General features: G+C 45.7%; 3 protein-coding genes and 1 long non-coding RNA gene across 11 annotated transcripts; 2 read left to right on the forward strand and 2 right to left on the reverse strand.

Moving 5' to 3' along the window:
* Positions 1 to 123,495: 123,495 nt before the first annotated feature.
* LOC142783825 (uncharacterized) lies at positions 123,496 to 129,258 on the reverse strand. Its single transcript, XR_012888492.1, has 2 exons — positions 129,020 to 129,258; positions 123,496 to 124,839 (listed from the first exon to the last, which is right to left on the reverse strand). It is a non-coding gene; the product is annotated as an uncharacterized LOC142783825 (long non-coding RNA).
* Positions 129,259 to 129,505: 247 nt separating this feature from the next.
* Positions 129,506 to 180,003, forward strand: LOC119166761 (uncharacterized). 7 transcript variants are annotated; one of them, XM_075882470.1, is made up of 4 exons: positions 129,506 to 131,485; positions 138,106 to 138,493; positions 141,287 to 141,370; positions 149,847 to 150,413. In XM_075882470.1, exons 1-4 carry the CDS (start codon positions 131,427 to 131,429, stop codon positions 150,009 to 150,011), a joined length of 696 nt encoding a protein of 231 aa, XP_075738585.1. In that variant the 5' UTR covers positions 129,506 to 131,426; the 3' UTR covers positions 150,012 to 150,413. The 7 variants fall into 7 exon arrangements, with proteins under 7 accessions (XP_075738585.1, XP_075738586.1, XP_075738588.1 ...); XM_075882471.1 differs by lacking the exons at positions 141,287 to 141,370; positions 149,847 to 150,413 and adding exons at positions 140,730 to 140,902; positions 140,975 to 141,150; XM_075882473.1 differs by lacking the exons at positions 141,287 to 141,370; positions 149,847 to 150,413 and adding exons at positions 140,794 to 140,902; positions 140,975 to 141,150.
* Positions 158,038 to 440,368, reverse strand: TSG101 (tumor susceptibility gene 101). Of its 2 annotated transcripts, XM_037418098.2 has the most exons (12): positions 439,964 to 440,367; positions 435,674 to 435,758; positions 406,454 to 406,519; positions 318,539 to 318,702; positions 316,581 to 316,701; positions 268,195 to 268,341; positions 253,669 to 253,832; positions 219,868 to 219,999; positions 202,046 to 202,138; positions 173,071 to 173,204; positions 166,925 to 167,027; positions 158,038 to 159,786 (listed from the first exon to the last, which is right to left on the reverse strand). In XM_037418098.2, the coding sequence occupies exons 1-12, from the start codon at positions 440,006 to 440,008 to the stop codon at positions 159,706 to 159,708; spliced, it is 1,335 nt and encodes a 444-aa protein (XP_037273995.1). In that variant the 5' UTR covers positions 440,009 to 440,367; the 3' UTR covers positions 158,038 to 159,705. The 2 variants fall into 2 exon arrangements, with proteins under 2 accessions (XP_037273995.1, XP_075738583.1); XM_075882468.1 differs by lacking the exon at positions 406,454 to 406,519 and having other exon boundaries at positions 439,964 to 440,368.
* Positions 440,369 to 442,350: 1,982 nt separating this feature from the next.
* On the forward strand, positions 442,351 to 442,806 carry LOC142783778 (uncharacterized). The gene has a single exon (XM_075882347.1). It carries the CDS (start codon positions 442,351 to 442,353, stop codon positions 442,804 to 442,806), a length of 456 nt encoding a protein of 151 aa, XP_075738462.1.
* The last annotated feature ends 133,910 nt before the right edge of the window (positions 442,807 to 576,716 follow it).

The raw sequence follows: 576,716 nt of genomic DNA on the forward strand, positions 1-576,716 counted from the left end.
AGAAAAGTGCATATTTGCGTACGAGGAGCTCTTATTTCTGGGGCACGTTATTAGCAAGTCTGGAGTTTATTCCGATCCATGGAAAACAGCCGCCATCGCCGACTTCCCGCCACCCACTGACAAGAAGGTGGTGCGCCAATTTCTGGGCCTGTGCACCTGTTATAGGCGGCTGTGAAAAACTTCGCCCGCATCGCCGTTCCTCTCAATAACATTACCAGCCCCGACGTGGAGTTTAAGTTGGAAACGCCACAGGAACACGCTTTCCAGGAGCTTAAACATCGCCTCTAGACGCCTTTGTTACTTGCCCATTTTGACAAATTCGCCGAGACAGAAATACACACTGACGCAAGCAGCGTAGGCCTTGGCACGGTTCTTGTGTAGAGGGCTGTTGGGCTTCAGGGGGTTATTAGTTACGCCAGCCAATCGCTATGCAAAGCAGGAGCCAATTATTCCACAACAGAAAAGGAGTGCCTGGCCAACATCTGGGCTACGTCAAAATTTCGCCCCTACCTCTACGGCAGGCCCTTAGAAGTTGTGAGCTACCAACACGCCTTGTGTTGGCTAGCCACCTTGAAGGACCCTTCAGGTCGCCTCGCACGATGGAACCTGAGACTTTAAGAATTTGACATTACTGTCATTTAGAAGTCCGACAAGAAACACTCCGACGCCGACTGTCTCTCTCGTGCGCCTGTCAACCGACCGCCACCCGACGACCCGGATGACGACTACTTCTTAGGAACGATAACTACCGACGACTTTGCTCAACGACATCGGGCCAATCCGGAACTTAAGGCCCTAATAAAATACCTCGAAGTCAGGACCGTCCAATTTCCGAAGGTATTCAAGCGCGCACTTGCGTCGTTCTTCCTGCGAAACGGTCTTCTATAAAAGAAAAAGTTTTCACCGCTTCGAGCTAAGTACCTCCTTGTGGTGCCTTCAGCTCTGTGACCAGAACTCCTGCAGAACCTGCACGACTATCCGATGGCAGGGCACCTTGGTGTTTCTCGCACGCTCGCGAGGATACAAGAAAGGTACTACTGGCCACGTCTTACCACCGACGTCACTTGTTATTTGAGGACAAGCCGGGACTGTCAGCGACGCACGACACTGCCGACAAGGCCAGCGGGACTTCTGCAGCCAATTGAACCACCTTGCCAGCCTTTCCAGCAGATTGGTATGGACCTACTGGGGCCGTTTCCGACGTCGGCTTTCGGATACAAGTGGATCGTGGTAGCTACCGACTACCTCACCCTCTACGCCGAGAGAAAAGCCCTTCCCAAAGGCAGTGCATCCGAGGTAGCCAAGTACTTCGTCGGAAATATCGTCCTACGTCACGGCGCCCCGGAGGTCCTTATCACCGACAGAGGCACGGCATTTACTGCCGACTTAAGCGATCTTGACATACAGCCAGACAAACCACCGCCGGAGGACAGCGTACCACCTACAGACGAACGGTCTCACCGAGCGGCTTAACAAGACGATCGCCGACATGCTGGCAATGTACGTCGATGTCGAAGTCAAGACGTGGGACGCCAGTCTTCCGTTCGTGACCTTCGCATACAACACGGCAGTGCAGGAGAAGACGCAGATATCTCCATACAAATTGGTGTACGGAAGGAGCCCGACAACTACGCTCGATGTCATGTTACCCAACGTCACCGACGAAGAAAACTTCGATGTGAGTGAGTACTGTATGCGAGTCAGCTTCAGGCAATGAACAACTTTATTGCCGGAACAAGAACGAGTATATATACACAGCTAGTGCCGCAGCCAGGCATGCGCACTAAAGGTACAAACAGTGACGTGGCGCTTATTGAGCCTTGCTACATCTTCCCTTTTTACGGGGCAGTTAACACCTGGTTAGCGCCTCTCAGGTAGAGGGTACCGACAGCTAGGGCTCGCATCGTTGCCTTGTGCTTCGCCGTAGTTCTGTAGGGGCCGTGGAGGACGCCCCGTTTGGAGGGACAAGGCTCGCTTCTGGCTGGTTTGATTCTGGTTGCGGTTCTAGCAAGCGGAGATGCTCTCTTGTGCGCCGAAGTTCCCGGCCGTCTTCTGTTTTAACGATGGCCGAGCGGGTTTCCCCGAACGGTCTGATGAAGACTGCAGGCACCCAGGTCCGCTGGTTTGTATCATATACGGTGACCTGCTGGCCTGGCTTCACAGGCGGTAGTGTTCTGCTACCGCGGTTGTAGTAGGTCCTCTGTCGTCGCCGTATTTCTTGAAGGCGGCCCTGTACCACTTTTGGTGGGATGGTCCTCGGTTCCAAATGGCTGGTGGGCACCGGTAGCAGAGTTCTAGTCTGGCGTCCCATCCGCCTCTGCACAGGGGACTGGAGCAAATCATCCCGTGGAGTATTGCACCACTCAAGCAAAGCCATTTGAAACACGGGCATTTTCAATTAGCACTTTTTTAAAAGCTTTTTTGCCTCCTGGACCGCTCTTCCCGTCATGCCGTTTGACCGCGGGTGGTAGGGGCTTGAGGTTACGTGAGCGATGCCCAAAGTGTCCAGAAACTCCTTGAACTCATGACTGCTAAAAGGCGGGCCATTATCACTGCACAACTTTAGTGGCAAGCCATGGACGGAAAAAATTTCTGAACACCATATTTTAAGCGAGCTCGCCGTTGTCGTCCGAAACTCTCGTAGTTCAAAGAAGAACGAGTAGAAGTCGACAATGACGGCGAACTCTCGGCCTTCGAAACAGAACGAATCTATGCCGACAACTTGTCATGGTAGCGTGGGTACCTCGTGACTCAAAAGTGGCATCTTAGGGTTCTGAGGTTTATGCTTTTGACATACTTTGCAAGCTTTGCAGAACTGCTCGATGTTGCCCGCCATATTCGGCCAAAACATCACGTTCCTTGCCCTAGCCTTCATTTTTTCGACTCCCACATGCGCTGAGTGAAGAGTACTCATCATTTCTGATGTCTTCGATTGTGGCACGATTACCTTGTTACTCCGGAATACGAGGCCGTCCTGTTCGTGTATCTCGTCCCGGTACTCCCAGTACGTCCGAAGTGGCTCGGGGACGTCTTGCTTGTGAAGCGGCCATGCTGTACTTGCGTATTCGCGGAGCTTGCCCATGGTTGAGTCCTCATTGGTGGCTTGAAGCAAGTCTTGCAGCGCGCGTGCAGAGGCTGAAATACATTGAAGAACATTGACCTGAAACTGCTCGTCTTCTGGCATGCATGCTTTGCTCGGAAACCTTGACAAAGCATCAGCTAGGAATAGTTCTTGGCCCGGTTTGTAAGTCACATGGATGGGGTAACGTTATAGAGCAAGGCGCATGCGTTGTAACCGTAGTGGGCACTGATACAACGGCTTACTGAATATCGCTACTAAGGGACGGTGATCACTTTCCACAGTCACTACATGCTGTCCGAATATGTAGTCATGAAATTTAGTGCACCCATGTACAATAGCAAGTGTTTCCTTCTCTATCTGTGCGTATCTTGGCTGCGCTTCCGTAAGTGTCCGTGACGAAAATGCGACGGGCTGCGCATCCTGCATTAGGACAGCGCCCACCCCCAGCTGGCTCGCATCCACCGATAAGGTCACCGGTTTACTGGAATCAAAATACCGGAGTACTGGCGCTTGTATGAGAGCCTCACGCAGTCTAAGAAAACTTTCTTGCTGCACCTCCGTCCAGACCCATGCAGTGTCTTTCCGCAGCAAAGTACGAAGTGGTGCTGTGACCTCAGACATGTTTGGAATAAAACGCTGTACAAAGTTCATTGTGCCCAAAAAGACTTGTAGCTCCTTACAGTTCTTTGGTGTCGGCATTTCCAAAATGTCCTGTACACGTTGTGGGTCCACACGCAAGCCTTCGGCAGAGAGCACGTGCCCAAGGTAGCGAACCTCTGTCTGCAAAAAGAAACACTTCTTTAGGTTTAGTCGAAGATTCTGTTCGCGGCAGCATGCTAGAAGGAGCTGCAAATTGTAGTCATGTTCTTGCTTTGTTTGGCCCCAGACTAGAATGTCATTCATTACTGCCGCTACATTTGCGAGACCTTCTAGGACACGATGCATCGCTGCTTCAAATATTTCTGGTGCTGAGGCAATACCGAAGGGCATGCGGAGAAAGCGGTAGCGTCAGTACGGTGTACTCATTGTGCAAAGTTTGGAGCTATAGTCATTCAGCTTTATCTGCCAAAACCCTGAAGCTGCGTCTAAATGTCGAAAAAAATTTGGCTCCAGCAAGCTTTGGCACAACGTCTTCCAGTGTAGGCATAGGATAGTTCTCCCGCAAAAGTGCTTTGTTGAGCTCGATGGGATCTAGGCAGATGCGTACTTTATCTTTCTTAACGACGGTTACCATGTGACTTGACCATTTCGTTGGACCCCTTACCTTAGTTATCACGCCTTGTTCTTCCATACGCTTGAGCTCTTCCTTGACTCTTTCCTGAAGGGCCACGGGAACTCGCCTGGCTGGCACGACGATTCCAATGGCTCCGGGCTTTAACTTCATTGCGTACTCTTTGCCTTTCAGCTGTCCCAGTCCACTGAAGACTTCTGCGAAACGTTGAGCCGCTGGGTACAACTGTTGGACGTGAACATTTTGCACGCGGCAAATAAATCCTAGGCGTTCCGTCACTAATCCACTTAGAGTCACAGGCACATTTTGTTCGACCACAAAAAAAGTTTCTTCGTGCTCTTTGCTGTTAGCACGTAGGCGCAGCCGAATTTTTCCTGTCGCTGGGGTCTTATGGCCGAAGAAGGCGGTCAGGGTCGCGTGGCAGGTTTGAAGGGGCCCATTGCTAAGCTTTTTTGAGTCTTTGCTTGAAATTACGCAGCAGTTAGCACCCGTGTCTAGCTTGCACGTGAATTGGCAGCCTTCGATGTCAACTGCTGCAGTCCAGTTATCTCCCGCTGCGACTGCGCATACGGTCAAAGCTTCCAAGAAAAAATTTTCTTCATTAATTTGTAGTTCAAGCAGCTCTTTTTTCACGCCTCTGTTTTGTCGCTGCACCGACGATCTACATGCTTGAGCGAAATGATTACGCCCCCCGCAATTTTCGCAGGTTTTTCCTGTAGCCGGGCACCTTGCGTTACCGTGCGCGCTATAACCGCACCGACTACAGTGATGCTTTTGGGTGCTGACTGCCTGAATAACTGCGGCGCTTGCTGCTTCTGTGCCTTCATTAATTTCTTTAAACTGCTCCTTCCCAATTTCTTGGGCGCGACACATTTCGACGGTCCTGCTGTACGACGGATTTTTGGCGATAAGCTTTTCTTGCAAGCGTTTATCTCTCAATCCCAGAATAATCCGGCTGCGAAGCAAACGGTCTTCTAGGTCCCCGAACTCGCAGTTCTTCGCTAAAAGCCGGAGATTGGTTAGCCAGTCATTGAAACACTCCCCTGTCCTTTGGTTCCTTGATCCGAAGCGGAATTCATTAAACGTCAGGTTAGTCACTGGCTTGTAGAATTCCTCAAACTTTTCGAGCAACGTCTTGACGTTGTTTTTGTCTGCATCATCTTTGAATTTGAAGGTGTTGTAAGCCTTCCTACCTTCTTCGCCGACTGTTACGAGTAACGTTGCTGCTAGTACATCTTTAGGCTGCTTTCTCAACTGGGTAGCGGTGGAGAACAAAGTGAACTCACTTTTCCATGTCTTCCATGCAAGCCATGCGTCTGTCGACGGGTCCAGTGGCTTGGGTGGGGGAAGCAGGGTTGACAGACCCGACATAGTGACGGGAATCCGCTGCCACGATGTATGCGAGTCAGCTTCAGGCAATGAACAACTTTATTGCCGGAACAAGAACGAGTATATATACACAGCTAGTGCCGCCGCAGGGCATGCGCACTAAAGGTACAAACAGTGACGTGGTGCTTGTTGAGCCTTGCTACAAGTACCTTCAACGCGCCGAAGAAGACCAAACACTCACGCGTCTCTGTATCAAGAATAAACAGACGACCGACAGCCGCCGTTACAATCTTCGACAACGCTTCGTGGAATACCAGCCCGGTGAACGTGTTTGGTTGTGGACGCCGATACGCCGACGTGGACTAAGTGAAAAGCTTCTGCGACAGTACTTCGGACCGTACAGGATGGTTCGACGTCTCGGCCGACTTGATTACGAGGTTGTCCCTGACGGCATCACGAATTCTCAACGACGCCGATCGCGACCTGAAGTCGTCGATGTCGTGCGCCTCGAGCCGTTTCATGCGCGCTAACAAACTGAAACAGTGTTTTTGTTTTATATTGTATCGTAATTTGTTCATTGTACTTTCCTCCATTATTGTTGTACCTCCATCTTTAGTTGAAACATCGGGACGATGCCTTTTTCAGAGAGGGGCAATGCCACGCGTTCCATTTTCCTAGTTCTGTTATTCTCCCAAAACACTAAAAATTCTGAGTGCAAACCGCGCCTGCAGTTTTCGGTAAGCAATCCCGGCTGCGGTGGCTGCATTTCCGATGGAGGCGGAAATGTTGTAGGCCCGTGTGCTCAGATTTGGGTGCACGTTAAGGAACCCCAGGTGGTCAAAATTTCCGGAGCCCTCCACTACGGCGTCTCTCATATTTATAAGGTGGTTTTGGGACGTTAAACCCCACAAATCTATCAATCAGTTTTCGGGAAGCTTCCGGACTGTAGTAGATCATTTAGATAAGATCACGCCCACTCTGCGAACGATACAAATTATTCTGGAACCTACGCCACCGCCAGCGATAACGCTAGAACATTCGACGGCAAGAGTATAACTGCCGACGTGTTTCGCCGCTTGTCGGGCGTTGATCGACGGCTGACGCTCCATTCGCCGCTATCAGTCCAAGACTGCTACCGTAATCGGACTTTCCGTTTACCGGGCACAGGTTCACCCAAATAAACAGGTAAGTTCACAGACAAAGTCTCCTGTCTTCGGCCACGTAACCACCTCGTGACATTAATTAACACCTGTCATTTATGTTAGTTATATAGCGACGTCGAGTATTACAAGATTTCGTTCATATCAAACGTGCAAACTGGCCACGAGCGCACCTTGAACCAGGCATGTGAATCGTGCTGAACATGGCATGTGTCTCAAAATTTTTATATTACCACCTTCCATATATGCTCGTCATTTAGCCACGTCGCGTAATACAAGATTCAAGATATTCAAGATATTCAAGATTCAAGATTCAAGATACAAGATATCAAACAAGCGAACTGGCCGCGAGCTCACCTTGAGCCAGGTATGCAAGCTGTGCTGAACATGGCAGGCAGCTCATTAGTTCTTTTTTATGTTAGCACTCGCCATTTATGTTTGTCATACAGCCACGTCGAGTATTACAAGATTTGGTCCATATGAAACAAGAGAACTGGCTGCAAGCGCACCTTGAGGCAGACATTCAAGCCTTGCTGAACATGGCATGTTTCTGAATATTTTTATATTACCACATGCTATTTATGCTCGTCATACAGCCACGTCGAGTAATACAAGACTTCGTTCATATAAAATAAACGAACTGGTAGTGAGCACACCTTCAGCCAGGCATGCAATTTTTGCTGACCATGGCATGCTTCTCAATATCTTATATTACCACCTGCCATCTATGTTCGTCATACAGCCACGTCGAGTAAAACAAGATATCGTTCATATCAAGCAGCTTGAGCCAGACATGCAAGGTGTGCTGAACAGGGCAGGCAGCTCATTTTTTTTATGTTAGCACTCCAAACTTATATTCGTCCTCCAGCCAAGTCGAGTATTACAACATTTTGTCCAAATCAAACAAGAGAACTGGCCGCAAGCGCACCTTGAGACATGCATGCCAGCTTTGCTGAACATAACGTGTTTCTGAATATTTTTGTATTACCACATGCTACTATTACCACATGCAATATTTTTTATTACCGCATGCCAGTTATGTTCGTCATGTAGCCAGGTCGAGTAATACAAGATTTTGTTCACATCAAATAGGTCAACTGGCCACGAGTGCACCTTGAGCCAAGCATGCAAGCCATGCTGAACTTGACATGTATCTCAACAGTTTTATGTTACCACCTCTCATTTATGTTAGTCATACCACCGAATCGAGTAATACAAGATTTCGTTCATATAAAACTAGCGAACTAGCCGCGAGCGCAATTTTAGCAAGGCATGCTGGCCGTACTGAACATGGCAGGCAGCTCAAATTTTTTATATTAACAACCACCATTTTTGTTCGTCATACAGACGCGTCGAGTATTACAACATTTTGTCCTTATCAAACAAGAGAACTGGCCGCGAGCGCACCTCGAGGCAGGCATGCGAGCCTTGCTGAACATGCCACGTTTCTAAATATTTTTATATTACCACATGCAATAATTTTATAATACCACTTGTCATTTATGTGTGTCACACAGCCACGTAAAGTAATACAAGATTTCTTTCATATCAAACATACAAACTGCCTGCGAGCGCACCAGGAGGCAAGCATGCAGGCCATGCTGAACTAGACTTGTATCTCAATATTTTTATATTACCACCCATCATTGTTGTTCATCATTAACCAAGTCGAGTAATACAAGATTTCGTTCATAACAAATAGGTTAACTGACCGCAACCGCACGTTGAGCCAAGCATGCAAGCCATGCTGAACATGACATGCATCTCAATATTTTTATGTTACCACCTCTCATTTATGTTAGTCATACCACCACGATGAGCAATACAACAATTCGTTCATATCAAACAAGCGAACTTGCTGCGAGCGCACTTTTAGCCAGGCATGCAGGCCGCACTGAACATGGCACCGAGCTCATATTTTTTATATCACCACCCGCCATTTTTGTTCGTCATAGAGACACGTCGACTATTACCACATTTTGTACATATACACCTTGACGCAGGCATGCAAGCCTTGCTGAACAGGCAATGTTTCCGAATATTTTTACCATCTACCATTTATGTTTGTCATACAGCCACTTTGACAAATACAAGATAAATTTCATGACGATTAGGCGAAATGGCCGCGAGCGCATCTTGAACCAGGCATGCTAGCCATGCTGAACATAGTATGCATCTTAATATCGTTATATCACCACTAACCATTTATGTTTGTGATACAGCCACGTCAAGTAACCCAAAATTTTGTTCATATCAAATAGGTGAACTAGCCGCGAGCGCACCTTGAGCCAGGCATGCAAGCCATGCAGAACATGGCATGTATCCCAATATTTTTATATTACCACCTGTCATTTATGTTCGTCACACAGCCACGTGGAGAAATACAAGATTTTTATCATACCAAGCGAGCGAACTGGCCGCGAGCACAGCTTGAGCCAGATATGCAAGGTATAATGAACATGGCAGGCAGCTAATAATATTTTTATGTTAGCACTCGAAGTTTATGTTCGTCATACAGCCACGTTCAGTATTACAACATTTTGTCCGTATGAAACAAGACAACTGGCTGTGAGCGCACCTTGAAGCAGGCATGCAAGCCTTGCTGAATATGGCATGTTTCTGAATATTTTTATATCACCACATGCTACTATTAGCACATTCAATATTTTTATATTACCACCTGTCATTTAAGTTAGTCATTAGGCCACGTACATGATTTCGTTCATATCAAACATGCAAACTGACCGCGAACACACCTTCAGCCAGGCATGCAAGCTGTGCTGAACATGGCAGGCAGCTCATCAGTTTTTTATGTTAGCACTCGCCATTTATGTTAGTCATACAGCCACGTCCAGTATTACAAGATTTAATTCATAACAAACAAGGCAGACATAACAAACAAGGCAAACCTTGAGGCAGACATGTAAGCCTTGCGGAACTTGGCATGTTTCTGAATATGTTTATATTACCACATGCTATTTATGTTCGCCATACAGCAACATTGAGTAATACAAGATTTCGTTCATATGAAACAAGATAACTGGCGGTAGGCACACCTTGAACCAGGTTTGCAATTCTTGCTGACCGTGGCATGTTTCTCAATATCTTGTATTACCACCTGCCATATATGTTCGTCGTACAGCCACGTCGAGTAATACAAGATATCGTTCGTATCAAGCGAGCAAACTGGCAGCGATTTCAGCTTGAGCCAGACATGCAAGGTGTATTGAACATGGCAGGCAGCTCATTATTTTTCATGGTAGTGATCATTTATGTTCGTCATAAAGCCACGTTGCGTATCACAACATTTTGTCCATATCAAACAAGAGAACTGGTCGCGAGCGCACCTTGAGGCAGGCATGCAAGCCTTGCTGAATATGGCATGTTTCTGTATATTTTTATATCACCACAAGCTACTATTACCACGTGCAAGATTTTTATATTACCACCTGTCGTTTATGTTCGTCATACAGGCACGTTGCGTATTACAACATTTTGTCCATATCAAACAAGAGAACTGGCCGCGAGCGCACCTTGAGGCAGGCATGCAAGCCTTGCTGAACATGGCATGTTTCTGAATATTTTTATTTCACCACGTGCTACTATTACCACATGGAATATTTTTATAATACCACCAGTCGTTTATGTTTATCATACAGCCACGTTGCGTATTACAACAATTTGTTCATATCAAACAAGAGAACTGGCCGCGAGCGCACCTTGAGACAGGCATGCAAGCCTTGCTGAATATGGCATGTTTCTGTATATTTTTATATCACCACAAGCTACTATTACCACGTGCAAGATTTTTATATTACCACCTGTCGTTTATGTTTATCATACAGCCACGTTGCGTGTTACAACATTTTGTCCATATCAAACAAGAGAACTGGCCGCGAGCGCACCTTGAGGCAGGCATGCAAGCCTTGCTGAATATGGCATGTTTCTGCATATTTTTATATCACCACAAGCTACTATTACCACGTGCAAGATTTTTATATTACCACCTGTTGTTTATGTTCGTCATACAGCCACGTTGCGTGTTACAACAGTTTGTCCATATCAAACAAGAGAACTGGCCGCGAGCGCACCTTGAGGCAGGCATGCAAGCCTTGCTGAATATGGCATGTTTCTGTATATTTTTATATCACCACAAGCTACTATTACCACGTGCAAGATTTTTATATTACCACCTGTCGTTTATGTTCGTCATACAGCCACGTTGCGTGTTACAACATTTTGTCCATCTCAAACAAGAGAACTGACCGCGAGCGCACATTGAGGCAGGCATGCAAGCCTTGCTGAATATGGCATGTTTCTGTATATTTTTTTATCACCATGAGCTATTATTACCACGTGCAAGATTTTTATATTACCACCTGTCGTTTATGTTCGTCATACAGCCACGTTGCGTATCACAACATTTTGTCCATATCAAACAAGAGAACTGACCGCGAGCGCACCTTGAGGCAGGCATGCAAGCCTTGCTGAATATGGCATGTTTCTGTATATTTTTATATCACCACAAGCTACTATTACCACGTGCAAGATTTTTATATTACCACCTGTCGTTTATGTTCGTCATACAGCCCCGTTGCGTATTACAACATTTTGTCCATATCAAACAAGAGAACTGGCCGCGAGCGCACCTTGAGGCAGGCATGCAAGCCTTGCTGAATATGGCATGTTTCTGAATATTTTTATATCACCACATGCTACTATTACCACATGGAATATTTTTATAATACCACCTGTCGTTTATGTTTATCATACAGCCACGTTGCGTATTACAACATTTTGTCCATATCAAACAAGAGAACTGGCCGCGAGCGCACATTGAGGCAGGCATGCAAGCCTTGCTGAACATGGCATGTTTCTGAATATTTTTATATCACCACATGCTACTATTACCACATGGAATATTTTTATAATACCACCAACCATTTATGTTATTCATATAGCCATGTCGAGTAATACAAGATTTCGTTCATATAAAACATGCAAACTGGCCGCGAGCGCACTTTTGAGCCAGGCATGCAGGCCATACTGAACATGGCAGGCAGCTCATAATTTTTTACAGTACCACCCGCGATTTTTGTTCGTCATACTGCCACGTTGACTATCACAACTGTTTGTCCATATCAAACAAGAGAACTGGCCGCAAGCGCACCTTGAGGCAGGCATGCAAGCCTTGCTGAACAAGGCATGTTTCTGTATATTTTTATATCACCATGAGCTATTATTACCACGTGCAAGATTTTTATATTACCACCTGTCGTTTATGTTCGTCATACAGCCACGTTGCGTGTTACGACATTTTGTCCATATCAAACAAGAGAACTGACCGCGAGCGCACCTTGAGGCAGGCATGCAAGCCTTGCTGAATATGGCATGTTTCTGTATATTTTTATATCACCACAAGCTACTATTACCACGTGCAAGATTTTTATATTACCACCTGTCGTTTATGTTAGTCATACAGCCACGTTGCGTATTACAACATTTTGTCCATATCAAACAAGAAAACTGGCCGCGAGCGCACCTTAAGACAGGCATCCAAGCCTTGCTGAATATGGCATGTTTCTGTATATTTTTATATCACCACAAGCAACTATTACCACGTGCAAGATTTTTATATTACCACCTGTCGTTTATGTTCGTCATACAGCCACGTTCGTGTTACAACATTTTTTCCATATCAAACAAGAGAACTGGCCGCGAGCGCACCTTGAGGCAGGCATGCAAGCCTTGCTAAATATGGCATGTTTCTGTATATTTTTATATCACCACAAGCTACTATTACCACGTGCAAGATTTTTATATTACCACCTGTCGTTTATGTTCGTCATACAGCCACGTTCACTACCACAACTGTTTGTCCATATCAAACAAGAGAACTGGCCGCGAGCGCACCTTGAGGCAGGCATGCAAGCCTTGCTGAATATGGCATGTTTCTGTATATTTTTATATCACCACAAGCTACTATTACCACGTGCAAAATTTTTATATTACCACCTGTCGTTTATGTTCGTCATACAGCCACGTTGCGTATTACAACATTTTGTCCATATCAAACAAGAGAACTGGCCGCGAGCGCACCTTGAGGCATGCATGCAAGCCTTGCTGAACATGGCATGTTTCTGAATATTTTTATATCACCACATGCTACTATTACCACATGGAATATTTTTATAATACCACCAACCATTTATGTTAGTCATATAGCCACGTCGAGTAATACAAGATTTCGTTCATATCAAACATGCAAACTGGCCGCGAGCGCACTTTTGAGCCAGGCATGCAGGCCATACTGAACATGGCAGGCAGCTCATAATTTTTTACAGTACCACCCGCCATTTTTGTTCGTCATACAGCCACGTTGCGTGTTACAACATTTTGTCCATATCAAACAAGAGAACTGACCGCGAGCGCACCTTGAGGCAGGCATGCAAGCCTTGCTGAACATGGCATGTTTCTGTATATTTTTATATCACCACATGCTACTATTACCACATGGAATATTTTTATAATACCACCAGTCGTTTATGTTTATCATACAGCCACGTTGCGTATTACAACAATTTGTTCATATCAAACAAGAGAACTGGCCGCGAGCGCACCTTGAGACAGGCATGCAAGCCTTGCTGAATATGGCATGTTTCTGTATATTTTTATATCACCACAAGCTACTATTACCACGTGCAAGATTTTTATATTACCACCTGTCGTTTATGTTTATCATACAGCCACGTTGCGTGTTACAACATTTTGTCCATATCAAACAAGAGAACTGGCCGCGAGCGCACCTTGAGGCAGGCATGCAAGCCTTGCTGAATATGGCATGTTTCTGCATATTTTTATATCACCACAAGCTACTATTACCACGTGCAAGATTTTTATATTACCACCTGTCGTTTATGTTCGTCATACAGCCACGTTGCGTGTTACAACATTTTGTCCATCTCAAACAAGAGAACTGACCGCGAGCGCACCTTGAGGCAGGCATGCAAGCCTTGCTGAATATGGCATGTTTCTGTATATTTTTTTATCACCATGAGCTATTATTACCACGTGCAAGATTTTTATATTACCACCTGTCGTTTATGTTCGTCATACAGCCACGTTGCGTGTTACGACATTTTGTCCATATCAAACAAGAGAACTGACCGCGAGCGCACCTTGAGGCAGGCATGCAAGCCTTGCTGATAATGGCATGTTTCTGTATATTTTTATATCACCACAAGCTACTATTACCATGTGCAAGATTTTTATATTACCACCTGTCGTTTATGTTAGTCATACAGCCACGTTGCGTATTACAACATTTTGTCCATATCAAACAAGAGAACTGGCCGCGAGCGCACCTTAAGACAGGCATCCAAGCCTTGCTGAATATGGCATGTTTCTGTATATTTTTATATCACCACAAGCTACTATTACCACGTGCAAGATTTTTATATTACCACCTGTCGTTTATGTTCGTCATACAGCCACGTTCGTGTTACAACATTTTTTCCATATCAAACAAGAGAACTGGCCGCGAGCGCACCTTGAGGCAGGCATGCAAGCCTTGCTGAATATGGCATGTTTCTGTATATTTTTATATCACCACAAGCTACTATTACCACGTGCAAGATTTTTATATTACCACCTGTCGTTTATGTTCGTCATACAGCCACGTTGACTACCACAACTGTTTGTCCATATCAAACAAGAGAACTGGCCGCGAGCGCACCTTGAGGCAGGCATGCAAGCCTTGCTGAATATGGCATGTTTCTGTATATTTTTATATCACCACAAGCTACTATTACCACGTGCAAAATTTTTATATTACCACCTGTCGTTTATGTTCGTCATACAGCCACGTTGCGTATTACAACATTTTGTCCATATCAAACAAGAGAACTGGCCGCGAGCGCACATTGAGGCAGGCATGCAAGCCTTGCTGAACATGGCATGTTTCTGAATATTTTTATATCACCACATGCTACTATTACCACATGGAATATTTTTATAATACCACCAACCATTTATGTTATTCATATAGCCATGTCGAGTAATACAAGATTTCGTTCATATAAAACATGCAAACTGGCCGCGAGCGCACTTTTGAGCCAGGCATGCAGGCCATACTGAACATGGCAGGCAGCTCATAATTTTTTAAGTACCACCCGCGATTTTTGTTCGTCATACTGCCACGTTGACTATCACAACTGTTTGTCCATATCAAACAAGAGAACTGGCCGCAAGCGCACCTTGAGGCAGGCATGCAAGCCTTGCTGAACAAGGCATGTTTCTGTATATTTTTATATCACCATGAGCTATTATTACCACGTGCAAGATTTTTATATTACCACCTGTCGTTTATGTTCGTCATACAGCCACGTTGCGTGTTACGACATTTTGTCCATATCAAACAAGAGAACTGACCGCGAGCGCACCTTGAGGCAGGCATGCAAGCCTTGCTGAATATGGCATGTTTCTGTATATTTTTATATCACCACAAGCTACTATTACCATGTGCAAGATTTTTATATTACCACCTGTCGTTTATGTTAGTCATACAGCCACGTTGCGTATTACAACATTTTGTCCATATCAAACAAGAGAACTGGCCGCGAGCGCACCTTAAGACAGGCATCCAAGCCTTGCTGAATATGGCATGTTTCTGTATATTTTTATATCACCACAAGCTACTATTACCATGTGCAAGATTTTTATATTACCACCTGTCGTTTATGTTAGTCATACAGCCACGTTGCGTATTACAACATTTTTTCCATATCAAACAAGAGAACTGGCCGCGAGCGCACCTTGAGGCAGGCATGCAAGCCTTGCTGAATATGGCATGTTTCTGTATATTTTTATATCACCACAAGCTACTATTACCATGTGCAAGATTTTTATATTACCACCTGTCGTTTATGTTCGTCATACAGCCACGTTGACTACCACAACTGTTTGTCCATATCAAACAAGAGAACTGGCCGCGAGCGCACCTTGAGGCAGGCATGCAAGCCTTGCTGAATATGGCATGTTTCTGTATATTTTTATATCACCACAAGCTACTATTACCATGTGCAAGATTTTTATATTACCACCTGTCGTTTATGTTAGTCATACAGCCACGTTGCGTATTACAACATTTTGTCCATATCAAACAAGAGAACTGGCCGCGAGCGCACCTTAAGACAGGCATCCAAGCCTTGCTGAATATGGCATGTTTCTGTATATTTTTATATCACCACAAGCTACTATTACCACGTGCAAGATTTTTATATTACCACCTGTCGTTTATGTTCGTCATACAGCCACGTTCGTGTTACAACATTTTTTCCATATCAAACAAGAGAACTGGCCGCGAGCGCACCTTGAGGCAGGCATGCAAGCCTTGCTGAATATGGCATGTTTCTGTATATTTTTATATCACCACAAGCTACTATTACCACGTGCAAGATTTTTATATTACCACCTGTCGTTTATGTTCGTCATACAGCCACGTTGACTACCACAACTGTTTGTCCATATCAAACAAGAGAACTGGCCGCGAGCGCACCTTGAGGCAGGCATGCAAGCCTTGCTGAATATGGCATGTTTCTGTATATTTTTATATCACCACAAGCTACTATTACCACGTGCAAAATTTTTATATTACCACCTGTCGTTTATGTTCGTCATACAGCCACGTTGCGTATTACGACATTTTGTCCATATCAAACAAGAGAACTGGCCGCGAGCGCACCTTGAGGCAGGCATGCAAGCCTTGCTGAACATGGCATGTTTCTGAATATTTTTATATCACCACATGCTACTATTACCACATGGAATATTTTTATAATACCACCAACCATTTATGTTAGTCATATAGCCACGTCGAGTAATACAAGATTTCGTTCATATCAAACATGCAAACTGGCCGCGAGCGCACTTTTGAGCCAGGCATGCAGGCCATAGTGAACATGGCAGGCAGCTCATAATTTTTTACAGTACCACCCGCCATTTTTGTTCGTCATACAGCCACGTTGCGTGTTACAACATTTTGTCCTTATCAAACAAGAGAACTGACCGCGAGCGCACCTTGAGGCAGGCATGCAAGCCTTGCTGAACATGGCATGTTTCTGTATATTTTTATATCACCACATGCTACTATTACCACATGGAATATTTTTATAATACCACCAGTCGTTTATGTTTATCATACAGCCACGTTGCGTATTACAACATTTTGTCCATATCAAACAAGAGAACTGGCCGCGAGCACACCTTGAGACAGGCATGCAAGCCTTGCTGAATATGGCATGTTTCTGTATATTTTTATATCACCACAAGCTACTATTACCACGTGCAAGATTTTTATATTACCACCTGTCGTTTATGTTCGTCATACAGTCACGTTGCGTGATACAACATTTTGTCCATATCAAACAAGAGAACTGGCCGCGAGCGCACCTTGAGGCAGGCATGCAAGCCTTGCTGAATATGGCATGTTTCTGTATATTTTTATATCACCACGAGCTACTATTACCACGTGCAAGATTTTTATATTACCACCTGTCGTTTATGTTCGTCATACAGGCACGTTGCGTATTACAACATTTTGTCCATATCAAACAAGAGAACTGGCCGCGAGCGCACCTTGAGGCAGGCATGCAAGCCTTGCTGAATATGGCATGTTTCTGTATATTTTTTTTCACCATGAGCTATTATTACCACGTGCAAGATTTTTATATTACCACCTGTCGTTTATGTTCGTCATACAGCCACGTTGCGTGTTACAACATTTTGTCCATATCAAACAAGAGAACTGACGGCGAGCGCACCTTGAGGCAGGCATGCAAGCCTTGCTGAATATGGCATAATTCTGTATATTTTTATATCACCACAAGCTACTATTACTACGTGCAAGATTTTTATATTACCACCTGTCGTTTATGTTCGTCAAACAGCCACGTTGCGTATTACAACATTTTGTCCATATCAAACAAGAGAACTGGCCGCGAGCGCACCTTGAGGCAGGCATGCAAGCCTTGCTGAACATGGCATAGTTTGAATATTTTTATATCACCACATGCTACTACTACCACATGGAATATTTTTATAATACCACCTGTCGTTTATGTTTATCATACAGCCACGTTGCGTATTACAACATTTTGTCCATATCAAACAAGAGAACTGGCCGCGAGCGCACCTTGAGGCAGGCATGCAAGCCTTGCTGAACATGGCATGTTTCTGAATAGTTTTATATCACCACATGCTACTATTACCACATGGAATATTTTTATATTATCACCAACTATTTATGTTAGTCATATAGCCACGTCTCGTAATACAAGATTTCGTTCATATCAAACATGCAAACTGGCCGCGAGCGCACTTTTGAGCCAGGCATGCAGGCCATACTGAACATGGCAGGCAGCTCATAATTTTTTACAGTACCACCCGCCATTTTTGTTCGTCATACTGCCACGTTGACTATCACAACTGTTTGTCCATATCAAAAAAGAGAACTGGCCGCAAGCGCACCTTGAGGCAGGCATGCAAGCCTTGCTGAACATGGCATGTTTTTGTATATTTTTATATCACCACAAGCTACTATTACAACGTGAAAGATTTTTATATTACCACCTGTCGTTTATGTTCGTCATACAGCCACGTTGCGTATTACAACATTTTGTCCATATCAAACAAGAGAACTGGCCGCGAGCGCACCTTGAGACAGGCATGCAAGCCTTGCTGAATATGGCATGTTTCTGTATATTTTTATATCACCACAAGCTACTACTACCACGTGCAAGATATTTATAATTCCACCTGTCGTTTATGTTCGTCATACAGCCACGTTTCGTATTACAACATTTTGTCCTTATCAAACAAGAGAACTGGCTGCGAGCGCACCTTAAGACAGGCATCCAAGCCTTGCTGAATATGGCATGTTTCTGTATATTTTTATATCACCACAAGCTACTATTACCACGTGCAAGATTTTTATATTACCACCTGTCGTTTATTTTCGTCATACAGCCACGTTGCGTGTTACAACACTTTGTCCATATCAAACATGAGAACTGGCCGCGAGCGCTCCTTGAGGCAGGCATGCAAGCCTTGCTGAATATGGCATGTTTCTGTATATGTTTATATCACCACAAGCTACTATTACCACGTGCAAGATTTTTATATTACCACCTGTCGTTTATGTTTTTCATACAGCTACGTTGCGTATTACAACATTTTGTCCATATCAAACAAGAGAACTGGCCGCGAGCGCACCTTGAGACAGGCCTGCAAGCCTTGCTGAATATGGCATGTTTCTGTATATTTTTATATCACCAGTAGCTACTACTACCACGTGCAAGATATTTATATTACCACCTGTCGTTTATGTTCGTCATACAGCCACGTTGCGTATTACAACATTTTGTCCATATCAAACAAGAGAACTGGCCGCGAGCGCACCTTGAGACAGGCATGTAAGCCTTGATGAATATGGCATGTTTCTGTATATTTTTATATCACCACAAGCTACTATTACCACGTGCAAGATTTCTATATTACCACCTGTCGTTTATGTTTGTCTTACAGCCACGTTGCGTATTACAACATTTTGTCCATATCAAACAAGAGAACTGGCCGCGAGCGCACCTTGAGGCAGACAGGCAAGCCTTGCTGAATATGGCATGTTTCTGTATATTTTTATATCACCACGAGCTACTATTACCACGTGCAAGATTTTTATATTACCACCTGTCGTTTATGTTCGTCATACAGGCACGTTGCGTATTACAACATTTTGTCCATATCAAACAAGAGAACTGGCCGCGAGCGCACCTTGAGACAGGCATGTAAGCCTTGATGAATATGGCAAGTTTCTGTATATCTTTATATCACCACAAGCTACTATTACCACGTGCAAGATTTTTATATTACCACCTGTCGTTTATGTTTGTCTTACAGCCACGTTGCGTATTACAACATTTTGTCCATATCAAACAAGAGAACTGGCCGCGAGCGCACCTTGAGGCAGGCATGCAAGCCTTGCCCAATATGGCATGTTTCTGCATATTTTTATATCACCACGAGCCACTATTACCACGTGCAAGATTTTTATATTACCACCTGTCGTTTATGTTCGTCATACAGGCACGTTGCGTATTACAACATTTTGTCCATATCAAACAAGAGAACTGGCCGCGAGCGCACCTTGAGACAGGCATGTAAGCCTTGATGAATATGGCATGTTTCTGTATATTTTTATATCAGCACAAGCTACTATTACCACGTGCAAGATTTTTATATTACCACCTGTCGTTTATGTTCGTCTTACAGCCACGTTGCGTATTACAACATTTTGTCCATATCAAACAAGAGAACTGGCCGCGAGCGCACCTTGAGGCAGGCATGCAAGCCTTGCTGAATATGGCATGTTTCTGTATATTTTTATATCACCACGAGCTACTCTTACCACGTGCAAGAGTTTTATATTACCACCTTTCGTTTATGTTCGTTATACAGGCACGTTGCGTATTACAACATTGTGTCCATATCAAACAAGAGAACTGGCCGCGAGCGCACCTTGAGGCAGACAGGCAAGCCTTGCTGAATATGGCATGTTTCTGTATATTTTTATATCACCACGAGCTACTATTACCACGTGCAAGATTTTTATATTACCACCTGTCATTTATGTTCGTCATACAGCCACGTTGCGTATTACAACATTTTGTCCATATCAAACAAGAGAACTGGCCGCGAGCGCACCTTGAGACAGGCATGTAAGCCTTGATGAATATGGCATGTTTCTGTATATTTTTATATCACCACAAGCTACTATTACCACGTGCAAGATTTTTATATTACCACCTGTCGTTTATGTTTATCATACAGCCACGTTGCGTGTTACAACATTTTGTCCATATCAAACAAGAGAACTGGCCGCGAGCGCACCTTGAGGCAGGCATGCAAGCCTTGCTGAACATGGCATGTTTCTGAATATTTTTATTTCACCACGTGCTACTATTACCACATGGAATATTTTTATAATACCACCAGTCGTTTATGTTTATCATACAGCCACGTTGCGTATTACAACAATTTGTTCATATCAAACAAGAGAACTGGCCGCGAGCGCACCTTGAGACAGGCATGCAAGCCTTGCTGAATATGGCATGTTTCTGTATATTTTTATATCACCACAAGCTACTATTACCACGTGCAAGATTTTTATATTACCACCTGTCGTTTATGTTTATCATACAGCCACGTTGCGTGTTACAACATTTTGTCCATATCAAACAAGAGAACTGGCCGCGAGCGCACCTTGAGGCAGGCATGCAAGCCTTGCTGAATATGGCATGTTTCTGCATATTTTTATATCACCACAAGCTACTATTACCACGTGCAAGATTTTTATATTACCACCTGTCGTTTATGTTCGTCATACAGCCACGTTGCGTGTTACAACAGTTTGTCCATATCAAACAAGAGAACTGGCCGCGAGCGCACCTTGAGGCAGGCATGCAAGCCTTGCTGAATATGGCATGTTTCTGTATATTTTTATATCACCACAAGCTACTATTACCACGTGCAAGATTTTTATATTACCACCTGTCGTTTATGTTCGTCATACAGGCACGTTGCGTATTACAACATTTTGTCCATATCAAACAAGAGAACTGGCCGCGAGCGCACCTTGAGACAGGCATGTAAGCCTTGATGAATATGGCAAGTTTCTGTATATCTTTATATCACCACAAGCTACTATTACCACGTGCAAGATTTTTATATTACCACCTGTCGTTTATGTTTGTCTTACAGCCACGTCGTATTACAACATTTTGTCCATATCAAACAAGAGAACTGGCCGCGAGCGCACCTTGAGGCAGGCATGCAAGCCTTGCTGAACATGGCATAGTTTGAATATTTTTATATCACCACATGCTACTACTACCACATGGAATATTTTTATAATACCACCTGTCGTTTATGTTTATCATACAGCCACGTTGCGTATTACAACATTTTGTCCATATCAAACAAGAGAACTGGCCGCGAGCGCACCTTGAGGCAGGCATGCAAGCCTTGCTGAACATGGCATGTTTCTGAATATTTTTATATCACCACATGCTACTATTACCACATGGAATATTTTTATAATACCACCTGTCGTTTATGTTTATCATACAGCCACGTTGCGTATTACAACATTTTGTCCATATCAAACAAGAAAACTGGCCGCGAGCGCACATTGAGGCAGGCATGCAAGCCTTGCTGAACATGGCATGTTTCTGAATATTTTTATATCACCACATGCTACTATTACCACATGGAATATTTTTATAATACCACCCACCATTTATGTTATTCATATAGCCATGTCGAGTAATACAAGATTTCGTTCATATAAAACATGCAAACTGGCCGCGAGCGCACTTTTGAGCCAGGCATGCAGGCCATACTGAACATGGCAGGCAGCTCATAATTTTTTACAGTACCACCCGCGATTTTTGTTCGTCATACTGCCACGTTGACTATCACAACTGTTTGTCCATATCAAACAAGAGAACTGGCCGCAAGCGCACCTTGAGGCAGGCATGCAAGCCTTGCTGAACAAGGCATGTTTCTGTATATTTTTATATCACCATGAGCTATTATTACCACGTGCAAGATTTTTATATTACCACCTGTCGTTTATGTTCGTCATACAGCCACGTTGCGTGTTACGACATTTTGTCCATATCAAACAAGAGAACTGACCGCGAGCGCACCTTGAGGCAGGCATGCAAGCCTTGCTGAATATGGCATGTTTCTGTATATTTTTATATCACCACAAGCTACTATTACCACGTGCAAGATTTTTATATTACCACCTGTCGTTTATGTTAGTCATACAGCCACGTTGCGTATTACAACATTTTGTCCATATCAAACAAGAGAACTGGCCGCGAGCGCACCTTAAGACAGGCATCCAAGCCTTGCTGAATATGGCATGTTTCTGTATATTTTTATATCACCACAAGCTACTATTACCACGTGCAAGATTTTTATATTACCACCTGTCGTTTATGTTCGTCATACAGCCACGTTCGTGTTACAACATTTTTTCCATATCAAACAAGAGAACTGGCCGCGAGCGCACCTTGAGGCAGGCATGCAAGCCTTGCTGAATATGGCATGTTTCTGTATATTTTTATATCACCACAAGCTACTATTACCACGTGCAAGATTTTTATATTACCACCTGTCGTTTATGTTCGTCATACAGCCACGTTGACTACCACAACTGTTTGTCCACATCAAACAAGAGAACTGGCCGCGAGCGCACCTTGAGGCAGGCATGCAAGCCTTGCTGAATATGGCATGTTTCTGTATATTTTTATATCACCACAAGCTACTATTACCACGTGCAAAATTTTTATATTACCACCTGTCGTTTATGTTCGTCATACAGCCACGTTGCGTATTACAACATTTTGTCCATATCAAACAAGAGAACTGGCCGCGAGCGCACCTTGAGGCAGGCATGCAAGCCTTGCTGAACATGGCATGTTTCTGAATATTTTTATATCACCACATGCTACTATTACCACATGGAATATTTTTATAATACCACCAACCATTTATGTTAGTCATATAGCCACGTCGAGTAATACAAGATTTCGTTCATATCAAACATGCAAACTGGCCGCGAGCGCACTTTTGAGCCAGGCATGCAGGCCATACTGAACATGGCAGGCAGCTCATAATTTTTTACAGTACCACCCGCCATTTTTGTTCGTCATACAGCCACGTTGCGTGTTACAACATTTTGTCCATATCAAACAAGAGAACTGACCGCGAGCGCACCTTGAGGCAGGCATGCAAGCCTTGCTGAACATGGCATGTTTCTGTATATTTTTATATCACCACATGCTACTATTACCACATGGAATATTTTTATAATACCACCAGTCGTTTATGTTTATCATACAGCCACGTTGCGTATTACAACAATTTGTTCATATCAAACAAGAGAACTGGCCGCGAGCGCACCTTGAGACAGGCATGCAAGCCTTGCTGAATATGGCATGTTTCTGTATATTTTTATATCACCACAAGCTACTATTACCACGTGCAAGATTTTTATATTACCACCTGTCGTTTATGTTTATCATACAGCCACGTTGCGTGTTACAACATTTTGTCCATATCAAACAAGAGAACTGGCCGCGAGCGCACCTTGAGGCAGGCATGCAAGCCTTGCTGAATATGGCATGTTTCTGCATATTTTTATATCACCACAAGCTACTATTACCACGTGCAAGATTTTTATATTACCACCTGTCGTTTATGTTCGTCATACAGCCACGTTGCGTGTTACAACAGTTTGTCCATATCAAACAAGAGAACTGGCCGCGAGCGCACCTTGAGGCAGGCATGCAAGCCTTGCTGAATATGGCATGTTTCTGTATATTTTTATATCACCACAAGCTACTATTACCACGTGCAAGATTTTTATATTACCACCTGTCGTTTATGTTCGTCATACAGCCACGTTGCGTGTTACAACATTTTGTCCATCTCAAACAAGAGAACTGACCGCGAGCGCACCTTGAGGCAGGCATGCAAGCCTTGCTGAATATGGCATGTTTCTGTATATTTTTTTATCACCATGAGCTATTATTACCACGTGCAAGATTTTTATATTACCACCTGTCGTTTATGTTCGTCATACAGCCACGTTGCGTATCACAACATTTTGTCCATATCAAACAAGAGAACTGACCGCGAGCGCACCTTGAGGCAGGCATGCATGCCTTGCTGAATATAGAATGTTTCTGTATATTTTTATATCACCACAAGCTACTATTACCACGTGCAAGATTTTTATATTACCACCTGTCGTTTATGTTCGTCATACAGCCCCGTTGCGTATTACAACATTTTGTCCATATCAAACAAGAGAACTGGCCGCGAGCGCACCTTGAGGCAGGCATGCAAGCCTTGCTGAACATGGCATGTTTCTGAATATTTTTATATCACCACATGCTACTATTACCACATGGAATATTTTTATAATACCACCTGTCGTTTATGTTTATCATACAGCCACGTTGCGTATTACAACATTTTGTCCATATCAAACAAGAGAACTGGCCGCGAGCGCACATTGAGGCAGGCATGCAAGCCTTGCTGAACATGGCATGTTTCTGAATATTTTTATATCACCACATGCTACTATTACCACATGGAATATTTTTATAATACCACCAACCATTTATGTTATTCATATAGCCATGTCGAGTAATACAAGATTTCGTTCATATAAAACATGCAAACTGGCCGCGAGCGCACTTTTGAGCCAGGCATGCAGGCCATACTGAACATGGCAGGCAGCTCATAATTTTTTACAGTACCACCCGCGATTTTTGTTCGTCATACTGCCACGTTGACTATCACAACTGTTTGTCCATATCAAACAAGAGAACTGGCCGCAAGCCCACCTTGAGGCAGGCATGCAAGCCTTGCTGAACAAGGCATGTTTCTGTATATTTTTATATCACCATGAGCTATTATTACCACGTGCAAGATTTATATTACCACCTGTCGTTTATGTTCGTCATACAGCCACGTTGCGTGTTACGACATTTTGTCCATATCAAACAAGAGAACTGACCGCGAGCGCACCTTGAGGCAGGCATGCAAGCCTTGCTAAATATGGCATGTTTCTGTATATTTTTATATCACCACAAGCTACTATTACCACGTGCAAAATTTTTATATTACCACCTGTCGTTTATGTTCGTCATACAGCCACGTTGCGTATTACAACATTTTGTCCATATCAAACAAGAGAACTGGCCGTGAGCGCACCTTGAGGCAGGCATGCAAGCCTTGCTGAACATGGCATGTTTCTGAATATTTTTATATCACCACATGCTACTATTACCACATGGAATATTTTTATAATACCACCAACCATTTATGTTAGTCATATAGCCACGTCGAGTAATACAAGATTTCGTTCATATCAAACATGCAAACTGGCCGCGAGCGCACTTTTGAGCCAGGCATGCAGGCCATACTGAACATGGCAGGCAGCTCATAATTTTTTACAGTACCACCCGCCATTTTTGTTCGTCATACAGCCACGTTGCGTGTTACAACATTTTGTCCATATCAAACAAGAGAACTGACCGCGAGCGCACCTTGAGGCAGGCATGCAAGCCTTGCTGAACATGGCATGTTTCTGTATATTTTTATATCACCACATGCTACTATTACCACATGGAATATTTTTATAATACCACCAGTCGTTTATGTTTATCATACAGCCACGTTGCGTATTACAACATTTTGTCCATATCAAACAAGAGAACTGGCCGCGAGCACACCTTGAGACAGGCATGCAAGTCTTGCTGAATATGGCATGTTTCTGTATATTTTTATATCACCACAAGCTACTATTACCACGTGCAAGATTTTTATATTACCACCTGTCGTTTATGTTCGTCATACAGTCACGTTGCGTGTTACAACATTTTGTCCATATCAAACAAGAGAACTGGCCGCGAGCGCACCTTGAGGCAGGCATGCAAGCCTTGCTGAACATGGCATAGTTTGAATATTTTTATATCACCACATGCTACTACTACCACATGGAATATTTTTATAATACCACCTGTCGTTTATGTTTATCATACAGCCACGTTGCGTATTACAACATTTTGTCCATATCAAACAAGAGAACTGGCCGCGAGCGCACCTTGAGGCAGGCATGCAAGCCTTGCTGAACATGGCATGTTTCTGAATATTTTTATATCACCACATGCTACTATTACCACATGGAATATTTTTATAATATCACCAACTATTTATGTTAGTCATATAGCCACGTCTCGTAATACAAGATTTCGTTCATATCAAACATGCAAACTGGCCGCGAGCGCACTTTTGAGCCAGGCATGCAAGCCTTGCTGAATATGGCATGTTTCTGTATATTTTTATATCACCACAAGCTACTACTACCACGTGCAAGATATTTATATTACCACCTGTCGTTTATGTTCGTCATACAGCCACGTTTCGTATTACAACATTTTGTCCATATCAAACAAGAGAACTGGCTGCGAGCGCACCTTAAGACAGGCATCCAAGCCTTGCTGAATATGGCATGTTTCTGTATATTTTTATATCACCACAAGCTACTATTACCACGTGCAAGATTTTTATATTACCACCTGTCGTTTATGTTCGTCATATAGCCACGTTGCGTGTTACAACATTTTGTCCATATCAAACAAGAGAACTGGCCGCGAGCGCACCTTGAGACAGGCATGCAAGCCTTGCTGAATATGGCATGTTTCTGTATATTTTTATATCACCAGTAGCTACTACTACCACGTGCAAGATATTTATATTACCACCTGTCGTTTATGTTCGTCATACAGCCACGTTGCGTATTACAACATTTTGTCCATATCAAACAAGAGAACTGGCCGCGAGCGCACCTTGAGACAGGCATGTAAGCCTTGATGAATATGGCATGTTTCTGTATATTTTTATATCACCACAAGCTACTATTACCACGTGCAAGATTTTTATATTACCACCTGTCGTTTATGTTTGTCTTACAGCCACGTTGCGTATTACAACATTTTGTCTATATCAAACAAGAGAACTGGCCGCGAGCGCACCTTGAGGCAGGCATGCAAGCCTTGCTGAATATGGCTTGTTTTTGTATATTTTTATATCACCACGAGCTACTATTACCACGTGCAAGATTTTTATATTACCACCTGCCGTTTATGTTCGTCATACAGGCACGTTGCGTATTACAACATTTTGTCCATATCAAACAAGAGAACTGGCCGCGAGCGCACCTTGAGGCAGACAGGCAAGCCTTGCTGAATATGGCATGTTTCTGTATATTTTTATATCACCACGAGCTACTATTAACACGTGCAAGATTTTTATATTACCACCTGTCGTTTATGTTCGTCATACAGGCACGTTGCGTATTACAACATTTTGTCCATATCAAACAAGAGAACTGGCCGCGAGCGCACCTTGAGACAGGCATGTAAGCCTTGATGAATATGGCAAGTTTCTGTATATCTTTATATCACCACAAGCTACTATTACCACGTGCAAGATTTTTATATTACCACCTGTCGTTTATGTTTGTCTTACAGCCACGTCGTATTACAACATTTTGTCCATATCAAACAAGAGAACTGGCCGCGAGCGCACCTTGAGGCAGGCATGCAAGCCTTGCTGAACATGGCATAGTTTGAATATTTTTATATCACCACATGCTACTACTACCACATGGAATATTTTTATAATACCACCTGTCGTTTATGTTTATCATACAGCCACGTTGCGTATTACAACATTTTGTCCATATCAAACAAGAGAACTGGCCGCGAGCGCACCTTGAGGCAGGCATGCAAGCCTTGCTGAACATGGCATGTTTCTGAATATTTTTATATCACCACATGCTACTATTACCACATGGAATATTTTTATAATATCACCAACTATTTATGTTAGTCATATAGCCACGTCTCGTAATACAAGATTTCGTTCATATCAAACATGCAAACTGGCCGCGAGCGCACTTTTGAGCCAGGCATGCAAGCCTTGCTGAATATGGCATGTTTCTGTATATTTTTATATCACCACAAGCTACTACTACCACGTGCAAGATATTTATATTACCACCTGTCGTTTATGTTCGTCATACAGCCACGTTTCGTATTACAACATTTTGTCCATATCAAACAAGAGAACTGGCTGCGAGCGCACCTTAAGACAGGCATCCAAGCCTTGCTGAATATGGCATGTTTCTGTATATTTTTATATCACCACAAGCTACTATTACCACGTGCAAGATTTTTATATTACCACCTGTCGTTTATGTTCGTCATACAGCCACGTTGCGTGTTACAACATTTTGTCCATATCAAACATGAGAACTGGCCGCGAGCGCACCTTGAGGCAGGCATGCAAGCCTTGCTAAATATGGCATGTTTCTGTATATGTTTATATCACCACAAGCTACTATTACCACGTGCAAGATTTTTATATTACCACCTGTCGTTTATGTTTTTCATACAGCTACGTTGCGTATTACAACATTTTGTCCATATCAAACAAGAGAACTGGCCGCGAGCGCACCTTGAGACAGGCATGCAAGCCTTGCTGAATATGGCATGTTTCTGTATATTTTTATATCACCAGTAGCTACTACTACCACGTGCAAGATATTTATATTACCACCTGTCGTTTATGTTCGTCATACAGCCACGTTGCGTATTACAACATTTTGTCCATATCAAACAAGAGAACTGGCCGCGAGCGCACCTTGAGACAGGCATGTAAGCCTTGATGAATATGGCATGTTTCTGTATATTTTTATATCACCACAAGCTACTATTACCACGTGCAAGATTTTTATATTACCACATGTCGTTTATGTTTGTCTTACAGCCACGTTGCGTATTACAACATTTTGTCCATATCAAACAAGAGAACTGGCCGCGAGCGCACCTTGAGGCAGGCATGCAAGCCTTGCTGAATATGGCTTGTTTTTGTATATTTTTATATCACCACGAGCTACTATTACCACGTGCAAGATTTTTATATTACCACCTGTCGTTTATGTTCGTCATACAGGCACGTTGCGTATTACAACATTTTGTCCATATCAAACAAGAGAACTGGCCGCGAGCGCACCTTGAGGCAGACAGGCAAGCCTTGCTGAATATGGCATGTTTCTGTATATTTTTATATCACCACGAGCTACTATTACCACGTGCAAGATTTTTATATTACCACCTGTCGTTTATGTTCGTCATACAGGCACGTTGCGTATTACAACATTTTGTCCATATCAAACAAGAGAACTGGCCGCGAGCGCACCTTGAGACAGGCATGTAAGCCTTGATGAATATGGCAAGTTTCTGTATATCTTTATATCACCACAAGCTACTATTACCACGTGCAAGATTTTTATATTACCACCTGTCGTTTATGTTTGTCTTACAGCCACGTTGCGTATTACAACATTTTGTCCATATCAAACAAGAGAACTGGCCGCGAGCGCACCTTGAGGCAGGCATGCAAGCCTTGCCCAATATGGTATGTTTCTGTATATTTTTATATCACCACGAGCCACTATTACCACGTGCAAGATTTTTATATTACCACCTGTCGTTTATGTTCGTCATACAGGCACGTTGCGTATTACAACATTTTGTCCATATCAAACAAGAGAACTGGCCGCGAGCGCACCTTGAGACAGGCATGTAAGCCTTGATGAATACGGCATGTTTCTGTATATTTTTATATCAGCACAAGCTACTATTACCACGTGCAAGATTTTTATATTACCACCTGTCGTTTATGTTCGTCTTACAGCCACGTTGCGTATTACAACATTTTGTCCATATCAAACAAGAGAACTGGCCGCGAGCGCACCTTGAGGCAGGCATGCAAGCCTTGCTGAATATGGCATGTTTCTGTATATTTTTATATCACCACGAGCTACTATTACCACGTGCAAGAGTTTTATATTACCACCTTTCGTTTATGTTCGTCATACAGGCACGTTGCGTATTACAACATTGTGTCCATATCAAACAAGAGAACTGGCCGCGAGCGCACCTTGAGGCAGACAGGCAAGCCTTGCTGAATATGGCATGTTTCTGTATATTTTTATATCACCACGAGCTACTATTACCACGTGCAAGATTTTTATATTACCACCTGTCGTTTATGTTCGTCATACAGCCACGTTGCGTATTACAACATTTTGTCCATATCAAACAAGAGAACTGGCCGCGAGCGCACCTTGAGACAGGCATGTAAGCCTTGATGAATATGGCATGTTTCTGTATATTTTTATATCACCACAAGCTACTATTACCACGTGCAAGATTTTTATATTACCACCTGTCGTTTATGTTTGTCTTACAGCCACGTTGCGTATTACAACATTTTGTCCATATCAAACAAAAGAACTGGCCGCGAGCGCACCTTGAGGCAGACAGGCAAGCCTTGCTGAATATGGCATGTTTCTGTATATTTTTATATCACCACGAGCTACTATTACCACGTGCAAGATTTTTATACTACCACCTGTCGTTTATGTTCGTCATACAGCCACGTTGCGTATTACAACATTTTGTCCATATCACACAAGAGAACTGGCCGCGAGCGCACCCTTAGGCAGGCATGCAAGCCTTGCTGAACATGGCATGTTTCTGAATATTTTTATATCACCACATGCTACTTTTACCACATGGAATATTTTTATAATACCACCTGTCGTTTATGTTTATCATACAGCCACGTTGCGTATTACAACATTTTGTCCATATCAAACAAGAGAACTAGCCGCGAGCGCACCTTGAGGCAGGCATGCAAGCCTTGCTGAACATGGCATGTTTCTGAATATTTTTATATCACCACATGCTACTATTACCACATGGAATATTTTTATAATACCACCTGTCGTTTATGTTTATCATACAGCCACGTTGCGTATTACAACATTTTGTCCATATCAAACAAGAGAACTGGCCGCGAGCGCACCTTGAGGCAGGCATGCAAGCCTTGCTGAACATGGCATGTTTCTGAATATTTTTATATCACCACATGCTACTATTACCACATGGAATATTTTTATAATACCACCAACTATTTATGTTAGTCATATAGCCACGTCTCGTAATACAAGATTTCGTTCATATCAAACATGCAAACTGGCCGCGAGCGCACTTTTGAGCCAGGCATGCAGGCCATACTGAACATGGCAGGCAGCTCATAATTTTTTACAGTACCACCCGCCATTTTTGTTCGTCATACTGCCACGTTGACTATCACAACTGTTTGTCCATATCAAAAAAGAGAACTGGCCGCCAGCGCACCTTGAGGCAGGCATGCAAGCCTTGCTGAACAAGGCATGTTTCTGTATATTTTTATATCACTACAAGCTACTATTACCACGTGAAAGATTTTTATATTACCACCTGTCGTTTATATTCGTCATACAGCCACGTTGCGTATTACAACATTTTGTCCATATCAAACAAGAGAACTGGCCGCGAGCGCACCTTGAGACAGGCATGCAAGCCTTGCTGAATATGGCATGTTTCTGTATATTTTTATATCACCACAAGCTACTACTACCACGTGCAAGATATTTATATTACCACCTGTCGTTTATGTTCGTCATACAGCCATGTTGCGTATTACAACATTTTGTCCATATCAAACAAGAGAACTGGCCGCGAGCGCACCTTAAGACAGGCATCCAAGCCTTGCTGAATATGGCATGTTTCTGTATATTTTTATATCACCACAAGCTACTATTACCACGTGCAAGATTATTATATTACCACCTGTCGTTTATGTTCGTCATACAGCCACGTTGCGTGTTAACATTTTGTCCATATCAAACATGAGAACTGGCCGCGAGCGCACCTTGAAGCAGGCATGCAAGCCTTGCTGAATATAGCATGTTTCTGTATATGTTTATATCACCACAAGCTACTATTACCCCGTGCAAGATTTTTATATTACCACCTGTCGTTTATGTTTGTCATACAGCTACGTTGCGTATTACAACATTTTGTCCATATCAAACAAGAGAACTGGCCGCGAGCGCACCTTGAGACAGGCATGCAAGCCTTGCTGAATATGGCATGTTTCTGTATATCTTTATATCACCACAAGCTACTACTACCACGTGCAAGATATTTATATTACCACCTGTCGTTTATGTTCGTCATACAGCCACGTTGCGTATTACAACATTTTGTCCATATCAAACAAGAGAACTGGCCGCGAGCTCACCTTGAGACAGGCATGTAAGCCTTGATGAATATGGCATGTTTCTGTATATTTTTATATCACCACAAGCTACTATTACCACGTGCAAGATTTTTATATTACCACCTGTCGTTTATGTTTGTCTTACAGCCACGTTGCGTATTACAACATTTTTTCCATATCAAACAAGAGAACTGGCCGCGAGCGCACCTTGAGGCAGGCATGCAAGCCTTGCCTAATATGGCATGTTTCTGTATATTTTTATATCACCACGAGCTACTATTACCACGTGCAAGATTTTTATATTACCACCTGTCGTTTATGTTCGTCATACAGGCACGTTGCGTATTACAACATTTTGTCCATATCAAACAAGAGAACTGGCCGCGAGCGCACCTTGAGGCAGACAGGCAAGCCTTGCTGAATATGGCATGTTTCTGTATATTTTTATATCACCACGAGCTACTATTACCACGTGCAAGATTTTTATATTACCACCTGTCGTTTATGTTCGTGATACAGCCACGTTGCGTATTACAACATTGTGCCCATATCAAACAAGAGAACTGGCCGCGAGCGCACCTTGAGACAGGCATGTAAGCCTTGATGAATATGGCATGTTTCTGTATATGTTTATATCACCACAAGCTACTATTACCACGTGCAAGATTTTTATATTACCACCTGTCGTTTATGTTTGTCATACAGCTACGCTGCGTATTACAACATTTTGTCTATATCAAACAAGAGAACTGGCCGCGAGCGCACCTTGAGACAGGCATGCAAGCCTTGCTGAATATGGCATGTTTCTGTATATTTTTATATCACCACAAGCTACTACTACCACGTGCAAGATATTTATATTACCACCTGTCGTTTATGTTCGTCATACAGCCACGTTGCGTATTACAACATTTTGTTCATATCAAACAAGAGAACTTGCCGCGAGCGCACCTTGAGACAGGCATGTAAGCCTTGATGAATATGGCATGTTTCTGTATATTTTTATATCAGCACAAGCTACTATTACCACGTGCAAGATTTTTATATTACCACCTGTCGTTTATGTTCGTCTTACAGCCACGTTGCGTATTACAACATTTTGTCCATATCAAACAAGAGAACTGGCCGCGAGCGCACCTTGAGGCAGGCATGCAAGCCTTGCTGAATATGGCATGTTTCTGTATATTTTTATATCACCACGAGCTACTATTACCACGTGCAAGATTTTTATATTACCACCAGTCGTTTATGTTCGTCATACAGGCACGTTGCGTATTACAACATTTTGTCCATATCAAACAAGAGAACTGGCCGCGAGCGCACCTTGAGGCAGACAGGCAAGCCTTGCTGAATATGGCATGTTTCTGTATATTTTTATATCACCACGAGCTACTATTACCACGTGCAAGATTTTTATATTACCGCCTGTCGTTTATGTTCGTCATACAGGCACGTTGCGTATTACAACATTTTGTCCATATCAAACAAGAGAACTGGCCGCGAGCGCACCTTGAGACAGGCATGTAAGCCTTGATGAATATGGCATGTTTCTGTATATTTTTATATCACCACAAGCTACTATTACCACGTGCAAGATTTTTATAATACCACCTGTCGTTTATGTTTGTCTTACAGCCACGTTGCGTATTACAACATTTTGTCCATATCAAACAAGAGAACTGGCCGCGAGCGCACCTTGAGGCAGACAGGCAAGCCTTGCTGAATATGGCATGTTTCTGTATATTTTTATATCACCACGAGCTACTATTACCACGTGCAAGATTTTTATACTACCACCTGTCGTTTATGTTCGTCATACAGCCACGTTGCGTATTACAACATTTTGTCCATATCACACAAGAGAACTGGCCGCGAGCGCACCTTGAGGCAGGCATGCAAGCCTTGCTGAACATGGCATGTTTCTGAATATTTTTATATCACCACATGCTACTATTACCACATGGAATATTTTTATAATACCACCTGTCGTTTATGTTTATCATACAGCCACGTTGCGTATTACAACATTTTGTCCATATCAAACAAGAGAACTAGCCGCGAGCGCACCTTGAGGCAGGCATGCAAGCCTTGCTGAACATGGCATGTTTCTGTATATTTTTATATCACCACATGCTACTATTACCACACGGAATATTTTTATAATACCACCAACCATTTATGTTAGTCATATAGCCACGTCGAGTAATACAAGATTTCGTTCATATCAAACATGCAAACTGGCCGCGAGCGCACTTTTGAGCCAGGCATGCAGGCCATACTGAACATGGCAGGCCGCTCATAATTTTTTACAGTACCACCCGCCATTTTTGTTCGTCATACTGCCACTTTGACTATCACAACTGTTTGTCCATATCAAACAAGAGAACTGGCCGCAAGCGCACCTTGAGGCAGGCATGCAAGCCTTGCTGAACATGGCATGTTTCTGTATATTTTTATATCACCACAAGCTACTATTACCACGTGCAAGATTTTTATATTACCACCTGTCGTTTATGTTCGTCATACAGCCAAGTTGCGTGTTACAACATTTTGTCCATATCAAACAAGAGAACTGGCCGCGAGCACACCTTGAGGCAGGCATGCAAGCCTTGCTGAACATGGCATGTTTCTGTATATTTTTATATCACCACAAGCTACTATTACCACGTGCAAGATTTTTATATTACCACCTGTCGTTTATGTTCGTCATACAGCCACGTTGCGTACTACAACATTTTGTCCATATCAAACAAGAGAACTGGCCGCGAGCGCACCTTGAGGCAGGCATGCAAGCCTCTCTGAATATGGCATGTTTCTGTATATTTTTATATCACCACAAGCTACTATTACCACGTGCAAGATTTTTATATTACCACCTGTCGTTTATGTTCGTCATACAGCCACGTTGCGTATTACAACATTTTGTCCATATCAAACAAGAGAACTGGCCGCGAGCGCACCTTGAGGCAGGCATGCAAGCCTCTCTGAATATGGCATGTTTCTGTATATTTTTATATCACCACATGCTACTATTACCACGTGCAAGATTTTTATATTACCACCTGTCGTTTATGTTCGTCATACAGCCACGTTGCGTACTACAACATTTTGTCCATATCAAACAAGAGAACTGGCCGCGAGCGCACCTTGAGGCAGGCATGCAAGCCTCTCTGAATATGGCATGTTTCTGTATATTTTTATATCACCACAAGCTACTATTACCACGTGCAAGATTTTTATATTACCACCTGTCGTTTATGTTCGTCATACAGCCACGTTGCGTATTACAACATTTTGTCCATATCAAACAAGAGAACTGGCCGCGAGCGCCCCTTGAGGCAGGCATGCAAGCCTTGCTGAACATGGCATGTTTCTGAATATTTTTATATCACCACATGCTACTATTACCACATGGAATATTTTTATAATACCACCTGTCGTTTATGTTTATCATACAGCCACGTTGCGTATTACAACATTTTGTCCATATCAAACAAGAGAACTGGCCGCGAGCGCACCTTGTGACAGGCATGCAAGCCTTGCTGAACATGGCATGTTTCTGAATATTTTTATATCACCACATGCTACTATTACCACATGAAATATTTTTATAATACCACCTACCATTTATGTTAGTCATATAGCCACGTCGTGTAATACAAGATTTCGTTCATATCAAACATGCGAAATGGCCGACAGCGCACTTAGAGCCAGGCATGCCAGCTGTGCTGAATATGGCATGTATCTCAAAATTTATATAATCACCTGCCATATATAATCAAGCATTTCCAATGACTTTGCGAAAACCAAAACCCAAACGTGCAAGGAAGCCGTGGATTGATGAAAAGGTATTGAAAATGAATAAAACAAAAATAAAATGTACCACACCTTTGTTCGGTCACGGAACTTGAAGGTGTTGTCAGAGTTTAAAAAATACCGAAATTGGTTGAACACCGACTTAAAGCGTGCGAGGGAAACAAATTATGAAAAGTTATTTACGAAAATAAAAAATGACTTTAGGAAAGTGTGGGACGAGGTTAACATTCTAATGTCAGAGAAAAAATAGCCACCACCGCTATGTTTTCACACTAATGCAGGTACCTTATCTGATTGTGACGCAGCGAATAAGATGAATGATTACTTTGTCACCAGTGCAGAATATAATAACGATAGCAATATAGCTCCCTGTGTTACAATAAAAGAGTGTGGGCTTACAAACTCTGTGTCACTATCCCCAGTGACATCAGAGGAAGTAATACAATTGATAAACCAGATTAAAAATAACGTAACCGCTGCCTTTGATGAGATCAAGGCAACTCCGCTAAAATACGTAGCTGATATTATAGCTCTAATGATTGTTTACATAATAAATAGAATGTTCGAAACTAATATTTTCTCAGACAGCCTAAAAATAGCGAGAAAGTGCCCAGCTTTAAAGGGTGGTGATAAACGGCTATTCACAAACTACAGGCTGATATCCTTTCTTCCTGTTTTATCTAAGGTATTTGAGAATGCAATAAACGTACGCTTGAACAAACTTTTTGACAAGTACTATGTGATCAGTGAGGCTCAGTATGGTTTTCAAAAAAATAAATCTTGTGAAGCAGCTTTGCTTGGTATTAAACATGAACTGATCACAAACATCGAACGTAGACTGTACTCACTAGGTTTGTTTATAGACTTTAGAAAGGCGTTTGATTCGGTATGTCATGAAGTACTAACGGCTAAACTTAGCAAGTATGGTGGTGTGGTTCTTGAGTTAATGAAAAACGATCTAACAAACCGCCATCAATGTGTTTGCATAAACAAAAGTGCGTCCACTTACTCAAACATAACAAGAGGAGTACCACAAGGGTCAATTCTTGGTGATCTATGGTTCACAATTTATATAAACGACCTGTGTGATATCCCATGTTCTCCCAAGTGAATAATGTATGCAGATGACACTAACATATTCTTTAGCGGCATATCCATTCTAGAGCTTGAACACCAGGTTATTAACTACCTACGAAAGTTGTCCGCATATCATAGTTTGAATAAACTGCAACTAATTGTTAGTAAAATGAAATACATTGTCTTTGCCCCACCTAATAAGCCGCGTAACTATAGTTCAATTGTTTTATTTGAGGGCAAAGAGATAGAGCAAGTCACCAGCCAGAAGTTCCTAGGTGTACGGATTTCTGAGGGATTGACATGGAACACACATATAGAAAAACTAACGGTAGGACACAGTAAAACCGTTGGATGTTTATATAAGCTCAGCCCACTCTTACCAAAATGGTTACAAATAGAATTATATTACGCCCTTTTCTACTCTAAAATGACATACGGTACCTTGGTATGGGGTACTATTACACAAACAAACTATCAAAAATTACTAGTTCTACAAAAAAGAGTTTTGCGATCATTCGAGTAATACCATGGTATTATCAGGGACTTGAACACCAAACCACTCTGAAAAATACGCATTACTAACAATAACAAAACTGTATCAATTCAAACTTCTGCAGTGGATTTAACAAAACAAGCCACAGTGTCTTAAGAATTCGCCTGACAACACCTATTATACTATGCGTCAGCAACGCTGGAAAATCCCAGCAATAAGGACAAGTTATGGCAAGCAACACGTTCAGTATCAAATACCCACAATGTTAAATCGTTTACACGGTCTCAGAGATTTCCATTCCGTACCTTCTAACACCATCATCAAGTCCATCCTAATGAACCATGATATTGAGTATGCTCATTAAAATTTCTGTACTTGATTTGTTACAACCTATCTATCAATTTGTGCTATGTGTAGTAGTTGCTTTTCTTACGCTTTATTTCACATTCTGTATTGAAGTTTCTTTTCAGATGACGCTTTTGTGTTAAAGTGATTTTCTAATGTTTTCCCTGAAGTAGTGTGAAGAGACAATGCTAAATTTTGTTGTGTCATGGTTTATTAATTGTGTTATTTATTTATTTCTGTGTGTTATTTGTTGTGTTATATATTAATTTCTGAAAACATATGCGATAGATTGAGCAGCCTGCGTGCCAAACTGTATTTAGGAGCAGAGGCCCCATGTCAGGCTATATAGCCCTTAGCCTCTGCTCCCGATCCTGTAAGAATTTCAGGACATACAAACTTCAATTCAATTCGATTCAATGTGCTCGTCATTTAGCCACGTCGAGTAATACAAGATTTGCTTTATATCAAACAAGCGAACTGGCTGCGAGCTCAGCTTGAGCCATACATGCAAGGTGTACTGAACATGGCAGGCAGCTCATTAATTTTTTATTTTAGCACTCGAAATTTATGTTCGTCATACAGCCACGTTGAGTATTACAACATTTTGTCCATATCAAACAAGAGAACTGTCCGAGAGTGCTCCTCGAGTCAGGCATGCAAGCCTTGCTGAACATTGCATGTTTCTATTTATTTTTATATTGACACAGGCTACTATTACCCCATGCAATATTTATATACTACCACCTGCCATATATGTTAGTCATATAGCCAGGTCGAGTAATAGAAGATTTCGTTCATATCAAACATGCAAACTGGCTGCGAGCGCACATTGAGTCAGGCATGCAAGCCGTGCTAAACATGTCATGTATCTCAATATTTTTATATTACCACCTGCTATTTGTGTTCGTCATTTAGCCACGTCGAGTACTAGAAGATTTTGTTCATAACAAATGGGTTAACTGGCCGCGACCGCACCTTGAGCCAAGCATGCAAACCATGCTGAACATGACATGCATCTCAATATTTTTATATTACCACCTGCAATTTCTGTTCGTCTTATAGCCACTTCGAGTAATACAATATTTTGTTCATATCAAACATGCAAACTGGCCGCAAGCGCATCTTGATTGAGGAATCCAAGCCGTCTTTAACATGGCATGTATCTCAATATTTTTATATTACCACCTGCTATTTGTGTCCGTCATTTAGCCACGTCGAGTACTAGAAGATTTCGCTCATAACAGATAGGTTAACTGGCCGCGACCGCACCTTGAGCCAAGCATGCAAACCATGCTGAACATGACATGCATCTCAATATTTTTATATTACCACCTGCGATTTCTGTTCTTCTTATAGCCACTTCGAGTAATACAATATTTCGTTCATATCAAACATGCAAACTGGCCGCAAGCGCATCTTGATTGAGGAATCCAAGCCGTCTTTAACATGGCATGTATCTCAATATTTTTATATTACCACCTGCTATTTGTGTTCGTCATTTAGCCACGTCGAGTACTAGAAGATTTTGTTCATAACAAATGGGTTAACTGGCCGCGACCGCACCTTGAGCCAAGCATGCAAACCATGCTGAACATGACATGCATCTCAATATTTTTATATTACCACCTGCAATTTCTGTTCGTCATATAGCCACTTCGGGTAATACAATATTTCGTTCATATCAAACATGCAAACTGGCCGCAAGCGCATCATGATTCGGGAATCCAAGCCGTGTTTAACATGGCATGTATCTCAATATTTTTATATTACCACCTGCAATTTCTGTTCGTCATATAGCCACTTCGAGTAATACAATATTTTGTTCATATCAAACATGCAAACTGGCTGCAAGCGCATCTTGATTGAGGAATCCAAGCCGTCTTTAACATGGCATGTATCTCAATATTTTTATATTACCACCTGCTATTTGTGTTCGCCATTTAGCCACGTTGAGTACTTGAAGATTTTGTTCATAACAAATGGGTTAACTGGCCGCGATCGCACCTTAAGCCAAGCATGCAAACCATGCTGAACATGACATGCATCTCAATATTTTTATATTACCACCAGCAATTTCTGTTCGTCATATAGCCACTTCGAGTAATACAATATTTTGTTCATATCAAACATGCAAACTGGCCGCAAGCGCATCTTGATTGAGGAATCCAAGCCGTCTTTAACATGGCATGTATCTCAATATTTTTATATTACCACCTGCTATTTGTGTTCGTCATTTAGCCACGTCGAGTACTAGAAGATTTCGTTCATAGCAGATAGGTTAACTGGCCGCGACCGCACCTTGAGCCAAGCATGCAAACCATGCTGAACATGACATGCATCTCAATATTTTTATATTACCACCTGCAATTTCTGTTCGTCATATAGCCACTTCGAGTAATACAATATTTTGTTCATATCAAACATGCAAACTGGCCGCAAGCGCATCTTGATTTAGGAATCCAAGCCGTCTTTAACATGGCATGTATCTCAATATTTTTATATTACCACCTGCTATTTGTGTTCGTCATTTAGCCACGTCGAGTACTTGAAGATTTTGTTCATAACAAATGGGTTAACTGGCCGCGACCGCACCTTGAGCCAAGCATGCAAACCATGCTGAACATGACATGCATCTCAATATTTTTATATTACCACCTGCAATTTCTGTTCGTCATATAGCCACTTCGAGTAATACAATATTTTGTTCATATCAAACATGCAAACTGGCCGCAAGCGCATCTTGATTGAGGAATCCAAGCCGTCTTTAACATGGCATGTATCTCAATATTTTTATATTACCACCTGCTATTTGTGTTCGTCATTTAGCCACGTCGAGTACTTGAAGATTTTGTTCATAACAAATGGGTTAACTGGCCGCGACCGCACCTTGAGCCAAGCATGCAAACCATGCTGAACATGACATGCATCTCAATATTTTTATATTACCACCTGCAATTTCTGTTCGTCATATAGCCACTTCGAGTAATACAATATTTTGTTCATATCAAACATGCAAACTGGCCGCAAGCGCATCTTGATTGAGGAATCCAAGCCGTCTTTAACATGACATGTATCTCAATAATTTTATATTACCACCTGCTATTTGTGTTCGTCATTTAGCCACGTCGAGTACTTGAAGATTTCGTTCATAACAGATAGGTTAACTGGCCGCGACCGCACCTTGAGCCAAGCATGCAAACCATGCTGAACATGACATGCATCTCAATATTTTTATATTACCACCTGCAATTTGTGTTCGTCATATAGCCACTTCGAGTAATACAATATTTTGTTCATATCAAACATGCAAACTGGCCGCAAGCGCATCTTGATTGAGGAATCCAAGCCGTCTTTAACATGGCATGTATCTCAATATTTTTATATTACCACCTGCTATTTGTGTTCGTCATTTAGCCACGTCGAGTACTAGAAGATTTCGTTCATAACAGATAGGTTAACTGGCCGCGACCGCACCTTGAGCCAAGCATGAAAACCATGCTGAACATGACATGCATCTCAATATTTTTATATTACCACCTGCAATTTCTGTTCGTCATATAGCCACTTCGAGTAATACAATATTTTGTTCATATCAAACATGCAAACTGGCCGCAAGCGCATCTTGATTGAGGAATCCAAGCCGTCTTTAACATGGCATGCATCTCAATATTTTTATATTACCACCTGCTATTTGTGTTCGTCATTTAGCCACGTCGAGTACTAGAAGATTTCGTTCATAACAGATAGGTTAACTGGCCGCGACCGCACCTTGAGCCAAGCATGCAAACCGTGCTGAACATGACATGCATCTCAATATTTTTATATTACCACCTGCAATTTCTGTTCGTCATATAGCCACTTCGAGTAATACAATATTTTGTTCATATCAAACATGCAAACTGGCCGCAAGCGCATCTTGATTGAGGAATCCAAGCCGTCTTTAACATGGCATGTATCTCAATATTTTTATATTACCACCTGCTATTTGTGTTCGTCATTTAGCCACGTCGAGTACTAGAAGATTTCGTTCATAACAGATAGGTTAACTGGCCGCGACCGCACCTTGAGCCAAGCATGCAAACCATGCTGAACATGACATGCATCTCAATATTTTTATATTACCACCTGCAATTTCTGTTCGTCATATAGCCACTTCGAGTAATACAATATTTTGTTCATATCAAACATGCAAACTGGCCGCAAGCGCATCTTGATTGAGGAATCCAAGCCGTCTTTAACATGGCATGTATCTCAATATTTTTATATTACCACCTGCTATTTGTGTTCGTCATTTAGCCACGTCGAGTACTAGAAGATTTCGTTCATAACAGATAGGTTAACTGGCCGCGACCGCACCTTGAGCCAAGCATGCAAACCATGCTGAACATGACATGCATCTCAATATTTTTATATTACCACCTGCAATTTCTGTTCGTCATATAGCCACTTCGAGTAATACAATATTTTGTTCATATCAAACATGCAAACTGTCCGCAAGCGCATCTTGATTGAGGAATCCAAGCCGTCTTTAACATGGCATGTATCTCAATATTTTTATATTACCACCTGCTATTTGTGTTCGTCATTTAGCCACGTCGAGTACTAGAAGATTTCGTTCATAACAGATAGGTTAACTGGCCGCGACCGCACCTTGAGCCAAGCATGCAAACCATGCTGAACATGACATGCATCTCAATATTTTTATATTACCACCTGCAATTTCTGTTCGTCATATAGCCACTTCGAGTAATACAATATTTTGTTCATATCAAACATGCAAACTGGCCGCAAGCGCATCTTGATTGAGGAATCCAAGCCGTCTTTAACATGGCATGTATCTCAATATTTTTATATTACCACCTGCTATTTGTGTTCGTCATTTAGCCACGTCGAGTACTAGAAGATTTCGTTCATAACAGATAGGTTAACTGGCCGCGACCGCACCTTGAGCCAAGCATGCAAACCATGCTGAACATGACATGCATCTCAATATTTTTATATTACCACCTGCAATTTGTGTTCGTCATATAGCCACTTCGGGTAATACAATATTTCGTTCATATCAAACATGCAAACTGGCTGCAAGCGAATCTTGATTCAGGAATCCAAGCCGTGTTTAACATGGCATGTATCTCAATATTTTTATATTACCACCTGCAATTTCTGTTCGTCATATAGCCACTTCGAGTAATCGAATATTCCGTTAATATCAAACATGCAAACTGGCTGCAAGCGCATCTTGATTCAGGAATCCAAGCCGTGTTTAACATGGCATGTATCTCAATATTTTTATATTACCACCTGCAATTTCTGTTCGTCATATAGCCACTTCGGGTAATACAATATTTCGTTCATATCAAACATGCAAACTGGCCGCAAGCGCATCATGATTCAGGAATCCAAGCCGTGTTTAACATGGCATGTATCTCATTATTTTTATATTACCACCTGCAATTTCTGTTCGTCATATAGCCACTTCGAGTAATACAATATTTCGTTCATATCAAACTTGCAAACTGGCCGCAAGCGCATCTTGATTCAGGAATCCAAGCCGTGTTTAACATGGCATGTATCTCAATATTTTTATATTACCACCTGCGATTTCTGTTCGTCATATAGCCACTTCGACTAATACAATATTTTGTTCATATCAAACATGCAAACTGGCCGCAAGCGCATCTTGATTGAGGAATCCAAGCCGTCTTTAACATGGCATGTATCTCAATATTTTTATATTACCACCTGCTATTTGTGTTCGTCATTTAGCCACGTCGAGTACTAGAAGATTTCGTTCATAACAGATAGGTTAACTGGCCGCGACCGCACCTTGAGCCAAGCATGCAAACCATGCTGAACATGACATGCATCTCAATATTTTTATATTACCACCTGCAATTTCTGTTCGTCATATAGCCACTTCGAGTAATACAATATTTTGTTCATATCAAACATGCAAACTGGCCGCAAGCGCATCTTGATTGAGGAATCCAAGCCGTCTTTAACATGGCATGTATCTCAATATTTTTATATTACCACCTGCTATTTGTGTTCGTCATTTAGCCACGTCGAGTACTAGAAGATTTCGTTCATAACAGATAGGTTAACTGGCCGCGACCGCACCTTGAGCCAAGCATGCAAACCATGCTGAACATGACATGCATCTCAATATTTTTATATTACCACCTGCAATTTCTGTTCGTCATATAGCCACTTCGAGTAATACAATATTTTGTTCATATCAAACATGCAAACTGGCCGCAAGCGCATCTTGATTGAGGAATCCAAGCCGTCTTTAACATGGCATGTATCTCAATATTTTTATATTACCACCTGCTATTTGTGTTCGTCATTTAGCCACGTCGAGTACTAGAAGATTTCGTTCATAACAGATAGGTTAACTGGCCGCGACCGCACCTTGAGCCAAGCATGCAAACCATGCTGAACATGACATGCATCTCAATATTTTTATATTACCACCTGCAATTTCTGTTCGTCATATAGCCACTTCGAGTAATACAATATTTTGTTCATATCAAACATGCAAACTGGCCGCAAGCGCATCTTGATTGAGGAATCCAAGCCGTCTTTAACATGGCATGTATCTCAATATTTTTATATTACCACCTGCTATTTGTGTTCGTCATTTAGCCACGTCGAGTACTAGAAGATTTCGTTCATAACAGATAGGTTAACTGGCCGCGACCGCACCTTGAGCCAAGCATGCAAACCATGCTGAACATGACATGCATCTCAATATTTTTATATTACCACCTGCAATTTGTGTTCGTCATATAGCCACTTCGGGTAATACAATATTTCGTTCATATCAAACATGCAAACTGGCTGCAAGCGAATCTTGATTCAGGAATCCAAGCCGTGTTTAACATGGCATGTATCTCAATATTTTTATATTACCACCTGCAATTTCTGTTCGTCATATAGCCACTTCGAGTAATCGAATATTCCGTTAATATCAAACATGCAAACTGGCTGCAAGCGCATCTTGATTCAGGAATCCAAGCCGTGTTTAACATGGCATGTATCTCAATATTTTTATATTACCACCTGCAATTTCTGTTCGTCATATAGCCACTTCGGGTAATACAATATTTCGTTCATATCAAACATGCAAACTGGCCGCAAGCGCATCATGATTCAGGAATCCAAGCCGTGTTTAACATGGCATGTATCTCATTATTTTTATATTACCACCTGCAATTTCTGTTCGTCATATAGCCACTTCGAGTAATACAATATTTCGTTCATATCAAACTTGCAAACTGGCCGCAAGCGCATCTTGATTCAGGAATCCAAGCCGTGTTTAACATGGCATGTATCTCAATATTTTTATATTACCACCTGCGATTTCTGTTCGTCATATAGCCACTTCGACTAATACAATATTTCGTTAACATCAAACATGCAAACTGGCCGCAAGCGCATCTTGATTCAGGAATCCAAGCCGTGTTTAACATGGCATGTATCTCAATACCTTTATATTACCACCTGCCATATGTGTTCGTCATTAAGCCAAGTCGATTAATAGAAGATTTTGTTCATAACAAATAGATTAACTGGCCACGACCGCACCTTGAGGCAAACATGCAAGCCATGCTGAAGATGACATTCATCTCAATATTTTTATGTTACCACCTGTCATTCATATTATTCATACCGCCATGTTAAGTAAAACAAAATTTCGTTCATATTGCCACGAGGAATTGCTAAGGCGCAGTACAACGCAGACGTTGTTAAAAGAGGAACGCTGACGGCATCGCTACGACTCATGAAGCCCGCCGGAAGGCACGAGCCGGCCCAGCCTGTGCACGAGCTGCTACCGAGCAGCGGCAAAGAAAAGAGGAGAAGAAGAGGACGACGAGCGTTCGCTGCTTTCTCCCAGCTACTGTGTAGTTCTTTTGGCTTTGGGCACAAGTTCGCCCTTATTAAACCTTGTAAATAGGACGTCCCGGTTGTGAGGTTGTTATATCCGTTACATTTTCTGGTGGAGGAGCCTGGGTACATGATTCCGAGCCCCACGCAAGAGCGAAGTCCAAGCACTGACCAGCCGCAACCAGTGGAGCTTACACCGGTGCACCAACGAGTCAGCCGCCGTATCCGAGGAGAGTTGCCAGAATTTGGGCCACTCCCTTCTGTATCAAGGGCATCGGTGACGGAGACAAGCGCCGCCACCACCATGACGAGCCAAGTTACGCCGGCACAACTCATCGTAAGCCAACCGGTCATTCCAAAGGTGTTTCATGGTGACCCATACGAGGACGCCGAAGACTGGTTAGAGCATTTCGAGAGAGTGGGAAATCTAAATCAGTGGAACGAGGAAGGCAAGCTGCGTAACGTCTACATTGCGTTGGAAGACTCTGCACGAGTGTGGTACGAAAACCACGAGGCATCTCTGACGTCGTGGCAAGAGTTTCGGCGGCAGCTACTGAGTACGTTCGCCAACAGTGATCGCCGGGAAAGGGCGGAAGCAGCTCTCCGCACACGGATTCAACGAACGAACGAAACTGTCGCGATGTACATCGAAGACATGTCCCGCCTTTTCAAGCGAGCTGATCCTGGCATGACGGAAGACAAGAAGGTGCGCCACCTCATGCACGGGGTAAAGCAAGAATTGTTCGCGGGACTCATCCGCAATCCGCCCCGTACTGTTGCTGAGTTTCGGTCGGAAGCAACAACCATCGAAACGACGCTTCAGCAGAGAGCCCGACAGTACAACCGCGACGTAGCCGGTGCATCCGCAGGAGTCTACTCAGCAGGCGTCGTGGATAATCTTGACACATTGCGCGAGCTCGTCCGGTCTGTTGTCAGGGAAGAATTAAGGAAACTGCAGTCACCTGATGTCACCCCCGAGCTGTCTCTTGCTGAAGTTGTCCGAGATGAAATTCGACAGGCCATGCGGGAGCCGCGGAGTGATGTGCCAGCGACACGACGGGCGGTAACGTACTCCGAGGTGCTCAGGCGACCTACTCTGCACTGTTCGCCGATCGAGACACCAAGTACTTATGTGCAGACAATGCGCAGCCCGCCTGAAATCGTAGAGGCAACACGCACTCCACCTCGTGCGAGAGAGATGATGCCACGGAAGAGCGATGTGTGGCGAGATGCCACACGTAGGCCCTTGTGTTTCCACTGTGGAGAGGCTGGCCACCTGTACCGATTCTGCCGATATTGTCAAGCTGGTCTTAGGGGATTCGCCATCAATGCACCGTGTCCGCGAAACGGCGAAAGACCTTCCGAGATTGAAGAATACCTATGCTCACGTCGGGAATTTGACCCGCCTCGTCGTCATCAACCACGCTCACCATCCCCTATGCGCTACCGCTCGTCTAGCCCACGTCCCTTCCCAAGCACGTCTAGGCAGCGTTCGCCTAGCCCAAATCCGGGAAACTGAAGAGGGCGACCTGTGGAGGCGAGGCCGCTGGCGACTTGGGATATGAAGATCCTCCACTGCGGTACGAGCCTGATAACGACGACTGTTTCCAGGTAAAGGAGTGCAGTACAGAGAAAATTACTTCAGACTTGCCGTTGGTGATTGACGGACTAGAGCTCAATGCTTTGATCGATACTGGTGCGGATTATTCTGTGATAAGTTACGAATTAGCGAAGCGACTCAAGAAAGTTCTGACCGAATGGGGTGGACCTCAAGTACGTACTGCAGGTGGTCACCTCATAACCCCTTCCGGCCGATGTACCGCAAGGGTCATGATACGGGGCTTCACTTACGTCGGTGACTTTGTCGTCCTACCTGTGTGCTCGAGGGAAGTGATACTGGGAATGGATTTCCTACAAGCTAATGGTGCGATTATCAATTTACAGAGGTCGAGCGTGTCCTTTTCGACGGAGCAAGCTTTAAAGGTAGCACGATCAGATGAACGATGTACCACTCCACTGCGCGTCGTCGACGATGATGTGACTGTACCGCCACGGAGCAGTATAATGGTTCTCGTGCATAATGATGCATTCAGCGACTACGAGGGTGTGGCGGAGAGCAACGTGGATGTTTTCTTGAAAAGAGGCGTTTGTGTGGCACGAGGGATTATCCAGCTGCGAAACGGGTGCACAGACATCCTCTTGACGAATTTCGGTAACGAATTCCAGCACATCGCAAAAGGGACGGCAATAGCGTTTCTTCATGAGTTCTGTGAAGTGACAGAAATATGCAGTCTTGAAACGACGTCACCGAATGTGAAACTTCCATCTGATGCCTGCGACACAATATACGTAAATCCTAATCTTTCAGAGATTCAACGTCAACAGCTATACGACCTCGTGCGGGAATTTGGCAGCTGTTTCTCCAACAGTTCAAAGGTACGGCGCACGAGCATTACAAAACACAGGATCATAACGGACGAGACAACCAGGCCGGTATGCCGGCACCCGTATCGTGTTTCCCCTAAGGAAAGGGAAGTCATCAAGAAGCAGGTACGAGAAATGCTTGAAGATGATGTTATCCAGCCTTCTAACAGCCCGTGGTCATCTCCCGTGGTGCTTGTCAAGAAGAAGGATAACACGCTACGGTTTTGTGTCGACTACAGGAAACTGAATGCTGTGACTAAACGGGATGTATATCCCCTTCCACGCATCGACGACACGTTAGATCGACTTCGGTGTGCCAAGTTCTTCTCATCACTAGATCTGAAAAGTGGATACTGGCAAATCGAGGTTGATGAACGTGATCGCGAAAAGACTGCTTTTGTTACCCCGGACGGACTTTACGAATTTAAGGCTCTCCCGTTTGGTCTCTGTTGTGCGCCGGCAACGTTCCAACGCATGATGGACACTGTGCTTTCCGGATTGAAGTGGCAGTGTTGCCTAGTGTACCTAGACGACGTGGTCATCTTCGCGGCTACATTTGAGGAGCACATCAAGCGCCTTCGGTCAGTGTTAGAGGCAATCCGTTCGGCAGATTTGACAATCAAGCCAGAGAAGTGCCGATTAGGTTTCGAAGAGCTTCGTTTTCTTGGGCATGTCGTCAGCGCCCAAGGTGTTCGCCCTGATCCTGATAAGACGACCGCCGTCGCAAGGTTTCCGGTGCCAACAGACAAAAAGTCAGTACGGAGATTTCTAGGTCTATGTGCGTACTATAGACGATTTGTGAGAAATTTTTCAAAGATCGCAGAACCCTTAACGAGACTTACGAAAGAAGATGTGCCTTTCCAGTGGCAAAACGAGCAACAAAGCGCCTTCAACGAATTGAGAAAGAGGTTAGAAAACCCCCCGATTCTTTCTCACTTTGATGAGACAGCCGACACGGAAATACACACAGATGCCAGTAACATCGGCCTTGGATGCGTTCTAATACAGTGGCAGAAAGGTGAAGAAAAAGTGATAGCTTATGCCAGTCGGACTCTAACAAAAGCAGAGACAAACTATTCGGCCACGGAAAAAGAATGCCTTGCCGTCATCTGGGCCATCAGTAAATTTCGGCCGTACCTATATGGTAGACCATTCAAGGCAGTCAGCGATCACCATGCGCTTTGCTGGCTGGCGAACATAAAGGAACCATCCGGACGACTAGCAAGGTGGAGCCTCAGACTGCAAGAATACGATATAACCGTGGTATACCGATCTGGCAAAAAACATACCGATGCCGACTGTTTGTCACGGGCTCCTACAGACACACCACCATCAGAAGAAGACGACTTTCCGTTCGTAGGAATTGTCGAGACCACTCAAATAGCCGAACTCCAACGTACAGACAAAGAATTACTCCCGCTTATCGAACACCTGCAAGGAATTGACGTACAAGTACCCCGTATATTTTCTCGAAGCCTCGCATCGTTCTGCCTCCGAGGAAACGTTCTCTACAAGAGAAACTTCAAGCCCAACCGCGAAAAGTTCCTGCTTGTCGTTCCAGCAACTATGCGACAAGAAATACTTCGAGCGTGTCACGATGAGCCCACATCTGGACATTTGGGTGTGACGCGAACGCTTGCAAGGATCAGTCTCCATTATTATTGGCCCAAGCTACTAGCTTCAGTGCAACACTACGTCAAAACATGCCGCGAGTGCCAAAGACGAAAAACACCAAGTTCTAAACCAGCGGGCCTTCTACAACCTATAGATCCACCGAAAGCGCCTTTCCGCCAAGTTGGAATGGACCTCCTTGGACCCTTCCCGACATCTTTACTCGGCAAGAAATGGATCGTTGTGGCCACTGATTATTTAACTAGATACGCCGAAACAGACTCTTTGGAACGAGGAACGGCAGCAGAAGTGGCCCAATTCTTCGTACACAAAATAGTCCTGCGACATGGCGCTCCAACGGTTGTAATCACCGATCGCGGAACGGCTTTCACGGCGCAACTTTTGAAGTGCCTGCTCAACATGACTCACACTGTTCATAGGAAAACCACTGCATATCATCCTCAATGCAATGGCCTGACCGAACGCCTTAACAGAACTCTAGCGGACATGATATCCATGTATGTGGATGTCGAGCACAAAAAGTGGGACGAAATTTTACCATACGTCACTTTCGCCTACAATACGGCTGTGCAAGAGACCACCAAAATCACCCCATTTGAACTAGTTTACGGTCGTGCTGTTACCACAACACTGGATGCTATGTTACCAATAGACCAAGATGACTACCCCCCCGATCTTGACGACTTTCTACAAAGAGCGGAAGAAGCCCGCCAGTTAGCAAGATACCGAATACGCCACCAACACCGCATCGATGCCGACCGCTACAACCGAGGAAGACTTGACACGCGATATGACGTTGGCGACAAAGTGTGGATATGGACTCCAGTACGACGACGAGGCCTCTCCGAAAAACTCATTTCCCGGTATTTTGGCCCCTACGAGATCGTACAGCGACACAATGACCTCGTCTACGAAGTCAAGCCTGCAGGCCACCTGCATTCGAGGCGACGCAATCCCACGGAGCGTGTACACATTGTACGGATGAAACCGTACTACGACCGATTCCAAACCTAGCCACCCCAATCCCTTGACGTACTGCAACCTCATTTTTACAAACTTGTACACACAAAAAAAAAAAAAAAAAGTACTGAACAGCCTCATCGCAAGCATCGGGGCGATGCCGCTTGAGAGGGGGGATAATGCCACGAGGAATTGCTAAGGCGCAGTACAACGCAGACGTTGTTAAAAGAGGAACGCTGACGGCATCGCTACGACTCATGAAGCCCGCCGGAAGGCACGAGCCGGCCCAGCCTGTGCACGAGCTGCTACCGAGCAGCGGCAAAGAAAAGAGGAGAAGAAGAGGACGACGAGCGTTCGCTGCTTTCTCCCAGCTACTGTGTAGTTCTTTTGGCTTTGGGCACAAGTTCGCCCTTATTAAACCTTGTAAATAGGACGTCCCGGTTGTGAGGTTGTTATATCCGTTACAATATCAAACAAGCGAACTGGCAGCGAGCGCACTTTGAGCCAGGCATGCTAGCCATGCTGAACATGGCATGTATCTCAATATTTTTATATCACCACTTGCCATTTATGTTCGTGATACAGCCACGTCGAGTAATAGAGCATTTCATTCATATCAAGCATGCGAACTGGCCGCGAGCGCACCTTGAGCCAGGCATGCAAGCCGTACTGAACATGGCATTTATCTCAATATTTTTATTTTTACCACTTCCCATTTCTGTTCGTAATACAGCCACGTCGAGTCATACAACATTTCGTTCATATTAAGCAAGCAAAGTGGCCGCGAGCACATCATGAGGCAGGCATGCAAGGCTTGCTCAACATGGCATGTTTCTGAATATTTTTATACTACCACATGCTACTTTTACCACATCAGTTATTTTTATAATACCACGTGCAATTTACGTTCGTCATAAAACCACGTCAAGTATTACAAGATTTCATTCATATCAAGCGAACGAACTGACCAGCGCACCTTAAGCCAGGCATGCAGGCCGTACTACACATTGCGCGCAGCTCTTTATTTTTTGTATTACCACCCGCTATTTATGTTCGTCATACAGCGACGTTGAATAATACAAGATATAGTTCATATCAAGCGAGCAAACTGGCCGCGAGCGCAGCTTGAGCCAGACATGCAAGCCGTACTGAACTTGACAGGCAGCTGATAAGTCTTTTATGTTAGCACTCGCCATTTATGTTCATCATACCACCACGTCAAGTATTACAAGATTTGGTCCATATCAAACAAGAAAACTGGCCGCGATCACACCTTGAGGCAGGCATGCAATTATTGCTGAACATGGCATGTTTCTGAATATTTTTATATTAACACATGCTATTTTTGTTCGTCATACAGCCACGTCGAGTAACACAAGATTTCATTCATATCAAACAAGCGAACTCGACTCGAGCGCACCTTGAGCCAGTCATGCAAGCTGTGCTGAACATGGCATGCATCTGAATATTTCTTTATTACTACCTGCAAATTGTGTTCTTCATACAGTCACATCGAGAAGTACAAGATTTCGTTCATATCAAGCGAGCGAACTGGCCGCGAGCGCAACTTAAGCCACTCATGCAAGCTTTGCTTAACATGGCATACGTCATATTATTTCTATATTACCACCTGCGAATTGTGTTCTCTATACAGCCACGTCGAATGGTACAAGATTTTGTTCATATCAAGCGAGCGAACAGGCCACGAGGGCACCTTGAGCCAGGCATGCAAGTCGTACTAAACATTGCGGGCAGCTCTTAATTTTTTTTGTATTACCACCCGCTATTTATGTTCGTCATACAGCGACGCCGAGTAATGCAAGATATTGTTCATATTAGGCGAGCGAACTGGCCGCGAGCGCAGCTCAAGCCAGACATGCAAGCTGTACTGAACACGGCAGGCAGCTCATTAGTCTTTTATGCTAGCTATCACCATTTATGTTTGTCATACAGCCAGGTCGAGTTATACAAGATTTCGTTCATTTAAGACAAGCGAACTGGCCGCGAGCGCACCATGAGCAAGTCATGCATGCTGTGCTGAACATGGCACGCATCTCAATATTTCTATATTACCAACTGCGAATTGTGTTCTTCATACAGCCACGTCGAGTAGTATAAGATTTCGTTCATATCAAGCAAGCGAACAAGCCGCGAGCCCATCTTGAGCCAGGCATTCAAGCCGTATTGAAAAAGGTGGGCTGCTCATAATTTTTTATAATACTACCCGTCATTTATGTTCGTCATGCAGCCACGTCGTATAACACAAGATTTCGTTTATATCGAACGAGAAAACTGGCCGCGAGCGCACATTGAGCCAGGCATGCAAGCCGTACTGAACATGGCAGGAACTCATTATTTCTATAATAGAACCGCCCTTTTTGTTCGACATACAGCCGCACCAAGTATTACAACATTTGGTCTATATCAAACAAGCAAACTGGCCGCGAGCGCACCTTGAGTCAGGCATGCAAGCCTTGCTGAACGTGGCATGTTTCGAAATATTTTTATATTAACAAATGCTCCTATTACCACATGCAATATTTTTATATTACCACCAGCCATTTATGTTAGTCATATAGCCAGGTCGAGTAATACAAGATTTCGTTCATATTGTTACGGGTAAGTTATTAATTAAATTAAATACGATGCACCGTGCTCGGCGAACAAGATGGCGACAGTTCATCAACAACCAGCCACCAACGTCGTCTTTCTCTTTCTTGCAGACAGGCTGTGCCGGCTGTTGCGTATCATAACCCCCGGCGGTAGAAGCACCGTCTCGGTGCTTGAGCAACTGGGATGCGGTAGAAGGAGGGTGATAAGGCTTGAGTCGAGCTATGTGCACGATGTCACTCGAAGGTGACGATGACGACGTTGAATCGGCTGGAATGATCTCGTATGTAACATCAGTCACCTGGCGAACGACGCGGTATGGTCCAGTGTAGCGTGACAGCAGTTTTTCAGAAAGCCCTACATGCCTAGTGGGGGACCAGAGGAGGACAAGGGAACCCGGTGAAAAGTGCACGTTTCGATGATGGGAATCGTAGAGCTGTCTTTGGTGCTCCTGTGAGGCATGCAGGCGGCTACGGGCGAGTTGGCGTGCGTGGTCGGCTCGCGCGATGGCTTCGCCGGCATACTCAGTGACCGAGGGCAGCAAGGTGTCAAATGATAGGGCGGGTTCTCGGCCGTATAGAAGATAGAATGGTGAATAGCCGGCAGTGTCATGACGTGACGAATTATATGCGAACGTCACAAATGGCAAATGAACGTCCCAGTCCTGGTGGTTGGCCGCTACGTATTTACAAAGCATGTCGGTTATGGAGCGGTTGAGGCGCTCCGTAAGACCGTTCGTTTACGGGTGGTACGAAGTGGCAAACTTGTGCTTGGCAGAGCAGGAGAGCAGGATTTCATCAACGACAGCTGATAGGAATGTCCGGCCCCGGTCAATGAGAAGTTGGCGTGGAGCTCCGTGTACTAAAAAATATCATATACCAGAAAGTCCGCCACGTCGGTTGCGCAACTCGTCGGAAGTGCTCGTGTGATTGCGTACCGTGTCGCATAGTCAGTGACGACAGCGATCTATTTGTTGCCTGAGCTGGAGATCGGGAAAGGGCCAAGCAGGTCGAGGCCAACTCGAAAGAAAGTTTCAATGGGAATGTCGATCGGCTGAAGGAATCCAGCTGGTAGAGAAGACGGCTTTTTGCGGCGCTGGCAGGGCTCACAAGCGGTGACGTAGCGTCGAACAGAGCGAGCAAGACCAGGCCAAAAGAAACGACTACGTACACGGTCGTACGTGCGAGAGACGCCCAAGTGGCCCGCCAAAGGAGCGTCATGAAGTTGTTTGAGAACAGTCGCACGAAGATTTGCTGGTATGACGGGGAGTAAGTCATGGCCATATGGATCGAGGTTACGGCGATACAGGATGCCGTCTTTAATGAGGAACATTTGTAGAGATGCGTCGCGAGACATTGACTCAAGCTTGTCAATGATGGTTCGCAGGGAAGCATCCCAGTGTTGTTCGTGGCCAAGGTTGGGTAGCTGCGTCACAGACAGAAGGTCTGGAAAGGTGTCAGTATGGGCAGCCTCTTCCACAGGGTAGCGTTATAAACAATCCGCATCTTGATGTGACCGCCCTGTTTTGTAGGATACGGTGAACGTGTATTCTTGTAATCGTAGGGACCAACGAGCGAGGCATCCTGTGGGATCCTTGAGTGAGGCCAGCCAGCAGAGCGTGTGGTGGTCGGTGACTACTCGGAATGGACACCCGTATAAGTATGGGCGAAACTTGGCGACTGCCCACAAACGAGCGAGACACTCACGCTCCGTGATTGAATCGTTGCGCTCGGCTGTAGATAACAGTCGGGTTGTATATGCTATAACACGGTCATGTACGCGTTGGTGTTGCAATAGCATTGCCCCGATGCCATGCCCACTAGCGTCAGTTCGAACCTCGGTTGGAGCTGATGGATCGAAATGAGCTAAAATGGGCGGTGTTGTAAGGAGCGTCGTTAGCTGAGAAAAATATGAGGCTTGATCAGCGCCCCAGAAAAACGGGCTGCCCTTCTTCAGGAGATTTGTGATTGGGCGTGCAATTATGGCGAAGTCCTTAACGAACCGTCGAAAGTAGGAGCACAAGCCCACAAAACTGCGAACGTCCTTTGTTGACTTCGGAACAGGAAAGTCCGTGACGGCGCGAATTTTCTCGGGATCCGGGCGGACTCCTGCGGCATCGTGAATTTGGGCAAGTACGGTTATTTGACGACGAGCAAAGTGGCATTTCGATGAGTTCAGTTGAAGTCCGGCTCGACGAAAAACTTCAAGAATCGCCGATAAACGCTTGAGATGGGAGTCGAATGTGGGCGAGAAAACGATAACGTCGTCTAAATAACATAAGCAGGTTGACCATTTAAACCCTTGGAGCAATGAGTCCATCATTCTTTCGGATATTGCCGGCACATTACAGAGACCAAAGGGCACAACTTTGACGTGATAGAGCCCGTCAGGAGTGACGAATGCGGTCTTCTCACGGTCCATCTCGTCCACAGCGATCTGCCAATAGCCAGTTCGAAGGTCGATGGTGGAAAAATACGTAGCACCGTAAATGCAGTCTAAGGCATCGTCGATTCTAGGCAACGGATAAACATCTTTCTTCGTAATTTTGTGGAGATGCCTATAATCTACACAAAAACGCCATGTTCCATCTTTCTTTCTGATCAGGACGACAGAAGCCCAGGGGCTACAAGAGGGCTCGAATATGTCTTTTTCAAGCATCTTTTCGACTTCCTGTTGTATGAAAGTGCGTGCGGACGCGGAAACACGGTATGGACGTCGGTGAATGGGACTCGCATCACCAGTATTGATGCGATGAGTAACAACACTCGTTCGGCTTAAACCCGTGCTGGCAAAGTCGAAAATGTCACTATAGGACTCCAGGACGTGACGAAGGGCTCCACTTGATTAGGAGCGAGGTCTAATGGTACCATGTGGTCAACGTCTACGCCCGATGAACGTGATAGAGTTGGTTCATGGTCTGAAGTGCAGCAATCATCCACTCTGAAGGGTTCAACCGTATGGTCTTATGGAGCAGTAACTTCGGCCAAGGAGATACCTTGTGGAAGAATTTGGGCAGTGAGGGCAAAATTGACAATAGGAAGGCATGTGCGGTTTCCAACGATTGTCAAAATGGTGTGCGGAACAGCGACGCCATGCGTAAGCATCACGGCATGAATTGGTGCCACCATGTAATCGCCGTCAGGTACAGGTGGTGTAGAGAAGAGTTCGATATGTGTGACACAGTTAGGCGGAAAGCGTGCGAAATCAATTCAGCAAAGGCGACTTTGGGGTGGGTTGGTCAGATCAGAAAGTAGAGGTTTTTCAAGGTCAAGACAGCCGGCTGCACAATCTATAAGGGCCGAGTGAGCGGTTAGAAAATCCCTGCCTAGAATTACTTCATGACGGCAATTTTCTATAACAGTGAAAAGAACAGCAGTGCTTCTATCGGTGATAGTCACACGGGCAGAGCACATGCCAAAACTCGCGGCAGTTCCCCCGTCGGCGACTCGAACAGCTCGGTTCAAGGCGGGTGTGATAACTTTCTTTAGGTGGCGGCGAAGAGCAGCACTCATTATGGACACATGCGCGCCGGTATCGATCAACGCGCGCTCAGGTACATTGCCTAAAGTAACGTTCAACAGATTCCGGGTGGTCGGTAATGTCACACGAGGATTTCTTGCAGAGGTCGTCGTCAATGCAGCTTCACCTCCAGAAGCTGCACTGCCTAATTTTCCGGTCGGGGGCGCTGCGAATAGGTCGGAGAGGCAGGACGGCGTTGTGGGGGCGAACGAGATTGACGGCGAGCAGGGGATGGTGAGCGGGCGAAGCGAGGTCTCGTCGGAGGCGCGGCAGAATCAGAAAATGTGGTCGGCATAGGGGAAGCAAAATCAAATGTCGATGACGACTAGTGCACAGAAGTCGCTTGGGTAGGAGGCCCATAGTGTGCCGGCAGAGCCCAGTGATTGCGGCAGTGGCGAGCAATATGACCGACACGTCGGCAGTTGAAGCATATGGGCCTTTCGTTCAGTGTACGCCATTCGGACAAATTGCGCTGTCGAGAGTAGTTGGAACCAAATTGAGGAGCGGAGGGACGACGATAAAAAGGCTCGGCAGAGTAGACTGGTTGAATGGGGTGTAGGCCGACGTTCGATAATTCTTGATGAACGACTGCTTGTATCAGTGAGATTGTGGTTTGTGAAGGATCAGGCATTGGAAATGGAGTTGCTACTGGTTGGGCTGCTTCGACCTCGCGACGAATGATGCGGGTGAGGTTGTCACATCGGGGAATTGGGTGGACGGCGTCATCAAAAGAGGAAGTAGCAGCTGTGTTCGGCAGGCGCGTGATGCCGTGGGTGACGCGGCGGGCTTTAGCCTGTTCTAGACGGCGGCATTCTGTCAGGATCGTGTCGATGCTCGTAACATTATTAAAAACCAGCAGGTTGAAGGCATCGTCAGCAATTCCTTTGAGGACGTCATTAACTTTTTCTTCTTCTGACATGCGCTGGTCGACCTTGCTACAAAGCGCCAAGACGTCAAGAATGTATGAGACGTACGATTCAGTAGACGTCTGGGCGCGAGTGGCGAGAGTCTTCTTGGCAGCACCTTACGACCAGATGAATCACCGAAAAGATCACGGATCTTCGATTTGAAAAGATCCCAGCTTGTGATTTCGGCTTCGTTGGTTTCAAACCATGTCCGCAGCGCGCCGTCGAGGTAAAGCACAACATTGGTGAGCATGAGCGTGGGATTCCAGCGGTGGGTAGCACTGACTCACTCGTACCGGTTCAGCCAGAAGTCAACGTCGATGGTGCCGTCAGCGGAAAAAGTTCCAGGATCCCGCAGGGGTGGCAGGGTGACGTAGGTTGTCGACTCGGATCGAGAGACCGGTGGGCATGAGGCACTGGCAGTTGAAGTAGCCGAAGAGTCCCCGGTGTTGCGACCGCTGCGCGTCTCCATCGAGGTACGGGAGTCGTCCACCTCCACCAATTATGTTACGGGTAATTTATTAATTAAATTAAATACCATGCACCGTGCTCGGCGAACAAGATGGTGACAGTTGATCAGCAACCAGCCACCAACGTCGTCTTTCTCTTTCTTGCAGCCAGGCTGTGCCGGCTGTTGTGTATCAATATCAAACATGCAAACTGTCCGCAAGCGCACCTTGAACCAGGCATGGAAGCCGTGCTGAACATATCATGTATCTCAATATTTTTGTTATCACCACCTGCCATAAGTGTTCGTCATGTAGCCACGTCCAGTAATACAAAACTTTTATTATTTATTCATAATAATAGGTTAACAGGCCGCGACCGCACCTTTAGCCAAGCATGCAAGCCATGCTGAACATGACATGAATCTCAATATTTTTATATTACCACCTGTAATTTATGTTAGTCATACCACCACGTCGAGTAGTACAATACTTCGTTCATATGAAGCAAGCAAACTGGCCGCGAGCGCACCTTGAGCCAGGCATCCAAGCCGTACTGAACATGGCAGGCAGCTGAATAATCTTTATATTACCACGCATCATTCATGTTCATCATACAGCCACGTCGGTTACTACCACAATCGGTTCATATCAAACAAGCAAACTGGCCGTGAGCGCACCTTCAGCCAAGCATGCAAGCCATGCTGAACATGGCAAGTATCTGTTTTACCACTACTCCATTTATGTTCGTAATACAGCCACGTCGAGTAATACAACATTTCGTTCATATCAAGCAAGCGAACTGGCCGCGAGTGAACCTTGAGCCAGGCATGCAAGTCTTGCTGGACATGGTATATTTCTCATTATTTTTATATTACCACCTGCCATTTATCAGTGCCATTTTTTGGGCGTGTTGGTAAAGGGAGCTTGACGACATATTGAGCGCTAAGAGACAGGGACAGGAGAGAGTGGACACCACAATGCGCTAACTTCAACAATTTTTATTTTCAGGAAACGCGAACCTATAAATCCGTGTACAGTGGCGCCACCAGTCTAACCACTAGCCCAGCAGAAAAGCCCTTTCTCGATCTAACAAGTCAACTGACGGTGCACTTACACATGCGTCATAAAGATAAAGATAAAGACGTGCGAGAGATAATTGAAGCCCATGCTATCTTTCGCAAAGGTGACGCATGTGTAAGTGCACCGTCAGTTGACTTGTTAGATCGAGAAAGGGCTTTTCTGCTGGGCTAGTGGTTAGACTGGTGGCGCCACTGTACACGGATTTATAGGTTCGCGTTTCCTGAAAATAAAAATTGTTGAAGTTAGCGCATTGTGGTGTCCACTCTCTCCTGTCCCTGTCTCTTAGCGCTCAATATGTCGTCAAGCTGCCATTTATGTTCGTCATACGGCCACGTCGAGTGATACGATATATCGTTCATATCAAGCGTGCGACTTGGTCGCGAGCGCAGCTTGAGCCAGACATGCAAGGTGTACTGAATATGGCAGGCAGCTCATTATTTTTTCATGATAGCACTCGAAATTTATGTTCGTCATACAGCCACGTCGAGTGTTACAAGATTTTGTTCATATCAAACAAGAAAACTGGCCGCGAGTGCACCATGACGCAGGCATGCAAGTCTTGCTGAACATGGCATGTTTCTTAATATTTTTATATTACCACATGACAGTATTACCTAATGAATTATTTCTATATTATCACCTGCCATTTATGTTGGTCGTTTAGCCACGTCGAGAAATACAAGATTTCGTTCATATCAAACATGCAAACTCGCCGCGAGCGCACCTTTAGCCAGGTATGCAAGCCGTGCTGATAATGGCATGTATTTCAATATGTTTATATTACCACGTGCAACTTACGTTCGTCATAAAACCACGTCACGTAATACAATATTTCGTTCATATCAACCAAACGAACTAGCCGCGAGCGCAGCTTGAGCCAGACATGCAAGCCGTACTGGACATGGCAGGCAGCTCATTATTTTTATGTTAACACTCGAAATTTATGTTCGTCATACAGCAGCGTTGAGCATGCAACATTTTGTCCATATCAAACAAGAGAACTGGCTGTGAGCGCACCTTGAAGCAGGCATGCAAGCCTTGCTGAACATGGCTTGTTTCTAAATATTTTTATATCACCACATGCTGCTATTACCACATGCAATATTTATATATTACCACCTGCCATTAGAGTTAGTCATATAGCAACTTCGAGTAATACAAGATTTGGTTCATAACAAATAGGTCAACTGGCCGCGACCGCACCTTGAGCCAACCATGCAAACCATGCTGAAGATGGCATGTATCTATATATTCTTATGTTACCACCATTCATTTATATTACTCATACCTCCACGTCGAGTAATACAAGATTTTGTTCATACCAAACAAGCGAACTGGCCACGAGCGCACTTTGAGCCAGGCATGCACGCCGTGCTGAACATGGCAGGCAGCTCATATTTTTTTATATTACCACCCGCCATTTCTCTTCGTCAGACAATCACGTCGAGTATTACAACATTTTGTCCATATCAAACAAGAAGACTGGCCGTGAGCGCACCTTGAGACAGGCATGCAAGCCTTGCTGAACATGGCATGCTTCCGAATATTTTTATATTACCACCTACCATTTATGTTTTTCGTACAGCCACGTCGACAAATACAAGGTATTTTTCATATCAAACATACAAACTGGCCGCGAGCGCATCTTCAGCCAGGCATGAAAGCCTACTGAACATGGCATTTATCTCAATATTTTTATATCACCACTTGCCCTTTATGTTCGTGATACAGCCGCGTCAAGTAATAGAAGATTTTGTTCATATCAAATAGGTTAACTGGCCGCGGCCGCACCTTGTGCCAAGCATGCAAGCTGTGCTGAACATGGCATGTTTCCGAATATTTTTATATTACCACCTACCATTTATGTTTGTCATAGAGCCACGTCGAGTGATACGAGTGTTGAAGATTGGGCGAGTTGGTTCGTCGTACTTGAACTAATATAGCGCATTGCGGGGAAGAAGAAACGGCCGAGCAGATCGTCACAAGAGGACAGAGCGCTAACTTCCAATTGAGCTTTATTGTCAAACTGCATCAAATATGTAGACCGGCGCAAGCATACAAAACCACCCTAACGCAACGACAAGATAACACACAACATCGTGTTATAACACACAAGAATCACTCGTGGACTTCATTTCTTGTACATCGGGCTCCCTCCTACCTTCTTCCGCAAATGCATCTTTCATTGGTGACCTTGTCGCGCTCGCCGTGTGTCGTGCGCGTTCTTTTGCGTACTGCATTCGAGTCAAGATCCTTCCACCCGATGTTAAAGCGCTCCTAGCAGGTTTCACACCGTCTGCCGGTCACGGAACGAGAATCTGTAAGATTCTTCGCGCCGAGTGGTTGCGCCAGGCTCGCTTCTTCAGGGATGCGTTACGCATCAAACTCCAGACAGCTGAAGGCATCATCAAGGCGAAAATGAAGTGGCGAGAACTGTCTGCTTCAATTGACGGAAAAGCGGAGTACCTGTGGCAGCATATGCTCTTCCACCTTCGTGCCATGACCCCCATGAAGGTGACTGCAACGAGCAACCCTGTACACACTCTGGGCGGTGTTGTGCTCCCTGAAGCGGTTCGACGCGTATTGCGCCGCGGACCGAAGTTCGCCACGGAACCAGCCAATTCGCCGTACGATCTGCTCACCTACGTCAGGCAAGTGGCTCGACAGATTCCTGAGGGTGAAAGGGACAGGTGTGTTGCCTATGGCGTTGATGTGGTTTCGCGTTTCATGCCTTCGACCAAAAAACTGCCATTTAAGAAAGTCGTGGGACACTCAAAAGACAATTCACTAGCTCTGTTACCTTCTGACAAAGAGGGAGGTTTTGTCGTTTTACCGAACTCTTTATTTTTTGAGAAAGCGACCACAGCTGTTCACTCCGTCTTTAGGGCTGAGGATGACACTTCCCTCAGCAAAGTTAAATCCCAGGCAAAAAAGCTGTGTGCCACCTTGGGTTTCGAAAAACTTGCCAAAGCAGTGGATAAGTGCAAAAAGCTTAGCCTTGATGTGTTCTTTACGGCCAAAACACACAAGGTCGATTGCCCTCTGCGGGTAATTGTGACAGAGAGAGGAACATGGCAAAAAACTGTGGCATTATTCCTGCAAGGAAAACTCAATTTGCTCACCATCAATGGACCCTTTTTAATTAGGAATTCGGACATTTTGGTTAACTTTCTGCAACATAACGACAGGGGCTTAAGAGCACTTTCGGTCGATATAAAAGATTTGTATTACTCTTTGCCGGATGAGAAGTTGTTACAGTGTGTTGACAATGCCATTGACTCATTTGGTGCTGTAGCCTTCCAGAATCTCATGGGTGTCCATAAGAGTAACCTCTTAGAGCTTCTGTCCTTTTACATCAAGTCGACTTTTGTATCTTTTAATGATTGTAAATACATACAGAATAGTGGTGTCTGCATCGGGTCATGCCTCGCCCCGATCCTTAGTGACATATACCTTGCATGTCATGACCGGTTGCTGATGAGCATGCTGGACCAAAATATTGTCACCAAAATATGTCGTTACGTAGACGACTTTTTAATTTTCATTGACTGCAGTGACGCTGCCTGCCAGCACCTAACCGACGGTATTGTATTGACTTTTAAAGAATGTTTTAAACCACTTTTATTGACTCATGAGTTGCCAGTTGACAATAGCTTACGCTTTTTAGATTTGAATTTAATTCTTTCACCTGACCATGTGTGCTGGCTATTTGAACCTAGAAATGGAAAACCCCTTTTACCCTATGACTCTTCCCATTCAAAGTTAGTTAAGCGCAGCATCACGAATCTTTCTCTCATCAATCCTCTTAGGAAATCGTGTCATCATGTCATGCAGCGCAGCTTTGCAGCTCAAGCTGAAAGGCTTTTGAGTGCTGGGTACCCAGCTATCCTACTGGCATCTATAGCTGAAAAGCTATTAAAACAGATAAAGAAAGGCTGCAACTCCGAGGCTCAGCCGGAATCTAACGACCGAAAAAGACCTGTAGTTTTCCCTACGTGCATGACATTTCCCACTGGCTAAAAAAAAAGATAGGGGACAAATGCAGCGTCAAAGTGGTGTTTTCAGTGCCGGATAAGTTACAGCGGCTTTGCAAAGCAGTCAACCCTCTCAAATCACGTACCACTGGTTGCTCAACTAAGCACAAAACTCGGTTTGTGCCGTGTGTAGCGGGGGTTGTTTACGCGATTCCATTCTCATGTGGTATGTGGTATTTCGGCCAAACGGGGCGATGCCTGAATGAAAGGCTAAAAGAGCACCATTATAATATTCACAAAGCAATCCAGGGCCACATTGGAATTCACTGCCGCGATTGTGGATGTACCCCCATGTTTGATCAATGTGAAGTGGTAAAAAAGCACCCGTCACAATTAACTCGAGAAATTATAGAACCGCATTGTATAGCAAGAGCTGGCAGCACGTGTATTAGCGCCCCTTCATTGGTTTTATCTGAACATGAAGTGGCCTTCCTTAATCAGGATAACCGCCTATGAATCTGTGATATGTGACGGTGCGATGTTGTGTGTTATCTTGTCGTTGCGTTAGGGTGTTTTTGTATGCTTGCGCCGGTCTACATATTTGATGCAGTTTGACAATAAAGCTCAGTTGGAAGTTAACGCTCTGTCCTCTTGTGTCGGTCTGCTCGGCTGTTTCTTGTTCCCCGTAATGCGCTATACCAGTTCGAGTGATACGAGATTACTTTCATATCAAATAGGTGAACCGGCCGCGAGCGCAGCTTAAGCCAGACATGCAAGCCATACTAAATATGGCAGGCAGCTCATTAGTCTTTTATGCTAGCACTCGCCATTTATGTTCGTCATACAGCCGCATCGAGTATTACAAGATTTAGTCCATATCAAACAAGAGAACTGGCCGCGAGCGCACCTTGAGACAGGCATGCAAGCCTTGCTGAACATGGCATGTTTCTGAATATTTTTATAATACCACATGCTGCTTATGCTCGTCATACAGCCACGTCAAGAAATAGATTTCGTTTATATCAAACAAGCGAACTGGCGGTGAGCACACCTTGAGCCAGACATGCAATTCTTGCTGACCCAGCATGTTTCTTAATGTTTTATATTACCACCTGCCATTTATGTTAGTCATATAGCCACGTCGAGTAGTGCAAGGTTTGTTTCATATCAATTAGGTGAACTGGCCGCGAGCACACCTTGAGCCAGGCATGCTAGCCATGCTGAACATGGCATGTATCTCAATATTTTTATATCACCACTTGCCATTTATGTTCGTGATACAGCCACGTCGAGTAATACAACATTTCATTCATATCAAGCAAGCGAACTGGATGCGAGCGCACCTTGAGCCAGGCATGAAAGCCGTACTGAACATGGCAGGCAGCTGAATAATCTTTATATTACCACCCGTCCTTTATGCTCATCATACAGCCACGTCGGTTACTACCAGATTTGGTTCATATCAAACAAGTGAACTGGCCGCAAGCGCACCTTGATCCAGGCATGCAAGCCGTGCTGAACATGGAACTTATCTCAATATTTTTATTTTTACCACTTCCCATTTATGCTCGTAATACAGCCACGTCGAGTCATACAACATTTCGTTGATATCAAGCAAGCAAACTGGCCGCGAGCGAACCTTGAGCCAGGCATGCAAGTCTTCCTGAACATTGCATGTTTCTCATAATTTTTATAATAACACCTGCCATTTATGTTCGTTATACAGCCACGTCGAGTAATACAGTATATCGTTCATATTGTTACATGGAAAATAATCACGTAACAATATCAAGCGAGCGAACTGGCCTAGAGCGCAGCTTGAACCAGACATGCAGTATGTACTGAATATGGCAGGCAGCTCATTTTTTTATGTTAGCATTCGAAATTTATGTCCCTGATACAGCCACGTCGAGTTATACAAGATTTTGCTCATATTAAATCGGTTAACTGGCCGCGACCACACCTTGAACCAGGCATGCAAGCTGTGCTGAACATGGCATGTTCTGAATGTTTTTGTATTACCGCCTACCATTTATGTTCCTCATAGACCCACGTCGAGTGATAGGAGATTACTTTCATATCAAATAGGTGAACTGGCCACGAGCGCACCTTGAGCAAGGCATGCAAGCCGTGCTGAACATGGCATGTGTCTCAATATTTTTATATTACCACCTGCCATTTGTGACCGTCTTTTAGCCAAGTCGAGTAATACAAGATTTAATTCATAACAAATAGGTTAACTGGCCGCGAGCGCATCTTGAGCCAGGTAGGTAAGCCATACTGAACATGGCATGTATCTGAATATCTTTATGTTACAACCTGTCATTTATGTTTGTCATACCGCCACGTCGAGTAATACAAGATTTCGTTTATATCAAACGAGCGAACTGGCCGCGAGCAAACCTTGAGCCAGGCATGCAAGCCGCAATGAACATGGCAGGAGTTCATGCTTTCTGTATTACAACCCGCCCTTTATGTTCAACATACAGCCGCACCAAGTATAACATCATTTGGTCCTTATCAAACAAGCGAACTGGCCGCGAACGCACCTTGAGTCGCATGCAAACCTTGCTGAACGTGGCATGTTTCTGAATATTTTTATAATACACATGCTACTATGAGCACATGATATATATATATATATATATATATATATATATATATATATATATATTGTGAGCATTATTTATGCGTCCCATCTTTTCATCTGTAAATACTCATCATCACCAGTCAAGTTTAGGTTGTGGGGCACATACTCGAGTCAATAAAAGGAGAGTCTCGAGTGTTCTCGACGCCATCTTACAAGTGGTGGAGAGTGCTGCCCGGTTCCTGCGTCCTCTCGCGTTTTCGGACACCCCAGCGTCTTCTAGAACACATCCCTGGAGCTCCGTTCAGGCCGCCGCTTAAACGACCTGGGTCCGGTAATGTCGCAAGCCGCCCAGTCCAGCGTGCCAGCTTCGCCACCACTCCCACCGGCAAGAAACCCTTCTCACCTGGTCACCAGCCCTCAAAAGGATCCTCCGCTGTTCGCAGGGCTTCCGGGTGAAGACGTTGAAGACTGGCTGGAGGAGTATGACCGCGTGAGTGTTATCAACAACTGGGATGAGCCTGCAAAACTCACCCACGTTGCATTCTACCTGAGCGGCGTCGCAAAAACGTGGTTTTTCAACCACGCCACAGATTTTCCGACATGGCCCGCCTTTACACGTCAGCTCCGCCAGATTTTCGCCAACCCGTCAGTGCGCTCGGATATCGCCAAAAAGAGGCTTGGCGCACGTGTTCAACGCCCTGGCGAGTCTTACACTTCTTACATCGAAGATGTTCTCGCCCTTTGCCGCCGCATCGACAACAATATGGCGGAAAACGACCGTGTGCGCCACCTACTAAAAGGAATTGCGACTGTCGCTTTTAATGCGCTTGTGGTGCAAAATCCGCAAACCGTAGCCGATGTTGTCGCTACCTGTCAGCGCCTTGAGGAGCTTCAGACCACTCGGGTACAACCTGATATGTCTGATCTGAGCTCCAGTCAAGATACAACAGAGCTGCGTGCACTGATCCGCTCTATCATCCGCGAGGAACTTCACGCACAGGCTTCACCTCGCCACCTCGATATCCGAACGACGCCACCCGCCACTAGTTTGCGCGATGTCGTGAGGGAGGAACTGGCCTTGATGACTAGTACACCAGCTCCGAGTTCACATTCCATGCCCAGTTATGCTCACATTGCTGCAACGACACCTACGCCCCACCAGAGCCTGGCCTCGATGACTGTCACACCTGTCCCGAGCTCATATCCTGTGGCCATGCCAACGTATGCTCAGGTTGCTGCTAGGACGCCTGCACCCCAGCAAAGCCCAATGCAGCTACCAGCGCCCGAAGTACATGGTTCGCTCAACTCACTCGCACCGCGACCATCTTCCCAGCCTTACAACGCCTGGCGCAGTTCGCGGCCGACTTGCTTCTATTGCGGCATCCGTGGTCATATTTCAAGGTTTTGCCGACGCCGTCAGCAAGACGAACGACGAGGCTACGATAACCTTGAACGGGACGACTTCTACGCGACTGGACCCCCCTATCGTCGGCTGTATCCGAACAGCACACGTCGGTCGCCGTCTCCGCAGAACTTTCACCCAGTTGGCAGTTCCCGGTTCTCACGTCGTCGCTCACCTTCACCGATGCGGCGTTCTTCTTCTCCTCTCCGACCTTCTACTTCAATTCCCGACCGCCAACTGGAAAACTGAACAGTGCAGCTTCGGGAGGGAAAGCTGCATCTTTCGAACTGCGTCAAACTCCTCCGGACCGCCCATCGAATGTTTTATTGGTGTATGTTGAAGGTATACAGACAGAGGCACTGGTGGACACAGGCGCATCACATTCCGTAATTCGTGCAGACTTTTGTGCCCGATTGAAAAAAGTTAGGACGCCCTACGATGGTCCTCCCCTTCGTTGCGCAGATGGAGTCCCTATTCAGCCTTCAAGTGTTTGCACAGTCCGTGTTTTCATAGATGGCATCATTCACCACATTCAGTTTCTTGTACTTCCTTTGTGCACTCACACAGTAATTTTAGGATGGGACTTCCTTTCTTCGGCATCAGCTTTCATATCGTGTCGTCAGCGAGTCATTCGAATGTCAGCCACTGAGAGTTCATCGGATGTCGATCCATACAGCTTCCGTTTCATTGCTGCTACTGATTGTTTCATTTCGCCAGGAGATGAACAACTTCTAACGATCGCTTCGGATACTATAGTTAATGGTGACGTGTTCATAGCTCCATCAGTTCGCTCGAAACCTGCGGGGCTTACCATAGCACCCGGCCTTGTGCGGTTTAACGACGGTAAAGCATTGGTCACCGCCTTGAATCCAACTTCTTCGCCAGTGATGCTGCCCCAGGGCACTGCTGTGAGCTGCTTCGCTGACAGTGAGTCCTTTTCACTGATTCCCCTTCACGCAGAATCACCGCCTTTGTCTGCTACTACTGATATCAAGGCTACCACTGTTACCTTAAATGACACCATAAGTCCTCACCTCACTGCCGAGCAAAAGAGAGACCTCTTAGACCTTCTCCAAAAGCACAGCCTTTCGTTTGATGTACATTGCAAAGTTCTGGGCCGCACCTCCGTTGCAGAGCACAGCATCGAAACCGAAGGCAGCTCCATTGTACGCCGCCGCCCATACCGTCTCTCTTCGGCTGAACGGCAAATCATCGAGACAAACGTCGCCGACATGCTCAAACGGGATATTATTCGACCTTCATCCAGCTCCTGGTCGTCTCCTGTGGTGTTGGTCCGGAGAAAGGATGGCTCTGTCCGCTTTTGTGTTGATTACAGAGCGCTCAATAAGATCACGAAAAAAGACGTATATCCGTTGCCACGCATAGATGATGCCCTGGACTCCCTACAAGGCGCAGAATATTTCTCCAGCCTCGACCTCCGATGCGGGTATTGGCAAATACCTATGCGCGAAGCAGACAAGGAGAAAACAGCGTTTGCGACGCCTGACGGGCTTTACGAATTTAACGTCATGCCCTTTGGCTTATGCAACGCTCCAGCAACATTTGAGCGCATGATAGATACTGTCTTACGTGGTCTCAAATGGAAAACCTGTTTATGTTATTTAGACGACATCGTCATTTATTCTTCTACTTTTTCTCAGCACCTTAAGCGTTTGGACGAAGTTCTAACGTGCATTTCGAACGCTGGCCTACAGCTGAATACAAAAAAGTGCCACTTCGCCAGCACAAGCATCAAAGTATTGGGTCACCTTGTCAGCAAAGACGGCGTTCGACCCGACCCCGACAAGGTTGCTGCCGTAATTAGTTTTCCACGTCCGCGCAATCAAAAACAATTGCGAAGTTTCGTAGGCCTGGCGTCTTACTTCCGCCGCTTCATCCGTCACTTTGCTGCCATTGCGGGGCCGTTACACAAGCTTCTGACGTCAGGGACGGATTTCACGTGGACTGACGAGTGCGAGTGTGCTTTCCAAGCCCTTAAGCGTGCTTTGACATCAGACCCCGTCCTCCGTCACTTCGATGAGAGTGCACCCACTTTCCTGCACACAGATGCCAGCGGCCACGGAATCGGTGCTGTCCTCCTCCAGCGCGACGACACTTCACGTGAGAGAGTAGTTGCGTATGCCAGCCGCGCACTAACACCTGCAGAGCAAAACTACTCGATAACAGAGCAGGAATGTCTCGCTGTCGTTTGGGCCATCCAGAAATTTCGACCTTATCTGTATGGACGCCACTTTACTGTGGTTACCGACCACCATGCCCTATGCTGGTTGTCCTCGCTGAAGAATTTGTCTGGGCGCCTCGGTCGCTGGATACTGCGTTTGCAAGAGTACACTTTTGACGTTGTGTACAGGTCCGGCAAACAGCATCAGGATGCTGACGCTCTCTCTCGCTGCCCTCTGCCACTTTCATCTCCAACCACGCATCCCGAATGCCCCTCAGGTGATCAAGTGGCTTCCTGTTCACTCACGTTATCACCCCTGGCAGTTGCTGGGTTGCTACCTTTAAACAACAGCGCCCAGTTTGCCGCGTACCAACGTGACGACCCCTACTGTAACCGCATCATCGGATACTTGAATGGCTCGCCTTCTCCCCCTAATGCCAGACTACGTCGTCAGCTACGGCTGTTCAAGCTAGAGAACAATGTCCTGCAACACTATACTTACAATGCGGATGGGCATCGGTGGGTGCCAGTACTTCCCCGTTCGCTGCGAAAACAAGTTCTCGAAGCATTGCACGACGACCCATCAGCTGGACACTTGGGATTTCAAAAGACCTACAACCGCGTTAGGAGCCGTTTCTTCTGGCCTGGTCTTTCTACTTTTGTGGCTAATTATGTCGCTTCTTGCGCACTTTGTCAACGCCGGAAACGACCAACTTCAGCTCCTGCTGGCTTATTACAACCTATTCCATGTCCCGACACACCTTTTGCCGTTGTCGGAATAGACCTCGTCGGGCCACTTCCCGTAACGCCAGCGGGCCACCGCTGGATCGTCACAGCCGTCGACCACCTCACACGATACGCGGAGACCGCTCCTCTACGCACTAGCTCCGCCTCAGACGTTGCCGCCTTCTTTTTAGAAGCCATTGTGTTGCGTCATGGCGCACCTCGCACGTTGTTGAGTGACCGGGGCAAGGCCTTCATGTCGACAATTCTTGACGAAATTCTAAAAACTTGTGGCACACTTCATAAGACCACATCCGCTTACCACCCGCAGACAAATGGGCTGACAGAGCGATTCCACCGGACTCTAATCGACATGATATCCATGTACATCGGACCGAACCACGATAATTGGGACAAAATCTTGCCATTCGTAACATTCGCACACAACACCGCTGTTCAACGAACCACCGGGTATTCACCTTTCTTCCTCGTCTATGGTCGTGCGCCGACATTCACCATTGACGCCTCTTTCTTCAATGCAATGACAAAAACGTCGACGACTACGACAGAACATTTCGTCTCAAGGCTTGCTGAGGCACGGCAACGTGCTCAACTCAACACGGAGGCCAGTCAAGAAGACCGCAAGCAACGCTATGACAGCTTTCGTCGAGACGTCACCTTCCGTCCTGGAGATGAAGTACTACTTTGGACGCCTGTTCGCACACCCGGATTGTGTGAAAAGTTTCAGTCTCGCTTTCTAGGACCTTACGTTGTTTGTGAAAGAACATCTCCGGTCAATTACCTTGTCACTCCCGTCGAGGGTTCCTCGGACCGTCGTTACCGTGCCTCCGAGATTGTCCACGTTTCACGTCTTAAACCCTTTCTGCGCCGTACCTTTCCCGCCTAAGTCTCGGCCGGGCCGGCCGCTCAAGTGCGCGGGGAAAATAAGTGTGAGCATTATTTATGCGTCCCATCTTTTCATCTGTAAATACTCATCATCACCAGTCAAGTTTAGGTTGTGGGGCACATACTCGAGTCAATAAAAGGAGAGTCTCGAGTGTTCTCGACGCCATCTTACAATATATATATATATATATATATTACCACCTGACATTTATGTTAGTCATATAGCCACGTCGAGTAATACAACATTTCGTTCATTTAAAACATGCAATCTAGCCACGAGCGCACTTTGAGTCAGGCATGCAAGCCGTGCTGAACATATTATGTATCTCAGTATTGCCGCTAGGTGAAAATAACAGAACACAGGACGACGTTGCGACCAGGAAAAACGAGGTCTGTATTGATGATGATGATCATGAACCTTCAGCTTTGCTGGCACTCGCCCACAAAGGGGAATCGGCCAAGAACTGGGCGGCAGGATGATCAAGAGTGCTAAGTTAGGCATTTAGGTAGTCTCGTAGCCGTAAATAATAACAATAGGCTAACACGGTAATCTCTTTGTTGCCCTTATGTACTCGCACACAGCAGAGAAAACCTCCCTGTGGCTTTAACATAATGTAATCCCTCCGAAGGATAAAATTAGTTCCACGTTTATTTTTAAACCTAGCTTCTCAATTGGTTCGACCACGTATCTTTTCCTTTGATAAGCATAACGTTGACAGGATAAAAAGAAATGATCTATTGATTCCGATTCTTTGCAAAAGAGACACGACGGAGATGCTGTTAGTCCAGCTTTATGTAGGTAGTAATTGAGATGCGGAATTCTGCATCGTAACCTGGTGATTGTAATTTTAACTGCCGAGATACACACTACTGTTTGTTCCAGCAAAATCTTACATGTACGAAGTCTCTGACTTTATCCAATGATAACTTCTCTATTTCTTTGTGCAAACAAGCATTTCTATATCTGAGTGCTGTTATGTAGGCGAAATCTGGTAAAATAGGTAGGAATGGGCCGCTTAAAGATGATTTGGCTAACGAGTCTGCCATCTCGTTTGGATAAATCCCGCAGTGGCCAGGTATCCATAGCAATTAAGTGAAATTTTTTCAGGTTTGCTGGTAATAAACTGCTAATCATACTCAATATTGTCAATTTTTTTTGCTGTAGATTGTGCAGTGCATACTGAGAGAGAACCGGTAAGTATAACCGCTTCTGATTCGCTTGCAGGAAGTTTACGAACGCTAGATTAACAGAACAAAAGAGCAGCCGCTTCGACTTCTTCTTCCTCGGAGAAACCGTGGGTGCTGTCCACGCTCATCACTTCGTCGTCCTCTGGCTTCTTGCCCAGCTCTTAGCCGTGACATTAGCCTCCCATTCAAGAAAACATCGTCCCGATGCTTTATAATCGAAGCGGTTTGTACTCGTTGGAAACGCATGAGTTCATTCGGAGAAATAAGGCTTCATGCGTATTACGTGCACAGCTTCTGGAGCATACCTTCGACACCTTGAAGAGTGCGCAGTATCAGGAACAACCTCATAATTATTGTCACTAAGACGTCGCAGAACTTTATAGGGACCGAAGTACCGTCTTAACAGTATTTCTGAGAGGTCACGGTGCCGAATAGGTGTCCATATCCAAACTTTCTCTCCTGGCTCGTAGGAGATTGGTCGGTGACGAAGGTTGTATCATCTTGAATTGTAGTCCTGCTGGCGACTAATACGTAGGCGTGAAAGTTGTCGGGCTTCTTTGGGAAGCTTAATGATATAATCAGCATCCGTTTCAGCGTCTTCGCACTTGTGCGGTAGCATAGCATTCAGCATAGTGGTGACTTTACGACCATGAAGAAGGCGGAATGGCGTTGTTCTTGTTGTTTCTTTATGAGCCGTGTTATAGGCGAACGTGACATACAGCAAGATCTCGTCCCAGTTTCTATGTTCCACATCGACGTACATGCAGAGCATATCCGCAAGTGTCTTGTTGACACGCTCCGTAAGACCAATCGCTCGCGGATGATACGCTGTTGTTTGCCGAGGGATGTGCCACTAAGTCTTAAAACTGTCTGTAATGGTTTGGCTGCGAATGCAGTTCCCCTGTCAGTTATTACCACTAATGGAGCGCCATGCCTCAGCACCACATTCTCTACGAAAAATCGGGCTGCTTCACTTGCCGTGCCCCTCTCCAAAGCCTTGGTTTCGGCGTATCGAGTAAGGTACTCGGTGGCTACTATAATCCATCTGCGACCTGCTGATGAGGTTGGAAATGGGCCCAAAATATCCATTCCAACTTGAGCGAATGGAGCAACAGGCACGTCAATAGGATGGAGGAGGCCTGTCGGTTTGACGGGTGGAACTTTTCTGCGCTGGCAATCAAGGCACGTCCGAACATTGTGTTGAACGGTCGCCGTCAGTCTTGGCCAGTAGTATTTCTGCCTCACTCTGCACAATGTACGCGTGTAACCTAGGTGGCCGGATGTTGGTTCATCGTGGCATGCCTGTAATACTTCGCTCCTTAGAGATGTTGGGACGACGAGTAAGTAGTCGTTTCTGTGTGGCGTGAAGTTTATCTTATACAGGACGTCGATGCGCAAGCAAAATGACGAAAGCCCTCTCGCAAACAGTCAAGGTACAGCTGATGTGTGACCCTCTAAAAAACGTATTATGGATTCTAGTTCGGGGTCGTCTCGTTGCAGCTGTGCGACAGTTACCGTGTTTACAACTCCGACAAAGGCTGTATCGTCATCTTCTGCCGTCGCAGGTTTGTATGGCACACGAGAAAGGCAATCAGCGTCTGAATGTCGCTTCCCCGATCTGTAGACCACCGTCATGTCAAATTCTTGAAGCTTCAGACTCCAGCGCGCCAACCGTTCTAAAGGGTCTCTTAAATTCATCAGCCAGCAGAGGGAGTGATGGTCCCTGACAACATTAAAAGTACGACCATACGGGTATGGGCAGAATTTTATAACCGCCCACACCACCGCAAGGCACTCTTTTTCCGTGGTGGAATAATTTTCTTCCACACGTGAAAGAGTTCTGCTCACGTAAGCAATTACCCGTTCGGCGCCATCCTGCCACTGCACGAGTACCGCCGACATTGCTAGCGCCGGTGTGCACTGTTGTCGGTACGTCATCATCAAAGTGTGCGAGGACTGGTGGCTTCTGAAGGCGTTGCCGCAGCTCGTCGAATGATTTTTGCTGCTCTTCATTCTATACGAATGCGACGTCTTCTCTGGTAAGGCGGGTCAACGGCGAGGCAATGCGCGAGAAGTTCTCAATGAAGCGTCGGTAGTAAGCACACAGTCCTAAAAACCGTCTGACCGCCTTTTTGTCAGTTGGCGCTGGAAAATTCGTAACGGCAGCTATTTTTTCAGGGTCAGGCCACACACCTTCACTACTGACAAGATGCCCCAGGAACAGAAGCTCTTCGAAGCCGAAATGGCATTTTTCCGGCTTTAGTGTTAGTCCGGTGGAACGGATAGCTTGAAATACTGAGTGCAGTCGCCTGACGTGTTCGTCGAATGTGGCAGAAAATACGACGACGTCATATAAATACACTGAGCACGTCTGCCACTTGAGGCCTGATAGTACGGTGTCCATTAGCCGCTAAAATGTTCTCGGGGCTGAGCACAAGCTGAATGGAAGTACCTTAAATTCAAAAAGGCCATCAGGTGTCACGAAAGCTGTTTTCTCCCGGTCTCTTTCATCGACTTCTATCTGCCAATACCCACTTCTTAGATCCATCGACGAGAAATAGCGCACGTGCCGTAGTCGATCGAGTGAAGCATCGATACGTGGAAGTGGGTATACGTCTTTTTTTGTCACCTGATTTAGCTTGCGGTAATCCACGCAGAAACGTAAGGTGCCGTTTTTTTTCTTCACTAATACAACCGGCGAAGCCCAAGGGCTTTTCGACGGCTGAATAACGTCGTCTTTAAGTATCTGTCGCACCTGCTTTTCAATGGCTTCACGTTCTCGCGGAGCTACCCGGTACAGGTTTTGCCTGATGGGTCTAGTCATGTCGTCCGTTATAATTCGATGTTTCGTCAGCGGCATTTGACGGACCCTGGACATCGAAGAGAAACAATCTTCAAACTTGTTAATAAGCTGCATGATACTTTGTTTCTGCGCCGGCAGCAAACTTGGAACAATAATGTTACGGGTAACTTATTTAATAAATTAAATACGATGCACCGTGCTCGGCGAACAAGATGGCGACAGTTGCTGATGCTGATGACCTCTGATGGATGGCGCTTACCCACAAAGGGGGATAGGCCAAGAACCGAGCGGCAGGATACTTAAATGAAACTAAAATGAAAATGAAGCCAATCTGAAAAAGTAGCTTAAAATTATACTACCAAAAAACAAAAATGTTCGCTGAGCAAGCGGTCAAAACATCTTTTGTTTTTGAAAGACATAACTACGAATTATAAACTAAAGATCTGAAAATGTAGAGGTTCACTAGCACGGTAATATTTTAGTTGAGTTGATGTAATCAAACACAGCGGAGCATACATCCCTGTGGCAGTAACCAAATGAAGTTCCGCCAAGTGATTAAATTACTGGTAGATTTACTTGTATTCCTAGCTTTTGTAATGGGGCTACTAAAAATCGTTTTCTCTGATAAGAATAACGATGACAGAATAAAAAGAAATGTTCAATTGTTTCAATTTCGTTGCACCAAATGCATAGCGGTGACGCCTTGAGCCGAGCTTTGTTATGGTAATAATTTTGTTGTGGAACTGCACAGTGCAATCTGGTATAAGTGACCTCTAACTGGCAAGATACACACCACTGTTTATTCCAGCAATAGCTCAAATGCTCGAAATATTTGAATTTATCCAAATTACCTTTTCCCCATTGCAGGCAAGCATTTCGGAACCTTAGCGCTGTTACGTAAGCCGTATCTGGCAAAACTGGGATGGTGGGCCCACCCTGGGATACTGCTGCTAAAGAGTCCGCCATTTCGTTCAAATATAATCCGCGGTGGCCTGGTACCCATAGCAAATGCAGTTTTTTCACGTTTTTCAGTACTAAATGCCGAAACGTATTCATCAGCTCTGAATTTACTGCCACAGAAACTGCATTACAAACTGATAACGAATCTGTAATGATAACTGCTAATGATTCGCTTGAGGGCAATTTGCGTAGGGCAAGAACAATGGCCAATAATTCTGCAATGAATACCGGGGTATAATCTGGGAGTCGAATCGAAAAGGACCAGTCCAAAGAAGGAGAGAAGATGCCAACCCCAGCCTTTTCTTTTGACACAGATGCATCAGTAGCTATGATATTGCTTATCTCTAGGTGAGCTAGATGATCTGCTAACTGGTCATTTAAATACCTATATGCCAATTGTTTCGCGTTATGAGGATATATATCATCGAATTGTATGCTAAGCATTGACTTTAGGTTGTGTATTGGACCAATATGTCTAATTTTTACATTCAGTTGCTTAGTAGCGCTTGTGCAAATACTATTTGCGGGGTGTGTAGTCGCGACCAATGGGTTTCGAAAAATAAAGTCGGTTCTTGAATGAAAGCGTAAAATGAGAGTCTTTGGTGTGAACTGTATATCTTTAAGAATGCTTGCACAGTAAAAATTTTAAACCTATTTAGCAGAGAAGGTAGGCGAGCTTCCATATACAACACGTTATTTGCAACAAACTTTGGTAGACCCAGACACAAACGCAACGCTTCTCTTTCCAGCAGTATTAGGGGTCTCATTTTATGAGCTGCGCTGCCAGAAAATAATACACATCCGAATTCCATGATGGGCCGCACATAAAGTTTATATATGATTATTAGCATATTTCTTCTTAAACCCGCTTTATGGTTTACAAGCTTCCGTAGCCACTCCATGGCCCGTGTTGCCTTGGAGTACACATCATCAATGTGACTTTCCCAATTTAATGTGTCATTATATATGATGCCCAAATATTCGCCTGCGGAATGAGCTCATTACTGTACATTAACGAGATGTTGATAGGCTGCAGAAAAGAGAATACAAGAAGCACACTTTTCTTTACGTTCAGGGTCATATGAATATTTTTAAGCCATCTTTCTATCATATTGAGATAATTTTGTAGACTCTGGTATAATGATTTGAAGGTCGGTATTACTTGCAAAGAAAGCAATATCGTCCGCGTACACATATATCTGAATATCCTTAGTTGATGGAATGGAGCTTAAGAAAATGTTAAATAAAACTGGCGACAGGACAGCCCCCTGTGGCACGCCACGTGTCTCCTTATATCTATTCGATGAGTACCCATCTTTAAAGCAGTAATATTCTCTCCCTCTTAAAAACTCCAACACCCACGCAGTGATCTAGTTGGCAAAGTGGTGATATTCCATCTGTTTTAATAAAATTGAATGCTTAACCCTATCGTACGCTTTAGCCAAATCTAGAGTAACTAAAGCACAGTATTGGCGCCGACGCCGAGCCAGTTGTATTCGGCTCTCTAAATCAACATGCGCACACCATATTGAGCAACCGGATCTAAAACCAATTTGACTGGGGTTTAATATTGCGTTATTATTAATATATTGCATTATATTGTTACGGGTAAGTTATTAATTAAATTAAATACGAAGCACCGTGCTCGGCGACCAAGCTGGCGACAGTTCATCAACAACCAGCCACCAACGTCGTCTTTCTCTTTCTTGCAGACAGGCTGTGCCGACTGTTGCGTATCATAACCCCCCGGTGGTAGAAGCACCGTCTCGGTGATTGAGCAACTCGGGTGCGGTAGAAGGAGGGTGATACGGCTTGAGTCGAGCTATGTGCACGATGTCACTCGAAGGTGACGATGATGACGTTGAATCGGCTGGAACGATCTCGTATGTAAAGTCAGTCACCTGGCGAACGACGCGGTATGGTCCAGTGTAGCGTGACAGCAGTTTTTCAGAAAGCCCTACATGCCTAGTGGGGGACCAGAGGAGGACAAGGGAACCCGGTGAAAAGTGCACGTTTCGATGATGGGAATCGTAGAGCTGTCTTTGGTGCTCCTGTGAGGCCTGCAGGCGGCTACGGGCGAGTTGGCGTGCGTGGTCGGCTCGCGCGATGGCTTCGCCGGCATACTCAGTGACCGAGGGCAGCAAGGTGTCAAATGATAGGGCGGGTTCTCGGCCGTATAGAAGATAGAATGGTGAATAGCCGGCAGTGTCATGACGTGACGAATTATATGCGAACGTCACAAATGGCAAATGAACGTCCCAGTCCTGGTGGTTGGCCGCTACGTATTTACAAAGCATGTCGGTTATGGAGCGGTTGAGGCGCTCCGTAAGACCGTTCGTTTACGGGTGGTACGAAGTGGCAAACTTGTGCTTGGCAGAGCAGGAGAGCAGGATTTCATCAACGACAGCTGATAGGAATGTCCGGCCCCGGTCAATGAGAAGTTGGCGTGGAGCTCCGTGTACTAAAAAATATCATATACCAGAAAGTCCGCCACGTCGGTTGCGCAACTCGTCGGAAGTGCTCGTGTGATAGCGTACCGTGTCGCATAGTCAGTGGCGACAGCAATCCATTTGTTACCTGAGCTGGAGATCAGGAATGGGCCAAGCAGGTCGAGGCCAACTCGAAAAAAAGGTTCAATGGGAATGTCGATCGGCTGAAGGAATCCAGCTGGTAGGGAAGATGGCTTTTTACGGCGCTGGCAGGGCTCACAAGCGGCGACGTAGCGTCGAACAGAGCGGGCAAGACCAGGCCAAAAGAAACGACGACGTACACGGTCCTATGTGCGAGAGACGCCCAAGTGGCCCGCCAAAGGAGCGTCATGAAGTTGGTTGAGAATAGTCGCACGAAGATGTGCTGGTATGACGGGGAGCAAGTCATGGCCATATGGATCGAGGTTACGGCGATACAGGATGCCGTCTTTTACCAGGAACATTTGTAGAGATTCGTCGCGAGGCATTCACTCAAGCTTGTCAATGATGGTTCGCAGGGAAGCATCCAGGCGTTGTTCGGGGCCAAGGTTGAGTAGCTGCGTCACAGACAGAAGGTCTGGAAAGGTGTCAGTATGGGCAGCCTCTTTCACAGGGTAGCGTGATAAACAATCAGCATCTTGATGTGACCGCCCTGTTTCGTACGTTACGGTGAACATGTATTCTTGTAATCGTAGGGACCAACGAGCGAGGCGTCCTGTGGGATCCTTGAGTGAGGCCAGCCAGCAGAGCGCGTGGTGGTCGGTGACTACCCGGAATGGACGCCCGTATAAGTGTGGGCGAAACTTGGTGACTGCCCACACAAGAGCGAGACACTCACGTTCCGTGATTGAATAGTTGCGCTCGGCTGTAGACAGCAGGCGGCTTGCATATGCTATAACACGCTCATGTCCACGTTGATGTTGCATTAGCATTGCCCTGATGCCATGCCCACTAGCGTCAGTGCGAACCTCGGGCTAAAATGGGCTAAAATCGGCGGTGTTGTAAGGAGCGTCGTGAGCTGGGAAAAAGATGAGGCTTGATCAGCGCCCCAGAAAAACGGGCTGTCCTTCTTCAGGAGATTTGTGAGTGGGCGTGCAATTATGGCGAAGTCCTTAACGAACCGTCGAAAGTAGGAGCACAAGCCCACAAAACTGCGAACGTCCTTTGTTGACTTCGGAACAGGAAAGTCCGTGACGGCGCGAATTTTCTCGGGATCCGGGCGGACTCCTGCGGCATCGACGATGTGGCCAAGTACGGTTATTTGACGACGATCAAAGTGGCATTTCGATGAGTTCAGTTGAAGTCCGGCTCGACGAAAAACTTCAAGAATCGCCGATAAACGCTTGTGATGGGAGTCGAATGTGGGCGAGAAAACGATCACGTCGTCTAAATAACATAAGCAGGTTGACCATTTAAACCCATGGAGCAATGAGTCCATCATTCTTTCGAATGTGACCGGCGCATTACAGAGACCAAAGGGCATAACTTTGAAGTGATGAAGCCCGTCAGGAGTGACGAATGCGGTCTTCTCACGGTCCATCTCATCCACAGCGTTCTGCCAGTAGCCAGATCGAAGGTCGATAGTGGAAAAATACGTAGCACCGTAAATGCAGTCTAAGGCATCGTCGATTCTAGGCAATGGATAAACATCTTTCTTCGTAATTTTGTTGAGATGCCTATAATCTACACAAAAGCGCCATGGTCCATCCTTCTTTCTGACTACAGGAGAAGCCCAGGGGCTACAAGAGGGTTCGATTATGTCTTTTGCAAGCATCTTTTCGACTTCCTGTTGTATGACTGTGCGCTCGGATGCGGAAACACGTTATGGACGTCGGTGAATGGGACTCGCGTCACCAGTATTGATGCGATGAGTAACAACACTCGTTCGGCCTAAACCCGTGCTGGCAAAGTCGAAAATGTCACTATAGGACTCCAAGACGTGACGAAGGGCTCCGCTTGATTAGGAGCGAGGTCTAATGGTACCATGTGATCAACGTCGACGCCCGATGAACGGGATAGAGTTGGTTCATGGTCTGAAGTGCAGCAATCATCCGCTCTGAAGGGTTCAACTGTATGGTCTTGTAGAGCAGTAATTTCGGCCAGGGAGATACCTTGTGGAAGAATTTGGGCAGTGAGGGCAAAATTGACATTAGGAAAGCATGTGCGGTTTTCAACGATTGTCAAAATGGTGTGCGGAACAGCGACGCCATGCGTAAGCATGACGGCATGAATTGGTGCCACCATGTAATCGCCGTAAGGTACGGGTGGTGTAGAGAAGAGGTCGATATGTGTGACACAGTTAGGCGGAAGGCGTGCGAAATCAATGCAGCAAAGGCGACTATGGGGTGGGTTGGTCAGATCAGAAAGTAGAGGCATTTCAAGGTCAAGACAGCCGGCTGAACAATTTATAAGGGCTGAGTGAGCGGTTAGAAAATCCATGCCTAGAATTACTTCATGAGGGCAATTTTCTATAACAGTGAAAAGAACAGCAGTGCTTCTATCGGCGATAGTCACACGGGCAGAGTGAAAAGAACAGCAGTGCTTCTATCGGCGATAGTCACACGGACAGAGCACATGCCAATAATCGCGGCAGTTTCCCCGTCGGCGACTCGAATGGCTCGGTTCAAGGCGGGTGTGACAACTTTCTTTAGGCGGCGACGAAGAGCAGCACTCATTATGGACACATGCGCGCCGGTATCGATCAACACGCGCACAGGTACATTGTTCAACAGATTCCGTTCAACAGATTCCGGGTGGTCGGTAATGTTATACGAGGATTTCTCGCATAGGTCGACATCAATGCAGCTTCACCTCCAGAAGCTGCACTGCCTAATTTTCCGGTCGGGGGCGCTGCGAATAGGTCGGAGAGGCAGGACGGCGTTGTGGGGGCGAACGAGATTGACGGCGAGCAGGGGATGGTGAGCGGCCGTAGCGAGGTCTCGTCAGAGGTGCGGCAGAATCAGAGGATGTGGTCGGCATAGGGGAAACAAAATCAAATGCTGAGGACTACTGGTGGTCAGAAGTGGCCTGGATAGGAGGCCCATAGCGTGCCGGCGGAGCCCAGTGATTGCGGCAGTGGTGAGCAATATGACCGACACGTCGGCAGTTGAAACATATGGGCTTGTCGTCCAGTGTACGCCATTCGGACAAATTGCGCTGTCGAGAGTAGTTGGAACCAAATCGAGGAGCGGAGGGACCACGATAAAAAGGCTCGGCAGAGTAGACTGGTTGAATGGGGTGTAGGCCGACGTTCGATAATTCTTGACGAACGACGGCTTGTATCAGTGAGATAGTGGTCCATGAAGGATCAGGCGTTAGAAATGGAGTAGCTACTGGTTAAGCTGCCTCGACCTCACGACGAATGATGCGGGTGAGGTTGTCACATCGGGGAACTGGGCGGACGGCGTCATCAAAAGAGGAAGTAGCAGCTGTGTTCGGCAGGCGCGTGATGCCATGAGTGACGTGGTGGGCTTTAGCCTGTTCTAGACGGCGGCATTCTGTCAGGATCGCTTCGATGCTCGTGACATTATTGAAAACCAGCAGGTTGAAGGCATCGTCAGCAATCCCTTTGAGGACGTGATTAACTTTTTCTTCTTCTGACATGCGCTGGTCGACCTTGCTACAAAGCCCCAAGACGTCAAGAATGTATGAGACGTATGATTCAGTAGACGTCTGGGCGCGAGTGGCGAGAGTCTTCTTGGCAGCGAGCTGACAACCAGATGAATCGCCGAAAAGATCACGGATATTCGATTTGGAAAGATCCCAGCTTGTGATTTCGGCTTCGTTGGTTTCGAACCATGTCCGCGGCGTGCCGTCGAGGTAGAACACAACATTGGCGAGCATGAGCGTGGGATCCCAGCGGTGCGTAGCACTGACTCACTCGTACCGGTGCAGCCAGGAGTCAACGTCGATGGTACCGTCAGCGGAGAAAGTTCCAGGATCCCGCAGGGGTGGCAGGGTGACGTAGGTTGTCGACTCGGATCGAGAGACCGGTGGGCATGAGGCACTGGCAGTTGAAGTAGCCGAAGGGTCCCCGGTGTTGCGACCGCTGCGCGTCTCTATCGAGCTACTGGAGTCGTCCACCTACACCAATAATGTTACGGGTAACTTATTTAATAAATTAAATACAATACACCGTGCTCGGCGAACAAAATGGCGACAGTTCATCAACAACCAGCCACCAACGTCGTCTTTCTCTTCCTTGCAGACAGGCTGTGCCGGCTGTTGCGCATCAATATCAACAGATAGAGGTGCGGGGGTTAGATCAGTTGAATTACCTTTTTCAAGAGTTAGGCAGTCTGTCATCTCGGCGAGCTCTTCCACGTACGTGACTGCCATGCCCCTCGTTAGATGTCGGCGTTCAGAGCTGAAGTCCTTAACAAGGACGTGAGTGTGTCCGTATTTTATGCTTACGACGCCTCTTGCGATAGATAAACCATGGCTGAATAGCAGTGTTGGAATTTGCTCGGCGATGTTTTCAGAATCGCTCGACGTGTCACATTTCACAGCCAAGAGTGCACTCGACCGTGGTGGTATGGTCACGCCGTCTTCGAAGACGCGCAAAGGCTGACGTCACTGGTCTGTACAGGGCACATGCGAAACTTGATCTGGGGCCGTCCGAAACGTAATCGATCTCTCAGGAATGTTCATAATGGCGCCGTATTCACGCAAGATGTCCACGCCCAAGATCATGTCTTTGCAGCACTCCGGTAAAATCACGAAAGTAGCGACGAAATCTGAACTGCCGATATTATTTCGAGCAGTAAATTTGCCCGTCGGCGTCACCAATTGACCACCTGCGGTTCTTATGTTTTGGCCCATTCACGTTGTTCTTACTTTCTTTAGGCAGTCAGCGAGTTTACGACTGATAATAGAAAAGTCCGCACCAGTATCTACCAGTGCTATTACTGGGCGTCCGTTTATACAAATGTCTAGATTGGCACTTACGAATTGCGTTGATGTCGGCGACGTCGTATCGTCCTTGATATCGTGCGTCGTACGATCCGTGATATCATTCGTCATATCGCGTCGTAGAGAAGATGTTGGGGGTGTGATAGCATCTCGACGGGCGGCAACCTTCCCCCCAAAGGTCGCCGCTGTTAGTTTCTCCGAAGAGGGCTAGGAGATCTGCCCCGGACCCCCTCGGAGTAACTGCGCTGCGGGGGCGAGTTCGGTGCAGGCGAAGGAGAGCGGGGTCGACGATACGGCACTTCAGGTTGCTGTGCTTGCGGGCCTGCACTGCTGTCACGGCGGTTATCGAAATAAGATCGAGGGGAGGTTTGTAGAAAGTTATGATGTCTACGGTCACAGTACGGGCAATTGCGGAAAATATGGCCGGCTTCTGTGCAATGAAAGCAAAGTCGTCGACGGTGCGCCACAAGTCCGTTTTACGGATGAATGGTCGACTGGTGGGCATACCTTGCGATCAAGATGAAGATGTTGGCGGAGTGTACATCGGCGCCGTTTGCATTGGCACGTTACAATGTGGATACGGCTGCGGCGGATTGGGAGCTGGGGCCCACGGCTCGTTGTAAGGCCCTTGGCTGACGTCATGATACGCCAGTGGTGACAAGTTGTACGACACTGGAGGGGGTCGATGGACAGCTCATGCGTAGCTTACGGACCGCTGGTCTGAGAGCGAATCGGGCAACGAAAATGCCTGGCGGAGTTCTTGCCGCACAACTTCTGCAACGCAAGCCATGGTAATTTCTTGTAGAGTCATAAGGAGGTTTCGGATCTCCTCCCGAACGACCTCACGAATGAGTTCGCGCAGAGAACACTCACTACCGGCACTCAAAGCAAAGAGGCTGGGAGATGTCTTGTTTGGTTGGTCATGGTATCGGTGCCGTTGCTGCAGTGCTTGCTTGATTGTTGTAGCCTCTTTGACGAATTCCGCGACGCTTGTTGGCGGGTTGCGTAGGAGACCGGCAAACAGCTCTTCTTTGACGCCCCTCATCAAATGTCGGAGTTCTTTACCTTCCGGCATCTCGGGGTCAGCCCGCTGAAATAGGTGGACCATGTCTTCCGCAAACATGGCAACGCTCTCGTTTGGTTTTTGTATGCGTGCCTCGATGAGCTCCAGAGCAGAATCACGGCGGTCGGTGTTTGCGAATGTCCCGAGAATTTGCTGCCGAAATTCCTCCAACGAAGACAGCGTTGACTCGTGGTTCTCGTACCACGTACGAGCGCTGTCTGCCAAAGCAAAGTACACACGCGATAGCTTTTCTTCAGTGGACCAACGGTTGGCTTTGGCGACTCCCTCATACTGGGCTAACCAGTCCTCGACGTCTTCATAAACCTCACCCTGGAAGGTCTCATGAATTAGAGGCTGAGCAACAGTAAGCTGTGAAGGCTCTCCGGTAGCCATTTCTCCCGGCACAGTGAGTTGCTGGAGAAGTTCGAGCGGGATCACCTCGGGACTAAGGCCTCGCAGTCGACGACTGTAGCGGTGGACAGGAGTATCCACTGCAGGAACGAATTGCGGTTGCGGACTCGATGTATTAGGGCACGGAGGTGTCCCAAGCATCAGTTGGAGAAGTCCAGCACATCCACCAATGTCGCTAGGTGAAAATAACAGAATACAGGACGACGGTGCGACCAGGAAAAACGAGGTCTGTATTAACAGAACAAAAGAGCAGCCGCTTAGACTTCTTCTTCCTCGGAAGAACCGTGGGTGCTGTCCACGCTCATCACTTTGTCGTCCTCTGTCTTCTTGTCCGGCCTTTTGCCGTGACAATATTTTTATATTACCACCTGCCATTTGTGTTCGTCATTTAGCCACATCGAGTAATACAAGATTTCGTTTATATCAAATGGGTTAACTGGCCGCGACCGCACCTTGAGCCAGGCATGCAAGTCTTGCTGAACATGGCATGTTTCTCATTTTATTTTTATTTTATTTATTTTATTGATACTGTAAGCCTTAACAGGCTCATACAGGAGTGGGAAGAAATTATACAGATTATCATCTTCACATTAGACCACAGAACAAAAAAAAGAACACGGGAAAAAATAAGAATGAACAGTACAGACTACTCTAAACAATTACAAATTACAACTGTACATCTAGTCGAAGAACCAAGAAATAAAACAGAATAAAAACACCACAGGCTAACAGGGAAGAGTGCATATTAGACACAGATCTGGGAATTGAAACATCGAGTGGCATAAAAGTCAAAACGTATTATTTTTATATTACCGCCTGCCGTTTATGTTCTTCATACAGCCACGTCGAGTAATAGAAGTATCGTTCATATCAAGTGGGCGAACTGGCCGCGAGCGCACCTTGAGCCAGGCATGCAAGCCGTACTGATATTGGCAGGAGCTCATTATTTCTATATTACAACCCGCCCTTTATGTTCGCCATACAGCCGCACCAAGTATTACAACATTTGGTCCATATCAAACAAGCAAACTGGCCGCGATCGCACCTTGGGCCAGGCATGCAAGCTGTGCTGAACACTGCATGTATTTCAATATTTTATATTACCACGTGCAATTTACGTTCGTCATAAAACCACGTCAAGTAATACAAGATTTCGTTCAGATGAAGCGAGCAAACTGGCCACGAGCGCACCTTGAGCCAGGCATGCAAGCCGTACTAAACATTGTGGACAGCTCTTTATTTTTTTATTAGCACCCGGTAATTATGTTCGTCATACAGCGGCGTCGAGTAATACAAGTTATTGTTCATATTAAGCGAGCGAACTGGCCGCGAGCGCAGCTTAAGCCAGACATGCAAGCCATACTGAATATGGCAGGCAGCTCATTAGTCTTTTATGCTAGCACTCGCCATTTATGTTCGTCATACAGCCGCATCGAGTATTACAAGATTTAGTCCATATCAAACAAGAAAACTGACCGTGAGCACACCTTTAGGCAGGCATGCAAGCCTTGCCGAACATGGCATGTTTCTAAATATTTTTACATTACCACATGCTACCTCTGTTCGCCATACACCAGGTCAAGATATACAAGATTTCGTTCATATCAGACAAGCGAAATCGCCGCGAGCACACCTTGAGCCAGGCATGCAAGCCGTGCTGAACATGGCATGTTTCCGAATATTTTTATATTACCACCTACCATTTATGTTCATCATAGAGCCACGTCGAGTAATACAAGATTTCGTTCATATAAAATAGGTGAAATGGCCGCGAGCACGACTTGAGCCAGGCATGGAAGCCATGCAGAACATTGCATGTATCTCAATATTTTTATGTTACCACCTGTCATTTATGTTAGCCACACCGCCACGTCAAGTAATACAAGATTTCGTTATTGTTACGAGAAGGAGACCGACTCGGAGGGGTAGTCACCGATGTATATACAGCCTGTTAAGCGAGCAGCGCCAGCCACACCGATTAGCTTGTTGTTGTTGTTGTTGTTGTTTTCCTGTGCAAATGGCTTGTACCCAAAGAAGGGGATTGGCCGATTATAAGGTGAATTTGCCCTAAACTTTCAGCATTGCGTCATTCCTACAATTTTTTTAACTTAATTTTGATTTGAAATACTGATATCAAGTTTGCAGAAAAAAATAAGAAAAATAGTGAGACAGCAATTTAGCAAGAAAGTCGTTTAGTCGCAGTGATGTATTCTTGAACGGCGAATAAAACATCCCTGTGGCTGAAACCCAGTGTAGAGGCTCCAAATGAAAGAAGATCAGGTTGTGATAGTTGCAAGCCCAGTCTTTGAAGAGGTGGTGCTAGTATGCTTTGCCTGAATAAATCGAAACGGCGACAATGTAATAAAAAATGGCTGATCGTTTCCTCTTGATTACAGTAAATGCACATAGGGGAATTCAATATGCCTGATCTATGCAAGTAAAAATTGAGGGAGGTAACGCGGCAACGAAATTTCGTGATGACAACTTCCATCATCCTTGATTTAGTCAGTTCACTGCGCCAGGGAAATAACAAGTGTTTGTACTCTGGAGAAGCCGTCAGTGCAGGGTCAGATAAATTTTGCCTGATTTTAAGTGTGCGAAATCGCGCCACCGTAATGTATACTGTATGGGGGAAAATAGGAATAATTGGTGTCGAAAGGGATGCCTTCGCAAGAGAATCAGCTATTTCGTTTACCAACAAACCTTTGTGCCCTGGTGTCCAGATTAAATGAATACTTCGGAGATGACAGGGAATCAACGATTTAAAAAGTTTCACTATAGGTGAGTGACCAGATGCGGACAGAGAAGAGCACACTGATAATGAATCAGTTATGACTGCTACAACTGGAATGGAAATATTTACCTTTCGCAAAGCTAACATGAATTCAGCCAGAAAGACAGGAAGAAAGTCCGGTAAGCGAAGTGAAAATGACCAATCAAGTACGGGGCAATATATTCCAACGCCTGATTTTTCATGTGATTGAGATGCGTCCGTTGCTATAATGACATTTGTTGGCAGAGTACTTAAATGGTCCTGCAATAAACAATTTAAAATGCCTGCTTGCTCCAGTCTATCTGCTTTGTCTTCTTCAACTCATTGCACTGGCACATAGCATGACTCCCGGCGGCGAAGGCACCGTCCCGGTACTTTAAAGGTCGTTATCTGACGCATTCTTGTAGGGCTTGATACGCGAGACGTGTACAATATCATTGGATCACATAGCAGATGATGATGGTTAGATGGGGCTGACCTCGTAGGTGACAGATGTTACTTGACGCAATAAACGGTACATGGATGACCAACTCGCCCGATCAGCAACCCTTCTGATACGGTAGGGTCCCGTGTAATGAGACAGAAGTTTTTCTTATAGGCCTAGCCGACAATGATGGGACCAAAGTAAAACGAGGGTACCGGAAGCGAAATGTACGTCTCTATGTTCCGCATCATACCGACGGCATTGGTTGGTTTGCGACGCCACAAGCCGAGCGCGAGCGAGCTGACGGGCATGATCGACTCGCGCAATCGCATCGCGGGCATACTCGCTGGTGGACGATGTGTGAGCTGAGATGACCGTGTCCAGTGGTAAAGTTGGCTCTCTTCTGTACAACAAGTAGAACGGTGAAAAGCCCGATATGTCGTGACGGGACGAATTATACGTGAAAGTTACGTAGGGTAAGGCAATGTCACAGTCTCGGTGGTCGGGCGACTTGTACATAGCGAGCATACTTGTTAGAGTGTGATTAAATCGTTCCGTGAGGTGGTTTGTTTGAGGGTGGTGAGCGGTTGTCAGTGTGTGTTGCGTGGAACGAGAACGCAGAATGTCGGTGTTAACTTGGGATAGAAATGTATGGCCACAGTCTGTGACAAGCTGTCTCGGAGCACCAAGAATCAATATAACGTCCTGTAACAAGAAGTCAGCGACGTCGGTTGCACAGCTGGTCCGTAGAGCTCGCGTAATGGCGTGGCGTGTAGCGTAGACTGTAATAACGGCTATCCGTTTGTTTCCCAATGTTGATGTGGGAAAAAGACCGAGCAGGTCTAACCCAACACGGTAAAATGGTTCCGCGGGTATGTCAGTTGGTTGAATATGGCCAGAGGGAAGCAGCGGCCGTGTTTTACGACGTTGGCATAGGTCACACGTAGCGATGTATTGGCGTACCGAGCGAGCAAGGCCTGGCGAGAACAAACGGCGCCGGACACGCTCGTACGTGCGGGATACACCCGGGTGTCTAGCCGTGGGACAACGTGAAGTTCTGTGAGAACACAGCGGCGCGAATGCTTAGGCACAACAATGAGAAGGTCGGGCCCATCTGGTCGGAAATTGCAACGGTATAGCACACTCTTTTGAATGGCAAAGTAGCGGACGGAAGCATCATTTGGGGAAGATTCCATACGGCTGATGATGTCAAGCAGCAGTGGCTCGCTCTTCTGTTCTTCCCCAACATTAAGGAAGTCGAACACTGACCAGATAGAGTTCCCTGAAGGCTCGTCAGTGTCCTCAGGATCGTTGACAGGGTACCAGGAGAGGCAATCGGCATCATGGTGTAGGTGGCCAGATTGTTAGACCACCGAATAGAAAAACTTTTGCATGCGCAAAGCCCAGCGACCAAGGCGGTCTGATGGATCTTTCAGAGAGTTGAGCCAGCAGAGCACGTGGTGGTCGGTAACTACCGCAAATGGGCGTTCGTATAGATAAGGTCGAAATTTCGCCACCGCCCATACAAGAGCCAAGCACTCACGCTCTGTTATCAAATAATTACGTTCAGGGGCGGATAGGAGGCGCCTGGCATATGCAATAACGCAATCATGGCCATGTTGTTTCGGAGCCAGCACTGCACCAATGCCATGTCCACTTGCATCTGTACGGATTTCCGTAGGGGCAGCAGGGTTGAAGTTTGCCAGAATCGGAGGGGTAGTGAGAAGAGCGACAAGAGTCGAGAACGCAGAAGCCTCTTCGGAGCCCCATGAAAACGGGACTTCTTTCTTGAGGAGCTGCGTAAGCGGCCTCGCTATGTGCGCAAAGTTTTTCACGAAGCGTCGGAAGTAGGAGCATAGTCCGATAAAGCTGCGTGCATCCTTCGCAGATCACAGTACAGGAAAGTTTTTGACGGCGCTGATTTTTGCCGGGTCTGGTTGTACACCGTTGGCGTCTACTAAACGGCCAAGTACTGTGATTTGATGGCGTCTAAAGTGGTATTTGGACAAGTTGAGCTGCAGGCCAGCGCGACGGAAGATTTCTAAGATGGCTGAGAGGCGCTCTATACGAGTTTCAAATGTTGGTGAAAAGACGATGGCGTCATCTATGTAGCACAAACAGGTGGACCATTTGAATCCTCTGAACAGGGAGTACATCATTCGTTTGAAGGCGGCTGGAGCGTTACAAAGAGCGAAGGGCATGACCTTGAATTGATATAGGCCATCGGGGGTGATGAATGCCGTCTTTTCACGGTCCATTTCATCTACCTCTATCTGCCAGTAGCCGGAATGAAGGTCTATGGAGAAAAAATAGTGGGACCCATAGAGGCAATCAAGTGCATCATCTATTCGTGACAGAAGGTACACGTCTTTTTTGGTAATTTTGTTGAGGTGTCGATAAACAACGCATAAACGCCGTGCACCGTCTTTCTTGCGGACTAGCACTACAGGAGAAGCTCAAGGACTGCAGGATGGTTCAATATGATGTCCATGGAGAGCATTTTGTCGACCTCACTTTGGATAATGTGACGCTCGGCCGCCGAAACCCGATATGGACGCCTATGAATAGGATGGTCATTTACAGTGTTTATGCGGTGGGTCATACCAGTGGCTTTCCCCAACGTACCGCCGCTGAGGTCAAAAACGTCGATGTAGGGCAGCAGAACCCGGTGGAGCTCATCAGTCTGCTGCGGCGTTATGTCGGAACCGATCATCAACGCAATAGCACTGTCGGAGCAAGTGGCAGATTGATGTTGAGCGTGTGGGTCATAGGGAGCAGCCACCATGAAAACATCTACCGCATTGTCTTCTAAGACGCAGAGTATTGCCAAAGAGATCCCATGTGGCAGCACTTGAGGTGTCAAGCTAAAGTTGACAACTGGGAGGCACGTAGAGTTTCCTGCGACGGACACAATGGTGTGCGGTAATATAATGCCACGGTTTACGAGAACATTGGTGATAGGGGTCAGAACATAGTCACCGTCGGGAACTTGTGGTATTGAGACAAGCTCTATGTAGGTCAGTGCCTGTGGAGGGAGGCGTGCGTGTCTCGTTGTGCAGAGGCGACTCGGCCGTTGTGCAAGAGGTTCTGTTGCAGGCAAGTGTAGACTGAGCGTACAGGTTGAACAGCCTATGAGGGCTGAATGCGCGGAAAGGAAGTCGAGGCCTAAGATTACGTCGTGGGGGCATTTATCAAGGAAGGTGAAGAGAACAACTGTGTGTCGATCTGCAATGCTCACACAAGCAAAGCACGTTCAAACGATAGATGCTATTCCACCACCCGCAACACGGACGAACTGAGGGAGTGGTCGCAGGTGTGAGAACCTTCTTGAGCTTGCGGCGAAAATCACTCGTCATACCAGAAAGTTGAGCGCCGGTGTTGACAAGAGCAGTGACATGTACGCCATCTACTTGTACGTCTATAAGGTTCCGTTTTGTCGGTATGGTCAAGAGAGAATTTTCGGTCAGTCCGAGCGATGCAGCGCCACCTCTGGGGGTTGCAACACTTAGTTTTCCGTCGGAGAACCTTGTCGGAAGGCGGGGGAAGACGGTCGGCGGGGCTGTGGAGAACGAGACTGGCAACGTTGGGGAGATGGGGAGCAGGAGTAGCGGTAGTCAGTAGCAGGTTCCTGGGCAAAATTGTCGTGGCTGGTCTCATGGTGATAGGCAGGACGTGCATAGAAGGAACGAGAGGACCGTTGTGCAGGAGAACCCCAGCGACTGCTGCAATGGCAAGAAATGTGCCCGATTCTGCGACACGAGAAGCAGATCGGCTTGTCATCGTGTGTTCGCCATGTGGACGGATTACAGAACGTTGAGAGAGAACCGGTCGGGAAGTGACGTGCAGGCGTGTATTGGGGCTGGTAGTCAGTGCGGGGAGGTGGGGAGAGTGAATTCCCAAGCTGGTGATTTTCTGCCGGACGACTGCTTGAATGAGAGGCAACGCAATTGCAGGAGAGGGGTCAGGAGACGTTGTTCCCACCTTAGCAGGACCAGCCGCTTCAAGTTCCCGCCTGACGAGTCGCGTCAAGTTGTCACAAGTGTCTGGTGGATGATATGTGTCGAGACACGAGGAAGTCGCAGTGGTGTTCGGAAGGCGCTAGAACTGATGGGAGGTGCGCCTGCTTTTAGCTTGTTGGAACCGGCAGCATTTTTAAATGATTGCATCAACAGATGACAGATTGATGAATACCAACGGGTTGAACGCATCGTTGGCGATACCCATTAGGATATGCACAACTTTTTCAGGCTCGGACATGTTTTCGTCAGCTTGGCTGTATAGTGAGAGGGCAGCCTGAATGTAACCGATATGGGGCTCCGTGGAAGATTGTGCACGAGTTGACAACTCATTTTTCGCAGCTTCACGATGACCAGAGGTGTTGCCAAAAAGCTTACGGATCTTTTCCTTGAAGCTGTCCCAGCTTGTTATGTCATGCTCGTGGTTGTCAAACCAAACACGAGGGGTTCCGTCGAGATAAAATATGACGTTTGCGAGCATAAGAGTGGCATCCCACCTGTAAGTGGCGTGGACGCGTTCGTAGAGGCGTAGCAACAAGTCGACGTCGGAACCCTCGTGGCCGGAGAACACGCCGGGGTCTTTGAGCACGGGAAGCGTCAATAAAGTTGTTGCGGGCGCTGGGTTGACAGGCCAGGCAGAAGGGCGGGTGACCGGAGAGGATGTAGCTGAGTCCCAAGTAATCATGTTGAATCCGCAAGAGAGCGTCCGCTTCGGAGATCCGTGGCGAGGACGGGGATCACACAACTCCATTAAATATGTTTCGAGAAGGAGACCGACTCGGAAGGGTAGTCACCGACGTATTTACATCTGGTTATGCGAGCAGCGCCAGTCACACAGATTAGTTCGCACCAGTCTATCTGCTTTGTCTTCTTCAACTCCATGCACTGATGATGGTCATGATGATGATGATGATGATGATGATGATGATGATGATCCTTGACACTCTGGCGCACACCCACAAAGGGGGATCGGCCAAGAACAGGGCGGCAGGATCTTAACTAAAAGGCTAATGGTTTTTCAAAGAAATCGTAATTTTGGGCTGAAAAAAGTATAGAAAGAAAAGCCGAAAATCGAAGAAGGAGTATATCTGAGCAGGGAGCGATGAAGGCTATCAGATGCTATTTGAGACAGAGGTAATGGTGGGTCTAAAATGATATATTTACATACACACACACACACACACACACACACACACACACACATATATATATATATATATATATATATATATATATATATATATATATATATATATATATATATATATAGGCAGATTAACATGGCAATCGCTTCGTTTCAATTATGTATTCAAATACCGCAGAGCAGACGTCCCTGTGGCTATAACCGACCTAATTTAATGCTGCCAAACGACAAAATTACTGCCACATTTAATTCTAATCCCAATTTTTCAAGCTGAGCTACCAGGTATCTTTTCCGCTGATGAGGATATCGGCGACAGAACAAAAAGAAGTGATCTATCGTTTCCATTTCTTCGCAAGTCTGACATAAAGGTGACGCCTTTAGACCAACTTTATGCAAATAATAATTCAGTTGAGGAATTCTGCAACGCAATCTTGTAAAAGTAACTTCCAAGTGCCGTGTTGCACACCACTGTCTATTCCAGCGGCATCTTAGATGTGCGAAATCTCGATATTTATCCAATGAGTAGCAGTCGTATTCATGCAAACAGAGGTTTCTAAACCTTATTGCTGTCGCGTTAGCCGTATAAGGCAAAATCGGGATAAGGGGACCGCTAAGAGATACTGTGGCTAGTGCATCCGCCATCTAATTGAGATATATGCCACGATGGCCTGGTACCCATAAGAGCTGCAGTTTTTTTCAAGTTCGTCGGTATGAGTTGTCGAAACATGTTCATAAGTGTGAAGTTGGCTCCTGAAGACAGAGCAGCACATACTGAAAAAGAATCTGTAATTACGACTGCTTCCGATTCGCCCCAAGGAAGTTTCCGTAGTGCCAGTACAATAGCAAATAATTCTGCTATGAATATTGGTGTGTAATCTGGGAGTCTAACCGAAAAGGACCAGTCAAGGGAACGTGAGAAGATACCTGCCCCACCCTTTTCATTTGATACGGATGCATCAGTCACAACTATGTTGTTCATGTTCACATGTGCCAAGTAATCATGCAGCCGATCATTTAAATATTGAAATGGCATTTGCTTTGCGTTAGAGGGATAAATATTCTCAAATTCTATCTTAAGATCTAAATTAACGTTTCTTGTTGAGAAAATATGTTTGATTTTGACGTTCAGTGGTTCTAGCAGCGCTTGAACGAACAAGATCTGTGGGCAGCGGAATCGTGACCACCAAGTTTTAAAAAATAAACTTGGTTCTTTAATAAAAGCATAAAACGATGCTCTCTTGGGCACACTGTATAGTTTTAAAAATGTTTGGATAGTAAGTATTTTGAATCTATTCAACAATGACGGTAGACGCGCTTCCATGTATAGCACATTGTTAGCAACAAGCTTGGGCAGTCCAAGGCACAGTCGTAAAGCCTCCCTTTCTAATAGTATTAGCGATCTCATTTTATATGTCGCACTGCCCGAAAATAGGACACAGCCGAATTCCATGATAGGACGAATGTACATTTTATAGACCATTACCAATTTATTTCTTCGCAACCCCCTTTTTATGTTGCTGAGCTTGCGTAACCACCTCATGGCTCGTGTTGCTTTGGGACGCAATGTGATCGATGTGGCTTTTCCAGTTTAACGAGCTGTTATATATGATGCCTAAGTATTTGAGTGAATCCACCTGGGCAATCTGCTCTGTGCCATACATCAAGGAGATGTTGACAGGATCCCTGAACGAGAACGCTAGAAGCGCGCTTTTGTTTACGTTTAGAGACATTCCGATTTTTTCAAGCCGTTCCTCTATCACGTTTAGGTAATTCTGTAATATCTGATAAAGTAATTGCAGATCACTGTTTGTCGCAAAGAAAGCAATGCCATCTGCATAAACATATAAATGAATATCGCTATGTGTTGGAATCGAACTGAGGAAGATGTTAAACAACACCGGTGAGAGCACTGCCCCCTGTGGTACGCCACGGTATTGTCGATATCTGTTAGAAAAACAACCCCTTTGAAAGCAATAAAACTCTCTCTCCCTTAAAAACTCTGCTACCCATGCTGTCATGTAGTTTTGTAAGTGTGACATTTTCATGTGCTCTATTAGTATTTTATGCTCCGCTTTGTCATACGCATTGGCCAAATCCAGAGTAAATAATGCACAATACTCTCTTCTACGCCTAGCCAACTGTATACGACTCTCCAAATCCGCGTGCGCACATTATATGGAGCATCCCGATTTGAAGCCAATTTGACTGGGGTTCAGTATTGATTTCTCCTCAATGTATTTTATTACACGTGCATTGAAAACTCTTTCAGTTAGTTCAACCAAATTAGATGTAAGAGAAATTGGCCTCACATTGTCAAGTGTATACCCAAGTCCCTATTTTTTAAGTATCGGAATTATTTTGGAAAGTTTCCAATCCGTCGGTATCCAAGAATTTTTCAAAGAGTAATTAACCATATTACAGAGTTCATGTGGGGAAATGTCATATAGTACTTTTATCATTGCTGAGGTTACTCCATCTGGTCCAGGTGCTGTAGGAGGTAAGTGCCTCACTACACCCGCTAGTTTCGCTAATGTCACCTCATTGAACTCCTCCCCTGCAATTGGCTTTACTATGTGTCTTGGCATTGTTGATCTGAATCTTTCTTCTAATCCTTTAGCAACATTTTCTAATATTTCAGTGAGTTCGCTAGGCGATAGAATTGAAGAATCAATATTGTCTGATGGTGGTATCATTTTTCTGGAACGCAAAAATCTAAAAAAGCGCTTTTCTGTTGTGTGGTTTTGAAAGATAGCTAAAATTGTAAGTGTCATAGTCATCTTTTGCTTTGCGTACTGTACGTTTAAAATCTGCTGCCACGTATTTATAGTCACACCAGTTTTTTGGGCATTGGTTGTGAATAAGTTGCTTCCACGCCGCTTTTCGTTTTCTATACCCCCTTATACAATCAGCGTTCCACCATGGGCTAAACGACTCGCATGTGCCTGAAGTTATTGAAAAAGTTGACTTTTTCATTGCTCTTCTCAATAGCGCACACAGACTCATAGCCCGAATGTCTTCCTGCATGTCCTTGCGAAGAACCAAAGTAGACTTTAAGTCTTTTTGTAAACGCTCATAATTTACAAACGAGCCCATTTTACCAGTTAAAAATATCCCGGGAAGGTTAATATCGAAGCTAATAAAAGGTGGTCACTGTTTGTTGCGCAATCTAATGTTTTCCACGACGAAATGTTTAGTGAGGAGCTGGAAAAGGTCAGATCTATCGCCGACTTTGATTGTCTCCTAATAAACGTAACAGTGGGGAAATTTACACAAGATAAGTTATTCTCAACAGTCCATTCCCACAAGCGCCTTCCATTTACATCAGTCTTGAAACCCCAAGACATGTGGTGTGAATTAAAGTCACCAGTTAATATTACATCCTTCCTGAAGGAAGCTAACATTGCATCTAAGCATCTTGTGTCCTGTACTCCTACCGGAAAGTATGCGTTAATAAAAGAAAAGGGGAACAGCCTGGCAGAGTAATGTCTAATACCGTAATTTCATAGTTAGAATCCATGCACAGGTAGTTAATCTTCGCTCTATGACTAAATTTAGTTGATATAAAAATGGCAAGTCCACCACCTCTGCTAGGTCTGTCTAAACGAAATAAGCGATAATTTTTAGGTAAAATTTTTGTCCATTTGTAAGCCAAGTGTCTTGTAAAGTAATAATATCTGAGGAAATTTGCGAAGAAATACACAATAAATCTGTGGTAGCCGACCCTATTGATCGACAATTCCACTGTAATACTTTTAAGGAGCCTGCCCCGCCACGGTGGTCTAGTGGCTAAGGTACTCGGCTGCTGACCCGCAGGTCGCGGGATCAAATCCCGGCTGTGGCGGCTGCATTTCAGATGGAGGCGGAAATGTTGTAGGCCCGTGTACTCAGATTTGGGTGCACGTTAAAGAACCCCAGGTGGTCAAAATTTCCGGAGCCCTCCACTACGGCGTCTCTCATAATCAAATAGTGGTTTTGGGACGTTAAACCCCACAAATCAATCAATTACATTTAAGGAGCCTATTTTGACTCTACAAACCCGTCGCAGAGACGGCTTGATCCAAAAGATCTTTCTTCAAAAAGTCTTTTTGGAGAGGTTCTCCAAAACGTGTTTCTTTGACAGGAACTTTTTATATTTTGATTTCTGTGAAGTCTTTTTCGATAGGGGAGATCTGGCACGCTTCAAGAAATTATGAGATTCCGCATCCATATCTGTGAATTCATCAGTGTCATCTGATACGGGTTCTGGATCTGCCCGCAGTATCTTATTGGAGGGTCCTGCTTTAGGAGATGCGCATCGTGTAGGAGCTATCGGACTTTCTGTCCCGGCACACTTTGAAACCTCCAAATCCTGTGAAGTCTGATTTTTCATAGACACTGAAGCAATGATTTGGGTCAACTGAGATGTTAACAATTCAGCCACGACTCCAATAATACTGCTGGCAAGACGATCCATCGCCTTTTCCGTTGCCTTCTCTATAGCCTCTGCTATATATTTTGCTAACGATGCATCCGTAGCAGTGGTATGTCGTGCTGTTACGCTTGCGTAACCTTTCGAGCGTTCTTGTAATTCAGTCACAGCTTCCCTCCGGGAGCAACGCCTGCGTTCCACAATTCCCAGCAGCTTAACTTCTCGTTCTTTCGCCTCACAATCTAAAGAGTCTGCAGGATGCGCTTCATGACATAAACAGCACTTCTCTTCCGTCGAGTTGCACTTACGGCTGTCGTGATTTTCTCCGCATAGTCGACATCTGGCAGTTGATCTGCACCCTTTCACGCTGTGGCCATATCTCCAACAATTCAAGCACTGCAGTGGCTTAGGGGATAGAGGCTCTACCTTATAGATAAGAGGCCAAGCTTTAATTTCAGATGGTCTTATCGTTCCCGCAAAGGTTACTATCACCGATTCGGTAGGTGATTTTTTATTGTCAACCAGACGCGTGCACCTGTATACTGACACTGCACCTGCTACCGAAAATAACTCAAGAATTTCTGCAGGGGTCAGGCTCGTATCTACACCGCGGACTATGCCTTTCGAACATGCAAGATGCGCTGGAATAAATGAGCTCACCAGCTGCGTTGCAAATTCGGAACAATTGAGAAGCTCTCGGACGCACTCCTGATCGGCAGAGCAGCACAAAATACCACCACGACCGAAATGCCGGACCTCAGTGATCTTTTGAAAGTATGTTGTGGTTTTCCGAAGCTCCAATTGAATCATCTTCGGGTTCTTCATAGGTATCGTACCTCCATTGGTCGGTACCAGAGCCACGGGGACGTTGATAACCCCACTGCAAAGAAAAGAATCAATTGGCCAATCCTTGGCCGGTATAGATGCTAGCCAAGGAGACGGCCCTTGGCCAGGCGAAGAAACCGACATCTAAATAGCCTGAGTCGCTTGAACTCAGAAAATCATATGGCACAAACCACAAAGAACTGCCAAAAAAAATTGCCCGCAGCTTCCCTCGGGGGAACACTGAGGAGGATGCGGAGCATGTAATTGGTTAACGGGGTGTTAAAGTGCGACTTACTTGGGTCGATGGCTAAATTGGTTAACGTGGTTGTGAAATGGGGTGTTAAATTGCGACTTACTTGGGTCGCTGGCTAAATTGGTTAACGTGGTTGTAGGAGGGGTGTTAAATGAGTGAACACGTACGACACGTATGCGAAAGGGCGGTGTTTATTTATTGCGACGAACTTTGAGCACGATGGCTTTTAAATGCCACTTTGGCCGGCGCTGGTCGAAGGGACGTCGATCATTGCGACCTCGGACGTCGACGCGCCGTACAAACCAACCGACGAGCGGCAACTGAGCGAGCGAGCACCGACCTTGAGTATATATACAGCGCGACGGCGCATGCACTGTCAGCTGTCGAATGTTCGAGAAGGGGGAGAAGCGCAACGGCGCATGCGCGCGCGTCAGCTGCCGATGTTCTCGAAGCGCGACGGCGCATGCGCGCGCGTCAGCTGCCGATGTTCTCGAAGCGTGACGGCGCATGCGCGCTACATTATACAGCTAGCGAATGTTCGTGAAGAGGAGAAGCGCACGCGGTGTGTAGATGAGGAAGGGTGCACAGATGGTGGAGGAGTGAAGCGCGCGCGGTGTGTAGAGGAGGAAGGGATGCACAGATGGTGGAAGAAGGAGGAGGAAGCTTGCGGACGGCGCCGCACTACAAGCCTCGAGTATTAGATGCTCCGCATCTAAAAAGCACTAAAACCACAAAGAAGCAAACGTTAAACTCAAGTGCAATCCCGCCACCCGTCGTTCAAGCCGTTCCAACCCGTGAGCAGCAGCGCAGAACAGGATCAGCGCGACCAGCGTTCGGGATTCACATCCACGACGAAAAAAACAAGTGCCTCACGCGTTCTTGAAAGAACGCGTCTTGAAAGACTGCACTGGAACGTAGCCATGCTACGTGCCAGTCTATCTGCTTTGTCTTCTTCAACTCCATGCAGAGCACGTAGCAATATCAAACAAGCGAACTGGCCGCGAGCGCACTTTCAGCCAGGCATGCAGGCCGTACTGAACATGGCAGGCAGCTCATATTTTTTTTTATATTACCAGCCACAATTTTCGTTCGTCATACAGCCACGTCGAGTATTACAAGATTTGGTTCATATCAAACAAGCGAACTGGCTGCGAGCGCACCCTGATCTAGGCATGCAAGACGTGCTGAACATGGCATGCATCTCATTTCTATATTACCAGCTGCAATTTGTGTTCTTCATACAGCCACATCAAGTAATACAATATTTCGTTCTTATCAAGCGAGTGCCCTGGCCGCGAGCGCACCTTGAGCCAGGCTTGCAAGCCATACTGAACAAGGCAGGTAGCTCATTATTTTTTATATTACTACCCGCCATTTAGGTTCGTCATACAGCCACGTCGCGTATTACAAGGTTTGGTCCATATCAAACAAGCGAACTGGCCACGAGCACACCTTGAATCAGGCATGCATGACTTGCTGAACATGGCATGTTTCTGAATATTTTTATATTACTATGTGCAATTTATGTTCGTCATACAGCCACGTCGAGTAATACAAGATTTCGTTCATATCAAACAAGTCAAATGGCCGTGAGCGCATCTTGAGCCACGCATGCAAATCTTGCTGAACATGGCATGTTTGTCAATATTTTTATATCAACACCTGCCATTTATGTTCGTCATACAGCCACGTCGAGTAATAGAAGTATTGTTCATATCAAGTGAGCAAACTGGCCGCGAGCGCAGCTTGAGCCAGACATGCAAGGTGTACTGAACATGGCAGGCAGCTCATTTTTTTATGTTAGCACTCGAAATTTATGTTCGTCATACAGCGATGTCGAGTATTATGACATTTTGTCCATATCGAACAAGAGAACTGGCCGCAAGCGCACCTTGAGGCAGGCATTCAAGCCTTGCTGAACATGGCATGTTTCTGAATATTTTTATATTAGCACATGCTACTATTACCACATACAATATTTTTATATTACCACCTGCCATTTATGTTCGTTATATAGCCACGTCGAGTAATACAAGATTTCCTTTATATCAAACATGCAAACTGGCTGCGAGCGCACCTTGAGCCAGGCATGCAAGCCGTGCTGAACATGGCATGTATTTCAATATTTTTATATTATCACATGCAATTTATGTTCGTCATACAGCCACGTCGAGTAATACAAGATTTCAGTCATATCAAACAAGCGAACTGGCGGTGAGCACACCTAGAGCCAGGCATGCAAGCCTTGCTGAACATGGCATGTATCTCAATATTTTCATTACCACCTGCCATTTATGTTCATCATACAGCCGCGTCAAGTATTACAAGATTTGGTCCATATCAAACAAGCGAACTGGCCGCGAGCGCACCTTGAGGCAGGCATGCAAGCCTTGCAGACCATGGCATGTTTCTGAATATTTTTATATTACCACCTGCTATTTATGTTCGTCGTACAACCAAGTCGAGTAATACAAGATTTCGTTCTTATCAAACATGCAAACTGGCCGCGAGCGCACCTTGAGCCAGGCATGGAAACCATGCTGAACATGGCATGTTTCTCAATATTTTTATATTACCACCTGCTTTTTGTGTTTGTCATACAGCCACGTCAAGTAATACACGATTTCGTTCATATCAAGCGAAGGAACTGGACACGAGCGCACCTTGACCCAGGCATGCAAGCTGTACTAAACATGGCAGGCAGCTCTTTTTTTATTTTTTATATTACCACCCACCATTTATCTTCGTTATACAGCGACGTCGAGTATTACAAGATTTCATTCATATCAAACAAGCAAACTGGCCGTGATTGCATCTTGAGCCAGGCAAACAAGTGTTGCTGAACATGGTATGTTTCTCAGCATTTTAATATTACCACCTGCCATTTATGTTCGTCATACAGCCACGTCGAGTAATACAAGATTCGGTCGATATCAAATAAGCGAACTGGCCGCGAGTGCACCTTGAGCCAGGTATGCAAGCTGTGCTGAACATCACATGTGTCTCAATATTTCTATATTACCACCTACCATTTATGTTTGTCGTATACAGCCACGTCGAGTAATACAAGATTTTGTTCATATCAAGTAGGTGAACTGGCCGCGAGCGCACCTTGTGCCACGCATGCTAGCAATGCTAAACATGGCATGGAGCTTAATATTTTTATGTTGCCACCTGTCATTTATGTTAGCCATACAGCCACGCCGATTATTACAACATTTGGTCAGTATGAAACAAGCAAACATGCCGCGAGCGCACCTCTAGCCAGGCATGCAAGCCGTACTAAACATGGCAGGTATCTGAATAATTTTATATTACCACCCGTCATTTATGTTTGTTATGCAGCCACGTCGATTACTACCCGATTTCGTTCATATCAAGCATGCGAACTGGCCGCGAGCGCACCTTGAGCCTGGCAAGCAAGCCGTGCTGAAAATGGCATGTTCCTGAATATTTTTATATTACCATCTGCCATTTTTATTCGTCATACAGCCACATCAAGTAATACAAGATTTTGTTCATATCAAACAAGCGAACTGGCGGTGAGCGCACCTTGAGCCAGGCATGCAAATCTAGCTGAACATGAGATGTTTCTCAGTATTTTTATATTACCACGTGTCATTTTTGTCTGTCATACAGCCACGTCGAGTAATACAAGATATCGTTCACATAAAGCGAGCAAACTGGCCGCGAGCACAGCTTGAGCCAGACATGCAAGGTGTACTGAACATGGCAGGCAGCTCACTATATTGTAGGGGCGAAGCTCTTTATAGCAGCACCCGTTTCTCCTCGTAGCCGTTGTAGTAGTGTGTAACAAGTATAATATTTTGACCTCCAAGGTGGTGTTGGTGAGATTTTGAGAAGCTGAACTCAGTGACACCCCAACCGTCTACTCAACTGTTTGTGCTTAACCAGTAAACAGCCCAGAGGTCCAACAATTCTTAAAAAAGAGATACATGTGTAGTTTTTCTTTGCGAACATGCTGCCGCACGAACTTGGCAATTACAAGCTATATTATGGAAGTTACAGGGTTAGAACATCGGTCTAAGCTGGTTTCAAATTTTCGCGCGGCATCGCTCCTTTTCTCCCTTTCATGAGGGGAAAGGCGTAGCCCATCGTCGTTACTCCGCCCACTTCAGCAACATGGCATGACGTCAGGTACTGATGTCATCGGTGAACTTGATCAGTCGCAACGCACTTCCACTTGCTACGAAGCGTGGTCATGGTAGTGTATAGGTGTTCTGTGGCGTGGTTTGTTAACCGTTTGCGGTACCAGCCGCGGGTCAACCGTCTAAGCATCAGGCGCGAAGTGTGGGCCACAAACATTTAGGTCTCCAACGTACGTCGCTGGATGGCCGATTCGCTTCAGGCATGCAGCGCGCAGGGCCCATCTTGAGGCACCCGGTGCCGATGCTTCTCCGCTGCCAAGTCGCTCGATTTGCACCCGACGACAGAGCAACGCTTTTCATCCGTGTTGCTCATGTCAAAGGCGAAGTACGTCCGTACGTACGCACAGGCGCTGTAGTTGAGCGAGGAGTGTACACGTGCACGCGACAACTGCGAGGCTGGTTCTTACACGGAAGTGTTTCGGTTCCCCCGGTGGCACGAACCTTTTCGAGGCAAAACGGTTCGGTTCACCCAATAGCCGCCTAAAACCGGCTTGACTTAGCTTAAAGTGTATGAATAGATGGCGTTAGAATCGGTGTGTTAAAAAACACTTTTCAGGCGATTTGGGCGTTCTTTATTCTGTGGTTCAGGTAGAGTTCCTCACTAGCTTGTGACACACAGTCTGTGGCGGGTTCATCGTATTCTAGTCGTGATGTTTTTTTCTCCGATGTTGGTGTTGGATTGGACTGTAATCTGTTTGAAATGGCGAGAAGCGCCTCTGCCCGTGGGGTCGTGGTCGCTTTCTGTTGTTAGAAAGTGATTCATACGCAAGTCGCTGCCGCTTTTCTTAATTCCTGTGATGTCGCCGTGCTTATCGAGTAGTTAACGTCATTCGCCCGAAGCACAGAATTAACACCTACCAGCCCGAAGTGTTTGCCACCAAATCTACAAGCAATGACAACGAGCATAAAATAAAGGCCTTTGGAACGCGATTTGTGAATATTTGTCTGATGCATGTACTACGCGGATGTATGATTGATTGATTGACATGTGGGGTTTAATGTCCCAAAACCACTATATGATTATGAGAGACGCCGTAGTGGAGGGCTCCGGAAATTTAGACCACCTGGGGTTCTTTAACGTGCACCCAAATCTGAGCACACGGGCCTACAACATTTCCGCCTCCATCGGAAATGCAGCCGCCGCAGCCGGGATTCGAACCCGCGCCCTGCGGGTCAGCAGCCGAGTACCATAGCCACTAGACCACCGCGGCGGGGCACGGCGGATGTATGGTAGGTGCATGCGTGTTGCTTGAGGACCGATCAAACAGCTTGGGAGGAAGTATATACTGTGCCAACGCTTTCATTGAAGCTTGTTCTTGCGTAAATGCGCGAGATAGATACGGAATGCACAAGTTGGAATTTGAGAACGTTCTTGTCCGAGTGGCTTTATTAAGCAGTCGCAGATGATGGCAATTTGTTTGCTTAGCAGTGTGTGTTTAGATTGGGGTAACCAACAGTGAAGGTAGTTGTGTGTGGGTGAGGAAATTAGTTTTCTTTGTTGCGGTGCCTTCCAAACAAATCCGTTATTTCTTCTCTTCATTGCGTCGGTCTCTTGATGTGGCACTAAATTTTGCTATGTGCTCTTCGTGACACTTCCTCTCGCTCTAGAATGCTCTAGTAAAAGTTGACGCTAAAGTTCAGCTGAAGTGTTTAAAGTTCCTTGCAGCTAACCACAGCAACATTTCTTTGTCTATGTGATCAGACGGACGCTCGTTACTTGGCATGCCTTTTATAACGCAAAACGTTTCATTTTTTTTTTCTCATTTACTGAACAGTCCGGAAAAAATCGGGGACATTTGTCCCGACTGCGAAATTCGGAATTCGACTGCGAAATTCGGGACGGCTGGTAACACTAGTTTAGGCAAGTGTATAACAATGAAAAAAATGTAATAAAATAGAAATTTCATTGCTGGGAGCATTGTCGAGCTTCAATTGCTAACCCGTAAAGGTCTTTTTAAAAGTTAACATTGCCGCAATACACCAGTGTCATGGGGTGAAGTGCTTGCAGTGTATTGCAGTAAAGCATACATTATGCGCGCGTGTGTGTGTGTGAAATGGAAGCGTAGCACTGCTATGAGGCCTAATGCGATGCGCCGTGCTTTGTCTCATTACTGGTCATGCGACAGACGGCATCAGCACCAACTTCAACCTTTGTAAAGAGTTCATATGTTCCCCCCACAATTATTTTTTTTTAATTGTGGCAAGTGATTCACACTGCAGTAAACTTCTAGTATATCGCATGAATAATTTAAAATTGTTGCATGACCCCTAATAAAGAAGTGAAAGATACCTGTGACAGACTCCTTGGTACTCCAGATTTTGTGCCATCAGATATGTGCTCTAAAATGAAAATGATCATTATTAGTGAAATATATACTCAGGCTAGGTATTGGAGACGATTGTGCATGTTTTGCAAATTTCCTTTTAAAAACTCATGCTTCACTTTATCGGGCTTTCTTTAGTTATTAAGAAAAATAGCTCCCCAAGAACGGTCTAAAATTAAACACACAGTTTGTCATGGGGCAAGTTGAGCTTAGCAAGAAAATGATTTATGAAAACCATTCTGTCGCATAACTAAGAGCAAGCTGGTTTCAGGAAACATGTTGACCTGGGATGATGGCACGTGTTCACGCATCTTACAAAGGCTGCTTGTTGTCATAATGTGGCTGTAATTGGACAAATGTCTGTCATCAGGTGTGGAGATACATCGCATCTCTGATGATCAAATTTTTAAAGAATAGGTTTTCAGGGGATGCTAAAAACTTTTTTTGAAGGGGTGAGTAGCAGAGAGCATTAATTTATTAAAGTCTTCAATTATATTATGTTAGCTCTGAGGCTTGCAGGTATGTTAAATGAGCATGGTCACATGAGTAACACCTCATAGGTCAATAATTATAGGGTGAACAGCAAGGTATGTATGTAACAGGATTATGCAAATTTCAGAAATAGACATAATGAAGTTGTCGAGAAGACTTTGTTAACAGTACATTTACAGGCTTCACGAAGAATTTGCTTTCTAGCAGGGTGAATTTACTTTTGCTGATGCTTCCGGTGGCATCATTGCACTTCATAAGCACTGGTTTTACGGACTGCACGTGACGATCTTGTTTTTTCAAGGTTCATGTACTGATTAAAAAGTATAGGACCAAGAAACTTACATGCTGTCTTAAGACATAATCAGGCTCACCTTAGAGGTAAGTGGTGAGATTTTTAGTTAGTTGTATGTGGGAGGTCTGTGTACATAACATCATAGTAATCTTGCAATGCTGTAGCTTTATTGGTAAACGAGTGAAACTTCTTTTCCTGTTAAAAATTTCTGCCAAGCAAACAAGTTCCAACAGTAGGATTTGCCCTTGGGTAAAGCAGGTGGTAAGAGTGAGCTTATTCAGAAGCCCTTCAAGAGTATCCACTAAAGGAATTAGTACCTATAAGGCAAAAATTCCAGTGCACCAAGAAGGGCAAGGGAGGACGGTGCAGGTTAACATTTCAGGAGGGCATCTTCTGGACATCATCCTTCTCTAGCCACAAGCTTGTATGGCCAATGTTTAGCAGACTCCTACTAACATAAACTAGGTATAAATGTTGCTTCTCTATTGCAATATGACACACCATATACCTATTGAGAGTCTCCTCACCACAAGCCCTTACATTAGCCTAAAAATATTTTTTTCTACGGTGCCCTTTTTTTGTCCTAAACAGTTGTCTGAAGCAACAATATGCACATTGTGACAGTCTAGCTGGTGACCACAGAGATGGCTCCCGCCATCACGGTGTATACTCCACTCAAAATGTAAGACACTGCAAAATCCTAGTCCGGTGTGCGTGCATACGACCTTGAACATGCAAGCAGTGACCACTTCTCTTGTGTTCTCTGCACTGGCGCATGCTTGTTGCACACCTGTTCAAGATTGTGACAATGAAATTAGTTCTGGCAATGCTGTCTCAGAAGTAAGACTGTGTACGCCCTTAGGAACACCATTGTGGAGCGAGCAGAGATTCATATCAAATGTAGTAATAAACTGGCAACACCATGGTGATATAAGCACACTTGCACTAATTTATTACATTTTTATTGAGGCAGACATCACACAGCTAAGCCTAGTTGTGATCTCTTTTCATTATTGCCTACATAGTTTTCCCGTTGGTCACAGCACAGGAAGAAAAATTTCTCTGTGGGAGCACCATATTTTAAGCTTGCATGACTCCAATGAAGCACTGTGCGAACAGATATATTGAAAATGTCAATACTTCGGGTTCTATAAATGGTGAACTGGTTGTCACATTCAGCCGGTGATCCTGCAGGAGCTTTAGCATATACTCTAAGGTCATTTTGCATCAACAATGCCACATACAACAGTTTAACAATGGTTGTTAATGGGCAAGATGATGCATAGCTTCAGTGAGGTAATTAAGCTAAGGGGGAAAATTATAGATGCCTAAGCACCACTGGAAAAATGAAAAAGCACAGAAAAAGAGCATCGGTCACAGCTGAACTACAGAAATATTTACACTGCACCACACATTCGCATCGTCTAGAATTTTCCCTAATAATTTTATACCAACCTGCCTAGCAGCAAGTACTTCTAGGGTAATAAAGTGCAGAATGACACTTGCATAAGACAGGGAACAGGACGCGAGTTAACTGCCATCAATCTTTGTTTGTGGCTTTGGTAGAAAATATATAAGGAAACAGACACATGTGAAGAGTGACAGTGTGCAATGTCACAGTCATCAAAAACATCACTTAACATTGCCTGCTCGAGAAATTTTCCTGGTTTTCAAAGTTTCAACAAATGTGTCACAATTAAGTACACCACTTCTTTCCCAGCTTGAACTGCTTCCAATAGTTCACATCTATCAGGACTGCTGCCTGTAATCTTTGTCTGGTATTTAATCTGAACTGACATGCCCTAATACTTACACACAATCAGCCATATTTGTCTATCTACCCTTAACAGCCTGTAAGTTCACGTGTAACAACACACGCTCCACCCTTCCAGTGGTCATAGTCCATACGGGTCATTATATCATTCAGTTAGCTGCCTAACTATACTTCATTCACTTCATATTTCTTGAAAATAGAGATATGTGAACCCTACAACTGCTTTGCAAAAAACAAATGAAGTACCACACTTGCTATGATGGCTTAATTAAAAAAATTATTTCACGATGATGGCCCAGAAGCTTTCTCTAGAAAACATGTAAAGCCCATATGGAGATGTATGCGTCCCAGGGAAATTCTGCAACTGCCAAATTCGAAGAGTGTGCAAAATATTCTACGATTTCACATACCAAGTTGAATACTGTTCTATTTGATTCAGTCGCCATTATTTGTAGAACGAAATATTTTTTACTAGTTTAAAAATATTTAAAATGTTAAGTGCACTGAAATAAATAGGAAATGTGTAAAAGTATTATAATTTTCATCCCTGGCAGGTTATACACATTAAACATGAAAGCATATCTAGTGCAGCTGGCTGCTTCGCTATAGGAAAGTGATTTTGCTACCTATACAATTGTCACTTACCCTTTCTTAACACTTCTGTAGATTTTAAGGGCTTGATGTTTTCGCCAGATAATCGATTCCTACTTTTAAGATTTCTAGGAGTCCTTATCATAGCTGCAAAGGGAGATACAGCCAGTATTTGATGTACTTGTTTTTATATTGCAATGGAAATAATACATCAACTGGGAAATAGCAATGAAACATTTTGTGTTAAATTTTATTTCAAATTCGTTTTGCTGCGCAACTTGTGTACCAAACAGTGACTGACAACCATTGGGTGTATTTGCACCACGCTCTGCCATGACGAAGCACATGCATGAAACTTGAGAGACAAAAGCTCATGCATGCAGGTGCAATTATTATGTAGTCGTCCTTTGAAACATCCTTGGTAATTTTAAATACTTGGCTGGGCAGATGTCTGTTAAATTATTCTCGAATGTCCAGGCTGGCTACAAAATGAGCAATGCTAATAATGTTCTTGGCTTGTGCCACAAATTTTTTACCACTCATTCTTTAAAAATATTTCCTAACGCTGTTGTTGTACAACCAAACAAGAATATGTACATGCTCTTTAGCATACTGTTATTCACAAACTAAATGCCAGTTTATTAAAACTCAAGATAATTAAACATTCATATTCCATAATTACAATAAATTTGCAAGTGAGTTACCACAACAACCAATCTTGCACTGATGTCATTATGTTTTCATTATGAATTTAATAATTTGCATGCTTGCTTCTTTTTCACAGAGTATGCATATTATTATACAAGACACCACAACTAACTCATTTATCAACTTCAGTATTTTATCACTTTCAATCAACCATCATATTGCAAAGTCTTGAAACAAGTCACTTTTAAAACCCACAAGTTTTCTTGTGCCCTTACAGTGCATCGAAGGCCCTGAAGTGTCAAACAGGCCAAAAGGCAACGGTAAGGCTTGTTCGTAGGCATCGGACAAATCTGTTTACAAAACGTGTTAAAGGCACATGCGTGCACATGTTTTGGTTTGGTTGTACGTTAACATTAAGAAAGGAAGGAGTGGTGCGACATTTCTGGCACAAGCCAAGCATGTGGTAAGCATTGCTAACTTTATAGTTAGTACGGGAATTTCAGATCAATTCTACCCTACTTTTATTTAGCAATGTATCTATAACATGTAGTACAAATAGTGCCTGTTAGTAGTTTAACAAATGACAACACCATTATCAGCAAATCATGACGGAATTGAGGTGATAGCAAGGAAGGGGCATCGGCAGTTAAAATGAGAAATAAGCTGGGCTTAGCTCAGCGCAAAGTGAGTTCAATTTCGTGCGAAGCATTTAAAGTACTAAACTTTGTTAGTGCCAAGATCCAGATTACTTAATTTTAAAGTAAATGTTTATGACTGACCTTGTCAAATGTGTTAGAAAATTCTAAAATAATTCAGTGTATGAATCAATGCATCAAGAGAATGGCACGATTTATGAGTAAATAAGTGGAGTCTAACTTTGAAGCGTATTTTTAAATCTATACTGCATAGTGTTGTATGAAATTTAGGGCGATGTAGATGTACAGAACTGCTGAATAAGCTTTGTTAGAAAATAATAACAGTAGTGGTATTACAACGTATGTGCAAGTTAAAATAAGAAAAAATAATAAATTTGTTAAGTCCCAGAACAAAAAAAGAAAATTAAAAAATTGCAGCCTATTTAAGGAATTATTGATGATGAGTGGGGTGAAACGTCCGTCCGTGCATGCGTCTATGCGTCTGATCGCGTTCGAGAAAGCAGATGGCGCATGGGTAACACCGATGAGACGCGTGCCAAGGAAGCCGAGTGCAAGCGTATTTGTTGTGCCTGCCACTCTGCTTCGTTCTTGCCCCACCAACGATCCACTACGTATGGTGACTGTCCAGGAGACTCAGAGATCCACTCGTTCTATGCATACCCAGGCATAGCGCCCCCCATGCAGCCAATCGGAGAGTAGGGGTATAGCGCCATCTAGTTATCTTTACCCAACTGCAGTTTCTACGTTATTCTTAAGAAAGTTCTGTTTATTATACTGTTCGGCAAATACTGCCTTCTTTTCTTTCTCATCTCTTCTCTCGGTTACGCGGGACGCTTGTACCATATTTAAGAACACAGTGAAAGATGAGGCATCAGTACCAAAAGGACTTATTTGGTTTGCATTCTTTTATGGTTTGGGGGAAGTGTGAATATTTATAGCAATTTGATTTGGAAGTGTATTTATTAAGTGTTTGTGAGTGCCTGTAATGTGTTAACTTAAAACGACTGAAAAAAATTACTTTTGACGTGTCGATGTTTATGTCACTATGAATTAATTGAAACAAAATGTTTAGTCTTGCTATTTTTGCCCTACCTTGTAGTGTAAATAGGCCTGCTTTGGTTTGCAACTTAGTAGGAGAATTCGTTAGATTGCATTTGTTATAAATATACCTCACTGCCTTCCTGTGAACCCCCTTTTAATCCTCGCAATTAGTTGCTTTGTATGCAGAAATCAAACATACTATTATAATCATGTTAGTATTGTATTCATTTATTATTATTATTATTATTATTATTATTATTATTATTATTATTATTATTATTATTGCATCGATAACATTGCACTTGATTTGCAGTTTCCTCATTAAATCTGTGTTCCACTGTTACACTGTTCAAGGCAGTATTTATATTGTCCTTACAGAGACCTACATATTTTAACTGCAATAAATGAACTCATATATATCAGCCAGTGTTGTGGCACACCCTAGAGGAGAAGAATATTTTCATCATTTCAGGACATCCTGAGGATGTTTTGGATTTTTGAAGGAGGTATGTATTAGGGAATGACTGATGCACGGCTACCTGTTTTTCATGCAACCTAACGTTTTATCTCCAAAAGATCAGGGGATGGCAGTATGAGAGAAAGCAGTCAGACCTTTTCAGAGTAGCTTTATGCCTTTATATAAATTGCAGTGCCATGTCCTCCTCTGGCAGAGAGGTGCTAGGCAATAGGAGGTAAGGGAGTGCCCACCCGTTTAAACTTCGATGCAGCACACAGCAATATTTGGTTGTGCATATGTCCTGTGCTTTACACAAACTGTTTTTTAGTTGTTTGCAATGCTTGAAATACCCTGTGCCTTTTTGAAATAAAACTTGTACTGGCATACAATTAACTGTAAATGTTGTCAGCATTAGATGTACAAAAAAAAAACCATCATGAAGGCAATGTGCCTTATCACTTATTTGCCTTGCACTACAGCTATTCTGGGATGAAGAGAATGGCCATAAGGAAGATAATAATAATAATAATAATAATAATAATAATAATAATAATAATAATAATAATAATAATAATAATAATAATAATAATAATAATAATAATAATAATAATAATAATAATGATGATGATGATGATGATGATGATGATGATGATGATGATGATGATGATGATGATGATGATGATAATTCACACCAACTGGTTTCATTATAACAAATGATTCCAGCTGATTCCATTTCCAGGCCAGCTGGTTTCATTTTCAGTCTCGAGTGGTTCATGCTGGGACCAACTGGAACATGTTGCTAATGTGTTGGCTTGTACTTAGTCCCAGCTGTATACAGCCATGGTTTCAGTTAAAGTGAACTGAAACCGTGGAGTATTTTCACCTGGAAAGGAAAGAATGTAGAAAGTGATGCATCCAAAGGCAGAAAAGAAAACAAAGAGGAAAGATAAAACAGGGAACAGAGCAAGAAAAAAAAGGCGAGCTCTCAAAGAGAAAGAGAGAAGAAAAGAGAGAAAGAAGGAGGCACACGCACACTGAACTTCTCTCGCCCTCATTTTTGAGGGCTCCTCGTTTTTTCCCTGTGTCACTTTTTTACCATTACCTGGCTAAATTTTCGCTCCTATACACAGATCGACTGAATCGACGTCACACTCAGATTTAGCATACATGCTCGTTGTCACATTCTGTCCCAAAACTCTCATGCCTGTCGTGCCAGAAAACAGCTTTGCAATGAAAATCACTATCGTGCCGCTGAGGAGCTGTATCATGCACAGATCATAATGTCAGCCTGATCGCACGAAGTAACGGTAATAACTTAGTAGTACACCATGCATAACACAAACGTTCAGTGGGCCTTTAAGTTATGTTGTCTTAACTGCAAAAGTGCAAGTTGTGCTTTGCCAGCATTTTCCTCAACTATGAAGCATACACTACAGCTGTGTTTTGTGTGAATATAAAAGAAAGTACTGCTTAAAATGTTAAGTACACTGACTATACAATTAAAGATATGGTAATCGGCATTTCTAAGAGTTACATTTTCTTGTAAAAAACTGACACATACTTATGTCAAGATTCGTGCCGAAAGTACGTCTTGCCCAAGGATATTTCTGAAAAATTCAGCATATTCCACGTAGCTCCGGAATCGACATTATGCGAAGCATGCGGAGACATGCTTAGCGTGACCATGTTGCGATTTTTTTATAGCGGCACGTCATGAAATTATGCCAAATATACGTCCAAATGTTCCACACACAGACATACATTGAAGAATTCCAAGAGTTTATATAACCAGTTGTTTGCACTTGTGCAATGATGCAAACATGAACTTGAGCATTAGGAACACCAGAATCAATAAGCTGGTATGAAGTGCTGGTACTAGTGAGGATGGTAGCCCTGGACGCTGCTGCATAAATCAACTTCAGTGCATGGCACCTAGCAACAGTTGACGTCAACCCGATATCACAGCTGCATCATAGGAAATTGGGCGACCCTTAAGGTTCGCTTTCAAGAATTGAACACGATAATGATACCCTGGCCCTAGTGCGTACTTCAAGCACTTGGTGCATGAAATATTTTCGAACTTGGTATGCACTCACTATGTGGTCTGAAGGAAATGTGTGCAGCCAAATGTGTGCGTTTTGTTATGGCTGGCCACCTTTTAACAATGATGTCCTTAAGATAATCACATGTTCTGATGCCTGATTACAATGCACACTTGTATCAAGAAATATTACTGTGATATTACATATTGAATTGTGAAGGCAGTATACAGGACACATGTGTTTGTAAAGCCTAACATTATTTTCACTGCATTTTCAAGCAGATGAAGTTATTTTCCTTAATTTCCAAGCAGATGTGTGGCTGTGCGGTAGAACGCCCGCTTGCCATGCAAACGGCCTGGGCTTGATCCTCCCGCAAACTGGGAAATTTTTTATTACTTATTTTATTTGCATCTTTCTTGATTTTTCCGGTTGCTCACAAGGTTCATCACTCACAATCAACGATGCCCACGAGATTTTTAAAACTATCGCGTTAAAACTGGCATAAAAGGGTAACAATGTATGACTGATTGAATAAGCTTTTGCAGCTTATGCCAAATCACATTGGTGTGATGTTGAAATCCCTAGGTCCATTGTTAGACTACCAAATGTCATGGTTTTCACTTTTATGTCTGTTTAGGGGTACAGCAATTAACTGGCCAGGAAGTGTAAATAGATCTTTATTTGGAAACATGCAAAAGTATGATAAAGTCAAGCTCCCTTTCTCTTGAGTAATTTGAGTTGTATATGTATTTTGAAATGGTGTTTGAAAATCACAGCAGCTGTGCCATTACACCGCTTCGTGGCAAAAGCTTAGTATCGAGTTCTGGAGAATTTCTGCACGTTGCCTGCTGCAGCTCAGACAATCGTTAATCTGGCTTAAAATTATATAGTATATATATTGTATTCTCACTTTCAATTTTGCTTATTATGCAATTTAACTTACCCTTCGTGAATTCATCAATATTTTTCACATAATAACGGAAATTTGCAGAACTTCATGCCTAAAAATAGTGTGACACAATCTTGACTAAAATATGGCCATCAGTTTATGAGAAAAAAGTGGGACGCATGTGGCTCATCGACCCATGAAGCATCTTTGAATAAGTGGGGCAACACATGTCACATTGTCTCATAAGGGCACTAAGCTGTAATTCTGCTGCCAAATTTTTTGCCCAAAAAGGCCCAATGGAAGCAGTACAGAGGAACACTTCTAAAACTGTGGGAGAAAAATTGCAGTGAACCTTAATTTCAGATTTTCTACGCAATTCTGCACCTCTGCCTGTGGCATTGAGTCTAGCGGCTCTGTCTTAAGGTCTTCACATACACGTACCCTTTCAGCTTGTGTCTGTCTTGTCGGTAGGTGGCGATAATATTGAAACTCGTCGAAAACAAGGAGAAAACAGCAGGCATAGATGAGTGCACGCATTCATATGAAAATAAAGAAAAAAGAGAATATTGCTTTTCATTCACAATTAAGGAAGCTGTGTCTATGCATGTCTTGTCTTGTATCTGCAATGAATAAGGGCGAACATTTTAGTTAAGCCTGCATTTTCGCAAATAATTAAAATTGTGGTAATGAATCATGGCAAGCCACTTTGACGTGGTGTCAATGCACTGAATGCTGTAAGTGTGTTAACAAATGCTGCATCATATTCGTGAACTCTATTCAGGTGTGACATATTTGCTTTTCTCATATATCTTGCATGATTTGATGATCTTGAAAATTCGTGTTCTCTTTGGCTTCCTGGCTGTGTGAAGCAGCAATTTTGCCATATTTTTCCTTTGGCACGAAACTTTAGCAACAGTGTCTTAGCCACAGCTTTTGGTCTCATTGCCTCTCCTCATAATGATAAAAAATATCAAAGAATGTGCTGTTTTGTGGCATCCATCAAACATGAAAAAACAGTTATGCATGTATGCTATGTTGTTAGGCTATGCAAGGAACTGCTTCATCATTTTTCATTCGAGTGCACTTCCATAATAATTTTAGACAGATATAATTTTTGCAATTTAGAAAGAAAATCTATAGTTGCATGCTAAAATTCTTTAAAAAATCTGAGCAGAAGAATACCATAAATTTGAAACTTTAGCTACCTGGTACGCATGATGACACCGGCTGAAAAAAAAATATTAACAGAATAAAATATTTTAAACTCAACGTATCACTGATACCATGCATTGTAAATGTGCAATATATAGTTTCTCAGTTTCCTTAATGTTTCTGGTACACCACAACTGGAAGGCATTGGGCTGATGGCAACGTAAAGTGGCAGAGAAAGTTTTACTGAGAAAAAAGTGGGATGCATTCATCCTATTAACCATCAAAAGGTTAAGAAATTGATGCTCAGCAGTGGAGCTTCCTCCACAGCAACAAAAAACCTGCATTGAACCACAGTGCATGCACACACCATCTCTCCAGCACTTTGCTCATGCACTCTGTCATGGAAGAATTTGGTACCAATGCAGGACACTGTTTTCAACATGTGTTGCATATAAGACTCCATCAGCAACAACGGTTGGTGAAAACTGTTTCATTGCCTTTTTTGTGTTGCCAATGCGTGATTAGACATTCTGAATTACGAGCTTTCCAGTGACATAAAAGAAATGTACATTAAAAAAATTGATTGGCCGTAGGAAATAATCAGGCCCTCGAAATCCACAGAACCGTTAAGAAAGGGTAAGTATTCATTGGTACAAGCACATTCCTGGACGTGCGCTACACAACTTCTCAAGTCTTTTTTCTTTTAATGTGCCAGGGCGGATGCTGTGTATCATACTGTTGCACAAGTTTTCTTTTATTTTGGTGTACTTAACATTTTAAAACATTAGCAAACTTTTAAAACATATACAGTTTTGCAAATCACGACTGTTGAATTGAACACAACAAAACTAAATTTGGAGTGTTAAATCACTTAATATTTCTAGAGATCGAATCACACTTGTCTAAAACACCCAGCCGACCGCTTCAGTTGCTGTTTTCTACAGAAATATGTTAATGCCGATGCCGCATGAATATGTAACATGGCATACGGCGTGCTAGGCCTTTGTGCGATAATTTAAGCGTGAACAAAAGCATGTAGCTAAGGTGACGTAGAAGCCGTCACTAACAAGAGCCATTCGCTCCGCTGCTCTGGACAAGTGTGATTCCACCTGTACAGCTGCAGTGTTGGCATTTTTTTTGGTGCATGAAATTCTCCATGTTCACTTTACATCTGGTCTATTATATAAAAACATGGAAATAAAAAGAATAACAAATAAAACCTTCTAGGTCTGAGTGAGAATAGAAGCCAAGCTTCTTGTGTGGCAAGCAGGCATTCTACCTCAAAGCCACGTGCCTGCTCAAAAATAATTTTCATGCTTTACAAATACACGCGTCTAGTATACACGCTTCACAATACAATATGTAATATCGCAGTATTTCATGATACAAATGTGCATTGCCACTGGCCATCAGAACGTGTGATTATCATAATGACTTCGTTGTTTAAAGCAGCCACGAAAAACAAAAGGCACAAATGCTACTGGAGTATTCTCTTAGGACCATGTACTGGGTGCATATCAAGTTTAAAAACATTTCATGCACATAGTTGCTCGTGGTTTAAAGCATACTACACAGTACCTGTATTGCGTAGTCTATCCTGTGTCCCATCTCTGCGCTCTTCGAAGTAACTATGTGTACGTATCAACAAGCTCGCTTAGCCACCATTTAGAAGTCCACTACGCAGACTGCAACTATATGCAAAACCCTTACTAGCGCAAGCCACTTTAAACATTGATTACGTAGTAATAATCTGCAGTATGAACTTTTCAAGCAATGTTACCCTGCAAAAAGTATGCACTAGGTGGTTGGAGTATGCACTAGGGATAGGATATCACTGTTGTGTTCTACTCAAACCTTGAGGGTCCCCTAATTTTTTTCACCAAACAATTGTAAGATTCATAGATAGTAATGTTCCACAAGCATGGCATTGTAAATAATCACCCTTTTGGCCTATACTGGAAGAGTGGAGGGGGTATTGTTAGGAGTGAATTTACAGGCTGTTAAGAGTGTATGGAAAATTTGACAGATTGTTGTGTAAGTATGCAAGCATTAGGGCATGTCAGTTCATATTAAATACCTGAAAAAGATCACAGGCAGGGGTCCTGATAGGACTCTTGAAAGCATTTCATCCTAGGAAAGAAGTGATGTGTCATTGACACATCTGTTGAAACTTGGAAGGTCAGAAAAGTATTTCAAGCGTAGGTATGTGACGTTTCTTGACAATACATGACTGTGACATTGCACACTTCCATACTGCACATGTGTCTGTTTCCTAACATACTTGCTAACAAAGCCACAACAGGGTGTTTATCAATTTAAATTTTTTCAAATGTAGTGATTTTTCCAGGTTTTTCACATAGATTAAAAGCAAACTCCATGACCATAATGTCTTCTTGGAAAATGTGCGGTGGAAAGAACACTTTAGCAGTAAAAAAATAAAATAAGAGGCACTCATATAAAACAAATGAACACATTTTTACACACACACTCATAATGTTGTGAGTGTATGTGGTAAATATGAAAAAATGTGTGTATCTGGTCAAAAAAAAGCTTGCGACCCAGGCACTGAGGAAGTTGGCTGTTTGGTTTTTGGAACAACCAGAACACAGCCACACAAATAAAATCAACTGTAGCTGCAAGTTTGAAGGAGCCTGCGATAGTCCAACAGTGCAGCCAATGCTGCTATGAAAGGTAAAGGTGGCGCTATCTCGTGGCATTCGTATGAAACAAGGATGCAAGAGCCCGGCCAGTTGGCTTACTGGAGCACATTCTAGTTCATTATAATGGCTATAGCCTGCAGGCCATTTAGGATTGGATTAGATTACCTTGATCTAGACTGCTGTATTTACTAATGATTTGCATCCCCGTCTCATTTGTACATGTCTAAAATATACTTTTCAGCAAAAAGGAGTACTTACGTATTTTATGCGACCTTGTCTTGACAACGACTAACAACAATGTCGCGACAACGAAACTGTACAGCAAAATTTACTTTATCCTTTCTTTCACTCTCTTTTTTTTTTACACAATGCACACATGCTTGTTGGTGTTTTATTTCTCTGGGTTCTGACACATGGAGCACAATCAAAGTACTCAGACACCTGCAATAAAAGCTGCAGTAGCGTTTGAAGCGCTGATGTTTGAATATGGGGTGGAAAAAAGGAATCTGTCAGACCGCAACTGCTTCCCCGATTCCATAGGTGAATAAAAGATGCAGAATCGTGAGTTAGGCAAATTGGTGAGTGTTCATTGTAGAATATTTTACAAAGGAACGGGTTAGAAGCAGTCAGAGAGGGTCACAGCGCTGATTTCACAACTGAAATTTATTTGGAAAAGGAAAGAACATATATAGAAAATATTGACTCATCAAAACTATGCACATGTACACATTTGTTACAACACAGAATAATTCATGTCTTCTCTAAGACCTTATGTTCTTCATCTAGACAAGTGTTACATGAAATACTTATGCACTTGTTGTTAGATCTAATGAAAATGCTTTGGCTACTTCACACATGCGCTAATCAACATGTCAATATTTGATATTTGTTTTCTACAAGTGGGGCACACACAGGGCTGGGTAGTATCGCAATAGTATTTAAGAGATACTTTTGAGTGTCTGTATTGCTGTATCGAGGCACTTTTAAAAAATGTATTTGTATCTCAGTAGTGAAATACTTTCACGGTGTATCGCAAGTATCGCGATACTATCCAGGACACGGGTATCTTGTTACTTTTTTTTTTTGTAAATGAGCTGAGACGTGTTGACAATGGGGAAAAAAATTTCTGCTGTGACCTTGGCAGTCCACGGCAAGATATGCACCCACCATTTCTACATTTCTGCTGAGGGCGAAACTGACTCCTACCTTCTTGAAAGCGAGCTAGTTGTTTTGCTACTCGCATCCCATGATGTGTTTGAATGATGGCCTGCTTCAGCATGACAACAATGTTATACTGCTATATTGAATTCTAGCACAGATATTTTCATTGTGAGGAGTATTGTATACTGCACAATGGGCGCCATTTTTTAAATGTATTTCCTCATGCCAATCGAATGAGTAGTGTTTGTTTTTCTCGTTTTTTTTCCACTTTTCTTTTGCAGCACCCATTTGAAAAACTGGAGCTTATTGCGGAAGCCAAAATATAATATGGCGAAAATATAATAAATGAATTTCATTTGCAAGTTTCAATGTGCTGCACATTTTAAATATTATGCTGCACATAACAAATGTTTGTATGAAGTATAACTATCCCCGACATAGACTAAAGTATTTTAGTATATGTATTCTGGAATACTTTTTTGTCTTTTTGCAAATGTATTTCTGAAATATCCTGTCACATGAATTACAAATTTATCTCAGTATCTGTATTTTATGCTTCCAAACCACACACTTCGATATCTGCATTCCGGAATACTTTTTCGGGCATCTCTGCCCAGCCCTGAGCACACATCCACATGGCCTACAACGAGCTGCCAAATTAGACGTGATTTTAGCATCTGATGGCATTAGCCCATGCTCTCTTAAGCACACGATTATGTAATGCCCAATTTCACCTAAATTTTCGCAGCTGTAAGACAGTGGAATCCCATAAACCACGCCAGTAGTGCAAGGAGCATATCTGTGGACATGACTGGAGACACATTTGTTCCCTTTCCCTGGCTGCTGACACAATGCTCTATCCACCAAAGTACACACATTATGCACTTTATTACGTGCTGAGAATGACATGTTTATGCAATAACGAGCACTAACATTTTTCAAACCATGTGCTATCCTGTGTATGTATAGGATAACTGCCTGCCTCTTTTTCTTGCTAATTTCTAGTGCACTTGAATCACAATGATAAAACTTCTCGATCTTTGAAATAAGTTTTTCCGACAAGGAGCAAATCACGTCACCCAGAAAGCCAGAATTTGCAAGGCGAGCAACTTGTGCATCAAATGCATGCGCCATAAGGTACTCGCGTAACTTCTGAAGAGCAGCACCCAGCACAGTTGGTGCAATGGCTCCCTGTATGGTTTTGAGTGGCCAGAATTAAAATTTAGAATTGGCTTTATGAATCTAGGTTGGTATTGCTATATATGTGATCTTTGATGAAAGCCTGTCTTAAATCAAGAAACTGTAGCTCATCAATTTTTTGAAACTCCAAAGCGAAACGCTGACATTTCGTTTTCCTTAACATCTTTCTTTATATTAGCAACCAGTAAAGAGCAATTGTTAATGTCCAGTAGAACTAAGAAGTCATGGACATATCAAACAGCGTGTGATGATAACCAACTCAAATGCTTTTGCAGCTGCCCGTCTACATACCCAAGAAAAATATAACTAATTACAGGTATATTCATGATTCAATGCAGATACCAGATTTTTGGACAAAATTATTTCCCTTCCAAGACACAACGGTAGAATTTAGGTGGCCTGCCTGAGCTCTAAAAACGATGCAATAGAGATGCCACACAGGCAATGAAACAACAACTCATCATTATCTTCTCTCATGCACTGCTTTATACACTTCAAATCTTCACATTGGGGCAAACAATAATATAAATCTTTTACGTCTATACCGAATGCATTACGGCACAAAGAAGGTTGTTCACTTAGTGATAAGATGATAGATTCTGAGTTAGAAATTCTTAGCGGATCACAAGTCTTCAAACGCTCCGAATTTCTTTGAATATACTCTGAAACATTTATTTACCAAGTGTCTTTTTCTGAAACAACAGCTCTTAGTGGCAACATGAATCTTCACTGAAATAAAAACTGATAGTTTTTACCTTTTTGCTTTTTTCACACTTGCCGCTACATGTTCCTGATTAAGCGTTAGTAACAGGGCATAAACTTATTCGTTCAGTCACCCGCTTTGTGCATCAACACTTTTTTTTATTAATATATACCCTAAAGGCCCATTCAGGCATTACGCAGGGGGTTTTAGTTATACAATAAATTTGCAAAGCAGAATATTGCCATTATAAAATTAAAGTGGTAAACAATGTAAAATACAGTTCCATAGACAAAGATGCAAAAGGGAAAAAAAAATTGTGGCAGGAATGAAAACTCAATAAGAGAGACACAGCTACAGTGCAAAAAATATATATACATACAGAAGATTGCCATGAAAAAAATTGCCCCCTATCTGCATATTTGACCAAAAATGTCGTCGAAAGACTATTGTATTTCGCCTGAAAAGAGTGAATAGACAGAAATATTTATTTGATGTTTTGCACGAGAAAACTGGTGAATGGGATCCTGGAGGTGTTGCGTGAGACATGAATGCCATCTGGCGGTAATTTCAAAAAATGAAAGGATGGCCTTTGTTATAGCGAGCACGCAGCATGCGTGCAATCTTGGAGGCCATATTTTGTAGATTTCAAGACAGGTAGCAGCACAGTATCGTCTTAGCAAAGCGTAGGAGACTCGCCTTTCCATGCGAAGCGTCGCATTGTCAGCTGCAGCGCTTAGAATTACTTATTTATACCTTTTCTAGTATAAATAAACACAGTGCACAATATCGACGTGTTGATATTGTGCCTCAAATATGCTCAATATTTGCTTTTTATTGACAATCGTACAAGTATGAACGCAGAAACTTGAGCAATACTGGTGGATGCTGTAGATGTGGTTGTACTTGAGCCTTTTTGCTGACAGACCAAAATTTTTGCATTGGAGTATCCCAAGCAAGACTATCATCTTTAAGGAGGAAATATATTTACAATGAAAGAAGAGTAAAAATAAGCACATACATGCACTTACAAACTCACACAGATAGGTAAGTCATATGTCCAAGAAAATATCGAATTGGTTTTACAAAGGTGGCACGATCAATGAATCAAGCGATGTCGCTTGGCAGTGTGTTCCAGTGATGTGTGCTTCGAAGTAATGGTGAGTGTTGATACATAATTGTGCGTGCCAAAAAAGGGTGTATTTTGAATTGGTGATCAATATGTTTCAAAATATTATGAGGTGTGTTTGTACAAGCTTCATGAAGGCACATTTACTATGATAAAATGTACGAAAATGCAACAACAGTGACGACAGTCTGCGTTTTTCAAGAAGGGGTAATGAAAGTGAGTGCGTAATATCTGTAGTGCTGCAGTTGCGAGAATACCACTTGGTGATAAATCCTGCTGCTTCATTTTATTTTAATTCTAGTTAATCGATGAGATATGATTGATGTGGGTTCTAGATGATGGATGCATATTCTATCTTTGAACGGACAAGTGTAGTGTATGCTAGCATTTTAGAGGTATAGTTCACCAAGTAAAGGTTTCTTTGAATAAATCCAAGTGCTTTTGACCCCTCACTAGTTATGATATCGATGCGCTTATTCTAAGGCAGGTCAGAAGATAAATGAAATTCAAGATACTTAAATAGGGATACTTTTTCAATGGGGAGAGCTTGAATTTCATATTGACTCATTTCTGTTTTATGTGCTCTTGTAAATGTCATGGCCTTCGTTTTGGAAGTGTTAATTTGCCATGGTGACACCAAAATGCGAGTTTATTAGGGTCCAACTATAATGACTCGTTAGCTTAGGTACTGTCAATTTTTCTATGAATGATGTAGTTGTATGTAAATAATTTGATAGTAGATGACAAACCATGTCCAATGTCGTTGATGTAAATGAGAAACAAAACTGGTCCCATGATTGATCCCTGGGGAACACCAGACTTTGCATGTGAAAGTGAAGATGCATGTCCATCCACATAAATTGATTGGCTGCAGTTGCTCAGAAAATGATTTATTCAGCTTTTTTCCAAACCAGTGGCTACCTTATCATTATACATAGAGCCATCTAGAATTTAAAAGAAGCCTTCCTTGTCAGCAACCAAAACATGCAACTTAGCTTCCAGATGCGTCTCAGACAGCATGAACACCGTTGTGAGGAGCGACTAGGCTATGTACAACAAAGGCAAGCTGAAAAAGCCACTAGGCTTTTTTTGTGAAGCTAAGTTGCGTGTTTTGGTTACCTTCATTTACGTACTCTTCTATGAACATAATGATAAAAAATACTCATGGATTTAATAACACCATCTCAAGGAAATTAAATGAGAAGAGAGTGTGCTACTCTTGAAATATCTGCAATAAGTGCATAGCGGAGGACGTTTGCAGCTGCATCGCCAATAATAATAATAATAGCAATAATATTATACAAGGCAAGACATAGCCCACCAAACCTCTTGTGATGGCAGTTCTAACATAAGCACCAAACTAAAAGGCCTTCAAGCCAAGCCAAATTTGTGGCCACGACAAATATGCACAAATTTACCGATGTGAGAAATGCTGTGCTTGGAAAGTCAGATATGATATGTGATATGTAGAAGGAACATACATCAAAATAGTGCATGTACCAACGTGGAAGCTAAGGAATGCTTTAGTCAATGGGAAGAATAAGCTGCCGAGCAAACTTTCTGTAGTCTTCTTTACACTGTAATCTGCCACGAGTGTGACAACATGTCAGTCTATGAGACCTGTGATTTCAATGAAAGAGTTAAACAACACAACAGTTCAAAATGAAGTCACCAAATAATGGGTGGCCTTGGATGCCCTCGCTGAACATGCGGAATATACAGGCTTTCAAATTGACTGGTCAAGCAACCGTGTTCTGGTCAAAGAAAACAAGCTTGCATCATGCCAGCACCTGGAATCCCTGCACATTCACACAGCTGCACATATACTCAATAAGATTTATGGAACGCTGACCATCGGTGCTTACATCCCGCACCTAGTCATACTTAAATACGATGTACCTTTCTTATGGCTGTCATTCAGAACAATATCAGGTGCCTAAACATCTGTAAACTTTGTGTTATTTTGGTCGGTGTATCCTTTTGTTTGTACACTAAGAAGAAACAGTTATGCATTGCCTTTTTTTAGGCCTCTTCTAGCTGTTCACTGTAGTTGCAGTCGAAGGAGTGACTTTTTGAGTATTGATCAACGGTAATGCTTATTTTTGTGATGGTGGCACAGACTGCCGCCAGTTTCCATGAATTAGCCAGGTTTTACCAAAGTTCCTGCAGTTTTCCAGCAAGGCCCCAATTCCCCGACTTTCCCAGGTCGGTAGACACCCTGCACAAACAAAGATAGATGGCAGTTAACTCGCGTCCTGTTCCCTGTCTTATGCAAGTGTCATTCTGCACTTTATTACCCTAGAAGTACTTGCTGCTAGGCAGGTTGGTATAAAATTATTAGGGAAAATTCTAGACGATGCGAATGTGTGGTGCAGTGTAAATATTTCTGTAGTTCAGCTGTGACCGATGCTCTTTTTCTGTGCTTTTTCATTTTTCCAGTGGTGCTTAGGCATCTATAATTTTCCCCCTTAGCTTAATTACCTCACTGAAGCTATGCATCATCTTGCCCATTAACAACCATTGTTAAACTATTGTATGTGGCATTGTTGATGCAAAATGACCTTAGAGTATATGCTAAAGCTCCTGCAGGATCACCGGCTGAATGTGACAACCAGTTCACCATTTATAGGACCCGAAGTATTGACATTTTCAATATATCTGTTCGTACAGTGCTTCATTGGAGTCATGCAAGCTTAAAATATGGTGCTCCCACAGAGAAATTTTTCTTCCTGTGCTGTGACCAACGGGAAAACTATGTAGACAATAATGAAAAGAGATCACAACTAGGCTTAGCTGTGTGATGTCTGCCTCAATAAAAATGTAATAAATTAATGCAAGTGTGCTTATATCACCATGGTGTTGCCAGTTTATTACTACATTTGATATGAATCTCTGCTCGCTCCACCATGGTGTTCCTAAGGGTGTACACAGTCTTACCTCTGAGACAGCATTGCCAGAACTAGGTAATTTCATTGTCACAATCTTGAACAGGTGTGCAACAAGCATGCGCCAGTGCAGAGAACACAAGAGAAGTGGTCACTGCTTGCATGTTCAAGGTCGTATGCACGCACACAGGACAAGGATTTTGCAGTGTCTTACATTTTGACTGGAGTATACATCGTGATGGCGGGAGCCATCACTGTGGTCACCACCTAGACTGTCACAATGTGCATATTGTTGCTTCAGAAAACTGTTTACGACAAAAAAAGGGCACCGTAGAAAAAAATATTTTTAGGCTAATGTAAGGGCTTGTGGTGAGGAGACTCTCAATAGGTATATGGTGTGTCATCTTGCAATAGAGAAGCAACATTCATACCTAGTTTATGTTACTAGGAGTCTGCTAAACATTGGCCATACAAGCTTGTGGCTAGAGAAGGATGATGTCCAGGAGATACCCCCCTGAAATGTTAACCTGCACCGTCCTCTCTTGCCCTTCTTGGTGCACTGGAATTTTTGCCCTATAGGTACTAATTCCTTTAGTGGGTACTCTTGAAGGGCTTCTGAATAAGCTCACTCTTACCACCTGCTTTACCCAAGGGCAAATCCTACTGTTGGAACTTGTTTGCTTGGCAGAAATTTTTAACAGGAAAAGAAGCTTCACTCGTTACACAAATAAAGCTACAGCATTGCAAAATTACTATGATATTATGTACACAGACCTCCCACATACAACTCACTAAAATGTCACCAATTACCTCTATGGTGAGCCTGATTATGCCTTAAGACAGCATGTAAGTTTCTTGATCCTATACTTTTTAATCAGTACATAAACCTTGAAAAAACAAGATCGTCACGTGCAGTGCATAAAACCAGTGCTTATGAAGTGCAATGATGCCATCGGAAGCATCAGCAAAAGTAAATTCACCCTGCTGGAAAGCAAATTGTGCGTGAAGCCTGTAATTGTACTGTTAACAAAGTCTTCTCGACAACTTCATTACTTCTACTTCTGCAATTTTCATAATCCTGTCTCTTCATACCTTGCTGTCAACCCAAAAATTATTGACCTATGAGGTGTTACTCATATGACCATGCTCATTTAACATACCTGCAAGCCTCAGAGCTAACATAATAAAATTGAAGACTTTAATAAGTTAATGCTCTCTGCTACTCACCCCTTCAAAAAAAATTTTTAGCATCCCCTTCAAACCTGTTTTTTTTAAAGACTCAACAGGCACAGTGACATGACTCATGAAAGGCATATCCGGAGCTTCTGGTGCAACTAAAATCTTTTTGGAGCAGCTTAAAAGCTGCCTGAAGCTTTTAAGCTAGAGCTGTTGCACCACATGTTACAGGGAACTAGTTCATGAACATGTGCATGCATGTTCACTTGGACTTCTGTTCAACATAAACGTAGGCTTTTTGCTTTTTTGCAGACATCCCCAATTTATATAAAGCTACCTAGCACTTTCCGGGAATTCACATGGCATTTGTAAATGACTCTGGCTTTCAACGATAGTTTAGCTACAATATTGAATCACAGACTGGTAAGACTATTTATGCATTGTATTTACTTTCAAAAAAAAAAAAGTCTGATTATATTAATGCTTTTATTAGTACCACCTAAACGTTCAATCTGTGGAGAAGTGGTTGCTGTCATCGTTTATGTACAGAATTGTTAGGTCCCCGATTAATGAGCACTTCATAAAAAAAGTGTTTTGTAACTGGTCCTTACTGCCAATTATTTATTATGGCTCGACAAAATTTAGAGTTACGGGGGAGTAAGTAGTTACACTTGGCAAACTGCTCGACATGTACAGTCGTCGAGGTCGAGAAGCCCAGCCGAGACATACCGGAATAGTGGCACACCATGCTTTCTAAGAGAAGTAAAAGTGATTGTACAGCATGCGGTACTGCTGATAAAATTTGCCCACTGTATGGACTTAAAACTCAACCACCTTGTATGAAATATTTTGGAAGTAAACTGTAACAAATAGGACGTACCACAAATAAAAAAAAATAACTAAGTGGTCAGTTCTATATGCAGGTACTAAATTACTGTATTATAATACAGTAAAGCAAGACTGTTGTCCAAGCACAACTAGCTCATTATTACTTTTATCTGACAGTAACCACAACAGTTAGAAACTATTTGGCTGAAGTCACGTGGTAACTTTTGTAGTATAAGCGGGTTCAGATTGTTAAGAAAGTTGGTGCCCAGCAACGTTTTCAACTACATTGCACGTTCATGTTTACTGTGATAACATCTTCAAATCGCAGGTGTAACGTATGGATTTCAAGCGTATGCCATATACTTGCTCCCTGAGAGAACACAACAACGAAGAGTGCACGCATGCTTGACACAAATAATGAAATTTATGAAAAAGATGTAGCAGATTTCGTCTCTTGGTGCAGATCCCTGCAGGCACTTACCTAATTCTCACCCCATTTTGCCAACAAGCAGCCCATGTAAAACGTCCGAACATGCGCTATTATGTCGGGTCATAACCAGTTTCCTCTAACCACCTTGCACTTAGTTCTGGCACGGCATACGTTTCAAAGATCTATTTCTTGCAAACTGTGTGAGTAATTGTAGACCATTCTTCAACAGTTATTTTTGTGCTTACTCGATAGGAAAACATGAGCTACAAATTTTCTAAGTTTCTAAAATATGAATGGTAATTGAATTGTGAATGGTAATCTACACCCAGCCTTAGCATACATTTCCTTTATAATCATTTTCAATTTGAGGCATGGCACAAATTTTGAAGTACGACTGAAGCCTCTCATATGCATGTTTCGTTTATTTGAAGGTGCCATTTAACAATCTTGAATTAATCCTGCAATGAACTAACATCTGAATGCCTTGCGAATTGCCTGCCACAAAATATATTTTACTAGGTAAATTGTTCTGTGCTTGTTACACAAGCTGAAGATGATGACGATAATGACTGCCGCATCGTCACTGATGAGGCAGAGGATATCGCGTGTACAATTTAGGTGCACACACGAGGCCCAATGTCAGTGCTACATTTCCAATTTAAACACGAGCGCGCGCAATATGTATGTTTTACCGCAATACACAGCGTGCACTTCACCGCAAGACACGACTACCTTGCGGCACTGTTTAATTTTAAGAAGACGCTTAAGGTGGCAATTTTGAGCGAATATTTATAGTGCTCCCAGCATATCTTCAACTTTATTTCTTTTTTTTTTCTTTGTATACACCCACAAGAAAAGACATAGCTTAGAAAACCGATTATCGTAATCGGCGACAACATATTTAAGCCACTTAAAAAATAACGTCGTGTGAACGACTGGTAATATTCCATCGCTTCCAACTTGTGCATTTCGTATCTGTCTCACGCAGTTACGCAAGAAGAAGCTTCAATGAAAGTTTTGGCGCAAGCATACACTTCACCGAAGCGACACATCGATCCTTACGCTACACACGCACTTACCAGACATACACGTACGGCATACATTCACAAATAGCATAACACACGGTGTTCATGATCGGGCAAGTCGTTACTACATTGCTTATAGACAGTACTACAGAACGAAACCACGTATCCATGCGCAGAGGCGGTTCTCGCGAATGCATAAGGCTTCCGGCCAAGCAAAGACCACGGATAAATAACCACCGCACGGTAAAGATCCTCATAAGTTAGTGAGGAACTTTAGACCTTTCGTTCCCACCACCTAAACGTCCCCAAAAAAATGTCCAACACGGCGATTCTATCGCCGTCTGTTCATACGTTTTCAGCCAAGTCAAGCCGGTTTTAAGCGGCTATTGGTTAACCGAACACTTTTGCCTCGAAAAGGTTCGTGCCACCCGGTGGCAGCAGACGCGGCCCATTACAATGCCAACACAAATCGGTGCGAACTGCTCTTTGCGGTGCCTTCACACCTACGTTCAAATGTTACCGCCCAGCTCCATGACGCCCCCATCCCACCGGCTGATCACCTTGGTCGTTCTTGGACTTTGCGACCGTATTCAGCGCTGACTTTACCAATCCAGGCTTTATCAATGCGTCCGTTGCTACGTCGCCGCATGCAACCAGTGCCAATGTAGAAAAAAAAAAAAAAAAAACCTACGAGTGCTGCCGGACTCCTGCAGCCACTTTGATCTTCCTACTGACCTCTTCTTTCGAGTTGGTCTTGACCTCCTAGGCCCTTTTCCTGCGTCTACCTCCGGAAACAAATGGATAGCTGTCCTCACAGATCAGACAAGCCGATAAGCCATCACAATGGCTTTGCCAACCAGCTGCGCCACAGATGTTGCCGATTTGCTTCTGTAAGATGTCATCCTTTATTATGGTGCCCCACGCCAACTTCTCACAGATGGTGGAAATTATTTTCTGTCCCGAGTTATTGACGACCTGCTTCGCTCTTGCGAGACCAAATATAAATTTACGACGGCCTACCACACATGACTAACGGACTTGCCGAACGGTTCAACCGGACTCTAACTGCAATGCTCTATGTACGTCCCCTCCGACCACCTTGACTCGGAATTTGCATTGTCCTTTGTTACATTTGCATATAACTCCTCATGCCCCGATACCACTGGGTTTTCACCATTCTATCCCTTACTTGGTCACGACCCCACTCTATCTTTCGACCCCATCTTTCCGACAGGTGTCGATTTGCCAACTGAATACGCCCGTGACACTATCACCAGAGCTCGCAAAGCTCGAGAAGTCATAACTTAGAAGCGCGACAGCTTGGGCTAGTTGGTATGACATGACGATAGTTACAGCCCGAGAACAGATTGACCACACAAAGACAAGAAAAACACAAAGGACACAAGTGCTCGTGTCCTTCTTGTCTCTGTGTCGTCGTTCTGTCCTCGCACTATAACTATTGCGGAGAAGTCGCTTGGAAGCACCTCTTAGCATCGCAAGAGGAAGAGAAGCAACGTTACGACGCACAATATCGCGACGTTTCTTTTGCCCCAAGTTCCCTTGTGTTGTTGTAAACAACGACTCGGCATGTTGGTCTCTCTAAAAAACTGTTTTCCCGGTACTCGAGCCCCTACCGCATCTTGTGCCAGATGACTGACATTACCTACAAGATAGCCCTGCTGAAGTCTTCATCACCCTCCGCTCCAGTGTCTACGAACATTGTTCATGTCTACGCCTTATAGGGGCCCTGAAACGGTTTTGGCAATTTTCCACTAACACTTTGGGCTGCTAGACCAAGTCTTAAGGGTAATTTAAAAACCAATTTTAGCTCTCTGCGTAAGCTGAGTAATTTATTACAATGCTTTAAAGCTGCGAAACGCTCGAGATCGCTTCAGATCGCTGCGACTCGGCCAAACGAGTTTTTAACCGCGCCATAGAGAAATAAAAGGTGACCGCGCACACACCAAGCGACACGATCTGCCCTATTGACGTCATCATTTTCAGCTGACCTGATTGACTGTGGAACGCGCAGAACGGGCATTTCTTTTCTAATAAACAGGGAACAAATGATGTTCGTAATTTGTAAAACACCTTATAATTTACTTTGCCTAAGAACTTTTTTAGAAAGAAAGAGAACACTATCACAGTTTACAACACAGCTTTGGAACTTACGGCATACGGGGAACGTTTTTGCATTAATTTCACACGCTCCATGTTGATGTGAGCAAACTAGTAGTGGGTATCACGCTGTTGTGTTGACACCATGAATCACCCTTGCTGCGTAACCTGCGTTGTGGGCTGCAAGTCCTGCGATTGGAGACAAGTGAAGATACGACGCCGTGTGCCTGGGAAAGGCAGCAGGCTCAATCAGTGGCTGTAGCGCATTGAATTGCGCGTTTTGAATCGGCGGTGAGATTTACACCTATGCGGTCGCGATTCCAACGAACGCGATTCGGCATTGATGTGGAGAGGCATCCCCTCAAAGACGCACTGCCGTCTTTGTTCCTTCCTGGTGAAAAAGTAAGTTCACAGTTGATCCAAATCATGCGACACGCACTGAAAATGCGGTTCGCACGTGTACATTAAAAAATTGTATGTAACCTCGTTAATTATAACTATAACTTTTGTGTCTCTTCAATGCAATGTGGTCAACTTCGCAATAAGTATATACACGCTGACAGACTTGCCAATTCGCGATTTCCAGAACTGATTATAAAATGACAGGCTGCCTTTTTGCCCAAGTGTATACATTGTAGGGCCAGCTGAAAAATGCAGGTTCAAGTGTATCGCATGCGTGTACCGCATGATGAGCTCAAAGAAAACCCCACAATAGTGCAACACGTGTTCGACGGCGTTGATGGGGTACGGCCCGATTGCTTGTGTTCTATTCATGCCGAATAGCAATAGCACGGCGCGCCAGAAAATCGTCTCGCAGTGGCGGCATCCAAAGTGCGTTGAAGCTTAGGCTTCAACTGTAGGGCATATGCTTTTGTACTTTATTTGTTCATTCATTTGCCGGTGTGAGTGCATTTTTATGAATGCGTAAAGGCAGCCTTCAAGGGAAAGCGTGCCGATTGATGGTTAGTTTAATTAATCGATTGTGCTTGGGGAAATTCATTCGAAAAGCTTATGGCTGCTTACGGGGCCGATTATGAGCATGCAGCTTTACGCTGTGGCATACTATGCAGGAAAACAACGAAGCCAAGAAATATTTGCACCACAATGTTTTTTAATTAATAAATTAATTGTATAACTGCATTACTTCATTTGTTTACGCCATAATGCATGATCACCAAATCATCATCATCAGCCTGACTGCGTCCACTGCAGGACAAAGGCCTCTGCCATGTTCCGCCAGTTAACCCGGTCCTGTGCTTGCTGCTGCCAATTTATACCCGCAAACTTCTTAATCTCGTCTGCCCACCTAACCTTCTGCCTCCCCCTAACCCGCTTCCCTTCTCTGGGAATCCAGTTAGTTACCCTTAATGACCAGCGGTTATCCTGTCTACGCGCTACATGCCTGGCCCATGTCCATTTCCGCTTCTATATTTCAACTATGATATATATCCTTAACCCCAGCTTGTCCCCTAATCCACTCTGCTCTCTTCTTGTCTCTTAAGGTTACACCGACCATTTTTCTTTCCATTGCTCGCTGCGTCGTCCTCAATTTAAGCTGAACCCTCTTTGTAAGTCTCCAGGTTTCTGCTCCGTAGCTAAGTACCGGCAAGATACAGCTGTTATATACCTTCCTCTTGAGGGATAGTGGCAATCTACCCGTCATAATTTGAGATTGCTTGCCGAATTTACTCCACCCCATTCTTATTCTTCCAGTTACTTCAATCTCGTGGTTAGGCTCTGCGGTTATTACCTGCCCTAAGTAGACATAGTCCTTTACAACTTCAAGTGCACTATTACCTATCTCGAAGCGCTGCTCCTTTCCGAGGTTGTTGTACATTACTTTCGTTTTCTGCAGATTAATTTTAAGACCCACCTTTCTGCTCTCCTTGTCTAACGCCGTAATCATGAGTTGCAATTCGTCCCCTGAGTTACTCAGCAATGCAATGTCCTCGGCGAAGCGCAGGTTACTAAGGTATTCTCCATTAACTCTTATCCCTAACTGTTCCCATTCTAGGCTTCTGAAAACCTCCTGTAAGCACGCGGTAAATAACATTGGGGAGATTGTGTCCCCCTGCCTTACACCCTTCTTGATTAGTATTCTGTTGCTTTCTTTATGAAGCACTATGGTAGCAGTTGATCCCCTGTAGATTTCTTCCAGAATGTTTATATATACTTCATCTACGCCCTGATTCCGCAGTGTCTGCATGACGGCTGATATTTCTACTGAATCAAACTCCTTCTCGTAATTTATGAAGGCTATGTATAGTGATTGGTTATATTCTGAGCATTTCTTTATTACGTGATTGATAGTATGAATGTGGTCGATTGTTGAGTAGCCTGTTCGAAGTCCTGCTTGTTCCTGTGGTTGATCGAATTCTAATGTTTTCTTTACTCTGTTAGCAATTACCTTTGTAAATAGCTTGTATACTACAGTGAGCAAGCTGATCGGCCTGTAATTCTTCAAGTCCTTGTCATCTTCTTTCTTATGTATTAAGATGATGTTAGCGTTCTTCCAAGACTCTGGTACTCTTCTCGTCAGGAGACACCTCGTGAACAGGGTGGCTAGTTTTTCTAACATAATCTGTCCTCCATCTTTCAGCAGATCTGATGTTACCAGATTCTCACCAGGAGCTTTGTCTCTTTGCATGCTCTCCAAAGCTTTTATGACTTCTTCTATCATTGCTGGTGGGGTGTCATATGGGTTACTGCTAGTTCTTATAGTATTAAGGTCGTGATTTTCCCGGCTACTGTACAGATCTCCGTAAAACTCCTCCGCTATTATAACTATCCTATCCATATTGGTAGTTATTTTGCCTTCTTTGTCCCTTAGTGCATACATCCGACTTTTGCCTATCGCAAGTTTCCTCTTCACTGCTTTGACGCTTTCTCCGTTTTTCAGAGCGTGTTCAATTCTCTCCATGTTATACCTTCTTACATCGCATACTTTACGCCTATTAATCAACTTTGAAAGCTCTGCCAGTTCTATTTTGTCTGTTGTACTTGACACTTTCATGCTTTGACGCTTCTTAATTAGGTTCTTCGTTTCCTGGGAAAGCTTGCCAGTGTCCTGTCTAACTACCCTGCCTCCAACTTCCACTGCACACTCCGTAATGATACTCGTTAGATTATCATTCATTGTATCTACGCTAAGGTTGGTTTCCTCACTAAGAGTCGAGTACCTGTTCTGCAGCGACACTCTGAATTCCTGTACTTTCCCTCTCAGTGATAGCTCATTGATTGGCTTCTTGCGTATCAGTTTCTGTCGTTCCTTCTTCAAGTCTAGGCGAATTCGAGACCGTACCATTCTATGGTCACTGCATCGTACCTTGCCAACCACTTCCACATACTGCACGATTCCTGGGTGTGCAGTCATTATAAAGTCTATTTCGTTCTTATTTTCGCCATTAGGGCTCCTCCATGTCCACTTGCGGTTTTCTCGTTTTCGGTAGAAATTATTAAAAATCCGCAAATTATTGCGTTCTGCGAATTCTACTAGTAGCTCTCCTCTGGCGTTTCTAGTGCCGACGCCACAATCTCCTACTGCCTGGTCTCCAGCCTGCTTCTTCCCTACTTTTGCATTAAAGTTGCCCATCACTATAGTATACTGTGTTTTTACCTTACTCATTGCCGATTCCACGTCTTCATAGAAGATTTCAACTGAAGCGTCATCATGGCTGGATGTAGGCGCGTAAGCCTGTACTACCTTCATCTTGTATCTTTTATTCAGTTTAATTACAATACCTACCGCTCTTTCATTAATGCTATAGTATTCCTCTATGTTGCCAGCTATGTTGCCAGCTTTGTTTCTGTGAATTAGGAACCCCACTCCCAGTTCTCTTCTGTCTGCCAAGCCCCGATAGCAAAGGACGTGCCCATTCTGTAGCACAGTATAGGCCTCATCTGTCCTCCTAACCTCACTGAGCCCTATTATATCCCCTTTAACACCCTCTAGCTCCTCGAATAGTACAGCTAGACTTCTCTCACTAGATAAGTGAGAACTTATCTAGTGAGAGATTCACACAGTTATAGGATTCACACATAAGCTCCTAAACAAAGAAAACTAGCAGAAAATAATGCATGATGATGAACAATTGGGCATGACAACAATCGAAGTTTTTTTTTATTTGAGTGTATCATAACCATCTCAGCTATGCAGGTGAACATGATCCCTGAAGGTGCTCGTTTTGGCCAATACACAGACAGCAGCTTCCTTCACCACAGAAGCTGCAGCGCAGACATAATGTGGTGCTTCATCACATGAAGCAGCAGTAGCAGCCTGAGCCGATGTTGCTTCAGCCCCACAGCTCCCAGCAGGTTTCAGGCCTCTTGATGGCTCAACACCTGTCCGAATGAATGAATCTTCCCTTGCTAGAGAAAAGCCAGCTGTTGGAACATCTGACTAAATGAACGGATCTTTCACTGCTGAGGAAGAAAAGCCAGCTGCTGAAGTTGAAGTCGCATACTTCCACTCATTCAGCGAGAGTTTCTGCAGGTATTACAAGCAGGCAAAGTCTGCTTGTAATACCTGAACTTTGGTAGACAAACAACAAAGTTTAACTTTTTAACATTATCAGACGCTGAGTAATTCAGTGATCTTTAACATATGATAGACATGTAGTCACAAACTGGTTCACATACTGAAACCACCACTTGAGAAAGTTATTCTCTGGGTTTGTGTCAGCCCATCCAAGTTTGAAACAAAGGAAGTTAAGCCCCTTAGTTCCCTGAAACTTTTTACCTCAGAGTAGTAGTGAGAATTTATTAGACTGCAGAGAGGTCAGCCTGAGCTAGTTCGCTCTGGAGTATTTCATGATAATTCACGTATCTTTGCCAGAACACTTTGTCTCTTATATGAGTGTATCTTATATAGGAGTTCAACTATACAAGCAGATTTATAAAGCCTCTTTATTGACATTAGCTAGACAAGAGGATTTCTATGAGAACAGCAATGAAGAATGTTGCTACTCATTTGCAATCATGATGCTCTATAATACAGTAGTGTTTTTAGATGTTGCCACAACCACTAACGAGATAACGAAGAGCATAGGAGACCACGTTCTCCTGCAATGATCTCCTATGCGCTTAGGCCCAGCAGTAAAACTTATTTCACATGAAAGCACAGGGTGATTTATGATGAACATTTTCTTTTATTACAAGCACATGTTTTCAGATGTTCACCAAATGAGGGGCACACTGGCACATATGTACGACTAAATTCTACGCAGCATCTACAACGGGCTGCCACCTACCAAAGCAGTTGCACTGTGAACACAAAGAAACAGTAAAATGATTTCATGTGACACTACTTACACAGTAATCGTGTGCTAATATGTACATCTACTTTTTTTGTATAAGACATTGCCAGTTACTTTATATAACACTTCCAAACAATTCTAGACTTAGCTCATGGAGTGACTGTTTTGTGACAGCAAACTTGTGCCGCATTTCCGGCTATTATTATAATACAGTGCACCAATTACGTTTTCTCAGCTGTTTGCGAAGAGATGCACCTAAAGGGTCCCTGCAATGGTTAACTGAAGCTGCATTAGCATTTCTGCTACAGCACAATGTAATAATAAACACTGTAAATACAGGTATTCGTCTTGCATCATGACTCCTAAAAGCTGCAAGCTTTCTAGCAGTGCTTTTCCTCCTGATGCCATCGAGAATGCATCTTTCACTAGTGCAGGATTGAGCTGTAGCTAATTGTCAACATTATAGTTGAATCTGTCACTGCAAGGACACTACCTATATCGGCCACTTAAATTATCTGCAGTGCACTGATAATCAGTGAACACTAAGAAGTATTTAGAGAAATTACGTTAATCGAGACCATAAACAATAAAAAAATTGTAGTAGTATTTTTGGAGGTGACTGCATGCTGACACCAAGTTGACATCACGGTGCTCACTCTACTGATTGACCTCGGCAACTCCTCTCGAAGGTTATCTGGCATTAGCACTGATTAGTAGATGTGTTGCAAGGTGAAATGCAAGAAGGGCAGTCCGTACGAATCAAGAACACTAAAAAGTCTTATTTTATTCGTGTCAGTTGGAAAAAAAAATCGAGGCTATCTCGTATTGAAGAAGTAGGGGTCAAAGGAAGCCTTGCATTGGTGGGTGTGGCTTTTTTTATATATATACTTTGTTGCATTGTGCAATGCTTCCTCCTTAATTTTTCCTTCACCCAAATGCTAAGCAACACAACACTTGCTACAGGCAACATAACGATTGAGATGAATACCTCGTCACAGTTATATTACAATTACTTTAATAACATCCCCTATACTTGCTGTGCATAATTGTATGTCAGTTACCACTAACCTAACCAAGCCGTATTAATAGAACTAATGAACAATAATGCCAAAGAAAATATAGGGGACATTAGTTGTGAATGTAATGTAAACGTGAAAAAATAAAGGTGTTTGAAAAGATTGCTTTTCGTGAGCTGGGACTGAACATGTGCACTTCAAATAACACATCTGATGCTCTACTAACTGAGCTATTGCGGCAGCCATTCCCTCGTCCACTTTACGGGGGATATATGTGCACTTATACGTGGGTGTGTCAATCAGCGCCACAACGTGCTACGCGACACTAGCAGACATAAAAAGTTTCACACTTGTCGCCATGGTTGCTAGTAGCGTTGACTCACACTGCCACTTGTAAATATACATATATACTGCATAAAGAGGACGACGGAATAACCACAGTGTTAGCTTATTTGGTTGAGCATCAGATAAGTTAAGTGACGGTCGCAGGTTCATGCCCAGCTCCTGGCAAGCAATTCTTTCATTCACCTCAATTTCTTCTTATTTACATTGCATTTACTATAATTAGTGTCCCCTATACTTTTTATGGCATTATGGTAGGTTAGTTCTCATTAATATTATGTCTAGAAAAGAAAAATGAAGCCTTAACCTTTTCACGTCTTTTTTTCAACCAAGCCATGTGACTTGTCCATTGTGCAATACTGAGTAACACACAAGCACCAACATGTTTTGTGGGGTCGTTCATCTGCAGTGCCCATCAAAGCAAGAGCACTGGAGTTCTAACGGTGGAAGAGCCCTTTCCCTGGGAACGAAAGTTCATTGTGTTTGAGAGCTACCTTCGAGAACTCCTCATTAACTGCACCATATGTGGCCAAGCAGTTGGCAACCTGAACTTCAGTGTCATGGGAACTCTGGACGTTATAGGGCGGGTGTGCGAGCGACTACACAAGCTCTGGTGGAGAAGCCAGCAACTTGTTCGAGGTAGTGGAGCTGGAGCCGGCAACTTCCTCCTGGCTGCTGGCATGCTCTACTCATGCTGTGTGGTGGCCACAACCATCCGATGCCTTGGTGCTCAGATCATCACGGAGTGTGCCTTCTACAACTACCAGAGGGCCTACTTGCTCCCTGCAGTAAAACAGGTGCACTTATTGATCAACATATAAATATAACTATAGCAAAACTTGTAGGCATATTAGGCAGCGTGAACACAAATGCTTATACTGCTCTTGCATTACAGGTGAATCTTACTTTTTTTATCATAACTTTGCCATCGATTCGCACATTGCAAAGCATTTGCTTCCTTCTGTATATCTCTGTCAATGTTATCTAAATTCAGACCATGAAATCATTTTGTCTAAAAGTTGCACAAAACTAGCCCATCTGATTTTATGGTTGCAATGCGAAAGAGAAGCTTAATATTTTTGCATGCTAATGTTTATGTTTAGAAACCAGTCATCGGGAAAAAAAACACAGTTTTACAAATAGTTTTAGCATACTGCATTATTTATCTTACTGTGTAATACGACTACTCATGATTGAACTGATGAGTTGATGAATTTGTACAGTGGTAAAAATGTAGCCGTGGTGAAATACTCGTGGGCATGTTGGCATGAAACATCATTTCTATTATACCAGGCCCTGGAAACTCGGAGCTAGTTTCAGTTTTAAAGAACATGCACGCTCGTAGCGGTTGCTGGGAATCCTAAGGTCCAGTTGAATGGAGTGAGTTTAATGTGAATGTTCGCATTTATTGGCCATCACAAGTTTTTACAAATAAAAAAAATCGACGCCCCATAAAGAACTTCTCTTTTGTTTATATGTTTTTTCTTATTCCTTATTGCATGAATTTTAAATCAGGTGAAGCGCGGAAAGTGATTGACTTGCGTTCATAGCGCTTGCCTCCGCTTCTTCTTGCCTCTCACTCAGCGATATTAGAAGCTGGATCTCGCTCAGTTATCTCGTTCGGTTGCTGTGTCCACAATGGGAAAGAAAGACGGCAAGTTGTGACGGGCAGAAAATGGACCGCAGTGAGTTACGCCTAACAAGTAACCCATGCATTCATCGAAGATGGTTAATCGGCCAACGCATGTTTTCCACAGCTTTGCGGTGTGCTAACCTGGGGATTTCGAGTTCCGCCAAGGTTTTTCAACGTTTCTTAAAAGCAACGAGTCAGCACAAGAGCTTGGACTAATTATTGGAGCAGGTATTGATTTTGCATGAGTACATATGAGTAAACATAGTTCTCTGCAAGCCTGACTGGACTGAGAGAAGTGCAGTGTCGCTTGACTAATTGGTGAAGACAGCCTAGCTCCTGTCGAGAAAATGGGTTTATTGAAAGGCTTGAACTCGAGTTGGCTTGGCTACATAGTTTCAGCTTCTTTTACTTTTGGCGACTAGTTCAAATGATGTCAAATAATTATAGGCGACTTCCTGCTAATGAAATTCTTGTAGCCATGGTTTCAAAATTTGTTAGTCCTTACTTCTAATAGTGTCACTCGAATACACGTGGTGAACTAAATGCTTCTACGTATTATTACAGAGAATGTCGATGGAGGCAACGTTTTGACAAGTGAACTTTTCTTCGTCAAGGCAACGCTGTTGTTTTCATGCGGACAAGTGAACTTGCCAAAGCAGTGTTTCCAGCGACGTTCTTTCTTCAGGAACCTATGATTGCTTTAAGCCTCTTCGTGCCTCTGAACTTCTCGTTTGGTACTCCATTTCGATGCTCATCGTCATAATAAACATGATTGAGTCAAATACAATGTGTCCTACCCGCGATTGTTGACAATTTTCAGATTGGTTCGGATATGGGGTTCAACCTTTGCTCATTATATCCATATGTCAGTTGTAAATAGAAGCTGGATTTATAGATTGACACTTTCGCACTACGTGTATGTACCTGTTCTTTTATGCAAGACATGCAATAAAAAAAACATTTCATTTATGTCGATTGAGTTTTGTTTTACTGTGAAATCAGTCTGCTCAACTTTCCCCTCTTCAGAAAGACGAACAAAATTTTAAAAAACACTACCAAAATTTTATGCCCGAATTGCCCAAGCGGCCAGCGTTCCTGCTAGAAGGCACGAGCGCATTTCGCTTGCATGCGAAGTGAGAAAGAAGGGCTTGCGCTTTTGCGGCAAGCCTCTTATCAATTTTCTGTCCTTTCCCTCTATTCAGGGATCTCACCAGTGACATCATGAAAGAAATTTTCAGTTTGTGATGTATTTCTAATAAAATGCCCGGCAACCGCGAGTGGTAAAAGCGACGCTTCCGCTGCCGAGAGCAAATACATGGGATGTACAGAGAGTTTTCACCCCCTGATTATACTGTGGAATACTAAAAGATACCTATGCATTGTGCCACCTGTTTTTCTAGCTCGCCCTCAAAAAACAAGCAGCCATGGTGGATACACTTGGTGATTTGCTAATTGACTTGGCAGGTGACGGGCGATGTGACTTTCCTGGCTACAGCGCCAAATATCTCGCGCACAGTGTGCTTGCCAGGCAGAATGGCTGCATTTTACACACTGAGCTGGTACAAGTCGGAAGGTAAACTTGCAGTGCTAGTAGTATAATGTTCAAGTGCTAACAAAAGACCTCTCGCTACACTTTTGTTCACAGTCACCAAAAGTCCTCTACAATGTCTCCATGGAAAAGGAAAGACTTGCTAAGTGCCTGACTGCTGTGGAGAATCCAGACATCCACATACACTAGTTGACAAGTACCACATGTTTGTGTGAAATTCGCAAGCGAATCTAAGAAACATCAAGTTAATAAAAGTTTGTCTTCATGTGAAATTGTTTAGAAATTACTGTTTCAAGAAGGAATGTTGGATGCTAGGGGGGGGATGGGAGTTTTATCACTCTTGTAGAAAGCACTGTGTGTGCCCATGACAGCAGGTTCAAGGGACTTACTAAGCATAATTTTTCCCAGATCAGCATCCCAGTGTCAAGCTATACTGCAGAAAGCACAAGCCAAACATACCACACTGGTATGATGTTTGACATTTTGGTAAAGGTAAGCATGTACAGTTTTTAAAGGTAGTGTGGCACATGTACAGTAATTCGGCCCAATCTAATACATTACCTAAGAAGGCTGATATTTACACATGAGTAACATCATCTTAAAAACTGGCTTGTTGACTTGTAATCATGGTAGATGCACTCGCAGCTTGCAAGGTTGCTTTTGCATGCATGATCTAATTACAATATTGAAGACAACCAGTAATAACACACTAGCTTATAAAAAATCCTAGGACTAGTGTAACTTTTGAGAAACTTGTACAGAACATTTGCTGAAACAATTGTATTTCATTCATATTTGTAGTGAAAAAAAAAAAACAGGTGCAGACACAATTCAGAAACTCAAACACAGTACGAGCACTGGTCCTAAGTATGTGTTTCTTATGTTTGCATCGGCTTTTTTGAAGGAAAAAAACAGGTGCAGACACAATTCAAAATTTCATTCACAGTACAAGCACTGGTCATAAGTATGTGTTCCTTATGTCTGCATCTGCTTTTTTTTTTACAAATATGAACACAAGTGACTTAAACCAACTAGCGCTTATCACTACTTTGGATGCTTATTTGACAATACAAGCAAGCACACCCCCAAATACTTCAAATAGAGACACTGCTCTCAGAAAAACAATTCTATTTTACAGTTCACTTTAACAAACAAAGCTGGCACCATTTCTGTCAACTGAGCTCTGTTATACTATGACATTAAAAGCAAATCCTTGTACAGTACATAGAAATCCCATACCTGGCAGTGTAGTTTAAATAGGTTAAATGATCGGGCATGTAATCTGAGGGTTGTAGGTCTGCTTACTGCAGGTACAAAGTTGTCTTTTCGTCTTGGTTTTTTTTCACACTTATGTCACAATTACTACTACAGTGCCAATAAAAGAGCACAATTAACATCCTCTATACCTTCCTTGGCTTCTGTATAAGCTAGGTTTCAATGATTTCATATAAGGAGGCTTGAAGGCGACCCTTTATGTAATGTCACCACTGCAGAGCAGCTTTCAGCTGGTGCAGCTAGTAATGACAGTTAAAAAAAGATGTCCACACCTGGTAAGAAGTGTTGGCTGTTTTTTAATTAAACAGATGTGCTTCTAATAAACTGTGGCACTTCAGATGAAGAGCAATGGCAAAGTGATAGTTAAAAAAAAAAACACTTCTGAGCAAGCGTGCAATACAGTCGAGCCCGCTTATAACGAACCTGAGCCTGACACCTCATTCGTTCGCTGTATCCTGAAGTTCGTAATAAATGAAACACAGTTTTTAAGAAAAGTTGTGAGTGAGAACACAAACTTTTTTTTTTTGCCCCAAAAAGTCCGTGATGCATGTGTTTCAAAGAGCAGAAGCGATAAGGGCGGTCTTGGGTTCATTTAAAACGGCAGGGTGCTCGTTCACCGAGGCCCGTGGCATAAACTGCTTGAGGCACTGGCTCCAAACTCTCGTCGTTCTCACAATACGATTCCCCCAAATCGCTCTCGCCACTTAGTTCATTCACAATGCCCCAATCCGTGCACGGTTCCGCAGTGTAGGCATCATCACCGGCCGTAATTAAGCCATCGCAACAGATGTCCCACACGCTCTCCCAGGTCTGAGACGACGACGCGCTGCCACAAATCGCCGCAGCAGTGGTCCTGTTCGGAAGCTTCAAGCTCGGCTTTGGGCCCGATGTCGACGAAGTCGGCCTCGCGAAAGCAGTTTCGCGCGCATGTAGCCATCACCGCCACCCACGAAATATTCAACATCTACACAGCTGAATGCCGGGACGCCCGAAGCGGCAAGTTGGCTGCCAGGTGGTCAACAGCTATGAGCAAGTGCTCCGCGACGTGGCACCTAACGCGCGGATTACACTCAAGCCAAGCGATCAGACTTTCGACGTTTTGTTGAGGGGCAGGAAAAAGCATGCTAGTCCCCCATTTGCCATCCTGATCACACACGCACACCGAGAGCGAGCAAGACCCGCACACGCGACACACATGCCAGAATGCATGGAACAGCTCTGGGCCCATTTACAGTCAGAAAACGAAACTAACTCGAGCCAGCGTGGCTTGCGATAAAAAGAGGAGAGGATGCCGTGAGAGGGCGACCTTGAAAACCAAAACACACGGGAAGGAGGCAGGTTGGGTAGCTTGCTCGAAAGGTCCGCAAAATTCGCACGTAGGAAAACTTGAAAGAGTGCCTGTGCGTGCAGAAGTGAAAGCACTGTTGCCTGGGTCAGTGCACGCGGCACTGTTCCAAGAATCGGCGGCCGTGGTAAAAAAAATCATTTCGTTGCGCTGGCAGGTTTGCATGGCCTCACGAACCTCGATATTTCATGATTTGTTCCACCCAAATTAAGAGCCGTTTTCGCGCTTCCGCAAGCGCGCGGAAGGCATGCTGAGCCGTGTGCGAAGTGAGCGAGAACAAGTCCTAAACACGAAACAAATCGCATATTATCAGAGTCGGTGGTGTAGCGTACGCACGTGCACTAGTCGCAGACTATTGGTACAGTCGCTGGCCGACTATGTTGGCAAATTGTCTGGTCACCCCAGGCTGGCGACGGCCACAACAGTAATAGCGATCAAAAACAGAGTAGATGGCTGACAGGAAAACATGGGCCTCGTCTGGCGCTGCAGGGACACAGGGTGCTCAGAGTAGCGGGGGGAGAAAGGACGGGGGGGTGCGTAACAAAACGCAGTCGGGGCATGGAGGAAGGAAACAGCTTTCCTTCCTCAATGGGCCGGGGAGAGCGGCAACTAGAGGATCGCGGAGGCAGGGTCGACGTTTAACATGAAGAATGTATGGGCACCTCGCTGATGCTTGATCGGTGGTCGAAAGTGGTTTCCCGGGAAGTCGGCAGACCGCTGACTCCGTTCGCTGTAACCGATCAGTGACGCTCTGGTAAGTGCGATTTCGTGCCATTGAACCAATGTATATTTTCACGGTCACACGGATATTGTTCGATTTAAGCGAAAGTTCGTTTCAAGTGGGGCAGTTTTATGTGGGCTCGACTTTTAAATATATACCAAAAGCACAGCCTGAAGGAAATATAATGTAACCATGCCACAGCATGTGTGCTTCTCATGTTAGTGGCTGTCACCAGCTGCACTAGATTATTTTTCTTTGTCACAAGAATCCCCCAAAATGTGGGTTGATATCATTCATAGGGTAGGTTGACCTATCATCAAGAAAATACGGTAATTACTTTTAGCTTTTAATGTGTCCTGGCATGATAGTGACTTGTCTCTCTTCACCATGCAGGACATGTTAAAAGCTGTTGGAACATGCCATGGACCTCCGCAAACTCTCATCTTATAAGGAGAGCTTTACAAGCAATCAGGCAGCAAAGCCATGGCATATATCCCTCACCTACTACAGGCCATCTAAGAAGGAGCTCCATGCTCAGAAGCTCACTCACTTTCCAACACCATCGACCTCGAATCAGTGACATGCATTTATTCTGATAATGTTGGTTTGGGTTCAATGCCCCATAACTGTGATGCAATAATAATGAGGTAGGCTATAGTGAAGAATGCCAAGAATTTCGGTCACATGATGCTCTTCAACATGACCCTAAATCTAAGTACAAGGCCTCAACCATTTTCACCTCCACTGAAAATGCAGTTGCCATTGCCAAGATTTCATACAGCGTTCTTCTGGTTATCAATTCTGTACTACAACAACTAGACCACCGTGGCGGGTAGTCACCAATACTTAGAACAACATCAAAAGCTTACCGTCATACTGACATAAAATCTATTTTCACGTGTGTGTTCTCTGGCTGGTAGCATACAGACAGCCACTGTGTGAATTGAGCGAGAGACCTACACTGGATTGAAGCAATGTCGAAAGCTCAGTGAAACAGTGAGAATGCAACCGTAGAAACGACGCAGCTGAAGGCTTCTGACACAAGTGCGATACAACAAACCTTCTTGGCAGTTGGGCAAGCATGAAACTATGACTGATTTGTGGAAAGTGTTGACAAATGTTATTTTAATGTGTGCGCTATACTGCTGGCAGCACACGGAGAGCCACTGGGTGAATTGAGCGAGAGAGATACACTTCACTAAAGAAACTGCCTTCCCGGTAGTTGGTGTAACATTCGCCCAGCTTGCCACTCTTTCGTTTGGCTTTCTGATAAGCTTGCCTGCTTGCCGCGATATCGGCTCCTCTTGCTTTGTTTTTGCCACCCTATGGTTCGACAGCGCATAAAAAGCACGGCACTGAGTGCATAAAACGGGATTGTCTTCCTGGCACTGCTTGCGTCGTCTTTCCTCAGCACCCGTCGGTCGTCCAGCTGTCGAATATGTAACAGCTGGTGGCAGCGGTGGGATGGAGCGTGCGTCCGCGGTGGCCCTTGGCGTCCGTTTGGTGAGAGCACGGCTTGTTTGACTTCATTGGGAGCATTAGCGACATTTTCTTGGTAATAGAGGATTTTTTTTTACTTTGCTAGATTTAAGTATTACATGTAAGAGTTACTCTTGCTATCAGAAGTCATGAATCTCGTGTCGCTAACGAAGCCCAACCTTGTGTTGCTAGCTGAAGAATTAGGCATCAAAGTGCAAAAGTCAATGCGTAAGCCTGAAATTCTCCAGGCAATATCCACCTGCGGAGCGGAAGATGACGAAGTGGAGGAATGTTGGAATGCAGTACCCTGCCATTGAAACAGCAAAACAAGCAAGCAGAAGTTGAAAGAGATGTAACTGCAGAACCTTGAACGCAATGATAGCTTCCACATGCACGGGTACATGCAACCTTTCAAGGCTGGCAGTGACATCACTTTGTATCTCGTCAACTTCGAGAGAATGTGTATTAAGGCAGCACTTGATAAAGAAACCTGGTCGCAACGCCTGTTGACATTGCTTCCCAACGAAGCAGCCGACATAGTCGCGAAAATGACAGATGAAGATGCAAGTGACTATGAAAAAGTGAAGCTTCAGCTCAGAAAAAGGTACAGCTTGTCAACAGAAGCCCTGAGGATGAAGTATTGTAACACAAGGCGTAGTCAAGGGGAGTCATACTCCGAGTTCGGCTACAAATACATGAGCTTGTTAGAAGAATGGCTTAAAAGCGCCAACGCATACGAGGACAAGCAACGTGTGATTGAACTGATTGCGCTAGAGCAATTTTATGCATTGATTCCAGAGCAAATGCGCCTGTGGATTCAGGACAAGCCAAACGTCGAAATGTTGCAAATGGCAACTAGTTTGGCTGACGAGTACTGTCCCCGTAGGATGGGAAGTTTGGAAGACCTGCGAAAGAAACCGTCGGGGCCTTTCAAGAAATTTCAGAAAGGAGCGAGAGAAAGCAACCAAACGAAACCCGACGTCTCCCCCTAAGGGCACACCGTCAACCCGAGCGAACTCAATTGTTCCAAGTTTGAAGAAAAACGGCCGTTGGCCTGTTATAAATGTCATCAACCAGGCCACATTGCCACAGGCTGCAGGCAGCCCAATGTGTCTGCTAGTTTGTTAACAGAGGACAGCGACTTGCTCTCACCCTACACAAATGACATGGCAGTGAACGACATCAGTTGCAAGGTTCTGCGTGATACAGGAGCGACATTTGATATCGTCCACCCGTCATTTGTTCAGTCTGAGCATTTCACAGGATCGTGTGTGTGGGTGCGCCAGGCACTAGAACCCGACACGAAGTGCTTGACGGTCGCAAGAGTTGAAATGCAAGGTCCTTTCGGGAAATTCCAGACTGAAGCGGCTGTTTCGGACAAACTCCCTCGAAAAATCCCGTACATTTTTCTAACGGATCGATGAGGGACTTGCAAAATGCAGGAATGCAACTTAATGCGAACCCCGTAATGGTGGTCACTAGGTCCCACACCAGAACGCACACAATCAGCGCTACTCGTGCGGCCGAAGTTGCAGCTGACAGTGCCAACAGTGCTCCGGCGCAAGCTGCTGGTGGGTGCAAGCGCCCCAGCCACGCAAGCCACTGAAAGCACTGATAACACCACTCCTGTCGTTTCCGCGTCCGGAGGCGAATCGATAAGCCCAGTCGGTGAAAATTTTCAGCTTCTGGCCAAGGTTCACAAAAGCGCTCTCAAAATGGAGCAGGCAAACGACGAGTCACTGCAGACGTGCTGAGAAAGATCGAGACGGAAACAAAAAGGACCAGTGTCGTTCATTGTCAATGACGGCCTCTTGTACAGAAAATTCAAGAACAAAAAAGGTCAATGTTTCGAGCAGCTTGTAGTCCCCCAAAGATATCACATTGCGCTGTTGAGTTTGGTTCACAGCGACAGCTGGGCTGATCATTTAGGAATAAACAAGACCAAGAGCAGGCTGTTGAATGATTACTACTGGCCGATGTGCTTCAAGGACTCTGAGAACTGGGTGCGCTCCTGCAGTGTTTGCCAATGGACGGGACGGCCAAACGAACGACTCGAGGCGCCTTTGGTTGAAGTACCTTTGATCGGAGAACCTTTTCGCAGATTGGTAATCGACATTGTAGGGCCCTTACTAGTAACAGCGGCAGTCAATGGGTACTTGCTTACGCTCATTTGCACCGCGACGAAGTTTACCGAAGCAGTGGTGTTGCCGGAATTAAGCTCCACAGCAGTTGTTAACCTGCTACTGACTGTATTTGTCAGAATTGTATTCCCCAGTGAAATCCAATGCGACCAACGATCTGTTTTCACAAGCGCGCTTACCACGACATTCCTCAAGAAGTGTGGCATATCCATTCACCACAGCTCTGTCTACCATCCGCAGAGTAAGTCGGTCGAAAAACTTCATTCAGTAATGAAGCGAATTCTGCGTGCGCTCTGCTTCGAGAAGGGCACCATATGGGACGCGGCTATTCCCACGATGCTCTTTGCTCTGCGCACTGTCACTCACGAAGCGACTGGTTTCACGCCGGGGGAACTCGTTTACGATTGAGCTCTTTGTTCCCCTCTAACGTTGTTGAAGGAAAAGTGGGAAGACAAATTCATGGGCAAAACAGTGGTCGAGTACGCGCTGGCGCTGTTGAAGCGCCTACGTGAATCGCAGGAATTGGCGCGCATCAAGATGCCTGAAGCTCAACAACGCGCAAAGGTGTACTACGACAGATCCGCACGTGCACGAACCTTCAAGGAAGGTTCGAGAAGCTGTTGAGCGATTGCGTTCAAAACATGTTGGCCCTGGGTCTAATCGTGCCGGGGAGAGTGAATAGGTGTCACCGATGTTTATCGTAGAAAGTCCTGGCAAGGAACCCCAACCATGCATTGATTATCGAAAATTGAATGCGATTACAAAGACCAAGTTGTTTCCCATTCCTAATGTCAAAGCCTTAATCGAAAGAGTTTCCGCAGCACAGTATGTTTCCACGTTGGATCTAGTCTGCGGCTTCTGGCAAGTGCCACTCACCGAAAATGCCAGCCAGCTAGCCACTTTTATGATTCCGACAAGCACATATCGCCCACTTGTGCTGACTTTTGGTCTCAAGAACGTACCGTTCGTATTTTCAAAACTATTGAATCAGGTACTTGCAGGCACAGAGTCATTTGCTGTTCCCTACCACGATGACATCGCGGTATTCTCGAACACTTGGCAACAGCATTTGGAACATTTACAGGAGGTTTTCCTTTGACTACGTAATGCAGGCTTGACTCTGAAAATGACTAAATGTCATCTTGCGAACACCCACGTGGGGCATGTTGTTGGCCAAGAGAAGCGACGTCCTTCCGAACTAAAAGTTAACGCAATCACTAGCTTTCCTTTGCCGAAAACAAAGACCGACATGCGTTCATTTTTGGGTTTAACTGAATACTACAGAAGCTATATTCTTAACTTTGCAAACTTAGCTAGTCCCCTCACAGACGCTCTACGCAAGACCGAACAAACTACAGTGCGTTGGGATACGGCTCGAAAAGCAGCGTTTGCCGAGATTAAAAATATTCTTGTCAGCCAACCGATTCTCGCAGCACCAGACTACTCTCTCCCTTTCCTAGTTCAGTGTGATGCCAGTGATCGCGGGATGGGCATCGTTCTAAGTCAAGTGAACGAAAAAGGCGAGGAACACCCTGTGATCTACGCGAGTAGAAAACTCTCGTCTCATGACCAGGCATACAGCACAACGGAAAAAGGATGCGCCTGCTTGGTGTGGGCCTTCGAAAAGCTCTCGTGTTATCTGAAAGGGTCTTCCTTTGTTTTCGAAACCGATCACTCCCCTTTGGTGTGGCTCAACCAGATGTCAAACAAAAATGGCCGCTTGATGAGGTGAAGCCTCGCACTCCAACAATTTGATTTCACAGTGCGGTACAATAAAGGCAAACACCATGCAAATGCTGACTGCCTCAGTCGCACTCCCTAGTGTTTCTCTTTTTCTCCCTCCCATTGTGTGTGCATGCATTTCGGCGCAGGCTTTTCCATTGTAGTTTTGGTTTCGTGTTATCTGCTCCCGGTGAATTCAGCAGTCGGGCTTTCCCAAGCTTGGGCGTCAGGTTGCTCTTGACATAGTTACTGCGCTCCTGCCACTTGTTCACTATGCTGTTTCAGATCCTTTCATGCCGCCTGACGAGTCTAACCCTGCGCCAGGTGTCTTCTGCCAGCTCCTTCTTGCTACATGCGAGGCATCCGGGCACCAATTGGCGACCGAAGCATGTTCTCATCGTCACCTCCTCCTGGGAGCCCCAAAAACTCTGCGGGCTTATTGGTGCCTGAGGACACCAAGTGCCATCTTCGTCCACCGTGCGAGTGCCAACCACAACGTGTCCGCATGTGTCGCCATGCATCCCGCCGTCTTAATCCGTGTCAAGCACAAGGAATGTGTGAAATGTGCGGTCAGCGCTTGCTTGGACAAACTTGCCTCGAATGTTGGCCACCTGTTCCTACCTTCAGTTGTTCAAGAAGCGTCATCTTCTTGAACGCCTTCCGACATGGGTAGCTTTGGCCGAGTTGTAACATTCGCCCAGCTTGCGCACTCTTTCGTTTGGCTTTCTGATACGCTTGCCTGCTTGCCGCGATATCGGCTCCTCTTGCTTTGTTTTTGCCACCCTCTGATTGGTTAGACAGAGCATAAAAAGCGCGTCGCTGAGTGAATAAAACGGGATTGTCTTCCTGGCACTGCTTGTGTCGTCTTTCCTCGGCACCCGTCGGTCGTCCAGCCGTTGAATATGTAACATCGGGAAACAATGCAGTCATGATTACTTCTTTTGAGGTGCCACGAAACGTTCTTTTTACAAGTGTGATACGACTAGCAGCACAGAGAGCCACAGTGTGAATCGAGGGAGAGAGCTACATCTTACTTTTGTGTCTGTGTGCTACTGGAGGCAGCCCAAAAAGAGCTAGATATACTTAAGATGGCATCACAAGTTTGACACAATGACTAGACGGGAGTATCTAGGAAATGCTCTTCGTTTCTTGTTTGGGTGAGTCTTAAAAAGAAATGCTCAATCATATCTAATGCCTTTGTATAATGCTTCTAATTGGCCATTGTGCACGTACTTTCAAACTGTTGGCTAATGAAAGTCTGCCATTATCGTCATAAGCAATGTGATAAGCAAACTCTACATAATATTCTCTCAAAAAATCATGCATGAAGCACTATTTTGGAGTGAAATATTGCATAACAAGTTCATTGGAAAAAACAAACCTGTGCGAAACAGGTCAACCTAAACGAAAATGATTGCGGAAATCATTTATGCACGGTTATCATTGATGAGTAGTTGAAAGGACGGGCAACTTGCAGTTTATTTCAAGTTAAGATATAAAAACTTTCACGTGCCCACAGAGGTATATTGGAAGCCCACATAGCCGGCTGACGGGAACTTCTTCCGGATGGCAGTGACTACGCACGCAAGTTATACAACTGTCTTGCGTCGCCTAAGCCTCTGCCAAATCCATCGCGTGAAGAAGCGGTTCGCGAGAAAGCGATATTTCCTGGAAGAAGGCATAAGATGACGTTTCTGGAACTTCAACTTCAAAATGTTTTTTTTTTTTTTGATACACTATTACTTGTGCACTTCTCCTTCAACCACAACGCCATTCTTCAGCACACAGCACCGCAAAGTTCAGGCACATGCTTCAGAACTCTTTGTGCCGAGTTATGCAGCAGTCCGGATTTTCCCGAACAACTTGCGGTGTGTCGCGACAGCAGACTTGTTTAAGGGTCGTTGGCATTGCTTCACAAAGACCCCAGTCACACCTGCATTAGCAAAAATCGGCCTAAATTATCGTTATTGTGGACACTGCACAAACATCACAAAATGAAAGATAATGACAAAATTGTTTCTATGCTTGTGATTATGCAGCACAATGTACAAGTTACACGCACGACACAGAAAACGTGGAAGCGAGGACAACTATCAAACAAAAAGGGCTACTTAAATCATTCACACTTGCCCATGATCGTAGCCATCGTCATGGAAGTCCGGCAAGTCAGGTCGTGGCAGACTGCTGTCATCCTCGGCACGAAGCGTAGGATCATAAAACAGTGTGCCGCTGTATGGTTCGAAAACCATTTCATCGCTCATTCGGCGCAAACGCTCTTCAAGTCTGGGGTCCATGGTGAGCAGTGGTTCAAAGCGCCGTGAAACAAAACACAGGCTGCTCGCGTTGAGTGCACAAACAGACGACCAGCCCAGCTGGGGTCAAGCGCCTGACTGCCGGTGGCTCTGCTCTGTCTTTGACTTACCGGAAGTAAACGACACAATGCCACACATGTGTTCTCCCACATTACGTCGTGACGCAGGCTCCCTTGAAGGCGGAGGTTAGCCCCGAGCACTCGAAGGAAGAGTTGAAGGTGAAATGCGGAGCAGAGAAGGGTACCTATTCAGTACTCGTAGTTCCGTTAATAATGGGTGTTTCGATTGAATTATGGTGGCAATAATTTGGTCCAGTAGTAGTATAATCAAAACAGAATGTGAAAAAATAGTTTCAGGATCTTTTAAGCTCTACCGCTACGCAACACCATAGAAAGCACCGAGACAATGCTTTTGCACTCGGGGGTCATGTTACAAGACTACTGAAGAAGCAAGAGAGACGAGAAAGACGAAATGACTCTGGGATGTGGGGCGTGCTCTTGCTTGCCATCTCGGCTTATGCTTAGCGGCAGTAAATATATCTCAACGATCACCTCCTTTCCCTACAATATCGTCTATAGGAGAAACATATCGTATATTGTAAGAATTCATTGGATGTCATCTTCCTCATCTGTCAATAACCATCATCAGTGTTCGTCCCGTTCCTCTTGATCATCGGCATTCATCTTGCTGTTGCTTGAATAAAGCGTCAGATGAACCGTGGTATTTCAAGTGGTGGAAAGTGCTTCCTGATCTCTTCGACCTCTCTCCATCCAAAGCCAGCTCCTGAAGCTCCGTTCGGGACGTTGCTTGTGCAAGCAGAGCACTATGGCACAAGAGCAAGCCCAACCGAACCACCCGCCCGCGCAACCACCAGCCGCCAACCCTAGCCCGGTCAACAACCCTCCTCAGGAGCCTCCAATCTTCTCCGGTCTCCCTGGCGAAGATGTCGAAGACTGGCTCGACAACTATGACCGCGTAGGTGTCTACAACTACTGGAACGAGGCATCAAAATTAGCACGCGTCCAGTTTTACGTCTCTCAGGTTGCCAAGACGCGGTTCCTGAATCATGAGAGCGACTTCCGCGATTGGTCTTCCTTCAAAGACCAGCTCCGACGTATTTTCGCCACACCGACTGTCCGTTCAGAAGTTGCTCGGAAGAAACTGGCAGAACGCGTTCAACATTGCGGTGAGTGCTACGCTTCCTATATTAAGGATGTGCTTGCACTTTGCCGCCGTATCGACGACACCATGCCAGAAGGTGATCCTGTCCAGCACCTTCTGAAGGGTATCGGACCTACCGCTTTCAACGCCCTCGTCGCGCAAAACCGTTCGACGGTTTCCGACGTCGTCTCACTATGCCAGCGGCTTGATACCTTGCAGTCAATCCGCCTGCGACCCGACATCACTGAGAACCCCCTGGCAAACAGTATGGAGCTCCGATCCATCATACGAGCCATAATTCGTGAGGAATCGCAAGCCTACAGTTTACCTCCTTCTAACAACGTTCCCCCTCAACCGGCCTCTAGCGATCTGCGTGGCATTATTAGGGAAGAAATGTCAGCATTTCAAAGCACCCACCGTGCTCCACCATGCCCCCAACCCGCTTCGTATGCACAGATCGCTTCAATGCAACCCTCGCCGTCTCAAGTACCACCACCTGTGCCTGATCAAGAACATCTCGCACCTCTAGTCGCCCGTCCACCGAACCCTACCTACCATTCTTCCTGGCGGGTCCCACGGCTTATTTGCTACTACTGTGGAATTCCAGGACACATTTCCCGGGTTTGTCGATGTCGGCAGCAAGATGAACGTCGTGGTTATGCCGCTTTTGAATGAGACGACACATGTGCTCGAGGTTACTACCGTTATGCCGACAGTCCTTCCAACCACCGATCCCCGTCTCCTGTGCGCATTTCCAACACGACCAACAATACACGTGCCTCCCGACCACGCTCCCCTTCGCCACTCCGACGCTCTATTTCACCACTTCGGCCTGTCTCTCAACTGGCTGCCCAATGATCGGAAAACTAAACAGTGCAGTTTTTGGAGGAAAAACTGCATCGCGGCGAAATGACCCAAGTCCTCCAGAACGACCCTCAAACCTGTTATTGGTAACTGTGCAAAGTGTGCGGGTGTTGGCTTTGGTGGACGCGGGAGCAACTATTTCAGTTATGCGTGCCGACTTGTGTTCTCGATTGCAGAAAGTTAAGACACCCTACCTTGAATCATCGTTGATTGGGGCCAATGGAGCAATAAGTAGACCATCGGCCTAATGTAAAGCGCGTGTCTTCATTGATGGTATTCGTCATCACATCACCTTCGCTGTCTTAATTTCATGTGCTCATGAACTAATTTTAGGTTGGGACTTTCTCTCATCAGCATCTGCATTAATTTCTTGCAGTCAACGTGTAGTCGAAATGACCGAGACCGATCACTGCAGTGAACGTGTCGACGAAAAACCATTGCGTTTACTCACAGCTTCCGAATCCATACTGCTCCCGGGTCAGGAGCAACTCATCAGCAACACTTCTCTGAATATTGTCAATGGTGACATCCTTATCACCTCTTCCAGCAACTGTCTAGCTCGCAGCGTTGTAGTCCCCTCCAGCCTGGTGCGGTTCAAAGGCAGTGCGGCAATAATCCTTGGCCTGAACCCTACCCCAGAGCCTGTCCTCCTAACCCAAGGTTCTGCAATGTCGTGGTATGTGGATACCCAACCAGCATCTTTGGTCTCCCTTGACGCCTCGACAGCTCATCCACAACAGGCCCAGTCTGTTACTTCCTCCTCCTTTGCTCCCGGGATAAATCCTGACCTTTCTGCTTCTCAACCTGAGGCGTTGCTAAATTTGCTAACGAAACACTAGGCCTCCTTCAACGCCAATGCTTCGGCACTAGGACAGACCACAGTTCCACATCATCGCATCCACACTGAAGGGCGGACTGTTGTACGCCGTCGTCCCTACCGAGTCTCCTTGGCCGATCGCAAAATCATCAAGAAGAACGTGACTGATATGCTAAAAAGAAACATCATACGACCCTTTACCAGTTCTTGGTCATCATCGGTTGTGTTGGTACAAAAGGAGGATGAATTGGTACGATTTTGTGTTGATTACCACGCGCTCAACAAGATTACCCGTAAGGATGTATATCCTATGCCCCGTATAGATGATGCACTTGACTCATTGCAAGGCGCCCAATACTTCTCCACCTTTGACCTTCGGTCCAGGTATTGACAAATACCAATGAATGAAGCAGAGAAAGAAAAGACCGCCTTTTCTACGCCGGACGGTCTTTACGAGTTTAACGTAATGCCAATCGGCCTATGTAATGCTCCCGCCACATTTGAAAGGATGATCGACACTGTTCTTCGTGGCCTCAAGTGGAAAACTTGTCTATGCTACCGCGATGATATCGTCGTGTTTTCTTCCACTTTTGCTGATAATCTGCAACGCCTAGATCAAGTGCTCACATGTCTCTCCAATGCTGGACTTCAGCTAAACACAAAGAAGTGCCATTTCGGCAACACAGCTATAAATGTTCTAGGACATCTCGTTAGTAAAGATGGCATCCAGCCCAATCCGGACAAAATTTCCGCAGTCCTCAACTTTCCGCGACCCTTTTGTTCCAAAGAGCTATGCAGTTTCCTTGGACTTGCATCGTACTTTCGCCGTTTCATTCGCAACTTTGCCACTATTGCCGCTCCTCTCCACAAGCTCCTTGTTAGTACCGGTTCTTTCGATTGGAATGATCAATGTGAAGCCTCATTTCAAGAACTCAAGCAGGCACTGACATCCCCACCGGTGCTCTGTTATTTCTATGACAAGGCACCTACGATATTACACACTGACGCTAGTGGACAAGGAATCGGCGCCGTACTCCTCCAGCGCGACCATGCCTTTCACGAGAAAGTTGTCGCGTATGCAAGCCGCACTCTGACCTCTGGAGAGAAGAGGTACACGATAACCGAACAAGAGTGCTTGGCTGTTGTCCGGTCCATTCAAAAATTTCATCCGTATCTACATGGTTGACATTTTACTGTTGTGACAGACCACCATGCTCTTTGCTGCCTGTCCACAATCAAAAACTTGTCGGGACGACTTGGCCGCTGGATTCTCCGATTACAATCTTATGACTTTGACGTCATCTACAAGACTGGAAGACAACACCAAGATGGCGACACTTTGTCACGATGCCCTTTGCCGCAGTCTTCGGCGCACGTCACATCCCCTTGTCAAATTGGCTATACGGAGGACGCCTCATCGATATCATCCATTTCTTCCCTACCTTCATCCACCCATCCGTCAGTACTTACCACTCACCAGCGAGCAGATTCTTATTGCATTGGCATCATCGGTCGGCTTACTGGCGCTTCATCTTCCCCTAATGCCAGGCTCCGGAAACAACACCGACTATTCAAGTTGGAGGACGATTTGCAATATCGATACATTTTCCACCCGGAAGCCCACCGATGGGTTTCCGTCGTACCACGCGCACTATGCACTGAAGTTCTACGCGCTTCCCACAACGACCCGACGTCAGAACGCCTGGGATACTACAAAACATACGAGCGCATCCGCAGTCGATTCTTCTGGCCAGGTCTCTCCACGACGGTAGCTAAATATATTGCCTCGTGCGCACTTTGCCAATACCGCAAGCGGCCCACTACGGCTCCAGTCGGGACCCTACCCTACAACCACTTCCTTGTCCACCAGAGCCGTTCTCTGTCATCGGAATTGACCTCTTCGGGCCCCTCCCAACTACATCAGACGGCAAGAGATGGATCGTCACCGCGGTTGATCACTTCACCCGGTACGCTGAAACGGCCTCGATCACTTCAGGAACTGCTTCGGAAGTAGCAACTTTCTTGTTGAATGCTATTTACCTACGTCACGGAGCCCCTCGTGTTCTTTTGAGCGACCGAGGCAAGGCATTTCTTTCAAGCACGCTCAGTGAAGTTCTTCAAGCATCAAGAACAGTTCATAAAACAACATCTAGCTACCACTCGCAAACCAATGGCTTAGCGGAAAGATTTCATCGCACGCTTTGTGACATGCTGTCCATGTATATCCGACCGGACCATCGCAATTGGGATGCCATACTTCCCTTTGTCACGTATGCATATAATACGTCAGTTGAACGAACCACAGGCTAATCTTCATTTTTCCTAGTATACGGACGCCAACCGACATCACCACTCGAGGTTTCATTCTTTTCTGGCCCCATCAACTCTTCACCATTCGTTTGCGACCAGTTTCTGTCTCGTGTTGCTCAATGCCGTCGTCTTGCCCGTGTAAACACCGAAGCTAGCCAAGAAGATTGCAAGCATCATTACGATGCCACTCACCGCGTCGTTCTCTACCGCCTTGGCGACGATGTACTTCTGTGAACTCCTGCGCGAGTGCCTGGCTTATGCCAGAAGCTTGAGTCACGCTATCTTGGCCCCTACAATGTTGGCGGACAGACCTCACCAGTGAACTACCTTGTCACACCTGTTCACGCCCCATTTGACCAACGCTGCCGCGGGACAGAGATCGTGCACGTTTTGTGTCTCAAGCTCTATCGTATGCGTTCCACAGCGTAATTCGCGGCCCGGCTGGCCGCTTCTGTCGACGGGGGAAATTAGTGTAAGAATTCATTGGACGTCATCTTCCTCATTTCTCAATAACCATCATCAGTCTTCGTCCCGTTCCTCTTCATCATCGGCGCTATCTTGCTGTTGCTTGAATAAAGCATCATCTGAACCGTGGTATTTCAATATAAAGGAAAGATATTGTCTGTACTAGGAACAATAATGAGCACTACAATTCACATTTTTTTGATGATAACACAGTGCATGCGTCCTTGATATAGGGGTAAAGTTGTGAAATCACTCCATCTCCAAGGCTTTTGTTCAGGCAATACCAGACGGCTCGGCCACTACTAATACTGCAGACGGCCGTGTTCCTGTCGGCATGAAGTCTGCCAGCACATTCGTATCTTCTGATAAGAGTCAGCAAGTATACACATGAGCAATACAGCCCCTTAAAATATAGTGTAAAAGGTGTGTCAATCAATGTGTGTACTTGGGTACTTTCTGTGGCCATAAAACCTCAATGGCCCGTGTAAGACCCATTGCCTCACTGCAGCTGCCTTCCCAATACGATCAACTTCAAACATTTACACGATTTAATTTCAAGGAAGATTTATTACTACAAAGTGAAAACAAGCCACATTAAAAACGAACCATTCATATCATACATTTACCATGGTGCCTTATACAGAGGCACTGGATTGTGCTAAAAGAGTCTCGTAATGCTCGTGTTGTAATCACTTAAGCAACAAGGACTTTGGTAAAATTACAGATAAAAAAAACTTTGCTGTAACAATAAATAAAAAGAAATACTTGCTGTCAATGCTTGTGAAGATTCTGGAGTCTTCTTGCAAAATAGAGTGGTGGCACTGTTACACAGCAGAAAGTTTCAAAGAATTGAGGTGACACATATTGTTGACATATGCACTGCCATGCACGAAGATTACCAGACGAAAATATGGCACTGCAGTCATCAATTCTGCATAGGCAGTACGAGGAGCATTCAAATAAAAAGGTATGAAACAACATAACAACATGACCACTCGCACAGATGCATAAGCTGCTGTAGAAAAACGTAGTGAGACGTACACATGCACAGGAGAAAGCAGAGGCTTTCATTAAAAAGCGCTAAGCTATTCATGCAGCAGCCAAGCAAGAACAGTATGGCACTCAAATTTCAAAATTCAGCGATTAGAGACAGCCAGGAGCTATTCAATTTCTGACAGCGGAGTGTGCTAAACCGGCTACCATTAATTGCCTGCAATTTCTGTCATTGGTCCCCTGTAAAAAAATATTTGAAAATGAAGCACTTCACCTTGGACGACGAATTCGACATCACTGTGGAAGACAGAGTCTCATCATGGCTACAGGAATACTGTAAACAAAAAATCCCAATAGGATCCAATCGTTATAATTAGATATATAGAGTACACCTTGAAAAAAGTGTTTATTTATACCTACAGTGTTGTTTTATACCTTTTCATTTGAACAACTTCTGTACAACCATTTGGTTTGGACACATCGAACATACTGTACTTTCTTTTATCTTTGTTTGTCACTTAATGCCATAGCGCTAGGCTAGCATTGTTCCAAGATGAGAAAACAGTACTTGAAGCAAAACACGGCGACACAGATTTGTTTTAGTAAGGTTCGTGTTCCATTAGAACTATGGTTTTTCCTTATCAAGACATGAACCAACTTGCCCAACAAACTGTTTTAATATGATTGTTTTTAAAGTTCATAATTCATGCCATTGCGATTCTCATGCCAGACGAACCTGCGATTACTACATACATAAACAGTTGTGAAACCAGGATTTTGCTTTGTGAATGAGACTGATACCCCCCCCCCCCCCCCCATAGGTTATATTTCAAACAACATTTTCCCCCTCTCTTCTAAGATCTGCACAAAGGCGGAACTTCAGTTTAAGTAAACATATTTGTAGCCAACCAGCAAATCTGCGACACAAAAAATAAAGAAGCTTCAGAAGCAACGCCAAAGACCACAAGGTCATTTGAATCTACTCAGATACAGTTTAGGAAAATTTATGTTCTGCCCATCAATAACACGAGAGCTTATACAGAGCATTGTGGTTGGCAGGCACCAACACCAGACTGTCTCTCGTGCTTTTCTGCACGAATAAACTTTACAGTTCACACAGGTGTGATGACGTTGCAATCGCGAAGCTGTCCCAGCACCAGACATCTTGGTGCGGTAGGGCTTTGATGCCTTCAAGCTGTGAGTCAGTCGAGCCATTTGTTGACTATGGGAGCTGGGCCTTTTCCCGGCACTTCTGCATCAGGGCTCGCAGCAGAAACTGCTTCCGGGACAGCTCACGAACATGCTGCAATGAGCACAATGAGCTCAGTCAATCTGAGACTGTTTATGTATATCCTCATTACAACGAATCGACTTACAACAGGCATTCAAATACTACATACCGATTGTGGCTCTTATGCTAACCCTTCTATTTGATTGAGCTCCATTTACTATGAATTCTAATACAACGAACATTCGGATATGATTGACTAAAATGTGAAGCCGGCAAGGTGGTCAGGACTCCTTTGGAGCGTACTTTTCAACTATGGACATCCCAAATTCAATAACTTCCCACTGAAAACATCCCTTGGCACACTTTCAAGATGGGAACGATTAGCCAGAGAAATATCTGGGAACGATTAGCCAGAGAAATATCAACATGGCGATTCACCGGTCTGTTGATGGTCAGTTCTGCCTAGCTAAGGGAACAAAAAAATCGGCGTGCAGCGTGCTTGGCCTTGCATCTTGGGGCACCGACATGCGAACTGCTAGTCGCTGCCACTGCTGCTCCGAGCCTAGTGGTCCGCTGCCGATGCGCAGAATGGCCATTCGCAGTTCTGTGGAGCCAGAAGCCCACCAAATTTTTTTTTCACCATGCCATAGAGAGCGAAAAATGACCATTTAAATTGACAACGGCAGGTGGCCTGACAACATAGTAAGTTACCACCTCATAACGATTCTATCTTGCATGAACACTATTTTTAAAAAGCTTGTTGAAAAAAAACAATAAATGATTAGTTGTGATACAAAATAGGGTATCCCTACTTTCATTCAACATGGCTCGAAGAACACAGTATGGCTGCTGTGGTAAGGTCCGTGGCAGAAACAGCAAACTGTGCATTAAACAATAATTAATTCATCATAAGCACGTTCCTAGATATAGAGAGAAGCCTTCAATTCAGTGGACCACAATATATCACTGAATAAACTTGAACACTATGGATTTAATTGAACCCATAGGCGTGCCAGCCGAGAGGGCAAGAGGGGTGCGAGCCCCCCCACTTTCGACAGTGGTCACTTTTGGCAGCACGCTGGGGAAACGAACAAGTAAGGCATAGTTTTACATCACAATAGTAATTACTCAATCATGTTCCTACGAGAAAATGAAATTCTTATGAGGCTATGTTACAATGTAGTGAAGTTTTGGCAACATTGACACTTTGATGATTTTCCTTGTAGGTATGTATGTATGTATGTATGAATGTGTATATATATATATATATATATATATATATATATATATATATATATATATATATATATATATATATATATATATATATATATATATATATATATATATATATATATATATATATATATATATATATAGTCTTAATGAGATCTGACAGACAATAATGCTAAGGAAAGTATAGTGGAAGATATTAGGCTCAATTGTAATGAAAATATGAAGAAAGAAAAGTGGGTGAGAAAACTTGCCGTGGGCAGGAACCGAACCTGCGGCCTTCGAGTAACGGGTTCGATGCTGTACCACTGAGCTACCATGGCAGGTATCCCCCCAGCCTCTTTATCGGGATTATAGTTTGATTAACAAGGTCGTTGAATTAGAAAGTGTAATAATAGCCCACAAACCGCATATGTTAATAATTACAGAATCGTGGCTACACCGAGACATAGGTGATGATGAAATAACGCCACCAGGCTACAAAATGTACCGTAATGACAGAGATTCCCGTGGTGGCAGTGTTGTCATCATGTTTTGAGAATCGCTATATGTGACACGATTACCCAATATTAAGGGAATGGAATGTGTTGTCGGTAAAGTGTTATTTGATGAGCTACATGTTGTCGTTGGGGGATTTTACCGTCCGCCCAATTGTGGTGATGAGTTTGTGGAACAATTAAATGAGTTTTTGTGTCAGTATAAAACAAGCAGTTGCAACGTCTTAATCGATGGCGACATTAATTTTACCATAATAAATTGGTCGGATGAATTTCCACATGCCATCTCTGCTGCATCTGTATCTTTTCTTGATGTTTTGCTGTTTCATGACTTGACGCAGCTTACGAAAACGCCCACTCGAATTCAAAACGAATCTAGCACAATTTTAGACCTGTTTCTTGTTAGTAGAGGTATATATAACCACAGCCCGGTAATCGAAATTTTTGACGGCATTTTGGACCATTAAGTTGTGTCATTAAGCTTTCAACTGTACTATGCTAAAATGCCTGATAAAAAGACCGTTTTTGTACCCGTATTCTCGCGTGCTAGTGATGAGGACATAATAGACGCTCTTGATAATTCTCATTCCGATTTGCTAATGCTTTCTAAAGAAAGTGAATGTTCTGTTGAGCGATTGTGGTGCTGTTTCAAAGACCTAGTAATTAAATGCATCCAAAACTTTGTTCCTCACAAACGCAAGGTATTAAACCGGTCTGGTCCCTGGATTACGAAAAAAATTGTACGCCTAGGGCGCAAGCTAAAGAAGGCAAAAAAGCGACAAATAGAACGAACATCATTGCCTGGACTAGATAATATATCAAAGATGTGTCACACACTGAAAGTCAAATTGAAAAGTGCAAAGGAAAAATATCAAAGCGAGGCTTTGACAAACTTTCTCTTGACGTCACCAAATAAGTTTTGGCAATATCTTTCACCCAAAAAAAGTCCAGTATCAAGCTTATCTATTAGACAAGAGGGAAATAGCAGGGGCGATGAATGAATACTTCTGTTCGGTGTACACGCATGATAATGACATTACCCCTGATTTCATCACCTATGACACCATGCCACCTATCGATGACGTCTGTATAGCTGAAGGGGGTGCCTTATCGCTTCTGCTTAATCTCGATCCAAAAAAGTCACTGGGCATTGACTCTGTACCTAACGCCTTTCTGATAAGGTATGCTGAATGGAATGCCAAATACCTATGCTTGATCTTTAAATCATCTCTCCTGTGCGCTGAACTTCTGAGTGATTGGAAACACGCTAAGATCACTCCAGTACCAAAAACTGATGACCATTCGCTTGTATCCTCGTTTAGGCCTATCTCCTTGCTATGGACTAGTGTCAAAATTTTAGAGCATATAATATTCAAACATTTGTCTATGTTTGTCAAAAGAAATAACCTAATCGCGCCCCTTCAGCACGGCTTTCGCAAAGGGTATTCTACGGTAACCCAGCTTATTGAGACGTTTCATGACCTAGCAGCAGCGATCGATAAGAATGGTGAAGTAGGTGTTATATTATTGGATTTTGAGAAAGCTTTCGATCGTGTGAGTCACCAGAAATTACTAATTAAGCTCAAACCAATTCTGAAAAATGAGAAATTACTTGCACGGATAACTGCTTATCTTTTAATGAGGAGCCAATGTGTTGCCATTGATGGTGTCACTTCGAGTTCCGCCCCCGTGAAATCGGGTGTGCCTCAAGGGTCAATTTCGGGGCCGTTGTTTTTTCTGTTATTTATTAATAATATTGTGCTAAACTTGCCCGTAAAAATAAAGCTTTTCACGGACGATTGTATACTATATCAGGAAATTTATAGTTACAGTGATCAAGAATCTTTAAATACTGCACTAGCAACGCTACAAATGTGGTGTGAAAATTGGCAGACAATTAATTATAAAAAAACTGTAGCAATGCGAATTACGCGTAAGAAACAGCCGCTTCTGTTTACCTATCACGTCAATGGCCATGCGTTATCCGAAGTCACTAAACACAAATATTTAGGACTCATACTCACATCAGACTTAAAATGGAATGAACACATAGAAAATATTGAAAGAAAGGCAATGAAAAAGCTTGACTATTTGCGAAGGAGGCTTGTGAATGCCACACCACACATCAAACTTCTGGCGTACAAAACTTTCATTAGACCAGTATTAGAATATGGAGCTGCAGTGTGGGATCCCTTTACAGAGTCCAATATTAAAAAAATGGAAATGGTCCAAAGAAAATCTGTCCGATTTGTTTTTAATTGTTATAGTTGGCGTACTTCTCCTTCACTTCTACTAATTAAAGCAGATCTCGAAAAACTACAGGAGAGAAGAAGAATGGAGAGGCTGAAACTTTTTACCTCATTTTCCACAACAAAATTGGTATCAACAAAACAGTGCACAATAGACAAATAAGTGAATATGCTGTGCGCTCACATCATTCAAAGAAAGTTTTAGATTACGTAAACCGCACAGACACATTCAGGTATTCATTTTTTCCAAGAACTACCCGTGAGTGGAACTGCCTATCACCCGTTGCTGTACAGTGTACAACAGTTGATTTATTTCTACATGCTCTCAATAACCACTAACAGTTTTTTTTTTGTACAGTCATGCCGCCCAGAGTTACACATTGCTTCCATTTTTTAGGGACGAAGCTCCTTAGGGCGTGGGCTGTGCGTCCCCTGTAGCCTGTATGTAGCCACCTCTAGTTTAGTTCTTGCAGTGTTCACTAGATGGCGGTACTGTCCCCTGTATGTAGCCACCTCTAGTTTAGTTCTTGCAGTGTTCACTAGATAGCGGTACCGTCTCCTGTATGTAGCCACCTCTCGTTTAGTTCTTGTAGTGTTTACTAGATGGTGGTACTTGTAGCTGATGATGAAAAGATGCAAGATGTTATAAACTAGAAAGCGGTACTTGTAGTTGATGAAAGACGCGAGATCTTATAAAATAGGAATGATGTCACATATGGCGTGTGTCATTGGTTGAAGGCAATCGTTCGATTTAGTGAGGCGACGTACGCTAGGGGGAGCGATGTAATAAAATCGAGTGGGCAAAATGTACAGAGGATTCATGGTTTACCAGGTTTACCTCCGGAGCTTCGCCCACTCATCATCATTCACTTCGTGGATATGGCGGAATTTTTTTTTAGCACGTTTCAGTCAGCAAAGCTATGCCATTGTTGTAATGTTTTTCTTTAATTAATACAAAAGTGTTGAATTGTAACCACTGTCAGTATGCTGTGTGATGTCAATTATGTTTTTGTAGTAAACATTTTTGTATGCCCATTCCTGCCCAAGACCTGGTAAACAGGTCAGCAGTATGTAACAAATAAATAAATAAATATGTGAATTTAAACGTGGAAGTGTCAGTCAGCGCCACCAGTAGCCATGGCGGCGAGTGTGGCACACTGTTTTGAGCCTGTTTGGCGTCCCATAGCATGTGAACTTATTACGAGCGAGCAGCTGACCTATAGTCCCTCATATACAGCCTCAAGGCACTAGGTCTGCCAGTACGAGACCCTCATTAGTGAATTAAGGAAAGAAGTGTACACTTAAGGGCTCATCTTTTCCGACTTTTACACAATCTTAATGACATCTAACAGGCAATAATGCCAAGAAAAGTGTAGGGGAAGATATTAGACTGAATCGTAATGTAAATACGAAGACAGAAAAGTGGCTGAAAAGATAACTTGCCATGGACAGGAACCAAACCTGCGACTTTCGAGTAACGCATTAACGTGTGTGTGTGTACACACACACACACACACACACACACACACACACACACACACACACACACACACACACACACACACACACACACACACACACACACACACACACACACACACACACACACACACACACACACACACACACACACCGGCTGACTAGTGAGTTAGACTTGCCCCCTCCCCCCTTCCCCTTGCGAAAGAGTTGGTACGCCACTGATTGAACCCATTAACTCCTAAGTGTCATGAAAAGTGGTGGTTTTATCAGTAATTCATTGTATATGGTCTCGCCCTTAATACGTACACGGATCGACCAGGTCATTTCTAATTTTCTGCGTATTTGTGCTAACCACTATGATGACAAGTTAAGCCTTCCCGCATCGTGAAGCGACGCCCACTGCGTGCTTACGAGTGAATTAAACCACGCAACCAATGAAGAGACACACACCGGTGAAACTTTCACTGAAGCGTGCACCACCACAAGGTGAAGATCACCCCTGACTTGTTAAGTTCAGCGCGTCGCTTACTCGATACACCCCGTCACTGCCCGACTGTTTCTTGCATGGACGTGTGTGAGTTATTGCTTGTTTCCCTCCGGACTGTGCACGGGTGTGGCAGGTCTGTTCACTAAACGCGGCGAAGACAAGCATTTTAAAAGCAAGACGCACTCTCCGCAACGCCCTCACTGTCCTGCAAGACGAGGCGTGGCATGCTTGGGTTGTCATCTAATGAAATAGGCACGCAGCATCGCCAGCTTGCTGTCAACGCATTGATGTTCCTTAGTGAACACGCGACTAAAAACAAGCGAGCTACGTAGGTTTCATTCAAGCAATGTAGCCTGTTTCTACGGCCGTGAAACAGTAGTGCATGCCACACGCGCAGCCTAGCAGATAGCCACAAATCACTGCGATGTGACGTTGCCGGTGGTTAGTCACCGTTCATCGCCTTCGCTCTTGTCAGATGCTTGTTGGCATCGCACGCAAGTCAGAATCATTGACTGACGTTCTCGGCCATTACTGAAAATGTGAACTTTTGCAACGAGAACTTGTCACGGTTATAGCTTCTTGCGTCCCAAGGCATTGTTTGATTCATTGCATGGGGTCCTAGCTGCACAGAACGGCGCCAAAATTGATTGCTGCATGAAAGCTGACCGCAAAGCTTCATGCTGCAACCTATTTCTTTTCTCATTTTTCCTCACTACCATTCTGCCATTGAAAAAAACTGGAAAACGAGTGACCTCGCCGCCATCTACGATGACGGTGATATCTAAGGCCTTGCCCTTTAAAATGGGCGATTACAGGTATATTTTGTGCGCGGATGACACCTTTAAGCACTTAAAGAAAAAGAAAGGGTTTAAGAAGAGAAAATTAGTCCTAGTTGGCTTCACTTTCGGGGACACCTGATAAAGAGTGACACCCGCCCGTACAGTCTGCACTGTCACCTTGGCACCGTATTTTTTTCTTCGAGCAGCTGCCCGACTGTAACAACCTTGCTTGTAACCCAAGCCCATCTGCCATACACTATGTAAAGGTGTTCACCGTGTTGCATATCTCATCACCCACCCCTTAAGTAATGCTCTCGTCCTTAAAGAATAAATGTGAAAGCATGATTAATGTACAGTGCAAATATTACCAACTCGCATCCTTTGCAACTATAGTAGAGAAACATGACCACGGAATCAGACACATCTAGAAAATGACGGTGGTCAAGCCAATGATCACGAGTGGCCATAAACTGGGCAAACATGTACCTTCAGGAACACATCAAGGTCGATGACCCCCTTGCGAAGAGCCTCGCCCAAATAGTAGATTGCATCCTCCGTAGCATTCTCCTCAGCAAAGGCATTGACAAGCCTGCAATACAGTAAATCCTCATGACAGCAAAGTAGAAATAAAATCTATATCCCCACTACTTGGAGTCCCTTGTACCAGAGGGTGCACACTGAGTACCAGAAGGTGCACACCGAGTTAGCCCAACCAAACGAATCACAGCGCTGTGTTGGACTAGGCTTTGTTAAGCGAATAGTGATTTGGTTTGAATAATATTGAATCCAATTCAAATAGTAAATATCACATGTTACATATTTGTCATGACCAAATTAACCTACACAATTTATCTTGAAATCAGAACAAGTCATGTGCAAACATTTTTTTTTATTCAAAAAGAAGCGGATGCAACCTTTCATAGTAGCAGGATTTTACTTTCGGTACAATGCAAATATTGACTTGTAAAATATATGATGTTTCAACATTTACAACACACACAGCATAAAAGCCAGCATAACAAGCTTTTAAACTGAAGAAAACATAATAAATCAATGTCGAGGTAATATTGTTACGAGACAATGTTCCACTTAAGCAGTGAGATAGGCTCCAAGGAAGACGACGTGATTTTGGTGTAGAGTGCACTCTTGTTTTCCATCTTGGCTTGCACATTGGCGCTGTGTAAATATATCTTAAAATGTCTAGTTTCCCGTGTGCCTTCATGCAACATTTTGGTGCAGGTGCTGGGTTACAACGCACGACGAAGTTACGCAGCGGACGCCTAGTCGCTGTTTCCAACATGTGCACCGGCTACGACCCTTCCTCAACTGCTGCGCCCAATGCATCAACAGCACCGACCTCCCCTGTTTATCTCGTGGCTGCTCTACCCCGCAATCCCGGCAACTTTTTGGGAACGAACGGCAAGGACGTGAATGAGTGGCTTAAACTCTACGAGCTTGTTAGCGAAAGTCACAGGTGGGAACCAACCTTGATGCTGGTAAACATCATCTTTTATTTGCAAGGAATGACCAAGGCGTGGCTTAATAACAATGTGGACGCGATCACAAGATGGGACGTATGCAAGACCAAATTAGGCAAGTCGTTTGTTCAATCTGCCGGCTGCAAGCAGGCCGCTAGGAAATAACTTGGCACAAGTATTCAGATGTCCACGGAGTCTTACCTGGTGTATATACAAGATGTGCTGACCCTTTGCTAGAAAGGTTAACCGCACCATGGCTGAAGCTGACAAGGTAGCGCACAAGCTCAAGGGCATCGCAGACGATGCATTTAACTTCCTTGAGTGCAAAGGCTGTTCCACCGTTCAAGATGTTATCTTGGAGTGCCAGCGCTTTCAAGTGGCTAAAAGCCGTCGCATTGCCCACCACTTTATGCGCATCCCAACACTGCTGTGACGTCAACTTGTGAGGATCTCTGTGTAGCGACCCTGTCCAATTCACACTCGGTGACATCACAAGAATCGTACGCTGTGAAATCGAAGCCTTATCTCCCGCACCTTTGAGAGCACTGGCAACGAGTGATCCTAAGCCGACCATATTGCTAATACAGACCATTGTTCGCCAAGAACTAGCCAAGGCGGGTATTCACACGGTCTGTTCTGTGCACTGTCCCAATGCTGTCCGTTCGTCTACCTCGAGTCACCCTCAGAATTATCGCCGCCCTGCTCCACGTAGCCGTGACCCAAATGCGTGGAGGACGCCTGAAAGGCCGATTTGCTTTCGATGTGAACGATTGCCGAAGCACGTGGACCTCACCGTATCGGGTAAACCCAAGCTTCTCCAACCTCCATTCACCAGCTCATTTCTATGGCCAGGAACCACCACGGCATGATGGCTCAGCTAATCACGACCCCACCACTACGACCACTATTCAGTACAGTCGCTCACCTTCACTTCGACAAAGACTTTCCCGGTCTCCGCCGCCATCTCGTTCCCTGTCCCCGTCCTCTTCCCAGTGGTTTTCTTCGAAAAACTAACGGCTGCAGCTCCTGGAGGTGACGCAGCTGATACGACTTGCTCTTTTAATTCCTCTGTTGACACTCCCGTTCAATCAGAACCTGATCGTCGTTAAAGTGGACGGTTTATCAATTAAAGCCTTGGTAGACACTGGCGCCCATATTTTTGTGATGAGCCTGCACATTCGTGACCGCTTGCAAAAAGTGCATACTCCAGCCCCTTCACCCAGTGTTCGTGTTGCTGATGGTAGTACGGCTGCTGTTATTGGCGTCTGTACTGCACCTCTTACTATTGCCGGCCGTCAAACTTCAATTTTTTTCACTGTTCTCTCTCACTGCACCAATGATGTGATCCTCGGTCTTGACTTTTCGTCCACTCATTCCGCCCTCATCAACTGTTCAGCCGGTATTGTGCAATTTTACCTACCGTGTTCGATTTATTCGCCCTGTCCACAGCAAGCTTGTATGTGCTCTGCTGAGCATGTTCGTTTGTCACTGCAAACTGTGACCTGCATCACCGTTACACCCTCGCCACCTGTATCCGATGGCGACTATGTGCTCGCACCCATCACATCCATTCTCTTGATTCAGAGTGTTACTTTACCACACACTGCTATTCAGTTACCTGTAAACCCCGCCTGTATTCCTGTGCTCAACCTTGCTTTGTGTCCACAAGTGCTCCCGCATGGAATCACTCTCGCCATGCTGACTCCCTCTGACGAATGAGTAATCTCAGCTCCGTCTTCGAACGATGCTGGACACTCTCGTTAAATACGTGCTCGATTTTCGTAAGCAAGCCCGTCTCCTGACGTTAAAAAAATGATAGCGTCAGACCTTTTGCCGCATCAAACTGACGCACTACTTCGCATCCTTGAGTCATACTGGGACGTATTTGACTTTTGTGATCGTCCACTAGGTCAAACCAGTGCGGTAAAGCACCGCATTGACACCGGCGATGCCTCCCCTGTCCATCGACGGCCATACCGCGTATCTTCAACCGAGCGTCACATAATTCAAGCAGAAGTCGACAAAATGCTCGCCAAAGGCATAATTGAACCATCATGCAGTCCATGGGCTTCCCCTGTAGTTGTCAAAAAGCACAACACTTAGCGATTATGTGTTGACTAACGATATCTGAACAAGATCACTAAAAAAGATGTCTACCCGCTACTGTGCATAGACGATGCCTTAAAATGTTTTCATGGCAGTAAGTTTTTTTTTTCTATTGATCCAAAATCATGGTACTGGCAAATTGCTGTCGACAACATGGACCGCGAGAAGACCGCTTTTGTTACCCCTGATGGTCTTTACCTGTTTAATGTGACGCCATTCTGGTTATTCAACGCTCCGGCCACCTACGAGCGGATCACGGTATCTCTTTTGCGTGCGTTCATATGGCCAATTTGTCTATGTTACCTTGATGACGTTATCGTCTTTTCTCCGATCTTTCAAACCCACCTCGACCGCCTTTCCTGGCTGTATTTCGCAATGCCGGTATCCAACTGAACTCGTCAAAGTGCCACTTCGGATGCCAGCAACTAACCATGTTGGGCCACCTTGTCGACTCCTCTAGTGTACGCCCTGATCCCAATAAAGTGCGAGCCGTGCGTAACTTCTCTGTTCCGACCTGCACTAAGGAAGTCCTCAGCTTTCTCGGTCTGTGCTCGATCTTTCGACGTTTTGTGAACAACTTTGCAGAAGTTCCCCATCCTCTCACAGACTTACCGAGAAAAGATGTCTCATCCACAGGAGGCGCTGCGCAGGCTACAGCGTTCTCTACATTTATCGCATTGCTAACAAAACCACTTGTTCTGGCCCATTTCGATGTTGCCGCCCCTACAGAAGTCCCCTTCGATGCCAGCGGCCATGAAACTGGTGCTGTTTTGGTCCAGCATCAAAGCGGCTTCACCTGCGTTATTGCCTATGCCAGCCGTCTCTTGTCGCAGGGGGAAAGGAACTACTCTATCACCGAAACGGAATGCTTTGCTCTTGTCTGAGCAGTAGCAAAATTTTGGCCCTATTTACATGGTCGACATTTCACTGTCACTATCGATCACCACGCACTTTGCTGGCTCTCGTCCTTGAAGGATTCCACTGGGCGCCTTGGTCGATGGGCAATACGGCTCTAAGAGTATAACTACTCGGTGTCCTACAAATCTGACCATTTACACCATGACGCTGACTGCTTATCTCATAATCCAGTGGACCCACCCGAGGTGACCAGCCATGTGTACTGTCTCTCTCCACTTTAGGCAATATCCATGAGGAACAGCACCGAGATTTCGTCTTGCGTGAAATTATTGAGAACCTGAACTCTCTGATGCACCAACCGTCTAATCGACTGTTTGTGCTTAAAGAAGGCACCTTGTACTACTACAATGTCATCACAAATGGGTGCAAACTGCTCTTTGTGGTGCCATCGCGTATCATCATCGAGAAGCTGCATTCTGTGGCACGCAATCTGTCTACTCGATTGTTCGTGCTTCAGGATGGCACACTGTACCATTACGTCTGCCCTGATGGACACGAACTGCTCCTTGTGGTACCTTCCCACTTACGTGCAAGCGTGATCAACCTATGACGCTCCCACTGCCGGTCACCTCGGACTGTCTCAGACGTATGACCGTGTACAGCGTCGATTTTACTGGCCCAGTCATTATCGCTCGGTTCGCAGCTATGTCGCCTCATGCAACCAGTGTCAACGCCAGAAAAAACCTTTCACGACTCCTGCCAGGTTCCTCCAACCACTTGACGTTCCCTTTGATCCCTTTTTTCGACTTGATCTTGACCTTCTCGGCCCTTTCCTTGCATCCGCCTCTGGGAATAAGCGGATAGCTTTCGCGACAAATCACATAACCCGATACGCCATTACACAGGCTCTACCAACCAGCTGTGCAACGGACGTTGCCGATTTCCCCCGGCACAACTTCACACTTCATCATGGTGCCCCACGCCAACTCCTCACAGATCGTGGATGCTATTTCCTTTCCCGAGTTATTAACGACCTGCTTCGCTCCTGCGAGACAAGACATAAATTTACGACAGCCTACCACCCGCAAACTAACGAACTCACTGAACGATTCAACCGAACTTTAACTGATATACTCGCTATGTACGTATCGTGTAACCACCAGGTCTGGGACGTTGCACTGCCGTTCATTACGCTTGCCTATAATTCCTCACGCCATGATGCAGCTGGTATTTCACCTTTCTATCTCATGTTTGGTTGTGATCCAACTTTAACTTTCAACACCATTTTTCCGACAGCCACCGACTCGATGACTGAATACGCCCGTGATGCTATCACCAGAGCTCGCAAAGCACGAGAAGTTGCTCGTCGCAAGATCACCAGCGGCAGCGCAAGATCACCATCGCAAGATCACCAGCGGCAGCGTTACAACTCACATCATCACCAAATTTCCTTTACTCAGGGTTCTCTTGTGCTATTGTGGACTCCGACTAGGCGCATTGGACTTTCTGAAAAACTGCTCAGGACCATACGACGAATCGCGCCAGGTGACAAATGTGACCTACGAGATAGCCGTGCTCGAGTCTTCCTTCGCCTCCACTTCGCTGTCTACAGGCATTGTTCATGTATCCCCCTAAAGCTTTACCACTCGGCAACATCATAGAAAGCCCCGAGACGGTGCTTTAGCACCTGGGGGTTATGTTGCGAGACAATGTTCCACTTAAACAGTGAGATAGGCGCCAAGGAAGACGACGTGATTTTGGTGTAGAGCGCACTCTTGTTCTCCATCTTGGCTTGCACGTTAGGGCTGTGTAAATATATTTTAGAATGCCCAGTTTCCCGTGTGCCTTCACGCAACAATATGTTCAATTAACTGGTTTTATTGATGTATCTTGTGGCAGTGCATATTTTGCCTGGATAGGTGTAATGACAGTATTGCATCCCTCAAATGCATTGAAAGTGCCTTTACAGGGGTGACAATAAAAGTCAGAATAAAGATTAGCTAATTAAGTGCTTCGCTGTCCTTTTTTTAAAATGATGTAATCCACCATCCTTGGGAACTCTCATGCTGCAGTTCATACTCATTCGTTGGGCTGTCTCGGCCAGTAAATGACGCTTTTGCATGTCGCGTAATCTGGATTCCATTAAGAGCTCTGTGTTATTCCAAATAGGCAAAGTGCAACCACACTCACTGCTTGTAGAGCGGCGCAGTAGTGACGACTGCCTCATCAACGTTGATGCTTCCTTGATTTTCAACCTTGCGTATGAGCTCCTTCAGCTCTTCATTGCGCTCATGCAGGTTCTGCAGGTTTGCCTCCAGCTCCGCCTGCGGCAGCATGCCCCAAGCATTACTCATAGTTGACCTATTTTATTTTTAAACTTACATGCCTGAGATAAGCCACAGTGTAAGGGGGCAGTATTTAAAGAAGTATTGACAAAATTTTGAGGCACCCCAAAAGGGACATTTTTTTCCTATCCAATGTGTGTACTATCAACACTCTCCCCACACCGGAGCCAGAATAAAGGGTGAAATATTTCACTTTGATTTTAAGGCTCTCGTCACCAAGCATCCACTAGGCAGTTCCACCACAGCAAAACATTATCACGACAAGTCAACACAGTTTACTGGGCTTGCAAAATTTGTGCCGTGTATGCAGCTTAAATTTCAGAAATCGCTGTGAGACTTGCTGGACAACATTTGTCAATGTTTACATGAACTGCGTGCAATTAATATTGACAGAAAATTCATAGTTTTTGCTAGTGTTTCACAAGTTTCAGCCTTTGTGTGCAGTCAAACTTGAGTAGACTCGTCACTGTTAATATTAAATCTGAAACTGTTGTTTCAAGTTACTGGCATTGGTAATATATTCAATGCATTCCCAAGTACTTTGACACTCTTTTTAGGCTACTGAAAACCAGCGTCCCTATTACAGCAACAACCTGAAAATATTTAAAGTTGTCAGCACTCCCTTGAAAGTAAGTGTCCATTATAAACTAAGTACACACGAACAGCAGCAGCGTACAAGTCAAAGTCTTGAGCACACACATAGAATAGCAGTGAACAACATACAGTAACAATAACTGAGGCACTAAAATAACCAGCCCATACACCATTAGTCAAAATGCAACATACACACACACACAGAACTTTATACAAACTCACATAACCAAGCAAAATTGTACTGTTATGTAATACAATATTTCCTCGGGTAAGGAAAGCACTTTATTCTAAAAACATAGGAGCAAAGTAGGGGACTCAATTATTAAGCAGAGCAAATGTTGTGAAAACATTTTTTGGGATTAGCGAAAAATGCAGTAATGCAAAAAAAAAATTAGGCCGCTTAGCCTTTTGCAATTGACTATGCGTACGCTGTTTGTTGCACTTCACTTATCTTCGGTGGTTGAAGGCGTTATCTTCTGCAAGCTGTCTCTGCGCCACCTGTGCACTCCATAAAACCATTTTGCGGCTTTCTTTTCTCGCAATGGTTTAACCGCAACAGTGGTATCTGCAGTAATCTTGAGGGGTGCCCAGAAGCGTGCACTATGACGCACTTGGCCAACTTCATGGAAACCTCACACGACAACCGGGACGACGTCATTGACATGGCAGCAAGCTACCACTGAAGCGTCAAAACAAACCGTCGATAAAAAGATTAGCGACAGAATACGGCTGCCGTCTGGCTGTTCATATGAGAAGTTTCTGTAAAAAAAAAAGGTACCCTATATCTGGCGTTCCTTGAAGTATGCGTTTATAACAAGCATTAAGAGCAATTTCAACCCGAGTGAAAAATCGGGGATGCTACCATGTTGCACAAATGGTCACGATGTTTTTTGGGCAAAAAGGGACTGTTTCTGGTTTTCCAGAAATTTGCAAGGCGATGGCGACGAATGGCCTTTCGCGACAGCAATGGCGAGAGCAAATCCTGTCGTCGTCGCTTGAAAATCTCGGGAATGTGGCTGGGCCTTGAAGTTTCGTACTTGCAGGAAGTGACCGTACGTTAGCGTGGGCAGTTTCCTGACCTTTCACTGTGTGTTTATCAGTTGCAATGTCTCTACACTCGCACCGTTCGGGAACCTCGTTGTGGCGAACAGGTAATAAAAAAAGACAGGGGATGTGCCGGGCGCCGATAGAAAAACAACAATACAATGTGCGGCAGCGGGCGAGTGGGGTGAGAGGGAGCGAGCCGAGGTGGCCAAGGAAGTTCGGCATAATAAAAAATGAAAGATCCAACAGGCAAGGAGCCACCAAGTGTCTGTTAATGGAACTTCAGTGGACAAATGTAGACGGTGCGCTTATAACGTGGGATAAAAAAAAAACCCGTTTTGACAACTGAAGTTTGGAGTGCGTTCATTACGTAATACAGTATTAAGCTTTGCAGCGGTAAAAACATGACAATACAGTTCTCAAACAGTGCAAGCAACATGCAAAACACGGAGGGATAATGCAAGAGACAGACTGTCACAGTATACAGCAGTAAAAAGTAAGAAAATTGAACAGTAATCGATTCCGATGTCTAGAATTACAAAGCATCGTGCTTGGAACTGCACAAGTGACATCTGCAGTCATAAATAAGTTTTATCGGAGCATGTGCTTTGCCAATATATCCCTCCCCAGCAATTTTTATCCTTGCTTAGGGCCGCGGACGGAACAACCACTTTGACCGTTCAAAGCTCTCTGAATAAATCATAGAAGAAAACCCTGAAGCGTACTGCTCTCAGCATATGACATGATACCACGAACCGAGGATAGGTTAATAGCTTAAAATGTGCCGATCCAAACAATTTCTTGGTGCTATACCGTTTTAGAGCGCTTCTGATGGCCAAAGCAGTAAAGATAAGTTGAAAAGCAGTCAAGATGTCACTTGTGATGTTTCGAGCGCACCGCTTCGTCATTCTAGACGTGTGTTGACCATTGTATAGTTCGACCTTAGTGTAACAAACACAGATTTGACGAAGTTTTGCAGGTATCACATCAATAAGGGCCTCTGCAACTAGAGAAGCATTGATGTTATGCTATACGTAAGTAGGCCTGTGCCAATAATGAATTTTAGGTTCGAAGTGAATAGCTATTTTGATCGAATAATTTGGAATCAAATTCGAATGGTATATATGACATATGATAAAATAAAGGAATATTTATCATACCTAACTAACCTGCACAATATTTCTTTTGAATTGAAATAGGGGCTTTATGCAAATGCCTTTGTTTTTTTTTCGATCAAAGAAAGTCCAAACAACCTTGAGTGGTAGCTTCAGTAGGATGCGAGTGATAACCTGCAAGATACTTAACATTTCAATATTTATTATACTTGGAGCACATAAGCCGTCATAACAAGCTTAATAAAATAAAGAATTGACTTGAGGGTAACATGTTCTTTCAAAGGGGCCCTGCAACACTTTTTCAAGTAGCCATGGAGCCAGTAAACATGCTTATTGCCTCACAAATTTACCGCCGCAAAGCATCTAGAGTCAGTCCAGTACGAGCGGAGTTCAAAAAAATTGTCGCACGCTACTATTGCATTCTTTCTTCTCGTCCCGAAGAAATAGCTGGAAGTTAAGCAGATAGGAATGTCACAGCGAAAGAAAATGTCACACACACCTGTTGGCCTTGAGCACGTCTTTTTTTTTTTTTTCTTTGAATACGGGGCTCATAACGAAGTACACTCCATGACTATGGGAGAGAGAAAGCCGGGCACCGCAGCAAGAAAGAAAAAATTTCTACAAGCGCACTCGTGATCACTGTTGTCCCGTTCTAGCTACGATCGGCGCGCTCACGGCTGGCGCTCCGAGCTCGTGCAAGCCAGTGCAAGAGACTTCCGAGAAACAAGGCTCGACTCTAAGGTGCTTCGCCTCTAAACTATAAACTGACCCGACGTTTCGGGACTGATTCGGTCCTTTCTTCGGGGATGACTATTTCACTGGTTCCGAAGCATTTTCTTGGTGGTGTCGTCCTCTCCTTCTTCCTGCCGTTCTTGTGGCTGCTGTGTTTTTTCCATTGGTTCCATAGATTATACACTCGATAAGCTTCCAGTTGAGTGGGTGATGTTTCCAGGTGTTGTTTCGATATGCCAGGGCTCAAAGAACTGTCTTTTTGTGCGACTACTTTCCGTGTCGATGACTTTGGCAGCATCAAAATCAATGTGATGATCCATCTGTGTACTGCGAAAGCGTTTGGTGCAACATTAAAGCCTCGCACATCATTTTGATGCTGCCGTATCCTTTCAAGGAAGTTTTTTCTCTCACTGATGTAAGTGGCATCAGTTCGTGCATGAACCCTCGTAGGCTAGCCCGAGAAATATTTATTCTGGCAGCCGGTCTTTTAGTCGCGGCAAAAGTCGCCCAGATATTGAAACGGGTTTTTACGCCACCTGGATGCCTTCCTTCCCCAGCACCCTGGACAGTTGCTCGCTCATTCCCGGAACGTATGGGACCGAGATGCGATAGGAATGTTTGGTAGAGGCTTCATTGTTAGTGTCACCCTTTGCAGAAGAACGCAGGAAGGGGCGCTTTCCCGGCTGTCACGTCGCTGGCGTACTCGGCGAATGAAGCTCTTCGAGTAATCATTGTCCATTAGGTCAGTGATAATCGCTTTTTTTTTTTCTTCACATTTCTTTGGCATCGCAGATGGCCCCTGCATGACTTAGAAGTGTGCTCACCACTGATGCTTTGTGGGTGGTCAGGTGATGAGAACTGAACTGCTGATATCATCCGGTGTGCATAAATTTTTCAGTACACCGAGAATCTCGGACATCCTTCCATCCCTGCTTTTTGCCGTTTCACTAGCACATCAAGGAAGAATGTTTTTCTTTGAACCGGTCAATTCACCATGGAACGTTGAGCCGGAGATTCACTCTGGAACATGAAAAGAACAACGTTCTTTCTTTTCTGGATGTGCTAGTGAAACGGCAGAAAGCGGAGGAGAAAAAACGTTAGTGGTTATTTAGTAATAATGTTAGTAATAACCTGTAAAAGAGGTTGTCTGAAAATTTACTATATCTAAAGCCTACAAGGTGGTGCGACCAGCTTTTAACCATGAAAAATGATGAATAGATCTGACGGTAATATGTCGATTCAACCTCAAAACCGGGCTCCATGGGAGTGTGAATTTCCCCTGAATAAGTATATTTACAGTAAAACCCCTCCCCAGCAGCGAAACCACCTTTGCAAGAATAAAAAAAAGACTTATAGGAACCCTGACACTTGACAAGGTTTAAAGAAGCACTGACACAAAATTATGAAGGTGGGATAATGAGAGTCAGATTTATGTGGAGACATGCACAACGAGATATCTAGGGCAAATATAGTCTAGAACATGTTTAAAATCAATTTTGAAGTGCACGCCACACGACTGAATGAGATTTGGAGCCTCTCAATAACGTGGGCATCAACGCAGGAGCAATGTAAACAAACCTACGTGCTGAGTTTGTGTTGGCCGATTGTTGGCATGGCCTTGCGCTTGTACTACCTTTGCTTTCTTCCTCCGACTTCGCCTGCGGTGGCTGTCAGTGCCGTGCCTGCCAACATCACAGTTTGCGTGGCTATGTGGCCAGCTGTGTTTTACCTTACAACCAGAACTGTTCCTGCCCACTGCAGTGCTCTCTGAAACTGAACCTGACTGGACACTCAATTTAATTCTGACATTCAAAATGCTCGAATATTTGCACAAGCCCATTCATTATATAAAATATTTGATTGTATTTGACTTTGTTATATCCAATTTAATGGTATTTCTTACAAAATTGCAAACTGCCAGCTGCATGCACTTCCAACGAAATTGCCTCCCATGTTCTCCAGAGATTTTGACGACAGGCGACGCTTTCGACTATCTTGAAAAAGTGTTGCAGGGTCCCCCAAGCACTAAATGCTTCTTTGGCTGCAAGGTTTAAGCGCCATGAACTTTCACATATAAGCTGTAGCACCATAGGTGGGCAAAAGGTTGTAAAAAATTTTTCTACGTAGCTGGGCATGTGAGAAATATTAAAGTTGCATTTGTTCATAAAATGTCTCTTTAACATAACACTGAAGGTGAACTGACTCTACAAATAAACCAGTTTTCTGTTTTGAAGGCTGAGGGCCAATTTTTCCTTTTTTTTTTTCACCCACTGGCACTCTTGTAGTGACATATTCTCACTATTTTTCTGTGACCAGAGGCCGCACTGCCAGCTGAGCCGTTGCCTGGCAACCACCGCAGCTGGCATTGCCTCATCATCTGGAATGACGTCAAAGGAGGGGCTGGTGTCGCACCGCGAGCAGTCATTGCCTCAACCGCCACAAATGCACCATCCGGCATGTCAGAAAAGCCGGTTAAACTTCATTGCAACAACAGAGGAGGAGCCAGCGTTGCATTGTAGAAGGGGCAGCTCGGTGGGGTTCGTTGATGGATATAGACAGCGACTTGGAGAGGCTGAAAAAAGCCAGGGTTCGTTGTCGAAACGAAGCCAAGAGGAGGAAGGGAGCTGAGGAGATGGAGGAAGAACGAGCCGTGTGCTTCGAATAGTGTAACCGTACAGAGAACGAGGCTAAACAATATGATTAGCCGTACCTCTATGTACACCTAGGCATAACTAAGTTGAGCCACTGAGCCAATTTTTTTCCAAGGTTTTATGCAAATCTCACAAATATTTGAACTATTCTTTTTTTTTAAATTATAGGATAAAAATAAGAAATTTAGACTTCACCTTAAGCCAAAAAGTTAGTATTTGCCCAAGCAATGTTTAAATGTAAGGTTGCCAGTGGCTGCAGAAAATTGCCTACTTTATGACCCTACCTGGCAATGAAAATTTCACATTTGTTCCTTGAGAACTTTCTCAGAACACTGAACATCTAATTTTGGGCCACTACTGCCAAACGTGCAAATTAAACAGAAGGGAAATTGAAGGCAGAGCACGTAGAAAACACTTCTCTAGAAATGAAAAATTGCGTTATTATTGCGGTAGAATAATATGGTCACTCTTGCCTGGCTTTTGCCATGGCTACCACGCTTCATAAAAAGTGCAAATAGATTACTTTTACCCACGCATTGTAACTTTTACAGGCTAGTAAAAGCGAATGAGCGGAAAGATAAGTGCTGCTGATGCAGAGATCAAACGAGCAGGGGCCCATTTCTTTCACCTGATGAGTGCATGTGTTAACACGCCCCCCCCCCCCCCGCCCCCCCCCCGCCCCCCCCCCCCCCCGCCCCCACATGTTAGACTTACTGCCGGATGCTCAAACACACAGGAAACACCCCACCCATCCTGAACAAGCAGGAAGAGTAGGCACAGCGAAGTGGCTGGAAAGATGCTGCTAACAAAATTTTTCTTTTTTTGCTGTACAAGCAGTGTTATTGCTCGTCGAGCAATCAAAACCTCGCACTACCGGGAATGAAGTTGCGCCAACTACGCTTGTCACTGCTAGCTACTGTCCACTGCCCTCATAGAATTTGGACAAGCTGAATATGCCCCATTCGGAATGATGCATGTCTGTGACATCATTGCTGGATTGCCCTTTTAAAGACAGGCTGCACGGCTGGTCCTTCAGTGGGCATGACGAAGCGGCTGGAAAGATGCCGCTAACGAAACCCTTCTTGCTCGGTCAGTTTTTCCCTTTGAAATCATATACTGGAGATAAAATTTTACTTGTGATTGTGCCGTGCCCACGGACATGTCTTAGCATTGTGTATGGCTGTTACTTTGCAAGTTGTTGCTGTGTGGAGATGTCGAGCAAAAACCTGGACCAACTGTTGATGAGATGTTTCAATAGCTCTTGAAGGGCAAACTGATATCCGTGCCAAACTTGTAAGCCTTAGAGCATGTTTAGAGCCAACAAAATCATTATCAAGCACCTTGAAGTGTGCCTGAACAATTTAGAAGAAAATGTAAAGCAACTGCAGACTTGGCAGGACGTGAGTGAATTGATTCAGGAGTTTCTGAATCAATTTCTATTAGCGCCGCTGGCAGTGAATCTGAAGCAGAGTTACGTCAGAAGATAGTGAAGGGCGTATTTCATGATCGTTTAGAGGTGAACTGCCCGTCAATTGTGAGAATTCACACATTAGACAAGGTATTAAGCAGACGTGCTGTTATACTTTATTTACAAAATTATGCGGAAAAGCAAGCTGTGTTGCATCAAGCATGAAAGCTCAAGGGAACCCAAATTTATCTTCAAAAGTATTACTTCCCTGACAAACTCCTCAAAAGAAACCTACTATGGGCAATCGCTAAGGTGGACAGAGAAAGCGGTAGCAAGATTGCTCTTGTTTATGATAAGCTTTGCATTGATAATGCCCTTTTCTTTAGGGACGACTCGCTTAGTGCACGTAGGAAAATGCCGCATGAGAGTGCCGTAGGGCATCCCAAGCTAGCACATAAGGGAGCACCAGCATCGCTTGCTTTGCTTCAATGCACGCAGTATAACCAATAAAATTGGAAAGCTGGAAAATATTTTACTCACGCACGATCCAAATGTATGTGTGATTACAGAGTCTTGGTTGCACGAAGCCAATGGTAATAGAGGGACAGTGCCATTTAATTAACAAATTTATCGATCTGATCACAGATCCCGTGATGGTGGAGTGACTGTCATCATCAAGCATCGCATTATTACAGCTATTGCTGAGCGTTTTCCAGTGAGAGAGAGTCTCCTTTTGAAACTTTCATTTTTTGATATGTCATTATTTCTCTGTGCAGTTTATCGCTGTCCTACTCCTGAGAATTCTTTTATGAGTGCTTTGTATGATCAACTACTATGCCTACGAAGCAAAAATCACACGAATTTCAACGCCATGCTTCAGAGCCGTCGTTGTGAACAATCGCACGAAAAGAAACTGGCTAGCTTACAACAGCGACATGCGAAGGGTGCGCGTGTGCCAGGAAAATAGACTGTGCATAACCTTTCTTTCTACAAGCCAAACGTCGCCGAGACTACGGTCCTAAATCTGGGACTCAATTTCAATACGGGGCCTGAAACAGACCGTGGGAAGATAATTTGCGCCGTCGAGAATGCTGTGAGCCTCGTAGAACTTTCTCGTAGAGACGAAGCCCGTACCCGTGCTGTGTCTGTGCTTTCTTCACTTCATCATATGCAGCCTTCCCCTCTGACCTCAGCAGAACTTCAGGCAGTGAAGTCACTACGCAATAATAAAGACATTGTAATACTTCCTGCGGACAAGGGCAACGCTACTGTCTCGCTCGACACGAATAACTACGTCAACAAGATTAACGCCCTTCTCGAGGATGCCAGCACGTACCTTCCACTACATAGCGACCCAACAGCCAAACTTCAAAGGGACCTCCAAAAGCTGCTAGCAGACGTCTTTCGCTTCGTGCCGCCTACACAAAAGTCTTTATATTATTCTCTTCTTTGTAACAATGGATTAGCGCCAGCTATTTATGGACTGCCTAAGATTCACAAGGCAGGTGTCCCAATCCGCCCAATTGTCGATTTTACAAGGTCGCCTCTGAACAAGCTTTCGGCTTACCTACACAGGACCCTCTAGCCGCTCGTGGGAAAAAGTGAAACGCACTTAAGGAATTCCAGTAATTTCATTGATAAGGTACGCGACATGGTACTAGATGACAATGATGTTCTAGCATCTTTTGATGTACGGTCGCTTTTCACAAGTGTACCTGTTGGTCTGGCAATCGACATGTGCAAGACAGCCCTTGAGTCAGACCAATCATTGTCGGACAGAACGCCCATCGATGTTCCTGATCTGTTACAGTTGCTTATACTCTGCTTAGAGAACACTTACTTTATATTCAGGAGCAAATACTACAAGCAGGCGCATGGCACTGCAATGGGATCTTCTGTGCCTGTCACTGTCGCAAACATTACCATGGAGGCTGTTCAAAACCGGGCTCTCACTTCATTTGCTGCCCCGCCCAAGACTTTCCTTCGATATGTGGATGAGTGTTTCTGTGTTTTGCAACGGGATGCCCTTGGAACGGCTAAATTCTGTGGAAGCCGCGATACAGTGTACCGTGGAAGAAGAATCAAACGGCTGCTTTCCATTTCTTGACGTCCTCGTGAAACAAGATGGTAGGCGCCTGAATTTCAGCGGGTACAGAAAAGAAACAGACACCGGTCGTTTTCTAAGCTTCAATTCTGTGCACCCATCCCGCCATAAACGTTCTGTTGTGTCTACACTCGTAAAGCGCGCTTGGAGGACTGGTTCTAAGGAAGAAGACGCAGTAGAAGATGTCGTGTCCGTTCGACGGGAGCTGGCTACTTGCGGATACCCGCTTTCCTTCATAAACTCGGTGCAGCGACAACTGCAGCGTCCGGCTCAGTCACACACCATTGCTACAAGAAAAACGCGCATCGGTGCCTTACGTCCCAGGCTTCAGCGAGACCCTCGCTCGGGTATTGCGCGGTTACGACGTCCAAGTGGCTCACGTTCCGACACGAAAGCTCCGAGGCCGTCTTACAAATGTCAAAGATAAGTTGGACAGACATAATTTTCTTGGCGTGGTGTATAAAATTCCTTGCAAAGACTGTGAATATGGATACATTGGCGAAATGGACAATTACAAAAGAAGGCTCCGGGAACATTTTAATGACGTCAAGAACAAGAAAGTAGCTTCTAATGCCCTCGCAGAACATGTTGCGTCTACTGGGCACGCTATCGACTGGGATAAAGGCTGCATCAGTGCCACGGAAAGAAAGTTGTTACCACGATTGCACATGGAATCTCTGGCCATTCAAACTACTGCGCATACGTTGAACAGAAATATTGGGACACTCCCCCCCGTGTACGCACGATGTCTGCAACACGTGATGAAACATGCATAAGAAGAGCGCACAACGCCATTTGCAGTCACTGTGAACAAGGCTCCCGTGTGGGGAGCCGAAACGTCTTTTTAAGTTTTGTGTATTTCACCTTGGTCGGCGTTTTTTTTTGTTATTTTGCACCGCTTTTTTTTTTTACTGTGCCATTCTTTACATTTTGTGGTGACTGTGCTTTTGTTTCAGCAGTCTGCATTTTATTGAAGTGTCATGTTATTGAACTTTTTTTATGGAGCTCACATGTTTGTATTTTTCATTGGATCTACTAGATTCACCTGGATGTTTGAACTAGTCTGATGTTTTTAATTCGATAGCGTTAACAAGTTTGTTTTGCATATATTTTAGCGTTTATAGATAACAGTTTATTGTAGCATGAAGTGTTGTACAAATATGTGCTAAGATATGAAATTAGTTTAGTTTCTGACTTAATTTGGCTCATCAGTTTATATACGCTACGATGGTGTTACTGAAAATGGGCATGCAAAACATTTTTGGCATGATCAGTAAACACTGCGAATCAATAGTTGAACCTCCCGACAACATAAGATTAAGAAATTATAGCGCAACATGTGGGATGGAATTCACAATTCTCGAAGTCACCAAAAAATTGCTCCCTCATCTCTTCACAAATGATGCCATAAACTTGAACGAACAAACCATAAATGAAGGGTCACGACCATTGACTGATTGAAGCACTGTGAGCTGCATATTTACGGAGGCGTCCACAGGATGGCGCTATGTATAGGATTACTTCTTCACTCTGACTTCCCTTTCCCATTTATTCATGAGCTATGCTGTAAATGGTGTATTACCCTCTCACCCATTTCCCTCCTAACTCTCACATCACTTCCTCACCCTCACTTTCGTTTCCCATTTCTTGCTGTGCTATGCAGTCAATAGTTATGCCATGGATAACCCTCTCACCCTTTTCCCGCCTAACCCACACATCACTTGCTCACCCTCACTTCCATTTCCCATTTCTTCCTTTGATGTGCTTTAAATGATGTATTACCCATTCAGCCCCTTCCCTTCTTCTAACGCTCACACCACTTCATCACCCTGACTTTCATTTCAAATTTCTTGCAGTGCTATGCTGTAGATGGTTATGCTATTGATAACCCTCTCACCCCTTGCCCTCCTTCTAACACTCGCACCACTTCCTCGCTCCTACTTTCGTTTCCCGTTTCATGCAGAGCTATGCAATCAATGGTTATGGCATGGATTACCCTCTCACTCCTTTCCCTCATAACTCTCACATCACTTCCTCAAACTGACTTACATTTCCGATTTCTCGCTGTGCTATGCTGTCAATGGTTATGCTATGGATTACACTCTCGCCCCTTTCCCTCCAATTAAAGGGACACCTAATGCTACTATTAAGTCGACGTTGGTTTTTTGAAATAGCGGTCCAGAAACTTCGTAGTGTTACTTTTGTGCCAAAGAAGGGCCTATTTGGAAATAAACTCATGTTTTAGTGGTCCACATCCAATTGCGCACTTAAAAAAACATGCCTCAAGAAGCAGACTGACCTAACCGATTAACGTCACTGCTGCCATGTACAGCCTTGCCCGGCTTTACTGCGCTAGTAGCAGCAGACCAAAAGCAGTGGGACCCACAGCAGCAACTACAGCCATTGATCAATTTCCCGCCATTGGCTTCGAGATTGGTGACGTTTTTTTTGTTTCAAATGTGCCCCAATAGATGGCACCACCTGTCCCGTGTAACCAGCTGAAAATTTTATTTTTGAACCACTCGCCATTCTCCATAATGTCAGGTGGTTCTTTTTTCTATGAATCAAACAGAAACGCACAAGCAGCATTTTATCGCGTCTCTTGATGTACGGAAGGTTCTTCATTTAGCGTAGTTAGATCTATTACTGGTGATTTATTCTAGGCGGTTCATCTGATGTCATCTGGATCATTTTGAAAATGACCTACTGCGGCGCTTGTGTTCTTGTGCACTTACCTTAACTTCTCGGTAAGTAGGGCACTGTTGATAATATTGTTGTTTTAGAAGTTGTCATACATACAGCTTTCACTCTGACGTAAATTGTTATTTGACTTGAGTGTCCCTTTAACCCTCACATCTTTTCATCACCCTGAATTCCATTTCACATTTCTTGCTATACTATGATATCAATAGTTATGCTGTGCATTACTTTCTCACTCCTTTTCCTCCTTCTAACCCTCACATCACTTCCTCACCCTGACTTCCATTTCTCATTTCTTGCTGTGCTACGCTGTCAATGGTTGAGCTATGAATTATCCTCTCACCACTTTTGCTCTTTACCCTTACAGCACTCTGCCTCCCCTTCAGTTCTCTTTCCCATTTCAGAGCTATATTACTATACTACGCTTGGTATGTTATGCTCGAGGTGCTTAGCACATACTCACTTTCTGTGGAGTTCATGAGCTATGCTGTCACATAAACTGGCACAACAAAAAACTTAAAAAGCTTTGCTGCTTAAAGCGATGCAAAGTTTACCTGCCTTATTTTCTTTGTGCAGCACCAGGGTGGTCTACACATTCATCAAGTGAAGACAGTGAGAAGTGGCAGCATGGGCGCCGTCATTGCTGTAACTCCAGTAACTATGAGACTGATTACGTGTGTCATGTGAAAGATCTAGTTAGGGTTCACACAGACGAGCGACCGTTTTGGTGTCACTTATGTCAATTTTGGTGTCTCAGAGAAAGTCCATTTAGTAGGCCACCTGCATGCTCACAAAGGCGAGATGCCACATAAGTGCCACCTCTGCCCTCAGAACTTCTCGCTCAAATCCCATTTGGTATGTCACCTGCGAATCCACAAAGCAAGCGACCACACAAGTGCCACCTGTATTCCCGCAGCTTCTCTCGAAGGTCCACATTGAGAGAGCATCTGCGAATGCACACAGGCGATCGACCGTTCAAGTGCCCGTTATGTCCTCAGAGATTCGTGTAGAAGAGCAGTCTCAACAAGAATTTGCGTAGGCATCATGAAAAGTGAACGCTTATGTAGAATTCCCGGTGACTTCTCCTTTTCGAGGCACATTCTTCTTCATTCGACTGGGTATTTTAGAGTACAGTGAGAGTAATAAGTATTCTATGAAAAATTCTGGCCATAACTCTATAAGTGACATCACAGGACTAAATCATGATTATGGCAGTTGTATTTTAAAGAGGGTGGGGGGTGCTTTATGGGGTATTGTCAGTGCACTTATATTTAGCTCATATTTAAAAGGGGATGGCGTAGTGGTTAGAGCATCCGCCTCGCATGCAAAAGGTCCGTGGTTCAAATTCCGGAGCCGTGCAGTTCCCAACCAGATAAAAAAAAATTCGCGTGGTGATGGAACTGCATTAAGAGGCCTGGGGTGTGGCTTCACCGGTAACCACCGCCGGTAACGCACTCCCTCACCAGAGAAAAATTGGCCACCCTGATGCAGTATCTGGCCACTACCTCCTACATGCATACGTCAATTAACTCACGGCCTTCAGTCCCCAGCAACTGCGAAGCAACTGCGAAGCAACTGAACACAGCGGCGGTCAGATCTGCAACGCAGCAGAGGGTGCTAAGAATCTCTGAACCCAGACAGGCCGCCATCGGAACCTGAACTTGGCAGCGTTTAACTCTAGAACCTTATCTAGTGAGGGAAGTCCAGCAGTACTATTCGAGGAGCTAGAGGGCATTAAGTGGGATATGATAGGGCTCAGTGAGATTGGGAGGACAGATGAGGCCTATACGGTGCTACAGAATGGGCACGTCCTTTGCTATCGGAACTTAGCTGACAGAAGAGAACTGGGAGTAATGTTCCTAATTCACAAAAAAATGGCAGCATATCCACAGAGTGAATGATGGATAGTGGAGCGAAGCATCCGTCCGTCCATTCGTTCTTGCCTCCGTCCATTCATGCGTGCGTCTGTGTGGCCGCCCGTGCATCCATCCGTACGTCCGGACGCACGAACAGACGCACGCACGGACGTTCATCTGTGCGTCCGTCCCTGCTTTCGTCCATGCATCCGCTCCTGCGTCCGTCCATGCGTCCATCCATCTGTGCAGCCATCCGTGTCTGTCGATGCATCTGTCTGTGTGTCCGTTCGTCCATCTATTCAACACTCCAAGTACCACCATCTCGCATTTTTTCATCATATATTCATGATATAGAAGCACTGCCATCCAGCGGACGTTCCAAGGACTGAACGAGAGGAGGCACATGCACACTTTCTTAGGGCTTGCGCTTCGTGTCTACTTCCCACCTTTAACCACCTCGAATTCATGGTATGTACTAGTTCACTGTACAGTGAGACCTCGTTACACCGTAGTTGGCCGGAGCTCGGAAAAAGTACTGCTAAACCGAAATAGTGTGTCAAAAAAAAAAAAACCTTCAGGGAGTGCGATAAAAGAACAAAAAAACGTGCAGTAATTTATTAACTTCGCGTGACAAGGTCTGTAATCTTCATTTGATGACGCGGCGGCCTAGCAGCAACAACAGCGGCCTCAAACTCACTTATGCTGTGAGCCAGCTTTTTTGCCAGCCCCCTCTTATCGGCAAATATCTGCATGACGCTGACGCAATGTGCAGCTTCGGCCACAGTCGGACCTGGATCACCCGTGTTGTCGCTTTCCATGTCGTCCTCATCACTATCATTTGGGGACACTTCGACAATTGAGGCAACAATGGCTTCGTCGGACATGTCCGGAGATGTCTGCACATCGCTGTCTGTGTCCCTCAAGTCGGGGAAGGAAATGCCTTCCGTAACGCCCTGCCACTCCAGCACTTCAGCTAGCAGAGTTTTGCAAGCTTCGTCTACGATGTCCGAAGTCTGGTCGATGGTGTCACTGGCGTCATCTGCGTCGCCCGCGCACACACTGAAGCCAGCATGCTTGAAGCAATTTTGAACTGTCGTTGCTTCAACCTGCCGCCGGGAGTATTCGAGCAGATGAATCGCGCCAATCAGGTCAATGGAGAATAATTTGCCACATTCAATGGCGAGAAGAAATCTGCACAGCAGATTTTTCTTGTAGAGCTGTTTCACAGCTCGAATGATGCCTTGGTCCAAGGGCTGGGCAATCGCTGTTGTGTTTGGTGGCAGAAACGCCAACTTCACAGCCGTCAGGTTGTCCAGGTGACATGCGCCGAAGCGTTGTCTAAAATAATAACAACTCTTCTGTTCTTAGCCGCAAAACGATGATCGATGAGGCGCACGTACTCCTCAAAGAGTGTTGCCGTCATCCATGCTTTGGTGTTGCTGCGATAGATGACCCCTGATGGCAACCGGGCGCCTTTGAAACATCTTGGCTTCGCTGACTTTCCAATCACGAGGAGCGGAGTTTTGTCGGTTCCAGTCATGTTTACGCAAAACGGCACTGATATTCTGTCTTTTGCATGCTTGCCGTCAGTGCACGTCTCGCCTTTGAACATGAGCGTTTTGTCTGGTAGCAGCTTAAAGAATAGTGCCGATTCATCCATATTAAAGATGTCATCAGGTGCGTAGTCTTCCAAGATGTTCTTCAGCTGACCATTTTGCCACTGCTCCGCGCCATCTACGTCAGCAGCAGCACCTTCTCCCGAAACAGTCCTCGTGGTAATGCCGTGCCTCGCCTTAAATCTGGCCAGCCAGCCATTGCTGCACACGAAGTTGTTATGGTTGAGCTGCGAGGCAAAAACCAGGGCCTTCTTTACGAGAAGGGGTCCGCTGATAGGCAGATTTTTTGACTGCGCAGCTTTTAGCTATTTCACCAACGCCTCCTCTACATACGAAAACGCCGAACCGCATAGCCGGCACCTTTTCGCAGTTGCAGCAGCACTGTGGAGCAACTTCTCTCTGGAATTCCAAATTCCACACACCGTGGTTAACGACGAGTCCTTTTCGCGTGCCAGCGCCGATTTTTTTCGTGCCACTTTCAATAGCACGAATTATGTCCAATTTCTCCTTTATTTTCAGTACTCGATGCTTTTGTCAGCTTCGGCATGATGCAAGTACGAAGCAGCACAAGCACACATACACAACACGTGAAAAACGACGCGAGAGCTGTACGGCACGGATCAACCAGAGAACACCTATGCACGGCGCCAAAGGAACAAAGAGAGCAAAGCAAGCGCACACCGTGTTTGCGTGTTTGTGCAAAGCGCCATCGCGTGGACAACACCAGAAGCCTAGCCAGCCGAGTGCTTCTTGTTGAAGAAAAATCCAAGAGATGGCGCTCACCAATACAGCCCCCATCATCATCCACACAAACAAGCGAGGCGTGTTTCGATCTCTGGGGCTTGCTGTTCTGTCGGGACGCCCAGTGGGGGACGACATGCTGCGGCGAGTGCGCAACGAAAATTGGAAAAACTACTTATTAACCGATACATACGCGATAAGCTGGTATGGCTTATGCGGATACAAAATGCATTATATTATGTTCAATGGCCGCCGAGTCGGGGCTTTGACTTCACTACATTTAAAACGAAACTACTGTTTACGCGGGTACGGTTTAACGAGGTTTCACTGTATTCATGGCACAGCGACCCAACACTCGCTAAACCTTTCTAAAGCCTAGGAGGTTACGCACAGCGAGTATAATGTAACAACCCTTTCTTTTCTTCTGTGCGTTGCTGAACAATAAAAAATTCGCAGCCGGCACATTAGATAAAAGCCGAATTCTCCTGTCTCTCATTCCCCCTTAGCAGCCGTTGGCATGTACATTGAGCACTATCTTTTATTGTTCAACAACATGCAGAAGAAATCTCTCACCGGCACCACCTTGGAGGTCAAAATGTTAAACTTGTTACACACTACTACAACGGCTATGAGGGACGAATGTGTGCCGCTATAAGGAGCTTTGCTCCTGAAACATAGCTGGCAACATAGAGGAATACTATGGAATAAATGAAAGGATGGTAGGTATCGTAATTAAACTGAATAAGATATACAAGATGAAGGTGGTACAGGCTTACAAGCCTACATCCAGCCAAGATGATGCTTCAGTTCAAAGCTTCTATGAAGACATGAAATCGGCAATGAGTAAGGTAAAAACACAGTATACTATACTGATGGGAGACTTTATTGCAAAGGTAGGAAAGAAGCAGGCTGGAGACCAGGCAGTAGGAGATTATAGAATCGGTACTAGAAACGCCAGAGGAGAGTTACTACTAAAATTAGCAGAATGCAATAATTTACAGATTTTGAATACCTTCTACCGAAAACCACAAGTGGACATGAAGGAACCCTAATGGCGAAAATAAGAACGGAATAGACTTCATAATCAGTGCACACACAGGCATCGTGCAGGATGTGAAAGTGCTTGGCAAGGTACGAAGCAGTGACCATAGAATAGTGCGGTCTCGAATTTGCCTAGACTTGAAAAAGGAATGACACAAACTGATACGCAAGAAGCCAGCCAATGAGATAGCACTGAGAGGGAAAGTACAGGAATTCAGAGTCCCGCTTCAAAACAGGTACTCGGTTCTTAGTGAGGAAACAAACCTTAGCGTAGATACAATGAATGATAATCTGAAGAGTATCATTACGGAGCGTGCAGTGGAAGTTGGAGGCAGGGCAGTTAGACAGGACACTGGCAAGCTTTCCCAGGAAACCAAGAATCTCATTAAGAAGTGCCAAATCATGAAAGTCTCAAGTACAACAGACAAAATAGAACTGGCAGAGCTTTGGAAGTTGATTAATCGGCGTAAGGTATGCGATGTAAGAAGGTATAACATAGAGATTTGAACATGCTCTGAAAAACGTAGGAAGCGTCAAAGCAGTGAAGAGAAAACTTGGGATAGGCGAAAATCGTATGTATGCACTGAGGGACAAAGAAGGCAAAATAACTGCCAACATGGATAAAATAGTTAAAATAGCGGAAGAGTTTTACAGAGATCTGTGCAGTAGCCGGGAAAATCACGACCTTAATACTATAAGAACTAGCAGTAACCCATATGACACCCCACCAGCAATGATAGAAGAAGTCATAAAAGCTTTGGAGAGCATGCAAAGAGACAAAGCTCCTGGTGAGAATCTGGTAACATCAGATCTGCTGAAAGATGGAGGACAGATTATGTTAGAAAAACTAGCCACCCTGTTCACGAGGTGTCTCCTGACGAGAAGAGTACCAGAGTCTTGGAAGAATGCTAACATCATCTTAATACATAAGAAAGAAGATGACAAGGACTTGAAGAATTACAGGCCGATCAGCTTGCTCACTGTAGTATACAAGCTATTTACAAAGGTAATTGCTAACAGAGTAAAGAAAACATTAGAATTCGATCAACCACAGGAACAAGCAGGACTTCGAACAGGCTACTCAACAATCGACCACATTCATACTATCAATCACGTAATAAAGAAATGCTCAGAATATAACCAATCACTATACATAGCCTTCATAAATTACGAGAAGGAGTTTGACTCAGTAGAAATATCAGCCGTCATGCAGACACTTCGTAATCAAGGGGTCGATGAAGTATATATAAACATCCTGGAAGAAACCTACAGGGGATCAACTGCTACCATAGTGCTTCATAAAGAAAGCAACAGAATACCAATCAAGAAGGGTTTAAGGCAGGGGGACACAATCTCCCCAATGCTTTCTACCGTTTGCTTACAGGAGGTTTTCAGAAGCCTAGAATGGGAACAGTTAGGGATAAGAGTTAATGGAGAGTACCTTAGTAACCTGCGCATCGCCGATGACATTGCATTGCTGAGTAACTCAGGGGACAAATTGCAACTCATGATTACGGAGTTAGACAAGGAGAGCAGAAAGGTGGGTCTTGAAATTAATCTGCAGAAAACGAAGTTAATGTACAACAACCTCGGAAGAGAGCAGCGCTTCGAGATAGGTAATAGTGCACTTGAATTTGTAAAAGACTATGTCTACTTAGGGCAGGTAATAACTGCGAAGCCGGACCACGAGATTGAAGTAACTAGAACAATAAGAATAGGGCAAGCATTTGGCAAGCACTCTCAAATTACGACACGTAGATTGCCACTATCCCTCAAGAGGAAGGCACATAACAGCTGTATCTTGCCGGTACTTAGCTACGAAGCAGAAACCTGGAGACTTACAAAGATGGTTCAGCTTAAATTGAGGACGACGCAGCGAGCAATGGAAAGAAAAATGGTAGGTGTTATGTTAAAAGACAAGAAGAGAGCAGAGTAGATTAGGGAACAAACGGGGGTTAAGAATATCATAGTTGAAATTAAGATGAGGAAATGGACATGGGCCGGGCATATAGCATGTAGACAGGATAATCGGTGGTCATTAAGGGTAACTAACTGGATTCTCAAAGAAGGCAAGTGGGTAAGGGGAAGACAGAAGGTAAGGTGGGCAGATGAGATTAAGAAGTTTGCGGGTATAACTTGGCAACAGCAAGCACAGGAGCGGATTAACTGGCAGAACATGGGAGAGGCGTTTGTCCTGCAGTGGACGTAGTCAGGCTGATGATGATGATGATGTCATACATAAGGACATATTTATTCAATTATTTGCAGACAATCGTGTTGTTTTTAAAGAAATAAGTTGTGTAAATGACAGCATGTAACTTCAGCAATCTCTTACAAGTATAGATGAATGGTGCCAAACTGAGGCATGGAACTTAATAGTGACAAAACAGTTCTACGGAGGATAAAAAGAAAGCGAGCTCTCAGCCTTTACACATATTGTCTCCCCAATAAACCACTCAAAAATGTAGAAAATACAAACACCTAGAAGTCACTTTCACGAAAACACTTGCACGGTAAGATCACATTACAAGCATATGCACGACTGCACTTAGGGAACTGTGGTTTCTTTAAAAAAAAAATTAAATCCTCCACAGAGAAGACCAGATTATTGGCATGCAATGCCTGTATTAAGTGCCTATATTAAAGTTTGTATACACTACAGTTGTTTGGGACCTTCAATGTAAAAAAGATGTTGTCTTGCTTGAAAAATTTCAGCAGTAGGTGGTCAGATTCCTACTTAGCAAATACAGCCAAATCTCGATAATTGGAACTTGAAGGGGCTCGAAAATTTGTTCGAATTAAAAAATTTATAGATATGTGGGGTTTACCATCCCAAAACCACCGTATGATTATGAGAGGCGCTGTAGTGGAGAGCTCCGGAAATTTTGACCACCTGGGGTTCTTTGATGTGCACCCAAATCTGAGCACACGGGCCTAGAACATTTCCGCCTCCATCGGAAATGCAGCCCTTGCAGCCGGGATTCGATCCCGCGACCTGCCGGTCAGCAGCCGAGTACCTCAGCCACTTGACCACCACGGCGGGGCGACTTAACAGAAAGAAAAGTTCGAATTAATGAAAGCTAAATAAACAGAGGGCTCTCCATGCAGTGGCGCATGTGCATTGAGCTAACACACGAGGGGGAAGTTTCAGAAGACTTACATATCCACAAATCACAGGACATTCGTTATTGATTGAAGTAATCGGTGATGCGCCTCTGCACACGCTTGCCTTGCAGCGAGTCAATCAATTTTGCACACAGCTTGCAAAGCATTTTTACTTCGGCTTCAGCATTCTCCTGGCAAGAGAAGTTGGGCACGGAAATATCCAGCGCCGACACTTTCTGAAGACGACGACAACAACAACTGCGTAGCGAAGCCTCCCACTCTCCGCTACGCAGCCCCAGCATGCTGTTGTCGGATAGAAGGGCAACGCGGCGCCGGAGGTGCTTTATCTGGGTCTCACATAACTCATCAACCCATCGTCATTCATACGACTGTCCCGGCATGTCTTCCCCCAGGTTCATGGGAAGGGGAGGGTTTTGTTTTGGGCAGAAGGCCGTCCAGTTCACCAGAGGCGCCGTCGGCAGAGCACTAAGCCCAGTTGCAGCATTTTATCGACCAACCTCAGTGACTTCCCACACATTGGCCAACAGAGACATTTTAAGCGCCTTCCCTCAATGCCAGTCGTGGCCGAGTGTAATGATGAAAAAAGGGGCAGCGAAGCTTTGGCTTTTGCTCAGCCAGCGCGAAACAGAGGAAGACGGTGTTAGAATAGAACAGCTGGCCCGCAGCAAGGGTGCTGTTTCTGTCTCTCTTATTTCATTACAATACATATATTAAAGAACAAGAAAAAAACAGAAAAAGAGAAGAGGGGGAGGGGGTGAACGTCACTCTGTGAAACCATAGTGAAACCATGTACCCACACCGTCGTAAACAAGCGAACGACACGGACGCGACTTAATACTATTCTGTAAAGCACTCTCCATATGCAGCGCGGCCACACATATGCAACTTAAACGGAATGTGTAACGACGCAAAAACAAGTTGTGTTCTCCTTCTTAAGTGGCATCACCTGGTGTTTCTTTAAAGAGTGCAGCTAAGGCACTTCAGCAGCAGTCAAAGAGTGGCACTGCTAATGCAAGACTTTTTGTTTGAAGGAATTGGGAGGGGTACATCTGTATATGCACCAGTGGTGGCAAAAATGATGGCGATGCCCGCTTGGGGGGCACCGGCCCACCTCGCACACACCTGCACGCAATGATGAGTTCTCGCTCTCGCCTGCGGGTTGCCAGGGCTACGAGCATGCCGAGCACGATGTCGCTGCTTTGCGTTCCGTCGGCAGCAGGGCAATTGTAGAAGACGCATGCTCGGGCCAAAATGGCATAATATGGGGCAAAGATTTCCTAGATTGACCACATAAATTCGTTATATGAAGCGTATTCCCCCCACTGCATAGTGGTCGCAAATACATGGGCTTCTATTGAGTAACAGCAGGGAACAAAAACGTCATAATATTCAGGAATTCGTTATATGAAGGTTCGTTATAGTCAGTTTAGCTGTACTGATATGATAATTCTTTTAATCAACGTTAGACAACAACCTTAAAGGGGCCCTGCAAAACTTATTTAAGTAGTCATGAAATGAATTCACTAAAAAACTTTTATAGCCTCATGAATACACCGCTGCAAAAATGTTTAGAGTGCGTCCAGTATGAGCAGAGTTACGAAAACTTGTTGCACGCTGCAGTTGCACTCTCTCTTTCCTGGTCCCGATGAAAGCGCTGAAAGCTAAGCAGAGGGGGATGGCACGGCAAAAGAAAATACATCGTGCACGCTTCGTGACAGTGAGAGCATTTTCTGTAATATTTTTTTCTTAAAATGCACGTTTTTTTCAGTGCGATATCGTGCGCATGCTTCAACAAGTCATAGCCTCCCGTAGCAACCCCAGTAATAACTGAGCATGCCATGCTCAAATCAGCCAATGACTGATAGTTGGCCTGATATGCGGGGATTTTGGACCTGTAGTGTCATTTCTCGAGAAAAAAGAGAGCAACTTTTAGCTGACTTTGAGAATGCATTGTAAATTTTAGGTCGCGTGCTGCCCTTTAAGGAAAAAGTGCTTTGATGTTTCCTATGGAGCTGTTAGCCGGAATGATCCAAAATGCCTCTGGCCAAAACACTATTGTGGATGAACTATGCACATGCCGATGCCGGAACATTGAATCTATAATTTATTTGAAACATACCTTCAGCTTGAACGTGGAAAAGAAAAAAAATCATGCTTTTAAATCATGCTTTTAAATTAAATGCGACTGATGTCGAAGTGAAAGTGAAAGTGAAAGGTGCAGATGCGATACAAGTGAGCGCCATTTTTTTTCTTTGTGTTCGTGTGCCTGCTGCTGCTTTTTTTCCTCGAGTCTTCATCCAGCGTGGTCCATGCTCCTGGTGCTGCCTGTTGGCGCTCTGTGAACTTTCTTGGCGTGCTGTCGTCATGGCTTGTGCAAAAAGGCACAATTCGCCGTTCGTCGCGAAACTAGAAATCATAAATTGAGATGAGCGCGGTGAGAAGAAGCCCGACGCCGTCACCGCGTACAAGATTCCAAGGAGCACCTTGAATACTATTCTGAAGAACAAGGCAGACATCAGGGCCAAGCCTGGCAAAAGGCCAGGTGCCCGTGGCACTCGACGTGTGCGCACTGCTGCGTACAAAGATGTCGAAGCGGCCGTTTACAAGTGGTTTGTGGACGTTTGGTCGCGAAACATCTCGGTATCCGGCCCCATGATGGAGCAGAAAGCCAAGTACCTTGCTTTCTTGCTTGACAGGAACGATTTTCAAGGTGGCTCAGGCTGGCTCCAACCATTCAAAGTATGGCACGACATCGTTGGCAAAGCAGTTACGGGTGAAAGCAGCGTGGTAAACCTCGACAGCATAGACAAATGGCTCGAGGAAAACTGGCGGGATATCACAGCAAGATATCGAGCCCACGATACCTTCAATGTGTATGAAACCGCTCTATTTTAGCAAATGTTGCCAAATAAGACACTTGCATGTTGGGGCGACAAGACTTGCGGCCGCAAGACAAACAAAGCTTGTGTGTTCGTGCTGTTGGCAGCTAATTTAGACGAATCAAAAAAGCTTCGACCTCTAGTTATCGTAAAAAGCACGGCACTGCGGTGTTTTCGAAATGCACTGCGAGCAAACTCAAAAGCGTGGATGACCGTGGAGCTCTTCAGCAGGTGCCTGGAGCTCTTCAGCAGGTGCCTATTGCCGTCAAAGGATGATTTGGTAAGGCAAAAATTGTAAGGTGTGCCTGCTCGTGGACAATTGGTCATCTCACCACTGCGGTACGACCGGCAGCCACATCGAGCTGCGGTTTTTGCCCCCAAAACTACGTCTGTCCTGCAACCACTGGATCAAGGCATTATAAGCTCAATAAAAGCTGGCTATCAAAAGTGCCTATTGTGGAGAGGCTGTTGCCGAACCTTCGTGTCAGCAGGGAGCTGAAGATCGTCTTGTTCGAAGTTCTTGCTATTCAGATCTCATGAAGGAGACAATCCAGAACTGCTTTAGGCATGCCGGCTTCTGCATGCCAGGTGATGACACCCCGAATTTCAATGACAACACTGAAGAAACCACAGGTGTTTCCGCCGAAGTTTGGAGTGAGCAGGCAGAGTTCCCGAGTGCTATCGGGGGATCGACATTTAACGAGTTTGTCAGTGTGGACAATGATGTTGCCATCATGGGCCAGCTACAAAATGAGCACTACCTTGCAGCGTCGTGCTGGCCACAAGCCAACGTGACTGCAATGAGGAAATCGACGATGGCCTATTGCCTCCGATGTGGTTAGTGCACTGGCGTTGGTCCGGCCCTATTGCGTGAATATGGAAGTTCGCAGCCTCAGCTGCTCCGAATCGTTTGACAACGTGGAGGCGTGCGTGCTGTCTCAGGCAGCCAAGTCAATGAAACAAAAAAAAATCCAGGACTACTTTTTACCAAAGTAGGAAACACAAGTAAACCAAACATTAATAAAGTACTTTGTTTATTGGATGTGCTTTTGCATCATCAAATTCTATAGTGGGCCTACATCAAATTATGCCATATATCGAACTAATAAATGCTTTTTGGCGAGTTTGATATGCCCGGGTTCGACTGCACATATTGTTGAAGTAAAAGTAATACTCCTGTCACAAGTGACAACTTAAGTGCACTTTGAGTGATTACACTTTGCAGCGAGTGTCACTTGTGTGCTGTCACACGAGCAAGTTTAGTGTCACTTGGTGGCAAAGTGCACTTGTTGGCCAATGCCTTCCCTAACCTCACTTCGCTGTGGCGAATTGTGTAGCCTCAGTACCAATGGCTTGCACAGAAATACGCTGTTGCCTAAAGCGGCACTAATACTATTTTCAAACCATTGCTACATAATAAAACAAGTCATAAATCAACAAAAACACCTCGCTACTTTCACCGTTGGGCAGTTTGCGGCCACATCCGCTAGGGGTATGCGCCAGCACATGCTGTGCAATGGCTTCTTCTGTCATGTTGTTTACTTCCAGGCACGCTTGCACAAGTGTAGGTGAGTCATTCTCTAGTAATCTGTGATGACGTGTGCCCTTGGTGCTACTTCCACACAGACCACGTGGTCGGACAATGAGACAGGAAGCAAAAATAGCAAATATATGTTGGGCTGCCACTGCCATACCATCTAAAGTACACTTCACTTCCTTGTGTAGTTGTGAATCACCAAAAAGACACTTGCAGGGGTACAAGCGGGCTTCAGTCGTTTGGACCAGCTTTGGGAGAAGAAATAGCACAATTTTGAAGCAGCTTTGGAGCCGTAAAAGGGGCGTTTTCGAGCACCAAAAGGCAAGTCTTGGAGCATTAAAATTTAGTTTTGAAGCAGATTTGTTGGGTCACACATCACTGTTAATTATTAAACAATTGTATCGGGTCAGTTGTTACGAATCCATCTTGATAGGAAGCGAGCAACTATTACACAGAACACACAACACAAGCGCTTGTGTTGTGTGTTCTGTGTAATAGTTGCTGCGCTTCCTACCAACATAGACTGTTAATTAGAATTTTTGTTTTCTCTTTGCTTTCTCATAAAAAAAATATCAGTGGTTTTTACGAAGCATTCAATGCTGATCAAGTGATGAGACTTACCCCAAATCGGTATATATAGGGTGCCCCAGGTAACCTTAGCCCGAGTTTAAAAATATGCCGGCACACGCGATTATGAGGCGTCCAAATGCATGTTGCTCGCCGTTGCCTGGAGTTAGTCAGACTATTTTTTCTGTTTTTAAATATTGTTTAATTAGATATGTTTAATTAACTGACTCGTCAAAAAATGAAGATAGATAAAAATTTCAATGAGAAAGTTGTAGATCAGTTAGCAAAACGTCCGATTAGATAGTTTTCAACTTTATATCTGTGAGGTATTAGTGTTTTTCTGCTAATTACGAATTCCCGCAAAATACAAAATACTAGGTGAGTTGGTGATTCATCTTAACTGAGTTGCGCAAAAAAATTTGAAGTACAAATGGTGTCTTTCTTTTGTACTCCAAATTCTTTCGCGCAACTAAGTTAAGAAAAAATTTAGAAGGGCTCGTCGTGCCACTGCTAGGCAATTAAGTGATTGTTTTTATTAGGATAGAAACTACATGGACACTCGACGGGTTTTCGCGGTTGTCGCCATCTCCCGTGTAAACTACAAGTTGGTAACATTTCCCCCACATCATACGTTCTACCTGCGCGTAAATCGCGCTGCTCAAGCAGAGATCAAATAGGGCGACCGATCACGGCCGCTCAAAGAGCGCACGCAATACTATGCCCCCGAATGTTAGACCTACAGTCGAATGCTGAAGCAGAGATGAAACATGACACACGCTTTTAACGAGCATGAAAAAATACACAGGGAAGAGGGGGGGGGGGGTCACTTGAGCAGCAGCGGCAAACTTTGATTCTAAGGGCGTGGTTGTCTAAGGGCGTGTTGTTGGCAAGCATACGCGCGTGGCTTGGAAACCATTCTACGTGATGCGCTCTCAATGGAAAGAGGTCGTGCGATAAGAGCGTTTCTCCCTGGAGCAGCCGTACGAAGCAGGATAGACGTTTAACAATAAGAATGTATGGGCAACTCGCCAATGCCTGATCGATGGTCGAAAGTGGTTTCCCGGGAAGTCTGCAGAGAACCGACTTCATTCGCTGTAACCGATCAGCGGCGCTCGAAGACGTTCGTTGGAAGTGCGATTTTGTGCATTGAACAGTGTGTATTTTCACGGTCACACGGATATTGTTCGTTTTAAGCAAAAGTTTGTTTTAAGTGGGGCCATTATATGTGGGCTCGACTGTATAACAGTGCAGACCACAGAGCAAGAAAACAGGAAGAGAAACTACAGGCCAGCGCCAGTGCGCACCGCGATAATGTCATCCTGGGAGAGGAGGTTGGCAAACGTACGCGCAGCGATCCTTTCAGCGACACGCAGAACTATTTTTTTTCTGCTGTGGGAGGAGAGCACGCGCGCCCATGGTCTCCACGGTCTCTAACGGCAGCTGTGTATAACCCAAGTGTCGTCTGCTATATCTGCCACTCACCAATTCCACTATGCTACTGGATGCAGCTATAAAAGTTTTTCACTGGCGCGGTTTGCCACAACAAAATGAAGCAACTAGAGCGTCTTAGTGCCAGCATTTTATTTATATATGATGGATGAGATGATCTTTGGACAATGAAAGAATTGAAGTGGTAGAAACGCTGAGATTGCTGCTGGCTTCGAGCTATCAATCGATACTACATAAAAAAAAATGTTCAAACTTTCAACACTCCGTCTAATGAAGAACGGCAGCAAGAATGGGCGAGGGTATATAAAGATGAGATCGACAATGAAAAAAAAAAGCGACTACGTCTAGAAAAATTATTTTCGCAGCGAATGGTCAGCAGGTGCGACACCACGCCAAGTTTTAATTTCTAGACATTCCTGACCAGCCAAGGTTTTTGTGGCTTTCTGTTGCGACACCTTATGTTTTTGATCGGAGAGAGAGAGAATAAAATGAGGGAACTTTTTGCGTGATAGTGGCCAATTGTATATGTTATAACACCCCAGCTCACAATTTTTTATTATCATTTTTTTTTTTCGAACAAAGGTTTTACTTACCTTGTGCCTAGAAACGAAGCTGAGAATTGGCCGGAAATCACTGAAATTACCGATAAAAGAAGCGCCAAGCCATCGAAGGTAGAGAATACTCATCATGAGTAAAAAGTCCTTGGCTAACCTTTTACCAATCTCAAAAGTTCTAGGTAAGCTACATTGCAAAAAAAGTGTGGTACTCAGTTTTACGTGTTTGGGTGTTGTATCTAGAAATGAACGAATGACTCTCAAAAAGTTCTAATATAAAACAAACTTCGGAAAAAGACAAACATATGAGGAGAACGCTTATTCCAGATTTTTTTTCTAATTTTTTTTCATTATTTTTAATGTGGAAGGCTCCGTGGCATGTTTTTTTTTTTTCTTGGTTAGCTCATATTGTGCACCAGGTTCCCACTAATAATGTACGATCTACCCTTGCATGTGAAAGCGAACTTATTCAGCGCTTGTGGACTGCTTCGTAGTACGGTCTCTCTCCCAAAGCGCTCTGGCTAGCTTAGCAGAAGCACCTATTAACGCTTTGCCGTCTCTTTATCGAGTGTATCACAGCTATGCACTGAGCAGCGAACACAAACGTGCAAGCAGATATTTGGGCAAGCTCCAAATATCTTAAGTCTGCTGCTCCGGCGCAGCAGTTCGGCCGCTGTTCTGCAAGTGGCACTGTCACGACGTTCGCCGCCGCTCCCCGAGGTGACACAATCGCGGCGTGGAAAGGAGCACAGTTTCCCCTATTGTCCATTCTTTCTCTGTGGTGCAGACACACAAGATGCCCAAAAAAAGCGCTCATGTGTGTCGTGCCTATTCATGTGGGGTGTTTTGTGTGTTATTTTTACTTCCAGGATTACATTTCCTGTTTAATCATAGAAACTTGATTCACACGATGTTTCTTATATTCAGCTGCGAATATGGCACTAAAATATATAATATAGCTACTTCTGGCATGAATTTTGGCTCCTTCCCAAATCTGCCCAACAACAAACACTGGCTGAGCATATGACGAGAACTATGTTCTTCCCACAGTAGCCATATTCTGTCGATTTGGAAAGCAATGATGCAGAGCGGCATCCAGCACCCACCTGTTCCCTGTCCATGCGGTTGATCATGTCATCCAGTTTGGTCTTTCCCTGAGTCAGCTCATCATGGGTGCGCTTGAGGACGTCCATTTCCGCCTGTAACACGTTAACAGCGCACGTCATGAAAGACTTTTCTGAGCTTTCATCTCATAAACAGAGGATCTGCTGTCGGAAGGAAGCATTGGTAACACCACGAGCAAGTGGTATACACCAAAAAATTTTTTTACAGGAGAATTTTCAAGACAAGTGAAGTTTCAGACATTGAAATTGGCAATTGTTGATGCGGCAGTGTGGCACGAAACTTGTCAAACAGTTTTAGTTTGGCAGCCAAGTTTCTGTTCTACTCTCAGTTATAATTTTGAGATATCTGAAACTTGGCCCAAATATACTTCAAAATAAAGGATAATAAATACCTGATCTGTTCAAAAAATGGTCCAGTGCGAAAGAAAACACAGTAGACATGTATATGCAAGCTTGAGTTCAAATACGCATCAAACGCGTAAGTCAAACAATGTACGGCCCCTGCCAGGCTATCTTTTTGGCCACTTTATTTTCTTCCCATTAATATCACTATAAGTTGCATCCCTGGGCTTGTGGCTCCTCATTATTATTCAGTCAAACAAAGAAAGAATTTACACTTGTTTTGTGTGCGTCATATACAATAGCAAACTATTCATACAGTGCAGGGTTGTCAACTGAAAGGTAAGTACCCTACTTGTAAAGCATCTTAAGCATTTTTCGGCCAACATAGGGCAGTAGGACTGTGATGTAGGGAGATTTCAACATTTCACTTGCCACTGATCAGTAAAAAATGCTGCAGATCCGTAGATATCCAAAGGTTCCAAAGAGATATCCAAAGGTGATTCCAATCAGAATTGTCTTAAGGGGACATTCAATTAAAAAAAAGTTTATTTAGTCGGTAGCTTAAACAATAAAATTTTTTAGAGCTTACGTAAGCTTTTATACTATTTTCAAATATGCAATTAGTTTCATAGTAAATTGCACAGTTCCCGTTTTGTACCATGACAATGTGTAAAAAACAGCTATTTCTGGGCAGACTTTTATCCCACGAAAACCTTAAAGTTATTAGTAATTAAGAGCTCATATTTCTTTATATTACTATAGAATGCAATTAACTATCACGAAAGTGTGTATCCTACAGTTGAATGAACAAGGAAAGTCGTAATGCGAGAAGTGCAAAATGCTCAACCCATACGAATCGCTTACATTAGGCTAATAATTATTATGTAAATGACATCATGCTTTCAAAGAGATAATTGCACTTTGCCCATGTTAAAAAATACGTGGCCAAAATTTATTCTCAGTCTAGCCATCAAAACATGACGTCCAAACTTATGAAGTTGCCAAAAACTGCCCCATTTCGAGAAAAACGCATCTTCAGCATAGAAATGGAAGCTCATCTGTGTAGCAAAAATGTGCATTTTAAACTATTTATTCCATCATGAGAGCTCACAATTATTTTGAGCATGTGGCTTTGGTAAAACTCTCAAGCGAAATGCAGTGGCAAATAGCCAGGAAACAATTCCCACGGGACTCTAGACAATGAGCTCTTTTTAGTTCTTTATAGCCACTTCGTGCTCTCTAAAGGGGATTTTAGACTACCGTATTTACTCGCATAATCCTCGCACTCGCATAATTCTCCCACCCCCCACATCACCCAAGAAAACTACGATTTTTTTTCCTTGAATAATTATCGCACCCCCGAAAACTGCCGCAATAATGTTAATGTCATCTGCTCGTTCAAGCCAATAGATGGATGGATGGGTGGGTGGATGGATGGGTGGGTGGGTGGGTGGATGGATGGATGGATGGATGGGATGGGATGGGATGGATGGATGGGTGGGTGGATGGATGGATGGATGGATGGGTGGATGGATGGATGGGATGGATGGGTGGATGGGATAGGATGTATGGATGGATGGATGGGTGGGTGGGTGGATGGATGGATGTATGGGATGGGATGGATGGATGGGTGGGTGGGTGGATGGGATGGATGGGTGGGTGGGTGGATGGGATGGATGGGTGGGTGGGTGGATGGATGGATGGATGGATGGGATGGATGGATGGATGGGTGGGATGGGATGGATGGGTGGGTGGGTGGGTGGGTGTGGTGGGTGGGTGGATGTGGCTGTACCCTATAGATCGGGGGGCGGCTGATGCCACCTAGCCGTAATACTTAGTGAACTAATCACTAGATTTATCTTTTTTTCCCCTTTAAATACTGAAGTTGAGGACTGGTACTTTGCAGTGAAGGGTTTAATTTTCACTCAGGCCTAGACTTTAGCCACCAATCAGATAACCTTCTTCCAGTTAATTCTATCCGCTTAAAGTCTATTTTTCCCTCCCTGTCCATAAACCCCAGTGCTTTGAAAAACTCTGCGCCATCATCCTGAACTATAGGATGAAGCCCTTTACAGAACATTATCAAGTATTCGCCAGTTTCCTCCTCCTCTCTACATGCACTGCATATCATGTCTACCCCTTCGTATTTGGCCTGATATGTCTTGGTTCGCAATACTACCGTCCTGGCCTCAAACGGTAGAGAACTACCCCGAGTATTATCATAGATCCTTTCATTGGTAATTTCCTGCTTAAAAGTTCGATAGATCTCTAGTGCGGACTTCTTAATCATGCCAATTCTCCATGTGTTATTCTCCCTTTCCTTCACTTTCTTCTTAAACGATAGTTCTTTTTCGTTTGGCCCCCTGCTGTTTTCTAAGTATTTACCAGTCGATTTCCTGGTTCGTAACTAATTACAGCGCCCTTTTTTGTCTTGGTTTTTTATCGATTTCGTAGTTACGAAGTAACTACTTCTAGGTTGCGCTGTTCCTGCAATCAGTTATGTCCTACCAACTTGCCCAAGTTTCCAAGCTTCATTCCTGGTTCGCTTCCTCTATTTTGTATCGACATTCTTTATGTACAAGTACGTGAGTGTACATTCTTTATGTACAAAACCTTCCTAGCCCAACGCTTCTCCCCCATTTCTCTCAATCGCTTCTCAAATTTTATCTAGCTGCTAGCTTCCCTGCCCTCAAATGATGTCCATCCCATATCACCTTGTACTCCCTGATTTGGTGTAGTCCCGTGAGCTCCTAAAGCAAGCCTACCTATTCCACGTTGCTTAATTTCTAATCTTGCTTAAACTTCTGATCTCATGCACAAGACCGCATTGCCGAACGTCAGCCCAGGAACCATGACCCCTTTCCATATTCCTCCCACATCATCATACCTATTGTAGTTCCACAGTGCCTATTTTTCATCCCTGCTGCATTACTGTTACCTTTAGTCGTCACGTATATTTCGTGTTCCCTTAGGTACTTGGTCCCATTGCTTATCCATATGCCCAGATATTTGTATTTATCTGTTATCAATCTCTAGTGTCACTTCCTGTATCCTGAGCTCACAACCTTCATTATCACTAAAAATCATGACTGCTGATTTTTCCTTACTGAATCTGAAATCTAACCTAACTCCCTCATTACCGCAGATGTCCATCAATCTCTGCAAATATTCCTTGTTGTCGGCCATTAGCACTATATCATCTGCGTACATAAATGCTGGTAGTGCCTGATCAAGGAGTTTTCCTTGTTTGACAAAAGAGAAGTTGAGGACAAGTCCACTTCCCTCTAATTTGGCCTCTAATCCTTGTAGGTACATCATGAATAATAAGGGTGACAGAGGGCACCCCTGCCTAAGCCCCCGTTTTACCTCTGTGGGCTTGGATACCTGTTTTTCCCACTTTATAACTACCTAGTTACTTTTATAGATCTCCTTTAAAAGATTAGTGACTCCGTTTTTCACACGTAGTGTGCCCAGTATTCCTCACAAGTCCTTTTGAACCACGTTATCGTATGCTCCCTTGATATCCTAAAAATGCTAGCTAGCCACAGGGACCCGAGTTCCTTTTCTGCTATTTCGATGCACTGCGTCAGTGAGAACAGATTGTCTTCCAACCTCCTGTGTTTCCGAAACCCATTCTGCTGTTCCCCCAGCAACCCCTCATCTTCTATCCATCCCTGCAGTCTTTCCTTTAAAATCTGCATCGCCAGCCTGTAGACCATTGATGTCACTGTTAAAGGACGGTAGTTGTTTATGTCAGCTTTGTCCCCCTTTCCTTTATATTGTAACGATGTTGAAGGACTCGGGGTATAATAAAACGTATTTATTAAAGGGCGAACCTGTGCCCACAACTCAAAAGGACTATGGTCGTAGCACGTTACAGCAGAACACCAAGATGTCTTCTTCTTCTACTTCTTCAAGAAGAGTCCCCAGCGCGTGGCGCACATCAGCAGGGGCCAGCTGGGTTCTCGTGCTATCACCATCGTCTTTGCGCAACACTAGATGGCGCGCATGTATGTCCCTGTGCGCATGGTGAATTTTAGGTGAATTCTGGCGAATATACGGCTGACACCCATGTGTCCAGATGTTGGCTCATCATGACATGCGTGCAGAATCTCGTTTCATAAAGGTGCAGGTACAACGAGTAAAAACTTGTCACCATGAGGCTTGAAGTTCCTCTTGTAAAGGACCCCTTCCCGAAGACGGAACGAAGGGAGCCCTCTGGATAAAGTGCGCGGGACTTTAACATTGAGTCCTTGGAGACGCTGTATAAGCGGCAGCAAATCGGGGTCATTTTGTTGTGGTTGAGCGATTTATGATGCCTGGACGACGCCTAGAAACGGGAAGTCTTCTTCCTCCGGCTCACTCGTCTCCACTGGTGCGCGTGACAGGCAGTCGGCATCGCTGTGCTTTTTCCCAGATTTGTATACCACAGTAACATCGTACTCTTGTAGCCTAAAGCTCCATCTTGCTAGTCGGCCAGAGGGATCCTTAAGGTTCGCCAGCCAACACAGGCAATGGTGGTCACTGACTGCTCGGAATGGTCTACCGTAGAGGTACGGCCGAAATTTACTTATGGCCCAAATGACCACGAGACACTCTTTTTCGGTTGCAGAGTAATTTGTCTCGGCTTTCGAAAGCTTGCGGCTGGCATACGCTAGCACTTTTTCTTGGCCGTTTTGCCGCTGGACTAGAATGGCTCCGAGGCCGACGTTACTCGCACCAGTGTGAACTTCAGTTTCGGCAGTATCATTGAAGTGGGCGAGGATTGGACAGGCTTGCAGGCGTGTTCTCAACTCATCAAATGCTTCCTGTTGTTCAGTTTCCCACATAAAGGGCACCTCGTCTTTTGTCAGATTAGTAAGTGGTTCAGCAATGTTAGAAAAATTTTCCACAAATCGCCGATAGTATGCGCATAAACCCAGGAAGCGACGTACTGACTTCTTGTCTTTGGGCGTCGGGAACTTCGCGATGGCAGCTGTCTTTTCGGGATCTGGCCGAACGCCCTCGGAGCTGGCGACGTGTCCGAGGAATTGAAGCTCTTCAAAAGCGAAGTGGCATTTTTCTGGCTTGATGGTCAAGTCTGCTGAACGAATGGCTTCTAATACTGTGCGGAGTCGCTCTAGATGTTGGTCGAATGTAGCGGAAAATACGACACCATCATCCAAGTACACCAAGCAGGACTGCCATTTCAGTCCCGCGAGGACAGCGTCCATCATTCTCTGAAACGTAGCTGGCGCTGTGCACAGGCCGAATGGAAGCGCTTTAAATTCGTAGAGGCCGTCTGGGGTTATGAATGCCGTCTTTTCACGGTCGCGCTCATCCACCTCAATTTGCCAATATCCGCTCTTGAGATCAAGGGAGGAGAAGTATTTCGCACTCCGTAGTCGATCGAGTGTATCATCGATACGCAGCAGAGGGTATACATCCTGTTTCGTTACGCTGTTCAGTTTTCGATAGTCGACGCAGAATTGAAGGCTGTTATCTTTCTTTTTAACAAGCACTACGGGAGACGCCCATGGACTGCTGGAAGGCTGGATCACGTCATCTGAAAGCATCTCCTCCACTTGTTTCTTGATGACGTCTCTTTCCTTTTGCGATACTCGATATGGATGTTGGTAAATCGGTCTCGTGGCTTCTTCTGTTATAATCCTGTGTTTTGCAATAGTCGTGCGTCGCATCTTAGAGGACGTTGAAAAGCAGTCCGAAAACTCTTTTATAAGGGCGAACAATTGTTTCTTTTGATATTCTGGGAGCCTATGGTTGACGTTAACTGATGCGTCGACGTTGCAGGTTTCTTGTGGAGTGGTTGGCGTTGTCGCTAAACTGCATAGTTCAGACGCCATGCAGAACTCGTGGAAATAGGCGATAGCCATACCTTGCGCGATGTGCTGACATTCATTCCCGAAATTCGTAAGGAGGACAACTGAGCGGCCATTCGTTAAGTGAACAACACCCCTCGCCACGCAAATTCCTTTGTTTAAAAAGAGCTCTACGTTTCCATCCGCTATTCCTTCGTGGTCACAAAATGCCTTATTTTCAACAAGCACCATTACACTACAGCGTGGTGGCACTATGACGTCATCATCAACAACGCGCAGAGCAGTAAGACGTCGCTTTTCCAATTCCTCCACTGAAATAGCTTGTTCGGTCGAAAACGTTACACTGGATCTGCGCAGACTAATTATGGCTCCATTGGCTTGCAGAAAATTCATTCCTAGTATAAGCTCCCTTGAACAGTCCGGCAGTACGATGAAGTCAGCAACGTAAGTAAAGCCTCTTATTTCGAGCCTTGAGGTGCATCTGCCGAGCGGTGTAATAGTGTGGCCACCTGCCGTGCGTATCTGTGCCCCACACCATTTTCTCACAACCTTTTTCAGTTTCTTTGCCAATTTGTGACTCATTACCGAATAATCAGCACCGGTGTCAACTAAAGCATTTAGCTCGTATCCGTCTATTTTCAACGGCAAATGTGAAGTAATCTTCGCACTGCTGCGCTTATCCTCTGTAAACATAGCATCGTCACCTTGAAACTGTAATGGAGGATCTTCGCAACTGCCTCACCTCCACAGGTCGCTTGCTTCAGTTTTCCTGGTGTGAGCTCGTAGAACGGTGCCCAGACCGTGCGGAAGAAGCACAGGGCTGGGTGATCGGTAACGCCTGGGCGACGGCGATCTTGGCTGATGTTGGCATGGAGTGTGTGGGCTCTGGCGCGCGGACAAGTACTCTTCGATCTCCGTTGGCTGTTCACCGTTTCCAGGGCATGGTGCGTACAACGGAAAGCCCCTTAATCCTGCCTGTCGGTAAGGGCAGAACCTATACAGGTGACCTGCTTCCCCACAATAGAAACACACAAGCCTACGCTCATGGTCACGCCAGATGTCACTTTTCCTGGGCCATTGATCCACGTAGCGAGCTACACCACGGGCTCGTGGCAGGTAGGTAGCCGTCGGTTCCAGTGAACGAGGTGCGCTGCGTACCGTTTGTGGGCAAGGAGAGGCCATCGTAACTGCTGCATTGGTGTGCGCCGCGGGTTGTCTGAATACTTCAGAGTACGTTGGGATGCGTTGGATCGGCTGTGGTGCACGCACCGGCTCACGTATCATCTGCCTCAGTTCATCTCATAATACGTCGACGACAGACAGTGTTGCTGTAGTGTGAGGTGCTTGCAACTTGCCGAGCTCTTCCCTGATCACCGACCTGATGAAATCTCGCAGAGTGTCCATGTCACTTCGCTGGCGTCCAGAGAAGACATTGGCAGGTGCATAGCTATGTCTAGATTGTACTGTCGAGTCCGCTGTTCTAGCGTTTTCTTGATGGCTGTCGCTTCCGTATGAAATTCCGCAACTGTTCGTGGTGGGTTGCGGACGAGAACAGCGAATAGCTCTTGCTTCACCCCACGCATGAGGTGGCGCAGCTTCTTGTCTTCGGTCATATGGGAATCTGCGCGCTTGAACAGGCGGATCATGTCCTCGATATACATTGCGACACTTTCGTTGGTGAGTTGGTTCCTGGATTCGAGCGCAGCCTGCGCCTTTTCTTTGCGATCCGCGCTGGCATAGGTCGCCAGAGCTTGTCGCCGAAATTCATCCCAGGTCGTAAAAGAGGTTTCATGGTTCTCATACCATGTCTTTGTGAAGTCCTCCAAAGCAAAGTATATGCGGCGGAGCTGCTCTCTCTCGTCCCAACCGTTCAAACGTGCCACTCTCTCAAAGAGGTTAGGCCAATCTTCTACGTCTTCATATGAGTCGCCATGAAATACTGGTGGCTGGTGAGGCTGATTTATCACCACTTGGGCTGGTGTTACATGACTTGTCATGGTGGCGTCCATTGACTGAGTTCCCTTTGGCGTGAAGTGGAGTGGACAGAATTCTGGTGAATCCCCTCGAAGACGGCGACTGGTCCTCTGATGCACAGGTGTCGGCTCCGCAGGATCAACTCGCTGATGGTCGGGGCTACGCTGTCTTGCGTTCGTAGGGCTTTGATTCATTACCCAGCACGTCCACCAGAAATGTAACGATGTTGAAGGACTCGGGGTATAATAAAACGTATTTATTAAAGGGCGAACCTGTGCCCCCAACTCAAAGGGACTATGGTCGTAGGACGTTACAGCAGAACACCAAGATGTCTTCTTCTTCTACTTCTTCAAGAAGAGTCCCCAGCACGTGGCGCACATTAGCAGGGGCCAGCTGGGTTCTCGTGCTATCACCATCGTCTCTGCGCAACACTAGACGGCGCGCATGTATGTCCCTGTGCGTGTGGTGATGGGCGCGTTGTTTGAATGCAGGCACTATGTCGCGGCATAATATATCATGCTCATCCTGCTAAGTTTACATCCATTGAGGATTTCACCATCGATTATTGTTCTGCTCACTGCCTCTATCAAATTCTGTTTAGGCTTCGGACACAATGTCTTTATCAGCATAATTGGAATGCCATCTGGGCCTGTTGATGTACTACTTGAAACCCTTTTCTCAGACCTTTCCCACCCTCGTTGTGAAAATGGAGCCATTGCGCCACTTGATCCATCCTTGTCTATTGTGGTGCATAAGGCACTTCTTTGTTGAAATTTTTCTGTCACCCTTGTTCTTATATATTGTTGCGACTCCGGGTCCTGGGGGTCTCAGTTTGGTAGCGGGCCCCCGTCCTAGGACCCACCGTCGAACAAGTCAGATGAGGCGCTCGTAAAAACGACAACAATTTATTTACATGGTTAATAACTGAGAATTAGAGGTGATCAAGTGATCAAGTCAAGAACTGTACATGAGAACTGTTGAACTGTGGAACTGTAGAACTTTTAATACACAAAAGTCTTCGGCTTATATAGCACCTCGTTGCCATCCCTAAGTCTTCGGCTTATATAGCACCTCGTTGCCAACCCTGGGCACATTGTTCGCGGCTTCCGCCAATAGGACGCTGCCCGGTCTAGGTGCTCCACCCACGAAGGAAAGGAAAGACACAACACAATGCATGGGCAGATGGCACAGTCTACACGATGACCAAATATGGTCACAAACGCACTGCACCGACGTTTTCGCACACGTCACTAAGTTTCGCGCACATCCGATGATTTTGGTTTCCAAGATTCTTCTGGCAGCTGGGTGAGGTTCGAAAAAAAGGCTGCCAGTACACGTGTCAAACTTGCCTGACTGTTTGGGTAGGACAATGTAGTGGTGGGCCAGCATATCGTCAAAATATGCCACCCCATTCAGCCAATCCAATGGAGAAAGGGGGGAAGGAGGAGTAGTCAACTAATCCGTCATCGCACAGGCGGGCTCCGGCAAGGGCTGCAGCAGATAGTGCATTATTCTTTTCTTCACCCCCACATTCCATTCCTGGTTGTTTGCTAGAAGCTGTGGCTTAGCTGCACATATCCCAGTGCTCCGCTTCTCCTCACAAGATACAGCCACAACCAGTTTGGCTTTAGCTTTCTGCCTGAACTGCAAATACCATGCTGGTTCCGAGATTTCCAGATCCTCGGTGACCTCGAAAATGGCCCAGCTGCCTTTTTGTCTGCCTCGAAAGCCTTGCTCGCAGCAAACACATTGGCCTTTCTTGAGTCGAGCTCACAATGGCCTTTCTTGGCTCGTGCGTTTTCTTTGCGCAAACCAGTCCCGAACCCCTCGTTCAGGTTTTGCCAAGAGGAAATCAACCCGTCTTGACGGCACACCCTTGCTTGGAATGCGTCGAAATATTTTCGTCCCATTCACAAAGGCCCAAAAACTTCAATAATTATGACGGTCGTAACAATATTCAATAGCTTCGTCCCCTTCTAGCCTAACACCTTGAGCTGTAGTTACAAACCTCTGCTCTATGCTTGCTTCATTTTTTAGAAGTTTAATAGGTTCCAAAATTTCACAGCTGCCTTTCTGTCCTTTTTATGTAATAATAATGCACTGATAATGATAGCGCACGCCATCTGGCGATATCTCTTAAGCATCAAGCGTACTATTGCACGGAGAATAAATCCAATCCAAGCCAAGCCAAAGTGGCCAGTGCGCATTGCGGCGTGATTTGTATGTTGTGTCGATAATCTTGGCACATCATGGGGCGATACTGAAGCTACATGGCTGCTTCAAGTTGCAAGTGATAGATCATGCACTAAACAACGGCAACAGGGCCGCTGGCTGGTATGCCCTTTGGAGCCTATGAGTTTTGTGTTCGCTACTGGTGACGGCAGCTGAAAACCACCAAGACGTTTTGGGCCTGCCGTGTGCCTAAAACTGGGATATATGGTAAACTGTATTTTTTCAGAAGGAAACTGCGGACGATTCTGTTAAATAGCCATCACCTCAATACCGACGTCCTAAGCTTACCTTTTGAGGGCTCCTGTTGAGCGACCAATGCTTTCGCTACGCCCGCAACGCCCACAAGCTTTGCGTATGGTATTGTAATTCTCGACCATTTGCTTCCACACTTTGTGTCTCAAATAAATCTTGCCTTGTGTTGAACCTCTGCTTTTATTGTTGAGGTATAAATTTTAATTAGTACTTCTCAAAGCTTGCTGTAAGTTGCTGGTGTGAGAATCCCGATTTGTGGACACTCCGTTTTCTTTTTTTTTTTTTTTGCTCTCCAAGTTTTTGTGGAAAGTTTTCCGCACGTAATTCTCGCACTCCCCAACTTTGCATCAGTTTTCCGGCAAAAAAAAGTGTGAGGATTATGCGAGTAAATAGGGTACTTTGACTTTGGACAACAGCCTTGTTTTTACTTTCTTTTAATGAAAGGAGATAAACTGAACTTGTAAAGCAATAGAAAACAAAAATATCTAATTCTGCAAAAAAAAAAAGAAACATGCTTTCTAGAGTCGCATGTCCACTTAATTCGAATGTCAACATCATAAAAGACAAAAAATAACATGTGAGACACCTTTGCGCTAGGTTTATTTTTCGCCCCGCCGCGGTGGTCTAGTGGCTAAGGTACTCGGCTGCTGACCCGCAGGTCGCGGGTTCGATTCCCGGCTGCGGCGGCTGCATTTCCGATGGAGGCGGAAATGTTGTAGGCCCGTGTACTCAGATTTGGGTGCACGTTAAAGAACCCCAGGTGGTCAAAATTTCCGGAGCCCTCCACTACGGCGTCTCTCATAATCAAATGGTGGTTTTGGGACGTTAAACCCCACAAATCAATCAATCAGGTTTATTTTTCTTCTCAGAAATGTTTTTTTTTTTTTGTCCTCTGTCGTCTGCCACCTGTTCCTTGTTGGAGGGGCATTTAAATTTGGCACCATTGATCGGCTTTAGTTATTGGGGTGAAGTCATCATATGCATAAAGTGATGGTCATCGTACATTTGAGTGTTGAAAAAAAATCATCGTGGTATATCGATACTGCCCATGATGTCATTGTGTCACGACATAGCAGCAGAATTTTCTATGTGGGTGAGAGTGGCGTTCTTTTCTTGATTGGTCTCTGTTCTTGCACAGCAAGCAGAGCGGTCTGTGCGAATCTTTCCCAAGCACCGCACCCAGAAAAGCCGGACGCGTGGTCGGGGGGCTGCTTGAACCCTTTTTATAGACCGGTGGGTGTCCGGCGGTGGGGTTCGAACCACGCACCTCCCGCAGGCGAGCCGGACATCCTACCCGTTAAGCCACGCCTTCATGTCATTATGAAGTCACTACGACATCACTGTGGCATCACAATGTGAGGTCAAAGAAAGGTGTCATGAGATGCCGCACGGTGATAGGTGGGCTAATCTCGGAGGCACCCCGTACGTCGGAACATTGTAGAGTGCTCAGTATCATTGTTATACTGCACTATTTCCACTTGGAGAGCAAAACTTGGGGTTATAAAAAAAGTAGAGCTGTGGGAATAACAAACCTTTGATTGCAAAGTCAATTCTCCTGTGTACACCTGTGCGTCCATTTTGTGCGTATTTCTTTCTGTTTGAGCACAGTGCTTGAACACAAACTGTGAAAGCATGATGAGCAGTGTTCAATACAAACTGCGAAAGCATGCTGCGAGGAGGTGATCGTGAAACGTTTGCCACTCGACCGGTGTAGACTTTTCAAGCCAAATTCCTTTCCTGCTCTCTTCGGTATCGAAGCAACTCGGAGCTGGAAGATCACACAAAGCAGACGCATCAACAGATCATGGGCATGCAAGGTTACATTCGCATTACCTGCCCATGCCAGGTCGTGCACGCAAGCGGTGTTATGTCGTTTTGATGCTCCTCAGTTGTACTGCTCGTTTCTATAGAAGGGATTCCTCTATGCACACACGTCTGGGGAGGATAGCAAGGATCACGTATCCTCACCACGATACACATCGTCGCACCCCTGAAACTGCTCTAAGGACGATGTCCCCAAAACCCACCAATTGTTGTGAATGCTAGGACCAGCACGATGTGAGAATGGAAAGAACACCAACGCAAACGAAATGGCGGCAGCTTAGTCTTGCATCCCGCTCTATACAAATTTAAAAGAAAAATAACGCGCATAGATGCCGTTTGTATAATTTAATATTTCTGTCAAACTTCATACTTTGAATCAGGCAATAGATTGCACAAATTACAAATGTCATCTCAAAGGATTCTCTTTGTCATGTACTACTTTGATATATGCAGGACCATTCTTTGTTGTATATGCCACCTCCACCATGTCAGGGGGCGTGCCCAGGAGATGAAGGGCAAGTTACTTTCAGTCTGACATTTCACTTTTATTCAGGGCACGTAACATCGCAAATTTCGGCAAATGAGATGGTGACCACCCAGTACATGCATTCCTCTTGCCTGCTTAAAACTCTCAATACAGTTGAACCCTGCTACAACGAAATTGACGGGGCACGGAAAAAGTTTTGTTGTAGTCAAATTGAAAAAATATAGCTGATTTGAGCTAGCAAAACAAAGGAACGTTTATTCTCAAAATTAAAAAAATGTCCGCTGCTTCGTATTCATAGTTAGGCTATGGTGAAAAGCATGCTGAAAGAACCGCTCAAACCGCCTTCGTGAACGAACTAAACAGTTGCATTAACACGTTAAAACCAGCCCCTGTCTGCCTTCAAAAGTATTTGACAATGCTGAGATGGAGTAAAGGTATCGTGGAGCGGCGACTTTTGCAATATTCTATGCAATTCTTAACACCCATTACACGCGGCTAGCTGATTTTGTTGATAATGCAGACGAACAGCTGCTCTGATTAATTACCACACTGGCCAAGCGCGAACATAATGATAAGCATCGGTATCGGAAAAAGCATCATTCCGCGGTTGCGCCCAGCAGCTGTGTGAAGGAAACCATTAACTGAGCGACTGAGCTTCAGCTTTCGATCGTCTGCGGCTCAATAGCAAGCCAGTGGAAAAAGCAGGGCCAGGGCAGTCTCATTGCCATCGTTATTGAGCAATGGCGGCGCGCACGCTTGCTGAACAGCAGTGGTATAGTGGCGGTTTCTGGTGGAGCCAACGCGTGTTGACTTTGTTGACCTATTTTCAGGCCCTGAAAATGCATCGAAATGTTAAACATTGGGTTTACTGCATAGCAAGTATCTGAGCCTGGACTTCCATCCTGAAATTTCGTTAAAGCGGGACAATTGAAGAAAAAGTGTTCGTTGTGGTGACAATATTTATGCATTGACTGCTACGTACTGCTGACAGGGAATCGTGAATTCTTCGTTGTAGAAATTTCATTGAAGCGGCGTTCGTAGTAGTGGAGTTCCACTGTACAGGTGAAGGGCCCTTTAAGGTATTCACAGACAGAAGAGAAATTGACCACGCATGGTTAGGCAAAGTTAATACTAGGCAAGAAGACCCTTCTGGCTTATTAGGGCTCTGGCTATTTGCTCTTGTATTTATTGCCTTCTTCAGCCATGCCCCCCAAAAAAAAGAAACCCGGGAGCATGTTTATTCGACGGTGGACACTTGACTCACTATGCCGGATTCGAAAAGGAGAGACCGTATTCTGCAAACCCTGCGGAACAAAAAAAAATTGCATGGCTATGCTAGACTATCGTCCTTTTGTACTATTATAAACTAAAACATTCCTGTTTGCTTTCCTGTCGTAGACAAAGATCCCACACGTACTTCTTCAAAAACTTGAATTTTATTACAGTTTATTGTGCCTATATTTATGGTTTTTGGCACCTAAAATAGTCTTTTGTCCATCTACTTTTGGTGCCTAAAATCCGGTTTTTTAGTGCCAAAACATGCGGTCTCTAGTGATCATGGTTGGAAATTCTTTGATAAGATGCTTAAGTGTCGTTTTTCACAGCTTATTTACCATAAAAGAAAGAGTTCGACAGGTTGATCATATTGAATAAACTCAGTGCAACCAGGAATTCCCTAAACAACACACCACCATTTACACACACAGATCCACACAGGAACAGGAGTACAGTGTGTGGGGTGCATTCCTGTGTGGACGTGCTTTTTAGGAAATTCCCGACTGCATCAAGTTTATTCAATGTCAGATTAATACGAGAGTCATCTTTGAAACATCTCTACCCATTCACTAGGGCACTAAACTTGAGAATGAGATATGGCTCTCCATAATTTACATCCCTCAGGGATAATAATTGATCGGGTTTAACGTCCCTAAGCCACTTTTACAGCGAAAGCTGTAATGAGATCACAACTCAGGTCACGCACAAGTGCATGCTGTCCGCTGCTGCTGCCGGTGTCTGTAGCCACATCGCACGAATATATAAAAAAGAACCTTGCACCAATGACACAGCGGTGCTTGAACCCGGGTTTGCTGTATGCCAGCCCAATACTTTACCACTGAGTTACGCCGGTTCTTGAAACTTGTTGTCAAACTTGCCTAAGGCAGGCATGACCTAGCACCAATGACACAGTGGGGCTCGAACTCGAGTCCACTGGGTGCCAGCCCAGCATTCTACCACTGAGCTACTCCTGTGCTTGTGACTTGTTGTTTAACTTGCCTTAAGCAGGCTTGATGCCGGGAAAGCAGTCGCGTTAATACGATAAAGCGTTTTACAACAGTGAAAGAACAACCAGTCGTCACACAATGCGATTAGCGTAACGAGTGGGCCATCCAATGCTCCAGCCTATTACAAAAGCTTGTTCTTGTTTCCCTATTAACTGTGATGCATGCCCACTTCAGCCATAATTACTCATCGTCGTCAGCAACTGCATTAACAATTGGCACAAAATTCCTAGCAAGTGTTTAGCGGATACCATGCTTCTCAGAAGAATGACAAAAAATAGCATAGCGAATGCTGACCTCCTACCCAAAAGTTTATTATTAATGCCCCACTGGGTACCAAGCAAGTGTGCTTGCTGTAGTTACCCAATGAGTGCTTTGAAAATGCTCTGAAAGGCCGCTCTTCTAGCTTTCGCTGTGCCTGTGTTGCGCCTACCGCGCAGGGCTGGCGTTATTATGAGAGGTGCTTGAGTGGAGGGCTCTTAAAAATTAGACCCCCCTCGTATTCTCGAACACACGTGTACTTAACACGAACAGGCACTTAAATATAAGCGATAGAGTCTCAGGCATTTTAGCATCTATCAGAAACTGTGCCTGCTGTGGCTGAGATTCGATCCCTCGACCGTCGTATCAGCAGTCGAGCCCCGTAACCACTAGACAGTGGTGGGTGTGTCTTTCAGTAATGTTGAAAGGTGGGCGAGTTGGTGATAGTTCATGATTACTTATGAAGCAGTGGTGTGCCTATACACTCCGTGCAGGACCTATAGGGGGTGCCTTGAAATACGCGCGCAGTGCCACTTGTAGTGTTGCGGGCATGCAACGTTGAGAGTCGTAGCAGACAGCAGCGCCTAATTGCTTTGAGAGCTATGGTGGCACAAGGGCCTGTAGCCGGTGTGTTAGTGCGTGCTTCGAGCAGAATTTAAAGATATCGCAGGGGGACAATCTTCCGCGAAGCCACCATGAATAAATGGAAAAACCTGCACGAAAGCGGCCACATTTTCCGTTTTAGTGAGCGCCTTGCTCCCGTCACCAGGAATGACGACTAAGCGTGTGTGCGTAATGCATATGGCTTGCTGCATAACTATCGCGGCAAGCTGTCATTCTTTCGAACTGAGCTTATTATTGGTGCTTGCCCACTACCCGCATATACTTGCAAATTACTCTGAGCATATTTAGAAACATAAAAGGCTCCACGGCCACTGGTGAAAATTGGCAAGCACGTTTGTTGCGGCGTCGTGCCACAGCGATTTTCAGCCACCGAGTCTCGCGAAGTGCTTTGCTTGAAATTGTCGCGGCACAATCATCGCTCATCATGTTCATAGTTTTACCTCGCCGCTCCCGCAGCTCATGCTAAGCTTGAGGCGCGGGCGAGAAAGAGAATGCGAGAAGATTTACTCCAGAGAGGACAGCGCATGACCCGCTCCGTCTTTCGCTTCACCTGTTTAATAATGAAAGAAAAAGGTTTTTGAATGAACCAAATCTAAAAGATGGGATTCAATTAATCACTTCTGGTGGTTATTTCCTTTGGAGCTATGGCACTTGGTTTTAGACACAGGAGGGTTTGCGATGCCATATGTGATTTGCTACGTAGACAAAACGAATTGAATTGTAAGGTTATGTAAGTGAAACTCATTCTTCATGACAATACGCTTTTTTGTGAATAAAGCTAATTAGCTATTTAGAAAATGATCTATTGCTAAAGATTTTTATATTTATGAACAAAATCATATATATAACAAGGCGCCGCCCATTTCATGGTCAATTCCCCATGGTGCCTTGCGCCAGTTTAGTAAGGACCAACCAATCATTGACGTCCTAGCGTGATCATACCGAGTGCGCATACCCTGGTGGGTGACTACTTGTGTTTACGGTAAAATGCTATGTAACTCAGTTTGCCCCTTCACTGATGGACCCATGAACTCAGGAAAGCACTAATTGACCTCGCATTGCATTCCTCAAAACTGCGACGTCTATATGGTGTCATAGTAATTATTATGGTCCACTAAAATGTCACATCAGCCTTGATCTAAAGTAAGATTTCTTGCAAGGATTTTTTTTCTCACCAGCTCCATGACAGCAAGAATATCATGCAAGATTATCGCACCTGCAAAGGGGGTGTCTCAGAGCAATTCAAGCACGCATCGGCAGAACGCGAGATGGCAGAGGGAACAGAAACCAAGCACTACTTTTTACGTTACACAGCTGTGATCCACTTAATTCGCTACCCAATAAAGCAGGGACAAGTTAAGAAACTTCGCAACTTCCTTCCCGCAGGACACGACGAGTACCTGTTGGTATAATTGACTACGCAGCAGTTCATGATTCAGATAAACTACGCGCTAGTGAACGTTGGGGGAGTGTTTTGTTTTTCTTGGGCTTTCGGCGTTTGTCTTCTCTGACGGCCGTGCGACGGCGTGCCAGTCTCAGTGCACGGAGTCTATCGTTCCTTTTGTGCTTGTCGTCATGCACTGCTTCATAAGTAATCATGTGTCTTTCAGCAACTGAAAGTTCTAAAGCATTTAAAGGTCAAGCTCCACGGACTAGAGACCCCTGTGCAGGCAAGGTGCACATTAGAAGCAAAACAGATGTGATGCCGACCTGGGCTCCCGAGAGGGCCTCCTTGAGCCGAGCCTTGACCTTCTCCTCAACAGCCGTGAGCAGAGAGAAACGGATGTGCTCCTGGGTGATGGTGCCCGTCTGGGAAGCCGCTGCACTGGCCGCGGTGCTGGTCTGCACAAAGATAAACAAATCAAACAATTGCAGACGGTTTATCCATTATTGTCTTCTTTGCTGTGCCACAATTCCATTCCAAGATGCGTAGCTATGAGCGTGACAGTATCACAGAGTCTCCCATCTGAAATGTTCGCAATCAACAGCAGTGCCAACCAGTGAGCACAGAATTTTTCGTGTCTCTTCTGAAGTGCCACACAGACTACGATAACTGCAGCTGCTACATCCTGTTCTTGCACCATGTGCATTTCCAAGAAATAGAACAAGGAAGGAGCCACTGAATGCTAGGAAAGCACCCATTATTAATGCAAACACACAATAACATCAACAAAAGTATATAAGTCGTCATTATCAGTAATTGTATTGTAAATGTCAAGAAATAAAAGTGGACAAAAAGATGACTAGCCACTGGCACAGACCAAGTGGCAGGTTCCCTGCCACTGGCAGGGAACTTGGCACGCAGACGCCTTTACATAATGCATCCAATGCTTTACCAGCTGAGCTAAAGCAGCAGTCATCCTTCTGTCCACTTTATAGTGTATATATGTGCATATCAATTTGGGAGTGTTAGTCAGCGTCACTAGTAACTATAATGGCAAGTGTGGAACACTCTCAGGGGCAACGCACCTTAGGGTCTAGGCTTGTACATTGTGTGCTGCCTGGCGACGACAATGAAACTGATGATGAAAAATAGGAGTGTCAGCACATGCAAGGTACCCACTATACGCCATGTCATTTATGAAGAAATGGGTTAGCACATGCAAGGTACCCGATGATGGTTCATGCGTGGTTGATGTACCAAGAACACTGACAAATACCTAGAGATAAAAGTTGATTGGAGTCGCCTCACACAGTTTGACACCAATGACGAGATCATACGAGCACCTGAAATCACCGATCTCAAGAACCCCTTTCAAATGGTTACTGCTTTGAACACTATCAGAAGTCACTGTACGATGATGTGGAGACAACGGGGTTACTAGAGGGTACGCACAGTCTCCACGTGGATCCCAGTGAAAGCAAAACGCCCATATGGTTACTCTTTAAGAGTACGCCAAGAAACTTTCATTCCCCCAAAAACTACGTCCTCTCGACGGAGTAAATGATGATGAGTGGGCGAAGCAGTAGGATCAATCGGTGTTAGCACAAATAACCCGTGACATAACCCACTCATTCATGCAAATGAGTGACAGCTAAGTGCATAAGCACATGCAAGCTACCCGATGACGATGAAGACCATAGAACATTCTCTTTCTGCCATGGGTGAAAATGAACGTAAGGCGCAGGAAGCATACCCTTGCGTCCAAGGGCCGTGAGGCAAGTGCTTTCCTGTGTAGCCACCGCAGCAAAAACCTCTCTGGGGAGGTTGTGCTACGGAACGCCCGAGTATATAATATGAAAACTATGAATTTCTTTTAAAAACGCTAACAATAATTTGTGACTAAAAAGCGGTTCCCTACCGACGAACATTGCAGGGTGTAAAGGTATATGTTGTCGGTAGGGTAATGGAAAGTGTTGTTTTCTTAGTGTGTCCAATTGTTTGCACTAATTTAAATGTGAAGGACTGTTAATGCTTCACCAGATCTGTCACACAATGGTGGATCGCCACCGGACAAAAGATGTGTGTGTGTCGTGTATGTGTGTCCTATCCTGAGTCTCGTTAGTATTACCTCTGTATGACGCGATTTCGATACGGGCAGCCAATGACCAGGGTGTGGCTTAACAATGTGTAGTTTGTTTTGTGTGTGTGTATCCCACTTGCTCTGCCAGTAGTCCCTGAGGTTTCGTTTGAGAGACTGCTTAAGATCAAGGGCCGGGATCGATATGGGTGTAGGGGCAGTGCCTTTGTGGACGGATGTAGCGAGCTGATTCGCCCTCACGTTGCCTTGAATCTCACGGTGCCCTGGCACCCAGCACACTACAACATGTTGTTTGAGCGTGTAGAGTGTGCACAAAATGGAGTAAAGTGAGACAAGGACTGGGTTTTTTTGTTTTTTAGGAGTGTGCAGAGCCGTTACCACACTGAGGGAGTCCGTATAAATTACTGCTTTTTGTATTTGTAATTGCTTGATGTGTTTAGCCGCCACAAGTATCGCATAAGCTTCCGCTGTGAAGATACTTGTGCCTGGTTGTAGAGGGCCAGCATCCGAAAAGGATGGGCCGACAGCAGCGTAGGACACAGAGGAGTTAGACTTGGAGGCATCTGTAAAGAACTCAGGACGTGTGTATTTGTGTTGAAGTTCCAGGAAGTATGTTTGGATATGGGCAATAGGCGCATGTTCTGTAACTTCTAGAAAAGACACATCGCAGTCTATAGTCTGCCATTGCCACGGTGGCGGGTATGCTACAGGAGCCATTAAACTGTGTTCAAGTGAGACTCCAGTTTCCTCAGCTAGACTCTTCAGGCAAACTGAGAAGGGCTGCCTCATTGAAGGCCTGTTTTGAAACAGAATTGAGCTCGACAAATTATTAATAGTAGAGTATGAGGGGTGCTTCTTGTCTGCTTTCACCTTAAGGAAATAAACATACGACATGTAAGTTCTCTGCAGATGAAGCGACCACACATTTGACTCAACATAAAGGCTTTCTACGGGGCTGGTGCGAAAAGCACCCATAGAAAGGCGGATGCCCAAATGGTGCACGGGGTCCAGCATCTTCAAGGCACTTTGAGTAGCAGAATGATAGACAACGGCCCTGTAATCTAAGCGGGTGCGAATGAGGCTTCTATAGAGGTTCATGAGGCATTGCCTATCACTGTTGTGTGGTACGAAGGTCAACTTATTGTCCAATATTAATCCTAAGAATTTATGCTCCGCATTAACAGACAGACGTTGGACGTTCAGTTCAATGTCGGGTTCTGAGTGCATGCCTCTCTTTCAGGAGAACAAGACACACGTGCTTTTTTGTGGGTTCAGTCGGAATCCGTTTTCCTCTGCCCATTTGGAGACCTTGTTTAAACCTAACTGAACCTGCCGCTCACACATTGCCAGATTACAAGATCTAAAGCCAAGCTGGACGTCATCGACATATGTACAATAAAACATAATGCGAGGGATGGACAAGCGCAAGGAATTCATTTTGGTCAGAAAAAGTGTGCAGCTAAGTACACCACCTTGTGGCACGCCTGTTTCCTGGACAAATGTTTGGGAAAGAACCGTGCCCACTCGGACACGGAATGTCTGGTTTGACAGGTAACTTTCGATTATGTGAAACATTCTTCCGCGCATGCCAAGGTGGGACAGGTCTCTTAGAATTCCAAAACGCCATGTTGTATCATAAGCCTTTTCGATATCGAGGAACACAGAGAGAAAATATTGTTTACGGACGAAGGCGTCTCTGATCTGTGCCTCCATACGGACAAGGTGGTCTGTGGTGGATCTACTCTCTCGAAACCCGCACTGAAATGGGTCGAGCAAATTGTTTGTTTCAAGGAAATGTACAAGTCGGCAGTTTATCATTTTTTCGAAGACTTTGCACAAGCAGCTTGTAAGTGCAATAGGCCTATAACTCGAAGCTAAAGAAGGGTCCTTGCCCTCTTTCAAAATGGGAATAATAATAGCCTCTTTCCAGGAGATAGGGATAGTGTCAGAAAACTAAATAGCATTGTACAAACAAAGTAAGGTTTTTAGTGTTTCGATTGGTACGTTTTTTAACATTTCATACACCACACGGTCAGAACCTGGGGAAGAAGTACTGCAGGAGTTTAGAGACGTTTGGAGCTCAGCTAGACTGAAAGCTTGGTTATATGCCTCGTATCTAGTGCATTTGTGTTCGAGTTTTTGCTTTTCTATTCTTGTTCTGTATTTCTGGAAAGTGTCAGTATAGTGGGATGAGCTGGACATTTGTTCGAAGTGTGCACCGAGGAAGTTTGCCTGATCTTCCATGGTATCACCCTGAGTGTTTACGAGTGGAAGTGAGTGTACTTGTTTTCCTGCTATCCTACCGACCATGTTCCAGACTTTAGCCTCCTGTGTGTATGAATTGATCCCTGACAAAAACTTCTGCCAGCTTTCTCTTCTGGCCTGCCGACGCGTTCTCCTGCCTTGAGACTTTATTTTTTTGAAGGTGTCAAGATTTTCGGCTGTCGGTGAGTTCCGAAGCAGCCTCCAAGGTCTGTTTTGCTGTTTGCGCGCGTTTCGGCATTCAGAGTTCCACCATGGCACACGTCATTTTCCAGGGTGTCCATTTGTTTGTGGGATGCATTTTGTTGCAGCATCAATCAAAAATGCTGTGAAGTAGTTGACAGCAACATCAATGTTCAAAGTACATATGTCATTCCAACCTAGACGAGCGATGGTATAAAACTGTTCCCAGTCGGCTCTGTTTATGAGCCACTTGGGAACACGTGGTGGACACTCAGTTACTGTAGTTGTGCTCAAAACTACGGGGAAGTGGTCACTTCCGTACAGATTACTGACGACTTTCCACTGGAGTAAAGGCACAAGAGATGAAGATACTGTTACGTGAGTAACGAGACAAAGTATTGCGAATATATTCGAAAAATATATTGGCAAGAGCGGTTGCAGCACTGGCCAGTCTGGCTCCGAGCTCGAGCAGCCAGCGAGCCTCATCTTCTTCGTCGGGCGCACACGCGCATTCGCACTATGGTTTGTGGCAGCCTACAGGTAGCATAACCCCCGTCGGCAAAGGCGCCGTCTCGGCGCATCTAGATGTCAAGATCATTGGGCGAGTGGTACTGCTTCAGGCGTGCGACGTGTACGATGTCGCTGGCCCTAGGGGTGGATGAAGACGGCGAGGCAGCAGGAGTGATTTCATAAGTGACGGGAGTCACCTCACGAAGCACTCTGTAGGGCCCTGTGTACCGAGAGAGCAGCTTGTCAGACAGGCCAACGTGCCTGGTCGGAGACCACAGCAGAACCAACGAACCGGGCGAAAAGTGCACATCGCGGTGTCGTTGGTCGTACCGACGCCGTTGGTTTGCTTGGGAGGTCAGAAGGCGAGCACGAGCGGTTTCGCGTGCGTGGGCGGCCCGGCTGATGGCGTCCAGAGCATATTGTGAAGTTGGAGCTGCTGGTAACGGAATCGTCGTATCGAGGGGTAATGTGGGTTCGCGGCCGAACAGCAAGAAAAAAGGGGAGTAACGAGCCGTGTCGTGGCGCGAAGAATTGTAGGCAAATGTCACGTATGGTAAAGCGATGTCCCAGTCAGAGTGATCTGAGGAAACGTACTTTGCAAGCATGTCAGTTAGGGTTCGGTTCAGGCGTTCTGTGAGGCCATTTGTTTGCGGATGGTACGACGTAGTGAGCTTGTGGCGTGTTGCACAAGAGCGTAGAATGTCCGCTATGACTTTCGATAGAAATGTGCGGCCTCGGTCCGTGAGCAGCTGGCGTGGAGCACCATGTTGCAAGATCACGTCGTGTAGAAGAAAATCGGCGACGTCAGTGGCGCAACTTGTTGGAAGGGCGCGTGTGATTGCGTAGCGTGTGGCGTAGTCTGTGGCCACAGCTATCCACCTGTTGCCAGCAGAAGACAGAGGAAAAGGGCCGAGTAAGTCCAAGCCGACGCGAAAGAAAGGTTCAGTAGAAATATCGAGTGGTTGAAGGCGCCCAGCCGGAAGCGTCGATGGTGTTTTGCGGCGCTGACATTCCTCACACGCCGCGACGTATCTTCTGACGGACCGTGCCAGACCTGGCCAATAGAAGCGACGGCGAATCCGGTCGTATGTGCGGGACACACCCAGGTGACCGGCAGTAGGAACGTCATGAAGTTCGTGGAGTACAGCCAAGCGGAGGTGTTTGGGTATGGCAAGCAGCAGAGATGGGCCGTCTGGATGGAAGTTATGCCGGTATAATGTGCCATTCTGGAGTACGAACGAGCGATAGGATCGGTTCGATGGGGAGGAGTCGAGGCGCTCAATGATAGCTCGTAGGGCTGCATCACGGCGTTGCTCGTCGGCTATGTGGTTCAGTTGAGAAACGGAGCACACGCAGGCGTCGTTGTCAGGTATGGTGGCCGATGGGTCAACTGGATAGCGAGAAAGGCAATCGGCGTCCTGGTGCAGGCGTCCAGACTTGTATATCACAGAAAAGGTGTATTCTTGCAGTCGCAGAGCCCAGCGACCAAGTCGACCTGTAGGATCTCTTAAGGATGAAAGCCAGCAGAGCGCGTGGTGGTCGGTGACGACGGAAAAGTGAGTGCCATATAAATATGGACGGAATTTTGAGACCGCCCAGACAAGAGCAAGGCATTCTCGCTCTGTGATCGAATAGTTACGCTCTGCAGGTGTAAGGAGGCGGCTAGCATACGCGATAACGCGGTCGTGTCCCTGTTGGCATTGGGCGAGAACGGCTCCGATACCGTGACCACTGGCATCAGTTCGGACCTCAGTTCGGGCAGATGGGTCAAAGTGGGCGAGGATAGGGGGCGTCGTCAAAAGTGTTATGAGGTGAGAGAAGGCGGCAGCTTGAGTGGACCCCCACGAAAATGGAACGCCTTTCTTCAAAAGATCGGTAAGTGGTTGGGCGATTGCCGCAAAATCTTTCACGAACCGCCTAAAGTAGGAGCAATACTATGCTTAGGTCAATGGAGGAGTAGGTGTTATTGGCGAGATTATAACAGGTTGATTCTTTTCGATTTAGGAGACACGCGCTCGACAAGAGAAGGAACTGTTCAATCAGTCGACCTCGCGCGTCAATCGAGAGTCGCCCCATAGCCTGCTATGCGCATTAAAGTTTCCAAGGAGAACATAAGGCTCCGGAAGTTCATCAATTAAAGAGTGTAAATCCCGTTTTTGCAGCTGATAGCTAGGAGGAATGTAAATAGTGCAGATTGTGATCAGTTTATCAAAAAGAAGCGCTCGAACAGCCACTGCCTCAAGGGTTGTTTCGAGTTGTAAGTGTGTGCATGCGATTCCTTGATTCACTATGATTGCAACACCTCCGGATGATGTCATGGCATCATCACAATCCTTTCGAAAGATAACGTATTTAAGAAGAAAATTTGTGTGTTTTGAATTAAGGTGTGTTTCTTGTACACACAGCACTTTTGGTGAGTGTTCGTGTAAGAGTTCTTGAATGTCGTCAAGGTTTCTGAGAAGGCCCCTGACGTTCCATTGTATAGTTTGAGTGTTCATGGTGAATGTAAAATAGTGCTGTGTGTACGAAAAGCGAGTGGCTGTTTAGGCGGGGAGTTTGAGTTCACTTAACAGGGCCGTCACCAGGCCCTGTTATTTGCTTTTTTGTTTTCTTGGCGCGCTCCAAGGAGCCACGCCGCTCTTTCGGCACCAAGGGTACCGACGTATCCATTGCCTTCTCGGAAGCACTGGATGCCCGCACATGTGGGCTGTTAGTTCGGATTTCGGGCCTCACCTGGTGAGGAGAGGCCTTGAGACCTGAGAACTCTGGAGTCTCCGGTTTCTGTTTGGGAGTAGGCGGTGCAGCCTGGGCTACAGCCGCCTTGGGGGCAGGTGCCACAACCACCGGCTCGGTATGCCCGGGCCGAAGTACTGGCGAGGGCTGCTGCGGCGGTGCCCCCTGATGCGCCGCATCAGCGTACGTATGTAGGTCCATAGAATGGAGCGACTCTTCGCCGTGCTTCCTTAAATGTAATGTTCTCCTTCACCTTCAACGTAATTATTTCTTTTTCTTTTTTCCAGTATGTGCAGGAGCGTGAATATGCGGCATGGTTTCCTTCGCAGTTTACACAGTGTGGCGGTTGTTTGCAGTTCTCAGACACGTGGCCTAAGACTCCACATTGTGCACAAGTCTGGCGACCACAACAGGTTTTAGAGCCATGGCCATACCTCTGGCATTGGAAGCAACGATGAGGGTTTGGTATGTACGGCCTGATAGATGTCTTCGTGTACCCTGTTTGAATAGATTCCGGTAGTTTACTGGATGCAAACGTGAGTATTAAGTGTTTTGTCGGTGTTTCCTTATTATCTCTTCTCATGATGATTCTCTGTACATTAGTGAAATTTTGGCTCTTCCACCCCTCCAAAAATTCAGTCTCAGTCAAGTAAAGTAAGTCCATGTCAGATACCACTCCGCGAGTTGTGTTCATTGATCTATGTGGTGTTATGATTATTGGTATGCCACCGAAATCTGAAAGACGATCTATCTTTTCAAATTGTTCTTTGTCACGGATTTCGAGGAGAAGGTCTCCACTAGCCATTTTGGTTACCTTGTATCCTGTGCCAAGAGTTTCGGTAAGACATCTAGAAACTAAAAAAGGAGAGACGGTCCTGGCTTGCTTTTCAGTTTTTTCACAGTGGATAACATGAAAGTGAGGATATGTTTCTTTTGGCTGGTTGAAAAAATTTATATCATCGGTGCGTACCCGCTTTAAGCCGGTACGATCAGACAGTAGGGGGAATGCTCTGTGCATGCCTGTCTTATTTTTGTTCAGCAGCGTTGGCGGCCACCCACCATGGAGCCCAACGAGGGGACGCTACAAGTTTGTGGATGCTGAAACCTGCAGACGCCAGCCGTACAACGCCACTATAACCCAATGCGCCTGGACCAAGGTAGGCTATTTGCACAGGGTTAACCCTAGCCGCCAGGAAGTTTGGGAGTAAACGGAAGAGAGTAGAAGACAGGACAGATGAATAGTAAGAGATAAAGACGAAGATGTAGGGAGAGAGAGATAGGAAAAGACGACTGCCGATTTCCCCTGGGTGGGTCAGCCCAGGGGTGCCGTCTACGTGAAGCCGGGGCCAAAGGTGGTGTGTTGCCTCTGCCGGGGGGCCTCCTTAACGGTCCAATCACCCAGCGTCGGCTCAACCCCCAGGATCCCCTTTTCCCCGGACACAGCAAAGCCAAGCACGGCTAGGCGTGGGAGGGAGTAGAAACTCCCCCGTTAGCTCGGGTCCGTGGTGTCGCTACACACCAAACGCCTACTTGTGCAGGCGCCCCTGCGGGGTTGGCTGGATCCGAGCCTGGGCACAAACTAGAATAGTGCCACACTGGAACAAGCGAGCATGGTGTGTAATTCTCCAACTAGGGGGCCATTGCACAACTACTTTTCACTAAATTGCATCTAGTCAATTCTGCCAGTAAAGGTTCCCCTGGGTACAGTGGCTTTTTTTTTTGTGAGATCAGTTTCACGTGCTCAGTTACCAGTTACTTCTTTGTGCTGGCCAATTAAACTTCACAGTGGGCAGCTGTAAAATTTTGTCGCGTTCCAGAAAAATGACTCCACAATATTAAACATAGTTTGCAAGGACACAGCAGTGAGAAAAAGTTGTGGTTACGAGTGATTACCTCTGTTTAAAAATATAATATAAAGATATGTCAATTCATGACAACAAACCTTATTTAAAGAGTTTGCCAAATTCACAAACTGATGGAAATATTGGAATACTTCATGCACTTGAGCTTGAAGACCAATGAAGGACCATTAAAGAGTCGGAAAAGGTATCTTGACCAGCTTGGAGCTCAGTTTGGTGAATTTTAACAAAACATGTGAAGGGTGGCTGATAAAGTTTTGCTCCGAAAATTGACAAATTATCAATGTAATGGTTGATTAAAAACAGTTTCCCATTGATGGCAACAGGAAACTTCAATGAGAAAGCTACCACATGACCAAATGGGAAGGTGGACTTTAATTGGGAAATTCGATAACTATTTTTCAATTTCTTCCTTAAAAAGAATCCTAACATTAAAACTTGCTATATGTGCAGAAATGTTTATCTGCTCCTTATTTAGAAATCCTGGTGATTTTTATTTGAAGCTCCACTGCGTCACAACACTGACAAAAACTAGATTTTTTTTTCATTTGCGATTTTTTTCCTTGTAGATTTTAGAAACTTCAGTGGTCCAAGAGTATTTTTAACACAAAATATGCCTTTAGTGGCAGTAGAAATATTGCAAGAAAAAAAACGCGGACATTTCGATTAAATTCTTGGAGGCACATATGGCTAAAAAATTTCAATAGTATTATTGTGCTTCTGCACAAACACTTTTGCTTAAAGGGCTAGTAGACAACCCCAAGGTCCAAAAATTGTTATAAACAGAAACGTGCATGTCTGCTTAGTGAACTTGCTGTGGCAAGACTTTTGTAAACATGTGCTACATTAAGGTAGTTACAGGGGTTAGAAAATTTGTTTCAGCTAGTTTCAAATTTTCGCATGGCTCTGGCACTCTTCTCCCTCACAGGGAGAGGAAGGCATAGCCTGACATTGTGCTGGTTTAGACCAATCGACAAGCTGCGTGCTACGTCAAGTCACCAATCGGCGACTTTCGTCACCGTGTGTGAAAAAAGGATTGGCCAGGCGTAGAGAAGGAGCGAAGGAGATGTTTTTCAGAAAAAGGGCTCTGCGCGGTGCGAAGCGCTGTCATATTCAAAAAACGTGATTGACGCGGTGATCTCTACGAATTGCCGAGCTTTTTTCAGGGGTGTTAAAAAAATTCAGAGCCTATTGACTGGCCCTTTAATATATAAACTCAATTTTCTATTTAAACAAGAACTGATACTTTTAGAGTGAATTTTCTTATCAAGAGGACATTCAGAGAAATTCAAAATGTTCCCACATGATCAAAAAACAATCTCTCTTCAAAGTATTCCAGAAATTCACTGTTTTCAACCGAACAGATCAGCAAGTTTTTTTGTTTTTTTTTACAGCAAAAGCTGTTATGAGATCACAACTCGGGTCCCGCGCAGCGTGGTAGTCGTCTGCCGATGCTGCAGTTGCCGGTGTCTTTAACAACTTCTTGCAAAATAAGAAAAAAAACTTAGAACCAATGGCACAGTAGGGCTCTAACAAGGGTCCGCTCGATGCAAGCCTACTGAGCTACGCCGATTCTTGGGACTTGTTTGCAAACTTGCCTCAGGCAGGCTTGATGCTGGGAAGAAAATCTTTTTAATATGAATAATAAAGCATTTAAGGACAGCAAAGAAACAGTCGTCACACAATTCGAATAGCGTAACGAGTGGGTCATCCGAGGCTCCAACCCATTACAAAAGCTTGTTTTTGTTCAGCTATTAACTGTGGCGCATACCCACTTCCGGCCTAATTCCTCACCATCGTGAGCCACTACATGAACAATTGGCATAAAGTTCCTCGCAATAGTTTAGCGGACGCCACGGTTTTCAGAATAATGACGAAAAATAGCATAACGAATGTCGGCCTACTACCGGAAAATTAATGCCGTAGTGGGCATCAAGCAAGTGTGCTTGCAGCAGTTACTCAATGAGTGTTTAGAAAAGGCACTGAAAGGCCACTCTTCTAGCTTTTGCTGTGACTGTGCTGTGCCTTCCGCGCAGGCCTGGCATTTTTTTTTTTTAGACATGGTTGCCAAAATAGCTGGGATGACCTCATTGTGGTCAGGACAGGTGCTCCTCTTATTTTATTCACAAAAATAAGCATTACAGTTGCTAACAACAAATGACTGACACAACAAAACTGTTTGGTCATCTTAGAGATAAAATATGTCGAGAATTCCCTTCATGTCTGCTGGCTCAATCCTTATGCCAGGCTTGGCTTTTCTTTCATGATGCTGGCAATGTCACGCCTGTATTGTAGGCGTCTGTGCTGGTGCACCTCGCCCATGTCCACAATTGCAGAGGTTTGAGCGTGGTGGTAAATAAAATCTAAGTGCACAAACAGACGAGGAACAAAAACACGCACAACACACAGCATTTGTGTGTCATGCGTGTTTTTTGCCCCTCGACTGTTTGTTTTCATAGATCGCCCATGTCATTATAAAACTCTCAAGAACAGCACAATGTCTTGGCGAGTAAGGCCAATGTTCAATGCATTGCAGTCACACATAGAGATGTAGTCTAATATTGCTTCTGCACCAATGGAGCTCTCAGAGACAGTAGGTAATGTCCCTTCTTGAAGAAACTTGAAAGGCCACAGGTGTAAGTTGCGCACAACTGTTTCATGGCATGCTGAATGTTTCGTTGAGCCTTCACACACTGTTTGCCATTGAAATAAGATAATTTTTACGTAACAGACAAAATACATACTTTGCTCAAAAACCCGAAGCATACCAAGCTCCAGTTGGGGAAGACCACATTTGATGCTTGGAATTTCATGTTGCTACTTTTTCAACCAGAGATTACTAGAGCGTAGATTGCTAACGAGAGGCTCACCTTCTAATGTATCTTTACTGTGTCAAGGGCTAAGTTCACACCAAAATTCAACGAGTGCTCAGCTTTGTATAGGCATAGGAATGAAAAATTTAAATTAAAGATAGAGGCATGGCAGATTAATAGTAATGATAACATGGGTGTCAGAACCATCAGTCAGGCAGCTTGAAGACGAAATTGGACGCCTGAACGGTTATGTAGACCGCCATGTGTGTGAGATGATTACGTTCATCTTTTGCACGTGCATGTGTACATAAGTTTTGTACCTTCTTTCTTTTCTGTCGTTGCGCGATACTTGCGCTGTTAGTTGAAACTTGTGGTGTCCTCTTTTTACATGGGTCTGCGCTGGCATGCCCTGTCTTTTAGAATGAATACTTGCCAACTAGCTCGGCTCTGTCTATTCTAAACAATTTTCCCGATTCTGCAAGCCTTGACCGAGGGCCTAATATAGACTACTACACATGACTTGGAAACCAGTGAACAATAGCTGCATAAAACTTTATTCATGAGAAAATGATGGCAGGAAAAGTATAGGTGATGTACGAAGTACTGTAACTGAGAAGACAGTAAAATGCTCGAAAAGATGATTCGCCACTGGCAGGGGCCGAACCTGCAACCTTTGAATAACTCGCTTGATGCTCCGCCAACAGCAGCGGTCATTCCCCTGTCCACTCTATGAGGTATACGCCCATGCACTTGAACCTGGGAGTTTTAGTCTGCACTGCTAGCAGCCAGGACGGCAAGTGTGGAAACTTTTTGTCTGCCTGTTGGTGCATTATTTATTTATTTATTTATTTTCAATACTACTAACCCCAATGATAGGGGCTCTAGCAGAATGGTACAAAACGTATAACAAGGTTTTTTGACATACACAATGAATTTAGACAATACAAAATTCAAGTGACAATGTCAACGGAAAATGTCAAATGTATAAATGGGAATCAAAAAACAATGTAGACAAGCTTGTCATAATACAAAATAGATAAAGGGTGAGAATTGAAGCAGAGCCTCCAATTTCTCACAATCAACTAATATTACTATAACTTTATCGAGTTCGTTCCACTTACTTACAGTTCGGAGAGAAAAGAATATTTAAAAACATCTTTCTTGGATTTAAATGGCACTAATGAGTATGGGTGTCATAGCCTTGTAGAATAACTTCTACAAAATAAAATATAGTTGCATGTTCGGCTTTGTAGCTTGCCCCTGATGATTCTAAACAGGAACTTAAGGCGAGCGATTTTTTTTTTTCTATCTGTTATACGTTTTAAATCTGCTTGGCGAAGTAACTGAGTAATGAATGAGGAACCGTAGCTATTAATATGTATCGTAGAGCCTTACTCTGAACTCTTTCCAACTTAAGTGTGTTCGTCTGTCTAAATGGGTCCCAAATACCATTTGCATATTCTAAAATCGGCGGTGTTAAAGCTTTGAAAGTGGCAAGTTTACAAATGATACATGCACCCTTGAGAGACGTCCTTAAAAAATGAAGTTGAGACAATGCCTTATTAGAAACAGCAGTGATATGACTATCCCAGTGAATGCTATCAGTTAAATGAGACCTAGATATTTGTACTCACTGATGCTATTTAATGATTTATGATCCACTGTATAAATATATAAAGAAGAATTTTCTTGTTACTTATGATCATTACAGCTCATATGTCGTAATTCACAGCTGTCTGCCATATCCTGCACCAACACATCACTTTATCTAATTCGAAATTCAGTGCATTTTGATCAGAAGTTGCATTTACGTCACTATACAAAACACAATCGTTGGCATATAGTCAATACTTTTACACCACTGTCATCCACCATGTCATTTATAAAAAGAAGAAACAATGCATAGCGTAGTGCTGCACCTGGCCGCATAGCGCTCGTGGAGCCGGGGTGGTCAGGGGGCTTGACAAAATGTTTAGAATTGTGGCAATCCATGGGTAATTTCTTTGCTCCGAGGCCATGTCCAAGATGTCAAGTGGCAAAATATCGTTATTGTGACTAGATGCGTTGGCGTCTGAAATGAGTGGGAAGCATGACAGGGTGTCAGCATAAGAGTGTTGTTGGCCAGAACGATATACGATACGGATGTCGTATTCCTAGAGTCAGAGGGCCCACCAAGCGAGGCGACCTGACGGATTCTTGAGGTTTGACAACTAACACAGAGCGTGGTGATCTGTTATGACGTCAAAAGGACGTCATAACAGATCTTCTGTATAGCCCACATGATGACCAGGCACTTTTTTTCGGTTACGGTGTAATTAGTCTCAGGTTTTATGAGTGCACAACTGGCATATGCAACCATGTATTCGGCGTTGGCATCGTCACATTGTGCGAGCAAGCGCCAAGGCCGACACCACTAGCATCGGTGTGAATTTCTGTGCGTGCGCTCGGAGCAAAGTGACGCAAAATTGATGAAGACGTAAGAGGGTTCGAAGTGTCGTAAACGCATCCTCACAAGCTTCTGACGAGGTAAATAGTTTGTTGTCGCCTTGGACGAGTGCATTGAGAGATGCGATAACAGTAGCTAAATTTCAAACGAAGCACCAAAAATAGGAGCATAGGCCAATGAAGGTGCGCAGTGCTTCCAGGTTAGTAGGTTTCGGGAACTCGGATATGGCGCGAAGTTAAGCAGGATCGCGAAGAATGCCTTCTTTGGAGACAACGTGGCCTAGTATAGTTAGTTTTCGAGTGGCAAATAGGCACTTTTTTAAGTTAAACTGGAAACCGGCATTTCGGACACAGGTCAAAACTTGATGCAATCGTTGTAGATGGGTCAGACAATCTTGCGAAAAGACGACAATATCATCTCAATAGCAGAGGCAAGTGTGCCACTTCAGGCCCACAAGATGCCGTACATCATGCGTTTAAAGGCGGCAGGCGCGTTATAGAGACCGAATGACATTACAGTGGCAGGCGCGTTATAGAGACCGAATGACATTACAGTGAATTCATACAATCTATCAGGTGTTAGAAACACGGTTTTCGAGCGGTCAGTCTCAGCCATGGGCACTTGCCGGTAGCCAGAGCAGAGATCCCAGAAAGAAAAGAACTCCGCTCCTTGCAAGCAATCGAGTGCGTCATCAATTCATGGCAACGGGTACACATCCTTTCGGGTAATCTTGATAAGCCGGCGATAATCAAGGCAAAATCGTATTGCACCATCTTTCTTCCGAACAAAGACAACAGGTGATGCCCACGGACTGTTGGAAGGTTGAATGACACCGCGTTTAAGCATGCAATTCACCTGGTCATCGATAAGGTGCCTTTCACTCGCCGATACTCAGTAGAGCCGCTGTCGAATGAGTGCATGGCTTCCAGTGTGGATAGTATGCGAAACAGTTGTTGTGCGACAAAGTGCCCTTGCTTGGCAGTCAAAAGAGGGAGATAACTCATCGAGCAAGTGAAGAAGTTGGCCTTGTTGTGTCGTCATAAGGTGGGTGGCTCTAGCTAGTGTGAAAGATCATGATAGTGGCCAAAGAGTTAATGTCTCGAGGGTGGCCATATCAGTAGGGTCGTCTATGGTGTCGATTATCGAAAATGACGCCAGCGGCTCCGCTTTGCTGAGGGTTTCCCGGCGGCGCTAAGTGATTGGCCCGGACGATGGATTGTTGATGTACATCACAGAAGCGCCTGAATGGAACTCGAAAACAGCAAATGGCAATGAGAGTGATCGGCGGCGAACTAGACGTGCAGACGGTGCGAAAAGCACTGTGTCACAAGAGATAGAGACAAGAACAGTAGAATGGGCAGGCGCTATGGTGTCGTCACAAACTGTGATTTTGTGACATGTGTCCTTGTCATTGATGATGTCTGTCCAAAACAGGAACAACTCAAGTCCAGCACGGGCGCAACTGATGATCGCACGATGTGTAGAGAGGAAATCCTACCCTAATATGACATCCCGAGAACAGGATGGCGACACAATGAATTCGATCACATAAAGAACATAAAGAACGTCCTGGATGACGACACGGGCTGTACAGGCACTGGATGGCTCCATGTGCTGCGCTTTGGCTGTACGAAGGGATAGTCCAGAAACAGGCGTCGTGACTTTTCTGATATGGCGGCAAATGCGGGAGTCAATCGCTGAAAGGGCAGCGCCGGTGTCGACAAGGGCTAGCGTCCATGTTTCTTCTATAGCGACTTCAATAAGGTTTTTAGGAGAAATTTGAGGCCTTATGCATTTCGCCGGAACCGCATTTCTCACCTCCTGAAATGCGCTACTTAGTTTTCCTGGCGCAGAGGGCTCCGCCGTCAGAACATGGGGGAAAGGGTGCGTCGGTGAGGAGAAGGCGAGCGGCGAGAGGAGAGCGGGGTCCGGGAGGTAGGATAAGATCCGTAGTCATCTGAACAACTGCGGCGGGGTTGACACGGTGCATACGCGACCCATGATGGACGCACACTGTTATAGATAGGCGGTGCACGGAAGCGACAGTAACGGGCCACATGTCCAACAAGGCCACAATAAAAGCAAATAGGATGGTTGTCTTCCATGCACCAAGGGTCGTCGTTTCGTGCGTACTGTACGACTGAGCGGGTGGGCGGCGATACTGGCGGGCGAATAGGTGGACTACGTGGGCTGTAACCTTGCAGCACAGGCCTAGAAGCGACTGCGGCATACGTCAGGGGAGCAGCAGTCGGAGCCTGATGGAGAGAAGGCGGGACTTCTTCGGCGACCTTGTCTCTGATGATGTTTTGGAGAGCAGGCACCAACGGGGAATTCGACTGGTCGTGAACAAGCGGCATCAGCGAAAGCTGGCGAGCGGCCTCTTTCCAGACAAAATCCTTAATCTGCAGCAGCAGAGATGAGTTGTCAAGAGCAACAGCCGATCCCGACATCGAAGTAGCCTGTGAATGAGAGTGCCGCGTGGCTGTGCGTTGTTTCTGCAGCTCATCAAAACTTTGGCAGACTGACAAGTTCAGGCACTGTAAACGGGTTTTTTGCCAGCAGCATCTGAAAGGCGAAGTCTTCAATCCCTTTCAAGATATGCCTGATCTTATCGGCATTGGCCATAGCGACATCAACGCGGTTACACAGGTCGGCAACATCTTCACTGCAGCTGGTGAATGTTTCACCGGTCTGCTGCGCACGGCCACGCAACCGTTGCTCAACTCCAAGCTTGCGAACAGCAGGGCGCCTGAATACTTCCGTCACGTCGTTTTGAAAGCAGCCCATGTCGAGAAGTCATGTAGGTAGTTTCGACGCCACACGCTGGCAACGCCACTCAAATAAAAAGACATGTAGTTGAGCTTCATGGCGTTATCCCAGCGGTTTATCACACTTACCCGTTCGTATTCGGCAAGCTAGTCTTCAACATCATCCTCTTCTGTACCACTCAAAATTGGTGGGTCGCATTGACGCAATGGGCCAGGGCAGACCTATGTAGGCACCAGCACAGCAGGTTATTGCTGCGGTTGATTTGGTACTTTATCCGGCATTGCAGAGGCTGGCTTGAGTTTACGGCTGCGAAGTTCCAGGTTTTTGCTACCCAGCACCTCCACCACTTGTTACAGAGGTTTATTGAGGTACCCAGCGACCGGGAGGATAGTAGTAACAGCAGGCAGAGCGTAGCCAGGGAGCGAACAGCCAAGCGAGCCAGGCGATGGCAATGCGTTTCCGCATGTCTTATCTTCTTCCTCACAGCCCCAAGGCTGATCCATGGGGAACACCCGAATCGACAGGCAGCTTTCTTGACAAGTGTTCATTAAAAACAACATACTGTTTTCTAGAAGTCAGGTATGCTTGTATCCAGTGGCAAAGTTGTGGGTTTTTTAATACTTCCAAAAGTTTCAGAAGTAGTTTGGAATGGGAGACTTTGTCGAAGGCCTTGGCGGAGTCTAAAAAGACAGCATCTATCTGTGACTCATTATTTATAGCTAGGGCGAAGTCCTGGACCATTTCAACCAATTGTGTTGCTGTGGAAAACCCTCACCTAAAACCATGCTGAGCTGGTGAAAGCACTGAGTATGACTTGAAAAAGCAGAAAGTGTGTTTATGTTCTAATAACTTCCAGCATGTGCAAGTCAAAGCTATTGGGCGATAATTACAGACCGATTGGTTAGCCACATGTTTAAATAAAGGTTTAATTTATGAGTATTTCTAATCTTTGTTCGGGACATCTCTGAATAATAATTCATTAAAAATAAGAGTCAGAAATTTAGAAGACCATTCAGCGTAATTCTTTAAAAAGGCACTTGGCAAATCGTTTAAACCACAAGATTTTCTTATATTCAAATTTAATAATAATTCAAGTACACCAGCTTCTGTGATTTTCATATTTTCTATGGGAGGCAGGTCTTTAAACTTTTTAAAAGTGGGGATGATTTCGTCATCACAATAAAAAACAGATGCGAAGTGTTCATTAAATGCATTGGCTATTTCTGTTTCATCTGTTATACAAATGCTATTTATAACAAATGAGTTTATATTGGATGAATTTGGCTTTATAAACTTCCAAAAATGAGACGGCGATTCCTTTATCATTTTATTTTATCACCTTATCTTTTGTTGTTATCATTTTAGTTAATTTTACATCGTAAAAATTGCGTTGTTGGAACTTCATTTCTTCTTTTAGTTGTTGAGACAGATCGTTGAGACAGAGCGGGGTGTGAGGAGGTGGAGTGGTTGCATAAGCAACAAGGAAGCATTTGCCGCTTTTGCTTGAGCCGCCTGCCCTGCACGCCCTACCATGAACAGGGGCCTGCATGCACCGCTGTTTGTCTCCGGTTTACTATTGGAAAAATAGCTGCGTCGCCATAAAGTGCACATTTCACGTGTGTGGATTCCCGCACTAGTGACAAGCTTTCAGACACAATCGAGTTTTCACCTTTGACCACTTACAGGCGGAATTGCAAGCTTGAAAAACATTTGTCAGGACTCTTGCGGCAGCAGTTCTCCCGACCAAGAGCCGGAACTTTGTTTCACATGTGCCACTGTAAGTTTAGCTTACAGTGGCACATGTAACAGCCTTTCATCAACGAAACCCACATACCGTTTCCTGCGTTACCAAATTATTGTATCCAGTCTTTTATGTCGCCTATCACATTTATTCCATCGGGTGTATTGTCTGTTATAGAAAAATTGAAACTGTCTTCCTCAGCAGGTGTGGACAAAATCAATGCTAAAATTCTTAAAAACACGAAATCTATTTCTTCAGTGATTTTGTCATTATTATTCTCACAGTCACTTCGCACAGGCATCTTACCAGACGACTGGAAGGTGGGGAAGGTCACTCCGGTCTTCAAATCAGGTAACAAAGACAGCCCCCTAAATTATCGCCCAATCTCTCTAACAAGCGTACCCTGTAAAATCATGGAACACGTCATCTACACCCAAATCATTCACTTTCTTGATGTCAATAACTTCTTCCATCCTGCCCAGAACGGGTTCCGTAAGGGTTACTCTTGCGAAACCCAATTAGCCCTTTTTGTCCAGGATCTGCACACAAGTCAAGATACTAACCTGCCGACTGACGTAATATTTCTGGATTTCTCGAAAGCGTTCGACAAGGTACCTCATAAGCAACTGTTAATAAAACTTAGATCTTTAAATATACATCCCGATGTTTTAGCTTGAATTGAGGAATTTTCAACTAACCGCTCCCAGTTTGTTTCAATTGATGACGTGCCCTCTAACCCCCTTCCAGTAACATCAGGTGTCCCCCAAGGCTCCGTTCTTGGTGACCTTCTCTTCTTAATTTATATTAATGATTTAGCTTCGCATGTCTCCTCCAGTATCCGTTTGTTTGCTGACGACTGTGTAATCTATCACTCAATCACTAACCCGACAGATCAAACCGCTATTCAAGATGACCTTAACCACGTGCAGGACTGTTGTGAAAGCTGGCTTATGAAACTTAACCCTAACAAATGTAAAACGGTCTCTTTCCACCGCTGTAGCAACCCCTCTTTGTTCCCTTACTCAATCGCTAACGTCGCCCTCGAACACGTGCAATCATATAAGTATCTCGGTGTCGCCCTGTGCAATGATCTGAACTGGCGCCTGCATGTTACCAACATTATATCATCTGCAAACAAATCCCTAGGTTTTCTGAAACGTCACCTTCAGCACGCCCCGCAGGACGTCAAGTTACAGGCCTACAAATCCCTTGTTCGCTCTAAATTGGAATATGCCTCTGAAATCTGGAACCCACACCAAGCATATCTCATCGACTCACTTGAGGCAGTTCAAAACCGTGCTACTAGGTTCATTCATTCTTCGTATTCGTATAATATTAGTGTATCATCCCTCAAAAAAGAATCTGCTCTTTTAAACCTTGACGTTCGCCGTCGCATTTCCAGCCTCTACCTGTTTCAGAAAATTTTTCACAGCCCATTCCGTCATCCTTACACTGTTCCACCAGCCCGCATATATCACCGCACTCGACATCCACTTCAAGTTGCCCGTCCATGCATTAGAATGACCACTTTTTCTCTATGTCCTTTTTTGTACGCACTGCAAACGACTGGAATGATCTTCCCCACGACGTCGTGGCCATTTCCTGTCCATCAACATTTTTCGACCAACTGTCTGCACGTCTTTCGCAATGAAAACCCGTGTCAATAAAAAAAAAAAATAACAGAACTTTATTTGTTAACCCACCCTTTATGTAATACCCCCTCGGGGGTCTTTAAGGAAATAAAGTGAAAGTGAAAAGTGAAAGCTTGTGAGTGCAATCTCTTCTACACCCGATTTCCACGATTCTTCAGCAAGCGCCTTGCAAACATATGCCACATTCCAACCTACACGCTAGACCTAACGAATGCCAGCTTCTTTGGTTTTGACTGCGGACTATCAAAGTTGCGGTTGGATGCAGAGTCAAGAAAACATTTTGCATTTCTTACATTCAGAAGAGGCGACTTACATCTGCAACAAAAATGAGGGTTTGTGTGTGTAACAATCGTGTAGCGGTTTATGGTCGCTCCTATTTTAGACATCACGCAAGTACCTGGAAAACCGAAAGCATGCGGAAATTTCAATCTGCCTTTTCTATTTTCCTGTGCTGCTCTCTGGCGTTTGGTGGGGTTTGATAGGGGCCGGGAGAACTGGCATGGCTAGAACGAAGGCCTTTGAGACAAGGAGGCATTTCGCGACTCCTCCGCTAGAGAAAGGCGCATGCGCAGCGGCATCCTGGAAAAGGCGTATTTGCCGTTTGAAGTAGAGTTCCTGAGCATTGTGATATTGTGACGAAGCCCACATGAGTGAGAAAGATAGATTTACCAGCACAAAACAAAACATTCAGGACGGAAACAAACACTCAAATGTCCTGAATGCTTTTTTTTATTTTTGTGCTGGTAAATCTATCTCGATCGTGAACCAACTCGCCCAAGCAGCAGTTTTCTTGAAAAGTCAGTTGGCAAACAGTTTTCCATTATATTGCATTTTTTCCCACATTCTTTATGTTAGAGCCACAGGTCTACAGATGCTGACTATACAGCATTTTTAAATTTATGTATAGATGCAAACTACTGCCCCAGTCCCATGCCCCAACACTCAGAACTAACAATGCGGCTGGCTGTCTCTTGGTCATATTTTCCACATGTGCAGCCTTTCAAGTATGTTTTAGTAATACAGTTGATCCTGTATATATCAAATTATTGGCTATATCGAACAGTTGAGAAATCCCCTTGAATTTCTCAAGCAAAAGTATTGGACTGGTGCACGTACACAATGAACTCCCGCACAGCGAGACATCTGTTAATATCGAATTCTGCGATACGTCGAAGCCCAGAAAGTGAATTTTCCCTAGTAAATTTCGGCCGCATTCTCACAAGTTCTGATTCCTTTGCGTGCGCAGGTGACGACATGGAGGCATTATTTTATCGCACTGATCTGATTCGTTGCGTAGTGTTTGCAAGTGCACCGGTACGTTTAATGCACGATCTGTAGATTTTAACGCACAGGCATAGTGTTTTTCATAAGGACCGATTGCCGAGGACACCAAAATGAGAATGCGACATGACTCGGCAATCTTGTAAGGGGAAACGCGAAAATGCAGCGAAGTGTAAGGAGAAACGTCGACGATGGTGGGAAGCCGTCATCGCCGACTTCCCGCCGCCCACCGACAAGAAGGCCATGTGTCGATTTCTTGGCCTACACACGTATTACAGGCAGTTCATTAAGAACTTTGTCCGCATTGCCAAACCGCTCACTAACCTTACCAGGTCCGACGTGGAGTTCAATTGAGAAATACCACAGGAGGAAGCATTTCAGGAACTAAAACACGACCCCTGCAGACGCCTCCATCACTTGCGCATTTCGGCGAGTCCGCCGAGACAGAAATAAACACCGGTGCAAGCAGTGTAGGACTCGGCGCCGTTCTTGTCCAAAGAACTGATGGACTGGAAAGAGTCATCTGTTATGCTAGCAGGTAACTCTTGAAGGCAGAGGCGAACTATTATACAACAGAACAGGAGTGGCTTGTCATCATATGGGCTACATCAAAGTTCCGCTCCTGCCTTTGCGGCAGGCCCTTCAAAGTTGTGAGCGACCACCACGGCTTGTGTTGGCTAGCTAACTTGAAAGACCCTTCAGGTCGCCGCGCACGGTGGAGCCTGAGACTTGGCTGCCCTCTTTGACAACATTCTTCAGATCCTCCACGTGCCCAATGCACCTTCTATTCCATGGCATAAATGGAAACGAATTTTCCAAGTACACCTCAAGGCAGACGGCAGAGTTGGCTGGGCGAATGACAGACGAGCGGCAGCGCTCCTCAGCGCACTCGCCATCGAAGGTCAGCGGAAATATTTCGCCACAAAGGCACAGCTCGAAGCTCGAGCCGTTCCAAATGCTATACAAACTACATCGGGCTCGGCGGCGGTGTCAACGACGAACAAAGATGCAGCGGCGAGAGAGACTGGCGCGGTGGCATTGACGACGCCAACAGAGTACGACATGCTACTCCAATTTCTTGATGAGCTTTTCACCGAGATAACGAACGTCCTAGCTAAGCGGCACTTATTCACGACCCGCCAGCAGCTAACAGGGGAAACCTTCCTCGAATTCGTCACAGCCCTCAAGGAGAAAGCCCTTACGGGCAAGCTTGGCACCCCTTATGACGAGAGAATTCGGGACCAAAAAATACAGAGTCACCAAAGCAGAGGTACGAGCCAAACTACTGTCATACGGTGAAACCCTCACACTACAAAAAGCCAAACAACTCGGACGAGACTTCGAGGCACTTCACAGGGCCAACGCAGCGTTCAGCGAAATCAAACAGTTTGGCAGCGCCGGCAGCATGGTCCAGCGTGTCACAGCAGCGCAAAATGGCAGCTCGACTGCTTCACCGGCCGCGCAGCTGCCTCAACATGGCCACACCGGCTCATCAGCGAGCCTGCATGGTGTTCGCGACGAACAAGTGGGTCAGCCTTCTTCCAAGCCTTCACTGGGCCCGTTTCCACTGCGGCCAAATCGAACACTTGGCAACTTCACAAAATTGATCGGCCAGGAACAAAATCTGCCAATATTGCCGTATCAAAAGCTACTTCGCAGCAGTTTGCCGCAAATGGCAATTGTCTGTACAGGAGGTTAGCCCATCATCCCACATGTGACCGCAACATCTCTTCAATTAATGCCTCAGTCTGCACCGATCCCTGATGCACATTTCCTATTTATTCACAATGACTTTTTAGCAATTTACCCTCTCCCTCCAATACAGAGGTCTTCCCTCAACACTCCATTCCTAGTGTCCCGGCTTTCCAGCCCAGCTCTGCACCAGCTATCACCTAGCCCGACTCCGTCCCACCTGACATGCACCCTCGAGTATCTGTGACTCAGGACCATTCGTCGGGCCTTCAGGAGGGAAGCCCTAGGTATTCCTCACCTACTGTAGATGCTTCAAATTCCAACATGGGGGGCGGGAGATGCGGGAAATGGATCTTCAGAGTCTGCTCTCATCAGCAGCAATCTGCCAAGTTCTTCTGGGAGAAATAAGGACGAGTTTTCGAAGTCGGCTCCCGACAGCCGCATTTCTCAGTCATCCTGCAGGGTCAGGGTTGTGGTGCCCACAAAGAACATGCAAGCCCCCCTCCTACTTGAAGGACTATGTCACAGACTAAAGTAGTCAACTGTATGAAGTATAGCTGCAGAAGACCAGTGCATGTTCATGCAGTTCATTGAAGAGTGCAAGTTGGCACTTGTGTTATGTGTCGGCAAAGTGTATTTTATTTCCGTTACTCTGGGTTGCTCCTAGGACCATGTTATATTAGGTCAGGCTTGAGTCCTTATGTTTAGTCGCCGCACTTGAGAGGTGCGAAGAACTGCTAGTAGTTATGCAAATGCCTTGAGGGCCTTTTTTTTTTATATTGTATAAAGATGCAATTTTCCCAGGGGGAGACGTGTCGCGCGACTGCTGGTGCCGCGCTGGCACCCGAGTGAGCTAAGTTCCTGTAAATGCCCCAAGGTGGAGCTAGGCTTTTACCAGGTCTGTTCTCTGCAACCAACCCAATGCGTACCTGCTGTCATGCGACCAGTTTATCAGAGACCAATCACCTTCTTCCCATACCTTAAAAAGCCACCGCAATAAACACGGGAGAGAATTCTCTGGTCAGCCAAGCCTAAGTTCGTCTGCATGTCGTCACTCGCCGGTCGCTGGGCCTCTCCGCCGGCTTTGCGGCGCTCCAGCCCTACACACCAATTGTCAGTTGGAAAAGCGCGCTCCGGAGGCAGCACCGACTCGAACCCCCTCCAAGGGGCAGCCTTGCATAGCGTTGAGATTGAGCTGCCGCAAGCTTCCCACGACAGCAATGAGTGTTTTTTTTTTACTTTGCTTGCTCAGACCACAGCAGCCGGAGTTTGAAGGTTAGAGTTTGGTCATCGCAAATTGTATTCAATATGTTACATGACAATCAAGCATGTTTGAGTGAATTAGCAGTTTTAACATAGTAAACATGCCGACCTGCGGTGCACAGGGCTGTCGAAGTGACAATGCCTCCCAGGAAAACACTTGCGATCTGCGGCACTTCTTCAAACCCACAAATTACCCTGCAGTTCTCAAGGCCTGAACATCTGCTATTCTACGAAAAGCCTTCTAGGTGACAGTCAAGACATACATCTCCGATTTACATTTCGAATTCAAGGACCTAATCACTTGCTACGAGCACATCGTACGGGGAAACATGAAAATTCCAAGTAGTAGGTGGACACCTAAGCCACCTGCTGTTCCTCGAATATTCCCGAGTATCCGTGCGCTCTTGCCCAAACCAGCAGCAACAAAGTGCAAAAGGAATCATCGAAGTGCACCGTCCAAACTTAGAGAAACCAAGAATTTTGAGGGCCGTGTGTCGACAAGTGGAGGCGATGTGACAGGCGTTCACATGAAAAACAGCGACGTTGACAAAGCTACTAGCGTCTCCTCCAGTCCTCAGTTGTGTCGAAAAATAGCAACTTAGTTCCCTGCATTAGAAGACAGAACATGTTCCAATCCTGGAATGTCAGCTTATCCAGGAAGATTTTTTACAACGAAAGCTGTTATGGGATGACTTTTCAGGTCACGCGCACTTGTTCGCCGTCGGCGCCACCGCAGGCACCGTTGCCGCCACCAGTGTTTATACCACATTGCGCGAAAATAGAAAAAAAACCCTGCACCAATAACACACTGGGGCTTGAACCCGAGTACGCTGGGTGCCAGCCCAATATTCTCCCACTGAGGTACACAGGTGCTTGTGACTCGTCAAACTTGCCTTAGGCAGGCTTGATGTCGAGAAAAAAATCGCGTTAATACGACTTAAAAAGCGTTTTACAGCAGCAAAAGAACAACCAGTCGTCGCACAATGCGAATGACATAACAAGTGGGCCGTCTAATGATCCAAATCATCACAAAAGCTTGTTCTTGTTCCCCTATTAACTGTGGCGCATGCCCACTTCAGTCATATTTCCTCATCGTCGTCAGCCACTGCATGGACAATTGGCACAAAATTCCTTTCAAGTGTTTAGCGGATACCGTGCTCCTCAGAAGAATGACGAAAAATAGAAAAGCGAATGCAGGCCTACTACCCAAAAGTTTATTATTATTGCCCCAGTGGGTACCAAGCAAGTGCGCTTGCAGTAGTTCAATGAGTGTTTTGAAAAGGCTCTGAAAGGCCGCTCTTCTAGCTGTCGCTGTGACAGTGCTGTGCCTACTGCACAGGCCTGGCGTTTTTTAGGGACCAAGCTCCTTAGAGCGGCACCCATTCATCCCTCGTCGTAGTACGTAACATGTCTTACGCTTTGACCTGCAAGGTGAGGCCGGAGGGAGATTTCTCCTGTGCGTTGTTGAACAATAAAAAATTCGCAGTGTGCGCGTTAACTAGAAGCCGAATTCTCCTGTCTCTCATTCCCCATTAGAAGCCATTGGCACGTACATTGAGCACTATATGACAAGAAAGGGTTGCTACGTTATACTTGCTGGGCGTAACCTCCTTGGTTTTAGAAAGCTTTAGCGAGCGTTGGGCCGCAGTGCCATGAATACAGTGAGCTAGTGTATACCATTATACCATGAACTCGAGGTGGTTAAAGGCAAGAAGTAGACATGAAGCGCAAGCCGTAAGAAAGTGTGCGTGTGCCACTTCTCGTTTAGTTCTTGGAATGTCCGCAAATTAGCGGTGCTTCTATATGCGGAATATATAATGAAAAGATGCGAGATGGTGGTACTTAAAGTGTTGACTAGATGGACGAACGGACACACAGACAGATGCATGGACAGACGCAGATGCATGAACAGACGCAGGGGCGGATGCATGGACGAACGCAGGGACAGACGCACGGATGAACGTGCGAATACACGAACGGGAAGATGGACGCACAGACGGTCACATAGACAGACGCATGGACGGACAAAACCAAGAACGAATGGACGGACGGATGCTTCGCCCCACTCTCCCTCATTCGCCCCGTGATTATGCTGCCAATTTTTTTTAATTCACTCTTTGTGCTGCGTTGAAAGCTTCAAAACGAAGTCAACCGGACGGTAGCACTACGAAAACAAGTGGCTGATTACTTGCCTGCTCCTTAAAATATCGAGCCCTGCTGCCACCTATGGGTTACATACTGCCTCTGCCGACATAATCACGCCTTAAACAAATAAATTATCAAGGAAATGCCTAGCCAATAGGGGTTCAGAAAGGTTTCGCTCATGAGCATGGGTTTTTGTGCTGGAGGAAAGCCAGTTATTAGACAGTCCACCTGACTGGTAGAATTTTTCGAAAGCTATGGTTTCATTTTCCGAATGTGGTTGGTTCGTCACTTCTCCTTGAAAAACTGTAGCCCTAATAACCCTGAAGCTTCGTGGGTTTTGTACACTTCATTTTTTTTTCTAGCGAGCTCGCCAACTCTTCCTTGTGTTCTTGCATGGTCGGCATACGTCTTTCAAGGACAGTTCAAAAACGCTGCTCCATAGATCCTGGATCTTCACGCCTGATGTTTCGATCGAAATGGACGAGAATAAGCGGCTATGACAGCCCGTGCATATCTTCAGGTGATCAACATGACTGAGAAAAGTTGATAACATCTGCAAGCTCGCGAGTTTCAGCTGGTTTCCCAAACCATGTTTGCTGTATGCGCATGAGGGAAAAAGCTTCCTTTCACAACTGAGGACAAAGGTGAAGTCTTTCGGTACCACTCCTGCCTGGGCGATTTGAACAATACCTTTGTTTTGAACAACTTTGAAAAAAAAAAGAATCTTGGATAAGCTGGGCATTTTCGGATTGGAACTTTCTTCGGTCTTGTTGTACTGCAGGCAACCAAGTTGCTACCTTTGGACATAACTCTGGATTAAAGGGGACGCCAGCAACCTCGTCAACATCGCTGTACTCTATGTTAACATGAGGCACATCGCCACCAATTGCCAACACACGGCCCTGGAAATTCGGGGTTTCTTCTATAGTTTTGGGGGTTTGCTTTTGCGCTTTAATGCCGCTGATGAAGACAGGTGTGCAGGAATATTCGGAAAATTTTAATGTAGAACACCGGGCTTAAGTGCCAATCCACCACATGGAATTTTGACGTTTCCGCCTACTATGTGCTCGCAGCAAGAGATTAGGTCCTCGGATTCGAAATCTTGATCTTGACCGTCACCAGGAAGGCTTCTCACTATCCAGGCACTGACAACTCCAGGTTTATTTGGAGTTCGAAGTGCCGCCGATCGCAAGTGTTTTCCTTGGAGGCATAGCTACTTCGACAGCCGGCTCGCTACAGGCTGGCATGTTAACTATCCTACTGCTAATTCACTCAAGCACGCTTGATCATCGTGTCACATGTGAAAACCAATTGCGAAAGAGCTTTTTCAAATAAAAGTCCTTTAAATTCTGGCTGTATGTCATCTATCGCACTGCTTTCTATTTTTTCTTATTTATTCTTCTATCATTTTAGAAGCCCTTCCCCTAACTCCTCAGATAATTTCATCTACAATCCAAACAAACTGTGTATGAAATACATCTTCACAAAAAAATTATACCATTTATGTGAGCTGTGCCAGCTGAGAGGCTTGCAAGCTCAGATTGTGGCGATAATTCGCACAGGACAGCTCGTGTGGCCTGTGTATTTTTACTTAGCTGTTAAAAAAGACTCACAAACCTTTCTAAATATATTCTTACAGGCAATTTATACAATGTGTAATTACAACAGGCTCGTTCGCTCAGAGTCGTCTACAACCTGAAGGCGCAGATGAACTCTATTTATTACAGAGGCACAGGCAGCATTTCTTTGTTTTTTGGGGGGGGGCACCACCTTAATCTTAAGAGGGTGCCGGGCAGACAAGTGGGGTCGAGTGTCACTTTTTGCTCTGTAAACAATAGCGGAAAGATTTTTGGGGGGGAGAGGAGGGGGGAAGAAAGGCAAAGGCCCGGTGCCCGGTGTGTCACTCGCTGGTCCCTTCACTCACAAATTGCAGGCAAAGAAATGATCATACTTTTTTTGGGTACAGGCACGGCCCTTATTTATCACTAAGTAGTATTCATTCGGCCCTCATCTAGCTGCTTTAGCTAGAATCTGCGAATTTGAAAATGAATTTCCCGCTGTTTCGCATGCAGAGGTAGCAGAGGGCGCTCCTTCGCCAATCTAAAAGCGACAGCAGCGCCGTTCCTGCGTGGGATACGGGAGGGGACCGCTCCTAAGACGACTTGCCGCGCTTACCCGACTGATAGTATCTAAAAACGTTGTCTAACGCCGACTGTCTCGTGCCTCAATGAACCACATCCGCCGCACGACCTGTATGATGACTGCTTCTTAGGAAACATAAGTGCCGACGACTTCGCAGTGTGACAACGAGCTGACTCTCAACTCAAGAGCCCGATGGAATTCCTCGAGGATAAAGGCGCCACTGTTCCAAAGGTATTCAAGAGAGGACTTGTGTCATTCTTCGTGAAAAATGAAGTTCTAATAAAGAAGAACTCGCCTCTTCGAGCTAAACACCTTCTCGTGTTCCCTCAGCAGTGATACTAGAGGTCCTTCCGGCCCTACACGACGACCCGACGGCTGGACACCTCGGTGTTTCCCATACGCTCACGAGAATACAGGAAAAATACTATTGGCCACGACTTGCCGTCGATGTCACTCGTTACGTCAGCACATGCTGAGACTGTAAACGACAACAGACACCTTCGACAAGACCAGTAGGCTTCCTTCATCTGATCGAACCACCTCACCGACCATTCCAGCAAATCGGTATGGACCTACTAGGACCGTTTCCTAAGTCGTAGGCTTGTGCGAATAGTGAATTTCAGGGTCGAAGTGAATTCGAAGCGAATAGTGATTTTGGTCGAATAATTTCGAATCGAGTTCGAATAGCATGTATGACATTTAAAAAAAAGGGAATATTTATCATAACCTAACTAACCTGCACGATACTTCTTTTGAATTGAAATAGGTGCTCTATGCAGATGCCTTTTTTTTTCATTGAAAGGAAGTCGAAACAACCTTGATTGGTAGTTTCGGTAGGATCCGAGTGATAACCTGCAAGATACATAACATTTTAACATTTGTTATACTTAAATCATATAAACCATCATAACAAGCTTAATAAAATGAATAATTGATTTGAGGGTAACATGTTCCTTTAAAGGGGCCCTGCAACACTTTTTCAAGTATCCATGGAGCCAGTAAACATGCTTGTCGCCTCACAAATTTACCGCCGCAAAGTTTGTAGAATCAGTCCAGTACGAGCCGAGTTACAAAAATTTGTCGCATGCTGCAATTGCATTCTCCATTCTCGACCCTTCAAAAGAGCTGGAAGCTAAGTAGAGAAGGATGGCACGGGAAAAGAAAAAAATATCATAAGTGCCTAGTGACTGAGCATTTTTTCTCTCTCTTTTTTCCTCAAATACGAGGTCTTTCAGTGCGATCCTGCACGTATTTGTGGACAAGCGGCGGCCTCATGCGGCGGTCCGATAACACGAGGGCGCCATGCTCAAATCAGCCAATGATTGTGACCAGAGCCGTATTTTCTTTCTTGGCTGTGACAAGTGATTTTTGAGCTTGGCGTGTCATTTGCCGAGGAAAGAGAGCAATTTTTAGCTTTGAAAACTCGTGAATTTCAGGCCACGTGCTGCCCTATAATACTTGCCTCGCGTGTTTTTGGTTGCCTCGACTACCGATCGGCAGTGTTTTCTGACCATGCTCAGTAATTGTTGCAGGGCCCCTTTAAATATGAAGAGGGGCTTTGTGGCAAAGCAAATTTCTTCTGAGTAGATGCTTTCACGGCTTTGCACTACTACATTACAGTGAAACCACCTTTACAGGCGGACTAATGTACAATTATTTGTTTATTGCGAATACTTCGAAAATGTTCTATAATTTAAATTCGAATCGAAGCAAATTCGAATACTCACCTATTCATTCGAATATTCGCACAAGCCTACTAAGTCGACTTGCAGGAATAAATGGATCGTTGTTGCCACCGGCTACCTTACCCGCTACGCCGAAACAAGGGCCCTGCCTAGAGGCAGTGCAGCCGAGATAGCGAAGTTCTTCATTGAAGACATCGTCCTGCGTCATGGAGCACCAGAGGTCCTCATCACTCACAGAAGTAGAACCTTTACTGCAGAGTTAACACAGGTGATCTTGGCATACAGCCAGACAAGCCACTGCTGGACTACAGCGTACCACCCACAGACCAAGGGCCTCACCGAGCAGCCAAACAAGACAAGCGCCGACATCTTGGCCATGGACGTTGATGTCAACATGGCCGTCGGACGCCATCCTTCCTTTCGTGACCTTTGCATACAACACAGTGGCACAGGAGACAATGCAGATGTCGCCATACATGTTAGTCTATGGAAGGAACACGGCCACGATGCTCGACGCCATGCTACCAAACGTCGCCGACGAAGAAAACCTTGGTGTGACTGTCTACACTCAGCGCGCCAATGAAGCCCCTCAGCACGCCCTCAGCGTGCCAAGAAACAACAGAGGACCGACAGCCACCGTTTCAATCTTCGACCACACTTGGTGAAATACCAGCCTGGCGACCGCATTTGGATATGGACGCCAATACGTCGACGTGGCCTCAGAGAAAAACTTCTGTGAAGGTACTTCGGACCATACTGGGTAGTTCGACGTCTCGGTACACTCGACTATGAAGTTGTCCTCGATGGCATCACGAACTCTCAACAACGGCGTGCACGACCTGAAGCAGTTCATGTCGTGCACCTCAAGTTTTTCATGTGCTTTAACGAACTGAAGGACTGTGTTCTTTGTTTTTTTTTTATTATTCTACCTTATTGTTTGTGCTTATTTATTATTGTGTGTTTTCCTTGCTTTATTGTTAGTTTGTTTCTCCCTGGTGTTCAGTTTTAGGCATCAAGACGATTCTTCTTCAGAGGGGAGCAATGCCACGTGTGTTTTTTATATACACTTACGTTTCATTCGGGTTTCGGCTACAAAGCCTGTCTGAAATTCCAGAAGGTTCACGATTATGGCAGATCATTTTGTTAAAGAGCCCGTAAACAGCTCTGAGGTCCAAAAATAAAAAATATATATATTTGCAGTTTTTCTTTGCGAACACGCTGCCGCAAGAATTTTGTGAATAAGTGCTATATTAAGGAAGTTACTTACAGGGGTTAGAACATCGGTCTAAGCTGGTTTCAAATTTTTGCAGAGCCTCGTCCCCCTTCTCCCTTCCAAGAAGGGGAAGGCGTAGCCCATCGTCGTGACTTTACTTCGGCGCGTGACACAACGTCAGCGATTGACGTCATCAGCGTACTCGATCAGTTACAATGCAGTTCTTCTTGCTGCAAAGCATGGTTGTTTGTTTACCGTTTGCCGCACCAGTCGCGGGTCAACAGTGTAAGCGTCAGTTGTGAATGTGAGCGTCAGGTGTGAAGTGTTGATCAGGTCCCCGACCTACGTCGCTGGATGGCCGATTTGCTTCAGCCATGCAGCACGCAGGGCCCCATTGCGAGACACCCGGTGCCGATGCTTCTTCAGCGTCCAGTCGCTCGATTTGCGGCCGACGACCGAGCAACGCTTTTTACCCATGTAACTCATGTCAAGGGCGAAGTATGTTCGTATGTGCGCACAGGTGCTGTAGTTTAGCAACAAGTGTACACGTGCACGTGACAACTGCAAAGCTGGTTCTTTCACAGCAGTGCCAAGAAACAAGGGGCAGTTTCGTAGCTGTGGGTGGGAACAGGAACTGACGTTCACTTTACTACTGTTTTTTCACACCTGATTTAGACCAATCAGCGAGCTGCTTCGGTGAGCTGCATGCTACGTCACGTTGCCGATCGCTGAGTTGACGTCACTCCACAGGCAAGGGGGTCGGTCAGGCATAGGAAAAATGGGCGGGAATCGTTTTCAATATACAGACTCTGCTTGGCGCGAAGCGCTGTAATATTCAGAAAACGTGATCGATGCGGTCTAATCTACGAATTGCCAAGCTTGTATGGGATGTGTAAAAAAAAGTCGGAGCCTGTTTACTGGCTCGCCCACTTTGTGAAACATTTCAGATTATTCTGGAACCTACGCCGCCGTAGCGATGCTAGAATATTCAATGGCAAGTGCATAAATGCCGACGATCTTCTCGCCGGTATCAGTGCTCGCGTCTTGTTGTAATCCGACTTTCTTTATATATGACCGCAAGTTTGGCTGAATAAACAGTATAATCTTCAACCTACAGTCTGCTCCCTTTTTTGACATCACGACTCCCGTGACGATAAGCTACAACAAGCTCGCCTTTCGGTTCTACTACAGTCTAAAAACTACATATTGTGGGCATATTCTGGGTATGACGTCCGGATTGAGACAGAGTTTACGTATTCAGCCCGAGGACTCAGCAGTGAACAGACAGCCTGAGGCAGAACCCGCATACACAAAATGATGATAGAGATTACAACCGGTGAATATGAGGACAGAGAGCCAGGCTGATGACGATGATTATAATAATGTACAGATGAGAAGAAGGGCATAACAAATGCCCACAATATTATAGGCACTAGAAAAATAACTGCACATTTGCAATCTCCGCACAAATATACATAAACTCAGCAAGTTTCACCTGAGTTGATAAAGAACTAAAGACATTTTCAGGACATATAGGGCACTTCTGTTAAAGAGATACCAATTATTAAATTTGGCTTTAGACAAGCTCATTGTGATATTAACACTAAGCAGCTGAAAGTACTGACGGTGCGATAACTTACAGTGGTGGCTGGTGGGTAAAGGTAGCTTGTGCTGGCCGCGGTGGGGCCCGACGTGGGGTACGGTGGATATGCCGCAGGCGCAACAGAGGGGAAGACCGGGTAAGAGGGCATGCCGGCTCCACTTATGGGGTTGGAAGAGGCCGATGCAGCACCGCTTGCCGGAGCTATGGGGCACCAAGAGAACACATTCCTTGCAATGTCAAGCAAGCACAAATCATCAGCCAGCAACCACAGCTTTCTCAACAGGGATGTGTGGAAACACTGTGGCAGAACATTTCATTACTTAAAAACAATGCACCGTTCAGAGACGTGAGTGGGCAAGAGCACTAAAAAAAACTGTGCCTTTTTATACTCAGAAAAACTGTGCCTTTTTGTGATTCTCAGTTCTCACAATCTATGAGATTTGTGGCCGTAACAGCTGCCACTCATGTTGGAAGGGAATTGCCATTGATCTAAGCCCCTCCTTCTCGATGACAATCCAAAGGTTGTCCACGGAGAGTCAGTGAAAGCACTTCTCAGTAGTGTTTCCACATTTCTGATCATGCTCAGTTCACTGAGTATTGACAAGTGTCGCTGATGACGAGGGACTTAAACGACTATCCACCAAGAAAAGTTCAAATGGCTGGACGCTGTAGTCTAAATAAGCCGAAGCATTATGCATGAAAGTAGAGCTTCCCCACACTAAATACCTGCCCTGGCCTTTTGCTTAATTGCATTGAAGTGGTTGTAGCTAGCTGCATATCAACCACGGCTCACCCCTAGATGCAGCGACAAGAGGCTGTGGTAGCTTACGCTTAAAGGCGCTGCAAGTAGCCACTGGAGGGCACAGCTTGCATGTTCGCTCTAATAGATATAGACACTATCAAATTTATCCCCACAACATCATTCTGTAGCACGCCGCAGAAACCCTGGTTTACAAACAAACTAAAGAGACTAGCGAATAGAAAAAAGAGCCTTTTTCGCGCAGCAAAAGCAAACGAAACGCCCGAAGCTTGGGCGAAATACAACGCAGCCGAAAAAGAATATACTACCGCTATTAGTAACGCAAAATATACGTTTTTGAACCAGGATTTACCAGGCATGCTAACCGATAACACACGTAAATTCTGGCAGATAGTGAACCCTCGGCCTACCAGCACCATCCACCTTACTAATGATTCTGGTCACATGCACTCAGATGATCAATGTGCTGACACTTTTAACAGCGCATTTTCATCTGTGTTTACTAACGAATCTAGCGTACCTTCCTCTCCTGCCCCGGTGCTGTTGACATCCTCTATGTGCTCAATTGTTTTTTGCGCAGGTGGTATTTCAAGTATTATTCAAAACATGAAACTGCCCTCATCAGGTGGCGTCGATGATATCGACTCAAAAGTGTTAAAAAATATCCATGACACCATCGCCCCATTTTTGTGCTTGATGTATGCGCAGTCGCTCTCCACAGGCATTCTTCCAGATGACTGGAACATGGGCAAGGTTGTTCCCATCTACAAATCAGGTGATAAGAACTGTCCATTGAACTACCGTCCCATTTCTTTAACAAGCGTCCCATGCAAAATCATGGAACATGTCATCTACTCTCAGATTGTAAACTTTCTAGATTCCAACAACTTTTTTCACCCCAGCCAGCATGGTTTTAGGAAAAGATTCTCCTGCGAAACACAACTAGCAATATTTCTTCACGATCTGCATGCTAACCTTGACAACAACTTACAAACTGACGCAATCTTTCTAGATTACGCAAAGGCATTCGACACAGTACCCCACCAATGACTAATGCTAAAACTATCCCAGTTAAACTTAGACCCAAGTATACTAAATTGGATCAAAGCATTTCTAACTAACCATTCTCAGTTTGTGCATGTCAATAATAAATCTTCTGCTTACCTCAAAGTAACATCAGGCGTACCTCAAGGTTCAGTTCTTGGCCCCCTCCTGTTTCTGATATACATCAACGACTTACCCCTCAGCGTATCCTGCAAAATCCGCATGTTTGCAGATGACTGTGTAATCTATCGGACAGTAACTAACACTCACAACCAAAATCTTCTCCACAACGATCTTAACCACATTCAAAGTTGGTGCAATAATTGGCTTTTGTTTCTTAACCCTAACAAATGCAAACTTGTTACGTTTACCCGCCGTAAGAATCCTTTCATTTTTTCATATCATATCGCCAACGTCCCTGTGCAATCACAACCATCCTACAAGTATCTAGATGTCACATTGTATTGCGATCTCACTTGGAATGCGCATATTACTAACGTCATTTCATCGGCAAATAAAACTCTGGGCTTCTTGAAGCGTCACCTACGTCATGCACCAAAACATGTGAAGTTGCTAGCATATCAGTCCCTCATCAGATCGAAACTCGAATATGCCTCCCCCATATGGAACCCGCCCCAAACATACCTCATTAACGACCTCGAATCTGTCCAAAATCGCGCCGCTCGATTCATTCACTCCCAGTACTCATACGACATCAGTATTTCATCCTTGAAAGCACAATCCAGTTTATCACCCCTCTCTGTTCGCCGCCCTATCGCCACCCTTTCTCTTTTTCATAAATTTTTTCATGCTTCTCTCAATGCAGCTCCTTACATCTTCCCCCCGACATACATTTCACACCGCACAAGCCATCCACTTCAAGTGTCCCGTTATCGTAATAGAACTGCCACTTTTTCCGCTTCTTTTTTTTCCCCGCGCCGTCAAGGATTGGAATGACCTTCCCTGCTCCATTGCTTCAACCACCTGCTCATCATCCTTCGCGACAAATCTTACAAATCACCTATGCTGCGAAAACTAACGTGTTCAAATGTTCTCTTTTCCTGTGTATCCACCCCTTATGTAATACCCCCGAGTGGAGTCCTTAAGAAAATAAAAATGAATGAATGAACACTCCCAGTGCTGCTCTGTTTAGGGCACAAGAGGAAGGAAGGAAACAAACAGAAAGGAAGGAGAATACATGGAGGTTAAACTACCGGTTGTACACAAGGCACTCACAATCTGCTAGATTTACTACAGCAGCAGAGGACAGTGTCAGTGCCATCATACAACGATGAAACAGATTTTTTTGCTGGTGTGCACGTTACCATTTCCCCATGGAGTGCCAATGATGATGCACCACTTCAATCTTGTAAACACATGGCAAAAGAAAATTATTGTGCACGCCAAAACAGTGTTTATTATGGGTGCTCAAAGCTGTGAGCAAATACGGTAATCAATTATGGCAGAAAAACGCATGGCATTTGATTTGACAAACAACAGTTTTAACTAGACTCGAGCAAATAATAAATTCCAAGTTTGAAGCAAACAGTGATACTGTTCAATTAATTTCAAATTGAATTCAAATTATATATGTCACATATGTGACCAAGAAAATGCATCGTCGAAAGCAGCATTGCCAACGCTTGGGAACTGGGTTCTTGGCTTTCTCGCTCGCCTCGTACTGATTGTCACCAGCATGTCCCTAAACGCTGCTCAGTTCCGATTGTGTTTTAATTGTAGAGCCACCGTCGCAACACACATCAATAAACCCCTTTACAATTGGTGAAGGTGCTGCCATTCCTTGTCGCCTGAACCTGGGTTCTGGCATTTGCCGTCGCCTGAACCTGGAGCTGCGCAACAAAACGCTACCTCCCATCATGGCAGACAACAACGCGCAATCTAGCTCTTCCACTCTGTCCTCCAGCACCCCCGGCATTCTTCGCTTGCGAGTCCACGGTCTTCAGCAGAGCTGATAAGACCGGTGTCGAAGACTGGTTCACCAACTACAAACTGGTGAGCGCTAACAACAAGTGGGATGACGCGGACAACGTCACCTTTTAGCTCGCTGACATTGCCTAAATGTGGTATAACAACCACAAAAACGACATACCGACATGGTACGTTTTATAGACTTCGTTTGCTGATGTTTTCGGCCGACTCCCTATCCACAAGTCCATGGTCGAACAACGCTTGCGGACTCGCGCACAGAAGCAATCAAAATCATTCACCGGTTACATCGAAAGCATTGTTGATCTTTGCAACCATGTGAACCCCACCATGCCTGAGTCGTGCAAGATTCAGCACATCCTCAAAGGGATCAATGATGGCGCATTTCAGATGCTCCTGGCCCATAATCCTGCCACCGTTGTGGAACTTGTCCCTTCATGTCAAAGTTTTGATGAGTTGAAGAAGCAGCCCGCCCTGACTCGGCCATTTTCCTCACACGTCTATTCGCTCTCCAGTCTTGCTCCTGGTCCCAAGCACTGTGGGGTCTCGAAATGGTGAGAGAGCACCACGCCACGCTCTTGGAGTGAACGGACACAGCAGACACAGTCGGTACAAACCAAACAACATACATACATTTATTTAACTAATTTAGGTGACGATATCGTCCGCCGAATCGATACATCAATCATTATCAACACGGAAAGCCATCATTACACAAAATTACCATACACTTAAACAACATAACACAAGAGCACACAAAAGACGGCGTCGCCAACGCTTCACTCACCACGTGGGCCTACCTCAGGGGGCCCACGGTGCCATCCACGGCAGACCCACTGTGAGAGACATCCGTTCGCGCCAAACGCCACCAGCCGAAGAGGCTCGCTCAACTCTCGCCCACCACTAAGGCTTGCTTTCCACCAGAGGTCACTGCCGACGCTACACCATGATGGTGATGACGATAGTGGGGCTCAACGCGAATACAACGCTACCTGCCGCCCAATAGTTGTCACCCCGAAATGCGGCTTTGGGCGAGACACATGCGCCACACGGCGCAAACAACTTTACAGGGGTTGTCAGCACCCCCCTATTCTCCCAACCTTAAATCAAACCATATCTCGAAAACAACGAGATCAGCTACACAAGCTTTAACCAAAGAAATGACATCACATGTTTCTTCATAATCTCCTTGCACCACGACACCGCTGCCGGTCGACATTGCTGCATTGTCCGGCTCGACTTCACCTCAGTACCGGTCCGGTCCCACACCAGCAACATTAACGTCGGCGCGACGAACCGTCGCTAGCGCCGACACGTCTTCCAGTTGTGACCAACACTCATGAGGGCGCCGGACTGCAGGCAGTTGTGCAGGTCCCAGGCATCTCTATCACTTGACCTCACGACCACATTTTTGGCCAGCGACGGTGACGAAGTGCAGAAGACAGCCGGCCGTGGATGACATCCCTTCCGCTGAATACATAAAAGAAAACTCGAAAGAAATAATGGAGAAGGGCCTAGGGAAGGGAGCTTCTGGCTTTTCGCCCACGTGGTATGATGGCGAGTACTGCTAGCTAATACATCGGCAGCGGCTGAGACGCCCGTCAAAATAAAACAAAAATTACTTTTTGCTAACTCGTGCATCGCAAGATAAAAAAAAGTGTGGGAAGCAGAGCCCAACACCTCAACGCCACGATCCACCTAGTTGTTCCACGTGCGACAGGCGGCTGTGCATAGCCTTAAGCCTAATGAGTTGCTCGGCAACAGCCGGCATTCGCCCAGCACTCAGCCTAGACACAGAAGAAGCGAAACATCCACTCTGTGAGGTGGCCCTATCGCTCGACGCACACAGCAGCTTACTGAGCGATCGGCGTCCACCGCCCCGGGCGGTGTCACGACGCCCCGGCGTCGAGTTGCAATACAAGACAGCAACGCCGCCCGACTCCCAGAGCCCAAAAAGACAGAAGAAGCTATTTACAGAAAATTGGACCACCCACGAGGCTTCCGTACTCACTCGCTTCGGGCCTGGCCTGCAAACCACATGCTCACGTGCTCTAGGCCTTGCTCACCCCAGGATGCAGATCGCATGGCTCTCGTCCCAATTCAACAACGGTTTTGAAAACTAACACCAACAAAAAAGAACACTTGCGAGAAAAAAAAAAAAAATAACCCGAGTGCCGACAAGTTTAAACACGTCACAAAACCAATACCCTCGCTTCTCAACAAAGCACATTGCCGATGATTTGATTGATTGATTTGTGGGGTTTAACGTCCCAAAACCACCATATGATTATGAGAGACGCCGTAGTGGAGGGCTCCGGAAATTTCGACCACCTGGGGTTCTTTAACGTGCGCCCAAATCTGAGCACACGGGCCTACAACATTTCCGCCTCCATCGGAAATGCAGCCGCCGCAGCCGGGAATCGAACCCGTGACCTGCGGGTCAGCAGCCGAGTACCTTAGCCACTAGACCACCGCGGCGGGGCAAGCACACTGCCGATGCTAGCAAAGAAGTCCCCCTAGGCCTCTTCTTCTTTGGCTCTAACAAAAGCTTGTACCGAACCGAAAAACTGTCATCCGATACTCCAAGAGCATGGCGCGGTGCTCTCTCGCCATTTCGAGGCCTCACAGCACTCACCGATTCTGCAAGAGATTGAAGACTGTGCGCAAAGAAGTAGCTCAGCTAATGTTGTTGATTCCCTTCACACAGCAGCCGCCATCCTACCGCCTGCCCGCACCGCTCCGCGATGTCATTGCCGAAGAGGTAGCTCAAACTGTTCCCGTCACTCCCCACCAACAGCCTGTGGCCACGCCTGATTCCTATGCGCCAACTATGCAGCCCGTAGCCGCGCCTCTTACGTATGCACAGGTGGTACACAAACCCCGCCAGCAGCATTTTCCACCCATGCATTGTATTGATACGTATCTCGAAGGATTATGGCCACTAGTGAGGGTCCGATCTTAATGAGCCGCAGGGCACGCATTAACCATCGCCATGGTGAGAACACAGTACTGCCCAAAGTCGCAACACCAAAACGCAGTACAGCCCGCTGCAAAGACGCGGCTGGAAAGCAAATGGGCTTATCCACGCCACGAGCGAGTAGTACTACACAGGGTGCCACGAGCATGTCTCTGTGGTAAAAGTGATTCACGGAGACACCGAGACCAAAGCCGGGTTGCTCGAGCGAGTGCAAAGGCGCTCGCGTTGGCTTTGAAGAGATACGGGTCGGCGTAGCTTGGCCACGCACTAGGACACCATTCGCAACTTTCACAGATGGTGGCGACGCCATGCGGCCACCGTCGTAACTGTCGTTTGGGGGATGCCCGCGCAGCCAGCCATTCAGTCGGCCTCACTTTGGCGGTTCGCTTGTGCTTTATATTTTGTCGCAGTCAATTTTTTTCTACGGAGATTCTTAATTTGATAATCAACTACCGAAGTCTGATCGTACTGCGAGTGGCAGTAACAATGGTTCACTTTTTATCATTTGCTCACTGTGAGCTACAGGTAGAAGAATCACGAAATGTGAAAGATGCCGCTATGCACGCGGCGTGCAGCCAAAGACGAGGTTTCCTGCTTTTCACGAGCAGTAACCCTGCAATAGAGAAAGAGACAAAAGAAACGTTTGTACTCGCACCATTTCAGTTAAAGAATAAGCACGCTCAGGGTTTTCTTTCAGGTGGGCGTGAAGGCCCGTCGAAGTTCCCTGCGTCTTTATTATATCACTGTTTGTGGTTGACACTCTTAGGTTAGCAGGGTCCCCCCTCCGTCTGCACCCCCCCCACCCCCTGTACGCATCCGTGTGAGTAGAGACATAGAAGCACTTCTTACAAATATATTTTTTTCGTCAATCTTTTTTTCGTAGACTGTTGTACTTTAAATTTATTTTGCGCTCATCACATAATTTGACTTGCTTATTACTTCATTTTTCTTGCTGCACACATGCAATCATAATGTGGTGTGGCTGACAGTGAAGCAGCCTATCCACCAATTTTTTCGTTGTTGTCCTTCACCTGGAAGACTATATATGATGAAAATAAATGTTTCATTTGAAATTAATAAATCTATGGTTATGTAATTAGCTTCCAAGCATGCTTGAAATTTTGGCACGCACTTTACTTCCTCATTGATCACGCTGCATCAGGAAAGTACAACCAAGTTTCTTTTGCTTAGAAGCGTGTTAAAGCAGCGTTTGTCCCATGAAGAGTGATAACAGGCTCGAACAACGACGTCACGACTTACTGTTTGCTAGGTCATGCGAGTGGATCGGTGCACTCTTAACAGCACCACTGATTATTTCAATGTCATGCATCAAAGCTAAAATACATAAGACAAGAAGGAAGGCTGCCACTTTTGCTTCTGTGTGAGATGCCTCGGACGCACTAAGCCTCGGAAAAGTGCAGCCATCCACTCGTATGACCTATAAGCTAAAAGTGAACTACTGTACTAGTAAGCAACAGGTGTTTCTTAACTACCTGCAAGTAAAGAAAAAATAACTACGATTTCATAGGTGCTGGTCACACGTGCAAAGCCAGGGAGAATAACCCGTCGAAGAAAGATACACCCCTCCTCCCTTAATAAAGTAAACAGGTCAGTGCAGTGCATTAACTCACCTTCATCGTTTCGTTGGTTCTCAATTCGAACCATGGCTCGTGCATGTATTTCCAAGGTAGGCAAGTCAGCAGGCAGAATACTTGGATAGTGTTCACAAAGCTAGTGTTCCTTCGCACCTCAGCTATTGATGTGACCGATGTTCCAAACTTCTTTTCCTTCAGTAATACACCGCACATGTGTTTCGCAACACCCAGTGTTATACATGCCAGAGTCAATGACCTTCTAAAGCACAGCTTTGCAACACTGTGGCTGCAACCGAAAATACTAAGCAGTTCGAAGTGACAAGCACTCGGTGGCCGCCGGAGCGCCGGCTGCATGATCCCCCAAACGACAGCCATGCTGGACTTACACTAGCGCCCTCTTTAGGTGGTAAAAGTTGCGAATACCGCTCTTCGACCGGGCGTATGCAAAGGGGCAACAAAAGGTGAGTGTTCACCTCGGGCACGAGGCACTGTCAGCGAAGTTCAATGAGCCCTAAACAATGGGAGTCGACGGATGGAAAAGGAAACGCGTGCTCACTCTAAGCTGTCTCGAAGAAATCTGACTCACTCCCAACGTGCGGGCGCCCAATACCTCTCGGGAGATTTTGTGCGCAGCGCCACAGTCGACATCCACTACCGGGTGAGAGGAGTCAAACGTCACTCCTCGCTCTCCCAGCACGGCAGACAGCGGAGGAGGGGAGTCATGCGGGGCATGAGAACAGCAGAAAAGGCAGCAAAGTCTGCGCACAGGCAGTGGGCTAGCCTCAATTCCCACAGCATTCACTTGCTCCTCACTCCGCCCTTCTTTGGACACCTTGGGCCACACCGCAAGTCAGAAATTCTTGGCCCACTCCTGACAATCGCCCGATCTGCTACACCTGTAGTACTCCAGGACATGTGGCCCGATATTGTCGCCGTCGCTTCCAACCCCTCCAAGACGCTACTTGACTGTTCCCGTATGACCCACAGCCCATGCCCCCACCTGCTCCTTATCCCTCCCTGAAGTATGGCTACACTGACCTTCCCGAGTCTTAGTCCCCCATGCCTCCATCTCAGACTCATTCTCCCCCTCCCCATCTTCTCGCAGGCGATCACTTTCTCCAATGCGTCGCCAACCCGCTTTCTCCAGCCGGGAAAACTAAACACTGCAGTTCCAGAGACAAAAACTGCGCCGTCGTCGAAATGCCGAAGTCTTCGCACTTCACCTGCTAACGTCATCACCCTATCTGTTCGATGATGTTTCTACCTTTGCCCTCTTCGACACAGGTGCTGCCGTTTTTGTTACAGCCGCCCAGCTCTGCCGCTCCCTACGCAAAGTGACCCCGCCGCTCCAGTTGAACTTCTGGGTGCCTGCACTGCCCGCATACTCATCTAAGGCTCGATGATCAGTGTGCTCGCATGACGTTATTCTCGAGTGGGACCTTCTGTCACATCATAACGCCCTCATCGACTGCGCACGCGCTGAAGTTCAATTTTCGCATCTGTGTGAGGAAATTTTGCACGAAACTCTTGATCGGTCGCCAAAACTTGTCGTCCATGAGGACACTGAAATTCCGCCAGCATCTTTTGCCATTGTGCTTGTTTGCTGTGATGACCATAACGATGCTATGGTATTGATTACACCTTCCGATTTTTTCATGAGCCGCAAAGCCGTTTCCCTGCCTTTCGCTACACTTGACGTCACTGCTGGCCGAAGCAATATTTTCGTCCACAACCCCCTTTCCACACCGCTTACGCTACTTGCCGGCGAATTTCTCAGTAGAGTGGAGTACCTTGCTCCTTCTTTCTTCCTTAACATACCAGACGAATCGTGCAGTAGTGCCTCGGCCGAACTTCATGCCCTTCTCCTGCTGGAATGCTGGTTAAGTGACATCTTCTCGATTTCCATCGCCGACACCTTAAATGCTCAAGAACGCGCCGAGCTTCTTGGCCTCCTGCAGCACTTTGTGAATTCTTTCGACGTTTCTCAGCCGCAATTGGGTCGCACTTCGGCAGTGCACCACTACATTGACACCGGTTCGCACCAGCCATTCAGTCAAAGACCATACCATGTTTCTGCTGCAGAACGCCACGTCATCAACAACCAGGTGGAAGAGATGCTACGCTGTCGTGTTATTCAACCATCGCACAGTCCCTGGGCATCTCCTGTCGTTCTAGTTCAAAAGAAGAATGAAGCGATTCGATTTTGCATTGACTACCGTCAATTAAACAAAGTGACGCGGAAAGACGTCTATCCATTACCGTGCATCGACGACGCCCTTGACAGCCTCCATAGAGCCGAATTCTTCTCCTCTTTAGACTTACAATCTGGCTACTGGCAGGTTCCCATGGCAAAAGCCGATTGCCAGAAAACTGCGTTCATTACCCCAGATGGCCTGTACGAATTTAGCCTGATGCCTTTTGGTCTTAGTAATGCTTTTGCCACGTTTGAACGAGTCATGGACAACACCCTGCGTGGCCTGAAGTGGTCTGTGTGTTGACGACATTGTCGTTTTCTCTCCCAATTATCCTACCCATCTGCTTCGGCTCCAACTGCTTCTGATGTGTGTAACTAACGCTCGGCTCCAACTGAACCTTAAAAAGTACCACTTCAATGTGCGACAGCTGTCCATTTTAGGGCTCATAGTGTCCAAGCATGAAGTTCTACTCTACCTTGCAAAGCTTCGTGCAGTCACTGAGTTCCCGAAACCTGCTACGCTCAAAGAATTACGAAGTTTCGTCGGACTATGCTCGTATTTTATTTTCAATGCTTCGTTTGAAATTTTGCATCGATTATGTCACCACTGACCAACCTCCTACGCGGTGATGCAGACCTTTCTTCCTGGTCTCCTGACTGCGACGCCGCATTTACAACGATCCGTGGTCTACTAACCTCTCCTCTCATTCTTCGGTATTTCGACCCAACAAGTGCATTGGAAGTTCACACAGACGCTAGCGGGGTTGGTCTTGACGCTGTCCTCGCCCAACGCAAGCCGAGCTACTCCGAATACGTTGTCGCTTATGCGAGTCGCATGCTCACTAAAGCTGAGGCCGATTACAGCGTCACTAAAAAGGAGTGCTTTGCTCTAGTGCGGGCGCTTCACAAGTTCCACCCTTATTTGTACGGTCGCCCTTTCGACCTGGTAACCGACCACCACTCTGTTGGCTTGCCACATTGAAAGACCCTTCTGGTTGCCTAGCTCGCTGGGCACTGCAAATCCAGGAGTATGACATTCGCGTCATCTATCGCAGCTGGAGCAGGCACTCCGACGCCGATGCCCTGTTCCGTTCGCTTTTACCTCCCGACTCGGCCTGCGAAGCTACTCATACCAACTCCGTTGCATCTCTCGACTTTGACTCCTTTGCCAGCGAACAACACAAGGACCCGTGGATCGCATAGTTTTTTTACTGTCTTTCTACATCATCGACCACTGTGGCATCACGAAAGCTGCTCATTTCAGGATTCATTATCAACTGCAACACAGACGCAACTATGCCCCTGAAGGTTGTAAGTGGCTCTTGGTTGTCCCCCGCAACTTGCGATCACAAATATGTACCTCCTTCCGTGACAATGCCCTATATGGCTATGCCAAAGTTTTCAAAACTTACAAACATATTCGCCATTGCTCCTACTGGCGCGGAATGCCAAGTTTTGTTCAAAAATTAGTTATGTGCTGCCATGACTGTCAGCACCATAAATCACTGCTTTTCCGCTCATCCGGTGTGCTTTAGCCTCTTCTGTGACCTGCCGAACCTTTCGATCGGATCGGAATTGATCTCTATGGCCCGCTACTGATAACATCAGATGAAAATTGGTGGATCACAGTCTCTGTGGACCATTTAACACGCTACGCTGAAACCACCACCCTTCCAAGTGCCACTTCGCATGACGTAGTGTCCTTCGTCCTCCATCACTTCATACTACGACATGGTGCACTTCGAGAACTACTACGTGACCGAAGTCGAGCCTTCCCATCAGAAGTCTTCACAGCTCTGTTTTCTGAATGCCATGTTGTCATCGCAAGACTACATCACATTTACCATAGACTAACAGGCTCACGGAGAAATTTAACCGCACCATGGCACACCGTGGCACAGTCTACAACCGGATTTTCACCTTTGTTCCTCCTCTATGAACGCAAACCTTTCCACACCATCGACTCTCTCCTTCATACCGTCCTGACGCGTCTGAATGCCCACCTGTGTCCGATGCTACCCGACAAGCGAAAGAGTGCCTTAAACTCGCACGCACCTTTGCGTTACAAGAAGAACAGCGCCAGAAAGAAAAAAATGCTGGCTCCCCATGAAGCCACATCTATTCCCCGGGACCACTCGTATGGCTGCCTATTTCCTACCAAACCCGTGGCCTTTCCTCAAAACTTGTCCCAAGGTACGAGGGCCCTTACCGCGTTTTGGAGCAAACCTCGCCGGTGAATTTTCTAATTAAGCCAGTTTCCCCATCTGACGACATGCGCCGGCGTGGACGTGACATTGTCCACGTGGCCCGCCTTAAGCCCTACTACATATAGCCCTCTGCCTCCAGACTCTTAGGTCGCCAGGATGGCTTTTTTTCGGTGGGGGCAAATTGTGAAGAAGAAAACGCATCGTTCGCAAGCAGCATCGCCAGCGCTTGGGTACTGGGTTCTTGGCTCGTCTCGCTCGCCTCGTGCTGATCGTCGCCGCCATCTGCCTGAACGCTGCTCTGCTCCGATTGTGTTTTATTCGTAGAGCCACCGTCGGAACACACGTCAATAAACCCATTCGCACATATTAGAAAGAAAAATTAGCATGCATGTCATGACCCAACCGGCAGAGTACTCATTAAAAATATAGACAGGGCGTGAGCACGTGTCATTCTTTTTGGTTCAAAGGAAGTGGAAGTAGCTTGGATTATTTGGAACATTTGACCTTAGGTTCTAAAATTTACTATACTTATGGCATATAAGCCACTATAACTAGCTTTTAAATGTAAAAATGCGACCAAAACAAAAGAAGAGAACATGCCAGAACTTTGTTGCACAAATTGTGGAGCTTTTTTTTTTCTTATTAAAATGGCACCGTTCTTTCGATTCAAAGGCATCATCTTAAAATGAAAGTAGAGCCCAAAAAAGATGTGACAATGTGACAATATCTTCATTTAACCATGAAGTGAGGCTTCAGGGCATGATGTGATATGACTTTATTTAGGTCCTGAGGAGACAGATCAAGTCGGTGGCTCTGCCCACGATGGGACCGAAGTCGAAGTTCAGTCACAGTGTTGTGGGCTTTCTGGACGGCCTGAAGTTGTGTGTGAAGGCTACAGCTCTTGAGAGATGCATCCCATTGCTCCTTCGTGATGGGCGGAGAGGCATTAAGGGCTTTGCACAGCCAGAGCATGTGATCGAAAAAACATGAGTCATGGCCTTATTTGGGGCACGACTGTGAATGATTGGGGTCTATCCGATAGCAATGAAGGTTTTTTTTTTTTTTTTTTTTTTGAAAGGTGTATTCATGGTATAACACTCCCCTACTGCAGTGAAACCACCTTTACATGGGGTTAGATGCGGACTAATGTACACTTATAAGTTCGTTTTGATTACTTGCAAATTTCCAAAATTTCGATTTCTAATTAAAGCAAACTCTTATACCTTAATATTTGTTTGAATATTACAAGTGCTCAAATATCAGTGCAAGCCTAGTTTCAGCCCTTTCATGACCAAAACAAAAGAAGAGAACATGCCAGAATTTTGTTGCACAAATTGTCTTTTTTTTCTTATTAAAATGGCACCGTTCTTTCGATTCAAAGGCATCATCTTAAAATGAAAGTAGAGCCCAAAAAAGACAGGACACATTATTTTTCAGACAATGCACCAACTCGCCCAGCAAACTAATTTATCAATGGCGTTCCTTTATTTCACTAATCGTGTAGAAGCCGATAACTTGAAGGTGGCTTCACCGCATGATATTACAATGAAAAGTACCAATAAAATGAAAGACGAGACACAAATGTCTCAACATGAACAAGTGTAGCCATTTAGCGTCAGGCAACACAAGCGTGACAAGTATCGTCTTCATTGCTTTCGTGCATAACCAGTTTTTGAGGATGACTAGTACACCATCGTTATGGATCACTTAGACAATGACATGACCACTATACCCATCGACAGCAAGAAAAGGATCAGAAATCCAGGAATACGGTGGAGACTGGCATAATGAGTGTGTAAACTGCATTTCGGGGCCACTAATTCCCGAGGTGCCACTCACGATATGGTGTCCACGGTGCGGGCATGCCGGTTGCTCCCCCAGGCGGGTATGGTGGCATGGCGGTTGCGGCTGTCAGGTACGGAGGTTGGCCTCCCATTGTTGGTGGCATCACCCCTGCTGCGGGACGGAAAAAACCTCCAGCTGCACCTGTACATGGGACAGGGGTGGAATGTCATCTTCCAACTTCTGTAGGATCTGTAGTGACGACAGTGAATACGTTCACCACTTATGTAAACCAAAGGAAACATTAGATGAAAGAAATTACTCACAAGGCGCCCAAACAAGGTCTATAACGAAGCATGCAAACTAGAAAGGAAAACAACACTACCTGAAAAAAAAAAAAAACCCTCCGTAGCACAACTCTACCAGCCGGCAGCACTTACAACAAAATACTCTAGTGCTCTGAAACACATAAAATATCCTTCGCAAGTATTATCAAATACTGGCAAGCAACAAAGGGCAAAGTCTATTTGGTGTCTCATACCTCAGCTGCCAGACTCTGGGGTGGTTGTTGCCAGACTGCCACCAAATTTGGCAGAGCAATTTGCCTCTGTAGTTGTGGCTTCTTAGTGAGGGTTTGGTGTCGCCCGCGGTGCATTTCGCAAGTACGTGAGCTACGTCGGCTGTTTTAATTAACGTAATGAACGTAAAACGCATGTTGCAGAAGTCGGAGTGCATTCTCTTGATGCGTGCACTGCTGTGAAATTAAGAGATCATGTCGCAGAGTTGGGGCATCAAAGACGCGTCGTCCACCGTGCATTTTGTGAGTGGTGTGGGATGAACTTGTTTGCGAGTGTGTGGGTGAGAAAGAATTGCGCATTACAGAAGTCAAGGTGCGTTCCCTTTCTGTGCGCGGAGCTGTGCAATAATTAAGAGATCTCATCTCAGAGTTAGGGAATCAATGACGCGTCGTCCGCTATGCATTTCGCGAGTACCTGTGCGATGAACTTGTTTGCAAGTGCGTGCGCGACGTAATTACCAGAAGGAACTGCGCGTTGCAGAAGTCTAGGCATGTTCTCTTGCTGTGAGCGCAGCTGTGCAATTAAGAGATTGCGTCTCAATATCAGGGACGACGGGGAAACTAAATAGTCACAGCAAGCGGTGTGCTACCCCCCCCCCCCCCCCTTTTTTTCACAGCTGATTATGTCGCACGACCACGCACCACAACAGGGACGCTACGCTTCCTCTAGCTGTGTCAGCACAAGACATATCATTCAGACTCGTGTACATATCAAGAATAAACGTGCCAAGGCTGGATAATTGGTGTACGTTGAACCATTGCGAGTGATCAGCGTGTAGTGAGAAATTTTTGCCATTTTATTCTTATTTACCCTATTTATTTTTATACTATGCTCTTGAGCTGAAGACAATAAACATTCATTCGAATCGTGGTCGTTAATGCTTATTGTGGGTGGGGCCCTGCAGGCGACGATGGCTTATCGGGCGGGCTCCTACTTACAGATACACGCGAGTCGCGATTCATTCGCTCCAACTGTGACGATGAAGCAGCCTTCCAAGCATATATAGCTGTAGCATATCAAACGAACCCCAATTATCCAGCTTTGGCACGTTTAGGTATTCATATGTACACCAGTTCGACACAGCTAGGGGAAGCGTAGCGTAACTGTTGTGGCACGTGGTCGATGCGGCATGATTAGCTGAGAAAAAAAAAGGGGGGGGGGGGGGGGCAGCGCCTTGCCTCTTGCGACTCTATTGAGTTTCCCCATTGTTCCCAATACTGAGACACGATCTCTTAATAGCACAGCTGCGCACACAGCAAGAGAATGTGCCCCAACTTCTGCATCGCACGGTTCATTCTGGTAATTACGTTGCACGCACAGTCCAGAACCCAGAACAAGTTCATCGCAGACGGTTTGCGAAATGCACAATGGACGACGCGTCTTTGATTTTGTATGTGCAAGACACGGTCTCTTAATTGCACAGCAGCGTACGCAGAAAGAGAACGTGCCACGACTTCTGCAACGCGGGTTTTACATTCATACTGCAACGGACTCTAAAATGAACTCTTTTAATAGGTTAACGTAGGCAGGGCGAACTTGTGCCCGTGAATAATAACACAGCTAGATTGTCTCAAGGATTCACTCCTGCCTCTTCTTCTACGTTCTTCCTGTTTTTTCCAACACGGTTCGCGCGCAGCTGGGTCCCGCAGGCTCGAGCGTCGCAAACCATCTAGAGGGCACAAGTATCGGCTAGCGCGCGTAATTTGAAGTCACATTGTGTCATTGCCCCCCTTTCCAGAAAGCATTGTCCCGATGCTTGTGTCGAACTGGTTGCATGGCAGTCATTCACAAACCCTCGTCGGGGATGTCGTTAACGTCAAAGAACGTTGTATCTTCGGCATTTCATTGCCTGTCGTGATATGGTTTCATCATGGCGACATGGACAGTTTTCGTGCGATGCAGCCGTCGGGATGAAATATCCTGTCCCTCTGGCATAACTTCGTAGTTGAGCGAGCCGACGCGGAGGAGCTCTCTGTAGGGACTGAAATAGCGGCGAAGCAATTTTTCTGACAGGCCACGTATTCGTACAGGAATCCACACCCATACTCTGTCTCCTGGTGCGTACTGGACATCTCTTCTTCGCAGATAGTATCGATGCGTGTTGGTTTTCTGCTGTTGGAGAATGCGATATCGTGCCAGCTGTCTGGCTTCTTCTGCTCTTTGTATGTAGTCGTGAACGTCATAGTAATTCTTGGGCGTCTCGTCAATAGGTAACATTGCATCTAAAGGAGTTGTTACCGTCCGGCCAAAAACAAGTTGGAATGGCGTCATCCGTGTTGTCTCTTGCACAACAGTGTTATAGGCGAATGTTGCATAGGGTAATATTTTATCCCAAGTACGGTGTTCTATATCAATGTACATTGACAACATATCAGCCAGCGTTCTGTTCAGTCGTTCCGTAAGACCATTTGCTTGCGGATGATATGCCGTCGGTTTCCTATGACTGGTGTGCGTCAATTTCATAATACATTTCATCAGGTCGGCCATAAATGCAGTCCCTCGGTCCGTGATCAACGCTTTTGGAGCTCCATGCCACAGTACAATGTTGGAGACGAAGAATTCGGCTACTTCAACGGCTGATCCTTTAACAAGAGTCGCTGTCTCCGCATATCTGGTTAAATAGTCAGTCGCAACTATTATCAACCGTTTTCCCGATGACGACGTAGAAAATGGGCCCAGTAAGTCCATTCCCACTTGTGTGAATGGGGCTACTGGTGGTTCTATCGGTTGAAGGAGACCTGCTGGTTTTAGCGGTGGCGTTTTAGGCCTTTGGCAGTGCCGGCAGGTTCTGACATAGTGTCGTACAGAGCTAAGCAACTTCGGCCAGTAGTATTTAGTGCGGATGCGTGCTGACGTTCTGCTTACTCCTAAGTGTCCAGCTGATGGATCGATGTGGCAAGCCTCCAAAATCTCTGGTCGCAGAGGTGAAGGGACGACAAGCAGGAATGTCGCTGTATTGTTGTCAAAGTTCCTTTTATACAGGATGTTGTTTTGTAGGACGAACACTGACAAGCCGCGGACAGAAGGTCGTGGAACATCGACAGACTGTCCTTGTAGGTACTTGATCAAGAGGAGTATCTCAGGGTCGGATCACTGCTGATGTGCCACCTCTGATGGTGTCACAGCTCCCAAGAAAATAAAATCTTCACCATCCTCGGTGGAAGCAGAAGCAGCAGGTTGAATCAGAGCACGTGACAAGCAGTCCGCATCACTGTGCTTGCGACCTGACTTGTACACAAGCGTGATATCATACTCCTGTAATCGCAAGCTCCATCGTGCAAGCCGTCCACATGGGTCCTTGAGATTAGCCAGCCAGCATAGCGAATGATGGGCGCTTATAGCTCGAAAAGGCCTACCATATAAATATCGTCGAAACTTGTTGCTGATAGCCCAGACCACGGCCACGCGTTCTTTCTCGGTCGCTGAGTAGTTCACCTCAGCTTTCGAAAGAGTGCGAGTGGCATACGCAATGACTCGTTCTTGCGTTTTGCCATTGAATGAGCTTGGCCCCAAGACCTAAATTGCTTGCATCCGTGTGGATATCGGTTTCCACTTTCTCGTCGAAATGCGCCAGAACAGGATGACTTTGAAGGCACTTTTGTAGTTCATTGAAGGCATCCTCTTGTTCGGCAAGCCATACGAAAGGCATTTCCGTTTTTGTCAGCCGCGTCAGTGGTTCAGCAATTTGTGAAAAATGTTTAACGAACCGTCGATAATAGGCACAGAGACCTAAAAATTGCATAACAGCCTTTTTGTCTGTTGGCTTCGGAAATCTTGCTACGGCCTCAGTTTTTGCAGGGTCTGGGCAGACGCCTTCTGCACTGATGACATGGCCGAGAAAAAAGAGCTCACGGAAGCCGAAGTGACATTTGTGCGGTTTTATCGTCAAGTCCGCTGATTTGATCGCAGTGAGCACGGCCCGGAGCCTTTCCAAATGTTGCTCGAAGGTAGCAGAGAAGTCTACAACATCGTCGAGATAAACCAGGCATGACTGCCATTAAGCACTGTGTCCATGGTAATAAGGGCTGCAGCACGAGCACGAATATGCTAGAAGAAACAGACAAAAGGCGAGGCACGGAAAGCAAAGAGGACAACACGAGCGCTTCTCTTTGCTTTCCGTGCCTCGCCTTACGTCTGTTTCTTCTAGCACATTCGTGCTCGCGCTGCAGCCCTTATTACCATGAATTCAAACCAACTAGCCCAAATAGCCATTCTTCTTCACTGTGTCCATCATCTGTTGGAATGTGGCGGGTGCTGAACAAAGGCCAAAAAGGAGTACCTTGAACTCGTATAAACCATCCCGTGTCACAAACACTGTCTTTTCGCGATTTCTTTCGTCAACTTCTATCTGCCAATACCCACTTTTAAGATCCAATGAGGAAAAATACCTGGCATTTCGCAGCCTATCCAGAATGTCATCAATTCTTGGCAGAGGATAAACATCCCGTTTGGTGACGGCATTCAGCTTCCGATAATCAACGCAGAAACGTAAGGTTTGGTCTTTTTTCTTCACAAGAACAACAGGTGACGCCCATCGACTTGATGAAGGCTGGATTACATCGTCTTTGAGCATTTCTTTAACCTGATTACCAATAGCTTCTCTTTCTCTTGGTGACACTCAGTAGAAATGTTAGTGTATTGGCCTCACTGACTCGTCGACAATGATGCGATGTTTGGCGATAGGAGTGCATCGAACCTTAGATAACAACGAGGAAAATTACGCGAATTCCCTTAAAAGACCCTCTATTTGCTCTTTTTCGCTAGTTAGTAGGCCTGGCTCGATGTCGATGGCTGCAAGGACACACTCCACGTCTTCGAAATCAGACTCATTGGTTTCGAAAGTGCGCAGCTCCGTAAGCTGGACGAAATCATTCAGACTGGTGATGACGGTTCCTTTTGCAACGTGCTGCCCCTCATTTCCAAAGTTTGTGAGTAGAACATTTACACATCCGTCACGTAACTTAACAAGGCCTCGTGCCATGCAGATCCCTTTTTGGAGTAGTAAGGCAGTGGTGTTGTCAGCAAATCCTTTGAATTCACTGAATTCTTTGTTGGTTACTGCGACAGATATGCTCGATCTTGGCGGCACCATGACGCCATCATCTGCAATACAAAGGTCATATACGTTTTCTTCCGTTTCAAAGGTAGCAATCGCGTGCCTAGTCGAGAATGAGACGGAAGATTCTCGCAAGTTAATTACAGCGCCATTAGCTCGTAAGAAATCCATGCCGATAATCAAGTCTCTTGAGCATTCCGGCAGCACAATAAAACTGGCGACGTACGTGAAACCCCGTATTCCGATTCTTGCTGTGCATATTCCAGTAGGGTCGATGAGGTGCCCTCCTGCTGTGCGAACTTGTGGGCCCTTCCAAGGAGTCAGCCCTTTCTTCAGTATTTTAGAAAGTCCGCTACTCATCACTGAATAATCTGCGCCGGTATCTACCAGTCCGATGACTTCGTAGTCGTCAAAGAACACACGTAAATCGGAAGCAACGTCACTATCAAAGCACCGGTTTCTGAATCGGTCGTCGTTCAGAGTCAGCAATGGATGTTTTTCTGCATTAGCGTCCACAGCGGCCTTGCCTCCACAGGTCGCTGACTCTAGTTTTCCCGACGCGGGCTTGGGAAACGAGACCTTGGGGAGCTTGCTGAAGGTCGGGGGCTAGGCGATCTATACCTCCCCGTTGTCGTTGCATGAGGTTGGTGTCGTTCGAAGCCACTTGAGGTTTGACAACCTGACAGGTATTCTTCAATTTCGAAGGGACGTTCACCATTTCGTGGTCGAGGTACATTAACAGGAAAAGCACGTAGTCCTGCCTGGCGGTAGTGGCACGTTCGGTAGAGATGACCAGGCTCCCCACAGTGGTAACACAGCGGTATCCTGTCGGGAGTGCGCCAGACATCGCTCTTCCTTAGTCTCCTCTCTGGCGTTGGCTGCAGGGTGCTCGACGGCATCGGGTACTGCATAGGTGTAGCCGCCGCGACGTCCGCACGTACTGGAGGTCCTCGTAGTAGCACATCAGCATACGTCATTCTCGTCTCCTGTTGTAGTGGCGGCCCTGGCTGTGCATTGCTCGAAGGTTCGCGTACCACCTGCCTGACCTCCTCACGGATCACATTAGCCAGAGACGAAAGCATTGGAGCGTTCTGGTCAAGACGCTGCTTCTGCAGCTCTTCTCGCACAACAGACTGCACCAGCTCGCATAGTGCTTCCATGCCGTTACCAAAGACTTGTGGCAACATGTCCAAGGAAGAGACGATCGCATACCGGTTGTATAACCTTGCTCGCTGTTGTAGCGTCCTTTCCGTTGTAGTCACCTCAAAACGAAACTCGGCGACGGTGCGCGGCGGGCTTCGAATTAGTCTGGCGAAGAGTTCTTGCTTCACGCCTCGCATCAGATGGCGCAGCTTCCTGTCTTCGCTCATATTTGAATCCGCTCGGCGCAATAGACGAGACATGTCTTTCAGATACATGGCGACAGTTTCGTTACTTCGCTGATTTCTTGTCTGGAGCGCAGCTTCAGCTCTCTCTTTGCGGTCTGTGTTCGGGAAAGCAGCGAGCAGCTCCCGTCGAAAATCATTCCACGACTAGAAGGTAGCTTCGTGGTTTTCATACCACGTTTGCGTGCTATCTTCCAGTGCGAAGTAAACATTTCCAAGTTTGCGCTCTTCCCCATATTTGTTAGCCTTTGCGACGCGTTCAAAGTGTTCAAGCCAGTCCTCTGCGTCCTCGTAGCTTTCGCCGTGGAAAGGCTTTGGTAGCATTGGCTGGTTTACTACAATGTTGGCTGGAGTGACCTGAGCTGTCATGTCGGTTGCATACCCGTTCACAGCTATTGATGTTCCAAGGGAAGTCGATACAGGTGAAAATTCAGGACCCTCACCACGTAGGCGTCGACTGCAGCGCTGATGAACAGGCGTCAGCTCGTTGGGTCGAAATCGCTGTGGTTCTGGACTGTGCTCCGTCACTCGAGAGGGGCTTGGCATCACAACCAGCACTTCCACCAGATTTGTAACGCACTCTCCAATGAACTTTTTTTAATATGTTAATGTAGGCAGGGCGAACTTGTGCCCGTGAATAATAACACAGCTAGATTGTCTCGAGAATTCACTTCTGCCTCTTCTTCTACGTTCTTCTTTTTTTTTTCCAACACGGTTCGCGCGCAGCTGGGTCCCGCAGGCTCGTGCGTCGCAAACCATCTAGAGGGCACAAGTATCGGCTAGCGCGTGTAATTTGAAGTCACATTGTGTCAATACCGTTAATTCAATTGGCCAACTAAGCTCACGCGCTCGCGAAATGCACCACGGACGACACCAAACCCTCATGAAAAAGCCACAACTACAGGGGCGAATTTCTGCGCTAAATCTGGCAGCAATCTAGCAACAACCACCCCAAAGTCTGGCAACTGGGGTATAAGATGCCAAATAGAATCTTGCTATAATGAGCGCCTTCAAAGTACCAAAGGTACTTTGAATAGAAATAGAAATAGAAAATTTAAGGACATGTTAGTGCATGCAAAAGTGAATCTCATTCTAGTGCCTAAATAAGACCTTGCTCCCATCCAAGATGCAAGACATGCAAACTTCTTCAAGATGACATGATAGTTAAAAGTACCGGAAGAGATTATGTGCATCATATAAAGTCTAGCTTTACCTGCACTGGTGCAAACGTTATCTACATGATAAGATGGTCATAAAAGCGAAACAGTGGCTACTTGGGCTGGTTGGTATTGCATTTTGAAAGAAATTTACTTTGCGGAACTGAAGTAGATAGCTTTCTTGAACTTCTGCACTTTTATTTGCAGTTGACGTTCATCACGAGAAATGACAAATGGTACATTCAAAGACAGGGCGTGTGTATTGGATCATGTTTAGCCACAGTCCTCAGTGACATTTTATTAGCTTGTTATGACAAACGCATACAAGCGAGGCTTGCTGAGACACATACCGTTAAGGTATTTCACTACGTTGACAATTCTTTAGTCTTTTATATTGCAGAACAGTGTGACACAAGGCAGCACGTCGACGAGATTTTTAGCATTTTTTTTTAGAACATGACTGATCTGCAGCTGACGACGAAGTTCCCAGACAATAACAAACTTAAGATTTTTAGACCTAGAGCTTATGTTTCTGCCGGAACACTTGTGCTGGCAATACGCTCCCCGCTCGAAGAAAGCCCTGTTACCCTTTAGTTCAGTGCACTCCAAGCTTGTTAAGCGAGGAATTGCCAAAGCATGTATAATGGCATCATTGTCAAGGTCTTGTCATCACAAGGTTCAGAGCAGTTTTGGCAACCAGGTTAACAGACTTAAAAAGGCAGGCTTTCCTGATTACTCGCTCTCGCGCTTTGCAGAATCACTTCTGAATGTATTAAAGCAGGGCAAGAATGCACGGCATGCATCTCAGGACGAGCTAAAGCCGGAAATGTCTGCCATTCCTTATGTGCACAAAATTTCCCACAGCTTAAAAAGAATCGTGGAAAAAACTGGAGTAATGGTTGTTTTCACGGCAAAAAATAGGCTGAGCTCTCTTTGTAAAAGAGTTAACAGCGAAGGATCTTTAAGTGTCGGGAGCAATAAGAAGCACGCAAAGATGTTTCAAGAGTGTATTATAGGTGTTGTGTATCTGATTTATTTATCATGTGGTCGACACTACATCAGTCAGGCGGGGCGCTGTCTGAACGATCGCCTTAGGTAGCACGCAAATCTGATGCACGGATTAGTGGGCAGCCACTTGGCAAGTCACTGTGCAAATTGTGGGTGCACCCCGAGGTTTGATGAATTCCAAGTAATGGCAAGATATAAGAACCAGAGGGCACATGAAATATATGAAGCTTTTTTTATTCGTAAAGCAGAAACTGAGTGTGTCAGTGCACTGTCTATAAATCTGTTAGATAATCAATACAAGTATCTTTTCAGTTAAGTTGTCAATTAAATATTAGAATAAGATGGTCTGGCGCATGCACTATGAGTCTTTTCTTCTGTGTGTGATCTCCTCGCCATCTTGACTGTATATATATTCCTGCCATCTGTGCAATAAAATTGTTTGTAAGTGTGCGTTCAGTCCAATCTCATTGCTCTATCTTCTTTCTCAAACGTTCCCTGCGCACTAAGAAAAGTAAATTTCTTTCAAAATGCAGATGGTCACAATGTCACAAATGGTACATTGGCAAAACTGGACTGCTTGTTAATTTTAGATTAGACGGTCATCATGTGGACACGGCAAAGAAATTACTGAAAGCAGTGGCACAGCTTTTCATTGCATCAGGACACAACTACACAACTACAATGAACTCAAACTCTACATACTTCAATCAAACTTTCGATCCGCAAGAGAGACAGAAAATGTACGGAGTCGTACCTTATTCACAAGTTCAATACACTCCCGCCAGTAGGTATGAACATTTCTAAAGGGGCTTTGGAACGCATTAAGTATGGTACAAACACCAAAAAAAACACTGAGAGTTAAGCCTTCTGTCTTGGAATTTTGAACCTACTATTGTTAACTATTACTGACAACCAGAATTCAGTGACACATGTAAAATCCTCACTTCCCCGCCCCACTTCCTAATTTTCTTTTTATTCATAGAACACCTGTTCCTTTCTCACTCTCACACACACATATCCGTTTTGGCCTCTTCTTTCTACTGAGGGGTAATTCTAGACGCCTAAAGCACCACAGGAAGAAATAATCACAGAGAAAGTAATTATTACTTCTAGGCCTCTTCTTTGTTAGGATGGAGCAGAGAGTACGAAGCGTAGACGCGCTAGCACTACAGAAATTTGCTCTGTGCTAGCCTTGAGGAAGACAAGTCCGCTTGTCGAAATGTCAGCTCTACACAACCCCTGTCTACAGATTTTTTTATCCCAAGCTTCCATGTTCCCCTTCCTACAGTTTTTTAGTTCTTTCAACTTCGTTACATGTCACACAACAGAGAGAGACAAAGAGAATAAACGTGCACCACAGCACTGAATTATAGTCCATTGAAGAATGTGAAAGCCATAGTTGCATATCCTGTTAAACCTGCTTATAACGAACCTCTATACAACGAATTCCTTGACATAACAAAGTTTTTTTATTCCTCACCGTTTCTCCATAGAAACACAAGTATTTGCGACCTCTATGTAACAAAGTAACAGTGGGAGACAACCTTGCTATAAGAAATTTTCTCCACGAACAATCTAGAAATTTTGCTTTGACTTTTGGCATTTTGCTACGAGCATGCATCTACCGCAGCTGCCCTGCCACCGACAAATGCGAAGCGGCGGCGACGCGCACGGCGCACCAGGCAAGCGCGCTCTTCTTATTGCGCACTAGTGGGCGCGAGCCTGGCAGGCAAGCCTGCATCCCATGAGCCGGCGTTAAGGTGAGCTACAAGCGGCGTTGCCGCCATTCTCGGAGCCACGGGGGCATGCGCGGGTGTGCCCCCTCCCTGTTCCAAACAGATAAAAAAAGGAAAACTACTTTTGCACGTTGGCAGTGCCACGCTTTTCGTAAGCGCCACATATGTGGGACTGCACTGCATATGGAGGACGCTTTAATCAATAGTTTTGCGTGGTATCTGTGTCTTGTGTTCGTGTTATTCGCTCTTCCTTTTTGAAGCCGAGCGCGCGTGCATAGTTTCACTGCCAGCGCATGGTGTGGCCCATGACAACGTTCAGCTTTGCTTTTTCTTAATTCAATATATGGACAGTCTCGGCTGGTTTTTCGCCGTCGTCGCCGCCGTTCTTCACCGCATATGCATACGTATCTATATAAACAAAAGCCTAAGAAAAGAAAAGGAGAAAAAGCCGCCCGCGCTCGGCACCCAGCTTGTCACAATCGACCGATGTGTGCTTATCTTGCACGATACTTTGCTCCGCAAGAGGGGTAGATTCTTGTGTGTGCGTGCTTAATCTTTAGCACGTGCTTATTCTTCCGCCTTTGACTTTGACCAGAACGATTGCGCTTAGTTTCCACGCGCACAAAGATCACTTCGCTCGAGAAGAGTGTGCTTTTTGAACACAGGAAAGAAACAACTGGGGCACTTGTTAGTTCACACTCATATCTGTACCTGTCATTGCGTTTCATGTTTTGTTTTTGTTTAATAGCGTGCTAAGTGTGGAGCGGTGAATGTTAGTTCCCTTTCATCCTGTGTACATTGTTTTCGTGCGCCCTTTGTGTGTTAGACGCTGCGCCGTGCTCCCAACTGGGCTGCAAAAATTAGGCCCCTTCTTTTAACCACTATCATTACCAGCATTTGTGCGGGAGCAGTGCGCTGCACGTTTAGATCTGCTTGCCGTTCTCAGCGTTACATATCGTTACATACCAAGTTGTTGCTATGGCATTCATTGCTTCACCCTTGCGGCAAAACTGTTTCTTAATTTCAGACAACGGTGTCTTCACCGCCAAGGGGATGTCAGATTAGGTGCTGATAAAAGCTCTCTGAGACCATGGTGACAACAGATCTTCGTATGTCGACTCGTCACGCGCTTCCATCTTCCGGCGCAAGTTCGCAGGCTGGTAGCTTTCACAATTAGCCAATTAGTTTTAGCAACACGATGGCGCATTGAATGCAATGCAATGAACATGATAGTAAAAAATTGTAATGTTATAAAAAGTGACGCTGGCAGCCAACTCTTTTGGATCAGATATCGTGAAAATTTTACAAAACGCTGGTGTGAGCAAATATGGCCGCTCCAGGGAAAAGTGCTCTTTTCACACAGTCCCTTCCTGTTCAAACCGCACTGATACTCGCCTAAATAGCAAGCACGCCAGCGATCCCAGCTGCCTTTAAAATCCAAGTTCATTATTGCTACTAGAGTGATTCTCCCCCCCCCCCCCCCTCACATTCCACGCGTTGTTTCACGCTCGTTCAAGACGGGTTGTTTATTTTCTGTTTGAGCAATTGGCGGCAGTTCTAACACGCGGGAGATGTTATCTTATGCACTTTCCAGGCGATAGGAATGGACTGACTCATTTTATCTCCGCTTCAGCAGCACTCACATGCTTTCCGCCGCTCATGAAAGTTACGATGCCCGGGGCATGTTATCAATTCGTACTTGTTAAGGAATATGGCGGCGATGGCAAAAACCAGCCGGCAGTGTCCATTTTATTGCTATTGCAATAATAAGGCTGTTTTTTAGTGCAAAATATATATTTCAGGTTAGCTGTACCTTCAGTCTCCCTTTTGTTTAATTTGCACGTTTATTTTCCAAATTTCTGTACTAAACCTGCATACAATGAAATCTACTTTATAACATACTTTTTCGGGAATTTATAAATTTCGTTATATCCACGTTTAGCTGTATAATAAGTCATAAACTATGGCTTGCACAATACACACAGCACAAAAAAATAGGGTGAGCACCGAACCTCCCAACTAATCTCATTCCACAGTGCAACCACAAGTAAACCACACCCTGGTCTGCATGTGCATCACATTTTTCTTAACCAAAGAACTGCGAGGTGCTGCCGAGAGAACTAATCTCTCTACCTTGAAGGCATGGTGAAGCCATCATGACACAGGTGTGGCCCCTGTGCCTTATCTAATATGCTTTTATTACTTCTCTGTCCGTTGCCCCCCCCCCCCCCCCCTTTTTTTGCTCTATTTGAAGAGATTATCTCTTCATGCGCGAATTATCATGAACTGTCTGCAAATGTCTAAATTTTGCACAAAACATTCTAAGATGCTCTATATTACATTCTAAAAAAGAAAATTAAGAAATAGGTTGTTTTAGATGAGGGCTGCTGATTATTCTTAATTAGCATATACTTAAATGTTTAAGTAGTTCGCAGCCGGTCATGTTTCATTTTTACACATAAAAGTAAATATCTTAGGTCCAAAATTTACGAGCAGTTTGTTTTTGGCTGTGCTCATTTTGAGAAAAGAAAAATAACAATCATCAAGTTGATCCTGAGGCTGCCTACCGAGTCAGCATTTCAAAATTCCCCGAGATTCCAAGGTTTTTCCCGAGTATTTTTGCAAAATTCTCTGAGTGGCGTATAACTTTCTGACACATTAATACAAGAAGGCACTGTGCCAACTAATGCTGTCACTGTTTAGCTGGCATAAGTAACGCTTTGTGCGTCGGCTTTTCTAAGCTTTCCAATAGGTCTTATTACTTTATTGTGGATTTTTAATGTACGAAATGTGTAAAGTCGAGAAAAATCTATATAAAAATATCAGGAACAGTATTTCCGTGTCAGCACCATTTATAACTGCATACTGTACCATGTCAGCGGCGCCAGCAAAAGTTTACATCTTCACCTATCTCCGGCCAACATTACCGTGGTCATTCAGCGATCAATCGTATAACGTTCCGATTTCATATGAAGAGATGAAAAAAGGTATCAAACAACTAGCGCCAGGGATGTCACCATGCAGCGAATCACCTTGGCTGTCATGCGATGACCACCGTGCGTGACCACCCTACTACGGCGGCTGCAGCCCCAGTTCCCCTTGCAGACGAAGTCATGTGAATAACATAGCATAATTTATTTTCTTTAAAGATCCCTCCAGGGGGTATTACATAAGGGGTGGGTTAACATATAGAAGAGCTTTTATTGCCACAAGTTTTTATCTTGAAAAATGGGCACGTAATGGATTAAGAAATGATGATGGGCATTCAGCGGTGACAACATCATGGGGAAAGTCATTCCAGTCTTTTGCTGTTTGTACAAAAAAGGACGTAGAAAAGGTGGTCGTCTTAATTCATGACTGGGCAACTTGAAGTGAATGAAAAGTGCAATGAGATATGCGGGCCGGTGGAACGATGTATGGATTACGAAGCGTGCTGTGAAAACACTTATGAAATCGGCTGGGACTAGAGATGCGACGGCGGATGTCAAGGCTAGAAATAGACGATTTTTTTTTTTTTTTGAGTGATGATACACTGGTATTGTACGAGTACGAAGAATGAATGAATCTGATGGTATGGCTTTGAACTGCCTCGAGTGAGTCAATCAGATAGGCTTGGTGTGGGTTTCAGACTGCAGATACATATACCAATTGAGACTGGATAAGGGACTTGTAGGCTTGTAGCTTGACATTTTTTAGTGCGTGCTGGAAGTGACATTTCAGGAAATCAAGGGATTTGTTTGCTGATGATATGATGTTAGTAATTTGGGTGCGCCAGTTCAGATCATTAGCTATAATAGCATCGAGATATATGTATGACTGCACATGTTCGAGGGTAACGCTAACAATTACATGAGGGAACAAAAGGTGGTTGTCGCTGCAGTGAAATGAAATGGTCTCGCATTTGTTGGGATTAAGTTTCACCAGCCACAGGTCCCACCATTCTTGAACGTGGTTTAGGTCATCTTGGAGAGTCATTGGATCGGTGGGGTTGGTGATTGGGCGGTATATTACGCCGTCGTCGGTGAACAAACGGATACAGATGAGACACACAAAGCTAGGTCATTTATGTAAATCGGGAAGAGAAGGGGCCTGATAATGGAGCCTTGCAGGACACCTGACACTATTGGAACGGCACTAGAGTGTACTTCATCGGTAGAGACAAATTGCAAGTGGTTATTTAGAAATTACTCACTGCAATGTACTATGTCAGGATGTACCGGTATGTTTAAAGATCTAAGTTTCATTAGGAGCCGCTTTTTAGGCACCCTGTCAAATGCTTTCGAAAAATCTAATAATACAGCATCCGTCTGCAGATTAGCGTCCAGATTTGCATGCAAATCCTGAACAAAAAGATCTAATTGGGTTTCGCAAGAGTACTTCTTTGATAGAGACAAATTGCGAGCGGTTACTTAGAAATTCCTCACTGCAATATACTATGTCAAGATGTATATTTAAAAATGTAAGTTTGGTTAGAAGCTGCCTTTTAGGCACCGTGTCGAACGCTTTTGAAAAATCTAATAACACTGCGTCCGTCTGCAGATTAGCGTCCAGATTCGCATGCAGAGAGGGCTAATTGGGTTTCGCAAGAGTAACCTTTATGAAACCCATGCTGTGCAGGGTGTAAAAAGTTATTGTCGTCAAGAAAATGAATGATTTGGGAAAAGATGACACGTTTCATTATTTTACAAGGTATGCTTGTTAAGGGGGGACACGGGTCTTGGCAATGAAAAAACGCCCCAAAAAATTATTCAGTTTGGTGATTTTCATTATCTTCATATCATCCCGCTCCTGCCAACAAATGAACTCAAAATAACGCGTCGTTGAGCCAAAAAATGTCGTGTTTATTCATCCCAGCACTTGGTTTCGCTTACGAAATCGCCGAAAACAGCCCTCTTTTGTGTTGCTCAGATCGCGCTAACCACTCATCGGATTGCGGCCATCTTAGTCTCGTTTGAAAGAGCTTCTGTTGAGCTCGCTTTCCCGCCAGGAACAAACCTTCAATGCTGCAGCCAGTCTGCACAACTAGGCAAAAAAAAGCGACAAAACCGTGCGGTATCATTGGTCCATAGCAGTCACGTGAGTGAACAGCGGCTTGTGATTGGAGCCCGGACTGACAACACTGGTGATCACGCGCGTTGTCACCGTCATTTTGGAAGTTTTGTAGTTTTGCGATCGAAATCGAAATGCCGAACCGTGCTCTAAAGTTCCGCACACTTCATGAATTCGGCAAGCGATAGAAAAAAATTTGCTGTGCAGCCCAAGGAGTCATCGCAGCCAGCGCAGGCTACATCAGCAGAGCCGAGCGGGACAGGAGACCAGCAGTCACCACGATGCAGCAGCCCGACACAAAGGCAGCCTTCGATCGCTACAACTTCTACCAGTGGCAACACGCGCTCAGAGTGCCATAAATCATTGCAACTGCCAACGAAGATATCTGCAGATCTCAGCAGAAGAGCGCAACGGATTCCGCGAAAAAGCAGCGTTGCTACACAAGCGATCGCGACGGCGAATCAGCTGATTGCAGTGATACTTCAACATGGCACCAGGAAACAACGCCGCCGCTTGTGATTAAGACAGCAGAGAATGCTGCAACAGCAGATATCACAGCCGGAGAAAGTGTGGCGGCAACTGCGACTGCTGCCTACAGTACTTCAAGTATGCACGATCGAGCTGCGAGGATAGACGCGACATTTTTGACATCGGCTGACCGAGAACTCATCGAGCGTCGTGCCAAGCAAAAAGCAACGGAACTTTTCATGGTCTCGGCAACCGATCGCGAAATGAGTGTTCTCGCAAATCAGCGCAGCACCGAAAGTTCGTCTGCCCCCGTCGTATACTATGGTTGACCTCGACATGATGAACAGTTTACTAAACAAACATTCTGCTTGCCAAGTGTGTCGTGGTCAGTTGACCATGGAACGCGACGTCCGTAAGTACGGTGTAGCCGTTAATCAGAAACTTCACTGAAGCAACTACGGAGAAGTTGGTTCGAAATGGAGCTCGCGACGGGTTGCTGGCAGCAGTAACTGCAACCCGTTCGAAATCACGTTCTCACAGCGAGTGCGGTTCAGAGCACTGAGAATGGTCAGACAGCTCTGAATAATATCTTTGCCGCTATCAGTGTTTCACATCGGGGCCTTCACACGAAAACGTACCAAGAGTATTTGAAAATGAAGCTTCAGCCAGCAGCAACGAGAGCTTGTGCCAAACATTTGACTAAGTGTGCCACAGTGGTAAAGTGCCTCTACAAGGACCTCGATTTCGGCAACCCCGGAAATATTGCTCTCTCTTTTGATGGAAGCTGGCACACAAGAAGACACGCCTCTCACATTGGAATAGCCACTGTGATAGAAGTTTTTCGGATTATGTGCTAGACTATGTTGTGCTTTTTAATTTGTGCCTCAGTTGTGAATGTGGTCCAAAACACAAGAGCCCAGAATACTCTGAATGGAAAGCCAAACATTCATGCCATAAAAATACCTCATACAAAGCTGGCCAAATGAAAGTAGAGACAGTAATGATTTTATTTCAGCGCTCTCTTTCGCTTTATGGCTTCAGATGCACCACCATGCTTTGTGATGTTGACAGCCGGTCGTACAGTGCTGTCAAAGAAGCTAAGGTGTACGGCTTCATACATGTTGAAAAAGAAGACTGCTCGAACCATGTGCAGAAGCGCATGGGGACTGCACTTCGGAACCTCGTGCAGAACAAAGTGGACAGCAGCGAGCGCATCTGTGGCAAGGACTGCCTCACGAGTGACTTCATCACAAAATTGACGAGTTATTATGGCTGGGCTTTGAAATACCATTCTGGGAATGTGGACGAGATGCACAAGGCTGAGTGAACTACATATCATCATGTGACATCCACTGACAAGAAATCAAACCACAGCTTCTGTCCACACAACCCCGAGTCTTGGTGCAAGCATAATGCAGCCATGGCAAGAAATGAGCCCATACTAAAAAGCTAGTACAATTTGCCAGAGGCAGTGAGCAAAGTACTGCGTCATATTTATGAACGCTCGCTCGACAAGAAGCTCCTGCAGAGATGCACCAGAGGGAACACGCAGAATTCGAGCGAGGCCTTGCATTCGGTTTTGGAGTCACTCACCAAAAAACAAGAACGCGTCACTGTTTGCCGTTGAGACTGCCATGGCAGATGCTGTTATGCGTTTCAACTTAGGGAACAAGGAATCTAGTTCCCTTATTTTGTGTTAGATCAAACTGCAGCTATATCAAACATGCACAGGTAACCAGTGCGCGGTTGAGAAAGACTATCAGCGGGCCGTCAGCTCGGAGAGAAAACGTGCATCTTCAGCGGCGTTCCAGGCAGCGGCAAAGAAGAAGCTCAAGCAAAAGCCTGCTTCAGACTACTCCACAGGGGCTTTCTGAGTGATTGTGAATACAAGTGCTGTGGCTTTCATGCATAAAATTTTCACTTTCACAACTATTTCAGTTTTTTGCTTTTTTTCTCAAATACAGATTTTTGCATGTTTTCAATTTTGGGATGAGCACTGTGACGCTAATACTGATTCAATTTTCTTGATTTTTTTTTTTGTTTGAATGCTAGGGTAATGAAGTGTGCAAGGAAACTTTGATAAAATGTTTATGGACATTTTAAAATTTTGAAATGTTTCCAGAAATTTCCAGTGAAAATTCAGAGCTAAGAGACTGCGACATAAAAACTTCATAACTTTGGGTAAAATTTAGATACTAGCATGAAATTGCATATTTGCAGAATTTGAATATTCAGCAATATACAGGTTCAATTATAGTTCTTTTGACGATTACTTTTTATGCAAGTCACATCCCAATTTCTTCAAATAAGAATAGTTGTAACTTATTTTTGGATTGATGTTAAGAAAATGAAATTACATATTTTAAATCAGTGTAAAACGCTGAACATTCCCTGAAAAAATCATGTCTCTAGACCTAATACTAATATATTTCACTATTGGCTCCCATGTCCCCCCTTAAAGAAATGGGGAGATAGTTCAGAGGGCTGTATTTCTTGCTCGATTTGAAAATCAGAGTTACCTTCCCCTTCCTCCAGTCGGCTGGTAAGTGGCCAGTGTGAAGTGACTATCAGCGACAGAGTCGCTGAAGAAATGCATTTGGTGTTCTTAAGAATTTCAGAATTGATTCCATCCACACCTTCTGAAGAAGACAGTTTCAGTTTTTCAATGATAGACATTATACCTTCTGGGATAAATGTTATGCATGACATAGAAGACAGGACACAATTTGGTAATACAGCAAATGGCATAGAGGTCTCGGGAGTGAACACAGACGAAAAAGCAGTATTGAGTGCTCAGCACTCTCAAAATTATCGATATCATCACCTACTTCACTTTTCAATGTAATGCTGTGCGTTTCCTGCAAATTAATTATTTTTCTAAATTTTCTGGGGTTATAAGTAAGTATCTTGGGTAGGTCTGTGTGAAAACACTAGTGCTTAGCACTGCGTAAGGCCAGCAAATATGCTTTTTCAGCTGCATAGTACTTTTCCCAATTAGGAGCATCGTGTTTTAACTTGGCAGCCCGAAATAGCCGTTTTTTCTTATTTTCAAGTCTTTTCAAGATTTTTGAGAACCATGATTTTTGGGAAGACGTCGAAATGAAGTTCTTCTTTCTTGATAACTCTCCTAGTTTGTTTTTGAAAATTTTCCAGTTGTCTTCCACTGATCTACTCGAAAAACGTGCTTCAAAGTCTGGTAAGATGCCCCGAAGCTCGTTGTTGATTGCCTCGTAGTTCCCTTTACCATACAGACTGATAGTCTTCGATTGAATTTGGCTGGGCAAGTGACTGAAGTTGAAGACTGAGTGTATAACGTTATGATCACTCATTTCGCGCATGTATGTAAGTGAAGATAAACTTTCAGGATGTGTTAATATCAAGTCTAATATGTTCGCTGAACTACTTGTGACGTGGGTTGCCTCCAAAACCAGCTGTGTGAGATTGAAGCTAAGGCAGACATTGACGAAATATTTTGCTTCCGCGAATGTTCCTAACAAAGCTGCTTGATCTTGCCAATCGATGTTGGCATAGTTAACGTCACAGAAAATTAGAACGCACAAGTTGCGATGTTTCAAATTGAGGTCGTTCAGTATGTTAAGTTTCTGAGTAAAGTCTGGGTTGCTTTGTGGGGGCCGATTACACACTCCAAGTAGAACTTAGTGGTGTAGAACGAATGAGAAGCCATAGGATTTCTATGTCAGTCTTAATGTCCACGACTGAGCACGAGAGTAGCTTAACAGTGGCCATTAGAACACCTCCCTCATGGGCACCCTTACGATTGTTACGAAAGACGTCAAAGTTCGGAAGGTCACTTAGAATTTCGCCACCTGTGATGTCACCAGAAAGCCACGTTTCGGTGAGCACAACTATATTGCTGCTAGATGACGAGACAACTTATTTCTACACGTTTTGAAAGAAAGCTGCGCACGTTTGTGTAGACTCCGGCAGTTGTGATATTTGCTCAGGCATCATTACAGGAGCGGTGAGATAGTTGGCGAGACTGTCTGGGTTGCTATGAGATTTCTTTGACCTTCTATATTATTTCAAAACGTGGGGTTCCTTGAAACACGGGTCAAGGCAGAGTGCTTTATCAGCACTCAGCACAAAAAAGTGTGTCTGTTCTCTTGGAGCAACAAGTTGCGTTGGCGCACACGTGGTACCTCTGCGTGCAGCTGCTTTGGGCAGAGTAACTTCGAAAATCAAAAGAGGGAGAATATCTCGTCAGCATCGATGATAAAGCAGCTACAAGCTACCCGAATAAAGATGAAAATCGACTTCCGCCGCCTCAGTAAAGGAGTGCCGATAAAAATAAAAACCGAGTTTCACGCTCCTAACCTTTGCGATCACATGGGGAAACCGAAACCACGATGCACTGATGCTAGAAATCAGTTCTGCTAATTTCCGCAAGGTGGTACAGCTCCAAACACCTCTTGTGTGTTCTAGCAGGTGGCAGCACCTCCTAGTGTGCATGCATGACTACGGCGCGAAATTTGAAACGGAGGGCCAATAACGTACCCATACAGCAGACCTCGCAGGACAGGAAACCGCTGCCTTACGTGTATGGCAAAAGCCCTCCAAGATATACAAAAATCACTTGGCCCTGTTGAAATGTTAAGCAACAAATATTTATTTCACACAAAAATAAAAGTTAATAAAAAATAAATGAGCAGCAAATAAAGTTTTTGAAAATAGGAGCAACACCCATTGAAATGAGAGAGAGCAATGTTCCGATAAGATAAAAAGGAGGTGCAACATGAGCAACATTTTTTGAACACAGGCCTCTCATCATATAATTGCAACTTCATCAACTTCAGATTCGAACATTGGCACGAGTGATATTCTGTCTCGGCAGCTGGATGTTCAACTGTCCTTGTACATGTCAACCACAATACTGTGTCATTGCCTTAGAGAGAAAATGAAAAATAAACTTTATTTTCGACCAGGCATGCGTTTTCTTCGCCCAGAGGTGGGTGACTTCCTCAGTACAAGTGGCCATGGCTAGCCGTCGACGCCCGAGCCCTTTCCACTAGAAAAATTTAATTGCTACACAAACCTGAAGGAAAACAAGGGAGACAAGAAAGAGCGCAGACTAGCAACTGTTTATTGTCGTTTCTTGAAGCCAATATATACGCATGCTACGCTGCGCACAAAACCGAAGATGCCGCAAACAAAGCCGACCCAAAACAAATCAAATCAAAATTGACTGCCACCACAATGACAAAAGTTAAAAACGGCAAGATACAAAAGTGATACCCACCCCAATCTAAGCTGCATATTCCCAAGGTGTGCGCTCATCTTTTTTAAAATTTATCTTTTATTATTTATTGCACCAAGCATCAACAAAGGCGTGAAAAAATGAAAGCATATTCTAGAGACTTTTGTTCAAAAAACACTAAAATAGCACTTAGCACCGAATAAAACAATAAAATAATAATTTTATATTCACTCCAAGCAGCCCCGATTGAGCAACCGAAGAAGCAGTACGCCGAGAGAGTCAAAAACTATAAAAACATAAAACTTTGCAAAACATTACGTAGAGTCACATAAGAAATTAAACAAGAACACTAATGAACAAAACAAAAGAAGAGAAATGGAAGAGAACACAATGCAAGGCGTTAGCCACAACATTACACATGACCATGTAGAAAGACCATTACCCTGTGCGAAAGTGAAATTGAAGGCATGCTTATGCACTTGTCACTATATTGCTGATAAAGTACGCTTCGATAATCTCCCTTGCGGTCTTTTCACGTGCCTTAGCCATGACTGACGCATTCTCTAACCGGGGGGTGCAACCGCATGTCCTACAGTGGAAATCTAAATGACAACCATTTTTTCCTTTTACAGCCAGACTGTGCTCACGCAAGCGTTCGTTGAGGCAACGCCCCGTCTGCCTTATGTACACCCTCCCACACGACAAAGGGATCAGATATACACCAGCAAATACACACCTAATGAACACGTTTGCATGCTTTTTTGTGCATTTTGCCTTCCTCTGGTTAGTCATTAACAAACAGATCTGACCTAACTTTGTAGGCGCTGAAAACAGTACATCAATACCGTACCTATTAGCCCCCTTTTTTACATTGTGGGAAACACTATGTAAAAAAGGCATAAAATAAATAGGCCTCCTCTCCCTTCCTTCGACGCTTGGACCCCGTCCTTGTATTTTTTAAGAAGGCTTTCGCAAGCGCTAGCTAAAAACTGTGCCGGGTATCCAGCCACGCCCAGACGAGCTACCTGATTCTCGAAGCTTTCAAACATCAGATGAGGGCAAGACTTGTCGAGGGCGCAAACTGACAACACAATGCCCCTCTTAATCAACTTCGAGTGCAACAAGCAAAAGGCAACAAGCCTTTCTTCGATCGCGGATTGTATTTGAAGCAGATATGCTCCTTGGCAAACCTCAGCCTTAGGTCCAGAAACTGGATCTCATTTTCGACCGGCATTTCATGCGTGAACTTCAGGCCACTGGAGTATCTGCTGAAAACCTCAAGGACACCTTTCACAACACCTTGTACCCGTTCACATGGGACCTTCCCAAGCACGATAAGGTAGTCGTACACATACCTGAAGGTGCGAACGACGTCCAAATGGGACAGCTCATCCTTCAGGCGTTGGTCGAAGGCTGCCAAGAATATGTCACTGAGAACAGGTGCGACTGCAGAACCAATACAAATTCCAGCTTTTTGGACGTAGGTACCTTCCTGGTGGCTGATTGCAGTGGACTCAAGGTAGAATTTCAAAAGTTCCAAAAAGTTATTCACGAAGATACCATGCTTGTTTTGGAAATTAACTTCACCGAATTCTTCGATTGCACTCCTGACAGCATCAAAAAGCGCGCCATGTGGAATTGAGTAAAAAAGATCTTCCACATCAATTGAAAAAGCCGTGGACGTCACTGGTAAGCCTTCCTTCAAAGTAGAAACAATTTCCAAAGAACTTCGCACTAAGAAAGGGTCACCGCTAATAAGAGAACCAAGTATGCCTTGTAGGTATTGTGACACTACCCTTTGCCAGCTGCCCTTCTCGGACACAATGAGGCGTAGCGGGTAGTCACACTTGTGCCTCTTGCAGGTGAAAAATGACTGTAGCGTCACATTGCTTGCTTTTACCACTTCTCTGCAGAGTGCATCAAGGTTCATTTCTTTCAACAGTTTTTGTACCATGGTCTTCCGTTTCTTTGGACAGAAATGTACCTCCTTGAAGTTTTTGCACACTGCATCTAGTGCCTTGTCCTCGTACATCCGTTCAGGAAGAACCACGAATCCTCCCTCTTTGTCTGAGGTTAGAACCATCCAATTCCTTTCCTTGAGTGCCTCGACGACGAATCTTACAGGAGGCCTAGGACCCCGCTGATCACTCACGGTTTTCACCAAGCAGTCTAATCCATCCCCAATGGCCCTGTGCTGGTCCTGCTCTTGTACACGTTGGCCAAATCGATGCACGTGGGACAACATTTCAGGGCGCGTTGAACGGGGTTGGAAACTGCATTTGGGACCCTTTTTGAGGATTCGCTGTACTGTTGCAGGAATCCTTACGTCTCCCAGGTAAGTGACACTACTGCCTGTTGCAGCCAGTCGTGGTTTTGAAGTAAATGTTGACCTGACGTTCTGCCACAAGAACTTCGCCAACTGATTCACCTTCCTTTTGTGCTTTGCAAACTGTTGCTGGCCTGTATCACAACCACAGTCCTCTTGGAGTACTACCCTGAGCCAGTCAAGATAGAATCGCAATTGTTATTTTATTTAAATATACAGTGCTAAGCGGTATTTTTAGTGTTTTTTTGAACAAAAGTCTCTAGAGTACGTTTTCATTTTTTCACGCCTTTGTTGGTGCTTGGTGCACTAAATAATAAAAGATAAATTTTAAAAAAGATGAGCGCACACCTTTGAAATACACAGTTTAGATTGTGGTGGGTGTCACTTTTGTATTTTGCCATTTTTCACTTTTGTCATTGTGGTCGCAGTCAATTTTGATTTGATTTGTTTTGGGTCGGCTTTGTTTGCGGCATCATTGGTTTTGTGCGCATCGTGGAAGCGCAGCGTAGCATGCGTATATATTGGCTTCAAGAAACGACAACAAACAATTGGTAGTCTGCGCTCTTTCCTGTCTCCCTTGTTTTCCTTCAAGTTTGTGCAGCAATTCAATTCTTCAAGTATGAACCAACTAGTCTGCAAAAAGTATTGTTCCTTTCCACTAGTCGGAGCTGGTCCTCAGGGTTTACTGGCATCAGCGATGCCTCCCACTGGTCTTCTGGATTTTCTTGTACGCTGTGGTCGTCTATAGGCGGAACACTCGGGTTGTTTCGACAGACCCATACCATGTGGTACAAGGTGTTTGCAGTGTCCAGGCAGTAGTGACAGTTCCAGATGTAGTTGCTGGGATACATTGCAAGTAGCAGTGTACCGTGTGGGGATAGGTGCCTGCTTGTAGCCTTCTCCTGGGCTCCGCTTGTTCTCATGTTAGCAAGTGGATATCGGCGCAGTTGCTTTTGGCAGTGCGCAAGTATACCAAAGTATTTTTTTGGTATTGGCTCCTCTCCACTTACAGACTTTGAGTGTCGCTGCGGAGAAGTCCGGTGTATATCCTCTCAAGCTGCAGCATGTGCTGCTCGGTTCCCCCCAAGAACTTCGGGCTCCAGTGTTCAGAGGATACTTGCGTCTTCAAAGCCTCCCTTTAGAAAAATTTGAAGGGCTGATTTGCCAATTGATCTCTCCTAAAACCTGTGACACGCTTCTTGTGAATCCGTCACGACTATTACTGACGAAGAACTTGAACTTACTGCTAGCATTGTGCAATGCTCAGTTTCTCTGCGGTGGTTGAATAATTGGCTTATGTTGAAGTGGCAGCGAGCTCTGTACCTTTTTCATCCACCACACAGGCTACATATTTGTTTGTTCCTTGGTATTTAGTGGCATCTGTGTATTGTATTCTCTCACTGTTGCTACAGCTTGCTAGCCTCTGCTGTAACAACTGTGCTCATGCATGTCTTCTTCCTTTGTCATGTTTCGGGTGCATGTTTTTTGACATTTGACATCTGGGTTTGTTTTTTTTTACTGCGTAGCCAAGGTCATTTAAAAGTGCTTGTCCCATTTTTGTAAGTTTCAATCTCTGGTTGGTTCTCCTTCTGGGCTTCAATTAACTCTTCCCAGGTATTATGGACCCCCATCTTGAGGAGCTTTGTTGTGGACGTGGTGGGTGAAAGAAATAAGGCAATTTTATATGCTTTGCAAATGAGGATGTTCCTCTTGTAACGCTGACCATTCTTCATGTCCACGTATGGAGTCCCGTATGTTATGGTGCTTGTAAGTAACGCTTGAATCCCAGCTGTGCATTCCTCCTCTTTGAGTCCATGGCGTTTGCTGGCAACTCACTTGATAAGATGTGTTACTTGTTGTAGCTGTTCGTTGTAGCTTTTGTAGCTCCGCTCCATCAGTTCAATCGTTTTGAATAAAAAGTCCAAGAATGTGTAGTGTAGAGACTTTGGGAATAGTGATTACCCCAAGAGTCACTTCAGGATCCGGAATTGTCTGCGGCGGGCGGACTCGTGTGCATTTCCGTAAAACCAGGAGCTCCGATTTCACTGGTGTGCACGAGAGACCACACGTTGCAAAGTATTGTTCAGTGACTTGCACCACTTCTTGCAGCTAATCCTGTGGGGGTTCCGGTAGATTGTGAGGTCATCGGCATAAAGTGCGTGCTTGATGCCTTTGACTCGTTTGAGTAGGTTAGGCAGCGAGCTCATAGCTAAGTTGAAGAGCACTGATGATATAGCCAAGCCTTGATGTGTCCTTTTTGACGGCAGCGTGAATTTTTCTCAGCTAATATTTCCCAGTCCCACCGTTGCAGTCCTGTCGGTGAGAAAATTTCAAACGTAGTGATATAGTTCCTCTCCCAAGTTGCAAACATTTAAATGATGAAGGATGCTCTCATCGGAGACAATGTCAAAAGCCCCTTTCACATCAAGGGCGCTTACTTGCTGCAAATTTCTAATTGGTCGATTCCTTCTTTTTTAGGTTGTATGGACGTCTTGGGCAGAAAGATTAGGCCTGAAACCAAACACGGTGTTCGATATGTATTCGTTTTCTTTGAGGTAAGGGGTAAGGCTATTTATAACCATATGCTAAAAAAGTAACAGCTTTGTCACAAAGGCGAAGCAATGAACGTGATAGCAACAAGTTGGAAGGTCACGCGCAGAACGGTAAGCAAATCGAAACGTGCCCAGCGTTTCTCACGCACAAAGCATGCACGAAACATTCTCACAGGTACAGATTAACGTGAATAAGCGTCTCAGTTGTTACTTCGCTGCGTCTGAAAAGCGGGCCCTTATTGGAAACGGAGGCTGTGCAACGATTGCAGTGACCATGTGTGCCCCCGTAACTACAACAGAATCGTTCCGAAGAAACTCAAAGGCTAGCCAAGATGCAAGATTCTCCCCAATGCGAGATAAGGGCGCGCGATCGAGCGTACACCCCCTTATTCTCTACGCAGGCCAAAATACGCGTGAGAGATGAGAGCCGCCACACGCTCACTGCGCCATCTTGCTGATAATACTGAAAAAACAAGTCCCCCTCCGCCACAAAATGCCCGCCAACAACTGTAAGTGGTAGATATGAATAGCTTGCCGTTTGAACGTTGGGAGGAAATACCTTTTTTTTTTTTTCTTCGTTCAGTGAACTGGGAGCGCAGAGAAAACACAAAGGACGAAGCGAGGAACCACACAACACGAGCGCTCAACTAACAACTGATTTATTTTCCACATCGGAAGGACATATATAAACACAAAATGCGCATGTCAAAAAAAGATTATGACGAAATCAAGGGCAGCATGCGAAGCGTGTAATCAAGGCACATGTCTAAGGGTTATCTAGGTAGCTGAATTCACAGTCAAGTAGTGAGAGGGAAGGATGACTTATACATTGGTCCGTATTCCTGGAAATGTGATAGGCTTCAGAAATTTCGCGCGTAGTTTGATGAGGATGCCGGAACAGAACAATTGTATTCTCAAACAGAGGTTGGCACTTGCACGAAACGCAATGTGACGCTAAATGGGAGTAAGGTGTACTTTTCAACGAGCTTCTGTGTTCCCTGAGACGCACGTTCACACATCGGCCGGTCTGGCCAATGTACATCCGTCCGCAAGAAAGGGGTATCTTATATACTACTCCGGTGATGCACTTAACAAACTTAGTTACGTGCTTCTGGAGGCATCCTCTACCTTTAGATGCATTATGTGCCCTCCTGTGCACCATTGAACATATACTGGCCAATTTATTGGGTGCCGAGAAAACCATGGTTTTCTCGGTACCCAATAAAGGTAGAGGATGCCTCCAGAAGCACGTAACTAAGTTTGTTAAGTGCATCACCGGAGTAGTATATAAGATACCCCTTTCTTGCGGACGGATGTACATTGGCCAGACCGGCCGATGTGTGAACGTGCGTCTCAGGGAACACAGAAGCTCGTTGAAAAGTACACCTTACTCCCATTTAGCGTCACATTGCGTTTCGTGCAAGTGCCAACCTCTGTTTGAGAATACAATTGTTCTGTTCCGGCATCCTCATCAAACTACGCGCGAAATTTCTGAAGCCTATCACATTTCCAGGAATACGGACCAATGTATAAGTCATCCTTCCCTCTCACTACTTGACTGTGAATTCAGCTACCTAGATAACCCTTAGACATGTGCCTTGATTACACGCTTCGCATGCTGCCCTTGATTTCGTCATAATCTTTTTTTGACATGCGCATTTTGTGTTTATATATGTCCTTCCGATGTGGAAAATAAATCAGTTGTTAGTTGAGCGCTCGTGTTGTGTGGTTCCTCGCTTCGTCCTTTGTGTTTTCTCTGCGCTCCCAGTTCACTGAACGAAGAAAATGAATTACCAACTGGCCCACATTTTGATCCTTTTGCGAGGAAATACCTCTCCGTGGCACAGTGGTTAACGCCTCACATTCACGAAGCGGAAGTCTGACGTTCGATTTCGCGCCAGAGTCTTTTTTCTGGGTTTTTTTCTGTCATGCATTTTCATATATATAGATACGTATACATATACAGTGCATGACATCGAGGTCGACATTCACGTCGACGCCGGCGGTGAAATCCAGCCGAGAGTGCCTATATAGTTGTATAAAGCTTTCCAATACACGAAATGAGAGATACGGGGCGAAGATTCTGAATAGTCAAGGGCTTGTTGGGTTTAGGTATCATAGTTACTTCAGCATGTTTCCACACCGGTGAAACACTCCCTTTTTTTCCAGAAATGTATTGATATAATCAAGAAGCAAATCAAGTGCTTAGCCCTCAAGGTTACGAAGAATCTTGTTGATTTGGTCCTTGCCTGGAGCCGTATTGAGAGTAAGGTTGCTCAAGGCCACACGTACTTCTACTGCAGCGAAAGGGCGACCTAGTTCATGATTGGGGCAACCTGCTTATAAATTGATTTTTTGGTGCACCTGTCTCTTGCAAGTTGCTCCGAGAAACTTATCCTTGACTCTATTTCCCCTGGTAATTATGTATAAGGCACTGAACATTTTGTCTAATGGCTCCCCTGTGTTCCTTATTCACGAGGAGCGTTTTAAGCACTGCCCAGGTACGTTTGGTGCTCAATGTACCTTGCAGGCGACTGCAGGCTTGTTGCCAATTTTGTCTTCCCAGCAATTCGGCGTAGTCCTTTGCTTTTTTAGTGATGTTTGCTATCTTGATCTTAATTTTTGGTTGCATTTGTTCCGTTTCCTACGTCTGACGAGTCTTCGGCGGGCTTCCCACAGGTGGAGTAAGTGAAGGTCAACGGCAGGGATGTCGTATCTCAGCTGGATCGTTTTCGTATGCTTTGCTGCCCCGATTAAAATGTCCTTGGTCCACTTTTCTATGTCTTCTAACGTAGTTCTTGTACTTTCAGAGCAAAAAGCTTGCCGATCTAACTTTTGCTATTCCCATCTGTATCCCGGTTTTTTGTTTTTGTATGATTGTTTGCACTATGTGATAATCGGTTGCGTCCAGGAAACTCCATACGCATTTCCTAACTCCCCGAGCAAATGTGAGATCAGGGCTTGTGTTTCTGCACACGCTATTTCCAATGCGTGTAGTAACTTGAGAGTGGTTTAGCAGGGTGAATGAATAATGCTGAGCGAAATTGTGAACATCTTCCCCTTTCCTGAGGGTCGAAGTATAGCCCCAGGCTACATAAGGCGCATTAAAATATCTCACGACAATCAGCTTGCTTCCCTAAGCTATATGCTTAACTTCATAAAGGAATCAAGATTTTTTAGATGATCTCATGGAGGCCTCTATATCTTACAACAAAAAGGCTTTGCTAAACTTTTCTTTCAGGGACATTTTGGATGAGGGTTGTTCGGTGCGATGTGCAATGACGTGATGCTGGGTGATGGTGCTTTTCTTGGACAGAATTGCCATTCTCATTTTGCCATCAGTGATGTGAGTATAGGACCCTCAGACGTGAAGTTTTTTTGCTTCAGTTTCTTGAAAAGCAATGATAGCCAGTTTCAATTGTGTGCACAGCTGTGTGAGGTTCTGTCTTTTTCGTTGACTGGAATGACGACTCCATAGCCAAGTCTTGGTGTACTGGTGTTTTTTGGAGTCCTGCTTATTTGTCCCCGTCATTTTAACTGCCGAGGGTTTCTTGAATCTCGGCTTCACGGGCCGGGTATTTCGGTTTCTCGTATTCTAGTCTTAGGATGCGTTGGCTCAATCCCTCCGCCATTTTTGCAATGTCAAGCTTGAATGACCGAATGACTGTTTCCACCATCCCTGTTACTTTTGTCATCATTGATTCCACGGGGATTTCGAAACGTGCTTCGAATGTCGTCTCAATTTCTTAAAGGACATGTGCGTTTTTCGCTTGGTGTTTTCGTGGAGGTGTGATAGGTGCGTTCTCTTGCTGTTTACCTTGTTGCATGAAAAGATCCAGCTTGCTTTTTAGACTTGCCTCTCGTATTTGCGCTCGTTTCTCTTATTCCTGAGTTGGCGTTTCAGGTCTCCAATCTGTCTGCGTAGCATTATTTCTTCTTCGTACTGTGAGTCAGTGGAGGCGTTCCTGCTAGGCTTTGTGTTATGTGTAGCTTCGACAGCGATCTCCGCCCAGCTGAGCTTTTGTTGCCCACTTTTGCATTCCTTGCTTGTCCCTCGCATGTTTGGCTCTTTCTTTAGGGTGTTTGAAAATGAACGCGGCGATGGGGGCATGCTGGACTGCCATAGAGAGTCGATTTCTATTTGTAAGAGGAAAACCTGCTTTTCGGCGTCTGCCAAAACTTTGTTTCTTTAGCTATAGCTTCTTCACAGAAGCGGCGGCACACTTATTTTTATGCTCCTTTTGTAATGGGTCAGCCCTATCTATTCTAGCCTTCTCCAGCTCTTCCTTCCAACGCCAGTTCGCCTCGCGGACCACTTGAAACATCTTTTTGGTCAGTTGCACACGGACAACTCCTCCAGCTGAAGACACAGTCGAAGAGAATTCGTTGGGCAACCAGAGATTGTTCGTCGTGATTTTCTACCAGGCAATTTTTGTTGATAAAAAATCCCCCCTCAACAGATTCGTTTCCATACGAAAGAGTGAGCATCATTTTGGCAAAAGTGTGCGGTTTTTTGTTTGGACCCCAAATTTACACCCAAAGAGCACCCAGCCAATCCGTGCTCCTATCAAAATTTTTCAACACTGCTTGCTGATGATGACTGGTGTTGTTCATTGGTGCAAGGGTCATTTGATTGCCGAAGAACGCCAGTGCATGATGACGAATGTGAACAGTGGATATGTTAAGTGGCTGTATAGGGGCCTAAAATTCTTCAAGGCAGGTAAAACATACAGATATTAAAGTCATGAGAGGTAATTGTAATGAGTGCAGTAAAAATGAGCGGCAGAAGGTTGTGATATATTAAATGTTCTGAAAAGGCGGTACAAGCACGGATGCCTGAGACAGGATCATGAGACAGGTACTTCTTGCGACGCATCAACCGCAGCAGCGGTCTTCGTTCAGAGATCGTGCTGTAGATTACCAGGATAAATCACATGAAAAGAATGGACATTTTTAAAGGTAAAAAAGTTGAGAGTGATTCAAGAATGAAAAGAGGATCCCTACCAATGAACATTGCTGGATGAAGTGGCATTTGTTCTCTGTAATGTAGAGGTCGCCACCCTTCAGTCATTTAGTTCGGCAGCCACTACCATGTGGCGCCCCATAGATTGTATATATTCTGCCCCGAATAAAGTGGGGGGGGGGCCCTTTTCGTTAGCTGAGCAGCTGTCGTGCATATCATTTCTCTCCGCGGGCACGGGCCGCTCGTGCTCCGGGCCGCTCGTGCTTCGGCACGCTCGCGCGGTACCAGTCACAAGACATGGTGTCAGAAGTGGCTGCGTAACGCCCCCTCATCCCGAACTCGCCCGTACCGCACGACGATGGCCCTCGACGGAGTGGCGCCGAAAAAGCTCAGCCTCAACCTCCAGCCACCAGCACCGTTCGACTTTGTGAACCCGGGAACCTGGCCAGCATGGCTCAGCCGCTACGTGCACTACGCCGTCGTTTCCGGCCTGACTCAAGCATCCGGCGACATGCAGGTACGCTCGTTGCTGTACTGCATGGGGCCGGAGGCCCGCCCACTTCTTCAGACGTTCTCGCTCGACACCGCATCACTCGCCTCATTTCAAGCGGTTGCCGCCAGCTTCACCGACCACTTCGTGCATCCGGCGAATGAACTGTACGAGTCGTCGCGTTTACACCAGCGTGTTCAGTTACCCGACGAGAGCGTCGACGCCTACTACGTCGAACTGTGTAGAATGGTGAAGCGGTGCAACTATCCGTCAGCTGAGGTGGAGCAAAGGCTTGTACGCGATAGATTCGTCGTCGGCCTCCGCGACTCGTGCCTTTAGGACCAGCTTTGCCAGAACGCGAAGTTGACGCTCAAAGAAGCATGAATGCAGGCCCGTCAATCAGAAGACGCCGACAAAGAAAAAACGTTGCCTCAAAACTGCACAGAGCACTCCCGCGAGCTACACCTCAACGCCGTACGAGATAAGTAGTTCGCCTCTCGCCGCCGCAACTACGATAAGCGACCTTCGCCCCCGCGGAAAGCAGAGCGCTCCTGCCAGCAGTCAACATGTGAATTCTGCGGCCGCGCGCCACATCCACGTTCTAACTGCCTTGCTCGAAACTCCGTCTGCAACTTCTGCAAAAAGAAAAGACACTTTGCGGAAGTGTGCCGCGCGCGGCAAGCAAAACAGAAAATCGGCTCCATTCAGCTACACGCTGTCGGGACGCTCGCCGTGGCAAAGTTCGTCGACATCACCGTTGACAACTACACAGCGCAGTTCAAGGTCGATTCCAGAGCCGAGGTGTCCGCCGTTCCGAGCAGCTTCCCTGCATTGCCGGCCAAGCTCGACCACGTCAACAGCCTGCTCACCGGACCTGGCGGTCAGCCGCTGCGCGTGCTGGGTTCGTACATGGCGAGACTTCGGTGGCACGAAAAAATGAGCTCTCAGCGCTTGTACACGATCCAGTCTCTCACCGTACCTCTTCTTGAACTGCCGGCGCTTCAAGCTCTGGAAGTTGTAAAGTTTCTCGACGAACTTCAGACTCCGAAAGCAACATTGCGTGCTGAGCTCTTCCAGGGATTGGGCACCCTCAAGGACGAGTACACTATCCTTCTGAGACCTGGCGCCGTACCCTTCTCCCTAAGTGTGCCTCGCAGGATTCCCATCCCGCTACGCGGGGTCGTCCGTCACGAGCTTGACAAACTGGAGGAAGGAGGCGTGATCCGCAGGGTCGACAACCCAACCCCGTGGTGCTCTGGTCTCGTTGTAGTACGGAAAGCCGATGGTTCCTACCGGCTGTGCGTTGACTTGACTCAGCTGAACAAGGTCGTCCTTCGGGAACGCCACATCCTACCAACGGTAGAGCAAGTCCTTGGCCTCCTTGGCGACGCAACAGTTTTCTCCAAGCTGGATGACACAGCCAGTTTTCATCAGGTTAAACTATCTGCAGACTCCCAAGAGCTCACAACGTTCATCACGTTAAACTATCTGCAGACTCCCAAGAGCTCACAACGTTCATCACCCCATTTGGCCGATACTGCTTCTGCCGGCTCCCCTTTGGCATCACCTCCGCGCCGGAGTACTTCCAAAAACAGATGGCCAGGATCCTGGAGGGCCAGGAAGGAGTCGCCAATATGATAGACGACATTCTGGTCTTTGGGCGCACCCGCTAGGAGCACAATGCCAGACTGAGCCAGGTGCTGTCTCGCCTTGCAAAAGCAGGCATCACATTGAACTAAGACAATAGTCGTTTTGGTGTCTCCGAAGTCTCCTTCCTAGGAGTCATCGTTTCAGCACAAGGCATCAGGCCAAGTCCAGACAAGATCGAAGCAATCAAAGCCATGGAGGCTCCAACCGACATCGCCAATGTCCGGCGACTGCTCGGAATGATGAACCATCTTGCCCGATTTTTGCCTTGCATCTCGAAGGTCACAGCTCCCATCAGAGCACTTCTAAACAAGTCTGCGACTTGGGTGTGGCAGCATGAACAAAATGCTGCATTCGAGAAAATCAAGGAACTCCTGACATCAGACCGTTGCATGGCCAAGTACCATCCATCATACGCCACCACAGTTTCGGCTGACGCAAGCTCATTCGGACTGGGCGCAGTCTTGCTGCAGACACAGCCCTCTGGAGAGCGCCGCCCAGTTGCGTTTGCTTCCAGATCAATGACCGAGACAGAGCAGCGTTACAGCCAGACAGAAAAGGAAGCGTTGGCAACAACATGGGCTATCCAACGGTTTGACGAATTCGTCCGTGGCATCACCTTTGATGTTGAGACATATCACCTACCACTTGTTTCTCTCTTCGGCAAGATGGAGCTGGACATGCTGCCGCCTCGCATACAGAGGCTCAGGTTAAAGACCATGCGATACCAGTTCCGAATGCTCCACGTGCCAGGAAAGCTGTTAGCTACGGCAGATACCTTGTCACGTATCACCCAAAAGGCGTCCCTCCCCCTGGACACCGTGGAATTGTTTGCAGCTCAAGTGGTCAGCGGCATGTCAGAAGCCTTGCCACTAAGCCCAGAGGACGTGCGACAAGCACAAGAGTCCGATGGCGAATGCAGAGCCCTCACCTCCTTCTGCCAGAATGGTTGGCCACAGAAGTCCAAACTGCCACTGCACCTCTCCCAGTATGCCTCAGCAGCAGATGAGCTCTCTGTCTGCGACGGTGTTCTACTGAAAGGCGCCAGGATGGTCATCCCGCATTCTCTTCGGCCGGCTGTTCTGACGCTGTTGCATGAAGGACACCAAGGCATCAACAGGACGAAAGCTCTCGCTCGAGAGTCCATTCGGTGGCTTGGCATTTCGGCAGACATTACCTCTCTGGCAACTAACTGCGAGCAATGTGCTTCCACTCGGATGAACCTTGCAGAGCCCCTGGTCTCCACGGTCCTACCTGGACGTCCCTGGGAACTTGTCGGCATGGACCTGTTCCACCTCCGCAGCCAGACATTCATCTTGGTGGTGGACTACCACTCCAGGTACCCTGAAGTTGTAACCTTGAGGAGCACAACGGCTCAGGCAGTCATTGACGTTTTCAAAAGCATCTTTGCCCGGCATGGTATTCCGCGAGAAGTCAGATCAGACAACGGTCCACCGTTCTCTTCACGCGAGTTTGCAGCATTGGCGGCATCTTACGGCTTTGACCACGTCACCAGCAGCCCGCACTATGCGCAATCGAACGGAGGGGCGGAGAGAATGGTCAGGACCATCAAGGAGTTGTTTCGCAAAGCAACAGACCCTCATCTGGCCTTGCTCAGCTACCGGGACACCCCCGGAGTCGATGGCTTCAGCCCGGCCCAGCTCTTGATGGGACGACAACTCCGAACCAAAGTGCCGAAACAGGACTCCCAGTTATGTCCTCACTGGCCGTCGAGGAAAGACGTGAGGAGAAAAGATGCAGCCTACAAGTAGAAACAGGCCGCTGACTTTAGCAGGCATCACAGAGCTCAAGACCTCTCATTGCTCCGAACAGGCCAGTGTGTCTGGGTACGACCTGATCAGGTCAAAGCTACAGTGCTTAGCCCAGCACGCCGACCACGAAGTTATGTCGTGGAAACGGAGCAGAGTGGCGTCCTACAGCGCAACCGGCGTCGCCTAGTGCCTTTTGCACCTCCTGCGCCAAAGGTGGAACCACCGCCGTCTGAGGAGCAGGAGCCACAGCGAACACTGCCCCCTCTGGAACCCCAGCGAAATACTACAGTGCAACCACCCGATTCCCTTGGACTGCCCCCTGCAGACAGTGACCGCAGTGATGGTGTGACACGAACACGTAGTGGCCGCCGTGTTGTGCCTCTGAACCGCCTGAACTTGTGATGTGCAGTGTCTGGCGTCCTCCGTCTTCCATCTGGTCTTCAAGGGGGGAGATGTAGAGGTCGCCACCCTTCAGTCATTTAGTTCGGCTGCCACTAGCATGTGGCGCCCCTGAGATTGTATATATTCTGCCCCGAATAAAGTGGGGGGGCCCTTTTCGTTAGCTGAGCAGCTGTCGTGCGTATCATTTCTCTCCGCGGGCACGGGCCGCTCGTGCTCCGGCACGCTCGTGCGGCACCAGTCACAAGACAGGTAAGATAATGGAAAATTCGTTATTCTAATAGGATCTAGTTCACTGCATTGTATTAAAATATGAAAAACAGCAAGAGATTCACCACATTTGTCACACATGGGTAGATCACCGCAGGACAGAAAATGTCCATGTGTACTATGTGTATGTCCTATTCGTAGCCTGGTAAGTATTATTTGTATACAGCATGACCTGGATACTGCTGGCCAGTTTTCATGGCCAGTTTTCAAAGTTCAGCTTGATGACATCTAGCTTAATTTGTGTTTGTGTGTCCTATAAACACTGCCAGCACACTCTGAGTTTTCGTCTTACCAGGGGTTTTGTGTCTAGAGGAGGAACAGCTACGGAAGTTATAAGCTGCGTTTTCATGAACAGATGTAGCAAGCTGATCCGCCAGTTTCCCCTTATCTCACAGTGCCCTGGCACCCAGTGCACTACAACATGCTGTTTCAGTGTGCAGACTGTACATAAGAGCGAGTGAAGAGAGACAAGAACAGGGTTTTTATGTTTTTTCAGGGTTTTCAACGCTTTTACCGCACTTGGGGAGTCAATGCTTCTTGGAGTTTCAATTCTTTAATGGATTTCACTGCCGCAAGTATTGCATAGGCCTCTGCGGTGAAGATGCTAGTATTGGGACACAGAGCACTGGAATCTGAAAAGCATGGGCCAAATGCAGCGTAGGACACAAAAGTGTGAGATTTGGAGGTGTAAGTGTAGAATTCTGGACAAGTGTACTTGTGCTACAGTTCGCCAAAAATGTGTACATACCGTATTTACTCATGTAATGAGCGCACTTTTTTTCTCGAAAAATCAGAGCAATGTTGGGGGGTGCATTTTAACACGGGGTAAATTTTATGAGAATTTTTTCAGGAGGAGGAAAAAATGCAGTAATGCAAAAAAAAGGGTTGGTCGCTTAGCCTTTCGCAATTGACATACGCGTACACTATTTGGAAACAGATCCTATGTTGCACTTTCCTCATCCTCGGTGGTTGATGGAACTATCTTCTGCAAGCTGTCCTCAGGCTGCCCACGAACACCATAAAAGCATTTTGTGGCTATTGGCTATCTTTTCTTGCTTTTGTTTAACTACAGCAGTAGGATCTGCTGTGATCTTGAGGGGCGCCCAAAAGCGTGAGCTACAACGCACTTTGCCAACTTTGCCGCAACCTCCCGTGACCACTGTGACGACGCCATTAACATTGTAGCAAGTAACCAACATTCTTTCATGATTGACATACGTGTACACTGTTTGCAAACAGCTTCTTTGTTGCACTTAACTCATCTTCTGTGGCTGATGGTGCTATCTTCTGCAAGCTGTCCCCGAGCCGCCCAACGCAAGCCATAAAAGCATTTTGCAGCTTTTTTTTTTTTTCCAATCATTTAACTGCAACAGTGATCTGCTGTGATCTCGAGGGGTGCCCAAAAGCGTGTGCTACAACGGACTTTGCTAACTTCGCGGCAACCTCGAACGATGACCGTGACGCCACCGCTAACAATGTAGCAAGTAACCAACATTGAAGCAAGCTACCCCCGAAGCATTAAAACAAACCATCGATAACAAGATTAACAACAAAATACGGCTGCCGCCTTGCTTCTACATGGGAAGTTCTTCTACAAGCGGATAACAAGTGAAGAAAGAATCGGGGGTGCTACCGTGTTGCGGAAATAATCACGATCTTTTCTGCACAACCTGCGATTTTTTCTGGCTTTTCAGAAACCTGCGGCGCGATAGCAACGAATGACCCTTCGTCACAGCAAATCTTGCTGCCGTCTCTCGAACATCGCGCGCACGTGGTTGGGCTTTTTGAAGCTGCCCACATCGTTTGGCACAGGCAGTCTTGTGACTTTCGCTCGCTGTGTGCCTATTACCTGCAATGTTTCTACACTCACACTGTTTGTGAACCCCACTGCGGTGCACAGATAAGACGGGGGATCTGCCGCGCACATACAGAAGAAAAACAATACGGCACGTGGCAACAGGCGAAAGGTAGAGAAGGAGCGAGCTGAGGTGAATTGGCAAAATAATAAAAAATTGAAGATATTTAACGGGGGAGAAGGCTTGGTATCGGTTAGTGGGACTGCAGTGGATGAATGTAGAGGGCACAATTATTACGCAGGGGAAAAAAAATTGGCAGATCCTATGTACAGTCGGAATCGATGATATGCGAAGCACGAATGAGAAAGGTTGATATGTCATTTTAATATCAGCGCAACATTACAAGGTGGAGGTAAATGATGGCATACATGACTTCCGTTTCATGATTATCATGTTTAAATGTGTATTTTACCTTCGTCATCTATTCACGTCACGTGATACTAAATTTAGTATATGTGGAGCTAGCGAAACGACCACGAGCACGCTATGAGTGTGGTATGCTGTCATCTCTCATATGACACACGTGTCAATAACGGCAGCGAGCGCATCTTGAAGGGCCCAATATACTCCGATGTAGCGTTGACGCGCGCACACGTTGGGCACAGCGACGTTACGTTAGCAAAACACAAGCACTCAATAGTCTGATGCCAGGTGCGATCGGCGTGACCAGTGTCTGTCGGCGCGGCCCAACAGCAATCTGTGCGAAATGCAATATACTGCATTTCGCGTCAATGCGTTACCCAGGCAACACTGCATCTCCCTCTTTTCGTGATGGAGGGACGCCGAACGCGCTGAAACACGCATGCGTCAAAGCAACGCAGTGCAACGCGTGCCTGCGAGTAAGTATATAGCAAGACCAGCGCCTGCCGTCGCAACGCCGGCTTGATGCGTCGAAATGAACGCCGGCGAGCACTCCCACCGCATCATGTCGAAATGTATTGACGCGGTGACTGTGGCATGTGTGAAGCTAGCGAAATGGCCACGAGGGCATAATGAGTGTGGCATGTAGTCATGTTGCTACATGACACGCATGTCGTGATTATCATGTTTGTATGTGTCATTTACCTATGCTGCACGTTCACGTCGCGTAATATCGAGTTTGGTACATGTGAAGCTAGTGAAATGGCCGCGAGCGCATCATGAGCGTAGCATGTAGTCATGTTGTTACATGACACGCATCTCATGTTTATCTTGTTTACACAGTATCATACCTTCGTCATCTATTCACGTCCCGTCATTCCAAATTTGGTATAAGTGAAGCAAGTGAAAAGGAAACTGCCGCCAGCGCATCATTAGCGTGACATGTAGTGATGCTGTTACATGACACGCAACTCATGAATATCATGCTTGCACCAGTCACATAGCTTCGTCATCCATTCACGTACCGTTATACCAAATTTGGTATATGTGACGCTAGCGAAACAGCTGCGAGCGCATCATGAGTTTGGCATGTACGGTAGTCATGTTGTTACATTACACACATGTCATGATTTTCATGTTAGAGTCTGTCGCTTGTGTTTGCCATGCAATCATGTCATACCATACCAGTTTTGCAACATGCCATGTGAACGAAACCACCGTAAGAACTACAAGACCATGAAATGTAAATCATGACATTCATGACATACATGTCATGATTTTCATGTTATGTGTTGACTAGTCAAATATGTTCTTCATACAGTCATGTTATGCCATACCAAGTTTGTTATCGATACCATTATTCAAACGGCCAGGAGAGCTAAAAGTCGTAGGCGGCTTGATAGATAGATAGATACGCTCAAAGTCGCCGAAGTTCGCTAAGACATGCTTTGCATTTAAAAATCCAAATTTTGATGACTGAAGTTGGGGGTGCGTTTATTATGCGAGTGTGTTCATTACGTGAGTAAGTACGGTATATGTGCAATAGGCACATGTTTTGTTACAGATACGAAAGATGTATCACAGTCTATAAGCAGCTACTGCCGGGGCGGGAGTTGCATCGCAGGAGGAATAACATGTTGAAGCTTGGGGACATTTGTTTCTTCAGCCAACTCTCTATTGAACCGCGACAAAGGGTGGGTCACTTGCAAAAAAGTTGAGCACTGTACAGGTTGTTGATATGAGGGCTGCTCACTGTTCGCATTCACTTTAGGAAATACGTGAAAGACAAATCTGTTCTCTGTAGATGGAGTGACCACTCGTCTTATTCTATATAAAGGCTTTCAAGTGGGCTTGTTCTAAAGGCACCTGTGGACAGGCAGATGCCTAGATAATAAACAGGGTCCAACATTTTCAGAGCGCTTGGCAAGGCTGATTGATAGACTATTGTTCCGTAGTCAAGACGTGAACGTACAAGGCTTTTGTACAGGTTCATGAGGCACTTCCTGTCGCTGCCCCAGGACGTGTGTGACAGTACCTTAAGAGGATTCATTGTTATCATGCATTTACTTTCAAGGTGTTTGTTGTGTGGTACAAATGTTAGTTTCGTGTTTAAGATTATATCTCGGTAAATTATGTTCTGTGCTTATGGGCAGACGTTCATCTTTCATGATAATCTGAGGACCAGAGTGCAAGCCTCTTTTCTACGCAAACAGGACCCATGTGCTCTTTTGTGGGTTGACTTTGAGCCCATTTTCATCAACCCATTCGGACGCTTTGTTACGAGCAATCTGAACCTGTCGCTCACAGATGCTGAGGGAACACCATTAAAAAGCTATTTGGATGTTGTCAACATACGCGGAGTCAAATATGCTATGGGGGATGTACAAACGGAGGAAGTTTATTTTATAATAAAGAGCATACAATTCAGTACCCCAGCCTGTGGTACTCCAGTTTCCTGTACAAATGTTTGGGACAAGACATTGCACACTTGAACGTGGAACGTACGATTAGAAAGATAACTTTTAATGATATCGAACATATTATCATGTATACCTATATGCAAGAGGTCTCTCAATATCCCAAACCTCCACTCGGTGTATTATAGGCCTTCTTCATGTCGAGAAACACAGATAGAAAAAGCAGGTTATGAACGAAAGCTTCACGTGTGCATACCTCAAATCGTATGAGACGATCGGTGGTGGATCAGCCTTTTATAAACCCGCACTGGTATGGGTCTAGAAGTTTGATTCGAAGAAGTGGAGTAGGTAGCAATTAATCATTTTTTCCCAAGACTTTACAGATGCAACTTGTTAATGCTATAGGTCTGTAATTGGACGCAGTGGAGGACTCCTTACCCTGCTTCAGAGTTGGAATTATAACAGCTTCCTCTCAAGAAGAAGGGATCCCACCAGAAAACCATATAGGATTGTAAAGAGAAAGGAAGTTTTTTGTGCTTCGAAGGATAGTTGCTTCAGCATCTCCAGCATCTCGTATATTATGCAGTCAGGACCTGGAGAAGATGTGTTCCAACAGTTCAGTGCTCTTTGCAATTCTGCTAAGCAGAATGGCTCGTTGTACTCCTTGATTTTCTAATATTTACTTTCTAGGTTTCTAGTTCTAAGTGCGTTTTGTACTTTTGGAATGTGTCAGAGTAGTGTAAGGAGCTTGATATATGTTCAAAACAAGCACCAAGAAAATGAGCTTGGTTCTTCAATCTTTGATTTGATTGATTTTGTGGGGTTTGACGTCCCAAAACCAGTATTTGATTATGAGAGACGCCGTAGTGGAGGGCTCCGGAAATTTTGACCACCAGGGGTTCTTTAACGCGCACCCAAATCTGAGTACATGGGCCTACAACATTTCCGCCTCCATCGGAAATGCAGCCGCCACAGCCGGGATTTGATCCCGCGACCTGCAGGTCAGCAGCCGAGTACCTTAGCCACTAGACCACCGTGGCGGGGCTTCTTCAATCTTTCCCCGGGAATATTTGCTAATGGTAGAGAATATGTTTGTTCGCTTTTAATTTTTTGGGACTTCTCCCTTATCTGTGTACGAGTTGACGCTCATTATTAACTTTGTCCAGCTCTCTTGTCTGTCTTGTCTGCGTTTTCTCTTTGCCTGTGATTTGGCCTTCTAAAAATTTTTCAAGTTTTCCGCAGTTAGAAAGTCCCGAAGAAACGTCCACGCTTTGTTCTGATTCATCCGAGCTTTCCTACAGGCATTATTCAACTATAGAACTCGCTGTTTGGAACCCGTTTCGCTCTATTGAATAATGCACTTAGATGTGGCATCAATAATAAAAGCTGTGAAATACGTAACAGTGCCATCTTTAGTCAGAGCGGACATCTCAGTCCATGTCATGAGGGTAAGAGTTTAATGCTGTTCCCAATCAGCAGAGTCGACCTTCCATCTCGGAACCTATGGGGGTAGTCGGCCGCAGGTAACCAAACTCTTTCTTATGAAGAGTCCCTAATGATTCACTAATACTACAAGTTTTGTCTCTAATATTTGTGTTGTAGGTCTCAGCAATTCGACTTGTCAATCGACTTTAATGTATAAAAAAAAGAGCAGTTTCGGTAAATATGAAACGATGGGCTTACAATGATGGATGAAGTCGTGCAACCTTTTCAAGTGAAAGCACATGTTCCATGAGCTTTGACAAAATATGTATTAGAGCACTGGTAGGAGCAGGTAACAATAATATGAACACAAAGGAGATAACTGTGCTACACACAAATAAACCAGATACACACACAGCTGCAGACTTGCAACTAACCTTTACTTCGCACAGTCCACCTATAAGTACGATTCACAGAAACTATCACCACAGATGCGCTTATCAGTGAGGTACCATCACGAAAATCATAGCAATCATAAGACGTCGCCTTAAGAATGCTCACCAATTAATCCCATCTGCAAAAACTCACACACTCACTTCCCTTCCTTATGTAGTACGCTTCGCAAATTTACCTTGCTCCATTTTCGGGACAGCGACTCAATATCTTAACATCATTCAGTATCGGTTCACACTTGCACTCCAAGCAGTGGATGGGTAAGCCCGTGCTTACACAGTTTTTTACTGACCATTCGTGTTCACACGTTAATGCACCTTCCGGTCTGTCCTGCCTGCACATGAGCGAAGCATAGAAGATCTCTGTGTGTGCACAGAGAGATGTGCTGTAGCAAGCAGTTAGGCAGTCTGCTGAATGTTGCTATAATGTCATCTTTGTGCATGTCATTACTTGATTTGATATGTGGGGTTTAAGGCCCCAAAACCACCATATGATTATAAGAGACGCCGTAGTGGAGGGCTCCGGAAATTTCGACCACCTGGGGTTCTTTAACGTGCACCCAAATCTGAGCACACGGGCCTACAACATTTCCGCCTCCATCGGAAATGCAGCCGCCGCAGCCGGGATTTGAACCCGCGACCTGCGGGTCAGCAGCCGAGTACCTTAGCCACTAGACCACCGCGGCGGGGCATGTCATTACTTGAGATGCCACATGCTGATGAAGTTGTCCACACAGGCGTTAGTGAAAAACTGTTCTCAGAGAAAAACAAACAAGCATATCATCATCCGATCGAATGTCTTCGATCGTCTTCGATCGATCGAAGACGATCGCCGACATGCTGGCAATGTACGTCGATGCCGAACACAAGACGTGGGACGCCATTCTTCCGTACGTGACCTTCGCATACAACACGGCGGTGCAGGAGACGACGCAGATATCTCCATACAAATTGGTCTACGGAAGGAGCCTGGCAACGACGATCGATGCCATGTTACCCAACGTCACCGACGAAGAAAACCTCGATGTGAGTGAGTACCTTCAACGCGCCGAAGAAGCCCGACAACTCGTCTCCGTATCAAGAATCAACAGACAACCAACAGCCACTGTTACAATCTTCGACGACGCTTCGTGGAATACCAGCCCAGTGAACGTGTTTGGGTGTGGACGCCGATATGCCGACGTGGACTAAGTGAAAAGCTTCTGCGACGGTACTTTGGACCGTACAGGGTGGTTCGACGTCTCGGCCCACTTGATTATGAGGTTGTCCCCACTGGCATCACGAACTTTCAACGACGCTGATCGCGACCTGAAGTCGTCCATGTCGCGCGCCTCAAGCCGTTTCATGCGCGTTGACAAACTGAAACAGTGTTTTTTGTTTTATTATTGTATCGTAATTTATTCATTGTACTTTCTTGCATTATTGTTATACCTTCATCTTTAGTTAAATCATCGGGACGATGCCTTTTTCAGAGGGGGGCAATGCCACGTTCCATTTTCAAGGTTTTGTTATCGTCCCAGAACACTACACAATTCTCAGCGCAAACCGCGCCTGCAGTTTTCGAGAAGCTTCCGGACTGTAGTAGATCATTTCGATAAGATCACGCCTACTCTGCGAACTGTACAGATTATTCTGGAAGCTACGCCACCGCCAGCGATAACGCTAGAACATTTAACGGCAAGAGTATAAATGCCGATACGCTTCGCCGCTTGTCAGTAGTTGATCGACGGCCGACGCTCCGTTCACTGCTATCTGTGCAAGACTGCTACTGTAATCGAACTTTCCGTTTACCGGACACAGGTTCGCCCGAATAAACAGTTAAATCCCAACATAAAGTCTCCTGTCTTCGGCCACATCACGACCCCGTGATAATATGCAGGTCCCAAAAATTTTCGACCGAAATTCAGTTTCAGTTTAGGCCTAGCGCAGTGGTACCATCCTCAACCGGTGTTCGCGCGCTTCTGCGCTAGGCGCTAGGTAGTGTTAGCGGGGGTAGCAGGCGTTAGTCTTACAGACCCACACGTGCAACAGTAATCAGTTGCCTTTGCTTCAACTTGGCGGCCGTAACGACGGCCAGGATTTCGCTTCTGTGATATACTATGTTACCACCGTGCAGGCAGTACTCGGTTGCTTTTAAAAGGAAAGTTATGGCTGCTGTCAAAACCATTGGCAACTGTGCCGCAAAGCGGCAGTGCAGAGTCAACGAGCGGAGTATTCGCGGTTGGCGGAAGCAGAAGAACGCTCTGTTTGCTTGCAGTGGTAGCGAAAAAGTTTGTGCGGATCAATAAATAGAGAATTTCCTGATGTGGTACGAGAACTCGCAGACTTAGTGCGGGAGCAGCGAGCTGCAGATCTCGCTGTTAACATCGAGCTGCTACAAACGAAGGCAAGGGACATCCCTCGAGACAAAGGCATTCAGTCGGAGGATTTCAAAGCGAGCAAGCATTGGGCGTCTCTATTAATGCGCCGCGCTGGGTTCTCTCCACGTCGGCATACGTCGATTTCGCAAAAGCTACCAAAGAGCTAGGAAAAAGACCTTGTGAAGATTCAAAAGTACGCAATTGCGTTGCAAAAGCTTCTCCCCTTTCAGCTGGGTAAAGATCGGCAACAAGGATCAAACGCCAGTCTACCTGGATATGCTCCCAGCACTGACTGTGAATCAGAAAGGCTCCAGGCATGTTATCGTGCGATCGAATAGGAACAATAGAACGCGAGTGACTGTAATGTTGTCCTGCATTCGATTGAACATGCGGAGTTCAATCGAGTGCAGGAAAGACTAAGCCGAAGGGGGAGAAGTTGCCGAAATATGTCATCGCCCCCTTCCAGGCCAAGGAGTGGATGGACGAATTACTAGTGCTTGACTGGATAAAGTCCGTGTGGTATCGACAGCTCTGAGCACTGCTGGGACTTCCTTCGATGCTTGTGCTCGACGAGTTTCGGTGTCATCTGACCAACTCCGTAAAGTGACTGATGCGCGACTTCCACACCGAGCTCGTCATCATCCCGGCTCGGTGCGGGAGTCGGCTGCAGCTGTGATGTCATCTCGGGTGTGATGACATCATCTCGGGTGGGATGACATCCCAGCTGCAGCTGCTTGATGTGTGCCTTAGTAAGTAATTTAAGGACCATGTGAAGCGCCTGTCCGTAGAGTGGATGAGGTTTGAAGAACCAGTAGTAACCCGAACCGAACAGCTTGAACAGGCCTCGCCAGCGATGCTATGCTCGTGAATAGTCGAGGCTTTGGCCTGTTTTCCCGAGGTGCTCGTTCGCCGCGCATTTGAAAGTGCTCCATGTCGACTGCACTTGAAGGCACTGAGAATGATGCGCTGTGGGAGAGCATTTCTTACAAGGGAGCTTCAAAAGAGAGTGCATTCGACGACGACGATGAAATAAGTGTGTCAATAAATGCATTTTTTCGTTTTACCCTAGTTATACTCGGCCGAAAACTTTTTTCTCGCGTTTGCTATCCCCAAATTACATCCCGGACTATATGAGAGTCTGAGCTATTGTGGCTTTTAGAGTAAATGGGTGAACACGCTGTCTCGATTTGCCAATGTGATAATACAGTCAAACACGGTTATATCAAACCCACATATAGCCCCGCCGCGGCGGTCTAGTGGCTAAGGTACTCGGCTGCTGACCCGCAGGTCGCGGGTTCAAATCCCGGCTGCGGCGGCTGCATTTCCGAAGGAGGCGGAAATGTTGTAGGCCCGTGTACTCAGATTTGGGTGCCCGTTAAAGAACCCCAGGTGGTCGAAATTTCCGGAGCCCTCCACTACGGCATCTCTCATAATCATATGGTGGTTTTGGGACGTTAAACCCCACATATCAATCAATCAAACCCACATATATTGAACTCGTAAGTTATCCCCTTGAAATTCTTTTGTAAAAGTATTGAAATTCGCACGTTTATATAGAAAGATGTTTTTACCCACCTTCGAATATATCAAACGCCGCGCAAGCTGGAAGGTGCACTTCGGCACTCGCCCCCCCTCCCCTCCCCCCTTGCGATTTCTGCAGCAGCGCGGCTCTGCGCGCAAGTTGGAAAGCACGCTCTGGAACTCACAGCGTCCAGCGACCTTGACGCCTCCGCCAAAACCTGAAACGCTCAAAAAAAAAAATAAAAGATTAGGGCAAGATGGCTCGGACTGCACAATCTCTAACTTGCACAACAGCTTTTTTTTTTCCGTTTCTCTTTCTCTGTTATAATTTTTCTGAGTACCCGTCGGCTCGCAGAGCAGGCATAAAGGAGCCGCCGTCCTTCTCCTTTCACCTTTTCTTATTTTTTGTTGCTGTTTTGCGAGTTTTGATCAGCCCTCGCAGGTGGCCATCGCCTCGCGAGCGCTATGTTGCTTCCGCTGTAGCATCACGTACGTACCACCACATGTGCAGCATTTCTCTTTTACCTGCGTGGCATGCAAAGCCGCTGTGGACTACTTAAATTGTCGACTTTTTATGTAGCTATTGCCAGCACCAAGAAGTGCAAGACCCTTGACTGTACGACGAAGTTGAAAGCTATTTAGCGCATTGAGGCGGGCGACAAATGTTCGACTATCGCGAACAACTTCGAGATACCACGGAGCACTCCCAGTACTTTGGTGAAAAACAAGGCAGATATCAAGGCAAAGGCGACGGAGCAGCGAACGTTGGTAGCCTGTCATGTGCGCGCTTATGCCCATGGGAATCTAGAAAAGGCACCTTATGCCTGGTTTTTAGAAGTGCGCGCGAAGAACATTCCGGTGGATGGCCCGATGCTGATCGGCAAGGCCAAATGGTTTGCCACCGCACTTGCTGAAACATCTTCGCCGACAACAGCGGGTGGCTTCAAGGATTTAAGCAGCGCTACAACATCGTTGGCAACACCATTTCAGGTGAAAGCAAAGCTGTTAGCTGCCAGGATATCCAGCAGTGGATGACGAAGGAGTGGCTGGAAATTCCGCGAAGTTTTCTCCCGCGGAGATCTTCAATGTCTGGCGAGACGTGAAGACGAACACAGTGATCAACTGCTTCCGCAAGGCCTGCTTCGAGACAACGGGACTTGTGTAAACCGATGAAGATGCATTTCGTAAGTTGTCGTCCCGCTTCCCGGCAAGAGTTTCACAAAAAGTGTCTGCGAACGACTTGGTAGAAGCGGACTGCAATGTCCAGGCCGACAGCTCATGTGACAAAGAGGATCGTCCCTACGAGGTGCTGGCTACACGCGCGTACTTTGGCCTGAAGTAAGTGGCAGCAATGTTCGGCATTATTCGCCGTTGTATCGGCCACATGGAGGGAACCGGACTGTTCCACCTGGACAGCCTTGATAAGGTGGAGACTAGCATCTTCAAAATTTCAAAAACGAATAATCAGGCCAAGATTAGCTATTTTTATCACGCAAATAAATCATTCTGTTGCGGTGTGTGCTCTGAATCAGTTGTCACTCTTAAATGCACCTATTGTCGGTGATAATCTGCTACAGGTAAGCTCTTGGGGCCTCTATTCGTTTTATATAGAATTTTTCATATATCGAACTAATTTGCGATCCCCTTCGAGTTCGATATATCTGTATTCGACTGTATAAACCTTCTATCATGGGAATACTGTGAGAAGTAGTTCTGGTGAAAGATTTTATACGGTGGATGTAAACACTTCTGGTGCTTTCAACTAAACGTCACCTTAAAGGTGTTTACAAGTCTTCAATCTTTAATATGAATAATGTGTTACATGGGCAGCACATTGAGGTTTTACTTTTACATGCACTGGGTTTTCAATAAAACTTTTCTAAAGCAAGTATTATGCAGCAAGTATTACCAACATTAATAAAGAATATCAAAAAAGCTATAAGAAGTAGCACTGCCCTTTTCAAAAAAAGCACCGCAAACTGACCTGTGTTCCTGGCTCCAGGGTAAGAAGATGAGCCGTCCTCCTGAGATTTTGAGAACACTGGTGGTGTCTCACCAAATGTGATGATCATCACCTGAATGAGGCCCAGCAGGTCGGATGAGCTCTGCAAAACAGCCATGCAACAACACAACTGCTTTAGTGGCAATTCAAGTGATGCACTGCAAACATCAGGCCTCGCCGCAGCTGTTGTGCAGAACTCCTCCAAAACAGCATCTTGGAAGCATTTGGCAAGCTCCGGAACAGAAGGATAGTCTACAATGAGGGAGATATTTTCACAAAAAGGAAAACAAGACATGTGTAGAGCACAATCAGTTATAACTAAGACTTCATGCTTTTGTAACTTATTTTTGTTGATATTCAGAAGATATTTTTTCGAGTTTATTTTTAAGGAGAAAATTTGCCGTTTATTGGAGCTTATTTCTCGTAAATTCCAAATCCTCCAAAATTCGGTGTTCAATTTTGCATTATAAGTTGTGCTCTGATTATTGTGATTTCCAATAAAAATGCGTCGCATTGTTGCTGATAATCCCATTTCTCCAGATTTACATTCTTTTTTTACTTGCTGCTAATAAGACTGTACTGCTGTGAATTCGCCAAAGTTCATTTTCAGGAACTAGTCTCAGTTTCTCCTTCCTGCCTCTTTAAACTTCTCAATGAAAAATAAATTTCTTACTGCGATTCTTATTCCCAATACTCCTAAACTTTAGACGAAATGATCTCTGAACACAAAATCTTGCAAACATACTATAGGCATTTTAGATGTCCTTAAGGTCTGAGCACACAAACACATACACACTCAAGTCCAAATACCCAAATATAAAACAATCACGTTTGTTTATGTTACTGCCTCAATAAGCTTGTTGTATAGACACAAATATATTTTACAAGGTTGCTGCTGCTGACGGAGGTGTGCTCCTTTCGAGTGATGATTGTGAGCTTTGAAAATGTCCTTTCAAAATTGAAAATACCCTCTTAAAATCGGAATTTATTGGTTAAATCTGATTTGTGAAATATGTTACCGCACGTGTTTACTGAGGCTGGTTTCCCGAAGTATGTTTTGATGGCCGTTGCTGAGTGTATACTCTGAAAAATCAGAATGAGCCCAGAGACTAATGCTCGAACCCACACAAGGGATAAGGGCTGGAACAAACGAAACTTTATCGTTATTCCCTATATTGAGGGCTTCGCCCACAACCTCAAAAAAAGTGGCCAGCAGGTGCGACGTAGAATTGGTTTTTTTTCTGCCCCAGAAAACCTGGCTAAGATGAGCAAGGTCGTGAATCCTGGTTTAAGGAGAGAGCGAGGCTGCAAAATCAAGCATCGGAACAAGTACATTGCATGCATTGAAGGGGTGGTGTATGCTCTACCTCTGTCTTGTGGCAAGTGGTACATCAGCCAAACAGGCAGGTGTTTAAATGAGCGGTTGAAAGAGCATGCTCACAAGGTCTCTTCTACAGTATTGGGCCACCTCGGCATCCATTACCGGGACACCGGTTGTGTCCCCGACTTTCAGCATTGTAAGGCCATTAGGCGTCATTAGGATCAGATGATACGTGAAATTTATGAGGGCGCAAAAATGGAAAGGCTGTGCAATCTCTGTGTCAGCAGGCCTTCGATAGCTCTATCACAAAAAGGAATAGATTTTCTTCAGAATGTTGGCAAACGTGATGTTCATGGCGGGTTATCACGATGATACTTGGTTGTTGGGCGAATTCTGTTTTCTTTGGTTAGTCATTCCTCTTATTTGTCAGATACTGCTCAAGTATATAATGTGCAGTTCCAAAATAAATCTTGTTCTAAGCCAGTGCCGCTGTCTGTTTCTTTCTTTTCTTGTCCCTTGTTATTGGCGATGTTTTTATGTGAATTATGTCGTACCAACTCGCCCAAGCAACCACGTTGGCTACTTTTATTAAGAGGCATCACATTATTTATTTTCGTACCGGGCTCCACTCGTGCAGATAGGGCAAGAAGACGCGTCCTGTCTGGTCCACGTGCCGGGACACCTTGATCTGCATGTAGCTTGTGGGCTTCACGTAGCACATGGGCGAGTTGTACGGGTGCGTATCCAACAACCAGATACACACTGGGATGTTGTATGTCGTGCCTGCACAGTCAAAAACCAACAAACTGAAATTTCAAGGCAACTCCCATAGAAAGCTGCTTCATCTCAATGCCATAGATTTTAGCGGCTATCAAATCAGCCTTAAGAATTGGCCATAGAGAGGTGCACGTAATAGGTGCCTGCTCCTTCTGTGGGAAAGGTCATTCGCGTTTCGCTAGAATGAAGAACGTTGATATCAGATTTCTCTATACCCAACCGAGCAATGAACCTGCCTGCGATTAAAATGCTGCATTACAGTTAGCGGGACAAAAAAGGTTTAAGAGGACACACAACTGAAAGTATAAACGACAAGTGCAAACTAACGACTAAATTTAGTACAAAAGAAAACATGAAGGAAAAAAGAATTGCAGGAAAGGGAATGATAGGTTCATGATGGGGGTGGGCGGGCAGCGATATTCTGGTGCTACACATGGGATGATTACAAGATGTGGTGATAATTCAAAGTTCTTTTCCGAGTATGCTGATTCAATTTCTACATGTGACTGCTGATAAATTTATGTTCCGTAAGGATTAGCAGAATGGAGCTTGAACTCACACATGGGCTTTGCTGGTTCGATATGTGAAATGCTCCCCATATTTCATGTGTGGTCTTATTCTTTGATTTGGCCGTGACGCTTTTTCTAACATTGGGTTTACACCAACACTCCCTGCAGTGCCTAGAAAGATTACCTGTAACTGCAATATTTTGGCATGCATAGCGATGCTCTTTGAGCCGCTCATTGACGCATCTTCCCGAATGCCTTGCCCCTTGTCGCTGGGATAGTGTATGCGATGCCTACTTCACATTGAACACATTCATTCACATGCCATGTTTAGCATTCTTCTTTCTTCCCTTAGTTTTCTGCCTTCGTACTTGACAGGAGCTGAAAAGACAACGTTCGGCGCAAGCCTATATTCTTCAATTTATGGGATGCCTTTGTGAACATACGGGGCCACTACCAGCTTTCTAAAAGCCTCTGGTATGAGTGAGAATCCAACTTAGACCTTCGTGTGGCAAGCAGGCATTCCACCACGGAGCCACACTAGTGCTTAAAAGAGCTACATAACGACAATGCTATAAGAATGTCATGTACTCAGAGGATTCCCCTTAATGCATGCATGTATGTCCTAGATCTGGGGGGGGGGGGGGGGGGGGCATGTGCTTTGGCGATGGATTGAGAAGATGTTAGGTAGAGCTTGCCCTTGTGCTACAGTGAAAGTCGTTGGGGACGGATTTGAACAAGGAAGGTGGTAGAAATGCACTGTCCATGCCATAATGTGCTTCATCACTCGCAAAAACAAATTTCTTCAAGCTATAACTTGGTCAAAGAATTTTATTACCTCTGGGCAATTCGAGGAGCTTTTAAACTTTAATGACCTCTTCAGGAGATATTGCTGCCATATTCTCGCAGCAGTCCTGCAGTTAAGTCCACGCCAACACAACATGGCAGCACTCAGATTTTCTTTTTCATGTTTTTTTTTTCTTTTCTTTCCTCTTTAACACTTTCCTGTTCGTGCCTATACTAATTGACAGTATTTCGTTGATGGTTTCAGTGGGAATTTTATTGCGTTGGGAGCACATACATGGAGCTAGCACTATCTAGCATAAGGGAGATGTTTAAAGCACTTTTTATTCGCACTTGAGTTTCAGACACGGCATCAACGTCGCGTGCAGCTGCCCCTTAGAAACGACGAATTTCAAAAGATTCTGACAAGTCTGCATGAAAATTTTGTGATGCCGGTAGCAGCAAAGACTCGGAAGATCAAATCAAGTCAAATTTATTTCATCTTTCGAAGAAAAAGTAAAGTTAGGAGCTGTCACAAAAAGCTACTACAGTGAGTAGTTTGAGGAGGCAACAGCTCCTCCTGCTAGTTACACAAAAATTTTTGACACATATTAGGGCAAACTATAAAACATTGATATAAGAATTAAAAAAACAAACGTGAAATATTGATGTGTAAAATCATCATCATCATCATCAGCCTGACTACGCCCACTGCAAGGCAAAGGCCTCTCTCACGATCCGCCAATCATCCCGGTCTTGTGCTTTCCATGGCCATGTTATACCCACAAACTTTTTAATCTCATTGGCCCACCTAACTCTCCGTTTCCCATTAGTGCTTTTGCCTTCTCTGGGAATCCAGTCAGTTACCCTCAATGACCACCGGTTGTCCTGCCTACGTGCTACATGTCCGCCCATGTCCATTTTTTTTTTCTTGATTTCAACTATCATATTCTTAACCCCGGTTTGTTCCCTGACCCAGTCTGCTCCATTCTTGTCTCTTCAACTTACACCTATCATTTTCCTTTCCATTGCTCACTGCGTCGTCCTCAATTTAAGCTGAACTCTCTTTGCAAGTTTCCAGGTTTCTGCTCCGTAGGTAAGTACTGGCAAGATGCAACTGTTATATACCTTCCACTTTAGGGATAGTGGCAATCTACCAGTCATGATTTGAAAGTGCTTGCCAAATGTGCTCCACACCATTCTTATTCTCCTAGTAACTTCAATCTCATGGTTAGGCTCCACAGTTATTACCTTTCGGTTATCACATGTATGTGAAGCATATAAAGAGTGTTATCTGAACGTCTGTGTGCCATTACATTTTTGACCTTTCAAGCAGATCAGAAAGGACTTTGAGGCACGGACAAAGGGTATCATCTGCTAGAGTAGTTAATTAATATTGGTCGTTCGTATCACTATTACTGCTAGTAGTATTACAACTGAGCCTTCTATGTTTATATAGCAGAATAGTAAGTACTATTGCCGGCATTGATTTGCTCCCGACCATCTCGCTCATTCTGCCATAGCTTAGTCACAACTGTCATGCAAACACACAATAGCGCTTTATTGTTGTGATCTTGTTTGTGGTACTTTGTCACATGTGCTGGAAGGTCTGTGAAGCTTTGTCATGATATTTCATAAACTTTTATTGATCAGAACTCCTTGCCACTTGTGTAGACACTTTATCCGTCTTTATCTTGTTCTCTTGTGTATGTTGTTCTGAAGTGCGATGTCACTGTTTGTATCTAAACGCGCATTTTTCTAGGTTAATTGCTTCTCCAAGTGTGCGAGTGTTTATGTTTCGTGTTTCATGTCTTCTGTGCTCAGCTTGATTTGCAAGACGTACGTGTTTGGTTTTACCTATTTTACCACTTTTATTTCACGTTATTAGGCTAACCATTGATGTAATTACTAATACGCATAGCTGACTCCAGTCTGAGGGCCATTTATGTCCATTTGCCCGAGTGTTCTTTTTATTTACTACCCCAAAACGTCAGCAAACTAAAATACAGCCTTAAAGGGAGCTCCTGTCCAGGAACAAAAAAGGCTATGTCGTAACCAATATGTATAATTGATTGATATGTGGGGTTTAACGTCCCAAAACCATCATATGATTATGAGAGACGCCGTAATGAAGGGCTTCGAAATTTTGACCACCTGGGGTTCTTTAACGTACACCCAAATCTGAACACACGGGCCTGCAGCATTTACGCCTCCATCGGAAATGCAGCTGCTGCAGCCGGGAATAACCAATATGGATAGGATAGTGGAGATGGCAGAGGAGTTCTACAGAGAGCTGTACAGAAGTCAAAAGAACCAGGATGGCATTGTGGGGAACTATAATACCCCAAGAGAATTTGACATCCTACTAGTAAGGAAAGGAGAAGTAAGGAAAGCCCTAGAAGGAATGCAATGAGGCAAAGCCGTTGGTGAGGACAAAGTAACAACGAACCTCCTGAAAGATGGTGGACAAATTGTGTTACAAAAATTAACTGCCTTCTATACAAAGTGTCTCTTGATGGGAAGGGTACCAGAATCTTGGAAGAACGCCAACATTATCTTAATCCATAAGAAAGGAGACGTCAAGGACTTGAAAAATTACAGGCCCATCTGCTTGCTCTCCATTCTTTACAAACTATTTACAAAAATACTAGCTGATAGAATTAAGACGTCACCGGAGTTGAATCAGCCAAAACACCAAGCAAGATTTCGTACTGGCTACTCCACAATAGTACTATCAATATTAGTACTATCAATCAGGTAATAGAGAAATGAGCTGAATACAACCAACCCCTAAACATACCTTTTATAAATTTTGAGAAGGCCTTTTGCTCAGTCAAGACATCAGCAGTAATGCAGGCACTACGAAATCAGGGCATCGAAGAACCTTACATAAACGTACCGGAAGAAATCTACAGAGGACCCACAGCCACCATAAATTCTGCATAAAGGCAGCAAAAGAATCCCAATAATGAAGGGTGTAAGGCAGGGAGACACTATCTCTCCTATGCTATTCACCGCATTTTTACAGGAGGTATTCAGGACCCTAGACTGGGAAGAGTTAGAGATAAGAGTTAATGGAGAGTACCTTAGTAACCTGCGATTCGCTGATCCCGTTGCCTTGATGAGTAACTCAGGGGACGAATTACAGTTCATGATTACTGAACTGGACACGGAAAGCAGAAAAGTAGGTCTGAAAATTAATACGCACAAAACTGAAATAATGTGCAACAATCTCGGCAGGAAACAGCACTTTACGATACATGGAGAGGTGCTGGAAGTTGTGTAAAATAAGGGTTCTAACAATATGAACAACATTTTGACTTATTTACATACATATATCACTGAGCTCTTTCATTGATCACATTTTAATATCGACACCATTTGTTCTCTGCAACTGGTTTAATAGTAATGGTACCTGGTAACGGATCATTAGCTTCCCATAGTTTGTGCAACGTAACGGACCATTCGCTTCCCATAGTTTGTGCAACGTCGTGCCACTTGCCACTTCTCTGTGTTTCGGTAACATTGATTGATTGACGCACATGACACCAATTCATCAGATCTTAGCACAGGTAGTTAAAAAGCATCAAATAGTCCCGGAATGTTGGCAGGTATCCACCGATAAGTTTCGTTTTCGGCTCTGAACCGTTGCAATGTGGCGGCGATGAGATCTGAAAACATCCAGCGTGTTCTAAAAGATGTGGTTCTTATCTACAGGGAGCGAACATTGTTTGTACAGAATCACTTGTCTATGGCGGCACAAGCGCCTGGTGTTCACCTCGGCATTGCGTTCCAGAGTGCCACGCGGCTCTTTGTAAGAGCCGTGGACTTCTTCACAACATAAATAATCCCAGAGATATGCAACAAGACTAACAAATTTTGGTGGATGCATATTTTGGAGAAACAGTCATACAGTGAGAGAGACGGATGATGGAAGGAAGTGACTCCCGATGAGATAAAGAAGTTTATCTGTCTTCTCATCTACATCGGTATAATCCAAGTGCGGTGCTTGCATTGCTATTAGAACATGGAGAAATTATTTCCTGTCGTATTCCACCTTCGGTAATGCCAAGAAATAGATTCAAAGCACTACTTGCACTCCTCAATGTGTCTGACCCCGAGAAGACAAGTGTTGCATCCCACGACAAGCTACACTGTGTAGCTTCCCTGCTGCAGCACATCAGCGCCTCATCTACTCAATTTTTCCAACTTGATGAAAACCTCTCTGTTGACCAGAGAGTAGTGAAATTCGAAAGCAAATCTGAAATTCAGCTGTACATGCGCAACAAAGTTATCAAATGGGGATGTGAATTGTGGGTTTCGACAGACTTCAAACGGGTTACACGATTTCATTCAGGAGCAACAAAGATACAGGAACTGCAAACTGTGTTATCCACAACGAAAAGTTGAACAAAAAACAAACGCTTTCAGGGAGACTTGCTCTGCAAACTTCTGCTTCACCACATCACAAAGTGCTTTGTGTGGTGACACGGCAGCCACTCTGGCTAACATTTTCTTCTGTATACAATAAACTAGAACTGATATTGCAGAAATGTTGTATACAGCCTTCTTCTTCAAATGTACATTTGGAAAATTTTTTATGTTGCGTTGGTGCAAAGGTACATCAATGTTCTCACGAAGATTTTCTGTTTTTGTTACGATTCATTTTGTCTCTAGATATTTGCTATTAAAGTTGTTGTTAAGGTTTACTTGCAATTATTACCATTAGAAAGCACAATCCTTCTGCTACAAACTAATATATCTGAAATATAAAGCACGTGGTACTGCAGCAAGAAAATTGTTTACTAGACTACCCAAAAGCCGCCTATTTTCCTGCGGAAAAGAAAGTGTTAAACACCTTGTAAAACACCTTGTTGTCGGGCTAGTTGGTGCAACATTTCTAAAAGTTAATTCGAGCGCAAACACACGACATGATCACTCACACACATACACACCCAGGCATCAAACACACATTGCGCTCACTTCCAACTGATTTATTCATAGCTCGAAGGCTTGAATATATACATGACACATGTGCACATCAACACCATAGAAGGCCAACAGCATACATTATCAATACATACAGTTGAACAATGTCATTGCCTCAGAGCGATAAACTGGAATTCGCTTGGTAACAATGATAGCGAAGGGGCGCTTATGCAGTGATCTTTACTTTTTTCCATGAAAAAGGCCTCTAACACTTCACATGCAGTTTTACTTGCGCTTCTGCCTAGAATCTTCGTCTCAAAGAATTGTGCGTCCTAACCACACGAGATGACATGCGCAACCAGGTGCGCATACTTGTCATCTCGTTTTGTTAATTTCTGGGCGTGTTTCCTTAATCTGTCATTAATACACCGTTCGGTTTGGCCAATGTTAACTTTTCCACGGGATAAGGATATGGAGTACACAACCCCTGTGGAACATTTAACAAAGGCCCTTTCATGATTCTTCTCACAGCCGCGCTTCTTCCTATCCCACACACTTTGGCACAGTCTTCCGATTTTTTCGGGTGCGGAAAACACCATCGCTATGCCGTGTCTGACTGCGACTTTCTTGAGGTTGTGCGAGAACTTATAGATATATGGCCCAACTTATGGCCTAATCCTTATGGGGTGGGTAGCAGTCATCACTTGCCGTGTTCCACGTTTTAACTTCTGCAGAAGTGATTCAGCAACGGCCGTAATGACCGATCGAGAAAACCGGGAGCCTCTAATTGGCTCACCTGATTGAGGAAATGAAGTTTCATGCTATGTGGGCACGACCTCTTCAGCGCCGATTCCAAGCAAAGAGACGCAATGCCCCTCTTCAAAATCTTTGAGTGGGCAGAATCGTACGGCAACAACTCCTCAACACGAGGATGGTAAGGCCAGCAAACATGCTCATCGTTCCACGTGAGGCTCAAGTCTAAAAACTGCAGACAAGCTTCTTGTGGCAATCCAACAGTGAAGGAAAGCGCTCGTCCTAGTCTCATAAAAACATTTAAAATAAAATCAGGGGATGTAAGGTCTCCCTGCTTATCTAAAATAATTTAAAAATCGTCATTGTATTCAAAAACCTTTGAAACCTCCCCCCCTTTAGAAGCCTTGTCCAAGTCCCTATCTACATCTGCTAAAAATATATCGCAAAGAACCGGCGCGACACAGGAACCAATGCAGATTCCCTGGCGCTGAAGAAAGGGCTTTTCGTCAAATATTATAAAAGTTACATTGAGATAAAAATTCTAAAAGCGATAAAAAATTGTCTACAATAACGCCTGCGTCATTGATAAAATCAACGTCGCCACCATACCCATAGAAGGCTGTTGGCCTTCTATGGTGTTAAAGCGCACATGTGTCATGTATATATTCAAGCCTTCGAGCTATGAATAAATCAGTTGGAGGTGAGCGCTGTGTGTGTTTGATGCCTGGGTGTGTGCGTGTGTGAGTGATCGTGTCATGTGTTCGCGCTCGAATTAACTTTTAGAAATGTTAAACACCTGTCCATTCAGAATCAGCATCGATACAGCAAAGCACTTTTCCTGGTCCCTCACTTGTCATTGTGTTCGTTTTGCCGAGCAAAACAGCTCTGATATAAAAATGGTGCATCTTACCATCAAGGAAGATAAATTTTGGACAGAAGAGAAAGGCCATCACTTCCTTGATGGTACGCATCCTTTTGTATTTTAGTAAGAATGTACAACCTATCGCAACAACATTTTTTACTTTAGCATCTGCTTTTTTCTGCTGCAACTAGTTAGCTAACGACTGCCTTACCCCGGCTGGAAAGCATGTTTGCTTTGGCATCTGACAGTTACTTATTTGAAAATGACATTTTAAGACTAAGTCAAAGTTTCAGTTCCACAGAGCGCTCGATGAGGTAAGGCCTATAGTGGCTATTGCACAAAAGAAGGAAAAGCTGGGTTTTCGTGTAAGTCACGGATTTATCTCGGGAGCGCTTGTATCGGATGGAATTGAGAGAGTCTGGAGACAGGCGTGGCACACTTTATAACCCAAAAAATAAAAGGCGAAAAATCTAAAGCGATAACAAAAACAACACTAACGGACACAAAATTACCCCAATATTATCACAAGCAAAACAGTCTGCAAAGCAGTCTAAATCCGTTCTTAGCCTCTACTCATAATCCAAAAAGGCATCTCAACAATCGGAACGCTCTTACAGTTCATGTGGACTTCTCTCCAGTGCCATGTCAAGGTTTGTCAAGTACGTCATTTACTTTCTCCGCAATCTCCTACTGTTGCCATGGTTGGCTCGCTGAATGAATCGCTCGTCCTCGTCGCCGGTGTCCCAAACTTTGTCGTCTTTTTCGACCTCGCTAGGCTAGGCGTAGCCTCGTAATAGACTCCCTTGATAGCAAGTCCGCTCCACTTGGTGTGGGCTGTTGCCATCCTGCCGCAAAGTGGGAGAGCTGAAAGTCGACCAGCAACTTCTGTGCAAGGGTGCGGCAGGTCCGAGCAGCCTCGCTTGGAACCTCTGAGGTCGACGGCAACTCCCCGGGCCTCTCACAATATCCTCAGAACCAGGCGGTCGTGCTGCTCCTGTCACCATAGCAACACTCGTCTTCCACGTCTTCGCAGCTCGGCATCTCAACGCACAGTGCCAGTTCACCTACTAGAATTTTTCTTTTCGGCTAGAGTCGCATGCCAGGAGCCTTTCTCCGACCAATCTCCAGCGTCTGCGAAGCTGGTGCATGTGCTCTTAGTGGCTCTTCTCTCCTCGTGCACCGTCGCTGCGTTTCTACATTCAGCAGCACCTTGTGCCTCTCCTTTACTTATGACAGTGCAAGCATAGCTGGCTATGCAAGCAAGCAAAACCACTAGCATGTGACGATTGCGTTAATTATGATCGAAGGTTTCCTGGGTGCTGCTATAGTCTCCTCTAAGGCAATATAAATATGCATGACCCACAAAAAGCAATTCTGAGGCTACGAGAGCCAATTTTTTTACTCCCACGCCAGCCTGCCCCCTCTTTCTATTGAAATAATCTGCTAGAAGAAAGCGCATGCAAGGATCATGGCAGTGAACACAAACCTTTTGACTCTGGCGGCCATAAACAGCCTCTCTCTTGGACGCTCATAACTTTATGCAGCCTTCAAAAAGACAAGTTCGCAGTGGAAACGTTGGCTCTAGCACTCCTACCCCCCCCCCCCCCCCCCCGTTTATGAATTTCTCATCACAGGGCAATTAGTTGTTTATAAAAAAAAAAAGAAGCACATTGAGCGTGCATTTAGGCAACACACACTTTAATATTGATTTCAAATACATTCCAGGCCAAATATTCAGCTGATATTTCTTAGATGATGTGTGTACCCACAAAAAACTATCCCACAAGTTATCCCGGCTTCAAAACATTGTCAGTACTTTGTTAAAGAAAAATAAATGGGAGAGGAAGTATGCGTGCATAAAGGTATGAAGAGGTCTCACAAACTGACAAGACTCTAGGACTGCTTTTGCCCCCCTCTGAAGAATGTAGTTTTCGAATCAGGAAAGAAAGAAAAGCGCATGTCTAGTCTCAATTTCACCCCTTCTGTTTTCAGTCAAGCACTGTCTTTCAAGTCCCACGAGCTGTGTGCTCTCATGAGAGACAAATTAGCACTTTTCTGATGCGTTACACAGTCACTATATCAATGAGATGTAACAGACAATCATGCCAAGGAAGAGAGAGAGATAAATAGAGAAGAAAGGCAGGGAGGTTAACCAACCTTGGCTCGGTTGGCTACCCTACACTTGGGGTGGGGGAAAGGGAGAATAATAGAAAGAAAAAAGATAGAAAAGGAGTAAGAAAGAGGAGGATGAACATTCAGCTCGAGACTACGGAGCACGGTCTCACGGTGTTCTTTCACAAGCGGTCGTGAGGTCTGGTGGCCCTTAAGAAGCACAAAAGGGCTTTCATGGCTTTGCGCGTATGGGAAACCGTCGGCCAGGGTCCCAGGATCTTCTCTTGTGTAAGCCGCCGTGAATCCAGCTTACAGAGCTTGGTTTCCATAATACGTCGTTCAGGCTGGTATGCTGGGCAACGGCATAGAATGTGTTCAAGCGTTTCCTCGCAGGCGCAGATGTTGCATGCCGAAGTGCTCGCCATTCCAAGGAGACAGAGTACGCATTCCTAAATGCCATGCCCAACCTCATGCGACACAGTAAAGTTCCAGCGCACCGTGGGAGCCCGGATGGCAAACGAAGTTGCAAGTTTGGGTCGATCGAAAACAGTTGCGTGCTAGAAAAATTTGACGTATTCCATTGTAGAAGAGTTATACGGTGAGCAAGTGGTTGTAGTCGCCTTGCAGCATCCGTTCTCAAGAGTGGTATGGGAGTATGCAGATCTTGGTCATGAGCCAATCGAGCAGCTTCATCCGCGCGGTTATTGCCGACAATTCCGCAATGACTCGGCAACCACTGAAATACAATATCGTGACCTTCCTTGAGGGCTTCGTGGTAGTCCTGCCTTATCTGATACACTGATTGTTCATGTACCCCGTGCTGCATTACAAACTGTAATGTCTGTAAGGCTGACCTCGAGTCGCAAAAGATGGACCATTATTTAGGTTGCTGCCGAAGAATGTACGTTACTGCACCTTGAAGTGCTGCGAGCTCTGCTGCTGTCGATGTCGTGGTGTGAGAAAACTTGTACTAAAGCAACACATTATCAGATGGAACAACCACTGCTCCTGTAGAGCTGTTGGAATTATAGGAGCTATCGGTGTAAATTTGTATGCGGTCGAAGTACCTTTCGTCTAACAGACGCAAAGTCAATTGCTTCAGGGCTAGCAGTGACATGTGCGCCTTCTTAACGATTCCAGGAACTGATAACCGCATGTCAGGTTGACGGAGACTCCATAACGCAGCTGCTTGATGCATCGCAAGTTTGAAGCCAGGCGGTAATATGTCCTGATGTATTGTCCCAATAACGCAGAACGAAGAATGGGGCCTCCGAGCTGTCAACACACTAAATGATGTGATGGTAGCCATGATAAATGCTGAATGTGCGCTCTCAGTGTTTCGACAATGATGTGCGTTGTGACCGGCTGTTCTTGTGCGATAACAATAGTTGCCACTGTCGATGAGCATCTTGGAAGGCCAAGACATGTCCGATGTGCTTGGGCTTGTACGCTCTGTAGTGCATGGATGTTAGTCTTGCACAAGTTGGACAGGACAGGAAGGCTGTACCGGAGAATTCTGAGAAAAAGGGCTGCATAAAGCTGCAACATGGAGTGCACGGATAAGCCTCATGATTTTCGGCAACGAACATGAATAGATTCTCAATGCCAATGAGCTTTTTCTTCAGGTATGCGACATGCGGGCTCCAGGTTAGGTCACAATCTACGATGACACCTAAGAATCCATGACTGCTATATATGCGATTGACCTGCCATCGATGCACAATGTGTAGAAAGACATCGGTTTGCGTCTAAATGCCACCGCTGCACATTTCCCTGTGGCAATAGTCAAACCTTGCTGGTTAAGGTATGTCGATGTCATCGTTGCCGCTTTCTGTATCCTTGAGCACACTTGAGGCCGTGTCATGCCAGACGCCCAAATGCAGATGTCATCAGCATAGAGAGAGATATAAGCCATCTGTGGCAGCATTTCGGAGAGCCCCACCAGAACCAGGTTGAAAAAAAAGTCAGACTCAAAACGCCGCTTTGTGGCACCCCACGACTTGTGAAATGCTTATTCGTAGGCCCATCTTCAGTTAGAACGAACATAGATTTCTTTGTGAGATAGCTTCTTACCAATCGAAAGACAAGACCTCCAAGTTCAGCTGCTTCAAGAGCATCGAGAACAGCCTCATGGGTCGCATTGTCATAGGCACCTTTCACGTCTAAGAACAGAGCTATACCATCCCGATATGGGATGTTATAGAAGATACTTGTAATGTAAATAAGAAAAAAGAAAAATGGATGTAAAAATAACTTGCCATGGGCAGGAACCGAACCTGCGAGCTTCAAATAATGCATCCAATGCTCTACCAACTGATACCCCCTGTAAGCTGTTTTCGCCGCGTGGTGCACGTCTCTCGCCCATAAGCAGCATTTAAGGGGTCACATCGAGTTGGTGGCGTTGTGTTCGAGAGCGTTTATCATCGTCACCATCATAATCATGGTTGTTAGAACGGTAGCGCCAGCAGTGACGCCTGGCAGGAAGCCTGGGTGGCGACGCACGAGAGAGAAGCGGGTCTCTTTGGCGGGTGGCGATTGGCGCAAACGGTTGTCTTTCGTGGCGGGACCTCGGTGCATAACACCATGGGCCGTCTGCCGGGGGGCCCTTGTGGGAAGTCAGGCGTTAGTGACACTGCCTTGTGTTTGTAATGTTGTTGAGTGTTGTGCAATATTGTGTAAGATTGCTTAGCATGTTAATCACAATTGATGTATAATAACTTGGCTCACGATTTAAAAGAACTTAAATAAATGTGAGTTGTTTGGTTCATTCCAAACACGTCTTCTGTGTCCGTTTACTCCAAAAACCTGACGCTCGCCACATCGAGAGCTATCAGTATATATGTGAATTAAACATGGGAGCGTCAGTCAGCACCGCCTGTAGCCATGACGCCGAGTGTTTTTCTGGCTGTTTTGGTGTCACGTAGCATGTGATCTTATTACAGTAGTAGATTACAGGTCAGCTGCCAGCTCGTAATAAGATCACAGATCTTGTGCTACTTGACGCCAAAACAGGCAGAAATAGTGGACCCAGGGTTGCTAGCTGGCTTTCCAGGGTCCGTTCGGCAAGTTGTGTCTCCAACGACCACATCTCTATTGGGTTCTTATGTACTATGTCAACTGTGATGAGACACTCTGGACAGCTCTAAGTTAACTTTTTTCAGTCAGCATGGCTTTTACTCAGGATTTTCATGTGACACCCAACTACTTCTATTTCATCATGATATCAGTTCCAACCTTCACTTAAACTTACCTGTCGTCGTCTTCTTCATAGACTTTGAAAAAGCTTTCGACGAAGTTCCACATAACCGACTACTGCTAAATCTTTCTCATTTAAAGATTTATACAAATGTATTTCATTGGATTCGAAGCTTTCTTACCAATCGCCAACTGTCTGTGCATGCTAACTCTGTCTCATCCACGAAGCAAAAATAGACAAGAAGGGAAACTCTGCTCCTTTCTGCGCCACGATAGCCCTGGGAGCTACGCTTGTGCACACTGCTCAGTGTATCAGTGTATAGGCGGCAAACGTTGTGACAGAACCACCTATAGAACCACGGCCCAACTGCACGTAGGAGCAGCAGCGAGAGCAGCGTAGAGCCCGCGGCTCTTGTCACCTATTACGCTTGTGCACGCTCAAGGTGTCTACTAATTTGATATTTCTGAATTCCCCGACTTTTCCAGGTTTTCCATGATGATTAAAAGCAAATTCCATGACTGCCACATCTGCTTGGAAAACTCTGTGCACTGGAAACAAACCCCCGAGTGGCAAAAAAATTTGGACGCCTCATAGAAAATAAGTAAACATAATTATCAGATGCACTCAGAATGTTCTGAGCACGTGCGATAAATGTGAAAAAGATGTGTATATCTGGCCAAATAAAACCCCTGATCCAGGCAGTGAGCAAGCCAGCTGTTCTATGTTCGGAAGAACCCCGAAGCAAACACACCATTTAAAAGCAATGACAGATGAATGTTTCAAGCAGTCTGCAGTAGTCCAATATCGCAGTCAAATCTGCTAGGAAATGTAGAAGTGGTGCCACCTCGCGGCATTCGTGTTGAAGTGAAGCCTAGCCACTTCTGCCGCTGGAGTATAATCTAGTTTACTATAGTAGCTGTAGCCCACGTCGCTTAGGATGTGGATTGCATTGATTTAGATCGACCTGAACGTCTGCATTTACTGACTGAACTATTCAGGATGTGGATTCTCATTCGACCTAGATTGCTTAATCTACTACTGATTTGCGACTCCGCCTAATTTTCGCACTTGTAAAATATGATTTTCAGCAAAAAAAAAAAAACAAATAACTACTACTCTCGTATTCTGCCTACTTTGCTTTGACAACGAGTAACGACAACATTGCAAGAACAGAGGCGTATTGCAATATTTTATTGCTTTTTTTCTTCCTTTTCCGACGAACACATGCATGTTTATATTTTATGTCTCTGGGCTCCGACACTTAATGTGCAACAAAAGACCTCGGACAGCTGAAATGAAAGATGGGGACAGCATTTAAAGCGCAGAAGTTTGAATGTGTGGTGGCAAGAAGAAATCTGTCAAGGTGCAACAGCTACCTTGATTCCACAGATAAATCACGAATCCCCATGTTACCTTGATTTATGTACTTTTCTGTGGACTAGGCGCTAAAAAATAATTGCAGACTTATTTACACAATCTCGCAAAACTGAAATGAGAAATTTAGCTGAAGTTACCAAGTGCTTTCCTTTAAACACGAGCTACCAGCGTTAAGTGTGTAGCTGAGGATATTCGCTGTTGCATCACCGATAATAATGATAATACAGTACAGACCGCTTATAACATAAGTCGTGAAAGTTGCGAATATTCACATTATAAGCGGTACCGCACTATAACCAAAACAACCTTTTTCAAGGGCCGCACTTGCGCAAAACGTATTGAGCATGCAGTTTCGCGTGTCCGAGAATCGAAACATGCGATGCGTGCTTGATAACATTTGAATTTCTGAATGTAAAAAAAATTAAACGTCCAAAGACACGTGTTGCCAATGAAATTAACGCGAAAGGGGGAGGGCGGGCGTCTAACAAATGAGAGCACCATCGCGAAAATTTGCTGACTACCAGACCGCCTCGATTATGCACATTACACAAAAATATGTCGAATCACGTCCAGAATTTGATGTGCTTAAAGATGCTAACCATTCCATATTACGGGCGCACACCTGACTTAAGACGTCACAATCGAATTGCGAACCACTATTTGAACGCCACATGTGCCACCCTCGTTTTCATTAATGATATGTATCTTTCCCGTCAAGTGCAGCCAACGCAAAGAGTTTCGTTGATTTGGTACCTAACTGCAACTTAGATTCATGCGATAACTACGACCGAAGCACAACCAAATGCCGATTAGGCCTAGCTTGCCGTTCGGTATGTTGTCGCAGAAAACTTGTCCAAAAGAACCCACTAGCAGTGAACAGCGTGCAAGATACGAAGTTCACGTTCGCAGCAGGGAGATCAGCAACGATGACAACTCGCCAAGCTTATAAAGAACAGTGCACTGCATTGCAAACCATTTCACACCTTTAAGGGTGGATTTTCGATGAATCACCCATCATACACTTATTATTTCTGTCAAAATTATCCAAACAGGTGTAATTTAGGTAACTACACCCTTTGTTTACCCATTTGTCAATTCTAGGCATACTAGAGATGTGTATTCACAAATTACACCCAAGGGTGTTTCCTTGAATGTTACACCTATCATATATGTATCATAAGCTGTTTCATTTGCCCCTCAACCATCCTCCATATGTCATCCCTCCGACGTACATTTCGCACCGCACCAGCCACCCCCTCCAAGTCTCCCGTTACCGCACTAGGACTGCTACCTTCTCCGCATCCTTCTTTCCACGTGCTGTGAAGGACTGGAACGACCTCCCAAACCACGTTGTCACAATCACCTGCCCATCAACTTTCGCTAAAAATGTAACAACTCATCTCTGTCAGTGAAACTTTATGGCAATGTATATAACCACACCTACGTAGCAATATTTTATACTTTGAATGTAGCAAAAGTTTTATATCCTGTATACCAACCCCTTATGTGGCAAATGTTTTTTATATCCTGTACATCCACCCCTTATGTAATACCTCCTTGTGGGGTCCTTAAGGAAATAAAATATGATGAAAATATGATGATGATGATATGTATATAGCTTAGAGCATCAATACATATTACATATCAACGAATTCAATCAAAATGCATGGCAAACTTGGTGAAATGATCTATGTTTCAGTATTTGTTTTCATTTCATGTTTCATACGCCGAAATATATTGTGCTATATATTCTATTTATTATACCACCCCCTATTTACATTATTAAGAAGATTCCTCACATGTTCAATGACTTAATTTATGGGTTGACTTTTTGCGATCCTTACTAAAAAATATTTTGCTGCCACCCATGTCCATTCTCACTAATTCTCACAGAGACAGCAGTAACAGAGATTATGTAGCGCTTAAACATAACATGAAAAGATTACACACGGTTTTTGACTGATCATCGTGCCTGCTTTTTTTTTTTTTAAATCACACTACGTTTTCTTACCAGAGCACCTGTTTTATTTACATTAGGATCCACATATTTCCTCACACTGAAGTATTTCGCATCAATCCAAAAGTTGCTGATTTATTCAGTGAGTTATATTTAGACCCACGATCGTAGATCACCTTGAATTAACTGTATGCCGCGTTTGTATTGTCATAGAACTAGGCATTTACATTTAACTGGCTGAGCTCACTCTGATGCAGCTGCTGTGCACGCATGCCGCGCCGCAGCACAAGCTTGGCAAACACCTGCTAAGCACAGGTGGACTTGGGGACGCACCACTCTGTGGTAACTTATTGCTCTTTCTTTTTTCCTTGATAGGAATGCTTGCCTGTCGTATAATATACACGTGAACGATCACAGACGACACTAGCGAACTGTACCCTTGCCACAAGGAAGGAGAGCAGTTGACTAATTGCAGTATTGTAAGTGACAATTCTTACTATGGCATTACAATGCACTGATAATCGCACAATCGTATGCTCACACGAAATTTAAGACTTAAAATAAAAGCAAGCTTCGTTCATATTTTGTCGGTAAAAAAAGCATACTCCCCAGGCTCTTGCTGAATGGCAGAATGTTATTTAAAAGAAGCTCATGGCACCGCAGGGTGTTGCTAAGATTTATGCATGGAGGGAGATAAAACGAGGAAAGAGGAGGGCCTGACCCATCTGTAGGTACATTTTTGCCTGTGGTTGCATACGTCCCGATCCAAATCAGGGGTTCTTTTTATCGAAATGGGCCGAATCCTGACCCGAAAGTAGCTCAAATGATACTCAATCGGCTCATACATACTTTTAACTTTCCTCTAAAACAGCAATACTACAACATTATAATTATTACTGTTCTAGAGGAAAGTTGATAACATGTATATGCCAAGGCAGCATTAGAAGAGCTTGTTCCGGCTTAAGCTTTGGCCCATTTTAAGTAAAGAAGCTCCTCAAACGAACATAAAAAAGGGGCAGAGATGTGTGAAATACAGAACAACTTCCCCGCTGCCCCCCCTTTCCTATCTTAATATTTATATCTATGATGCACATTTAACAAACTTGAACTCCAAATTGTTAAAATAATGCCGCAATGACGCTTCACTCGGGAAAAGAAAAATGTGCATTTTGAAGGCTACGCATTTGCCGCCTGCACATGTCGGCGGCAGAAAGAAAAAGCTTTGAAGCTCCCCGAACAAATAAATATGTTGTCAAGCATAAAATATGACAGTATATCTTGGTGGATTGACATAGCTTAAAAATTAAATCATAAAACGGTGCTGCTATGAATTTGGGTTTCGGTCGCGAGGTCTCGGGGCAACTGCGCATCGCCATCGTCAACAGGCAGACTTTGAACTGGGTGGTTACATATCGTGTGTGTGTTTGCTGCAGGCTAACAGTGGGGGATTGTTTTACCATTCACTTGCTTTGTCCCGGATGTGTACTTCTATGGTTTCCACGGTTTAACTCGCGCTTACAGAAGATATAGTACGTGTCGCTGCAATCTCCAAATCTGTGGCGTGTCGGCAAGTACTGAACGACTTCAGTGCAGCAGAATGCGTGTCCTCTGTCAACAGCTTTCGTTGGAGCTTGTGCACGCCGCAAGCTGAGTACTTCAACGGAGTGCACATTGGGAGCTACAGGGAGAAGGCTTTTGGACTTAGTTCTATTACTAAAAAGGTAAGCTTTTGTTCTTGCCAACAACAAAGTGCAGAAGTGCTGATTGATTTGTGGGGTTTTAACGTCCCAAAACAACCATATGATTATGAGAGACGCCGTAGTGGAGGGCTCCGGAAATTTTGACCACCTGGGGTTCTTTAACGTGCACCCAAATCTGAGTACACGGGCCTACAACATTTCCGCCTCCATCGGAAATGCAGCCGCCACTGCCGGGATTTGATCCCGCGACCTGCAGGTCAGCAGCCGAGTACCTTAGCCACTAGACCACCGTGGCGGGGCAAAAGTGCAGAAGTGCGTTCCTGCCAACTCCCGAATTGCCCGCGAAACTTGTATTTGCAAGAAGCGACCGTCTTTTTGCGATTGGTAGTACCGTGTTTTTTATTTTTTCATTGTGTGCTTATCAGCTGTAATGTCTCTACAGTCGCAGCGTTTGTGAACCCCGCTGTGGCACACGCATAAAAAAAAATAAACACAGGGAATGTGCTATGTGCTTTAGACCTTAGGGAGCGCGGCAGCGGGTGAAGGAGGGGGGGGGGGGGGGGTGAGCAAGCCGAGGTGGTCGAAAGGGATGGCATAATAATAATAATAATGAAAAAAGAAACATATCAAGGGGCAAGGAGGTGCCAGTTGTCAATAAGCGCGACTACAGTGGACGAATGGGGCACGTTTATTACGTGTGAGAAAAAAAATACAGATTTCAACGAATGAAGTTAGGGGTGCATTTATAATGCTAGTAAATATGCTATTAAAGCAACAATTCGAAAATATTTCAAATTAGTATCAGTATCCCTTTGATGCTTGTGCTTTGCAGCGCTGTGACACGTTTTGTTAAAAATCGTGCAGCTAACCAAAGAAATTATATGTACCTTGTTTGGTCAGCAAATTGCACTTTTTATGCCTTTTCAGGTTTGTTTATATCTATACTTGTACATCATAGATAATCAGGCTTTGGTAATCTGCTTGGTAAGGGCTTGAACAGCCACACTAAATTGCACACACCATCTTTTTGTATTTTTCAGTTATCACATCGAGGTCTTCTGATTTGGAGCAATCTTTGGAGCAGTGAAATTTTCATTTTGGAGCACTTTGGAGCAGCGAAATCGTCATTGTGTAGCACTTTGGAGCAGTAAAAATTTCTATTCTGGAGCACATTGGAGCAGCAAAATTTTCATTTTGGAGCACTTTGGAGCAGTGAAATGCTCCATTTAGAAGCACTTTGGAGTAGCTAATTTTTCCACTTCGAAGCAATCTGGAGCAGCTAACTTCACATATTGGAGGAGATGCAAGTTTAATTTACATTCAAGGGCATGAACAATTATTTTGGGGCTCTTGTCTCCTGTGATAAGTTGGAAATATTTCCCTCCATTTCAAATCTCACGAAGCCAGTCATCTTAGGTGCACTCCCTATTTTAGTTGATGATGCAAAAATAATGGCATCATTATGTTGGCCAATTTAAAAAACTTGTTCAGTGATTATTTTCGTAGCAAATGAACAATATACTGAATGAATAAAATTGTACTTCATGAAATACCATTCTATACACCTATGTGGTCATCAATAAATATGGTAGACAAACGCTATGACGTACAACACTACAGACACACACAGTCGCAGCTCTGTTTCGCTTAGACAACTCCAAGGAAAAGAGAAAGGTTCTTTTTCTCCACAATCTATTATAATGCTACGCTTCACATGATGTCCTTTAGCTAGTCTGATAAAGCCAACCTCTTCTGGCACTCATTTCTCTGTGCTACGACTTAACAAACTTCGTTTTTCATTTTCAGCGATGTTCTATGTGGCTAGGGCATTCTGTCTATACTCTAAAATCTCCCTGTAGTTTTCTAGAAAGCAGTGTGCATAAACAAAAAAGAACCTCACAGGGTACCTCATGCATAGCCTAAGACGACTAGAAGGCGGGAACCATTATCTTTTTAGTGCGATAGCAATTAAAGTGCATTCTCGACCAGTCTTTGCCATTACCAGGGGCATTGGTAAAATCTTATTTTTGGGTGGGGGAGGGGGAGAGATGCACCTTGATTTGAAAGGGGGGGGGGGGGAGCATGCAAATAGTAATATTCAGCTATATATATATGCAAGAGCGAAAAGATTATGGGGTGAGAGCACGTTGCTGATGTGCTCCCCTCCCACCTGGCTATGATGCTGGCCGTCATGTTCTTTTGTAATATACAAATCATCAACATCCCCCCATGCATCATTTGTTTTACAAGCGGACAAAAGCACGCAAGCAGGGGTGCAAATGCAGCTAAAGCAGAGATAAAAAGTCAGTTTATCCACAAGTGCGAAGCAATGAATATAATAGCAACAACTAGGAATGTAACGCTGAGAACGGCAAGGAGGTGGAAACGTGCAATGCACTGCTCACGCACAAATGACGCAAAAAAACAACATACACAGGATGAGAGCGAACTAAAACGTTTACCGCTCGACACTCAATGTGCTGTTTAAACAAAAACGACGCACGAATTGTAGTCACAAGTACAGATGAGTGCAAACTAACAAGTGTCCCAGTTATATTTCACTTTGTATGAAAAGTGCGCTCTTTTCGTGAATGGGGACTTTGCAGCCGGCGAAGTGACCTTGTGTTTGGCCTGGCAACTAATGAACTAACACAATCTTTTCAGTGAAAGCCAAAGGCACACTTTACTCCCCACCGAAGGATAAGCATGCGCACAGAGCCAGCTCTCCCCCCCCCCCATTCACAGGGTAAAGTACGCGTGGAAGATAAGCGCGCATCAGAACATCGTGACGAGCTGGGCGCCTAGTATTGGTTGCTTTTTTTTTTTCTTTCTTGAGTTTTCATATATATATGTAAATATGCATACAAGAACAGTGAAAGAACCCTTCCATCTTGTACTCTCAATGCGAACACACTATAGGTATCGAATTAATTGCTAAGAGCTTATAAGTGAAACTAACAAATAGTATCATTTGGATGCAATGTCTCATAACTCACATAAACGCTGGCTAAAGGGACAATTATCACTCCCATTGCCGAAGCGGTTTTTGCACTGTCAGTTATCTAAACGCGAAGCATATGTTATTGTAGCACAAAATGTTGACGAGCATGTCTCGTTAGGCCTCGAAATAGTGTGCTCGCAAATGCGCCCTTCAAGCGACGCAGCTTTCGTCCCCTCCCCCTCCCACCAAAAAAAAAGCAAAGCAATGATTGCAATGACGTGACGTTTAATTGCTTTAACCGTCAGCTATTGACCTTTGAGAATGAGAGGCAGACCTGTAACAAGGCGTATAGCCGCTTCACCATGGGCCTTCCAACCCCAGAGCCGCCAGCGATATCAAAACTGAATTCCGGCTGCTCCAACCAGGAACCATGCTTTTAAGGATGAAATGACATTTAAAAAAGCAAGCGAAAATTTTGAATACAGACTCTAGCAATCTCGAGTTCGAAATGGCAGGGTGTTTTAGGAGCTTTTACCACAACAGCGGTTACAAACGCGAATGTGCCGGTGGAAGGAATTACAAAAATGATCTTCTGAATAGAGATCCATGAATAAAGTATATTAAAGGAAAAGCACCGGGCACGTGTTCTTCTGTGGACTCGAAGCACGGAAAATTATACCATGCACGATGTCCAGAAGTTGACGTGACTCACATTCTGGCAGGCATTCGCCTGTAGTTGTTAGGGAAAATTGCTTTTATTACATGCCGCGCAACTTTTCAGACGAGCTATCAGCATCGTTTCTGGAACGGACGATGCCCACCGATGAATCCCTGCCACAGTTTTATAATACAGAACGAAATAGACGTCACGAGCACCTGCGAGAGCGAGTTTCACCGTTAAGCAGACTTGTACAACAGAAGTTGCGTCGGCACCAAACATCGTGGATTACTTAGGACGCACGCGCGACCATTGTGAATTCGGGGGAATAATTGAAGGCACTCGATTGTGACTTTTGTGGCCCCGAGAACAAGATGCACAAGTTTTGACGCGCCGGCGTGGCTATTGCCAGTGATAGACGCTCCCAAATCCGACTTTGGTGCAGTTTGGTTCAATTTCCTGTAATATTATCAGAATCATGCGCAAAATCTGATTTGGGACACTTTGGCACAGTTGGTGCAGAAGTGGGATCACTGATTTTTGTACCATTGTAGTGCGCAACGTAGAATATTGTAGAATAGAATATTTTTTGCCAAAGTGTACCAATACACATCCACAGAAAACTTTCAGTTACACTGATACAGCACAGATGAATGTTGTAGCCATAGTTAGCAGCCAAAGAACGTGATCACGAACAACAAAATAAGGATGACGACACAGGTAGCTGCGGATGAAAGAAGGCCGACCTAACAACACTTGTTTGTTTTATGCATTTTGTCCGTGTATGTTTCATCACTATGAATGTATATTAAACTGAATTAACTAAAGTGCCAACCACTGGCAAGCGTATGCTCGCGTCTACGCGTCAAAAGCGTCGAATGCGCCTCTCGGCGTCGGCGTCGGAGGGGCATACGCAAAGAGGCGCGAGGGATCAAGCCAGGGTTAATATTTTTGCCATGCGTACGCTACGATGAATGGATGGATGGATATGGCTGCACCCTTTAGAACGGGCGGTAGCTAGTGCCACCAAGCCGTAATACTTAATGAACCAAAAAAGTAGATTTATTTTTCCCTTTAAACAGTGAGGTTGAGGATTCGTACTTTACACTGAAGGGTTTAATTTTCTCTCGTGCCTTGACTTTAGCCTCCAATCAAATAACCTCCTTCTAGTTAATTTTACCCGCTTAAAGTCTATTTTGCCCTCCCTATCCCTTAACCCAAGTGCTTTGAAGAACTCTGCGCCATCATCCTGAACTATAGGGTGAATCCCTTCACAGAAGATTATCAAGTGTTCGGCAGTTTCTTCTTCCTCTCCACGCACTGCATACGTTGTCTACCCCTTCGTATTTGGCCCGATATGTCTTGGTTCGCAATACTCCCGTCCGGGCCTCAAACAGTAGAGAACTACCCCGAGTATTATCATAGATCCTTTCCTTGGCATTTTCCTGCTTAAAAGTTTGATAGATCTCTAGTGCGGACTTCTTAATCATGCCAATTCTCCACATGTCGGTCTCAGCTTCCTACACCTTCTTCTGAACCGGTAATTCTTTTAAGCTTGCCCCCCTGCTGTTTTCTAAGTATTTACCAGTCAATTTTCTGGTTCGCTTCCTCCGCTTTGTATCGACATTCTTCATGTACGAGTAGCTGAAAAGCTTCCTTGCCCAACGCTCCTACCCCATTTCTCTCAATCACTTCTCAAATTTTATCTTGCTGCTAGCTTCCCGGCCCTCAAATGATGTCCATCCCATATCACCTTGTACTCCCTGATTTGGTGTATTCCCGTGAGCTCCTAAGGCAAGCCTACCTATTCCGCATTTCTTAATTTCTAATCTTGCTTGAACTTCTGATCTCATGCACAAGACTGCATTGCCGAACGTCAGACCAGGAACCATGACCCTTTTCCATATTCCTCTCACAACAACATACCTATTGTAATTCAACAGTGCCCTGTTTTTCATTACCGCTGCATTCCTGTTACCTTTAGTCGTCACATATGTTTCGTGTTCCCTTAGGCACTCGGCCCAATTGCTTATCTATACGTCCAGATATTTGTATTTATCTGTTATCTCCCTCATTACTGCAGATGTCCACCAATCTCTGCAAATCTTCCTTGTTGTCGGCCATTAGCACTATATCATCTACGTACATCAATGCTGGTAGTGCCTGTTCAATGAGTTTTCCTTGTATGACGAAAGAGAGGTCACCACGCGTACAGCGGCACCAACCAACCAGGAGCCGCGCGCCAACCAACCAGAGACCGCGATGCCTCGGAACATTATGCCTAATGGCCGCCGCTTCGAAGGCACAGCCGAGTGTTGGATGCAAGCACCGAAACTACTCCAAACGTTCCTGAATGACCGCTTCGTAATCTAGAACGACGACAACACGACAAACGACTGCGAGTGCTACCAGCGTGACGCGGTTTCGTGCCGAGTTCGAGCGACGCCGACAAATCCAGCGAATGCCGGCTGGCTATGCTAGCTCCGGTCCTGAGTGCGATCGTCGGCCGAGTGAAAGAAGCATGTCGCTGTTCTTGTGTTTTGATCTGTGACTTTCTGTGCTAAAAACGAGTGTAAACAGACTTTGGAGGTTTGAGCGTGAGTCCTCGCCTACCGCCGAGGACATTCAGAGCGTTGTCATCTGCATCCAGCGCAGGCCTCTACCATCTAGTTCGTATGAACCAGCACATGCGAGGAACCTCGGCTGAAAAAACTGTACGGTAGTATACGTCGCAACATAGACACCATATACGACGCCCGAAACATCGCGTAGTTCATACGGAGGAGTTTTTATCTGCACTGTGTTTTCAACATCGGTATTCATCATCGCTGAAAACGAACCTCGCACTAGCCAACGCATTTCGGTGATGTGAAAACGTACGTACTTATAGAAGTGTATTCGCAGATTGTATGACGCTGAAACATTCGTTGGCTTCGGTGCAAATCGTTTTCATGTGTTGCCAAGCTAATAACAAGTGTGCGCTGATTGGTAGCAGTGTGAGATGACTTTGTGTCGGGTACTACCAATGCTGAAACATTCAGCTGTCAGCAGTCTCATTTCCATTCACATACAAGACAGAAACTCGAGCGTGCGTTGCTGTGGTAATCGAAAAAGAAAGTTGCATGATTAAGTGCTGCTGGTATTGCCTGCTATTTCACTTCTCGCTTCTTCTGCTTCTCTGCCACGCTCAGTAGCACATACGTTGTTTGGAGGCATTCTAACATACACATTCTTAATTTATAATTCATTCTGATACTCATAGCTATAGGCATACAATGGCGCTTCTCCGTCATTTTACAGTTTACTATAATACAACACGCGTTTTGTTTACAGCTGGACAGATAACTAAAAACCTTGTGAGAAGCACCTGATTTGAAATCAGCTGCACGATGACACGATAGTTGGAAGAGAAGATCACCACATGTATGCACAGAATGAATGAAGGTGCACTTGTATGGTACTGTACTTTGTATAGAATAAATGCAAGAAGTACCTCATGTGACTTATGAGACCTTTCAGAACTGTGCATGTATTTATCTGTTCCTCCAAAACTGTAATGAGCTGAAGATATTATTCAATGATTTCGAACATTGCATATTTGTATGTGTTTCCAAGGAGTGCTTCATTTCTGTTCAGTTTTTTAATACATGCATTAACTTGGATTATATGCACGCACTTAAGCATATCCAGTTTAGCTCTGTTGTAAAACTTGCCAAAACTTCTGTACGATGCTCTGGTGCAATCCTATGATCGGTATCTGTCCCATCAAAAATTTTGGGCATGTTTTGTTGCATTATAGGGTATTTTGACAATTGATGACATGTGAAAGCCACAGTGCTTGGCTGTAACCTCAAAACCAATGTCTGTCTCATCAAGCAGTGTCAGATGCATTTTGTAGATGTTAAAGGATATTTAAACTACCAGCAAAGTGCTGAAGCCTTCAACACAGCACTGATTCGCAATCACCATCCAGGTTAGAAGTCATTTGTAGTGCTCTCTAACACGTTCAAATAAAGTTATCAAACACTGAATTGATCTACTTTGTTTGATTCCTAATACCAGTGTGTCTGAATTTTTAGAGGCACTTGTATTATAATAATGTTCTATTTCTGTGATTTCTTACCGGGGTGCCCTCAAAGGTAGTGATATTTGTTTACCTTGGCACACTTATTGTGATATTACTGTTTACATCCTTTCATTTTGTATATATGTACGCCACTTTTGCAGTAGCCTCACATTGGGCTGCCGTATTTGTAAATAAATAAATATACCATGTGAAAGTGTTCCAGGCTGTGCTCGGTTCCAATCTGATCACTAATATCTGTTGCATCATGATGTGTCGGGTCTGTTTTATTGCATTGGAGAACATTTTGGCTGCCTTTCATGAAGGGTTTATTTCCAGTATTATGACCGATATCTGTGACTTCATGAAGAGTTAGGCGCGGTTTGTCGTTTTAGAGAATACTTCAACTATCGACAACGTCCAGAAGTCTTCCATACAGAATTCAGTTGCAGTCCTATGGCCAATATCTGTCTTATCATGAAAGTTTCAAGTACAGTTAGTTGCATTAGAGCATATTTGACTACAAAAAATGCCCAGAGGCATTCTACGTAGTGCTTGGTTCCATTCTATGACCAGTATCTGTTGTATCATTAAGAGCCACATGCGGTTTCTTGCATTAGAGGATATTTCCAATACGCTTATCATTCAAAAGGCACAGGGCACAATTACAGGCCCATGACCTAAATCCGTAGCATCATGAAAAGTAAGGTGTGGGTTGTTGCTTTGGAAAACATTTCGGCTACAGACAACGTTCAACAGCCTTCTGTACAGGGTTCAGTTCCAATATTATGACCGATATCTGTGACTTCATGAACAGTTGGGTGCGGTTTGTCATTTTAGAGAATAATTTGACTGGAGACAACGTCCAGCCAGAAGTCTTCCATTCAGGGTTCAGTTCCAATAATATGACCTATATCTGTGACTTCATGAACAATTGGGTGTCATTTGTCTTTTTAGAGAACACTTTGACTAAAGACAACGTCCAGAAGTCTTTTATACAGGGTTCAGTTCCAATATTATGACCGATATCTGTGACTTTATAAACATTTGGGTGTCGTCTATCGTTTTAGAGAATACTTAGACTAAAGACAACGTCTAGAAGTCTCGCATTAAGGTTTCAATTCTAATATTATGACCGATATCTTTGACTTCATGAAAAGTTGGGTGTCGTTTGTCGTTTTACAGAATACTTTGATTCAAGACAACATGCAGAAGTCTTCCATTAAGGTTTCAGTTCTAATATTATGACCGATATCTGTGACTTCATGAACAGTTGGGTGTCGTCTGTCGTTTTAGAGAATACTTTAACAAAAGACAACATCCAAAAGTCTTGCATTAAGGTTTCAGTTCTAATATTATGACCGATATCTGTGACTTCATGAACAGTTGGGTGTCGTCTGTCATTTTAGAGAACACTTTGAGCAAAGACAATGAACAGAGGTATTCCATACCGGGTTCAGTTCCAATATTATGACCGATATCTGTGACTTCATGAACAGTTGAGTGTCGTTTGTCGTTTTAGAGAATACTTTGATTAAAGACAACGTTCAGAAGTCTTCCATGCAAGGTTTAGTTGCAATATTATGACCAATATCTGTCACATCATGAAGTGTTAGGCACAGTTAGTAGCATTAGAGCACATTTCGACTATGGGAAATGCCCGAAGGCATTCTACGCAGTATTTGATTCCTATCTTATGACGAATATCTGTTGTATCAATAAGAACCAGGTGTGCTTTGTTGCATTAGAGGATATTTCGAACACAAACATCAACCGAAAGCCTGCTACTCTGGCCTCAATTGTAGTCTTATGACTGACTTAAATCTGTCAGATCATGAAGTTTCAGGCGTGATTATTAAGTTGAGTGCTATAAAATATGATGCGTAAATATACTGAAGGTACCAGCATATTCAAGATGTTGTTAATAAATTTGGTAGTGCAGGTATAGAAACTTGGTGGTTTATAAACCTGATCAGGAGGGCAGCCACCGCCTCATTCATCGAAGAGAAGAGGGGGGGGGGGGGGGAGCTCAATGTCAACTCCATATTGCCGCATGAATTCGCGTGGTTTTCGTGTGGAAGAGGACGAAGAGGTTGGGATTGAGCCGCTTTTTAATGCCGCATGAATTCGCGTGGTTTTCGTGTGGAAGAGGATGAAGAGGTTGGGTTGGAGCAGTTTTTCTTTTTGTCCTAGCTTGACGAGCAGTTCTGCGGAAGGTTTCCTTGAGTGAGACAAGATTGGTGACAAGATTGGTGGAGCTGCTGGGTACGACAACTGACGACGCACCCCATGCACAAGAGCCCATCCAGGAGCCGGAACACAAGCCCTGTGCCCGTGGACACGCCAGTTCACAGAACAAGCCGCCGCCAACGAGGCCTACCACCAGAGACACCGGCACAGCTTATCCATAGAGCGACTATGACTTCGCCTCAAGGCGTCATGGAAACTCCTACGTCGTCGGCACCAATTTATTGCACTGTCCAGAACCCGCTGATGCCTAGTCCCTTTCACGGAGAGCTGTTTGAGGATGTGGACGACTGGCTGAGCGAGTTCGAACACGTCGCAGCGATCAACTACTGGGACGAAGCCGCCAAACTCCGCAACGTCTACGCGTGTTTGAAAGACGGCGCCCGAACGTGGTTCATGAACAGAAGTGATGTCTTGACATCCTGGCGCGAGTTCCAGCATCGCCTCTTGGAGACCTACCGGAGCCCCGACCGCCGCGATCGTGCTGAACGTGCATTGCATTCACGCATCCAGATGCCTAATGAGACCGTCACCATGTACGTGGAGGACATGACGCAGCTTTTCAGGCGAGCGGATCCGGCAATGCCAGAAGAAAAAAAGCTACGCTATCTGATGCGAGGCGTGAAGGAGCAGCTTTTTGCTGGTCTAGTGCGGAGTCCTCCGAAGAGTGTAGCAGAATTCCTGACCGAAGCCACTACGATGGAGAGGGTACTTCATCAGCGGTCAGCCCTACTCAACCGGCAAGTGAATTCTGCATCACCTACTGAATTTTCCGCCAGCTTCGGGAGCAACAGCATTGAGTGGATTCGCGAAATCGTCCGCTCCGTCGTCCGCGAGGAAATCGCGAAACTACACGGGGCGAGACAGCCGGAGGTAAGCAGCATCACCAATATTATTCGGGACGAGGTCCAGCAGGTGCTTCACAGCCGTCGCCCTCAACCAACGGTTACAAATCTAGAACCACCTCCTGCGTCCACTGATGTTGGGAACCGCACATATGCCGAAGCTCTGCGCACTTCCATGCCGGTCTCAAGCCCTGCAGTCCCAATCCAGACGATGCCGCCAGTTTCAATTCAATCTGCGCATGCTGGTTTGGACATCGACGGTCGCCGTGCCCCTCCGCGGAAGTCCGATATTTGGCGTACGTCGGATAGAAGACCCCTCTGCTTCCATTGCGGTGAAGCCGGTCACATCTACCGGGAATGTCCATACCGACAACTTGGACTGCGCGGTTTCTCTATTCATTCGCCTCGTCCCCTAGTTGGTCAGAGGCCAAGAGAAATTGAGGACTACCTCGCGCAGCAACGTCTGCCTTTCCCACGGCGTCAATCGCGGTCTCCATCTCCACGACGACCCGCAGCTATTGGACCACGTCTCAGTACGATGGCACGGGGACGTTCCCCAAGCCCTCGTCGGGAAAACTGAAGGCAGCGACCTTCGGGGGCGAGGTCGCTGGGACTAAAAGTGCGGAAGACCTCCTATCGACGCTTCCACAAAACGCTGCAGACATTGAATTGACGTCTGAGTGCAGTGCGAGAGAAATGCCGGATTGTGCGTCTGAACCCAGTGGCCGAGTCTCACTCGACATTCCCGTGCTGATAGACGGTCTTCAGGTCAGCGCATTGGTGGACACAGGTGCAGATTATTCTATTATGAGCGGAAAATTGGCAACCAGTCTTAAGAAAGTGATGACACCTTGGAATGGGACGCGTATTCGCACTGCTGGAGGCCACGTTATTACTCCATTGGGTCGCTGTACCGCAAGAGTGGAAATACGCGAGTCAACGTTTGTGGTAACCTGCCTCGTACTACGCGACTGTTCTCGTCAGCTCATCCTTGGAATGGACTTCCTTCGAGAGAATGGCGCGATCATAAATCTCCGCGAGCGAATGGTGACTTTCTCGACGCAACTTGCAACCGATCGAGGCGCTGATAGCTGTCGTAGACCTGCGCTGCGTGTTGCCGACGAAAGCGTGACGTTGCCTCCCCGAGCGACTGCTTTCGTAGAAGTCACCTGTGAAGACCTCCAAGACGGTGACGTGGTCGCCGAGAGCAACGTATCCCTTTTACTGCTTCAAGGTGTGTGTGCAGTGCGAAGCATTCTGCATGTGCGTGACGGACGGTCGCAGATACTCGTCACAAATTTTAACTTCGAGCACCGACATCTTTTCCGCGGCACCACCGTGGCCTTCGGAGACCGTGTAGCGGATGTCACCGAGTGCTTCGCATCCGAGGAAATGGTTGATGGAGATAAGTTTCTGGACCACATCGACGTCAGTTCGAAGCTTTCGGACGAGAAGAAGGCCGCACTGCATACCCTGCTGAAGGAATTTAAATCTTGCTTCGCCTCTTCATCTAGAGTCGGTCAAACACCCCTCATAAAGCACCGAATTATTACCGACGATGATGTTCGCCCAATCCGCCAGCAACCTTACCGTGTTTCGGCTAAAGAACGCGAGACTATACAGACGCAGGTAAAGGAGATGCTTGACGACGGGGTGATACAACCGTCGAGCAGCCCGTGGTCCTCGCCAGTCGTTCTAGTAAAGAAGAAAGACGGAACGCTGCGATTCTGTGTTGACTACAGGAAACTCAATAGCGTCACCAAAAAAGACGTCTACCCGCTTCCACGGGTTGATGATTCTCTCGACAGGCTACGACACGCGAAGTATTTTTCATCGATAGATTTGAAGAGCGGCTATTGGCAGATAGAGGTTGATGAGCGAGACAGAGAGAAGACAGCGTTTGTAACTCCCGATGGGCTTTATGAATTCAGAGTTCTTCCTTTCGGCCTCTGTTCGGCTCCCGCAACATTCCAGCGAATGATGGATACCGTCCTCGCTGGCTTGAAGTGGCAAAGCTGCCTTGTATACCTTGATGATGTGGTCATCTTTGCCGAGAGTTTCGAAGAACATCTGAAGCGTCTAAGAATGGTTCTGGAAGCTATTCGTTCGGCCGAACTCACGCTAAAACCCCAGAAGTGCCATTTCGGCTACGATGAGCTGAAATTTCTGGGACATGTTGTGAGTGCGGATGGAGTGCGGCCTGACCCAGAAAAAACTGCAGCAGTCGCCACCTTTCCTGTGCCGTCAGACAAAAAAGCGGTACGGCGTTTTCTCGGCTTGTGTGCTTATTATCGCCGATTCATTACCAACTTCTCGACGATAGCCGAACCGCTCACGCGACTCACCCGAGATGATGTACCGTTTGCCTGGACTACAGAGCAAGAAGCAGCTTTCACAGAGTTACGGCAGCGAATGCAAGAGGCACCTGTTCTTGCGCATTTTGATGAGGACGCTGATACCGAAGTTCACACGGATGCAAGCAACGTCGGACTTGGCGCTGTCCTTGTACAACGGCACAACGGCGTAGAACATGTCATAGCTTACGCCAGTCGTACTCTCTCTCGAGCCGAGGCCAACTACTCCACTTCAGAGAAGGAATGCCTCGCAGTCGTGTGGGCAACGACAAAGTTTCGACCTTACCTCTACGGCCGTCCCTTCAAGGTGGTGACCGATCACCATTCGCTGTGTTGGCTGGCCAATCTCCGTGACCCGTCTGGTCGTCTCGCTCGGTGGAGTTTGCGCTTGCAAGAGTTTGACATCATGATTGTGTATAGGTCTGGGCGCAAGCACGAAGATGCCGACGCACTTTCTCGAGCACCCGTGGGACATCCTGATATGGACTCGGAATATGCTGATGGTTTTCTCGGAGCCCTCAGTGATTCTGACTTTATGTCTAGACAGAGAGCCGATCAGGAATTGCGCCCTATTATTGATTCCTTAGAAGGCCGAAATTCTCACACTCCTCGGCGCATCGCTCGCGAATTGTCATCCTTTTGTCTAAGGAGGGGCATTCTTTACAAGAAAAATGCTCGAGGTAGCAACAAAGCCTTCCTCCTCGTTGTACCAGCCGACATGCGGGATGACATCCTCCTCGCGTGCCATGACGAGCCCACGTCGGGACACTTGGGCTACTCGCGGACTCTCGCCAGAGTGCGCCAGCAGTACTATTGGCCACGACTTTCGACCAGTGTACACCGCTACGTGCAAGGCTGCCGCGAGTGCCAGCGTCGCAAGACGCCACCCGTGAAACCTGCGGGCCTTCTCCACCCTATTACACCACCACGGACACCTTTCGACCTCGTGGGAATGGACCTTCTAGGACCCTTCCCTTTGTCGGCCACTGGTAACAAATGGATTATAGTGGCAACCGATTACTTGACCCGGTATGCTGAGACAAAGGCATTACCCCGCGGCACGGCGTCTGAAGTGGCGAAGTTCTTCGTGCAGCACATCGTCCTCCGGCACGGCGCGCCGTCATGTGTGATTACGGATAGAGGAACATCATTTACGGCACAAATGCTAGAGGACATTTTCAGACTGAGCTGCACGAGTCACCGAAAAACAACGGCTTACCACCCACAAAGTAATGGACTGACGGAAAGGCTCAACAAGACCATAGCGGACATGCTGTCAATGTACGTGGACGTGCAGCACAAAACCTGGGACGATATCCTCCCATACGTCACGTTCGCATACAATACGGCAATGCAGGAAACAACCCGATTTTCACCTTTCCACCTTGTTTATGGACGCAACGTACAAACGATGCTTGACGCTATGCTGCCGTACGATAATAGCGATGCTCTTTCTCCAGAAGCCGAGCAATACACGCAGTACGCCGAAGAGGCTCGTCAACTGGCTCGCGTGAACATCGGTCACCAACAAGACGCAGATGCACGACGTTACAACCTTCGCCGTCGAAACGTCGCATACCACCCGGGTGAACGAGTGTGGGTGTGGACTCCTGTCCGACGACCAGGCTTGTCTGAAAAGCTTCTGAGCCGTTATTTCGGACCATACAAGGTTATCCGACGTGTGAGTGACCTTACATACGAAGTACTTCCGGACGGCACAGTGTCGTCACGTCGACAACATCGGCCCGAAACTGTGCATGTCGTACGACTCAAGCCGTACTACACACAATAGTCTCTGTGCTTGCGAGTTACTTCGCAAACGTGACAGTGATCTCATGTGGTGTTTTTTTTTTTTCTTGACTCTTCCACTGGTGCTGTTGTGTTCGCGCATGGTCCAAGTGCTTGTGCGCCCTCTTTGTTTTCCCTGGCACTCACTTTGTCATTCTCTACGTCAACGCGTGTTCTAATTATGGGTTTTTTTTTCTTCTTCTTTTTATTTAGAAGCATCGAGTCGATGCTTTTTAAAAGGGGGGACTAATGCCGCATGAATTCGCGTGGTTTTCGTGTGGAAGAGGACGAAGAGGTTGGGATTGAGCCGCTTTTTAATGCCGCATGAATTCGCGTGGTTTTCGTGTGGAAGAGGATGAAGAGGTTGGGTTGGAGCAGTTTTTCTTTTTGTCCTAGCTTGACGAGCAGTTCTGCGGAAGGTTTCCTTGAGTGAGACAAGATTGGTGACAATATAATAACATAATAGAGAGGGGGCGCTAAGTCAGCCCACAAATAGAGGGGGGGGCACTGCGAAAAACTTTTGTCCCCCCCCCCCCCCCCTCCTTAAGGAGAACTCTGCACACGCCTATGATATAGGTACAGTATCCTAGACGCGAATGTTCATTCGCAGGAGCGGCGCACGCGCCAATGTTGATTTCTGGTGCATACCGCTGTAGTTACTTTGGGCACTGGAATGTCGATTAGTTCTAAAATAGTCTAAACTGTGGTGGGTGAAGCACTATCAATTTTTTAACGTGTTCTCATATCCTCTAAAACATATAAACCCGCTCCAGTTAGCAACGTGCCGTTCTGTGCTGAACTTGGACAGTTCTAAGCCAAAAGGTCAAGCAACATTGTGCATCGGCTTTGGACGCGTGGACGTCAACGCGGTTAACGCGTGCCAGTGATTGCGCGCCCTTTTCCTCCACAGGCGCGACTAGACGCTTTTGACGCGTAGGCGGGTGCATACGCGTGCCAGTGGTTGGCACTTAATAGGCCCTCCATGATTATATTGCTGTTTGCATCTTCTGCAGTAAGTTGTGCACTTTTTTAATTGATCCATATTTAACGTCTAATAGTTCAAAGCTTATTGAACATCTGTTTAACTTGTGATACATTAACTGTTGCATGGTTATTTTCATAAATTAAAAAAAAATTTCAACCGCGAAAGAGCTGCTTATGCATGCACTCGAAGAAGAATAAGACTAGTATGTTTTATTGATTTTTGAGAGTAGTCTGCCTTACCTGTGGCTTCAAGTAATCATTTTGTGACCAATAAGCAACCTGTGAATAACATAACATAAAATTATTCAGTTTATCAAATTTATGTAATTAGTGAAGAAATTTGGAGGTGAGCTTCCACAAATGCACTGTGCTGTGTTTCCAGGAGCAGTTGTCATTGTATAAGCACTGTTGATCTCCTCACATTGAGGTTTGCTCGATGCTTAACGCTAGATTCATGTAGTAAATTGAAAATCTGTGATGTGTACATGTCTACAAAAGGATCCTTCAAGGTAAATGATAAATATTGCTACTCTTTTGTTTGAATTGGTTTATATATTTTTTTTGTCACTTATTGTAGTGGCCTATTGGTTAGGATATTCTAGCTAAGCAATAAATCTGGCATAAAGGCTGAAATTCGAGCATCCTGGTATATTTCAAACTTCTTAGTAAGTGCATGATTGAAGAGAGAAGCACTTTTTTGCCACCACCTACATTGGCTAAGGTTTTTGATTAACCATGGTGTAGACTGAGCCATGGCACTTGTATTCGTACACTAATATGCACAGATGCTTGGAAACGTAAAAGTGAATAGTGATAAAGCTAAAGTGGGGAAGCTAGAGCTCTCTATTATAAAATATATCATAATGACATTTTGATTGTTCCCAATATTTTTAAATGCTTAGTTGAATGTTGTGCATGTCTTATATGCAGAATGTTGAAAGGACTACATCTTCTACGATGGACTGGGTGCTGACAATGCAGTGCACTCTTTATCACAACCTCAAAGCAGCTGTTCTGGACCCACGACCCCACTCAAAGGGTATCAGCAGTGGTGGAGGCTACTCATAGGTTTTTTTTTTTTTTTTTTAATATTCGCTTTTACGACGCCCATCTTTCAGGTCAAAGTTGGTCGGCGACGGATTCCGACAATGGAAAAGCCGAAAAATAGAGGAAGGTAGTACTTTCTTTCGCATTCACTCAATGACAAAATGAGCAGTCTTGTAAGGTCCCTCCGACCAAACCTTTTTTTTTTACCCGCCAATCAGCTTTTGAAAGTTCAGATCGCAGCTAATATCTCAGCTGTCAACCTTTATGTTCGCTGTGCTGCTGCACGCATATTCAAGCGTAGCAATCGCACTGATCATAGTCGCACTGGTATCTTTCTCATACCGAAGTGTCTTGGATCAGCTTGCGATTTTCGCATCAGTGTCTTTTGATTTTCATCGTCAGTGTGGGAAATGATTGGAAAATGTGGGAAATGGAAAGTGTGGGAAATGGTGTGGGAAATGATAAGGATATGGAGTACACAACCCCTGTGGAACATTTAACAAAGGCCCTTTCATGATTCTTCTCACAGCCGCGCTTCTTCCTATCCCACACACTTTGGCACAGTCTTCCGATTTTTTCGGGTGCGGAAAACACCATCGCTATGCCGTGTCTGACTGCGACTTTCTTGAGGTTGTGCGAGAACTTATAGATATATGGCCCAACTTATGGCCTAATCCTTATGGGGTGGGTAGCAGTCATCACTTGCCGTGTTCCACGTTTTAACTTCTGCAGAAGTGATTCAGCAACGGCCGTAATGACCGATCGAGAAAACCGGGAGCCTCTAATTGGCTCACCTGATTGAGGAAATGAAGTTTCATGCTATGTGGGCACGACCTCTTCAGCGCCGATTCCAAGCAAAGAGACGCAATGCCCCTCTTCAAAATCTTTGAGTGGGCAGAATCGTACGGCAACAACTCCTCAACACGAGGATGGTAAGGCCAGCAAACATGCTCATCGTTCCACGTGAGGCTCAAGTCTAAAAACTGCAGACAAGCTTCTTGTGGCAATCCAACAGTGAAGGAAAGCGCTCGTCCTAGTCTCATAAAAACATTTAAAATAAAATCAGGGGATGTAAGGTCTCCCTGCTTATCTAAAATAATTTAAAAATCGTCATTGTATTCAAAAACCTTTGAAACCTCCCCCCCTTTAGAAGCCTTGTCCAAGTCCCTATCTACATCTGCTAAAAATATATCGCAAAGAACCGGCGCGACACAGGAACCAATGCAGATTCCCTGGCGCTGAAGAAAGGGCTTTTCGTCAAATATTATAAAAGTTACATTGAGATAAAAATTCTAAAAGCGATAAAAAATTGTCTACAATAACGCCTGCGTCATTGATAAAATCAACGTCGCCACCATACCCATAGAAGGCTGTTGGCCTTCTATGGTGTTAAAGCGCACATGTGTCATGTATATATTCAAGCCTTCGAGCTATGAATAAATCAGTTGGAGGTGAGCGCTGTGTGTGTTTGATGCCTGGGTGTGTGCGTGTGTGAGTGATCGTGTCATGTGTTCGCGCTCGAATTAACTTTTAGAAATGTTAAACACCTGTCCATTCAGAATCAGCATCGATACAGCAAAGCACTTTTCCTGGTCCCTCACTTGTCATTGTGTTCGTTTTGCCGAGCAAAACAGCTCTGATATAAAAATGGTGCATCTTACCATCAAGGAAGATAAATTTTGGACAGAAGAGAAAGGCCATCACTTCCTTGATGGTACGCATCCTTTTGTATTTTAGTAAGAATGTACAACCTATCGCAACAACATTTTTTACTTTAGCATCTGCTTTTTTCTGCTGCAACTAGTTAGCTAACGACTGCCTTACCCCGGCTGGAAAGCATGTTTGCTTTGGCATCTGACAGTTACTTATTTGAAAATGACATTTTAAGACTAAGTCAAAGTTTCAGTTCCACAGAGCGCTCGATGAGGTAAGGCCTATAGTGGCTATTGCACAAAAGAAGGAAAAGCTGGGTTTTCGTGTAAGTCACGGATTTATCTCGGGAGCGCTTGTATCGGATGGAATTGAGAGAGTCTGGAGACAGGCGTGGCACACTTTATAACCCAAAAAATAAAAGGCGAAAAATCTAAAGCGATAACAAAAACAACACTAACGGACACAAAATTACCCCAATATTATCACAAGCAAAACAGTCTGCAAAGCAGTCTAAATCCGTTCTTAGCCTCTACTCATAATCCAAAAAGGCATCTCAACAATCGGAACGCTCTTACAGTTCATGTGGACTTCTCTCCAGTGCCATGTCAAGGTTTGTCAAGTACGTCATTTACTTTCTCCGCAATCTCCTACTGTTGCCATGGTTGGCTCGCTGAATGAATCGCTCGTCCTCGTCGCCGGTGTCCCAAACTTTGTCGTCTTTTTCGACCTCGCTAGGCTAGGCGTAGCCTCGTAATAGACTCCCTTGATAGCAAGTCCGCTCCACTTGGTGTGGGCTGTTGCCATCCTGCCGCAAAGTGGGAGAGCTGAAAGTCGACCAGCAACTTCTGTGCAAGGGTGCGGCAGGTCCGAGCAGCCTCGCTTGGAACCTCTGAGGTCGACGGCAACTCCCCGGGCCTCTCACAATATCCTCAGAACCAGGCGGTCGTGCTGCTCCTGTCACCATAGCAACACTCGTCTTCCACGTCTTCGCAGCTCGGCATCTCAACGCACAGTGCCAGTTCACCTACTAGAATTTTTCTTTTCGGCTAGAGTCGCATGCCAGGAGCCTTTCTCCGACCAATCTCCAGCGTCTGCGAAGCTGGTGCATGTGCTCTTAGTGGCTCTTCTCTCCTCGTGCACCGTCGCTGCGTTTCTACATTCAGCAGCACCTTGTGCCTCTCCTTTACTTATGACAGTGCAAGCATAGCTGGCTATGCAAGCAAGCAAAACCACTAGCATGTGACGATTGCGTTAATTATGATCGAAGGTTTCCTGGGTGCTGCTATAGTCTCCTCTAAGGCAATATAAATATGCATGACCCACAAAAAGCAATTCTGAGGCTACGAGAGCCAATTTTTTTACTCCCACGCCAGCCTGCCCCCTCTTTCTATTGAAATAATCTGCTAGAAGAAAGCGCATGCAAGGATCATGGCAGTGAACACAAACCTTTTGACTCTGGCGGCCATAAACAGCCTCTCTCTTGGACGCTCATAACTTTATGCAGCCTTCAAAAAGACAAGTTCGCAGTGGAAACGTTGGCTCTAGCACTCCTACCCCCCCCCCCCCCCCCCGTTTATGAATTTCTCATCACAGGGCAATTAGTTGTTTATAAAAAAAAAAAGAAGCACATTGAGCGTGCATTTAGGCAACACACACTTTAATATTGATTTCAAATACATTCCAGGCCAAATATTCAGCTGATATTTCTTAGATGATGTGTGTACCCACAAAAAACTATCCCACAAGTTATCCCGGCTTCAAAACATTGTCAGTACTTTGTTAAAGAAAAATAAATGGGAGAGGAAGTATGCGTGCATAAAGGTATGAAGAGGTCTCACAAACTGACAAGACTCTAGGACTGCTTTTGCCCCCCTCTGAAGAATGTAGTTTTCGAATCAGGAAAGAAAGAAAAGCGCATGTCTAGTCTCAATTTCACCCCTTCTGTTTTCAGTCAAGCACTGTCTTTCAAGTCCCACGAGCTGTGTGCTCTCATGAGAGACAAATTAGCACTTTTCTGATGCGTTACACAGTCACTATATCAATGAGATGTAACAGACAATCATGCCAAGGAAGAGAGAGAGATAAATAGAGAAGAAAGGCAGGGAGGTTAACCAACCTTGGCTCAGTTGGCTACCCTACACTTGGGGTGGGGGAAAGGGAGAATAATAGAAAGAAAAAAGATAGAAAAGGAGTAAGAAAGAGGAGGATGAACATTCAGCTCGAGACTACGGAGCACGGTCTCACGGTGTTCTTTCACAAGCGGTCGTGAGGTCTGGTGGCCCTTAAGAAGCACAAAAGGGCTTTCATGGCTTTGCGCGTATGGGAAACCGTCGGCCAGGGTCCCAGGATCTTCTCTTGTGTAAGCCGCCGTGAATCCAGCTTACAGAGCTTGGTTTCCATAATACGTCGTTCAGGCTGGTATGCTGGGCAACGGCATAGAATGTGTTCAAGCGTTTCCTCGCAGGCGCAGATGTTGCATGCCGAAGTGCTCGCCATTCCAAGGAGACAGAGTACGCATTCCTAAATGCCATGCCCAACCTCATGCGACACAGTAAAGTTCCAGCGCACCGTGGGAGCCCGGATGGCAAACGAAGTTGCAAGTTTGGGTCGATCGAAAACAGTTGCGTGCTAGAAAAATTTGACGTATTCCATTGTAGAAGAGTTATACGGTGAGCAAGTGGTTGTAGTCGCCTTGCAGCATCCGTTCTCAAGAGTGGTATGGGAGTATGCAGATCTTGGTCATGAGCCAATCGAGCAGCTTCATCCGCGCGGTTATTGCCGACAATTCCGCAATGACTCGGCAACCACTGAAATACAATATCGTGACCTTCCTTGAGGGCTTCGTGGTAGTCCTGCCTTATCTGATACACTGATTGTTCATGTACCCCGTGCTGCATTACAAACTGTAATGTCTGTAAGGCTGACCTCGAGTCGCAAAAGATGGACCATTATTTAGGTTGCTGCCGAAGAATGTACGTTACTGCACCTTGAAGTGCTGCGAGCTCTGCTGCTGTCGATGTCGTGGTGTGAGAAAACTTGTACTAAAGCAACACATTATCAGATGGAACAACCACTGCTCCTGTAGAGCTGTTGGAATTATAGGAGCTATCGGTGTAAATTTGTATGCGGTCGAAGTACCTTTCGTCTAACAGACGCAAAGTCAATTGCTTCAGGGCTAGCAGTGACATGTGCGCCTTCTTAACGATTCCAGGAACTGATAACCGCATGTCAGGTTGACGGAGACTCCATAACGCAGCTGCTTGATGCATCGCAAGTTTGAAGCCAGGCGGTAATATGTCCTGATGTATTGTCCCAATAACGCAGAACGAAGAATGGGGCCTCCGAGCTGTCAACACACTAAATGATGTGATGGTAGCCATGATAAATGCTGAATGTGCGCTCTCAGTGTTTCGACAATGATGTGCGTTGTGACCGGCTGTTCTTGTGCGATAACAATAGTTGCCACTGTCGATGAGCATCTTGGAAGGCCAAGACATGTCCGATGTGCTTGGGCTTGTACGCTCTGTAGTGCATGGATGTTAGTCTTGCACAAGTTGGACAGGACAGGAAGGCTGTACCGGAGAATTCTGAGAAAAAGGGCTGCATAAAGCTGCAACATGGAGTGCACGGATAAGCCTCATGATTTTCGGCAACGAACATGAATAGATTCTCAATGCCAATGAGCTTTTTCTTCAGGTATGCGACATGCGGGCTCCAGGTTAGGTCACAATCTACGATGACACCTAAGAATCCATGACTGCTATATATGCGATTGACCTGCCATCGATGCACAATGTGTAGAAAGACATCGGTTTGCGTCTAAATGCCACCGCTGCACATTTCCCTGTGGCAATAGTCAAACCTTGCTGGTTAAGGTATGTCGATGTCATCGTTGCCGCTTTCTGTATCCTTGAGCACACTTGAGGCCGTGTCATGCCAGACGCCCAAATGCAGATGTCATCAGCATAGAGAGAGATATAAGCCATCTGTGGCAGCATTTCGGAGAGCCCCACCAGAACCAGGTTGAAAAAAAAGTCAGACTCAAAACGCCGCTTTGTGGCACCCCACGACTTGTGAAATGCTTATTCGTAGGCCCATCTTCAGTTAGAACGAACATAGATTTCTTTGTGAGATAGCTTCTTACCAATCGAAAGACAAGACCTCCAAGTTCAGCTGCTTCAAGAGCATCGAGAACAGCCTCATGGGTCGCATTGTCATAGGCACCTTTCACGTCTAAGAACAGAGCTATACCATCCCGATATGGGATGTTATAGAAGATACTTGTAATGTAAATAAGAAAAAAGAAAAATGGATGTAAAAATAACTTGCCATGGGCAGGAACCGAACCTGCGAGCTTCAAATAATGCATCCAATGCTCTACCAACTGATACCCCCTGTAAGCTGTTTTCGCCGCGTGGTGCACGTCTCTCGCCCATAAGCAGCATTTAAGGGGTCACATCGAGTTGGTGGCGTTGTGTTCGAGAGCGTTTATCATCGTCACCATCATAATCATGGTTGTTAGAACGGTAGCGCCAGCAGTGACGCCTGGCAGGAAGCCTGGGTGGCGACGCACGAGAGAGAAGCGGGTCTCTTTGGCGGGTGGCGATTGGCGCAAACGGTTGTCTTTCGTGGCGGGACCTCGGTGCATAACACCATGGGCCGTCTGCCGGGGGGCCCTTGTGGGAAGTCAGGCGTTAGTGACACTGCCTTGTGTTTGTAATGTTGTTGAGTGTTGTGCAATATTGTGTAAGATTGCTTAGCATGTTAATCACAATTGATGTATAATAACTTGGCTCACGATTTAAAAGAACTTAAATAAATGTGAGTTGTTTGGTTCATTCCAAACACGTCTTCTGTGTCCGTTTACTCCAAAAACCTGACGCTCGCCACATCGAGAGCTATCAGTATATATGTGAATTAAACATGGGAGCGTCAGTCAGCACCGCCTGTAGCCATGACGCCGAGTGTTTTTCTGGCTGTTTTGGTGTCACGTAGCATGTGATCTTATTACAGTAGTAGATTACAGGTCAGCTGCCAGCTCGTAATAAGATCACAGATCTTGTGCTACTTGACGCCAAAACAGGCAGAAATAGTGGACCCAGGGTTGCTAGCTGGCTTTCCAGGGTCCGTTCGGCAAGTTGTGTCTCCAACGACCACATCTCTATTGGGTTCTTATGTACTATGTCAACTGTGATGAGACACTCTGGACAGCTCTAAGTTAACTTTTTTCAGTCAGCATGGCTTTTACTCAGGATTTTCATGTGACACCCAACTACTTCTATTTCATCATGATATCAGTTCCAACCTTCACTTAAACTTACCTGTCGTCGTCTTCTTCATAGACTTTGAAAAAGCTTTCGACGAAGTTCCACATAACCGACTACTGCTAAATCTTTCTCATTTAAAGATTTATACAAATGTATTTCATTGGATTCGAAGCTTTCTTACCAATCGCCAACTGTCTGTGCATGCTAACTCTGTCTCATCCACGAAGCAAAAATAGACAAGAAGGGAAACTCTGCTCCTTTCTGCGCCACGATAGCCCTGGGAGCTACGCTTGTGCACACTGCTCAGTGTATCAGTGTATAGGCGGCAAACGTTGTGACAGAACCACCTATAGAACCACGGCCCAACTGCACGTAGGAGCAGCAGCGAGAGCAGCGTAGAGCCCGCGGCTCTTGTCACCTATTACGCTTGTGCACGCTCAAGGTGTCTACTAATTTGATATTTCTGAATTCCCCGACTTTTCCAGGTTTTCCATGATGATTAAAAGCAAATTCCATGACTGCCACATCTGCTTGGAAAACTCTGTGCACTGGAAACAAACCCCCGAGTGGCAAAAAAATTTGGACGCCTCATAGAAAATAAGTAAACATAATTATCAGATGCACTCAGAATGTTCTGAGCACGTGCGATAAATGTGAAAAAGATGTGTATATCTGGCCAAATAAAACCCCTGATCCAGGCAGTGAGCAAGCCAGCTGTTCTATGTTCGGAAGAACCCCGAAGCAAACACACCATTTAAAAGCAATGACAGATGAATGTTTCAAGCAGTCTGCAGTAGTCCAATATCGCAGTCAAATCTGCTAGGAAATGTAGAAGTGGTGCCACCTCGCGGCATTCGTGTTGAAGTGAAGCCTAGCCACTTCTGCCGCTGGAGTATAATCTAGTTTACTATAGTAGCTGTAGCCCACGTCGCTTAGGATGTGGATTGCATTGATTTAGATCGACCTGAACGTCTGCATTTACTGACTGAACTATTCAGGATGTGGATTCTCATTCGACCTAGATTGCTTAATCTACTACTGATTTGCGACTCCGCCTAATTTTCGCACTTGTAAAATATGATTTTCAGCAAAAAAAAAAAAACAAATAACTACTACTCTCGTATTCTGCCTACTTTGCTTTGACAACGAGTAACGACAACATTGCAAGAACAGAGGCGTATTGCAATATTTTATTGCTTTTTTTCTTCCTTTTCCGACGAACACATGCATGTTTATATTTTATGTCTCTGGGCTCCGACACTTAATGTGCAACAAAAGACCTCGGACAGCTGAAATGAAAGATGGGGACAGCATTTAAAGCGCAGAAGTTTGAATGTGTGGTGGCAAGAAGAAATCTGTCAAGGTGCAACAGCTACCTTGATTCCACAGATAAATCACGAATCCCCATGTTACCTTGATTTATGTACTTTTCTGTGGACTAGGCGCTAAAAAATAATTGCAGACTTATTTACACAATCTCGCAAAACTGAAATGAGAAATTTAGCTGAAGTTACCAAGTGCTTTCCTTTAAACACGAGCTACCAGCGTTAAGTGTGTAGCTGAGGATATTCGCTGTTGCATCACCGATAATAATGATAATACAGTACAGACCGCTTATAACATAAGTCGTGAAAGTTGCGAATATTCACATTATAAGCGGTACCGCACTATAACCAAAACAACCTTTTTCAAGGGCCGCACTTGCGCAAAACGTATTGAGCATGCAGTTTCGCGTGTCCGAGAATCGAAACATGCGATGCGTGCTTGATAACATTTGAATTTCTGAATGTAAAAAAAATTAAACGTCCAAAGACACGTGTTGCCAATGAAATTAACGCGAAAGGGGGAGGGCGGGCGTCTAACAAATGAGAGCACCATCGCGAAAATTTGCTGACTACCAGACCGCCTCGATTATGCACATTACACAAAAATATGTCGAATCACGTCCAGAATTTGATGTGCTTAAAGATGCTAACCATTCCATATTACGGGCGCACACCTGACTTAAGACGTCACAATCGAATTGCGAACCACTATTTGAACGCCACATGTGCCACCCTCGTTTTCATTAATGATATGTATCTTTCCCGTCAAGTGCAGCCAACGCAAAGAGTTTCGTTGATTTGGTACCTAACTGCAACTTAGATTCATGCGATAACTACGACCGAAGCACAACCAAATGCCGATTAGGCCTAGCTTGCCGTTCGGTATGTTGTCGCAGAAAACTTGTCCAAAAGAACCCACTAGCAGTGAACAGCGTGCAAGATACGAAGTTCACGTTCGCAGCAGGGAGATCAGCAACGATGACAACTCGCCAAGCTTATAAAGAACAGTGCACTGCATTGCAAACCATTTCACACCTTTAAGGGTGGATTTTCGATGAATCACCCATCATACACTTATTATTTCTGTCAAAATTATCCAAACAGGTGTAATTTAGGTAACTACACCCTTTGTTTACCCATTTGTCAATTCTAGGCATACTAGAGATGTGTATTCACAAATTACACCCAAGGGTGTTTCCTTGAATGTTACACCTATCATATATGTATCATAAGCTGTTTCATTTGCCCCTCAACCATCCTCCATATGTCATCCCTCCGACGTACATTTCGCACCGCACCAGCCACCCCCTCCAAGTCTCCCGTTACCGCACTAGGACTGCTACCTTCTCCGCATCCTTCTTTCCACGTGCTGTGAAGGACTGGAACGACCTCCCAAACCACGTTGTCACAATCACCTGCCCATCAACTTTCGCTAAAAATGTAACAACTCATCTCTGTCAGTGAAACTTTATGGCAATGTATATAACCACACCTACGTAGCAATATTTTATACTTTGAATGTAGCAAAAGTTTTATATCCTGTATACCAACCCCTTATGTGGCAAATGTTTTTTATATCCTGTACATCCACCCCTTATGTAATACCTCCTTGTGGGGTCCTTAAGGAAATAAAATATGATGAAAATATGATGATGATGATATGTATATAGCTTAGAGCATCAATACATATTACATATCAACGAATTCAATCAAAATGCATGGCAAACTTGGTGAAATGATCTATGTTTCAGTATTTGTTTTCATTTCATGTTTCATACGCCGAAATATATTGTGCTATATATTCTATTTATTATACCACCCCCTATTTACATTATTAAGAAGATTCCTCACATGTTCAATGACTTAATTTATGGGTTGACTTTTTGCGATCCTTACTAAAAAATATTTTGCTGCCACCCATGTCCATTCTCACTAATTCTCACAGAGACAGCAGTAACAGAGATTATGTAGCGCTTAAACATAACATGAAAAGATTACACACGGTTTTTGACTGATCATCGTGCCTGCTTTTTTTTTTTTTAAATCACACTACGTTTTCTTACCAGAGCACCTGTTTTATTTACATTAGGATCCACATATTTCCTCACACTGAAGTATTTCGCATCAATCCAAAAGTTGCTGATTTATTCAGTGAGTTATATTTAGACCCACGATCGTAGATCACCTTGAATTAACTGTATGCCGCGTTTGTATTGTCATAGAACTAGGCATTTACATTTAACTGGCTGAGCTCACTCTGATGCAGCTGCTGTGCACGCATGCCGCGCCGCAGCACAAGCTTGGCAAACACCTGCTAAGCACAGGTGGACTTGGGGACGCACCACTCTGTGGTAACTTATTGCTCTTTCTTTTTTCCTTGATAGGAATGCTTGCCTGTCGTATAATATACACGTGAACGATCACAGACGACACTAGCGAACTGTACCCTTGCCACAAGGAAGGAGAGCAGTTGACTAATTGCAGTATTGTAAGTGACAATTCTTACTATGGCATTACAATGCACTGATAATCGCACAATCGTATGCTCACACGAAATTTAAGACTTAAAATAAAAGCAAGCTTCGTTCATATTTTGTCGGTAAAAAAAGCATACTCCCCAGGCTCTTGCTGAATGGCAGAATGTTATTTAAAAGAAGCTCATGGCACCGCAGGGTGTTGCTAAGATTTATGCATGGAGGGAGATAAAACGAGGAAAGAGGAGGGCCTGACCCATCTGTAGGTACATTTTTGCCTGTGGTTGCATACGTCCCGATCCAAATCAGGGGTTCTTTTTATCGAAATGGGCCGAATCCTGACCCGAAAGTAGCTCAAATGATACTCAATCGGCTCATACATACTTTTAACTTTCCTCTAAAACAGCAATACTACAACATTATAATTATTACTGTTCTAGAGGAAAGTTGATAACATGTATATGCCAAGGCAGCATTAGAAGAGCTTGTTCCGGCTTAAGCTTTGGCCCATTTTAAGTAAAGAAGCTCCTCAAACGAACATAAAAAAGGGGCAGAGATGTGTGAAATACAGAACAACTTCCCCGCTGCCCCCCCTTTCCTATCTTAATATTTATATCTATGATGCACATTTAACAAACTTGAACTCCAAATTGTTAAAATAATGCCGCAATGACGCTTCACTCGGGAAAAGAAAAATGTGCATTTTGAAGGCTACGCATTTGCCGCCTGCACATGTCGGCGGCAGAAAGAAAAAGCTTTGAAGCTCCCCGAACAAATAAATATGTTGTCAAGCATAAAATATGACAGTATATCTTGGTGGATTGACATAGCTTAAAAATTAAATCATAAAACGGTGCTGCTATGAATTTGGGTTTCGGTCGCGAGGTCTCGGGGCAACTGCGCATCGCCATCGTCAACAGGCAGACTTTGAACTGGGTGGTTACATATCGTGTGTGTGTTTGCTGCAGGCTAACAGTGGGGGATTGTTTTACCATTCACTTGCTTTGTCCCGGATGTGTACTTCTATGGTTTCCACGGTTTAACTCGCGCTTACAGAAGATATAGTACGTGTCGCTGCAATCTCCAAATCTGTGGCGTGTCGGCAAGTACTGAACGACTTCAGTGCAGCAGAATGCGTGTCCTCTGTCAACAGCTTTCGTTGGAGCTTGTGCACGCCGCAAGCTGAGTACTTCAACGGAGTGCACATTGGGAGCTACAGGGAGAAGGCTTTTGGACTTAGTTCTATTACTAAAAAGGTAAGCTTTTGTTCTTGCCAACAACAAAGTGCAGAAGTGCTGATTGATTTGTGGGGTTTTAACGTCCCAAAACAACCATATGATTATGAGAGACGCCGTAGTGGAGGGCTCCGGAAATTTTGACCACCTGGGGTTCTTTAACGTGCACCCAAATCTGAGTACACGGGCCTACAACATTTCCGCCTCCATCGGAAATGCAGCCGCCACTGCCGGGATTTGATCCCGCGACCTGCAGGTCAGCAGCCGAGTACCTTAGCCACTAGACCACCGTGGCGGGGCAAAAGTGCAGAAGTGCGTTCCTGCCAACTCCCGAATTGCCCGCGAAACTTGTATTTGCAAGAAGCGACCGTCTTTTTGCGATTGGTAGTACCGTGTTTTTTATTTTTTCATTGTGTGCTTATCAGCTGTAATGTCTCTACAGTCGCAGCGTTTGTGAACCCCGCTGTGGCACACGCATAAAAAAAAATAAACACAGGGAATGTGCTATGTGCTTTAGACCTTAGGGAGCGCGGCAGCGGGTGAAGGAGGGGGGGGGGGGGGGGGGTGAGCAAGCCGAGGTGGTCGAAAGGGATGGCATAATAATAATAATAATGAAAAAAGAAACATATCAAGGGGCAAGGAGGTGCCAGTTGTCAATAAGCGCGACTACAGTGGACGAATGGGGCACGTTTATTACGTGTGAGAAAAAAAATACAGATTTCAACGAATGAAGTTAGGGGTGCATTTATAATGCTAGTAAATATGCTATTAAAGCAACAATTCGAAAATATTTCAAATTAGTATCAGTATCCCTTTGATGCTTGTGCTTTGCAGCGCTGTGACACGTTTTGTTAAAAATCGTGCAGCTAACCAAAGAAATTATATGTACCTTGTTTGGTCAGCAAATTGCACTTTTTATGCCTTTTCAGGTTTGTTTATATCTATACTTGTACATCATAGATAATCAGGCTTTGGTAATCTGCTTGGTAAGGGCTTGAACAGCCACACTAAATTGCACACACCATCTTTTTGTATTTTTCAGTTATCACATCGAGGTCTTCTGATTTGGAGCAATCTTTGGAGCAGTGAAATTTTCATTTTGGAGCACTTTGGAGCAGCGAAATCGTCATTGTGTAGCACTTTGGAGCAGTAAAAATTTCTATTCTGGAGCACATTGGAGCAGCAAAATTTTCATTTTGGAGCACTTTGGAGCAGTGAAATGCTCCATTTAGAAGCACTTTGGAGTAGCTAATTTTTCCACTTCGAAGCAATCTGGAGCAGCTAACTTCACATATTGGAGGAGATGCAAGTTTAATTTACATTCAAGGGCATGAACAATTATTTTGGGGCTCTTGTCTCCTGTGATAAGTTGGAAATATTTCCCTCCATTTCAAATCTCACGAAGCCAGTCATCTTAGGTGCACTCCCTATTTTAGTTGATGATGCAAAAATAATGGCATCATTATGTTGGCCAATTTAAAAAACTTGTTCAGTGATTATTTTCGTAGCAAATGAACAATATACTGAATGAATAAAATTGTACTTCATGAAATACCATTCTATACACCTATGTGGTCATCAATAAATATGGTAGACAAACGCTATGACGTACAACACTACAGACACACACAGTCGCAGCTCTGTTTCGCTTAGACAACTCCAAGGAAAAGAGAAAGGTTCTTTTTCTCCACAATCTATTATAATGCTACGCTTCACATGATGTCCTTTAGCTAGTCTGATAAAGCCAACCTCTTCTGGCACTCATTTCTCTGTGCTACGACTTAACAAACTTCGTTTTTCATTTTCAGCGATGTTCTATGTGGCCAGGGCATTCTGTCTATACTCTAAAATCTCCCTGTAGTTTTCTAGAAAGCAGTGTGCATAAACAAAAAAGACCCTCACAGGGTACCTCATGCATAGCCTAAGACGACTAGAAGGCGGGAACCATTATCTTTTTAGTGCGATAGCAATTAAAGTGCATTCTCGACCAGTCTTTGCCATTACCAGGGGCATTGGTAAAATCTTATTTTTGGGTGGGGGAGGGGGAGAGATGCACCTTGATTTGAAAGGGGGGGGGGGGAGCATGCAAATAGTAATATTCAGCTATATATATATGCAAGAGCGAAAAGATTATGGGGTGAGAGCACGTTGCTGATGTGCTCCCCTCCCACCTGGCTATGATGCTGGCCGTCATGTTCTTTTGTAATATACAAATCATCAACATCCCCCCATGCATCATTTGTTTTACAAGCGGACAAAAGCACGCAAGCAGGGGTGCAAATGCAGCTAAAGCAGAGATAAAAAGTCAGTTTATCCACAAGTGCGAAGCAATGAATATAATAGCAACAACTAGGAATGTAACGCTGAGAACGGCAAGGAGGTGGAAACGTGCAATGCACTGCTCACGCACAAATGACGCAAAAAAACAACATACACAGGATGAGAGCGAACTAAAACGTTTACCGCTCGACACTCAATGTGCTGTTTAAACAAAAACGACGCACGAATTGTAGTCACAAGTACAGATGAGTGCAAACTAACAAGTGTCCCAGTTATATTTCACTTTGTATGAAAAGTGCGCTCTTTTCGTGAATGGGGACTTTGCAGCCGGCGAAGTGACCTTGTGTTTGGCCTGGCAACTAATGAACTAACACAATCTTTTCAGTGAAAGCCAAAGGCACACTTTACTCCCCACCGAAGGATAAGCATGCGCACAGAGCCAGCTCTCCCCCCCCCCCATTCACAGGGTAAAGTACGCGTGGAAGATAAGCGCGCATCAGAACATCGTGACGAGCTGGGCGCCTAGTATTGGTTGCTTTTTTTTTTTCTTTCTTGAGTTTTCATATATATATGTAAATATGCATACAAGAACAGTGAAAGAACCCTTCCATCTTGTACTCTCAATGCGAACACACTATAGGTATCGAATTAATTGCTAAGAGCTTATAAGTGAAACTAACAAATAGTATCATTTGGATGCAATGTCTCATAACTCACATAAACGCTGGCTAAAGGGACAATTATCACTCCCATTGCCGAAGCGGTTTTTGCACTGTCAGTTATCTAAACGCGAAGCATATGTTATTGTAGCACAAAATGTTGACGAGCATGTCTCGTTAGGCCTCGAAATAGTGTGCTCGCAAATGCGCCCTTCAAGCGACGCAGCTTTCGTCCCCTCCCCCTCCCACCAAAAAAAAAGCAAAGCAATGATTGCAATGACGTGACGTTTAATTGCTTTAACCGTCAGCTATTGACCTTTGAGAATGAGAGGCAGACCTGTAACAAGGCGTATAGCCGCTTCACCATGGGCCTTCCAACCCCAGAGCCGCCAGCGATATCAAAACTGAATTCCGGCTGCTCCAACCAGGAACCATGCTTTTAAGGATGAAATGACATTTAAAAAAGCAAGCGAAAATTTTGAATACAGACTCTAGCAATCTCGAGTTCGAAATGGCAGGGTGTTTTAGGAGCTTTTACCACAACAGCGGTTACAAACGCGAATGTGCCGGTGGAAGGAATTACAAAAATGATCTTCTGAATAGAGATCCATGAATAAAGTATATTAAAGGAAAAGCACCGGGCACGTGTTCTTCTGTGGACTCGAAGCACGGAAAATTATACCATGCACGATGTCCAGAAGTTGACGTGACTCACATTCTGGCAGGCATTCGCCTGTAGTTGTTAGGGAAAATTGCTTTTATTACATGCCGCGCAACTTTTCAGACGAGCTATCAGCATCGTTTCTGGAACGGACGATGCCCACCGATGAATCCCTGCCACAGTTTTATAATACAGAACGAAATAGACGTCACGAGCACCTGCGAGAGCGAGTTTCACCGTTAAGCAGACTTGTACAACAGAAGTTGCGTCGGCACCAAACATCGTGGATTACTTAGGACGCACGCGCGACCATTGTGAATTCGGGGGAATAATTGAAGGCACTCGATTGTGACTTTTGTGGCCCCGAGAACAAGATGCACAAGTTTTGACGCGCCGGCGTGGCTATTGCCAGTGATAGACGCTCCCAAATCCGACTTTGGTGCAGTTTGGTTCAATTTCCTGTAATATTATCAGAATCATGCGCAAAATCTGATTTGGGACACTTTGGCACAGTTGGTGCAGAAGTGGGATCACTGATTTTTGTACCATTGTAGTGCGCAACGTAGAATATTGTAGAATAGAATATTTTTTGCCAAAGTGTACCAATACACATCCACAGAAAACTTTCAGTTACACTGATACAGCACAGATGAATGTTGTAGCCATAGTTAGCAGCCAAAGAACGTGATCACGAACAACAAAATAAGGATGACGACACAGGTAGCTGCGGATGAAAGAAGGCCGACCTAACAACACTTGTTTGTTTTATGCATTTTGTCCGTGTATGTTTCATCACTATGAATGTATATTAAACTGAATTAACTAAAGTGCCAACCACTGGCAAGCGTATGCTCGCGTCTACGCGTCAAAAGCGTCGAATGCGCCTCTCGGCGTCGGCGTCGGAGGGGCATACGCAAAGAGGCGCGAGGGATCAAGCCAGGGTTAATATTTTTGCCATGCGTACGCTACGATGAATGGATGGATGGATATGGCTGCACCCTTTAGAACGGGCGGTAGCTAGTGCCACCAAGCCGTAATACTTAATGAACCAAAAAAGTAGATTTATTTTTCCCTTTAAACAGTGAGGTTGAGGATTCGTACTTTACACTGAAGGGTTTAATTTTCTCTCGTGCCTTGACTTTAGCCTCCAATCAAATAACCTCCTTCTAGTTAATTTTACCCGCTTAAAGTCTATTTTGCCCTCCCTATCCCTTAACCCAAGTGCTTTGAAGAACTCTGCGCCATCATCCTGAACTATAGGGTGAATCCCTTCACAGAAGATTATCAAGTGTTCGGCAGTTTCTTCTTCCTCTCCACGCACTGCATACGTTGTCTACCCCTTCGTATTTGGCCCGATATGTCTTGGTTCGCAATACTCCCGTCCGGGCCTCAAACAGTAGAGAACTACCCCGAGTATTATCATAGATCCTTTCCTTGGCATTTTCCTGCTTAAAAGTTTGATAGATCTCTAGTGCGGACTTCTTAATCATGCCAATTCTCCACATGTCGGTCTCAGCTTCCTACACCTTCTTCTGAACCGGTAATTCTTTTAAGCTTGCCCCCCTGCTGTTTTCTAAGTATTTACCAGTCAATTTTCTGGTTCGCTTCCTCCGCTTTGTATCGACATTCTTCATGTACGAGTAGCTGAAAAGCTTCCTTGCCCAACGCTCCTACCCCATTTCTCTCAATCACTTCTCAAATTTTATCTTGCTGCTAGCTTCCCGGCCCTCAAATGATGTCCATCCCATATCACCTTGTACTCCCTGATTTGGTGTATTCCCGTGAGCTCCTAAGGCAAGCCTACCTATTCCGCATTTCTTAATTTCTAATCTTGCTTGAACTTCTGATCTCATGCACAAGACTGCATTGCCGAACGTCAGACCAGGAACCATGACCCTTTTCCATATTCCTCTCACAACAACATACCTATTGTAATTCAACAGTGCCCTGTTTTTCATTACCGCTGCATTCCTGTTACCTTTAGTCGTCACATATGTTTCGTGTTCCCTTAGGCACTCGGCCCAATTGCTTATCTATACGTCCAGATATTTGTATTTATCTGTTATCTCCCTCATTACTGCAGATGTCCACCAATCTCTGCAAATCTTCCTTGTTGTCGGCCATTAGCACTATATCATCTACGTACATCAATGCTGGTAGTGCCTGTTCAATGAGTTTTCCTTGTATGACGAAAGAGAGGTCACCACGCGTACAGCGGCACCAACCAACCAGGAGCCGCGCGCCAACCAACCAGAGACCGCGATGCCTCGGAACATTATGCCTAATGGCCGCCGCTTCGAAGGCACAGCCGAGTGTTGGATGCAAGCACCGAAACTACTCCAAACGTTCCTGAATGACCGCTTCGTAATCTAGAACGACGACAACACGACAAACGACTGCGAGTGCTACCAGCGTGACGCGGTTTCGTGCCGAGTTCGAGCGACGCCGACAAATCCAGCGAATGCCGGCTGGCTATGCTAGCTCCGGTCCTGAGTGCGATCGTCGGCCGAGTGAAAGAAGCATGTCGCTGTTCTTGTGTTTTGATCTGTGACTTTCTGTGCTAAAAACGAGTGTAAACAGACTTTGGAGGTTTGAGCGTGAGTCCTCGCCTACCGCCGAGGACATTCAGAGCGTTGTCATCTGCATCCAGCGCAGGCCTCTACCATCTAGTTCGTATGAACCAGCACATGCGAGGAACCTCGGCTGAAAAAACTGTACGGTAGTATACGTCGCAACATAGACACCATATACGACGCCCGAAACATCGCGTAGTTCATACGGAGGAGTTTTTATCTGCACTGTGTTTTCAACATCGGTATTCATCATCGCTGAAAACGAACCTCGCACTAGCCAACGCATTTCGGTGATGTGAAAACGTACGTACTTATAGAAGTGTATTCGCAGATTGTATGACGCTGAAACATTCGTTGGCTTCGGTGCAAATCGTTTTCATGTGTTGCCAAGCTAATAACAAGTGTGCGCTGATTGGTAGCAGTGTGAGATGACTTTGTGTCGGGTACTACCAATGCTGAAACATTCAGCTGTCAGCAGTCTCATTTCCATTCACATACAAGACAGAAACTCGAGCGTGCGTTGCTGTGGTAATCGAAAAAGAAAGTTGCATGATTAAGTGCTGCTGGTATTGCCTGCTATTTCACTTCTCGCTTCTTCTGCTTCTCTGCCACGCTCAGTAGCACATACGTTGTTTGGAGGCATTCTAACATACACATTCTTAATTTATAATTCATTCTGATACTCATAGCTATAGGCATACAATGGCGCTTCTCCGTCATTTTACAGTTTACTATAATACAACACGCGTTTTGTTTACAGCTGGACAGATAACTAAAAACCTTGTGAGAAGCACCTGATTTGAAATCAGCTGCACGATGACACGATAGTTGGAAGAGAAGATCACCACATGTATGCACAGAATGAATGAAGGTGCACTTGTATGGTACTGTACTTTGTATAGAATAAATGCAAGAAGTACCTCATGTGACTTATGAGACCTTTCAGAACTGTGCATGTATTTATCTGTTCCTCCAAAACTGTAATGAGCTGAAGATATTATTCAATGATTTCGAACATTGCATATTTGTATGTGTTTCCAAGGAGTGCTTCATTTCTGTTCAGTTTTTTAATACATGCATTAACTTGGATTATATGCACGCACTTAAGCATATCCAGTTTAGCTCTGTTGTAAAACTTGCCAAAACTTCTGTACGATGCTCTGGTGCAATCCTATGATCGGTATCTGTCCCATCAAAAATTTTGGGCATGTTTTGTTGCATTATAGGGTATTTTGACAATTGATGACATGTGAAAGCCACAGTGCTTGGCTGTAACCTCAAAACCAATGTCTGTCTCATCAAGCAGTGTCAGATGCATTTTGTAGATGTTAAAGGATATTTAAACTACCAGCAAAGTGCTGAAGCCTTCAACACAGCACTGATTCGCAATCACCATCCAGGTTAGAAGTCATTTGTAGTGCTCTCTAACACGTTCAAATAAAGTTATCAAACACTGAATTGATCTACTTTGTTTGATTCCTAATACCAGTGTGTCTGAATTTTTAGAGGCACTTGTATTATAATAATGTTCTATTTCTGTGATTTCTTACCGGGGTGCCCTCAAAGGTAGTGATATTTGTTTACCTTGGCACACTTATTGTGATATTACTGTTTACATCCTTTCATTTTGTATATATGTACGCCACTTTTGCAGTAGCCTCACATTGGGCTGCCGTATTTGTAAATAAATAAATATACCATGTGAAAGTGTTCCAGGCTGTGCTCGGTTCCAATCTGATCACTAATATCTGTTGCATCATGATGTGTCGGGTCTGTTTTATTGCATTGGAGAACATTTTGGCTGCCTTTCATGAAGGGTTTATTTCCAGTATTATGACCGATATCTGTGACTTCATGAAGAGTTAGGCGCGGTTTGTCGTTTTAGAGAATACTTCAACTATCGACAACGTCCAGAAGTCTTCCATACAGAATTCAGTTGCAGTCCTATGGCCAATATCTGTCTTATCATGAAAGTTTCAAGTACAGTTAGTTGCATTAGAGCATATTTGACTACAAAAAATGCCCAGAGGCATTCTACGTAGTGCTTGGTTCCATTCTATGACCAGTATCTGTTGTATCATTAAGAGCCACATGCGGTTTCTTGCATTAGAGGATATTTCCAATACGCTTATCATTCAAAAGGCACAGGGCACAATTACAGGCCCATGACCTAAATCCGTAGCATCATGAAAAGTAAGGTGTGGGTTGTTGCTTTGGAAAACATTTCGGCTACAGACAACGTTCAACAGCCTTCTGTACAGGGTTCAGTTCCAATATTATGACCGATATCTGTGACTTCATGAACAGTTGGGTGCGGTTTGTCATTTTAGAGAATAATTTGACTGGAGACAACGTCCAGCCAGAAGTCTTCCATTCAGGGTTCAGTTCCAATAATATGACCTATATCTGTGACTTCATGAACAGTTGGGTGTCATTTGTCTTTTTAGAGAACACTTTGACTAAAGACAACGTCCAGAAGTCTTTTATACAGGGTTCAGTTCCAATATTATGACCGATATCTGTGACTTTATAAACATTTGGGTGTCGTCTATCGTTTTAGAGAATACTTAGACTAAAGACAACGTCTAGAAGTCTCGCATTAAGGTTTCAATTCTAATATTATGACCGATATCTTTGACTTCATGAAAAGTTGGGTGTCGTTTGTCGTTTTACAGAATACTTTGATTCAAGACAACATGCAGAAGTCTTCCATTAACGTTTCAGTTCTAATATTATGACCGATATCTGTGACTTCATGAACAGTTGGGTGTCGTCTGTCGTTTTAGAGAATACTTTAACAAAAGACAACATCCAAAAGTCTTGCATTAAGGTTTCAGTTCTAATATTATGACCGATATCTGTGACTTCATGAACAGTTGGGTGTCGTCTGTCATTTTAGAGAACACTTTGAGCAAAGACAATGAACAGAGGTATTCCATACCGGGTTCAGTTCCAATATTATGACCGATATCTGTGACTTCATGAACAGTTGAGTGTCGTTTGTCGTTTTAGAGAATACTTTGATTAAAGACAACGTTCAGAAGTCTTCCATGCAAGGTTTAGTTGCAATATTATGACCAATATCTGTCACATCATGAAGTGTTAGGCACAGTTAGTAGCATTAGAGCACATTTCGACTATGGGAAATGCCCGAAGGCATTCTACGCAGTATTTGATTCCTATCTTATGACGAATATCTGTTGTATCAATAAGAACCAGGTGTGCTTTGTTGCATTAGAGGATATTTCGAACACAAACATCAACCGAAAGCCTGCTACTCTGGCCTCAATTGTAGTCTTATGACTGACTTAAATCTGTCAGATCATGAAGTTTCAGGCGTGATTATTAAGTTGAGTGCTATAAAATATGATGCGTAAATATACTGAAGGTACCAGCATATTCAAGATGTTGTTAATAAATTTGGTAGTGCAGGTATAGAAACTTGGTGGTTTATAAACCTGATCAGGAGGGCAGCCACCGCCTCATTCATCGAAGAGAAGAGGGGGGGGGGGGGGGGGAGCTCAATGTCAACTCCATATTGCCGCATGAATTCGCGTGGTTTTCGTGTGGAAGAGGACGAAGAGGTTGGGATTGAGCCGCTTTTTAATGCCGCATGAATTCGCGTGGTTTTCGTGTGGAAGAGGATGAAGAGGTTGGGTTGGAGCAGTTTTTCTTTTTGTCCTAGCTTGACGAGCAGTTCTGCGGAAGGTTTCCTTGAGTGAGACAAGATTGGTGACAAGATTGGTGGAGCTGCTGGGTACGACAACTGACGACGCACCCCATGCACAAGAGCCCATCCAGGAGCCGGAACACAAGCCCTGTGCCCGTGGACACGCCAGTTCACAGAACAAGCCGCCGCCAACGAGGCCTACCACCAGAGACACCGGCACAGCTTATCCATAGAGCGACTATGACTTCGCCTCAAGGCGTCATGGAAACTCCTACGTCGTCGGCACCAATTTATTGCACTGTCCAGAACCCGCTGATGCCTAGTCCCTTTCACGGAGAGCTGTTTGAGGATGTGGACGACTGGCTGAGCGAGTTCGAACACGTCGCAGCGATCAACTACTGGGACGAAGCCGCCAAACTCCGCAACGTCTACGCGTGTTTGAAAGACGGCGCCCGAACGTGGTTCATGAACAGAAGTGATGTCTTGACATCCTGGCGCGAGTTCCAGCATCGCCTCTTGGAGACCTACCGGAGCCCCGACCGCCGCGATCGTGCTGAACGTGCATTGCATTCACGCATCCAGATGCCTAATGAGACCGTCACCATGTACGTGGAGGACATGACGCAGCTTTTCAGGCGAGCGGATCCGGCAATGCCAGAAGAAAAAAAGCTACGCTATCTGATGCGAGGCGTGAAGGAGCAGCTTTTTGCTGGTCTAGTGCGGAGTCCTCCGAAGAGTGTAGCAGAATTCCTGACCGAAGCCACTACGATGGAGAGGGTACTTCATCAGCGGTCAGCCCTACTCAACCGGCAAGTGAATTCTGCATCACCTACTGAATTTTCCGCCAGCTTCGGGAGCAACAGCATTGAGTGGATTCGCGAAATCGTCCGCTCCGTCGTCCGCGAGGAAATCGCGAAACTACACGGGGCGAGACAGCCGGAGGTAAGCAGCATCACCAATATTATTCGGGACGAGGTCCAGCAGGTGCTTCACAGCCGTCGCCCTCAACCAACGGTTACAAATCTAGAACCACCTCCTGCGTCCACTGATGTTGGGAACCGCACATATGCCGAAGCTCTGCGCACTTCCATGCCGGTCTCAAGCCCTGCAGTCCCAATCCAGACGATGCCGCCAGTTTCAATTCAATCTGCGCATGCTGGTTTGGACATCGACGGTCGCCGTGCCCCTCCGCGGAAGTCCGATATTTGGCGTACGTCGGATAGAAGACCCCTCTGCTTCCATTGCGGTGAAGCCGGTCACATCTACCGGGAATGTCCATACCGACAACTTGGACTGCGCGGTTTCTCTATTCATTCGCCTCGTCCCCTAGTTGGTCAGAGGCCAAGAGAAATTGAGGACTACCTCGCGCAGCAACGTCTGCCTTTCCCACGGCGTCAATCGCGGTCTCCATCTCCACGACGACCCGCAGCTATTGGACCACGTCTCAGTACGATGGCACGGGGACGTTCCCCAAGCCCTCGTCGGGAAAACTGAAGGCAGCGACCTTCGGGGGCGAGGTCGCTGGGACTAAAAGTGCGGAAGACCTCCTATCGACGCTTCCACAAAACGCTGCAGACATTGAATTGACGTCTGAGTGCAGTGCGAGAGAAATGCCGGATTGTGCGTCTGAACCCAGTGGCCGAGTCTCACTCGACATTCCCGTGCTGATAGACGGTCTTCAGGTCAGCGCATTGGTGGACACAGGTGCAGATTATTCTATTATGAGCGGAAAATTGGCAACCAGTCTTAAGAAAGTGATGACACCTTGGAATGGGACGCGTATTCGCACTGCTGGAGGCCACGTTATTACTCCATTGGGTCGCTGTACCGCAAGAGTGGAAATACGCGAGTCAACGTTTGTGGTAACCTGCCTCGTACTACGCGACTGTTCTCGTCAGCTCATCCTTGGAATGGACTTCCTTCGAGAGAATGGCGCGATCATAAATCTCCGCGAGCGAATGGTGACTTTCTCGACGCAACTTGCAACCGATCGAGGCGCTGATAGCTGTCGTAGACCTGCGCTGCGTGTTGCCGACGAAAGCGTGACGTTGCCTCCCCGAGCGACTGCTTTCGTAGAAGTCACCTGTGAAGACCTCCAAGACGGTGACGTGGTCGCCGAGAGCAACGTATCCCTTTTACTGCTTCAAGGTGTGTGTGCAGTGCGAAGCATTCTGCGTGTGCGTGACGGACGGTCGCAGATACTCGTCACAAATTTTAACTTCGAGCACCGACATCTTTTCCGCGGCACCACCGTGGCCTTCGGAGACCGTGTAGCGGATGTCACCGAGTGCTTCGCATCCGAGGAAATGGTTGATGGAGATAAGTTTCTGGACCACATCGACGTCAGTTCGAAGCTTTCGGACGAGAAGAAGGCCGCACTGCATACCCTGCTGAAGGAATTTAAATCTTGCTTCGCCTCTTCATCTAGAGTCGGTCAAACACCCCTCATAAAGCACCGAATTATTACCGACGATGATGTTCGCCCAATCCGCCAGCAACCTTACCGTGTTTCGGCTAAAGAACGCGAGACTATACAGACGCAGGTAAAGGAGATGCTTGACGACGGGGTGATACAACCGTCGAGCAGCCCGTGGTCCTCGCCAGTCGTTCTAGTAAAGAAGAAAGACGGAACGCTGCGATTCTGTGTTGACTACAGGAAACTCAATAGCGTCACCAAAAAAGACGTCTACCCGCTTCCACGGGTTGATGATTCTCTCGACAGGCTACGACACGCGAAGTATTTTTCATCGATAGATTTGAAGAGCGGCTATTGGCAGATAGAGGTCGATGAGCGAGACAGAGAGAAGACAGCGTTTGTAACTCCCGATGGGCTTTATGAATTCAGAGTTCTTCCTTTCGGCCTCTGTTCGGCTCCCGCAACATTCCAGCGAATGATGGATACCGTCCTCGCTGGCTTGAAGTGGCAAAGCTGCCTTGTATACCTTGATGATGTGGTCATCTTTGCCGAGAGTTTCGAAGAACATCTGAAGCGTCTAAGAATGGTTCTGGAAGCTATTCGTTCGGCCGAACTCACGCTAAAACCCCAGAAGTGCCATTTCGGCTACGATGAGCTGAAATTTCTGGGACATGTTGTGAGTGCGGATGGAGTGCGGCCTGACCCAGAAAAAACTGCAGCAGTCGCCACCTTTCCTGTGCCGTCAGACAAAAAAGCGGTACGGCGTTTTCTCGGCTTGTGTGCTTATTATCGCCGATTCATTACCAACTTCTCGACGATAGCCGAACCGCTCACGCGACTCACCCGAGATGATGTACCGTTTGCCTGGACTACAGAGCAAGAAGCAGCTTTCACAGAGTTACGGCAGCGAATGCAAGAGGCACCTGTTCTTGCGCATTTTGATGAGGACGCTGATACCGAAGTTCACACGGATGCAAGCAACGTCGGACTTGGCGCTGTCCTTGTACAACGGCACAACGGCGTAGAACATGTCATAGCTTACGCCAGTCGTACTCTCTCTCGAGCCGAGGCCAACTACTCCACTTCAGAGAAGGAATGCCTCGCAGTCGTGTGGGCAACGACAAAGTTTCGACCTTACCTCTACGGCCGTCCCTTCAAGGTGGTGACCGATCACCATTCGCTGTGTTGGCTGGCCAATCTCCGTGACCCGTCTGGTCGTCTCGCTCGGTGGAGTTTGCGCTTGCAAGAGTTTGACATCATGATTGTGTATAGGTCTGGGCGCAAGCACGAAGATGCCGACGCACTTTCTCGAGCACCCGTGGGACATCCTGATATGGACTCGGAATATGCTGATGGTTTTCTCGGAGCCCTCAGTGATTCTGACTTTATGTCTAGACAGAGAGCCGATCAGGAATTGCGCCCTATTATTGATTCCTTAGAAGGCCGAAATTCTCACACTCCTCGGCGCATCGCTCGCGAATTGTCATCCTTTTGTCTAAGGAGGGGCATTCTTTACAAGAAAAATGCTCGAGGTAGCAACAAAGCCTTCCTCCTCGTTGTACCAGCCGACATGCGGGATGACATCCTCCTCGCGTGCCATGACGAGCCCACGTCGGGACACTTGGGCTACTCGCGGACTCTCGCCAGAGTGCGCCAGCAGTACTATTGGCCACGACTTTCGACCAGTGTACACCGCTACGTGCAAGGCTGCCGCGAGTGCCAGCGTCGCAAGACGCCACCCGTGAAACCTGCGGGCCTTCTCCACCCTATTACACCACCACGGACACCTTTCGACCTCGTGGGAATGGACCTTCTAGGACCCTTCCCTTTGTCGGCCACTGGTAACAAATGGATTATAGTGGCAACCGATTACTTGACCCGGTATGCTGAGACAAAGGCATTACCCCGCGGCACGGCGTCTGAAGTGGCGAAGTTCTTCGTGCAGCACATCGTCCTCCGGCACGGCGCGCCGTCATGTGTGATTACGGATAGAGGAACATCATTTACGGCACAAATGCTAGAGGACATTTTCAGACTGAGCTGCACGAGTCACCGAAAAACAACGGCTTACCACCCACAAAGTAATGGACTGACGGAAAGGCTCAACAAGACCATAGCGGACATGCTGTCAATGTACGTGGACGTGCAGCACAAAACCTGGGACGATATCCTCCCATACGTCACGTTCGCATACAATACGGCAATGCAGGAAACAACCCGATTTTCACCTTTCCACCTTGTTTATGGACGCAACGTACAAACGATGCTTGACGCTATGCTGCCGTACGATAATAGCGATGCTCTTTCTCCAGAAGCCGAGCAATACACGCAGTACGCCGAAGAGGCTCGTCAACTGGCTCGCGTGAACATCGGTCACCAACAAGACGCAGATGCACGACGTTACAACCTTCGCCGTCGAAACGTCGCATACCACCCGGGTGAACGAGTGTGGGTGTGGACTCCTGTCCGACGACCAGGCTTGTCTGAAAAGCTTCTGAGCCGTTATTTCGGACCATACAAGGTTATCCGACGTGTGAGTGACCTTACATACGAAGTACTTCCGGACGGCACAGTGTCGTCACGTCGACAACATCGGCCCGAAACTGTGCATGTCGTACGACTCAAGCCGTACTACACACAATAGTCTCTGTGCTTGCGAGTTACTTCGCAAACGTGACAGTGATCTCATGTGGTGTTTTTTTTTTTTCTTGACTCTTCCACTGGTGCTGTTGTGTTCGCGCATGGTCCAAGTGCTTGTGCGCCCTCTTTGTTTTCCCTGGCACTCACTTTGTCATTCTCTACGTCAACGCGTGTTCTAATTATGGGTTTTTTTTTCTTCTTCTTTTTATTTAGAAGCATCGAGTCGATGCTTTTTAAAAGGGGGGACTAATGCCGCATGAATTCGCGTGGTTTTCGTGTGGAAGAGGACGAAGAGGTTGGGATTGAGCCGCTTTTTAATGCCGCATGAATTCGCGTGGTTTTCGTGTGGAAGAGGATGAAGAGGTTGGGTTGGAGCAGTTTTTCTTTTTGTCCTAGCTTGACGAGCAGTTCTGCGGAAGGTTTCCTTGAGTGAGACAAGATTGGTGACAATATAATAACATAATAGAGAGGGGGCGCTAAGTCAGCCCACAAATAGAGGGGGGGGCACTGCGAAAAACTTTTGTCCCCCCCCCCCCCCTCCTTAAGGAGAACTCTGCACACGCCTATGATATAGGTACAGTATCCTAGACGCGAATGTTCATTCGCAGGAGCGGCGCACGCGCCAATGTTGATTTCTGGTGCATACCGCTGTAGTTACTTTGGGCACTGGAATGTCGATTAGTTCTAAAATAGTCTAAACTGTGGTGGGTGAAGCACTATCAATTTTTTAACGTGTTCTCATATCCTCTAAAACATATAAACCCGCTCCAGTTAGCAACGTGCCGTTCTGTGCTGAACTTGGACAGTTCTAAGCCAAAAGGTCAAGCAACATTGTGCATCGGCTTTGGACGCGTGGACGTCAACGCGGTTAACGCGTGCCAGTGATTGCGCGCCCTTTTCCTCCACAGGCGCGACTAGACGCTTTTGACGCGTAGGCGGGTGCATACGCGTGCCAGTGGTTGGCACTTAATAGGCCCTCCATGATTATATTGCTGTTTGCATCTTCTGCAGTAAGTTGTGCACTTTTTTAATTGATCCATATTTAACGTCTAATAGTTCAAAGCTTATTGAACATCTGTTTAACTTGTGATACATTAACTGTTGCATGGTTATTTTCATAAATTAAAAAAAAATTTCAACCGCGAAAGAGCTGCTTATGCATGCACTCGAAGAAGAATAAGACTAGTATGTTTTATTGATTTTTGAGAGTAGTCTGCCTTACCTGTGGCTTCAAGTAATCATTTTGTGACCAATAAGCAACCTGTGAATAACATAACATAAAATTATTCAGTTTATCAAATTTATGTAATTAGTGAAGAAATTTGGAGGTGAGCTTCCACAAATGCACTGTGCTGTGTTTCCAGGAGCAGTTGTCATTGTATAAGCACTGTTGATCTCCTCACATTGAGGTTTGCTCGATGCTTAACGCTAGATTCATGTAGTAAATTGAAAATCTGTGATGTGTACATGTCTACAAAAGGATCCTTCAAGGTAAATGATAAATATTGCTACTCTTTTGTTTGAATTGGTTTATATATTTTTTTTGTCACTTATTGTAGTGGCCTATTGGTTAGGATATTCTAGCTAAGCAATAAATCTGGCATAAAGGCTGAAATTCGAGCATCCTGGTATATTTCAAACTTCTTAGTAAGTGCATGATTGAAGAGAGAAGCACTTTTTTGCCACCACCTACATTGGCTAAGGTTTTTGATTAACCATGGTGTAGACTGAGCCATGGCACTTGTATTCGTACACTAATATGCACAGATGCTTGGAAACGTAAAAGTGAATAGTGATAAAGCTAAAGTGGGGAAGCTAGAGCTCTCTATTATAAAATATATCATAATGACATTTTGATTGTTCCCAATATTTTTAAATGCTTAGTTGAATGTTGTGCATGTCTTATATGCAGAATGTTGAAAGGACTACATCTTCTACGATGGACTGGGTGCTGACAATGCAGTGCACTCTTTATCACAACCTCAAAGCAGCTGTTCTGGACCCACGACCCCACTCAAAGGGTATCAGCAGTGGTGGAGGCTACTCATAGGTTTTTTTTTTTTTTTTAATATTCGCTTTTACGACGCCCATCTTTCAGGTCAAAGTTGGTCGGCGACGGATTCCGACAATGGAAAAGCCGAAAAATAGAGGAAGGTAGTACTTTCTTTCGCATTCACTCAATGACAAAATGAGCAGTCTTGTAAGGTCCCTCCGACCAAACCTTTTTTTTTTACCCGCCAATCAGCTTTTGAAAGTTCAGATCGCAGCTAATATCTCAGCTGTCAACCTTTATGTTCGCTGTGCTGCTGCACGCATATTCAAGCGTAGCAATCGCACTGATCATAGTCGCACTGGTATCTTTCTCATACCGAAGTGTCTTGGATCAGCTTGCGATTTTCGCATCAGTGTCTTTTGATTTTCATCGTCAGTGTGGGAAATGATTTAATACCAGCATGAACTTGCCCCAACTATAAATTCTTTGCTTTGAGTAATGAAAAAATTTTTATCCCTGAAACTATTCTCTGCGTGCTAATTGAGTGTAAATAACTGATCGTTTCCCTTGCATCGAGACCATTACTGAAGTTCGTTTCTGCTGGATCATGTCAGCACTATTTTTGCGCCTGCTTAGAGATATTGTTACGAGGAAGTGGGCATGGCTCCGCCATCGTAGACACAGCGACGAAGGAGAAGCAGATACGGTGCGCGAGATCCTAGCAGCCCTGGGGTGTCACACCTACCTGTAAATATTGCAAATACACTCGTTTCTCTCTTCTGTGTGTTTGTGATCCCCGTAACAAATTGGTGGACCTCCTGGGTAATGAGGCGCCATACAACGGAGCTCCGCAGTAATCGTCAAATCAGAGTTTCCGTGATGCAACACGGGACTGACCCCTCGTCCACCTCTCCATAGGCCTCGGCGACGCCTGCACCACCCACGGCAACGCCTCTACCGGCCCCACCCTCACCCACGTATTTGCTGACACATCCGAAACATCCAGGAACGTTCTGCGGTACGGAGGAAGTTGATGTTCACGACTGCATAGCTGACTACGAACGTACCAGTGCGCTCAACCTGTATGACCCGATTCTCATGCTGGCCAACGTGCTGTTTTACTTAAAAGGCATGGCCAAAGTCTGGTGCGAGAGCTATGAGGAGGAGATCAGCAGTTGGGACACATTCAAAGAGAAGCTTCGCGACTTATTTGGGAAGCCCATCGGTCGAAAGGCGGCTGCAAAGAGGGAGTTGTCTATACGTGCTCAGACGTCCACAGAGCCGTATATCTCGTATATACAGGACGTGCTAGCTCTATGTCGTAAAGTCGACAACGACATGTCGAAGTCTGAAAAGGTTGGCCACGTCCTCAAGGGGATAGTGGACGATGCGTTCAGCCTGCTAATGTGCTGAAACTGCGCGGCCGTCGAGAAAATTGATTTGATTTGTGGGGTTTAACGTCCCAAAACCACCATATGATTATGAGAGACGCCGTAGTGGAGGGCTCCGGAAATTTCGACCACCTGGGGTTCTTTAACGTGCACCCAAATCTGAGCACACGGGCCTACAAATCCGTCGAGGAAATTATTCAGAAATGCCGGCGTTTTGAACTGGCCAAAAGCAGGCGTATTACAAGATCATTCACTCGACTTCCGAACACCCCTGCGACGTCCTCCTGCAAAGATGAACTGACCTTTCGTCGGCAGCCTTCACCGGTGTCGGAAATTACGCGAATCATCCGGTGGGAAATCGAAGCAATCACACCTGCTCTTCCCACCAACGGCCACGTCGATTCGCAAGTACCTCAGGTTTGCTTGGTACAGTCGATTGTGCGGGAAGAACTTGGCGATTTGGGCTTCAATGTCTGCGCCGTTGCTCAGTTTCGATCAATTGGCTTCCGTCCAAGGTCGCCGCCTCGCCCAGGTCACCGCCCCAGGAACGGTCTTATCCACGCTCTCGCAATTCGGCCGAATGGCGAACTGCGGATAATCGGCCGATCTGCTTTAACTGTCGCCTCATAGGGCACGTCGCACGGTATTGCCACAACCATTGGTCTTTGTCTCGAACACAGTATAACACTGCTCGCCGTGCCAACAGCTACCGGCTTTTTCAGCCTCCTCCGCTGATCCGCGACAGCTACCGCCGCCTTCCCCCCTTCGAATCCAACGGCTTTGATGCCCCTGATACGCGGCACAGCCGCTCACCTTCACCTCGACGTGATCAGTCTCGTTCGCCGCCTGGACGTCGTCCGTCATCCCTTTCTCCTGTACTACGACGCCCGACCACCCCGCTCAATTCTCATCAGGGAAACTAAGCGGTGCAGCTCTTAAAAGTGAAGCTGCATCCTCGATACCGACCTCAAATCCTCTCCTTGTACTGCCGACACGACGAAATTTGATCGACGTCAACGGCCTGACTCTTTCTGCATTTACTGACACCAGCGCACATAATTCTGTGATGAGTGGTTGACTTCGTCGCTGCCTGAAAAAAAGTTCTCACACCGGCTGCTCCTGGCATTATTCGTGTTGCCGACGGAAGAAGTCTTGCCATGACAGGAATGTGCACAGCACGCATCACAATCGCCGATCACCCCACATCTGTTCTCTTTGCAGTTATTGAGCTGTGCCCCAATGACCTGATTCTTGGATTGGATTTCTTGTCCACTCATGCCGCTCTCATCGACTGTGCAACCGATGTTCTCCAACTTGAACTGCCTCGACTTAGGGCTGTGCCGTCCTCACCGCCACACGGCTTGTGCGCTTTTGATTATGTTCGGCTATCACCGCAAGCCAACACGTTTGTCGCCTTAACGATATCACCAGCTCTTCTTGACGGTGACTACATAGAGTCTCCATTAGTGGATGTGCTCTTGGCGCGAAGTGTTACCGTGCCGCATACCATCGTGACTATCGTGGACAACAATGTTCAGCTTCCACTACTCAACTTTAGTATTTCGACCTAAGTTCTCTCGCAAGGCATTTCGTTAGGTCATGTTTCCCCACTTGATGCATGTAACATCGTGGCATTAGAACCTGAAGACTGCTCGTCCCCTATAGCAGCCAGCTGAGCAAACGCACCTACCGACGAAATCACGATGATGATTGCCCCTGATCTTCTGCCCTGTCAGGTTGCGACACTCCACCTAGTTCTGACCACCTACCGAGACATTTTCGACATTGATGACCGCCGTTTGAGTCAAACGTCTGTCGTGGATCATCAAATACACACTGGCGATGCTAGTCCTGTTAGACGGCGACCATGTCGTGTTTCCCAGTCTGAACGCTAGGTCATACAATGAGAAGTCGAGAAGATGCTTTCCAAAGGAGTCATAGAGGCCTCTTCAAGTCTATGGGCATCACCTATTGTTTTAGTCAAAAAAAAAAAGGATGGCAGTTAGAGATTTTGCGTTGACTACTGTGCCTTGAACAAGATAACCCGCAAAGGCGTATATCCGCTGCCACGAATAGAAGACGCTCTTGACTGCCATCATGGCGCGCGATACTTCTCATCTATAGATCTGCGTTCGGGCTATTGGCAAATTTCTGTCAACGACTTAGACCGCAAAAAAACTGCCTTTGTCACACTGGGCGGCCTTTATCAGTTGAAGGTTATGCCTTTTGGGCTGTGCAACGCCCCGGCAACGTTCGAACGCATGATGGACTCTCTCCTCCGTGGTTACCAATGGTCCATCTGCCTTTGCTACCTCGACGATGTGATTGTTTTTCCCCAACATTTGAAAGCCGCCTAACTCGTTTGTCAATCATGCTAGCTGTTTTTCGTCGAGCGGGAATTCAGCTGAACTCGAAAAAGTGCAATTTCGGCCAACGAGAAATCACGGTCCTTGGTCATCGTGTAAGTGCTGCTGGCGTCCAATCAGACCCTGACAAGATTAGCGTTGTCAAGAACTTTCCACTGCCTTCTACTATCAAAGATGTTCGTTGTTTTGTGGGCTTATTGTGGACGTTTTATACGCAATTTCAATACAATTGCACGACCGCTAACTGATCTTCTAAAAAATAATGCGCCCTTCTCATGGGGCCAAGACCAAGCAGCTGCGTTTTCCAAGCTGATCGACCTGCTTACTTCACCACCAATATTGACTGACTTTGACCCGTCCATGACGACTGAAGTTTGCACAGACGCCAGTGCTCACGGCATCGGCGCCGTCCTCGTTCAGCACCAGGAGGGCCAAATGCGTGTTATTGCGTATGCCAGCCTCCTTCTCTCCATATCTGAGCGAAACTATTCGATAACGGAGTGTGAGTGTCTTGCGTTGGTCTGGGCTGTAGCGAAATTTCACCCCTACTAGTATGGCCGGGAGTTTTCAGTTATTACGGACCGCCATGCTCTGTGTTAGTTGTCGCTCAAGGACCTAACTGGGCGCCTATGTCGACGGGCTCTACATCTCCAGGAGTATAACTTCGACATAATTTATAAGTCTGGCAGGTTACACCAAGATGCCGATTGTCTCTCGCGTCATCCGGTGGACCCTGCTAGCCTCACTGTCCATGAGAGTGATTCTTGTGTGCTCGCCGTATTTGATGTGTGCGACATCGGCAGAGAGCAGTGCCGGGACGCAACTCTCAAGACGGTCATTGAGCGAGTATCTTTAGGACATTCCGACCCTTCGTTCCGTCAATATGTCCTCCACAACGAAATTCTGTATCGCCGCAACATGAAGCCTGATGGTCCGGAATTTTTTTTTAATTATTCCCCGACATCTGCGTGCCACCATTCTGCAACATCTGCACGATGCTCCGACGGCAGGACACCTGGGTTTTTGATGCACCTATCACCGCGTGCGGCAACAATTCTGTTGGCCTGGCCTGTATAAATTTGTGCTCCACTATGTTACTGCTTGCGAGCGCTGCCAGTGTCGCAAACGTCCTGCTCTCCATACGGCTGACCTGCTCCAACCTATCGACATTCCCCCGGAACCGTTCTTCCGCGTCGCCCTCAACTTGCTTGGACCTTTCCCAACGTCCATGTCAGGCAACAAATGGATCGCTATCGCAACTGACTATGCGACCAGATTCGCTATAACTCCCGGCTTGCCAAGTAGCTGCACTACAGACGTAGCAGACTTTCTACTGAATGACATCATTCAGCGGCATGGGGCTCTGCGCCAGCTTCTGACGTAGCCGCTGCTTCCTCGCAAAAGCTATCGACGAAATCCTCCGTAGCTGCTCTACGGAACATCACTCACCTTACTACTGCCTATCATCTCCAGACTAATGGTCTCACAGAGCGCCTCAACTGAGCTCTTACAGACATGTTGTACATATAGGTCTCTGCTGATCACCGTGACTGGGACGCAACGCTCCCCTACGTTACGTTTGTGTACAATTCGTCAAGGCATGACACCGCCGACTATTCTCTATTCTTTCTTCTGTACGGCCGCAACCCTGCATTGCCATTCGACACACTCATTCCTTCTAATAATACCAAACCAATGGTCTATGCTCAGGACGTTGCTTCTCGAGCCCGCCTCGCCCTCCAAATCGCGCACACTAGGCTAACTGCTTTTCAGGCCTCGCAAAAAGTCCGCTACGATGACTGGCACCTCGGCGTTGACTACCCTGCTGACTCTCTCGTCCTACATTGGACGCTGCATCAGCGTGAAGGCTTGTGCGAGAAGCTTCTTCCATGATACACCGGGCCCAACAAAGTTCTCTGCAAGGTCACCGACGTCGACTACTTCATCACTCCCGTTAAACCACACTCATCTTCTGCCACACCACCTACTAATGTTGTTCATGTGTCGCGGCTAAAGCGCTACTACACTGCCAGTCCTGATTGACTTAGCGGCGCCATGACGGCGCTGCGTTCGCCGGGGGTTGATATTACGAGGCAGTGGACATGGCTCCGCCATCGTAGACGCAGCGACGAAAGAGAAAATTATTCGGTGCACGAGATCCTAGCAGCCCTGGGGTATCACACTTACCTGTATATATTGCCAGCTGTTACAAAATATACAAAGCAATTACTAATATACACGTGCTCTATAAGAACTGCATTGGAGTTCTACTCACCTCCTATGTCAATCGTCAGCACCGCTGCGGGTATGTCTCGTAGGCTGCTGCTGTTTTTTGGTACCCTCATATTAAAGCTGACGGCGCCTTCGCGCTCATGAATGGTTGTTTTGTGCAGTTGTCAGATGGAATAGATACCGCAACCCGCGAAAAAAAGACTAATACCTCATGTTCTCAGCGCATTTGCACTCACTGCCGCTGCCCCCGCAGAACTGGTGAAACCCCCCATTTCAGCATGGCGGCGAAACATCACAGATGCTAGACAGCGCTGCGGTGGTGAAGGGCTTTAAAAATGGCTGCCTCTTTGTGAAATTCTTGTATAAGTGCAGTCCTGCTTCTTACAGCCATATTTCTTGGGGTGTAGGGGTGCGAGTTACAGACACTATATTACACCTTTGGTTTACAATGTGGCAGCAAAGGGAAAGCTCGTGTCATAAAACCTTAATAGGTTTTCAATTTACAGATGAGAAAGCAAATGCGATATCTGTTGCAAGCTTGATAACGACGACACTTTTCCCGACAGGAAACTGTTAGGCACATACAATTGATAACGATAAGATCGCACGTGCCACGTTGAGTGGTGCGTGGCCGAAGCCACGCTAGCCACGTAGTACGCTGTAGCCGCGTTGGCGCCAATGATTATCGTCACTGAGGCAACCGTCCTCCTCCCTTACTCGGAGAGCCCGTACAGTGTCGCGCGGTCTTTTTTCATTTTTTTTCTTCCCTCTACTTTTCGTTCGTTCACTCCGTCCTCCTCCTCCTCCGTAATTACCTCGTCGTTCACTTCCCAACGGCGCACCGAGAGCGCCTCTTTTCAGAAGCGCACTCGTTACCGCCTTTGTCACAAACAGTTTCCGACAACCGCACTATAACCTGTATTTCATCTTGGGGACCGCACAATAAGCGGTATGCATATACATGGGCTTCTATGGGAGGGTAAACTGGAGTAGAAAAAGACAGCATCGTAAGCTGTTCTGCACTATAAGCAGTTACGTTACAAGTAGTCCACACTAGATTAATAAAAATAATAATAATAATCATAATAACAATAATAATAATAAAAGACATGAATAGCCCGGCAATCTTCTGTTGATGACACTTCTAGCCTAAACAAACCAGACGTCCTTCGAGCCGAGCCGTAATTGTGGCCTAGACAAACATGAATAAATTTACAGACAAGATTAATGTTGTGGTTCGAAAGTCAGATATGCCGTGTGACACACCAAAACAGACACCAAAATAGTGCATGTACCAAGATGGAAGCTAAGGAATTCTTTAGACAATGGACAAGTTGCCCAGCAGAAATTTCATTGGTCACCGATGTACTGGTTTATCATGCCATAAGCTGCGTGACTAACTAGTACATCAGTGAAACTGGTGATTTCAAAAAAAGACTTAAACAACACAAATATGATGCCACGAAACGATGTGTGGCCTCAATTGTCCTCGCTGAACTCGCAGAATCTACAGACCACCAAATAGACTGGTCCAATGTGTGTATTCTCGACAAAGAAAAGACCCGCGGGGGACTCACGTCTTCCCACAGGAGCGACAGTTGGCACGAGACACGAACATGTGCAGTGGAAGTGTCGCTGACACTGCCAATACCAGATTTGAGAGTAGGTGCGACTATAAAATGCCCCGCATTTAAAGCTTGCATCATGCCTGCACCTAGAATCCAGATATGTACTCTATTTACGCTAAACAAGAATGATGGGGCACTTCTGACAATGTACTCTCACTGCTTGCATCACGTATTTAGGCATACTTTTGTGCACTGTGCCTTTCTTATGCCTTTTATTGGGAACAAGCCTCCCTCCTATATCGGCGGAAAACAAATAGTTATGTGCCTCGCCACAAAAAAGAACAAGCCTCCTCCTCCCACGGCGGAAAACAAATAGTTCTGTGCCTCACCACAAAAAACGCTGCGTGCACATTCGCCAAACTTCTTGCCCAAGGTGACATTATTGCGGCACGCTGCTCGCGCTGCCACCCGCCTGGAGTTTTTTGCTCCGTGGTCTCATGCAGCCCTTCTTCTGTACTCTCTGACTGATGATTGATATGTGGGGTTTAACAGCCTAAAACCACCATATGATTATGAGAGACGCCATAGTGGAGAACTCTGTAAATTTGGACCGCCTGGGGTTCTTTAACGTGAACCAAAATCTGAACACACGGGTCTACAACATTTCCGCCTCCACCAGAAATGCAGCTGCCACAGCCGGGATTCAATCCCGCGACCTGCGGGTCAGCAGGTCTATATTCTCTGGTGTGCCGCAAGGTACAGTGCTCAGACCATCACTTTATCTCATTATTTCAATTACCTTCTGTCTTGTGACTGGTGCCGCGCGAGCGTGCCGGAGCACGAGCGGCCCGTGCCCGCGGAGAGAGACGATACGCACGACAGCTGCTCAGCTAACAAAAAAAGGGCCCCCCACTTTATTCGGGGCAGAATATATACAATCTCAGGGGCGCCACATGCTAGTGGCAGCCGAACTAAATGACTGAAGGGTGGCGACCTCTACATCTCCCCTCTTGAAGACCAGACGGAAGACGAAGGACGCCAGACACTGCACATCACAAGTTCAGGCGGTTCGGAGGCACAACACGGCGGCCACTACGTGTTCGTGTCACATCATCACTGCAGTCACTGTCTGCAGGGGGCAGTCCAAGGGAATCGGGTGGTTGCACTGTAGTAGTTCGCTGTGGCTCCTGCTCCTCAGACGGCGGTGGTTCCACCCTTGGCGCAGGAAATGCAAAAGGCACTAGGTGACGCCGGTTGCGTTGTAGGACGCCACCCTGCTCCGTTTCCACGACATAACTTCGTGGTTGGCGTGCTGGGCTAAGCACTGTAGCTTTGACCTGATCAGGTCGTACCCAGACACACTGGCCTGTTCGGAGCGATGACAGACCTTGAGCTCTGTGATGCCTGTTAAAGTCAGCGGCCTGTTTCTGCTTGTAGGCTGCATCTTTTCTCTTCACGTCTTTCCTCGACGGCCAGTGAGGACATAACTGGGAGTCCTGTTTCGGCACTTTGGTTCGGAGTTGTCGTCCCATCAAGAGCTGGGCCGGGCTGAAGCCATCGACTCCGGGGGTGTCCCGGTAGCTGAGCAAGGCCAGATGAGGGTCTGTTGCTTTGCGAAACAACTCCTTGATGGTCCTGACCATTCTCTCCGCCTCGCCGTTCGATTGCGCATAGTGCGGACTGCTGGTGACGTGGTCAAAGCCGTAAGATGCCGCCAATGCTGCAAACTCGCGTGAAGAGAACGGTGTACCGTTGTCTGATCTGACCTCTCGCGGAATCCCATGCCGGGCAAAGATGCTTTTGAGAACGTCAATGACTGCCTGAGCCGTTGTGCTCCTCATGGTTACAACTTCAGGGTACCTGGAGTGGTAGTTCACCACCAAGATGAATGCCTGGCTGTGGAGGTGGAACAGGTCCATGCCGACAAGTTCCCAGGGACGTCCAGGTAGGACCGTGGAGACCAGGGGCTCTGCAAGGTTCACCCGAGTGGAAGCACATTGCTCGCAGTTAGTTACCAGAGAGGTAATGTCTGCCGAAATGCCAGGCCACCAAATGGACTCTCGAGCGAGAGCTTTCGTCCTGTTGATGCCTTGGTGTCCTTCGTGCAACAGCGTCAAAACAGCCGGCCGAAGAGATTGCGGGATGACCATCCTGGCGCCTTTCAGTAGAACACCGTGGCAGACAGAGAGCTCGTCTGCTGCTGAGGCATACTGGGAGAGGTACAGTGGCAGTTTGGACTTCTGTGGCCAACCATTCTGGCAGAAGGAGGTGAGGGCTCTGCATTCGCCATCGGACTCTTGTGCTTGTCGCACGTCCTCTGGGCTTAGTGGCAAGGCTTCTGACATGCCGCTGACCACTTGAGCAACAAACAATTCCACGGTGTCCAGGGGGAGGGACGCCTTTTGGGTGATGCGTGACAAGGTATCTGCCGTAGCTAACAGCTTTCCTGGCACGTTGAGCATTCGGAACTGGTATCGCATGGTCTTTAACCTGAGCCTCTATATGCGAGGCGACAGCATGTCCAGCTCCATCTTGCCGAAAAGATCTTGCCGAAGAGTGGTAGGTGATCTGTCTGAAGAGTGGTAGGTGATCCATCTTGCCGAAGAGTGGTAGGTGATCTGTCTCAACATCAAAGGTGATGCCGCGGACGAATTCGTCAAACCGTTGGATAGCCCATGTTGTTGCCAACGCTTCCTTTTCTGTCTGGCTGTAACGCTGCTCTGTCTCGGTCATTGATCTCGAAGCAAACGCAACTGGGCGGCGCTCTCCAGAGGGCTGTGTCTGCAGCAAGACTGCGCCCAGTCCGAATGAGCTTGCGTCAGCCGAAACTGTGGTGGCGTATGATGGATGGTACTTGGCCATGCAACGGTCTGATGTCAGGAGTTCCTTGATTTTCTCGAATGCAGCATTTTGTTCATGCTGCCACACCCAAGTCGCAGACTTGTTTAGAAGTGCTCTGATGGGAGCTGTGACCTCTGAGATGCAAGGCAAAAACCGGGCAAGATGGTTCACCATTCCGAGCAGTCGCCGGACACCTGCGATGTCAGTTGGAGCCTCCATGGCTTTGATTGCTTCGACCTTGTCTGGACTTGGCCTGATGCCTTGTGCTGAAACAATGACTCCTAGGAATGAGACTTCGGAGACACCAAAACGACACTTGTCTTGGTTCAACGTGATGCCTGCTTTTGCAAGGCGAGACAGCACCTGGCTCAGTCTGGCATCGTGCTCCTCGCGGGTGCGCCCAAAGACCAGAATGTCGTCTATCATATTGGGGACTCCTTCCTGGCCCTCCAGGATCCTGGCCATCTGTTTTTGAAAGTACTCCGGCGCGGAGGTGATGCCCAAGGGGAGCTGGCAGAAGCAGTATCGGCCAAATGGGGAGATGAACGTTGTGAGCTCTTGGGAGTCTGCAGATAGTTTAACCTGATGAAAACTGGCTGTTGCATCCAGCTTGGAGAAAACTGTTGCGTCACCAAGGAGGCCAAGGACTTGCTCTACAGTTGATAGGATGTGGCGTTCCGGGAGGACAACCTTGTTCAGCTGAGTCAAGTCAACGCACAGCCGGTAGGAACAATCGGCTTTCCGTACTACAACGAGACCAGAGCACCACGGGGTTGGGTTGTCGACCCTGCCGATCACGCCTCCTTCCTCCAGTTTGTCAAGCTCATGACGGACGACCCCGCGTAGCGGGATGGGAATCCTGCGAGGCACACTTAGGGAGAAGGGTACGGCGCCAGGTCTCAGAAGGATAGTGTACTTGTCCTTGAGGGTGCCCAATCCCTGGAAGAGCTCAGCACGCATTGTTGCTTTCGGAGTCTGTAGTTCGTCGAGAAACTTTACAACTTCCAGAGCTTGAAGCGCCGGCAGTCCAAGAAGAGGTACGGTGAGAGACTGGATCACGTACAAGCGCTGAGAGCTCATTTTCCCGTGCCACCGAAGTCTCGCCATGTACGAACCCAGCACGCGCAGCGGCTGACCGCCAGGTCCGGTGAGCAGACGGGGTCGAGCTTGGCCGGCAATGCAGGGAAGTCGCTCGGAACGGCGAACACCTCGGCTCCGGAATTGACCTTGAACTGCGCTGTGTAGTTGTCAACGGTGATGTCGACGAACTTTGCCGCGGCGAGCGTCCCGACAGCGTGTAGCTGAATGGAGCCGAGCTTCTGTTTTGCCTGCCGCGCGCGGCACACTTTCGCAAAGTGTCCTTTCTTTTTGCAGAAGTTGCAGACGGAGTTTCGAGCAGGGCAGTTAGAACGTGGATGTGACGCGCGGCCGCAGAATTCACATGTTGACGGCTGGCAGGAGCGCTCTGCTTTCCGCGGGGGCGAAGGCCGCTTACCGTAGTTGCGGCGCCGAGAGGCGAACTTCTTATCTCGTACGGCGTCGAGGTGTAGCTCGCGGGAGTGCTCTGCGCAGTTTTGAGGCAACGTTTTTTCTTTGTCGGCGTCTTCTGATTGACGGGCCTGCATCCATGCTTCTTTGAACGTCAACTTCGCGTTCCGGCAAAGCTGGTCCGAAAGACGCCAGTCGCGGAGGCCGACGACGAATCTATCGCGTACAAGCCTTTGCTCCACCTCAGCTGACGGATAGTTGCACCGCTTCACCATTCTACACAGTTCGGCGTAGTAGGCGTCGACGCTCTCGTCGGGTAACTGAACACGCCGGTGAAAACGCGACGACTCGTACAGTTCATTCGCCGGTGGCTGGTGCTGGTGGCTGGTGCTGGTGGCTGGTGCTGGTGGCTGGAGGTTGAGGCTGAGCTTTTTCGGCGCCACTCCGTCGAGGGCCATCGTCGTGCGGTACGGGCGAGTTCGGGATGAGGGGGCGTTACGCAGCCACTTCTGACACCATGTCTTGTGACTGGTACCGCGCGAGCGTGCCGGAGCACGAGCGGCCCGTGCCCGCGGAGAGAGAGGATACGCACGACAGCTGCTCAGCTAACGAAAAAAGGGCCCCCCACTTTATTCGGGGCAGAATATATACAATCTCAGGGGCGCCACATGCTAGTGGCAGCCGAACTAAATGACTGAAGGGTGGCGACCTCTACACGCAGCCGGGATTCAATCCCGCGACCTGTGGGTCAGCAGGTCTATATTCTCTGGTGTGCCGCAAGGTACAGTGCTCAGACCATCACTTTATCTCATTATTTCAATTACCTTCCATCAAACATCTCTTCTAGCATCCGCTTTTTGCAGATGACTGTGTCATATACCGTCCTACAGGAAACAGCACAGGTATCAACCCTGTAATGGCAAGGAACAGTTATATGTTAAAAAAAAATTGCTAGAGAACGCTGATTTTTTTCCTCTTGTACAGTTAATATATGAATGAAGTTTTGTTTGAGACATACCTTAATTATTACTAATAATTGTAAATAAATATTTACAATCATATAACATGTAAGCCACTGCACTTTTTTCATAAGATGTCAATTCTAGCCACTAATCGTGACACCTATAGTAGCTTTTAGTAGTGTTATTGAGGTATCATATTCAATGTATCAAATATGATACAGTGGGCATCTAAGGCAGGTCGAGCTGTATTGAATTTGTGTTACATAATGGTCACTTCCAAGGGCTTCCCTGAGGTTATTTCATTGCCCTTGCCGCATAATGTTCATAAAGGCAAGGTCTGGTGTGATGTCTTCTGTGACACTACTTCTTGTCTGGTTGATATACCCGGAAGTGTAAGCAACTTTGAACCATAGTGTTGGTTGCCTCCAACAGCTTGGTCGCTTTTGGACGATCTACTCTATAGCCCCATGTAGTGCTCTACGCATTGAAGTCGCCAAGAAAGAATAAGCGATCATTGCCAGTTATGTTGTTATTAGATGCGCATATTAGCGTGTTAAAGTGCACTGAACACACTTGGGGTGGGCTGTATAGACAGCAGCTAACTACTTTGGGACACCCCTTCTTTGCTGGCCCTATAGTGAGCTTTTGTGAGGATATTTTTGGAGTGGAGTGGCTGTCATATGTAATTACCAAGTCTTTCTTTACCATGGGGGCCACTTTGGGATCTGCTGTGTCTGATAGGTGATAGCCTGTCAGCGGCTTCAAGCCCTTCCCCTGTAAGCAGATTGCATCATACTGGACCAATGCTGTATGCATTAATTGTGTTAGAGAGCTGTGTTTGCTTTTAAAAGAATGGCAATTCCAAGACCACAATGTCAGATTCTTTTGCGACTGAAAGTGCTTAGCCATGATTAACTGCAGGCAGTTCCTTCTGCATCTAACGTTAGGACCTTCGTTTCTGGGCTTTTGCAGTCAATAGTGGGCTGCCATTTGCTCTTTAGAATGCTCTGAAGCGTTCCATCTACATGACATTTTAGCTCTGGAAAGAGACGCGGAATGGGAGGCTGCGTTCGTACGGCTCCTGTGGACGCGCAACTAAATCTGTGTTTCTTGAGTTTTTCTTCAAGTGCTCATGAACTGTTGCTCGCATCGGTTCCGAGAAGTCATCAGGATCCTACCGATACCATATTTGACCACAGTGAGTGAGTTTTTGTCAAGTTAGGAACAATTTTTTTTCCTGTGGAGCAGTGCCCTCTTTAACCCTAACGAGTGGCTTGGGAGACCGCGCTTTTGCTGGGCTTGTTCTCGCCTGCCGCCGACCCTTCGGAGGCCCGGTGCGCGGAATTATTTGCTCACCATGGAGTATGAAGTGCATGGAGAGGATATTTCAGAAGAAGAGTTTACTCAAGATAAAGGTTGGCAGTCCGCTGGGGCCAGAAGAGCTGGCGCCAAAACACGCACTGCTGACTCTAACGCGCCATCGTCACAGCCGGGCGCACGCCACGGCAAATTGAGTGGCGCTGCACTGAAGTCCAAAGTAATACAGGCGGGAAAGATGCCCTCCCTTCCTCAAGATGACATCAAGATTGTGATCCGGCCGAGAGGTGGACTCAAATCTCGAAAATTGGCGCAGCTACGGTGGCAGACGCAATACTAGTTGCCGCTGGCATAAGCCAGGATGATTTGTGCCAGGATACTCTATGCCCAAATCTGCAGCAAAATATTATGGTTGCCAGTACTCCCAAGCACGAAAAAGCACACGAATACGTTCGGATGAAGCAAATACTCATTTCGGGCAAGGTGCCTATGAGACTGTCCCACACTCCACTTGCAAAGGGGGGATTCGCAACGTCCCACTTCAAGACAGCCCTGACGTCATCGATGCGAAGATTGTCAACACAAATAATCCACTCGCCTTAGCAGCCAAGATAATAGCCCAAACTGGCACGGTCATCATCACTTTCAACGGGTATCGTGTAACAAACTTTGTCAGGTATAGACCAGTGCTGATGCAGTGCTCTCTATTACAAGCAAATCGACGTGTGTTATGCGTGCGGCCGTCTTGGTCATCGCGCTGACGTGTAACCCACTCCCGGTGACACGATTTGCCAAGCTGTGGTGCCGCAAGCCCCAACAAGCAACATGTGCGTACTCCCAAGTGCAAACTCTGTGGTGGCCAGCATCTCACGGCTAGCAAAGACTGTGCTCAAAGGTTCAAGATCCCGTACATTGTGCACCATCGTCGCAGTGAGCGTGCCAAAATAGCTGGTGCTGCGTCACTGTCCCCGCAACGTCACCTCGACACTGCGGGAGTTCCAGTCTTCGTCACCCATCACGGATGCTCAGCGCAGGGAAGTTCCACTTCTCAGCCTCGTTCCACTTCAAGGCCGGGGCACGTTTCGTCGGGGCCAACCAGGTCCCACTCCTGCACGCCGACCACCTCTAACAGCAAGAAACCGACGCTCTCCTGGGCCAACAAGGCCCGAGGAAGACGCGTCTCCTAGATGCGACGAATCGAATCGCGGTTCTCCCCACGCGAGTGAGCTCGACGAGATGCGACGCGCTAACGAGCAGCTGAGGAAAGAAAACGCGCAGCTTAAGCAAGAAATGAGCAGGCTAGCTGCAGAGATGGTGGAGATTAGAAAGCTCGCGTCCTCACCCCCTTCGGCGCAGCCCGCCCCAACCCCGGTCGCCATGGATACGCTTGAGGCACTTCACAGGCCTAGCGGAACCAAGCGCCGAGCGGTTGACAACACACAAGAAGAGCCGGTAAATTTACTGTCGAAACTCAAGGTTTCCTTCGTCAACATGCAGGCTGCCTTAGCGAAAATTCAAGCCGTGGCACACCCCAAGATGGGATTAGGAGCACTGAGTGAAAGCATAGGCAAGTTAGAAGAGGTCGATGCGAGGAGAGATCCCGGTCCAACTCCTTTGCAGGTCCCAGCCCAACGCAATGTACTAGCGCCACCGACTGAGGGCGCGATGGCTAATAGTTACCCCCTTGTCATCGTAGGGGATTTCAACGCCCCACACAGCGTGTGGGGATACATGTATGATACCCCTAAGGGACGCGAGCTATGGCAGACTGCGACAGAAGCCGACTTGACGCTTATCACTGACAAGGATTTCCCCACTAGGAGAGGTAACTCCACGTGTCGGGATACCACCCCGGACCTGACTTTTGTGAAGAATATAGGTGGGGTCAAGTGGGTCAACACGGCTCTAGACTTCAGAAGTGACCACTACGTCATCGAGGTATCCTTCACGATTGCTCGCTTTAGGACGAAAAAATTCAAGGTGGTCGACTGGGACGTTTTTCGCGAAGTCAGAGCTGAGAGAGCACCGACGGCTTGGACAGACTTTGAAGGATGGTACAAAGAAATCAGAGATGACGCCACGGCAGCGACGAAGGAGGTCGTCACTGACCTCGATGTTGAAAACATGGACAGCAGATTGGCACACCTACTAGAAGCCAAGCAGGCCCTACTCACGAGGTGGAAAGGACAGAAGCATAACAGGAGGCTCCGCAAGAAGGTTTCCGAGGTTAACAGGGCAATCGAGGAGCACTGCAAGACCTTGTGTAGACAACAATGGCATGAGCTCTGCGAGAGCATTAAGGGTCAGCTCAGATCTGGGAAGAGCTAGGGTCGTCTCAAACACCTTCTCGATCAGGGCAGCACCAGGTCCAGCCAGAGGCGATCCCTCGCGCGAGCCATCCATCTTGCTACTGACTCTAACCCGGACAAATTGGTTGTCAACAAGCTCATAGACAGGTATCTGCGAGTCGTGGATAGCTCTGCACCCACACAGTTTCCGGACTACGCGGGGTGTGACGTGCCGGAGTTGGACCACGACTATACTGTGGCCGAGATACGGCAGGCTCTCTTTTCCCTAAATGCCAAATCCGCACCTGGCCCTGATGGCATAACCAATAAGATGCTCAAGAACCTTGATGATGACTCCATCGAATTCCTTACGGAAAAGATTAATGAAGTGTGGCGCAGTGGGGAGGTCCCCGCACAGTGGAAGACGGCCTACACAGTTCTAATCCCAAAACCTGGTAAAGCACCAGGAATAGATAATCTAAGACCGATTTCCTTAACTTCCTGTGTCGGTAAGGTCGCAGAGTACGCCCTTCTGAACCGACTCAAGGTCCACCTCGAGACCAATGACATGTACACCCACAATATGATTGGTTTCAGAGCTGGTCTCTCGACACAGGATGCCATGAAGCTGATAAAGCATCAGATCACCGACCGGAGCACAGGAGATACCAGAGCCATCCTTGGATTAGACCTGGAGAAGGCTTCCCACAACGTTTCTCACGAATTCATTCTCCAGTCTATTGCCAGCCTAGGGCTAGGGAAGAGGGTCTACGACTTCGTGAGATCCTTTCTTTACCAGAGAACTACCAAGCTCAAGATCGAAGGGTACTTCTCACGAGAGATCAACCTCGGTTCACGCGGCACGCCTCAGAGCTCAGTTATTTCACCAACACTATTTAACACCGTGATTATCAGGCTCTCCAAAGAACTAAGATTCAAGGAATCAATCATACTATCTACGCAGATGATATAACCATCTGGTGCACCGGCGGGAGCGACGGTCAAGTGGAGGAAGCCATGCAGCGCACAATCGACGTGACCGAACGTTTCCTCCGTCCCACCGGTCTCAGGTGCTCATCATCGAAATCTGAACTTCTGCTCTACATGAAAAGACCCCGAGGCGGCGGCCACCGTGACTGGAAACCTGTGTCTTAAAGTGAAATACGGCTTTTCACAGGTGACAGGACCCCAGTGTCCAGAGTGGATTCGCTCCGAATATTGGAAATGTATATCGAGTCCAACGGCGCCAACGGAGCTGCACTCAGACAGATCACTACCAAGACGGAAAGTGCTCTCGGCCTCATCCGGAGGATCACCAACAGACACCGGGGATCAAGGAAGACAATCTCATTCGCATCATACATGCGTTTGTGCTCTGCCACCTTTCGTACTCGGCGGCCATGTATAATTGGCATGTTGCAGAGAGAAGTAAGCTCAATTCCCTCATAAGAAAGGTCTTCAAGCTCGCACTTGGCTTGCCTGTAAGCACTCGCACTGAAAACCTTTTCAAGCTCGGTGTTCACAATACACTCGAAGAGATAATCGAGGCGCAAGAGCGCTCACAGCCACTCAGGCTTTCTGGAACCAAATCGGGCCGCAAGATACTCGATGATTTGGGTCTCAACTCTATTGACCAGTGCCTCGATTCCATACAGATTCCCAGAAAAATCAGGTCTCAACTGCGCATCGTATCCATTCCCCGCAATATGCACCCTGCGCACAACGTCGGTCGGCGTAGGGCCAGGGGTAGAGCTCTGCTCGAGCACGTCCGTTGCAACCCCACTGATGCAAGCTTTGTGGATGCTGCGCCATATGTCCAACAAGAGGCATTCGCTGTTTCCATCGTCAACTGAAATTCCAGGCTCCCTTGCTCCGCCACGGTATGCACATCGTAGCCCGTGATAGCCGAACAGGTTGCCATCGCGCTGGCTATGCTAGATAGTCGCAGAGAGTCAATATACAGCGAATCCAAGGTGGCTATCAAAGCCTACGAAACCGGTATGGTAGCCCCTCAGACCCTCCGCATTCTCCAAAGCGTCAGGAGTATCACGCCCCATTCTCTCACTTGGTTTCCAGCTCACCTGGGTTCGATTGAGGGCTCTACCTCTAACCCAAAAAGGGTCGCCGCGCCGCCTCCATAATCCCTCTGCCTCGCTGGGAACCCTTACTTACGTTCAACGAAATAACAAAGCACTTCTTTCTATCTGTCAAGAAGGGTACTCCCTCTCCCACACCCAGCCTTGTGCAGGGTGCAGGCAGTCACCCTAAGACTATTGCAAGCCAGTGCGTATCCTAACCCTGTAATTCTTCATGCCATCTACCCTGAACGGTATCCAAGTGCGGATTGCCCCGCTTGTGGACTGTTAGCCACATTCAATCAAGTGTTGTGGGAATGTGAAGCCATCGGCTTCGCCCTCAGCGAGGACAGGTGGGCTGCGCTCTTATGCAGCCCTGAACTTAAGGATCAGGGCTGCATAACGGGCTGAACGGGCTGCCAAGCTCAGCTTGACAGTCCCTACGTGCGATTAGCCGGGTGGCGCGGGGTCTCTCCTGCGTCTTCTCAGGACAAAAATAAAGTTTCAATCAATCAATCAATCTTGAAATTCTCGATAAGAAACTGGAATTGTTGGCTTGCTTGCTGTTACAGGCTTTTTGTAATCGCTCTAGCAAAGCTTGTTGGAGTTCCTCGATCTGCTAGTTTGTGACACTTGGCTATGTAGCTCGTTCGTAAGAGCAATGGGAAGCAGCCATTTCCTCTCGCTAGACCTTACAGTAGGTGTCTGTTGTTGCAATTGTACCTGAGGAGATTGCGTTGATTGTGCCTGCCTTTGTTCTAGAAGCAGCTCAATTTTGTTCTCTAACAGGTCTATTTTCTGAGTGTAGCTCGTAATTTGCACTTTGAGTTGTTTGTTTTCTGTTACAACCTGTTCATACACCTGGCTGTGTATAAGTGGAGTGGCCGTGGAAGCCCACTTTACCTCTAGATCTGGAGTCTTTATCCCCTGGTGTTACTTGGCTGCCTGGTTCATTATCTTGGTCGCCAGGAGTCTTTGTTTCAAGGGAGGACAGGATCAAGATTTATATTGAGTCAGCGTGATGGGCCCTCCAAACTTGAGAGCTTCTTTTTTACTTTCATAAGAAAACCATCTTGGTGGCATCTCAGAAGCTTGCGAAGGTAGTTTTTTCACACTTTTTTTTTTTTTCATTGAGTTGGTCGCTCACTGGCTTAAGTCTCCTGGAACAAGCAGGATCCCCGGTATGGCAAGGATGTCCGGTGGAGGATTGTGTGTCCAACATAGATGGGTTTATCAAATTATGGGCAAACAACCCCAAGGTGTCCCTTTTCTCTGTAGATTTTGCAAACTTGCAACGTAGCACGAAATGGTTGGCACCTCTGTAAAAATAGACAATTCGAGGAAGCTTGTCCGAATGGAAAGTGAGGGCTGCGCTCTTGGTGTTGCCTATTATTCTGGCTCGCACAAGTTCGACACCTTGCGTGCGTATGCATAGATGTCATCATCATCATCAGCCTGACTACGTCCACTGCAGGACAAAGGCCTCTCCCATGTTCCGCCAGTCAACCCGGTCCTGTGCTTGCTGCTGCCAATTTATACCCGCAAACTTCTTAATATCATCTGCTCACCTAACCTTCCGTCTCCCCCTAACCCGCTTGCCTTCTCTGGGAATCCAGTTAGTTACTCTTAATGACCAGCGGTTATCCTGTCTACGCACTACATGCCCCGCCCATGTCCATTTCTTCTTCTTGATTTCAACTACGATATCCTTAACCCCCATTTGTTCCTTAATCCACTCTGTTCTCTTCTTGTCTCTTAAGGTTAAACCTACCATTTTTCTTTCCATTGCTCGCTACTCGTCCTCAATTTAAGCTGAACCCTCTTTGTAAGTCTCCAGATGTATATAGGGTTGAATACCATGCTCCACTCCATGGAGTGCTCCTTCTCCAGTAGCCATGCAGGTGCGAACCGGGTGCGGTCGGCCATTGAAGACGGGTTGTTGGAACTTTCGGACAAGTTCAGCCACTTCGGAAAACTTGGTGAATAATATAGCAACATTACAGCTCTGGTTATTACGCAGAATGTACTTCTCGTCCGTAGACTAATGGCCGCAGATTTCGACGATTGCTCTTGCGAGTTCAGGAGCACTGGCCGCTTTCAACGGTAGGCCTTGTTGCAGGCGTATGACAATTTTCTAATCATCTTTAGGCAGTGAAGGGAGTGTCGGTACTCACAGTCCTATCCTCTTATTGCTAACCATTTGCTTTTGCTGGGCCTGAAGTGCGGCAAGGTTGTCTTCCTGGGCTTGTTTTTTGAATTGCCGAAGTGTTTGGCTGAGCTTCCAGTACGCTTCGTCCGCGTTGGGACGATCTGGTAATTTATCACTTATCGAGGCGTGATTGTTGGTGTTGCCAAGTTCCATCAGTGTGTTAGTGCCATTGTCTGCACAGGTGTCGGCTGTTTCAATCAATGCATCTCCATCCACGTTGCCATCTATACCTTGGCCCAACTGGAGACGCTTGAGCTGTAGCGTCTCTCCCCCTGCCCGGCTGTCGCTGAACAGGCGTTAGTGTTGGCAGGCCATCAGCTGTAGTCGGGGTGGGTGTGCTGGTAATTTGTGATATCTGCGTCCCAGTCTTGAGACGCACCATCATTAGATGCCAGAAAACTTCCCAATTTTATTGAGTAACTTTCCGGACGTTATCATGAGCTATACGCCAAAAAAGAGAATTAATACTACAGAGCATAAAGTAAGGACACTTTGCCACCTCCACGCACAGAGCGAAAAACCTTTGGGAGGAGCAACTCCGCTCCTTGAGGCAATCAGATGAAGAACTTCTGAAAAATAATCACTAGCAGCAGTGAAACCAGACGCCCCGGCCACCCCACACTGCCCAATGAACATGATACCAGTTGTTCAAGAATAGGAGAGGAAAAGATGCTATTTTTGTAATCCTAAATGGCAGCACGGAGGAGATACGAGAGGAGAGAAAGAGAGATATGAGAGAAATAATGAGAAATAAATATGAGAGAGAGAGATGAGAGAAATAACCGAGGGGATACGAGAGGGGAAAATAGGAAAGGGACGTCCATGGCTGAGGACATGGTGGGTGGCTTTTACAGGTGTTTTTCTACCAAGTGCTGAACGTTTCTACCAACTTTCATTCTTCTATTCAAGCAACAGATTGGAGAAACTACACATGTCACCTCAAATAATTCTCGCAGTGTCATGTCCTACTGTGACGTAAACAGGATCATTCCTTGTTGTATGTAACTTCCTCCATGTTGGAGCGTGTGCCCGTAAGGAAAGCGGTGTTCAGTCTCACAGTTTAACTCTTTCCGTGGTGTGTAGCGCAGCCAATCTTGGCAGAGTAACCATGAGTGCCCAGTGCATGCATTTCTCTTGCCAGCTGGAAATGCTCAAACTTGGTGAGGGGCCCTTTAAGGTGTTCACTGACAAAGGAGGAATTGACCCTGTGCAATTAGACCCAGTTATTACAAGGCTAAAAAACCCTACTGGCTTTTCAGCTGTCTCATTCCTGTGCTGCCCTTCTCACCCATGTCAAAAAGAAAGAGATACAGAAGCATGTTTATTTGACGGTGAACACTTGACTGACCATGCTGGATAGTAAAAAAAAAAGGCTGCGCACTGCAAACCATGCGGGAAAAAGGACAATTGCACCACTATGCTAAGCCCTTGGCACTTATGTGCCATCATAAACCATTATATCTTTATCCTTTCCTGTTGTAGACACAAGTTGCACATATCTTTCATCAAAAATTTGAATTTTTCACAAAGTTATTGCACCTACATTCCTGATTTTGGGCACCTAAAACTGTGTTTTGCCTGCCTATTAATATTTGGCACATAGAACCCAATTTTTCAGAGCTTGAAAATCCAGCCTCTAGCTTCAGTCGCATGCAGCATCAACGAAGTGCACATGATACCTTGCAGATGAGTACCTCGTTTATCTGAAAAATGATAAAGAATGATGTAGAGGGTGCATATTTACAAGATGTTTCAGCACGCGAACAAAGGAAAAAGGACTGGGTAGACAGAAAGAGCGCTGACTTCCAACTAACTTTATTTCACAGAGTGGCAAGAATATATACTGCTAAAAAGGATGATAACAGAGCATGAAGGTAAAATGCAAGCCTAATCTACACATCAGTAACAAAACACGTGTGACGGGTCCTCTACATATTCTTGCCACTCTGTGAAATAAAGTTAGTTGGAAGTCAGCGCTTTTTCTGTCTACCCTGTCCTTTTTCCTTTGTTCGCCCGCTGAAACATTTTGCAAATATGACTGCGCACCAACTAGCCCAAGCTTCCACTCTTGTAGAGGGTGCAGTCCTACTTCACATGGCATAGTTAATACATCGCAAAATAACCAAACTTTAAACACAATTGGTCTTGCCCCAACACAAAGCTGTGCTCAGAATTCGCATCAAGCACTATCATCATCGGCAGTCAATTTTTCAAGGCAAGTGTCACTTCTCTCTAAATGCTCCCAGTATGAAACAGGGCACCACACTTGTTAGCAAGGCAGTGCAAAGACGTATGACGACCAGATGTTTGTCTGGTAGTGCAAATGCAGTATGATACTTAGCACAGGTCAAACTCCTTTTAGAACACACTCCAGAAGGAAAGCACAATTGCAGACAGTAAGCCTGCTTTTTTTTTTTATCCACTGCAAATGTGTGTTTGCAGGATGCAAGATGGCTGAGCGCAAACAATAGGTGGTAATGGCACACTTCACATCGTTTGAATGGGCCAACTCAGTACAGGCCTTTGTTCAAATGGGGAAAGCACCATATTCAGCTTAGATATAGCTAGTACACTTTCAGTTGCTCTTCTTGCAGTTGCTCTTTATACAACGTTCCTTCACTACAAGTACTCATATGATGTCAACATATGGCGGCACTAAAAACAGAACCCACTTATCATTACTCGCATCTCGTTATTGTACCGCTAGCATTTGTCTTCTTCACATGTTTTTTTCCCAGCTCCCTCAGTAAGGCACCATACATTGTCCCCCCGACACGCACCTTTAGTTGCACTGGTCACCCGCAACAAGTTGCTCAGCACTGTCACCTTCTCATCTTCATTCTTTTTTCATAAAGCAACGGACTTTAATAGCCTTTCACGAAATCACAGCCACAACCTGTCCTTCCACATTTTTGACCACCTTTTCAGACTACATTGCAATGTATCTTAAAACGTGCTTTTTATTTTTTTAATGCATATACCGACCTCTCATGTAATACCCCTTCAATAGAGTCATCAAGAAATGAAAATTCAAATGAAAATTCCTTGGTCTAGTAACGCAAGGTGTCTGACCTTTGTAGCTCACTGGGATGGTGCCATCCAGGCAGAAGAGCTCCTTTTTCATGCCATCGTTGAACACTGCAGTGTTGTTGGAAACAGTGAATTTTGAGTGACGCACTACAATTTTTATGTCAAAGAAACTTCTTTACCAAATAAGCAGCACTAAAAACTTGCCCTTTGCCTAGGCAATACTTAGAACAAGCAGCACTACAAGCTTGCCTTTTGCCTAGGCAATACTTACAATATAGCAGTTCACCTCTCTTGACCGCTTAGCCTACGAAAATAAGGAGACACCCTAGTAATGACAATGCACTCCAGTAATTTGTCCATATTAAGTAAGACAGTCAGCTGAAATGTGCACATACTGTTTCTACAAATGCTGTTCCTACTGCAAACAAAAGAGCAAGATTCCTAATCAAAACAGAATGCACGCCTTGCCCTAGAACATCGCCCTCTGTGCCAGAAGTACAATGTCAAACCAAATGTTTAGCGGCCATTGTCATATTCTTCATCGACTGCATTTTTATGTATGGCTGACGTCTGGCACATGTGCTTTGTTCCTTTAAAATAGAAAAGAGTTTATTCCACTGATATGTCCCTAGCACTGTCCCATGTTTTCCTTCTATTTTCTCAGGGTGCCATCACTTGCCACGCATTAACGTCACGATTTAACTCAGGAGCACTTGGAGTGAATGGAGTTGAGAGACACAAGTCTGCGATAGCGCGCCAAACCAATTGGAATACTGCACAAAACGGCAAACAATAATCTGACACTCAAAATTCACCTCAAAAAGAAATATGTACACAATAATTGGCTCTACAAGGAAACCAGAAAGAAATAATAATCGGAGTAAAGTTCGGTCCCAAGCCTTTATCTCCCTCTAGCCACAGGGGCGCAACAGCCGAAATAGAATTTAGAGCAATTTTCGAAGCAGTGAAATGTTACTTTTGGACCACTAAAATACGAATTTGGAGCGTGTTACGCAAAAAACATGCATTTTTTTTATCACAAAAGACCGAATTCGGAGAAACATAAAAAAAAGAAGGCTTACATTTAGAAAAAAAAATAAGTACAAACTATTCAACATCACCTAAATTGTACAGTGTGAACATCAGCACTGCTATTTCAAAAAACGTGGTATTTTGAATCGCCCCACTCAGCAAACAATGATAAAGTCCACGTTACATTGGCAAATCAAATCCTTTGACAGACTCTGCAAATTAAGATGTGAATCTGCCAAGCTTGTAACCTTCAATTTGAGAGATTCGTAGAACAGAGGAGTAAGGGTGGTGAAAAAAAAAAAATGGGTGCACAATTTTGTTAATTCGTTTTAGCGACGCACAAATGTCACACACTACTCCAAATCATTACCAGTAACGTTTTTAGACGTCAGTGATCATACTGGTACTCAGAATTATGCGGTGTATACAAGCATGAGTAATTGAACAAAATGAGCTGTGTGCTGTGACTAGCACTAACAGCCCCTTCTAAACCTTCACACGCTTTTCCGTAAGACACCAATGTACTGAGGCGAAGGCGGCTTAAGCAGTATTCTGCAAGGGTTAGAACAAGGCCAGCAAATTTTCGACCCCCCTCCTTTTTTTTTTTCTTCCACTGCGGTGTTAGGTGCCCCTTCAGTTCGCTTTAAAGTAACAACAGCGTGCCCATAGCCCCAGTGATGGCAACGAATATCTATCGCTAGCCCGTGGCCAGGAAGACGCAACTTAAAGACGAAAAAGTTTTATGTGCCACTGCTACGACAACCAACGTGGTCGCTGGCAACGCCGGCGTTCGCAGCACTTTGAGCTTGTTCGTGCTCAGAAAAGTGGCATACCCCTTTAGCTTGAGTTCCTCTCATGCTATAACTGCATTTGCAGACTAGGAAATTTCTATTTCTAGCGAAGCATTAGTAACTACAGAAACACATTTCTGTCTTGAAGTTCCATTATCCCCGCTGATGCATTGGTTATTCTGCCATTATCCCGTTACCCGCTGCAGTCAGCAGACCAATGGGCGTGCAGCGTTGTTACTTGATCAAGTCGATAGCATCTTGTGAGTGCCCCCCCCTAACAAGCATGTATCTCCCACCGTGGTTTAGGGTTAGGGTTTGCGTGCTTTATTTGGTAGATGACACAAACTGCAGGTAGTTGAACTGACAAACCTTTGAGGTTGATCGAGCATTTTGGTGCAGCGTGGCGCAATTTCAACAAATTTTATGATTTTGGTGCAGCTCGGTGCAACGATGGGGAGTAGTATTAAATTGGCACAACTTTCGCAGCTGTTGCACCCCTGTAGCCAAGATGGCGTCTCGGTAGCTGCTCTCATGCACTCCCGCCATAGTTGAACATTCTTGCTGTTCAGATGCCACCCTTGGAACTTCAACAAAGTGGTACCGTCGCCGAAGTCGTCTGGGAAAATGTCACTGAATGGACCGCCCGTCTTTATTGCTGGTGTCACTTTCTTCTTCTTTTTCAGTTTCAGCCGTTTCGCCTTGGAGAAGGCAGCCAGTTGCAGTTTCCGCCATCGCAGCGCTGCAGTCGAACTTTGCGCCAACCAAACAAGGGTCGCATGCTACAGCTAAGCGCAGTGTAGCCAGTGTGAAGCACTTACACAACGATTTATTGTTAAGAGCGCGGCACCACACTTCTTGATTTAAGCACAAGGAGTATAACATAAGGCCTAGATGTGTGTGTGGAGTCTTTGCAGGCCCTTGGTAAAAGTAATAGCTCGTGTAAGCGTGGTGCTGGGCGAGTATTTGTCAATTAAAGATAGGTTTTGTCCCCCTGTAACTTCTTGTTTTTCGTGGCCACGGCTCAACAAAGTGTAAAAGCTGTGGCTCATCTGGTTACAGCTTAGTTGTTTAGAAGCTACTTTTGCTAGTCTTGGCATAGAGATCTTCGACGCTGTGCACATTAACATTGCATAGCTATAAGCACCCCGGCGGGCCGTACCATATAGGAAATTGAAACCGAGCCATTGCTGTAAGGTATTAGCCACATTTAAAATCCCACTGAAGCGACGCTATTTCTCTGTTTAGCCGGTATAAATCAGTGCACTTTCTTCTTCTGAGGTATATAGATTTATGGGTGTCTATCAGTGGATAACACTCAGGATTGTTCAAATAAAAAAGGCAAATATTGTGAAAATAGGAAAACATCAATGCATTGACACAAGAACACTTGCCATAATCACACACTAGTCACGAGCATTCGAATTGCAAACAAGTGCATAGCTGAATTTCTGTAACGATTTGGGCTTGTGAGCAGCAAACAAAGCATGAGCCTATCTGTTGTGTACCTATACCTATTCGGTAATTTTGCTTCTTGCTGCATGATGGCTGTACAATGAATGGACACATTCTACACTCAGATAAATCTTCCAACAAGATCACTGAGAGTCACTGGTATTGCAATTTCAATTTTTTTTTTTTTCACTCAGCCCGTGTATCTCAAGTTTTCTTCGTTTTCGAGCGGCAGTGGCACAGATCAAGCGTTTCTTTAATTCGCTGGTTGAAATCTACGCATTGTTCTTGGTTGTTTTTGCCATTTTACTTTTTTTTCCCAAGTGTTCTCCCTAAAATGACACAAGACACACATATCTCTGTTAGCACCAGTAAGCCCACACAGTCCTTGTAATGAATATTTCTTAGCGGCACACTTTCTCCTTTTTGCTGAGCCAGTAGATGTATTCTTCGAACTCTGAATTATAGAAGAATATTAGTTGAAGTTTTTCTGCCTCCTCAGGGACTGGCGAACTCGAGTTGCAGGAAAGTTGAAGCACACTTTTTTCCAATTGCTCTGAAAAACTGGAGTCCACCGAAAGAGTGGATACCTGTTGCCAGGATTCTTCTGGGAGATTGCAAAGCAGCAGCAGTTGGTTGCTGCACAGGTACCCCCCCCTTTTTTTTTGCAGCTTCATGACAAGTACACAGGGAGGTTCACAAATAAACAAGAAACTGCATCACTCCTCAATGTACATGCAGCATGAAATATTTCGACTTCTCAATTTATGATATGCTTATATGTCTTCAGAATGCAGCTTTCTTGAAAGTGAACATCGTCCACCTTGTCAGTCTTTCCCAAACGTTCCCACTTCTGCAGAAACACCGGGTTGGACGAAAGAGAAAAGCGGTGTTCCTCGGGGCTTTTTCTGCACCCATTGGTGCGTCCAGTTACAAAACATCGTTATGATGTCCAGAAGGTCTAAGCTACGACGAGTGGGATAGCAGCAACAATAGAATTAACCTCGGGAGATGTACCACAAGCTCAATGTGTCCACACCTCATCAAAGCCTAGATCGTGCCCATGATGTGAACATTCAGAGAGTTTCCTACGTCGTAGATGTCCGAGTATCTTCGTGACCGTAGGTGTCGAATTGTCTTCAGAAGACCGTGGAAGCATGCCATGTGTACAGAAAGCGACGAGACATACACACTGAAAAAACGCCAGGCCTGCGCATGGCGCAGCACAGTCACAGTGAAAGCTAGAAGAGCGGCCTTGCAGAACCTTTTCAACACACTCATTGGGTAACTACTGCAAGCACAGTCACTTGGTACCCACTAGGGCATTAATAATAAGGTTTTGGGTAGTAGGCCGGCATTCGCTATGCTATTTTTCGGGAACGAATTGCAACTCATGATTACGAAGTTAGACAAGGAAAGCAGAAAGGTGGGTCTTAAAATTAATCTGCAGAAAACGAAAGTAATGTACAACAATCTCGGAAACGAGCAGCGCTTCGTGATAGGTAAAAGTGCACTGCAAGTTGTAAAAGACTATGTCTACTTAGGGCAGGTAACAACTGCGGAGCCAAACCACGAGATTGAAGTAACTAGAAGAATAAGAATGGGGTGCAGCACATTTGGCAAGCACTCTCAAATTATGACATGTAGATTACCACTATCCCTCAAGAGGAAGGTATATAACAGCCGTATCTTGCTGGTACTTAGCTACGGAGCAGGAACCTGGAGACTTACAAAGAGGGTTCAGCTTAAATTGAGGACGACGCAGCGAGCAATGGAAAGAAAAATGGTAGGTGTAACCTTAAAAGACAAGAAGAGAGCAGAGTGGATTAGCGAACAAATGGGGGTTAAGGATATCATAGTTGAAATCAAAAAGAAAAAAGGAACATGGGCCGGGCATGTAGCGCGTAGACAAGATAACCGCTGGTCATTAAGGGTAACAAACTGGATTCCCAGAGAAGGCAAGCGAGTTAGGGGTAGACAGAAGGTTAGGTGGGCAGATGAGATTAGAGAAGGTTAGGTGGGCAGATGAGATTAAGAAGTTTGCGGGTATAAACTGGCAGCAGCAAGCACATGACCGGGTTAATTGGCGGAACATGGGAGATGATGATATATGGTGTTTTTTGCCGCAAGGGCCATTTGATGGCCAAAGAGTGCCAGTTCATGGGACAAGGAATGTGGACAATGATTGTGATTAGTGGCTGTATACGGGCCATAAAATTCCTCGCAGTAAGGCGGGTAAAAACATACAAGTAATAAAATCATGACCATGCCGTGAAAGGTGTGTGTGGTGTGAATAGGTGACAAAAGTTGGTGATAATGAAAAACGATGGTGGACATGTATGGCATTAGCACAAGTACCTCACACGTTAGTACCCTTGCGTCCAAGGGCCGTGAGGCAAGTGCTTTCCTGTGTAGCCACTGCAGCAAGAACCTCTCTGGAGAGGTTGTGCTACGGAATGCCCGGGTATATGATATGAAAATTATGAATTTCTTTTAGAAACGTTAACAATGATTTATTACTAAAAAGCGGTTCCCTGCCAACGAACATTGCAGGGTGTAGAGGTATATGTTGTCGGTAGGATAATGGAAAGTGTTGTCTTCTTAGAGTGTCTAACTGTTTACATTGAATTAAAACGTGAAGAACTGTTAATGCCTCACCACATTTATCACACAATGGTGGATCACCACCGGACAAAAGATGTGTGTGTGTCGTGTTTGTGTGTCCTATCCTGAGTCTTGTTAGTGTTACCTCTGTTAGACGTGATTTTGATACTGGTGGCCAATGGCCAAGGTGTGGCTTGATAACGTGTAGTTTGTTTTGTGTGTGTGTATCCCACTTGCTCTGCCAGTAGTCCCTGAGGTTTCGTTTGAGAGACGGCTTAAGATCAAGGGCCGGGATTGATATGGATGTAATGGCGGTGCTCTCATGGATGGATGCAGCGAGCTGATCCGCCCTCACGTTGCCTTGGCTCTCACGGTGCCCTGGAACCCAGCACACTACAACATGTTGTTTGAGTGCGTAGAGTGTGCACAAAATGGAGTAAAGTGAGACAAGGACCGGGTTTTTTTGTTTTTTAAGACTGTGCAGAGCCGTTACCACATTGAGGGAGTCTGTATAAATTACTGCTTTTTGTATTTGTAATTGTTTGATGTGTTTAGCTGCCACAAGTATCACGTAAGCTTCCGCTGTGAAGCTACTTGTGCGTGGATGTAGAGGGCCAGCATCTGAAAAGGATGGGCCGACAGCAGCGTAGGACACAGAGGAGTTAGTCTTGGAGGCATCTGTGAAGAACTCAGGACGTGTGTATTTGTGTTGAAGTTCCAAAAAGTATGTTCGGATATGGGCAATAGGTGCATGCTTTGTAACTTCTAGGAAAGACACATCGCAGTCTATAGTCTGCCACTGCCACGGTGGCGGGTATGCTACAGGAGCCATTAAACTGTGTTCAAGTGACACTGCAGTTTCTTCAGCTAGACACTTCAGGCGAACTGAGAAGGGCTGCCTCATCGAAGGCCTGTTTTGAAACAGAGTTGAGCTCGACAAATCATTAATTGTAGAGTATGAGGGGTGCTTCTTGTCTGCTTTCACCTTAAGGAAATAAACAAAGGACATGTAAGTTCTCTGCAGATGAAGCGACCACTCATTTTAAAGGCTTTCTACGGAGCTGGCGCGAAAAGCACCCGTAGAAAGACGGATGCCCAAATGGTGCACGGGGTTCAGCATCTTCAAGGCACTTTGAGTAGCAGAATGATAGACAACGGCCCCATAATCTAAGCGGGTGCGAATGAGGCTTCTATAGAGGTTCATGAGGCATTGCCTATCACTACCCCACGTAGTACGTGACAACACTTTTATAACATTCATGGCTTTTAAACATTTTGTTTTTGAATACTTGATGTACGGTACGAAGGTCAACTTGTTGTCCAAGATTAAGCCTAAGAATTTATGGTCGGCTTTGACGGACAAACGTTGCCCGTTCAGTCGAATGTCAGGTTCCGAGTGCATGCCTCTCTTTCGAGAGAACAAGACACACGTGCTTTTTTGTGGGTTAAGTCGAAATCCGTTTTCATCTGCCCATTTGGAGACCTTATTTAAACCCAGCTGAACCTGCCGCTCACACATGGCCAAGTTGCATGACTTCAAGCCAAGCTGAACGTCGTCGACATATGTACAATATAACATATTGCGGGGAATGGACAAGTGCAAAGAATTCATTTTGATAATAAAAAGTGTGCAACTAAGCACGCCACCTTGTGGCACGCCTGTTTCCTGGACAAATGTTTGGGAAAGAACCGTGCCCACTCGGACACGGAATATCCGGTTTGACAGGTAACTTTCGATTATGTGAAACATTCTTCCGCGCACGCCAAGGTGGGACAGGTCTCTTAGAATTTCAAAACGCCATGTTGTATCATAAGCCTTTTCGATATCGAGGAACACAGAGAGAAAATATTGTTTATGGACAAAAGCGTCTCTCATCTGTGCCTCGATACGAACAAGGTGATCTGTGGTGAATCTACTTTCTCGAAACCCGCACTGAAATGGGTCGAGCAAATTGTTTGTTTCAAGGATATGTACAAGTCGGCAGTTTATCATTTTTTCGAAGACTTTGCACAAGCAGCTCGTAAGTGCAATAGGTCTATAGCTTGAAGCTAAAGAAGGGTCCTTGCCCTCTTTCGAAATGGGAATAATAATAGCCTCTTTCCAGGAGGTAGGGATAGTGCCAGAAAACCAGATAGCATTGTACAAACAAAGTAGGGTTTTTCGTGTTTCGGCTGGTAGGTTTTTTAACATTTCGTACACCACACGGTCAGAACCAGGGGCAGAAGTACTGCAGGAGTTTAGAGATCTTCGGAGCTCAGCTAGACTGAAAGCTTGGTTATACGCCTCGTATCTTGTGGATTTGCGTTCGAGTTTCTGCTTTTCTATTCTTGTTCTGTATTTTTGGAAAGTGTCAGTATAGTGGGACGAGCCGGATACCCGTTCAAAATGTGCCCCGAGGAAGTTTGCCTGATCTTCCAAGGTGCGAAAACGTTCCTTGAGTGTTTACGAGTAGAAGTGTGTGTACTTGTTTCCCTGCTATCCTACTGACCATGTTCTAGACTTTAGCCTCCTGTGTGTATGAATTGATCCCTGACAAAAACTTCTACCAGCTTTCTCTTCTGGCCTGCTGACGCGTTCTCCTAGCTTGAGACTTTATTTTCTTGAAGGTGTCAAGGTTTTCGGCTGTCGGTGAGTTCCGAAGCAGCCTCCAAGCTCTGTTTTGCTGTTTGCGCGCGTTTCGGCATTCAGAGTTCCACCATGGCACACGCCGTTTTCCAGGGTGTCCATTTGTTTGTGGGATGCATTTTGTTGCAGCATCAATCAAAAACGCTGTGAAGAAGTTGACAGCAACATCAATGTTCAAAGTACATATGTCATTCCAACCTAGACCAGCGATGGTATAAAACTGTTCCCAGTCGGCTCTGTTTATGAGCCACTTGGGAACACGTGGTGGACACTCAGTTACTGTATTTGTGCTCAAAACTATGGGGAAGTGGTCACTTCTGTACAGATTACTGACGACTTTCCACTGGAGTAGAGACACAAGAGATCGAGATACTATGCTTAGGTCTATGGAGGAGTAGGTGTTATTGGCGAGATTATAATAGGTTGGTTCTTTTCCATTTAGGAGACACGCGCTCGACGAGAGAAGAAACTGTTCGATCAGTCGACCTCGCGCGTCATACCGAGAGTCACCCCATAGCCTGCTATGCGCATTAAAGTCTCCAAGGAGAACATAAGGTTCCGGAAGTTCATCAATTAAAGAGTGTAAATAACGTTTTTGCAGCTGATAGCTAGGAGGAATGTAAATAGTGCAGATTGTGATCAGTTTATCAAAAAGAACCGCTCGAACAGCTACTGCCTCAAGGGATGTTTGGAGTTGTAAGTGTGTGCATGCAATTCCTTGATTCACTATGATGGCAACACCTCCGGATGATGTCATGGCATCATCACGGTCTTTTCGAAAAATGACGTATTTGTGAAGAAAATTTGTGTGTTTTGAATTAAGGTGTGTTTCTTGTACACACAGCACTTTTGGTGAGTGTTCGTGTAAGAGTTCTTGGATGTCGTCAAGGTTTCTGAGAAGGCCCCTGACGTTCCATTGTATAATTTGAGTGTTCATGATGAATGTAAAATAATGCTGTGTGTACAAAAAGCAAGTGGCTGTTTAGACGGGGAGTTTGAGTTCACTTAACAGGGCCGTCACCAGGCCCTGTTATTTGCTTTTTTGTTTTCTTGGCGCGCTCCAAGGAGCCACGCCGCTCTTTCGGCACCAAGGGTGCCGACGTATCCATTGCCTCCTCGGAGGCACTGGTTGCCCGCACGTGCGGGCTGTTAGTTCGGATTTCGGGCCTCGCCTGGTGAGAGGAGACTTTGAGACCCGAAGACTCTGGAGTCTCCGGTCTCTGTTTGGGAGTAGGCGGTGTAGCCTGGGCTACAGCCGCCTTGGGGGCAGGTGCCACAACCGCCGGCTCGGTATGCGAGGGCCGAAGGAGTGGCGAGGGCTGGTGCGGCGGTGCCCCCTGACGCGCCGTATCAGCGTATAGAATGGAGCGACTCTTCGCCGTGCTTCCTTAAATGATATGTTCTCCTTCACCTTTAATGTAATTATTTCTTTTTCTTTTTTCCAGTATGTGCAGGAACGTGAATATGCGGCATGGTTTCCTTCGCAGTTTACGCAGTGTGGCGGTTGTTTGCAGTTCTCAGACACAAGGCCTAGGACTCCACATTGTGCACAAGTCTGGCGACCACGACAGGTTTTAGAGCCATGGCCATACCTCTGGCATTGGAAGCAACGACGAGGGTTTGGCATATACGGCCTGATAGATGTCTTTGTGTACCCTGTTTGAATGGAATGTGGTAGTTTACTGGATGCAAACGTGAGTATCAAGTGTTTGGCTCTTCCACCCTTCCAAAAGTTCAGTTTCGGTGAGTTCAAGTAAGTCTGCATCAGATACCACTCCGCGAGTGATGTTCATAGATCTGTGTGGTGTTACGGTGATCGGTACGTCACCAAACGTTGAGAGGCTGTCTAGCTTTACAAATTGTGCTTTGTCCCGAATTTCGAGAAGAAGGTCTCCACTAGCCATTTTGGTTACTTTGTATTCAGCCCCGAGAGTTTCAGTAAGACACCTGGCAACTACGAAAGGAGATACGGTCCTGGCTTGCTTTCCGGTTTTTTCACAGTGAATGACGTGGAAGTGGGGAAAAGTTTCTATTGGCTGGTTGAAGAAATTTATGTCGTCGGTGCGTACCCGCTTTAGGCCGGTACGATCAGACAGTTGAGGGAATGCTCCATGCATGCCGGTCTTATTTTTGTTCAGCAGCGTTGGCGGCCACCCACCACGGAGCCCAACAAGGGGACGCTGCAAGTTTGCAGTGCTGAAACCTGCAGACGCCAGCTGTACAACGCCACTATAATCCAATGCGCCTAGACGAAGGTAGGCTATTTGCACAGGGTTAACCCTAGCCGCCAGGAAGTTTGGAAGTAAATGGAAGAGAGTAGAAGACAGGACAGATAAATAGTAAGAGATAAAGACGAAGATGTAGGGAGAGAGAGATAGGAAAAGGCGACTGCCGATTTCCCCTGGGTGGGTCAGCCCAGGGGTGCCGTCTACGTGAAGCCGGGGCCAAAGGGGTGTGTTGCCTCTGCCGGGGGGCCTTAACGGTCCAATCACCCAGCGTCGGCTCAACCCCCAGGATCCCCTTTTCCCCGGACACGGCAAAGCCACGCACGGCTAGGCGTGGGAAGGAGCCAAAACTCCCCTGTTAGCTCGGGTCCGTGGTGTCGGCAGAACATGGGAGAGCTCTTTGTCCTGCAGTGGACGTAGTCAGGCTGATGATGATGATGATGACATCAGTGTAGCTATGATACAGCAGCCGTGATTTCTCATCAACAGGGGCATTCTTTTTCTTTATTCCTAATCAGTGCTTTAACAGAGAGGTCTCCACACTGCTCTCGAATGAGCATTTCTGAATCAACCCTCGACAGCTCACACCAACTTTCAGCTACAGGCGAGAGTGTAGTGCCCATGTTGTCCAACAGCGCCACTTCCATCCCTCCGTTGACAGAGACGACACTACTGAATTTAGCTGCGGGCGGCTTGAGTAACCCAACCCAAATTTTCCTGTCCAAGGATCGGTCGACTCGCCGCAAGGGTCATGCAGCTTGACTCGCTTTTGTTGGCGGTGTTCCACAACACTGCACGAGATCAAGTTCCTGTGAAAGCTTCCGTACTTGCAATCACGTGAGGGCCATGTTCACCAAGTTGGAAAAAAATGATTTACGCTGCTCTTTGAGAAGGTGCTCAGAGTTATTTGAAAGAAGATAAGGAAACCAATGGAGAAGTGCACCAGCCACAGCCGCTTCGGTGCTAAGCTTACCGAAAGAGCCTTCAATGACAACTGTAGCGATCGATAAGCAACCACTCTGCTGCTCGGCAACTTGCCTGATCCACGCAAATTCTCCAGTAAAGTCATCCGTAAACACGAACGAAGGATGGACAAGGTTTATGATTGCCGCTAAGTTTCAAAGTGCTCAACATGTTTTCCCATTGATACTAATCTCCTGGATATACGGCTCTAACAACCGCATGTTCTTTTCAGACTTTCGGATTGCTGCGAGAGCAAACTTTTGTTTACAGTTTACCACGATGTGCTCTTCCTTCTAGCAGTTATAGCCGATTAACGGCTTCCGTGACTCAAGCGCCCATGTGGTATCAATGTGCTGCTTACGAACGTCACTCAATTGCCACGTTTCTATTGGCCTTTCCCCTACAGTGTCCTTCGTTAGAGACGGGTCCTTTTCAGAAATTATGGTGCGGAGTGTGTTTCCGTTCATCGATTCTTTGAAAAGCCCCTTTTTTCTTTCACACTTTTCAGCGTGCACTGCCCTATTATGCAAGTTTCGGCGAGCTAACTTTGCTGCCTTGTTTAGCTGTACTTCGCGGAGCTTGTCTTGCAGCCAAAACTTTATGTCATCCTCAATGCAGCGGTAGAATTGTTCCCATGCAACCTACGCTACCACCTTATCAGATTGTCATAAACAACCTCGCTTTCGTGCCAATCAATTATATCGGCTTTATTACAGAACACAAAATCAACGTGTGACTCATTGCCCTTTTTTGCATACCGGGAACCTTTGTCAACCTTGGGTGACAACTTATAACTTCTCAAGGGAACTTCCTTAACTTCGTCAAAGCTCTCAAATGCTTCCCTGGAAAAGCAGAATGTCATGTTGAATACTTCCCCAGGAAGTAGATAAGAGCTACCAGGTTCTGTGCCGAAAGAGACCGCTCTATGGCATTTTTGCTCACAGAGGTGTTCAAACTTGACAAGATACTTCACCATGTCCTCGCCTACTATGAATGGTGGCAGTTTGTCTCGAATTCTAAGACTGCTGACCTGAACTGTCGCAGAACCGTTGCAGATAGCAGCTTGAATACTTTGCAGAAGCAATGCAGTTGGGATTGGACTCCCACGCATAACAGTATGCGGCGACTGTGGCCAGCGATAGTTCTGTATCCAATCCGCATGCACTGGCTTCACATACGCTTTCAAAACTAAGTCAATGTATCCAATCCGCATGCACTGGCTTCACATACGCTTTCAAAACTAAGTCAATTTTGCTCTTTCTGATCACATCTGCTGCGGTTTTCTCCGCATATAGCATTTGCGGAAAGCAGCGTTGCTTTGACTGGTCAAGCATTGGAAGCGTGCACACTTTCGGAGTTCTGTAAGTTAGATCCTCGCCATTCATGACTGTGTCGAGAGCGACCGCGGTTTCATCCACAGCAGTTGTGGCAAATAATAATGCGCTGTCAGAGGACAATGCATGCGCTGGCAGTGCGTGTACTTCTGAAACTTCTAGCACGTTGCTCATGGCCTTTGTTCGATGGTATTGGTACTAAAATTTGTATCACCTGCTACGGTGAAAAAAAGTGTTCACATCCGAATTTTGGCCCAAGGAACACAGTGGAATTTGGCCGCGGAATCGCACGGATTAGTATCGGCCAGTTTTGCCTCACTGAGATTGTACTGTGAGTTTAGATGAACGCTTCCTAAATTAATTTACAATAAAATGTGATGAATAAGTTGCAAGTAGTATGAATCTTGCACTTCGAATGCCCTAGCATTGTTACGTTTAACCGCAGCATACAGTTTCAATGTGAACTTTTTGGAGAACTCACGCATACCTGCCAAATTCAAGGACTCTGAGTCCAAAAGATTTTCAGAGGGGGAAAGTCTCCCGGATAGTACTGAAGACTTCGCAGGCATACTCACGTATCTGCTTCACATCCAATGTACTATAAATAAATAGCTTGCATGAACAAAGGTAGATTCGTAAGAGAGTGCATGGGGATAATGTCTAACTCGAATTGTGTATTCATGGGCAGAGGCCCTGATTAAATCGAGAAAATGTAGCACAAAGAGCATGAAGAATGATGAAAGCCACTATATGCATTACCAATCCTTCCATCAGCCTGCCCAGAGCAGAGAGAAAGGTGTTTTTGGCTGCGTACATGCCATTACACATCTCATTCTTGCTCCTTGCACCATTATTTTTTCTATTTGTTTGCCCAGAAATAAACGGGGTCATCTTGCACTTGTCCCTATTGTGGACAAGCCTTTTTTTTTTGTAACATGTAACATGTTCTGTGCTGGGGTCCACCAAGACTTCAATGACGAATTTCTGTCATAGAAATGACGTTTAAAAAATATGCACGATTAGAAGACAACGGAAATAGGCTCCGTCAATTGGAGTCGAACCTACTGATCATTGTCACCTGATCCTCGTCTTCTGCACCATGGCAACAGGTCGCACTGATGGAAGCTGCCACATTTAAATCCACATATATACCCTATAAAGTGGATGAAGGGACGATTGCCACCGTAGCTCAATTGGACGTGTTATTTAATTAACGCATCCACAGTAACATTAGACACGTTATTTGAAGGCTGCAGGTTCAGACCCAGCCGGTGGCAATTTATCTTTTCGTCCACTTTTTTTGTTCACATTTAATTTACAATTACTCCTAATAGCATCCACTCTAATATCCCTGGCATTTTTGTTTGTTAATTTTCATTATTATTCTGCCCATCAAGAAGGCACCTTTGATAAAAAAGCCGTGTTTAAAATATTTTTTTCTCTCAGATTAAGTGACGGAGGTCAAAGTTGAGCTTTTTTTTTGTGAAAATAGCTTTACAGATGGAGATGAGCTTTAACAGAAATACATCAGGCAAGAGATGACTGAGACAGAATTGTGTCAGTACCTGCATTTCAACAATTGCTCGTCTTCCCAGAGAACACTCAACCACATCACAATTTCTACTGAGGCTTCACAGAGCCTGCGAAGCGATACATCTATGTATGCAGCAAAGGTAGTCAGAGTAAAAATGGTTGCAATATCAAATTTGCTACCCTTGCATCCAAAGCATTTGTGTACATGAGCCCTTTCACATGCATTACATAGGCCAGATGGGGCAACACTGGGACATTAGCTTAACAGAGCATTGTTCGTCTTTGAAGGGCATCTGCACATTTTCTTGCACTGCCCCGTTTGTGATTGCCTTCCAGTTATGGAAAGTACAACTGCGCTCTTCAAGCATATCACACAAATAAATATACACAAATAAAAAAGGGACCCAATGGTGCGAGCCATCTCTTCATATTGTTACTTTAAAACCAAGTTGAGCTACTATTAGACTTTAGCTAAGCATTATGCACTGCGTTATGCCTGTTATTTTCGAATTTATTATTCTTTACGGTGTCTTAGCTAATAATTTTTTTCTAAGAGCAATGTCATCTGTGCTGAGTGTCAACTGTTCTGAGTTTTCCCAAATCTCATTCAATTCTTTGTCTCTCTCCAAATCTCTCCAATTCTTTGTCAACCTCTCCAAATCTTTGTCAATTTTGTTTTATTTGTATATACATTTTTCTTATGCTCTTCTATGTCTCTACTGTACTTGTATAATTGTATTCATTTTGTATATGTATTACCAAATATGTATCGTATATGCGATCTTGTGTACGTACTATTCTGTGCTTCCGTAACAGTCTCTGTTGTTTGAGTTGTGTCTAGATAGGGGTGTGACACAAGACGTTTGTGCCTTTCTAAATGCGAATGCATTTCTTAGGTTGGGCTATGTCAAGTGTCCGTCAAAATCCGTCCACCACCCTCTGCCATAGCAACAACTGCAGGCGCGTGCACTCATTTTCACCCCTAGCAACCGGAGCATATGCAGCGATGCCACCAAGGTCTTCTAATTTAGAGCAGTTTTTGGAACAGTGAAACTTTCATTCTAGAGCACTTTGGAGCAGCAAAAGTTTCTATTTTGGAGAACATTGGAGCAGAAAAGTGTTCATTTGAGAGCACTTTGGCGCAGCAAAATTTTCCATTTTGGCGCAATCTGGAGCAGCTAGCTTCACATTTTGGAGAAGCAAGTTGCATTTACATTCAAGAGCATGAATAATTATTTTGGAGCTCTTGTCGCCTGTGAAGAGCTAGAAAGATTTCCATTCACTTCAAATCTAATGAAGCCAGTCACCTTAGGAGCATTCCCTACGTAAGTTGATTCAAAAATAATGGCATCATTATGCTGGCCATTCTAAAAAAACTTGTTCAGTGATTATTTTTGTAGTAAATAAACAAAATATTCGTTGAATAAAATTGTACTTCATCAAATAACATTCTATACACCTATGTTGTTATCAGTCTATATGGTAGACAAACGCTGTGACATACAACGCTAAAGACACACACAGTCGCAACTGCATTTCCCTTTGAAGACTCAAAAGATATAGAAAGGTTCTTTTTTTTCACAGTCAATGATACTGCTTGGCTTAACATGATGTCATTTAGCTAGTTTCATAAAGCCAACTGCCCCCGGTGCTCATCTCTATGTGCTGAAACTACATGACTTAACGAACTACGTTTTTCTTTTGCAGCGTTGTTTTATGTGGCTATAAGGCAATGTCTATACTCCAAACTCCCCCTGTAGTGCTTTAGAAAACAGTGAATAAAGAAAATAGAACCTCACAAGGTACTTTATGCATATGCCTACGGTGACCAGAAGACAAGAGCCATTTTCTTTTTATTGCGATAGAAATTACAAGGACAATCTCGACCGGTCTTTGCCATCACCAGGGGCATCGGTAAACTTTTATTTTGTTTATTTTTTGGGGGGGGGGGAGTGCACCTTGATTTGAAAGGGGGGGGGGGGAGCGTGCAAATGGTAATATTAAGCTATATACATGGCAGGGCGAAAAATATTTTTTTTTTGGGGGGGGGGGGGGACGTTCCTCATGTGCTCCCGTCCCACCTGGCTATGCCACTGGCCATCATGTTTTTCGTAATATCCAAATTTTATTTTGTTTATTTTGGGGGGGGGGGGGCGTGCACCTTGATTTGAAAGGGGGGGGGGGAGCATGCAAATGGTAATATTAAGCTATATATATGGCAGGGCGAAAAATATTTTTTTTTTGGGGGGGGGGGGACGTTCCTGATGTGCCCCCGTCCCGCCTGGCTATGCCACTGACCATCATGTTTTTCGTAATATCTCAATCATTAACATCCCCCCACACATCGTGTATTTTACAAGCGGGCAAAAGCGCGCAAGCAGGGGCAGGGGTGATGAACGCAACTAAAGCAGAGATAAAAAAGTCGCGCACGGTTTCACCGCAAAGGCGAAGTAATTAATGTGATGGCAACAACTTGAAATGTAATGCTGAGAATGGCAAGCAGATCGAAACGTGCATCGCGCTGCTCACGCACAGATGACGCTCGAAACAGGACGAGAGCGAACACAGGACAAGAGCGAACTGACATCATTTATCACTCCACACTTGACATGCTGTTTAAACAAAAACGACGCATGAAACGTAGTCACAAGTACAGATGAGTGCAAACTAACAAAAACTAACAAGTGTCCCAGTTGTTATACTTCGCTGTGTATAAAAAGCGCACTCTTTTCATAAACAGGGCCTGTGCAGCCAGCGAAGTGACCTTTGTGTTGGAACCGGCAACTAACAAACTAACGCAATCATTCCAGTGAAAGCCAATAATGTTTGATGTTTTGTGGCGCAAGGGACATTTTATGGCCAAAGAGCACCAGTTCATGGAACAAGAGATGTGAACAATGATTGTGATTATCGGCTGTATAAGGGCCTTACAATTCCTCACCCTAAGGTGGGTAAAAACATAGAAGTAATAAAATCATGACCATGCCGTGAAAAGTGTGTCATGTTAATGGAATGCGAAAGCTTGTGATAATAAAAAACAATGATGGACATTTATGGCATAAGCACTAGTGCCTCGATGGTTCACACCCTTGCGTTCAAGGGCCGTGAGGCAAGTGCTTTTTTGAATATGGCCACCGCATCGGGGACCTCTCTAGAGAGGTCGTGCTACGGAATGCCCGGGTATATAATATGAGAAGTATGAACGTCTTTCACAAAAGCTAACAATGATTTATGTGTGAAAAGTGGTTCCCTACCGACGAACATTGCAGGATGAAGTGGTATCTGTTGTCGGTAGGGTAGTGGAGAGTGTTGTCTTCTTAGCGTGTCTGATTCTTTGCATTGTATGAGAATGTGGAGTACTGTGAGCACTTCTCCACATCTATCACACAAAGGTGGATCGCCACCAGACAAAAAAAAAATGAATGTGTAGTGTATAGATGTCCTGTTCTTAACCTTGTAAGTATTATTTCTGTGTGGCATGATTTTGATACTGGTGGCCAATGACCAAGTTGCGGCTTGATGACATGCAATTTATTACCTGTATGTGTGTCCCATGTGCTCTGCTTATAATCCCTGAGCTTTCGTTTTAGAAAAGGTTTCAAGTTGAGTGCAGGAACTGGTATCAATGTATTGGTAGCGGTTTCTCTGGCGGATCCAGCTAGCTCGTATACCAGAACGTTGCCTTGTATTTCGCGGTGTCCTGGCACCCAGCAGACTACAAAATGCTGCTTGGATGAGTACACTGTGCATTGGAGTGAATAAAGCGAGACAAGGACAGGGTTTTTGTGCTTTTTGGGTGTTTTCATAGCTTTTACTACGCTTAGGGAATCTGTATATTGCCACAGGCATGGAACGAGGTTGAGCCATCCAATGCGAACGAGTATGTGCCATTTTGTGAAAAAGAAGAGGACTGTTTGTAGTGCTCATGGTCTAACTTTCGGTTCGGCTCGACGTCCAGTGCTGCTGCTCCTGTGAACAGACGTTGTGGTCTTTCTGTAATCACGAGACATTTTGAGGTGGAGGTGCTGGGTAGTGCTGTATGCACTGCACTCAGCAGCAAGATCCCAACACTAGTCGCGACTTGGAAGAACCAGCTGATCAACGGCGTGAACAGACGTTGTGGTCTTTCTGTAATCACGAGACATTTTCAGGTGGAGGTGCTGGGTAGTGTTGTATGCACTGCAATCAGCAGCAAGATCCCAACACTAGTCGCGACTTGAAAGAACCAGCTGACCAACGGCGTAGCAAGCGACAACTAGGCCTACCACCTGAATTCGGACCGCTTCCACAACTCGACAGTACTATGGGTAGTGCGGGAATGCGAACCCGAGAGACATCGATGCTGCCTCCTCTATGGTTCTTCAACGCACCGCGAACCCGAAGCCGTTTCACGGTGACCCTTACGAGGACGTCGAGGACTGGCTTGACGACTGCAACCACTGCACCAGCGTCAACAAGTAGAACGAGCAGCGAAAGCTTCGGTATGTCTACTTTTACCTCGAGGACTCTGCGCGCACTTGGTTCGAAAACCATGAAGCCGCTCTGACAACCTGGCCAGAGTTTTGCAACCAGTTGCGGAATACCTTCCGAAGCTCTAACCGAAAGGAGCAAGCGGAACAGCTCGATTCCCGAAATCAGCTTCCGAACAAGAGTGTTGCCATGTTCGTTGAGGACATGCCGCAGCTGTTCAGGCGAGCTGACTCCTCAATGACGGAAGAGAAGAAGGTGCGCCTCGTGATGCGGGGAGTGAAAGAACAGTTGTTCGCTGGACTAGAGCGCAACCCTCCCAGCACTGTAGAGGATTTCCTCCGCGAAGCCACGACAATGGAGAGAATGCTAAGGCAGCATTTGTATCAGTATGAGCGTCCTCGCAGTCTTTTGTCAGTGTCATCGGCCCTGCCAACACCTGACATCACGACTATAAGAGTTTTGACAGAGCTCGTGCGGAGTATTGTGCGCGAGGAGCTACAAAAGCTGCATGCGGTGTCTTCTCAGCCCCATGTTGCTGCTCTAATGAATGTCGTCCGCGAAGAGGTCCAGCAGCTGGTGCACCCCATGAGGACTCTGCGTCCAGCCAAGGTCCAACCCATGACGGCCCCGCATCTAGCCGAAGCTCTGCTATTAACGTATGCGGAAGCATTACGTACTCTTGCACCGTCTGTTGGCTATCTGTTCCGTCCGTCCACCCTGCAGACGGCGCTGTCATTTTACTCAGGACCACCGCTGTACGACAACCCACCACTTACACGGAAATCCAGCGGATGGCATGCTCTCGACAACCGACCTCTCAGTTATCACTGCGGTGACCCAGGTCACATCTACCGTAAGTGCGCATACAGGCACATGGGTCTTCCTGGCTTTCGCCCGGATGCTCTTTGACCCAGAGATGGTAAGCGGCCCCGTACTATCGCCGAATACTTGGCAAGCCAGCAGTCCCCAACCCTTCTGTGTCGCGAATCCCGATCACCGTCTCCACGGCGCTCCACGTCACCTGGCCAACAATCGACCTTTGCAGGCGTCCTTGCAGGACGATTGCCTAGATTCACGAGCCCGCACCCGGGAAACTAAGAACAGCGACCTCTGGGGGTGAGGCCACTGTTGATAGACCGTTACAAGACCCTCCCCCGAACTGCCGGCCGACATCCGACGACACCGACATCCGACGTCCGACGATCTTTCACCGACATGTGCCGTCGACGACAAACGTGTCTCTGCTCGCATCTTCGTCCTTGTCAACAACCACCCGCTAATCGCTCTGGTAGATACGGGTGCCGATTATTTCGTGATAAGCGCTGACCTCGCTGCACAGCTAAGAAAGGTAACGACACTTTGAGGACATGGACCCAACCTCCGGACAGCAGGAGGTCGTCTATTGACACCGCTGGGAATATGCACTGCCCGGCTCCGAATTCCTGAGTCGACATACATTGGTTCCTTCGTCGTATTGCGCGAATGCTCCTAAAACCTAATTGTCGAAATGGATTTCCTCCGCAAACATGGAGCCGTTATTAACCTTCGCGACCTACTCATAACATTCTCTAACGACCATACAGCCAGACAAAAGGATGCAGTTGCGCTGACCAAAGCACTTCGAATTGCTGACAACACCATCGCACTTCCACCGCGAGCCTGTATGTTGGTAAGTGTGGAGAGCGACTGTGACAACGAGTAGTGGCATCGCGAAAACTAACCTCTCGGTGCTCTTGGCTCGGCAGATTGGTGTCGTGCGCGCTATCGTCCAACTGAAACAGTGGAGGACTCAGCTTCTGATCACGAATTTCGGCGGCCAGTACCAACACTTGGCAAAGCGAACAGCAATCGCGAAATTCGAAGCCATTGATGACGAAGAATGTTCCACTATCGCTCCAATTGCCAGTGCTGCCGAGGTGACACTGCATTAGCCAGTACAGTTGACGTGAACTGCCAGCTATCCTCTGCGCAGCAGCAGAAGATACGCATGATTTTACGTACATATAGTGACTGCTTTGCGTCCACCTCCAAAATCAAGCAGACCCCAACCGTGAAGCACGGCACTATAACACACCCTACCGAATGGCCTGTATGACAGCACGCCTGCCGCGTGTCGCAAAAAGAACAAGAGGCAATACGTTGGCGTCACCCGTCGTACTTGTTAAAAAGAAAGGCTATACACCACCAAATCTTCGACGTGGCTGAAGCCACCTTTTTCGAGAAGTCCTTCGAGCACTGTCAGGCATAACATTGTTCACCGCTGCCACTCCAACACTTTGCCGAAAGAATGTTTTTTTGCATGGAGAAACTGCACAGGGAGTCCAACCTTAGCGCCATGCTAGTCCAAGCTGTCACTCAAAGAACAGTCCAAGCTGTGTCACTCGCAGTTACATTATTGCCCAATTTTTATTGTAGCAGATTTGGCCCTCTTAAAAAACTCCTCAGAATATACCTGTGAATAACACGGTTTGCGGCTATGACATTTGGCCTGAAGGAGTTGCCCAAGTGTCTTGTCTCACATGGAAGCACGGAACTCTGTTCGAGTCTTCCTCACAATGCTGAACTGCCGCTCACATTCAGCATTGCTGTGCGGTACTGAAAGGATACCCAGCATCACTTAAGCAATGCGACTGAATTTCATAAGTCCATCTTTGCCTTTTATCAGCGAGATTTTTCTCCACTGCACAATGGCCCGTTCCTCCTCCAGTATGTTTGTAAGAATTTTGAAAGATTGCATGTTCACAAATTCCATTTCCAGTGCATTAATAGCTTAATCTCCGGTCTCTTGCTCGTTTTGTGGCAATCACTCTGGAAACCGCTCAACAAAGAAAAGGACATTCTTAATTGGCATGTTATCCATAGCTTCAATATTCGCAACACGTGCATTGATCAAAGCCTCATTTCTAAAAGGAAACTTGAGACGCATGTAGTCGCATGCAGCAACCATGTACCTTCTAACAGCCTCAAAAAATTCCTTTTTGTCACTTGGCTTGAGCTTTTCAACAAGACACTTAGCTTCGTGTCCAACTACCAAGTCTTGATCATCCTTTTGCACATTTCTGCTGTGGTAGTCTATCAAACAGATGTCATTGTGCTGCTTTAGCAGTGCTGGCCTCACAAACTTTGAAAGGATGTCCTCAAGAAGGTTTAGAAGTATAGGCTCTAGCTTGTGTATTAGGGGTGCCTGTGCTTGCAGGCAGCAGTTGACTGTCTCAAAAGCAGGAATAATGTTATTTAAGAACAGACAGCAAGCTTTGCTAAGCTCCGAGCTCAAGAACACGAACAGTCGTTCCTCACGTGTTATGAAAGTTGATCCAGTCTTGCACACATCAGTAGCCTTAACTTTTTTCATAGGCACAGGTGTTGATTCAACAGACTTCTTTCTCTTCTGTCTGAACTGGCGCAGTTCAGTGTCTTCAGTTCGTGCTGGCATTTTGGGAATGTCGTAGTAGGTCAGAAATTGGGACCCTGTAGTGGCATCTCTTTTCACTTCTTGAAGGAAAAAACTCAAGAGCGGTGCCCACTGATATAGGAGCCTTTCCAGGCATTTTCCCAGCAAAAGCCATCTGGTTGGAACGTGCGTCAGAATCTTGCGAAACTCCTTATTGTGCAGTTCGTGAAACTCTTTAGGCGAACTTTTTTCTTTTAGCACTTCTTTCTAAATAATAAAAAATGTCCACAAGGACTTCGTCCACCTTCGCTGGGAGACAAGAAGCTGCCTTTTCAGCCGCAATGTTTATTAAATGGCATGGGCATCCAATTTTCACAATGCTTTCATGGGCCTCGGTTAGCACTGCCGCTACGCCATTCATATTGCCCATCATCACGTTGACATTGTCACAGCAAAAAGCTATGCAATTTAGACAATGGCACATTCAATGACGCAAAACTGTCCATAATCAACTTGGCGCGCCCCGTTGAAGGGTCCAGGGTGCTTAAAGTAAGCAGTTTGCTCTCGATAAGGCCCGATTCTTCCGCAAAGAAGGTGGCCACGATGGGGTACAGCTGTGCCTGGCTGTCGTTCGAGCCGTCAGTGACAACCGCAAAAACTCGTCTTTTCAAGGCACTCACCACACACTCTTGTGCATGGCCTGCCATTTCGCGGACAATCATTGTAGTCTTTGTTCTAGCATAGCCGTAGCGCTTCGCAACATCGCATTTTGGAAACATCTTCCGCAGCACGGGTCCCACGTGGTCGGAGACACTCAACGGAATGCTGTGCTCAAGCAGAAAAGCGGTAAACAAACATTCCGCACGTATCACATCATTGTCGCCGTCTTTCTTACCGAAAAATTGTTGTATTAGATGCTGTTTCTCCTGGCACTGAACGTTGTTGGTGTGCTTCTTAGACGAAACGTGCGCAACCACGTCAGTCCTGCCGCCGTGAGATACACTGATGTAGCACTTACAGATGGTGCAGAACGCATGGTGCTCACCTTTCCGCGAGGCGATAACACAAGCGAACTCTGTCGTATACTGCTTGAAGAACACCTGAAGATAATTTTTTCGCTCTTTGCTGAGTGCCATGGCAGACAGCAACGAGACACCCCGCTAGCCAGGCTAACAGCGCTCACGACACAAGAACACAAGCAATGCTCAGAGAAAGAACGGCAAGTCGGTGTGCCAGCGGTGTCAGTGCTATCCCTCAGCAACATCAGCGTGGAAAATACAGCAGAATCCGACGCTAGCGCCACCACATTTGCCTTGCGCCTCATAGCTCACAGAGCGGCGGCGCCGCATTCACTTACTCGGAGAAGTACTGGCAGGCTCGCTCGCTTTTGCGACGGCTCCGCTTGGTCGACTAGGCACATTCAAGCTCTTCAGCGATGGTGATGACAATCGGCACTCCGCGCCTGTGTATTCGTGCTAGGTTGCCAAACTAGAGCCCACTTTGAGACAAACACGCGGGCACTTCCGGAACATTTCTATTTCGGTCGTACAATCGTACAAAGCGGTCGAAATTCGGGACTCTCCCGGGCAAATCGGGAGACCTGGCAGGTATGGGTTTGGGATCTGCTCTGGATGGATCACATTCTCGAGATTCACGACGCTTCTTTTCCAAGTGTTAAACAAAGTAATATGAAGTTATATCAATTTGAAACTTACTTCATTCTTTTTACACAAACTTTATTGCAAACGGTTCTTATGACTATGCGGCAGAAGTGAAACTTGCACAAATTTAACCATCAGGGTATGCATTGTTCTGTCATTGCGTTCAAGATTTGGCATGAAGATAAAATGATTTATTTTTTACAACATTTCAAAACAAACACTCTTAGTTTGCCCTCAAATGTACGCAATATCTATTTATGAAAATAACAGCACAGTATTAAGTGAGAAACAATGTTTCGTCTGCAGCGATGCCAGATGCATCTGTTCAATTGGTCTGCCCCCAACGCACCTCTCGTTTTGTTGTGAAGACGAGTTAGAAGAGCGTGACGGTGCGTCTACTTCGCGCCGCCGTCGTTCTGCTGTTGATGTCAACAAGTTTTGGCAAGACGCACTAACAACAATCGTGAGCTCGATGCAATATCCTGCACTTGCACGAGACGCTACATCTATGCGCAGCAGTGAGTGGACGACGCTTCGCTAAAACTGTCAAACACGACTTATACAGCTCCAGCGTTGCAGTGAATTGAGAGGCCTAGCAGTTTTCAGCTTCTTTGAACAACAAGGTGCATCTTCAGTCTTTTGCACCCACCCCACTACTCACTCCATGGGAAGAACGAAACTGAAGCTGCAGAAAAAGATCAGTGGACGGTTTACTGGCTAATGCGATCCAATCCGAAGCCTGTACTTCCCGTAATTCCCACAAGGGTACACGATCGCAGCGCCAGCTTCCTCTCCAGGCATTACTATATAAAACTATATGACGTGTATATACATACATATATATATATATATATATATATATATATATATATATATATATATATATATATATATATACGGCGAATTTTGGTGGCGGCGGCAAAAACCAGCAGAAACTGCCCAATAAAAGAGCTGACCTACCCCCCTTGCACGAAGTGCAGATGCGACAGCATCACCCCCTGTGCCAGGCCTTCCATAAATTATTACTAAAGCAGAGAGGAACCTGTCACCCATCTTCAAAAGGCAGGTAGGAACTAGGAACACAAGGGGGGGGGGGGGGCTGTTATGAACTTTTGGTGAGATCACTGGCACTTTCGCTAATTTGGCAGGCATTAAAGACGGCTGTTATACCCTTACGTCTAGTACTCTCAATGCAAACAGACTGTTGTTATCACATTCCTTGCCCCGCCACGGTGGTCTAGTGGCTAAGGTACTCGGCTGCTGACCCGCAGGTCGCGGGATCAAATCCCGGCTGTGGCGGCTGCATTTCCGATGGAGGCGGAAATGTTGTAGGCCCGTGTACTCAGATTTGGGTGCACGTTAAAGAACCCCAGGTGGTCGAAATTTCCGGAGCCCTCCACTGCGGCGTCTCTCATAATCATATAGTGGTTTTGGGACGTTAAACCCCACAAATCAATCAATCAAATCAATCACATTCCTTGCTAAGAGCCTACGTGAAACTAATAAATACTATCTTTTGAACACAACCTCACATAACTCAGATGAACGCTGGCTATAGGAACAATGATCACTCCGATTGATGAAGCGGTTTTTGCACTGTCAGTTAACTAAGCTCAAAGCAGAGGTTATAGTAGCCCAGAAACTTTAGGAGCATGTCTTATTAGGCCTCGAGATAGCAAGCTCATGAATGCACCCTCCAAGCAATGCAGCTTACATCCTCTCTCCCTCCCACCCGCCCACCCGCCCCACCAAAAAAAACAACAACAAAGCAATGAATGCTATAACCTGATGTTTAATTTTTTTAACCAACAGCTATTCACTTTGGAATGCCAGAGGCCGACGTGTAACAAGGCGTAGCCACTTCACCCCAGAGCCGCCAGCGATAGCTTCTTTATTAAAAGCTGCACGTATTAACGAACGAATTCTGGCTGCTCCAATTAAGAAGCATGCTATTGATAATGAGATGACATAAAAAAAAACATGCGAAAATTTCGAATAAGGCAATCTCAAGTTCGAAATAGCAGGGTGTTATAGGTGCTTTTACCGCAACTGCGATTACAAACGTGGATGTACTGGTGGAAGGAATTACAAAAATGAACTTCTGAATAAAGATTCGTGAATAATTAAAAATAAAGTAAAAGTGCTGACCGGTTTCTACTGAGCACGTGTTCTGTGGACGCAAAGCGCGAGAAATTGGACCGCGATATCAAAAAGTCCACTGACAAATCACAGCCACAGTTTCACGCCCTGATTGAACTAGGCGTCACGAACCCCTGCAAAGAGCGCATTTCACCGTTATGAGGACTTGCACAAGAGATGTTGCGTTGGCAACAAGCATAGCATTGTCCATTACTTAGGCCCAATCGGCGCAGGAGTGGGATCACTGCATGTGGTGCAAGAGTGTAGGAGAGGGTAGGTACAGTGCTTTGCCGTTCCTTCTCTCGCCATTCGCTGTCTTTCCTCCCTGCGCCTCACTTTCCTGTCCACTCTCGACCGTTCGCTGGCTGAGCGCCTCTCAAGAACAACATGAAATATGTGCTCGAGACGCTGTTGTTAAACGCCAACGCCAAGACAAAAATTCTGTTTGTTTCGTTCACTTCATAGTATTCTTTAAGGGGAGATGCTACTCGAAGACACTTTTTCCTTAATGTCCACCCTAGAGCAATGAAACTTGAGCTGTTTATGAAACTTTTATGCTGATTTCAAATATATAATCAGTTTTCTTGCAAGTTACACACTTTTAGCACTGCAACATGACAAAGTGAAAACAACTATTTTGCCCCCCCCCCCCCCCCCCTCTTTTCATCCCTAAAATTCTGTAATTTTTTACCATTCATAGTTCATAATGCTTCAAATGAAGTGTAGAGTGCAAATAACTAATTAAGAAGCACATACAAAATATGTAGTACACGTGAAAAATAATAAACGTAAAAAGTGCATATTTCCCCTAACCTAGTAAAGGTATACATACAAATTTTTCATTATACAATAAAATATTGAAATTTAAACTAGATAAGTGCATTTGTTATATTTTGGAAAAACATATATTATCAAATCTGATGAAATTCGCACACCAAAAAGAACAATCCTTCTTGTAGTGGCCACTGCGACTAAAATACGCCAGCACAATGAGTTTGTCCCTCTCGGCGTTTTCGAGCCGACTCCTCACAGACATTTCGCTCACAGACAGGGCCATGAAACGCTTGCCAAATATCCACTTTATCTGGCAGAGCCTTGTGCCAACTGCAAAAAAGAAAGAAGTGTGACAAGACTGCGAAATCCAAACCAAGTCCAGTGTCTTGTCATTTTGAAGCCATGTTTGTGCCACATACCGTCGTACATAATGGCAATGTCGTCCCTGCTAAGTACTCTCACAGCGAGCTCTTTCGATCTCTCAAGATTGGCGCTGACGTCATCTATTGCCGCATCACGAACTTACTGTTTGACGGGTGTGAACGACTTTGATGCATTGGCTTTTGCAAGCCAACAACTGCCGCAAATTGGACCAGCTGCTCACACGTCATTCTTACAGAGCGCGCCGCACAACGGCTTTCACTTGCGAGTAATGCCATTTTTCATTCATAACAGAGAATATTTACACGAGAAAAGCATTGTTCAGCTACGCTCCTTGACAAGACATGAACCCCGCAAATAGGTTTCACAGCACATACAGGGGCGTAGTGGCCAATGGGGGTCCCCGATTCGTACTATGTGATAAGCCAGTCGCGGCGCTCGAAAAACGCGCAAAAGAGTGATTGTTTTATTATTTCTTGCGCTGCATCAGCAAGAGAAACTGTTGTTATTTGAAGAGTGAGGCTCGATTCTTCGACTCATGCGATCAACAATGGCTAGCGGCGGCGCATTATCGGCGGCAAGGTGCTCGAAGACTGCACACTTTCGACCTTTTAACAGGCACCTTGTGCTCTTTAGATGCAATTTTAATGCATTTCCAGGTAAGTCTTGACCTGTATTACTTTTTTCATAACAGTAGAGGTACTATTCTTATTAAAACAGGCAAAAATAAAAAATCGGTAATATTGAAAAAAAAAACTCGCATTTTTCGACCCGCATCTCCCCTTGACCGTGCACGCTAGCTTCTAGAGCTGAAAATGCATACCGCATTTCTTACGGCAGAAAAACGCCAGATGTGGCTGCACGGTGTAACAAAAAAAAAAACAATATTCTATCAATTCTCACATGCGAAACTCCCTTACGGACGCTACGCAATGCATTCGAATTTCCTCCAATTCCCTTCGGGAAGGGGGGGAAGGGGCATTTTGTCACTTGTCTTGACAAGACAAATGTACATACGTTATTTTTCATTGTCCGAAATAAATATCTACTGATTTATCTACTTCCCGTCTTTGCGGTACCATTTCTACACTTGAATTCATGTTGGTCCATATTGTATATGTGCTATTTATCAAATATGCTTCAGCTGATCATCAGCACCGTCTTTTTCTTTGCTGTCTTTGTCAATCCCACTGCAGCCTAAATGAAATCTGTTTTGATCAATACTCATCTGTAGCACCTTCTGGCTAAATATGGTAATCAATGAATAACGATTGATTGATTGATATGTGGGGTTTAGCGTCCCAAAAGCACCATATGATTATGAGAGACGCCGTAGTGGAGGGCTCCGGAAATTTCGACCACCTGGGGTTCTTTAACGGGCACCCAAATCTGGGCACCCAGGCCTACAACATTTCTGCCTCCATCGGATATGCAGCCGCCGCAGCCAGGATTCGATCCCGCGACCTGCGGGTCAGAAGCCAAGGTGCTAGCCACTAGACCACCGCGGCGGGGCAACCAATGAATACGAATAAAACACCTCCTCTCAAGGCCTTCCAATGATGGTCACTTGCAAGCTGTTAGTAGTCTGATACATCTGAGATGAAATTTTTTCGTAATTGGTCGAAATTTCCCACAGGCCTTGGTAAAGGCTAATTGCATTTGGCCTCCAAAAAGATCTTGTTCCTCATACAAATTTCAAGCGTATACGCTGAGAACATTTCCCGTAAAAGATTAATGTGTAGCAACATAAAAGCTTATAAAAACCAATGGCATATTGTTTCAGATATGCTAATTTATATGAAGGCTGCCACTAAGATAACGAGTGTTGCTTCAGCAGTCAGTTCAGATAAAACGAAATTTCACTGGCTCGTCTTAAAAGTAAGGCTTACCAAACTGCGATGTAGTTGGCGAGAGGTTCCGATAGTGCTGGAGTACATTAGTGATGTCCTTCCTGGCCTGGTCAGGATAATGGTACTGTAAGAGAACAACACACAAAAATGTGAACTGGCCAGAAGGCTGACATTTTTAGAACTTTAGGCCACACAGCAACAGCTTTAGAGGCTGGTCTGTTCTGTTCTCAAGTGTAATAAATTACGTGATCTCGTCATGAGTTGGCAACAGACTAATAATGATGAGTTTTGTCCTGAGTTGAAACTCAGGACAAAAGGTACACGAAGCGCTAACTTCCATTTAGACAAGCGCTAACTTCCATCTAAGTTTGTTGTGCAGAGCACAAAGATACATAGATGACAAAAATCACCAAGCCAGCACAGAACATGCAGCACAGTCAGAGACAAAGCTGGACCTGCGTCCCTTTAAGAGCATATTATATAGACTCTACAGGGGCAATTGATATGGTTACACATGCAAGGCACCCAACACGCTGTAAACCACTTTCAGGAAGCACCCACTACGCAATTATTCATTAGTTGGTAGATAGGTAAGGCTGCACACATGTAAAACATTAAATGCACTTTGCTTGTGTTGTGGCTGATGAAGAATTATGGCTTAACTTTCATCTGAAAGCATTCAATGACCCACTCATTGCAAAGTTGCTTCGCATCATGCATAGTTGTTATTTTTCTCTTATACGACACTATTTTAAACATGTGAACACGTTTCCTTACCCAACATGACCCCTGTATAGGGCGTTTTCATGAAGGGGTTTCAAGAATCAGAGTGGCTCTGTGGTAATACTTGATTGCTAAGCAGAAGCCCCGGGTTTAAATTTCATCAATTCCTTAATTTCTCCAATGCATTCCTTCTTATTTCCCAAGACAGCATAGAGGTTAGGGACACAAGCGCTGGCAATGACGTATAACTATGGTGCCTAAAACGGCTCCTTTTAGAATCTGAATACAGGTTTCACTGTAATATACTAGGGCCTCAACCTGCACCCCTGTCACCAGAGCCACGATCGAGAGCAGACAGTAGCTGCTTCGCAATGGCTAGGTAGGTGGCATGGAAGAATAACAGCCATTAGTGGTGGTATCTGTTACCAGGTTGATTCCATTGCTTCATCTTGAGAAGCGAGGTTAAGGGCATGGAACCTTACCCACTATTAGAGGTTCTTATGCTTGATTGATGATGATAGGCACTAAGAGTGGCCAAGGTTCTGAAAAATTTTTCTTGTTTTTATTTTTTTCTAATTATACCTGATAGCTGTTACGAACACTGGCAGCAGCGAACAGCTACCCCACTACAACTGCCCTTGTGATCTGATAGCAGCTTTTGCAGTAAAATCAGGTGACAAGTGATGAACAATTTGAAGATGAGCAAGGCAAAAAATTCAAACAAAAACATACTAAGAAACCTAAAATCACAGTATATCCACGAAGTGGATGATGATGAGTGGGTGAAGCAGTGCGATCGTTTGCTGTTACCGTAGGTTACCCAGGACACTGACCATCACATCATCATCAGCCTGACTACACTTAATGCAAGGCAAAGGCCTCTCCCATGTTCTGCCAGTCAACTCAATCCTGTGCTTGGGCCTACCACTTCATACATGCAAACTTACTAATCTCATCTGCCCAGCTAACTTTCTGTCTCCCCCTCACCTGCTTGCCTTCCCTTGGAATGTAAACTGTGATCATTAATGAGCAGCCGTTATCTTGCCTTCGTGCTACATTCCCTGCTCATTTCTTTTTCTTGATTTTGACTATGATGTCCTTAACACCCTTTTTTTCCCCGATATACACTGCTCTTTTTTGTCTCTTGATGTAACACCCATAATTTTTCTTTTCATTGCTCGCTGCATCGTCCTCAATTTAGGCTGAACCCTCTTTGTAAGCCTCCAAGTTTCTGCTCTGTATGTAAGTACCGGCAAGATGCAGCTGTTATATACCTTCCTCTTGAGGGATAGTGCAGGAGTGCAACAAAAATAGAATTTGGAGCAATTTTTGGAGCATCAAAATGTTACTTTTGAAGCAATAAAATCCTAGTTTGGAGCAGGTTACAGGGGAAGAACATTCATTTTCTTATTACGAACGACCAACTTTGCAGCAGCATGAGAAAGAATGACTAGATTTAGAAAAAACAATATATGTACAAGTCATTCAACATTTCCGAAATCATGCAGAGTGAATATGAGCTATTTCAACAAAACCAGCATTTCATTTAACCACGCCACTCAGCAAACAATGGTGTGGTCTATATTAGAATTCACCACGCCTCTCAACTTGTTTGACAGAGCCTGAGGATTAAAATGTGGGTTTCCCAAATAGTGGCCATGAGATTCGTAAAACTGGAAAAAAAAACTGCCACAAGGTTCTGCTTGAATTTTTACAGCTGCAGAAATGTCATACAGTACTCCAGATCATTCTGTCGCTAACTTTTTAAATGCCAGCAATCATATTAGTACTCACAATAATGCAGCATATATAGGCATCAGTAACTCAACAAACTGTGCTGTGTCTTGAGACAACTGCTATAAGCCCCATTCAAATCTTAAAACGCTTCTTTGCAGGCCACGCGTGTACTGCTGCGAAGGTGGCTTAAGTGATGTTTCTGCACGGGTTAGAACAAACAAAAAAATTTTCTTGCCACTAGCCTCTTCCTATTTTTATTCATGAAGGGGTTAGGTTCAGAGCACAACTTTTCAGCTTGCTGCAAGGCGCATTTGATCAGATAATGCAACAATGACACGTGCCCGTTGGCCTGGCAACAGCACCACATATAAATCGTATGTGGCATTGCAACTAACGTGGTCATGGCATGAACGAAAGCTGGAAGCGCACAACCATGATGTACTGCAAGTCTGTAGACTTCAAGGTTTAATTCCTAATGGTTCCTAACATGCTTGGCCGTGTTTGCTGACTAGGAAATTCATATTTCTCGCGAGGTGTTGCTGGTTACAACCACGCTTTTTGTCTTAAGTTGCGTCGTCCCGCCAGTAGATATCCGCTGTGGGCAGCAGACTCGTGGGCGCACGGCGTTGTTACTTCATATGGTCTATCACGTTTCGCGAGTGTCTTGGCCTAATGAGCAACTATCGTACACCGCAGTTTAGGGTTAGGGTCTGCCCACTTGGATTGATTGATGACGCTAACTACAGGACGCCAAAGTGGCCTCTATTTCTCGCCCATATTAGGGTAAATGAGAGAATTTTGAGGTTTTTCAGGCATTTTGGTGCAGCGTGGTGCATGCAATTCCAGGAAATTTCATGGTTTTGGTGCAGCTGGGTGCACAATATAGGAATTGTATCAAATTGGCACAGCTGTTGCACCCCTGATAGTGGTAATCTACTATTCATGACTTGACAATGCTTACCGAATTTACTCCACCCCAGCGTTATTTTTCTAGTTACTTCAACCTCGTGGTTCAGCTCTGCGGTGTGTACATGTCCTAAGTAGACATACTCTTTTACAATTTCAAGTGCACTGCTACCCATTTTGAGTGGTGTTCTCTTCAGAGGTTGTTGTACATTACTTTCATTTTCTGCAAATTAATCTGAAGTCTTTCCTTCCTCCTCTCCTTGTCTAATTCAGTAATCATAGGTTGCAATTCACTCCTAATTACTCAGCAATGCAATGTCATCCGTAATGTGCAGGTTACCAATGCACTCCCCATTAACTCTTATCTCTAACTATTCCCATTCTAGGCTTTTGAAAATCTTCTCTAAATATGCGGTAAATAGCAATAGGAGATTGCATCCCCTTGTCTTACACCCTTCTTTATTGGTATTCTGTCGCCTTCTTTATGGAGCACTATGATGGCAGTTGATACTCTGTAGATTTCTTCCAGGGTGTTATATATGTTTCGGCGACGCCCCGATTTCGCAGTGTCTCCATGACTGCTGATTTCTCTACAGATTCAAGTGTCACTCACATGTGACCTAAACCACTCACATGTAGATGTGTGAGACAGCGGTGGCGGCTGTGGCGGCTGCATTTCCGATGTAGGCGGAAATGTTGTAGGCCCGTGTACTCAGAGTTGGGTGCACAATAAAAAACCCCAGGTGGTCGAAATTTCCGGAGCCCTTCACTACAGCGTCTCTCATAATCATATGGTGGTTTTGGGACATTAAACCCTACAAATCAATGAAACATTTTATCGTCATGACATAACGCGTTTGTCTACGTTTCGTTGCGCTGCATTACTGTAAGATATTTACAGGTTAAAGCACGCCCAGGAGCTTATTATGCAAGGCAGTCATACAGGTGGACGAAGTGGCTTACCTTTGCGAGCAGAGAAGATAGATACTGATCCAACGACTGGGGCATTTTCGCACGGACCGAGTTTCTAATCGGCCCCTTCCTCGGTCTATTCAGGCGGTCGTGGCACCCTTACCACTGTCACAAAGCCGTCACACAGAACAAGATGACGTGCCTGAGATTTTTCACGACGAGAAACACAAAAACCAGCGTTGCAAAAACAGTCCGCACAGCGCTACTTCCACATCTGAATCAAGAATTGAAAGGCGTTGAGTGAACCCAGTGCTGCCAGATCCCAGAACACCTACTACATACCACGTATATTTCTAGAAACTGTAAAGGTGTTTTGTGGTAATACTACGAGAGGCTGGAACTTTTAGCCTCTGTACTACAGTGGCTGGATTGGGAAACTGTGACTAGGTCCCTGCGGCTCGCGTGCGCTTCTTGGATGCAACCGCACGGTGGCGCTCACGCTCGCTGGCGCTTTATGCCCTACAACAGTAGCCTGCGAGCGCTCGCTGGCGCTCACGCTCGCTGGCTACTGTTTCTGGACATAAAGGGTGCCTATGACAACGTGGACAGGGGATTGCTGTGGCATATACTGGAAGAGGAGGGGATTGGGTCTGAATTTGTAGGGCTGCTAAGGGCAATATATGAGGATAACAAGGCACACATTACATGGGAAGGGCGTACATACACAGAGCCCGTGTACATTCGAAGAGGTTTAAAACAAGGGTGCCCTCTTTCGCCATTGCTGTTCACACTGTACATTAGAGGAATGGAAAGACGACTAGAGGAGAGTGAATTGGGCTTTGATTTGTCACACCGAAACAATGGAGTGTTAGTGGAGCAACGGATTCCGGGATTGATGTACGCAGACGATATAGTGCTGCTGGCGGATAATGCGGAAGATCTTCAAAAACTGGCTCACATTTGTGGTGATGAGGCAACGTACCTAGGCCTACATTTTAACCCACAGAAATCTGGAGTCATGGTATTCAACGAGGAAGCTCATGTAGCACCAATAAGGATACAACAGGAAGCCATATACCATTAGTAAATAAGTACAAATACTTGGGGATCTGGCTTAATGAAGGAAAAGGCTACCTGAATGCTCATGAAGAACACCTCAAACTGAAAGGGAGACGAAATGCAGCAGTAATGAAACATAGAGCACTTTGGGGATACAATAAGTACGAGGTAGTACGAAGCATCTGGAAAGGGGTAATGGTGCCGGCGCTCACGTTCTCTAATGCCGTATTATGCTTAAAGTCAGATATCCTGTCGGGGCTGGAGGTTAACCAAAAGGCAGTCGGCAGGATAGCTGTGGGAGCTCACAGTAAGACTACAAACGAGGCTGTACAAGGCGATATGGGTTGGGCTTCATTTGAGGCGAGGGAAGCACAAAGTAAAATACGGTTTGAGGAGCGACTTAGGCATTTAGATGAGAAGAACTGGACAGCCAGAGTGCACAGGTACCTGTACCTGAAAAGTGTGGACACCCAATGGCGGAAGAGGACGTGAAAGCTGGCGACTAAATATAACTTGACCGCGGCAAATAAACAAAGGGGGCCAGTTAAAAAGCAAGTGAGGGAAACAGAGACGCTCATGTGGAAAGAGAGGATGGAAAAGAAGGGATCGCTGGGAATCTACAAGGCAGGCAAACAAGAGATCCGGAAAGAGAACTTTTATGACAACAATAAAGGTAGTGCGTTGCTCTTTGAGGCGCGGGCTGGCTGCTTGAGAACTCTAACTTACAGGAGCAAATATTCGTCACAGGATGAGACATGTGTTGGATGTGGCATAAATAAAGAAACAATCGACCACATAGTCATGGAATGCCAAAAGATTCAGCCGGATAAAAATGGGGGAAAGTCACACTTCCTGAGGCACTGGGCTTCGCAATTGATGGAAGCATTAACTGGTCAGCAGTAGGTATTACTAAGCAGCGGCTGGAGTATTGGTGGAGGAAAAGCAGAGAAGTCGATAAAATAACATCCCAGCCAAGAGTAGCGGCTGGGCAAAATTAAAAAGACATCCGAGTTGAGGGACAAAATTTAAACTCGAACTATTAAGGTAGGCTAGATGGCGCATGCTGTCACCCCGATTTAAAGGGGAGGCCTTTAATCATCATCATCATCATCATCACCCAAACCATCGAGGTGGCACGGAGAGAAACCAGAGGTCTGCTTGGATGCTTTCTGGATGTCGCCAAGGCTTATGATAGAGTGCCACACGAGGAGTTTTTCCACCAGTTAGACCAACGACAAATGCCGAGCGTGTGGACAGACTTTCTCCGGCGGCTCTATGCAGATAGCTCGGTGGTAGCATGCTTCAGAGGCACTAGAACACAGCCTGTGAGGGTGACAAGAGGACTCAGACAGGGCTGCCCTTTGTCTCCGCTGCTATACATGCTATATGTGGCGGGACTCGAGCAGGCACTCGTGGAATCGGGAGTTGGCTTCGCGTTCCGACTCATGATTGGTGGGGTGGCGCAGACATGGACCCTGCCCGGCTTGGTGTTCGCTGATGATCTCGCACTACTGGCTGAGCACAGCAGTGACCTTCAGAGGTTGGTAACACTGGCGGCCGACCACCTGAAGAGTCTGGGCCTTAGCTTCAATGCCAAAAAATCGGCCATATTGCAGTTTTCAGGCGTGGAGACCATTGATGTGCAGCTTCCCGACGGAGGAAGCATTCCGGTATCAAACCAGTACCGGTATCTCGGTGTCAACCTTTGCGCCTCCGCAGATATCTATGACAAGCAAGAGCAGCACGTTCGACAGGCTTTTGTGAGGGCCGCCAACGTGCTGAGACGGCGGAGTCTGTGGGGGTTCAACCGGTTTGTACTGGTGCCCGAACTGTGAAAGGCAGTACATGTGCCAGTGCTGACTTTCGCCAACGCCGTCATCTGCCTGTCTGTAGCAACACGCCAGTGGTTGGAAAGAGGTCAGCGTGAGGTCGGGCGACTGGCGCTGGCGTGTCATGGACGTGTAGCTGTCGAAGCTGTACAAGGCGACCTAGGATGGTCAAGTTACGAGGCACGCGAGGCAAGGAGCAAGGCGGCCTACGAAGGACGTCTTCGCCTCACGAACGACCAGCGGTGGGCCCGTCGTGTATTTAGATACACAGCTATCAAGGGCATGAACACACCATGGCGCAGGCGTCTCCACAATCTGTGCCGCAAGTACTCCCTTTTTACTGACCCTGTCCAGGAGGACAGTGAGAGGAAATGGGCAGTAGGAGTACGGAATAGAGTGCAGGAAGCTGAGACGTCGATGTAGCAGGCGGCTACGGAGAAAAAACCCAGCCTGGCCCTATACAGAGCTCACAAGACCACTATATCCGCCGAACGATTATACGACAATAATGTCGGCAGTGCGTTTCTGTTTTAGGCCCGTGCTGGAGCGCTCCGTACTCAGGTGTATCGCCGTCACTTCGACCCGTCGTTGGCCGACAGCACTGTGCAGTGCAGGACATGCGGGAAAGACGAGGAGAACATTGATCACCTGGTGCTTCACTGCGAACGCCTGTGTCCCCGTCAGACAGATGGCGCCACACTACCGGAGGCACACTACCCAGTTTCAGTTCGGGCTGTCAAGGTGGATGGACGTGTTTTTTGAGCGCTCCGGATGGACTGCGCAGATAAGTGTTTTTGCATGTTTTGAGCTTGTCTTTATAATTATAAGGCAGCGGTTGAAATCTTTGTAGCACTTATTTTATGGTACGGCTTTTTCGGGGGCCAGACACCAGGTATTTATTAGTTAGTGCGGGTATGTGTGTTTGAAATTTTGTTGTTGTTCTTTATTTTCTTTTGCCACCCCGTGGGGGAGGTGCGCGTACATTGAACACGCAAATTTTTGTAGTAGAGCTTAGACTTTCTTTTTTTTCGAAGTGCAGGGCTCGAGTTTAGTAATTATCGAGTATAGGGACAATTGGTGTCAGAAAGGCATGGTTAAAAAGACTGTAAAGTGTTCAGGATGTGGAGTGGGTTTGAAAGTGGACCCAAGCGTAGAAGCGGATGGAGAAGAGGCTGACGCGAAGTGTAGGCAATGTGAGGTGGAGGAAAAAATGGAGAAAATGATGGTTGCCCAGAGTGAACTGCTGATGAGAATTGCCGAGCTCGAGACTGCGTTGGCGACAGAGCAAGAGGAAACGAGGGCAATGGGAGAAAGACTGAAGTCCGCCGAGGAAGCGCTAGCGAAGTTGAACAAAGAAGCGACCTACCGAGAAAACAGTAGGGAACCGGCAACCAGAACTGTGGAGAAGGAAAAGCAAGCAAGTTTGGAAAAAACAGGTTTAGCCAGTTCAACTGTCCCAAGGCCCAGCTTCAGCGAGGTAGTGGTGGGGCAGAGAGGGAACAAAGAAGCTGGCGTCACAGGTGCAAGTAGCCCCCAGGTGCGGAACGCTCCAGCTGAAAAGTCACAGCATGTGATAATCGCCGGGGACTCGAATTTAAATCGATGCACAGAAGGCATCAAAGAGAGGTTAAGAGGTGACAAGAGCGTTGCAGTAGGGGCGTTCCCAGGACGCAAGCTGGAAGCAGTCATGAGGCAAGCGAGCGCAAAGCTCAAAACGACAGCTGATAGACAAAACCTCGTGATAATTTCAGGCGGTTTAAACGATGTCCTCAATGAAGATGCAGCAGGACTAGCAGCCACACTGGCGAAAGGCGTCGATGACATGCGCGCCACTTCTCCTAAGGTACAGGTAGTGATATGCACAATACCGGAGGTACCGGTGCGTGATAGCAACCTGCAAAGAGCGGTGGCCAACGCAAACCAAGAGATATGGTGGATGAGTCGAGAGAAAGGCTTTGAGGTGGTGGAAATAAACAGAGAGGTGCATAGGTGGGGGGGTTTTCAACGAGACAGAATTCACTTCGATGGGCGGCTAGGTCATGAGGTGGGTTGGCGACTTGCAGGACGCGCAGTAGCTTTTTTTGGAGGGCAAGCGAGCCCTTCGGGGTGCAGTATAGCTAGTAACGAGGAAAACAGCCAGGGAGACTCTTTGACAGGTGGTATGGACAGATGCAATTCCAAAGTGGCACCATTATCTATGATAGGTAGAGTCCGGGGCATAAACAGACGTAGCCACGAGCGCCGAGCCAATTCAGACATAGGGTATATTAACATGCAGGGTGGTAGGAACAGGCTTAAGTGGAAAGAGATAGAAGAACAGATAAGGGAAGAGAGGCCGATGGTATACGGTTTTGCAGAAACACATCTTAGGGACATGGAACAACCTCCGAACAATCCGGACTACGCGTGGGAATATTGTAATAGAACAGAAGGCAGCAGAAAGGGGGGTGGTATTGGGGCATTCATTCATAAAAGTACAGACTGGCAAAGGGTCAAGCAGGAGTGCAAGGAACATTTATGGCTAAAAGGGAAAATGGCAAATCAAATGACACTCCTTGGTTTCGTGTACTTGTGGACCGGAGCAAACGCCAGAGAGGAAAACCAGGCAATGGTAGAGTGTATATCAAAGGACATTCAGGAGTTAGGAAGAGAGTGCGAGATATTTATACCAGGAGACATGAATGCGCACATAGAAGATATAGATGGGTATACCGACCCGACAGGCAAAATGATCATGGATATCTGTGAAAGGCTTGATTTGATCATTTGCAACAGTACCGAGAAGTGTGAAGGGCAAATAACATGGGAGGTAGGAAGGCTTCAGTCGAAGATAGATTATGCACTGATGTCACATAGGATGTATGATAAGCTCAGGGGAATGCACATAGATGAAGGTGGCTCCAGAAGTCTAGGTAGCGATAACAAACGTATCAAGCTAAGTTTTGGAAGAGCAGTGAAAGTGGGAAGGAGACAAGATGAGCCACTACAGAAAAATTTTTATTCAGAAAGGCAAATTGAAATAGCCACTAAACAAATTGAGAAAGTAATCACGGAGGATAATAAGACAGTGTGGACATACACGAATCTAATTAGACTCTTTGAGCTAGAGCTTGCTAAGACGCGTGACAAGTCACCCCGGAAAAGAAGACACAAACGTCAGGAAGACTCTAGGGAACACAGACATGCTAAGCAGCGGGGTGAACCGACAGATGATCTTGAAATAAAATTGGAAATTTCTCTAAGCTGTAGAAGGAATTCATCTCTTCTGACCAATAAAACGATTAGAAGAAAAGGAGCTCAGTGGCTGGCAGAAGTACATAACAAAGATAGAAAGGCAGCTGCGAAATTTTGGAACCACCTAAACGACGAGCCTAGAGCAGAGTTTTATAACTACAGCCCAAGGTGCTAGGCTAGAAGGGGACGAAGCTATTGAATATATAAGAACAAGGGTGACAGAAAAATTTCAACAAAGAAGTACTTTATGCACCACAATAGACAAGGAGGAATCAAGTGGTGCAATGCCTCCATTTTCACAACAAGAGTGGGAAAGGGCTGAGAAAAGGGTTTCTAGTAGTACATCAACAGGCCCAGATGGCATTCCAATTAGGCTGATAAAGACATTAGGTCAGAAGTCTAAGCAGGCTTTGAGAGAGGCAGTGAGCACAATAATAATCGATGGTGAAGTTCCCGATGGATGGAAACTTAGCAGGATGAGCATGATCTATAAAGGAAAGGGGGACAAAGCTGACATAAACAACTACCGTCCTATAACAGTGACATCAGTGGTCTACAGGCTGGCGATGCCGATTATAAAGGAAAGACTGCAGGCGTGGATAGAGGATGAGGGGGTGCTGGGGGAACTGCAGAATGGGTTTCGGAAACACAGGAGGTTGGAAGACAATCTGTTCTCACTGACGCAGTGCATCGAAATAGCAGAAAAGGAACACAGGCCCCGGTGGCTAGCATTTTAGGATATCAAGGGAGCGTACGATAGCGTGGTTCAAGAGGAATTGTGGGGAATACTGGACACTCTAGGCGTGGAACTTGTAGTCACTAATCTTTTAAAGGGTATCTATAAAGGTAACAAGGTAGTTATAAAGTGGGAAAAACAGGTATCCAAGCCTGCAGAGGTAAAACGGGGGCTTAGGCAGGGGTGCCCCCTGTCACCCTTATTATTCATGATGAACCTACAAGGATTAGAGGCAAAATTAGAGGGAAGTGGACTGGGCTTCAACCTCTCTTTAGTCAAACAAGGAAAACTTATTGATCAGGCACTACCAGCATTAATGTACGCGGATGATACAGTGCTAATGGCCAACAACAAGGAAGATTTGCAGAGATTGATGGACATCTGCGGTAATGAGGGAGATAGATTAGATTTTAGATTCAGTAACGAAAAATCAGCAGTCATGATTTTCAATGACAACGAAGGTAGTGAGCTTAGAATACAGGAGGTCACGCTAGAGATAACAGATAAATACAAATATCTGGGCGTATGGATAAGCAATGGGACCGATTATCTGAAGGAACACGAAATCTACGTGACGGCTAAAGGTAACAGGAATGCAGCAGTCATGAAAAATAGGGCACTGTGGAATTACAATTGGTATGATGTTGTGAGAGGAATATGGAAAGGGGTCATGGTTCCTGGGCTGACGTTTGGCAATGCGGTCTTGTGCATGAGATCAGAAGTTCAAGCAAGATTAGAATTAAGCAACGTGGAATAGGTAGGCTTGCTTTAGGAGCTCACGGGAATACACTAAATCAGGGAGTACAAGGTGATATGGGATGGACATCATTTGAGGGCAGGGAAGCTAGCAGCAAGATAAAATTTGAGAAACGATTGAGAGAAATGGGGGAAGAGCGTTGGGCTAGGAAGGTTTTCAGCTACTTGTACATGAAGAATGTCGATACAAAATGGAGGAAGCGAACCAGGAAGTTGACTGGTAAATACTTAGAAAACGGCAGGTGGCCAAACCAAAAACAACTATCGGTTAAGAAGAAAGTGAAGGAAACGGAGACTGACATGTGGAGAATGGGCATGATTAAGAAGTCCGCACTAGAGATCTATCGAACATTTAAGCAGGAAATTGCCAAGGAAAGGATCTATGATAATACTCGGGGTAGTTCTCTACTGTTTGAGGCCAGGACGGGAGTACTGCGAACCATGACATATCGGGCCAAATACGAAGGGAAACTGCCGAACACTTGATAATGTTCTGTAAAGGGCTTCACCCTGTAGTTCAGGATGATGGCGCTGAGTTTTTCAAAGCACTGGGGTTTAGGGACCGGGAAGGCAAAATGGACTTTAAGCGGGTAGACTTAACTGGAAGGAGGTTATCTGATTGGTGGCTAAAGTCAAGGCACGAATGAAAATTAAACTCTTCACTGCAAAGTACGAATCCTCAAACTCACTTTTTAAGGAAAAAAATATAGTTTTGGGTTCATTAAGTATTACGGCTTGGTGGCGCTAGCCACCGCCCGATCTAAAGGGTGCAGCTATATCCATCCATCCATCCATCCATCCATGGAACGGTGCTGGAATGTAATGTCGCTACCGGGAGTGGCAAGCAAGCGGACGACGCCAGAGTGTGCGCTTCGGCACGAAACTGTCGCCACTTTCGACGAACTTCTTGCGGGGCAACTCCTCGTGTTTACTGACAGTTCAGTGTTGAACGACGGTTGTGCCGCGGCTGCGTGTGCGGTGCCTTCGCTGGAGCTTCACAATCAGTGCCGCCTCGCCTGCGAGGCATCGTCGACAATAGCCGAACTCGCCGCGCTTGACCTCGCCGCCGATGCCCTCCTTCAACTGAGAGTTCCGTCGGCTGCCGTTCTCATGGACTCGCGTGCTGCTCTCCAACTACTCGCGCAGGACTCCCGCAGACCTCCGTTTGCCACGCGCATCGCGCGAAAGCTCGAAGCAGTGCAGGACCTCGGATGTGATCTTGTGCTGCAATGAATACCGGTGCACGTTGGAATCTTGCTTGAACTTCTGATCTCATGCACAAAACCGCATTGCCGAACGTCAGCCCAGGAACCATGACCCCTTTTTATATTCCTCTCACAACATCATAACTATTGTAATACCACAGTGCCCTATTTTTCATCACTGCTGCATTCCTGTTAGCTTTAGTCGTCACGTATATTTCGTGTTCCCTCAGATTCTCGGTCCCATTACTTATCCATACGCCCAGATATTTGTATTTTTCTGTTATCTCTAGCGTGACCTCCTGTATTCTGAGCTCACTACCTTCTTTATCATTGAAAATCATGACTGCTGATTTTTTTTACTGAATCTGAAATCTAACCTATCTCCCTCATTACCGCAGATGTCCATCAATCTCTGCAAATCTTCCTTATTGTTGGCCATTAGCACTATATCATCTGCGTACATTAATGCTGGTAGTGCCTGATCAATGAGTTTTCCTTGTTTGACTATAGAGAGGTTGAAGCCCAGTCCACTTCCCTCTAATTTGGCCTCTAATCTTTGTAGGTACATCATGAATAATAAGGGTGACAGGGGACACCCCTGCCTAAGCTCCCGTTTCACCTCTGCAGGCTTGGATACCTGTTTTTCCCACTTTATAACTACCTTGTTACCTTTATAGATATCCTTTAAAAGATTAGTGACTACATGTTTCACGCCTAGTGCGTCCAGTATTCCCCACAATTCCTCTTGAACAACGCTATCGTACGCTCCCTTGATATCCAAAAATGCTAGCCACAGGGGCCTGTGTTCCTTTTCTGCTATTTCTTTGCACCGCGTCAGTGAGAACAGATTGTCTTCCAGCCTCGTGTGTTTCCGAAACCCACTCTGCAGTTCCCCAGCACCCCCTCATCCCCTATCCATGCCTGCGGTCTTTCTTTTATAATCTGCATCGCCAGCCTGTAGACGACTGATGTAACTGTTATGGGATGGTAGTTGTTTATGTCAGCTTTGTCCCCATTTCCTTTATAGATCATGCTCATCCTGCTAAGTTTTCATCCATCGGAAACTTCACCATCGATTATTAGTTTGCTCACTGCCTCTCTCAAAGCCTGCTTAGACTTCGGACCTAATGTCTTTATCAGCATAATTGGAATGCCATCTGGACCTGTTGATGTACTACTCGCAACCCTTTTCTCAGCCCTTTCCCACTCACGTTGTGAAAATGGAGCCATTGCACCCCTTGGTTCGTCCTTGTCTATTGTGGTACATAAAGCACTTCTTTGTTGAAAATGTTCTGTCACTCTTGTTCTTATATATTCAATAGCTTCGTCCCCTTCTAGCCTAGCACATTGGGCTGTGGTTATAAACCTCTGCTCTAGGCTCGTCTCATTTCTTAGGGCGTTTAAATGGTTCCAAAATTTCGTAGCTGCCTTTCTATCTTTTTATGTACTTCTGCCAGCCACTGAGCTCCTTTTTTTCTAATCTTTTCATTGATCAAAAGGGATGCATTCCTTCTAGAGCTTAGAAAGGTTTCCCATTTTTTTCAACATCATCTGTCGGTTCACCCCGCTGCTTAGCTTGTCTGTGTTCTCTAGAGGCTTCCTGATGTTTTGCTATGGCTCTCTTAACTTCCTCATCCCACCAACTTTTGGGTTTGTGTCTTCTTTCCCGGGGTGACTTGTCACGCGTCTTAGCAAGCTCTAGCTCAAAGAGTCTAATTAGATTCGTGTATGTCCACACTGTCTTATTATCCTCCGTGATTACTTTCTCAATTTGTTTAGTGGCTGTTTCAATTTGCCTTTCTGAATAAAAATTTTTCTGTAGTTGCTCATCTTGTCTCCTTCCCACTTTCACTGCTCTTCCAAAACTTAGCTCGATACGTTTGTGATCACTACCCACACTTCTGGAGCCACCTTCATCTATGTGCATTCCCCTGAGCTTATCATACATCCTATGTGACATCAGTGCATAATCTATCGTCGACTGCAGCCTTCCTACCTCCCATGTTATTTGCCCTTCACACTTCTCGGTACTGTTGCAAATGATCAAATCAAGTCTTTCACACATATCCATGATCATTTTGCCTGTCGGGTCGGTATACCCATCTATATCTTCTATGGGCGCATTCATGTCTCCTAGTATAATTATCTCGCACTCTCTTCCCAACTCCTGAATGTTCTTTGATATACACTCTACCATTGCCTGGTTTTCATCTCTGGCGTTTGCTCCCGTCCACAAGTACACGAAACCAAGGAGTGTCATTTGACCTGCCACTTTCCCTTTTAGCCATAAATGTTCCTTGCACTCCTGCTTGACCCTTTGCCAGTCTGTACTTTTATGAATGAATGCCCCAATACCACCCCCTTCTTGCTGCCTTCTGTTCTATTACAATATTCCCACGCGTAGTCCAGATTGTTCGGAGGTTGTTCCATTTTCCGGAGATGTGTTTCTACAAAACCGTATACCATCGGCCTCTCTTCCCTTAGCTGTTCTTCTATCTCTTCCCACTTCAGCCTGTTCCTACCACCCTGCATGTTAATATACCCTATGTCTGAATTGGCTCGGCGCTCGTGGCTACGTCTATTTATGCCCCGGACTCTACCTATCTTAGATAATGGTGCCACTTTGGAATCGTATCTGTCCATACCACCTGTCAAAGAATCTCCCTGGTTGTTTTCCTCGTTACTAGCTATCCTGCACACCGAAGAGCTCGCTTGCCCCCCAAAAAAGCTACTGCGCGTCCGGCAAGCCGCCAGCCCACCTCATGACCTAGCCGTCCATCGAAGTGAATTCTGTCTCGTTGAAAACCACCTCACCTATGCACCTTTCTGTTTATTTCCACCACCTCAAAGCCTTTCTCTCGACTCATCCGCCATATGTCTTGGTTTGCGTTGACAACCGCTCTTTTCAGGTGGCTATCACGCACCGGTACCTCCGGTATCGTGCATATCACTACCTGTACCTTAGAAGAAATGGCGCGCATGTCATCGACGCCTTTCGCCAGTGTGGTTGCTAGTCCGGCTGTATCTTCATTTAAGACATCGTTTAAACCGCCTGAAATTATTACGAGGTTTTGTCTATCAGCTGTAGTTTTGAGTTTTGCGCTCGCTTGCCTCATGACTGCTTCAAGCTTGCATCTTGGGAACACCCCTACTGCAACCCTCTTGTCACCTCTTACCCTCTCTTTGCTGGCTTCTGTGCATTGATTTAAATTCGAGTCCCCGGCGATTATCACATGCTGTGACTTTTCAGCTGGAGCGTTCTGCACCTTGGGGCTACTTGCACCTGTGACGCCGGCTGCTTTGTCACCTCCCAGCCTCACCACTACTTCGCTGAAGCTGGGCCTTGCGACAATTGAACCGGCTGAACCTGTTTTTTCCAAGCTTGCTTGCTCCTCCTTCTCCACCGTTCTGGTTGCCGGTTCCCTGCTGTTCTCTCCGTAGGCCGCTTTTTTGTTCAGCTTTGCTAGTCCTTCCTCGGCGGACTTCAGTCTTTCTCCCATTGCCCTCGTTTTCTCGTGCTCTTTCGCCAACGCAGTCTCGAGCTCGGCGATTCTCATCAGCAGTTCACTCTGGGCAACCATCATTTTCTCCATTTTTTCCTCGACCTCACATTGCCTACACTTCGCGTCAGCCTCTTCTCCATCCGCTTCTACACTTGCGTCCACTTTCGAAACAACTCCACATCCTGAACATTTTACAGTATTTTTAACCATGTCTTTCTGACACTAATTGTCCCTATACTCGATAATTACTAAACTCGAGCCCTGCACTACGAAAAAAAAGATAGTCTAAGCTCTACTACAAAAATTTGCGTGTTCAATATACGCGCACCTCCTCCACGGGGTGGCAAAAGGAAAAAAAACAACAAAAAATTTCAAACACACACACCCGCACTAACTAATAAATACTTGGTGACTGGCCCCCGAAAAATTCGTACCATAAAATAAGTGCTACGAAGATTTCAACTGCTGCCTTATAATTATAAAGACAAGCTCAAAACATGCAAAAACACTTATCTGCGCAGTCGATCCGGAGCGCTCAAAAACACGTCCATCCACCATGACAGCCCGAACCGAACTCCATGGATGGATGGATGGATGGATATGGCTGTACCCTTTAGATCGGGCGGTGGCTAGCGCCACCAAGCCGTAATACTTAATGAACCCAAAACTATATTTTTTTCCTTAAAAAGTGAGTTTGAGGATTCGTACTTTGCAGTGAAGAGTTTAATTTTCATTCGTGCCTTGACTTTAGCCACCAATCAGATAAGCTCCTTCTAGTTAAGTTTACTTGCTTAAAGTCTATTTTGCCCTCCCGGTCCCTAAACCCCAGTGCTTTGAAAAACTCTGCGCCATCATCCTGAACTATAGGGGGAAGCCCTTTACAGAACATTATCAAGTGTTCGGCAGTTTCTTCTTCCTCTCCACACGCACTGCATACTGTGTCTACCCCTTCGTATTTGGCCCGATATGTCTTGGTTCGCAGTACTCCCGTCCTTGCCTCAAACAGTAGAGAACTACCCCGAGTATTATCATAGATCCTTTCCTTGGCAATTTCTTGCTTAAAGGTTCGATAGATCTCTATTGCGGACTTCTTAATCATGCCCATTTTCCACATGTCAGTCTCCGTTTCTTTCACTTTCTTCTTAACCGATAAGACAGGTGACCGATCCAGACAGGTGACTTCCGCGCCACGGCGAGCCATGGCGGGAACTAATAAGAGTAGCCTCCCCGCTAGGTGCTTTTCTCACGACAGCGCGCGGCCTAGGTGCCAAATTGCGCGAACATCCCTAGGCATTTTATACCATAGCGGTGCGCCTGCACTGGCTGGAGCGGGGGGGAGGGGGGTATGTAAAGGTGCCGCTGGCTGTGTTATGAGTGTGTCAGCGCTTCCTCTATTTCGGTGTTTCGCGGCGGTTTGTATTATTGCGATATTATTGCTTGCGAATATGGTGATGCTTTAATGCTGACTGTTCTGTGTGGACGTTAGTTCTGAATGCGCGGTGCGCTCTGACGGGCTTTAGTGAACACTGTCACACGGGTACTTGCTGCATGTGGTCGCGCTGCACTGTATTTGATCAGGACCGTGTAGTGGTGACTAATACCGGTTTTCCTCGAGAAATTTTGATCGCGCGCGACAACTTTGTCGCTGCTGCGCTGTACAGCATCGAGTTTGGCGCAGATGCCCTGACCGCGATCACAAGTGTCTGTGTGACACTGGCGGTATGAATATCGCATTATTTCGACTACTCGCACATGTAGTCCAAGTAGCATAGAGAAAAAAAAGCTTTGACTGCGATATCCCCTGTCGGTGATACACCTAATGCTTATACCAAGTTAAACCGTTCAGTTCTGTACACTTTTGTGGCCTCTACTTCTTTGGCTGCTGCTTACATGACAATGCAAGAAAAAAGCAGTCTACTAATTACATCAAAACAACGCAGAAATGGTGCATCATGCTTAGGCAAGTCTCTAGAAAATATAAAACGTCTGCAAAGCAGCCCATGTACATGTTCGGTCTTGCAAACAAGCTTATTGCTCACGCTTTTGGCAAATTTTGTTGTTAGGGTTCTGCTGACATGAGCCGCAGTGGACCACCGCATTATACATATATTGTATAATTGGTGTGTCAAGTAGTCACCTGTAAATTGCGATTTGCATAAAAAGTGAGTGCTTTGCCTTCAGCGCAACTTTGGCATGCTCACTTTTTGCTTAACACCTAAATCTAAACCACGTCGTACATTGAAAGTGTCATCATCATCAGCCTGACTACGCTGACTGCAGGGCAAAGGGATCTCCCATGATCTGCCAATCCACCCGGTCTTGGGCTTTTCGTTGCCATGTTATACCTGCAAACATTTTAATCTCACTGACCCACCTAACTTTCTGTCTCCCCTTCGTGCGTTTGCCTTTTCTGGGAATCCAGTCAGTTACCCTTAATGGCCAGCGGTTATCCTGCCTACGTGCAATGTGCCCGGCCCATGTTCATTTCTTCTTCTTGATTACAACTCTGATATCCTGAACCCTGGTTTTTTCGCTGACCCACTCTGCTCTCTTCTTGTCTTTTAAAGTTACACATATCATTTTCCTTTCCTTCGCTCACTGGGTCATCCTCAATTTAAGCTCAACCCTCTTGGTAAGCCTTTAGGTTTCTGCTCCGTAGGCAAATACTGGCAAGATGCAGTTGTTATACACCTTCCTCTTGAGGGTTAGTGGCAGATTATCATTCATGATTAGAGAATGCTTGCTGAATGTGATCAACCCCATCTTTATTCTTCTAGTTACTTCACTCTCATGGTTCAGCTTCGTGGCTCCTATCTGTCCTAAGTAGACATATTCTTTTACAACTTCCAGCGTCTCTCCACCTATCGTAAATGTGAAAGTGCTGTTTTCTGCCGAGACTGTAGCACATTACTTTAGTTTTGTGGACATTTCTTCGGACCTACTTTTCTGCTTTCCATATTCAGTTCTGTAATCGTGAGCTGTAATTCATCTCCTAAGTTACTCATTGTCACGAAACGAGCGCTCAAAAAAGGGCGCGCCGCCAAATTCTCACGACGAAGCGCCGGAGAGACGCCTCGAGGTCAACGATTGAAAAAAAAAAGAAAACCAGCATCCAAAGACTCCCCGGGCGCGCGTCTCTCTTCCCTCGGAAGCGTAGGTTCGCCGACGAACCTCCTCACATCGGCGGCCGAGCAAGTCCTGGAAAGTTCTCAATGGAAAGGGGCGTGGTGATGCAGGGTTGCGTCATCTGTCGCGGACGGCCCTCGAAACCGTCTCGCGCGTTCCCCAGCCTTCGCTGCGTATCGCACCGACGAAATGATTAGAATTTTCTAGAATCTCGCGCGGAAGGCATTTAACCAAGCAGCAGAGATGGGAGATCAGGAGAAGAAGAAAGTATGCGCCAGAGTGCGTAGGGTGTTCCGCCGTGTAGTCGGCAAAGGTTTTGTCCTCAGTGACAAAGCAGGAGAAGAAGCAATATTGCGCCAGAGTGCGTGGGGTGTTCCGCCTTGTCGGCGAAGCCTTTTGTCCTCAGTGACAAAGGAGGAGAAAAAGGGGATTGCCACCTGAGGGGTGAAGACTCGTGCTACAGGCAGGAGTGTGTGTCTACCGCCAGCGAGCGAAGACGCGTGGTAACAGCTGCGCGTGGGAAGCCGACGTGTTACCGGTGAAGAAGTTTGGAGCCCGGAGAGCGGCCACTTGAAGACGCGAGATATCCTGGAAGAGAAACTTCGCGGGCAGCGGAACGACAACAACGCTGGACTTCAAGTGAGTGATTCTCAGAAGAGTATCATTCAGACTTTTGTTCCGAGAACTTTGGACTGAATAAGTTTTCTAACTGATTAGTCTTTAAGTGTCTTGGTTGTTCGATGCATGCGGCTGCATTGTAGTGCGTATTGTTGTCTGTGTCCGTTGTTTCGAGTGTGACTGATTGTACTGTGTAGTACGTTGTTTGATTGGTGACAAATTGTATTCAACTATTGTCGAGTGTGCATACTTGTGTATCGTTTCGATCTGCCATAATTGAGAATATAATTTTGTTTTGTTTATCAACTCTCGGCTCTGACTCGTTCTTTGGGCCACAGCCGGCATTCGCTGGCGCACCAAATAGAACCACTTCTAAATTGTCCACGCTTTCGTGGTGCGGTTCGGCGAGCCGATAGTTCGGCCCTTGGAATTAGCCCGGTGATCGCCTCCCTAATTAACAAAACCCGTGACGATTAATCTGGCATCCGCGACAGGGCCTTTTGGTGCACAGTGTGTCCAAAGTAGGGAGAAAGAAAGAGCCTCGAGTTGTTGATAGTGCGATCGGAACGATTTTGTGTGTTGCTCCGTGTTCTCGTTAACGAGTGCAGGAGAGTGTTCCGATAGACTGACTTAGGCAGATACTTTTTGCACGCGGCAAGGTTTTATTTGCGAGACACCATGGATCTCGAAAAGTTAGTAGCTCTTGGTGAGAAGATGGGTCTTTCTGGCGCCGAACTACGGAAGTGGGTCACCCGGAAGGAAAAAGAAGAAAAAGAGAAGGCGAAAGAAGAAAAGGCTGCTGAGTTGGAGAGAGAGAGAGGTTGGCAGCTGGGAGAGCCAAGGAAGAAAAAGCAGCTGGGTTGGAGAGAGAGAGGTTGGCAGCTGAGAGAGCAAAAGAAGAAAGAGAGCAGCAATTGAAGTTGGAGCTGGAGAGAGAAAAGTTGGCAGCCGAAAGGGCGAGAGAAGAAAGAGAGGCGAAGGAGCGACAGCTGAAAGAAGAAAGAGAAGCGAAGATGGCTGAAAGGGAAGGGCAGCGGCAGCACGAGATGGAACTCGAGCGGCTTCGTTTGCAACAGCGAAGTGAAACTCCGGTCCAAGCTAGAGTTGAAAGCAGCAAACGGGAGGAACATGGCTTCCGCTTGAACCCAAGCAAGCTGCTCGTAGCGTTTGATGAAAGGAAGGACGACCTTGATGCGTACCTTCCCAGATTTGAGACGATTGCGAGGAGAAAGAATTGGCCGCAACGTCAATGGGCAACTGCTTTGAGTACCTGCTTGAGTGGTGAAGCGCTCAGAGTGTACCGTAGGCTGACGCCGACCGATGCAGCCAACTATGCAAAGGTGAAAGCTGCTTTAATGAAGCGATTTAGATTTACTGTGGAAGGATTCCGGGACAGATTTCAGACAGGAAAGCGAGCTGATGGTGAGACGGCTACGCAGTATGCCGCCCGACTTTGCCATTATTTCTACAAATGGATTAACTTTCAGGGACAGCGTAGGAGTACGATGAGCTTAGAGAGCTCCTCATTAGAGAGCAATTTTACACCAGTTGCCACTCAAGCCTGTCGCTGTACTTGAAAGAGACGAGGGCTAAGTCACTTGCAGACATGCTTGAATTAGCTGATCAATTCTTGGAAGCACAAGGTGGCACTGATTTGTTCAATGTCAAGAAGGAGTGTCCTGAAGAGTCAAACAAATCTGCACCCGAACAAAACAAGCGTGCACCGGAGAGATTTTCGCGATGTTTTCTGTGTAACGGAGTGGGTCATCGTGCTAACAGCTGTCGAACTAACTTTACGAGCCCCACGGTCATAAAATGTTTCAAGTGTGGTCAGACTGGGCACAAAGCAGACGCTTGTCGTAACGGAGTGAGTCAAACTCACCAGGTATCCTGTGTGCTAGATGCACCGAAATGCGATGGTGATGCCGTCACCGACGGATTCGTAGAGCTGAAAAATGGGGAGAAGTTTCCTATTGTGGGTGCTGTAATGGCAAAACAGCCAACCGGTGTTACGAAAGGAATGCCAACGCTGCCTGGAAAAGTTGCGGGCAAGAAGATTGCGGTGTTAAGAGACACCGGTAGCTCCACGGTTGTCGTGCGGAGAAATTTGGTACGGGAAAGTGAGTTAACAGGCAAAACGAAACCGGTTTGTCTAATTGACAGTACGGTTCGGATGCTTGCCGAAGCAGAAATTGAGGTCAAAACCCCGTACTTCAGCGGTAAGGTTACTGCTCTATGCATAACGACCCCCCTGTACGACTTCGTCATCGGAAACATCGACGGGGCGCGAGGGCCGAATGATCCAGAACGTTTGGGAGAAGACCCCAAGATAGAGCCCTCGCCAACCCAGCGACCGCGAGATACAGTGGAGGAGCATCCCGTGACGGATCTCACTCGAGCACAAGGTGAAGCCGCGGTGCAAGAGACAGTGAATGAGGAGATGATCGTGTTGAATAAGTTTACGTGCTGGGCAGCTGGACTTACGTCGGCACGACCTCAACCGAGCGACAGAGTAAAGGTGATGGAGTCGGCCAGCCAGGCCAAATGTCGTGACATGAACAAGCGGGTGAATAACCGGGCAGGATCGGTTGAGCGTTATGACCCGTTAACAATGTCAGAAGTGACAACGATAGCTGGGACGCCGCTTCAGATACCATCGTTTGAAAGGGCTCACCAGAAAAAAACGAGGAAAAACAAGAAGAGATCGAGCGAGCACCGCAAGAAAGGACGCAAGCACAGCTCGAAGTACACGGGATAGGTGTTGAGATCGAATCGGAATGTGTTTGACAGTACTGAGTGCAATATGTTAAGTTAATGTGTTTGTTATCCGGTGTCACAACTGTATATCGAGTGAGTCAAAGTTTTTTGTTGCGGTGATGCGATCTATAGGATCGTAAAATTGTTGTAAAGAGAGAACTTTGTACATTTGTATTGTTTGGAATACGTGATGGAGCAGGGCCGAACACAGGAATTTTTTTCGGGGGTGGTTTGCGTGTAGAACGGCTGCCATTTTTTAAAGATTTATACTGACTTATTTTCGTGAATAAAACAAGTACATCGCTTACTTGTAATAATTCGATGGTACTTTTCAATTATTTGTACCCAAATAAAAAAATTGGTATCTCAACCTCAAATTCTGGTTAAAGCAAGAAATAAGTTTGGACAATAGCACCACCAAAGCCGGGGACACCGCGACCAACGGCTCCTGATGAAGTAACACAATGTAACCGCGGTACCAAAACGGTATGTATGTGTTACAAGCTGCCACTCTAGCGTCGCCAGCGCGAAGTCGGCGACGGGAATGGCAGCAGGTTAGGTCGTTCCGTACGTAAGCAGAGACAGTGAAGAGATCAGAGACGTATGTGAGGAAAAATAAAACTCAAGTGATATTGCAGCACTGCAGAGGAATCTAGGAATATTGCAGAGGAATCTAGTACAACACTTAATCCAACTAACAAAATACATATAAAATCAATAAATCAGCTTACAAGAGAGAAGTATTACAAACTACACAAAACTAACCAACAATAAAACTACAGATGAGAAAGTCCGAAGGTATAAACAGGTGAAGGAATACCTGTGATGACCGGCAGCGTTGAGTCCACGACGATCGGATGCGAGAAGTCAGAGAGAGTTCTGGCACAACTGCGATGTCGGCGGTGTTTCCGGGAGGCTAGTGCTTGAAGCCGATCTCGGGCAGGTTGAGCTTACTCGAGATTGAAGTACCGATGCCTACGTTACAGACGTTCATTTCGCGTCACAACTAGACGAATGGCTAAGTTTAGGTGGCCAGCCGACACGGAGCCACAACCACTTAAGGGATACTTCTTGATCTCCTTCTACACCATGTTGGTCAGCAACTAGACTGCTTAGCAAGGCGAAATCCTGCTCTTAAATCGACCTACGTGTCCCCTGACTCTCGTCCTGGGGGAAAAGAGACCTCTACAAGGGTCCAATCATGCACGTTTCATTGTTAGAAACTCCACCCTAAAAATATATTGACCACGTCCCTTTTTAATTAGGAGAGGGTCCTCAACTGAGCGAGAGGGACAACCTGTTGGGGTTCTCTCATACGGCTTGTCCACAAGCAGTTTTGCCCGTGGGAATGGTCAGTTTCCTTGGTTTCAGCCGGTGCGTCTTGCAGTCTACAGCTAGTTCGGGGTGCATCGCGGCCTTTGACGACTCTGCTTACGCCGCCGTAGGTAGAAAGGATCAAACATCGGCGACTAACGTTTGAAGAACACCCCATTCAGTACTTCCCTGCACTAAAGGCCAGTCTTTTCATGAGCGAATGTTCCACCGGTCAGCGGGGGAGTGCGGCGCCCGTTAATTTGCCGTTACGCCGGGTCGCAATAATGGCAGTCCGTGCCAGCATGTATGCAAGCAAACAAACAAGTCGCCTGAGATTCCGATCTTCTTGTTACCGTTCGCACATTCTGCTTGCTGGATAGTTTCCTCATAATTTCGAAAGGATAGAAGGGTTGAAGCTTGGACTAGCTGGGTTTAGCTTTTAATCGACTCTTGAAACATAGAGGGAAGTTTAAACGAGGAAGTTTTTCCTTCTCGGCAACTTGCAAAATTCTGTGAGAACTTGTTCTGGGGTCACTTGAAGTTCTCGGTGGATGCTGAGCAGTGCTAGTCCGGTCAATTTGTCGTTGTTAATATGATTTCGAAGGTAGCTCTTCAGCCTTCTCAGTGTGGAAAAAGTCCGTTCCGGGGTCGACTTCGACACGGGTAAAGTCGCCAGGATAGAAAGTAGGCTGTGGATGTTCGGAAAAAAGTCGCGGTTGCACATCTTCAAGGCCTGTAAAGCACAAGCTGGGCGATTCTTTTCTTCGATCTGGCAGCATTTGTTCACCCACAGTGTGAATTCTGCTTCGATGACATTTGCCGAAGGAATGTCGCCAAGGTAAAACTGCACTGCATCTTCAATATCAGAAAGGCTAGCCGATGCGCAAAATTTCGGCAGCAGCATGTTAAGGCCAACCACGACCTTCTTATGGGCACCGAACCGGTCTCTTAATTGATTTTCGAAGTCAGCCAGCAAAGGCAAATACGCATTTCTCCGGTAGTACTCTTCGGGAGTAGCAGAAGGTACGTTGCTTCTTTGCATCTGCCTTCCAGTGATGCGTGGTAGGGCCATCTCAACATTTGTGATCTTCAGCAAAGAGAGCTACTTCAGAAAAATCTTATTAAATTCCGTTTCCGCACTAGCCCTTTTTGTGGAAAGAACGTCTATAACATTTTTTTTTTGATCGCACGCTTGAGCCAAGTCACAGTCATTTTTTTGAAGAAACTTGCAAAGTGGCAGTGTCAAAGAGAAGAGGTCGCTACAGATCTGAAGCGAAACGACAAACTCGGGCTTCGTAATGACATTGAGCAGTTGAGAAGCTTTTGATGAAGTATCAGATGACGCGGCCTCTTCTTCCAAATATTCGAGGAATTGTACAATAGGCACGTACAGTTCAAGGAAACGCTGAAGTGCATCGTGACTCTCTACCCACCTTGTTTGGCAAAAGGAGAGAACTGATTTTCTTTTTTCTTGTGTTAAATCTCGCAGTTGGTTCGTCCTCTGTGGCGAAGCTCTCACAAACGTGCAGGTTGAGGATACAGTTCCCAAACAGTTGTGGATGCTGGGGAGTTTTCATGCGTGAAGGAGAGCAAGGTTTAATGAGTGGGCGCTACAATGCACGTACAACGCTTTGGGCGCTGTTTGACGAATGAAGGCTTGAACACCGTTAAGGTGGCCGCTCATCGATGCCGCGCCGTCGTATCCTTGCCCGCAAAGTAGGTTCAGGTCAAAGCCATGATCTCTAAGGCTGTTTAGGATTGTGCTCGCCAGCGCCTTGCCAGTGAGATCGTACAAGGGAACTAAATCTACAAAATCTTTTTTAAGAATGAGCACTCCCGACGTGTCGTGTCCAACGTACCTTAGACATAGGAAAATGTGGGCGGTGCGAGATATATCAGTGGCCTCGTCAGATAGAACTGAAAAACACGAACCTGAGTTGACGTTTTCCACTATCTTCCTTTGTATGATTTTACCACAGAGGGTGATCAACTCATTTTGAATTTTGGGCTCGTGTACAGCGCATTCGCCGGAGATGTTTTCATGTGAGCTCTCAAGGCGGCATCCTCACATTTTTCTCACATCCTAAGCAGTGCGCGGAGATTTCCATCATTTTTGAATGGCAGCACTTCAGACATATTTATCGGACCAGAGTCGTCTATGCCGCGAAGCGGTGCTTCTTTCCTGCCACAGAAAAGGATTGTTTCTATTATTGGCAGCAAGCTCTTGCGGTTTTATTCCGCCTGCTTTTTAAGGCCGTGGTCAAGTTGTGTTAAGATGTCATGCTGTGAGCGGGACCGGACTGCTAAAAAGTTCTCCGATAGCGTTGTTGACATGGCGTGATAACTGCTGGATGCGTGGCTCTTAAAGGCGTCCATGGCTTTCTTGTAATTGGTGAACTCCTTAGTTACAAAACAGCCCAAGTGCTGGTGCTCCCCTTTTCCTGCACACTCGCTTGCGAAGACTATGTAATATTTGCATAATGCTCCTTGAAGCTTCTCTGAATAAACAAGCCATGGGTAACAATCTACCCAGTGAGGTTGGAACTTCAGATTCCTTTTCTCTGTGGCTGGATAATCATAGTTAGCCGGAGGGGTCCACGGATTGAGCAGCAGCTTCCCCATCGTCTCTGGATCATTTACATTATTGCTTTTCGAGACAAACAGTCCCAAGTCGAAAATATTCGCACTCGTCGCACAGAGGGGAGGCGAACCAGAATGTGTAGGTGCCATGCCACTCACCTTCCTTGGGCATTGCCCAGTGGTAAAGGCGTCACTTTGCCCAGCGTTGACTGTAGAACAAAGATCACTTGGAGTTGCACTGTGGCCACCATCATTTCTCGGCCGCGCATGGGTGTCCTGCTTGTGTTCGTTCTCAGGTGATTCATAGAAACCGGTGGATTCTCCTGAGTCGCTACAAACGTTCGGACGCGCTTGGCTTTCCACCAGTGCTGAGGAGGCCGAAGTTTTATCCTTCGAAGGAGGCGGTTCTTCTCCGTCCGCTTCATCGGTTCGAACTTTCTTGAAGTAAGACGCAAGACTCCTTTGCTTCGTTGTTGCAGAGTGTCTTTTCATTTTGCTGCCGCAATCCTGTGCACGCACACAGAAGTGGCGAGTGGCTCCAAAAAAACGTTTGCGACTGCTTCGACCGCCTGGCGTGAAAAACGGGCGATGTTTTCTTCCTCTCTTATCCACTTTACAGTGGCTAGAATGTAGAAGTGTGATGAACGCGCCGGCTCCCGCGTGGCGCATGTGTTTTCTGAACGCCGCTACAGCTGGTGTGCATGCAGGCCCATTATTGTACTCCAGCTGCAGCAAACTGGATTAACGCTACTTAAAGACCTTTTCACAGAAGACTCCATGGGCACTGCATACTCCCCTTAATATACGTGAACCCCCAAGAATGCACTGCCGAGACATTTGCACTCCCATGGTACAGTCCAGAAAGGAGGTGTTGCTCCGTTCCTGTGAAAAAGTCACCTTTTCACAGATGGCTCCCTGGGCGCCTGCATAATTCTCTCTGGGCTGCGCTAAATAAATAGCCGTGACCCCCCAAAAATGCACTTTGTAGGCTGTGACGTCAGAGAAGTTAAAAAACAGCGCTAAAAAGACGGGACAAGAAAAGAAAGGACAACAGGACAGCGCCCTGTCCTGTTGTCCTTTCTTTTCTTGTCCCGTCTTTTTAGCGCTGTTTTTTAACTTCTGTGAACATGAACCAACCAGCCCAAATGCGTACGCTTCTGTGACGTCAGCCTCTGTACTCCCGCGCGCTGCCCAGCTTGGCGGCGTTTTTTTTCTCCTGTGAAAGTTGACCGCTGGTGCCGGATTGTGTGCCGGCTGTATCCTCGCTTTGTGCGCTTTGTAAGGAGGCGCATATACCTTCTGTGTACAGAAGAGGTAGATTTCCTTGCGTGTGGTTAAGGTTGTTCGAAGTTGCTCGGATATTCCAGTCTTTCAGTAGATGTCATCTTCGATGATTCGTTTCGGTGGCGAGGACTACAGTTTGAGAAAAGTTTGCCCTGCAGCCTGCGTCCTCGGAATGCGCCGCTGAGTTTTTCCGCTTAGGGGTTTTGTTCCCTGGCAAATTTGCACACGTCGTGTTGGTGTTGCCGTTGCTGTCGAACTGTTTACCTTCACAGAAGTAGACGCACTTTTCGTAGGAACCCAAAGCCGACACGTGCGGTCCGCACAGACGGATAACTTCTCCAGCGGCAATGCACAAGTAAAGCATCTGGAATCAATAAAGAAGCTGCTACGGTGTGAAAGACAAAAAAAAAAAGACTCGAAGGAATGCGAGGGTGAAGTGCAAAGCTGTACAAATAGGGCAAATGCGCGTGCATTGGAGGGAGCGCTGAGGTGTTCTTGTAAAAGGGTAGGTTTGAAGAAAGGAAGAAGAGGGAAGCAATGCCAGGAAAGTTGCAGTGTAACTTTGCAGCTGGTGGTCGCTGTGAAGGCGTGTAAATATTTTAGTGTCACCCGAAAAGTTAAAGCATCAAAAAAATTTCGAGGGGGGTCAGAACCCCCTCAACCCCCCCCCCCCTAGTTACGGGCCTGTGATGGAGCATTGTACTCGTGTACCTGTGGGTATATTTCATGTGTTGTGAGATTGAATTACAGTGTACAATTGTATTGAGTGATCTATTGTGAATGTGATGTGTCATGAGCGACGGACTATGTTACAGTCTTCGAGAGTGTGGGGACTGTTCGCACTTGTTTGTGTGGTTTTGAATATTATGAGATAATATTCTTAAAGTGGGGTGCAGTGTCACAAAACGAGCGCTCTTAAAAGGGCGCGCTGCCAAATTCTCGCGACGAAGCACCGGAGAGACACCTCGGGGTCAAAGATTAAAAAAAGAAAACCAGCATCCAAAGACTCCCCGGGCGCTCGCGTCTCTCTTCCCTCGGAAGCGTAGGTTTGCCGACGAACCTCCTCACATCGGCGGCCAAGCAAGCCGTGGAAAGTTCTCGATGGAAAGGGGCGTGGTGATGCAGGGTTGAGTCATCTGTCGCGGACGGCCCTCGAACCGTCTCGCACTTTCCCCAGCCTTCGCTGCGTATCGCACCGACGAAATGATGAGAATTTTTTGGAATCTCGCGCGGAAGGTATTTAACCGAGCAGCAGAGATGGGAGATCAGGAGAAGAAGAAAGTATGCGCCAGAGTGCGTAGGGTGTTCCGCCGTGTAGTCGGCAAAGGTTTTGTCCTCAGTGACAAAGCAGGAGAAGAAGGAATATTGCTCCAGAGTGCGTAGGGTGTTCCGCCTTGTCGGCGAAGCCTTTTGTCCTCAGTGACAAAGAAGGAGAAGAAGAGAATTTCCACCTGAGGTGTGAAGACTCGTGCTACAGACAGGAGTGTGTCGTTACGACCGTCATAATTATTGATGTTTTTCGGCCTTTGTGAACGGGTCGAAAATATTTCGACGCAATCCAAGCAAGGTTGTGCCGTCAAGACGGGTTGATTTCCTCTCGGCAAGACCTGAACGATGGGTTCGGGACTGGTTCACGCCAAGAAAACGCACGAGCCAAGAGAGGCCATTGTGTTTGCTGCGAGCAAGGCTTTCGAGGCAGACAAGGAGGCAGCTGGGCCGTTTTCAAGGTCACCGAGGATCGGAAAATCTCGGAACCAGCAAAGTATTTGCAGTTCTGGCTGCAAGCTAAAGCCAAATTGGTTGTGGTTGCATCTTGCGAGGACAAGCGGAGCCCCCCACGGAATATGTGCAGCTAAGCCGCAGCTTCTAGCAAACAACCAGGAATGGAATGTAGGGGTGAAGAAAAGGATAATGCTCTGTCTGCTGCAGCCCTTGCGGGAGCTCGCCTCGGTGACGAGGAATTAGTTGACTACTCCTCATCCCCCCCCCCTTTGTCCATAGAATCGGCTGTATGGGGTGGCATATTTTGACGGTATGCTGGCCTACCACTACATTGTCCTACCCAAACAGTCAGGCAAGTTTGACACGTGTACTGGCAGCCGGTTTTTCGAACCTCACCCAGCTGCCAGAAGAATCTTGGAAACCAAAATTATCGGACGTGCGCGAAACTTGGTGACATGTGCAGAAACGTCGGTTCAGTGCTTTGGTGACCATATTTGGGCATCGTGCGGACTGTTCCCTCTCCGCATGCATTGTGTGGTGTCTTTCCTCTCCTTTGTGGGTGGAGCACCTAGAACATAGAGCGCCCTATTGGCGGAAGTCACGGACAATGTGCCCAGGGTTGGCAACGAGGCGCTATATAAGCCGAAGACTTGTGTATTTGAAGTTCTACAGTTCAACAGCTCTCATGTACAGTTTTGACTTCTCGTTCTAATTCTCAGTTACTCACCATGTAAATAAACTGTTGTCGTTTTTACGAGCGCCTCATCTGACTTGTTCGATGATGGGTCCTTGGACGGGGGCCCGCTACCAAACTGAGACCCGCGGGACCCGGAGTTGCAACAGTGTCTACCGCCAGCGAGCGAAGACGCGTGGTAACAGCTGCGCGTGTGAAGCCGACGTGTTACCGGTGAAGAAGCTTGGAGCGTGGAGAGCGGCCAATTGAAGACGCGAGGTTTCCTGGAAGAGAAACTTCTGGGGCAGCGGAACGACAACAACGCTGGGCTTTGAGTGAGTGATTCTCGGAAGAGTATCATTCAGACTTTTGTTCCAAAAACTTTGGACTGAATAAGTTTTCTAACTGTTTAGTCTTCAAGTGTCTTGGTTGTTCGATGCATGCGACTGCATTGTAGTGCGTATTGTTGTCTGTGTCCGTTGTTTCGAGTGTGGCTGATTGTATTGTGTAGTACGTTGTTTGATTGGTGACAAATTGTATTCCACTATTGTCGAGTGTGCATACTTGTGTATCGTTTTGATCTGCCATAATTGAGAATATAATTTTGTTTTGTTTATCAACTCTCGGCTCTGACTTGTTCTTTGGGCCACAGCCGGCGTCCGCTGGCGCGCCAAATAGGACCACTTTTAAATTTTCCACGCTTTCGTGGTGCGGTTTGGGGGGGCCGATAGTTCGGCCCTTGGAATTAGCCCGGCGATCGCCTCCATAATTAACGAGACCCATGACACTCACCGAGGCATAGTCATCAGTGAATCGCAGGTTACTAAGATACTTTCCATTAAATCTTATTCCTAACTCTTCACAAGCGAGGGTCATGAAAACCTCTTGTAAGCACGAGATGAATAGCACTGGAGAGATTGTATCTATCTGCCTTACACTCTTCTTTATTGGAATTCTGCCGCTTTCTTTATGGTGGCTGTGCATTCACTGTAGATTTCTTCCAGTATGTTTAAGTAGCGTTCTTCGATGACCTGATTCAGTAGTGCCTGCATTACTGCTGATGTCTTGACTGAGTCAAACACCTTCTCGTACTCTATGAAGGCTATGTATAGGTGTTGATTGTATGTGAAGGTGTTTTTTGATATGTTTATGGCAGATGATAACGTTAACATTATAGTACATTCCACAGTGCAGTTAAGTGCGGTGTATTTCAATCGGTGCATCTTTTTTCATGATCTAGCAGTAATTTATTTCGGGCAAAAAATGTCAGTTATGGTCTTGTTGCTTTTTCCTGCTTCATAATGCAAAATTATTTAATAAAAACCACATCTCATACATTAATAAAAGAAGCAGGGCAGTGGAGGGCCTGGATACTTTAATCATGCACTACCATATTGCAATTTTCAACTGCAATTCAAAGACAACTGCTTGGCATATTTAATGCATAATAAATTCTATTGTTTTAACATTTGTCTGTTTAAACTTTTGGTTGTGAAAACATGCTCAGACGATCGAGAACAGCTGCTCCATTAGTTTTTAAAAAGCACTCGAATGGTACTCCATGCCTAGTGACTATAGCACAGCGTAATAGTAGCTGTCTGAAATTTGTGGTCAGTAGGTACGAAACAACAGCTGCGGCACTTTAAGCAAGTTATTTGTAGTTAAATAAAGCTGGAAGCACTTGATCACAGCACTATTGGGAGTCTGTTACCATGTACAAATGTTTTGTAAAAGAAGCCTTTTCTAGTCTTTGGCAATGGAGTTTTCACGCCCTTCGCTAACACCAAGGAAAGTCAACTGTTTTTCTAGGTCTTAAGCTCTTTTGCGGGCCTCCGAACAATGTTATACTAAGCTTTATTTTTACTCTTTATATAGCTTCTTTCCTATCTTTTTATAACAAACTGCTAATACCTGAACATTGAATGTCTAGAAATTCAAATACTTCTGAAGTCAAGATTGTCACAAATTATTCAGATTTTCTTTAGCGTGTCAGGATGGTGTCATAACATATTGAACTTCATTGTAATGAATAGAGCATTTTTGCTCCAATATAACAGGTGCTCTTTCAATTGCTATGCATTTGCACTGATTGTCAAATACATCACAAATGATCTAATAACAAATGCCTCAACTTAGTCAACAGAAAACTTGAATATTTCAAATGTGGTGTTTTATTGTATCTCATGAAAAGGGTAACATCATTCAGTAAAACATTGCTGGTGATCTCCATAATCCTAGAACTAATTGAATTTATGTAATTAGTATTGAGGTTCCACTTTATTGCACGTACATGTAGTAGCACCATATTTATCCTCTTCTTTATGCCTCTGCATTTCATTATAGACATTTGAACAAACCGGAAGTGTCGTAATATTGTTGCCTGTCTTTGTTATATTTCACTCTGAGTTAGCATAGTATTTGATGCTAGATGCCAAAAAAGAGATTAATATGTGACTTTTCCCATTCACCACGAAGAGGTTTCTTTCTAAGCTATTGTTCAAGGCAGAGATGTTATTCTGCATTCTGCTGTAGAGCATATGAGCAATGCTGTTTGTTTGTACAGGACGCTATACCATCGGTCGCATATACATGCTTTTTCGGTCTACACATGTAGCTTTAAAGATCATCAGTGTAAATGACGCTGTCTTTATTTAATTATGAAATAGTGCATTAAATGAAAGAAAGTCTGTATCACTAGTCTGACCCTAAGGTGCAGGGAAAAAGATGGATCCAGCCTATCATTTTAGGGGGAGGGGGGTTGCTTGAAGTAACACCGGAGAGAGGGGCATGGTCATTACTTTTTGTTTTTCTTCTAGCTTAAAAACTCAATCATAGCATAAATACTAGTAATGTGTGCTTAAAGGAATCCCAGTCATTTGTCCTAATTGGTGATAACAGGTGGACGGCAAGCACTGAAGAGAGGGGGAGGAGATACTGACAGGCTTTGGGGTGGGGGGCGATCGCCTCTAGCGCCCTCCTTTTGGATCCGCCACTGCGTGCAGTTCTGCACAAGATCACATGATTGATTTCGAACCTCTGGAGTCTCATTATAATAGTTGTAATATGTAATAGTGCCCTTGTTCCATGCACTCAGGGAGATTATGAGGTCAAAATAATTAAGCTTTACCTTGAAACAGTGCCTCTCATAGCCAAATTTTAGTTTTTCGACATGAAGCTGTCGAACTTAATTTTAATAATTCTTCTCTAAACCAGCATAGATGTACAGTGCTTGCGAAATTGTGCTCCAAGTTTTTTTTATGTGAATGTGTGGTCAATCACAGAATTTATGGCATTATTTAGCAGTGCGATTTTTCAAGGCCTTCCCTATTGCCATGACCTTCTTTTTCACATTTGTTCAAACCAGAAGACAAGTTCATCAGGGAACATTGACTGCTTGGGAGGATGTTTTAAACAGTTGGTTATGTTTTCAAGTTGGCCCATACACACACCTTTTGGAAATTAACAAATTTTCTTCATCTTCACTAGGCAAACTAATTCTATACAATTGTGCAGCAGTCATGTAGCTATACTGTCAAAGAAATATTGTTTCAGGACAAATAGAAATGTTTAGTAAATGTTACTGACAAGAAAATGTAAAGTTAGGCGTCTGTCATATTCATATGGTGGTTTTGGGATGTTAAACCCCACATATCACCGAAAATGATAAGGTAACCTTGCCTGAAAAAGTTACTTCTTATTTACTACACACCTGAAGGATCAATATGCATTCTCTGTAATTAGAGACAAGTGCAAATCCAGAAAAAAGTGCATGTTAAAACGAAATGAGGGAGCAGATAAACATTAATGCCACTGAGCACTTTTACTAAATATCCTATCCAAGATTGCAGAAAAATAAGCTCCTGCAAACATATGTGCTAGTAATAACAACAGAATGCTCAGCTTGAGGTTTTTGGTGCAGGAAAAATAAAGAAATTGTGAAAACGACCACATGTTGGATGATGAAGCCAAGACAATGCTTTATTAGCAGTTTTTAAAATGCTTATCTTATGGTTCGTTTCAATAATGTTCCTGACTTAGCTCATTGTGCATTTGGCTGAAGTGCAGATTCATTTCCACCACTGTCACTTATCCTCCTTTGAGGTCCTTGGCAGCAAGTACACCTACCTGTAACAGACATGGCAAACTACCCCACTGTGATATGTGTCGTGCGCGAAGCTTCAAAGTGCGCGCCATTCAAAGTGCGCGCCATACAAAGTGCGCGCTTGAAGCAGACAACGACGAAGGTAGCACGAGAGCTGAGTAGCGTGGCGGCGAAGGTACGAGAAGGAACGAGGAAGACGGGGCTCTCGACTCGGCCGTTGGGTTCCGGACCCGAGCCTAGTAACAGTCGAGCCCGGCCTACCTGCCACGTTCTACCTGCCACGGCCGTGCGTCGCTGACGTGCTGCGGCTTCAAGGCATCCTGTGCTTGAGGACACGCGGAGCTGTCGGGCTACGGGCACGAGTTCCAGCAGAGGTGTCCGGCCGGGACGCGGCCGGTGGTAGTGCCTGGTCTACCGCGCCAACTGGTCCACCTGGTCTACCGTGCGAGCAACGCGGAGCTGTCGGGCTACGGGCACGAGTTCCAGCGGAGGTGTCCGGCCTGTACGTGGTCGGTGGTGGTGCGTATACCCTTCAAGTTGCCGCCTCGTCTACCGTGCGAGCAACGCGGAGCTGTCGGGCTACGGGCACGAGCTCCAGCAGATGTGTCCAGCCGCGACGTGGCTGCGGGGGCGGAGCCTACCCATCAACTAGTCGCCTGGTTGACCGTGCGGACAACGCGAGCCAGCTCAAGACGTAGCAACGAACCTCGGTGAGACCGACCTCATGTCTTGTGTCCATGTTAAAAAGGAGGGACGGTTAGTTTAGGACTTTGATAGTTCACAGAGACAGTGAAGGATTCTTTAAATAGCCTGTCCATGTTATGTGTGTTCGTTTTTCGTGTGTATAAAGTGTGGCGTACAAACGGCCTCGTCTTTTCGTGGGAGTCTGGGGCGACGGCTCGGACACCCATTAACTAAGAACCTGCACGTTGCTATAACACCCACAGCAATGTAACACTGGCGTCCGCGACAGGACGAGGCCATTTGTATCGCTTGAGTCAGGCTGACGATTAGTGAGGAAAAGATGAGCTCGACAGATTTAATGGCGTTGGCCATGCGCATGGGTTTGGAAGGTGCGGAATTGAAAACTTGGATTGATGAGCGAGAAGCTCGAGCTCGTGAGGAAAGGGCGGCAGAAAGAGAGGCGAAGAAGGAACAAATGCAGTTGCAATTACAAGTCGAGGAGCAGGCCCAAAGGACGATCCAATTGCGCCTTCAACTGACTCAGACTGAAACCGCCAGAGAGCCTGTCGGGGCAGACATAGGTCGATCATCAAGGGTGTCTTCCAACGTCAATCCTCATAATTTTATACCAGGATTTGATGAAAACCGGGATGACCTAGATGCGTACTTAAAAAGGTTCGAGAATGTGGCGACAGGGCAAGAGTGGCCTAGAGACAAGTGGGCCACGGCTCTGAGTTTGTGCCTAAGCGGAGAAGCGCTAAAAGTGTTTGGTCGCCTATCCCCTGAAGATGCACTTGATTACGAGAAAGTGAAACTGGCTCTATTTCAGCGATTTCGCTTCACAGCGGAAGGGTACCGTGAGAAGTTCCGGCACAGTAAGCCTCAAGAGGGAGAAACCGGCCGGCAGTACGCTGCACGATTAATGAGTTTTTTCGACCGATGGGTGGAAATGTCGAAAGTAGACAAAGAATACGCGTCAGTTCGTGACCTGATTGTAGCTGAACAGTTCATCAGTAAGTGTCATGATCGAGTGGCGCTCTTTTTGCGTGAAAAGAATTGCCGTAAACTTGAAGAAATGGCTGAAGCGGCAGATCAGTTTTTAGAGGCACAGCGACAGTCTAACCTGCTTGCTTTCCGAGAAAAGGCTGAAAACGGCATGGCTGTGAAAAGTGGGAGCACGACCTCAAAAACTTCAGTGCAATGTTTCGTTTGCAACAAAATCGGCCATAAAGCCTCAGATTGTCGCGCTCGGACGAAGCAACCTTACTGTGGGCATTGTCGTAGGGCAGGACACGATACCCAAGTTTGCACCAAGAAACCCGCCACGTATAAAAAGGCTTCATGTATATTGTCCGAAGAGAACTCTAAAGACAATGATAACGCATCCGGCGGCGGGCCCGAGAATAATGTGTCGGGGGCAGTAAACACGCAACAAATGGCAACGAAATATCAGATGCCAGTTCTCCAGGGTCTCCTATTTGGTAAGCCTGTCTCTGTTCTTCGGGATACAGGAAGTAACACGACGGTTGTGCGACGTTCCCTCGTGCCCGACGAAGTGCTGACAGGAGCTATGACGACAGTATTTCTAGCCGATGGGAGCAGAATAAAAGTTCCCGAAGCAAAAGTGGAGATATTTTCGCCCTGTTTTTCTGGCACGGTGATCGTTAAATGCATGACTTCCCCATTGTATGACGTCATCGTGGGAAACGTGCCAGGATCCCGTGATCCCAATGATCCAGATAGCAGGTGGAGCGAGGGACTGTCGGAAAGGAAGACGAAGTCTAAAAGCGTCAAGGAGAGATTAGGGGTGATGAAAGCAGATCGCTACGAGAGACCAATGATCAGCGTAGTCAAGAATTCAAGTACTTCGTTGGATTCGGTGAAAGCAACCGCTTTGAATATCAACCAACGAATCTTCAAGATTGAGCAGGCGGAGGACAAGAGCCTAGATCTCTGTAGGAACAAAGTTGGGCAGGTGTTTTTTGGGAGAGGATCGACAGAATATTCGTTTGTTATGCAAAAGGGAGTTTTATATCGCCATTATCGGTTATCCTCCGGCAAGATAGTACAGCAGGTAGTTGTTCCTCGCAAACTGCGGAGCCAAGTACTGCAGCTAGCTCATGAAAGTCTGATGGCGGGCCATCAAGGCATCAAGAGGACAATTGACCGAGTACTAGGATCATTCTATTGGCCAGGAGTTCAGGAAGAAGTAAAGAGATACGTGCGATCCTGTGACATTTGCCAAAGAGCATATCCAAAAGGTAAAGTGGGCAAGGCGCCTCTGGGCGTAATGCCGTTGATCGACACCCCTTTCGAGCGAGTGGCAATCGATATTATCGGTCCTTTAAAACCTGTGTCGAGAAACGGAAACCGCTACATATTGACCATGGTGGACTTCGCCACGCGCTACCCGGACGCGGTGGCCCTGCCAGCAATCGATTCGGCGACAGTAACAGAGGGCCTGGTGGAGATGTTCTCACGCGTAGGATTCCCGCGTGAAATTCTATGTGATCAAGCATCTTGCTTTACTTCCGAACTGATGAAAGAAGTCAACGAGTTACTGGCCATTAAGCACCTCAGTTCTACACCTTACCATCCTATGTGTAACGGGTTGGTGGAACGATTTAACGGTACGTTAAAACAGATGTTGCGGAAGCTCTGCCAGGAGGAACCAAGATCCTGGGATCGGTTGCTTGCCCCACTCCTTTTTGCCTATCGTGAAGTGCCTCAGACCAGCACGGGATTTTCTCCCTTCGAACTTATTTACGGGCGTGACGTCAGAGGACCACTTAGTTTGTTAAAAGAATTATGGATTGGAGAACACATCGGCGACGAGGCGAAGACAACTTACGGATATGTATTGGATCTGCGAGATCGTCTTGAAAAAACACTGCAGTTGGCTCATGAGAACTTGACACGAGCAAGAAAATCACAGAAGCAATACTATGATCAGCGAAGCACGAAACGTCAGCTTGAAGTAGGCGACCGGGCCCTTATTCTACTCCCTACTACGGAAAATAAATTACTCATGCAATGGAAAGGACCTTTTAAGGTCACAGGGAAAAAGGGCAGTCATGACTACTGGTTGGACTTGGGACGTGACACCAAGTTGTTCCACATCAACATGTTAAAGCGTTACGAGGATCGCGAACCGGAGAGGTTTACACAAACAGCGTCATTCGTAGTGATGGAAGAAGAGGAGGCAGATTCACCTATACCAGTTTACACTATTGACCAAGGGACTGGGGTGGAGACAATTAATATAGGTGAAGGGCTGGCTGAAGAGGAAGCTGCTGAGCTCCAGCGGATTCTGACCAAATACCAAGATGTGTTTTCCGAAATGCCAGGAAAGACCAATTTGCTGGAATGCCCGCTTCGACTGACAACACCGGATCCGATTTGCACTCCGCAGTACCCACTACCACTGGCGATGAAAGAAGTGGTTGAAAAGGAAGTTCGAGATATGCTCAAGCTCGGGGTGATTGAGCGATCCAATTCGCCATACAATTCCCCCTTGGTGCTAATTAAGAAGCCAGATCAAACTTATCGGACATGCATAGACTTTCGTCGCATCAACGAGGTGTTGATATCAGATGCGGAACCCATACCACGGACGGATATGATGTTCGCAGAGGTTGGGACCAAGAGGTTTTTCTCGAAATTCGATCTTACCAAAGGATACTGGCAAGTTCCACTGGAACTGGAGTCGAGATCGGTAACCGCATTTTCAACTCAGACCGGACATTACCACTTTATCTACATGCCATTTGGAATCAAAACTGCGTCTGCAGTGTTCACGTGTTTGATGAGAACACTTCTCCAAGGCCTCCCGAACGTAGCGCATTATATCGACGATGTTCTCATCGCTACTATGACATGGAAAGAGCATTTAGACACATTGCAGCAATTCCTGCACAGAGTGAGAGAAGCAGGATTGACTATCAAACCCCAGAAATGCGAAATCGCTATGACTTCCGTCGTATTTTTAGGCCATCGTTTAGGAGGAGGGACCATCCGAGCAGTGGATAGTACTGTCGAGAAGATTGCCAATGCACAAAAACCTCAAACAAAGAAGCAGCTTCGATCGTTTCTTGGATTGGCGGGATATTACCGCGATATGATTCCCCATTATGCGGAGAAAGCTCAGCCTCTCACCGAACTAACTAGGAAAAAGGAGAGAAATAAGATTTGTTGGAATCCTGAAAGAGAGGCAGCATTCGAAACACTTAAGCAAGCCCTTGCTTCTGGACCAATTGTAAAGGCTCCTGATCCGGAGCGAAGGTTTGTACTTCGGTCGGACGCATCTGACACCTGCATCGGAGCGATATTAATGCAGGAACATGACGGATTGTTACACCCTGTATCTTATGCAAGCCGCCAGTTGCTGCCCCGGGAAAAGAATTACTCTACCATAGAGAGGGAGTGTTTGGCATTGGTATGGGCGGTACAGAGGTTTCACATTTTTTTGTATGGGAACCAGTTTGTTGTACAAACAGATCACCAACCTCTACAGTACTTAGCCCGAGCCAAACACTTGAACAGTAGGGTCCTGAGGTGGAGCCTGGCATTGCAAGAATACTCATTTAGCATTCAGCATATAAAAGGGTCGGAGAATACCGGTGCGGACTTCATGAGTAGATTGTGAGCCAAGAGTTCGGACTTCATGCACTGTGATATTGGGTGTTGGACACTCAAAGTATGTCAGTGTATTTAACGGTGTTCTTGTGTGTTTAGTAAATATTGGACCTCGACATGTGAACTATACAGAGGACATATACAGTGAAGGGGTTTACAGACCGCGCACGTGTCAGCAGTTTTTTTTTAAAAAAAAAAAAAAAACTCATTTAAGGGGGGGCTTTTGTGATATGTGTCGTGCGCGAAGCTTCAAAGTGCGCGCCATTCAAAGTGCGCGCCATACAAAGTGCGCGCTTGAAGCAGACAACGACGAAGGTAGCACGAGAGCTGAGTAGCGTGGCGGCGAAGGTACGAGAAGGAACGAGGAAGACGGGGCTCTCGACTCGGCCGTTGGGTTCCGGACCCGAGCCTAGTAACAGTCGAGCCCGGCCTACCTGCCACGTTCTACCTGCCACGGCCGTGCGTCGCTGACGTGCTGCGGCTTCAAGGCATCCTGTGCTTGAGGACACGCGGAGCTGTCGGGCTACGGGCACGAGTTCCAGCAGAGGTGTCCGGCCGGGACGCGGCCGGTGGTAGTGCCTGGTCTACCGCGCCAACTGGTCCACCTGGTCTACCGTGCGAGCAACGCGGAGCTGTCGGGCTACGGGCACGAGTTCCAGCGGAGGTGTCCGGCCTGTACGTGGTCGGTGGTGGTGCGTATACCCTTCAAGTTGCCGCCTCGTCTACCGTGCGAGCAACGCGGAGCTGTCGGGCTACGGGCACGAGCTCCAGCAGATGTGTCCAGCCGCGACGTGGCTGCGGGGGCGGAGCCTACCCATCAACTAGTCGCCTGGTTGACCGTGCGGACAACGCGAGCCAGCTCAAGACGTAGCAACGAACCTCGGTGAGACCGACCTCATGTCTTGTGTCCATGTTAAAAAGGAGGGACGGTTAGTTTAGGACTTTGATAGTTCACAGAGACAGTGAAGGATTCTTTAAATAGCCTGTCCATGTTATGTGTGTTCGTTTTTCGTGTGTATAAAGTGTGGCGTACAAACGGCCTCGTCTTTTCGTGGGAGTCTGGGGCGACGGCTCGGACACCCATTAACTAAGAACCTGCACGTTGCTATAACACCCACAGCAATGTAACACCCACCTCCTTCTTTATTTTCCTGTACAACTCAAGCAGCAGCCTATCTTTCCACTCCTAAATAAAGGTGGCGGTAGGTAAGCTGTGCATGCATGAACTTCACTGCATGGCTCGGGCTCCCGCAGGTGGCGGGATCAAATCCCGGCTGCGGCGGATGCATTTCCGATGGAGGCGGAAATGTTTTAGGCCCGTGTGCTCAGATTTGGGTGCACGTTAAAGAACCCCAGGTGGTCGAAATTTCCGGAGCCCTCCACTACGGCGTCTCTCATAATCATATGGCGGTTTTGGGACGTTAAACTCCGCATATCAATCAATGGCTCGGGCTGAAATTCAAAGCATCAACTCTCATAAGAAACTGTATTAAGTGTCCATTTTGTTCAGACTACAGATATTTAAGCAAAATTGGTTGAAACAGGTGTGCATTTTTACTGTAAAGTATTGCACAGTTAAAATAGTGTGAAGAGAACACTCGCAGATACAGCAGTTGAATTGGTGGCAAGCGTTCCTTGGTTGTACGGGTAGTCGCATTCAATGGGCCTCTTGTGCAGCCTTGGCAATGCTATGAAAAAAAGCACATGCTAGTGTCTCCATTCCAACTTCAATCGCGAGTGGGCACTGTAAAATACACAGCAAACGCCCCCTCCCCTCCCGCAATTATTTTTCAACCTGTTCTCCACTAAGAAATTCCGCAGCAGCAGTTCTTTGGAACCAAAGTTCTGAGAGTCCTTATATATGCGCAAGATTTTTTAAACACATTTACAATGTGATGCCTCGAGGCGGCATTCTGAGTTGTCACAAATTGTCTGAACATTTGTAGAACATCTTTCCCGCCTTGTCATAATACCTGAAATTTCACACAAGGATACTCCTCGGGTCTGTAAAACAGTAAATGCGTGTGTATTCAATACAGCATTTCAATTGAAATACGGGTGTGCATTTTTGTTAAAAGCCCTTTTATATTGAATAAGTGTCCGAGACCAAGCAAGTCCTCCCCCCCCCCTTTCAGATCATTTTTCAGCGCCGAGAGAGTGATTTCTCAGAATTTTACAGTAGTATGAAGTTGTAGGTAGTGCTTGGGCCAGTGTGCATCTCTCACTTTAAACTACTAAGAACTTGGAAACTTGTACCCCTACGCAAAGAGAAGAAACACAGCATAGCAAATACGTTTGCACTGTTTCAAGTTTTAGTTCACCATGGTGAAACTCGCATGTCCATCAAACAAGTTGTGTGAATGAGGGCAATCTTCAGCCATGTGTAGCCTTTGGGCTTGTGAGGACAAACTTCCCACGCTACCAGTCATAGTCAGCATGGCTATACGCTGTCGTCCTTTATGAAAGGGAAAACGGCAACACATGGACTGCACTCAGCGGCGACTGGCTACAGTACCATCAACCTACAGCTGAAGAAAGCGCGCCTGCTTCTGTTTTTATCAGTGCCTATCCAACGGCCATAATTCATTCTTTCGTTTGCCAATAGATGCCTTCAAAAGGCGATGTGCTTTGTTTAGCGGTTGTTTTGGTTGTTCCAATTCTGTTTGTAAATAATGTTAAGAGAGTACCGCCACAAAAACTGCACATGTCATTTCTTTTGTTGGTATGAGTGGCTAATTACCCAGTTATCTTGACTGCAAACTTTTTAACGGAGCGCACAACAGTTAAGTTGTTTAAAAACATTTTCATAGATCTCTGCTTGGGTGTATGAATGTCGCCTCACAAGGTACCACAGTGGTGCAGACTTGTGAGACTGCATTTTTTTGCTTAATTGAGAAAAGCAGCGCACGGGCTCATTTAAATGTACATGTAATGAGTGACTGTTGCAATAAATTGTCCTCTGTGTCATTCTTCCTATCTTCCATCCTCCTAGGATTATACTTATTGAGATGCAATACACCTAACAATAAAACTGCACTGACTTTAATTTATCTTTGGGCCAGGTCAATGAGCTGGTCAGCTACTCTAAATCATTCTTGCTAATTTTTTTTCTTTGGGTGTTGAAGGGAGACTAAAGAGCGAAATAATTTTTCGCATGCTATTGAAGTATGATTTCACAACATCACTCTCACCACGACACGACGCTTGGCAAGTTCGAAACCGGGCAAAAAAGATGTCTTACCAAACCCAATGACATCATTAATTTTGATGGCGTTTGCTGGGTTCTACATAGCTTATAATCGATAAAAATGAACAACATTGTCATCTGTGGGTGTCTTAGACCTAGCATACGAAGTTTCAGAAAATATCACAGAGTCCATTGCAAAATTATGAAAAATATATTTAAAAACTTTTGACGTCACGCATAGACATTTCTGCACAACTTTCAATAAGGAAACTTCAACCTTAATTTTCTCCGCTAAGAATGAGCTTGGGATAGTAAAACACAAGCATTGGCATTAGAGTTCTCAGAGTGCAGCTTGTCAATCTAAACAAGGTCACTGTTTCTCTTTAGTATCCTTGTAATGCTTCTGTAAAGTACACACAAGAAGCTTGTGAATCAAATGCAAAGCTGCACAGCAAACTGTTGTTGGGAGTACGGAGTTTGTACATTGTGATTTCACCCATGTCGCATTGCTGCAGTGGAGGAAACCAAACTGCTCGAGACTACAGCATCAGAGGCCTATAAATCTCTCCAGAGTTTCCTTCCATAGTTTCTACCAATGCGTTCAATAGTGGTAAAACGTGGCATTTATTCCACTTGTCCTTTACAACTCTATCATAAACAGAGACTAACACGTGCATTTTTCTTGGTTTAAATGTAGTTTTTTGATCTTTCAGTGGATAAGTTGTCTTGAGGTAACACTGATGTTATTGAAGATAGAATCATTTTGAAGAATAGATTCAATAGCTTTGCTGCTAGCCTCCTTTCTGACATGGATTCATGGCGTGATTTGGCAATTGTAAGAAGTTTCACCCTAGTAGTAAATTTACCATGCACCACCCTTTCAGCAAAATTAACTTCCTAGATATGGCGGTATCTATTGAAACATTCTTTGATATGAGGTATGAAAAAAAACGAATCCTCTGCCCACACCATAAACATATAGCAGGCAATGCCAATCAGAAAAGAAAAATGAACAAGGCAGATGCAAGTGAAATTTTGAGGGGGAAGGGTGTGCAGGAGAAGCGGACTCCACCCCCAGTCGAACTGGACAAAAAGAAAAAAAAAAGATCTTGGTTTGGTTTACAACGTTGTTCTTCCTGCTAACATGTTTGGCGAAATTTAATCTTCAGTGGTGAATTCTTGTGATGCGCATCTTAATGGCGCTGTCTTGGAGTTCTTTCTTTTACAGAGAAATCAAAGGCTATGCTCTACATAGTGCCAACGAATAGCCAACTATATTACATTGACTACACAAGCCATCATCTATGACACGGCAAAGAAGAAATATTCATCAGACAGGCAAAGCGTTCAAGTAGCGTCTGTTGCGACAACGATCACTAGGCTCATCAATTAAGCAAGCCAAAGGAGACATTTGGCGAAATGACCTGCACAACACTCTGAACGAAATCCAAAATGAAGCTTGAAAATGAGGAAATCATCACTAGCTGAGCATTTCCCATAGCACAGCCTAACCACCCGCTAGTCTTTGTAACCAAATACCGAAACGCACTTCCAAACTTAAATATTATCTTTCGCAAGTACTACCCGACATTAAGTAGCAGCGAGCCGCTTCGGAAACGTTCTCCGACATGTCAGTGCATGCAAAAGTAAACCCACATTTTTTTGTACACATAGTACCTAGTTGTAATCTAAGATTTAAGACCTGCAAATACATTCAAGATGATGTTAGAATTAAAAGCACTAGAAGTGATTTATGCATAGTGTAATGATGATTGTAGTGGGTCATGCAAATCTCGGCACACACATTGTCAGTGCTAAGCACGAGACGCTCGGCCCGGACTGTCGCTGATTTTGATAGCTAGGCCTACGCTCCTACCTGGTCTCGGATAACAGTTTTGACTGTCTCCGTTCTATATTATAATTGGTGGAGTTTGCTGGGTCTCCTTGCAATCCTGGAGTTGCGAAGCCGGACTCTACCTGCTGTCATGACCACTGCATCTGCCACAAGCCCTCCTCCTATGGCTTCCCAGGCCATCGTGTGCTCCGGCGCGGTCCGTCAGCGGGATCCTCCCATATTCAGCGGCACTGACGACCACGACGTCGACGACTGGTTGGCTACTTATGAACTCGTGAGTGTCTTGAACAAATGGGACGAAGCCACGAGACGGGCCACTGTCGGCATTTACCTCAGTGGCATTGCCCACTTATGGCTTCGGAACCATGAGACCGACGTTCCCACCTGGACAGCATTCAAAGCAAAGTTCAGCGAAGTCTTTGGTCGTCCTTCTGTCCGCAAACTTCGTGCGGAGCAGCGCCTTCAGTCGAGATCTCAACTGCCTGGTGAGAACTTTACAAGTTATATAGAAGACGTCATTGACTTGTGCAAGCGCGTCGATGTGAACATGACAGAGGTGGACCGCATCAAGCATATTTTTAAGGGTATTGACGAGGACGCTTTCCAGATGCTCATTTCGAAAAGCCCTGCTACTGTCGCCCAAGTTACCGAGCTCTGCCAAAGCTATGATGAGCTCCGCCGGCAACGTCTCGTCACCCGCCGTGCTGTCCCACATCAGGAATCGATGTCCGGCTTAACTCCCTCGCAAGACCCCGTCCTCCTCTCGCAGATCAAAGATTTCGTGCGCGAAGAAGTTGCCCGCCAACTCTCGCTCATCTCTGGCCTACCGGAGCGCAGTGCACCGCTTAGCCCTACTCTACGGACTATTATACGAGATCAAGTGTCTGAGGTCCTTCCTCCACAGCTGGTGCCACCAGTCAATGCACCATTGACGTACGCCGAAGCAGCAGCACGACCACGACCACAGACGTTCCAAGCACCGCCTCCACAGCCTGCTCCTGTTTATGCCGCCCTGCCGCCACGACCTCCACTTCGCCGAGTCCCTAATCCATGGCGCACTGCCGACAACCGACCGATCTGCTTTTCGTGTGGTCTACCTGGGCACGTCGCACGTCTGTGCCGCCGCCGTCCACTCCACTCACGTGAAAACCTACGTCCATACGAAAACGATTACACGTACACTCAATACACCCCAGACCCCGAATTGTACGCTCCTCGTCCAAGCCACCGACCAGCTCCTGATCGCCGATCTCCTTCTCCACGTCGACGCTCGCCCTCCCCGATGCGCCGACGCCCCCCTACAATCGACGCGGAAAACTAAATGACGCAGTTCCCGAGGCAAGAACTGCGTCCTCGTCGCAAAGCACAAGCCCTCTTCGTTCGCCGCCGAATGTAATTAATGCCGTTCTTGAAGGTGTACCCGTACTTGCCCTTATTGATACTGGTGCCGCAATTTCTGTCATCGCCGAAAAAGTTTGCCGTTCAATTCGAAAAGTGACAACGCCTTACTTGGGTTCATGTCTTCATACTGCCCCTGCACAGCCTGTGCAGCCTGTGGCCGCGTGTACTGCCAGACTTGTAATTCAAGGAGTGCCCTACACAGTCCAGTTCGTAGTACTCCCGCACTGTTCTCATGACATCATTTTAGGTTGGGATTTTCTCTCCCATCACCAAGCCGTCATTGATTGCGCCCGTGCCGAAGTCGCCTTTTGTCCCCTTGGTGATGCGCTACCAGTGCACGATCGCCCTTCCGACGCGAAGTTGGTCATTAGTGACGACACCCAAATCCCTCCACGCGCTACTGTCTTCGCACCTGTGTCGTGTTCCACCGTCGTCGACGCTACCGCATTCTTCACGCCTTCCGCTGCTTTCGTTCATCGCCACCTATCACCGCTCCCAACCGCTCTCGTTACTCTTCAAGGTGGTGCGACCAACGTGCCTGTGAAGAATCCGTTCCCATTCACGATTACGCTACTTCGAGGCGAATGTATTGGTTCGATAGAATCATTCGAAACCATCGCTACACTTGACGTTCCTGATGAATCATCGGAAGTCAGTGCCCTCTCCTGTAGTTCCGTGAATGACCCTCCCACTACCGACATTTTCAACCGTGTCATCGACGAAGGCCTAAACCCACAACAGAGGTGTGAGCTTTTGAGCCTCCTTGACGAGTTTCGACAATCTTTTGACAGTCACAGCGCTACTTTAGGTCGCACATCTACCGTATGCCACCAGATCGACACAGGTAATGACCCACCACTACGGCAGCGACCATACCGTGTTTCGCCAACTGAACGCCGTATCATCGATGAACAAGTAGGTGACATGCTAAAGCGAGGCGTCGTTCAACTGTCAAACAGTCCTTGGGCGTCGCCGGTTGTTTTAGTTAAAAAGAAGGATGGCAAGATACGCTTTTGCGTAGATTATCGTCGCCTAAACAAAATAACACGAAAGGATGTTTATCCTTTGCCTCGAATTGATGACGCCCTCGACTCTTTACAAGGCGCAGAGTTCTTTTCCTCCCTTGATCTACGCTCTGGGTACTGGCAAGTGCCCATGAATCCGGATGATAGGCCAAAAACTGCATTTGTTACACCAGACGGCTTATACGAATTTAACGTGAGGCCATTCGGGCTATGCAATGCGCCGGCAACATTTGAGCGCATGATGGACACTATCCTACGAGGCCTCAAATGGAACACGTGTTTGTGCTACTTAGACGATGTAGTGGTATTCTCACCCGATTTTCCCACGCACCTTCGTCGCTTGGAACAGGTTCTACGCTGCCTCTCTGCAGCCGGCCTCCAACTCAACTTGAAAAAGTGTCACTTTGGAGCGCGCAAGCTGACCATTCTCGGACACGTCGTGTCGAAGGATGGCGTTCTTCCTGACCCCGCTAAGCTACGTGCTGTTCGCGAGTTCCCGAGGCCCGCGTCTCTCAAGCAGCTGCGTAGTTTCATTGGCCTTTGCTCATACTTCCGCCGCTTCGTCCGAGATTTCGCCTCGATCATGGCGCCTCTGACAGACCTACTTCAGGGAGACCGCAATTTATCTGCGTGGTCTCCAGCTTGCGACAGTGCCTTTGCGAAGCTCCGTGAACTGCTTACAACACCACCCATACTGCGTCATTTCGATTCAAGCGCTCCCACAGAAATCCACACAGATGCTAGCGGTGTCGGTCTTGGCGCTGTACTCGCCCAACGAAAGCCTGGTTACCAAGAATATGTTGTTGCGTACGCGAGCCGCACTCTTACAAGAACAGAAGCAAATTATTCGGTAACTGAGAAAGAATGCCTAGCGATTATCTGGGCCATTACAAAATTTCGGCCTTATCTGTACGGCCGCCCTTTCGATGTTGTTACCGACCACCACGCGCTCTGCTGGTTATCCTCCCTCAAAGATCCCTCAGGACGCTTGGAACGATGGGCTTTACGGCTCCAAGAGTACGACATCCGCGTCATTTATCGCTCAGGCCAGAAGCACGCCGATGCCGACGCTCTTTCGCGTTCGCCTGTTTCTACTGATATTGCGAGTGTCTCCATCCAAGACAACTTCCTTCCACTATCAGGACCCATCAACATGGCTGCGGAGCAGCGCAAAGATTCGTGGATTGCGTCTCTGATGGATTACCTATCTGAAACACTCGCCCACCCGCCATCTCGAGCGCTACACCGACAAGCCTCTCACTTCGCCATCCGTGATGGAATACTTTATCGCCGCAACTACCACCCTGACGGTCGCAAATGGCTACTCGTCATACCCAGGCATCTCCGCGCCAGCATATGTGCTGCTTTCCATGCCGATCCGCAGTGTGCGCACGCCGGTTTGTTTAAAACCTACGCAAGGCTACGTTTTCGGTTTTATTGGCGCGGCATGTACACATTCGTTCAAAAGTACATTCGATCTTGCACAGAGTGCCAACGCCGCAAGCACGATCCTAGCCGTCCTACTGCACCAATGCAGCCGTTACCGTGCCCAGTGTGACCATTCGACCGGGTCGGAATAGACCTTTACGGTCCTCTACCATATACATAAGCTGGGAATCGCTGGATTATTGTAGCGATCGACCATCTCACGAGATATGCAGAAACGGCCGCTCTACCAGCCGCGACGGCACGTGACGTTGCGTCTTTCCTGCTGCAACGTTTTGTTCTGCGTCATGGCGCTCCACGTGAACTTTTGAGCGACCGAGGCCGCGTCTTTCTCGCGGATGTTATTCGAGAACTTCTTGCAGAATGCCATGTAATTCACCGCTGTACTACCGCATATCGCCCACAAACAAATGGCTTGACCGAGCGTTTCAACCGTACTCTTGGCGACATGCTTTCTATGTATGTCGCCTCCGACCACACCAACTGGGATCTCATCCTTCCTTACGTAACGTACGCTTACAACACGGCACCTCAAGCGACGACAGGCTTTTCTCCATTATTTTTACTTTATGGTCGAGAACCATCGTCTCCAATTGACACCATTCTCCCCTACCGACCCGACTCATCCGGAGGCACACCACTTTCCGAAGCCGCGCGGTATGCGGAAGAATGTCGGCAATTAGCTCGCACCCTAACAACCCAAGAACAAGGGCTACAGAAATTTCGTCACGACGATGGACGGTCCAACTACCAATTTTCGCCCAACTCTCTTGTTTGGCTGTGGGCGCCCCCCAGTGCTGCTCCTGGTACCTCTACAAAGTTTGTCAGCAGGTACCATGGACCTTATCGCGTCATAGAACAAACTTCCGCTGTTAACTACCTCATCGAACCCCTCACGGCCACTGTGGACATGCGTCGCCGAGGCCGCGAAATCGTACATGTGAATCGCCTCAAACCATATCACGAACCACTTGTCCTCACGACACCTTAGAACACTTACTTGGCATTATCTTCAGCGAGGGGGAAATATGTAATGATGATTGTAGTGGGTCATGCAAATCTCGGCACACACATTGTCAGTGCTAAGCACGAGACGCTCGGCCCGGACTGTCGCTGATTTTGATAGCTAGGCCTACGCTCCTACCTGGTCTCGGATAACAGTTTTGACTGTCTCCGTTCTATATTATAATAGTATAAAATCTAGTTTTACCTGCACTAGTTCAAACATTACCTACATGATTAACTATACATATTGTCACAAACAGGACAACATTTTAACATGGTGTAGTAGCACAACTTCGACAGGGACACAGAGTACAAGAAAACACGACACTCACTTTTCTTGTCCTTTGTGTCCCCGTCGAAGTTGCGCTACTACACCACATGTTAAAATAATATCTCAGGAACCCGCCGATACTTGGTGTTAGGAAGCTGGGTAACTCAAGTTCAGCGGTTATCATCTTCAAAAATGAGACAGTGCCCAGGTGGATGTACTGTTACGGTGTACCGCTGAAGTGCGTGCTTTATAAGAAACGATACGAAATGTGCTACCGATGTGTCCAGCTAGGACACAGATCGGACGTGTGTATCAGCGACCATGTTCGCTGCCGGGGATGCGGAATGACAGCTCCACCCGAGGACCATGCATGTGAGCCCAAGTGTAAGCTGTGTGGCAAAGGTCATCTGACAGCAAATCGGAAATGCAAAGAAGCTTTCAGGACCCCTTATACAATAAAGAAGAGACAGTGGGAGGCCTGGCGGCGAATGGAAGGAGAAGAGCGGAAGGCGAAAGACGCCGATCCACAAACGTGCAGAATGGAAGAGATCAAAGAACGGTCCAGGAGCCGGTCGAAGCATCAGAGAGGGTCAAGAGGAAGAGCAGGTTACTTCCCAAGACTACCTGAAAGACAAGAAGGAGAGCTGCCACCAATGACTGGTCCAGTAAACGAGGGGATTTCCGGCAGTGCTGTCCTCAACAGTGGGAGACCCACGTCGCCGAACCGCAAGGTGGGTTGGGGAGATAGGGCCTCGCAGGATAAACGCGATCAAGAAATGTTAACCATTAAGGAAGAGAATCGCATGCTTAAAGAGCAGCTAGCAATGATGAGTCGGCAAATAGAGGAGCTTCAAATAGCTATTAAGTCGTCTAACACAACACCGGTTTCCCTACCACGAATGCCACAGAATCAAAATATAGAAAGGCCGGAGGAGCAGAGCACTACTCCGCCTCCAGCGGAAAAGAGGGCAAAAGAAGCGGAAAAGCCCGTAATAGATGAGAACGTAGAGACAGTGATAGACATGAAAATAGCGCAACTGGAGGCAAACATTGAAGCCAAATCTACCCAGGACGATGAATGGCGTAAGGCCTTCGAGGAACGAATGTTCGAGATGTTTCAAAATCTGACACAGCAGTTGCATCAGCGGGATAATAAACTTACCGAGGAACTTTAAACAGAATTCGCGAAGAGGGATCGGGTGTATGAACAGCTCGCCCAAGAAGTATTAGGCAGGCCGATGAATCACCTTAGTGGCAATCATGGCTCACAGATTCAGTAAGAACACCGTTTGGCAATGGAACTGCAGAGGCTTCATGCGCAAGCGTGCGGTTCTGCAGAAATTTCTGAGGAAAGGGGATCGACCGGATGTTATAGCTTTACAGGAATGTGGGAGAAAGGCGACATTGCCGGGTTATAAATCCTATGTAAGTGAAGGCACGAGTACGCAGGTGGCCACCCTGGTCAGGCGAAACGTTACGGCGGTGCAGCATGACATTGGTAATGCACACATCGACCATGTTCTCATAGAACTAATACCCAAAAAAAATGCTAGCTTGTTCGTATTAAATATATACAGCTCTCCCAGACAAAGGCGATGCGACTTTGGGGATCTCTTCGCTGCTACGCGACGTAAGAGTAGGAACAACCCATTGCTGATCGTCGGTGACTTTAACGCTCACCACATGGCATGGGGATATAAGCAGGCTTCAATTAAGGGCAGGAAATTGTGGGATGACATGCAAACTCATAATCTGGGTCTAATAACCGACCCGTTGCAGCCAACGAGGAAGGGAAATAGTGTCGCGGTCGACACCACACCCGACCTTACTCTGACGGGGAGCGGCACTAGTGCCACGTGGTGCAACACAAACGAGGACCTAGGCAGTGATCACATGATCATAGAAATAGTGGTAGAGGGAGGCCCGGCAACACCTCGAAAACGAAGGGTAGAGGCCGTAAATTGGGACTCTTTCAGGGACCTCAGGGGTGACCCGACTCCCAATTCCGACATTGCCGAGTGGTGCGATGGGGTGTTACGTACTGTTAAGGAAGCCACTGAAGTGGTGGAAACCGAGGACGACAACGAAGTCGTAGACACGAGATTAGTAAATCTTCGGAAGAAAAAGAAAGCTTTGAAAAACCGACTCCAACAGATAAGATGGTATCGGAGTATCAGGAAACAAATAGCGGCTTTAAACAGGCAAATTGAAGAGCACGCCATCACGCTCACGAAGCAAAGGTGGGGGAACGTCTGTCAGGAGATGGATAGGAATATAAGTACGTCCGGGACGTGGCGACTTCTTCGTCACCTTTTAGATCCGGAGAGCACAAAGACAGCGTCTAAACAGCAATTGGAACGGATGGCGCACCAATTTGAAGGCACTAGGAAGGAACTCTTAGAAGAAGTTCGAAGCAGATACATTAATCCCGCCGGATCTGAACCTCTCCCAGATTATGGAGGACGGGAAAACGCAGCCTTCGACGCCCCTATCTCCCTGGCTGAGGTGCGAGCGGAGATTAATCGGCTAAGGACTAGATCAGCGGCAGGGCCGGACAGAGTGACCAACAAAATGCTCCGTAATTTAGACGATAGGTCCATCGCAAACCTAGCAACGTACATGCAGGAGTGTTGGGAAAAAGGGACGATACCGCAGGAGTGGAAACTCGCAAATGTAATTTTCATTCCTAAACCGGGTAAAAAACTCCGTTTCGAGAATCTTAGGCCGATATCGTTAACGTCTTGCGTAGGTAAGCTCATGGAGCATGTCGTTCAGACGCGGCTCAATAGGTACATGGAAGACAATGGTATGTATCCGGACACCATGATCGGTTTTCGACCCCGACTATCAGCGTGCGACGTGATGCTACAGCTCAAGGACCAAATTATACACAAGCCAACGCGAGACAGAAAAGTTATCGTGGGGTTAGATGTGGCAAAAGCATTTGACAACGTGAGGCACGTATCGATCTTGGAGAATCTGAGCTCCCTGAACGTCGGAAAGCGAGTTTATGACTACGTCAAGGACTTCTTTTCGAGCAGGACAGCCACTTTAAAATCGGGGAAGAATCCATCGAGGACATTAAATTAGGCAACAGGGGGACACCTCAGGGCTCGGTGTTATCACACACCCTTTTCAACAATGTGATGTTGAAACTGTTTGAACAGTTAAAGGATATTGCCGCAAACCATGCATTGGGTTTGTTTATTTGTGTTTTGTTTTTTCGGCCTGGCTGCGCTGGCCTGTGCTATCGCCGTTTTCACAGCGTTTCGAAAAAAACGCTACCACAGCGTTTCGAACAAACGCTATCGAACAACGCTTCAGGCGTTGTTCGATAGAAACAACGCTTCAAGCGTTGTTTGTTAGAAACGCTGTTCGAACGAACAGCGTTTCTAACAAACGCTATCACGGCGTTCCCGATACAACTGGACTATTGGAGAAACCCTCGCGCCGAGGGATATAAATTCCCGCACAGCCGATGCCGCGTCATTCGATCGCCGACGCTCACTAGCGTGCCCGTCGTTTTGCTGGCCGCTGCTTCGCCGCCTGTGTATTTTTCAGTTGTTAGGGGAGCACCGGTTCGCTCCAATAAACTGGTTTTCCTCATAGACAACTGCGTCGTCCTTTGCTGCGTGACATCTGGTGGAGGTGCGGGGTAGGTCATCGCTTGTGGTTCGCAAGATGCTTCCGACGGCGTGGAATTCCCCAGTGCTTGCTGAACCTCCTCGCGGACGACGTCAATGACGGAGGCGACTTGGGGTTGCGGCGTTGCTGAGAACAATTTCCTCAGTTCCTCGCGAACAACGGCGCGGATGGTCTCCCGCAAGTCTTCCATCGCCAATCTAGGGTCGTTTACCGGGTTCACCAAAAAGGTGTTGAGTGGTCTATCGTATTGCCGCGAACGCATATCCAAGGTCCTCTCGATCATCGAAGCCTCGGTGACGAACTCAGCGACGGTCTTAGGGGGGTTGCGGATGAGTCCAGCGAAGAGCTCTTGTTTAACTCCCCGCATCAGAAAGCGCACCTTCTTCTCTTCTGCCATTTCGGGGTCAGCTCTCCGGAACAGCATCTTCATCTCCTCAGCGAACAGTACAACACCTCCGTTAGGGTGTTGCATTCGCGTCTCCAACAAAAGGGCGGCTCGTTCTTTCCGCACAACCGTAGCGAATGTTTTGAGGAATTCGCTCTTAAAGACAGTCCAGTTGGTTACGGAGCCTTCATGGTTCTCAAACCACGTTCGAGCTGCATCCTCCAAATAGAAGAAGACATGACGAAACGTTTCTTCGTCATCCCACCTGTTAAAGATGCAGATGCGCTCCAGCTTTTCCAGCCACTCTTCCGGGTCTTCACCAGGAGATCCTCGGAATGATGGGGGCTCACGAGGTTGTTGCAGAACGACGGGAGGGTTGGTAGCGCTGGTCATGGTGCCTGCGTTGATAATCGTGGTTTTTACGTCCTCTTTCCTTTTTTATCCGGGAGCAGTCCAAACTCTGGCTGAAGGCCTTGTTGTCGGCGGCTGACACGAGTTGGGCGTGCTTGTCGTGTTGAGCTTGCTTGTCGGCTTGGCAATGGCTTAGGGTTCATGTACCCAGCACCTCCACCAGATGTCACGCAGCAAAGGACGACGCAGTTGTCTATAAGAAAACAAGTTTATTGGAGTGAACCTGTGCTCCCCTAACAACTGAAAGAATACACAGGTGGCGAAGCAGCGGCCGGCAAAACGACGGGCACACTAGTGAGCGTCGGCGATCGAATGACGCGGCATCGGCTGTGCGGGAATTTATATCCCTCGGCGCGAGGGTTTCTCGAATAGTCGAATTGTATCGAGAACGCTGTGATAGCGTTTGTTAGAAACGCTGTTCGTTCGAACAGCGCCTCTAACAAACAACGCTTGAAGCGTTGTTTCTATCGAACAACGCCTGAAGCGTTGTTCGATAGCGTTTGTTCGAAACGCTGTGAAAACGGCAATAGCACAGGCCGGCGCAGCCAGGCCGAAAAAACAAAACACAAATAAACAAACCCCATGCATGGTTCGCGGCAATATGAACGAAATATTGTAATACTTGACCTGACTATATGACGAACATAAATGGCAGGTGGTGAGATAAAAATATTCACAAACACGCCATTTTCAGCAAGGCTTGCATGCCTGCCTCAAGGTGTGCTCGCGGCCAGTTCTCGTGTTTGATATAGACAAAATGTTGTAATTTTCAACGTGGCTGTATGACGAACATAAATTTCGAGTGCTAACATAAAAAATAATGAGCTGCCTGCCATGTTCAGTATACCTTGCATATCTGGCTCAAGCTGCGCTCGCGGCCAGTTCGCTCGCTTGAAATGAACAATCTCCTGTATTACTTGACGTGGTTTTATGACGAACATAAATTGCACGTAGTAATTCAAAAATAATGAAATACATGCCATTTTAAGCACGGTTTGCACGCCTGGCTCAAGGTGCGCTCATGGCCAGCTCGCTTGTTTGATATGGACCAAATGTTGTAATACTCGGTGAGACTGTATGACGAACATAAAAAATGGCGGGTAGTAATATAACAAATAATGAGCTGCTTGCCTTGTTCAGTGCGGCTTGCATGCCTGGCTTAAGGTGCGCTCACGGCCAGTTCACTTGTTTGATATAACGAAATCATCTATTGCTCGACGTGGCTGTATGACGAGCATAAATAGCATGTGGTAATAAGAATATTCAGAAACACGCCATGTTCAGCAAGGCTTTCTTGCCTGCCTCAAGGTGCTCTCGCGCCACTTTTCTTGTTAGATATGGTCCAATTCTTGTAATAATCGACGTGGCTGTATGACGAACATGAACGTCGAACGCTAACATAAAAAACTAATCAGCTGCCTGCCATGTTCAGTACGGCTTGCATGTCTGGCTCAAGCTACGCTCGCGGCCAGTTTGCTCGCTTGATATGAACATTGTCTTGTATTACGCGACGTCGTTGTATGATACACATATATAGCGGGTGCTAATATGAAAAATAAAGAGCTGCCCGCAATGTTCAGTACGGCTTGCATGCCTGGCTCAAGATGCGCTCACCGCCAGTTCGCTCGATTGATGTGAACGAAATCTGGTAGTAATCGACGTGGCTCTATGACGATCATAAAAGATGGGTGATAATATGAAAAATTATTCAGCTGCCTGCCATGTTGAGTACGGCTTGCATGCCTGCTTCAAGGTGCGCTAGCGGCCAGTTCGTTTGCTTGATATGAATGGAATGTTGTATTACTCGACGTGGCTGTATCACGAACATAAATGCGAAGGGGTGATATAAAGACATTAGGATACATGCCATGTTCAGCACGGCTTGCATGCCTGGCTCAATGTGCGCTCATGGCCATTGCAACTGTTTGATATGAAGGAAATATTGTATTACTCGACGTGGCTAAATGATGAACACAAATGGCAGGTGGTAATATAAAAACATTGAGATACATGCCATGTTCAGTATGGCTTGCGTGCCTGGCTAAGGTTCGCTCGCGGCTAGTTCGCTCGTTTGATATGAACGAAATCTTGTAATGCTCGCGTGGCGGTATGATGAACAAAAATGGTGGGTGGTAATATAAAAAAAAATATGAGCTCCCTGCCATGTTCAGTACGGCCTGCATGCCTGGAAAAAAGTGCGCTCGCGGCCAGTTCGCTTGATTGATATGAACAAAATCTTGTATTACGCGACGTGGCTGTGTGACAAACATATATGTTAGGTGGTAATATAAAAATATTCGGAAACATGCCATGTTCAGCAAGGCTTCCATGCCCGGCTCAAAGTGCGCTCGCGGCCAGTTCGTGCTCTTGATATGAACGAATACTTGTATTACTCGACGTGGCTGTATGACGGACACGAAGGTCGGGTTGTAATATAGAAATAATGAGCTGCCTGCCATGTTCAGTACGAGATGCATGTGTGGCTCGAGGTGCACTCGTGGCCAGTTCGCTTGTTTGCTACGAAGGAAATCTTGTATTACTCGACATGGCTGTATGACTAACATAAATGACAGGTGGTTACATAAGAATATTGAGATACAGGCCATGTTCAGCATAGTTTGCATGCTTGGCTCAAGGTGCGGTTGCGGCCAGTTAACCTATTGGATATCAACTAAATCTTGTTTTGCTCGACGTGGCAAAATGACGAACATAAATGACAATGGGTAATATAATAACATTGCATAAGGTAATAGTAGCATGTGGTAATATAAAGATATTCGCAAACATGCCACGTTCATCAAGGCATGCATGCCTGCCTCAAAGAGCGCTCGCGGCCAGTTATCTGGTTTAATATGGCTAAAATGTTGTAATATTCAACGTGGCTGTATGACGAACATAAACGGCGAGTGCTAACATGAAAAACTAATGAGCTGCCTGCCATGTTCTGTACGGCTTGCATGTCTGGCTCAAGCTGCGCTCGCGGCCAGTTCGCTCGCTTGAAATAAACAATCTCTTCTATTACATGACATGGTTTTATGACGAACGTAAATTGCACGTGGTAATATAAAAATATTGAAATATATGCCATGTTAAGCACGGCTTGCATGCCTCGCTTAAGGTGCGCTCGCGGCCAGTTTGCATGTTCGATATGAAGGAAATCTGGTATTACTCGACGTGGCTGCATGACGAACACAAATGGCTGGTAGTAATGTGAAAAATAATAAGCTGCCTGCCTTGTTCAGTACCGCTTACATATCTGGCTCAAGGTGTCTGGCTCAAAGCTCAACTTCACCATAGTTTGTTATTTTGCTCACTGCCTCTCTCAAAGCCTCCCTAGCCTTCGGACCTAATGTCTTTATCAGCATGATTGTAATGCCACATGGGCCTGTTGATGTACTACTAGGAACCCTTTTCTCGGCCGTTTCCCACTCTCGTTGTGAAAATGAAGCCATTTCACCACTTCATTCATCCTTGTCTATCGTGGTGCATAAAGCACTTCTTTGTTGAAATTTTTCTGTCACCTTTTTCTTATATATTCAATAGCTTCGTCCCCTTCTAGCCTAGCACCTTGAGCTGCAGTTCTAAACTTCTGCTCTAGGCTCATCTCATTTCTTAGGGAGTTTAGAAGGTTCCCAAATTTCGCAGCCGTCTTTATATCTTTTTTATGTACTTCTGCCAGCCACTGAGCTCCTTTTCTTCTAATCTTTTTATTGGTCAGAAGGGATGAATCCCTTCTACAGCTTAGAGAAATTTCCAATTTTATTTCAAGATCATCTGTCGCTTCACCCCACTGCTTAGCATGTCTGTGTTCCCGAGAGGCTTCCTGACGTTTTGCTATGGCTCTCTTAACTTCCTCATCCCACAAACTTTGGGGTTTTGTATTTTTTTCCGGGGTGACTTGTTACGTGTCTTAACAAGCTTTAGCTCAAACAGTCTAACTAGATTCGGGTATGTCCACACTGTTTCATTATCATCAGTGATTACTTTCTCAATTTGTTTAGAGGCTATTTCAATTTGCATTTCTGAATAAAACTTTTCCTGTAGTTGCTCATTTTGTCTCCTTCCCTTTTCCACTGCTGTTCCAAAACTTATGTTGTTACGTTTGTGATCACTACCCAGACTTCTGGAGCCACCTTCATCTATGTACATTCCCCTGAGCTTATGATACATCCTATGTGTTATCAGTCAGTAATCTATCGTCGACTGCAGCCTTCCTACCTCCGATGTTATTCGCCCTTCACACTTCTCGGTACTGTTGAAAATTATCAAATCAAGCCTTTCACACATATCCATGATCATTTTGCCTGTCTGGTCGGTATACCCATCTATATCTTCTATGTGCGCATTCATTTCTTCTAGTATATTATCTCGCACTCTCCTCCGATCTCCTGAATGTCCTTTGATATACACTCTACGATTGTCGGGTTTTCCTCTTTATGGCCTTTGCTCCCGTCCATAAGTACACGAAACACAGGAGTGTCATTTGCCCTGCCACTTTCCCTTTTAGCCACAAATGTTCCCTGCACTCCTGCTCGACCCTTTGCCATTCTGTACTTTTATGAATGAATGCCCCAACCCCCCTTTCTGCTGCCTTCTGTTCTATTACAATATTGTTCCATGGTTGTTCCATGTGCCTGAAATGTATTTCTACAAAACCGTATACCATCGGGCTCTCCTCCCTTAGCTCTTCTTCTATCTCTTCCCACTTTAGCCTGTTCCTACCACCTGCATGTTACTATACCCTATGTCTGAATTGGCTCGGCGCTCGTGCCTGCGTCTATTTCTGCCGCGGACTCTACCTATCTGAGATACTGGTGCCACTTTGGAATTGTATTTGTTCATACCACCTGTCAAAGAGTCTCCCTGGTTGTTTTCGTCATTACTAGCTATGCTGCACACCGGGTCCCGCTTGCCCCCTAAAAAAGCCACTGCGCGTCCTACAAGTTGTCAACCCACCTCATGAAGTAGCCGCCCATCGAAGTGAATTCTGTCTCTTTAAAAACCACCCCACCTAGGCCCCACTGTTTATTTCCACCAGCTCAAAGCCTTTCTCTCGACTCATCCACCATAACTCTTGGTTTGCGTTGGCAACCGCTCTTTGCAGGTTACTATCACGCACCGGTACCTCCGGTATCGTGCATATCACTACCTGTACCTGAGGAGGAGTGGCGCGCATGTCATCGACGCCTTTCGCCAGTGTGGTTGCTAGCCCTGCTGTATCTACATTTAAGACATCGTATAAGGAAGGAAGGAGGAAGGAAGCAACAAAAAGGGAGGAGGCAGGGAGGTTAACCAGAAAGACATCCGGTTGGCTACCTTACACTGGGGAATTAGGGAAGGGGACAAGGAAGACGAGAAAGAGAGAAGAGAGGGAAAAGAAAAAAGGGTGGGGGAGAGACTGACAGTAATTTCACTGCAGCGTGTAGAACTCTACCGCATGTCAGAGGCGTTCACACAAGCCTGTCTTTCGCAGGAAACACAGCAGGGCTTTCACTTCCTTGTGGGCTGTCGAGGCGTGTGGACGTTGCTGTAATAGCACCTGCACAGAAAGAGGCCGATCATTCAGTCGCCGCATTGCGTTGGCAAGTATTTTTCTATCTGAGGCAAATCGATGACGATGGCACAGCAGGTGTTCGATATTTTCGTCGGTCCCGCAAGCATCGCACACCGCACTGTCAGTAATTCCGGTTAACGTGGTATAAGCTTTCGTGAAAGCATCTCCCAGCCAAAGGCGATAGAGAAGCGAAGCTGCACGTCGATGTAGGCCGGGTGGAGGCCGGAGTTGTAATGAAGGGTCGAGCTCGTGCAGTCTTGTCGTATGCTTGGTGTGTTCCACTCAGTCAGTGCGAGACTGCGGGCCAGTTGAAGAATCTGCCTCGCCGCATCCGCTCTTGAAAGCGGAATCTGAACGCTGTTCGCTTCTTTATGTGACGTGCGAGCAGCATGATCTGCAGAATCATTGCCGCCTATACTACAATGCCCAGGTAACCACTGAAAGACGATGTCATTGCCTTTTTGTATTAGAAGGTGGTGAAGTTTCACGGTTTGGTAGGTCAACTAGACGTGGCATCCGCGTCGGAGAACTGATATCAGGCACTGTAACGCTGGTTTTGAGTAAAAAAACACACCCCATTTACCTGGTCTTTCTTCTGAATTGATGTGTTCCAGTGCATTGCGCAGAGCCTCGAGTTCTGCCGTTGTTGAAGTTGTCACATGTGAAGTCTTAAAACACCGAGTTACCCCTTGTGATGGTATAACCACTGCTCCACCTGAACTAGACGGCGCAGTAGAGCCATCCGTGTAAATGTGCACATGGTTACTGTAGTTTTGTTACAGTGGGAATAGACTCAGTTGTTTCAGGGCATGTGTCGATAAGTCCGATTTTCTCCTCATTCCTGGAATCATTAAGTGAACTCGCGGCCGGCTCTAGCTCCAAGGAGGAAGCAGTGGCTTTGATGCAGGTGCGTATGTCTCAGCAAACGATGAACGATGCTTGTAGACAATAGTGCCGTATGTCGTGCGGGGCCTTTCAGCAGCTAGGCTCGCCAGGTGGTGAGAACGGGTCCTGGCATAATGCCTGAGGTGCATGCGCATTGTCTCGGTAATAATATGCGTATTTATCGAGTGATCTTGAGCGATAGCAATGGTGTCAGCAGTTGAAGCACTGCAGGGTAATCCAAGGCATATCTTTAGTGCTTGGGCTTTAATGCTCTGAATCGCGCGCAGGTTGGTCTTGCCGGTGTTAGATATTGCAGGTAAGCTGTACCGTAAGAATCCGATAAACAGCACTCTGTACAGTTGTAGCATGAATGGTATGGGCACTCCCCAATTTTTTCCTCTAAGGAATTTGAATATGTGGCATGTTGCGATCAGCCGCTTCTTCACATAGTTCACGTGTGGAGTCCACGACAGGTTTCTATCTATTATGACTCCCAAGAACCTGTGGCTTCTGCTGAACGATATGTATTCTTCATTAATCGATATACTGTAAGCAGGCATTGGTTTTTGCGTGAACGCTACCACTGCACATTTTTCGCAGGACACCTCGAGGCCTTGTTTACGAAGATAGCATGACGTCGTTGTAGCAGCCTTCTGAAGGCGGGCGCGAAGCTGAGGCCTTGTCACACCTGATGTCCAAATGCAGATGTCATCAGCATAGACAGAAAGTTCTACAGTGCTAGGTAGCAGCTCGACTAGACCAATGAGAGTTAGGTGGAAAAGGGTGGGGCTTAGCACTCCTCCCTGAGGAACTCCTCGGCTGCTGTAATAATCAGGTGTTGGGCCATTCGCTGTCATCACGTAAAATGATCTCAGCTGTAAGTAGCTGTACAACCACATATATATCTTGCCACCAAGACCTACTACTGTTTCCAAAGCACTAAGGATGGCTTCATGGGTGACATTGTCGTAAGCCCCCTTAACGTCTAGAAACAGGACGGCGCACAGTCTCTTACAGGCTTTCTGGTGTTGAACATATGTCACCAGATCAACAACGTTGTTGATTGACGAATGGCCGCGCCTGAATCCGGTCATGGATACTGGATAGATTTCGTAGTGCTCTAAATACCACTCCATTTGTGTTAGAATCATCCGTTCCATCGTTTTTCCCACACAACTGGCAAGTGCGATAGGACGGTATGAGGCAATATCCAAAGAAGATTTACCAGCCTTTAGAAGTGGAATGAGGCGACTTGACTTCCATGCCTGGGGAACCGTACCAGTCGGCCAGGAGTCGTTGTATAGGCGTAAGAGTGCCTTCCGAGCTTCGTCTCCGAGGTTACAAAGGGCACGATAGGTAATGCCATCAGGTCCGGGTGCTGAAGAACGTCTGCACAGAGCCAGTGCCGCCTCTAGCTCATCCATATAAAACAGGCATTCCATACAGGGATCACGTGAGGGTGGTGGGTTGTGAAATGTTCCCGTTCTTGATACTGTGAAATTGGAATTACCAGCAATTCTTCTACAGAAAGATACTGCGACGTCAACCTCTCTGCATCGAAGGTGAAGTGCCAGAGATGTAAACAGGTGTCGCTGACCCAAGGTTGTGCTAAGACCCCGGACAGTTCGCCCTATCAGTGATAGGGGCTTTTGTGGATCCAATGACTCGCAAAAGGATGTCCAACGTCGCCTAGCCAGTTTATCCATGTGTCGCCGCATTTTCTTTTGAATGCGTCTAGCCAGCCTCAAATCATCCATGCACTTTGTCCGTCGGTACCTTCATTCTGCACGACGGCGTACTGCGCGAAGTTTCTCAAGCTCGAAGTCAAAATTGGTGCTCTTGTGACTAGTCAAATGTGTATGCGTGGTATTCTGCAGGACATCCTTTATCGAGTCCTCTAGGTTATATGATGAGCCGTCGGTACAGCAGTCTTTCATTAACATTTTGAATTTTCGCCAATCGGTGTACTTGAGGCCTCTTGAGGACTTGGAGCTGGTGAAACCTTCTATACACAGGTAAGTTGGTATATGGTTGCTGCCCCGCGTTTCCAGATCCGAAAACCAGTGCTCATTCCTGGTAAGTGAGCGAGAAACCAATGTAAAGTCCAGGCAGCTGCTATAGGCTGATCCGCGTAAATATGTAGGGCTTCCATCGTTACAAACGCAGAGTTTGTACTCAGAGGCTAAGGACACCAATTTTCTTCCTCTAGAGTTGTCCCTGGAGCTTCCCCATAGGAAATGGTGGGCAATGAAGTCGCCAGTGATCACCCATGACCTTGGAGTCGATGTCAGAATACCGCGTGAGCGCTCGCAGTCAAGGCGGCTTGATGGAGATAAGTAAGCTCCGATAACCGTGAAAGCAACCTTATCCTTCTTCATAGTAAGGCACACATACTGCTTCCCTTCATCATGCGAGACTCTGTGGTGAACGTAAGTGAGGCAATGGCGCATAAATACAATAACTTTGCTGCAGTCTCTGTGAGTGGAGGACATAAAGCACTCATATCCTGACAGCTTGATTGAAGCACACAGGTTGGGTTCACAAATTACGATAATGGGAAGCGGATCTCAAATACAAACTGTCTAAAGTCAGACATGCGCGACTTCAGTCCTCTGGCGTTACACTGAAAGACAGATGCATTCTTGACTTCCGCTCGAAACGACGGTGTCTCGATGGCCATGGTTTTACCTTAGAGCTGTAAGCACCGGACTCAGGGTGTACAGCACATGCAGTGCGGTCTGCGCAGCCGAAGTCTTCATATTACTCAGTAGGACACGCATGGTACTCATCAGCGATTGTCGCAAGCTTATCACTTGATCTTCATTCATCACATCACTAGTTTGAGGGGTCGTCGAGGGCGGCGGGATTTGATGCAGCTCCGAAGTAGGTTGACTTCGTGGAAGAGAGGGCCACTGCTCGGAAGGTGCGACTGCTGTCCCTTTCTTCTGTTTGGCAGTATCCGTCTTCAGTGAGCTCGGTGTTTGCGGGTCAGCCTCTTTGATAGAGGATGACATCTCTCTATCGGTAGAGCCGTTTTTCCGTGATGGTCTTCGCCCACGACGCCGTCGTCGGCGTAGTGTAGCGGCAGCAACTTGCTTGCTCTTTCTTCACCACCGTTCTGGTTGCCGGTTCCCTACTATTCTCTCAACCATGTCCTTCTGACACCAATTGTCCCTGGGACTTGTCTCACTCAATAATTACAAAACTCGAGCCCTGCCCTACAAAAAAGAGAAATCCTAAGCTCTACTACAAAATTTGCGTTTTCAAACTACATGCACCTCCCACACGGGTGGCAAAAAAAACCACACTCATACTGCCGCCCCCTATCGGTTGCTTGCGCGTTAAGCTGGCAGCAACAAATCTTTGCGATAGAGTTTGCTGCCGCGAATCTTTTTTGTTGAGAAACTTGTAGGTTGGTTTCATCGAGCACGCTCTTCTCATTTATCCTGATAATGGTTTCGCTCCACCACTTCACCACGTCCGACGAGGAACGCATGGGCACAGTACACAAACACACCCGCCGTTCAAAGTAGATACCTGGCTTTGGCGAACTCGCCTCATCATAACTTCCCTTAGGCGCAAGAAAATACCACGAAACAAACACGCACGATGTTTGTCTGCATCGGTATATCGCCGCGGGATCCTGTTTCCAGACGAAGCGCAGCGCAGCGTCACCGATGTTCGCTGCAATCTTTCTTCGCTGGCTGACGGCTCAGAACAAACGCGGCAAAGATTCTGTATCGTAAACTCACAATAACATTTTCGGCATGACAGACCACCACACAAAATTGGAATTCCCTCTTACGAACGGAGACGCACACAGCCAATGGGACTCGGCCCAGTTCAAACTGAGGGCGACCATGTTAGGCATGTTTTCCGTCAGCTGGGTCGGCGGCTAGAGCGTAGTTCGGCGCAAGACGTCACCTAAAGTGCTCGTTTATTGGTGGAGGCTCGTGTACATCCGCCTTTGAGCGGAAAATGCCGCTGCCTGCTTAAGTTGTACATGACCATAGACTGCACTTCTGCGTTGACTACCAAAAATTGAACGTCGTCACAAAGCGGGATGTCTAGGCGCTTCCAAGGATCGATGACGCCCTTGATAGGCAACGAGACGCAAAATTATTTTCCTCTCTAGACCTCTAAAGCGAATACTGGCAGACGGACGAATGAGATCAAGAGAAAACTGCTTTCGTCACCACAGATGCGTTATGCACGTTCAAGGTACTCCCTTTTGGCCTGTTTTCCGCACCCGCCACGTTTCAACGGAATATGGACAGTGTGCTGTTTGGGTGAAAAAAGCAGTACTGTCTTGTTTATCTCGATGACGTCGTGATCTTTTTGGCCACCTTAGATCAGCATGTGGAACGACTACGGACTGTGCTCGAAGCTATTCAGCAGGGCTGGCGATAAATCCCCAAAAGTGTCATCCTGGTTTTCATGAACTGCTTTTCTTCGGCCATATGGTTAGTTCTGAAAGCATTTGACCGGACCTGTAGAACAGCTGTAGGAAAATTTCCTAGACCAACGAATTAAAAGGCTGTGAGACGATTCTTAGGGCTTTGCGCCTGTTACAGACTATTCGTCAAAAATTTTTTGAATATTGCGGAACCACTATCCCGACTGACAAAAGAAGATACTCCTTTCAGCTGGACAAGCATGCAAGAAGACGCGTTCAATGAGCTACGATGGCGACTCCTAAGCCACGAATTCCTTGGACACTTCGTCGAAGAAGCCGGAACAGAGATTCACACAGGCGCAAACAATTGGGTACTAGGCGCCGTTCTTGTTTAGGTGCAAAACGGGGAGGAACGAGTGGTCGCGTATGCTGGGTGCACTCTTTCGAGAGCTGAAATGAATTACTCGGCGATGCAAAAAGAATTCTTTCGAGAGCTGGAATGAATTACTCGGCGATGCAAAAAGAATGCCTTTCGGTAATATGGGTCATATGAAAGCTCCGACCGTACTTACATGGTAGACTGTTTCGAGCAGTGAGCGACCATCGCTCACTGTGTTGGCTTGCAGGCCTAAAGCGTTCTTCTGGGCGACTTGCTAGATGAAGTGTTAGGTTGCAAAAAACACGACATAACAGCCGTGTAGAAGTCGGGTCTCAAGCACAGCAGTGCTGATTGTCTGTAACGTGCACCAGTTTAATCTCCATCTGTGGAAGATGAAGACAATTGTTTGTTTCTTGGAGCTGTCAGCACAGCAGACAGGAGTAAATATCACCGATCTGACGCGCAGCTGATTCAGCAAGTCAAGCATCGGCATGAGCAACCCGCGCGAGTTCTTCGAGCTTTCGTATGGGGAATGTCGTCATACCTGATGAGAAACAACGTTCTATACAAGAGAAACGTCGAGCCAACAGAGAGAAATTTCTACTCGTCGATTTTTCGGCCTTGGGTTCCAAAATCCTGGAAGCCTGCCATGATGATCCAGCAGCAGGACACCTCGAAGTTAGTATAGAACATTGGCTGACTACTGGCGAAAGTTACTGGATGATGAAAAGCTATATCTCCGAATATGTCCAGACTGCCTGAAATTCAAAACGCCTGCAGCTTTCTTCAATCAGAAGAACCCTCTTAATCTCCAATTTAGCAAGTAGGAACAGATATACTTGATTCATTTCCTACATCAACATCGGGCTAACGATGCATAGTAGTGGTGATGAATTATTCAATGCAGTATGCCGAGACAGCCTCGCTCAGCAGGTACACATCCATAGAAGCAGCTGAATTCTTCGTCACTAACATGATGCCCGAAAGGTGGTTATCATCGATCAAGGAACTGCATTCACAGCTGATCTGACGCAGTTCATGAAAAAGCTTACCCACACATGCCATAGGAAAACGACGGCTGATCATGCCCAAACAAATGGGCTAACCGAGCAACTCAATAGAACTCTCACCCATATGTTGTCCATTTTCGGTGACTTGGAGCAGCGTACTTGGGACAAGATACTGTCGTACGCCATTTTCGCTTATAATACTGCTGTGCAGGAAACTACTAAAGTGACACTATTCTCATTAGTCTATGGTCGAATAATTACCACACCCTTGGATACGATCCTTCCTTTAGGCCACAGTAGAGAGAACAAGCCTAACATCAGTGAGTTCATACAGAGAGTCTAAGAAGCACGGCAGTTGGCGCCACATCACACAAAACAACAACAACGCATTGATGCAAGCCATTACAACATTCGGCGGAGAGGAGTCGACTACGCACCAGGTGACTGAGCTTGGATAAGGACTCCTGTGCAGACGTCTGGCCTCTCCGAAAAGCTTCTGCGGCGCTATGTTGGCCCCTACTGAGTCCTGCGTCGCGTCGAACTACGAGGTGACACCGGAAAGACAAGAGAGCTCATCATGATGCCGAAGGCGCACAGAAGCTGTGCATGTGGGCAGGATGAACCTGACAGGCAATGAACATCAAACTATACACACCTGATCATTCAGAATACCGATTCTCCCAATGCAGAACACGTGTTCAGATCATGTCAGCAACACTGCCTCTACACATCGGGACGATGCGTTCTTGGAGGCGGGATAAGGACGCAAGACAGACAAGGTGTTCAAACTACGCGTGCAAGTTCGTGTGCCCTCCAAGAGACCAGCAGTCTGATGATGAAACAAGAAAAGGCAATGACGGCACGCACCTCTTCAGCAAGCGATTCTGACGAAAAGAAGTGTGGCACCGCTCGAGGACTTCTCGAAGATTTATTTCTTTTCGGGTTGCCTGTGAGAAACGCTGCTACAATTTGGTTTAATTTTCGGGCACAAGTTAGCCCCAATAAAGAGTTATTCTTACGTCATCTGAACTTTGTGGTACAATATACCGACAGTATGTTTTAAGACCGCTGCGGAGTTGTTTGACTAAGCCAAAAAGATGCAACTATTCCTCCCGAAGCTGCACTATTTAGTTTTCTGGGCAATGTCTCCGTCGAAGGGTGAACAAGAGCGGCACGCACATCGATGACGGGGGAAATGGGAAGCGCGAGCTACATCGAGTCTGTAGAGATGGTTAACAGTGTTCATAATTTTGGTAGGGGTGATTGTGATGAGAAACTGAACCAACGAGCTCCTATCTTTTATATAATTCGTAACCTCGTCTTTTATCCTGTGGACGGCATCAGCTAAATTGAAAAATGTGGCCAGGTACTTCACAATAATAGCATACGGGTTAGGGTTGGCGCCAGGCGTTGGAAGGCGGATGCGACATTCGTGGATACAGCAGTGAGCTGTGCATTGCGGCCATGTGGGGTGGTGTTCGTTGAGGATGCGCTAAGGCCGCCACATGAGAGTATATTGGCACTGGTGTAGCGTCAGGCTTAGGGCCAGTCCACGCGCTTTCCGAACAGCCACAACGCACGTGCCGGCAACCCTCCCGCACGCAAGTGGGGGACAAATAAGCCGATTGGCGACGTTGAACCTACGCCCAGGTGCGAAAGGTGTGCCGGCATGTGCGTTGCGGCTGTGCGGCTAGCGCATGGAACGACCCTTAAGGCCAAACTATGGCTTTTTCTGTGCGAGCCCGGTTTTCGACCGGTCCAGATGCGCCGACAACATTTCGGCTTCGGCCGGAGGGAACGAGACCGCAAGCTCTCTAGGTTGCTGATTGGCTAGAAAACACCGGTGGCCCATGACGTCATCACGCAAGTTGGAGCTGGTCGTGAGACATGGCGCTCGCCTGAAGCGATGAAGCGAGTGGCAAGGCCTATTTGGCAGCTGCGTAAAGGAAGCTTATTTAGACGTTATTGCAATTACCACTAGAGTTAATGAGCATCCGCGGATATATTCATCAAAAGGTAGCAAGACGGCGAAACCTTCCTGTCCTCATCACTGGCTGTGTTCCCCGTGGGAACACGACGGGGGGTTGTGTGTACGCGAGGTTCGAAGACCGCCGATTTCTTGTATTTCGTGCCATCGTTCGCTTTGACGTGGGAATCAGAACTTCATCTGCAGGTGTCATCTTCGAATGACACATACTTGTAAAAAGAGTTTGATCGCTGCAAACAGCGTTTGTGATTTGTATGTGCGCCGTGTTCGTAGTAAATTTGTGAGAAGTACTGGGTGATGACACAATCTGCGATAATAAACAATATCGCCGTCATTCGACACGTTCTGTGGCATGTGCACTGCTTTGCCGTTGGAAACTGGTTGTGGTGATCACGTCGCATCCGAAGTGCTAGATCGGGTCCCCAGTTGACGAAGTTTGCTCACGAGATACCATTCGGGGCATGAGCCTGCACTGTTCTGCAGTGGTGCTAGACGCAAAGGCTATTTGTGGCATGCGTGTGCTCCGAAACGTGCCGTACATGGGTGCTGTCAGTGGAGCTTTATGGTGTATCTCGCATCTAGATTGAGGAATTTCATCGAACTTGAATTTGATGTTCCGCTCGCGTTTGGGTTGTTTCAAGTTATTTCTGCACTTGCACGCTTTGCTTTCATACTGTGCTGTATTAGATATGTGCAAGAATTTTGGAATCATAAATGACAACTTCAGGTAGCGTTTATGTCTAACATGTGAAAATAATACACACAGAAAATTTGACATAAGGAAAGTCGTGTTGCCAAAATCTTCTTGATGTTCCCCAACCGCAGATAAAGCTTACCGATAGTCAAGTGAAAAAAAAATACCGAGGTCCCTACAAATTTGTAAATTATAATCGACGGCTATATGCATATAAGAAAAAATACAGTAACTAACGGAAATCGTGTGTTGAATATATTATCTGTTAAAGTACAACTGTCACAACAACATCTGTCAAGCTTTCATGACAGATCTGATCATAGTTACAAAAGCCAACCGAGTTGCCGAACTTGTAGCTTTCCAGTACCTTGAAGATTGGCTTTCGCTCATTCTCTTGTTATTGGTACACCTTTTTGCGATGAACCTTTTTTTTAATACAAACAAAATTGACCCGTATTAACTAAACTGTTTTTTTGGAGGCTCCTTCCAGTACACTTTGAAGACGAATTTTGTTTGCACCTGGTGCTGAATACTGTGTCTTGAAGCTACTCATGACAGTAAAATATTACCATTAGCTAATTCGCGTTGTCGCTGATAGGCTGACAAAAGGTCACTGACACTAGACGACTTCAGATGTGCTTGACGCGAAACATGACGTACCCATGAAGTGACGGAGCATGAGCTGAGGCCTAATCGCCATCTGCATAAAAGAAGCTAATATAGACTTTATTACGATTTTATATGAGATTTAATCAGCCTTTGTGGAAATAACCATCAAAAGACCGCAAGGCAGCGCTAGGTTTTGAATGTATTATCACTTGACTTGTGCGAATAGTGAATTTTAGGGTCGAAGCAAATTAGAAGTGAAGAGTGATTTTGGTCGAATAATTTCGAATCGAATTCGAATAGTATGTATGACATATAAAAAAAGGGAATATTTATCATAACCTAACTAACCTGCACGATTGAATTAAAATAGGGGTTCTACGCAAATGCCTTTTTTTTCGTTGTAAGCAAGTCGAAACAACCTTGATTAGTAGTTTCGGTAGGATCCGAGTGATAACCTGCAAGATACATAACGTTTTAACATTTACTATACCTAAATCATATGAACCATCACAACAAGCTTATTACAAAATTGATTTGAGGGTAACATGTTCCTTTAAAGGGGCCCTGTAACACTTTTTCAAGTATCCATGGAGTCAGTAAACATGCTTGTCGCCTCAAAAATTTACCGTCGCAAAGCTTCTAGAATCAGTCCTGTACGAGCCGAGTTTCGAAAATTTGTCGCATGCTGCAATTGCATTTTCCATTCTTGACCCGTCAAAAGAGCTGGAAGCTAAGTAGGGAAGGATGGCACGGGAAAAGAAAAAAAAAAATCTTGAGCGCCTAGCGACCTTGAGCATTTTTTCACTGTCTTTTTTCCTCGAATACGAGGCCTTTCAGTGCGATCCTGCACGTATTTGTGGACAAGTGGCGGCCTCACGTGGTGGTCCGATAATGAGGAGAGCGCCATGCTCAAATCAGCCAATGACTGTGACCAGAGCCGTATTTTCTTTCTTGGCTGTGACAAGTGATTTTTGAGCTTGTAGTGTCTATTGCCGAGGGAAGAGAGCAATTTTTATCTTTGAAAATTCATTGTGACTTTCAGGTCGCGTGCTGCGCTATAATACTTGCCTCGCGTATTCTCGGTAGCCTCGACTACCGATCGGCAGCGTTTTCTGACCATGCTCAGTAAGTGTTGCAGAGCCCCTTTAAATCTGAAGGAGGGCTTTGTGGCAAAGCAAATTTCTTCTGAGTAAGTGCTCTCACGGTTTCGCATTACTACATTGCGGTGCAAGCACCTTTACAGGCAGACTAATGTACATTTATTTGTTTATTGCGAATACTTCGAAAATATTGGATAACTTAAATTCGAATCGAAGCGAATTCGAATACTCACCAATTCGTTCGAATATTCGAAGCATTCAAATATTCGCACAAGCCTAATTATCACCCTTGAAAAGGCACAGTATGCTTTGTACATGAATGTCAGGTTCTGTCGATTGTGTGTGTTTCATGCCATTGTTAACCGCTCAACTATTCCCATGCAGGTGAAATCTACATATGACTCATGCGCATGAAACGCAAACGTGGAAAGTATTGGATTGCTGCGTTCGGTGTCCAGAGTACACACTGAAATGCATTAGTTTCATTGCCTCCTCATCGCTGTCATGCATGTTTTATTGTTTCTGAGCTATTTTGCTGTTTATTTCACTCTATGTTGATGGCACGGCTTTAAAGGAACCAATAGTGTGCTTTGATGTATACCTGCGATGGGTTGGAGCAGCTTTTATTTATCAATACTGCAGGCCAATATACTGGCCCATGCAGGTGGGGCGAATACCATAATACAATGACAAGACATTCATAAAAAGACTAACAATGCAAGAAAAAAAAACGTACAGTGCAAGACGCATGGGATTCACGACACAATTGCAAGAACTGTTTAAACAATAAATATTAGGAGAAGTGGTTTTCCAATTCTTTTGTAAAGCTTTCCGATTGTATGACGTGAACAGGTAAAAAGTTACATTCTTTTATGGTGCGCGGAAAAAAATTGTTCATGTGAGATTTGGTTTTGGCGAATAAAGGCGTGAGAGAAAAGTTGTGTCTGTGTCTAGTCGACTGTGTGTTTAGGGGCACTAAAAATGAGGCTTCTGAAGGCAAAATTTCCCATTCATTATGTTGTGCAGGAACTGTAGGTGACTAAGTTTACGGCGATGTTCAAGTGAACTTATTTTATTAGTAAGTATTAGAAGTGAAGGGGAATGTTCTCTTTTTTATTTTCCAAAAATAAATATAACAGCCTTCCTCTGCACACGCTACAAATTCATGATGTCTTTTTTTGGTGTTAGGATCCCTTACAACCGCTGCATATTCATGTTTTGAGCACCCAATGGCGTGGCATGCCAAAAGCTTTGTACTCGCCGAAGCTTTGCGAAGCTTTTTTTTCAAGAACCACAATTTGCGCAAGGCTGAAGAGCATGTAAAAGATATATGATCTGACCAAGAAAGTTTGCTATTAAACGTAATGCCTAAGTATTTATACTGGTCAACCTCGGTTATTATGGTGTCGTTGAGAACTTAAGAAAATATGCTAGGTTCTTTTTTTGTTGTTACTCGCATCAAAACTGTTTTTATACATTTATTTCCAATCTCCAAAGTCTACACCACTCTGAAATAGCTGCGACTGATTGCTGCACGCTTTGGTTATCATTCTGCGAGGTAATTTCTTTCAATATGACCAGTCATCCGCAAATAAATTTACATGCACGTCACTAGGGAGTTTTTCCGAGATATCATTTATATAGACCAGGAATAGGAGTGGTCCCAGTACGCTGCCTTGTGGCATGCCCGAGGTAACATGGCGCGCAAAGGACGAGCATTGCTTAATTTCAACGAACTGTTGCCTGTGCCGTAGGTATGCCTGGAACCATGATATAATGTTTGAAGGGAGACCAATGCACTCGAGGTTTGCAAAATGAGAGCGCGCCATCCCAAGGGCAGATAAACCTTCAGGAAACTCCAGAAAAATTCCGCTATCTGCAAAAAACTTTTTGACATAACGTAAACGTTTTGAATCTATTTAAGGACATCAAAGACTTGTGTGCATGTATGAAAGGCATCGACAAGTGGAGATACTGAGCGCTTTGTGGCGCTCTTAAAAAATCAGCCATTGCTTTTGAATAAATTTATTTATTTACCAAAAAATCTTGTCTTCTCACTTGATCTTTAGATTCATCGTGCGAGAATTCGTGCATACTGTGGGCGGACAAGAAGCCCGAATGCAGCGTGACAGGCCCAGTATGATAGATGATGCGGTACCCACCTCAGAATTTGCCTAAAGAACGAAAAAGACGAAATGCTCTTACATCGGACTACGTATTCTGCTTTGTACACTTCGCAAAAATGCTTGCAGCGTGCCTAGAGACAGCACTGCAGGAGCGCTGCCAAGTCAGATGACTAGAGATTAGGATCTAGGGGGACTTCTGTTTCCGGCAGAATCTGTGTACAACCTGGTACAGACTATGGAAACCAAGGCTATCTTCCAACTCTTAGACTGCACGTAGACAGTCTGCGCAGACTGCTTAGATGACAGCACCGAGCCCATGCTGTCCGAGAATTGGAACATGTCTAGACGGCATGGATGAATGGATGAATGGATAGATGGATGGATGAATGAATGAATGGATGGATGGATGGATGGATGGATGGATGGATGGATGGATGGATGGATGGATATGGCTGTACCCTTTAGATCGGGTGGTAGCTAGCTCCACCAAGCCGTATAACTTAATGAACCAAAACTTAGATTTTTCCCCTTAAATATTGAGGTTGAGGATTCGTACTTTGCAGTGAAGGGTTTAATTTTCACTCGCGCCTTGACTTTAGCCACCAATCAGATAACCTCCTTTTAGTTAATTCTACCCGCTTAAAGTCTATTTTGCCCTCCCTGTTCCTAAACCTCAGTGCTTCGAAAAACACTGCGCCATCCTCCTGAACTATAGGGTGAAGCCCTTTACAGAACATTATCAAGTGTTCGGCAGTTTCTTCTTCCTCTCCACACGCACTGCATACCCTGTCTACCCCTTCGTATTTGGCCCGATATGTCTTTGTTCGCAATACTCCCGTCCTGGCCTCAAACAGTAGAGAACTACCCCGAGTACTATCATAGATCTTTTCCTTGGCTATTTCCTGCTTAAAAGTTTGATAGATCTCTAGTGCGGACTTCTTAATCATGCCAATTCTCCACATATCGGTCTCAGCTTCCTTCACTTTCTTCTTAACCGATAGTTTTTTTTGGTTTGGCCCCCTGCTGTTTTCCAAGTATTTACCAGTCATTTTTCTGGTTCGCTTCCGCCATTTTGTATCGACATTCTTCATGTACAAGTAGCTGAATACCTTCCTAGCCCAACGCTCCTCCCCCGTTTCTTTCAATCGCTTCTCAAATTTTATCTTGCTGCTAGCTTCCCTGCTGTCAAATGATGTACATCCCATATCACCTTGTACTCCTGATTTGGTGTATTCCCGTGAGCTCCTAAGGCAAGCCTACCTATTCCATGTTGCTTAAATTCTAATTTTGCTTGAACTTCCGATCTCATGCACAAGACCGCATTGCCGAACGTCAGACCAGGAACCATGACCCCTTTTCATATTCCTCTCACAACATCATACCTATTGTAATTCAACAGTGCCCTGTTTTTAATTACCGCTGCATTCCTGTTACCTCTAGTCGACACGTATATTTCGTGTTCTCTTAGGTACTCGGCCCCATTGCTTATCCATACGCCAAGATATTTGTATTTATCTGTTATCTCTAGCGTGGACTCCTGCATTCTAAGCTCACTACCTTCATTGTCATTAAAATCATGACTGCTCATTTTTTCTTACTGAATCTGAAATCTAACCTATCTCCCTCATTACCGCAGATATCCACCGATCTCTGCAAATCTCCCTTGTTGTCGGCCATAGCACTATATAATCTGCGTACATCAATGCTGATAGTGCCTGTTCAATGAGTTTTCCTTGTTTGACGAAAGAGAGGTTGAAGCCCAGTCCACTTCCCTCTAATTTGGCCTCTAATCCTTGTAGGTACATCATGAATAATAAAGGTGACAGGGGACACCTCTTCCTAAGCCCACGTTTTATCTCTGCAGGCTTGGATACCTGTTTTCCCACTTTATAATTACCTTGTTACCTTTATAGATATCTTTTAAAAGATTAGTGACTACAACTTCCACGCCCAGTGTGTCCAGTATTCCCCACAATTCTTCTGAACCACGCTATCGTACGCTCCCTTGATATTCAAAAATGCTAGCCACAGGGGCCTGTGTTCCTTTTCTGCTATTTCGATGCACTGCGTCAGTGAGAACAGATTGTCTGCCAACCTCCTGTCTTCCCGAAACCCATTCTGCAGTTCCTCCAGTACCCCCTCATCCTCTATCCATGCTTGCAGTCTTTTCTTTAAAATCTGCTTTATATTCGGCTTTTACGTGACGATGTGCCACCAAGCGTCGGGAAGAGAAAGCCAGAGTAAAAAAAAAAACGTAACACTTGTATTTTCTACCTTATTTATTGTTAAAATATAAAAACATTGAACGTTACACACATTGAGCGCCTGGAGAAGCGTCAGCTTGTGCGCAGATGACCATTCTGGCGATATTTGATCTATCTGAGATACAGTGTTTAAAAAATACTGTCTAGTGTGCTGAGCACGGGCGAGGAGATGGCTCCATTGCTGTTGACGGCTGATGGCGCCCGATTGGTGTGCTGCCGTTCGAGCAGGTGCATCTGCGTTTAATCCGTGCGCTCCGCAAGCGCTGCAAAGCTTTCAGTAGGCTTAGTCGCACGAGGCCAACTTTCAATTTTCCGTTATTTTTAGACTTCTTTACAAAACGCTTTTTGTAGAATACCTACGTGACGGCTTTCACAGTACTCGCATTTAACAATATCAAATGAATACAATTTATTAACATACACCTCGCCATCGGCGCACCCACAACACACACACACACACACACACACACACACACACACACACACACACACACGCGCGCGCACACACACACGCACACACACACGCACACACACACACACACACACGCACACACACACACACGCACACACACACACACGCACACACACGTACACACTGACAGCGACCACACATTATTTGAAATTTTTGTTTTGTCTTGAGGGCAAGACTTGTTTTGTCTTGAGAGCAAGAAATATTACAGAAGGCCCAGAAACTCATACCTCACAGCCTGAATTTTACCCGGCTTCGAGTGAGAACAAAGAATGACGACATACCAATCACCTATATGACGCTAATGCTGCATGAGACGCAATATCTTGTTTCGCTGGTAATCTGATGGTGAAATGAGAGAAGTAATATGACTGAAGTTTAAAGCGAGACTGTCGATTTGTTTTAAAGATTGATACCTGAAATTATTCTAAGTGACCATCCTTGTTGACGACCAATAATTAACCTAGTGAGAAAGTGTCCAATTACACCATGACAATTGAACTTATGTTATATAACCTATTCAACACTTAAAATGTAGACATGTCTTACGGTAGCACTGTGTTCAGTGAAAGTCATCGAGCAGATGTGCTTCACCATGCACGGCATCAAAAAAGTCGATCTGTTCCTTTATATTTTGTTACTGTGGCCCTAAGTCCTGCAGAATTCATTATGTACCAACCAATATCAATACCTTCCTCACAATTTCACTGACCCACACTTATCTGAGAGTCCAGAATGATACTGATCAAACGCCGTTCCACACAGCGTCCTAACGCTAGTATGCCTAAAACAAGACATAAGTTTGCATCCCGACTATGTTTGGTCTCTGTTAAGTGCCTAAATTAAATCTAGGTAAATCTGGCACCTCTAAAATGGTGAAAAACAATTACAGAGAGTTTCAAACACTGCAGGCATCAAATATAAGCCCGTTTATATACAGAACACAGAACACAACAAAACAAACCAGGTCCTACAGAATACGTACTTTACGTTAGCGGCAGTGGTGTAACTTCAGGAGTTTTTGCCGCTGTCTCTGACTTTCTTTTTTTCTTGTTCAAGCCTTTAACGAAAAACCTGAACCTTAACAAGACATAAAACTTGGTCACTTCAGACAGGCTTTTTTTTTCATGGCTTAAGCAGCCAAGCTGCGGCAGTGGGAGAGAACGCAGGCACCTTACAAAATTGAGCAAACTCTCCTCACGAAGAATGTTTTTGCTAAAGAAGACTGCGAGTTTGTCCTCAATGAGTTTCACTGCACTGTACAGGGTGGAACTAGGATAAATAAGTGTGCCTTTGTCAAAATGAGCCTTGAAGTGAGAGCTCTAGACTACGCTTGCGTAACTTGGGGTTACGCATTGACGAAATGCACATAGTGGGCACGCGTTTTTCTCAATGGTTTTTCTCGCCACATAGCCGGCAGCATGGAAGACCAAGGCAACATTGCTTTTCTCTTCAACATACCCGACATGATCATTTTTGAATAAAACAATGTCAATAGCCTCTTCAACCTCTTCCAACTTTTCACGGTCGAATAAGTGATCACTAACGTTCAAAAGTGGTGCTGCCTTAGTACCAGACTGTGATACAGGTGCCTCACTTAATAGTGCTTTGATAAAATCTGGTGAGCAATTTGTTCCTCACGATAGTACTGCCAGGTTATAGAATTACGTTAACAGTAACAAAAAACTGTGACACGGTAGAATGATCATTACAACCCGATGCCTACCTTATGATGCCAAAAACATTTTTAGCTTGTCTTGACTTAGACGTGACGTGAAGAAGTAGTTGTAACTGACAGTGGAAGTTAGATAAGATAGCAGGTCTAGCATACATCTGATCATAACCCTTAGTCCACAAGCTGTGTTGTCGGTAAGGAATCCTCCTCTAGCTGGTTTCGCGTGTTTCTCCCATGCATCTAGATAATCTAGAAAATCTCCTAAAAACTTTTCATTCAGCTGAACAGGCTTCAGTGCTTTTGTACTCGTCCTTGAGGCCATTATTTGAATAAGCCGATTCATTCACTTGATGAATTTGTCTGATGCTTGCACATTTTTGTAAATAGAATCTATACGCTTCTTATGCACATAAAGCCCTTTCATCACTTGTTCCCGAAAAGCTGAAACGCTAAATCTACTCTCAATTTTTCGAAAGTATTTGGCTTTAGGTGTGCGTTTGTTATGTTTCGGAAAAGCTTCTAGTGTAACATTTTCACGGTACGACTCTCGAGCTGTTTCGATAATGCCACAGTCAACGTGGTCAGACGGAGCCAGGTAACCCTTGGATCAAAACCATTGAGACAAAGAAATGCTGTTTTTTGGGGTTCAGAAGGTGCTTCGTGCTGCTCTTCAGGTGACCAGCCGAACCCATTAAAGCATATATTTTGTACATTAGTCAAGTACAAAATGATGCAAAATTAGAGCTTTTAAAAAACCAGCGCCAGATGGATACTATATATGCTAAACAAGAGAATTTTAGTGCAGTGTAATAGCGCAGCACATTTGTTCACTGCAGGAGTGCATGCCATTTTAGATTTTGAATATGATGATAAGAAAATAAAAATACACAATTCTTCATTAATAATTTATTTCGACCTACAATTTAGACACACTTGAAGCGCCTTTATAATTAGAGGCGCTTAACGTCCACAGGGCTTCTTGGATGACTACACTCAGAATTCGAGTAACTAAATCATTGCTTTCAAACTGTAAACTACCTGGTTGACATTACTAATAAGAGAAAGATGTTTATAATTTGCTCACTACGTATGCCAAAGATCTGTCACAAGCTTCAGTTTCAGCTGGCGCCATAAGAAGCCACTGAGTCTACATACAAGCCCGCTTGTTCAGCCAAGATGGCCCATTCGACTATAATTTTTGCAAGTACCTTCGCATGCATGGCCTCTCGGGACAAAGACGCCAAGTATTTGTGCTCAACTCCCCAAAAATTGGCGAGAGTAATGATTATTTAAGATTACAAGGTGGATGGCGTTATGTTTTTGACAGTGAACACTTTTAAAACAACTTACAAGCTTAGGGTTGCAACAGCACAACCATCCCCTGGTCTTCGAGCACACCTTTGTGGTTATTGGTTGTGTAGTCCCCAACATCCACGAAGCATTTGATATCACCTGAATTTTTCGAAAAAGTACGTGGGCGCTGCGGGAAAGCACGTGGGCGCTGCGCAGCCCACGTGCTTTCCGAGCCGGAGAGAGAGTCGCGCCTTCTGCTTTACATTCAGATGTAAACAAGATAGGAGAATTTGTCCAAACGTTATGACAGACTTCCCGCTTCACAACGAGTGGCGTCCGGCCCTCTCCTAAGTTTTTAGTTCCTCCTTGGCACAAGGTAATGTTGGCAAACTTACATTGTCAAAGGTGGCACGCTCCCGCTAGACCAAGCTTCTTTTTTTGCCTCTGTTATGACGTAAGTTCAATGATATAAAAATTAAAGAATTTCGATTGCATTAAGCGTATACTCTGTACCGCGTAGACAGGATAACCGCTGGTTATTAAGGGTAACAAACTGGATTCCAAAGAGAAGAGAGGCGGTTTAGGGGGAGACAGAAGGTTAGGTGGGCAGATGAGATTAAGAAGTTTGCGGGTATAAAGTGGCAGCAGCAAGCACAGCACCGGGTTAACTGGCGGAACATGAAAGAGGCCTTTGTCCTGCAGTGGATGTAGTCAGGCTGATGATGATGATGATGATGATGATGATGATGAAGCACATAAACTGGGGTGCTGTCGTAATGACGCTCCGTGAAAAACTTCTCCCTAATGCAATTTTGTTCAGCAAAATATGCATGCATTCATAATTGGTGAAATTGATGTTTGATACTTACTTTCAAGAAACTTTTGCACTGGCAAAAGATTCTGAACGACCATGGCAGATGCATTGCATCAGAGAAAGCTGGCAGCGCCTCCGACTACAGCGCCACGGCTTCAGGCTCACGAGCGGGAGTTACCTTGGAGCGGCCAGTTTTCACTCTATCACGCGTCTAGAATTGCTCCCAACTCCGATAGATGGACGGATCGATATGGCTGTTTCTATTAGGTCAGGTGGTGGCTAACGACACCTAGTCGTAGTACTTGGTGTTCCAACAACTAGATTTATTTTCTTTTTTATCGTTTAAATAGTGAAGTTGAGCACTGCTACTTTGCAGTGAAGAATTTAAATTTCACTCGCATCTTTATTTTAGTGTTGTGTCCCAAGCACCCCAGGGTCACGAGCGAGCCTCCGAACCCGCGAAGGACCGGTTGCTGAAACTGCTTCCAGATGTTGACTCCTCCCCTTCCCCGCTCGGCGCAAACGAGCCACCGTCGTTTCCCCCGGCAGTTCGGCCGCCGCCTCCATCCGAATAGGAATAAACTTGTTTTCAACCGTTCGAGGCTGTCTAAGCTTTTTGGACTACCGCGACCTACGCGTACGTCTATGGGCCGACGACAACACCGGACATAACATTTAGCCACCAATTAGATAACCTCCTTCTAGTTGTTTCCACCCACTTAAAGTAAAATCATGGCTCACGCAACGGATTGTGGGCTACGGCACCCATCTGCACCGACTTCAGGTTCGAGACGCCCTGATATTACCAGTGTTGGCGCTTTTTGTGTGTGCTACCTTGAACTAGAGGTGCCCTTTTCTTACAAATTGCGTCACAAAACCTTGGAGTGCTAGGCGACATGGCTGAATGACAAATTAAATCACTACGAAATACTTATAATAGTGCGAGTGGTCATTTTTTCATTGAACTGGCTTGCACCTCTGGGCACATGCTTGTTGTTTTGAAGCAAAGGTTACTATCGCGATTGTTTTGTCTTATACAATAATTTTGCGCACATCATAGGATCACAAAATATCCGTTCATTTGTTTTCGTGTTGCTAGCGTGCTCGTAAAGCGATTTATTTACTTTTTGTTGCAAAGATACCATTCCAGGCTCTATATAGCGAATGGATGTCGTAATGGGTTTTGTACGCTATAAATGAAATGTGCTCGTAGTTCTTTGGCTCTTTAACGCCTCTAACTCTCCTTTTAATTGAGGTGTCGTCCGTCACACGCTCGAACAATTTTTTTCAATGCATGCAAAAATATCCACACTCAACGTACAGTTGTGCAATACAGTGTCATAGCCTTTATGACTATGAGTCTTAGTATAACACGACCGATCGCCACTACACGCTTGCAAGTCTTACATAACAGAGACGCCATACCATGCTATTCGTTGCTTCAAAAACGACTTCAATCTTTTTACGTCTCTTGATACCATTATTTGAGTGGCCGTTTTGTTGTTTGGGCTTTTTAAGCACTCACCTCTTTCAACCAATTGGACAGACAGTTAGCGATGCAGATTATATATTAGAAATGTACTATAGCGGCATATTTCATTGCACGAAGTGCGTGCACATATGTACACATTGTACAGAATATGACAGCATGTGAAGATATGTGTGAATTAAGATAATTCACACATATTAGGTTGTCTCGGTAGGTGTATTTGTTTGAAAATACTAAATCAAGGTGATCCTCTAAACTATTACTGCGTGTTTCAAAGAATAACCGCATGCCCTGCTCGATCCTCATCTCTCGAGGCTCCTCGTTTTTGCCCATGTCCACGTCTCGCTTCGTTCTCTGAAATGCGTGAAATATCATCATTCAATTCACACAAAACAATTCCAGAACGCAATCATTCAAAAAGCGGCAACGAAAACGTCACAATTTGCGCATGTTTACTTCCCGATTACATTGCGCAGCAGGCACCTTAAAGCAGCAAAGAGATAGACCTCGAACTGGAAATAGCGTAGCAGACGACGCACCGTTTAGCTATCTACCTAGTACTATTATCCCACGTGGGCACGATCATGCACAAGTGCTGGGTGTTTTGTGCAGACGTTATTTCTCAATAAGATTGTGGTTTCCGACGCACTGCAATGACAGTAGCATTCTCACCTGAGTTCCCCTTTTCTATGTCATCACCTTTTAAATCGCAATTGAGCTGGCGGCGGCACCGTATTTTATCGTCATTAGTTCGCACCATATAGCGGTAACTAATACTGGTGTCACTTGAGTACTTTCGATCACGATTAACTAGTTTGTTGCTGCTTCCTAATCTGGATTGAGTTCAGCATTTACGCCCTGATTGCAATCAAAAGTGTCCACGTAACGCCGGCTTGATCGCACGCGCAAATACTCAAACTGTTCAGTTCTGTGCGCTCTTGTGGCCGCTACCTCTTTGGCTGCTGGTTGCGTCAGTAGCTGAACATTCAAGAAAACAGCATACTGCATATACAAAGTTATTGTATCAAAATTATACAGGAAAGGTGCATCATACTGGGTAAATTTAGAATAATGAGTCGTAGGCAACGAAACACAAGTACATGTTTGGTCTTGGTAAATCAAGTATCACTAAGAAAATTGAAGAACTTTTCATTCTTGTAAAAGTACAATGTAATTTTGAGTCTTAGAAGCTGTAGATATTTTTGTGGGCGTTTTTAAGCAAAACACGTGATGTGTACTTTACTATCACATTAGCACATTTGTCCATGCTTAGTAGTCAGTGCACGTTCCAAGCTTTTGGTGTACGTAAGTAAGATGGACGTACATTTTTATGCCTCTCTATTATACAAATATTTTATTTCTTGGGGTAGGCACTCTTATAACGTAATACTTTTTGTACAGAACAAGACTTCTGCAAATTTTTCAACATTTTGTTCAGCCTTAAAAAAAGTCTAGCTGTCAAAACGTCGGCTCCAGCACCCACCCGCTGTTACCAAATATTTCACGGCATCGCACTGCGCAGTTTTTTTCTTTTAAATATATTAAAACTGTATCTAGCAAAACCTGGTCTCATGAAGTTTCTAATGTAACAAACGAAAAAAATTTCCGTTCACCAGGAAATATCCATAGATAATAATTTTGGCGCAAATCTAATTTAGGAAACTAAATTAGCACCAAACATACTTAAGAGAATTTTTTTCTAAAAAATTGCTAAAAAGCAGTGTTGTTTTGTAATTTTGACCACAACAGATTCAATCATGCACGTTGACACAATTACAGTAAGTCATTTATGAGCCCTAGTTGCAGCCGTAGCTTTATTTTTGTGGACCTGCATGCTGTACCCAGGCACAGAAGAAGAAGGAATGCAGCCTTTGAAAGTGCTCTTACGTTCCCAATGGTGTGAGAGTGACTTTTGAGAGTTACTTTTCTCACTTCATGCTTTGCGCGACAAAAGGCACTAATCACTCCTGTCTTCTATCTAGCTTGTTCTGCTCGCCCAACCACTGCATTCATTGTCTTTGTCACTTCATATCAACATCCTGTCATGGCCTCATGTGTGCCTGGCCGGCATCACCCAGACATAGTGTCCCTCGTACATGTCAAGTTTGCCCTTACGGATATTCAGGACATGCAGGTCAGGCTAGAAGTATTCTTCGCTGGACTAGTACTATACAGGGGAATACTACTATACAGGGGAATACTACTATACAGGGGAAGGCTGAGACGGCTTTCACGGCGCAGAAAAAAGCAATCGGCATACCATGTCTGTTTGCGAATGTTTTTAGGTAGTGTGCAACTCAGTGCATAAGCGGTATGACCTTGAGTCAACGTTTTTCGCTCTTGCTCTACCCCAGTACCATGTTGATCTCCTTTGATATCTTGGAGGAGTAGCTCAGCTACAGTGATAAGGACCATGTGAGGGAAACCGACCATGGACAACTAATAAAATTGGTTTTGGAAAGCTTTCTGCATAACATGTGAGCACGTTCTTAACGCGCACAGACTCCAGGCATACTGTAGTTGTGGCCATTGTCATGATATGCGCGGTAGGTTCATCTGGTGCGCGATGTTTGTGAGTTTGTGCTGTGCCGTACGCCGACGAAGATGACGATGAGACAAGGAAAAGGCGAAATCGTGTCGTCAAAGTCAAGCCAAGCCATGAAGGGGAGAAGAGGAAGACGACGACGGGGCGTTGGAGAAGAAGGATCGGAACAAAACAGTGGCAGGCTGAAGCACTCGTCGGGTCGTGGTCCCGAAGCCTACCTGTGCCTGTGGTCCGCACGAGCCTGGCTCCCTTCTACCGTGTGATCCAGAAGACGACGCCGGTCTGTTGTACTCGGATCCGGGCGTTTTCCAGACCTGGGCCTACTACTGGCTGTCCGGGACGTGCTTGCCACACATCGACTCTGCCTCACGCTCCGCTCCGACCATGCCTGAGGCATCGCTGATGTCGGCGTAAGACGCAACGCAACGCATCGACTCATCTGCCTTCGACGTCACACGGTGAAGTGTTTCAAACCTTGTGTAGTGCAGTGGGGGACTACGCTAAGCGTCAGACCTTGTCTTTCGAGAACGTTTGTCGTGCTCGTACTTAAGGCAGTTCTTCGCTGTTGCCATGTAACACGCTAAGCTTCTTTATCGTCGTTTTCTTTTTTTTTGTGGCATTAAAGCCTTATAACTCAAGTTGCAAATGTCTTCGTCAGTCTCGACAACGATTATTTAAGTTGCCGTGATTGCCCGAACCTTATCCCTCACAATTGGCGTCCGCGCGACAGGACGAAGCCGTTTGCACTGGGTTGAAATCTATAGGGAAGATGAGTGAGCAAGAGCTTATAACGCTAGCGGAACGCACGGGGCTTCAAGGAGCCGAGCTAAAGACGTGGGTAGACGCGCGGTTAGAGCGGGCTCATGAGGAATCTGTGCAAGCGCGTGAAGAGCGTTCCGCGGAAAGGCAGGCGGCGAAGGAACGTTTGGAGATAGTAGAGAGAACTCTTCAACTGCGAATTCGACTAGCTGAGGTTGAAGGTAGCCGAGAGCCAACAGCGCGGGACCGCGAACCTGAGAGGAGTCAAAGCCGCCCGTGCTTGATCAATCCTCACAACCTGATCCCAGTGTTTGACGAGGGGCGTGACGATCTCGATGCGTATCTCAAGAGGTTCGAACGCGTAGCAGTTGGTCAAGAGTGGCCTGAGGAGAAGTGGGCGACAGCGCTTAGTTTATGCCTCAGTGGGGAAGCATTGAAAGTCTTCGGTCGTCTGTCGCCAGAAGACTCAATGGATTACCAGAGTACGAAAGTGGCCTTGCTCCAGAGGTTTCGTTTCACAGCCGAAGGCTATCGCGAAAAGTTTCGGCAAAGCAAGCCTGAAGACGGCGAAACTGGTAAACAGTACGCCACGAGATTACAGAGTTACTTCGATAGATGGCTGGAAATGTCGGAAACGGACGAGGACTTTGCATCCGTGCGCAACCTCATTGTAGCTGAGCAGTTTCTGAATAACTGCCACGAGCGCCTGGCACTTTTTCTAAGGGAGAAGAAATGCAGGACGGTAAAAGAAATGGCAGAAGCAGCTGATACCTTCTTGGAAGCCCAGCGGCAAACAAACTTGTTGGTATTTCGTACCAAGTCTGCAAACAACATTCCCAGGGAGCAAGAAGGATTTACTTATACCCAGCCTCCTCTTAGATGTTTCGTCTGTGATCAACCCGGCCACAGAGCATCTGATTGCCGCACGAAACCCCAACGAGTCTTCGGTGGGCACTGTCGGAAGCCCGGCCACGATGCAAGAGCATGCCCAAGCAACGGCGGGTCAAAGAAAATGACATCTTGCATCGTGTCTACTGACCAGAAGTCCGAGACGCCCCGATGTGCCGATGATTCATCACAAGATGAATATGTTGCTAGTGCACTCCGAACGCGCACCGCAACAGCTACACGAAACTTGCCGGTGTTACAGGGAGAAGTGTTTGGACATACTGTATCAGTCTTGAGGGATACTGGAAGCAACACCCTGGTCGTGCGACGTTCCCTCGTTCCCGATGATGCGCTGACGGGTACTACCGCCACTATTTTATTGGCCGATGGTAGTTGCATCGAGGTACCGGAAGCAGAAGTACGGATTCTATCGCCCTATTTCACCGGAAATGCGATAGTCAAATGCATGACGTCGCCACTTTACGATGTCATCGTAGGAAATGTTCCCGGCGCCCGTGACGCTAATGACCCCGACTCAACGTGGAAGGAGTCAGCGAGCCTGAAGTCGGAAACTAATCAGGCATTGAATTCTGAAGAGAAATCCAAGGATGGATGCGGGACGAAGAGCACAGTCACGGTTGGTGTTTCAAGCAAAGGACATCGCCGGAAGCTCACGACTGCTAAATTTGGAAACTTAGAGGTGACACAGGAGTCATTTCGCCAAAAACAAGAGGAAGACCGGTCGCTGGATGTTTGTAGGGCGAAAATCGACACCCTCATCCGCGGTAAAGGAGCCACATACCACTCATTTATGTTCGAGAAAGGAATCTTGTACCGCGTTTACCACCTGACTCCGGGTAAATCAGTTCAACAAGCGGTGGTTCCAAAGGCGTTGCGTGTCCATGTGTTGCACTTGGCACATGAATCACCGATATCTGGTCACCAGGGTATGAAGAAGACGAAGGACCGAGTTTTGGAGTCGTTTTATTGGCCCGGTGTACAGGAGGAGGTACGAAGATTCGTAAAATCATGCGACGCATGCCAAAGGACATATCCCAAAGGCAAAGTAGGCAAGGCGCCTCTTGGACGAATGCCTTTGATTGACACACCATTCGAACGTGTGGCCGTTGATATCATCGGACCTCTGACGCCGATTTCAAAGAAGGGTAATCGGTACATTCTTACCCTTGTGGATTTCGCCACTCGGTACCCGGACGCGGTGGCTTTGCCCGCAATTGATTCGGCAACAGTAGCAGATGGACTACTGGAGATGTTCTCTCGAATAGGATTTCCACGGGAGATCCTGTGTGATCAAGCATCTTGCTTCACGTCAGGCCTGATGGAAGAGGTGAATGCTATGCTTGCTATTCGACATTTGAGCTCGACGCCTTACCACCCGATATGCAATGGCTTGGTCGAAAGGTTCAACGGCACTTTGAAACAGATGTTGCGCAGGTTGTGCCAAGAGAAGCCGAAGTCATGGGACCGATTTCTTGCGCCTCTGTTATTCGCCTATCGAGAAGTACCTCAAGCCAGTATGGGCTTCTCGCCGTTTGAACTGATCTACGGCCGGCACGTCCGAGGACCCCTGGATATATTGAAGGAACTCTGGACAGGGGAAGACATAGAGGAAGATATCAAGACTACTTACGGATACGTGCTTGATCTGAGAGAACGTCTTGAACGCACCTTGAAGCTGGCTCAAGAGAATCTCTCCCGAGCTCAACACTCGCAAGAGAAGTATTATGACCGAACCTACAAAACCCGACAGCTCAAAGTTGGTGACCGGGCTCTTATATTGCTACCAACCAGAGAAAACAAGCTTCTTATGCACTGGAAGGGGCCATTTCCGGTTACAGGAAAAAAGAATGACCACGACTATTGGTTGGACCTTGGGCACACCACGAAAATGTTTCACATAAACATGCTCAAGCGCTACGAAGAACGTCAACCAGAAGTCACAAGCCAAGCATTTGAACAGCCGGATCTTGCGCTGGAGTCTCGCATTGCAAGAGTACACCTTTCGCGTTGAGCATATCAAAGGATCAGAGAACGTAGGTGCTGATTATATGAGCAGGCTACAGGTGTAGGTGCTAGCTATACCACATTAATGTAATAATGTACCATATGCCTAGGGACTCTCACATACAGACTATTCTCTTGGTGCAACAGTTCTGTACATTTGTTTGTCGTAAGTCTTGTCTCCCGCGCACTTTGGACAGTTTTTTAAAAAAAAAAAACTTTTGAAAGGGGGGACTTTTGTCATGATATGCGCGGTAGGTTCATCTGGTGCGCGATGTTTGTGAGTTTGTGCTGTGCCGTACGCCGACGAAGATGACGATGAGACAAGGAAAAGGCGAAATCGTGTCGTCAAAGTCAAGCCAAGCCATGAAGGGGAGAAGAGGAAGACGACGACGGGGCGTTGGAGAAGAAGGATCGGAACAAAACAGTGGCAGGCTGAAGCGCTCGTCGGGTCGTGGTCCCGAAGCCTACCTGTGCCTGTGGTCCGCACGAGCCTGGCTCCCTTCTACCGTGTGATCCAGAAGACGACGCCGGTCTGTTGTACTCGGATCCGGGCGTTTTCCAGACCTGGGCCTACTACTGGCTGTCCGGGACGTGCTTGCCACACATCGACTCTGCCTCACGCTCCGCTCCGACCATGCCTGAGGCATCGCTGATGTCGGCGTAAGACGCAACGCAACGCATCGACTCATCTGCCTTCGACGTCACACGGTGAAGTGTTTCAAACCTTGTGTAGTGCAGTGGGGAACTACGCTAAGCGTCAGACCTTGTCTTTCGAGAACGTTTGTCGTGCTCGTACTTAAGGCAGTTCTTCGCTGTTGCCATGTAACACGCTAAGCTTCTTTATCGTCGTTTTCTTTTTTTTGTGGCATTAAAGCCTTATAACTCAAGTTGCAAATGTCTTCGTCAGTCTCGACAACGATTATTTAAGTTGCCGTGATTGCCCGAACCTTATCCCTCACAGCCATTTTCACAGTTAAGAATTACGCCAAATCGTATGGAAGCAATTCTTTTGCACACCTCGGCAAATGAAGCCAACAGGCATAACACCTCTGCAAGGTAATGAGCTAAGCTAAAAACTGTGAAGAGCCACAAGCCGGCAACGCATGTACACTCTAAGCCAAAAGAGAGCAACGGGGGTATAGGGGTTGCTCCTTTCAGGGAGCAATTGCATTGCCACTCCCATTACTCCCCTAAAAGGAGTAACTGCAGGGGGAGGAACTGTTGCTCTCCTTTCGGATCATCCTTCGGGGGATGAACAGTTAGTCCCTGCAGACCAACAGTTACTCTCACCAGTTGCTCCCCTAAGACCAACGGTTACTCTTTACCGTTCCTCCCACGTGTTCGCAGTTACTCTCTGAAAACCAAGTGCACATGCTTCCAGTTACTCCTTGGGGAAATGACTATTTATCTCGAGCATGCTTGTCACACGCTTAACACATGGCGAGAGCTCCTTGGAAGAGCACTGCTTGGGTGCTTCTAACACAAAAAGTGGACAATATTGAAAGGAAAGTAAATGCTTTATTGTTCTTTCTATGAGGCAACGTGTGAGCACACGTAAAAGTAGATTTCGCCACACCACAGCCAGAACTAAACAAGCACCATAATACATCAAAGGTTTTCTGCGTCATCCGGGGAAAAACAATCTTGAATTTCTAGCATGAGGCAGTCTGTGTCATCATTGGTGAGAGAAGGGCAACTTCTCCAATTCTGAAGAACTCAAGTTTCGCAGCTGGTGTTTACACCAGGCTAGCGCAGCGGAATGTCACCGCAGGCATATGGGAAGCATCTCATTGCTGCAAGAAAAAAAATAGAAGTGTGAGGTTAAACAAGCCAGAATCAATACATAACAATGAGTCACACACACTGCAGCAGCGCTTACATTCTAAGATGTCTACTGCAAAACGAAATGTGAAAAAAAAGGAAGGTTCGGCCAAACGTTACTTGGCAAGCCATATAAATGCTGATGTGGTAGAAGCTCTTCACATGATGTCTCAGACAGCAATATTCTGGAAGAAAATGTGCAGCACCTCAACAAGGCATATTTGTAGCAGTTAAAGATACCCTTAGGTTCAGTTAACTTGTTTTCTATACACAGCTGAGTGACATTTCTATGAGCCCATTCACGAATGGGGATTCTAAGTGAGATCATGTGTGTGGCAAATAACACGTACCGTCCGCTCATGTTAAAATACTTATTTAGCTCGTGCACATAGTTGCTCTCGATTCTACTGTTCTATTATACGCTGCTAGGTCTTGAATTGTGCAATACCTGCAGGCACAAGCCAAGCATGCAAAGCCTGCTTGAAAGCGACCATTTGTAGAGGCTACATGATAATCTTCTGTGTATTTCTTTGTACCTGACGTAAACGGCTGGACAAAACTATAGACAAATAAATGTAGACCGTGCTACCTTCAAGAAATGCTTTAAATTTAGTAAACTAGGGTGCATTTGTTCACTCAATTGACGAGTCACAGCCACGAGATATGTGAACGAAGCAATATATCTTAAGGCATGCACAGATATTCTGATTCTTTGTTTGACAGTGCACAGATAGCTTGCCAATACATATATATCTGAGAGCAACAAGATGTGAAGCTTCTATTAGTTCAAGGTCTTGTTGGTTCACAGCCAAACAGGTTACTGCTTTGTTAGACAAATTGGAATAAGCACACCATGGTTTCCAAAAACAAAGCATTATTAGAAGTTAGCTCCCGGTGTGAATGTCTGCCTATTTATTTTGTACTGCCTTCTACATCTGCCACAAAGACATTTGTTGAGGATGTGGTACCAGTCAAGCCAAGATCGCATACTTGGTCAATGTGATGGAAATACAAACATTAGAAGCACTGCCACCTCTAGTAAGAGCATAACATTTCAGGATCTTGGAACAGCAAGGAGGTGCACAAGAAAGTTAAGCCCACTCTTGCAGAACTTTGAACGTGAATTTTTCAGAGTGGGGGAGGTCAACATGCAGTGGCACTTTTAAACCCACGAAAAATCTGCAGAAAACAGACTAAAGGCAAGTCAAAAAACGCTGTTATGAAAGCCTGTGCATGGACAGCTTTGTGAATCTAGGCCCAAGTGTTATGCTTTGTGCAAGCCAAAATCCATGTAAATAGGGAAAGCGTAATTTTAGGAGCACCAGCGTAAACAAATCTTGGCAGTTGGCTTTCTAGTACAAACAGGAATCCCTGCAATGAAAACATAAACATTTTATCTTAACGGTAAGAGTGTGAGCACACAAACGAGCCAGCGGAGCCATGTCAAATTGTCAGTGCCAGTGTAACCATGTGGCATGATGAACTATTCTTTGGCCAACACATGCACAGTTTGCCCCTAAAAAGCGATGCTTTCATATACGTAGTGCAAAAAGTCTGCTGCACTTACAAAAATTCACTTGCTTTCTGTACTTTAGCATCGTTGGGAGCATCTTTATCTGCAGTATAACCAAATTTGTATCATATCCCTGAAAAAAAGTAGTAAAAGACATGCATCAAATATCGTTTCATTTGGTAGCAGTGAAGTCAGGTTAAGAACCAAGTGGGAATCAGCCTAATTATGTGCATGCGGCAAATCCCAAACGGGGTTATTGAGGTTGTCGAAATTTTCGTCGATTGGTATAAATGTCGATATGTGACTTCAACGGCATGCCAAGTTTTCACAGCGCATAAAGATTTCATGAAGCAGAATAATGACAACGCTAACGAGAACATACAGCATTTATGATTGTCTTTTACAATATTCAGTTTTGCGAAGGTTTTGCATCACTAAAAAAATCTGAAAGATTTGGGTCATTCCTCCTCCAATTGTTCTGTCCATATGTAAACTGCTCGCTTGATGGTGCGCTTATAAAATAGTACGTTCAGCGCAGAGGGGAAGCAAGTGACGCAGTGATGTAGGCAGATTTTTTTTAGGCGTGCGGGGAGAGGGGGGGGGGGTCCGCTTATCGCTTATCTGAATTGGAGGCCGGGCAAGCGAATATGGTCGTCATTATGGGCTCCCTACGCCCGGCCTAAAAAAAATTCTGTGCGCAACCGCCTGGCTACGCCAGTGAAGTGATGCGACAATGATTTGTTCACTTACTGATTTACATACACTTTACAGCTCTAAAAAATGCGCGGCCCAAGGCCCCAACACTCAGCCGTTAACGTTACATAAAGCCAATGGTAGAAAAGTTCCAGTATGAAGGCAGCTACAACCCCACCCCAATGTTTTTTCAAGCGAGGTAGTGTTGGGGCCTTGAGCCCAATACTACCTCTCTTGAGGGTATGCAGGCGGTAATAATGGAGGTAATTTAGTCCGATATGGCTAGCAATAGATACGGTAAATAAGAAAGAGCAAATCATTTTTCTTTTATTAGCGCAACCATGCACTCAACAATGTATTGTAAGAGCATTAAATGTTGCTGCAAATGCCACTTACCTGCACGCTGATGCATGCACAGTCCTTTGTCCGACGAGCGAACAGGCTTGCAGATAGCTGAAGACGTGTTTACGATGTGTTTGTTCCACCCAGCAGCAAAATCCACACCAACTTCGCGCTCCATAAAGATAAATATACACTAACCTTCATCACGAATAAGTAGAAACGCAAATCTGCGACACACACACACGATCAAAACATAGCTCACAAGCTCGTATGTCCATGTGCTCGCCGACCACACAGACCATATGAATATGAGTAGTGTGAACGTGAACCTAGTTGCGCCGAAAAAAAAAAAAAAACGTCGAGCAGTGGCAGCACAGGCGTCAGCGCAATGCTTTCAGTGTGTTCTCCTAATACACTTATAAAAAAAACTGAGGTACACTAAAACGCATAATTATTATAAAAAATTGATTGTAATTTTTATTTAGTTCTAGTAAACATGAACACTGAATAAAAATTACTTTGTAAAAACATCCCTTGCTACACTAGCGCCACATTTGTCGTGCGGGCGCAGATGGCGCAGATTTGCCATTCTGCCCTCAAACAAACTACACGGTGAAGCGTGCTACTAAGTGTACAGCTGATGAAAAGCGCGTCTGGGTCCGCTTTTTTTTCTTCTCCAATATATCGGGGGGAGGGGGGTGATCCTTATGCACGTGTTTCGGTGCTTGATCGACTTTGACGCCCTTCCTTCGCGGACGAACAGCGTGTCTAGGCTTTTTTTTTTATCGTTGTTTTGCACGTGTTTCGGCGTTCGGTCCGCTTTGACGTGCCAACTCTCCATTCTGCTGCTGCGTGTGTTAGGTACTTGCCGTAGCTGTATTCTCAGGCCTTCTGTGTTCAGCCAGCGCTGCTATCTTATTATCTGCGGATGCTAAAATAAATCACTGTTTTGGTTTGGTGAAGTTTGGCACACAGAACAAACACTAATCTTGCCCATGAATATCAATGTGGGCGGCATGAATATTTGTGTGCGGTGTCCTGCCGGGGAGTAACCGTTGTGTGACGAGAGCATTTACAGCGGTTTCTCCTTCCGTTGCTCCCTTACAAACTTAAGATGAATACAGTTGCTCCCCCATTCTCGAACAAGTCGGCCATCTTGTTCCGCTTGGTCTTTTCGGAGAGTAACAGTCGGTCTGAAGGAGTAAAAACAGCCGTTGCTCCCATTTCGGCCGTTTTTGGCTTAGAGTGTATAAACACCAACCGAAAATTTTCCCCAGTCTGCCAAAGCCTGCTTAAACATTGTTAAAAATGAAATTCGACACTAACCGTGAACAAGTATTCTATCGAAGGATTTTGTTGAACAAAGTTGGTAATGCACGAGGAATTCCCAGTTTAAAACGGGTCTTTCATCACAACCGAGTTTAGCTGCTTTATTAAAAGCTGACTAATCACATTCTGCCGGATACCTCATTCACTCACAGTCGTCCTGAATGACACATGCATCTTGGCCATAAAAGAACACAGAAAAGGTGTTGTTTTTGCTAGCTGCAATAGACCATCCCAGTTTTACAAGTTCCAAGCCGTTATTTGGAGCCACTACCTTGTTTTTTGAAACTTTTGGTTTGCTGGCTTTTACTTTGACGAAGTTCCTGTAGAGTGTCTGTCCTGCCTTCAAGTTGTATGAAGTTACATCCAATGCCATAAATGAATTGCTTTTATTCATTTAAAATAGAGACAAATTGTTGCACTTGAAGAATGGCACAACGCCTGCCATAGGACCCTTCTGAAATAAATTGATTTTCTCCTGTTCTGGCTAGAGATTGCGCACCTTCTTGTAGGCAACAGTTCCTAACTGATACATCGGCTTTTCCAGCAACTCGTCGGTTCAATGCCAGTAATTAATGAGCCAGCAAAGAAGGTTCATGACTAAAGCTTGGGCCGTTGGTGAGTACACAGCGTATATTCTCTGCAATGTTAACATTTCCCAGCCCGGTGAAGCCTTCGTGAGTTGTATGAGCGTGCTTCTTGGGTATGAAACGATATTTTTGGTAACATTTCAGCGCGCACACAGCGGAAGGCAAAACAGAAGACTAGAAGACAAACAAGCGCGTTTTCGCAATTCAGTTTGTTGAAAGAAATACACGAAATATATAGCTCAGGGTAGCTCAAGAGCACATGTGCGAATGAAAGGCAAAAGATTAAACGATAACATACCATGCCAATATTTTTTTACGTAAGTGGTGTCTACAACGTGCAGTAGAATGTGGAAGTCTAGTATGGCTAAAAAAGGTGAATTCCTTGTCAGTTAGTACAATGGATGGACTGTTTACGCGTTTCTCAGCACAACTGCTGGGAAACGTTTCTAGTAATTCCTGAGTTAGCTTGTCTGTGACATATATATTGCCACGTTCCATTCCCTCGCCCCACTGCAGTGGTCTAGTGGCTAAGGTACTCGGTTGCTGACCCGCAGGGAGCGGGTTCGAATCCCGGCTGCGGCGGCTGCATTTCCGATGGAGGCGGAAATGTTGTAGGCCCTTGTACTCAGATTTGGGTGCACGTTAAAGAACCCCAGGTGGTCTAAATTTCCGGAGCCCTCCACTACGGCGTCTCTCATAATCATATAGTGGTTTTGGGACGTTAAACCCCACATATCAATCAATCAATCAACGTTCCATTCCTCAAGTTTTGTTATCGCCCCGATACACTACACAATTCTGAGCGCAAACTGCACCTGCAGTTTTCAAGAAGCTTCAGGACTGTAGTAGATCATTTCGATAAGATCACGCCCACTCCGCGAACTGTACAGATTATTCGCGAACCTACGCCGCCGCCAGCAATAACGCTACAACAGTAGATGGCAATTGTATAAATGCCGATGCACTTCGCCGCTTGTCAGTTGTTGATCGACGACCGACGCTCCGTTCGCCGCTATCAGTCCAAGACTGCCACTGTTGTCCAACTCTCCTTTTACTGGGCACAGGTTCACCCAAATAAACAATTTATTATTCGACTCGCAGTGTGCTCCATTCGTCTCTGTCACGACCCCGTGACATCTGGTAGAGGTGCTGTTTCTTCCACGTACCGGACGCCTCCGTCAGGCCGTGAACCAAACCTACGCCGTGAAGACACTGACGCCAGCAACGAGCAACAAGTTTGCCGCAGGCAACAAGGTCCGCCACTGTAGTACGGGCTTTTACTGGACAAGACGTTGACGTCGACCACGGCGACCATGTCAACGTTGGTTTTACCTGCACCACTTCTGCTCCGGCAACCCAACGAGCCGCCAACTTTCCGCGGTTAGCCACTGAAAGACCCGGAAAGCTGGATCGAAAGGTTCGACTGTGTCGCCGCCTTCAATGACTGGACAGACGATGGCAAGCTCCGGCATGTGTATTACGCTTTAGAAGATGCTGCTTGGACCTTGTTCGAGAATCAAGAGCGAAGCCTTACAACGTGGAACGTCTTTCGCGCCAGGTTCCTCACCACTTTCACAAGTGTGTTCCGCAAGGAGAACGCCGCAGCTCTCCTCGAAACCCGCATGCAGATGCCAAATGAAAACGTGGCGCTATTCATGGAAGATATGAATAAACTCTTCCGCCACGCTGACTCCGACATGTCCGAGAATACGAAGGTCCGTCTGCTCATAAGAGTAAAGCGGAAATTCTCTGCCGGCCTGATCAGAAACCCACCAAGGACGGTCGACGAATTCATTTCAGAAGCATCTACGATAAAGAAGACGCTCGAGATGCGCACGCGGCAATACAACCCTAGCTTTTCGCCTACAAGCTAGGCCAGCATTCAAGCGCTAATAACCACTGACTTGAATGAGACGATTCTAGCGATTGTGCAAGAGAAGCTGCGAAAATTACTTCCTTCGGCGCTGCCTTACGTGGAATCTATCGTGGACGTCGTACACCAGGAGATCCAGCAATCACTGGGCGTTCATCAGCCTAAGGAGCCGCAGCTTCAAGTCATGAGCTATGCTGCTGCAGGCCGCAGCCACGTCCTTCCTCCACGCACACGACAAAACGCCGCCCCATCCAACTTCCCTCGCTACTGGAGCCGAGCATTCCGTCATCAGTGGGCCGTTGGCCGCGAAGTTAAAGAAAGTTAGCACAGCTTGGGAAGGCCCCGAAATCCGCACAGACGGAGGTCATCTCGCAACGCCTGTAGGAATCTGCACAGTGAGAGTCACCATCAAAAGGCCGTATTTATCCCGCAGGCTTGGTAGTCCTATAGCGTTGCTCGAAAGATGTCATCCTTGGCATGGAGTTCTTATGCTTTCATGGTGCTGTCATCAACCTAAGAACAAAGTCGATAACGTTATTCACAGAAGAAGCACTACCGCCGCGCACGCCGTCAAGAAACCATGCCTTGAATTTGCTCGAAGAACAAGTTGCCATTCCGCCTCGCTCCAGCATCAGTATTTCAGTCGGCGCCCCTAAAATCACCTGACTTGGAAGGCATCGTTGAAGGCAGTCAGCATCTCTTTGTCACCCTAAATATTTGCGTCGCAAGAGGAATTGCAGACTTCGGGGAGGCAAAGCAATGGTTACGCTCACAAATTTCAGCAATGAATACAAACATGTGAACAAAGGAACGACGGTCGCATACATCGAAGAAATCGTGGAAGCCACCAGTGTTTTCGCCCTCGCCGATTGTGCGGAACCTGCTCAGAGAAACCAAGCACCTCCCTCAGCTTTCTACGTCAATCGCAGCCTTCCGAACCATAAGCAAGAACAGCTCAAGACCCTGCTGCTGCAATACGAAGATTGCTTTTCATCTTCGTCAAACATTCGGCAGACGCCAATCGCGAAACATCGCATCATAACCGAGGAAAATGCCAGACCACTCCGTCAGGGTCTGTACAGGGTTTCGACGCGAGAACACGAGGCCGTAAAGATACAAGTTGATGAAATGCTACGGGACGACATCATCCAGCCGTCCAAAAGTCCATGGGTCCCCCGTCATGTTAGCGAAGAAAAAGGATAGAACCCAACGTTTCTGCGTCGATTATCACCGCCTAAACAAAATCACAAAAAAGGACGTGTATCTTCTCCCACAAATAGACGACGCACTGGATCGGCTCCATAATGGCAAGTACTTTTTGTCAATGGACCTCAAGACTGGCTATTGGCGAATTGAAGTCGACGAAAGAGACCGAGAGGAGACGGCGTTTATAACACCGGACGGCCTCTTCGAGTTTAGGAAGATGCCTTATGATCTTTGCTCAGCGCCTGAGACTTTTAAGTGCGTTATGGATACAGTACTGGCAGGATTGAAGCGGCAGACTTGCCTTGTGTACTTGGACGACGTCGTCGTGTTTTCCTCGAGTTTCGACGAGCATCTTCGGCACCTTAAAGTTGTACTTCAAGCCATCAAGACGTCCGGGCTCACAGTGATGCCAGAAAAGGGCAGATTTGCGTACTAGGAGCTCTTGTTTCTGGGGCACGTGATTAGCTAGTCCGGAGTTCGTCCCAATCCCAGGAAAACAGCCGTCATCGCCGAATTCCTGCCGCCCGCCGACAAGAAGGCGGTGCGCCGATTTCTGGGCCGGTGCGCCTATTATAGGCGGTTCGTAAAAAGTTCACTCGCATCGCCGATCCACTCACTAAGCTTACCATGGCCGACGTGGAGTTCACGTGGGAAACGCCGCAGGAACACGCTTTCCAGTAGCTTAAACATCGCCTCCAGACACCTCCGTTGCTTGCCCATTTCGACGAATTCGCCGAGACAGAAATACACACTGACGCAAGCAGCGTAGGTCTTGGCACCGTTCTTGTGCACAGTGCTGACGGACTTGAATGGGTTATTAGTTACGCCACCCGATTGCTATCCAAAGCAGAAGCCAACTTTTCCACAACAGAAAAAGAGTACCTCGCCATCATCTAAGCTACGTCGAAATTTCGCCCCTACCTCTACAGCAGGCTCTTAAAAGTTGTGAGCGACCACCGCGCCTTGTGTTCGCTAGCTACCTTGAAGGACGCTTCAGGTCGCCTCACAAGATGGAGCCTGAGACTTAAAGAATATGATATTACCATCGTTTACAAGTCCGGCAAGAAACAGTCCGACGCCGACTGTCTCTCTCGTGCACCCGTCGACCAACCACCGCCCGAGGACCCGGATGATGACTACTTCTTGGGAACGATAACTACCGATGACTTCGCTGAACAACAGCGGGCCGACCCGGAACTTAAGGCCCTAATAGAATACCTCGAAGGCAGGACCGCCGAAGTCCCGAAGGCATTTAAGCGCGCAATTGCGTCATTCTTCCTGCGAAACTGTCTTCTACAAAAGAAAATCTTTTCACCGCTTCGAGCTAAGTACCTCCTTGTGTGTGGTGCCTTCAGCTCTGCGACCAAAACTCCTGCACGCCCTGCACGACGATCCGACGGCAGGGCACCTCGGTGTTTCTCGCACGCTCGCGAGGATACAAGAAAGGTACTACTGGCCACGTCTTACCACCGATGCCACTCGTTATGTGAGGACATGCCGGGACTGTCAGCGACGCAAGACACCGCCGACAAGGCCAGCGGGACTTCTGCAGCCAATTGATTCACCTTGCCGACCTTTCCAGCAGATTGGTATGGACCTACTGGGGCCGTTCCCGACGTCGGCTTTCGGAAACAAGTGGATCGTGGTAGCTACCGACTACCTCACCCGCTACGCCGAGACAAAAGCCCTGCCAAAAAGCAGTGCATCCGAGGTAGCTAAGTTCTTCGTCGAATATATCGTCCTACGTCACAGCGCCCCGGAGGTCCTTATCACTGACAGAGGAACGGCATTTACTGCCGACTTAACTCAAGCCATCTTTTCATACAGCCAGACAAACCACCACCGTACGACAGCGTATCAGACACAGACCAACGGCCTCACCGAGCGACTAAACATGACGATCGCCGACATGCTGGCAATGTACGTCAATGACGAACACAAGACGTGGGACGCCATTCTTCCGTACGTGACCTTCGCATACAACACGGCGGTGCAACAGACGACGCAGATATCTTCATACAAATTGGTCTACGAAAGCAGCCCGGCAACAACGCTCGATGCCAGGTTTTCCAGTGTCACCGACGAAGAAAACCTCGTTGTGAGTGAGTACCTTCAATGCGCTGAAGAAGCCCGAAAACTCGCGCGTCTCCGTATTAAGAATCAACAGACGACCGACAGCCGCCGTTACAATCTAAGACGACGCTTCGTAGATTACCAGCTCGGTGAACGTATTTGGTTGTGGATGCCGATACGCCGACGTGAACTCAGTGAAAAGCTTCTGCGACGGTACTTCAGGCCGTACAGGGTGGTTCGATGTCTCGGCCCACTTGATTACGAGGTTGTCCCCGACGGCATCACGAACTCTCAGCGACGCTGATCGCGACCTGAAGTCGTCGATGTCGTGCGCCTCAAGCCGTTTCATGCGCGTTAACAAACTGAAACAGTGTTTTTTGTATTATATTGTAGCGTAATTTATTCATTGTACTTTCTTGCATTATCGTTTGTACATTCATATTTCATTAGAGCATCGGGAGGATGCATTTTTCAGAAGGGGGCAATGCCACGTTCCTTTCCCCAACTTTTGTTATCACCTTAATACACTACAAAATTCTCAGCGCAAACCGCGCCTGCAGTTTTTGAGAAGACTTCAGGACTGTAGTAGATCATTTCGATAAGATCACGCCCACTCCGTAAACTGTACAGATTATTCGCGAACCTACGCCGCCGCCAGCGATAACGCTAGAACATTCGGAGCAAGAGTATAAATGCCTACACACTTCGCCGCTTGTCAGTTGTTGATCGATGGCCGACGCTCTGTTCGCCGCTCTCAGTCACTGCTACTGTAGTCTGACTTTCTGTTTAATGGGCACAAGTTCATCCAAATTAACAATTTTTTTATTCAACTCACAGTGTGCTCCATTCTTCCCCGTCACGACCCCGTGACAATATATATATATATATATATATATATATATATATATATATATATATATATATATATATATATATATATATATATATATATATATATATATATTGTCACGGGGTCGTGACATATATATAGATATCTATATACCTCGCCACGGGAGTGGCCGCGTCAGCAGCACGTGTAAGTGAATTTTGGTTCTAGGAGGGTCAGAGTGGTGTCTATTTGTTCGTGATGATACAAGGAGTTCAACCGCTACAAATACTGCTATTACAATCGAAAATTTCAAACTTCAGGAGCGGAAAACAGTGTGAATCTGTGAAAACAACAACAGTCGGACCACGTGTTTTTTACGATCGCTTGTAGCTTCGTTAATATTCTACCGGGAAACTTATTACTTATAAAGTTGAAAGTCCTTAGGGTAGACCTGACGCTACTGAAGTTTGATCAGGCTAGGTTTAATAGTTCCAGAGTTATTCCGCAAACAAAATTAAGCCTAATCACTAAAAAGAATAAATTGGTAATATCACCTCGCAAACGCATTTAAACTTTGTCCGCTTAGTATAGTAATAAACCGCACCCCATAGGCTACCAGGAGGCCTAATTCCGTTCACTCTAGGCCCTTAATTAAGGTGGTAATCAGCAAAAAGCTCATTTCACTAAAACAAATTTTCAAAACGAGCTTCAAACGCCACCAAAAAATAGCTAATATCTTTTTTAGAACACAACAGTCTGGTTTTTTCCGTGTAAAAATAATTTTGATAGCTTAAGGTAACCAGAAGATACAGAGTTAGAAAGAACATAACGAAAACCGCTAATAAACGTGTGGCGCCCGCGTCTTCCTTCGCTCAGAGGAGGAGGGTGGCTCACTGCTCGGGAAAAAGGTACGCCCGTCAGATCAGTCTTGAACCACGTGTTTTTTTTCCTTACGATCGCTTTTAACTTTGCTAATAACCTACCGGGAAACTTCTAACTCATACAGTGCAAAGCCCTAATTGTAGACCTGTCGCCGCTCAGGTTGCATCAGGACAGGAGTAATAGTACCAGAACTATTTCGTGACCACAATTAAGCCTAATCACTAAAAAGAATAATTTGGTAACATCGCCTCACAAACGAATTGAAATTTTGTCCGCTTAATATATTAATAAACAGCACCCCATAGGCTAATCGTAGTCCCAACTGCGTACTCTCTAGACCCTTAATTAGGGGGTAATCAGCAGAAATCTCATTTCATTAAAACATTTTTATAAATATAACCACAAACTTGACTGACACACCGCTGAAACCTACATTTAGAACATAACACTCCGGGTGTGGCGATGGCGTAGTGGTTAGAGCATCCGCCTCGCATGCAAGAGGTCCGTTGTTTAAATCCCGGTGCCACGCAGTTCCCAACCGGAAAAAAAAATCCCGCGTGTTGATGGAACTGCATTAAGAGGCCTGGGGTGCGGCCTCACCGGTAACCACCGCCGGGAACGCACTCCCTCACCAGAGAAGGATTGGCCACCCTGGTGCAGTATCTGTCCACTACCTCCCACATGCATACGTCAAATAACTCACGGCCCTCAGTCCCCAGCAGCTGCGAAGCAACTGACCACGGCGGCGGTCAGATCTGCAACGAAGCAGAGAGTGCTAAGAATCTCTGGATCCGTACAGGCCGCCATTGGAACCTGAACTTGGCAACATTTAACGCTAGAACCTTATCTAGTGAGGGAAGTCTAGCTGTACTATTGGAGGAGCTAGAGGGTGTTAAATGGGATATAATAGGGCTCAGTGAGGTTAGGAGGACAGATGAGGCCTATACTGTGCTAAAGAATGGGCACGCCCTCTGCATTCGGGGCTTGGCAAACAGAAGAGAACTGGGAGTGGGGTTCCTAATTCACAGAAACATAGCTGGCAACATAGAGGAATACTATAGCATTATTGCAAGAGTGGTAGGTATTGTAATTAAACTGAATAAAAGATACAAGATGAAGGTAGTACAGGCTTACGCGCCTACATCCAGCTATGATGACGCTTCAGTTGCAAGCTTCTATGAAGACGTGGAATCGGCAATGAGTAAGGTAAAAACACAGTATACTATTGTGATAGGCGACTTTAATGCAAAGGTAGGGAAGAAGCAGGCTGGAGACCAGGCAGTAGGAGATTATGGCATGGGCACCAGAAACGCCAGAGGAGAGCTACTAGTAGAATTCGAAGAACGCAATAATCTGCGGATTTTGAATACTTTCTACCGAAAACGAGAAAACACCAAGTGGACATGGAGGAGCCCTAATGGCGAAAATAAGAACGAAATAGACTTTATAATGACTGCACACCCAGGAATCGTGCAGGATGTGGAAGTGGTTGGCAAGGTACGATGCAGTGACCATAGAATGGTACGGTCTCGTATTCGCCTAGACTTGAAGAACGAACGACAGAAATTCTTACGCAAGAAGCCAATAATGAGCTGTCACTGAGAGGGAAAGTACTGGAATTCAGAGTGTCGCTGCAGAACACCTACTCGGCTCTTAGTGAGGAAACCAACCTTAGTGTAGATACAATGAATGATAATCTAACGAGTGTCATTACGGAGTGTGCAGTGGTAGTTGGAGGCAGGGTAGTTAGACAGAACCCTGGCAAGCTTTCCCAGGAAACAGACAACAGACAAAATACAAAATAGAACTGGCAGACAAAATACAACAGTACAAGTACAACAGACAAAATAGAACTGGCAGAGCTTTCGAAGAGTATTAATAGGCGTAAAGTATGCGATGTAAGAAGGTATAGCATGGAGAGAATCAAACAGGCTCTGAAAAACGGAGGAAGCGTCAAAGCAGTGAAGAGGAAACTTGGGATAGGCAAAAGTCGGATGTATGCACTAAGGGACAAAGATGGCAAAATAACTACCAATATGGATAGGATAGTTAAAATAGCGGAGGAGTTTTACAGAGATCTGTACAGTAGCCGAGACAACCACGACCTTAATACTATAAGAACTAGCAGTAACCCAGATGACACCCCACCAGTAATGATAGAAGTCAGAAAAGCTTTGGAGAGCATGCAAAGAGGCAAAGCTGCTGGTGAGGATCAGGTAACATCAGATCTTCTGAAAGATGGAGCACAGATTGTGTTAGAAAAACTAGCCACCCTGTTTACGAGGTGTCTCCTGACGGGAAGGGTACCAGAGTCTTGGAAGAACGCTAACATCATCTTAATACATAAGAAAGGAGATGACAAGGACTTGAAGAATTACAGGCCGATCAGCTTGCTCTCTGTAGTGTACAAGCTATTTACAAAGGTAATTGCTAACAGAGTAAAGAAAACATTAGAATTTAATCAACCAAAGGAACAAGCAGGATTTCGAACAGGCTACTCAACAATTGACCACATTCATACTATAAATCGGGTAATAGAGAAATGCTCAGATTATAACCAACCACTATACATAGCCTTCATAGATTACGAGAAGGCGTTTGATTCAGTAGAAATATCAGCCGTCATGCAGACACTGCGGAATCAGGGCGTAGATGAAGTATATATAAACATTCTGGAAGAAATATACAGGGGATCAACTGCTACCATAGTGCTTCATAAAGAAAGCAACAGAATACCAATCAAGAAGGGTGTAAGGCAGGGAGACATAATCTCCCCAATTCTATTTACCGCGTGCTTACAGGAGGTTTCCAGAAGCCTAGAATGGGAACAGTTAGGGATAAGAGTTAACGGAGAATACCTTAGTAACCTGCGCTTCGCCGATGACATTGCATTGCTGAGTAACTCAGGGGACGAATTGCCACTCATGATTACGGAGTTAGACAAGGAGAGCAGAAAGGTGGGTCCTAAAATTAATCTGCAGAAAACGAAAGTAATGTACAACAACCTCGGAAAGGAGCAGCGCTTCGAGATAGGTAATAGTGCACTTGAAGTTGTAAAAGACTATGTCTACTTAGGGCAGGTAATAACCGCAGAGCCTAACCACGAGATTGAAGTAACTAGAAGAATAAGAATGGGGTGGAGCACATTTGGCAAGGAGTCTCAAATTATGACAGGTAGATTGCCACTATCCCTCAAGAGGAAGGTGTATAACAGCTGTATCTTGCCGGTACTTAGCTACGGAGCAGAAACCTGGAGACTTACAAAGAGGGTTCAGCTTAAATTGAGGACGATGCAGCGAGCAATGGAAAGAAAAATGGTAGGTGTAACCTTAAGAGACAAGAAGAGAGCAGAGTGGATTAGGGAACAAACGGGGGTTAAGGATATCATAGCTGAAATCAAGAAGAAGAAATGGACATGGGCCGGGCATGTAGCGCGTAGGCAGGATAACCGCTGGTCGTTAGGGGTAACTAACTGGATTCCCAGAGAAGGAAAGCGGGCTAGGGGGAGACAGAAGGTTAGGTGGGCAGATGAGATTAAGAAGTTTGCAGGTATAAATTGGCAGCAGCAAGCACAGGACCGGGTTTACTGGCGGAACATGGCAGAGGCCTTTGTCCTGCATTGGACGTAGTCAGGCTGATGATGATGATATATATATTAGGAAAACAAGTTTATACTTAAGGGCTCGTTTTTTTCATCTTTAGACACAATACTATTGTGATCTAAAAGACAGCAATGCCAAGGAAAGTATAGGGGAAGTTACCAGGCCAATTGTATTGCAATGTAAGGTGAAGAGAGAAAAGTGGGTGAAAAGATAACTTGCCGTAGGCAGAATCCGACAAGCTATGAAGGTATGTTGTCAAGTTATCTTTTCACTCACTTTTCTCTCTTCACAGTTAATTACAGTTGACCTAGTAACTTCCCCTATACTTTCCTTGGCGTTTTTGTCTGTGATAGATATCATTATAATTGCGTCTAAAGATGGAAAAACTAGCCTTTAGGTATACATTTGTTTCCCTTATTCATTAACGAGGGTCTCGTACTGGTAGACTTGGTGCCTTTAGGTTGTATACGAGGGACTATTAGTCAGCTGCCAGCTCGTAATAAGTTCACATGCTACGTGACGCCAAACAGGCTCATAAATAGTGTGGCACACTCGCCGACATGGCTACTGGTGGCGCTGACTGACACTTCCACGTTTAAATTCACAGATATAATCAATAAAGTGGCTGGGGATTAACCACTGTGGTAGCATTGAACACGTTATTCGAAAATCGTGGGTTTGCATCCTGGCGACAGCAAGTTATCTTTTCACCCAATTTTCTCTCTTCACATTTACATTACAATTGGCCTGTTAACTTTCGCTATACTCTCCTTGGCATTGTTGTCTGTTATATATATATATATATATATATATATATATATATATATATATATATATATATATTTATTAATACTGTAACCCTCACTTGAGGGTCATTACAGGGAGGAATATAAACACAAAACAAAAACAATACACAATGACAAAACAGACATTACGTTTCATGTTGCCGGTAGTACAATTCTAGCGAATACTCAAACTCTTTGACATTTGCGCTAGTAACAGCGTACTCTGGGAGTCTATTCCACACTTCTATACTACACGGAAAAAAAGAATTTTTAAAGCCATCCAGACGCGCCCAAAAAGGCCATATTGGGTGACTGGTTCAACCAAGCTCCTCGTTTGGGTGCAGGTTGTATGTATGTGTCTTTATTTATTTTGATTTCGCCTCTTATAATTTGAAACAGGAGTTTTAACCTTTGCTTTTCGCGGCGCACTTGCAGGGGTTCTAGCGGACATGATTTTAACAAATTTGTGACGGATTCTGTCCTCCGGTACCGCGAGCAAATGAAGCGCACTGCTAGCCTTTGAATTTTTTCTATTTTATCTCTCAGTGACTGCTGATGAGGACTCCAAACAAAAGACGCATACTCCAAAATAGGGCGAACAAATGTCTTATATGAAAGTAATTTGACATCTCTAGGGGCATCTTCGAGTTTTTTCCTCAAGTAAAACTACTTCCTGTAGGCCTTTGAACACACCTCCTCAACATGAATGTGCCACCCCAAATCGCTGGTAATAGTCACCCCCCGGTATTTAAAGCTGTGTGTTCTGGTCAGAAGGCTATTTCCGATTTTATAATCATATGCGAGTACGAATTTTTTCTTGGTTATATGTGTGAACGTAGTCTTTGAAAAGTTAATTTCCATCCCCCACTGTGTGCACCAATTATGCAAGGCTTGCAGACAGCGATTAATTTTGATTTGGTCGTTTGCGTTAGTTACAGGAACGTAAATTAAACAATCGTCTGCAAAAAGTTTGATTTTAACCGGGCTTTCGACAACTACGGAAATATCATTTATAAAAATTAAAAACAACAAAGGACCCAGCACAGACTCCTGTGGGACACCAGACAGTACTTTCAATGAACTAGATGTGCAATCATCTACACGTACTTTTTGTTGACGGTTCTCCAAATACGCGGCTATCCAATTTAGTATATCTGAGCCAAGTCCTAGTTGCTGAAGCTTAAAATTTAATTTGCTATGAGGAACTTTATCAAATGCTTTGGCGAAATCTACACAAATGACGTCTATTTGTTGTCGACCTTGGAGAGATAAATAAAAATCATGAACTGTTTCTACCAGTTGAGTAACAGTTGACAACGCCTTCCTGAATCCGTGTTGATGGGGATAAAAAAAACTCTTTTGACTCAAGAAAAATAATAATGTGCCTTGCTATGAAGTGTTCTATGATTTTGCAACACACAGAGGTCAGTGAAACGGGGCGATAATTGTTCACATGAAGTCGATTGCCAGCTTTGTATATAGGCTTTACAATTGAAGTGCGCCAGTCTTGCGGTAATGAGGATGTTTCAAGAGATTTTCTGAAAATGATTGTTAAATAAAAGGACGACCATTCGGCATACCATCGTAAGAATTCACTGGGAATTTCGTCTGGTCTAGTTGCCTTTTCAGTGTCAAGCCCTAGCAAGTGACTGAACACCCCTTCCTGCATGATAGCTAAGGGCTCCATTGCGCAGGCGCGCGGGCAGGCCTGGTCAGCATCCACCTGATCGGTTTCATCTCTAGTGAAGACCGACTGAAAGAACTGGTTGAAATAATTTGCTATCTGCGGTTTTTGCCTCACTGTCTCGGGTCCAATTTTTATCTGTTCAGTTTCTTCTTTTTTATTCTTCAAGTGAAGCCAAAATTTTTGAGGGGAAGATTTAATGAAGTCAGCAAGGGTTTCGGTATAAAACTTTCGTTTGGATTCTTTTAATGCTGTCTTTGACTGTCCACGCAATTGTACAATTGCTACCGAGTTCGTTTTGTTTTTCCGCATGCGTTTTATTTTTCGTTTGATATGGACAATTTCCCGGGTTATCCATGGACTGCGCTGTTTCGGTTTCTTTTTACGAGTCGGAACAAATTTATCCGTACAATGCTTTACAATGATTTTGAAACGTTGCCATAACTCTTCTACAGATTCTGAGACAGAAGCAAGTTCAAACTCATGAAGGGACAATTCTAGATAGTCAAGTATAGACGTGTCATCGGCCTGTGAAAATTTTTTAATCCGAATCGGGATAAATGGCCGCTTCTGCGGCTTTGTGTCTAGTTGAATATTAACAGTTATCAGCTTGTGGTCCGATATTCCCACTTCGACCGATAAAGTGCTATGTTTCACTCTGCGTGATAGGAACACTAAATCAAGCAATGTTTCTGAATTAGCAGTTACTCGCGTATTTTCTTTTACAATCTGTGTTAAGTTATGAGAGAACATTATTTCCAACATTTTATCACCACTCAGAGTATCTATATGTCCAGGTGGGACACTTTCCCAATTTATATGCGGTAAATTAAAATTGCCAGTCAGTATCAACCTCGTGTTGCCATTCTGAAATTTGCACAAGAAACTGTTCAGTTGGTCTAGGAAATCAGGCGTGGTACCAGGGGGCCTGTAAATTGCTCCGACAATAAAAACCACTTTTTCAACGAATATTTTGCACCAAACCGTTTCGGAGAGGGAGCAATCAATTCTTTCTGTCGTAATAGGCGACTTCACAAGAATGGCCACTCCACCACCCCGTGAATCCCTATCCCACCTGTGTGCAAGATATCCGGGGGGAATAATACAATCGTCGGGAATTAAAGGACTCAACCATGTTTTGGTTATGACAGCAATTTGTGGACTATGTGACAGCAACAAGAATTCGAGTTCTGTGACCTTATTTACAATGCTACGAGCATTTAGTACAAGCAGGCGTAGCTACGATTTTGGCACAGAAGTGGAAGGGGAAGTGTTTGACGCAGATGCGGCATTCGAGCGGGTAGCAGGGGCAGCTCTGCCATCCCTCTTGCCTTTGCTGTTCGAAATCGCACAACGCTCATTCTTGTTCTGATCCCAAGTGTAGAGCTTATCGTTTATTTTGAGCTTATTGTGATTCAGGGAAACCTTCATACCACTATCACGCTCAGCAGCCGCACTTTGCCATAACTTCCTCCGCACTTCCACTGTTTCACTCGCATAGTCATTACTAATACTGATGGGACTTCCCTTCAGCTTCGGACAATTTTTTATCACACGCTCCGTTTCCCGGTAGTCATAGAATCTCATGATAACTGGCCTAACGTTCCCGGGCTGTACCTTTCCCATGCGATGTATTCTCTCGATCGTCTTAACTTCTACATCAAGTTTTTCCTTAAATATCTTGTCCACGACCGAAACCATTAAATCAGATTCTGATTCTATACTTTTTTCAGCGAGACCAAATACCAAAAGATTGTTTCTCCGGCTTCTGTTTTCGTATTCTACCAGCCTTTCCGCCTGCTGCCGGACAGTAGGTTCCAAAATATCAATTCTCAGGTTCATTTCATGGATTAAAGCAAGCGAACTGGCTAGCTTATCTGTTTTAACGTTTACTTCAGATATTTGGTCTCTAATAGCATTAAAATCACGTTCAGACTTGGCCTGGTTTTCCAAGATCGTTTGCAAGAGCTCTTGCGTCGTAGCAGGCCCGGGGTTTTCCTCGACATCTCCCGACATAACAAGCATCATCACAGCAGACCAACAGTCAACTATAATACAGTAACATCTTCGAGGGCACGGCAGGATCAACAAGCATAAATCATCACTACGACAAGAAGCTATTTCATTGCGGTAACCAACCTGCAAAAGCAGCAGCAGCGGTTTAGCCATGCTGTCCGCAGGCCGGGTGCCGTGCCCTCTGAGGCGGCTCATGTCTCGTTGCTCCTTATATTCCGTTGCTGCAGGTGACGTCACTCGGGTCGGTAGATTATCGGTATATATATATATATATATATATATATATATATATATATATATATATATATATATATATATATATATATATATATATATATATATATATATATATATATATATATATATATATATATATAACCGCAAGTTAGACGCAATAACTAATAAACTACCCTATCCTGCACCCCACAAATTTTCACATTCTTTTGCAAGCCTAACACATTTTTTCTTTGGTCAATTTTTTGTACACTTGAGACAAATGCGTTGGACGTTATTAGGTGCACTAAAAGTAACGACTTCACCAACACAATTGGCTATATGTTCGAGCTCATATGAAAACCAATGAACAAAAGTCGGACAGCTAAGTACTTGTGCTCAGGACCACTCCATAAAATCTTAATCTTTCGACGGCTCTGGTCACGAAACATTCGGGGTGTGCAGCCATTTTTATACAAATAATGTCCAATTCATGGTGTGAATGCATGACTTCGACAATGCACGAGGCCAGAGTAAATTTTGTGATGAGGTATTGAATTCGGTTCACAGGGTGTGGACATGTCTAAGTCAAAATGATGGTTCCCACAATGTAGAATCCTTGGAGGATTCTATAATCCAAAGTAGAATCCCCAGTTGAGACCCCAACGTACAGCGCGACCTCATCAATCAAGCCCTTGCTGCTGCCGTGTCTCCCAAGGGATTCCGGCCGACAGCTAGGGGCGGCGGGCCATGCCTGAAGTAAGTGACTGACTTTCTGACTTTGTAATAAAGTTTTCTCTCTCCCTCTCGACTTAGACCAGACACAGTGATCTAGTTTTTTGCAATTTTGGAAAGGCGTGAGCAAGAGTTGAGCTGAAAAACAGCGAGCATCGCTCAGCTTCAAGTTACACTTCGCCTCAGCGATGTGGGCTGGTGAACGCTTGGAGTCGTGTCTTCAGTGCCAGCCACTCCATGTCCAAACTGAACTGCGCGAAGCAGGTAAAAATGCACACCTGCTGCCACAGTTTAAGATTTCACAAACTTGCTTAGCATGACCAAATGAAAGCCTGGCTTTCCCTAAAAGAGCACTCACTTCTTGTGGAATATGGCGTTTCGGTAAAGTTATGCCTGGATTTGGTCATGTTAGCGAGTATATAAAATCATAAAACTTGAACTGTGGGGGCAAGTGCACCTAATTTTTCTCTCATTCATGTGCTTTGTTTTAGTTAAGACGTGAGTTGGCTGGCAATGACGAAGTTTCACAATGCCGAGGGTATTATACCTTACTAGCCACAGTAACAAGTGACTTAGTCGGGCATGTGCTATCATTCGAAACGTGTCATCTTTTGAAATCAACATACTGAAGGCACCCTGAAGGAGCATGCATCCTCAGTTAAACAGGCGCACCTTTCAACATGTTCACACTCATACAAAGCAGTTCAGCATGTCTATTAGGTCATGCGTGCTCCTGTGCACACCATGTGAGAGCCTGCAACTGCCGCAAGGTATCGCTATACACAGTCGTGGACCTGGCTCTACTTCGTTATGCTATATGGCAAGGATATGTTTCTTTGTTGTTAGAAACCTGTCGAAAAGTTGTCAGTAATAAATCTACCACACGTAAAATGTAGCACTTGTGATGCGAGTTGATTAACCTTTTGGTATTGCTATCAGCCTGCGATTTGCAATAGGTCGATAACGCGTAATCTTCTCGTATCTGCCTTTATACTAATGCTATAAAAAGCTTTCCCCAGTTACCTCCAATTCGCCCAACCCCGTGCAAGTTTATTTTACGTGATGCATGCAATGTTCTCAGTTCATCATCTGATGAACAGATTTCTGCCTCTGTCATCTCTGTCTTTTTCAGCAATTTTCCCATGCTTTGGTAGCCACTGCATCTCTTTACCTGGTTATTTTTCTCTACTGCAGATTGTTTTATATGACAAGGTCCACCTTTTTTTTATGTCAGCTTGAATGCCATCTACACCTGTTTATATTCTAAATAAATCTGCTTTTAAGTACCGATATGTTATGTCAACTATTTTCTGTTTCATCAAATTGTACATTACACTTAACTTGTTGTAGACTTTTTTTTACAATCATTCAAGTTTTCACACAATGTGTCAGTTTGAACAGCATACAATAGTTGACCACTTTCCACTCTAGAGACAGTTGTAAATTGCCGGTCATCCCTTAAGAAAGTCTGCCTTTACTGCTCCAGCCCATCTGTATTTTTGCTGAATTTCCTTTTCATAAGTAGAATTTCCTAACAATATCTGACTTAAATATAGATATTGTAAGGATTCTAGTGTTTTGTTGCCAGTTGCAAATTCTCGTTCTCTTCTTTGGTCTCCAAACACTTTATCTTTGTCGTTTACTTACTTATTACTTAAACACTTTCTCAGTTTAGACTTTCAGTCTTTGTAGTTTGTTGGCATCACTCCTGAAAAGCACGATGTCATGTGCAAAGCGTAAGTACCGTTATATTCCCCTTCAACTTTTATTCGCGTTTCTTATCAACATAGTGGCTCGAACACTTCTGCTAAGCATGCTGTATATATTGCTCAGATTTTGTCTCCTTGGCGGATCCACTTCACGAATCAAATTCTTCTGCTCTGTTGAGTAGTCTATGTAGATGTTAGGGTATCCATGTATGCATTATGCACTAGCTGCTCTAAGACTGCTGGCCTCTCTGCCGCGTTGAATGCCTTTTTGTAGTCTCTGCAAGCCAAGTAAATGAATGGATTCTGTTTTCCAGATTTTTCAGTTTTACAGCGCATGGCTATGATTCACAGTGAGGCATCTGTTGATCAGTGTACATTGCTTTGAATCTTTTGTGTCTTCTTTTTGTGTTTTTGTGTGGTATTCATTATCTTACATTTCTCTAGCACATTTTACTCGCCAGTACTTGAGGTATTGTGCGTAAAATGTCACAAGCTTGTTAAACACGAGATTTTCTTGATTTTTGGTCAAGTCATCGATTTCATTGAATCATTTTTGTGGGTCCTGTTTTGTAAGGCTCTATTTCAATCCGCTTTTTTTCGTTCCGTCAGGGTAGGATATTTAAGCGGATTCATTCCTCGTTAGGCTTCTGATTATGATTCTGTTTTCTTCTTTCTAACTGTGTTTATATTTACTCATAAGACTTAAGTGCTTTGTTGAACGATGGCTTCTTTGGCTGTTAGATGGCCTATTTTTGAGCTGTAGAGCTCATATATAGTAGAGTCTCCTGCAACCTTTATTATGTTGCTGAAAGTGCTAATAACATTACCCTCCATTTAGAGCGTGTATTCATTAGCAGTTTTACGTTTTCATGCTCCATTCTTTCTTTCCGTTCATCTGTTTCTTTGGTGCTATTATTCCTTACATCACGAATTTTCTTTTGGTTAATGAGCTATCTTAGCAAATTCAGTTGAGTGGGTAGCTTTTGTGGGTTGTCGTTTTTTGTAGTTTTCTTGTGATTTGGGAGAGTTTACATGCTTGTTGCCTTGTGCTTCAGAATTCAGTGAAGTTATGGTTTTGTTCATTTCCTGTGTGTCATTATCTAACTCGTGTTCTAAGGCCTCGCGTACAAGTGTTCCAAGTCAACGCTGAGCGTATGCGTGACTGTGACTCTGCTCCATTTTGAGGGGATCCTTGCAAAACCTCAGCTAATTAAACAAAAATTGCATTTTTGGGTGCCTTGAGGTTCTGCAATCAATTTTGGCGGGCTTGCTAACGACGATAATTAGAGAATTTAAGCGGGTAAAGAGGTGATTATTTTTCAAATATTTGAATTGAAAAGTTAAAGACGAAAAAGCTATAAACACGAATCAACGCTCATCGCTGCTGTAGCAAAAGTAGTAGCTGCGGTGAATTTTGCTCGCAACAACCTTGGCTTATGTTGGCTTGTTTGCATTGCGTTTTTCCTGTTTCCTGAGTAAGAAAGTGCAGAAAAGTGTCGTGGCGGCTTCTGGTTCTGTTGTTGTCCCAGCGCGAAGTTTGAGCTACGTGTTTAATTGCCGCAAGCACCTTTTCTACTACAATTCATGAGACTGACTGCGACTGACTGACTGACTGTGACTGACTGACTGACTGACTGACTGACAGGCAGACTGACCGACTGTGACTGACTCACTTACTGACTGACTGAGTGACTGACTGTGGCTGACTGACTGAGTGACTGACTGTGACTGACTGACTGAGTGACTGACTCTGACTGACTGACTGGACTGACTGACCGAACTGACTGACTGACAGCGGTCGCGCTTGTCGTTGTCGATGTAATCGGAAAATGCAAAGGATTGACGAAGTACTCAGCATGTTAGGTTCAAAAACTGTTTATTGATCAAGCTGACGCGTGCCGACGTATGTTTCTTCCAGGACAAACGTAGTATCAAAAAGGAGGACCAGGGCCATCAGTTGAATTTTCTTGTCATATTTCTTGAGTGGAGGACACTAGTAGTGCCACATGCGGTGGTTGAAGGCCTTGTCATCTGGAAACACCTCGTAGTTTGAGAGCATAATGACGGATGTCCTGGAAAGTGTCTGGTCAGCAGGGTACTTGACAGCCACCAAGTCTACGTCACCACCAAAAGTTTTTTTGACACTATCAAAAGCAGATGACTCACAGTTTGGCTCGTTCCATACCAGGATGCGATGGCCCACGGTGTCCTGTAGTGGACAGCTAGTGTAGCGGTTAAAGTTACGAATGGTACCACGGTTAAAGTAAAATGAAAGAACAGGATAAAAAAGCAAGATTTTTCCTGCACTCAGAGAGGACGCAATTTCCACGCAATTTTTCTTAGGGACCGCTTTCTAGACCAGGCTGTACAAGTTGTTGACAAAGGCCGACACTTCTTCGTGGATGCCGTGAAATTGAAAGTTTAAAAGTTCCATCATGGCATGAAACGACGCGGGCAGATCGATGTAAAAGGTAGCGAGGTCGCCATGGGGGGCGTAAAAGAGTGGCTGCGTGTTTTCGTACATTTCAATGAAGTCGAGGGTGGAGTACGAACACATCTCATTTAAACACTTGGATGGCTCATTGAAGGCGCTTGTCGTCCAGGCGAATAAACCGAAAGACCGGATCCGCTAGCCACTTGGGGGTACGCACAATGTTGCTCAATGGCGATGCGGGGTTTTCGCGTAGCCCGTCGTAGATGGATTCTTCCGACGCTTCTTTTGCACGCTTTCGGCACTCTGTACCCTTCCTTGCAATACTTTGTCAGCGTCTCCGCCGCTCGTCTGACCTCCATTGGCGTCGTCACATGCAACTAAATGCGGAAGTTTCGGGTGCAGTATTTCCAAAAATCGGCCGGGCTCGTGTCCAGGATCTTGGAATTGTCCCAAATCTTCATCTCGAATGTTGGGAACCCAAACACTTCCTCCCACTTTAAGGTATTTCAATAGTCGGGGCTCACTATTGAGATACTGGACGAGATTGTAGAGGTACCATGCGCTGGAGCTTGTAGACCAAATTGACGAAAGATTTGGTCGTCTGATGAAGCGAGCGAAGATAACACATCACCATGTGCCGTTGCTCCAGCTGCGTTCGTGTAGGACGTGGACGTGTGGTAGAGTTGATCCTCGTGTGCGGAGTGCGGCCAGGATGTGATTCCGTACTGGGTGGGTCCTTGTTCGAATCCTCTGACAATGTCATTACAAATTCTCTAAGATTCTCTGTCGTCTCGAGCGGGAAACACATCATACACAAGCTTTCTTCGCTTTGGAACTGAGTGTAGCTGCAATGCCCAGCATGGAGGGGATTGTAAATTTTTTCCATCTCCTCTAGCCCCCAGTTCGGGCACGTTTGAATTTGATACTTGTCCCATGCCTAGATCAGGCTCCACAATTGTCGCCGTGGTTTCATTAAAGTCATAGGCACCGTTCTTGTGGCTCGAACAAATAAACTCTGCAGTTTGTCCCTGGGAATATAGAGGGTGTCACCAAAAAGCACTTCCAAATGGTAATTTAGCGGTACCTCGTCTTCTTGCTCATCATGCTAACGTTTACATGGTTCTGCCATGGTCTCTATTCAAAGAGCAAAAAAACAACAATTCAGAGTATAGTATAATTAAGTAAAAAAAAGGATCTTACCGAAGGCGTCTTTAGTGTCCGCTTGTGGTCCTCTTGAGTGGACAGCCGGTTGGCGACGGCGATTTCTGAGCTACTAGAGGCCCCTTTAAATACGCCTCGTGGTGGCCTTGAAAACCTGTTTGCAAGGAAAAAGAGCACGAGCACTTGCAGGAGAGTCTTGCACACCTACTAGTTAATAGGCAATGCTCTTGCAAGGAGAAGAATTATTATTGAAAGCAGATAAGGTGGTTTAGTTACTATGAAAAACCCAGCTCTTGGGAGAGTTTGCAGGAAAGCCTTGAGGAACTACTAGGTAATATGCAATGCTGTTGCGAGACGACGAATAATAGTGCAAAGCAGACCGAGTGGTTTAGTTACTATGAAAAAACTCGTGAGAGCCTGCAGTAGAGTCTACCTTATGCAAAGCAGGGGCTCACTACATATTTTTTCTTGTATGTCGTTGTCGTTGTCGATTCACTAAGGGAAAATATATATGTATATTTAAACAAATCACTTCTTATACTTCGACGACAACGTCAGTGACACTCCAGTACTAAAAAGTCAAACAACAAACTTTCGTTCCTTTTACCTTTATTATGAAAAAAAAAGACACCGAACGTTGGCTTATTGAGACCAAGAAATGCTGTTGCACTTCCGCCATTTTTTGGAGCTCTGCCTTGTGTTCGGTCACCTGAGTTTCCGGTCACCTGAGTTTAACTTGCATTGATGTTTTCGTTGGAGTGACGCAAGTACAGCCTCACGCTTGACGTCAGAGGCACGCTGTCGGCTACTATGGCGTCCACGTCAGAATGAACAACCAATTCTGTGTCAATTTGAAAAAAGAGCGGCAATATATTGGAAAGTTTTGGTATTGCCGGGATCGTCCTTGTTCGACTTGCTTACCGCCAACACGCCGAAACTAACTCGGCTGAATAGTAGAGCGTATCATTGGTTTTCAACCTTGGGTAAACTAAGCATTTTCCATGAGGTCCAAATATTTCACGGGGCGCGTGTGCATATCGCTGGGCCGAAGACGCATGGTGACGTTCAGATCCAGCTTTTGCTCGTACGACTCATAGCTTGACAGGTTGCTAGTGGTGTAGGATAAAACCTCAGTAGGCAGGCCTAGCTGTGTTCGAGTTAGCAACTCATTTTCCGTGTTGTAGGCAGAACCCATATTTAGCCATGCGTCACATCCAAACTGATAATCAACGTTGACTATGGGTGTGCCCATGTGTCCTTTAAAAGAAAAATGGTTGACAAAATTGGTCAAGCGGTGACTAACCTTGTCAATGTGAATAAAGTCATAGGCAATATTGGGTCGCGGCACGCCTATGCACGCAGGGATGCTCTTTTCATCGTCGCCATTTCGCTCCTCTTTTCCCGGTGTGATTTTAAGACCCCAGTAGCTCTTAGCCAGATCGGATTGGTCCTTCTCCTGAAATGAAGTGTAAGACTGCTGTTTCATCGGGTTGTTTGTCTCGCCTTTCATAACGCAGCACACGCCTGTATCCAAGGAGTGGTTCAATCCGACGGAGCTAAGACCATAGTCTTGCATGTCAGAGTTGACAGGTTGGACAACCGAAGAGTCAGTCTTCCAAGGAGTGCAGAGACCATGAGAAGTAACCTTGACAGTGCAACTCACAGCTCTTGTGTGAGATGGTAGGATAAGGTTGGTACCGTGAGAAACGTAAAAATACGGCCAGTCCACTGGCAAGCGTGAGAGGCTAGTTAGAACTCCTGTAAACGTTTTCTCGGTGTCATACACTAAATTCGTCTTCAGCGTTGCATAGGCCCGTGTGACGAGTATTTTGCTGTCAAGGAACACTTTGACCACTCCGTGGTCGCGTGGTACGCGCAAAATCTGCTGAATGAGTTCTGTGGAATTTTTACCGTCACCTCCAATTCTTTCTCCACCTGGACGAACGGGAGCGTCCAATTGCATCTGCACCGACATTTCGGCACCGCCAGTGCTTGAGTCAGGCTGGTATCACTTTGCGTCTGCTGTATCTGATTGCGCGTTATGTGCACGTTTCCGTCTATCTCCTGGTATTCCATAGAGGCTGCGGTCCACAACATATTGTTCTACAATATTCTTCGTGCCAAGACCGCCTGCACATAATGCAGAATGCCAGGTATCAGTGCGTCTAAAATCATTCAAGAAGAGAGCTGCAGATGCCTGGTCAGCCACAAAGACATCCTCGTGACTTGTGGCTCGCTCGTAGACTTTGTCGTGCGACTTGGATATGCTGTCGTCCTCGTCCACCGGATCACCGTTGCGCAGTGTATTCCCGAAACCCAGGTACCGGTGGCCTGGGAACAAAGGAATACTACTCAGGTTAAAAGATATACACATGGTAGCAGTAGCGACATCGACGACAGCTACACTTTTAGCCGCCTCTATTTTTTAACCACCTGTACTTCATGAGACTGACTGACCGTGACTGACTTACTGACAGCTGTCGCCCTTGTCGTTGTCGATGTAGTCGGAAAATGCAGTGACGAAGACAAATGTTCAAAGCTTAATAGTGCATCTTGTGTCAATGACGGGTAAACTGTAAATCTTTAAGTAATCTTCGTATGAATGCGTTTTTGCACCATAACTATCGTGGTAGTGATTGTGAAACAGCTCCGTGTTGAATGTACCAGAACTCGAAAGCATTCTCGCTGCGCAAGTGGCTCAGCTTGTACAACAGCTGGGCGAGATTATTGTAGAGGCTAATAGAAGTCTTCACAATAAAAGCAGGACTTTTATTGTTTACTGTACTTTCAGTGCAGCGCTAAAATGCCGTACGCGTTGTTGCGTTTCTGTTGTGGCGCTACCTGTACTCATGATGTCTGTTTATTATTCGTGTCATTTAAACACATTGCTGGTTGTACGATCATGCCGGCTGTTGTACTGCGGCCAATCTGCAGCGGAAGCGTCTCAATCAGATAAAATTGGCTGCGATGGTGTCAGTGATGGACGAGTGAACGACTCAGTGCCGCAAAACAAATTAGCCTGATATACGTCACATTTGGCCTACTTTTCAAACTTTTATACTATTAGAATTATTTGCCACTGAAAAATCTGCAGATAAGCGTGTGAGAAGTAGGGGGAACTTTCTCACTTTTACCGAGGAATTAACATTCCATTGGTTTGCCAGCAGTCATGCTTCCGGCACTTGACATGCTGGTAACACAATGAATAGACGCATTTACTATTTATTCTGATTTCCGTGCTATAACGTAAAGATAATGATCTTTTCCTTTCTGTCATAATTTCAATTTTATTATAGTACATAGTCTCTAGACCAAGCAAGAGGGAGAAAATAAAACAATGAAGAGGGATTGTGGCTTTATCAACTTTGTCAAGTGATGACTCTGCTTTGTAGTATTCTTTGAGGGCGCATAAGAAACGAAGGTCATTGAGCGCAGTCAAGATATCAAAATGTAGAAAAAAGTGAGCTGTTATTAAGAATTATACAAATAATAGCATCTTTTACCATAATTTTTATTCAGAGGTTTCATGTTATCAAACCAAAAAAGACAAAAGTGGAGACGAAAACGTAAGCTTGAAGAGATGAAAATTTTTTCAACGCTGGTTGTAGCTACTGCTACCGTTTGAACATGCGGACTTTTTCAAGGCTGCAACAGCCGACTCTATGTGAAGTTTGTAGGGCAGATTTATGAAGACGAAGGGAACACATGTACACTGGTGCCAATGATAAAAAAATGATCACAAAATACTTCAGATAAGTCCTACCAACAGGGCCCGAAGTCAGCCCTGGCGTAACTTAGGGCATTTTCTGTGAACGATGGAGGAGACGCCACACTAAAACAGGGTCATATTAAAAGCAGGGCTGACATGCTGAATTGGGCGAGTCAAAAGAACATGAAACAGAAAGGAGGGAGGGTGTTCACGTAAAAGGGCAGGAAACGTGTTGCTGAATTATCCTTGCTCCGAGGAAAAACCACGTGACAGTGGGGATAATTAGCGTTAGAAATTGCTAGAAGAATGGTTTGATTTTTAATGGGCCTCGTTGTGTATATGTTATATCAAATGAATCTGAGTGCGCATCGAAAAACTATAAACATCTATACTTGTTGGGTGTAATGTATAAACTTGTGAATGAGTTGTGGCAATTTTTTTTTGCTGAAAGGGTATGTCCTGTCATAATAAAATGTCCTGTCATAATAAATAATGACATGTCCTGTCATAATAAAAAGCTGCGTCCTCGCTTTCAATAAGTTATTTGCCATGTCTGCTTGATGGCCGTTTAATCAAACTATAACATGCTGTTCCGTTGATAACAATATGTACATTTGGTCATGTTGATAATGTTTGAACTAGTGCATCTAGAACTATATTTTATATAAAGTTTATAGTCAATTCCGGTGCACTTAACTGTAATATAATCTTGAAGGTGCTTGCAGGTCTTGCATGTCAGACGAGAACTAGGTGTTAAAATGAGAGTTTACTTTTGCATGCACTGACATGTCCTAAAATTCCTTTTGCCATGATGCATGACTTTTGGCACTTTAGAAAACGTTTTTTAAGATGCTATTTGCTTGTTTATGTTAGATTATGCTTACGAAGAATAAATAAATTTGGAAGTGCATTTTGGTATTTGATTGTAAAAGCTCGCACCTGTTTAGGCTGTGCTACGGGGCATCTTTAGGTAGTGCTTATTATCTAATTCGCAAGCTTCATTGTAGACCCTGTTCGGAGCGTTGTGCGACTCGTTGCTCCTAAAAAATATTTCCTTTGAGCAGAGGCTCCGGAAAATTATATCTGAAGTGTGGGGCGGGTATTATATAGGGCGGGTTTTAGAGTGGATATTATATATTTTTACGTTGAAATAACACTAGACCATTCGCAGCCAGAACACAGCTCACCAAAACGTCCACTTCTGCACTCTCATTCTGGAGTGGCCTTTTTGGGTATGTTTCACTATGCCTTGTTACAGTCAGCCGAAACCACGTAACACAACCCCCGCCGGCAAAAGTGCCAACCCGGCGAGCTTACGGGGCCACAACAGGCCACAACGCTTGAGCCTTGATACGTGGACGATGTCCCGGGATCGCAGAGCAGAAGAGGTTGATAGATCACTGGAAACAATTTCATATGTAGTGTCGGTCACTCATCTAAGCACGCGGTATGGGCCCGTTAAACGAGAAAGAAGCTTCTCTGATTGACCTGCATGTCGCGTAGGAGACCAAACAAGATTGAGGGAACCTGTTGGAAATTGCTCGTCGTAACGATGCTTCTGTGAGTCTTGGGAGGCCAATATTCTGCTGCAAGCAAGCTGACGAGCATGGTCAGCTCGGGCAATAGCGTCGCGTGCATTCAGAAGTAGACTGCTCAGCGGCTGGCAGTTATGTATCCAACGGCATTGCTGGTTCACGTCCGAACAGAAGGTAAAATGGCGAGTACCCAGCTGTGTCATGCCGGGAGGAATTGTGCGAGAACGTCACGTAGGGTAGTGCATGGTCCCAATCACAATGGTCGGCCGAGACGCATTTCGATAGCATGTCCGTCATAATGCGGTTTAAACATTCTGTGAGCCGGTTTGTTGGGGGGTTGTACGATGTCTTGAGAAAAATATTGGGTAGAGCAGGAACGCAGCATGTCTTCAACTACTATCGAAAGGAGCGTACGGCCTCGGTCTGTCAGCAGTTGACGAGGGGCTCCATGCACTAAAATGAGATCGCGTAGTACAAAATCAGCAGGGCTCACTAACTGCATAGCGGGTCGCGTAATTTGTAGCAACCGCGAACCACTTGTTTCCGGAGGCGGATGTTCAGAAGAGACCGAGAAGATCCAAAACAACACAGAAGAAGGGCTCCGATAAGATGTCGATGGGCTGAAGATACCCGGCAGGGCGTTGCGAAGGCTTCTTGTGGCGCTGGTGAATTTCACAAGCGTTGACATAACGACGCACTGAGCGTGAAAGGCCAGGTCAGTAAAAGCGGCGCACACAGTCATATGTACAAGAGACACCAAGGTGACCCGCGGTTGGCACGTCATGGAGCTCGCGGAGGACTGTGGAGCGCAGGTGTTTTGGTATGATCAGAAGTAGGTCGTGACTGTTGGGCGCCAATAGAAAGAAAACTTGTGAACAGAAGCGTCGTGCAGTGAAGATTCGAGCTGTTGTATTAGGCGGCTGATACCTAGGTCGCGACGCTGCTCGTCACCGAGATGAAGCAGCTGGGAGAAAAGGACGCAACCCACAGAATCAGTGCTTGCAGGGTCACTGTCGGCCACAGGGTAGCGTGACAGACAATTCACATCTTAGTGCAGTTGTCCTGATTTAAACACTATGGTGTAGGGATACTCTTGGGAGTGGAGTGCTCAGAGGGCGAGACGACCTGTGGGATCTGTGAGGGAGGCTAGCCAGCAAAGAGCGTGTAGGTCGGTGAGAACTACAAATGGTCTACCTTATACGTAAATGCAAAATTTCACGACTGCCCACACCAGCGTTAGGCATTCGCGCTCTGTGATGGAATAATTCCTCTCCGAGGAGACAGCAGCCTGTTGGCACAAGCTATCACGCGATGCTCCCCGCAGGGGCGCCTGCGCAAGTAGGCGTTTGGTGTGTAGCGACACCACGGACCCGAGCTAACGGGGGAGTTTCTACTCCCTCCCTCGCCTCGCCGTGCGTGGCTTTGCCGTGTCCGGGGAAAAGGGGATCCTGGGGGTTGAGCCGACGCCGGTTGATTGGACCTTTAAGGCCCCCCGGAAGAGGCAACACACCACTTTGGTCCTGGCTTTACGTAGACGGCACCCCCGGATTGACCCGCCCGGGGGGAATCGGCAGTTGCCTTTTCCTGTCTCCACCTCACATCTTCGTCTTTTCTCTTTTTTTAAATCTTTCCTGTCCTCTACTCACTTTCACTGACTTCCGCGTTTCCTGGCGGCAAGGGTTAACCCTGTGTGGCTATCCTACCTTGGATACACCATATTCGGTTATAATGGTGGCGTACAGCTGGCGTCTGCGGGGCCTGTACTTACAGACCCTGCAGCGTCCCCTTGTAGGACTCCATGGTGGGTGGCTGGCGCCGCTGCCGAAAGTAAGCATTTACATATGGCTTGTTCCTTCCCCCCACTCCCTGATCGCCCTCACAAAAGAGGGCGCACCGATGAAGTTTTCCATTTGTTTGGTAACCAGAAAGTATTTTTTTCCCCGATTCCATGTTATCCACGCTGACACACCCGGCAAATCAGTGCGAACACTTTCACCTTTTCCAGTATCAAAGTCTTTGACGGAAATCTTTGGCCCAGGATATAAAGCTTCGAGAATGGCAAGTGGTGACCTGTTAGAGCTCCGCGAGCAGAAACAATGTGAAAAATTGCCTAACCTAGTTAAATTTGGAGATACCAAATTAATAGTAACCCTACACCGAACCATGAACACCACCCGTGGCGTTGTCTCAGATGATGACCTGTTAGGGCTGACGGAGGCATAACTCCTGGAGGGTTTCAGCGAACAGAATGTCATAAACGTAAAATGAATTAGCATGAGGCGTGATAGCAAAGAAGTCCAGACTAAACACCTGATACTTACCTTCAATTCAAGTGTACTGCCCGACTCCGTTGAGGCTGGGTATATCAAGCTTTGTGTGAGGCCATATATACCAAACCCCCTCCGATGTTTCAAATGCCAGCGGTTCGGCCACAGCTCACAGAACTGCCGAGGCCGCCTAACTTGTGCCAAATGCAGTGCTGAAGAGCACACATCAGTTGCCTGTGAAAAATCTCTTCACTGTGCGAACTGTAATGGGGAACATGCCGCATACTCGCGGTCATGCCCGTGCTAGAAAAAGGAAAAGGAAATTGTCACAATTAAGGTAAAACAAAACATTTCATTTAAGGAAACACGAAGGCAGGTGTCCTGCCTACCAGAAACTAGCTTTGCCGAAGTGGCGCGTCAGGGGGCAGCGCCACGACGGCCCCTGGTGCCTGTCTGGCACACGCGTAGTGAGCCAGCGGTGACGCCATTCGCCCCCTCGGCGGTTGCAGCCAGTGCTGCTCCGCCATCCAAAAAAGACCCACCAACCTCCGGGCTGGGGGCCGCGAAGGTCTCGTCTTTTGAGGCGAGGCCCTTGAAACAAATGCAGCGCTTGCAAGAGCGCCTGTCCAGCGCCCCGCAAGAGGCAATGGACACAACACCGAGCGTGAGGGCGCAGCCAGCGCCTAAGGATCGGCGTGACTCCATCGACCGATCCAAAAAAGAAAAATCTCGTGTCATGGCCCCTGGAAAGGGTCCGTGAGCTAACTTTCCATCCTTGAGCACACAGCACAAAACACATCTAAAATGGATACAAAGATGTTACAGTGGAATGTGAGAGGACTTCTCCATAACCTCGATGATATTAGAGAACTTCTTAATAAACATACACCAAAGGTGCTGTGTGTTCAGGAGACACATCTCAAGTACACAAACAAACTTTCTAAAGCATTATGCCATCTTCCGCAAAGACCGTGACGACGCTGCTGCTTCGTCGGGCGGTGTCGCTATAATAGTTGATAAAGGTGTTGCCTGTAAGCAATTAAACCTCCGAACTTCTCTTGAGGCAGTTGCTGTTCGAGCAGTGCTGTTCGGGAAGCTACTAACAATTACCTCTATTTACATTCCCCCGTGCTATCAACTTTCAAAGACACAATTTCAAAGCTTCATTGATGAACTTCCTCCGCCATATATAGTCGTTGGTGATATAAATGCACATAATCCCCTATGGGGCGACTCCCGTTTAGATGCGCGAGGACGCCTAATAGAACACTTTCTGTTTTCGTCAGGTGCATGTATACTAAACAAAAAAGAACCAACGTATTATAGCACTACACATAACACATACTCTTCTATAGACCTGAGTATTGTCTCGAGTGCTATAATTCCATATCTGGAGTGGTTCGTTCTCAAGAACCCTTTCGGCAGTGACCACTTCCCGATTATGTTAAAGTTAACAAAAGAAGATACATGCTCGCCTGCCTTTCCTCGCTGGAACACCAAGTCAGCCAACTGAGAATTATTTCGAGAAATTACATTTTTAGACGGAGATGAGATTGCTGATTTTAATATAAACGATGCTGTAGCATACCTAACAGGTTTTATTATTGACGCTGCAGGGAAATGTATCAAGCAGACCAACGGAATGACCAATAAACGTCGCATCCCATGGTGGAACGACGATTGTCGGAAAGCGCACAATAGACAAAATAAAGCCTGGAGACTACTCCGAAATTACCCAACGGCTGAAAACCTCAACAATTTCAAACAGGTTAAGTCCCAAGCCAGAAGAACGCGTCGCCTTGCAAAGAAAGAAAGTTGGGATAGGTACATCTCCGGTATATATTCTTTCACCGACGAAACGAAGGTTTGGAATAGGGTAAAGAAGTTAATGGGTCGGGAGTCACACCCCCTACCTTTGGTAAGTAGCCGAGGGGAGAGCCTGGAGGAGCAGGCGGACTGCCTAGGCGAACACTTTGAATACGTCTCGAGTGCATCGCACTACACAGAAACGTTCCTAAGATTCAAAGAACGCGTAGAGCGGCAACCCCTTCAATTTAAACGTCCCTCCAGGGAGGCTTACAACTGCCCATTTTCATTAGCTGAACTTAAGGCATCTCTTGCGTACTGCAACAACTCGGCGCCAGGTGGCGATCGTATAACGTACGAAATGATCAAGTATCTTCACCCAGAAGCACTAAAAACGCTCCTAACCCTCTTTAATACCATGTGGGAAGCTGGATATATTCCATTGTCATGGAAAGAAGCGATAGTCATCCCGGTACTTAAACAAGGCAAAGACCCGTCCTTGGCCGCCAGCTACAGGCCAATAGCGTTAACAAGCTGTTTGTGCAAACTATATGAGAAAATGTTAAACCGGCGCTTCCACTTCCTAGAAAGTAACAGTATACAAGACCCCCCTCAGTGTGGTTTCAGAGAAGGGAGGTCGACAATAGACCACCTTGTTCGCATAGAGACATACATAAGAGATGCATTTATTCATAGGCAGTTTGTACTTTCGGTATTCTTAGACCTGGAGAAAGCGTACGATACCACATGGCGATTCGGGATTCTACGCGATCTTGCCGCCATGGGCATCCATGGGAACATGCTAAACACAATTAAAAGTTTTCTGTCTAACCGAACCTTTCGCGTAAAAGTGGGAAATGCTCTCTCTAGATCACTTACCGAAGAAACTGGTGTTCCGCAAGGGGGCGTGCTTAGTTGCACACTGCTTCTTGTAAAAATGAACTCCCTGCAGTCAGTCATTCCAAGCGCGATGTTTTATTCTGTGTATGTTGATGATGTGCAGATGAACTTCAAATCATGCAATATGTCTATCTGCGAACGACAAGTGCAGCTTGGAATGAATAAATTCTCTAAATGGGCTGATGACAATGGTTTTAAAATAAACGCCCAGAAAAGTACTTGCGTACTCTTCTCCAACAAACGAGGGGTAATGCCACTTCCAAATATTACGATCAAGGGAGACCAACTCTCTGTGAGCAGCGAGCATAAATTCCTAGGAACCACTTTAGATTCTAAGCTCACGTTTATTCCCCATATTAAACATGTAAAAATGAAATGTCTGAAAGCGATGAACCCCCTAAAGCTCCTATCACGTACAACATGGGGTTGTGATCGGAAGTTTCTCTTAAACGTGTACAAAAGCCTTGTTTGGTCGCGCCTTGATTATGCCTCTATAATTTATCATTCCGCTACGCCAAGTGCTTTGAAAATCCTAGACCCCGTTCACCATCTGGGTATCCGACTGGCAACCGGTGCTTTCAAGACAAGTCCGATCCAGAGTCTCTATGTAGAGTCGAATCAGTGGTCACTTCACCTACAGCGATCCTATAGCAGTTTCACTTATTTTATAAAGGTACGCGCATACATAAATCATCCTTCTTATTCAGCTATAAGCGATATGACCGCTGCCACCCTCTACCATAATTGACCCGCAGCGAGAAAGCCGTTCTCTTTGCGTGTGAGAAGCTTAAGTGAGGAAATGGGTGTTCCGCTGCTAGAACTTTCTTCTGTGCCCACAACAAAACATTTACCACCGTGGCAGTGACAGCTCATACATTGTGACACTTCCTTTGCCGAGATCACTAAACATGCACCAGAAGCACATATTAAAATGCATTTCCGACAACTTCAATCCAACTACTCATGCGTAGAGTTTTATACTGATGCTTCTAAGTCACATGCAGGGGTGACTTATGCAGCCGTCGGACCATCGTTCTCGGAATCCGGTGTGCTGCACCCGGAAACAAGTATATTTACGGCTGAGGGATATGCACTATTGTCGGCTGTGAAGCATATACGGAAATCAAACATACAAAAATCTATTATATACACAGACTCGTTAAGCATCGTAAATGCATTAAAATCCCTTTTCAGATTCAGAAATCCAGTAATAATTGAGCTGTATTCCGTTCTGTGTACAGCGTATATGTCCAATCAGCATGTTACTATTTGCTGGGTTCCTGGCCATAGAAGCATCGAGGGCAATGTGTTAGCTGAACAAATGGCCACCTCATTTATATTGCGCGCTATTAACCCCACTGCTACTGTCCCTGCAACAGACCTAAAACCCTTCATACGTAAGAAACTGCGAAAGCACTGGCAACGCTTGTGGGACACAGAAATAAATAATAAGCTTCACTTCATCAAGCCGCGGTTGGGTTACTGGCCCTCCGCTACAAGAACACGGCGAACTGATGTCCTATTCTGTCGCCTCAGAATAGGACACACTTATGGCACCCATAGCTTTCTGCTGACTGGCGATGAACCTCCTACTTGTGGTAGATGTGGTGAGAGGCTAACCGTCCTCCACGTCCTCCTGGAGTGTCCTCAAGCTGAAAGTGAGAGAAAGAAATATTTTGCTTTAGCATACTGCTATAATCTTCCTCTGCATCCGATTATGTTTCTCGGTGAACAGCCGCTTTTTGATGCAAAATCAGTTTTAAGCTTTTTAAAGGATGTAGTATTGAATGTTTTTAGCCTACATTGATTGTTTTTAGCCCAAGAGGTTCATAGCGCATCCTCTGTTCAGAGGATGCCGCTGTGATAGCAGCTTTTAATGAGCCCAGACCTCCATGCTCTTGTTTTAAGGGCTCTGTCGAGGCACTGGTGCTCCATGCCAAGTTTTTATTTCACATACATATCACTTTTAAACCATTTTATGTTTCCATAGCGCACATCATTTGTCATTGCCATAATTTTACTATCTATATATATTTTTACGCACCTACAGGGACTGTTTTTAGGCCCATTTACAGCCACGTCACATCTGTTTTATCTACACTGCACATCGCACAGTTCATTATCATCGCTCTGGCGCTCTTTGGCCACATCTGGCCCTTGCGCCAATAAACTCCACTAATCATCATCACGCGATGCTGCCCACGTTGTCGCTCAGCCAACACAGCGCCTATTTCGTAACCACTGGCATCGGTGTGGACTTCGGTTGGTGCCATAGGGTCGAAGTGAGCCAAAACAGGAAAGAAAGTGAGCAAAGTGGTAAAGTAGGAGAATGCTGCTGCTTGCAAGGGACTCCAGGTAAACGTCTCATCTGGTTTGAGTAAATCTGTTAGGGGCGGAGCAATTTCCGCGAAATTCTTGATGAACGGCCGAAAGTAAGAGCAGAGCCCCACAAAACTGCGGACATCTTTGGTGGTTTTCGGCACAGGAAAGTTCTTCACAGCTCGAACTTTTTCTGGGTCAGGCTGTACGCCGTAAGCGTCAACAATATGCCCAAGTATTGTAATGCGGCGGCGACGGAACCGGCACTTGGATAAATACAGTTCAAGACCGGCGAGACATAATACATTAAGAATTTTGGATGGCGTCTCAAGGTGCGCTCTAAAAGTGGGAGCAAACACAATCACGTCATTCAGATAACAAAGACACGTAGACCAATTGAGCCATGAAGCAAGAAGTTCATCATTCGTTCGAAGGTGGCGGGGGCAATACATAAGCCAAAAGGCATGACCTTGAATTGGTAGAGGTTATCAGGTGTTACAAAAGCCATCTTCTCTCGGTCCATGGTGTCCACGAAAATCTACCAATAACCAGAAGAAAGATCGAAGGAAGAAAACTAGGCGGTACAATGGAGGCAATCAAGGGCGTCGTCAATTCGTAGCAAAGGGTATGCGTCTTTCTTGGTGATGTTGTTAAGGTGTTGATAGTCCACAGAAACTCGCCCTGATCCATCCTTCTTTTCAACTAATACCACCGGGGATGCTTAGGGACTGGAGGACGGTTCAATAATGTACTTCGCTAGCATCTTGTTCACCTCCTTCTGATCGATGCTTCGCTAAAAAGCAGACACTCTGTAGGAACGGCGGTGAACAGGGTTGGCATCACCTGTGTGTATGCGATGCTGGACAAAGAACGTCTGTCCTAGAGGTCGGTCGCCAAATTGAAAAGATCCTGGCAGGCCTCGAGAAGACGCTTTGGGGCTTCAACTTGCGGTGGCGAAAGACCAGCGGCGATCATGTCTACAATTTGACGGATGCCAGAATGTGCTACGAGTGGTGAACGTGAGTGGTGTAAGCACTTCGGTTTGTAAATCGAGCAACGGACACAGGTAGGCTACAGAAACGCCTTGTGGAAGCACTTGATTCATGTAGCCGAAATTTACAAGTGATAGACACGTTCTGTTATCTGTGATGCTGAGCACCGTGTAGAGAAACGCAACATTATACGCAAGGAGTACGTCGGCGAGAGGCGTAGCGTAATAGTCACCGTCGGGCACAACTGGTGAGCACGGGAAATTGGTGTATGTGACAGTTCTGGAGAGCAGATGATCAAATTCGCATCATTATAATCGGCATGTAGGTTGGTACGGGAATATGAGTGCATGTTAGAGAACCCCAGGTGGTCGAAATTTCCGGAGCCCTCCACTACGTTGTCTCTCATATTCATATGGTGGTTTTGGGACGTTAAACTCCACATATCAATCAGGTTGGTACGGGACTTCACCGATTTGTGGCAGTTCGAGGCGGAGCACGCCAGCGGAGCAATCAATCAGAGCAGAATTGGTGGCACGAAAATCGAGGTCTAGTACGAGGTCATGGGGACGTGTTGTGAGGACGGTAAAAAATACGACCGCTTGATGACCGGCTACGATAGGTTGAGCTGTGCACAAACCGACGAGAGGGACTGTTGTGCCATCTGCAACTTGGGCGACACTGGTCAAGGGGGGCGTGAGGACTTTTTTCATACGATGAAGAAAATGTGAACTCATAATAGAGACGTGAGCGCCTGTATCAATCAAAGCTTCAACAAGTGTGCCATCAACATATACTTCAAGAGTGTTTCGGTTTAAACGAAAGGGCAACAGACGATTTGCGGGTAAGGTCGACAGGGCAGCTTCACCTCCAGAAGCTGTGCAGTCCAGTCTTCCGGGAACATGCGGCGGTTAAACGATGGCGAAGAGAGCGGCGACGCGTATCTTAACGAGAAGGGCCGCTTTGAGGTGGCGGCGATGAGGAGACAAACTGGCCGTAGTCCTCAGGAGCAATAAATGCCGTAGTCACAGTGCGGGTCGGATAACGGTAGTTCGGTGGACGGAGTTAGCACTGTAAATGGGGTACGAGCCAGCAGGCATAGGTAGCCACTGGCTGCGGCAGTAACGAGCGATGTCTACCGCGCGACCACAGCGGAAGCATGTTGGCTTATTATCAGCTGTTCGCCATTCAGATGGGTTCCTGGTTTGAATAGAGTACGGACGGTGACGTCTCATGTCCATAGAAGCAAGCGAGGGATCAGTATTATCTATGGTGGGTGCAGTGGACAGGATACACAGGTTAGCAAATTCCTGGTGGACAACAGCCTGAATCATGGAGACAGCTGGCGCTGAGGTGTCGGGCAATGTCGGTTTGTTGGCAGCCGGGCAAGTGGCCTCGAGTTCACGTTGGACAACGTCCCGTCTTTGGGTGTAGACGGCTGACAAGAACTAGCTCCACAGGACAACGTTGCAACGGTGTTGGGTAGGCGCTGGAACTGGTGCAAAATGCGTCGACTCTTCACCTGCTCGAGACGGCGGCACTCTTTGATCACGGCGTCAATGATCGTTATGTTCGTAAATAAAAGCAGGCTTAACGCATCGTCAGTGATTCCTTTTAAAATATGCAATAACTTGTCAGCCTCAGTCATGTTGAGATCGGCCCTTTCACACAACGCTAAGACGTTTTGAATATAAGCCAAGTAGGGCTCGGTGGACGTCTGTGTACGTACGGCCAATCGCTTTCGGGCATCAAGCTGTAGACCAAACGGGTTACCAAAAAGGCAGCGGAGCTGTTCAAACATTTCCCAGCTTGTGGTTTCGTGTTCGTGGGTCTCAAACCAAATGCGAGGGGTCTTGTCAAGATAGAAAATGACATTCGCAAGCATAACGGTTGGGCCCCAGTCATATTGCTTGCACACGCGCTCGTACATACTGAGCCACTTGTCCACATTGATTGATAAGTGGGGTTTAACGTCCCAAAACCAACATATTGACGCGCGTATGTGCCAGTGGTGAGGACAACGAAGCAGCGCGAGTGTCTTTGGCCGAGGGCAAAAGACGAAGAAGTCGTTGCAGTCTGTTTCCTGCGATCGATAAATCGTATTTGTTTGAGGCGCTTTGTGTGCTCGTCAATCTCGCGTCGTCACACTGGTGGAGGAGCCATGGTACATCTTCATGCTTGGCACCCCTTCGCGGACCCGACATTCAAGCCCGGAATCACTACCACTCGTCAACACACCAGTCCACCGTTCCAGCCGCCGTCTGCGAGGCCTTGCTCCCGAGCTCAATCCCTTTCCAGAAACTGCCAGCAATCGCTTGCCTCCTTCAACCACCATGGCCATTGCAGTTACATCGCACATGACACTTCAGAATCCTATGATTCCTGACTGCTTTCATGGTGAGACCTATGAAGATGCACAAGACTGGCTGGACCAGTTCGAACGCTGCGCGAAGTGCAACCAGTGGGCCACCCCAGAAGACAAGCTCGCGAATGTGTACTTCTACCTGAAAGACAACGCCCAGACGTGGTACATCAACAGGGAAAGAAGCATGGCTACGTGGGATGACTTCCGCAACCAGCTGATTGACACCTTTAGTAGTCTTGACAGAAAGGAGAATGCACAACGTCTCTTGGAAGCTCGAATTCAAAAACCAAACGAGAGCGTCGCTATGTTCGCCGAGGACATAACCCGTCTTTTCGGCAGGGCGGATCCCGAGATGCCGAAAGACAGGAAGCTGCGGTATCTAATGCGAGGCGTGAAGGAGCAACTGTTTGCTGGGCTTGTGAGAAATCCGCCAACAACAGTAGCTGAGTTCACGAAAGAAGCCACATCTATTGAACGGGCCCTACAGCAATGGTACCGCCAGCAGAACCCGGTCAAAGTTCGACCGAGTAGCCCTGTTACGACTGCGGCGAGCCTCTGCGACAACGACAGGCCTCTGCGGGAACTCATCCGGGAGATTTTGAGGGAGAAGCTTCGGCAGCTTGGTTTCATTCCAGCAACTGAACCGACGCCGGCATTGTCTTTTGTCGCTGATGTTGTCCGGGATGAGGTCCGCCAGGCTCTCTCTTCATCCGGCTATAATGGTGTGCGAAGACATTTTACTTATGCTGATGCAGTCCGACGCCCCGTCGTCGCTCCTTCAGCACAGCAGACCCCAATGACTGGACCACCACCAACCCTGCAACCACAGTCACTGTCAGCACCGACCACTTTCGCAACCTCACTGATTCCTCCGACAAGACGAATGCCGTATAACCAGCATGCCCCACAACGTAGCCCCACAACGTGGCCCAATAGTGAGTCTCCACTTACCTACCAGCGTCGGAAAACCGACTTGTGCCGTACCGCTGACCGTCGACCGGTATGCTTTCATTGTGGCGAAGCTGGGCACGTCTACAGAGTTTGCCGTTATCGCGACGCTCAGTACTCGAGATTTCCTCGCTACCCTGATTACATTGCGTACGACGATCAACGCATGTACAACTACGCCCCTGTGAACACACCGCCACAGAATCCAGTAATGCCCAGATCACGTTCTCCATCTCCTGCGTGGCCCAGTTCACCTAATCGTCGCAGTTTTGCCGACGTCACCAGGGGCGGGTCCCCTAGCCCGCGACGGGGAAACTAGACGCAGCGACCTCGGGGGGTGGGGTTGCCAATATTCGAAATTCCGAACAGCCCCCATTGCAGACAAATGACAGCTCGAAGCCATCGATATCGAAGAAGACGACACCAACGACTAATTCGACGAATGAGACAACTGCCGACGTAAAGGACGTTATCAGCGCTGACCTCGTCGTTCACATTGACGGCCACCAAGTGAACTTGTGGACACTGGCTCCCACTTTTCTATAATAAGCCTACAGCTAGCCGAAAGACTAAGGAAGGTGAAAATGCCATGGCAGGGACCCAATATAAGAACTGCAGGAGGTCAGTTGATGACACCGGTTGGAAAGTGCACGGCCCGACTCTTCATTGCTGGTTCCACCTTTGTCGCCACCCTCGTCATTCTCCACGAGTGCTGTAAACAGCTCATATTTGGAATGGATTTCTTGCGCGAATACGGGGCTGTGATTGACATTCGTGACAGAAGCGTAACGTTCACTGTAAGCTTGAAGACTGCTACAGATAAAGAAAACCAGCCACCTCGCTTCCGTATTGCCGATGACGACGTCATACTGCCGCCACGAAGTTGTTCTCTCGTATCCGTGCACTGTGACAAATTACAAAATGGTACTGGCATCGTTGAACACATCAAGGAGCTCGCATTCACTAGCGGCATTTTTGTTGCCAGGGCTGTCATCACTGTTATTGAGGGATGCGCTGAACTGCTATTGACAAATTTCAGCAGAGAAGGCCGACACACAGTTAAAGGCACGGCTATTGCCTATTTTGACGAACTCTCGCAAACAGAAGATTGTCACTTAGTGGAGGAAGCAGCAGCGTCTACTATCACTACACCGACACCTGTAGACGTTGGTCCAATGTTATCTCCCATTGAGCGAGACCGCCTTCTCACGCTGATCAACAAGTTCCACGGCTGCTTCTCATCCACATCAAGAGGTGGTCAAACAGCACTGACGAAACACCGCATCATCACGGATTCCGATGCCAGACCCATCCGGCAAAATGCTCATCGAGTCGCCCCAAAGGAGCGTGAGGCAATTCAATAACAGGTGAAAACGATGCTAGAAGATGGTGTTATTCGGCCGTCTAACAGTCCTTGGGCTTCACCTGTAGTACTCGTCAAAAAGAAGGACGGTAGCTTGCGTTTCTGCGTCGAATACCGTAAGCTTAATCAGATCACAAAGAAGGACGTGTACTCTCTGCGGCGTATTGATGATTCATTGGATAGACTACGAAACGCACGCTACTTTTCGTCTATGGACTTAAAAAGCGGCTACTGGCAAATTGAAGTGGATGAGAGAGATCGTGAGAAGACTGCCTTTGTTACGCCCGACGGACTTTATGAATTTCAGGTTCTTCCTTTCGGTTTTTGTTCGGCGCCAGCAACATTCCAGCGTCTCATGGACACGGTTCTGTCGGGACTTAAGTGGCAAACCTGCTTGGTGTACCTCGATGACGTGATTGTCTTTTCGGTGACTTTCGAGGAATACTTACGAAGGCTTGAAGCAGTTTTTGAAGCAATACGCTTGGCCGGTCTTACTCTAAAACCAGAAAAGTGCCACTTTGGCTTCCACGAACTTCGATTCCTCGGTCACGTCGTGAGCAGCCAAGGGATCCGACCCGACCCGGACAAAATTGCCGCCGTGGCAAACTTCCCGACGCCATCAGACAAAAAATCAGTGCGACGTTTTTTAGGACTCTGTGCCTATTACCGGCGGTTTATTGCTAACTTTTCGCGCATCGCATGACCATTGACACTGCTTACTCGGGAAGATACCCCCTTCAAATGGGGCGAAGACCAACAGCAGGCATTTCACGAGCTTTGTCAGTGAATGCAAACACCCCCCGTGCTGGCCGACTTTGATGAAGACGCGCCGACAATACTTCATACAGACACTAGTAATGTGGGTCTTGGAGCAGTGCTCGTACAGTCAAAGGACAACAACGAAAACGTGATCGCCTACGCCAGCAGGACGCTGTCCCGAGCTGAAGCTAATTACACTACGACAGAAAAAGAATGTCTTGCAATGGTATGGGCAGTCCTGAAGTTTCGTCCTTATTTGTACGGCCGCCCATTCACCGTTATCAGCGATCACCACTCTCTCTGTTGGTTAATCAACTTGAAAGTTCCGTCTGGCCACCTTGTACGATGGAGTCTTCGGCTCCAAGAATTGGAATGCACTGTTGCCTACAAGTCGGGAAAACGACACACCGATGCCGACTGTCTTTCTCGGTCTCCTGTTGAGACGGAATCGCCGGACAACGACGATGACGACACGGCCTTTCTCGGAATTGTGGACACTGCCACCTTTTCTCAACAGCAGCGTGGCGATGCTGAGCTGCTACCACTTATAGATTACCTACAAGGGCGAGCGAATAGCGTTCCGAAGTTATTCGCGAGAGGGCTGCCGTCGTACTGCTTGCGAAATGACGTTCTTTATAAGAGGAACTTTTCACCCACCGGCAGCAGCTACTTGCTCGTCGTTCCGTCTTCGCTTCGCCGTGAGGTACTGCAAGCCTGTCACGACGACCTACCACTGGTCACTTGGATTACGCAAGAACATTGGCGAGGATAAGGCTGAACTATTACTGGCCAAGACTTGCTGAAGTTGTCAAAACTTACGTGCAGGCATGTCTAGATTGCGAGCACCGCAAGCCACAATCCATCAAACCAGCTGGCCTGCTGCAGCCTGTTCGAGTGCCGGCAACACCGTTTGCACAAATTGGCATGGATTTTCTCGGCCCCTTCCCAAAGTCTGCCACAGGAAACAGGTGGATAATCGTCGCCACGGATTACCTGACCCGATACGCGGAGACAAGCACTCTGCCACGGGCAACGGCAGCTGAAACGGCGCAATTTTTCATCGAAGCCATCGTCTTAAGACACAGTGCTCCCGCAATAGTCATCACAGCCAGAGGTACTGCGTTCATGGCCGAGCTTTTGGACACCGTTTTCCGACTAAGGGGTACAGCTCACAGGAAGACAACGGCGTATCATTCCCAGACCAACGGGCTCACCGAACGCCTCAACAAGACCCTGGCTGACATGATAAGCATGTACGTAGATGTAGAGCACAAGAACTGGGACATCATTTTGTCCTACGTCACGTTCGCGTACAACACGGCTCGTCAAGAGACCACTCGGAAGACACCCTTTAGTCTCCTTTACGGACGCGAGGTTACAACAACGTTAGACGCAATGCTCCTTCATGAAAATGATGGCAATGAGACAGACGCCGAAGAGTTTACCCAGCTAGCAGAAGCCAGACAACTTGCCAGGTTGCGAATCACCAAACAGCAAGACGACGATGCCAAGTATTACAACCTCCGGCACAGACCCGTCATATACAACGTGGACGACAAAGTATGGGTCTGGACACCTGTTCGTCAGCGTGGGCTTTCCGAAAAGCTGTTGCGAATATACTTCGGACCCTACAAGGTTCTGCGACGCATTAGTGACGTCAACTACGAGGTTGTTCCGGACGGCGTGCAGTGTTCAAAACGGCGCAGACATTCACCAGAAATTGTCCACGTGCTTCGGATGAAGCCTTACTTTCAGTGACTAACTGTGCAGTTTTGGTTTCGCCTTGCTTCTCAAACGTTTAACATCGGGACGATGTTTTTTAAAGGGGGAATAATGACGTGCGTATGTGCCAGTGGTGAGGACAACGAAGCAGCGCGAGTGTCTTTGGCTGAGGGCAAAATATGAAGAAGTCGTTGCAGTCTGTTTCCTGCGATCAATAAATCATATTTGTTTGAGGCGCTTTGTGTGCTCGTCAATCTCGCGTCGTCACAATATGATTATGAGAGACGCCGTAGTGCAGGGCTACAAAAATTTCGACCACCTGGGGTTCTTTAACGTGCCACTTGTCCACATTCGCGTTGTTCTCTCCAGTAAAGGTACCGGGATCACTGGGTTGCGTTAGGGTGACGTACCGGGTTGCTGTCGTTGCCGATGTAGGTGGCGAAGGCGTATCCTCACCCGGAGCCATGGTAGCAGACTTAAGGAGGCGTACACTGCGTAGCTTCGTTGCCAAAAGAGCACCCAGCACTCCCACCAAAATGTCACGTAGAAATAACAGTAGGCAGTCCGTAGCCACAACAAAGCTCACCAACAACGTCCTCTTTTTCACTTTAAGTCTGAGGCGCCCTTTTTGTGTATGTCCCACTATGCCATGTTAGTCATCAGAACCACGTAACACAATATATATATATATATATATATATATATATATATATATATATATATATATATATATATATATATATATAACTAACTTACTCCTCATCAGCGCCACGAATCAACAACATACTTTCCCGCCATTTCAACATAATCAGGCAAAGCAAACGACTAACTTCTATTTTCGCGAAGCCACCTCACGTGGTGTACCGCCTGGATAAAAATCGGAAGGACATTCTTGTCAGAGCAAAAACAAACACCCCCAAAATTCAATCAGGGTGCCATCCCTGCGGAAAATCTCGATGCAAGGTATGCCCACAGATGCTCACAACACGTGAATCCAAAGCGAACTTCTCGGATTTCAAATTCTGCATAACTGAAAGCCTTAATTGTGACTCCAGTAACGTAATATACATGCTACATTGCGACATCTGCGGACAAGAATATATCGGCCAAACAGACACGCCATTTTGGCTGCGGTTCAATAATCACCGGTACCACGCCACTTCACTGCCGAAGCTACCTTTATCTAGACATCTGCGCCTGCCAAACCACAGTTTTGAAAATATTAGCGTAACTCTTTTGCAGTCCGGTTTTTCAAACAGACGCGAGCGCGAACAGCGTGAGGCATATTTTATTTTCAAATTTCGTACATTAGTAGCCGGTATCAACGAGGACCCCGGAAAACTCAACTGCCTCCGAGAAGTAAGCCAGGAGAAAATTGGTGACAAAGATTGATAGCTGGAGACCATGCTTTTTTCTGACTGACTCGTACGTGTACACTGTCCTTTCTGTCTTTCTTTTTTTTCCACATGCACATACAATGTGTTTACGTTCGCCTACCACTTCATGACCATTGAAGGGAAACGGACGAAGATTAAAGGTAAATAGCCGACCGACCCATTAACGAGAAACCTTTCCTTTACACACACCGCCCGCCGCCCGCCGAACGACCAATTACGGGGAAACCCCTTTCTTTAGGCACGCCGTCCCGGACCGTCCCGGCACCGCGGCGACAATCTTGGGTGGCCCGACACACGCCAAGAACTGAACAGCACGTGATATGAACCGTAGGTGGATGTAGACGGACAGTTGGCTTCGTTCTCAGTGTTGACAGTGGTTCTTCCTCTTTTTTACTTTCTTTCTTTTCTTTCTTTTTTCGTCTTTTTTCTTCCTTTTTTTGTTTTTTTCCTTTTTCCAGTTCCCTCTCACTCTCGCAAACGTCTTTCAAGGCGAGAGGGACGCTGCAGCAAGGAAGTTTGGAAGCTCATGTCAGTATAACTCATCCCCTGATGAAGGGAGGTCCCCTCCCGAAACTGTTGGGAAATAAATATATTTATCCTTGTTGACAACGCTCCCGTTGTGCCATATCCCATATATATATATATATATATATATATATATATATATATATATATATATATATATATATATATATATATATATATATATATATATATATATATATATATATATATATATATAGAAGTTCTGTCCCTAACTTCATGGCCGCCACTTCACAATCGTTACGTACCACCATGGCTTACGCTGGCTTTCTACACTGAAGAACTTGTCCGGACGCTTGGGTTGGTGGATACTACGCTTGCAGGAGTACGACTTTGACATAAATTACAAGTCAGGCAGAAAACATCAAGACGTCGACGCTTTATTTCGTTGCCCTCTTCCAACTACCCAGATCAGCGTTGGTGAGAACTCAACCGCCACATCTACCAAAGTTCATACGCTCGCGTCAATAAGGCATCCCTCTTCGAACGACGAGCCAACATTTATCTCCCACCAGTGGTCCGATTCATACTGCAGACGCATGATGGACCACCCTTCGGGAGTTTCTCATCCACCCAACGCGCGACTCCATCGTCAACTCCTGCACTTTAAGCTGGACAATAGGGTTCTCTACCGCTACGTCTATCACCCTGACGGTCAACGCTGGGTTCCTTTAATGCCACGCTCTCATCGACTTCAGGTGCTTGAAGCCTTCCACGACGACTCTACTGCTGGTAATCTTGGTTTAAAAAAAACTCTTGACCACATTCGATGTCGTTATTACTGGCCTGGCCTTTCTTCTAGTGTAGCGCGGTATGTCGGCTCCTGCTATCCATGCCAGCGTCGTAAACCTCCCACGTCTGCACCTGCTAGACCTCTACAGCCACTTCCGTGTCCTTTAATGCCGTTCGAGGTTGTAGGTGTTGACCTTTACGGGCCTCTCCCCGTCACATCTGCTGGCAAACGATGGATAGTGACCGCCGTGGATCCCCTGACACGCTACGCTGAGACTTCCTCTGTTATTACAGGCTCAGCTGTGGAAGCTGCAGACTTTATTCTTCACGCAATAATACTGCGTCATGGGGTTCCTCGGGTACTGCTTAGTGACCGCGGCAAAGTGTTCCTGTCTCAAACGATAAATGAAGTAATGCACGCTTCTGGAACTACTCACGAGACAGCTTCAAGCTACCACCCTCAGACAAATGGTCTCACAGAAAGATTTCACCAAACCCTTGCTGACATGATAGCCGTTTACGTCCAACCCGACCACAAAAACTGGGATACTCTTTTACCGTTCCTGACATTCGCTTACAACACCACTGTTCGGCGAACAACTTGCTACTCACCATTTTATCTCGTGTATGGACGCACCCCGACTACCTTTCTCGACGTCTCCTTCTTTAACAGCCATGGGAATTTATGCCAGTCTTCTAGCGAAGAATACATTTCCCGCCTGGCCCAGTCTCGCCATCAGGCTTGCACCAATACTGCAGTGAGACAGCACGAGCGGATGATCATCTATGATGAATCCCACCGCGTTGTGTCTTTCCAACCTGGTGACGAGGTGCTGCTTTTGACACCTATTCGCACTCCTGATCTTTGTGTCAAATTCCAACCACGCTTCATCGGGCCATACATTGTTTTAGAACAGACTTAGATAGTTAATTATCGTGTCACACCACTCGTCGCGCCATCAGACCACCGCTACCGCAGCGCAGAGATTGTCCACATTTGTCGCATCAAACCTTTCACGCGACGTTCCCCGTCACATTGACTTATGGCGGCCATGGTGTCCGCTTCCAAGTGGGGGAAATTAGTGTGGGCATTTGTTACTTACATCGTCATCATCCCTGCATGATTGCAATCACCATCATCAGCTTGTCTCTTTATATATATATATCACCATCATCAGCTTGTCTCTTATATATATATATATATATATATATATATATATATATATATATATATATATTGTGAGACGACGTCAGGTACGAAGGAGCGACCGTTTTATTGTCAACCCAGACGCGCGAGCCAGCAACCGAACAAGCAGCGAGCCGCTACGATGATGATGATCACGGTGCTTTGTATGCGCAGGTGAAAGTGAAAATGATAAGCAACACAATCAGCGCTCACACTATTTCCCCCCTACACGAAAGCGGTCTGCAAGACGTTCATTTAGTAAGTGTATGAGCGCTGGATATAAGGTTTCAGGCGAGACACATGGACGATCTCGGTCCCGCGACGACGGCGATCAGAAGCCGAAGTAACCGGCGCGACGCGATAATTTACGGCCGATGTTCGTTCAAGCACGGTGTAAGGACCCAGGTATCTGTGAATGAATTTTTCACAGAGGCCGGGTGTGCGAACAGGTGTCCAGAGGAGCACTTCGTCGCCTGGGTAGAATGACACAACTCGACGTGTCGCATCACAACGAACTTTTCGCTGGGCCTGAATGGTAGAGGTGTTGGCGCGGGCGATTGTGCGGCAGTGGTTGACACGGGCAGCGAATTCTTCCGGAAGGGACGCAGATGGGACAGAAGGCGTGGACAAAAAGCTGGTGTCTAGAACAAAAGATGGTGCACGGCCATACACAAGAAAAAACGGGCTGTAACTTGTAGTGCGTTGTATGGCAGTGTTATAGGCAAACGTGACGAAAGGTAGTATTGTGTCCCAGTTCTTGTGATCGGGTTGGACATACATAGAGATCATGTCTGACAAGGTTCTATGAAAACGCTCAGTAAGACCATTGGTTTGCGGATGATATGCCGAGGTGGTCTTATGGATTGTGTCAGAGGCCTGTAAAACTTCAGCGAGCACACGAGAAAGAAATGTCTTGCCACGGTCACTCAGGAGAACACGAGGGGCGCCGTGGCGCAGGATAATGGCACGCAGAACAAAGTCGGCTACTTCGCTGGCAGCTCCAGTAGGAAGAGCTGCCGTCTCAGCGTAGCGAGTAAGATGGTCTACGGCAGTAACAATCCAGCGGTGACCGGCGGCGGTAAGCGGAAGGGGTCCGTATAAGTCTATGCCGACGAACTCGAAGGGAGCGGATGGGCACGGGAGAGGCTGTAGAGGGCCGGCGGGAAGAGATGTCGAACGTTTTCGGTGCTGACATGATGAACAGGAAGTGACGTACCTGGAAACACTAGTGGAGAGGCCAGGCCAGAAGCAGCGAGTCTTAATGCGATCGTAGGTTTTATGAAAACCCAAGTGGCCAGCCGTCGGGTCGTCATGAAAGGCTTCTAAGACTTGGAGTCGAAGTGAGCGAGGTATGACCGGGACCCATCG

Source organism: Rhipicephalus microplus, unplaced genomic scaffold, assembly GCF_043290135.1.
Source record: "Rhipicephalus microplus isolate Deutch F79 unplaced genomic scaffold, USDA_Rmic scaffold_12, whole genome shotgun sequence".
Classification (NCBI taxonomy): domain Eukaryota; kingdom Metazoa; phylum Arthropoda; class Arachnida; order Ixodida; family Ixodidae; genus Rhipicephalus; species Rhipicephalus microplus.

Bases quoted from the DNA above. Each gene is read 5' to 3' on its own strand.
- LOC142783778 (XM_075882347.1), top strand. From the start codon at position 442,351: ATGCTATATGTGGCGGGACTCGAGCAGGCACTCGTGGAATCGGGAGTT.
- TSG101 (XM_037418098.2), bottom strand. From the start codon at position 440,008: ATGCCCCAGTCGTTGGATCAGTATCTATCTTCTCTGCTCGCAAAG. The intron at 406,520-435,673 runs GTAAGCCTTACT...ACAACACTGCAG, and splicing joins GCCAACTACATCGCAGTTTG to TGTTCAACGATGGCATGAAA. The intron at 268,342-316,580 runs GTCAGTTTGCGG...TCCCATGTACAG, and splicing joins CCCTGGAGCCAGGAACACAG to GTGCAGCTGGAGGTTTTTTC.
- LOC119166761 (XM_075882469.1), top strand. From the start codon at position 131,427: ATGTGGAGAGGCATCCCCTCAAAGACGCACTGCCGTCTTTGTTCCTTC. The intron at 131,486-138,105 runs GTAAGTTCACAG...GTTCATCTGCAG, and splicing joins TGTTCCTTCCTGGTGAAAAA to TGCCCATCAAAGCAAGAGCA. The intron at 138,494-179,026 runs GTGCACTTATTG...TTCTGTGACCAG, and splicing joins TGCTCCCTGCAGTAAAACAG to AGGCCGCACTGCCAGCTGAG.